General features: G+C 49.2%; 1 protein-coding gene and 1 pseudogene across 8 annotated transcripts; both read left to right on the plus strand.

Moving 5' to 3' along the window:
- Nucleotides 1–77,396: 77,396 nt before the first annotated feature.
- On the plus strand, nt 77,397–331,250 carry PLXNA1 (plexin A1). 8 transcript variants are annotated; one of them, XM_067544295.1, is made up of 32 exons: nt 77,397–77,725; nt 104,394–105,742; nt 125,359–125,541; nt 200,615–200,755; nt 209,189–209,289; nt 213,278–213,401; nt 215,575–215,728; nt 216,924–217,023; nt 233,375–233,489; nt 245,320–245,520; nt 264,306–264,402; nt 264,998–265,188; nt 275,508–275,659; nt 276,748–276,868; nt 277,527–277,663; nt 278,657–278,824; nt 280,329–280,422; nt 281,323–281,562; nt 282,470–282,613; nt 285,710–285,944; nt 287,828–287,970; nt 297,561–297,817; nt 305,169–305,235; nt 312,584–312,730; nt 313,909–314,068; nt 315,100–315,203; nt 316,027–316,123; nt 316,771–316,961; nt 317,809–317,978; nt 321,371–321,583; nt 323,700–323,850; nt 330,500–331,250. In XM_067544295.1, the coding sequence occupies exons 2-32, from the start codon at nt 104,570–104,572 to the stop codon at nt 330,593–330,595; spliced, it is 5,667 nt and encodes a 1,888-aa protein (XP_067400396.1). In that variant the 5' UTR covers nt 77,397–77,725; nt 104,394–104,569; the 3' UTR covers nt 330,596–331,250. The 8 variants fall into 8 exon arrangements, with proteins under 8 accessions (XP_067400396.1, XP_067400398.1, XP_067400402.1 ...); XM_067544297.1 differs by lacking the exons at nt 209,189–209,289; nt 213,278–213,401; nt 215,575–215,728; ... (23 more) ...; nt 323,700–323,850; nt 330,500–331,250 and adding an exon at nt 202,845–203,106; XM_067544301.1 differs by lacking the exons at nt 200,615–200,755; nt 209,189–209,289; nt 213,278–213,401; ... (24 more) ...; nt 323,700–323,850; nt 330,500–331,250 and adding an exon at nt 193,095–193,742.
- A 182,053-nt stretch (nt 331,251–513,303) lies between these two features.
- LOC137150531 (U2 spliceosomal RNA) lies at nt 513,304–513,473 on the plus strand (annotated as a pseudogene).
- Nucleotides 513,474–575,519: the final 62,046 nt, after the last annotated feature.

A 575,519-nucleotide genomic window follows, 5' to 3' on the forward strand; every position in this document is an offset into this window, starting at 1 on the left:
CCAGAGCTGTTGCTGGCAGTGTTGGGATGGCTTTCTGTGCTGCTGCCATGCCAGCAAGGTATGGCTCCTGGTCTGCTTACAGCATGTACATTCTGTGGAGCAGAGCGCTAGAGCCACACATCTCCTGACACTATCTGCAGGGATTTAGAAGGGTAAGATTCATTTCCAGGTGATTACTGTTTTTTAATTATTGTTGGCTTGAAGGGGCAAACTGTTAGTTTGCCTCATTGTCCTGCCTTTCCCCCAGGTTGCTTGGCACATGTAGTCTGCATGACCTGTGTTTCAGCTGCCCCAATTTGCGGGGGGTGGACTGTGGTGCCAGGGCTGAGTATCTAGCAGTGCAGGACAATTTTCTTCCTGAGGCAACTGTAATATGTTTCCATGTTCTTTCATAATTAGCTTTATTTACCAAATTGGCAATTCCTCTGTTGAGAAATAACTGATTACAGCATTCAGGGAGTTGCTGTCATCTCAAGATATGCAGGTGTATGTGAAACATAAACAGATGTGATCGCTCACAAAATGAATCCAATGGATTGGGCCGGGGGGAGAATCCAGTACTAAAAACACAAATGTAACATCTCTGGCCTTATTTAGGCTAATGCTGGCCAGGTGCACCACCACTATTGGGCAGCCCCAAAGATGAGAATATCAGTCTGAGGCCATCCAGGAGTTCCTGATGAAGTGCTTGATTAGTTTCACTGCCTTTATTCCTTCTCCCTTCATCTATCTCCCCAATCCACCAGTGGGCTGCCTAACTAGAAATCTTAGATGAGATGATGGTGGAATGAGTCTGGTCATGACAGAAACCAACTCATTTTGTAGCCTCTGTACTCACTCATATTACTATCCTATTCCTTACATATTGGTGCTTTATATCCTGATTCAGAATAATTAAGTGAGAACAGAATACATATAAAGACTGAAATAAACCCACTTGACATACTTTTTTACAGCCTAGTTATAGGGTAGACTAGAAAGCCAAATATATAGGAGGAAGTGAGGGTGAAAGCCCTTCATCCCTGGTATATGGGCTTGATCTTCTCCTGGGAGTACTGCTATGAAATGAGTTTCGGGTCTCAGGATGTCTCCTTGCAGGATCGAATTGTGGTTCTACCTGCTTTCCAGAAACCCCAGCACATTTGTTAGCACCTCATTGCTGAATCGTGCCACTGGAAGATGCTAGCTGCCACATGCCCCTCATCATCATCTGAGGTATCTGAGCTTGGGACAAAACTGATCTGTTTGGGAAGCTCTCACTGATACCCCAAAATGAAATCCTGTCTCTAGAGCCTTGGATACCTTCTGAGCAATTGTAAAAACCTTCTCTCTACATGAGATACACCATCTCTAGTGAGTGGTTTCTGTGTTTTTCTTTCCTCCCCTCCTGTGTTGCTAAGGGCCTTGCAAAGATGGGAAACCCCCTTACCTTGTGTTAATCAGCTCCTGCAGGTTATCTCCCTAACTGATTCCTTGACTCCCTATTTGTGAAATCTTTGTTGTTGCAGAGCGTGAGTTTGATTGTGATGGTAGGTGTCAGTTAAACTCCTAAATGGCAAAGGTTATTACAATAATAGTCTAGTACCCAGTGGTGGACAGTTGTCCTCGCCACACAACTACAATCACACTTGGCACTAATTGGCAATCTAGACAGCAGTCTCCATCAGAATAAGCAAGGACTGAGTGGACCATAGAAACTGAATTGCCCTCTCCCTTAAAGGAAGGTCACTCCAAGGTAAGGTTGAAGGATTATGGGGGCAGCTTGCTCTGCTTCAGTCTGTGCTGCACATTTAGTGGATAAGTAGGACTTCAGTATCTAGGACTGTTGATCCAGCCTCTTTCACTTACACAAAATTCTCTCACAGACAGATTTTTCAGACCAACCAGCTGAACATCTGCCTAACTACTTTGCCTGTGCAATTAATGTAGTTGTGTGTGCAAATAGGTACAACTGCAACTAGTCCTTAGCGTGTGGTGTGTTCAGTTGTGGTAACTGCATGTGAAAATTAGGTTTGCAGAAAGCCCAGTTACAAGTACAAACTTTCTGAAACTGGCTGGATGAATGGGAATTCAACAAGAAACTTGTTTTCATACAAAGGGCCCCAGCATGGTGGTAAGGGAAGGGAACAGCAACAACAAAAGACAGAAAATACAGCAAATAAAAACAGAATTGTTCAAAATTTCCCAAGAGGCTTCAGTGGCTCTTTAAATGCAACATTCAACAAGCACTTGGAAGCTCCAATATAGAAGGGCATCTCAGGCTCTCTAACCACTGAATTTGTGATCTTGCATAAAAACACAACCCATCGCCTCCTGTTGTTAATATTTCATGCTTGGCTTTACAAGATGTTTTATCTAATATCCTCGGCATTCATGCTTTTACCAACTCTGCCTTGTCCACAATGAAAAAGGCTGAAGGAGGAAAGCAATTGCCAAGTGTGTCTGTAATCTTTGTAGGAGGGTTTTGTGCAGCTGTTGGGGGAGAAGAGTGAGTTTCATTTCCTATTTTATAGTCTGCTGAATCCTGTGATATCATGCTGTGTGCTCCTTTTCCAGGCAGACTTTTCCATTTGTCTTTTAAGGTTTTTTATTTCCAGACTAGTTAAAAGTTCCTTTCGGTAGCTTTCTTGCTAAACAGTTAGAGGCTGATCCCTAGAGGTGCTTAGCTTCCATTGCAGACACTCTGTGCCTTTTCTGATCAGGTCCTTAACTTTGCATGGTGCCCAGTTACAATGATTGTCACAGTTTATATGGGAGTGGAAGAAGTGTAGGTTCTATGTCCCCCCCTGCTACTTTCCCTCCCCCCGCCACTCCTCTACCAGTTGTTGTAGTAGCTATGTACCTATTTAAAATGTAGTCTACAATTGCAATGGCCAGTTGTGTGTACACAAAGACTAACACAAATTAACCATTACAACTCTCCCCTATTGGCTATTAGCTAAGATGGTCAGGGATGCAACCCCTATGTTCTGAGTGTCCTTAGCCTCTGATTACCAGAAGCTGGGAGTGGATGACAGGGCATGGATCACTTGATTGACTGTTTTGTTTCATTCCCTCTGAAGCATTTGGCATTGGCCCATGTTGGAAGATTAGGATACTGGGCTAGATGGACCATTGCTCTGACCCAGTATGGCCATTCTTATATTCTTACCAGCATCTCTCCCCTCTCCAGCTGGTGCAACACTATCGGAAACTACTGGACATCTTTAACCAAAACCTGAACAGCAGTACAGAGTCACGCAAGCCTTTACCCAAACACCTGCTCCTCTTGAATGGAGTTCTGTATAGTTGTCGTTGGGGAAGGTGGCCGCATTATTCTTGAACTGACCTCCGTATCTGTCAGCCTTACTACCATCCCCACTTTGTGTATGCGTCTCACTGTCTCATTTTCCCAGTTTTCCAGGGCTGACATGTTAAGAGAGGCAATGCAGGCTGAAGTGGTTAAAGTCTCTTCCTAGCCTGGTCTTGCAACCTCCCTTGCATTGACAATTGTTCTGTGCAAGTAATGATACCTCTCCCACATCGGTATCTAATTACACCTGCCGAGTGATGGTAGTTTGTGGGCAGCCTGGGGCTGAGCCAAAGGGAGCGAATGAAGCAGCTGCAGGCACTAGCAGGGCTCCACATCAAAATGTGTCTCTTGCACTTAATCACAATGCATGCACACTCTTTCTACTTTCACAACCGGTCAGCTCAAGGAAAGGAACTTTTTGTCCCTTTTGCTGGAGAGGCGCACAAACTGTTATTTCTGTGCTAACGGTAAACTCAAGTTAAAGTCAGGTTTACCGTTAGCACAGAAATAACAGTTTGTTCATCTCTCCAGCAAAAGGGACAAAGAAAGTCTCAAACCCTGGAGTCAGAAACCAACTTCAGCTGGCAACCCCCATCCATCCATGAATGTCCCAAATTACATACCCTTCTCACTATCTTCTTGAGAAGTGCCTCCCACAGAATGTGCACTTGACAGGGATGGAAGTGGTGGAGTGTACTGTTGATTCTCTTTGGTTTCAGATGCTTAGTTTTAGCATGAAAATGGCTGCTGGTTTCCTGGGCACAGAGCTCACCATTTAGCATTGGCCCTAGGAGGACCATTCACATCAAATGGCTCCGTGTCGAGGTGCACAAAGATGCATAGGACCCATGCTCCAAAATCCTTAATCTCTTAAGCAGGGTAAGTTTACAATAGCAATATGCCACTTGAACTAAAAGTTAAGGTGGAAAACTGAAAGGAAAGATCAGGGAAAGGAGGAGCTGCATCGTGTAAAGGGGATGCTGGGGTGAGTAGCACTTTAAATGTACTTATGTCAATTACCCAAAGATTTTGCTGGGACAAAACCCCAAGATGACTCACACCTATTTTTAATTTCTTGTAGTGAACTAGATACTGGAGAGAGGTACTGGGTTGATAGACTTGGAGAAGGTTGTCCTTACGCCCCACCTCCTGCCATCTCGTGCCTCACCTTCTAAAAGGCCACCTCTTGGGCTGAGAGGGCAATTTGATGCTCAGGGAACAAGCAGTTTTTGGTGTCTGACCTGGGCCTGTCAGACAACTGGTGCCAATGACTGTGGTGTCTCTTGTGATCAAGATGCTCGTCCATTGGGAACCAAAGCCAGACCACTAACTCATTTCACAGAAAGTCTGACGATGTTAGAGAAAAATGGTGTCACTCCAATACTGGTGGAGTACTTGCAGTGCATTGAAGATATGTTGTTGACACACCCCAGCACAACATTTCCACCATAACACAAGCGTCGCCAGTACTGGTCTGATTGTATCTTCTTCCAACATGTCTTAATACCTGTGTGTGTGTGTAATTTCCCTGCACATTAGTATGTGTTGCTGGGTACCACAATTGTAGTAGTCAGCAATCCCAGTTCAATCCCCTAATATTTTTCCCTAGCTCCCTGCTCTCTCCATCGGTTTTAAGGCTAAGAGGAACCATTAGATCTTCTAGTCCGACCACGTGTGTAACACAGGATACAATGCAAACTTACTCCCCTGGGAGGACTGAATGGAGCCAAGGCAGTGCTGTGATTTTAGCTGTGCCTGGTACCCCATGAACCCTACGCAGGAGACACACAATCAGTACAAGTATTTATAAGTATCAAATGTACTTCAATAATAAAAACCTATTACAAGTGATACTTGCTTTGCCACCAGCTCTCCACTTGCTGCTGTGCTGGGATGTTCTTTTCCTAGAGGACGGGATAGGGACCAGGGGCTAGAAGCTTCAGTCACTTCATCAGCAGTGGATGGGGAATCTGACACAACTGGCTGGCTGTAGTGTGGATGCTCTGAACCCGTGGCAATGAAGAATGGGCCTAGTCACACTCATAACTGGTCATGCCTGAACCAGTGAAAACTAGCACAAACAGCTCTATAAGCCACCAAACAGCTATTAACTAGTAAGTGTGGGATCCACAGAGGAATTTAGGTGTTGCAATGCTAAGCATCATGGTGCCTAACTTCTAGGCATCTAGAAGATAACAGAATCAACACTGAGATCCACAAAGCCAAGGTAGGTGCCTAGGCCCTGATGTAATGAATGGGGAGAGAGGGAGGCCTAAGAATATGATCCACAAATGCCAGCATTGTAATTTTATAGCCCCACAGTCTGAGTCAGCTGACCCACGCTCACACTTGGTGCTGTGGGTTTTTTATTGTCATGTAGATGTAGCCTAAAATGGTTATTGCAGGAATGAGTGTTGGGCACCTGCCTTGTTCCACAGGAAATAGGTGGAGATGGTGCCCATGGTAAACTTGTAGCTCAGTGGTTAGAGCACTCTGCCTGGGGGCGGCGGGGGGGATTTGAACTGGGGTGGGGGTGTTGTAACCGCGAAGCTATGGGATACGCTGATGTGGAGCTCCCTCAGTCTCTCCTGTTGAAGATGTTGCACTCTGGATAAAAGATGGATTGGTTGGAGCAGGGAGACAGGACCTGGGGTCTCTCACTTCCACATGGGTGCCCTAACCACTGAACCCTACAGTCATTTCTCTCTCTCTCTCTCTCTCTCTCTCGCTCTGGCCCAGTGACTGTTCCACTATGGATAAATAGCCTTTTAGCCTCTGCTCACATCTCAATGGGACCCAATCCAGTAGGTGTGTTTGGAGGCTGCCTACTGGATCGCGCCCCACACACAACATAGGTGGTTGAACACCTGTTTTCCCTAGTTTGTCGATTATTCCAGGGCTTGGCTGGGAGATAGGCATCCAGACACCAAGAAGAAGGCAGCACGCGCATGCCCAGAAGTAAGAATATAGGCGCCTAGGGAGCTTTTACTCTGAAAGACTTTAGGTGACGAGCGACTTGAGGCGCCTACGCAGTTTGATGGGAGTTTTACGCATCGCAGTGGAGCCACAACTGGACTTAGGTGCATCAACTTGAAATGTAGCAGGCTAAGTAGCTTTGTGGGTCCCACCCAAACTGTTTTTGATCACTACTGCCTCGTTTTTGTCCTGGTATTGTAGAGGTGAAAAGCTCACTGCCCCAGGAATTATTGACCATTACCTGTCTCCATGTGTATTTCAAACGTTATACTGGATTTGTGACATCTGCACTGAAATGGCTCTCCTGGTGTCTCAGATGGGGAGGCAGCTATGTGAGGTTTAGACACTACAAGAGCCCGTAGACAAGGCCTTAGACGAGGAACCAGCTTAGAGACTTGAGTGATGCTCCCACTGCAAGAATCAGAGGGCTTGTTCCTTCCAAGCCAGTTATTTGGCAGGGGCCACTTGAGCATTCACTTTGAACCATTGTGTCTTCAATAGAATGCCTCCTGATGTCGAGTTCTGTTGTATTTTATATGAATGGGGAGCGCCATTATAAGTCAGGATTAGCTAAACATAACATTAAAAATAAAGCACAGCTATAAATTTAATGGGCTCCTTGTTACAACTGTCATAAAGCAAGTTAAGAGGAGCTCTGCCATTACTATTCTGTATCCCCCCAGTGAGGGGATGGATCGGGAGAACCATCCACGTGACAATGCAACGTGTGGCTTTTAAAAAGATTAATTCTTCAGTTTTTTGCAGCTGCATTTTTAACTGCTGAAGAAATCTGGTTGGTAAGTGCAACCAAGCCTCATGATTCCCAATGAGCCAGGGGGAAATGCCACTTCAGGATTTAGCGTAAATCACATCAGCTGAAATAAAAGCTCACAAAAGGCAAAGAAATTGCTCTTTATGGGCTGCTTGAATGAAAGAGCCATGATATTCCCTTTAATCTTTATTTACTTATTTTTCTTCTGCAAGCCTGTTTTGCGTTGGGTTTGGTTGTTTTTTTCCTCCTACTCCTTAGCTTCCAGCTCACCATTGCCAACTAACAGTAATTTCCTTGGATTGCAGTTTATTGGATTAAACAGATCAATGCTGTGCATCTGTGAGGACCAGTGTTGCACATGGAGTGAATTTGGCTGCTCTTTATGCTGCAGGCTTTCAATGCCACCTTTTGCTATGATATTTGTGCTTGTTCCCCAGTCACTGCCCCGCGATTGCAAACAATTACAAGTGGTGGGGAAAACCTTGCTAGCTAGAAAGTGCATTAGCTCTCCTTCTACAGGAGGGTGCACAGTTGGTGGGCAGGGGCTACTGTGGGATCTGTGCAATCTAAGAGGTTAGAGCTTGAGACTTGGGACTCACGGTTCCATGACTTCTGTTCCTTGCTCTGTCGCTGCCTTTCTGTGTGGCCTTGGGCAAGTCACTTCACCTCTGTGTGCCTCTGTAAAACACCACATTGCTGAGCATGGTGTAAATGCCTTGACAGACAGATGGACATGTGGACCAGAGCTGTCATCAAATTAATACGCTTGAACAGTGTTTTGAGACTTTAAGTCAAAGGAGCTACACAAGGATAAAATATCTGCCTATTGTCTTATTTCACCATTAAGTTAAGTTATAATCATTTCATGGGATGCGTTTCAGTACTAGAAATGCCCATCCCCAGCTCTGGGTGCCCTTTCCAAAGTGTAATGCTCACAGGAATACAAATATTGCATTTAACACAGTTAAATCAATGGCTACCATCCCCCCATCCTCATCTGATCCAGCACTGAATTCCCATGCTAATAACCAGCCCCATTCGGTCCCCAGCCTGTTTCCTCCCAAAGCACCTAAATGTAATAGGAAAGTTGACCAGTTTGGTCTCTGGCCAAACAAATGGGAGAGAGAAAGCAGGCCTTCTCCTGGAGAACAGCCTGCCAGCAGCTCCCTCTCCCCTATTCTGAGGAAGGATGTCCCTGCACAAGAGCCTGCGATGACCACACAGCTGCAGGAGTACGCCACGGGAAGAGAGTTGTCCTGAAGCCCTTTAGATCTTCAAAGGGCAAAAGCACCTCGGATTCCTCTTGGAAGTCTACAGGCAGCCAGTGCCGTGCTCTCCGAGCACTAGTGGTGTGTGGTCCCAGCATGAAGCTCTACTTACTAAGTGATTTGTCTTATTCTGGGTTATCTTCAACTTGCAAATCGTCTCGAGATGTAGCTCCAAGCAGAGCACATTACAGGAGTCTGAACTCAAGGTGACGAAGGCTGGGATAAGCGGAGCAAGGCCTGCATCTGGGAGAACAGTCACATTTGCTTCACCAAGCGTGATGGACCAAACAAGTCATAACAAACATGACGGGGGACCCAAAATGACCCATTCTTGATGCCCAGCCAATGCTGGGCCACAATAAAAATAGTTTACCCTGATACAATGTAGACTGCATGGCACAAGCATCTGAGGGCAGCCATGCTCCTCTGCCGGGAGGCAGGCCTTGTCTTGTGCAGTGCATAGAATCGGGGAGAAGTGAGGCCCATGATAGGAGGAAAGATTAAAACAACTGAGCATGTTTCATCTAGAGAAAAGAAGACTGAGAGGGGCAGGGACCTGATAAGTCTTCAACTGTGTTAAGGTCTTTTATAAAGAGGACGGTGATCAATTGTTCTCCATGTCCGGTGAAGGTAGGACAAGAAGTAATGGGCTAAATCGACAGCAAGAGATTTAGGTTGGCTATTAGGAAAATGTTCCTGACTATAAGGATAGTTAAATACTGTAATAGATTACCAAGGCTGTTGCAGATTCCTCATCATTGGAGGTTTTTAAGAACAGGTTAGACAGACACCTGAAACATGGACTTGGTCCTGCCTAACTCTGGGGAGATGGACTAGACGCTCTCTTAAGGTTCCTCTAGCCCTACGCTTCTATGATTCCTCCACTGTTTAAGCCAATCTACATTGTTCTGCTGGCCCTTGAGGTAGTCACTTCCTACAAATACTCATCTTGTTACTGTGCATCGTGGGATTGTGTGGGAGGCTCAGCTTGCATGGTTCTGCAGAGAAGCCCGTCCTCACGTTAACAAATGAGTGAAGGTAAATCACATATAAGAGCAGTGTGCTGCTGATGAGCTAAGTCTCTCTCTGTCTGCCCCATTTGGGACTTGAACGTGGTCCTTTACCACTGATATGAACAGTCCAGATTTCCTGAGCAAAACACTGGCACTGATGAGCCACAATACAATAACACCCTACCACAACAAACCAGTAACTGCATTTGATGGAGGAAAAACCAGTTCTTTTCTCCTGCAACAGCTTTTAGTTTTCAGCTTTCAAGGAAGTAGTTATAAGTCAAGAGGAAAATCCAGTCTTAAACATAATGAGGCATGCCCTTTGACAGTCTCAGGAGGGTGGGGCTTGGGCTGCCTTTTTTGGCACTCTTAACAGTTTGCATGGCTTTGATTTCCGTCGCGTATGCTGAATTGGTCGGTTTTTCCTAGCATCATCTATGTTTGCTAGCATCTGCTGGCCAAAGTTAGACACTCAGTTAGACACTTTCTCTCTTGTAGGTATTTTTAAAATGGTAACTCTTGTGTGTATATGAGAGTCGGCAGCAAAAATCCAGCCCAAAGCACGTACCACACAGGGGTGTTTGGGCCTGTAGCAAGGTCAGCAACTGCTGACATAATCTACCTTGGTACAATTGTTCTTTCTCTTAAAGGGACATTGGGTGAGTTGTTTCTCATGCTCTTTGGTGGTTTGTGCTTGATTCTCTTAGATGATGGAAGTGACCTTCCTGTCATAACCATGCAGCTCTCTTCTCCTTTTTCATTTAGTAATGTGGATTTTCCTCTCATCTATGTTTCTAGGGGGCTGATGCCAATGTGGCTGGGTTTCGCTTATTTCCTTCGAGTTGCTACAGCATCAGTAATGTCCACACTGCTCTGGGAGTAGGGTTCCTTGTTACCTAGTGTGCTCACAGCTGACTGGTTCTGTAGTGGCAGAGCACAGTATACTGCAGGGGGCTGGTTAGTGTGTCACTACTGCCTCCTGCTGGACAGAAACAGAACTGCTCAATTGTGTGTCATAGATCCTTATACTGCTAGTAACTAAAAGAGATTCTCCTTTAGCTCAAGTGATAGGGGAGCAACAGCCAGGAGGAGCTGAGTTCTATCTTCTCACAACTGAATTTCTAAGTGGTCTTCCAACATCATGACAACCAGGACTGGATTGAGGGGCAGGTGACCCAGGCGACCGCTGGGTTGCTGGGCTCAGGTTGCTGTTTGTTATCTTATATATGGCCTGAATAAGGCTGCGAGTCTGTCACAGATTCCGTGACTTCCAGTGACTTCCATGAAATTATGCACTTCAGTTTCCGCCCAGGCCCTGGGGACAGTGGGGTGGAAGCTGTCAGCTTCTGGGGACTGCAGGGACTTTTGTGTATTGCTCATGACCTGTCCGTGACTTTTACTAAAAAATAACCGAGACAAAATCTTAGCCTCAGGCATAAATCAATACAGATTTACAGATCCTAGCGTGCAGATTTATTGCATTATATGACAGGGATAAATCATGCATCAAAGTCATGAAATGGGCTAAAAATGCAATAAAAAATAAGGTATTCAAAAGTTTAACAAATGGCGGGGGGGTACTGAAGACGCTACTTGCCTGGGGCACATTTAGTCAAGGGCCGGCCCTGAAGACAACCTTTAAGTGTTAGGTGGCCATGGATTTATTACAATATTGTAGGTCCTACATAAACAACCTATATTTCTAGAATCCTGAAGAAGATCCTATTCCAAAATGGAATGATTTTAAGGCAGATCAAACTTTGGGCCTTCTAGGTTTTGTCGTCTTTAAACTGTTTCCTTCCCTTTTGCTTTCATGCAAGAACTCTGTCTGTATTTGTTTTTTCTCAAAGGCTTTTCATGCTACAAATTATTGGCATGGACCCAACGTTGTAAAATGCTTTCCAGGGAAAGTCATTTGCATGTTAAAGAGAAATGGATGATTTAGCATCAGGGAGTGACTGAGGAGGAGGGGACACTGAGTAGATGGGGCAGCACAAAATCATACGGTGGAGCCAAGACGATGAGCAGAGCAAGTGGGTTGAGGAGGAGGTAGCTAGGAGGTCAGAGATGGTGAATGGAGCAGCCCCATGAATACCAGGGAGTTCATTTAAGTGACTTGACTAGAAAATGGATAAATGGTGACTCCTGGAAGCCTTTAGCATCAACTGATCTAATGCTGCCATAGAGCCCGAAGTGCAAAAGATGACCCCTCTCTGCGGCCTGTCCACAGCTCCCACCTGGCTTAGCTGGTGAACCACGATGAACCAGGTCCTCCTGGGCACACACGTAATCCCATCTCTCCCTGCTTCTCCCTAATGCTCTCATGCTGTATCTTTGAGAAAGTTAGCCCTGGAGAAAGAGGGATACACAAGCTGCTGGGATGGCTTTGATCTGGGCAAGTGAGTCTGGAGAGGGTGAAACGGGAGATGGATTGTGAGAGGGTGGAGAAATGAAGGTGAAAGGGACAAAGGAGGGGGAGAAGAGAATGAGCAGTGTCTTTTGTCTCAGTAAATACAGCAGGCTGACCTGATGGGCTGGTACATGGCCCCATGCAACGGGCTTCCGCATCCCTCCTCCACCGCATCTTCAAGGTTCATCTTAATTCTTGTGATCTCAAGCTTAACAAAATGACTTTGCAGAGCGTCCTGCAATCCCTCTCGCTGCCAACTCCTCTCCCTAGCAAGCACTCAGGGATAATCGGATCAGGCCCCTGGGGACCATTGTGTTGCTCATGCTGCTTTGTCTCTTGTAAGATAACCAAGCGGGAGCATTGCCTAGCAGATGGCTTTCCAGGCTGACAGCCTTGTCCCCAGCAGGTCTCAGGTTTTAGTTACTTGTAACAAATTTGCATCTGTCAAAAAGCAATCCCACTCCCCACTTCTGAGGGAGGGATTTCAGTTCTTCCAAGTCATTTATCTCCGTGGGTACCCAGCTGTGCCATGGTGGAAAGTTCCCATCAGGGGCTGCCTACTGGCTTCTTCATTTCCCCCAGTAACAATGGGGCAAAGTATTGCCAGTGTCACACATACGTAGTCAGGTGTACATAGCAGCGTCACACATGCATAGCTGCTGATTTCAGAGCCAAGAGTTCAAACTGGTTCGGAGTCAGGAAACCTTCAAGTTAGCATTTCCTTAGTGTTTTGTGTCCTGCTATCAGTCTCTTCACGGAGCATTTGCAAATTCTGCATCTGGATCGAAGTTTGGACTTCAGACATCCCTCTTCTCTATCCTGGGATGCTCAGATCCAGGGCAGGGGATTTGCTAAATTCAAAGCAGAGAGCTTGAGTAGCGTCGGTACTCAGCATACCACCTTGCTTTGGATGGAGAGAGTGTGAGACCCCATTGTCATGACCACGGCCTTTAAAGTGGCTCATAGATTCATAGTTTAATGCCAGAAAGGGCTCCTTAGATCATGTTGTTTGACTTGCTGTATAGCACAGGCCATCGACTCTCCCTTGACCCACTCCCAGAAACTCAAGTGTCTTTGAAGCAGTGCACCTCCACTCCCTGGCCCTTTGGTGTAACAGATGAATGACTGGAGTCTGTTACCTGCAATTTGGGACTGGAAGTCAGTGCTAGGTCCCCTTCCCAGTGGGATAAAGCTCCCACTTCTAACCTCACAGGGCCACAAGATTACAAACCTTAAATTTGTGATGTCAGTACAACTAGAAAAGCTGCCATTGCCCCAGAGCAGATTCTTGGTCAGCCTGGGTCTTAGGCAGGGGAAAATTTTGTGAAGTTGGAGGAGAAGGGGAAATCCTTCTCTGGATGGTTGATTTGGGGAAAAATTAGCAGCTGTTTGAAGCTTCCTAGAGAGCTGGAACAAGTCTTGAGGAGTTGGATAACTGAGGGTGTCAAAACGACATAATAAATTAACTTACCACATGCCTTTCTCCTTCATATATGGGGGGGTGTGTGTGTGTGTGTGTGTGTGTGTGTGTGTGTGTGTGTGTGTGTGTGTGTGAGACACAATGAATTAGCTAATGTAAAGGTGACCTCTACTGGACTGAGTAGGAACTGCTCAATTGTGTCATCAAGGGTGTCATAGACCCCATACTGCTAACAATTGATGGAGATTCTTCTTTTGGGTCAACTGTTAGAGGCCTGGACTTTTGGAGCAGGATGATGTAGGTTCTGTCTCTGCTGTGCGAACTTCAAAGCTGATGCTAAGCACTGTAGCCCCTTGGAAATTCATAGTTACACACAGACTTGTGCTGGTTAGACAAATGAATAACTGGGCGATGGAATGTGCAAGGATATCCATTCAAATTTGTGGCCCTTTTGTGTTCATTTTCCATGAACATTTGAGTGCTTGCATTTTACTAATGAAGGGAAATTCCAGTTTTAATTGTCTCCAAATGTAAGTATCAAATAGTATAGCTTGTAAAATCCAGGAGTTTTACTATCTGGGTAAGGTCCATATCTAACCCAGTGTTGAGCTGTGACTATTACAATCAAATATACAATTTGACATTCAAGCTGTAATCTATATAACTCAATTTATGTAAATTACATAAATTGGTTACATAACTTGCTGCATGAATTATATATTTGACTGTAATATTTCCAGTTTGTAATTCAAACAATCCTCAGACCAAGAATTATTTCTATGGAAGCTTGTGAATAATGTTTCGATCTGTTCATGCACAGAAAAATAGTCAACTTTGTTAAATAAATGATTTTTTACCAGTCAGTCACCCTGCTTTAAATCCAATGTAATTTGCAGGCTCCTGTGTTTGTCCTCCTAGCCTGTGCTGTGCTAGCAGGGGGGCTCAGTCCAGGCACAGGTGCAGGTGTTCAGTTTGCATCCTTCCTAAACCACCTGTCTGGGAGTGATGAATTTCTCCCTGTATTGCCCAGCGGAAGCCAGGCAAACAAAGTGAACACTGCCTACAAAACTCTCCCCGCTGTGTGCATCCTCCTTCAAGCAACCAGTGTTTAACCGGGCTTCCTCCCTTGCACACATGACTAATGAACATGTGATTATAGTGGGTGGCCAGTACAATTGCAGAGAGAATTGTTTTCCAAGTTGGAGGGGAAGAGAGAGAAGATTGTTTTTCACATGCTCAGTAAGTGTTTTGGATTTGAGCTAACTGTTTTTAAATAGTATAATTTATAACCTTAGGCTTGGGAATGAACAGCAAGGTTCAGGAATCCCTGCACTGCTGCCATAGGGGTGAGGATTCAGGGGCACGCTGTAGTGCACCAATATGCAGGGTGGGAATAAGGTACTGATCACGTCTGGGGTCTCTCTGTCTCTGGGATGCTCATTGCCTGGCTTCATAAAGAGGCTAAAATGAACACAAGGAGCTAGCTATTGGTGGCTTGAACATGCTACTAACTGACATGCACCTACCTGTGTGTTAGGTCACCTGCGTTCAGTCACTAAGAGAAATCTGCTCCCATCTGCGTAAGATGATAGGGTCTGAATACACCAAACAGAAACGGGGGAAGAGAAATGAAAACAAAGGGACTTTTTATCCATTGTGAAAGATTCACATGGCTAGGCTTCAGCAAACTTAAATTTCCTGATTGCTCAGGGCCCTTTAAACAGTCACGGGTTATAAAATCCCAGGGAAACGGAGCTTTCTACTTCTTTCCAACTTAAATGCGTACCCTTAATACATCTAAAGCACTAGGTGAAAGGTGGCAGATTAACCACCCTGCTGTTTATTCTCAGAGCAGGTACAGCACGGACAGTGACTGGGCAAGCTGCTTACAGGCAGCACGTCTCGCCAGCAGGGCTCGATTCAGGCTCGTGTCAGGAAAGAGCAGAGTTTGCTCTTCATGACCCCTTCAGTCTTTGACTTGTCTGCTAAGGAAGCCGGCAAGAGGCCTAATGGGGATATAGTGGGTTTTTGTAGACACCTGCCCACATGGCATATTGACCACCAACAAGCTGGTCTCCAGAGCCATCCAGTCCACCAAAAGATGCAGCTTGTCATCAGTGTTACCAGGCTGACCCGAAGAATTTGGTGCATGTGGGTCTTGATGGAGGGCAACGTAAATAGCGCAGAAGACGCATAGGAAAGTTAGAGGCACCGGTGCTCTGTGCAAAGAGTTGGCCTGTTGTGAAAGTTAGAGGTGTTAGAGTTCCTGCTTTACTGGGTTGGCCTGGTCTTTCTTTTCTACCGTATGTAAGCAGTTATTTTGACCCACTTCAAGGTGAAGGCTTGCTCAACTCCACTTCCATTTCTGCATCCAAGTCAGCTCTTCTTATCCCTGCTGCAAGGTGAAGCCCTCATGCTCCTGTTACCCTTGCTTCCCTAGCTGCTGTTCTCAGCTCACTGCAGCTTGAAGGCCTCTCTGGTGCTGTCCATCCCTATCAGCTGTTCCAAGACCATTGCACGCCCAAGGCTACTCCTGTCCATCAAGATCAGCTATTCTCAGCTCTGTTATAGAGTCGTGACCTCTTCAGTGTTGCTCTTGTGTATGTGAATTTGGCAGCTCATTGTTTCCAGCCTTGCTAAAGAAGGTGCCCGCTACTGCCCATCGCGCTCAAGACTTTAGTGCAGCGACCATGGGCTTGGCATAGTGTGGTAGTCCTCCCCACTGACCTTTCCACCGTGGTTGAAGCTGGCAGAGTCTGTCTTCACCTTCAGCAGCCTTGCTCGGGCATTCTCAGAAATGTTGCATCTGACCCTGTTGTCTGTGAGGCCACCTCTTTAAAGTCTTCCGCTGAAGAGTTTAGTTGCCTTGTTTCTACAGAGGCAGACACTCCAGCATCCTCTTTCTTCTGTCTCAGCCAAAAGATACAGGGCAGAGGGAAGCAATGAACTGAGAGGGACAAAAGGTCCAATCCAGCGTTTTGGGTGCTAATCAGGCATGGTGCTTCAGCATAATGAGGCATTAGCCCCAGCGCTGCATGCCAGGAGTTTAGGGTCCCCGCTAGGGGTTCTGACTGCAGAAGCACACAGCCAGGTTACGGGACTGGCTCTCCGCCTGCTTCATGTCACTGCATTCCAGGGGAGTTGCAGGTGCTGAGCACCTCCCGTGACAGGCTGTAAAGAAGGCAAGAAGAAGAACAAAGAGGAGTGGAGTTTGGGTGTGGAGAGCGAGCCCAGAAGGACAGGAGAGAAGGGGGGCTCAGTGGGCAGGAGAGTGCGCCGAGCAGAACGGGAAGCCAGGGTAGCAGGTAGCAAGTGGAAAGTGGGAGGAGGCGTTGAAGGGAGCTGTAGCGTGAGAGCGCTGAGATGAGTGCAGGAGCTAGTCCGGGAGTTGGAGCAGAGACGGGTGGGGATGTTGGGTTCCAAGCAGGAGGCATGTCCCCAAGACCAGCAGTGGAAGCGTCTTGTAACTGTGCTGCTGTCTGTGCCAGGGCCGGGCAAAGGGGGGCATGGGGATGATGCTGCAGCTTTTCCACAGGGACAAAGAAAACATTCTAAAAACCCAACACCACAAACTAGTTTGAAACCCTCCAACCCCTCCTGGAAGCAGTGAATGGAGCAGGAGCTCTATTGTCAAAACACTCCCACACAGTTGTTGGTTGTTGTGTGTGATTTCACGTCACCTGTCATGCACACTGAGGAGGAAAGGGAAAACTGACAGTGCTTCCCTCAGTCAGGGAGCCTGGTGCCCACACACCAGCTGTGACTTCGGGGGCCTGGCAGAGCATGCTACGGTCCTGCCTCGGGTGGGGCAATCACAATGCCCTGCCACCCAACACGGAACGCAACCTCCACCCTTTATTAGTGGCCACTGTGGGCCACTGGAGTGGAACCAAATCACCAGAGTCCAGGCCTGCCCCTTCCCTCTCCCACCAACTTAACCTGAAGTCTCCCATAACGTCAGGCCCAAAGTGATGCTTCTCTAGCCCATGAGAGCTCCTTTCTCTTGGGCAGTCTCCCCCTCTTCTCTGCCTCTTTGGCAGCAGCCCCACTGAGAAGAGAGGGAATGAGAGGGGTGCTTGACAGGTTGGAGAGGGCAGCTCCCTCTCTTGGTATCTGAAGTGGCCAACGGCGGGCTCAGGTGCATGCGTGCTGGCCCAGGAGCTGGTCTGTGAAAAATGCACATTGCCATGGCGGGTAAGTGATGCTCACCTTTAGCAGGCCCAGAGAGCGCAGTAGCTGTCATCCAGTAACAGGCAGGCTGGAAGCTCTGTGCGCCCCAGTGCCCTGTCACGCTCCTGTTGTACAAACCATTAAACTCCAGCTGGCAAGAGATTTCTGATCCCATTTGTTTCTTTCAGTCGTACCTTTAATGCCTTGACCTAGGGCTGGTAGTTTGGGTTCTACAGAATCAGGAGTGAACCCAGCTCTGTAGTCAGGTACAAACAGGTGCTGCAGTGCTTGTGTTTAGGGGGGGTTCTCACTGTGTCTTTAGTGCCACAGGGGCTGGACCAAGCTTTGTGGGATGTCCACCCGCCAGGACGTGAAAAAGCATGAGAGCAGATTTTGTGCCATCTCAGCCTCCCCAGGCATGTCTTCTCCGGCATTAGGAAAGCCTATGAAAAACGTACACACTGGCAGTAGAAGAGGTCTAAGCACGCCCCTCTCTGGTGTAAGGATGTAGGAAGTAGATCTGGTGGAAGCTGGAGCTCAGCCACTCATGCCGGTCATTCCAGGCAAGCTGTCAAATTAACCTTCAGCCCCCAAAGGCTGTAGCTAGCACAGCATGATGCACCAGCCCTTGAGTGTGCGTGCAGCTGTGGGCACCGCTGTACTTTACTGGCGCATGACAGACCCATTTGGGTAACAGCCCCCTTTGCTAGCGCAGAAGGTGCAGCTTCTCCTTGAGGTTGCTGGGAGACGGGGAGACTTTGCGGTGGAGCAGAGTTCAAATGCTGCCATTGCTGCCTGTTGGAAATGTAGCTTAATGACTACGCGAGCTGAGCCTCTAACCACAGCGTACATTATAACTCGGCTGGGCTGGGGAGAGGTCAGTAGAACATGCTGGATGGGAACGGTGAGCTGAATTTTACTATGTGCAGTGCTTTGAAGGTACAAACTGCTACTTATGAATCACAAGAGAGGTAGGGCCCGAGCACCAAACAGTGACTCCAAGGAGTCCCAGGCCTTCCCTGAACAACATCCAGCCCAGGGACCGAGCACTAGTGAATGAAGCATCGGTGCTGTTACCCCATTTAGCGGATGGAGACACAGCAGGGGAAGGGATTGTTTTTCAGCCTCGCTCCTGCAGCTGTGTGCTCGCTTTGCAAATGTGGGCACAGAAGGTGTTTGCAGGCACCGAGAGTTAGCTGGATGCACAGCTGGCCATTTACCAGCCCACAGCCCCAGCTCTCTCACACAGGTCTCACATGTCTTACCCAAGGTTATGCAGAGAGTCGGTAGTACAGTCCAGATCTCCCAACTCCCTTCTTCCCTCCCCACATCCAGAAAATCATAGAAAAGTGGGGCTGGAAAGGACCTCGAGAGGTCATCAAGTCCAACCCTCTGCATTGAGGCAGGACCAGGTATATCTAGACCATCCCTGACGGATGTCTGTCCAACCTGTTCTTAAAAACCTCCAGTGATGGGGATTCCACAGCCTCCCTCGCAAGCCTATTCCAGAGCTTAACTATCCCTAAAATGAGAGTTTTTCCTAATATCTAATGTAAACCTCCCTTGCTGTAGGTTAAGCTGATTACTTCTTGTCCTGCCTTTGGTGCACACGGAGAGCAATAGATCATTGCCATTGTTCTTCCCTTGTTCCTTCCCCTCTGCCTCCATTTTCCTCTTCCTTAACAAAGAGCACTGATAAGCGCCATTAAGTTGGCAGCCAGTTGCTGCATATACTGCTCCCACCTCAGTTGGTAGCCGGTGACCTATGTCTCCAAATAGCGAACCCTACAACCATGGGTGCATGAGGGCCATGAACTCTTGGGAACGGTAGCTGCATTTCATCGGTTACCCGGATACGCTGGGGGGGAGGAGGGGGGTGGATAGGGACACACAAAACTCTCCTCTCCTCCTCATCACTGCTCACTGGTTCCTGTTATTATCAGGGACCTGTACTCTTCTCAGTACTGTTCTCTTGTCTCTGGACCACCCACCGAATAGGAGCAACAAACGAGTTATTTATATGCACACAATTCTGACATGCACAAACCAGAGACCACATGCACAACAAAGTCACACCAACACACAGAGACACAACATAGGGTCTGTTTCCTTAATTATCTCCTGGAAGCCAAAACAATTAGAATTCTTTGCTCTCTTCTCCCCACCCAACCCCATCCCTTTATTGTTCTTGGCAAAAAAAGATTAATTAAACTCAGAAAATATCCTTTTTTCCGCCTTCCTAAGTAGGAGACTGTTAATTTTCTCTTTATATTTGTATTTAATTAATTCCTGCAAAGATTCCAACTATATGTTTTTGGTATAATTTCTTCTTTTGTCTCTCTCTCATTGTTATCCTCACATATTCAGTCCCCCCTCCCTTTCCCCCCAGATTTGAAATTCTATTACCATTTCAGAAGGCAGGCGTTTGAAGAGAAAATTGAATACCCGTCCAGTCTTGATAAGAAAGGACATTTGGTACTAGCAGTAATTTGTGAAGCACTTTTTTTTTTTTTTTTTTTACCGTTTTTCCCCCCGCCCACCCATGCATATTGCTTGTAACCTATAAAAAGGGGAAATTAAAAGGCAAGTGTGTGTGGTGGGGGGTGGGACTGGGAAGGGAAAGAGAAGAATATAATGTCATTTCTTTTAGAATTAGCAACCCCTCCGTCCTTTCATTGCCTAGTAAATGTGTCATAGCAACAAGACATCCTACCTCTGCCTGGTGCTCTGTGAGGAATGTGTGGTGACATTCATGACAAGCTTTTGTGGGGTCTCTCCTGCATTCCCCATCCCCCAAAGATGTCTGTCTCTTCTTTCCTTCTCATCCTACCCCCTTATTCTTCCTGGAAAGCATCAAGGGCTGAACTCACACATGTAATCCAACAGTAGGTAGGTGCCAAAGCGAGTCACCTTCTGTTTATGAATGAAGGCCGCTGGGGGCAAGGGGAGAACCTTTCTCCCAGTCTTTGCCCTTTCTTCCTCCCTCTCTCTCTGCCTGGACACAGCAAGAGGCTGTTTCCTGAAAGCAGTGTCATTTGCCCATGAGGATTTGCCCTGCCCAGTGGGAATTCTCCATTTCATCCTGCCAGCACTGCCCCGTTTGAATGGCCACCCTTGTTGCTGGTTAGAACAATACACTCACCACAGCTGTATAGGAGATGGTGCAAGGATTTCCTTCCCCAGTCACCAGGGCAGAGGTATTCACATACACTGCATTCCTATCTGCACTCCCATAGGTACATATGATATACATTCATGCAAGGCTGGCCCTAGGGGTTGGCCACTCAAGAAGGAAAATGTTTGTGGTGCCCTGCAACAAGCTGAGTTTAAAAAAAAAAAAAAAGGTTGGACAAAATGGCCAAGCAGTACCCCCCCACCGCCGCCCAAAATGGCCAATCGGTGCTGCCCGCTTCCCCTGTCTAGCTAGTGATTCAGTGCCCCCAAAAGTTGTCACCCCAGGGGACCACCCTGATCGCCTGCCCCTCAGGCAGGCCCTGCATTCATGCATATATGTGGATTTGTACAGGAATGTGGATTTCCAGCCACACATGTCTGCATGCATTCCCATGTATTCATGAATGCACATATTCACTTCCTTTTGCATACTCACACATTCATGCCCACACGTGTGCACACATTCGTATATGCTAGTCATTATCATCATCATCATCTTCTTCTTCTTCCTCACCACCATCATCAGTGGCCACCATCTCTCAAGCCCACCTCTCAAAGGCTTTATTCCTCCCTCCCCAAAGCAGAGAGGCTGGGATAGCACTTTTAAAATGTGTTACACTGATGCCACTATGCCTAACGCATATTCATTAGGGGTTTCTCCCCTTTCCTTTATTTACATTATATTATATTTGTAATAACATTAGGGTGCCCGTCTCCCATAGGTTATTGGCCTTTACCTCAAGCTTATTAGAATATACATCCATTCGTTTCCATGGCATTCTGGTGGTCAGACATTTGCGGAAGTTCCTAACTTAAAATATCCCAAGCCGGTATAAACTAGAATTCTGTGGTTACCTGCTAGCAATTTAGTCATTGCAGCATTCCCTCATGATCTGGGGTAACTCCTGTTACTTGCATGTGCTGAGGTTTGGGGGCCTTACGCCTTGTTTAGCTAAGGTATTGTCTCACAGGCCTGAGGTCTGTAGGCTCATTGCTTTACTTGCCTTAACTTATACCTATGCCTTTCCTCACAGATACCTAGGCCTAGAGGCTACGATCCAAACGCAGCAGTTCTGACTCTGTGATGTCTGCAGAATGACACTGGGCTGGTACATCCGAGTTCAACATGATGGCGTTTTACTATAACCGTCCTCGTGTTGTATCAGAACGTCCTGCTGCAGTATCACCAGTTAACTGCTTTTTGGGACCCTAGAATATCCCGTAGGGCTCATCTACACTGGAAAAATGCATCAGGATCGAAAATGTGTGAATTAGCATGCTATTAACATGCCATTCTCCTTAGTGTGGACGAGGACAGGCGTGCTACCTGGCAATGGTCCTTATCCACTTTAAGGGCAAGTCATGTTTAACATAGTGTTAGCTAAAACATCTTCCAATATATGATACATTTTCCCTGTGTAGACAGGAATGTAGGACTGAACGGGACCTTCTGTGTTGAGTCCGGTCCCCTGCTGTTGCAGGCAATGTACCCTGATATGTACTAGATGTGCTGTGCTAGCAGCATACAGGATTCATCCCACTGAAAGCAGGATGATTCCAGAAATACCAGAATGAGTGGCAGTCCTAGGCAAAGGCCAGGCTTAAAGCACTACAGGAAAGCTCTGTGCACACTTCCCCATCCTCCCCACCTCTGCCAATGTACTTCAGTGATCTGCAGCACCCCTGCTTTCCAGTCCAGGGGCCGCTGAGCTCACTGCTGATCTTCAGCCTGGCTCTTCTGCCCCTCCCCTCCCCATCTCAGTCCCAGGCCTCTTTTGAGCAGAAACATGATTGTTCTGGCAGGGATCACCAGATGGTGCTGTTGTATAGAGTTTTACAAATTCTTCTTAGCCTACTAGCATGTTTTTAGACCTGGAGGAAACCATGGTGGTGTTGTTAACAGTTTTTTTCGGGGAACAGTGTGTGGTAAACAGGAAGGGACTTTGTTCTCTACGGTAGTCTCTCTAGCTAGAACTAATTCTTGAGATAGAGTTGCATCCTGGGAACTGGGCTCATTTGGGCTCAGATTCCCAAAACAGGGAATTGCATGAGTGCTGTTTGAGCATGCCTGTTCTAGGACTGGTGTATATAGTATATAATTAACAAGTAGTACTTGATGTTATTCTTTATGTATTGAGTTGTAAGGCTCATTTGTCTCCATTTTATGTGAATGGGAAGAAGCTGTACCATGCTGAATTTTGTACAGGTTGTGGTGTAAATACAAATTGGCTGGGCATTGCCTACTTGACCCATTTAACTTATGAATGGGTTTTTTTCGTCTTCCTCTGCAGCATGGGGCATGGGTCACTTGTAGGTTTAAACTACCTTGAATTGTGGATTCTCTGTAACCTGAAGTCTTTAAATCTTGATTTGAGGACTTCAGTAACTCAGCCAGACGTTAAGGGTCTATTACAGGAGTGGGGTGGGTGAGGTTCTGTGGCCTGATGTGCAGGAGGTCAGACTAGATGATCATGATGGTCCCTTCTGGCCTGAAAGTCTCTTGAGTCTATGACCCATGCAGAATGTGAACCTAGCTCAGGTGTCTAGAATGACAGGCTCATAAACTAACCAAGTGATTTTAAGAGTGAGAAGTGCCAGCAGATTCTAACCATAAAAACCGTCTTCTGGCTTTGGGGAAAGTATAAGCGTCGCTGGGACAGAGATAATGACCTAGCCTTTGGGTGGCAGGGGGAGACCTGAAGGAAGAGCACCCCTGTGGGACACAGCCCCATCCTTTGGCTCTCTGTTGGGGGACACAGAGGGAGCAGGCCCATTTGGCTCTGGACAAAATCTGATGAGTTTTCATGCTTATCTTTTGATTTTCTGGCGGGATTCAGATACTGAGAGTCCTGGATCAGACCCAATGCTCCACAACATCATTTACCTTCCACCCCCATCTGATATACCCAAGGGCCCTGACCCCTTCCTGTCATGGGTGGGCAGAGCAGAGGCAATGACTGGTCCTCTAACCTCAGGCTCTTATGTTTCTTTTTCTCCCGCATCTGCAAAGATGAGATCTGTTCCTAAGAGGTGCTAAGCACTTCCCGGTCCCATTGTCCTCTTGAGCTGGGCAAAAAATGGATGACATCAGTCATGAGAAATTAAATATTATGGAACAGTTTTTGTTCCACAGGTTTGAAAAGGAGACATTTCCATTCATTCAGAGAGTGATCAAAAATCTTCAGTTACAAAAAATGTTGCCCATTTCTTTCCCTTCCACCTCTTACCCCCTCCCTCCCACCCATTTTGCTACTGTATAAAGGGGGGGAAAGGGGAAACTGAAAAATATTTGTTTTGGGATTTCAGCCGAACCAAAAAACAAATGAAGAAACGAACAAAAAAAAAAAAAAGGTTTTTCACTAAAAATTTGTTTTCCAAAAAAGGCTGTTTTGAGGGGGAAAAATTAGTTAAAAATGTCCTCCAGCTGCATTTCTATCTGACCCTTATACTCCTCGTTGGCTAGTGGCTCTCTGAGGGCTGGCCTGGGGTTTGATGCTGTCTGGCTATGTACCCCAGTGGGCTGCTTGTCTCTGTAGATTTTGGATGCCCTGTGTTGGCCACGTGGGCAGTGCCACATCGAAGGATTCACTGGAGACTGGCCCTTTCCCCATTTGCTGTGCAGCCCCCACACCCCCTCCCAAGGTGTTCAGTCACGCCATAGGCCCATTTTCTAGGGGCCAAGCTCACTGGCTGTAGCTGCCCTCTGATTGCAGCTTCCCTAGAGGGGCACATTAGGCAAATGAGCCGCTAGGACAGAATACGCTGTGTCAAGCTGGAGCAGCACAGGGGCTTCTGGCTCCGCGCTTTCCTTTTGCTTGTGGTGTGCCCGGTGTGAAGGCCGTGCACTCTGCACTCACTCGCTCTCACCAGTGTTCTGCAGCTCTTGTCCCAGCCAGTGCACTTGTCAGCCCTAAGGAGAAGCAGGGTTTCTGGTGTGTGAATCCCCTGGGGGTTTCTGATAACGGCCCGGAGCTTGGCTGTAGGACCCAAGCATAATTTTTTCGGGCCTAGTACTAACTTGTCACACGGGCCCCGTCCCACACACATACCACAATCCCTCATGGGGGAAGGGTACACTTTACCAGGGCCCGGCCGAGGCTGCAACCCCCATTGCCACGAGGAAAACATTTTTCATGGCTCATGAGATTGTATGTATGGGATGAGGGATTGTGGTTTGTGTGTGGGATGGGGCCCGTGTTACAAGTTTGTACTGGGCCCGAAAAAATTATGCTTGGGCCCTGTCCTCATCCCATACATACAACCTCATGAGCCTTGAAAAATGTTTTCCTCATGGCAATGGGGGATGCAGCCCGGTAAAGTGTAACACCCGCCATGTGGGGGCCCTGCTTGGCTGCCATTTGGCCTCTTCACTATTACCTGGGGCACCTTGTTGTCAGCAATCTCCACTCTCCCCCGCTTTGCTGAGTTCTTTCTCCTCCCTCTTTGGCTTTGGGAGGGAGGAATCCTACATTGAGGATCCTACGCTTCCCCAGCTCCTCTATGGCGCCTGCTTTACAGCAGCTGAGGAGGGAGCACTAAGCCTCCCTTTGATGCACATCAGAGCAGCGTGAGGTGCCCCACAGCCTCAGGTGAAGGTTGCATGGACTATGGCAGCTGCCCTGCATGCCTTCAGAGAGCGTCCCCTGCCAACAGCAAATCTGATGAGAGTCTAGTGCATGGGGCCCAAGACACCGCACTGTTTGCTGTAGATCCCCTCACTTAACATCTGCTCTGGGCCTATCTGGCCAGGCCTCCTGCTGCTGCTACAGTAGGTCAGGAGGGTGAGGACCCTAAGTGCCATTCTGACCTGATTTTGCTCCTAAAGAGATGTACGAGAAACCTATAGGTGATTGAATTCAGGGAACCGCTCCATCAGAGCCCTGTTCTCACCCCTGCCCTGGAGGATCCACTTAGCCCAAAAGCTGGCCAACCCTTGGGATGGACGTGTGTTTCCTTTCTTGATAGGCTTTTCTATGGTATCTAGTCCCTTGCAAAGACCAGTGCATATATACTAATTTCCCTGTGAGGTAGGGAAGGAACATTATTAGAGTCAGGCCAAAAAAAATAAATAAATAAAATTGGGGGGAATAGTAAATTCGCCAAAAAATTCCTTTTTCAGGACAACAAAACTGTTCGATTTGAATTTACTGAATATTTTGGGTTGAAAAAATGGGGGGACGTTTTTTTTAAAAAACCTGAAACATTTTACTGCAGCCACTTCAAAATGAAACACTTTGACTTTTCATTTCAAAATAGCATTTTATTTAGCCATTTAAAAAAAAATTAGGTGAAAAACATCCCCAAATGGCCTGATCTGGAGAAGAAATACAATTTTCATTTTGGGTTGAACAAAATATTTCACTTGAGCCAGACCGAATTTTTAATTTTTTAAATTTGATTTTCTGCTTTGGACCCCAAACTGAAAAATGAGTTATTCACTCGGCTGTAGTCACCATCCACGTTTTACAGCTGGGGAAGTGACTTCTCAACACCATGCAGTGAGTCAGAATCCAGCTCTTCTGCACTTAACTCCAAAGCTTTGCTTCTTGTTGCTGCATCCGAGGACCGGGGCTCCTCTACCCCCGTCAGTCCATATGGAGGGCGGCTGAGCTGTTGGCATCCCCTGCTTGCCCGCCTCCCGCTTCTCAAGGGAACTTGGGCCAGCGGAAGACTCCGTGAAAACAACCTGCCTGATGCATGTGAGCCCAACTCTGAGCCAGGAGGGAGGGAGGGAGACAGATGGCATCTTGTATTGCCGCCAAAATTTCTAGGAAAGGTTCTTCAAGGAAACTGACAACAACAAACCGAAGAAGCTGCTCTGCCGTGTAGGAGACTTCCCGAGTGGGCTAGGGGCACGTGGAAACCAGCCCCGGGCCAAGGATAGGCACTTTGCTCCTACCATGCAGAAGCTTTGGGTTCAGATCCTGAACTGGCAGGGGCTGAGTGCTACAGTGTGGCCTGCCTACAGCCTGCTGGGTGATAACTGGGTTGAGAACTGCTTGCCCAGCCAGCTGAGAGGTTTTCAGCGACACCTTTTTTTGAACAATGGCTTTTTCCACCAAAATGGAAACTTTGGTGGGAGATTTGAAATTGGGTTGAAATTTTCCACTTTTTAAAGTTAAAACTGAAACATTTCAGTAAAGACTTTGGGTTTTGGTGAAAGCCTCCAGTTTGTGAAAACCAGTATTTGTTTTATTTATTTTTGACTGAAAAGGGAACATTTTTGCTAAAAATGTTTTTCAAAAACAAAAGAAACTGGCAAAACAAATTGGGAAATTAAAACAAATAAATAAACAAATAAAACCTCCCCCTGAATGTAAACATTATTTTCCCACAACAAACAATTGGCATATTTTGCCCAGCTCTTCCCTGTTGCCCTGTGGGAGACGTAGTTTCAGATCCCAGGCTGGCGGTGGTGAAGAGCCTGGCCCAGCAGTTAGAGCTTTCCCCAGCCATGCAAGTTGTGCTTCAAATGCTAGTCCCTGTCTCACAGGTATTGACCAGGCAGGGGCTAGGAGGTGCCATACAAAGAACCCAGCTCTGGTGATTTTATCATGAGTCTCCTGATATTTGATATTTTACTTGAAGCCCAGTTCCTGGAGACAAGTGAATACGTGTAAAATAGTCCCGCATTTATTATTAAAAAGAAAATACTCATGCTTTTTAAGCCAATCTCATGAAGTTTTGGGGCCTGCCACGTGATATTTGAATGCTTGGAATTGGTAATACTGCTGAGGCCAGATGCCACCATGATGGGCATATTATTGAAATAGCTAAGTAGACATAGAGCACCAAGGCAAGGGAGAGTGCTTAATGTTGCTTAACAGCAGCTCCCGTGACCGCTTCGCTGCTGGGAGCTCCCTCACCTGCGTTCCACTCTCTCCAGTGTATGATTAAAGCTGATCTGCTCTGAGTCTATTTCTGGACCCATAGTCAAGAGCTGGGGGACCCTGTGCGTGAGCGTGGAGTGCTCTGAACCGCTGTTTCCCTTTATCTCTGCTTCAGATTAATTCATGTTATGCTGATAATGTCACACCTACGCCCTCCTTTTGGTGACTTTGTCCCCTCCCTCCCGTAAGCAGGGGTGTAAACCTGTGAGGCCCAGCAGGCCTTGGGGGTGGGAGCGCTGCCAGATACTTAGTGGTTTTGGATGCACCAATGATAAAAGTAGGGCATATTGTGTTGGTAAAGTGGAGACTTAAGGAAGAAAAATGGCTTTCCTAATAGAACTGTAAACCTGAGCAGGGCTGGCCTGACGCTAAATGAGAGCTGCCACAGGCCATTCTTCGAGTTCAGCAATGTGTGCGTGTATGTGCACGGGGCAGGGTGAACATATTGATTTTGTCTCACTGTGCAGGCTACTGAGTGTGGGTTTGTTTGCAGACGTAGTGTGTTACCACAGTGTGTCTTTGCAGAAGGGTCTGTGTATCAGTGGGGTCTCCTTGCAGGAATGTAGGGGCATCTGAGTATCTGGGGGAGGGGTTGTGTATCCCTGTGCAGGAAGGTAGGGGTGTGTGTGTGTGTCCATGCACAGGAGGGTGATTTGTATACATGAGTCTCACTGTGCAGGATGTGGGGACGGGGTGAAGATGTGTGTGACAGGGACGTGTCTGGGAAAAACATATTCCACGATTTGACCAGCAGATGGCAGTGGTGCCTCCAGAGATGCTGCTGCTCTCAATCTCCCACATCCCAGTCCAGCCACTTGGTACTGTGGTTCCCCAGGTTTGGTTTTGTCTCCCCGCCTCCCTTACTCTGTTTGTTCTCTGCCTTGCTGCATTCCCCCTCCCCAGAGCCGTGGCCTGTGGATAGATCCCTGCCCCCCGTCTGCCCTTGGCGCTGCGCTGTAATCTCCAGTTCACAGATGGGAGGTGGATCCTTTGCCCTGGCAGATGGCCCTGGGTACCTGGATCTGCTCTCCAGTTCTCGGGTTCCTAGGTGATGCTGGCCAGGAGGCAGCCAGGCCTTTCCGTGTGAACACCCGTCCAGGGACCTGTTGGCCAGTTCCTCTCCCAGCCAGCCCAGCACAGCACTTACTGTCTGAAATGTGTCTGTTTAGAGAGACAGCAAAGGGATCGGCGTAGCCAGGAGCAGGCCGTGGAAGAGAACAGGGAAAGGGCCTGGGCCTGTTCTGCCTAATTCTGTGTAATGAGATGCATTTCATGTCCACCGCTGAGCTGTCTGACTGCGTGTGGACTATCTTAGCCAGTTTTTATGTAGCACCTACCCGAAACAGTGCTTTCTGCCCTGCGCGCCCTCTGCTGGTGCACTTGAGAAACTCGATACACTTCTATAAAACTGGCCTTGCGCTTGGGTGGGTGGTGTGAGAATTTTTTCAACTTTACAAATAAAAAAGAGTTTAAGTGAATTCCTGCTGGGAAAAGGTGTCAGACGGACAGCCCTGGGGACGGTATCTACAAAGCACATGAGCAGGGGCTCTCAAACTTCTTATGCTGGGACCCCCTTTCAAAGTATTTCAGGCTGTAATGACACCCTCTCCCCCCAACTGATAACTGCCCCCCATGCCATGCCACCCCACCCCTACTGGCAGGCACGGGGCTGACAGCTCGCGACCCTCCCATAATAGCCCTGTGACTCCTTGGGACTCCTTTGGAGACCCCCTGACATATAGTGTGGACAGCAGCGTGAACTTCTCCAAATGCTGACCAGTCTGGCCCTAGAGCGCCACCTCCTCCAGGTGGGAAGGAAGGTCTGTCTCCAGGGTCCATGTCATCACAGAACCATACACATGAGAGACAGGAAAGTCTTATGATGTCATGTTGTGTCATTTACTCACACACGCACCACTGCAGCATTGTTCACCGCACCTCCAGTGTTTAGCTCTTGCCCTACTGCTGAGATTTCCAGTGAATGTCCCCGGAGGAGGGGGTGTTAGTGAGAAGCACGCCAGCCCTCTGGGGACTGGCCCGGGTCCCCCAACTCTTTTTGTGCAAGTCATTTAACAAGCACATCAGGTAACGTACAGGTAACTGCAGTGTCCTGTGCACGTCCCCTGTGCACGTCCTGTGTACGTCCCCTGTAAATTCCTGACCAGGACTTCCTGACCAGAGAAGAGGCTGCCCTGGATAATCCAGCTTAGGTTTGACATGACCCCAGCACCGGCTTGGACCAGACTTTGGAAGTTCAGTCAGTGCTGTGCACGCCTGTGCCATGCAGATGTGATCAGTGAAGCGTCTGTATGCCCTGGTCAGAGCAGGGTTTAATGATGGCAATGTGACTGAAATGGGGCTGAGCGTGGCTTGACCCTGGATTCACGGGCTAGGTAAGAGGTAGGTATTATTACTACTTGCAACTAACCAGTGCGCTGGCTCAGCTGTGCCTTTGTTAACAAGGAATAGTCACTCTGCTATAGACAGCGCCCTTCGCTGTGGAATCTGAGCCTTTCTCCAAGATGCACCCCACACATAACAGTCACAACTGAGTCCCCACTGATGCTGCTGGAACCCGTCAGCCAGAGCAAGAATCTGGCCTTCCTTTGCCAGTCCCCAGAGCCATCCCCGCCTTCTGACATGTGCCTTTCCCTTGTAACCTGCCCATTGTATTGGGCGGTAGGCGGAGGGTTAATTACTAACGCTGCAAAGCCCTCAGAGAATGTTTTTTTCTCTCTGCACAAAGTGCTGTATAAATCAAGAGGGGCTGGATTGAGCTGAAGTGAAATATTCCTTGTTTCCTTGCCCAAATCCGCTGCTTCAGTCTGGTTCCAAGGCACTGGCCCATATTGCACATTTGAATTTAAAAGCAGACTTGCGCTCAGGCTTTTTAAAAAAAAAGAGATTAAAAAATAAAGTTCTTCCTGCTTGTGTGCTGCCTTCCTACGTGCTGCTAATTGCAACGATAACCCTTTGCAGGCTCTGGGGGTTGGTGGGGCGCAGTGGAGCAGTGGAAAGGGGAAGGGCACGAGAGAAAGGATCAGTTCTGGAAGGACAGTGTGGTCGAGTGGTTAGAGCAGGGGGCACGGGAGTCAGGAATCTTGGCTGTGGGAGGAGAGAATAGTCTAGGTAGGGCACTAGATTGAGAGCTGAGCCTCTGGGATACTTCTAGTCTCAGCCCTGGAGAGGAGTGTTGTCTAGTGTTTAGGGCAGGGGACTGGGAATTGTGAATCTCTGCCACTGACTTGCTGGGTGATGATGGAAGAGTCACTTCCTTTCTCCAGGCCTATGTTTCCCCATCTGTATAATGGGGATAAAGGTATTTACTCACCTTTGCTGGATTGCTTTGAGATATCCCCAGGGGAAACACTATGGCAGCCTTAAGTGCTATTTTATTTGTCTATTTTATACCAGCTTTGTCTGGGTCAGGCGTTTGCAGTTGATGATCTGAATCAAACCCTGGAGGGGAACAATCCAAATGCTGGGGTGTTAAAATCCGCACCCAGAGTTTGTGGAGGATGCGGTATCTGATGGACACTCCAGGGGACGTTTTAGATAGGATGAAACGACTCAAAGTGGAATTTGGCAAGGAGTCCAGGGCGAATGCCACTTGCTGCTGTGAAGCGCCCTCAGCTCTTCAATGGCTGTGGGGTGCTCAGGATCTTGGGCCTACGTCTCATCTGAAAGACGGCAACCCATAGCCCCACGCTGCAGCATTCATGCAGCCCTGACTCAGAGGGAAGAGCGGGTCCTCCCGAGTCACCAGCACCACTTCCTGCTGCTCCCCAGCTTTTCCTTGAGGATCTCCCATCCGAGTACAGGCCTGACCCTGCTTAGCATAGCTCCTGAGAGCTGACAAGGGCACAGCCTGTAGCAGGCAGGGCTCTGTAGGGAGGCGTCTCTAGAGGTTCTGTTGGGAGCGGATTTTGCGACTAGGATCAGCTCTCTGCATTTACTCAGGCCCTGTGCAGGGATGTGGGAGGGGAGGCTCTTTAAAAATTCATTGGCTCCAGCTGCTTATTCCCCACCTGAAGTCATAATCCTCATGTTGTGATATCACAGTAATTTCCTTAGCAACCAGCTGTGATCTCTCCAAAAAGAGATTAGCAGTGATCTCAGGAGGGTAGGGAGGAACACCAGCACTCCAGCCCTTCACAAAAAAGACCCCATTCATGCCAGGGTCCAGCTGGGCTTAAGGAGTCATGTTCAAACTGAAGACAGGCCCAGCCAAAATGTCCAGCTCTGGATCTCTCCTGCCTCCCCAAACGTTTAGGGATGTTTAGGTCCAGGGTGCTGCTTTAGGTCCAGCTCTGCTTTAAAGAGGGTTCTAGCCAAACAGGTTTGTAACTACAACAAGAGTCCTGTAGCACTGGAAGGACTAACACATTTAATTTCTGCAGTCATACGCTTTCATGGGCTGCAACCCACTTCGTCAAGCGCAAGAAAGAGAAATCAGATAGGGGGCATATATATACATCCAAGGGTAAGGAACAACAATGGGGAGGGGAGGTGTTAGCAAAGTCCATTCAGTTAGAGGAGATGAGGCCTATTCACAACCATTGACCAGAAGGTGAGAATGTGTGAACAGTGATAAGTACTTCTTGTAATGAGAGAACCATTCCAAGTCCTGATTCAGACCCAGTTTGATTGTGTCAAGTTTGCATATGAGTGATACCACTGACTTCCAGAGAAAACTACAATCCATGGCGATCTCCCAGAAAACACCATCCTAGCCACTATGGATGTAGAAGCTCTCTACACCCTAGCTACACCCTATCTGATTTCTATTTCTTGCATCTGAGGAAGGGGGCTGCAGCCCACGAAAGCTTATGCCTGCAGAAATGAAATGTGTTAGTCTTTACAGTGCTGCAGGACTCTCCTTGTTTTTGCTGTATACAGACTAACACGGCTACCCCTCTGGAACTTTTCAGGTTTGTAACTGGGTTTTGCTGGACAAGAACAACAGGGCTAAATCATGTTAGATCCTTGCTGGAAGCGGGACCAGCCCGGGCTGTAAGGGCTTCTATAAACATGCTTCTGACATGACTGGACCCCATTCACCCTAGTCGGACAAACGGCTTTAGAAACCAAGTTAGCTGGAACTAGCGCCGGATTTGGCCTAGATTATAAAGGGACACAGCCCCCACTGGCTTTATCTGGAATGACACCTGGCCTGTGGTTGGTTCATTGGGCCAGCTGTGTTGATTGACACCAGCTGATGATCTGGCTAGTGTGACCAGAGTAAGTTCCAGTGCTTGATTTAAAGGCTAGCTTCGAGGCAGCCAGAGATTTCACTGTCACGCAGAAGCCTCTCGTGTACACATAACAAGAAAGACGCACTAAATCCATGCAACTAACGTGCAGGAGTGTTTGCAGACAGGAGATACCCCCAAAATGACCATGGCCTCCATTGCCCATTCCAGCTGAGCCGTGCTGTGTGTTTTCCCCGCTCTCAGGCGATCTTGGGGCCGACTTGGCCTCCCATGTCAGATCAACCTCGGGGCTGCTCTGACTTATTCTTGGACTAACAGCCCTCCAGGGGTTGCCGTAGCTGAGAGAACCAGAATGCAGCAGTGTTTTGGCTGTGTCTCCTTTCCTCTGGCCATGCTCCCTTATGCCAAAGGCTGCGAGGGGGCTGGCACAGAGCTATCTGGAAAACCACAGCCTGACAGGTTTTTCCTGGTGTTCAGGACGCCCCCATGGTGCTGCTGGAATGATGTAAGGTGGCCATGGTGTAATGAAAAACGAGGCCTTACATCTCTGGATCTGGGACTATTATTGAGAACTCAAGCTCCATCCACTGCTGTGTATTGTTCCTGCGGAAAATTGCTCCCATCAACTTATTTTGACAGGTTAAGTCACCGAGCAGGCCTATTAATAATTATGGCATTGCGTTAGGTGGTAATTATTTTATTATTCATTTAACAGATTAATATTTCCATCGGGCCTTGGTGAGGCAGAGTTTCTCCCTGTTTGTCAGCTGGGTGGGTGCCCAAAACCGTTTTTCCTTTCCTGATCTCAGTTCTGGGATTTCTGGGGCATTGTGCTGTTTCAAACAATAATGTGCCTAAGAGAGCCATTCGGTTTCACCAGCCATCAGAGCCTGCACAGGGGCAGGAGGGAATTCCAAACAACAAGGGAGAATTGTTTTCAAGTCCTCCTTGATTTTCAGCTTGGCTGATTGATGCTGATATTTTGCTGACAGTACGAGGAGCAACTTCTTAGGGAAAAAGCTATGTAGGGGAGGACAGACAGGGGAGAAAGGAAAGAATGGGCGAGAAGGAAAGGAAAGGAAAGAGAGAGGGAAGAGAAAGAAAAAGAAGGAACAAAGCAAACATACACAAAGAAAGAGAGAAAAGGAGGGAATCCAGAAAGAGGAAGAGCGGCAGTGAAGAAAAAAAGGAAGAAAAATTCACTGAGAGAGAAAGAAGTTGGAGCTGGCAGGGAGGGAACGTTAGTGCCGGAGAAGTGGGCCCCTTGGAGACGCCCCCGAGGTCCGTGAGTGCATCTGTTCCGCTTTGTGCTCCATGCGAGTGCTTCTGTTTGCGACGTTATTAACGAGGATTAATTGCGTGCTGCCTGGCCCCAGCCCACTCGCAGGGATGCGCTCCCCTTCCACTCCCCTCTGAAGTTGGCTCCCTCCTAAACTTCCTGGCTCCCTAATGGGTTCAGTGGGTAATTTATGGACACGTCGATGCGGAGAGCTGCTCGCTGGCTGGCAGCTTCACCACTGGGCACCTGTGCCTAGCTTGAGGCAATAAATAATCCTATCAGCCATGCTCCGTCAGCCATTTGTGGTATTTGTGGTAGATGGTTAATTCCCATCAAAGGGGGGCAGTATTCTGCTGCAGTCACTAGTAATGGTAATGACGCTACACTCCTTTCAGTGGGAACAGCCCCAAAATGCTTTGCAGGCTACGTACAGGTGACCTGCCTGGAGCAATATTGAAGTACAGCCACCGTCAGTGTAGAACGTGGCAGCTGTTGAACAGTGCACTGAAATGCTGAAGAATCCTGTGTCCAGTTGGAAAGGCAGAGGGGAACTGACCGCACTGGACCCATTGACTCCTGCAAGTAGTGCTGTGAAATCTTGGGTGCCCATGCGTGTGCAAGGATCTGTTTGGTCTCATCTGAAGGAGGGAGCCTCCAACCACAAAGCAGCCCCCGTGCCACCATGTAGGGGCAGGGCATTCAGTTCTGATGCAGGAGAAAGAGCAGCATCTTGGTTTTTTTCTTCCCCTGCAACTAACTGAACTGGCCCAAGGCTGCTTGGCGCGTGGTCTCCCACAGAGTCCCACCCACAATGGGCTATGTGCAGGCAAATGCTCCTTAGTGCTCTGATCATTTGGAAAAACTCAGTGCCTGTGGGCTCCTTGCTGTGTTTTGTGAGTGCCCAGTCGGGGTGTGGTTGGAAACTCTGCACCCGTAAGACAGGATCCAGAAGGTTGGTTTATTTTTCCTGCCTGGACGCCTCTCAGGGATGTTGTCATTAAAGCCGCTGCTGGATGGCCACCCAGCCAGGAAGGGGAGGATTTGCACCACAGGGAAGGGCAGTTAACCTGGGCCAACTGGAGAGGTTCTCTTTACCCAGCCCCTCCCATTCAGCCATGTCATTGCCAGACTGGATCCGTCACTTGTGTGAGAAGGGCTTATTCAGAGGTGCAGCCCGGAAACCTTGAGGTCTCTATCCTCAGAGCAGGAAGCGCAGGGGTGGGGGCTGCAGGGCCAGCTTTCCCCTTACCACCCCATGCTCTTTGACAAGACCCCTCAGCCCCGCCCTTCCAGCACTGAGAAGAGAGTTCGGTCTCCAGGGCCCGTTCAGGTCCTTGTCGCCTTGCGGGGCCTGCCAACAAGGGGGCTAATCTGTATCCAAGGCTGTTCTGGCACGAGGACGCCTGTGCTCTGGGAACTGCAGTGAACAGCCTGAGCAATCACCCATGTGCTGAAGACTTTGGGTCACTACCACCCTGGGCCAGATCCAAACCGGGGGCCTCCATTTAAAAGGCTGCCTGTGCCCTTCCCAATCCCTAGCTAGCCAGGCCCCGAGGGTGAGCAGTGCTTCAGTCCTCTTCTTAATCGGTCAGTTTCCTAAGTCAGGAGGAGGCGCTTTGCCACACGGACTGGCACTGACTCCCCCAGTCCTGTTGTGCCCTGACGGCTCGGCGCGGGGTTTCCTTGTACTTCTCCAGCTCTGTGTCCCACGTGCGGTCGGTGCAGTGGCAGAAAGCCTCTGCATTGTCGAGGGTTTTGGGGCTGTGGGGAAGAAAACCGCCACCTGGAAAACAGGCCAGGAGAAACTGCGGCAGCAGCAGCACCTCCCCCATCTCCCCTTTCTCCTCCTATGCCCACAGCAGTGACCCCTCTCTTTGCAGCCTCTGACCTCTGACTGCAGCCTGCTGGTCTCCATCCTTTCACCAGCACAGCCCCTCATCTCAGGAATCCATTTACGCTTAGCTGGTCTCTGCTTCCCTGCTTCTTGACCAATGCCTGCTGTACCACAGTAATCACCCACCACTAGCTGTCCATAGGTATCTCCCCTGATTCCTACAAGACCATGGCTTCCATTACCCCATTCTCAGACCTGCCCCCTCAGTCCTGCAGCTCTCTCCCCCCTCCCGCTGTAAGGGACCCACCTCTATGCACTTGGGATTCTTTCTCTTGACACTGCAGTTGTTTATGGCCCTGGTGCTAGGAGTGTCACAGAATTCAAGACAGGCCCTCCTGTGACGGTATGCAGAACTGCTGAGATACCTCCTGGGAGTGGCGATACCACTGAGCCCTCTGGTGACCAGTTTGGGCTCCTTCTCACACTGTGATGCTGTGACAGGCCACAAACCTCTGACAGATACTGCACTTACACAGCCCTCCACGGAAATGACCACGCCCATCTTAGTTCAATGAATGCTTTCCAGCCACTGATGAACCAACAATAGAGAAATTCCAGCTGACTTGTCAGTCCAGGACCATACCGTCTACCCTGGTCAATAAGCCTGACCAGCGGCGATTATTATCCAATCCGCCCTTCCCTCAAAGTGGAAGGAATGTGCACCAGCTTTTGTTACTGAGCCATTTGTCTAAACACTTCACTCAAAGACACACCGGTTAAAATAAAACATTGAACAAGTTTATTAACTACAGAAAAATAGATTTTAAGTGATTATAAGTGGCAAGTGTAAAGAGATTAAAAGAAGTTGCCAAATGAAATAAACTTAAAATCGCAGTCTAAGTTCTACACACTAACTAGTTCTTGAATTAGCAATGTCTCACCCTTGTTAGCTGGTACAAACAGTTTCTTAATCGCAGGTTCGGCAATCTTCCCTGCCTGGAACTCCCCTCCTCACTTTCAAAGTCCTTTTGTTTTCCAGACAACCCTTCAGGTGTTCAGTTGAATGGGAGTGGAGCCCGGTGATGATGTCATGCTACCCCTTTTATAATTTGTTTCAGCTGGCTAGAACGGTCTATGCATGTGACGTGGCGGCTGCTTCCTACTGGTCAAGCAACCCCATTGTGAACATGCATCCTACAGCGAAGCCTTCGCTGTGAACAATCCCTGGTAGTGGAATCTTTCCTTGATGTCCCATTAGCACATCTGGCCACTTCATTGTTGTACCTGAAAACCTGGTTTAGGTGGTTCCCACCTCACAACATGGTTTAGTAGCATTTACAACAATATTTTATAACTTCACATACTGGGGGAGCACAGACAATCCAACAGGATATTAATGTTTAGCAGATCAAGACTTTTAAAAAATAATACTAAACCAGACATACTTTGTACAGGACATATAATTATATGACAGTGGTGAATATGGGGTGTTGTTTTCAGACATGGTGTCACATTCCCTGCTGTCCCTGGGCGTGGAAGTGGATGGGACTTGGAGAGAAAAACTCCCAGCCTTGGACCTCTCTGATTGAGGAACTTGAACTGAACAACAGGTGTGAGCATAGTGGGAAGGGTAAGACCCTCCAGGGAATAATGCAAATAAAATCCTCAAATGTTAACACCAGCTACAGCCCCCCTCAATAAATCATCGCTCCACATGCCAGCCAGCCAGCCAGCCCTTCTGGGACTCTGGGAGGGCTCATTCTATGGGAGCAGATGGCCATAGGAATCTTGAGCATGGATCTGTCAGAGGGACTGATACAATCCCTAATTACCAACACCACAATTAAATGTCTAAAAGATCCACTGATTGCCACTACATCTTGTTATACTGCAGCTTTCATGGCACGTGAGCACAGGCAGAATTTGCCTCGCACCGGTAGAAGCAGGCAGCATCACTTGTATGTCATTCAGAGCCCTGGTAAATGTGCACAGACATATGTTTCCACAATCTGCTTTTTTCTTTGTGTGGCTTGGCTTTGCCGCAATATTCCATGCCCTCTCTCCCGCCCCCCGTTTCCCTTCATCCTCTCCTCCTCCAGTTGCACATGCACAATTATGCACACGCGTGTGCTTGTCGTCAGATGCTACGGCTACCCCGGCTTCCCTCTGTGAGGTGGGAGCTCTTTGGAGAACGTAACCTGATGCAAATTGGTGGGTGGAGAGGGCAAAGCTGTGTCTGGTAAGGAGACGTTTCAGCTCATTTTCCTCTGCTGCGAAAACCAGGCACTTGGCGTCAGCCTTGTCGTGGCACTGTACCTGGTGACAAATGACTCAGGGAGGCCTCCTTCATTTCCCTCCCCCCAGACCTTTCCCCAAAGCCATCCCCTGACCATGGCCCAACTGATGTACCACGGAGAGGGAGTAACCTTGTTACGCTGCCAGCACACAAATTCCTTCAATGAGACAGGTCCTCAGCAGGTCCACAGTTTGCTCTGCCGTTATGAACTCTACCGTAGGGTCTGGTTAGCTGAGGGCAACGGGCCGAGTTTCTAAAACCGGCCTCTAACATCTGACCTCACACCGGAAATGTTGCAAGTGCGTTCGTGTGTGTGCCGGAGCCCACTTTTGTGCATGCAAACCCCATTGACATACACCGCTGGCGGTGGGGTGTTTGTGTGGGCAAACTGACCCTACAGAGAGCAGTACTATGCAACGGTAAACCACATAGGCTGGAATCCTGGTGCCACCGGCAGCTGTGGGGCCAGGATTTCACCCACAGTGCACCCAGCTGTGGCTTTTTGAGTGCCCAGAATCCAGAGGCCAGTTTAGTTGCTTTGCAGATTTGTCCCAAAGGCTTCTCACTGGGCTGGTCTGTGCCTTTTCCAGCAGGGTGTGATCTGTTGCCTCTTAGCAAGAGGGCCGGCTACCTTGTGCATCGCCTTTTGACGAGAGAGCGTGAAGCAAAGGTGGTGAAGTTATCCAAGCCGCATGCATCAAGCCAGTCCTGCTAATAGGGCTCTCCTTGAAAGGGCCAGAGAAGAGGAACAGAAGTACTGGAGTCAAGGCGAGGTGCTGCGTTAAAGCCCAGAAAAATGGAAGGGCAGAGCAAGTTGATTTTACACCAGATAGTTAATGAGGGATGGGGGAAGAGCTCTGTTAGAATAACTGACCTGAGCCTTCACTCCAGACTTGATCTGAATCCCTCAGAATCCAACCAACCCCACAAACCCTCATGTCAGATTCTCTCCCACCCACGAACATTCGCCCCAAAGCCCACAGCGGTCAAACTCATCGCATCCTGACATTTGTCTTAGCTTAAGATGATGAGATGGGCCCTGGCTTACCAGACGCTGCAGGTTCCCCTCCTCACTGGGACAGGAGACCTCCCAAAGGGCTTTCATGATGCAAACCAGTGTCTTCCAGGCACGGCACTGAAAGAATACCTGCCACACCCATCACACTTGTGAGCCAGTCTTGGGACTGGAACCCAAATCTCAGGCGGGGAAGCAGCAACGTGCTAAGCCTATGGAGGGAGCGTCTCGTGTGGAGATCTCATCCCTTGTGCTGTGCTTTGGGGGATCTTTGTGCTGGCTCAGCACTTCTTCACCTTGGCTGGAGCAGAAAGGTGGTGTATTTTTAGCAGTGTGGTTCTCGCAAACAGTAATTGGTTTCTGTGGGTTTTGCCTGTGTATTCCTGATCATACTTCACAGTTTGCTACACAGGAAAATGTGTTCTTTTCCCAGCTCAGCTCCTTCGGCGTTGATTTGTTTAAGTGGGTAACTCCATTGTGAGGTTGGATGGTGTCCATCCAGGCTGCAGGATCAGCAGACATCAGGCCTCATTAAAGGCTTTTCTTTCCTGCGTAAAAGCAGCCCTCTTCTCGCTCCCCCAGCGCCCCCTCTGCCAACACACACACGCTCGCTCACTTCCACGGTCCCTCCCTCCTAATCAGCTTTGCAACAGCTGGGACCAGGAAACCAAATTGCTGGCTCTCAGCTGTCCAGCTGCCAGCGAAGCACCTTCCAGTGAGTCCCATCCAGCTGCTGCAAGAACAGCTGGGCATTCTGCTGTCAGCGGTCACTGCCCTGCCTGCACCTCGTCCTGCCCTTCGCCCATGCCTCCTGGGTCCAATAGAGAGCGACTGGGCTTACAGGGGGTGGGGAGGGCCAATGGGAAGTGAGGGTACAGAGGTGGGCACTTACAAGGGAGAGTGAGACTCACTCCATACCCTTCTGCTTCCTGGGAAGCAGATCTCCGGATCTCTGCAGGTCCATGGGCTTGGGTACATCTCCTTTGTCGTGTGGTGCGGGTAGGAATTGGCTGATTGATGCCCTGGGGGCTGGAGGCCCCTGTTCATCCACTCAACTGGCTCAGAACGGGCAGAAGAAAGGCAGGCTTCCCCACCCCGCCCTCCACCTTGCTGCCTCACCTCCATCCTGAAGGGAGTAGGCAGGGGGCTCAATGTCTATGGGCCTTTCCACCCCTGGCCCCTCTGCCAACTGTGCCTGTGTGGTGATGTGGCTCTAGATCCTATAGATGCCCCAACAGAGCGGGAGTGCAGGTGATCAGCACCTCTCGGGAGCTGGCCCTGATTCTGTCAGGACTGCTGGGAGTGCAGAGGATGGGAGGACAGGACAGCAGTGGGAGCAGATGACTGCCTTGTGTGTGGGGCCCCCTTCTCCTTGGAGTCACAGGTGCCAGAACCCGTGCAGACTGAAGCCAGCCAAGAGGCTCCATTAGCAAAAGTGGCAGAGGTGATTCCCCTGCCTGCCCCGAGCCAGCCTCTCTCCGTGTAAGTTACCTTAATAATGCATATGCGTGGCTGTGTATATAGGGCGGAGTGAGGCAGCTTTGCGCTGACTGTGTTTGCATTGGGAATGTCAGCACCTAGCCGTTCTGCTGGAGCAGGGCTTCCTCTGCCTGGACTGGCCCAGGAGGCAGCCCCACTCCTCCGTTCTGGCTGGGGGGGCACTGGTGCTTGCTGCATGCACTGCCCCTAGGCTCGGTGGTGGCTCTGTGGGACCCGCCGAGGGGACTGCCCGGCATCTGAGCTCCTGGCTGAGTCATGCCTTGAGAAGAGGATGGGTACTACAGTGTCCCTGGACAAAGGGGCTGTGGGAAGTCACGAGCACAAACCAGTTGACTGGAGCAGGATATCATGAAGCGAGGCAAGGTAAGGTAGTGGTCAGAACAGGGGGCAGGCAGTCAGAACTCCTGGGGTCTATCTGAGACTCTGACACTGACTTGCTGTGTGAAGCTGGCCAAGTCACTCAGCCGCTCTGCCTGCACCCTCCCATCTTCTTCTCCCCCTCCTTCCCGGGGTGTTGTGGGGCTCCGCTAGTTAATGTGTGCGCCAGTCGTTGGAGATCATGGGATGGGAGGGGCGATGCCAGGAGCAGGGATCACTCCTGTCTGGTGGCCTAAAGCAGGACAGACAGCAGCAGCCTCCTTGCTATCTCCAAAATGGTGATGGCAAAGAAAAGGGGCCAAAGCCGTGGGCACACACCCGGCAGCTCCCATAGAAGGTGTGAGGGAGAGCAGCAGGCTGGCATCTGCTGGCCTTTACGGGACAGTAGCAGAGAGATACCAGTGATCAGAGGGAAGAGATGGCTTGGCCCAGGAGAGTTTGTAGATGACGAGGAGTGAGCTGGAAACATGACTGGAGCCCCTGCCATGTCCCTGTCTTCTATGCCCAGGGAACGCTTAGCGGCAGCTCTCACACCATGGGGCCGTGGGAGGCACCCATGGGCACCTGGCATTCTTAAGGCTGAGTGGGCAGGGGGCTGGCCACAGGTCAGTGCATGGGAACCTGTCCTACCACAGTGAAAACTGCTAACTCGCTGGCTCCCTCCATCCCTTGGGTCACCGTGGAAGTGAGCCCAGCCCCACACTGAGAGCCAGAGACGTGTGTGCTTGCATCCCATTGCGGAGTTCTCTGAGCTCACGGCTGCAGGGAAGGAGGGGAGCGGGGGAGGAGGTCCGGAACATCATGGGTCAGTGCACCCCAGCAAACAGCATGTGGGAGTTGGGCTGCCGTGCCAGGCAGCTCCTTTAAAGAGCCGGTCAGCCCTGCCAGCTGATTGATGTGTGACAGCGTGTATGGTCCCTAGCTCCCTTATCAAGAAACACCATCCACTGCTCTTGGTGGAAGATCCTCTTTAGCTGTCTGCCTTCTCCCCTTAATCTTCTGCCCGGCCCCATGGCTCATCTATCGTGACAAAGCGCTTGTGACTGCGGAGATCCAGCAGCTTTGAGCCCTTTGTGGGCCGAACTGGCCTTTGCAGCGTGGTGTTTGGCAGAAGCCCCTGTCGTCGCTTGTTGTCCAAACCCTCCCTCAGCTCCCCAGCGACCGCTGCAGCCAATTTACTTGGTTGAATGGGAGCAGGCCAGGCTGCCAGAGTTAAGCCTGGCAGCTGAACTGGTTGACCTGTCCTGTTGGTTATTGTCACTACAACAAACGGGGGCGCCGTGGGAATTAAGCCAGGCAAAGCAAAATGAGGGGACGGAGGAAATGAGCTGTGGGCTAAGGCTCCAGTTCTGGTTGGAAGGTTTTTAAACAACGGTGACACGGGTCAGGCCTTGTAGTCTTGACCATGCAGGGAGCATGTCCTTTGATATTCCACCCTATGGCATTCTTGTAGTCTTGAAGACGTCCCCCCAGTGTCAGGTGTCTGTGGCAGGGTGTGACCCATGCGGTGTAACAGCGCCTCCTCCAGCCAGCTCAGGGACTGCCCCGATAAGGTCCTCTCTGGCTCTCGTCTAGAAGGATGGAAGCTGAGGCACAATGGGGAAGATATGTTGTGCAACAGGGAAAAGTTGGGGAACCTCCAGGCTCCCATTGTCTTAAACATTCCCTTGACCCCCAAAGTAATGTAAATTGTCCATATTCTCTGTGCTCCACCAGGTCATCTCTTCCAATGGCAGCTGCCCAGCAGTGGAAGGAAGCAGTGCAGTGCAGGGCAGTGTGTCAGCGGCGAAGCTGTGTACATTGATGACCTGCTTGCAGGACCCAGAGCTCTTTCTCCACACGCTGCAGGTCTCTCCGAAGTGCAATGTGGAAGCTGAGCGAGCGGTGAAGGTGATGCTTTCAGGATGCAGGAGGGGAGGTCCTGTGTTGGCACCTAGTACAGCTGTCCAACTGGTGCTGCAAAGAGCAAGGGAGGACCCTGTTGTTGCTGGTAACAGGGACATGGTGGAAAAGGGGAAAAGCATGAGATTTAAACTGCCAAGACACAGGGCTAGTTCCTCAGCTGGTGTAAATCAGCATAGCTCCTCTGACTTCAGCCGGAGAGTGGGCTCCCCCCATGTCTTTGGATCCAGTCCCCAGGGCTGTATGGAAGGCAGAGACCGATACGCTGTGGGGGAGGGGGGGAGAGGGGTCTTGCAGCGCTATGTCTGTAACCCGTTGTTGTTGCAGCACAAGTCGCAATGAGATCAATGGGAGTTTTGTGCATACAGCACCTGGCAGCGTGGCCCTGAGTGCAGGAGGAGGGGCGAGAGAGCGCGAGGAAGCGAGCACAGTGGGGCTGATGGAGCAGAGCTCAGGTGGGGTGAAGTACGGTGAGGGCAGCTGGTGGAGCAGCACCCAAAGAGAAAGGCTTTTTTTTGGGCGTCACATCAGGCTCGCTTGGCCCCTCCGAGCAGCAGGGAGTGCCTCCGAGTGTCAGGGACTCTCTGGGTTTCTCTTGGGTCCAAGGCTTGTAAGAGGAGATCCTCATTCAAGAGATTGTGAATTTCATGCTGGTGCTGCATTGGCAGCCTGGAGCCTGAAGTCCTTGCTACAAACAGGTGAAACTCATGAGTTTCCCCTTCCTACTGGTGCACCTCGACCCTGACCCCTGGAGAAAACTGTCTCCATGGCCCATTCAGTCCTTGGCCTTTCGACCCAGGAGGCAAGCAAGGGAGCTGGACAAGTGCCATTTCTGATGTGGACCCAGCGCTACCAAGCAGTCATCAGAGGGGAATGAGCTTCAGTCCCTATTGACTTGGGTCAGATTCACACCAGTGACCTAGAAGGGGGAAGGAGCCATGTTCCATTACCAGTCTGGCTTTTCCAGAGGAGCTGGCTGGAGACTTACAGAGTGGCTGCGTGCGTTATTTTATCATGATTCGGGAGCACATTCTCTCTCTGGCTGGTGGATTTAGCACAGCCAGCTCCATGTGCAGTTGCTGTGGATTGTGTTGGATTTTATCCTTGGCCTGTGTCCGTTTGGAACTTTTGTAAATGTGCCTAGAGCCACTGGGAAGAGGCACTTCGAGCAATCTAAATAAATCCGTCAGTGCACTGAGCCATCCAGTCCCCAAACTACATCTGGAGCAAGCCTCAAACAAGTAGGGGAAGCCTGGGGGCCTGATCCTGCAATGTACTGAGTATCCCTGCTGGGTGGAAGTCAGTGGGCGCTGAGGGCACTCCCTACCTTAGAGAAAGTCCTCAGCACCCTGCAGGGTCAGGCCCTTTATCATCCAGCCTTGCTCGGTCCCCGGGGAAGAGGAGAGCAGGGGAACTGGCCCATGTGCTTGTTCTTCATGCTGCTTTTGTTTGATTGCCCAGGGGACCAGCATCCCCAGGCTGCTCACAGTTCAGGTGTTCCTTTCACAGTTGTTCACACTTCATCAGAGCAGCGGCTATCATGGCTCTGCCCAGCTGCTGGGCTGCGGTGGGCCCCATGCTCTCATTTAGCCTCAGCTCTCATCAGCAGGGTTCTTGATTTTTTATATACCTCTGAAATAATTGTAATAAATGCTTTAAAACTCTTGGCACCTGATGCCCCGAAGCCTCTGGGCACACAACACAATTGTACTGCAGGGCAACGTGCCATGGCAGTGTATTCCTAGGGCCGGGGCTCAGCTCTGCTCCGGCTCCCTCTTCAGCTGCTGGGGCCCTTTCACGCAGACCCATTTCCCAGCAGGAGAGGCACAGAAGAGGGCCCTCTCTTGAGTGTCTGGGGTTTGACTCTGTTGAAATTCCAGTGCCGCGATCTCCCTCTTTGCTAGTTCATACAGAACCACTTACACCGAACGGACTTCTATGCTCTCTTCAGACCTGGATGTCTTTGCTTTCTAGCTCTTCTCTCCTCCCCTCTCTGCAGTCTGTATCCAGCCCCACCTTGTAGGCCACACAACTGGTGAGCCACCGTGATGCTGGTGCCTGCCAGAGCCCTCTGCAGCCATCGCACTGCGGCACGGTTAGCGGGCAGCATGCTGAGGGCACTCTGGTACGAGGGGCTCAGATTCTGTTTCACTTGTGCCCGGTGGGGCAGGGTAGAACTCTGCATGCAGCGGCTCCTGGAGGAGGAGCGCTGCTGCCAATGAGTCAGGAAGATTGCAACGCGCTTGTGGGTGCTCAGCTAAGCAGACTGCTGAACATGGCTACCCGCCGGTCACTTGTGTGGTGTGGAGCCTCTTCACACCTGGGTCGTTCCATTTCCACAGCTGGACTGTTTCATTTGAAAGATTGGGAGAAAGTAGCCTTGACACCCCCCAGTATTCTGATTTTCTCCCCCAGTACATTTCTTGAAGGCAAAACGTGCCAGAGTGGAAGCACAGGAGACAAGTCCCCTCTCTTTATGTGTGGGCAGTAGCAGTGCATGCTCCCCCATACTCTGCTCCAGCAGGTGTTCCTCAGCTCTTTCGGGAAGGACAATTTCTAGGAGTCAGACGGAGATTCATTCTCTGTGGTCTTGGCTTTTTGTTCTGGGGCTGCCAGCAAAGGACTCCTTGGAGTGCTGGTTTTGTAGTGGGTTGCAGTGCGGAGACCCATCCGCTGGACATTGCCTGAGCCCCACGGATGCTTTCCACAAGTGGGAACCCACCAGCTGTTGGATGATGATGGTTGCCAGTCACTGCTGGAGATGGGCCCCAACCAAAGCCCAAGTTTCTGAACACCCCCAGACTTCATGGAAATTCGTAGCTGGATCCAAACTTTGCAGCTGGACCCTGTACCTAGATGTGGCCAGACCAATCTCCCAGGTCCAAATGCCTCCAAACTTCGGGAGAGATGGGGGGCTACTCTTGTCAGCTTGCAATATGAAGCAGCCAGAATAACTCCCTGTGAAAGACTGCTTTTGTCCTGATGAAGAAAGATTGTCATGAAGGCTCGTTGTGGGAGAGAAGGCCTGTAGATGACCCTGCTAAAAGTGACTGCACTAGTCCAGGTGTCCAATAAAGCACTGTTACAATAGTGAGTGTGGGAGGGGAGATCTGGGGGACACAGTCTCGAGATGAAGAAATTAAGAGCAAGCAGGGAATTCAAGGAGAACTTCTTCACTCGAGAGCAGGAAACAGATGGAGCAAGTTGTTAAGACAGAACATCAAAGCAAATAGTCCCAGTGGGCGCTAATCCATGCCTCCTGGTTCAACTCCACTGAAGCTGGTGGAATTCTAAAAGAGTTGACTAGTGTATGAGACAGGTGGAAATGCCTGTGGCAAAAGGGAGAGAGAACTGGAGACCAGGCTGATGAAGCAGAGATGTGAAGCCGAGATGAGGGTTAAACATTTATTATTATTATTAATTTGTATCACTGTCGTACCCAGCAGCCCCAGTCATGGACCAGGGCCCCATTGTGCTAGGAGCTGTATAAACACAGAAAAGAGAGACAGCCGTTGTGCCAAAGAGCTTGCAGTCTAAGTAGACGACAAGAGACAACAGATGAATACGGACAGATGGGAGAATGCAAGGAAACAGCGAGACAATATTGGTCAGCATGATCGGCCGTGGTATCAGCTCAACAATGGTCTGATTGCTGCCAAGTTTTTTGTAGGCATCACAGCAAAGGAGAGTTTTAAAGGAATAATAAGAATATCATTGTCGCTTGCACTAGCTAGGATAGAAATATATAAAAGAGATCTACTCTCACATGTCAGGAGAGGAGCCATCTGCTAACTGCCTCAGATTGGGGAGAAGCTTCCTCCATGTTACTGTATTATTATAATTGTCCATCTTCCCTAAATCATTTTGTACTGGTCCCTGTCGGAGATAGGATACCAGACTAGCCCCTTGATCTGACCCAGTAGGACAATTGCTATGTTCCTAGAGCAGGTGGTTTCTATCCTTCCTAGCAGTTGTTTACAGAGTCCTCTTTAGGAACATCCTGCTGGAAGCACCTGTCCCATCCTGATATCTTTCATTTACAGTGGGCTTTCCTCTCCATGGTCGGTGGGTGCTTTGGAACTGGGAGCCCCTCCAGAGTTGTCCAGTTTTCTGAAAATGGAATGTAGGATTTGAGCTGATCAAAGGAAGCAGCTTTATCAGGACTAAGGCTGAGTCATTTTCATAACACCTGGGACTGAGGAGCTTTTAGAGGCAGACCGAACAGCCTCCAGGCTTGGCTGATACTGAGGAGCTGTCTGTGATGGGATGGTGTCTAAGAATGCAGACCACTGGCTACTTGTAGGGCAGGTCAGGATGAGTGGGACATTTTGACTCTCACATCCTGACCTGCTCTGACGTGGTGGTGGGAGCAGGACTTCCTACCCCATCTCCTTCCCCTGTGTTCTGGGGGGATAAAAGCAGTAGATTACTCTACTGCTAGACAGCCACAACTGGAAAGACTTCAGTGAACCCTCCTGCACAGAGTTTTTTACCTCTAATCCAGTCTGTTCCATTTACCGCTGCCAGGCGGTGGGTGAAGGTTTAATCTCCGTGATGGTTTTTATTATTGAACAAATGTTTAAAATGCAATAAGAAGAAAATTAGAAAGCGTACCGTGCTGAGCTCTCCTGTGTGTCCTGAGAACATAGCAATCCAGACACGGGCCTGCGGTTAGCAGGGGGCTCCTCAAATCAAAGTTCCCAGGCTTGACAGAGAGTTCTATAACTGAGCTGGATTGATTATATCTGCACCGCGCAGGTACCCAACCAGCACTCCCTTCCTTCCCAGAATGCACTGGCCTCAAGAGTGAAAGCTGTGATGAGTTCTCTGCTTACCCTGAAATGCTGGTCAGGAACGTGGCGGGGATGTGACCAGCACATAACAATGCAGTGTTCACAGTGACCTTAGTGCATTCTTCTCAGTAAGGATGTGGTGAAAATGCTGCTGCTGCGGTGACTCCCAGGCACCCACAAAACCCTATAGAGGTTTCCCCTCATTCTTGTGCACCAGAGGATCAGGAAGCCAATACACCAGGGAAACCGCTATAAACAACTGCTCAAGTGACCAGCAGAAATCACTTGTCTAGTAAGGGTGGGCTAAAGTGGTTATTTAAGGCTGGGGAGTGGTGGAGGGGGCAGAGAGTGATGCTTATTGGAGGTGGGGTCATTAGTGTGTACTTCACAGTACCTCTGAACAAGATGATTAATGCACAGGGCCAGGCCACTGGGGTCTTTAGTCTGGGACCCTTCTGCTGCTGGGAGTGACCTGTACTTGGGGGTCTTGTGGCCCAGCTCAGGGAAGGCATTTCATAGGGCGTGGAAGGAGGTTCAGGGATGCTGGTGGAAGAAGCAGACACGCTGGGCACTTAGGATGGCATCGCTGGCCGAGTGGAAAGGCTGTGTGTGTGGGGGGCATGACACAGAAAGAGACAAAGACAGATATTGGGTGGGGACTGACTTACACATGGCCTTGAAGGTTAGGACAAGAAGCTTGAATTTGATGGAATGGAAGATGGGGAGTCAGGGGAGGGATTCAAAGAGGAGCCCTGCCTGGTCCCTGTTGGCCACCAGCTTTCACTCTGCAGCAGGAGGTGTATTGTGCTTGTATCCTTAGCTTAGTCGGGGGTAACAACACTTTTATCTGCCTCTCTTCTGCCTATACTGACTCTCTTCTTCCATCTTCACTGCTAGCCAGCTCTCCTTACAGGATGGGAGACTGGCCTGTCCACCTCGCTTCCCACTGGCAAGTGGGGAAAGCCTCGCTGGTGGAGCTTTATGTGCTGGGATGTATGTGGGTATAGGATTTGTAATAAATTGTGAGCCAGGAGCATCCCACTGATTTCGCGGAGGGTGGTGACAGCGACAATCCTCCCACCCCGTGCTTTCAAAACAGCCCTGCCATCCTCTCCCCTCCCTCCACTGACTGGGGCGATTTCTTTTGCGTCTGAATTAGGCTAAAGGAGAAAGAGCTGCGTTGGGGGTGAGGGGGGCGAGGAGGGGGCATCATCAAGACCATCCTTCCTTCCGCCTCGCCTCCCTCATTTCATCATTGTCTCATCCTATGGCGCAACCATGTCACTCTGGCCTGGGTCGAGGGAGGCTGCGGGCTCAGGCAAAAGTCTGACTCCATCTCTCTAGGAAGAGCTTGGCCTCCAGGAGTCAGCTGGAATGCTGGGTTACGGGAATGGGGGTGAGGAGGAGCGAGAACTCCCATCCCAAACACAAGAAGGCCTATGGCGGCAGGACACCTCTCCTTTGCCATGGAACATGAGAGATCAACAGACCTGTTCCTCCTGGTTGGACAGCACCCGGAGACAGAGGGCTAGATCCTCAGCTGGTAAAAACTGGCACAGCTCCATTGACTGCAGTGGAGCTGTGCTGCTCTCCACCGGCTGAGGATCTGGCCTGGAAAGCGAAAGGTTAGTCCTGTGTGGGCCAAGCACCCTCCGCTCCCATTGGCACCAGTGAAGGTTGAGGGCACTCAGCACCGTACAGGTTGGGGCCCTGTGTTCTGAATCCCAGGCCATTGAAACTCGTGCTGGACAAAGCCATTCAGGTCATTGAGTCTCTCTCCCTCCTGCACTGATGGCCCCTCCGCTTTCCAGCTCCCCAACCTTGGCCTAGGCCTGACTTTCTCAATCCGGCCTGCTCCGGGCACTGGGCTTCCTTCAGGGAACAATCACTCAGTAGCCAGAAAGCTGCTTACCTTTGCTTTCAGAAACCTGGCCAGCTCTGCAAAGCCCCGTTTTTCTCTTCACCCTGACTCCTTCCACTCACCAACATTTCCCTCTCGCAGCTGCAGCAGACACTGAAGCCCTGGTTGTACACGGGGTCACTGACCTTCAGCTCCGCCGGGCCGCCTCCTTATTAAAAACTCTGGGCAAGTGGCTGTCCTGCGCGTGGCCAAACAGAACTCCTCAGTATCGGGACAGCTTCTCCATGCACCAGGGCTCAGTGGCTAACCGCTCCAGTTTGTGGGGTGGCTAATGAGAGCTTCCACTGCCACATGGGCTTTCGTGTATTACCACTGCTTTCCCCTCCTGCTGTTTGTGATCCTTCATTTTCTACCCTGCTCAGGTTTCCCTTGGAGCCAAAGTGACTCAGAGATGCTGCTCTTGCTCCCCTGATGCTTTTCCAAGCATGTTTCAACCTCTGATCAGTCCAGGACTAGGGTTTTGTATGTGTTCACCGGGAATACCCTCTTGCAATCTACCTCCCTCAATGCCTGGCAAACACAAAGGAGAGACTAGAGCATTGCTGCTGCATCTGCTACTCTCCTCTCTTCAATCACAATACCTTGCATTGCTAGGGCACCTTTCACCCCAAAGCAGTTTACAGACTGTATGCAGGGATTTCTTCACTCTCTGCAGAAATCCAGCTGACGGAGGGGGGGTGACAGCTGTTTAGCAAAACTGTCTACTGCATATCAACAGGAGCTACTTCAGCTCTCACTGAAGTGCAGCCACCTCTGCAGTGGAACTTGACAGCAGTCTCAAAGCCCTTTAAGTCCAGAGGTCCAGAATGCCATTGCATCCAGTGGAGTGGAAGTGGGTGGGATGTAATTACCCCCACTGGAATCTGACGTGGGTACCCACGGCTAGCGAAAAATCCCATGAGCTTTCTAATGACTTCAAGTCGTCAGATCAGACAGAAAACTAAGGTCTTGAAGGATGGCATCTCCAGCCACAGTGCCTCCTAGCCCCATGCTGAGGGTTGGCCTCTGTACCCATCCACGAGAAAGAGCACCACTTACCGAAGTAGCAATATCACTTTTTAAAGCAACTGGGAGACCTCCCTCTGAGTGCTGACAGAAACCCCACCCTGCTTAGCACAATAGCTTACCTTTGCCCACCGCTCTCTTACCTGCCTAGATAATTCCTAGACAATCAAGCTTCCTAACTGCATGATAGTGGGAACCATCTTTAAGAATACATATTGACATTAAAAAACCTTATGTACCTATTAAATGAACTCATTAAATTTAATAGGGTGGTTATTGCATGTTAAATAAATACCAACTAATTATGAAAAACATATTTGCCAAGGCTTAACTATGGAATAGATGCATCAATTACGTGGTTATTAAACCTCAAAAATATACACTTTTAATAATGAAGTGACATTTAAATAACATACATTAACCGTCTTATTAAATGTTGATTCTGTTCATATTTGAGGACTTTAATTTAGAGCATTTACCCTCTCCAGTGTGCCTTGCGCTGCCTGTACCATGCATCATTAACTATCTTTTCACTCATCATTTTGTAAACTTTTTTTTAAACATAACAGAGCAACTCATAGACTGAACTGGTTTTAAAGCAATCCAATTCTTCCTTCTGCTCGGGTCTGGAATGGGTATGGGTGAATGGAAAGGTGGAAGGGTTGGCCCTGATTCTCCGTTGCCCTGCTCCTTGTGTACTTACACCAGTGCAAAGAGAGAGTAAAATGTTTCTTAAATCCGCCACCCTACAACTAACCAGGCAGCTGAGCTCATCAAGATTTCCAGCACATTTTAATTTAAAATGATCTCTCTATTTCTGCAAATCAAATACATTCGTAAGAAGTATCCAGGAAACAGGCAGTGGGTAAGAGGAGGAGGATGGTTAAGGTCCAGGACTGGGTGTCAGGACAATCTAGGTTTATTTCTGTCCCTTCCAGTCTTGCGGTGTGACCCTTGGCAAGGCATTCCACCTCTGTATGTGGCCATAGCGCCATCAGTAAATTGGGGGTAACGATACTTACTGGGAGGTGGAATTCTTTCATTTGTAAAGCACATTGAGGTCCCTGCATGGGAGATGCTAGGGAAGTAACTGGGGTTCAGATCCCTTTTCTTAAAACTCACTAAGACCAGCATTGTACTGGTAGCATTGTGTAAAGTTCTCCACAGAATGCCAAACACCCTCCCGCATGATTCAGAAACACTCTACGATCTCCCCTCCCTGCAGTCCATGAAGCACACCAGCTCTCATGATCATGCCCCACGCAGTCTGGTTTGGACTGGATTATCTGCACTCTGTCAACTGCCCAGAGCACAGACTTCTTAATTGTCTGGCACAGGCCTCATTGTCTGATGCCATGTACGCTTCTGGCACTATATAAATGATGATAATGTTAATCTACTGCAAGAAGCCAAACATAAGGCTCTCTTAGGATACTGAGCAGAGACCCACTTCTATTAATGGCCGTCCTCTGCTTGAGGGAGGGTGTTGAATGCCAGATTCACTTGTTGGTTTCCATAGGGTGTCCAGCTAGGCGATATCTTCTTGGCTCCATCCTTTCCATCCGTTGCTCTCAGCCCTGCTGCAGGGTAAAGGACTCTTCAGCACAGCTCTTTGCTCTGCCGTGCAAATGAGAAGGCCTGAGATGGAGGGAGAAGAGCCCTTCAGTGCTGGTCATTAGAAATCAATCATGCCCAAGAGTTTAGTGCTAGAATTATATCACTCTCAGCAAGCGCAGGTTGACGGGCATTAGCCGAGTCCTACCTACCGAGACCGATTGTCCTCAAGGGCCTTGCTGAGGGCTTCTTTCTAACCCTGCTTACCAGTTTATCCCCTGCCCCCAGCTGTGCCATTGCATCTGGGGCGGGGCTGAGACTTTCAGATGTGACGTGATTCTGGGGCCTGGATTTTCAGGTGCCCAACGTGGGACACCATTAAAGGGGCTGGTTTGCAGGAAGGGCTGAGCACAAAAACTGGTCAACAATGTTCAAACCCATCAATTTTGACTGAATATTTTCACCTGAATTTTGATGGAAAAAATGGGTCCAAATTTTCATTAAATCTTAACAAAGCTTCTGGCCCATCTTTCCACCGGCTGTACCGAGCACGCGCCCTCTGCACGTCAGGCAGCTGCGCGGGGGCTTATGTCGGGCACCCCCAGAGACTAATCACCTTTGAAAATCTTGCCCAGGGGTTTCAATTTTGTAGGGCCATAAGAAATCCATGCTTTGATTGTGGGAGGTGGGGGACAGCTACCTAGGGAGGTGCTAGCCGTGCTAAGCGTGCTCGGGGAGGCAAAGCAGGGTGCTGGGTTAACAGGTGGCAAAAGGTAACCCAACCTTAGGGCTTGCAGACCTGCTCCTGGTTACTGGATATATCAGTCTCTTTGCACAAATCAAGATATGATTTAGAAATCACTCCAGAATCAATGAAAGATCCTGCTGGCAAATTAACCCCCTCTTGTAGTAAAGGCCCGTCTTCCCAGGCTCTCTCCCCCCCACACCCACCCATCCCTTTCATCCACCTGGAAATGGGGGGCTCTGTGGCTGGAACTGAGAATCCTAAGCACCTCGAGCAGACAGTTCCGCTCAGCTTTCTGGGAATCAGACCTGCCCTGCATGCCTTGCAGACCAGCCATCATTTACATTATGTCAAAGAGCCAAGATGTATGGTCTCCTGGACCCACTTGTAATATTTCCTCCATCCGCACTGAGGTAGATAATCTGTATTTGGGAGGCCCCAGTGGATGGCAGTACATACAGGAGCACTTGATTCATTATGGAGAAGTTAAGTCACTGGGGCTGGTAACAGAGGGGCTCTCTGCTTTCCCATGCTCCTATCTGTACCATTCCCCCCCTGAGCTGAGCTACAACCTTCCCAGCTCAGAGAAGCATAGAAGAGGCTGACACTCACCCCGTTTGGAGTTAGAGTGGCAGAAACTAGGGGTGAGCTCTGGGTGACAAGTGCACCCAAAAACCATTTTGTTGGAGTAGCTCAGAGTAAGGAAAGCTTGAGGCAGGAAGCCAGGATCTCCTGAGCTCCAATCCCAGCTCTGACACAGACTCCCTCCATAGCCTCACGTAAGTCACTTCACTGCTCTGTGCCTCCGTTTCCTAGCCTGCAAAATGGGGATAATACTGACCAACCTCACAGGAGCCTTGTGAGTATTGAGGAGGGGGCACTGCAGATTTTCACTAGTGTAACTGAGTATGAAAAAATGGCCCATCATGGGCAAAGGCTTTAAAGTGTGATAGAAGCCAAGGTGGGCTCCAGCTGCAAAATTCAGACTCAGATCTGGACTTGGAACAACTCAAAGGGGTGGGATTGGATGCAGGGTCTGATTTGGGCCCATCTCTAATGATGAGGATGATTTTCAAAGACTATAACTGGGCAGCGACTGTCAGACCTGGATGATCTCCCAGGTAACCCGCACCCTCCATGCTGTTTTCATCACATACCATCTCATGTTTGCCAGCAATCAAAGATCCTTTGTATTCTGCTCAGGGCACTGGCTTTCCCCCAGCTCCAGCCGCTCCTACCCAGTGATCCTGCAGTGACATCATAATACTGTGTTTCCAACATCACAGGCATTCATGTGGCACCATGCGGTGCTGTTGTAAGTGCAGGACTGGGTCTTTGTTGCAGACTCCTCCGGCCCTGATAGAAGCACAAGTCCCTTTGATGATAAGCTGTGGGAGCACAGAATATTCAACCATTGTGTACAACGGTGTTGCTGTTTTTTTAAATCCTGATACCAGAAGTGCTGGATGGATCTTTCCTAACAATGGAAGTGGCAGGAGCCAATGCTTCGGTGCAGGAAGCCACATGTCCCAGGAAGCATGGTGATGGCTAGCACCGTGTCGGGGCAATGTTCACCCACCCAGAGAACCCTGGCTTTGCCTCACCTGCACTGCACAACCTATCAAGCCCACAACTGCTACTAGAGAGAAATCTGGGCCAGTGTTAGCAGTGAGCAGTGCTGGGGACAGGAATAAAAACTGCCCCAGCATCCCACCACTCCCAAGAGAGGGTTGGTTGTGTGCAGTAGGAAAAAGCCTCTGTGGCAAGTCACTTTGATGCAGCAGGATTTGCTCATGTACATGCCGGCTCAGCATCCTCTCCCCCACGCCTTATCAGCTGATGACTTGTGCCTCTGATGTATCACAGCAATAGGATGATGTGTTTTACACACATAACTACGGCTTAGCCATTGTGAAGCACCACCTAGTAAGGAAGCCGGGATCGGGGAGGGGGAGGAATAATGGGGCAGTAATTAATTGGTAAATTACAGCTGACTTCTTCTATAATTAAACATTCCGTCTACATGAGCACAGAATAAACTCGTCATCAGTGTGATTGCAGTGAGCAGAACAGCCAGGAAAAGTCTGACCTAGAGAGACGATTCTGGCTTATGGTTCCTGTAAGAAGCACGCAATATGGCTCAGTGTGTGTGTGTGAGAGAGAGAGATGCAGCTCACACAGGGGTGGGTGGACCTGTATCGAAGGCTTGGGCTGAGACTCAAACAAGTGTGTTCATACTGTAACTAATCTATCTCCATGCGTTGTAGAATCTAGTTGCCCAGTGCTGGACTCCCTCTCACCTTGCAGGGTCCTAGAGCCTGGGATCCAGCCTGAGCCCAGACGTCTACACAGCAGTGGTACAGCCCCACAGCCCCAGCCCCACGAGCCTGTGTCAGCTGGCGCAGGCCAGCCCAGGTGTCTAGTTGCTATGTAGACATACCCTTCAGGCCTCTCTTGCCCTGCATCTTGTGCAGTCATTTACACCAGTGCCAAGTGGGTGTAAGATGCTACCACTCAGAAAGGCCATGTTTTACACCCACTTGGGCCTGGGCAGTGAAGATTCGCTTGTCACCGATGCTGGTGTAAATCAGGAGTAACTCCATGGAAGTCAATAGAGTTACACGAGGTTCGGTGAGAAGAGAATCAGGCCTTCTGTATGCAAGTTGTACTGACATAGAGACCTAGGTAATCACACCCACTTATTGGTGCAAATCCCACCCTCCCTGACACGTCGCCTCTGAGCTTGGCCCGCTGAATCTAAGGGAGGGTCAAGCTGGTGTAACTCCCATGCCTGGGAGTCGGCGGGGAGAGGGGTTTGTGTGCGTGAAAGGAGTGCAGCAGAAAGTGCCGCTCTCACAGCCAGGGTAGCGAATCGCCCACAAGCTCAGACTTGTTTGTGCAAACTCTTCCTTGAAACCTCGCCCTGTTCGTGGCTAATTCACACACAGGCAAGGGGAGGAAATCCATGGGCTGTTCAATAGCAATTGTTTGCCCAGATTTAAGGCTAGGCCAAAGCACCAAGCCCCCTGCAAACCCGTGCTAGCGCTGCGAGCTGATCAGCCCAACACGGGCTCTGGATCTAGCCAAAAGGCCAAGGGGAAGAGAAGATGCACTAAGGAAAATTAGAGATGGGCTTGAATTGGGGCCCAGGGAGGAACCCCTGCAGGAAGGGTTCAGAGCTGAGAGTCCTCATGGCCCGGACCAGACACTAAGGGACAGTGGTGTCCCACGGCCTTCTTCCTAATCCAGTCTCTCTTCACTGGTACAGCCTGGTGTGAAGCAACAACTGGCCAGCAGCAAAGGGGTGTTGCTGTGCTCTTGGCTGCATGGCAGAGAGCACAGATGCTGGTGGCAGAGGGAGGAGGGGAGGTGCAGAGCGATGGTCCTGTGCTGCCCGTACAGGAAGGAAATAGGCTGGCTGTGTTTCATGTGAAAACCACACACCCCTCTGCCACCGCCACCACACGGTTCCTGTGCTCGCTGCATAATGGATCCATAATCGTGGCGGGGAGAGCTGGGAGGGAGGAGCTGCTCTGACTCACGTTTGGCCATGCAGCACAATGCGAGATCAATGGGGCGCGTGTTCCTGGCTCTGTGTGTTTGTGTATCTGTGTCTGACTCAGTGGAGGGACTTCATCTCTGTGCAGAGGCCAGTATAGGGGCATAAAGGGGGGCGGTTTGTGCCTCCCTTAGTCAGAGACTGCCAGGGGCCAGGGTAACCCCTGCCTGTTGCTAGGGTATCCCTGAGGGCTGCCTTAACCTACAGCTGCGGTAGTTGTCCTAGCCTGCTGCAGGAGCGCAGAATAGCTGGGGAGTGGGTCTGCCTCAGTCATGCCGCCACCCATCTCAAATCAGGTTCAAAGGCTCCCTGCGCCCAGGAGTATTCCAGAGTAGGAGAGGCAGTGGGGCGTGTGCGCCTCTCCTTGGACAAAGGGGCTGTAGGGCAATGCTGCAGGGGGGCCTATGTATCTGCCTAGCTGTGTGTGTGTTTGACACAGCCTGTCTCTTGTGTGTGTGATTGCTGGTGTGTGTGTGTTTGACTCAGCCTGTCTCTTGTGCGTGTGATTGCTGGTGTGTGTATAGCCCTGGACTGCAGGGTATTTAATGTGGATTAGACGTTTCCCCTTTTATGAAACTCGCTTGTAAATGTGGGGGGAAATGCAATTTATTTATGCTAAGCAGCTATTGTTATTCAAACACAATAAAATCAAGTCCCAGGTGTTCAGATTTCAGCTACCCTCAGTGTCAGGCAAGTGGAGGCCTCATTAAAGGCAGTGAGAGAGAGTGGAGGGGAGGGGGGATCTCTATGGAGAATGCAGAGCTGCAATTTTAAAGGACACTGCCACATTCTTTTGGTTTCAAATGATCTGTTTGTCCTTCCCCAGTGTTTAAAATCCTAATTATTTAGATTGCTCGTCCCTTGGGGCAGGGACCTTGTCTACATATTGGTCTGTTATAAACCGAGCACATCCATGGCCCTGTATAAACTATGACTGTATTAATTTATATGGCCTGAACCCTGTCTCCTAAGTATTTCACAAATAGTCAGTTGCTGACTACTAATCCTCCCTCCCCTTCCTGGGGTTGGCAAATATCACCACTGCACTGTAATATATTGGCTAGAGTGTGTGAGAACCAATGCCCTCTGTAGGATGGAGTCAGAACTGCATGTCCAGGAGTCATACATCTTATACTGCTAAAAGGTCACTGGTGATTCTCATTTAGATTAAATGGTAGGAACCTGTGATTTTGAAGCAAGAAACTGAAGACTAGCCCCAGCCAGGAAGTCCTGGCTGCCCAGGTGGGATTGATACAGTATTACTGATACGTTTTTACCAAGCCAGGCTGCTTTCCAAACTGGTAAATATTTCTTTCCCTCTTCTCCAGTTACCAGACCTTGATTTTCCCTTCCCCCCAACCCAATGTTTCTACTAGAGCTTGATAATATTATGATTCCTTCTTTGTTTATTCCTTGTCTGTGCACCAGCCTCCTCAATGATGTTAGCCCAGGTCTAGGAATGGGGCTGGCTTGTTCAGGGGGCACAGGCAGAACAGGGGGGGGGTGGGGCACACTGGTTTTTGCGAAGGTCTGATAGGGGTGATTGTTGGTTTAGTTCTGAGATGGGAAAACTATCAGATTGTCAGAGAGTGCACAGGGGAGCGGAGGCCTAGTGGGCTGGGCTGGTGAATTTTGGGGTTTGTGGAGCTTTAAAAGATATGGCCCAAAATTGTCAAAAATGCCCCCCTCTGATTTAGGTGTCCAACTTGGAAACACCTTGAGCATCATTTTCAGATGCTGTGAGCACCCACAACTACACCTGGCATCAACAGGATAAGCGGTGCTTAGCAGGTCTGAAAATCAGGCCCCAGTCCCTCGAGTTGGGCAATCAAACCGGGGGCACTTAAAATCAGTGGCTTCTTTAAAAAAAGAATGGCCATAGTGGCTGCATGTGGTTACTGTCCGGACAAGGTCTGCCGTGGAACTGGGCAGGGACTGCATTTTTCGTTTCATGGGAGAATCTGTGACTACAAATATTTTCTTATTTCAAAATGAATAAACCAAACATTTCCCACAAAACGAAATGACCAAAAAATGTAAATAGTTCAATCGAAATGTTTTGTTTTGATAAAACTGAAACGTTTTCTTCCAACAGTCAGTCTGTGGCAGCTGGATGAGGCTGGCGACTGAACATAAGAATGAAGTGGTGCTGAATGTAGCTTGTAAATAAGAACCCATTCTCTGTGCTAACTTGATGCATGGGTGCTTTCTTTTTCTTGGTATTCTGATCTGATTAAAGCAAATACAGTTAACTAAGAAGGCATGCTTGGCTTATTGGATTTCAGGAGACATAATGGGTATAAAGCTATTTTATTAATATAGACATCATCCACATGTTACACACTTACAGCTTCATATACGCGAACACCATCATTGGAGGGGAGTTGAACCTGGGGTCTTCAACACCAGCTCCTACCATTTTTGTAGGTGTAACTTATTGGAACTAGCCACTAGAGTGAGTCCTGAGCACAGGAACCAAGGGAATGTATTTCATGTCTCTTCCTTGCTGAGATTTGTGATACTTCTCGTGGGATGGCTGTGCTATAATATAACATCTCTGTACAGGGAAATTGTCTTAGGTAATGGTTTCTGGATTTTTTAAAAATATATTTGTCATATCTTTTATTGGAATGGAATTAAAATGAAATTAGAAACTAAAATAACTTTAATTATGAACTTCATGATACAGTATGTTGTAAATCCTTCAGCATAATATTGTGCCATAAAAATGCTATTTTGTGATAATTATTATTATTATAATTAATGTGTCTTAATTGCCAGCATCACAGGCGTGCATTATCTCCCGACCTCCCTCGCAGTGTCTTCTGACAACAGTTTGCACTGTGGTGTGATTGTGAATTCAGCCAGTTGCTAGAGTGGATTTGTGTGTGTGTGTGCATGTATGTGTGTTTTAAAGAGGGTGGTGTTTTATCACACTGTAGGTGTTTTCATTCTGCTGTGTAGCTCCTTATGTGTGTCTGGGACAGAAGGAGGCATTGTACAGTTAAAATCAGTGTTAGTAATTATCAAATATTATTTATTATTAATAATAACCTCCCTCCTTCCAAACAAAATAACCCTATGACTTTACATCGCACACAGGCGCGCGCACACACACACACACACTTTCTCTCTCTCTCAGCACTTACTTAACCGCATACTTACTTGAAAGTCAACGTGAAGATATATATGCCACGGAGGTGAATATTAGTCAACAGCTCCGGCTATTGATCAGAGCACAGATGGAGTCTGATCACTTGGGAGTTTGTATACTGTGGTTGGTAGGAGAAGGGCAGCAATAGGTTTATTTCTGGACAGCTGCCTTCTTAGCTCCCTGGACCTGGGTCAAAGGCATTGTCAACAGCTGGGGCGGATACCTGTGGGCATGTGGGTTTAATCCCTGATATAAAAGAATCCTGCCAGTGAGTCATGGCACTGCTGTGACAGGTCATTCTGGTAGGGGCCAGCGCGAGGGGAGGGGAGAGGAGAGGTCGGTACCGCCCTGGGCTGGGGTAGCAATCGTGCGGAGTGGGAGATGCTTCTTCCCGTGAGGCAGATAGTCAGCGTTCTGAAGAGTGAGGGGAGGCACTAGTGTGTGTGTGTTTTGGGAGGATCTGTGCGGGGGATGCGATTTGGAGGGGAGCCCTGATGTCTCAAACTAAGGGAAGGAGTTTGTTTGTGGGGGAAGTCTTTACTCTCACCACATGGGACGAGCTGCTCCAGGTGGGATGAGGATAGGGTCTTGCACCGAGGGGGAGGACCTGCTGTCTGAGAGAACTGCCTCGTTCCCCCAAGCGAGGAAGGACTGGTGCATGGAAGAAAACAGAAACACTAGCAGCCCAGGTACCCTCCCATCACAATCTCGCTGTCTCAGGGAGAAGAGCCATTTCCCACCAGCCTCCCCAGAAACTCTCTGCTCTAGCAGAGCCATCTGTGTGTGTTTGTACAGCCCAGAGTGAACCGGACAGGGAGGAAGGATGGGTTACCAAGGCAAAAGCACTCCTGTGTAACCACAAATCACCTCACAATCCACAGCGATAAGGCAGGAAATGGCTGAGAAAGGGCAGGCCTTGGGTTATTATTGACTTTGGATAAATGACTGTGACAGTGGCAAGGACCCTCCCTGACTTCCGGCAAACAAGGAGTTAACTCCCTGCTCAGGGCTTCACACAGGGGTGCAGGGTGGGATAACATGGCAGGAGCTGGGACATAGGCCTAGTCAGAGGGAACCAGGAAATGCTCTAGAAATAGCTGTCTGGTGGGGAGAGGGGAGAGGAGCGGGGGTTGGGGGACAGAGCTCCTCACTGAGCTGACAGACACAAGGGTGTAACCTGAGGGTGCAGGTTTAATCTCCGTGTGAGTCACTGTCAAGTGCACAGGTCTGGGAGCCAGGACATCTGCATTCTCTCCCCAGCTCTGCCACTCACCTGCTGTGTGTGACCCTGGCTAAGTCACTTCCCTTCTCTCTGCCTCAGTTTCCTCCTCTCCAGAATAGCGCTGTCTACTGGGGGCATCAATCCTGACTCCCCTTGAGACGCTAGGATGAGAAACGCTGGATACGAGCAAGGTATCATTATTGCACGAGCCTTTGATGTTCAGTGTTTGTGGGGTGAGGTGGGAGGGGAGGACACAGGCTGGCTCAGGAGTAAAGGGTTCAATTTGGGTTGTTTCTAATCCAAATGGGAGATTGGTCACAAACAATGGGCTCTGTTGGTCTAATCCTAATGCAGAGAGGGAAGGCTGGGAAGAGGAGGAGGGAACTGCCTGCAAAGGCATGTCCTGCATTGATCAGTCAGGGACAGGAAAGAGCCCAGGCCCCCTGGGAAGCAGGAGATTACTTTCCTCTGGGCTAGCTCCTCATTGCTGGTTTGACTGAATATTAGAGCTCTCTAATTTTGATCACCCAGCACAATAGGAACAGAATAAACTAGACGCCAGCTTCCCAGGAGGGTTAAACACTGCCAATTAATGTGTCCCTAACAAATGGCTTGCTATCAGCTCCTTGGAGGAAGCTTAGCTCATGCCGGGCTGCCCATGCTGGGTTTGAAATTATAATCCACAGCAAGCGCTCGGGAGAGAGTGGCCTGGGCTTCCATGGACCACAAGGGCACCTCCTTCAGAATGGGTCTGTTCAGGCTCCCGGAAACCCTAGTGCGCACTGGGCAGGCGCAGGCCTGGCCACAGCCGTGCTAGTCAGAATACCTTTGCTCTGGAGGGGATCAAGGCAGGTGGACTGGTCAGTACGTCACTGAGAACAGAGCCTCTGCTCCTTTGGAGAGAAGAGAGAGCCACGCTGGCTCGAGGGTGCGCTGTCAGCAAGCCCGGGAGGGTGGCACGGCTGACCGTTCTGGGTGGCAAGGAACTTGCCTCTAAGGATGAAGGAGGAGGGGCTAGCTAAAGCCGAGTGCTCTCCATTTATATCAGCCACTGGGTGACTGTAGGGAATGTTCCTCATTGCTGGTGCCGCTAGGACGTTGGCTTGCCCTTAGCTGTCTGGCAGGGCCAGCCCAGACTTCCAGACTTCTTGCACAGCTGGTTCCAACTTCCAGCTCTGTGCTGCGTGGCCAGCCCTGAATGCACGTGGGGCCCTTAGTGTCATGGTGCCAAGTGGGAGGGAGGTGCCGTGGTCAGGAGGAGAGGCTGTGTTGCAAAGACACAGATTTCACAGTGTTGTGACAGCCGTTTTGTTGTGAAAGACACGTGGGGATGGGGCAGGAAGCAGCAGATCCAAGCGACCCAACCAGCCCTGGCTACGTCCGCTTCCCTGTGCACATGAGGAGGACTCACTAGGGGGCATCTTATGAGCTGGCCCTGCTTTTCCAGGCCCTGTGTGCGCACATCTCCCATGGAGCCTGAGCTTTACCCCTGAGCACGTGGCCCAGTAGCACAAATGCCCTGGACTGCATGAGCTGTTCTCTAGCTGTGCGCTTGCTTTCCCTCTCCTATCTGGAAGTGGCTGGGGAAATCCCTAGACACTGTAGAGGGTGACGAGTCGCCTCCAAGGCTTTGGAGGCCCCCGTTGTTGCAGATTCAGCTGGGTCACCATGCCCCCCTCCCTCTCTGACTTCAGCACCGGGGCAGAGACCGGCTCTCCCATCACATTGCCTTGTGCCTGGCAAGCTCTGCTTTGGTTCCCACTCCTGGCTCCCCATAAAGCAGGGTCATTAGAGACCCGCAAACAGGTGTATGGGACGTGGAGGGGGATCACCAGTGTGAGGGGCTTACAGGCAGGGTATAACAGATGGCTGGGAGTCGTGGGTACCCAGAGGCAGGGGAGCTGGTCATATAGGGAGAGCAGGCTGCAGATGGGGACCTGCATAACTGACGAACCCGATAGGACCTGCCCCAACTCAGCTGTGGTGGGGACAGCAGGAAGGTGGCCTAGCTGGTTTCAGTATTTAATGGCCCACGTGAACAGCTTTAACCTCACTTACTCCTGCGTGTGACTAATTCATTGGAAAGAGGGATCTGTCCAGCTCGCTTAAAGCATCTTTGCTAAGAACACGCTGCAGTGCATTATGTCTGCATTCAGGCGTCTGTCGCATCATGCCTCTTAATTACCACACGATTCCATTACGGCTCCGTGCAGCAGAAGGGCCGTGCGGTGCTAGGGCTGTCAGTAACACCTGGGGCTGGCTGGGCTGCGAGCACAGAGAGTGTTCCATGGCACCCTCCCATACTGCTGCCATCACCTTGGGCTGGGTGGTTGGAGGCCAGTCCCCAGCTAAACCCCAGGCATCCACTGGGGCTGTCTCATCTCAGACATGGTTCCCAGCCTCTGGGGGCTGGAGTTCCTCTGTCTGTGAGGGTCTGCACCCCAGCCCCACTACCCTGGCTACATCTCACCTGGCTTTGCCCACTGTCTACCCCACTCCCTCCTTTAGATTGGTTTCTCTTCTCCCTCCTTCCCTTCTCCATGCTGGGGTGACATTTGCTATTCTTATCCCCCACCCCCCACTCTCCCACATCTCTGCATCACTTCGAAGCCTCAGCTTCTCTCTCAAACTTCTCCCCATTCCCTCTTTCCCTGCCAATTCTCTGCCCACCTCCTCACTCCCAGATCCCTCCCTCCCACTTACACAGGCATTTGCCAGACTGGAACAGACCCAAGGTCCATCTAGTCCATTATCCTGTATCGGGCAGTGGCTGGTGCTGGCTGCTCTCCCTCTCTATTGGCTCTCCTTCTGCATGACTTGCCCCATCTCCCCCTGGGGCCTGACATCCTGCTGCCCACATAGAGAGCAGGCTCCCTCCCAGCTTCTCAACAGCCTCTTCCCCGCTGGCTGCCTCTCTCCACTGCATGCCTCAGGCTCCCCAGTTCTAGAGGCAGCTGCAGGGGGTCAGAGCTGGGAGCCCTGCCTGCAGCCAAGATATTCAGCTTGCAAGAGCAAAGCTGCAGAGCAGCTGCCTGCCCCCCGGTCCCAGGACACTGGCTGGAACAGCAGGACGAGGAAGGGTTTTCAAAACCCAGAACTCTCGTGGCCAGTGCTGAGAGCTTCCTTGCCCTGCCCCAAACCCATGTACCCAAGGGATCTGGGTGGGAGAGGACAGGGCAGCATCCCTTCTTGCATCGCTGTCTCTGAGTAGCCCCCCGGAGACTGGTGGAGGAGGTCTGTGTAACCACTGGAGAGGCCAGATATTAGAGATTTTATTCGGCTTTGGGCCACCAGTGAAATGAGTGTAGTGACCTCAGCTGGGGCTGTTTGAGTAGTATAGAATGACTGCACACCAGGGCAATGTTGGTAGGCTCTTATGGGAAGCCCAGGAGTGGAATAGCAGGGGGATCCTGCAGGTCAGGAGTGAGGTGCGTCAGCAGAGATATGCGGGGCAAGCCCGGGACTGGAGCAGCATGGGGGGGGGGGGGGGGAGAATGCAGGCGATGTCGAGGTGCCCTGGCAGAGCTGGGGGGCAGGGGAGGGCAGGGCTGCTGCCCCCGTGCTGTACCTGCCCTGGGGCTAACCAGAGGAGCCAGTCTCTAGCCCTTCCAAAAGGGCAAGCCCTCTAGTAACCTGGGACGCTGCTTGTTCTCTGCTCTGGCTGCAGGGAAGCTGTGGTCGTGAATTCGCAGCCAGCACGTGGGTACGCAGGCGTCATCAAGATTCAGACATACAGCTGACAGCACCAGTGTTCCCTACCAGAAAAAACCCTTTCCACTTACTGCACCAGCTCATGTGCTGAAGCATGAAATGCCGTTAATATGGGAGTGATTAGCTCTTGGCAATGGCAGATGGATTTGAGAATGACAGTGGTTGTGCTTCGTCTGAGAGGGAGAGCAGTTTTACTCTTGCTTTAAGGGGCGACGGCCTGGAAAAGAGCACTGACCTGTACTGCACAGAAGCTGTTTGCCGGTCCGGCCCGCGGTCAGCACTCGCTGTATGGGGACCCGCATTCAACTTGTCTGTAGAATCTCGGGAATTTAAAGAAAGACTCAGTCAAGTAACACTTCATTTGAAAAACGCACGTTGTGTGTATCTCAAACATAAACTGCTTTGTTTGTGTAGGACCTATATGAAGTGTGGAGGTTATTTTTGTTCTTTGCAATTATTAATTGCTGGAACAGTTGATCTGAAAGAAGCACTCAGTGGTGGAAGGCAGGTGTTTACTACTACAGCCGGCTTTGCTGCAGACTCCCCTGAATCGAACCTTGCCTCTCCAGAAAGCTCATCTGAGTGAGTGGCTTCTACCATTTAGAAAAACACTTTGCAAATTGCAGCCAGCCCCTTGGAGAACATTTCCTCCTCCTCCCTGTCCCACCAATTTTAACCCCTTCCCAGGCCCCATCTTCAATTGCACATCACACAAGGCGAATTCAGTTCCCTCACAGAGCCAGTCAGGAACCTGGCTCTAACAGCACTGTCAGCGGCCAGAGATACTAACCGAATCATGCACCGCTTCCGTGCTTGTGTGAAATGTGCGGCACAAGGTGTGACTCTGCCCCTTGGGGCCTAAGATGATTATTTAGGGCTCCTGCTTGTGGAGGCATTTGCTTGCTGGGAAAACCCAGGGCAAACAACTGCAGTGTGTGTACGACTCATTTCCCCAGGCTGCTGTCAGTTCACACTAAGTGTAAGCTGTCCTGCACAGACACACGCAGAGGGGCCTGCCTTGGGAAGGACCAGTAATACTAATCATGCTTGGCCTGAAAGGTGGTAAGCAGTTCCTGTTGACTCCAGCATCTGGCAGCACCTCTGGGCTTTGTATAGCACCTTCCATAAGATGGCCAAGCACTTTACAAGGGTAGGTCTGTAGTGCTAAGAGCTGGCCCCAGGAAACCATTTGGAGAGCATGACAGCATTTACTGAGCCTACTCCTCGTGAACAGTGCTTGGTATTGCTATGTGCCAGTAGATGGCACTCTTCCTATCGATTAGCCACACATACACATCTATTGATTGCAGCATTCTCCTCTCAGCTCTGATTATCCCCACTTTACAGGCAGGGAAAATGAGGCAGAGGGCCAGGAAGTGAGTTGTCCTAGCCATGGAGTCCATGGCAGAGCCAGGAATAGAACCCAGGGGTCCTGATTCCCATCCCAGGCCCCCATGCAGAGTGCACAGCTGCAAAGGGCAGTATAGAAGATGCACGGAGCCAGGCATGTGAATTTTCCATGGGATCCGGAGGTCTCAGTCCTCCCTGTAGGAAAGTGACTAGGACCAGCTGCGACTGTGAAGGCCTGAAAACGGTAATTGAGCTGTCTGCTCTTAGTGGTGAGTATGTGTATGTTGAACTTGAAACCAGGATGCATTTTTAATGATGCAGGCAAGGCTGGGTTTCTTTAAATAAGATTAAACAATGAATACAGGCTCTGTAAACTGTGTAGTGCCCCACAAATGCATTATTTACACCAGCTCCTGCCATGTCCATTTTAATTTTAAATGGGTTTCACTGCATGCACCAAAGAAAGCAACAGAACTACTGTGTCTCTTCTGTCTCCGCACATGTTGCATGTCATGGAGAAATAGATCTGACCTGTTAAAGGATTTGGTGCAGCTACTGACTGAATTTTAGCAGGAGAAGCCAGATACTCCGATACGATGAATGGCACTTGGAGTTGGAAACGGAGTCAGCAGACGTGAGGATACTGGCAATGACCATCCTGGGGACTTTTCCTCATACAAAAAAAGTTATAGAAACAAGCATTAGAATTGTGCAGTGGTTAGAACAGGCAACTTGCAGTCAGGAGACTTATATTCTATTCCTGACTCTGTCACTGACCCCCCAACATGGGCTTGGTCCAGTCATGTTATCGTTCTGTGCCTCAGTTTCCCAATTGGCAAAACAAGAATAATGCTGCTTAACCCAATGAAAGGTGCTATGTAAGTGTGAAGTCTGATTAGCATCCTAGGAGAGGACACAGGGAGATGGCTTTTAACCTGATATTATATTTGTTTCAATTCCAGCTGGAAAGAGGTTAGCTGGAAAACTAGCTGGAACTGAAAGTCTAAAGCACAGCAATCAACCTCTCCAATTTAAAGCAGATGGGAGTGCAATCCATCCTGTGCAATATTTACATGCAGAGCACTACCTCTCCTGCTGCTACCACTTGTTGGAGGAGCAGAAAGCCTTGTCCAGGCAGAAAATGCCACCTGTGGTCCCAAAGGCCATCAAGAAACCTGATCTGCACTGTAAAGAGTCTACAACTGCACCTGGCTGTAGAGAGGGCATGGGGAGAGTGTGAGCTGAAGAACACCGTGAATGTTGCATTGTGAAGAAGATGGTGGTTATGGTATGAAGGGAGGTAGGGACTTGGCCAAATTGGCAGATGGGTCTGAGAGGTACAGCTCTCTTCTAATGATCTGATCTGGCTGTGGAAAAGGGGTGAATGCTCTGAACAACTGTGGTTCCCAATTCCAAGTGCTGTCCACCTTCCCAGATTAGCTGGCTGGCCCTGCTAAAATGATCCACAGTGATGTGCATGTTGACATTCAAAGAGCTTTTCTTGGGTTTCTTTCAGTCAACATGCTATTGCAGTGAGTGGGCTCCCCTTACCTGTCTCTTAGAGCTATGGTCTCAGGCTGCCTGCAGACTCAGGCAGATAGCCCTCTCTGCAATCAGAATGGGAAACACTTTAGTTATTTATCTAGCTTTCATTAAAGCTGAAATGCTGCAGAAACTGCTGGCGCCACTCATGAAGTATAATATATCCCCAAGTACCAGCTCCAGCCCATCCACTTGTGCGTACGATGTTTCCCTTTCGAGGCTGGGCTGTGCCAAAGCAGTTGTTTGCTTTGCTCTAGTGGCTTTCTTAACGCAAGGGCTGCTGTAGCTAAGTAGGCAGAGGCCCTTGTGGAGTTAAAGGCTGGGAGCTTTGATTCTGAGAGAGCCTAGACTGTTTGCCGGGTGGCAGGATTATCAGCTGGAGTTAGATACTCACACAATTCTTTGTGGTGCTGAAGGACTTAGGGAGAGAGTCTGCCTCTTAGCTTCAAACTTCCCCTGACTAGAAGTCAGGCTTGTCTGCTTTTGGTTTCACACTGTGGTGAGAGGCCTGGATTTGGTTTGGCAAGTGATGTCTGAGTCTCCTACCAAGAAGCCCACCAATCCCAAGGAGTCATTCAGGCTGCAGAGTGGAAGCATCAGCAAGAGGGTGTGAGGGGGAATTGGAAGCCTGAAGAGAATGACTGAGGGACACAGTGTTGGGCTCACCAGCACCGCCAGTGCCTGTCAGGTGCTGAGATGGCAGGTTGATGACTTGGAAAACAGACTGGATGAAGAACTATCAATACAGAAAGTCTTTTCCCTACCAGCCCCCAGGATGGTATGTGAAATGGGCGGGAGGTCTCCAGGCTGCTGGCGGGTGCCTGCAGCACGCTTGCTGAGTAACAGGCCAAGGACTGAATGAACTACAGAGACTCAACTTACCTCTCAGCCCCTACAGGCGTGTCTAGACGCGCTCTCTCCCCTAGAGTGGTATCTCTAGGCCCATAGTCAAGGCACGTTGGCGAGGGACAGTGAGGCAGTGTGTTGTATTTGTTCTGTGGAAATGGAGGACGTTGGCTTCTGAGACAGTGAAGTCTGGTGTCTTTTGTGAACATAAAGTCAGCCTTAAAAGAAGAGGGAGCAAGATCCATGCAGCCTCCCATGAAAAACACTTTCATCCTCCCTCTGCCCCTCTCCCCCCATCTCAGATCTAATGCTGATTGTCCTGATGCACACGTATTGAAACTTACACCCAGACCTTCCCATAACAATCTGGAGAATCTGTCAAGCACATCCCAGGGTAATCGCAGCAAAGACATGACCCACCCACCCTCTCGTCCTTTGTACAAACTTGCTTTGGAATGACAGAGACATTAGGCAAATACATGAACCCCCCCAAATCTAAGAACAGGTTCATCTAAGTGCTACAGGGCACCTAAAATAAAGACACCCCCTTTTTCTCTCCCTTCTTCCCCCTTCTCAAGATGACCTGGGTCCTTGAACTGTGCAATCCTTTGGTTTTATAACCCGCATGGGGAGAGCACAAAACCCTCCAGCTGCAATGAACAATACCGCAGACTGCCCAAGGAGGGCTCTGATAGAAAATTCCCTATTCAAGGAAGCAAGCAAGCAAACAGGAGAGACGATGCCATCAGCCCTGAGCTGTTAACCAGCACCCAGCAATACATTGCGCACGCTTGGCAATCTAGGGGGCAGCACTCAGGGATGCAGTGTAAGATCCCTGTTAGCAGATGGCAGATGCCTTCCTCATGCGTCAGGCCATTATAGTGGGGAACACATGGCTGCAGAGTGGTGGGGCCCCAAAACACGCGTGATCCCTTTCACATGTGCCTGTCCAGTGCATTTTGCTGTCTGGCCCTGCTAGCATTTGCAGCTGCGATACCCTGGAAAATGGCTCTGTTCATTATCCATTTTAATTTCACTCTGTGTCCCCAGAGCTCTGCAGACACATTTTGTTATCCTGACTGTCAAGAAGCTTAAAGAGCCGCTGAGGCCTACTGGAAAACTCTGACAAACCCTCTGTTTGGGCACCATTCCGCTTGCCCAGCCTGTCCGCTTTGTGCTTCCATTCCCTGGCTCTTGATTAGGAAAGACGTCTGCGTAGGGTGGGGGAAATAGCAGGGTTGGGGCGTCTGAGGAATTCGTCTGCTCCCGCTGCCTTTTGCCCAGCTGAGGATGGTAAAAAAGGGAATGCCACATAAGCTGGAAATGAGCTGCAGAGTTTGGATCAGGACGTACCCCAAGCTCCAGGGCTGTTCAGGCTCCTCCACCAAATCATTTCACACCAAGGAGCCCTAGTTTAGATAATCATTTTTGGCCATTCACTACCAGCCGAGGCTGGATTCAAGCCAATGAGCTGAAAGGGAATGCCTCCCTAGGTCAGTGTTTCTCAGTCTTTTTGATACCAGGGACCAGCTTCCTATATTGTGTCAGGGAAATCTCGGGGACCGGTGCTGGGTCGTGGGCTGGTCGTTGAGAAACACTGCCCTCGGCCACGACCACTCTCCTGAGCATGCCAGTCCTTTGGTTAGTTTCTTTTTGACAAAATATTTGCAAGCCACCTTTTAGGGAACAATGATCCCGGAATTGTCTCCTTCGTAGTAAAGGAACACAGACCAGAAATACTGAGAATAGATTGTCTTTAAATGGAATTTGGGTCAAAATTTTCCATGAGTCGTGCAGGCGTTGGCTGCCCTTTCTTAGCATAATGAGAGGGAGAAAGTGGAAGCCCATAACCTGGGTGGTTTTTGGTCCAGCTGAGAGTGGAGTCATCTACTTCACATCTTCAAATCTTCCCTGCAGAGTCAGGCTCTGAAATGTCAAGTACCTTCAATGTTCCTTTCATGCCAGCTGTCCTGAGGCAAGTGGGGGACTGGAGCATGACTGATAGCATCGATCTCCGATGTCTTCTCAGTTAAAGGTGAATGGGAAAACGTTGCAAAAATAAAATAAAATGAAAGAACAGCTTAAGATCCTAGATCAGTGACAGAAGAGATGGGCAGGTTAGAAAATCCCAGCCAATTACATTTTGAAACCAACTGGGCCAAGTGTTCTGGCCTAACTAAGGGCTGCTGAAGGCAGCGGGGGCCCATTCTGCAGGGAGGGTGTGCCTGGCGTGGGGAGTGGATGCAAGGGCCTGGATCTCCTGTGGCACAGACCTGTGAGCTCTTTCTGCCTTGGAAGTTAGGACAACTGTGTGAACATGGCTGCTGGATCTGCATTTATAGAAGCTGTACCCTCCATGTACCCTCCGTGTCACAACAGCTGGAAAAGCTACTGCTGTTCTGTCCCCGCAGCCCAAACTCACCAGAATTCCTCTGCATGCACCCAGTCTGTGCACTTCCTGGTCTGTGGCCTGGACATTCATGTTACTTGTTCTCTCTGACCCCTTGTTTTAGTCTTCAGAGCCTATACCTGCCCCATTGAATTCTGGTGATATCAGGGAGGGAGTGTTTCCTAGTGGCTGGAGCATAAGCCTGGGAGACAGGACTCCTGGGTTCTTTTCCCAGCTCTACCACAGACCTTAATTTCTCTCATCCCCTTTATGACAATCCAAATCATCTTCGTTTGAGCAGAAATAAGGGCATCCATTGCTTCAGCCTCCTCCCTATGAACCTTTAGACTAGGGGATGATGGCCTTGATCCTGCAGTCCTTACACAGTTGGCACCACCACTGATATCTATGGGAGCATTGCTCAAGGACTGCGTGATCCTGCCCGGTGTGTGAAGTACTTGTCAGAGTGAGGGATAATTCCTCCCGTTACATTGTGCCTGCAGGACAAGGTGATAGCCAGAGAACAGGAGGCCAGGGTGCCTCTGTAACAATCCTGAGACAAAGTCAGAGAGAGAGAAGGTTCTTAAAGGGCCGGTGGGAGATCTCTTGAATATTTCTACCTTCTTCCTCACGTGGTTAAGAGATTTTGCTATCTCAGTAACTCCCGTGAGAGACCAAAGTAGCAGCCTCTTTGGATGTGAATACCTGACAAGGTTTTAACGCGAAAAGAATTCACTAAATTTAGCCTCTGGGAAAAAAAAAGGAGAGCTATTCATTTCAATCCAGGAACGTGGAACCCAAACTCCAGTCATTTTTCTTTAGTCAGAGCTAGTTTGTTCATTCTTTTCTTCTCTGTCTCGAAAGCTTTCAAGTGTGAGCACGTGCTCCATAAACAAATAAAGGAGATGGCAAATAAAGGCGCAGTCACAGTCACTTGAAAGGGAACGCACCAAATCAAGGCTCCTGTTCTTTGCAAACATCTCTCACCTCAGACCCGACTCACTACACTAAACACGTCTTGCTAGATATTTATCCACAAAGAGCAGCATGTAAGGAATCTGCAGAAAGCTCATAACTGCTCAACACTGATAACCATTGCAAGAGGTATATACGGGTAATATTTATGGAATAATGTATTTATACTGAAAGTATGCTTTGTGGACTGGAGTAGAAATTACTCACCAGAAGCAATGTGTCTCAGGGATGACCCATTCAAACAAGAGGGAGTTGTCATCCCTCCCTAGTCAGCTGGGGACATAATGCGAGGTTCTATTTCTACCCTTGCCACACCCCAGAATAGTCAATGGAAAATCATCAAATTACAATTACAAACAATTGAAACACTTGGTGGTGAAAAAGAACATGATAGCAGGTAGGATATGGCCCTGGCTATGAATAAAGACAAAAGACTGTTTCAGTATAATAGTCTAGGGAAAGGCACTCTGTATCCCTTCACTGAGGAAACCCCTTAAGGAGCGAGGGGCTTTCATGAACATGCGGACCTGGTCCCTGTGAAATCAGCCAGCTCTGCAACAGACTGAACTTGCGGGGAGAGCCTACCTTTGGATATATGAAAGATAATTGTTGATAAGTGTGGACCCAGATTTGTGTTTTATGAATCTGGTTTTTGTTGTAACCAGTTGTTTCCATCACTTCCCGTTGAATCTTTAGTCTTTCTTATATAAACCTACTTTTGTTTTATTATAAATGCTCTCAAGCACTGTGTGGTTTACAGGAGTGGTGGTTTAAACTAAGACTGATAAACAAGGCTGCACTGCACCTTTGTGGGGAGAGGATCTGGAATTTCTGTGAGTAGCCAGTGTCAGAGGCTGGATATCAAAGGGGAACGGTTCAAAGGGACTTAGGGATTGGGATGCACCTATTGTTAACCTGCAAGGCGAAGTCAGGGCTGGCACAGTGCAGAGGAGAGTGCTTGAGTGGCTGAAAGGCTGGTGGTGCCAGGGAGCCGAGACCAGCAACTGTAGGAAAGACTTCCTGTCACTGGAGGCAGAGGGGAACAAGGTGACTCACAGTCCCTGGTACCCCGAGAATCATCACCAGCTCAACCAACCAATCATGCCAACTCTTGATTCCCTCCTCCATCTGTATCTTCCTCCACCCCCGGTGTAATCACTGTGCCTCTATTTCTTCCTTTTTTCGTCTGTGCACCAGAATTGCCTGGGACATCAGCTCCAGCACACCACCCGGCCAGCAGGGGGGCACCCCACCTGCACATTGTTGTAAGTCTCACAAAAATGGTGACTGTGTTTTTGTTCCTTTGCCATTTCTCAATGGGGCTGTGATCCTTTTTAACAGCAATGAGCTATTTCAAGTCAGAAGTGCAATTGGAGAGAGAGTGTAAGGGTTCTGTGATCAGCAATGTCTGAAACATAAACCTAAGGGTGTCGCTTTAACTGGCTCCGGCTGGAGCCTCAGACAAGTTTGCCTTAACAGAACATACATGAGTTGAGGCGCAGGGTGTCATGTGTAATGGGACAGGCACACGCGACTACAAAACAGGCAAGGCCATGGAGAATCAGGCCCAGGGGACCAAGAAGGGAGGCAGTCTGTTCCTCTCTGCTACTGGAGCAGTTCAGGTGGGCCCCATCCACACAGATCCAATAGCAGGATTGGGCCTTCGTCTGTCCACAGGTCAGCACTGACCAAACAAAGCCCTATTCCAAAAGACACCTCAGCCATTGCTTAGCCCCCTGGGTTCTCGAGTGATGCCGCCTGGCAAGAGCCACAACCAAAGAGGGGAGAAGGAAGTTCCAGACCTGCATGAGTCACAGCTCCCTAAGGAACACCTCTCTGGGAGGCTCGCTGTCCCTGCATCTGAGTGTCTGTGTGGCTGGGGACGTGACATGCCCAAGGTCATCCATGGAATTGGGAACCAGACTCCCAGACCAGTGCTCAGACCACTGGATCACGGACAGATACTTCACAGCTCTTGGGATATGAAAGGTAGGGATCTCCCCCGCCCACAGGCCTTTACATTAACAATACCGCTGAAACAGGGCTAAATTCCCACCCCTGATGGTTAGTTATCCTGGAATTACCAGTTCAACAACTCCTGCTAGAGGGTCCAGCTAGTCAATGTGAGGGTCTCCTAGGAGAGCACCCCATGCTGTTCTGGATTCATGCTCTCTCTGGCTGAGCTAGGCGTGGTTTGATGGGATCAGGAAGGGGCTAGATGCAGCCTTCATCAGCAGGAAAAACAGGTGGCCCTATGCAGGGGGAGTAAGAGAGGAAAACGGGAGGTCCTGGAAGCCAAAGCTTAATTTACAACTGTTAGGACCTCAAGTAGCCAAAATGGAGAGGAAAACAGGGCCTTGACCTGCTTCCCCCTCTGGCAGGTGAGGATCTAGCAGAAAGCAGATCACTGAGTCAGCTACGCAGTAATGACATTCCCCTAGTCTAGTGCCATGGCTGGCATAGCCCCAGGGGTCCCTTACGGTTCCAAAGGCTGGTTCGGCTCGAAAGCTACGCAAAAACAAAGCAGAATTCCTGGCAACTCCATTTGGCACATTCATTCCAATCGAAACGGGGTCGGTTGCATTTTTAATCCCGTCAGACTGAAAAGACAGAATACAGAATCTGCCCTAATGTGGCAGCTTTGCCCACGAGGACACAGCTTTCTAAGATGATAAGAGAGTGTCACAAGGTGCAGAGAATAAGGGGAAAAAAATGAAAGCGATAAAAGTGGCTGGCACTGAGCATGTTTTTAAAAGACAAATAATCAACTCCGCCTGTCACTTAGGCTTGTTTATGGCTTTTATTATTTTTCCTCTTTATAATTTTGTTTTTAAGTGAAGTGAATTTAGTGCCAGTGAAAGATACTGAACTGACAGCTCTGGAGCACAACGTCCTCTGTCTAGCTGCAGAACTGACACAGCATGGGCAGCGGGAGGGCCCCTTCCTGCGTGGCCCCCTGTGACGTCACTCACCCCAGGCCACCCACCGGGAGAGGAAAACCCAGCCTGCATGGGCCTCTTGCCTGACATGGCCCACTACTGTCAACTGGGATGTGTGGCCATCTCTCCAGTGGGAGCTAGACTCAGGGCTAAATCTTGGAAGCAGCACTCAGCCCGTGTGGCTGTACTGTGCATTGGAGCCCCCATTGGTGCTGGGGAAGGAATTCACAGGCCACAAAGTGGCGACTGCTCTCCAGCTCTCATTGCACCTCTTCTGGGAGCGTGGCCAAGAGGCTGCAGGCGTGGTTCCCCCACCCCCCAGAACCCCCTGTGTGCTTTGCGGCATGCCCGACCTGTGCCAGGTCCACTGGGGCAGTGTTCTCTGCCCCTCTGGTGGGGGCCAGAGTAGGTGCTAGGACCCCAAACCCATTTCATACTGTTGACCACTGAGCAGCCTTCAGATGGGCCACAGTGTCTCCCATGTAGTCTGTACAGGGGTGAGGGTGGAGTCAGACCCTCTGGGGTGTTGTCCCCCTGGTGCTCCCTCTGTGGGGTGAGGTGGCAGGCAGGAAGGAGCGGGCCGGAGGGGGACCCACATTGTCCCTCTCTTCCACCCCAGGCCCCCTGGCAAAACCAGCAGAGAGTTCACATAGCCAGGGAGTGCATTAACTCCTGTGCAGGCTCCTTCATCCCACCACCCTTCATCCCAGGAGCAGAAAAGAGAGAATTGCGGCTCAGCCTGTATGTGTGTGTGCAGGGGCGATGATGACATGATCCGAGAGGAACTCCAGGGGAGATCCTTGCAGAATTTTCTACCCCCAAAGCCCTGTCTGTCTGTTAACAGCCTGATCTGTGCCTGGGAAGGGTTGATCCAGTCCTGGGTTACCACAAGCCTGGACTGGCTCTGAATGGCACCCTAGAGGTGAAAGCCTCCCCTCCCTCATCCCACCCCTCCCTCCTGTCTAGAGTTTGGAATGCTTTCTAAGGAAGGATATTTTTCCCGCTAACAATTTTTGTTCTCTTTAATTTGGAAAATAATGTTTTCTACCTGCATTTTGGGTGGCTATTTTTCTTTAACAACCATATCAATATCTGTACAGTGCTCCCCATGCCAATGCAACCTTGCGCAGCCGGGGCATCCATGCTCTTGCCGTATTACTCAGGAGAATGCTGAAGTGTGGTCCTTCCAATGGGGCCTTTACAATCCAGATCCGCTCTGCCACGCGTACGAGGGTTTGTCATGGGGTCCTTGACCAACATTTTGCGTGCCTTCTGCTGCAATGATGCTCAGCTGTTATACTGCACACACGTGGATTATGCAACATTTTGGGATCCTTCAGGATGAAAAACAATAAAGAGAGGGAGCATTAAGTGATTAGAGCATGGGACACAGAGTCAGGATTCTTGGGGCTGGTCTACACTACAAAGTTTTGTTGACAAAAGTCAGCTTTTGTCCACAAAACAGAGGGGTGTATACACTGAAATGCTCCTCCCACTGATTTAACTCCTCTGTTATGCGGACATCATAAAACCACCTCCACGAGAGGCATCGGGCTTATGTCAGTGTAGCTAGGGCGACAGTGTCTGTGTAGACACTGTGTTTCTTACATCAGACGATGGCTGTCCTTGTCAGCTGTGAAACTGACAAGAAAGCCAGGCAGTTAGAGCCCAGCTGACCCCTGCTCCCCTGGATAGCTGGACAGCTGGACCCCATTCCCAGCTGGGAGCTGGGGTGAGAAGCCCAGGCAGCTGGACTCCTGGTAGGGAGTGGGGAGCCAGGAGGCAGCCTGGCTACAGGCAGGGAGCTGCCAGCGGAGCTGAGAGACCAGGCTTTCCACTCCCACACTGCCCCTTAAGTGCTCTTGGTGAGGACGTGCCCCACCGATCCAAGGAGGGGAGTGTGGACATGAGCCACTGCAGTAATTCATCTTTGTAGTCTAGACAAGGCCTTGTGTTCTAGTGCTGGCTTTGCTATTTACTTGGAGCTAGTCCATGGCAAGTCAGAATGACCTTGAGCAAGTCATTTAATTTCTTAGTGCTTTCGTTATCCTAACTGTAAAATAGGGATGATACTCTGGACTCCCAGGGGTGGTTAATAGCTTGTAAGGTGCATTGAGCCCTTCCTCTGAAAGGTATTATGAAAATGCAAAGTATTATTATAGTGATGCAGTTGTGTATTTTCCTTTAACTAGGCCTGAGAAGCACAAATTAAACAACCAGACTGTTGTTGCTGGGTCATTACTTGCTAAATAAAGTGGTTTGTATCCATAACAGTGAGATTCCGGCATTGTATGTTAATCTGATTTTAATGTACACGTGTTCCCACTGTTCACCGCTCAGGCAGCAGTGTAGACTAGTGGCTGCACCAAGGGACTGAGAGTTGTCTCCTGAGCCTTGGTCCTGGCTCTGTGAGGCAGTGCAGTCTAGTGGGACACAGGGGGCGGAGAGTCAAGGTTCCTGTGTTCTCTTGCTGGCTCCAGGAGGGTGGGTGCGTGGGTATGTGGCTCTAGGAAGCAGGACTCCTGGGTTCTATTTTCAGCTCTGCCCACAGTCACCCTGTGACCTTGGCCTCTCAGTGTGTGTGCCTCAGTTTCCACATGGGTGACACGGGGGTGATGCTACAAGGGGCAGTGCTTAAAGAGTTGTAGCCATCGGTGGCTGGAGGGCGCTGTAAGCCTGAAAAGCGGTATTGGGTGCCCGCACACCGCTGGTTTATTCCCCGCCTGCCCTGCTGGGGAGCCCAGAACAAGGGAAGGGCCGCTTCTTCCAGTCCTTGTAGCCCCTCCTGCCGCGCACGTGGGCATTGACGCTTTTAAGGCAGCCCTGCCCCTGTGACATTGCCCTTTTAACGGGGGGCCCGGCCCACCCTTTGGGCTCCCCTGCTCCTCCTCCCTTCGCTCCACCTCCCCCTCGCCCCGGTGCGCCACTCGGCGCGGGCCAGGGCGCCCTCTAGAGAGCAGAGCCGGGGCGGCAGCCCGCAGCAGCCCCTTTGAACGTGTTGTGTGCCTCAGTCTCTCTCCCTGGGAAGTCAGATCGAGGCTGGAGTTCCACTGGAACCCTGCGCTGCATTCCATTCCCATTCCATTCATGCTGGTCAGAGGCAGCGGCGGCGGCGGTGGAGGAGCGATCGGAGCCCCGGCTTGCAGAGGGGAGGGCTGGCTGGCTGGCGTGGAATGTGATTATGGCTGGCACATCTGAAGCAAGCTCCAGTCCAGGCTGTAAGTAACCAGAATCCAACTTTCCTCCTTCGGCTCCCAGGATGCAGAGGTTTTTTCCACCCCCTCTTCTAAAAAAAAAAGAGGCGGTGATTGTGCAGGGAGAGGCACGGAAAAAGGTGGCTGTGCAGGAGGGTGAGGGGATTGCAATGCCTTTCTCCTTGCTTCTCAGCCGGGCTCTGGAACAGTTGTGCCCCATCTGAGAGAGAGACACACACACACAGACGTGGAAATGTTCCGCGTTTCTCGGCTCAGGGGGAGCCTGTGCTTCGCCAGGGTAGGATTTGCAGTTTCCCCTCCCCAGACGGGGAGCCCCTTCTTTCTTTTCGCATGCACAGGGGAAGAGGAGTTTGTTGGATTCTTCTGCTGGGTGGGATCGTTGCTGCTGCTGCTGCTGGTGTGTGTGTGTGTGTGTGTGTGTGTGTTGTGTTACTGGAAGGAAGAATGTAAACTAGAGAGACAAGAAAACGTTTGGGTGTGTGGGGGAAGAGGGTGATCGCCTGGCCAAAAAAGATCAGAAGGGGTGGGCGGATTGCACAGGAGAAATCGGCTTCAGACTGAGTCTGAATGGCTTCCCCTGAAATGTGGCAGGGTTGGAGCGGAAAGAGTTTAAAATGAATGTGCAGAGGGTTTGGTATTAAAAGTGTGGAGAACAAGGGAATCTGCTGCTTTTGAAATTGAGTAATAGGGGTGTGTGTGTGTGTGTGGGGGGAATGAAATGGAAAGGACTGAAATTGATCAGCATGTGGTTGCACCGGTTTCATTTAGACTAGATTGTGGAGGGGGGAAGAATGATCTTTAAAGCTTAAAATGCCTCTCTGGTTAAAACGTGCCACTGCTGTTCCCCTGCATGAGGAGGGTCGAGAGGGAGAGAAGTCGCCTTCCCCCAAATCACAACATGCAGTGGCAATGTGGAAGGTAGGGAAGATCCAGCACGAGGGGAATGCAGCAGGGCTGTGGAAGGAGGGGGATCCTACAGCAGGCAGGATGGATTGTATGTGTGCATGGCCGGGAGTGAGTGAGGAGGGAAAGCCATGCCAGATCTCCCTTCGTTTACACTTGCCTGGTATTGTATTTTATTTTTAAAAGATGCTTTCTTCTCCCTGTTTAAGTCCTAGGGAGGGAAGCGAGCTGGCTGTTATGGGGAAATGGGGCATTTATTGAGGCTGTGAAAGCTGCACTGCATTTTCTCCCTCCCCAGGACTTGTTATAGAGAAGAGCTGGATCTGGGCTTGATGGGGGGAGGGAGGTTGTAAAATCCTGCCCGGATTTGAAGGCTGCGAAGCTGGGAAATAGCTTTGTATTGCAAAAGTGACTAACTCTCCAGTCATTCTTGCAATGGATCCGGCAGCAAAGAAATTGCTTTAGATTGTATTTATTTCCAGCAGTATTCCCCCCCCCCTTCCCGTGTGCCGGGGTTTAAAGGGAAAAGTTTACTCTGATTGTTCAGCATAAATATATTTTGGAAGATGGTGGGGGACAGGGGATGTTGGATGGGGAAAGGGGGTGGTTCTTTTTTCCAGTGTATAATTTATTTAGGGGTGTATATAAGGTCCATCTCTTTCTAGTGTTGTGCTCAGTTTCCTAGGGGCTAGTGTCCAAATGTGGGTCTCCGGGGGAGGGAGGAAAGAGCTGTCCCCCTAGCCCTAATGTGATTGCTCATCTGAGTCCCTGGGGCTCTCCTTTCTCTGTGTGTTTGGGGTTGAGGAACTTTGACTGGAGTGTGCGGTTCATCTTTTATTTGGGGAAGCCCAGTGTGCCTGGGGGCTCGTGTTGCTCCTGCTTTGGGCAGCTGGAGGAGATGCCTCCCTGGCCTTTGCTGGTCAGAGTGTGGACAGAGATGCATTCCTCCCCGCTTGGGTGACTCGCCAGATCTTCCAAGGCTGTAGTGGGTACAGCCAGGCAGGGGATTTTTGTGGGCTGTGGGGGTACACAAGCAGTGCTTAATCTGTAATGAAAGAAGTGCTAGGGCTCAAGCAATTCTTTTACTTTTATAACTGATGCAGCAAGCCTGGAGGTGCTGGGGCTATGAACGGCCAAACCTTCAGGTGCCGGGGCTCAGCCCTGCCACAAATTAAGCACTGTACACACGACTCTCTAGATGCACTCTGGGGTGCGTTGGTCTCAGTCGCTGTTGCCCTACTGGGAGGATTTTCATTCCCATGCCGAATTTCCTCTCTCCAAGATGAAGCAGCTATTTTTGTGCTTGTAAATTTCCTCCACTGTCTGCATTAACCCAGCTGCGCTAGTGAAACTGACCAGAGCAGCTCAGTCTAGAGACCTCTCCAGTGGCTTATTTCTTGCTTCCAGTGGAATGGGCAGTAGGGGTGGGTCTGCATGTATAGAAATGTGCAGAGATCGTCGGTTCCTTGCCTCTCTGCACCTCAGTTGTCCCCAGCTTTAATATTAGGAGGCTGACCAGATCACACAGAGGTGCTGTGAGGATTAATTCACATTTGCATTGAAAAAGATAGTGTTATGTCTGGGTGAAGCATTTATTATACTGTAGTTTGTGAAAGGCTGCTGTGCTCTTCCACACAATGTGTATCTGTGATTATAGCTATATCTAGTTCCACAGGGTGGATTTATATACAGGGGTATACACATTTCATAGTGTGTGTGAAGCCCTCTAATATTAACATGGAAGGTGGTGAAAAGAGTTATTTGCCTGTCTATTTTCTTTGACCACTTTCATATATCCACTATGCTGAGGAATGGACATGCATACACAGTTCCTATGTGTTTGTGGAGAGGGATCTGCAAATACTCACTGGATGCTCTGTGAAATAAATATTTAAATCCCTGTATTTCTTGGGATTTTATAAAATAGGTGTTTGTCTTTTCTGCTCCCCCCCAGTGAGATTCTTCCTTCTCTCCCTAGCAAAGAGTGTGTGCACTGGGGGAGGTGGGGTGAGGAGAGCAAGTATGTAAGCAGAACTTGACATGAAGGTCACTGGTTAAAGATGAGATGGATTGGAAGGGAAAAGACAGGCATTAGCCTTACTTGTTAACTCCCCTGTCCCCCATGTTTCAAGGAGAGAAAAACAAAAGCAAACATGCTAATAAACATTCGTGGTCATCCTCTTATGTCAGGGACTCTGAGGGGAGAAAAGTTGTGAAGATGAGCTGCATTTTATAGGCACTTTTTGTCTTGCTCAAGATAAAATCAGTTTGCCGGGTGTATTCTGTATAAGAGCATGCTGTTGGCCTTTTGCAGGAATGAAAATTATTAATCTCTTTTGCAACGGGACATGTAAAAGGGACAAGAAAAGGCTGTTGACTACATCAAAGGTTATCCATTTGAAAACACCATTTTCCTCCGAACAGCATCTAATTGTTTCCTGAACAATCTCAAGGTCTTTTGTATGTACTCAGTGGGTAAAATGAGTGACTCCACTGGTATCTTGAGAGAGATACATGACCAAAATCTGTTGAGTAAGGAAGCCAGGGAAAATCAGCAGGGTAGAAAACTCCTAGATGGTGCGGAGATAATTTCTTAAGTGGTTACAAAGAGAGAAGGTTTTGCATCTGAGTATTTGCATAGTTCAGCTCTTCTGATATTAGTAAATTACAGTGTTAAGGGTAGTGAAACAGTATCAAGGCTGTGTGGGAGGAAAGGAGTTTGGATCCAAAATATGAGATCGTATAGCACACAGATGCACCACGAAGAGGAGGGGCTGGGAGTCCAGTGCACCCATTCCAGATCTGTGTGTTACTTGACTGTACCCACTGTCATCCCTTATGCAGGGAAGTTAAACAGATCTGTCTCTTTGGATTAAGATCCCAGTGGAGATATATAATGTGTAGTCCCTCTCCAATGAATTTGTAAAGAAACAGCAGCCAAGGGTTCGTTTTGCTTTCCATAGTTTGATCCCTGGGCTTTCTGTTCTGTAGATCACATTCTAAAGATTATTTTGTATTGTATTTTTGTTAGTGCAGTAAGATATCAATACCCAAAATAACTCATTCTTAAACAGACATGGTGAGGGATGGGAATGGAAAGTTTTACCCATTTAGCCCCCTTTCCTCAGGTGTAAGATTTGGGGTAGAGCATGGGAGTCAACCTCCATGGACCCTTAGATTGTGGTTTGGGATATGAAAAAAATCTTGCTTCTATCCATAAGATGAAGCACTTTTCCTGTTAAAGGCAGAGAGAGCTCTGAAATAGATAAACGAGCCCCTGCCAATTAAAGCAGTGATGGGATTGAGGGACACACATCAGGGTTTAAGGCTAATGTTATTTTGTGGGAGATTTACACTGCTAAAATCTGAGGGGGCAGTAAAAGCGTCTGCCTTGCCGTTCCACTGTGGGTGTATGCCTTTCACCCTCTCCCTCCTTCAGACACAGAAAGACACTATCGATCAGCCATTCCTCTCCAAAACCGAGAGGGAGAATAGAAGTAAACACTTTGGGCTGGGTTGTGTGCTGTTACACGGATATAGATCCAGTGCAAGCATGTGCATTTCAGTAGAGTTACTCTCCATTTTACACTGGTAGAACCATTTGGCCCTCAGCTCAATGCTTATGACAGATACTTGTTTGTGTTTATTCTGTAGGCCAAGGCTGGCTTCAGGTTTTTGTTGCTATTTGACTTAGTTCTTTCTTTTGCAAGGTCCAGAGTCGCTGGTGTTGGCGTGTGTACATGTAAATTGTACATATTGTAAATTGTACCTCTCAGCACCCAGGAGATGCCCACTCACCAAAGGGAATGTGGCTGCTTCCTCCCAGGAGATCTCAGTGGATGTAGGGGTAGCTTTAGTTTATAGTTTGGGTTCCTCTGTCAGCTCATCCCCCAACTGCCCTTAAATGCCTCTTACCTGATCATAGCTCCTCACTTCCATGGTTTTTCTGGCCCCCCTACAGCCCAGCAGGTGCAGATTATGGCCTCTCCCTGTGGTGGGCTTTTGCACCAGGGTCCTGGCAGGCACAGATACTGACCTGAATCAGGCCCTACATGACTCAAACCATAAAGAACAAAGAATTTGAAGTGAAGATCTTGGGTTGCTAGTCACAGTAACCCATCACCTTCTCCTTAATCTGTCCTCCAGACCCACTTCTGTTGTGATACCTGTGAGAACCTAGCCAACGAAGTCCTCTGAGTGTATATCCTTTTAATTTCTCATGAGGGAACTGCTCACTTGTGTGGGGGGAATGGAGGCAAGGCAGTGGAACTGAAGCTCAGCGTCGGTGGGTGTGTGTGGGAGGAGGAGCATTAGAGAGTCTAGTTCAAATGTGGACAATGGTTTTTTGGATGCCTCCATTTTTGGTTGGATGCCCAACCTGAGACAGCTGGGGCCTGATTTCTCAAAGATGCTCAGTGCCTGCAGCTCCACCGAAGGTCAGTGAGAGTTGTGAGTGCTCGTCATCTCTGAAAAGTACTCCCCATGTGACTCAAGCTGAGCGTCACCATTGAAAGCAGGGGCTTTGCTGTATTGTCCCCTCCTCAAGACAGGAACTGTCTGTGCAGCAAGTGGCACATTCTAAACAACTTCCACTTGCAGAAATGATCAACCGGGGGATGCGGTTACGTCCTGACTCTCAATCTTAACACGGGAGCCTGCGTCCCACTGCTGTTACCACCGCAAAGCACACTGGGTGCAGCATGTGTAAACACAGACAGCTTGTTCATCCAGATACGTCTGGGAGTCTTATTTGAGCAAATGTCATATGCACCGTGATGGAGAAGTGCTAACTAAGAAATAAATCCTGATGGCCTTCTGCAGAGCCGATAGCACTGACTGGATACAGGGCCTTTTCAGCAAACACAATGCGGCTTAACCGTGTCTAATGCCTTTCATACCAAAGAAGTCTTCTGACCTGGTAGCAGGAGCAGGTCCTGTTTCACTTTGGAGGGGAACAGCGGTCTGTGCCTGTAAAAGTGGCAATCACTTTTCGTTTTTTTTTTTTTTAATTTTTTTTAAAGTGAAACCGTTCAAACCAGCAGCTCGCTCGTGTAGGTGCATTTCCTGTTGGAGCAGCCTTTGCTGCTAGATGCTGCATTTGTGATTTATCCCCACTTCTGCCTTGTTTTCACACCATCTCTGCTTCCAATCCTTTCCACTTCAGGCAAATCTCTCTCTTGTTGGGAGATTAAATGTAGCCCCACTGGCTAACAAAGCCTCGCTGTTAAAAACTGATGTTACTCTTTATTTAGGACGAGCATGAAAAGCACCTGCCAAAGCTTCTTGTTTCCCTACGTGACAAAATGCTTAAGCCAATTTAAATCAACTTAAAATACGAACTCTGCGTCTAGACTGTCAAACTTAAACTGAACTGGGTTTTCTTTTTTCCCTATTTGTCCTTTGGAGGAAGGGTGCTGTGTAAGTGCAAAGTGTTTTATAATATAATCCTGGGTTTGTGTCAGATGATGGTTTTACAGCTACTAGGGCATTGGAACAAAGGGGGTAATGTTTAACCCTTATCCAATGCTCCACATGTGGTTGGTGTGTTTGTTTTCAACGTTGATGGAATCCTTTCTGAACTGTGGTGGTGGTTTAATTGAATGCAGAGTATTTTTTTTATTGATTGAACACTAGATTAGTTTTATAATCTCTCTGGCTTCTCGAGGCAGCTGTGCTATACTAGTTGGGCGATGGTGCTGGGATACAGGAGACCTGAGTTCTGCTCCTGATGTGCGGTATGGTCTTGGGCAAGTCACTTTGCGCCCCCCCCCATGCCTCAGTTTCCCCATCTGTACAGCTAGGAATAATAATAGTGCTCACTGGTGGAAAGTGGACTGAGAGCTCTGGATGGATGGTAAGGGTGATGGTGCTGTGGTGGCATAGGAGACAGGCAGCCTGCAAAACTGGGCTGCCCTTTCCTGACTCTGTGCACAGCGCTCCTGCATCATCCCACTGCCCAAAGGTGTGTGTTAAAAGCACAATCCGCTGCAATCCTTCGTGACTCTATCAAGTTGCCTAAATGCAGCCAACACCATCAGCCTCGTTTTCCCCCCCATTGATGTAGTTTGACTCTCCACTGCAGTAGCCTCGCTGAGGCTGCTCAATGGCTGACAGCTTGCTGAGCAGCCTGCATGCTTCTCCCCCCCCCCCTTCCCTCTTGCTGTCTCACGTATCCCTCAATCTGCTGGCCAACTTGGCACCGAGACTGAAGAGAAGTAGTAATCCAATTTGGGCACTTTAACTGCACTTTGCTAACCATGCCGCTGGCCAGAGCTTGGGAACTTTAATCTGCCTAATGACCCCAGCTTTGGGGACTGACTGACGGCCATTTGTTTTATTTATTTGGTTTTACTTTTCTTCGGCTCTTGGGGATGGATGTGATGCCTGGGAGAGGGTTATTTTCCAGGGTCCAGCTGCCGGTATGTGGCACCTTACAAATTATATAACAGTGGTGGAGAACATATATTGTACTTGCATTTTTTTTTCTTTCCGTTTCTTCCCCCCATCTCCCCTTTTCTATTCTCCTCCTTCCTTTTCTTGCAAAGACAAACCCCTCTAGGCAAGGCAATTTTGCAATATACTATTATTTTCAGGAATGCTCAGCCAAGAAAAATGAAGTCTCTCTCTTCCTTTTGGTTGCCTACTGTTTAATGTACAAAATACAGGGGTGGTAATTGCATTAAAATGTATATAATTATACTGTAGGAAAAAAAATCTTGTTAATTGCACGGGTGTTTTGAACTGATAAGTGTTGAGTGATTCATGTTTTCTTAAGAGTTCCCCAAAGCAGAGCTGCAGTCCACAATGCACGGGGTTAGGAGAGAGGCTTGTTTTCATGCCATGTGCGGAAAGTAAGCTAAACATTTAGAATCTGAGCTGACTTCTGTCTCTCTCAGTTCCTGCACTTGGCCCTTCATTACTGGCTTCCTGGACTTCATCCTGTGAAGAGTTGAATGCTCTGGGCCCGATCCAGCAAAACTCTTAAGCACACGCTTAACTTTAAACACTTAAGTAGTCCCATTGACTAAAGTGGGCCTGCTTGAGTTATTGGTTAAGCAAGTGCTTAAGGGGTTTGCTGGGTTGGGCCAAAATGCTTAGCTTGTTGCAGAACTGAGTCCCCAAAGAGGTGGAAACCACAGTCATGCTGACAAATGCCAATGGTTGACTCTGGTTAGGAAGGACATTTCCCCACATGGTATTTGCCATAGTACAATTAATCAGGTGCATGAAGGGTTCTTTGCTGCCCACCTCAGAAGCGTTTGGGTTTTGGCTGTTGTCCAAGGCAGGGCACTGGCATTAATGGACCATTCTGACATGGTGAGGGGAAGGGCTGCCTAATGGTTAGAGACACTGTCCATTTGAAAACTACATATCCGCCTGAAAATGCCAACTCTGCATATAGTCACGAGTAACACCGAAGGTGACAGTAACAGAAAAGTGTGTTTACTTTGTGCATTTAACAGCACCTTGTGGATAGTTCATTTTACTTTTCCTCTATATGATCAGTTAGTTTCTCCCTTGCTGTAAAGACCTTTATAAATAGCAACAGGGGAACAGAAAAACTCTTAAAATACTTTAAAAAATAAATAAATTTCAAGCCATGCTGATTAAAAGGCACTTAAATTTAAAAAAAAAAATTGTTAATCACTTTTACAAAAAGTTCTAGTTGGTGGGTTGGCTATGTCTCTTTAAGTACACCACTGAGAGCCAAGAGGACCTTTTTTCTAATCCTGGCTCTGCCTTGGTTTTACTGTGTAATCTTGGGCAACAGAGAGCCCAGGGTCTGGATTTGATCCTGAGTTTGCATGTGAATCCTGTCCCTTTCTAGCAGGATGATTCTGAGCACCCTGAACTCTGACAAAATTGAGATTAGGGATTTTGGCATTCAGATTCAGGAGAGTTTGGATTCTGCAATTTAATTCAACCCTGGCTCTTCTAAGCAAGTCATCTCCCCTCTCCATGCCTTACTTTCCCCATCTGTGAAATGGGAATAATGATGTTTAATTACATCCCAGAGAATTTGTGCGGTTAAAGTCATAAAAGATGATAAAGTGCTTTGGATTGAGGGCACTGGGGAAGTGCTGACAGTTGTTTCTACTTCTGTAAGGAGGAGGGAATGATTCCCTAACCTGGGAGGCACTCGCTTAAGAGGAGACGTCTAGAGTTTGTCGTGGGAAGCTTAGAGCTGCTAATGCCTTCGAGAAAATGTTTGAAATTCATCTCTCTAAAATCTGCTATGTTGCTATGTCACACTTCCCTCCACCCCCATCTCCTCCCCAGTCATTTTTATTCCTAGAAGTGTTGGCATGAGTGCAGGATCTCTGATTTGTAAGTGTTAGTCTGTAGTTTCCTACCTGAGATCCTGTTCTCCGGTGACAGCATCATTTCCAGTTGTGATGATGCAAAAGGGGGTGGCTATTATTGTCTCAAGTGGGATAAAAAACAGCTAGATGATCTCTTAAAAAGCCAAGAACCTGTTTTCAGCCCATTGTCACCAGAAAGAAATGGGGGAGGAGAAATGCAGAAAATATCGAGGAACCGTCAGCAGGATTGTTTCCAAAGTAGAATGTTTGGAGGGGGTGCGTGCGTGTGGATGAGCCTTTAAAACACAGAGTGGGCCTGTGTGAAATTGACAGGAGCTATTGTTTATTATTATTTGTATCATGGTAGCACCTCCAGGCCCCAGCAGAGATTGGGGCCCCCTTGTGTTAGACATGGTTCTCACATAGGAAGTGAGAGTCCCTCCTCTGAAGGGCTTGTAATCAAAATAGGGCAAAGGGGGAAGGAGGAGAGACGGAGACCCCAACAAGTGACTTGCCCTGCATCATACAATAGGTCAGTGGCAGAGACGGCACATCTCCTGTCTCCTAGTCTGGTGCCCTGTCTACTAGGACATGCTCCCTGTTGTCATTTACATCATAGTCTTGCAGTTATACCTATGTGCACCACTGCCTCTGGATGGAATCAGAACTCTTCAGTTGTGTGTCAGAGGCTCTATGCTGCTCACAGTCAAGCAGGAATCTCCTTTAGTTCAAATGTAATGGGCAGCTGTTTTTGGAGCAGAAGGATCCCAGTTCTGCCCCTGTTGCCATCATGAAATTTTTAGACTTAATGTAGGGCCAATGCTGAAATTCTTGGTGACCACAGATTATTTGCAATCTACTGCAGCATGCTGTGTCATGACAAGACACACAGTAAGGCCACCCTGCAGCACTCTGTGGGGTGGTGCCACTTGCGTGAGCTCTTATGGATATTGTCATTATTTTAAAGTAGATTTCTGTACTTAAGAGACGCTGGATCCATCAGTGTGCCTCAGTCCCTGCCTGGAAGGAATGTCTGTAGGTGCAAGAGCGGAGGCCAGGCTTCTTGGTCCCTTTGCTGTGGCAGCCGATGAGTGAATTCACGTCACTTACACTGGTGTCCCTCGTGATGCAGCCATCTGTCCCCAAGGCGCAGGTCTGAGACCCTCAACTTATTTCCTGCATGCATAGCCATCAGCCAGTAACGTTTGTTCACCGTTGACCTGGGCTGGATGTGAACCAAAGACGCTAAAGGCAAAAAGTGCTGCATCCTAGCCCGCTAGCCAGCACCTGTTCCTGGAGCTACTCTGAGACACTGAATTCCATGATCCTTTGGTGCTTGCTTTGCGTAGGCTTTCTTCAGGAGCGCTGATGTTTTGAACCAAATTCTGCCTGCATTGAGTAGCCGGATTGAAGTCAACAAGGGTTGTACAGAGGAGAATTTGACTGTGTGCGTATGGGGGCTGGGGTTGTTGGACAAGGTAGAATTTGACTGTGTGCACATGGATTGGCTATTGTTTTGATTGGACGCTGTTGGCCCTTCCTGCATTAAAATGAAGCCTCTGTCACTCTGTTGAAACATAGTTTCCCTTCTCTTTTTTTGTTGCTTTTGGAAGACTTTCAGAGGCTTCTCTCTCTCTCTCTCTCTCTCTCTCCCATCCTGCGGTCCAGTGAGACTCCATGAACTCTCAAGTTATCTCCCTACTTCCAGCTTTCCCAGGCCAGCTCCACCTCGGGCAATTAAAAACTCTTGCTACATTGTGGGACTGGAACTTTGAAAGGATCCGCGTCCTGACTTACTTCCATGGGCCCTTTCTCGTTGGCTTCTCTGCAGGCAGGAGCATCTGTGCTTCGGGAAGGCTGAGCCAGGCTTCCAGCAGGGACTGAGCTGCAGCGAAAGAAGCTGCTAGAGAGGAGGGGAACCAAAGCCTCTTGTGAAAGGAGAAGCAGGTAGCTCTTATGGAGCAGATTGGGCTCGGGTAAACCTCATCATGAGGCTCGTATTAGCAAGGAGCTTAGGGGAATTGGAGGTAAAGCTGATATAAGAGTCAGTTCACTGTCTTTATTGAGAACTGGGAACTTGCACTGTGGAGTGAGAGCCTGCCAGGGAATCTGCAAAATGGACCCGGTGTGAGTTTGGGAAGGAGAGAAGTTTCCCACTGCTGGAGGGGCCGTGGATATTCTGTGGGATTGCTGAGTTCACTGAAGGTGAGACTTGCCGTGTTCTTGCTAGGTTACCAGGTGAACTGTGCGTGCGCGCGCGTGCGTGCATGAGAGAGAGCGAGCGAGAGTGCGAACCTCCCAGAGGGATTGGCTGCTGAAGATATATGGATCTTAGGAGGGGAGGGTTGATGGTTCATACCTCTGGCTAAACTGGCCTACCAAGGGGCTGGAACAGATGGTTAGGAAGCAAGGAATATCTGTGTGTCTCCGTCTGTGCACATGTGTAATTGCCAGCAGTCTGAGAGCAGAAAACATCCACCAAAGCATGACTGGACTATGCGCATTCTGCATTTAGTAGCCTAACTGGCTCCCTGTTCTGGTGGCTTCTCCACAAGACATACAGCAACATCTGATACGCATAGAGGTTTTGTTCCCCTGCTGTATGTGGGGAGATGCTTTGATGTGGTGTGTTCCCCTGACTCCCCTCCCCCCCCGCTGTTATGTTTAGGGTGGCAAGGGGAGAAAATCCTACCAGTGACAAGGTTGCATGAAATGGAAACTCGTTTTAGGTCATAGGTTTGTGTTTTGCCTTTTTCCCCCCCCTGTACACGTGGGTTCAGCTCCTACCTCTGCAGATGATGGGAAATGTATTTGGCTGTGGCAACATCTCCCTTTGTTCACATCACATCATTCAACCTGACTAGTGATAGCAGGGGCTGGATCCAGTATATGTGTGCCGTAGAAGGGACTGCAGGTGAGGACTGAGGGACTGATTCTTTGGCTGCTGTGTGCCACATACAAGCCAATGGCACTAGTCGCTTTCTTAAGCACCAATTTCACTTCCCGGACTTTCCAACCCCCTGCTGCCGATGGAGCTGACCTGCTAACGAGAACAGCTCAGAATGGCTTGGCTTCTGGGAAGTGGCCCTGCTCCTCGGAGAGGATTGTTATAGCTGGGAATGGAGAGCGGAGTAGGTTGAGTGAGAGGATCTCCAGCAAGCTAGGAAATTAGATCAGGGCAAGTTGGGCCAAGCCTGAAGCTGATCCCTCCTCTACGACGTCAGGAATCAGATTGGCCTCCCGCTCATTGCAGCATGAGGGAGATGACAGACTCAGTTTGACTCAGAAGAAAAATGGTGGCCGTAGATTCTTTCTACAGAATTTCCCCCTCTGATTCTTAACTGCCAGCCAGGCCGGATCTGGCCTCCGTCGTTGGAACAACATACCTAAGGATGTAGTGGCGTCTCCGTTGCTTGCAGTCTTTAAATCAAGACTTGATGTCTTGCTAGAAGAGATGCTAGTGCTAGACGGAAGTTAGGAACTTGAGGCAAGAATTACTGGGCCAAGTTCTCTGGCAAGAGATGATCATAATGGCCCTTTCTCATCTTAACTTCTATGAACTTCTGCCTCCAGGGCAACTGCCGTGTTTGTTTTGTTATTAATGGAAGCGGTTACTGTTGAGTGGGTGGAGTACTGGCCTAGGACTCGGATACCTGGATTCAGTTCTCAGCTCAGACCTGAGCTGCTGGGGGAGCTTGGGCATGTCACCTTATCTCTGCACCTTGTTTCACCTCCCAGCCATTGTCTGCCTTGTCTGTTTAGACTGTAATCTCACTGGGGCCGAAGCTGTGTCTCTCTCTCTCTCTCCTGTCATTTGTTAATCTGGCATGCTGGGACTCTGATTTCAGTCTAGATGCTACCCTTGTACCAATAGCACTGTTTGGTTGTAAACTTCCTCCCGCGGTGTTGGAAACCCAGACACAGCCGCACTGAGGCTATTGCATGAGATCCAGAAAAAACAGGCCAATGTAGTCTCCCTCTCCTGAGATTGGGGAAGTGCAGGAAAAAGGAAACAAACTGCCTGGCGGGTGGAAAGTCAGCGGGCTTCGGAAAGCCTTTCGCGTCTGCTGATTTAAAGCCCTGTCCGTAACCCGTGGAGGGAATTAGATCTTCTCATTATGATTGTTTTTAACCTGACAGCGTCTCTTTAAAGTGCTAGCGGAGACTGAGCTGGGCTTAACGTGCCGCTGGCCCTTTGGTGATGGGGCCAACGTATCCTGTGGCTGCCTGCAAGGTAACTACCATGTCCTTCTGGTGCTGCAGGGGTTATGGTCCGCTTGGTTGTGCACAAAATACTGAGGCTGGCTGCCAGAACGCCATATGAGCGGCTCCTCCCACACTTTCCTGTTGCTGCCTGAGAGTATCTGCAGGCACTGGAAGGGTTAATATCATGTTCAGTGTGAAATTTGGTCTTCACACCTCCTTGGGGTAGGAAACCTCGCCCCCCACCCTTTGTGTGGGGAAGCCCAGAGCCTTCAGGCTTTGGTTCCCCCCACAAAAGCAGGTATGGGCCTCCCTTCCCTTGTTTCCAGGCTCAGGGCTGAGCAGGTTTAACCTGCAAACCCCAGGTTTGCATCCTTGAAAAGCCAGAGAGTTGCTGCCCCCCGTGTGCAAAGCGCCCAACTTGCCTCTTAGTCCCAGCGGCGTTGTGGAGCTGGCAGTCACGCCTCGTGGCCTGTGAATGCGGCGAGTCCTGCCTGAAATCCCCGCCTCCCGGTGGGTTAGAGAGACGTGTAATTCACTGCCGCTGGGGTTTTGCACTTTGCATCCAAGGCGCTGAAGCCACTTCACAAAAATGGGTCATTGGTCGTATCCCCATTTCCCAGCCGGGACGCTCTGAGGTTAATGATCGCAAGAGCGAGTCTGTGATCTAGCTGGGGAGAGAGAGCTGGCGAGCCCTGCCGCTTTGTCCCCTGCAGGCTGTCTCCCGACAGCCTAGTGCAGGGGTTGCCCCGCTGGGTGCCAAATGTCCGAGTGTCCTTCATTTGTTACCGTTCGTTCTGGTTTCCAGCTGCGCTGGGCCCCTCCACTGCTGTACGCGTAGAGGAGCAGAGGATTCCTTCTGGCAGATGTTTGGGGAGCAGTCTGTTGCATGAGTCAAGTGGCTGCCTGTGTGCTTGTGAGTGAGCATCGTGCTGCCGGAGAGGTCCTGCCAAGTGGGTTCTGAGGCCCGGGGGAGAGTGGCAGTAGGTGAAGTGGGCCTGCCTTGAGAGCATGGCCCTCACGAGGGATGCAGGCCCCTGCTGTTCAGGCGGCAGGTCGGGGCTGTCGGAGAAGCTGGCGTGGAGGTAGGTTCCGGCTGGTTTTGCTGCATGTGGGGCCGGTTTGAGCATTGCGTGTTGCTTCCTGCACCACTGCTGCCAGTTCTCATCTGTCCCGTTTGCAGACACCTGCCCACAATCTCCCTGACCCTTTCCTGGGAGAGACTCGCCGTTATCATCCAGGGAGGCTCTATAGTGTGCATGTTGCTTGGCGAGCATGGCAGGGTGTGCCCTGGCTCGATTGCACCACGCCTTGCTGGCACAGCACGTACCTGATAGTCCCACCGCAGGTCCAGTGGGGAAGCAGCATAGAAAGGGTTAACCTACAGCTGCACTCTCTTGCGCCCACCCTGTGCAAAGCCCCTCCCTTGTAAGTTAATAGAAATTTCCAGTCCCTTCTGCCAAGGCCATCTGTGCAGGGCTGGCGATGTCAGTAACTCTGCCCTGGTGCTGGGCCCTGGGGGTGACACCAACCCGGCCTGTGCCCCAAGGAGTCTACAGCCTCGGGCACAGAACTGGCCAGCACTGTTTAAAGGGAACGTCCCTCCCTTCTCAGTGGTGGGGGGGATGGGGGGCTGATCAGTGCCTGTTTATCTCTACAGGGGATGTGGATAAGCGGAGAGTTGGGGGCCTGGCATGTCTACCCTCTGCCTGGGGTGTTAATCCTTTCTGCCTTAGGCTGAAGTACAGCTGGAGCTGGCTAACCTCCCCCTTGTCCCCTCTCTCTCTACCCTGAGCCACTGGGATCTAAAGCCTCTCAGGGTGAGCACCCCCTGCCAGATGGGGCCAGAGGGTCTTCTTGGAGAGGCTGTGGGCAGGCTTATCCTGGTGCTAATTCTCTTTGGGAGCAGACGTGTCCAGCTCTGCTGGGCTGGAGGGGTGGAAACCTCAGGGCTGGTGCATGTAAACCACAGTGAATAAAAGCTCCCAGCTGACAAGTTGTGCATGTGCATGCTAGCAAAGTCCCTGCTGCTTCAGCGTAGTCTCAGTTTGCAAAGCATGGCCCCATGGCCCCTCACCCCTGGGAGACCTCGGCCTTTGTGTCTCCTAGCTTGACGTTATTGGATCCATGCCCCATTGAGCAGGGGGAGGGCTGCAGGCGAGTTCCTGGCTTTGGCCCTGGTTATGCCGCCCCTCCCCCTCTGCCCATGCTGTGGGAATGCCGGCCAAGAGGTCTGATGAATAGGATGAAGAATACTTGGGGCGAGCTGTAGAGGTTGGATTTAGAGGTGGTGTGTGCGGGTGGGAGAGAGGGTTTTGCTTGCCATGTGACTAACGGGTGAGGGGTGATATTCCTTCTGGGAAGCTTCTGAGGCTGTGAAACGCGTGGGGACAGGAAAATCAGCTCTGGTGGAAACTGTTTCCTTCCAAATGTGGTCTCTGCTGACTGGGAAGCACAAGACCAGCTTTCCTGAGCTCTGAGCCCGCTGATCGGAGGTGGCACGGCTGGGGGCAGAGTGACTCCTCAAGGCGGCTAGCATCTGGTGTCCTGAATTCTCTTGTTCCGGGGTGGAATTGGGGTGGTGTTTATGGCTGGAAAATACAGAGGCTTTACATAGCCACATGTTTAAACAGTTTGCTATGGAGCCACCCAGCGGGGATATTGGATTCACTGCTGGTTCATATACTAGCACCTGGGGGGAGGAAGAGGGTCCCCCCCCCTCATTCTACACCTCCTGTTGTTTTCTGATTAAGATCAAGTGTTGTGACACTTCTAATATCTGTTCTGCTCAGTCTAGGGCACTGTCTCCTATCCCACCTCCTCCTTCCTCAAATGAACTCCCTGATTAACAGATCGTTTCATCTCTTGCTTCTCTGAAGTGGGAAATAACCCTAGAATTTTGCAGCATGTCCATTTTTGTTCATGTTTAGCCCTGTCTCTTCCAGGCTGGCTTGCCCGGCCAGCTGGCTAGTCTGTTGTTAATTACCTGGCTGCTCAAACTTTTCCCAGCTGAGAGGCTGCATTAACTAACCAGGAACCTGAGTGCAGTGCCTGATCTGCATAAAATCCAGCAGATTGCAGGGGCCCGCCTCTTTGGTGTGCAGGAGCAGTTTGTAGAGATTACAGCTCCCAGCATGCAGTGCCCCACGAAGCTCTGAGCAGCCTCTGGTCAGGATGAAACACTGTGCCGTGGCCCATGTGGGCCGCATCCCTTAATTAAACAGGAGAGAGACCACAGAACATATGCTAAATTGGGCTATGAGGCAGTGCATTGGTTCCCCCCACTTCTAGACCAGTCCAGTCCTTTATGATGCCTGCTTGCCAGCAGGTGGTAAAAGAAAAAGCTGGGTGCTGCTGCCTGTCAATTCTACCATTAATGGGGCTGCTATGAATGGAGAGAGATCCACTTTAGGGGACAGAAAGAGATAAACTATTGGAAGTGTGTGGGGCACAGACCTGCATATCTCATATCCCTAGGTGTGCTTGTGGAAAGATGGACAACAGCTGGAGCTTTGCATTTTTATATTTTAATCCTCCTGGAATTGGTCAAGATGCTAAGAGCACGGGAACATTTGAACAAACACGTTCTATCAATGGCTGTGTTACTTTTTCCTTGTATGGACCAACTGCTAATGGCAGAACTGGGATTGCTTTTCTTGTGCGTCTCTCTGCCCAAACCCACCGTGCTGGGGATTGAAAAATGCTATGCTTCCATCTCGAAAGGGGTTGGGGCCAACTCGGAAGTGGTTTTCTGCAGTGTAAAGGTTTTTAATTTTCAAAATATGTGGTGGTTGGGTGGCTGTAAACCCGTTCACTCTGGATGATATGTTGTGCTGCTTTGCATGCAGAATTGCAAAGGAAGGAAAAACATATCTCTGATAAACCCCATATTTGTTTGTTTGTTTTATAGTTGTAATACTGTGCACTTATAGTGCCCCTTTCATCTGAGGAGATCAAACTATTTTGCAAACATTAAGCCCCCCATACCCCTGAGGGAGGCATGCCTCAGTTGCTTCCTGTTTCTCCATTGGGGCAATCCAGCCACAGGAAGAGGTTAAGTGACTCACTCAAGGTCACTCAGTGAGTCAGTGGCACAGCTGGCAACAGACTCCAGGATTCCTGCCTACCAGGCTGCACTCTAATCACTAGACAACTCTACACCGCATTGGGGGTGGAACTAGGCTCTGATGTAGGCTGCACCAGGAGAAAGGGGGGGTGATTCCTCTGCAGACAGAGCAGATACACCAGCATACATCCAAAACAACTGAGATCCGAATGAGTCTGATTTAGAGCTCATTGAAGTCATTCTACTGACTTCAGTAGACGTCAGCTCAGACCCGATGTGTGTGTGATATGAAATTTGTTAAAATGATTCCGCTGGCTGGGGAACATTGGAGAAATCCCTGAGAATTTGTTTTTAATTAGTGTGGGGGAGGAGGAAAGAGTTAAGCTTAGTCGAGGTGCATACAGTACAAGCTTCTACTGGTAGAACTACAAGCCTTTTCTTCGTTAATGCTGCAAGACTTTCCCATGAAGGCGAACCTAAAAATACACCTGTCTTTTACAATCTACTGTCTTGTCCACTGTGCGTGTGGGGTTTCCTTCCTGTAATTTCCCCCTATCTTCCCTAGTTATCAAAGGAGTGGGTGTGTTTGAATAAGGTGCTGGTTTCTTCTTGGTCCATTTCCCATCACAGACCACAGCAAGTGAATCGTGGTGATTAAAGATAAAGATCCATTAGGTCCCATTTCTCCCATTCTTGGGGGGGCGGGGCCCTAGATATCAAGATATTTCCTTATTCATCAAGTCTCTGAGTTAGCCTCGTTTTCAAAGTGGTGCTCGTCTCTGAAATTTGACTGTAAAGCTGTTGTGGTGGTTGTGGGACTCTTTGTTCCTTATCTCACTGATTTCAGATCAGTTTCCCTCTGTTTGAGTAGAGCTGATGGTTTTTCTAAGCGTCAGCTCTGTAAACATGCCTGAGACTCCAGGAGTCAACCTGGGCGCCTTCTGACTTGTGTATCATCGCCAGAAATGAAGACGCTGCAATGAGAACAGAGGTAAAGAATGATTGGTTAATGGTGCCCAAGCCAAAATAGAATCCAGCTTGTGCTTCTGTAGCTGTGCCGGTTCTGCAAGGATAAAAGCAGTGAAGTGGGCTCTGGTGGCACTGAATGTCCATGGGAGGCAGATCTGTTGCACCTTGCTGATCGTAACAGCACTTTAAATGTTCCAAGCAGTGGGGCTTCCATTAACTCTTAGGGGTGGCTATTCTCTGATATAGTGGATCTTGCCCACTTTTCTATCAATCTATGCCCTAAAAAGGCACTGTAGTATCCAAGTCTTGGATTAGGGAGTTTTTCCCTGGTACTCAACCTAAATTCCTCTTCGCCCCTTTAATCCTGATTTTTATCCTAGTTCTACCCTCTTGTGTCACCCTAAATGATTTTTACGGCAACATCTCTGAAGTCACAAACACGGGATAATGACCTGTCTGCAGGATCCAGTGGGAGGAGCAGCTCAACAGGCTGGAGAAGCAGTGAATGGCCTGTCTCCATATCTTTATTAGAGTGGGATGCAGGCATTTATGGGGCAAGTCAATGACTCTTTGATGAAAGGGTCTTTTGAAGTGTGTATGTGTGTGTGTGTTTGTTTTGGCAGCAGCCAGGCAGGCAGAGAGTCCAGCCCAGTCTAGTTCATGGAGCAGCTGTGACCAGAGTCTAAAACAATCAGGGCTTCCTGGCCACTTTAAAGGTGAAACTGTTAGCAAATTTCCTTTCCAGTGTGGGATAAAAGAGGTTTGACTGAGTCTGGCAATTGTGGCTGCTGTGTTAGCTTTGCTTCTGATGGCAGGTTTCCTGCTGTGCTTGTATGAGGGAGACCTGTCTCCCTCTCTTTCTTTCTCTCTCTTTCTAAAATAAACACACATGATTCCCCAGCAAGCCCTCTGCATGTTCTCCTGCAGTGCCCTGGCCCTGCCTCGCTCGCCGCCTCGCTCCTGGTGCATTGCTGCTGTTTGAGTCATCCTTCTGCAGGGTTGTTCTCTGTCGCAGGAAGTTCTTCTCTGTTTACTTTTGTGTCCAGGCAGAATAATGGAATGTATTTTTAGGCCTATTTGCCTTGCTCTCTGATTTGGCATTAACATGCGGCCCGGGCTTGGGTGTAGGTTTTTTAATGCAGTCCATTTCAGGCCTGGGCTTGGCTCCAAAGCGTCTGCCTGGAGGTTTCCGAAGTCCGGTATCCATGGTGGTCATATTTGCGGAACAGGATTAACTTCCTGTAGGCAAAGAAATTGCGAGGTCTCCAGGGGGAATGGAGTTTCCAGTTGGAACCCAGGGGATAGGTTCCCAGCTGCGGATCGTGGCTGTCTGGGGCAGTTAGCACTGCCCATCATGGCTGTGTTAGAGTGTAACGTTTGGGGTGGAAGGATGGCGCTGTTGTTAAGGTGCAGGACTGGGAGTCAGAACTCCTGGATTCTGTTCCTAACTTTGTCACGGACTTCCTCCATAGGATCTTTGGTGAGACACTTGAAGCTCAGCCCTGCAAGGTCTAGGTGATGGAGTGGTTAAAATGCTGTCCTCTTTCTGCACTAGCACTCCCACCATTGGCGAAGCGCTGCTGGTGGTTGTGATAGGACACTTTGGGTGGGGGAGTTTAGCATAGAGAAGCTGACTGTGGCTATTTCAGGAAGAGGGCCCCATGGCAACCTTCAAGCCATTGTCTTTCTCAAAATGGGCTGTAGCCATCATGGAAAAATATAGTATGAAGGAGACCCCCTCTCCGCTCCATGATTCCCCAACCTGTTCCAGCACATGTACGAGCGGTGGAAACAAAATTGGATTGGCCAGCTGTCTCTGTGCTCTTAATACACAGCCGTCCACTTCATTCAATCACTACTCAGTCTGATCCTCTGTTTAATTTCATCCAAACCTCAAGAACCCAAATCATTTTGTCTTTTTTGTAAATAATAAAACTTCCCGTTTCTTTTAATCATTGAGTGCTTTAGACAGATATTATTGAGTAATGCAATCACCAGCTATCGGAAGCTGCCCTTTAATGACAGAGTCAAAGTTCTGAGTGAGAGAGAAGCTGCCGCCTAAGGAGGATCCATGATGATAAAGCACAGTTACGACCAAACGGCTCAGTGGATCTGTTTAAAAAAACAAACAAACAAAAAAACTCCCCAGAGTTCCGCCCTGCCTCCTGCACAGCGCAATGTGCTCTGCCCGGCCTGGTCCGCTCTCATTTCTCCATTCTTTTCTGTATGTCCTGCCACCCCTTTCGAGTGACTCAAGACTCGAGTGCTCTCCTTTCAGTGCCTTCCACTTATCAGTCTCCACACCAGCCTGACTTCCTCTGGCTCTGGTGCCTGGTCCCTAAAATATAAGTGACTAACCAGAAATACATGAGAGAAAACAAGTTAATGTTCTGCGCCCTGTAAAGAATCATTCTCCCCCTCCCCCCTGCAGTGTTTATGGAGGTGTGTACGGGGTATACTGGTTTCCCCCTCCCTGTTGTCATTGCATCTTGTGGTCTCTGTCCTAATTCCCTCTTCCTCATAGTCTGTTGTCATTGTTTCGTCAGTTCTGATTTACATTGTAATCTCCTTGTGACAGAGACCTCGGTATTTACTTATCTGTCCTTGCACAGTGATGACCATATAAATAATACAATGACCTGGGTAGTGTTCAGATGCATCTGCCCCTTCTTGGATGGAATCAGAACTGCTCCATTGCACCACACAACCTTTATGACTAACACATTCGCCCATCTCCTGTACCTCAAGTGATCAGGTCCTGTACTTTTGGGAGAAAGATCTTCTTTTTCTCTCTGGTGTTGCCAAGTGGGAAGTTCTGAGCAGCGATAACGTGAAGTATGGGAACCCCTGTGACATTCTAGGTGGCCATGAATTTGTTACAGTGACGTTATTACTGATAGAACGTGTGTTATTCAGACTTGGCAATTGAACTGTGAGCTCTCCTGTGTACCCTGCAAACTGCGCCTTGCTGCTCACAGGGATGAGATCAGCCCCTTAGTTCAGTCACAGTGATGGGAACTGTCTTGATTGAAATAAGAGGAAGGCAGGCACTGCATGGGACCTACTCCTCTGTGCAAAGTCCCATTAGAAAGGTGGGACCCTGTGTTTGATAACTCGGGAATGGGGAGCTGAGGGACCGTTTCCTCAGGGGAGAAGAGGGGTGAAGACCTACACTCTGGTTCCTCTGTGTGTGGCAGGAATAACATACTGGAAACACCTGATGGTGTCTTCAGAACCAAGCAAAGCAGCAGCCTGGCGTGGGAAGGGCATCTTGGGCTAGCACTCTGTGCTGCTGCGGCATGCTGTGTGTGTATGGGGTAACTGGCATCATGGAAGGAACATGTATCGCACTTCCCCCTTACTGAAGAGTGACTGGCAGGCCTGACCATCTAGAGGGAACCACTGGTAGAGGAAGGGTGGCCTTGTGGATAAGGCATTAGACTGAGAGTCAAGAGACCAGGGTTCTATTCTTCCCTCGGCCATGGATTTGCTATGGGGCCTTGGGCAAGTCACTTCCACTCTTTGGGCCTCAGTTTCCCCATCAGTAACATGGTGATGGTGATATTCCCCTGCCTCTCAGAAGAGGGGGAGACATTCATTAATGCTTGTAAAGGGCGAAGATACTTAGAATAAAAACAATGCATGACACAAATAGTTCTCACCTTGCTACACAGCAGCACCTTGCATGTATGGGTACCACAGGGTGTCTCAGTGGAGAGGCATTGCCCCAGAGTTGTCTGGGCTGTCCATTGCTGAGAGGGGTCCTCTGAAGGCACGCATTCCGGAATGAAATTGCAGCACTTCCCCCTGCCTCTGGTCTTTTGGCTTTGTGAGCTAATCATCCAGGGGCCTGGAGGTTGAAGTTCAGACCCCAGCAGAGTCAATATATCCTTTTACCCTTAAATCATGTCCTGTGCAGTTCAGTGTGTAGGTCTTTCAGACAAATCCTCAAACATCAGGTGCTGCCTCTGCCATGTGAATATTAAAGACTGCCTGGCATTTCTCTGTAAGGCCCGCTGTACACTTAAAACATAGGCTGACAAAGCTCCGGCACTCTGGGGAGTGAAAAATCCACTCCCGCGTGCTGTAGCTATAGACGGTGTTGATGCAGTTAGGTTGATGAAAGAATGCTTCTGTTGACCTTGCTACTGTCACTCAGGGAGGTGGAGTTCCTACAGAGTCAGAAAAACCCCTCCCATTGCTGTAGTCTCTGTCTACACTATGGGGTTGTAGTGCTGATATAGCACCTGTAATGTAGACGTGGCCTAAGAGTTGGTATTTTAGCTGTGGGAGCCTGGGCCAGAGTTTCCCTGTCCTTGTTGCCTGCCTACGGTGTTCCGCCCTAGAAGTGGTTACATTTCAGTAGTGGGGGAAGTGATTTGTGACTATACCACTTGCTACGTGCTTTGGGCTCCTTTACGATCACCAGATGCGATCAGAGAAATGTGATATTGTTACAATTAGTACGATTGCCAAGGCTGGCGGCTCTTGGAATCAGTTAACTCAGCACCCAAAAAGCTTTGCAGTTAAACACTTGCCTCGATCCTCCATGCTGGTCCTGCACAGCCGTGTGAGTCTGCGCGACATGTATGTGCAGCCGCACAAACGTCCCTCTAGGCTGGTACCTTGGAGAGCCCTGGGGATGGAGTGGGAAGGGGTTAGGACCTCAAAACGCTGCCTGTGAAACAAGGGCAACTCGAACTTGGCACCTGCTCAGCTGGAGCGAGTTCCACGGGCTGCTTAGGACGGCACTTACCATTTGGAGCAGGAGCCAAGGCCTTGCTTGAACTACCCCGGTGTGCCAGAAAGGAGCTGGCGGGGCTGCTGTTGGGATCGTGCTGCTAAGGGGCGATCTGTCAAGAGTTCCATCCGTGCTGCTTGCTGGGCGTTACTGTGCATGGTCCTGGTGGTGCTTTCACAGGCGGGGGGGGGGGGGGCGAGTGTGACTTCAAGCTGCTGTGGGGGGGAGGGGGGGAGGCGAGATTGAGTGGTAAGAGCACCTGAAAAGGCCTCTGCCAGAGACTGAATGTGTGGGCACTGCTTGCTTTGAAACCTCCCCCCCCCTCCATCTGGAGCTCTGCCAGCCCTGCTCTCTGCCTTGCAAATGCTGAATTGTTGTCAAGTGGTGCTGATGTAGGTCTCGGGATGGGGCGAACACTGGCACCAGTGAAGTCAAGGTCACGGTGACCCGCTTGCCATACAGAACCTTCCTCCTCCCTCAGAGCTGGTGGGAAATCAGGTGTGCCCGTGCTCTGTTGGCTGGTGCTTTCAGGCCCCTGGTCCTGACCCTGCAGTAAAGGGGGCAGTTCTGGAAGCGTAGGATGAGAGGGAGCCGGCTCTGTAGCGCCACAGTTGGGGAGCAGAGCAGGGAGGCTCTGCTTGGCTGGTGACCTGGTGTTGAAGTCTCTGTGTGTTTGGTTTCTCCTCAGCAACGCAGTGCAGTGCAGCCCCTGTGAGTGCACAGGGAGATGGGCTGGGTGGAGGGGAAGGAGAGAGGCTGTTTATATCAGGAGGCTGGCTGGTTTATATCAGTGGGCTTCTCCTGAGGGTGGCAGTTGGCGCTCCCCAGGAGGGGAAGGGGCACTGTCACATGTTAGCCATGCACGTTGAATCAGGGGCTCTCTGGCCCTTTCATACAGTGACCCCATCCCCAGTGGGCCCCGGAATCCTTTGCTCCCTTGGCACCTCAAAGGAGGCATCATGGGAATCTGCTGAATGGTTTGAGGACCTGGCTGGTGTCTCAAGGAGATCTGCTAGCAAATGGCTGAGGAAACCTGACTTTCCAGAAGATGGGCGCCAAGGCATGGGAGGTAGCAGGTTCACGCCCCTGGGTGGCTGGAGGGAAGGTATGCTCCCAACCTGGGGGAGTCTTGGCTGCTGCTCGTTTCCTGCCTGTTCTTGCTGGGCGCTGTTGTGGATAGCATGTGGTGAAACGTAGCACCGTCACACAGTCCTCTGTGGAGTTACCTGGGGCAACGTTTCCTGCCTGTGCCATTCCCTGCTGGAAATCCTAGGTACCCCCATGGGCTGCTGGGGGGGGGGGGGGTCATCTCTGCCCAAGAACTGAGCCAGAGATCTCAGATTTGGGGGGGGGGGGGGAGAGGGAGCCTCTTGTCCTGCTGAAGCCTTTCAAACTTCTTATCTGAGGTCTGGAGGAACAGAAGATTTAACACCAGGCAGGGCAGCTGGAGATTCCTGCGATATTGGATGGTCGGGGCAAACAAATCCCAGTGGAAGCTAGTACTTTGCACCTACCGCACCTTTCATCCCAGTATACATGTTAATCCTCCCCTGTGCAGTGGGTCCATATTCTTACTCCAGTTGTATAGATGGCCAAGAAACTGGAACAGACAGAGGGGAAGTGCCTCCCCTAAGGCCATGTAGCAAGTCAGTGGAGGAGGTGGGACTAGCCCCCCAGAGCCCTGATTTCCCGATCACCCTGCTCGAACTCCAGCCATGCTGTTCTCCTCTCAGTAAATTTGGCACCATTTACTTCTCCCTTCCTTTGTGAAAGTCTTTTTCTCTGTGTCTTTATAAAAGTAACATCTCTTTAATGACCAGCCATTCAGCACATTAAAGTCCAATTAAGTAACTGGTGAAATGCATTGAAAGCTTTGTAAGCTGCCTTGTGCTGTGTGAGCAGGTGGGGGAGAAGGGCGCTGTGGCGTTTTTGAGCCTCTCTGTTCGGGAGGGGGCTGCTTTGCGGGGTGGTGGGTATAAAATGCACAGCTCCCACAGTGAGGGGCAGGGCGCCAGGCCATCGGTGGGTTGTTTTCCTGTGTGGGGCTCATGCTGGCGCAAGGGACTGGGCAATGGAAATCCTCTGTATACCTACAGCCAGGGCAGGCCTCCCTCAGGCCTTTGTCTTGTTCTCCGGGTGTTAGACCCATGGCCCATTCAGTCCTTGGCTTCTCTGCTGAGGTTGCCAAGAAGGGGGCGAGTTTGGTGTTGGTCAGGAGGGTGGGTTTTGTGAGGTGTCCCCACCTGTCTCCTAGGGCTCGGGCAGACTTGCCAGCTTGTTTCATGTGGGCCTCTTCGCAGCCTTCAGAGGGTAGCAGCTGTCCGTCAGCATTGACTAGGGCTGGCTTTGAACTGGGGGCTTTGAGGGAGGTCTCTGTACTCTGTACCTGAGCCATCGCATCCCCCAGTCAGGCAGCTAGTTTAGATGAGATGTGAGCAGCTGGCTTTACAGAGGAATCATGTGCAGTTTCCTCATGGCTCCTGAGCAGTGAACAAACTGCCACCAGGACCAGATTTTAAAACCCCTCTGAAATGGGCCCAGCAGAGCTGCCGGAGGCCAAGGTGCGTGTAGCTCTATTGTTCGGCCCCAACAAATGCTGCTGTGCATGGCTGGCACGAACGGCACATGCCAGCTCCCTCCCAGGGAGGCACTTGTGTTAGCCATTCGAGAGTGACCCATGAGCCTGCTGCCTGCCATGCATGTGTCAAGATGCTGCATGCTTGCTCTGGCAGCTGAAAGGATGGGAGCATTTACACTCGTTCCCCCCAGCTGTGGGCTGGCCTGTGACTCCAGGGCCTGTAGGAAAGCCAGGCTGATTCTCAGGGCTAGTGATGCTGAGGCTGATTCTCCCCCCCCCACCCCTCCCCTCTCCTTGGAACTGAGTGCTTGACAGCACCCAAGAGCAACCTTCCCATGTCTGCTAGGGGGCGTCAGAACATAGACAGGCTCCTTAGGGAGCTGCAGTCTGCCCCGGCGTGCTTGGGGAGATGGTGGTTGTGAGGTGGGCCAGCAAGCATCTGGGTGGAGAAGCAAAGCGGCCGTGGATCCCTGGAGGCTTGCTGGGATGGTTTTGGGCGGCGTTGTGCTAATCTGCTCTCGGCACGTCTCCCTTCGGATGGGAAGCTGTGGTCCCTGTGCCAGGAGTGCACCTGTTCTCTCTGCTGCTGGGGCAGGGGGTGGGGTGGAAGGTGGTCCCGAATGTGGCCTTCTGTGATGCTGTCCCCCCCCCCATTTGTGTGTGGCTGTTGGGGGAGGAGAGTAATGTTCTGGAGGAGACGGATGGAAGGGGCATTGCATCTCCTGTGCATGGCACCGGAAGCCGGCCAAACCCCCAGCGAGGTGTGAGAAACCAAGGCCCCAGAAATGGAGAGTGGCTAGTAGGTGGGGGGTGGTGGTGGTGATGAGCCGTTATAAAGGAAGAGGCTGAATGTTCTAGTTTGAGCTGCAGGAGGACTTGACTAATCCTGTTCTTGTCTTTCCCTCTAGGGCTGACCAGGCTGCCAATGCCCATGATGCCCTGAATGTGGAGCCTCGCAGAAGCAGGAGAGACCTTGGCCCACTAATCCCCCACCCCTCTCCCCATCCCTTTCTTTTTGAGTTGGCTTCTATTTATTTTGTGGCTGGGTTTGTGTGCTGCCCTGGTCGGATGTGACACTGCTGCAATGTGGCTCCTTCGGCTCAAACGGCACTTGTCCGTTAACATCTGGACTCTGCTACTTTTGGGGAGCGCCTGGCTTCCACTGGCGGAGGGCACCCCTATGTCCCCCTTTAGGACTTTCTCTGTCACAGACTGGAGCTTGACGCATCTCGTGGTCCACAACAAAACTGGGGAGGTCTACGTGGGCGCTGTGAACCGGATCTACAAGCTCTCCAACAACCTGACGCTGTTGCGTGCCCATGTGACAGGGCCAGTGGATGACAATGAGAAGTGCTATCCGCCACCCAGCGTCCAGTCCTGCCCCCATGGGCTGGTCACCACCAACAACGTCAACAAACTGCTACTGGTGGACTACTCAGAGAACCGGCTGATTGCCTGTGGCAGCGCCTCCCAGGGCATCTGCCAGTTCCTACGCTTGGATGACCTCTTCAAGCTGGGGGAGCCCCACCACCGCAAGGAGCACTACCTTTCCAGTGTCAATGAGTCTGGCACCATGTCGGGTGTCATCATTGAGGTGCATAACGGACACAACAAGCTCTTCATCGGGACGCCTATCGACGGGAAGTCCGAGTACTTCCCCACTCTCTCCAGCCGCAAGCTGATGGCCAATGAGGAGAATGCGGAGATGTTTGGCTTCGTCTACCAGGATGAGTTTGTCTCCTCTCAGCTTAAGATCCCCTCGGACACACTCTCCAAGTTCCCCACTTTTGACATTTACTACATCTATAGCTTCAGCAGTGAGCAGTTCGTCTACTACCTGACCTTGCAGCTGGACACCCAGCTCACCTCACCCGACTCCACTGGGGAGCAGTTCTTCACCTCCAAGATCGTCCGCCTCTGTGTGGACGACCCCAAGTTCTATTCCTACGTGGAGTTCCCTATCGGCTGCATGCGGGACGGCGTTGAGTACCGCCTGATACAGGACGCATACCTCAGCAAGCCCGGAAAGGCACTTGCCAAACAGCTGGGCATCTCGGAGCAGGAAGACATCCTCTTCACTGTTTTCTCCCAGGGTCAGAAGAACAGGGTCAAGCCACCCAAGGAGTCCGTCCTTTGCCTCTTTACTCTGAAGAAGATCAAAGACAAGATCAAGGAGCGCATCCAGTCTTGCTACCGAGGGGAGGGAAAGCTGTCACTTCCCTGGCTCTTGAACAAGGAATTGGGCTGCATCAACTCGGTAAGTGCCTGCTTAGCTGTAGCTGAGGTGGGCTGCATTCGGGCCCTGTGGGTCCGCTCCTCTTGTGGACACCTGGCTGGGCAGCTGCCTGCCTAGATGGGCTGCTTGTATGTTGTGAGAACTATGGCCAACGGGATGGGGAGCGGAGCGCAGGCTGAGGCAGGGTGTCCGGGAGTATCCTGTGCTGAGTGTGGAGCATGAGGTCATGGCTCGGGACAGCCATCTGGGTTTTGGTTTAACCTGGTATTTACCAGTGATGCCTGGCCTGAATCAAATGGCCCCATACTGATTTAGAAACCCAACACGTTTGTTGATCCAGCCTTGTGTAGTAAATGCTGCTCCCATGGGTGGTATAGTGGGCCAGCCTCTATTCCATCCTGGTTCCACAGCCCACTGGGGATATCAGCTTGTGGCTCCTTCATGGAGCTGTGAGCACGGGCGTGGTTCTCTCCTCTCCCTGACACCTGCCCCTTCCGCTGCCTGAGGGAGACCCTGGTGCACATCTCTTTGGAGCGTGCCAGGTTGCGGCCCCTTTTCCGGCTCCTCTAGAACCTTCTCCTCGGGTTCTGGCTGCACTTCTCCCCACACCTTCTGAAATATGCACACCCCGTCTGTGGCCCCATGAAGTCGCGAGATCCCCTTGTCAGCCTCGTCCTAGCGCTGGCCAAGGTAGCCATCTATAACACCAAGGAGAGGATGTTGGTGGAGGGGATGCTCTGCGACTGTAGGGCCTATTCCCGTTCCTCCCTCCATTTACGTATCCAGGCAGAGTTCCTCTGGGCTGCATCTGCTGGCTCCCTAGACACCTCTGAGGAGCAGTGGGCGCTGTCTGGGGTTCTCTGCTCGGTGTCCCCTTCAGGTTCCCTACGTTCGACCCTTTGAACCCCACACCAGTTCCTGTTTTCTCATTAGTTGTCCTCTGTGCTTTGAGTCTGGGGCTCTATAGCTCCTCCCCTTAGGCTGGGGAAGGAGTCTTCAGTTGCCCGCCCATTTCCCGGCAACCAATAGGAGCATTACACTAGTAATGTAGAAGTGTATAATGCTGCAGGGAAGGAGGGCAGGAACAGCACCAGAAGTGCCTGAAAGCACCCAGAAGCCTTTTGGTGTTACTGGTTTGGTACCCACCAGATCCTTAGGTAGGAGGGTGCATGGGGATCTCGTTCTCTTCCTTGCCCCATTGCTTCCCAGTGCCATGCTGGCTCTGGCAGTCCAGGCTCCTGCTGGGATGGTTGGGCCGGGGTTCATAATGATACATCATGCATGGTCTGGGGCCCCTGCTAGCAATGCTGAACCTTCTCCAGTTTTGCGAAGAGTGTAACACGCACCCCATGGCCCAAGGACAGTGCAGTGCAATTCCTGGCTGCGTATGGTACATGGAACAGCGGACTCTGCTGCAGTGAGGGGTTGGGAAGGCAGGGATGGTGCTGGGTAGGTGCAAACAATAACTATTCCCCTCTTTGCCTTTTTCAGTATTGCCAGAGTTGATTCCTTCCTTGGAGTGGTGTGGCGGGAGCGGGGCAGCTAATCTCCTTGCAGATCAGACTAATAGCGTGCTTCAGAGAACTGGTAACTGGCCACGGTTGCCGTTTGCAAGGGGCTCTCCTGCTGAGTCGCAGCCATCTCCACTCAGCGCTGGCATTGACCAGTGTGAAAGGAGCTGCCTTTGTCTTGGAGGGCAGGCTGCACTCCCTTTTGGGATGGTCAGAGAGAGCCTCCAAAGCAGCTGCTCGTGACTGAACGCAGGGGTGGGGAAGGCAGAGTCCGAGGGCAGGCAGCAGCCTCGGGGACTGCACAGTTTCATCCAGCATTGAGCTCCGAGGCTCCTGAAGTTCCTGTGGCCCACTCCCTGGCCCTTATTCATTCATTTGTTCACCAGCTGCATGCCTGGTAGCATGAGTTGGTGGGAAGGGAGTGTGAGCTTGTCTGACCCCTTAACTGCTGCCCTCAAGCTCCCTTTAACAGCCGGTCACTCCAGGGTCAGCACCTTCACACCCGACCCAGGGGGCTTGGGTTCAGACATGCTCTGCTCCTTCTGGGAAGTGATCATTCCTGTGAGCGGCTGGTTATGTGCAAGAGGCTGGGTCAGACAGCCAGAGACCCTGGGCCCTCGCTGCAGGACAGCCTTGCCCTTGGCAGCCTCGGAGAGACATGACCTGCCTCTGACATTTGACACCCTCTCCTCTCCATGATCTTCCAAGTACCTGGAGCACGGGTGGCCCATTCAGTCTTTGTCAAGCCGCTCTGCTTCCTCCTGTCCTTGCGCCCTGTTCTCCTCCTCCCCCACCAGGCTATAGGCGTGTCCCTGAAGGAAGACTTTCTAGGCTGGCTGCTCCTTACCTGGTCAGACCTGTTCCCTTGGTTGCTGGGTCCTGGAAAATCTTCCTGTGCTGTCTTTTTGGCAGCTCATTCATTCCTGTGTGTGCTCGGAGGATCTGCTGACAGTGGGAGCAAGCCAGCTCCTGTGTGGGTCCCACAGTGACAGTTCCCTAGTTCCAGCCTGGACAGTTTCCAAAAGGATCTGCCAAGATCCCGCTTGGAATTTGTCTGGCGGTAGAGCTCCTTCTAGAGCGGCCCTGGGCCTGGGGGTTGGGGAGCGTGGCCCCTGCAGCTGGGCCCGCTGGCCTGTCTCTCTCCATCCTCGGGTCAGCGTGCAGCGAGGCAGCACAGAGGGGGAACGTCCAGGTGCAGTGATGCACCAAACACACCTGGGATTCTCATTCCCCTGCACGCTGGGCTGCCAGGCCGTGGGCGGTATCCAGAGCCTTGGGAGTGGGTGCCTCCACCACCTCCATCTAGGGCACAGGACTGGGGAAGGGCAGGGTGTGGGGCAGCTTCGTGTGTGAAACATTAAACGTGTCTGAGGCTGAAGGCAGTTAGTAGCAAACCATTGCCTCTGGGGATGTGGGCACATGCCAGGGCTGGGATCCCTGGGCTGCCATTTCCCAATCCAGGGAAAGTCTCTTGCCTGTCCCAAGGGAAGCATTTCCCACAGGCCGTTGCTAACACACAAACGCAGCTGCCGGTTTATTGCCCTGTTTTGCTGCATGAAGTCTGTGGCGAGGGGGTGCCCAGCCTGCTTGGTTTATGAACTATTGCCAGCTTCTTTTCCAGATGATATTATAAAATATAAATGGGCGCAGGGAGGCTATTTCAGCTCCTCCGAATGATGGGAGTGTAATATATCCAGGCCTCTCAAAACTGGCGTGGCATGCGCAGTCTCTCACAGCCTGGGTTAAAGGCTGTGGGCCAGACCTTCAAGGGGGCAAATCAGCCGAGCTCCATTGAAATCGATGTAGCTATACCAGTTTACTCCAGCTGAGGATCCGGCTCACTGGACTAATACGGCCCTGCCGTATGCGGGTGTAGTTACTATTGACTTCAGTGGGTGATAACACCTGCATACGCCAGGGCTGAATTTAGCCCGTCGGCGCTAGCGTGGTGCAGTGGTTTAATGCTCCAGCCTCTCTTTTGAGGACTGGCCTTCCTGACTTGATCACCATGAAATGATTCTGTTCTCAAGCTAGCCCAGGGTGGGTGAGTGGTCAAATAACGCAAACTGGCATGATGGCTTTCCCTGAGCAAGGAAACCCAGCTCCGGGCTAAGCAGGGGCACCTGCCGGTTAGGACAGTGGGGCGTGGGCAGAGTGATGGTGGGGCCCAGCCTGGAACAGCAGGGGGCTGCAGGCTAGCATTAGGTGGGTTGACAGAGGTGGGTTTGGGGATAGCAGGGGGGTGCAGAGCTGTATGTGGGGAGTTTGTGCTGCTGTTTCTTGCTGTGGCCAGCATAGCCTGGGCCTCTCTGTCCTGTGCCCTGAGTTCTCCTAGAGCAGCCCGTGTGCCTCCCTCATGCTGGACCCTCTGTGAAATTTGTCTTTTCCGAGCCGTTGTGCTGTGCTCAGAAAGCCCATGGACGAGCGTCTTGCGGGGCCCTTCTCCCAAGGAGCTTCGCTGTTAGCTACTGATTGCGGGTGTGTCAGGGGGCTAAATAGTTCAGGAGGAGCCTCTAATAGTCCCTCAGCCCCCCATAGTGCCACTCCGTGGAGCATGGCCATTGGAGCCCCTTGCATAGCCAGCCACAGGGCATCTGTCCAAGTTGAATGTCCCTTCTGGTTGGGGCACTGGGGAGTGCAGCAGGAGCAATGCCTGGATGAGGGTCTCACCTTGGTTGAGGGTTCAGAAGGAGTAACAGGGGAGAAGGCTTTTCTTTTCCTGCAGTTTTTCAGGTGCCCTTTTGCAGGTCACAGTCACTACAGGGATGGGGGGCTGTCCTCTGGGAGCACGTGCCTTAACTGCAGCCTCCTGGAGTGCATAGACATCCATGTGGAATTGTCCCAGGCAGTCCCTCCTTTGTCCTCTCCGGAGCGGAGGGAGACAGCTAACAGCTGCCTGACAAAGCAAAGGGTTTGCTGTCAAGAGCGCTGGGCTCACAAATCTGATTTTGGCTTCAAACTAATTCAATTCTGGTGGAAAATGATGAAATCGTTACATTGCTGCCTGCTGGGTCACCCAACTGCTGACTCCGGAGCAGAACTGCCTCCCTCCCTTTCTGGCTCTGTCTCTCGCTCTCTCTTTGCTGCCCTTGGCGTGCACAACTCCCTTGGGTCCCAGCTGTGGCTCAGAGCAGTTCTTCTGTTCCCTTTGGGCTTTTCCTAAGCAAGGTGCTGAACGAGAGAGAGAAGTATAAGGAAGGGACTGTCACCTTGTCCCTGAGCTGCTTCTGGTGGTGGTAGTGGTGGGAGGGGGGGTCGTGCCACTCAGCCAAAGGGGTTGATGATAAGTGTAGCCAGGTCTCCTGCTGGATTGGCACAGGGTGGCAGCTTTGATATATGAAATGAGCTGTGCTGAGGCTGTTCTGAGCATCAGGGACTTCAGCCTGGATTGGTGGGGTGGAGGGCTGTGTGCAGAGCCTGATGATTAGCATTATTCTTCTGAATCCAGACGGACTATTCCCCTGGAGTTTCCTGATCTCTTGGGGAGCATAAGTGGATCCTGGGGTGCTTAGTGGCCCCTCAAGGAGGCTGAGCAAAGTTTGTCATGCAGGCAAGGCTTCAAACTGCAGCTGCCCTTGGTCTCCTTCTGGGCAGCCTCAGAAGAACAAGCACAGGGCAAATGGGACATGGGTGCTGAGCTCCCCTCTCCCCTCCTGTCCTGTGCCAGTATAGGGTGAGGAAGGGCAGCATGTGTGTTTGTGCTGCTCACATTGGGGCTGCCTCCCTTTTGCAGATTACTAATTCCCTGCTAACCCAGGCTGAAAAGCAGCTCTTTGAAACATTAAGGTGGTTGTTCGTGGGTGCCTGGTGTCTGTCTTTCTCTCCATCCCACCCTCTCTTTTCCAACCTCTCCCTTTCACTCCTTTTCTTGCACGGCACAGCTAACAAAGTGAGAGGGAAGGAGCAAAGAATAAACAAGCAGCAATGCATCCGTTTGCTCACAAAGGTAACAACCACACAAGAAAACCAGTCTGGCTGGAAATGGAGCCACAGAATCCATTCTTGCCAGTTACGCTCCCTGGTCAGTGTGTGTTGTTACAATTCCCTCTGCTCTGTCCAAGACAGCACTTGCAGACCCACCATCCTTTCATTAGCATTGGCAGGCAGGGTTTGATTCCCTTTATTCTCAGGAAAGCTCAGTGTACTGATGATGTCTAGATTTTGGTGCAGTCCCAGTGGGGTGACTTGTCTGAGCTGACAGTAGGTTAGGGGGTTCAATTAGAGGCCCTCTCCCACCCCTTTCCAGCCCTGGGGAAGATATAGCCCTGGGGGTTGGGAAAAGTGTAACCAATTTCTGTGTCCTTTTAGTGGTGAGGGAGTTGGCTAATTGTTACTCCAGCCGGGCCTCCATGAGTAGCTAGGGCACAAGGCACTGCTGGCAGTCGTACGCAATTGGTTCTCCCAGTGTTACTACAGTGCATGGTCACTGGGCGTGAGCTCCTGCAGGAAATCAGTCGGGGGCATGTACGTGATGTGCTCACCATGGTGGGAGAAACCTGGCTGCTCAGGCACTGAGATTAGGATGTGAATTCATGAGGGTTTCACATAAAGCATGGAGGTGGTAGCTGCTGCCTTACATTGCACTTACTATGCTAGAGCGAGCCCATGAGGATTGTCTCTCTGCTTGGTACTGTGCCGGCCTTTTGGGGCAGGAGAAATTCCCTCCCATGGTTTGCTTTTGCAAGCCAAGCACAGGAGGGGGCAAAACAGAAGAAGATGCTGCCAGATCTCCAACCAAGCCCGCAGTGCCACACTCCCCGATAGGAACACCCAAACCAGATCCGTGTGTGGGCTGTGGCAGCTGATTAATGGCTGCACAGCAACACTACAGGCTGGTCAGGAAGCAAAGGATCGTGTCTCTAGCTGATGCTGTGGAGTGGTTTTCTAAGGAAGCTGAATGTAGTTGCCCAGGTTGGAAGCTGCTCATGACGTTGGGGTTAATGTCTGATTGGTGTGAAAAGTGTCCTAGGAGCTCTGCTGGCTCCTGGTCAGGATTTCTGGTTTAAAGTCTCAGCTGGAAGGCAGAAGAGCCAGGCAGGCAGGGGGAATTTCCCTGCATTGGAAGGCCCTGTCAATCAAGATTAATCTCCTGACAGTGGACAGAGTGGGGGAAGGGCAGTCTCATGATGACCCTCACCCCCTTCCTTTGAGAGCGCCAGGCAGCTTTGTTAGGATTCCATTCATGGTGTGCTCTGGACTCTCCTGAACGGACTCAGCTGATGACATTTAATACAGCATGGTTCAGAAGACAAAGGTGAAAGGAACTGTGGCTTTTGGCTATGCTGCCCTGTTTCTCCCCCCAGCCTAGTTCCCAGGGCACCGGGCCACAGCCTCCCCAATGCAGCATCACTCTTGTGTTTTGTTTCCAGCTGCTGCGGCAGCAGCATGAACTTTTGAGTATCTAATCCCCAAGTGGCGCATGCTGCGGGCCATCGCGGAGTCCACGCTGGAGCCAGGAGGAGAGACGGCCAGACTTGGCTGAGCACTCGGAAGATGTTAGCGATTCCTCCCCGGCGATGAAGAGCTGAGCAAGCCTGGCTGGGGAACTAATTCCATCCTGTCTGTTTCTTTCTCTCCCTGGCTGGGACCAGGAATTCATCATCTGGAGCGGGATACTTCATTGAGTAGGCTCCAAGGGTCGCAGCATAGCCAGCTAAGGCTGCCCACGGCTGCTCTTCTTCTGTTACCTCTGTAGGGCCTGGGGAAGGCCAGCAGCAGCACCTGCTACAAAGGGAGGGGTGGTTCAGTCCAGACTCTGCAGGCGGAGTTTAAAAATGCAATCCAATAATGGCAGTGATTCACTAAGGACCTGCATGACTCTGCTAAATGGGCACTAGTCAGAGCTCAGTTAGAGTGCCGGCTAACCCCTTCAGTACCAGATGAGAACTCAGAGGCTCCCTTGGTCCCACATGTCTGAATGTTCTGCTTCCCCATTCTTCAAGGCAAACTGCTGTGGGGCCAGGGGTAAGTTTGGTTCTGGTATTTAGACTTTTGTTGTCCACATGTTGGTGGAATTTGATCACCTCACTGCCCAACATATCTTTAGAGCACCGCTCCAACATGTCTGCAGATGGCGGCAAGCCCCGTTCAGCAGAGCGTTTAACCATATGCTCGAGTCTGTTGCTGAATCAGGGCCTCGCTGACTGGTCCAGGTTCACACAAGAAGCTTGTGGCAGACCTAGGAATTGAACTCGGATTGCCTGTCTTTCAGCCCAGGACTTTAATCACCAGAGCACCCTTTCCTTGGTTGCCAGAGAAGGGGTTAATGTTGCTGCCTGACTGAAGGTCTGTTTCTCTGCACAGATCAGGTGGGGCATGGCCAGCTGCAGGGTGTGCTTTCTTCACCTCTTGCTCTCACCACAGGCATGAGACACTTCAGCAGAGAAAGATCCTGTCTAGAGTGAAGGAGTTTAGAATCCATGGCCTGTGGTAGTCCAGGCCCCTCTCTGGGCCTGCCGACAAAGGGGCGGCAGCTGGTTTTGACGATGGTGTGTTGTGATATAGAGACTAGTGCCACTTGTTCTGGGCTGTGATAAACCAAATCATCTTTCACAGGGGTCACAGAGCAGAGATCAGGCGCTAGCAACTTCCATTCACTACTAACCCGGGGGCTAAACTCAAACAGGTGACTTAGGTGTGAAAGAGCTGGAGTCCCAGTGTCCTGAACTATCCAGTCCCTGTTGCTCCATGAAAAATTTCCTCTGGCTTCTCTCTGATTCTTCTGTGCGGATTAGGTTGCCTGGGGTTTTTTCTGCATGGGATATGGGTTTCCAAGAGATCCTGCCTGGTTTCAGTCCCAGCTCCCCTTTGCCTGTGTGGCATTGCTGTGTGGTATGGCCTGTCCTGAGACTCCTATTGGTTTATGACACATGAAGTTGAGGTGGGGGGAAACGTGGCTCTAGACTGAGTGCCAACAAACTCCTCTCCTCTGATACAACCCCAAGCTGAACCTGGGCCCCCAGAAGCAATGGGCTAATGCCCTCACACTGTGTAACAGGACCTTACCCCACATGAGTCCTCCAGTATTGGCTTTTAGTTTTTGGTTTGCTATCAAATGACACCAAGGGTTTAAAGATCCCCCAGCAGACATCAGGAAAGCCAGGCACTCAATGGCAGCCAAGGGAGAACATTTATAACCTGTTAACTGGCAAATTACTGGCCAATTAATAACACTAAATGGCATGAATCTCCTCTCCTATCTTCTCCCTCATTGCTCTGGTAAGTGGGCCTGAAGGGAGGTGATGAATTGGCGCGTCAGGAAGACGGCTACTTCCTGCTCCGGCTGGTGTCCACTTCGTGTGTGTCGCTGCCTCCCACGCTCTCCCACGCAGCCTGGTTTCCTGGGGGAGTAATGGTGCCACTGAAATTTGCTAGGCCCCTCACTGTACTGTCTGGGCCTTTTTGGGGGTGGGGTGGGGTGGCGCTGGTGGAAGGTATGGGATTATCATGCTCTTGGAGATTGGATCCTCTGAATATCTTCTGGCTAGGTGCGGCTCTGCAGAGGCAGGGCCTGCTCCTCCCTCCTCCTGTCCCTGCCTAGATGTCTCTGCTGGGCCCAGGAGGGCCCTCCTCTAGGGGTGAGAGAGTTCACTCTTCCTGGTTGGTCCCTTTCCTGGCCTCTCTGCCGAAACTATCCGCTCAGGAACCGACTCTGGTGGTGGCTTCTGTGATGTCTGTCATGCTGTCTGGATAGGGGGGGCCCTGAGGTGTATTCAGGAGCTCCGATTACTCCTTTCTGCACCAGTCTCGCGTTGGGGGTGTCATGCAGGCTGGCTGGAGTGGGGGGCATTTAGTATATTGTGTGACATCAGCATGGCAGAATCATCATAATCCATGTGGGATACGCCATGTCAGGTACTGTTCGGAAGGTTGTAATAGGCTAAATAAGATGATAATACTTATGTTCATGTGTAATATGTGAAATGGAAGTGATAGACGTATTTGAGATATCTGTGTTTCAAATTGTGCTGCCTGGGCAACACCCCAGATAGGATGGCCCCAGAACAATGGCCTGCATAATGGCCCATTAAGGCATTCCCAGGTGCAAGGGGCCCAGAGGGAGAAGCCAGCATCGCCAATGAGTCACCAGAACCTGCTTACATGACTCTGGACTCCATTGGAGGCAGCCTACCTGATGAAGCATCAGGACTGTCCCATGTGACTATGGACCCCAGGCACACCGGAGGAGTCACCAGGATTGGCCCATGTGACTATGGACTCCATTTTGGGTCTTGTGACTGCCCACAGGCCACATGGCTGGAGGAGGGGGTTTATAAGATCAAGCCAGAGAAACCATTTTGTCTTTGCTCCTGTCCAGTCTGCAGACACACACCGACCTCTGGATCAATTCATCTTGCAATTGAACCGAAGGACCTAGACCCATCCAGGTACTGGATGTGAACCAGGGGGGATTATACAAGCCTGCAACTCCACATTTCTTCCAGAAACCTGATGTGTATGGACTTTTAATCATTTGTATATCTGTGATTGCTCTAATCCTCTAACATTTCTCTCACGGTTTCTTTCTTTCTTTTCACAATAAACCTTTAGTTTTAGATACTAAAGGATTGGCTGACAGTGTGCTATTTTAGGTAAGATCCAAACTTATACTGATCTGGTGCTGTGGCTGACCCCTTGAGGTCAGAGGGAACCTTTTTAGTAAAGAGCATAGAGTTCTAGTAACTGGTCTCTTTACTGGATCTAATGCTGATTTGGGAGCCTGGAGCTGAAATGCAGTGAAGGGGGCTGTGGGCATTTGTGGACTGGCTTCTTGATATCCAGTGTGGGGAAATCAGAAGCAGTTTGTGGCTGGTTGGGAAGCCGGGCTTAAGTATCACCCACCAGCGTGGGGAGAATCTGCTCTCCTTTTGCAGCCTGCCCTGACCTTGGCATTACCAGTTGGCTACCCTGGGCACGGACGGGTCACAGTGTCCACCAATCCCACTAAAAGGTGAACTGGGATCCCTCCAAGCTTGTTCTGTATTGGGGCCACTGAACATCCTGGCACTACTAATTAACCTATATATCTTCTCCCTCCCTCCCCCCACCCCCGAATGTCTCTAGCATGGTCCCTGAGAAGTGATGCCTCTCTGATTAGGGAGTGGGTTATGGTCTCCCATTGAGCTTGCTGGAAAGCAGATTGCTTCACCCTTTGCCTGCCATGCTGGCGCGAGATCTCTTGTTAACCGGAGTGCTGGGAATGTGCCTTAGTAGCTATACGAGGTAAGACAGTGGGGGAAGAAGGGGGTAATACGTCCTCATGCTTGAGGCTGTAAGCTGGTCAGCACGGTGGTCAGGAAGGAAATGTATTTGCTCCATGCAGCAGGATGCAACTGGCCATATATATATTTTCCTCTTGACTTTATCTGAAGCACCTGCCCACTAGCCATTGGCAGAGGCCGGACTTGGTGGACCATTGTCTGGATCTGTTATGGCAGCTGGCACCATACTCTTCAAATTGCTTCCCCCATCTGATTTGACCCAGCCTGGCCCAACCTTGCCATGGTGTCTGCCTCCATGTCCCTGACGAGGCAGTTTGCTGTGAGTGAGCTAATTGTCGATGTAATTATTTATTGAGGTGGTGTCGGTGTTGCTGTGGTGAGCGGGCGTGCGCTCCTCGCAGCCCCGGAGTGCAGCAGTGCAGCTGTATTTGTCGTTTCCCAGAGTTTGTTGAGACAAAGCAGAGAGGAGTAAACACCGTAAACATTTATCCTCTTGCATATTCAGCAGCAGATGAGGTTGGGAAGTTGCAAATTGGAGTGCAGAGAGCAGTGTGACATGGAGATTGCATTGGCTGTGTGGTGCTGCCAGGGCTTAAATACCTTCATTGGTTCCGCTCCAGTCCCCTGGGACTCAGGCTTTCCATTAACCCCTTTGCTGCTGTCTGCTAGGCATAGGGAAGGAAGGGGCTCTGTGCTCCTCCTCTTGGGAGAAGATGCATGGGGGAGGGGACAGGATGTTTCACTGGGAAAGAAGATACGCAGCTCTGAATTGCAGGTGGCTGAGGGGACATTGCCCTGTCAGAGCTTGGAGTCTTGGAAGCCGCTGCAGTAAGGGGGCTGAATGCACGAGCGGCCAACCTTGTGTGACTCCTAGGGCAATGACCAGATATCTCCTCCTTCCTCCTGGAACAGACTGTTCTGGCCATCTGTGCTTTTGGTGGTTTGTGGATAGATGGCTGCCAGGGTGATGTCTGGGGTGTGTTTTGGGTGGGGTGGGGCATTGGGAGCCCCCCATTGCCAGCAACATATTATAGCATCGTATAAAAGTAAATGTGTCTCCCTTGTATGTGGGGCCCCTCTTGACCCTCAGTGGCTGGGTGCGTCACAGCTCCCCTAAGAGCAAAATGTCCCAAGGAACCCCAGGTGCTCCGCTGGAGCCGAAGTCTCTGCTACTAAATTGCTCCCTTCTTTCTCCACAGTATGGATTGTTCATTAGGCCTCAGTTATTTGCTGCTTCCTCAGTGGTATCTTCCTTTGTGAGGCTGAGTTGTGTGGCACTTGCACTCCGGGCTACAGGGCTTCGGTCTCAGCCCTCAGAGAGCCGATCCATTAATGTTCAGTTGTCCCAGCCCTTACAGAGGCGAGGCTCTGCTGGGAGTGTTGGAGAGGGATGTGGCCCTTTAGCTCATCATGGTGTATCACCGGAATGATGTGTTTTCTTGCAGATGCCTTCCTGATGCTCACTGTGTGAGAATGGAAAGGAGGAGACCAGTAAGGTCTACACCCCACTTTTTGTATTGGTAGGCAAGGTCCTTGTGTGTTCAGATTGGAGTGGGCTTTCTCTCTCATGCTTCACACACACTCTCACACACACACACACACACACACACACACACACACACACACACAGCAGGATGAGAGCTTAAGTAGTGGGTAAAGCAGTCTGCCTCCAGTGAGGCCTGTGAACAAGATTTGAGGCTTTTCTAAAGGAATCTCTTGCCTGGGGAAGGGGAGATAAAGTCAGGCATGGAAAGGAGCCAACCTGTGACTGTGTCCTAAACCCGGCACCCCAGCTAGAAGAAGTGAGAGTTGCTAAGCAAGCAAACGGAACTGCATCTGTGATCGTCTTTGCAGGACTGGATCAAGTCCACTGAACTATTCCCACCTCTCTGCTGTGGTGTTAGCTGTGAACTGCAGCAGTAGTGTGAGCCAATGGCCTCCTGGTTCACCCATGAGGGCTTCTCCCACATGTTAGAGATCCTGTCCCCCATTCATGTGGTAATTTCATGCTGCAGGCACCTTGAGAAAAAGCAAGGGAAAAAAAACCCCTGACAGATAAGAAGTGAAAATGAACGGCCTTTTTAACAGTGAACTCTGTTCACGACCATCTGTGATGGCTGTTCAAAGTCCCCTCCCGGGGGTGTTAGTGAGCCGGTACGGGACTGCACACTGACCCTTGGGGTTGTCTCTTGCGAATGCATCCCCCTTGTCCCGTGCTGCATTGGTGCCGCACTCCAGCACGGGGTGACAGTCCTGGGTGAGTTGGTTTTTGAGTGGGGCTAGCTATCTGCCTCCCTTGGAGCCACTTCTCAAAGATGAGGTGCTCAGCGCTTTCCCCATATGTTATACATGCGCTGCAGGGAGTTAAAAACCCCTCTGGGACTGGAGCAGGTTCAGAGCCCATCCCTTGTCAAAACCTCCCCTTTAAACTCCAAGCTGCAGATGGAGTCTCTCCAGGCAGAACCCCCCTGTGGCCCAAATACCCCACTCCTCTCAATGCATGTCATTCAGACAGTGCCTCTTTTTTGGCAGTGTTGACTTTGTGTGCTCCATGCCTGGGTCAGCTGCTACCTGTTCTGGACTCCCTGTGAGTGCTTCACACCTGGAGACTCCCTGGGATTGGGTGTTGGGGAGGGAAATTGGTCGCTGGGATTACGGAGTGATGGCATCAGGCACGCGATGCTTGGCTCAGCCATTGCCCCACCCAGATGGGACCTTCTGGGTAACTGAGCTCACCCATGCGGATTCCCCCTCCTTCTTTCGCTGCATCTCCCAGGGCCTGGAACCCCTGGTCAGAGGCTGTTGGACCAGGGGTTGTCATGGCAACACCTCTCCTCCCACTGAGGTGAAGATAGAAGCAGATTTCATGGTTCAGAGAATTTCCCAGTTCCTGACCCCGGTTCCCTGCTGTCTTCTCCACCCTCCTGCGTCTCCTCCCCCATCCCTGTCATCTTCTCTTAGCGCCACATGGCTGGGCCTGCATCGGAGGCTGGAGGGGACATGGCACAGACATTGCATGTTAAGTGCAGAAACCTTCTGTGTCCTTCCCCTCTCCTCTTGGTGCTGTGGAAGTGAGAGACTGACATGGGGCTGTGTCAGAGCCAAGCGGGTTTGTCTCAGGGGTCCAGGATCTGGGAATGGGGCATCCTAGGGAGAAGGATAAAATGACTCCCCAGCAGGGGCGGATGTGGCAGAGATGGCGCAGGCAGAGTCCAGGCATCAGGGCTGAGGCCTATTCCTTTCCCCCTTTTCTTTGGTTATTCACAAGGTTGGTGAGTCTGGGGGAAGGTACTGGATTGGGGGCAGCCAGGGAGAGGCAGGACAAGCTTCCACCATGCACTCCCCCTTGCTGTTGTTTCAGACCTGCCCAGGACAGGCCCCTCTAGGGGAGAGAAAGGGATTTGGACTCGTTGGCTCTTTCTGTCCTGGTTTTCCTGCACAGGATATCACTGAGGGAGCCAGTTGTGAGAATGACTTTTATGGCGCAGATATCTGAGTCAATAGGAATTGGACTGAGAGCAGCATTTCTGGGCTGGCAGGCCAGCTGTCAAGGGTGACCACTTTGAATCAGCACTGACCTAGGGCTGGATTGGAACTGAAGATGAAAGGCCCCATATCCTGTTTCCAGGTCTGAGGTTGCAAGGAATGGTGCAGATCAGGAGTGCAGGGCTGTGGCATTGAGATGGGACTGAGGTTCTCCAGATTAATTTGCAGATAATTTCTTCTCTCTCTCTTGTCAGTTGTGGAACAGGTCACAGCTTGCGGTTTGGTGCTCTCCAAATGGAGTGTGAGTGAGTAACACAACCGGGCTACATCCTCTTAGCTCTGCACCAGTTCTTCCCTCCATGGGCATATGTCTTTCCCCCTCCCTTTGGAGGCCACCAGGGGAACCAGTTCCTCAGTCCCCTGCACAGGAACTGTCTGGTTCTGCTGCTCTCCCATCTTCCTGGGCAGTAGCAATAGCGCTCGGTGAAAGGAGTGCTTGGGAAAATTGCCCTACATTTGTGTCTGCCAATACCGGGCACTGGCTGAGCCACAATGGCTTTTGGCTGCTGTTTGAGCTCCCTTTTGAAAAGGCTTCTCCTGAATCTGCAAATGCAGGAGAGTGTTTAACCAACAAGGCCACTAGCTGATGCTGGCAGGGGATCTGCGGTCCAGCTGTGGTTGCCAAACCTGCTGGGACTCGGCAAGGGGGAGAAGTGGGGGGCCCAGGATTCTGTTCCCTTCCTCCCATGTGGGAGCCTTGCCTGGCTGGCCAAATGCATTGTGGGGAAGTTCAGCTTCCAGGGCTGCTGAAGACAGGAGGAGACAGACAGCGCTCCAATTGGCTGTGTTAACTCCTGTGTCCCTGAAGTGAGTGTAGTGCTGGGCTCTTAGCCCTGGAGCTTGGAGCTTGCTGCCTATGTGGGGGACAGCACTAGCCAGCAGCAAAGGCAGGCTTCTCAACCATGCTGCCTGCTCTGGAGGTAGAGAGGGGCGTTCCTCTGTTGCCTCCTCAGTCCTTGTCCTCTCTGCTATGACTGCCAGCAAGGGGACCCAGGTAGAGCCAGCAGTGTCTTATGGGTGCCTTATGTGAGGTAGCTGTTCCCGTAAAATGGGCTGAGACTCATCAAGCTCATGCCACTGGACAGACAGCAGAGAGGAATCGCTTTGGGTCACTACCATCCTGGATTGATGACCTGGAAAGAAACATTTAATCTCATCTCCCCCCGCCATCAGTCATATGAGTCAGTTTGTCCCGTGTTAACATGGTCTCATCACCTAGGCTAAGTCAGTGGGAACTGATAAAGGGACCGTGCATTATAGAAAATTCAGGGATTTCCCAAAAGGGCTGGGGGGAAGGGATAGAAGTAGCAAAGTTGAGCAGTGTGTTTCCAGTAGCCTTTAGTATGTAAAGCGAACCACTGGATAAAGGCAGTTGGCTGTTTGTCTTGGCAGATCCTTGGCTTGGGAGTGTGCGAATGGTGTTGTCACTGAGGGAAGGTCAGGGCACAGCATCAGGCAGTTCCTCTCGCTTTACAGAGTGGCCTTTTCCGTTTGATACGTTACTTGCTGGTGCTGTGGTGTTGTGCTAGCCTAGGGTGTTTCTGTGACTGCTCCCATGGTCCTGGTGGGCTCTGTATTAAATCAGGGCTATCTAGGATTGGGATGGGGGAGAGACAATGCTGTGTTAGATCTCTGGTGCCCCGGGGCAGAATTTGAACCTGAAGATGGGGAGAGCGTCTGTGGCAGGGATTTTGGAGGCTGAACTGGTCACCCTGATCAGAATTGTGTCCATAGCTAAAGGGGGCTGGCATGATGGATAGCCAGGCGCTAGGGTCCAACCCTTCAAGGTTTACTTGTTAGGACAGTTCCAGTGGAGCCAATGAAGCTTTTGTACATGCATGTACAAGGACTTTTGTTTGCTGGGCACACTGGGAAGCTCCGTGACATTGGATTGTTACAAGTGTGTGGCCTCCTTGCCAAGTTATTTGTTCTATAGCTGTTGTTGTGGAGCAGGAGGAGGGATCTCCTTGTATAGCTACTCATCCACCTGAGATGGTGAGAGATTAAGAACGGGGAGCCAGTATTGTGAACTGGATGGGCCCAAAAGCTGGTAATTGCCAGCCAGCTGTCCCCAGCTCAGCAGTGTGAGAAGACTTTTTGCTGATGGCACCATAGATGGACTATTACATTGGCCGTAGTGGCAGCTTTTTCTGCTCCCCTCTGTTGTGGATGGGCCGTGGCACTGTCCCTTCCAGATGCTGGTTTACAATGAGAAAAATAGTTCCTTAGCCACTCAAGCAAGTCCTCTAGGTGGATCAGAAACCTGTCCGTGTTCTTTCACCCTAGAGGTCAGGGTAGATTAATCCCTGTTCAGTTCCTGTCCTCCTCTTTCACTGTGTCCATTCAGCCCCACCTGATGTGTGTCACCTGTAACTGCAGGCAAAGCATGATCCAAAGCAAGCTGTTCATTGCTCCTGATGTGATGTGGGGCTACGCCTGACCTTCTCTGCACCCGGGAGCATAGACCCATAAATACACCCACTGAAAATAGCCCTCATTCATTCCTCTAGTACCTTGTCTGCACAAAGCAGTCTGTGAACTCTGTACAGGGATCACCTTCATCCACTGCTGAAATGCAGCCACCTCTGGGGCATATTGCAGCAGCAGCGTCACAGCTGTGCAGCCGCAATGCCCAGTGAAGAATGTGGTGTTTGTTGGAAGCTGCAGGGGGAATGTTCAGGGACAGAGCACAGCGTGCGCGTGCGTGCGTGCGTGTGTGTGTGACAGACAGACAGACACAGACCAGGTGGGTTGGGGGGGGAACTGGGAAAGTGAACAGGTGTGGAGATACAGAGCGCCATATCCCCCGCAGGCCTCCGTACAGATCCAAATGAAATTGTGCAACTACTCCCCAGGACCACGATTAAAGCCAGCAAGGAGAGTTCCTGAATTGGGGCACTTACGGAGGCCTGGCCTCTGCTAAAATTGTACCCCCTTGTGACACCAGGTCTGTTCCGGAAGGGATTTTAGGGATGGTGGCAGAGCTGTACCCAGAGGGCTTGTTGAAACCAGCAATGAAAGGGTTGTATTGGAAGGAGCCTTGTCTCCAGACTGAGCCAGGAGACCCTGTTGGGGAGGGTAATTAAATCTGGGAATTGCTCTTGCTTGGGTCCATATTACCTCCCAGGCTGAGTCTTTGTCTTAAACAATCCAATCCTAGGAAGGCCAGTTTTTGCCTTTATGCAGTGTTATAGTGGCAGGCCAGGTCTGCACGCACAGCTCCCTGTAGCTCTGCTGGAGCGGGGCCCTTGCTGGGGTGGGTCAGCTGTCCTGACCCTCGCGCGCGGAATTAATATTCACTCTCTTCGCTTTGGAGCTCTCTGCAGAGAGAGGCAGTGAGCCAGCCAGGCTCTGAGCTTTAATCACTGCTCCTTCACCCCACCCCGGGAGCCCAGCTCAGAGGGAGGTGGGCAGCCAACCTGGTTTGAATGCTGATGGGATTCCCCCTCCTTTCTGGCCCTTCTCTCCCCCTGATTGTGTTCGTTCTCTCTCTCTGGCTAGAAGCCTGGGCTCAGTGATGGGTTTCTAAGTGCTGCTCCAGACGTGACTCTGAGGCCGGGAGCCCCTCTGCCTCACTCTCTTCTGGGGCCTTGGCTTAGAGGTTATCAGGGAGCAGCAAGAGGCTGTCCCAGGACCAGGATTTCCAGTTCAGAGAAATCTTCCCCTCTTCCTCAGTATCAGTGTCTCCATCTCCCACCCCACAGAACAGGCTCCCCCTCCATGTTAATCTACTGCCAGGCCTCTCCGGAGGGACCTGAGCTATTAAGTCTCGACTGCAGCATGTGGCATTGGGCTGCTGGGGCTTTCTTGATCACGTTCTGTATGGAGTGTGGGGGAGAGGAGAGGAGCCTTCAGGCAGCCTGGGTGCTTGGTATAGCCTCTCTGAGGACGAGGCAGGATTAACCCTTTGGAGGGTGAGAGGAAACGCCAGGACTCACAGATCATCTACATCGTCACTCTGGGCCCGCTGCATTCATCCCCCACTCAGGCACTGCTCCTCAGACTTGCCCCAGCATCCTGGGTGTCAGCTGGGGTGGTGCTTCAAAGAGATACAGCATCCCTTGCCTTTGAGAACAAGCTGGCGGTGAGAGGCTGAGCAAATCTGCTCTGGCTGGGGAATGGGAGCAGGCAGATTCATGACTCCTCTGGAAAACTACTGGCAGACTCCTGTCCAGCCTCAGACTGAGAACTGCCAGCGTAATTGAATCCTCTGGTTGGGAGAACAGCACTAGGGGAGCTTGAGATACTGAGCAAGGGCAATGACCGTTCTCTGCAGGAGCCAGATCAGCAGTTCACCCGGGATGGCCTGCGAGTCTGGAGAGCGGCTTCCTGCAGAGGCTGGAATAGCAGGGGTAACGTAGGTTAGGATTGAGAGGCACTGGTGAAGGGGGCATCTGGTGGTGGTGGGGAGCTAGGGGCTGGAGTATGATAGATCAAGAAAGGGGGGGTGTTGAGAGAGCTGTATGTGGGAAGCCAGGCGCTGAAACAGCCGGGAGTGGTATTGACTGCCTGTCGGTGTGGGGTGGACAAAAGGCTACTGCTGGTCTTTCATCTTATCTCCTCAGTCCAGCCCTAATTACTCTTCCATGTGGCCAAGCACATCGGTGGCCAGAGGGCAGGAGTGGGATGGGAAGGGGATGTGGGATGGGGAGAGGTCCTTGCCAGGATTGCATATGAGCAGGCTCCACTGGGAGCTGTGGTGTTAGATGGTTGCTGCCCTGTGGTAAGAGACCTGGGCAGCAGGACTGGGTCTGGAGTCGGACACTATCTCCACCTGTCCGGGAGGCCCTTTTTTTTTTTTTTGCTCCTTCAGTTCTCCCCCCTGTGCCCTAGGCTGATGGGGGTCCCTCTCAGAGAGCAGAGCCTACCCGCACCACCTAGCACTCTAGGCCTCTCTGCAGACTCTGAGATTCCCACCTCTCTGGTTTTCTGGTGCCCCAGGGCTGATCAGTGAATCCGTGCCTGGTCATAACTGGAGTTAACAAGCATCTGGGTATGTCTGGTACCAGTTTACTGTGAGAGCTTCCAACTGCTTCTGAGACCCTAGCACCCTCCCTGCCTTGCCCAGAAACAATCCCTAGGAGAGGGAGGGGAAGCAGAGCTCCTCCTTATCCCCATGCCTAATTAGCAGCCTCGAAGCAATCTGAGGCAAGCCCTTTGTTGCTGCCCTGACCCCTCATTATGCCCCTAGGCGATGGGGTTTCCCCCGCCCTCCTGGGCTGCTCTGGATCTGGGGTAGTGGTAGCTGAGAGGGGCTCTCATTATTCCTCTCAGCAGCTCATCCCCCCCTTGCACACAGCAGTTTAAGCAGTGTCGATGTATTGACAAATGGCTCATCTCTCTCATTCTTCTTTGACAGCCTCTGCAGATCGATGACTATTTCTGTGGCCAGGATTTTAACCAGCCGCTGGGTGGGACAGTGACCATCGAGGGGACAGCGCTCTTTGTGGATAAGGAGGATGGCATGACCTCGGTGGCTGCCTACGACTACCGGGGACACACGGTTGTCTTTGCCGGCACGCGGAGCGGCAGGATCAAAAAGGTAGGCAGCCTGCCGGGCCGGTGTTGAGGAGGCTGGTTGGCTGGCTAGCTCCTTGGAACAGAGGCAGGATTTCAATGCTGTTTTTTGAGGCGTGAACAGTGTATCCAGGGTGGGGAGTGGCAGCATCGGCAAGGGACAGTTTCCTTTGCTCTTGTTTACCAGGCATATTTATTAAAGCAACTGTTTATGGCAGGATTATAACATGGGGAAGCTCCCGGCGCCCTCCATTCAAGGCCCCGTCAGCAGCGGGAGTGCCCTTTGCACAGTCTCTCCGAGGGTTGGGGTGTTGGGTTCTCAGCATAGCCTGGTATCGCAATGCTGGCGGTGTCCCTCCAGACCCTGCGTGCTGTTGTCACTAGATTGCTTTGCCACTGACCCGAAAGGGGCTGGGCCCGGATTTGGTGTACACTGGTGGCTCCATATCTGTGGTGCTTCGTTGGTCTCTGCCCCCTTGCCATGTGGCAGCACTGGCTTGGGTGAGCTGGGATTTCTTGGGCAAGATGAAGCTCCTTCTCTTGGCACTTCCTGGGTTCAGAAATTCCTCATCACTGTTGGCCTTAAGTCCTGAATTTGGCCCAAAGTGGTTTAAATAAGATGTAATGGAGAGGAAAAGTCCTCCAGGCAGGGTCAGTCCTCCAGGATAAATAGCCTTTGGACTAGGTTGGCGCACTCAGAAGATGAGCAGGGGATGAGCTTTTGTCTCACCATAGCACCTGTGCTGAGCCCCATCCCTGTCCCATTCGACTGGGTGATGTGGCCCCGGGGGTGGGTGGGTGTGAATGTGAGAGAGAGGTTTCTTAGACAGCGAGTATAGAATGGTGAGGTTGCTTCCCCTCTTCTCTGCCTGCATTGCTAACATCAAGCTCCCATCCCTGTGTTATGCTAGGCCCTGCTGCAGCTCCTGCCTTGGGAAAGCCGGGAAAGGGATGGTGCTGCTCCACTAGCGGGAGCTGAAGGAATTTGATAAGCTTCTGTAGAAGGGGAGCTGTCTTGGGGGCTGCAGCGCACCCAGCCTGGCTGACCTAAGCCATCTGTGGGCAAGATGTGGGGGAGACCTCTCTTCCCCAGCTACACAAAAGGCTTCTTGTTGGTGGCAATTAGCAAATAACTGCGTGCCTCTTGCTGCATCTCCACGGGGCATGGATTTCCTGTTATCATAGCAGCATTCCTATAATTATAGCTGTATATGCCCTGTGTAAACACAGTGCACATTAACTGCATCCTCCACCAGACAAAGTCATGTTGAGGGTCCTGCTACAATTCCGCTGGAGGCATAAATTGCAGGACTCAGCTAGGGCACCCTGCCCTGGTGTTCGTTCTTCCAGAGCCTGGAGACGCAGCCCTTTGGGCCTACCTACTACCTAGCCATGGGGAGCAGTGGCTTCAGTTTGGACTCCTTTTGGTGTCTTTGTTTCTAAGCTAAAATTCCTCCTTTTCTAAAATGACACTTGTATGTAGAAGCAAAGGTAGCTCCTTGGAGGCATGATGCGGTGGCGGGGTGGGAGCGCTGCATTCACCATCAGGGCGGGGAGGGGTCATTGGCATTGGGCCGTGCAGTAGTCACCTTGAAAGGCCTGAAGCCATCAGCAGCAGTTTCCTTGCAGGAATTGGCAATGTGATAGGCAGACCACAGGGTCCCTTGGGGATCAGTGTTTATATAGCCAAGTTAATGGGAATAAATTAGAGGAGTCTGCAGGCCCTCCCGCCTTCGGTGAGGTGCGGAAGTGTCAGACGAAGGGTTTTCAGGATAGTAGGGACATTACACCAGGAATACACAAGGAAGGTTGGGTGTTTTTATCTAGGGGTGTGGACTCCCAGTGTGCTGTACAAACATGAACTAGTTATTCCTCTAGCCCCACCATATCAGGAGACGGGTCTGTATCCCAATGCATTCCCCATTTTACTGACAGGGAAACTGAGGCAAAGCCAGATGCAGTGACTTGCCAAGCCCATTTAGCAGGCCAGTGGCAGAGCCAGAAGCAGAGTTCCTGGCCCCTGATCCCTTGCTGTAGCCACTAGACCCTGCTGCCTCTCTATCTGCCTGTGTACAGTATGTTGAATTTGGCCTGTGCAGGTTTCCTCTGGGCTGCTAGTCTGATCAGCTGTTTCCATTCTGGTGTGTATGGCGCAAATCCCTTCAGCCCTACAGAAGGAAGAAGCAGACTTTTGCTGAGGGGTTGATTTCTGATTCACTGGGTCGGGAATGCAGTGATTGGCTTAAGGCCAGCTTAGGACTGAGCGTGGTTAAGTCATTATGCTGGTGTCAGCCTGCACGGGGCCAGTGCTGGCAGAGGGGAGCCATCTGTGTGTGAGAGGGGCTTAGACAAAGCTGCGTGCACAGCCCTCTCTCCGGCCTTCTTGGCTTGGTTCCAGTGGAGCTGAATAGCCCCAAGGGGTCCTAGCCATCATGGCGTCATGAATGCACGTGCTGTGCTGAGCTCAGCAAGATCTCTGCCATCTCTGCTGACTGCCAAAGCCCAGCACCAAATCCAGCACCCACGTCTCTGACCCCACCCTCCTGTGCTAGCTCCTGGCAGGACAGAAACCAGGGTGCTGGATTCGAGACCCCTTTGCCAATCAGTTCTGGGATTTGAAATTACGATGAGTGTGAAACTGGCTTCTGGGTTGGAGTGGGGAGAGGCCCACGGAGACGGGATGGCTGTTGGCAAAGAGGGGAGTGTGTATGTCTGGGGGATTGGTTTCTTAGCACCTTTTTCCCCCATGATCTCATTCTTCTGGGAAGCATCAACTGGCAGCGTTCGCCCCCGTTTGGGATACAGCCATAGGTAGCCCCACGCATCTACCCCTCCTGCTCTATCTGGGATCCTTCCTCATCCCTGGTCTGATGGCATCTCTCATGAACCCCGGGTACAGAATAAACCCAAGGGAAAAAAAGGGGCCCGCGTGGAAGAGCTGTGACCCCTGCTGGTGCAGGGAGAGAGGCCAGGAGGCAGCTTTGGGCTTGTGCCCATGGTTTGGAATTGAAGGTAGAAGCCTGCAGTACTGGGGAGGGGAAGGGACTGACCCTCTGCACACATTGGACCAAATTCAAGTCCTGCTGTCAATGGGGCAGCTGCCTGCACTCCAGTGGAAGTGCACCTGTCTCCACCAGGTCTGAATCCAGCCCACTGTCTGCAGTTCCTTCTGTCAGGGAATCTCAAGGCATTTCACAAACACTGATGAATGAAGACACCTCACAAAGCTCTGCTGGGTTGGGTCAGTGTCCTTATCTCCACTTTACAGGTGGAGAAACTGAGGCGCAGGGCAGGGCCATGCCCAAAGTTGCACAGTGAGCCGGTGCCAGATCCAGGACTAGAACCTTGGAGTCCTTGCGGTTTGTCCCTCGCCCCTACAGCTAGACCACACTTCTTGTAGGATGCTCAGTGAGTGAGGCTTCCCAAAACCCTTGGCTTTCTTCATCTGCTCCGAACTCTCAATTTCCTCTTCTCTCCTTCAGTTTCCTTCCGCCTTGGCATCATCATCTCCATCAGAGGAGACATCGGGGTCGCTGGCGGCCTCTGAGTCGGCATGGATTGTGAGAGGCACCGAACGGCTTGGGCAGACTTCTGCATTACTGCCTGCTGTGGTGGCAGCTTGTCCTCCCTTCCTGATCGATAAGGGAGCTGGAGTGACTGGTGTCACATTTCCACCAGCTTCTCCTGCTATTGAATTCCAAATTGCAGGTTTTAAATAGGTCTGTGCCAGTGTGGTGCAGAGGGAGGGGAGGAAGTGTGGGAGGTGGATTCATGAAGCCACTGAGACAGTGTTATACATCTAGTTATTTATCCCTGGAACCTGATGATTGCTATTTATCTGGCAAATTTCTCCTTGAGATGCCAGGTCTCACCTGTTCTTCCTCTGTTTCCATTCCTGCATCTTATTCTACATTTTTCCCTTCCCCTCTTCCTGCAACCTCTGTGGCCCTGCTGTGCGGGTAGCTAGAGAGAGGGCCTATCAAAGGAGCCCCCCTGGATAATAGAGGCTGCAGGGCTGGGTCTAGGTGGTGCCCCAGGTTCTGCTGAGCCCTGAGATGATTTTGGAACGTCAGACCCGCAAGAGTGGCTCATGTCCATGTAGAGCAGTGGTTCTCAACCTATATACCATGTTGGCTGCATACTCAGCTTTCTGCTGTGTGGGCCGCATCCACGCTATATATGTACTATCTGTATGGCTCTGAGGATGTCACATGGGCCGCAGCTGTGTGCTGATTGTGCCGCAAGTGACCCATGGCCTTGGGTTGAGAACCACTCAGGTAGAGTCTCTCCTTCCTTTCCATTTGGTTCAGTCTGCCTGTCTGCGGCCATGGTATCAGAGCCTCTGCTGCTCCATGGCCCAGAGGGGGGGGTGGGCTCTGGTTCTTGGGGATTAAGGAAATAAAGTGGGGTTCAGTGAGAGAGAGAGAGAGAGAGAGAGAGAGAGAGAATTGGTTCTCACTCCCGTTCGCAAGTGTCCGTATCACAGCCCTTGTGGGCCTGCTCCTTAGAGAGGCCAAGGACGGGACTGCCCTCCCGTTCTATGGGCAAGCCGAGGGCACGCTGTTGGGACACCATGGGGATGGTTTTACCTACACTCTCCTCTAGGGCCCATCACCATTGCATCAGAGCACTTTGCAGTGTTTTTAAAAGGGCAGGAGCACATGCACATTCTTGTTCTCTGTCTCCTTTCTTCTCTTCCCCAGAGGAGGAGGAAGTTCTGTCTTTGGTAAGAGATGGGCGAGGGTGTGGTTACAACGTGAAAAAAAAATTCTAGCAGGCCGGCAAAGCAGAAGGAGGGAATGTTGCCTTTAGTTGTGAAAGCAGTGAGGTCCATGCTCACTCTTACCCTGCAGGGGAGCAGGTTTCGCAGTCCAGATCCTCCCCATGGGGAGTCCCAGCTCCTGTGCTCATAAAACAGCCTCCTTGGTCACCCATGTCCCTGCTGCAGCCGGGAGCTCATGCTGTTTGCGTGTGATGGGAATTGACCATAGAGCTGGGTGTTGTCTGTGTATTGCTGACACTTTGGCCTGTGTCATCTCTCCAGCTCTTCCCTGGGTCTGTATGGGTGTTGAGTAATAAGGGAGAGGGGGCAAGCTTCATGGGGCTTTGGAGATGGAGGGGCAGTTGCTCATGATGTGTCTTTGGGTGCTGTCCTGGAGGAAGGACCCAAGGCATTTCAGGGTATTTCCATTCCCCAGCTGCGGGAGTGTTTGGTGATGGAGGAGCTCAGATGACATGAAGGGGTCCAGCAAGAGAAGCATGGCTGGACTTCCCTTGTCACCGGATGTGGGAGGTTGGTCACCAGAGCAGCATGTGCTCGGGGCGTCCCTTGCTCTGACTCTGTGGGATTGACAGGAGACTTTGGAGACCATGTTTTGCCAGCTTGTGGGTTGCTGAGAAGGGGCTGTTAGACAGGAAGTGGTGGTATGTGAGGTCTCTGGTGTGGAGTAATGCTTTTTCCAGTAGTGCTTGGATTATTGTGTGCTTCAGGATGCAAGCGACTTGTTCTTTGGCTAGATGCCCTCAATCTCCAGAGCTGCCAATCCAGCATCCTTCACCAGAGCAAAATCCACACATATGTTGATATAACAACAATAAAACCTGGGCTTCAGCTGGCTCTGAAAGCCCGCCCTACCGAGCCAGTCTGGGGCAGCCAGAAAGGTAAGGGGGGGAGCAAGCAGAGGGCTGGGATGATTTGAGGGGGTCCCTCGTGGGGGAGGGATGGATGGATCCTTTTTCAGTCATGGCACCTTCAAGATTCATGTGCTGAAGGCTGGTGTGAGGAGGCAGGGAGGGGCGGTGTCCCCTACTCTAACCTTGGAGCATTGGGGTGTGTGGTGGGGAGAGCTCAGCTTCCTTCAGCAGGGGCCGTCTGGCTGGACCTGGAGAATGGGGAAAATGCTGCCTCAGCAGTTACCTGATCTTCCTGGGGAGCCCGGTGTAACCAGACCCTGCCGCTGGCTGTCTGCTGCTGCTGCAGGAAGAGAATCCCTCTAGCGCCCGGGAGTTGGAGCAGCGCTGGCTGACATGAGTCTCATGCGGTCCTTTTTCTGGAGGCTGAGTTGTGAAAGATTTGGCTCATTGTGTGAGAGGGAGAGCGGTGCAGGGGGCGTGCTCGCCTCCCCGTAGGGTCTTTGAAGGGTGAGCGATGAAGCCTTACGTAGGTGACTACAACTCATGCTGGCCGGTGGAGAGGGCACTCTGGGAGCCCCACCGGGAATTAGGCTGCTAGTAGGTGGAGTGGGAGGGCATGGGATGAGGGAAACACTGGCATGTGGGTGGTGCAGTTTTCCTCTGACCTCCTGCTGTTTAGAGCTCTGGATTTTCATGCCACAGCCCTGTGGGGGTTGCATATTGGCCCTTGCATGAGGTTGACTGTATCGTTGGGAAGCCTGAGAGAATTAAACTAGACTGCTATCATTGGTGCTTGCCACCCCTTTCTACATCCGCCTGCTACTCAGTCCGGAAGTGGTAGGTTAGTGGTTCTTAACCATAGTCGTCCTCCAGTGCTGTCCAACTTCCCAGTGCTGGTGTGCTTTGGCCAACGGGCATTATGGAGCAGCACATGACCGTGATGTTGCTGCCCAGAGGGTGTTGCATCTGTGTTTTGGGTTGGCAGTGAGGAGGGGGAGTGTGTGCCAGGGCACAGCTCAGCTTGCCTCTCTTCGCTGCAGTGTGCTGAGCTTCCTCCTCAGTTCTCACTGAGTTCCTCACAGGATCAGGCCCTTAGCCAGGCAGGGTCAGTCTGCTCAGGATAGCAGGGAGGCTGCCTGGCGCAATTGAGGGGCACTTGCAGAGCTGCTGGGGAGGCCAGAACTGGGGAGCAGGGGGCTGCTGGGGGGGAACGAGGGGCATCAGCATGACTGCAAGCTTGCCCAGCACCTGCCCATCTCAGGAGCCCAGAGCTCACGCCAGTGTTCCCTTGTCACCCCGGCAAGGAGCTACGTTTGGCACCGTGCCGCTGGATAATCCCCTTCCCCTCTTGGGTTTCTCTCCCCTCCTGCAGGAGGCAGAACCTCGGCTGTCTTTGCAGGAGAGAAGTGCCAAGGCTAAGCCATGCTGCCTGCCTCCTTCCGCTGCGTGCTTGGCAGGTGGCCTCGTCTGCCAGCCCAGCAGTTCCATCCCCAGCTGTCCCCTCAGCCCTGTAATGTCTCAGCACGGGGATCTGGTTGGAGAGCTCCTGGGGTCCTGTCCCTGGTGAGTCCAGGCTTTCCCCACACGAGGGGATGTGAGGGGACTGCGAGCCCGTCCGCAAACGCTGGCGGCTTTCCCAGGAAGCGCTCTAGAAATGGGGGAGCCAGTGTCTCGGGTGGCTGGGGGTCAGTGTCTGCTGCCACAAAATTGCTGGGCTGCCTCCTAGGGCATTTGATGAGGCGTGGTGCGGACGTGTCTTTCCCATCCAGCTGGCATAGATGGCAGCTTGAGTCCCTGGGTCCAGGTCAGGCAGTCACCACCCTGAACCTCCTTGCAATTGTGTGTCGCTGTTGTGGCGAGCACCCACTCGGCAGCCAACTGCTGCTGCTGAGGGTGAAGCGGTGATGTGGTTGCATTTGTGAATAACACTTCCCCCAACCCCCGGCACAGCGCGTTGGGTTAGACCCCACAATAACACAAGTGTGCAGTGGAAGTCCCCAAGATCACAGATGTGCTGGTGCCTGTGGGACTTCTCTGTACCTTGGAAAGCCCCTTGCCTGCTTGTGAACATCCTGCTCCCTGCCCACAACTCAGCTAGCCAAGTTGGGTCTAAGCAACCCAAGAACTCGCTGGGACAGACGGATGCTTCTGCTATCAGTTCCAGGAGCCCTGCAGCCGATGCTGGGTTAAAGAGGGTGCTGATTTTGCAGTCTGGAATTGGGGGGTGAGGGTGGGGAGAGGCACTGCTCTGTCTGCACATTCCCTGGATGGCAGCTCCAAGCACTTGCCCAGACTGTCGCCTGCAGACAGAACTCTCCTTTGTCCCAGGAAAGGGTCATGCGGGCGGGCTGGCTTGCTTGCAGGGGCTTCCTAGACATGCGGCAAACAGTTGCCTCTCAGAGGCTGGGCTGCTGGTCAGCACCTGTTGCTCTTGCAGCTGTAGCCTCTTCCCTGACCTGCGCTTCCCCATCCTGTCCCCCCTCGCTTCCCTTCACCCTTTGCCCCCTCTTCTGGACTCCGCACAGGCAGGAGGATTGTCTCAGTCGCACTCGCAATCATTCCCTCCCACTGACAGACAAGGAACCCGGTCTGCCTCCCAGAACAGGCTCTGGCGTGAATGGCACTGAGCCCCTAGGGCAGGTGGGGAGGGGAGTGACTGGCAGCGGATGGCAGGACAGTCAGGTTTGGGAATAAGTGATGATAATGGTGATACCGCGACGGTAGGAGGTGACTTGTACCAACAGGGCACAGAGGACTGCGCTAGCAAGGGTGGTTGAAGGTCAGGATTTAGGACCCTTGGCACAGCGGTGTGATGGGGAGCCCACAACTAGATAAACAGGATGCATTACGGTCAGGAGGGAGGAGCATCGGCAGAGCTGTATAGGTCTGATGTCCAGCAGGAATTGGACTTTGCATGAAGCAGGCCAAACCATTGAAATCCCAAACAAGTCGGCCCTGCTTGGTGGTTTCCTTGCTGTGTCACCAGGCACATGGCTATCTTTGGAAAGCCCAGTCTCTGTGATGTTATGCAAGGAACCTCGTGCTGTTTGCTCTCCACAGTCATGGGGTTGCTGTGTGTTGTCTGGGGAATTTTTGCCATTGCCAGCATGTGTAACTGGGGGATGATCTTCCCGAATACTGCCAGTTTTGGATGCAAGCCACTTCCTCTTAGTTCTCCCCAGTCTCTGCTGTGCTTTAGCCTTTCTGAGACCTGTGGTTTTTACCTTGTGATTTACTGGATTTTTAGAACCAGGGAAGTGGCACTGAGAGTTGATCTTTTTGTGTTTGTTCTTTTTGGTGGTTTCCAGAGCAAATCTGCTCTGTGCAAGGCAAACGAGCTTTGATTCCTAAGTGCTGGCTCCTGCCAGGCAGTTGCTGACCCTTTACCCGCTCCTGCCTTTCACTGGACAATCATGGTTTCCTTGGGACTGTCTCATAACCCTGCAAAGTGGGATATTAAGGGCCTGATGAGCAAAAAGCCACAAGTGCAGTTGCAAAACTGTGCTCAGTCATGCACTTAATTTGCACATGTAGACAGACATCTCCGACTGCATGCTTATATGCACGTGCCAAATGCATACACAGATTTATGTATGCTTAGTGTGCATGTGAAACATGCACCGAGAGCTATAAGCTTATTTGGCATGGACAAAAAATGCACCATTAATTGTAACCTTAATCGTCACTCTTGCTTACCACAGTTGCACAAGTGTGCATGTTGGATCGAGATGGAGCACTACATACTGGGATTTGTAGCCCTGTAGGCTACCTCTCCATGCTAGAAACTGTCTGCCATCTGTGCCACATTATGCAAATTAGCATTGCCCTGGGGCGTCTGCTAAACCCTCACTGTGGCCCCTTGGTTACCCAGCATTGGGTGCCGCCTGACTCCTTGGGGGGGGTGGGATCAGCCGTGACATTCAGCAGCCAGCTGACCCTAACCTTACAATAGCCCCCAATCTGCTGGAGTCCCCTGAAGTACGGATGAGAGAAATGAACCGGCGGTTTCAGAGCAGGTGCCCTGCTGCCTCCTTGCTGCAGGCTCGGGGCTTTAGGGAGCTGGCTTGTCACTTGGATGAGGAGGATTAAGATGTGAACAACTTTTGGAAGGGGGTTAATTGGGATCCAAGAGCTTTGGGATCTTAATTTATGTTTTTCAGGTTAGGAGTTTGGATGGCTTCTCTGGGGGTACTGGTAGTGAGGGGAATCAGAGGGCAACTGAGTCCCTTAAAGGGCTGGATCCTGCCCTCGTTACAGTCAGTGGAGTTAATCCAGATATACCCAGCAGTCAGTCAGGTCAGAATTTGGCCCCAGTGGTGGGATTAGGATTGAGCCCAAAATTCAGGGAAGCAGATGATTTATAACAGAGGCTGTGGGATCCTAGAGGCAGTTAATGGGAAGTGGGGGAGGATTTCTGCTGGCTGGAGTGTTGTACACAGCAACTTCCTTGGTCTCCCCGGTGGACTGGGCAGAGGTGGGAGGTGGTGTTGGGAATCCCTTTTTCTTCTCTATCAGGCACATGATGGTTTAACAGCTTTATTCCTTTACCTGCAAATTGGCTTGAAGGATGTACCAGGCACTGCCTAGCTACAGGCTGATGTGAAGGGCAAGCAAGGCCATATCAGAAAGGCCTGGACTCGTGCCCTGGTGAGATGTCCACCCTCTGACCTGTGGCTGCTGGGATGGGCAAGGGTGCTGAGGTTCCTATCAAATTGCTGTTCCCAGAGCCTCCTCGGGGGCACCATCTTCCATATCAGCCTCTGACGAGGGGGGTGTCAAAAAATATAGCGTCCTCCCTTTTCCAGACTGCTAGACGGAAGTGTTTTTGTTCCTCCCCTGAAGCTTCCTCCCTGTTGGGATGGGGGATCCACTACCCTACCTTTCCCCAGCCTCTCTGCTGCTGCCAGGGCCGTGTGCAGTATATGTGCATCTCTGCCCCACCTCCTGGCTGCTGTAGTATGTCTGGTGGCATGCCCACTTTCCTGTCCCTTCCCCCATCAACTTGCCAGGCCTGTTTTGAGCAGAGAGGGTATATTGGGGGGGGGGGGAGCAATTCTCCTTTGATGCATCTTGTCCTTAGCCTCTCCTCACCCATGAAAAGCTCCAGGCCAAGATTTTCCAAGTGACTCTGGTGCACACCTTAATGAAGTGCCTTGTTTTCAAGAAGCACTGAGCACCCGCTCTTTGAAAACCAGGCCTCTTTGAGGTGTCTTAGGTTGGGTTCCCACACTCAATCTCTAGGCCTTCACGCCTGGCTGTCCTCAGATCTTTGCCAAGCAAGAACGGCAAAGCAAAACTCACATAATTCTTGTAGCTTCCCAGCTGCCCGCAGGGATCCAGAGAGCAGCAGCGGTAATAGCCAAAGCCTTGTGAATCGCTCCTGCTGCCTTGGGAAAGGACTGGGCAGAGAACAGGCCCTGGAGCTGCCTGTCTGCAGACTCAGGAAGAGGACAGGGCTGCACTGGGCCTTGCTCGACAGGATTGTCTTCTCTATCAGGAACGAGAAACACTTTTAATGGTTTTCAGTGAAAGCTTGGAGTCAGTGGGAGTCTGTGGCCTAGGCGTCCAGCCCCTCATTCCTCAGGGGAAGATTCCTGCTCCTCACTGATGAGGTGAGGAGTGGATTTTTCAAGCCAGACTCTTGTGGCTTTGTAGAAATTAAGGATGGGGAAGCTCTATTAGAGAGGAAGGATGGTCCCTTTGTTCAAGGATAGGTCTGGGAGTCAAGGGACAAGAGTTCTGTTCCCCCTTCCCCCCGCATGCTTTGTGATCATGGGCAAATCACTTCCCTCCTCCCCCATTTTCCCCACCTGTAAAAGCGGGGGCAATACCTAGCCCCCTTACTAATGCGGTGTCATTTATTAAAGTGTCTAATGCACTTTGAGCCGCTCAGATAGAAGGCGTGAGAACCAGGCAATGGATTATCATGCATGTCCACAGGCATGCATTGACTGCACTCTCCTCTTCCAGCTGCTAGTGCAGGTTTGTTCCTTTTGATGTGTTGAACAGGCTTTTTAAACGTCTCCGGTGATGGGGCTCACGCCTCTTGTTATGGAGAGAGTGTGTGATAGGTTGATACATCTCCCAGTATTCAAGCTAAATTTCCCTTTGCTTAATTTCATCTCATTTTGTGGAGTGGATACTCTCTCGGCCATCCTACACAGACCCGTCCTCCTTGATTGCCACTCCTTTCCATAGCGCTTCCTGAGACAAGCATGCCTGCTTAGCTCTCATTGTCTTGCCCCACAAATCATTCCCTGAAGCTCTTTGCTCATTGTCAGTGCTCTTCCCTGAATTTCCTTGTGGTGGGGGGGGCAGCAATCTGGTTTGCAATTACCATCAGGCTGGGCTGGGCTGGTGCTGAAGGCCTGACTGTGCCTGTTATGCAGGCTCTATCCTCAGTCCAGTGCTGCTGCTCTTCAGAAGCAAGAGTGAAGGCTGGCAAGAACGGTGTTAAAGCTGAGTGTTTGCGAGCTCCCAAGGCTGGCACAGTGGAGGGACTGGCTGACCAGGCCCATTGCTCTTTCTCTGGACTCACGAGGTGTCCCGCTGAGCTCTGATTTTGGGGGATGTTGCCTTGTCTAGGTCTGCCTGTCAGGTTGCCACTGTACTCCCCTTAACTCTCCTCCCCTCCTGAACCCAGATGACCCCTAGTGCAAATTCATTAGGCAGTGTCTCTGTCTGGACTCTGCTCCCCCTCAGAGCTCACACTCTCTGCAGCTTCTTTATTCTCTCCCACGGAAGGCAAAGCTGAGCTGGCCCCAAGTCTGCTGTTTTTGGCTCATCTTCTTTAATAACAAACAACAATAAAATAAACAATCTATTCATGCTAATTGGGTCATCCTGACCCCTTTATACATGTATAATGCACATACCCCTGCTCCCCCCCCCCAATCCCTTGTGCTGGGGATAATTCAAGGGCTCACATTCTTCCCCCAAGTCGTGGGGAGATGTGGTCATGTGCTTGCTAGGATACTAACTTGGTGAGAGCCGGTCTCCCCTGGGGGTTGAGGAGGTCACAGTGGATTCTTTGCCTTTAAGGATCCAGGTATGGATTATCCCAGCTGTATGCATGGCTCAAGCCCCCTGTCCTTTCCTGCAGAGTGACACAAGATCTCCAGCCGTTTGATTGGTGTGATGAATTTGCAGGTCCTCAGAGGGAAGCTGGGGCAGGGAAGGTGAGGGAACCCCCAGAATCACTTGGCAGGGTTGCAATGTGAATGGGATGGTAATGACACTAGTTTGGTTTGGAAGGCGGGAGCCATGGTGACCTTGGGGGAGGAAGCGCTTCTGGCCAAGGGCTTTGCAGGAGTGGGTGGCCTGCTGCATTCCAAGCTGCTGAGGTAGGACAGGAACCCAGGCACGCCCGTCCCTCCAGGCAGGATTGCCTCCATTCTGCTCCCAGGGAGGGAGGGAGCAATCTTCTCCCAGTGATTTAAAAGCAAAATATTTTCCCATTGCAATGCTCTTCCCTCTCACGCCCCCCAGTGAGTTAGCAATATCCCCGCAGGCTTGGCAGGGACCACAAACCCTCTGTCATGTGCCGTGTGTCCCAGCCAACGTCCGCTTTGCTCGCTTGGGAGAAGAGAGCAGCAGTGAGGATTTCTGGGGTGGAATGTACGTCCGTGCTTCAGCAAGGCTGTTCCCGCCTGCTATCTCCCTGAGGAGGCAGGGACTGGCCCCTGCCCCGATGCTGCTCAGGGGCAGTTGCCTGTCTGTGAGGGTGCCTTGTGCCCTTATCTTGCCCCTTCTGTCCCCACTAGCACGTGGAGGTCCTTCTGTGGCACTGCTCTGGAGGGAAGTCCGCAGCTTCCTCCGTCTGTTTGGAGGCAGTCACTGGAGCAGGGGTTGCTGCAGAGAATGCAGTGCAGCTTAGAGAGAAGTGTTTCTCTGTCTGAGTGAGATGGTGGTGGGGGGTTGAAGGGAGAAGCTGGGATGCTGCTGATCTCCAGTGATAGCTTGGTTTCCTGCTCTCCTCGCAGAGCAGCCAAAAGAGTGTGTGTCTGATCTGTCTCTGCTACCTCCAGAAGGGATCAGCCAGAGCCCTCCTGCGGTACAGATCCCACCTGATCCTGCCTTTGATGGGGAGGTGGGCCCACACCAGTGTGTGGGGCTGTATCCTGCTCTTCGAAGGCTGTCAATGCACAAGGGAATGGCACTCCCTTTCTTGGTATCGGACACGCACACAAACAGAATTAGCCAGAACTAATCCTCCAGATCCCTGAAGGCTTGTCCATTGCACCCTCTGGTGCAAGGTGGGGCCTCTTGCTGGTGGGTGAGACCTGGCAGAGGTCACAGACCACATGGTCTGACACAGCCCTGGGTAATACATCAAGCTACATGGATTGTTGCCCCTTGGTGCTCATCCAGCGAGCCCCAGCCCCATTTCCTATCCCTGTTGGCTGCATGGGCCCTTTCCCGTCACACGCTGCTTAGTGCTAAGACAGCTTCAGGGGCTCCTACCTGAAATTCACCCTGTGTGTCCAACATGTGCAATCCAGCCCCTGGCTCCTGGGACTTATAAACAATGTCTTCGCTCCCCCGTGTGACTGGTTTCCCCTGCCCTGTGTGTCCTCTTAGCCATTGCAAGGTGGAGGAGGGCTGGGAGATGCCTCCAGAGCCAGCATTGGGCAGGGCAGGGGCCATGGATGAAAGTGAAGGTCATTTACCTCTTGGCCTTGGTGCCTGCTGTCTCGGGGGGGAGCAGTGTTTCCTAGCAGTGAGGGCAGAAGTGGGCAAACTCTGTTCTCAGCAGCCTGGCACCACCCTTGCATACCAGCTCACCGTACCTCACGGGGGAGCTAAGGGAAAGGTGTGGGTAACCTGGCTGTGCCTGCTATACCCCTAGCTCTGTTTGCATGAAGTGCTTTGGTGTGAAAGGCCCCCAGTGCAGGCAGCTCATCTGGCAGTGGGTCTGTAGACCACACGCTTGGGCCTAGTGTAGATTTGTAGCTGTTCGGGGGTCCTTGAGTGTCCCCTACTGCCCCAGGTCTGCCAAGGCCCCTTAGTCCTGACTGGCAGTCCCCTGCTATTGTGATCATTGCAGGCCCTGACCCAACAGCTCAGCTGAAGCCCCTCGATTACAGGGAGTGCTAGTTAGGTGGGTCTTGTTGCTGTTGGCTGTAATCCCAGTTTCAACGTTGGGCCGTGCTGAGGTGTGTCCGGGCAAGTATATTGGGTGTATCCCGACATTCCCTAGACTGCACTGGCAGGTTGATGGGCAGGGGGAGGCCCAATAGGTGTGGGAGGAAGGAACTAGCAGTGAATGGGTTAAATGCCTGGCCCAGCGTTCCCTGCCAGAGACCTTCTTCTCAGTAGCAAGGCCAGGCCCAGGCAATGCCTTGTCTTTGTGTAGGAAGCTTCCCTAGCCCCACAGCAGCATGTATGGTGGGGGAATCCTGTGATTACCATTGCCTGTCACCCAGGGCTTGCTTGCTGTGCAGTGGGGGCTGGCTCAAAGACCCCCTGCACCACTCCAGTCTGCTCACAATGGGATTATTGCCTTCTGCAGATCCTTAAAGGGTTTAGAACAGGTTAAAAAAAACCTTAGTTCCCTGCTCCCAGCACTCCCCCTCTCCCCCCATCCCCAGCACAGCTGCCCCAAGGGTTTGGCTGGTGGGTGCTGGGCTGCCCTGCTTGAACCTGGAACGTCATATGGCGCTCATGTGGAAGGAACCTCCCCCCACAGCCCTGGGGCTTGTTCTGTGGAGCAGGCAGTACCGAGCTGGGCCGTCAAAGGAGGAGAGACGGCTAAACCAGCTGTCTGTGCTGCACAAGGGCCTTTTGTTCTCTGGCTGTTTCTCCCCTGCTCTCGGTGGTTCTTTCTCATGCTGTCTCTGTCCCATTCTCTCTGGGAACTCTCTTCTCTCCCCACAGAAGACAACTAGCACCCCTTGATGTTGGGGGTAGGGTGGTCGGGGGAGAGGGGATGTCTCGAATCCTGTGGCAGAAGAATCGGGCCGTCTGTCTGCCTCTCTCTCTTCAATAGCAGTAATTATATTGGCGTGAGTCGTGACAAGGTAGCTGAGTTGTAGCCAAAGTGAATCCATCAAATACCTCTTGGCTGCTCCCCACCCCTCGGGAGCAGTCGCTGGAGTCTTTAAGTGCCAGCCCTTTTAATCAGGGTGGAGGTTAGGGGCTGTGGCTTGTTAACCTGATGGATATTGGAGGAGTGGAGCCTCTGGCCAAGGGAGCACCATGGGGCTAGGCAGGCCCCTTTGCTGTGTGCGTTGGCTGGTTCCTGTTTGCGAGGAAGGGGCCTTGTTCGTTCGCTGCTCGACAGCATCTGGCTTTGTTGAACTGAACAGCTCCCCACAGGATGTTTCATTGTTGGAGGAAACAATCAGAAATTCACTGTGAACCGTTGGCTTCCGGGAGCTGGCCTGGAGACGGAGACAAGGCTGGCAGCAGCCGCCCGCCTCCACCCTCAAGCGTCTCAGTGGGAGAGACCCCACAGGCTGTCCCATGCCTGGAACGGAGTCCCCCACAAGAGCTGTGCTGTGCATCCTGCCTGACCGGGGGGGGGCAGAAAACTGGATTGACAGCTCTGGGCTGGAGGTTATTGCTCCTACCTCACCAGGGATGCTGCTGTAGCCCCGTTTTGCCCTGTGGCCCTTAGCAACCTTTTAATCACTACCAGTATTTCAGGAGGGTGCTGGGACTAATGCGGTGGCCTTTGCTGCGGGTGGGGGGGAGAGAGAGGGAGGGGAGGCTGTTGTGTGGCCGCAGGCTTCCCCCCAGCCCGGCCCTATCCCCTCTCCCCCCCTTGCAGGCCAGGGCACTTTGATTCATGGGCTGTAACTTTTCTCCCCATCTGTTTTGTACTCAGCACAATGCAGACAGGTGAAGAAATGAGAGATTCAGGGCTCAGAGTCTGGCTTCCTGCCAGCCGGAGACATGGCAGCAAGCCCTGTTAAACCCCTCCTTGCAGAAAGCGCTGAGCCTGCACATCTCCCCAGCTCCTTTCACTTCGCAGAGCGCTGCGTAATCTCCAGCCAGCAGCCAGCGCAGGCTGCTGGGGGGGGGGGGCGCATGGGTAACTCCACCTGCTAGGCTTTGCCCAGGCACTCAGGTTTGGTGTCGGGGGAAGGTGACATTTGTCAGAGGTTTGGAGCAATGGAGTCGAGACAGATCAAAGCTTTGGGAGCCTGTGTGTGCCGGTCTCTCCTGCTGCTACAGCCAGGGAGATAGGAGGCATCACAACAGCTTGAGGAGATCCTGGGCTGATCACCAGCTCAAAGCTCTGTAGGAGCTAGTAGGCAGCATGGCACCAAGAGAAGGCAGTGAGAGTTTGGGCTGCGTTCAGAGAGACCTCACGCCCCATAGCAGAAAGGGGATGGTCCCTCTCCGGGGCTGTGAAGAGCCCAGCTGTGTTCAGTGTTGGGCACCACGTTCCTAGCACGCTAGTGAGCGTGGAGGGAATTCAGTAAAGATCTATAAAAAATAATTAAAGGGCCATAAGCAGTGAGATTAAAACCACTAAGGGCAGCCTGGATTGCTTGACACAGTAAATGCCATGAAGGGAGGGGGAGGTAGGGTCTGCTCCTGCCCCCACTGAAACCAATGGGAGTGTATGGCCAATGGGCGTATCAGCAGGACTGGGCCTGTAATTAGAGATGGAGCAGAGAGCTGAGATTGAGTAGAGTCAGAGGGACTTGGCTGTGGAGCAAGCTCTGAAAGGAAGGGGTGGGATGGCACAGCCCCTGTGCTGCTGGGGGATAGGTTCTATTTGATTTATCTCCGAGCGTGGCTCTATGGAACTAGGAGCTGGGCAAGCGCCTCTCTCCCAGCACTGCTGATTCCCTTCTGTCAGAGCTGACCTGCAGCCTGCTGCTGTTCCAGCACTGGACCCCTGTACACAGCTTGGCCAGTGCCACTCAACCCTCTCAGCCCCCTGCTATGCCGGTCCCAGGTGTGTTTAATTCATGCTAAAACAGCCTAGTATTTGTTGAGGGCATCTCAGGCTCTGTTCTCTCCTTTCTGTGGGGCCTGTTTTGCCAGCCGGCGCCGTTCTCCTGGGTGTGTCTGAGCGTGTGTGCCTGTGCCATGGACCAGCACAGGCCATTGCAAAGATCATGGCATGCCCAGCAGGAGGCAAGAAACATCTTCCAGCTGCCACGGTGTGTCAAAGCACCTCACAGACCTTACTGGCAAGAGCAGAGAGATCAGTGTCTGTCCCCCCAGATCTGCTGTCCTCATCCCAGAAGCTCGCTAGTACAGGGGAGCAGGACAGCATTGACAGAAATTCAGCAGCGTCGCTCCTTCTTCCAGTGAGCTATTGCACCAAGCGGCCTGCAAATCATCCTTCTCGCTGGAGCCTGGTGGGAGCTGTTGCCATGTTTAGGTTGACAGTAGACGCAAGGAAGGGGAGAATGTGCCTTTCGGTGCCGCCTCCCCCACCTCCCCCCTTCCCTGCATCCCTCCCCACTCTGATTTGGCCAGAGGCAGAGTTATAAATCAGAGGCAGCCATGCTTCATCAGCCCCAGGAGAAAGGAGCAAGGCAAAAGAGCTGTGCAACACCCTGTGAGGCAGGAGGCTGCTCCCTCGGGTCCTAGTGTCCCAGCTGCTTCTGGGCATCCCTGCAGAGCTGTGTGCTCAATGAGCCCCTCCTCCAGTGATGTGCTGGAATCACCTGTAGGTGGTGCCAGATGGTTAGCAAAGCAGCCAGTAAGGTGTTTGCGGTGGGTACAAAGGAGGGGCCTGTTGGAGTTGCAGTCGCTGCACAGGGTCACTGGGTCTAATGAGATGGCTGGGTTTGGAAAAGGGACAAGCACTTGCATCCAGGCTGCCACTAGCAGCCAGGCACAGGATGGCATGTGTTGCTGCAGGGCAGATGATGATCAGCCCAGGTGTCAGGAAGCAGTGGTCTCCCTCTGCACGTCCTGTTCAACTACATTGTGGGCTCCTCTGGCCTTCCTCCGGAGCAGGCAGTACTGGATGCAGGTCCCTAGACTAGATGGACCAAAGTGGCAAATCCTTTGGCTAGCTCCTTGAGTTTCCACTGGAGGCGAAGAGCACTCCGTTTCTCAGTAGTAAGCTGCGCACCATAGTGGCGTACACTGATTTGGCCGTGCAAGTGTGATCTCTGTGCAGGAGCATGGGAGTGTAGGGTTCTGCTGGAGATGGCATCTTGCAAGCACTGTGGCAGGGGTTGGGGCAGGTGGAGAGGCAGGAACGTGATGAGGCTGGTCTGCAGCAAGGTGGGGTGATGAGGGAGAAATAGCGGAGGACCCTTGCTGGTGGGTGGCGGGCGGGAAGGAGGGGGGAGATGGAAAAAGCAGAGGGAAGATCTGGGTGTTTCCTGAAATCCAGGGATTTAAAATTCCCAGATCCCAGCAAATGGTTTTCCCTCTTGACCTGTGTTGGCTCCTCCAAATCAGTGCAAGAGGGACATCCCTTGCAGGAGAGTTGAACCTAGGATTCTCTTCCTGTCCCCTGGCTAATGTGGGCTCTCAGGTTGGAGGGGATCGGGGACAACTGGAGATAAGTGTTCCTCCTCCCCTCCATCAGAGCTGGGACCTGGCCTCACGCTGCAGCCACCTTGGAAGGGGGAAGCGTGAGAGCTCAGCTTGAAAGTGGCTCTTTGAAACCCGCTGGCCATCAATGGCCCATGTGGTTCTTGCCCGGTCTGTGCGTTTCCTTCAGCAGAATATGCCTGGCAAATGTCCTCGAAGCCCAGGACAATGTGGGAGTTGGGGGCTCAGGGATCCCAGGGACAAGTGCTCCCTTCTCCACTCCACTCTCCAGTGTGAGCGTGCTTCTTTGCCTTTGGAGCGTGAAGTTGCCAAGCAGTTTGTTTCCCTCCTTTCCAGGCTTCTGTCCTCTCTGTGTCCCACCCCACATAACCCAGTGTCATGGCTGCTGTCTCGCACCTGTGACCCTGACTCCCCTGGGATGAGCTTGGGGACCTTGCTGGGGTGGCCTGGTGGAGGCGGGCTGGGGAGGAGTGCCCCCCCCATTGAGATGGAAATAAGTTTGGAGTCCCAAGCTCCAGAGCGGTCCTTCCTGTCAGAGCCATTGTGTCCCTTCAGAGGCTGTAACACTGACTAATTTGGGTCTTTCAGCCGGGAGAGGGAGAATAGCTCCTGCGTCCCACTGAAGGGAAAGGAGAAAAGAGAGAGCGAGGGCGAGCCACGTGGCTGGTAATGGAGGCGGTTATTCAGACGACGGGGGGCCTACAGACATCGCTGGTGCGGAAAGGGGCAGCTCTGGTATCCAGGCAGGCCTTTGTCTGTCCTGACCAGCGCAGATGAATGGTGTCTGAGGAATCTCGCTCGGTCCCTTCCTGGTCCCACTGCCTGTCTGAGGGAACCTGCCTTCCGGTGGAGTGGGGAGTTAGCTGCCTCTTGTGCCCCCATTAATTGTTGGCTCTTTGGGGGCCAGAATTGCTTTCTGCTCCATTTGTTTCTTGTTTTACTTGAGTTGGCATCTGCCACAGAGAGCCGAGGGGTGCTGGTGCCCCAGGGCTGGGGAGATGGGGATGGAAAAGGCAGTGACACTAGGGCTTTGGGCACAGCAAGGCTAATGCCTTTGGATCTTAATGCAGCATGTCAGCCGGTCGCCTGGAGACTAAAGCAGATGGTGCCACTTGCCCGAAGGGGGGTTGGGACAAGCCCCCTGCAGAGCTGGAGGAGGCAGTGATGTCTAGGGCTCCCAGCAAAGCCCTGGGGGATGCGCTCCTGGGAGCCAGTCTGTTCTGCATCTGACCTCTGGGTGGGCCTTGGGTGAGTTGCTGCCCCTCTTCTGGCCTCTCTTTCCTTGCCTGACTTGGGGGTGGTGGTGAATGGGTTGTAGGCTATGGCCACGCTGCAGAATAAGGTGTGTTCTTAGCCAAGCCAGGGTAAGTCACATGAGAATAGCAGTGAAGGCATGGCAGTTGTGCTGTTAACGCAGCTTAGCAGTGTGAGTTCAAGCCCATAGGGCAACCAGGTTGTCCTATGGGCTTGAACTCATGCTGCTTATGTGAGTTAAAAGCAGAGCTGCTGTGTCTTCACTGCTCCTTTAACCCGCGTTAGCCAAGCCAGGGTAAGAACACGCTTTCTTCTGCAGTGTGGCCGTTGCCTTACTGTGTGAGAGTTGTCTGGCTTGGGCGGCCCTGCCACGGACAGACCTGTGGGGTCGGGCTTTGTGTTAAGTCCTGACTTCCCATGGGAGCGGGAAGCTTGGAACCTGCCTTGCCCCTGCCACTTCTCCAGCAGCTCCTTGGGCTGGGCTAAGCCGCAAGGACGGCCCAGGGCCGCAGCGCATTTGGATAGCGGATAGCGTTGATTGGGTAAGTCAGCCATTACTGGTCCCCTGTGGCCTGACCTCTGTAGTTCCTATGGCAACTACCGGTACATGCCACTGAAGCTGTGGAGACCTCCAGACTTGGAGGAAAATCCATCATAAATCAAGAGTGAAATGGAGGTGCAGGCAGCAGGGAGACTGAGAGAGGAATGTGCGGGGCTTGGGAACAAGGGGCTGAGATGCTGGCTGCTTCCTCAGCGATTGAAGGCTGCGCTGGAGCCCATCCTAATTCTCTGAGCCTTTTGATATTTGCAGTGCATTCATCTATATTGCATGGATCCCAACAGGGGGCTTGCACTCAGCACACACTCCACCGGCATGGCGGAGGCCTGCGAAGGCTTGAGACAAGCTGCTGCTGGGATCCCTTTATCCCTCCCCCTCACCTTCGTTAATGATCACTTGGTCTTTTTGAAATGGGAAAAATGCAGGAGTCCTTATGGCTGAACTGATACAGTCAAGAGTGGGGCCTTGTTGATCAAAAGCCTGGGTTGAAATTTGATATGGGGTGGGGGGGTTTTGCAGAAAGGAGGCTAGAGGGTGGTAACCAATAGGGCTCTGTAACACATGGCCTGCTGCTAATAAGAGAGCAAATCAGTGTGGATCCCCTTGGGGGAACAGCTTGAGACATTTTACATTTCTGTTTCACAAGAGAGCTGGTAGATGATTTTTGAGGTGGAGGTGGGGGGCAGGAGTTAAACCCAATCCCACTGATGCCTAGGAAGCGTTTATGGTGTGCTGTGCTGTGATTAAAGTCCAGCCGGGCCATATCTCTCTGTCTTGATCTTGTCTAGGTTGTGATGTATGATACAAGGCAACAAACAGAAAATCAAGGCCGCGCTCATAATCCCAGGGTGCCTCGCATTAGAGCAAGCACCTGAAGGCTCCACTCATCAAAGGGCAGCAGAGATAGAGATGTGGTGCTGGGATTTAGATGTGCCATTAGGCTTACCAGGATAAGGAAAGGCATCTTCCAGCGGTAGGAGACTTGGGTGCTAATCCTGGTTTAGGCCATGATAATAATATTCAACATTTTATATGGTCGTATTTTACAGGTGACATGAGTTTGATGGATTCTCAGCCTGATCCTTCAAATCCTCGCAGGGTTGGGTGTAACTGGCATGGTTCAATCAGGAGTGTACTGGGACTGGAGTAGCAGCAGAGAGCTGCAGGTCAGGAGTGAGCGGTAGTGTGAGAGTTTTTGGTGGAGCTCAGAATGGAGACAATGGGGTGCCTAAAAGCCCCAGAGTCCATGGTTCTGGGATGGATTCAAGGCACCATTTCCTCTTCCCTTATTTCAGCCCTAAGATGTTTGACTCTTCCTTTGTCCTCTGCCTTGTTGCAGACAATCCTATCTCCCTTCCCTCCTGTATTCTGCCCCTTGTGGGTGTGTGGGGGGTGCACTTATCACCACTGACTGATAGGAGGCACTGCTTTCACAGTTGGCCAGTTACATATCAACCTTTTTGCCAGTGGTGATGTCATTGTTCTCCTCCTCTTTTCTGGGGAGAAATACGAAAGTGCGGACACAGCCACATACTCTCTCAAGTTGGGAAATTCACCCACAACCCCCTCAAACCCTAGCACGGGAATCAAGGGATTTAAAAATCAAGAAAAGGAAAATGGAGTTTAAATAGCAGAGAAATCTTCCTGATGATGAGGCGGAGGTGGGAGGGTATCTTGGGCACAGGGAGCCCCATTGCTTGGGACACTGAAATCCACAAGTGGGTGTGGTGCTGGATTTGGGGATTGCATGGACCGCATTTGTAATAGAAATGTTCCATTTTGTAATCACAAATGGGACCATACATGATCACATAACATCCCTGTGGCAACTACAGCAATTGCTCACATGGAAAACAATAGTAGGAAAGTTATTCAATGGCCGTTTAGCTTCTTTTAATGCAATTTAGCAGCCAGAAAGGAGGAGGTGAGCCAGAGTCCTGTGACAAGCTAATGCTCTGCCGATCATAAATTTGGGAATGAGAATAGATTACAGGAAACAATCCGATGTTGCTCTCATAGAGAAGGGCAGGGCAGTTTAATAGAACGTTTCCATCTCTAATTTACATGATTTTTGTCTCACTTTTTATGATCTGTGGGGCAGAGATTCTCAATCGCTACATGTCTGCACAGTGCCTGATGCAATAGAGAACCTGCCTGGCTAAGGCATGCAAGCGCTAAAGCAATATAAATAATAATATAGGAAGGTAACTCTGTTCTGCTGTGGTTTTGACAGAAGCTGTTTTTCACTAGCATAATCTGAATGGAAATGAGCGAGACAATGTCAGGTTTAAAAATACCATAGCTTTTATTAAATATGACCTTAATTATGGGTTTCTGAGTAATACCCTAGATTTATAAAACTGCCAGACTTTTAAAAATGGAAAGGTTTTGCTCCCCTTTAAGCTGTTTGTTTACTATTTTCACTTCCTTGCCCCAGACTTAGGCTGGTCAGTTTCACTTTCTATTTATTTTCCATTTCCCTTGCTGGTTTACCTGAAAGAGCAAAATGTTGATGTCTGTGCTTCTGACACTGCAAAGGGGAGAGTTTGTTGGGGCTGGGATGGGGAAGTAATGGAACTAAATGAAAAGATCCGGAGAGCATTTCTATTCATCTCAGGGCCCCTGGCTTTTTCAAAAAGGCTCACACTGCCTAGTAGGTTTCTCCTCTGAAGACCCCATTAAAGATTTATAGTAAGCTTCCCCTCTGGGCACATTATTCCATAACTGTCCATGATGGTGATTTCTTTCACCTTGCTTTGAAACATCTGTCCACTATGTAGACTAAATGGACCACTCATCTGATCCGGTGCGATCCTATGCTCCTCAGGCAGCTCTGCTTGCTTTCTCCACTTCTGATGTGTTTTGGTCTGCATAAATAGCGCAGTGGAGGCTTTGTTCCCCAGGCAAGGGATAACGCAGCCATGTTTCCCACCCTAACAGAAAGCTGTCTCATAGGTGAGTTCTGCAGTTGGACGAGTGATGGCACCCCACCTCTTCTGTCCGCTTGCAGCCTCCTCTGGTGTCATTTGTGGTTGACAAACTCACTGGAAGAACAAATGTTGCTGTAATTTAATTTTCAGACAAACAATAGTCCGGGGACGATGTTAAATTCATGAAACTGGCTTAATGTGATTAAATTTAATGAGGCAATTTGTGTGCTGCCCTTGGCTCCCGTGATGTGCGGACCCTGGGCTGGGGAAGACACTTACCACCCCTCTTGGACATGTATGCAGTGCACTTCTTCTCTCACCCACCTGAACACTGGGTCAGTTTCCCTCCCTGACTGCAGAGCTCTCACACATTTCAGTTGGCTTCATGTAGCATGGCCAGCGTGGATTGATGATGGTCATATGGTGAAGGGGGGGGGGGTGTCCACTCCATCTTGCCGAGGAGGAGTGCTTCACCCTCTCACTACAGGCTAGAGTGGGGCTGGCCTCAGCAGAGCTGCTACCCTCCAAGGTATAGAGCAAGAGCAGCCTCTGCCAGGCAGGGTTGATGCCCATCTGTGGGGGGCAAAGCTTGCCACATTGCTACCCAAACTACTTGCTCTGTGACTTTTATGAACTGGAGACCTTCTTCCCCCCCCCCCCCCCCCCCGTCTCCCAACCCTGCCATGTAAGGCTTTTTAATGTGATTGCTGCTGCTGTTCTGAGCTCTGTAGCTATCTGGGTTAGGAAAGGGTTAATGAGAAATTCCCTTCTGCTCCTGGCTGCTTTGTGGGGTAGGTCTGGAGCTGAATAGAAGTCCCCCAGGGCTCTCCTTTTCATCAGCATTAATATTTCTTCCCTGTAAACTTTATTTGGCTCAAGCCCTGCTGAGCAGCCGTTTCTCCCTCCTCCACCTAATTGCGGATATGCCGCCTGTTCTGGTCCTTTGTTAAGGCACAGCCCCCAGGTATTAGCTGCTCTGGGGCGTGCAGCACCAGGGCCAGGCATTAGAGCGGTTTTCCATGATTAATGCTGGCCAAGGGTTTCTGCTGTTCATCTCCACTCCTCCATCTCTTCACCCTTTGGGGCTCCCTATGTTGGGGGGCATGTTCTCCTTGCCGCTCCCCTAGTGCAGGGAGGGTTTGGGTTGCTCCTGGCAGGGGAATGTATTCCCTATTTCCTGGAGAATGTTAAAGCCCTTGCACTGGGCCCAGTCCTCTGCCCATGTGGGGAAGAGGATTATCCACCCGCTGGCTGACATGCACCTGAGTAAGTCCCTTTGTGGCACAGGCACATGTGCATGGGTCAGCCTTGGAGAAAGCAAACATCAGCTATGGATGGACACTGCTGCAGCGAAGTATCCGAAGGGGGAGAGACCTATTCCCAGCAATAGCAAAAAGAGCAGGGTCGTCCTCCCAGCCCCGATCCTTCCTCTGTGCTCCACCCCAGGCCATGTGGAGGGGGATGGAGTAACAGTTGTGCAGCTCCCCAAGGAGCGTTCTTATTTGGGCTGACCCTTTGGTCATAGGGCTGGGTGTAAGATCCTGAAAGTCCCAGCCCCCTGCAGAAGAACTTCCCTCTCTGCCCCTCAGTATAGAGTGGGTCCATGTGCCCAAACCTGCGGGGTACCACTAATAAAGAATCTCTCCTGTCTTCGCCCAGGCTGTACCTCTCTTGGAGCTCACAGCTTCCCCAGCACCATGGTTCTGGGTGTCAGGCATCTTTGAATGGCAGTGCCCCCTGCACCAAAGGCAGGGATGCACTTGGTACCAAGTAGCCCTAGCTACATCAAGCCTGTCTACTAAACTGGCTGTTACCATGACAGGGCTCTTTCTGGGACTCCCAACTCAGCAGCTTGGTGGGGAGCCTGCAGCTGAGTCCCCTTCCTGCCCAGCATCAATAGCTGCCCCTCTTAATGCCCAGCATCAATGGCCCTCTGCACCCTCCCCAGGGTCAATGGCCTTGTGGCTCTTACTCATCCCTCTCTGAGAAACCCACAAGCGCTCCAGCTCCTGTGAGGTCGCTTGTCATAAGGGGGGTGATAACCTTTGATCTTTCTTTTATACAAACAGTTGCAAATGACTCTTCCCCCTGGGTCACAGGGCAGAGTTGAGAGGTCACCAAGCAGGCCAGGCTAGCTTTTGCACAATGATGAGATCTTGCATGTGTAAAGCCCAGGGTAGAGATGATATGCAAGTGGCTGGGGCCGCTGGGCCAGGCTGTTGGCTGGTGCAATGCCAGGAATGGTAGAGGGTGTTTTTCCTGTGTGATAGTGTCTGCTGGGAGCTCACTTTCAGAACTGGAAATGCTGCAGGGCAGTGGAGCTTGGTAACTTCCCTCAGCACTTTTAGGAGTCAGTCTTAGAGCCCTGTGGTGGTGGGGTGCATGGTATGGAGGCCAGGAGAGGGTCTGCATGGCTCTGTCAGGGAGATATCCTGCTCCAGGTGTTAAAAACAGTAGAATAAAAGAAATCAAGACCGGGGGGAATGTAATAATGTCAGAATATTGTGTTCTCTGCCTTGGGGTAAACCAGCTCTTGATGGGGTGGCTCCCTGGGGGAGATGGAAGGGTGGACCTTTACAGCTGGGGAGGAGGAGGGGGCACCTGGTGTGGGAAGGGAGATGGGGGACTGGCTGGGGATTCCACATGTAGGTGCTAGCAATGCAGGGGGTGTGGGTGAATTTCCCAAGCTGGGAAAACATGTGTTTGGGTCTGCACTTTTTGTATTTCTCCCCAGCAAACAATGTCCTGCCAGGTCTGTGTCTCTTGCCGCCTCCTCCTCTGCCCCCCGCTATTCCTGGCACAGAGGCATCTGGCTCTCCCTTCCCCTCCCCTTCTCGTTATCTGTAAGCCCCAGGGGTCTCATGGGTTTGTTCTCCCATCCAGAGATGTGAGGAGTTTGACGCTCTGGGGTTGCACTGCCATACACGTGCCCCAGGAGGGAGATTCTACAATGAGACACCTGCAGGCATCAAGTTCCGCTGGTGTGGGAACAAAGCCCGTGTGCCAGCTCCTGCCCAGTGACATGCCGTATGGAACGTGCCATAGCTCCCCACCTCCAAACTTCATGTGAACCCTGATGGTTGCTGCGAAGGAGCAGGGAGGCTTGTCCAGAACAAGGAGCTTTAGCACCTGGCTGGTGGCATTCTGCTACTGCAGTGGCACTGGCTGTGGCACTCTGGCAACAAGCTGGCACGGGCCCTTGGCACGCTGGCAGACAGTAGCGCTATCCAGTGGGGTGTGGGGAGCACTGGGGTGGGATTGCTCCTGTATCTACCCCTTCCCAGCATTACAAAACTGCCCTTCTTACAGTCACTGGCCCAGTGTCCTTCCCAAGGTCAGGGGAGCCCTTTCTAGATGCGGTGACTAGGAGGGTGGGAAAGGCCAGCTTGGGATCCTGGCCTAGGCTTGCTGGAGTGCACAAGACCATTCCAGTCCTTTTCAGTCCCCCCAGACAGTGGAGCCTAAGAGGGAGAAGTCACCCTGACCTCCACGCAAAGTGACTCTTGGAGTGCGGGGAGGGGAGGGAGCCCACATAGTTAACTAATCCCAAAGCAGCTAAGAAGAAACAGCAGCAGATCTGCTTGCAGTGCAGAGAGCTCAGAATCACGCCCAGGGGTTCGCTGGATTTGTGCTGCTGAGTCCTGTGTCCCTTGGGTGCCCTGGCACCAGTTATTTGGTGGCGTCTGTTCCTTTCCCTGCCCTCGGTGACTGACAGAATCCTGTAGATCTTAATTATGTGATGAAATTCCACTTAGTGACCCTTTCCTCTCCTGTACCTGGGGGCTGAACCTGTGCATTGCTGGTTGGTTGTTTACTGAGTTAAGTTGTTTCTCAGCGTGGGCCTGCACAAGGACTGTTGGGGAAATCTCTTGCGGCTGCAGCGCTGCTGATGGTTGCAATGGCAGGCGCGCCAGCGTAAGTGGAGCACTGGCCTGTTTTCCACTGGTTCGTCTTGTCCAGCTCAGACCAGCGGCGCTGTGATGGATTGCCTGACGATGGTGATGTGGAAAAGGCTCTCCGTGTGCGAGATTTAGTGCGGAGCTGCTCTTGGTTCAGGTTTCTGGCTGCCGTTGGGTAGGCGAAAGAGCAGTAAACAGATGCTTTCGTGCGCTGTTTGCTACTTGTGTGTGAGAATCTGGGCCTCAGTGAGGGAGCAGCTGTAGCAGTGCTAGAGCATTGTGCAGGTGGAAGTTAAGTTGCTCTCCTCACTCAGCTCTGCTGACATTCCTCGGTCCTGATCTCCCCACTCAACCAAGGAACCACAGCCCTGACCTGCAGCTCCCCCTCTATTCAAGCCCTATTTTCTAAGGCTGCATTGCCAATGCACCTCAATCCTGACCTGCAGCAGAGACTGCTGGTTATGCCAAACTGTGTGCTGGCTTGGTCAGAGGAGCAGCTACCCTCCTGAGTACTGGGCTGAGCGCTTCCAAACTCATTTCATTTGTGAACACCCCCCCCCCACCTCAGTACAGGATTTGAACCCAAAGCTCCAGAGACACATTGCTGGTGAATTCCAGCTCTTTGTTATCCTTCCACACCGAGTGCTCATTCTCAGCTGGCTGTATTTAGCCAGGAGGGCAGGCAGAGAAAATGGCTGCAAAACGAAGAGCTGAGGGGCAGATTTCACTCGAACATCTGTAATGGGCAGGTGTTAGAAACCAAGAGAACTTGGCCTGAAACATGAGAGCGCTGGGTCTTAGGGAGGAGGCTGAAGACACTGAAGAGCTGCCCTAGAAATGCGCACACAGATGTGGGCAAGTGGCACAGAAGAAGTCCCCTTCCACTCAGTCTGTTCAGAGTCCATGTCCAAAGGGAGATGCACAAGCATCAATGGAGGGGACCTGCCCTATCTCAGCCCCTTTGCCTAGCATCAGGCATGTGGTGTGTGCCTTGTGGGTGCATCTGCCTTTTGGGGAGCTGTGCCTAGCAGTGGGACTAGGGGAGTTGCATGCTCCTGTTCAGGGATAGCAGGGAGCTGGAGAACGCAGCCACCTGTTGCGTCTCCCTCTCCTGCATTGCTGCTGATGGAGCGCCATAGCCCAGGGCAGCCCTGTATCTGCCATCTGGCACCACGCTGGAGGGTATGATTACAGAGTGAGAAGCTCAGAAATGGCAGCTCTGCGGCACTCTTGGCACTGATATTTTGGCACCAGAGTGGCAAGAAATAGCAGCCTTGCTGCTGACAGCAAGAAGTAAAGTGGCACCAATGGGGCCAGAATGGCCTTGGATGGCCACTCCCCCTGCAGTGGGGTGTGTGCGTGGGTGGAAATAATGGCTTCAGCCAGCAGAGTAATGTACCAGGAACACTGGGCAATGCCACAAATGCTTACATGCTACATATCTGTCCCTAGAGGGAAGGTTTGGATTGATGACGTGGCTGCTGGTAGGACAGTGATGGTGCACAGGACAGCCAAAAGGCGCCCACGCTACAGGGCAGCTGGAAGCAAGAGACTTGAATACTGCAGTATGCTAATGCTCCCCTGATGGTTCAGATTGTGAGCTCCCTGTTTAGGGTGGAGATGTTTTCTGTCACTGCCTTTTCCATCCTGTGCTTCCTGAGACTGGGCAGGAAGCTGGCTGCTCATATCGAGGGGGGAATTAGACTGGTGAGTCTAGTCTCTTAGGTTTAAAGTTTGTTACTTAAGGCCATCTGCATCTGCCTTGGATGGCCTTTGAGCTTGTCGCTGAAATTGCAGCACCAATAACACAGCTACTTGACTGGAGCTGCTATTTATCATAGATTCATAGATTCTAAGGTCAGAAGGGACTGTTGTGATCATGTAGTCTGACCTCCTGTCTAGCACAGGCCACAGAACTTCCCCACAATAATTCCTAGAGTAGATCTTTTAGAAAAAACATCCAGTTTTGATTTTAGAAATTGTCAGTGATGGAGACTCTACCATGGCCCCTGGTAAATTGTTCGAATGGTTATAATACTCCCACCATTAAAAATTTAAGCCTTATTTCCAGTCTGAATTTGTCTAACTTCAGCTTCCAGCCATTAGATTGCTATACTTTTATCTGTTAGATTGAAGAGCCCATTAAATATTGATTTCCCATGTAGGTTTCTATAGACTAATCAAGTCACCCCTTAACCTTTTATTTCTTAAGCTAAATAGATGGAGTTTCTTGAATCTGTCATTGTATGGCAGGTTTCTAACCCTTTAATCATTCTCTTGGCTCTTCTTTGAACCCTCTCCAGTTTATCAACATCCTTCTTGAACTGGACACAGGGATTCAGGCAGCTGTCGCACCAGTGCCAAATACAGAGGTTAAAATAATCTCTCTGCTCCTCTTTGAGATTCTCCTGTTTATGCACCCAGGATCACATTAGCTCTTTTGGCCACAGTGTTGCACTGGAAACTCATGTTCAGCTGTTTATCCCCCATAACCCCTAAATCTTTTTCAGAATCACTGCTGCTTGGGATAGGCCATCCTGCAAATATGACCTCCATTCTTTGTTCCCAGATGCATACATATACAATTAGCTGTATTGAAATGCATATTGTTCACTTTCAGCGACCTGTCCTCTTCATTATTTACCACTCCCCCAGTTTTTGTGTCGTCTGCAAACTTTACCATTGATAATTTAATGTTTTCTTCCAGGTCATTGATAAAAACATTAAATAGCGTAGGGCCAAGAGCAATCCCTGCAGGACGCCACTGGAAACAAACCTGCTTGATAACAATTCCATTTGCAGTTGCATTTTGAGATTTATCATTTAGCCAGTTTTTCATCCATTTAATGTATGCCATTTTAAATTTATATCATTCTAATTTTTTAATTAAAATATCTTGTGGTACCAAGTCAAATGCCTTACTGAAATCTAAATATATTACATGAACACTATTTCCTTTATCAGCTAAACTTGTAATCTCATCAAAAAAGATATCAAGTTAGTTGACAAGATCTATTTTCTATAAACACATGTTGATTTGCATTACTTACGTTATCTTCCCTTAGCTCTTTATTAATAGAGTCCAGTATCAGCTGCTCCATTGGCTCTTCATGAGATTTTCCAGCATTGAGATAAACTTCCACAGAAACTTCCACATGGCTGATCTTTACAAAAACAAGATGGGCCATTTAAAACACTCACTTTGCTTCTCTATAGAGGAAAAAGGACTCTAAACTATCTAAGCTCCTACATGCCACAAGGGACCACAACTGTGATACTCTTGACTCATCCAACAATATTGTAAATCTATCCAGCTATACGCTTAACCCAGCAGAAGAGTCTGTCTTGTCTCGGGGACTCTCTTTCTGCCCCACCACCCCCACACACATGATACAGTTCTGCAGTGACTTGCAATCCTACTTTCGCTGTCTCCAACTCAAGGAATATTTCCACCATACCACTGAACAACACACTAACCCACAGATACCTTCCTACCAATGCTACAAGAAGAAGAAGAATTCTGCATGGACTCTCCCTGACGGTTGAAACAACAGACTAGACTTTTACATAGTGTTTCCGTCAACTTGCACAAACTGAGATTGTAGATGAGCAACATCGCTTGCCCCATAACCTCAGCCGTGTGGAACACAACGCCATCCACAGCCTCCATAATAACTCTGACATTATAATCAAAGAGGCTGACAAAGGAGGTGCTGTAGTCATCAGGAATAGATTGGATTACGAACAGGAGGCTGCCAGACAACTCCCCAATACCGCATTCTACAAGCCACTACTGTCCGATCCCACTGAGGAATACCGAAAGAAACTACAACATCTACTTAAGAAACTCCCTAAAGAAACACAGGAACAAATCTACACAGACACACCCCCTGAGCCCCGACCAAGGTTATTCTATCTGCTACCCAAGATCCACAAACCTGGGAATCCTCTCTCCTCAGGCCCTATGCCACCAGCACTCCTATCTATCTTCGTGATACCACTGACTTCCTGAGAAAACTACAATCCATCGGTGATCTCCCAGAAAACACCATCCTAGCCACGATGGATGTAGAAGCTCTGTACGCCAACGTTCCACACAAAGATGGACTACAAGCCATCAAGAACATTTCCCCTAATGAGATATGTCACACCTGACAGCTGAACTTTGTGACTTTGTGACCACAACTACTTCAGATTTGAAGACAATCTATACCTTCAAGTCAGTGGCACAGCTATGGGCAGCCGCATGGCCTCACAGTATGCCAACATTTTTATGGCTGACCTAGAATATCGCTTCCTCAAAACTCACCCCCAAGCACCTCTCCTTTACCTATGCTACATTGATGACATTTTAATCATCTGGACCCACGGGAAAGAGTCCCTGGAAGAATTCCACTGGGATTTCAATAATTTCCACCCCACCATTAACCTCAGCCTGGACCAGTCCACACAAGAAATCCATCTCCTGGACACTACAGTACAAATAAAGGATGATCACATTAATACCACCCTATACCGAAAACCAACTGACCTCAATACATACCTTCATGCCTCCAGCTTCCACTCTGGACACATTACACGATCCATTGTCTACAGCCAAGCCCTAAGATACAACTGGATTTGCTCCAATCCCTCAGACAGAGACAAACACTTACAGGATCGCCATAAAACATTCTTAAAACTACAATACCCACCTGGAGAGGTGAAGAAACAAATTGACAGAGCCAGACGGGTACCCAGAAGTCACCTAATACAGGACAGACCCCACAAAGAAAACAGAACACCACAGGGCATCACCTACAGCCTCCAGCTAAAATCTCTCCAACACATCATTAAGGATCTACAGCCTATCCTAGCAGATGATCCCTCACTCGCTCAATCCGTAGTAGGCAGGCCTATCCTTGCTTACAGACAGTCCCCCAACCTGAAGCAAATACTTACCAGCAACCATACACCATACAACAGGAACACTAACCCAGGAACCTAAACCTGCAACAAACCCCGTTGCCAGCTCTGCCCGCACATGGACTCTAGTGACACCATCACAGGTCCTAACCACATCAGCCACACTATCAGGAGCTCATTCACCTGCACATCTACTAATGTAATAAATGCCATCATGTGCCAGCAATGCCCCTCTGCCCTATACATTGGCCAAACCAGACTGTCATTACGCAAAAGAATAAATGGACACAAATTAGACATAAAAAATGGTAACATCCATAAACCAGTAGGAGAGCACTTCAGTCTCCCAGGACACTCTGCAGCTGACTTGAAAGTTGCCATACTTCTACAAAAAAAGTCAAAAACAGACTTCAGTGAGAAATTGCAGAGCTGGAACTCGTATGCAAACTCGACACAACCAGACTGGGCCTGAATAATGACTTGGAATGGTTCTCTCATTACAAGAAGTAATTGTCACTGTTCACACATTCTCACCTCCTGATCAAAGGTTGTGAAAAGGCCTCATCTACCCTAACTGAATTGACTGTTAGCACTTGTCCTCCCCATTGTTGTTTCTTACCCTTGGATGTATGTGTATATATCTCCTGTCTGAGATTTCCACTTCATGCATCTGATGAAGTGGGTTGCAACCCACGAAAGCTTGTACCCGCAGAAATTTGTTAGTCTTTAGGTGCTACAGGACTCTTGTTTTTGCTATATACAGACTAACACGGCTACCCCTCTGAAATTATCTTGCCTGGGATTGATATCCGACCAATAGGCCTATAATTACCCGGGTCATCTCATTTACCCTTTTTAAAAATTGGCACAACATTATTAGCTTTCTTCTAGCCTTCTGGAACTTCCCCAGTGCTCTGACTTATTGAAAATCAATGTTAATGGTCCAGCAAGCTCCAAAGCCAGCTCTTTTAAAGCTCTTGGATGCAAATTATCCAGACCTGCTGATTTAAAAAAGTTTAACTTTAGTAGCTTCTGTTTGCATTCTGCTATTATCTCTGGAAGTCATTAAAGAGTGTTATCACCATATGATGAGATTATATTCCTCCCCCTCCCCCCAAATATAGAACTGAAATATTTATTGAACATTTTTGCCTTTTCTACATTATTGATTATTCTACCATTTCCATCTAGTAATCTCTTCTTGTTTTCCACAGCTAGTCTGGCCCTGGATACAGCGACCCACCAGGCTTTCTTTGATGAGAGTGTTTTTTGTTTTCCATTAAAGTTGGTTAAAATGACCCAGCAGCCACTGAACAGAATGCAAATGCAACATTTCTAGAGGAAAAAAGTGACACTATCTCTGCGTGTGGTTTTAAAGCTTCCAAAAATAGATCCGAATCTCCGACAAGGTGACTAATTGGGATTAGCTATGGAAAACATAGTTGGATCAGCAAGTCACATCTTGGTGGCACCATTCATTAAGACTCCCAAGCTGCAGAGGGTGGGTCCGGGTTATCCCAGCGAGTGTGTCAGGGCTGGCATGAGGATGCTGGTGTTCCCAGCTCTGTGCTCAGGCCAGTAGGCCTCTTTTATGGTGTTGAGTGAAACTGCCTGTGGTGCAGCAAAGGGGACTGCTGTCTTCACTGCAGTGCATTGGCCTGGCTTATTTCGTTTCAGCAGCCTTAGTGGTAGTGGGGTAGGTGGGTGCTTTACCTCTGGGGTTCAGGTACCTGCTGCCCCTCCTTGCCCTTGGATGCACTGGCACGGTAGCTTTAGGAAAAGATGATGGGCCCCTTTTGGCCTCAGTGGGGGAAGGTCTGTTTGGAGGTGAGCTGGGGCAGGAGAGGACCAGCCTGTGGTATGTGGACTGTGGCCAGAGCAGCGAGAGCCAGGTGACGAGCTAGGCTGCAGACTGGTGGGGGAGCAGAGCTCTCAGACCAGACTGAGAGGGGAGCAGATACTCTGCTGACAGGCCTGGGATATATAGGCAATGCTTAATTTGTGCCAGGGCTGAGCCCCGGCACCTTTGGGCTTGCTGCATCAGTTATGAATGTAAAAAAAATGACTTCAGCCCCGGTAATTGCTTAAGCCCCGGCACCTCTTTCATTACAAATTAAGCACTGGATATAGGACTTGCTTGGGCAGCACCAGCATGGGGAGGTAGGATCGGACCCAGCAGAGGTCCCTGCCCTTCCCTGGCAAGATCTGGGTTCCAGGAGAGAATGTTGTGGGGTTAGAGAGGGGCAGGGGGACAGTTGCCTCCACCCCATTCCATTCTGCCTTGAGACGCCATCTCATCCTCTCTGTGTCCTGGAGGCACCGGAAGGAGGGTGTGTGTAGCTGGCAATGGCCCATGTGGGACATGGCTCGGATACTGAGTCTGATAGGGCATGGAGTTCAGGGGAGCTGCTACTTTTGCTGCTCCCAAGATCCTTAAGGTAACAGGTGCTTTTGGCCTGTGGGCTTGTTGTTAACCCCTTCTTCCCCATCCATTAGGTTCAGGGCTAGGACTTGACATAGGACATCAGGGAGGTAGCTGTAGGGGGAGGAACAGTGTGACTGGGGGAACCTGAGGTGAGAGATTTGGTGTGGATGTAGAATGGTGCAACGAGGAAGCCGAGGCGGGAGGGCAAATCGAGGCCTTGGGAATTTTCTTTCCTGCTTTTTGGACTTGTTGCTCCCATTTTGACTGAGCTGATGTGGCTCTAAGGAAGGGCATCTTCTCTAAAGGGGCAGCTCAGGTTGGACTATGTCGTGCATGCACAAATGGCTGTGGGGAGATTTTGCTTCCTTGGTGTTTCTTAACCGCTGACAGCTGGGCCCGCGGAGCTCGTGTCAGTCACCCGGGGAGAGAGGTGTGTGACTCCAGTGCGTTTCCAAGAGCTTTGCATGCACTTGGAATGCAGGGTGTGGAAGGATGCGTGCCTGCAGGCTTGGGTGTATACGGAGGCTCTGGACTTTCCAGTGCTCGGAGTCCGCTGAGGGACGAAACAGTCACGCCCTTCTGCCCTCTGCCTTGCAATGTGATGCAGGCCTCACCAGAGGCGTAACCCATTGCATTGGTGGCACCGTGCCAAGCCCTGAAAATATTTGAGGATGGCTTCAGAGCCCTGCAGGCTCCTTGAGTTAACTGGGTGTGGTGGAGCCTTGCTGGAAGTGGGATTGTTTGTTCTGCCCAGACTAGGTGGGTGGTGCCCTGTGGGGCACAGTTGCTCGTTATGGCTTGTGGAGTCCTAAACCGAGGGAGTATGGGGTGAGAGGAATCAGGCAGTGAGCAACCTTTGTGTCTGGTCCTATTCCTGGGCAGGCTGGCAGTGCTTCATGCAGTGGGCTGGGCTCCCAAAAGGGGCCTCTTGCTTTTCTTGTGCATAAAAGTAGCCCCTGGTCAATACACTGGGATCAAGTCCTGGCCTGAAGTATTAGCCTGCTATTCTCTGCTGTCTTTGGAGGGACAGGGATATTGGATCCCCCCAGGTGCTCTCTGTCTGTCTGAACCTTGTGGTGTGCGACTTTCCACCCAGGGGCCGGGGCAGATGGGTAGCTGAGCATGTTCCCTTGGATTGGCAGATTGGTGTGAGCACTGTTTGCATGGTATGATTGCAATCCTTTACTCCTGTTCTGCACTCAGCTTGTCTCCAAGATTCCACGCGTCGCCCCCTCCACCCTTCCCCACTCGGAGCGTCTGTACCCCTAGCGCAGAGCCAGTCATGCAACAATAACGTTGTACTCCCGTCAGAAGGAAAAACCCCTCAGCGAGGAAATAAAACCATGAGCAGGGTCAGCTTTGCTGCATAGCTGGGTCAGATGCATGACAATGATCTGCTTCCCTAGGCAGCTGGGAGGTGCGCTAATTGTTCCTGGTAGATTTCTCCACTCCATGAATGCTTGCCACATGGTGCTGCTGCCAGTATCTCAGCCAGAGCCGAAGCAACTGGAGCTAATGGTAGAACAATTCTGCTAACAGGGAGCATGTTAGGGGGATGTCGACTCTGTCTCAGTGGCAGGAGTTGTGATGGGGAGGGGAGCTGCCTCTGTGCCGGTCTTTGGAAGAAATAATCAAACTTAGCTATCCTATAAGAGTCTCTAAAAACAACCCCTTCTCCCTAAGTAAGGCACCTGTGGGGGCTCTTCCACCCGGCTTAGAGGATGGGAGCTTCCAGAATGGAATTCCACATTTCTTTCCCCAAGGTTGCTGTCTCTCTCTTGTCCTCTTTCTTGCTATGGTTATGAGCCTCCAGACCATTCAACATTTAAAATTAGACATTTCTTTTCTAGCAGGTGATGGGACACACTCCCTCTTAGCTTGGGGTTTGTTTATTTTCTTTAAATCTGTGGGTGTGTGCGAAAATAAGAGTGTGGTCTAGTGATTAGAGCAAAGAGACGGGGGATTCCTGGGTTCTGTTTGCTGTGTTACGTAGATACAAATAGGGAGAAAAATAGCTACCTCTTCTGGGGGTGGGAGCTAGATTGTGAGCCCTCGTTTTGTAAATCCTACTGAACCAGAATTCTTTATATTCATTTTGCACTGTGGCAAAGGACTCTGCCAGGGGCAGGACAGCAGACACTCAGTCCCTGGCTTTCCTTTGCAAAGTCAGACAGAACATTGTATTTCACCCAGTGTGGCAGGGCTGAGCAAATTTTTTTTTTCTTAGTGATAACAGCACGATAACAATCATTCATTTGGTTGATCTTGTGTGTTTAGACGGTAAGCTCTTCAGGGCTGGGGCTATCTCTAATGTGTGCACAGTGCCTGCCACAACGGGCCCCGGTTTCAGCCGGGGCTGATAGGTAGTACTAGAATACAAATAACAAACAAAGAATCCTTTTAGATAGTGATAACCCGTATCCATAGATCTCAAATAGCGGGTACTGTTAGGCCCAGTTCACTCTTCGGCCGTACATCTCAAAACACTTTATGGAGCTGGTCAGTATCATTACCCCATTTTATATATGGGGATATGGAGGCTCAGGGAAGAGAAGGGACTCACAGCAGATCATCCAGCAGGCCCGTGGATAGAACCCAGGCTTCCTGAGTCCTAGCTCGCTGTGCCATGCTGTCCCCCTAATCTTAACTGGTCTTTTCTTTTCAAACCTCAGGCAGGAATTGTCTTCCAAGATGACTATAGAGTGCCTAACACCCACAGCATAAATAGCAATCTACCAAAACAAGGAAAGTCCTTCCCTCTGTTAACAGTCCATGTTATTAAAATGGAAAGGAATTAAAAAAACCAAAACAATCTACCACCCCTTTCCTCTCCAAATACGTTATCGCTGTGGATGCTGTTTGCTCGCTTTCTGCAATCTATTCCTGGGCAATAGTTCAGCTGCGCGCTCCGCCTCCACTCCGCTTCATTCTCCTGCTGTCCTGGCTGCCCTCTGGCTTGTGCAGCCAACGTTTGTTTCAAACCAGCAATAAAAGGTTTGGCTATAAATGAAACCCAAATCTCAGAAAGCATTTCTTATTCGTCTTAGATTTTGTCCAGCATTTATTTGTAACTGCACCTAAGTTTGGGGCCCCATCTACACACAGCAGGCGGAATAACTGTCTTTGGAAGGTTTGTAGCTAGCATGGATCTGGGGGGCGCCAAGTTGCATTTTGCCCACCCTGTAGGATGGTCACTGTCTGTGTGGATGGTAAGAGCTGGTTGGCATTTTTTTTTAAACATAGGTTTTTTTGGTCAAAAAAAAAAAAACGGTACTCTTTTCAATTTTTTCTGTGAAAAGCTATTTTTGTTTTTTGCAATTTTTTGTGATTTTTTTTTTTTAATATAAATGTTTCTTGAAAACAGTTGCAAAATAAACAAAATATTTCATTTACTGAAAAAATAAAACCGGGTTTATGGTAACTGAAAATGTCAACAAGCTGTTGTGAGAATGTTTTTGGTGAAAAATTCTATTGAAAAATGTCCCTCCAAATTTTTTTTGGGGGGGGAACAAAAGGCTGTTTCAAACTCTGCAAAATGGAAAAAATTCCAAAGTGTTTTTCAAAGTTATAAAAACAAACAAAAAAACCCCTGCTCTAGGCCCCAGTAGCATGTTAGCCTAGCCTGGTTCTGTAGTGCTGGCTGGAAAAGTGGGGCTGCAGTGTGCTGAGAAAAGATGGACTTGGGGTAAAGGCCTGGGTTTCAGGAGATTTGAGCTTTATTCTCGACTCTGCTACACATTTGCTTTATGATCTTGGGCAGGTCATGTCACCTCTCTGTGCCTCAGTTTTCTCCTCTGTAGAATGCAGATGATGATGATACTCAGGGGCAGACTGAGGAGGGCCTCATTAATGTACACAGAATCCTTTAAGATCCTCAGGTAGAAAGTGCCAAAGGAGGACAAAATATCACCAACCCATTATTCTTTTATTTGTCTGTCTGAGGCTGCATCAAGAGCTGTTCCTCTCACCTCCTCTGTTCAGAGATTGCTTTGCTGAATCTTCAGAGGCCTGTTCATTTGAAGATGATGACATCCGCTTGGGGGGCAGGAGGGGCCAGTGTGTGTTTTGTGTTACATGTGTGCATGGACTGTTCTTAACCCTCTGCCTCCCTTGCTCAGAATTCCTCCTCAGTGTATGGGTTAGAAACAGCAAAGGCTGGGAACGAAAAGCCCTTAACTTCGCTGGAGGAAAGATCAGTCTGGCAGAAAATGGACTTTTGGGGAGCAGGTCTCTTCCCCCTACGCGCACTCTCTGGTGCTTGCTTTGCCTGAGAAACTTTGCCTAAGTGTGTGACTGAGACTAGGGTCTAATTTTCAGGGGCTTTTAAACTCACACAGGGAACTAAGAGCCTTCCCCCCCACTTACACATCCCCTGCTGTAGCGTGTACAAGTCCCACACAGGCTGGAATGTATGGGGCTGTTACTGTTGTGTTTTTCATAAGGGCTCTTAATTGCACACAGGATGTTTCTGTTTATTCAAGAAATGAAATCACACAAACAGTCCATCCCCAATTTGGCTTTCACTGAGCATCAGCTGCATGACCCAGGTTCCACGCAGAGCCAGAGAAATCCTCCCCACCCCTTCTCAGACTTCTGAGCGGAGACCTGCCAGAGCCCTAGTTCATATTGCAGGTACAAACTAGAGAGGAGCCCATAAGGAGTCTTCTGGGTCTGGATTAGGTCAGGATTTGGGTCTGAGGCTTGGATCCTGGCTGGGATTCAGCTTTAGATTAGACAGCATCAGAATCTTGCAAGTTTTTCTCTTGAGATTGTATCTCTCAAATTGTGGGACCTTCGCAAGGTCAGCCGAGTTTGCCAGATTTCCTCTCCTTGGTTGGCCTCATCCAAATTGGATCTGAAAAGCTGGTTCCTCCCAGTTCCGGATCTGACATGGGCCCAAACCTGTAGGGGCTCAGTTTTGGGATGTGAACTCTGACAGCCCATCCCTTGAAATCCAAGGGTTTCGATTGGAAATGCTGGCTCTGATAAAAATCGCAAACTGTTTTTAAGCTGAAGGGAGGGGGTGGGAGGTGAATTGGAGAGACAGTTTCATTCGAGGGGTCTTATATTTTTAAAGGTCATAAACAAGTAACTCTAGGCTCTCAGCCCTGGGATGGGTGGGGGTGTGGATTTGCCACTTTAGTTGCATCAGCTTTCTGCTTGGGGATTTTCCTGTGGAGTATTAAATGGAAGGGCAGCAGGAATGTGTCATAACTGATTGAAATGAAAATCCAACTTTTCTCAGGCCTCTTGAGCAATGGGGCTGATGTGCACTGGTTACCATCAAACCAGCAAGAGTGAAGCCTGTATTGCACTCCTTAGGGTTTGGAGGAATAAAATCCCTGGAGACTATCAGAATAATTTAACAAGCCATTAATGAGAACAGAGACAACACTGGAGGAGTTTGGGGAGGGTCTGGCGGAGGCTGGGGAAGTGGAAGCGGGGTGATTTTGGCAGGGAGCGGGTCACACTGGCAATCTGCCCCTATTGCCTAAATGTGTTATGAAGTTTTTGAGGTTGCTTGAAAAGTGTCTGGGGAGCGGTGGCAAGCCAAGTGGGCCCTGGGCCAACTCCCAGCTAAACATGTTGTTGTGTAAAATTGTAGTCAATTAATCTAAGACCTGCCAATTTCAGCTGCAAAGCGCTATGAGATTCTGTCAAGTTTTCAACAGGGTAAAGAGAGGGAGGGGGATGAATGTGGTTAGCAGCACTGGGGGAGAATTGTGATTCGGAGCCCAATCCTGCTTACTGCCAGGTACTCTTTACTTCCACTGATGTCAGCAGGCCTGCTCCTGCAAAGTTTTGCCATTGTCTGTAATGGAAGCCAGATGCAGCCCAATGGGATAGGACTTTCTGTTCCCCTTGGAAGGGTTAGGACGTTTGGCTGGTATGCCGAGGCCACGGGAATGTGGAAGGTTCTATTCTAGGCATATTGGCTGCTATAGCACTTCTCCCACCTCTGGCTTTGGCGTGTTCCCTGCCCTTAGCTCAGCTGGGAGATTTCCACCTGTGGCAGTCCCTGTATGATCTCCCACATGCTAATCAATTCTGGAAGGTTTGACCTATCTATCCCCTTGCCACAAAGTACAGTAGAGCTGAGGCTGTGGTTTTCCTACCTTTGCCTGTCTTTCTGAAGCAGAGAAGGACTTTGGGCACAGACATTCCACAGGCTTCCAATCTCCGTTTCCACCAGCAGCCCTGTCCACCCTGGGATTGAAACATGAGGCAGCACCTCCCTTCCCCAGCTTCTGATCACTTCCAAGTAGCGCTCGGGTTCCTATGAAGGCCTGACTGTCCTTGTCGGCTCCAGCATAACAGAGAAGGCTTGCAGCCCCCGCCCCTTGCGTGCCTGAGCTCCCCACTTCCCCACCCATTGCTTTTGGCTCAAGTTATCTGAGCTCTTGTCTGTCTGTCTCATCTCTTGTATGCAGACTGCAAATCACTAGCATATCTAAGTGCCAGCTGTTCCCTCCATTGATCAGGTTGGAGAGGGGAGCATCTTCCTTGAACGGTTCTGATGGAGGCAGTGTGGGGCTGTATTTGTACAGCACCTAGCACAATGGGGCTCTGACCCGAGGCTCTCAATATAAACAGTGGCCCTCAGCTTCCCTGCTGCATGGAGCATTGCTGCCTTGTCCTTGGCTTCCCTGTGGTGCAGGATGGGGGGAGAGTGTGCAGGCTGATACACAAGGGCTCTGCAGCATCCCTCCCTTCTCCCTGGCAGAGGCCGTGGCTGTTGTTTTTAATATATTTGCTGGACTCTAATGGAGACTTGGTTCCTGTTTCTTTTTACAGTTTCATTAAATTCCTGTAAAGTTGCAGTTCCATATGTGACGAACAGTTACAAGACTTGCAAAACAAGCTCAGTCTGATGGTGCCCCTGGGGCGGTTCTGAGCAAACTTTGGAGGGATAAGCTCTTAGCCCCGTTGCAAAAGAAAAATAATTTGTTTCTTCCCAGGACCTGCGTGTCTGTTTCCATTGGCTCCGCTCTCCCTGTTTTCCTCTTGCAGCCTGGTTTTACACCACAAAAAACACTTGAAGTGTTTGTGTCCTTCCACTTGTCCCTGTGTGGGCAGCCCTGGGCTTTGACAATAGCCTCTGCAATCATGGCACTCATTCTGCATCCTGGAAGGCTCTGAGGTTACTGTGTTGCTCCATAATTTACCTCTAGGGGGCACAAAAGCATGTGGCAACTCCCACCATCCCCATCCCCAGCCCTCCTATGAGATACCATCAGATCCTGACCACTTATGGTCATTTTTAGATTCCATGGCTTTCTTCTAAAGGGGGGGAAAGGAGGGTGTGTGCTATTAATGCATTTGGCCCCTCTAAATCTCCCCTGCAGTATTAGTGGAACTCTCCTTTATTTGCTGCCCTAAACGGCTATGAGGTATTGCTGTGCCCTGTTTGACAGCTACCACATTCTACCCCAGAGGTGGTTGCAGTTGAGAGAGATGCAGGGCGATCCCTGTGTGTGTTTTGTAAGTGCCTTTGCAGCCCTTTGACATGGAAGTCTCTACAGAAGCGCATGAGATACCATTTAACACACCATGGGCATGAGAATTTACTGCCACCCAGTTCCTCGTCTGCAAGGAGAAGTGAGACTTCAGTCGTCACTGGAATTGGGCTCTTCAGCTTGTGTCACCGTGTGTTAGCCCTTGCGTAGTCATTTCATTTTACGAACTTCCCCAGAATACATTAAGGGTAATTTCCTCTGACTTCATCCGGAGCTTGTAAATAATTCATTGGGGCTCAGACTGCAAGGATTTCACTTCAAAGGAGGGCAGCTTTCGGTTCAGGCATGAAGTTTTGCAATGCCTCTTTTTGTTATTTATTTAAAACAAAAATACCCAACAGCCCAAAAAGCAACGTAAGTCCATTGCCCTGCAATTTTTCCTTTGTGTTTAACTGTCTTGGAGAGTCAGCTGGCAAATCCTGACCTGTGAGCTCAGGCAAGTGTCTATGGAATTGCACAGGAGGCAGGGGACAGGAAAGTGGCGGGGCGTGGGGGAATCTGTCCCCGTTTTCAGATGCTCAGAAAGTCCCATCCTTGCATCTTCAACTCTGAAGACTGATATGAATCATCTGTTTGTGTCACAAGGGCTAAATAGCCTCTGGCTGCACCCCAGAATTTAACCCTTTGTGGAAGTGAGGGCTGTGTGTGTTAACCTCCTCAAGTCCAGCATGAATACTAACAGAATCGCTGACAGTGTAAAGGGGAGGCTTTAGATTGTGCAGTTAGTCTGTGTCCCTCTCTGGTCCACTTGCATTTGTGTTTCAAGAAAATGCCAACAACCTGATGTAGTGATGGGTGCTGGTGAGTGCTGAAATGGTTAGTTCTCTACTCGTTTTGTGTGACCCATTCAGACCTGAGTTAATGACAGGTAGGAGATGATCTGGGGTGTTCCACCACCCTAATGCTGCACAGAGCAGGCAGAATATCCCATGCCTGACACCAATGTACTTTGAAGTCTCTTAGGGTCTCACGTCCCTAGTCTACGAAGTGCAGCTAGAATCTCACTGTCTGGGCTTCCCTTTCAAACACCTGGAGGTGTGCTCTTCTTCTTCTTCTTCTTCTTCTTCTCCCTTCCTTCCCCCCCCCCCCAAATTTTTTGTATTTTGTGCATCGATTCCATATAGCCGTGCTTCCGAAGGCCCAGGATTGGCCCTCCAGGAGCAATAACACAAGAATTACTGCATTGCATGGGTGTCTTTATGTGTTTTTTAAACCGTGCCTCCTAATTATAAATAATGGCTGTGATATGAGATGTGATTATGATGAATGGTGATTCCGTATTCTGCGTGCATTAGCTGCTTTAACCTTGCTGAGGTAATTATGTCTCATTTAGAATTCTGATAGTATTTATTTGAGGTAGGGGACTGGGAATTTAATTTCTACCACTTTGTCTTTTAGTAGTAGTAGTATTTGAAAAGGATACCTTTGCAAAATTGTTTTTAATAATTCCCCCCTGTGGCAGCACAAGTTCATTAATATTTTAGGGGACTATGTGGAGTCATTGTTAAGATGTTCTTAAAGGTACAGGGGGCACGGAGAATGTAAAACAAAGGCTAATGGATGAGAGCGGGAATCCACAGGAGGGAATGGCACCTGTGTCTGTTTCACTCACTCACACATTAGCACTGGCAGGGCACAGTGTAAAATTCTAGCCAAGGCATCGCTCATGATTCTGAGCTGGCAAGTGACTTTGCTTCATCTTGTAACAAAATAGACTCCAGGCTTTGTGCAGCCTCCCTCTGTGTTCATCTGCCTCCACTTCCCTTTCACCAGCGAACCAAATGCGAGCTCCTGAGAAGCGTGATTTCCTCCAGTCTTTTTAGTCTGGAGTTTTCTCACTCAATTTGTTCTTAAACCCTGCCCTCTTTCTTGAATCCTTCCTGGCTTCCTATCTCTGGCCTATAGTGAGCCGTGGAGCTGCACCCACTGCCAGGAGAGCTGACTTTGTTGCAATGTCTGGGCACCTTCTGTCCGAATGGTTATCCAGGTTGCTGCTCAGCTGTGAGCTCTTTGAGTCCGTAAAGTGCCCTTGGTATAGACATTCGTTCCACTGTGTCCCTGTGGCCAAGCGGAAGGAACCCTGTAAATCTCCTGGAAGAGGTTACAAGGCAGGGGGGAGAACACTATGGGCAGAGTCTAACGGCAGTGTCTAACGGCAGGAACTTGTTCACGAAACTTAGCAGAGCCTGGAGTGGGAGGGACTATATATATATATATATATATAATTTTTTTTTTTCCTGGAGCGGAAGAAAACATTTAGCTTATCCCAAGGGGTCGCTGTCCTCCTGGCCGTTCACCAGTCAGTCATCCCCCTCCAAGGCATGTTTGTGTGCAGTCACCAGACCCGCAATCTCATCTCTTGTTCCAAGAAACATAAAGAGTGAGACACACAGCATTAAACGTATATCCGTGCAGTCTCATGCAGGCATAGCCCTTGTCACACATGCATGCCTGCGTGCGATATCCGTTCCTATATCCCACACCTATTCATGCGGGCACACATGTGGCCTCAAGTCTCACTCCGTTGGGTGCTTTCTGTTGTCTTTCACCATAAATCTGTAGCTCATTGACCTTTGGCTCCTCTTCTGGGTGTGCTCTGGGGCTCCGTCTCTGACGAGGGGTTGGAGGGGGGAGAGATAGCAACAGCCACATTGCCCAGCCAGACCCTCACCATCTTTGACGGTACATTTAATTAAAAATCAAATCAACCTAAAGATTGCACACGTGCGCTTAATCAGTTTGAAGTCTCTGGGAGAATAAAGTAATTATACTAGTCGTTTGGCTATGGTAATTAAAACTTTAATTAATATCGTTTCCCACCCCTTGGTCTCCCTAAACAGTGCAGATATTCAAGTGCTGCCACTCTAGCACCTTTAGGCCCTGCCAAGACTACTGCCAGGATTTGATCTTGGAATAAAATAAACTTTTTTTATTTTGAAGGTGCTTTTTCTCAATTCTAGCTGTAAGTCACAGGCAGCTTAGAGAAATTACATGCACTCTCTGAGCGCCAACCCTCTCCCTGCAATGCATTGTTAACCCCTGCACAGCCAGTCAGCCGAGATGCCCCCGGTCTGTTGTTCCAGAAGAGCCCATTTAAATTAACCCTTTTCTTGCTCCTTGTCAGTCTGTTCCCTCTCTCCTCCAACAAACACATATAGACCCTAAATCATGCCTAGGTCTGTGAACAGCATGTCATGCAATGAAGAGTAAGTGACAAGGAAGCAGTCAGTCTTGGAAGTGTGATCCAGTTTGGGACAAGGGAAGTGGAGCTCTGGGGTGTGAAAGCGTGAGAGAGAGGAGGCTGTTCATATGATAGGGCAGGTGTGGAGAAATGTGTTGTGTGTATGAAAACCTGGTTAAATTAACTCCCCAACTTCTCAAGGTAATGCAAGGACTGACCTCACTGGAGCTTTGCAAATGTGCCGCTCTCATGCGTTCAGATGCTGATTTGCATTTCAGGAGTCAGTCATGTCATTCAACGGGCCTTCCTGCTGGGAAGGAACAGAAAAATGCCAGCGCCCATTTGAGATACACTGGCAGCATTTGAAGTTCTGGAGAGATTGAGACCGTGGCAGGTGTTCTTCAAAGCTGCTCTGAGAATTCAGTTTTTGACACAGTATATACTCTAGGTCTGTTCAGCCGTTCGATGCTCAAACTCACATGCACGATACAGTGACTGTACATGCCATAATTGACCATGCAAACGCCCTGTTAGGGTATGTCTCTGTCTTATGTGGGAGCAAGCCTTCTGGCCCAAGCCCACAGAGCCAAGTTAGCAAGCTAAAAATAGCCAGGTAGGAGTTGCTTTGGTGTTGCAACTTGGCAGGAGCGCCTGGGAAGGGTGGACCTGAGAGCTGGAGCTCCAGATTGAGCCTCCCTGTCTACACAGTTATTTTTAGCATGCTACCAAGGGCCCTGCTAGCTTGTGCATTTACAGTGTGTTCGTACACAGTCATAGTGACCGTGTGTGTACCAGTCTGAAAATCTGAGCCCAAATATTTGCTTATCTTATTAGAAGTAACCCTGGGAGCTTTTCATTAGTGCCAATGGAAGATCCATGCATGTGCTGTGGAGAGAATGCCTCTTCCTGTATGAAACCTTTGCTCTTAAATAGCTCAAACTAGATCTTCAAAAATAAATTCAAATCTTTTCAGTCTCTCCTCCCACAGTGTTCCAGTACACGGGCCAGAAGGGCAATGACCCCCCTGCACACTCAACAGCCTCCTGTTGGTACTGCATACGAGTTCTATTCAAGTGGGAGACGCAGCCAAAGGAACTGATCCAAAGGCCATTGATGTCAATGGGACTGTCTTTCCATTGGCTTCCCTGAACTTTGGATCAGGACTTTTGTCTAATGAGGATGCCCCTTTAATGGGTACACTTGAGGCTGTGACTATGTTACAGAAGGGTCGGAAGTTTAGGGTCTGAGAGCCAAGAGAAACTGCTGCCAAGCTTCGAAAGCAAACAAAACAAAGAGTTTAAGATCTCAAGTCAGGGAGAAGAAGGGGGCGTATGTGGAATAGAGTTAAAACTTCAATGGAGTGCTTTTGAAGCAAAAATTTGCAAATGTTCACCATTGTTTGCCTGCTGCAGCCTGCCTTAGTTTTGTGTTATTGCTGAGGATACATAATAGAGCAGTGCATGATTTTCTTCCCCCCTTCTATTTTCAAAAGTGCTTGTGTGATCATCATCAGACTCTTTCCGGGGAGAAAACGCACCCCTGGGCTCTGGTTTTGGCAGGTAGGTAGAGTAAGGGCTAATTCTTCAATTGATTTGTACACGTAGCTCCCTCCCTCCCATGCTCTGGATTGCTTTCCCCTTTGAGGGTAGGGCTTTCCATGGGCATTTTATAATTTTGCCTCGAAGACATCATGGACTCTATACAGTCAAACTATATTTCTATCCTGGGAGTTAATGCCCTGTATTGCTGATGTGCCACTGATTTAGACACCACTCATCTATCACCTATCAACTTCTTCCATGTCAGTTGGATATGATTTATCAGTCAAGATTAAACGGTAGGGCAGCACAGAGCTGCGGTAAGAAGAGGCATGCTTTATATGAAAGGATCAAAGCCTCTTTTAAACAGCTAAAGTTGAATCTCACTTGCACAGCCAACATAGTTGTCCTCCCTGGGCAGACATGAAGGGGCAGTGGGTTTAGTTCATATGATATGTTTGTTGTAATATATTACTGCAGCAGATGGCCTTCTGATTGTACATAGTGGAAATAATAATTATACTTGCGTGGCCGTTGAGTGAATGGGTAGCTGTTTGAATGTGCCGAGCCTGGGTTATGATCTACCTGCTTGGAAGGTTTTAGAGCCAATGGGATTACATTGACTTTGAGTGTAGGGTTCTGGAGCGAAATTTGATGGATAAATAAACCTAGATGCATGCCTGTGGTGCCTCATAAACAACAATCACCTCATCTACCTGAAAATCTGCTCTGTCTGCTAGTACAGTGGGGAACAGCCTTACAAATTAGTTAGTGGGACTGCTAAATGGTGTTATTGGGGAATATCTCTAGATGTCACGGGTATTAAATGATTGGTCCCCGCACTTCCCCCATGTGCATTTTGATGACTCTGAAGACCAAGGTAAGAACTTCCCCTAAAAGGCTGAGTAAATGAACCTCCTTGAAGGTTGTGGAACCTATCTCCATCTCACGCAATACTTCTCACACCTCTTGTGATGTTCTCCTGTCCATCCCCATAAGAAAGCATTTATCTTAGGCCTTGTCTACACTACAGAGTTTTGTTGACACAAGTTATGCCAGCGTACAGCCACTGCTGTAATTAAACCGCTGTTGCATGTCTTCGCTATGCTCCTTATGTCAGTGGAGTGCATTCACACCACCAGCTCTTGCATCGACACGGAGCAGTGCACTGTGGGTAGCTATCCCACTGTGCGACTGCATGCAGGGTGCTTTGGGAAGGGTTTGCAGTGCCTCCCGGGACAGGCACACAGCGTCACAAGATGCAGGTTTCTGAATCCCATTGTTCCACGGGCATCCTACTAGATTGACACCCGCTTTGCAATGTGGTGCTCAGCTGGGCAGTAGGGGAGGGGCGCAGGCCTGTGTAGCTGTAGTGCAGGACAGAGCCACAGAGTTCAAAACAGTGAGCAGAGCAGTCAGGGTGGGCATTGTGTCATAGCTCCTGGAGCCCAGTTACGACACACAGCGCATACACTGATGCTTTGTTGCTCTACCTTGCCACAAAAAGCTCTAGGCTTCTCGTTGAGGTGGTTTTATTTTGTTGCCACAGCAGAGGAGTTTTGTCAGTGGGGGGAGCATTGTAGTGCGTGTACATCTACTGTTTTGTCGACCAAAGCTGACTTTTTGACAACTCTGCAGTGCAGATGAGCCCTTAGACCGAGGAGAGGGATGGGCAGCAGACCATGAAGATGGAGAGATTTTTAGGCTGGATTTGTGAGGAGGAAGGTGGAGTTGTGCTTGGAAGGCAGCCCAGGAAAGGTGGCAGTATCCAGATCTGGCTCGGGGCTGCCTGAGCTGGTTTCGTTTGGGGAAGTGCTTGGACTCCATAAGCTCTAGATGCTGAATCCTCTGTCTCAGCTGCTCTGGGATTCAGCCTCAGGTTGTCTTCCTCTGCATTATCCGAACAGGAGATGGGAAGTATGGGTGAAACCAGATGCAAGACTAGATGGGGGAACTGGCTTGTGTTCCCCTCCTGGCTGGAGCGTTGGCTTGGTGGTGCGGAGAAAACTTGACTTCTCTCTGCCCCCCTCACTCCCTGGAGCAGGGGCTTTGGAAATTCTGGAAATGACCCTCCCAAGACAGTAACGCTGGATTCTCAGCCAGGCAATGTCTAGCTTCATTTAAAAGGGGACAGGATAGAGCCTCAGAAGAATAGACTGGGGAACACTCCTGCACTGGCCTCCCCCAGGGAAAAATGGGATGGGACTTGCTGGGCCTTCTCCCACTCTGTGGAGCAAAGCCCTGGGGCAGTAGTCTCTAGGGACCAATCCCCAGTCCTGCCTGTGTTCCCAGGACCCTGCTTTGTCTCTTCCTGTCTCTAATGCCCCGATCCTATGCAGGACGGCCCCCTGCCCCACTCAGGTTCGCTCACACTGCTTTGTTATGTTAAGGGCAAGGAAAGAAATAGCTTTTCCCTGATGGTAGGAGGTGGGGGGAGGGATCAGCTGATCTCAGTGCCAGGTCCAGCTGCACTCCAGCCCCCTAAGTGGAGGCCCCTCTCCCCCCATGCTTCCTTTGTGCAGCAGATGTTGGCAAGCTCGTTGCTGGCTCCTCCTCCTTCCTGGGCTTTCGAAAATGGGAATGTGTCTTTTCCCCTACTGCAGCAATAGGGCCTGAATATCTGTCCTAACCAGGCGAGGGGGGGCATTAATAGAGCAACCCCCCCCCCCCCACTGTAACTACGCTGAAAAGGTGAGAGAGGAGGGATGCCTTCAGCTCATCAGTCTGAAAGGTAATCTGCAAAAGAGAAAGAAGTTGGCCTATTTCTGCCTCTGCAGCTATTCTGAATGTCCTGACTGGTCACCCCAGTTTTGCTGGAGGCCTCCTCGGAGTTCCCAGCACCATGGGCTGAGAGCTGCCTTGGCTTTCAGTTGAAAGTGAGGGGTATTTGTTCAGTAGTTTTTGGTGTTCACATAGTTTTCAACCATGTGAAAGCCGATTCCATGCAGATCTCCTGTAATAGCTGTGATGTCATTATGCTGTTACAACTCCCCATCTATAGAGTCTTCCAGAAAAAACAGGGTAACCAAGAACTGAATTCCTAATGTGAAAAACAAACTGAAAAAGCCCTTATTTATGAACTCCTCCCCACAGCACCTTCCCACATATTGGGGGTGTGTGTGTGTGCGTGTGTGCGTGCGTGCGTGCGTGCGCGCGCGCGCGCGCAGGAGGTCAAACTGGAGGATCACGATGGTCCATTTTAGCCTTAAAGTCTGGGAGTCTATATGAAAGCTCAAAAGAGCACCAACCCTGTTTGTTTCCTCTTTGCAGGTCACCTTTCAGAACAGTGTTGCCCCCCTGAACCTCAGTGGCTAGAACACTGGGGGGCATATGACCACAATACCCCACTGGAGATGCAGCTTCACAAAGAGTTACCAGCATACGACAGTGGAATCCCTTCCACCCCCAGCTGCAATTGCCTCCTGTTGAGTGCCCTGCAGCTTCTTGACTCAGTGACCCAGGGTGATGGCTGCACATTTATTTCCTTGTCAGGAGCCCCCCCTCCGATTGAATCAGCCCCGAGCGATGCTGATTGGGAAATAATTGCAATAATAATAGAGAGATTTTGCTCCTGATTAGCTAGACGATACAGACCGGGCATGGAACCAGGAGAGTTTTGAAGGGCAAAGCTGAGAAATCAATGGCTCGAGGCTGCTGGAGCAGCTGTCGAGCTGGGGAAAAGAGAGTGGGGTGGGAGAGAGTGAGAAGAATGGAGATGAAGATGCTAATGGGGGATAGAGCACTGGGCATGTAACAGAGAGGAGGAGGGGAATGAAAGCACCCTAACCTCTTCCACACACTGTAAGGGTACGTGGCTCCTGAGTGCAGATTTCCAGCAGCACGTCCTCACTTAACCACCTTCCTTGCTTCCCTTCCCTTCTTCATTCGAACTTTGGCTTAATGTATGGGCTTACTGTGGCCCACCTCCCAACCAAAGGCAGCCAGCCAGGTAACGTGCTCTTTAGCAGGGGGATGGCTGGGCCAGGTGCTTATCTCACCATCTGAGTTGAGTTGCCAGCCTCATGCTCCTCTGAGGCCTCACCTGCAGCTCTGGAAGGGGAACCAGTTCCCGCAGATGCAGGATTGTCCCTCTGATGTCTGTGATCTATGCTGTCAGAGCAGCGGTTCCCATGCAGTGGTGTGGGGCGCGGAGGGCTGGCTGGTCACATGGTGCTAACTCCCCTTCTCTCCAGCTGCTCAACTGCATTAGAAAGACCTCAAAGAACCCTGGTGGCAGTCGCTGTGGTGTTGTCATGGCAAACAGGAGGGGGAATGTGGGGTGGGGCGGGTGGTGGGGAGTGGGGTTGGGGGACTTGAGTGACAATGGACTGGAGAGGTGGAGTATCCATGGGGATACTCTCTTGCGTTGTCTGTCCTGTGACAGAGCCCCCGGATTACACGTCTGGCTGCGCCCTCTTTGTGCGAGTGTTACCAAAGTAAATCAACCAAAGATTTCAGAGTGATCTTCCCAATCATTATTTGTGTTAGATTTTAAAATCCATTTTAACCAGTCTTCCCCTCCACCCCCTCCTTTGTTACTGGAGTGATTCTTCCAGCCCTATTGGCAACTCCAACTCTGTTCCTTTTCAAACCCTTTGCACTTTTGAAGAGGCAAATCAGCAATAATCATAAGACTGTGCGAACGGCCATACTGGGTCAGATCAATGGTCCATCTAGCCCAGTATCCTGTTTTCCGACAGTGGCCAATGCCAGGTGCTTCAGAGGGAATGAATAGAATAGGTCATCATCAAGTGATCCATCCCGTCAGCCATTCCCAGTCCCTGGCAAACAGCAATTCCTGCCTGTCCTGGCTCATAGCCATTGATGGACCAATGCTCCATTAGCTTATCTAGTTCTTTTTTGAATCCTGCTATAGTCTTGGCCTTCACAACATCCCCTGGCAAAGAGTTCCACAGGTTGACTATTTATTATGTGAAGAAATACTTCCTTTTGTTCATTTTAAACCTGCTGCTTGTTAATTTCATTTGGTCACCCCCAGTTTTTGTGTTATGAGAAGAAGTAAATAACACTTCCTTATTTACATTCTACACACCAGTCATGATTTTATAGATCCCTATCATATCCCCCTATAATCATCTCTTTTCCCAGCTGAAAAGTCCAAGTCTTATTAATCTCTCATATGGAAGCTTTTCCATACCCCTAATCATTTTAGTTGCCCTTTTTATGTACCTTTTCCACTTCCAATATATCTTTTTTGAGATGGGGCGACCAGATCTGCATGCAGTATTCAAGATGTGGATGTAGCATGGATTTATAAAAAGGCAGTACTATATTTTCTGTCTTATTATCTATCCCTTTCCTAATGATTCCTAACATTCTGTTAGCTTTTTTGGCTGCTGCTGCACATTGAGTGGATGCTTTCAGAGAACTATCCGCAGTGACTCCAAGATCTTTCTTGAGTGGTAACAGCTAAGTTAGACCTCATCATTTTATATGTATACTTAAGGTTATGTTTTTCAATGTACATTACTTTGCATTTCTCAACATTGAATTTCATCTGCCATTTTGTTGCCCAGTCACCCAGTTTTGTGAGATCCCTTTGTAACTCTTTGCAGGCTGCTCTGGACTTAACTATCTTGAATAGCTTTGTGTCATCTGTAAATGTTGCCACTCCTTTTTCCAGATCACTTATGAATATGTTGAACAGAACTGGTCCCAGTACATGCCCCTGGGGGACACCACTATTTACCTCTCTCCATTCTGAAAACTGACCATTTATTCCTACCCTCTGTTTCCTATCTTTTAACCGGTTACTGATCCAGGAGAGGATCTTCCTTCTTATCCCATGACCGCTTACTTTGCTTAATAGCCTTTGGTGAGGGATCTTGTCAAAGGCTTTCTGAAAATCCAAGTACACTATATCCATTGTATCACCCTTGTCCACATGCTTGTTGACCCCTTCAAAGAATTCTAGTAGACTGGGGATGCATGATTTCTTTTTACAAGGAAAAGGTTATGTTGACTCTTCCCCAACCAATCGTGTGCATCTGTGTGTCTGATAAATCTGTTCTTTACTATCGTTTCAACCAGTTCACCTGGTACTGAAGTTAGGCTTACTGGCCTGTACTTTGTGGGATCACCTCTGGAGTCTTTTTAAAAAATTGGTGTCACATTAGCCATCCTCCAGTCATCTGGTACAGAAGCTGATTTAAATGATAGGTTACATACCACAGTTAGTAGTTCTGCAATTTCACATTTGCGTTCCTTCAGAACTCTTGGGTGAATACCATCTGGTCCTGGTGACTTTTTACTGTTTAATTTACTAGTTTGTTCCAAAACCTTCTCCAATGATACCTCAATCCTAGGACTGTTCCTTGGATTTGTTACCTAAAAAGAGTGGCTCAGGTTTGGGAATCTCCCTCGCATCTTCAGCCATGAAGACAGATGCAAAGAATTAATTTAGTTTCTCCGCAATAACCTTATCTTCCTTAAGTGCTCCTTTAGCATCTTGATTGTCCATTGGCCCACTGGTTGTTTAGCAGGCTTCTTGCTTCTGATGTACTTACTTTTATATTTATATATATATATATATATATATATATATATAAAAGTATATATACACACACATATATATATATATATTACTTTTTGAATCTTTGGCTAGCTATTCTTCAAATTCTTTTTTGGCCTTCCTAATTATATTTTTATACTTCACTTGCCAGAGTTTATGCTCCTTTCTGTTTTCCTCCATAGGATTTCACTTTCACTTTTTAAAGGATGCCTTTTTGCCTCTTAACTGCTTCTTTTACTTTGTTGTTTAGCCACCATGGCACTTTTTTGGTCCTCTTACTGTTTTTGAATTGGGGGTATATATTTAAACTGAGTCTCTCTATTATTTAAAAAGTTTCCATGCAGCTTGCAGGGATTTCACTTTTGTCACTGTACCTTTTAATTTCTGTTTAACTAACTTTCTCATTTTTGTGTAGTTCCCCTTTCTGAAATTAAATGCTACCATGATGAGCTGCTTTGGTGTTCCCCTCCCATAGGGATGTTAAATTTTATTATGTTATGGTTACTGTAAGCGTTCAGCTATATTCGTCTCTTGGACCAGATCTTGTGCTCCATTTAGGACTAAATCAAGAATTGCCTCTCCTCTTGTGGGTTTCAGGACTAGCTGCTCCATGAAACAGTCATTTAAGGTGTCAAGAAACTTTCTCTCTGCATCCTGTCCTGAGGTGACATGTACCCACCCAATAAGGGGATAGTTGAAATCCCCCATTATTATTGAGATTTTTATTTTTATAGTCTGTTCAGGTGGTTGGTAGTATATCCCTACTGCCGTATTCTTATGGAATTACTATCCATAAAGATTCTATGGCACAGTTTGGTTCATTTAAGATTTTTATTTCGTTTGACTCTTTCTTTCACATATAATGCCACTCCTCCACCAGTACGACCTATTCTGTCCTTCCGATATATTTTGTACCGTTGTATTACTGTGATCCATTGATTATCCTCATTCCACCATGTTTTTGTGATGTCTATTATATCAATATCTTAGTTTAATATGAGGCACTCAACTTCACCCATACTTAGTATTTATATTTCTAGCATTTGTATATAAGCACTTTAAAAAAAGTCATTTTTAGCTGTCTGCCATTATGTGATGTAATTGAATGGGACTTTTTTCCATTTGACTGTTTCTCATCAGATCATATCCATATTTTATCCTCTTCCATCCTCTCCTCTTTATTAGGATATAGAGAATGTCCATTAATAGATCATCCCCTAAGGGATTTCTCTGTCTGAACCATGTGCTCCTCCATACCTGTCTGCTTTCCCCCAGCCCTTTAGTTTAAAAACTGCTCTATGACCTTTTTAATTTTACATGCCAGCAATCCAGTTCCATTTTGGTTTAGGTGGAGCCCACCCTTATTGGATAAGGCTCCCTCTTTCCCCAAAGGTTTCCTAATAAATCTAAACCCTCCTCCCTACACCGTTGTCTCATCCACGCATTGAGACCCTGCAGTTCTGCCTGTCTAACTGGCCCTGCGCATGGAACTGGAAGCATTTCACAGAATGCTACCGTGGAGATCTTGGACTTCAATCTCTTACCTAGCAGCCTAAATTTGGCCTCAAGGACCTCTCTCCTACCTTTCCCTATGTCACTCGTACCTACATGTACCATGACCACCGGCTTCTCCCACGCACTACACATTTGTCTGTCTAGATGTCTTGAGAGATCCACAACCTTTGCACCCGGCAAGCAAGTCGTCATGTGGTTCTCCCGGTCATCACAAACCCAGCTATCTATGTTTCTAATGATCGAGTTCTCCATTACTATTACTTGTGTTTTCCTAATAACTGGGATTCCCTCCCCTGGAGAGGTATCCTCTGTGCAGGAGGATACCATGACATCATCTGGAAGGAGGGTCCCTACTATGGGATCGTTTTCCTCTGCTCCAGTGTGATGTTCTCCTTCCCTGAGACTTTCATCCTTCTCAACAATACAGAGGCTGTCATACCAGAGGTGGGACCGTTCTGTGTCCTGGAAAGTCTCATCTGTGTGCCTCTCTGTATCCCTTAACTCCTCCAGTTCAGCCACCTGGTCTCCAAAGCCTGTATGTGGTCTGTGAGGGCCAAGAGCTCCTTGCACCAAATGCACACATACGCTACCTGCCCATAAGGCAGGTAGTCATACATGTTGCACTCAGTGCAATGAACTGGATAGCCCCCACTCTGTTGCTGGTCTTCTGCCTGCATTCTCTTTTTGCTGGTGCAGCTCTTTCTTTTATTGTTTGTTTCTTATGGTGGGGTAGGGGGGGTTTATTTGTCTTCAGTTTACAGAATGTTAATGAAATGTATCTACTCCCCACCCCCACTCTCCCACTCCTCCTCTAATCTCCCTTGCAAATCCCCCTGTTAACTGCCCCTGTTAGCTAGCTCCTCTGGTTGTGTAGGAGTGGGCTTTTTAAACCCTGGTTCTCCTTGAGTAGCCCCGCCCCCCATTAAGGGGTGATGGGTGCTAAAGGGCTTGGGGATCAAAGCCTCGTTAAGAAGCTCTCAGCCTTGCCTAGCAGGCCTCCAGGATCAGCACATAGTCCCCCAAACAAACAGACCGCACAATATGCTTCAGTCAAGCAGCAAGCACACCACAAACACACACAACTAACCTCCAATGCACCTTACATCTGAGGCGCTAGAGGTGGGTGAACTGTATTATCCTCCTTGTTTTTCAGGTAGGGAAACTGAGGCACAGACCGCTGATGTGACTTTCCCAAGGTGTACAGTGAGTCAGTGGCTAGCTAGCAGGCTGGCTAGTGCAGGGTAAATAACACAAGCTCCAACTTAGTGCGGACAAGACAGTTTGTAGTTTTCATACGTTAGCAGGTTGAAGTAAACATGAAGGTTTACCTCAACGTGCTAACTCATGTGCAAACCACAACTGCCTTGTCCACACAGGGATGTTACCATGTGTTAGCTAACACCTTTTTCATAGTGAAGACAAGGGCCTAGCCTCCTAGTTTAACCACTAGACCATACTTCTGCTCATATTTGAGTAGTACCCATTAGTTCTGACTCTGCCCCCTATGCTAACTGCAAGACAGCTCCTCTCCTGTTGCCCCAAGAAAAGACAGATCACATGCTGCCCCTGTGGAGTTGCCACTAGCTCCCTGTGAAGCAGCTGTTTATGCTGCAGCACCTCCCCTGTCCCATTTCAAGTCTGAGGGTGTGCATGTCCTAAATGCCTGTCCTGCCTTGACTGGAGCCCCTGCTAATACACAGCTTCCTGGAGGCCCCCTGCCACTGAAGTTTGATTGGAAAGAGCTGGGGGTTGTGTTACAGACTCGCATGCATTTGTGCTGTGAGCAAATCTGCTGACACGGGGTCCTCACTTGGTGCCAGGCCATGTCGCAAGCCCACGAACATGCTCACATGGGCCTCCTTCCGGGGTTTAACACAAATGTTTGACTTTGTTGCACGTTGGCCAAAGTCCAGTGTTCTCCTCCCCTGCAGAGAGATTAATAACCATGAGCGGCAATATGGCTTGGGAAGAAAGGGGCCTTTGTCTTGTATCTCTTTTCCATCTTACAGGAGGGGGTGAAGGCGATTAGCCGGGAACGAGTGGGCTCCTGCCGCTTGCTGCCAGCCAGTATCCCTAATGTTTCTGTAACGCAGGAGGCTCATGCCTGGCCTGATGCCTGGCACTGGGCGCTGGGTGGAGGGCTGACCTGCTAGATCAGCTGTGAGACCAAAGTGGGATGGAATTGCTCTTAACCCATGCTGTGCTGGAGTGGCTTGCTGCCTTTCATGGGCTTCAGCTGGATCTGCTGAGTAGAAAGGTTCAAGCTCCTGAAAGAGCTTGCGAGCGGGGGAGAGGAGGAAGGTTGCGTGCTAGCACTCCTGAGCCATGGTTAGGGTCAGGGCCTGTTCTAAACTTTTTCAGGGTTTGGGACCCACCTGGGTCAGCTCTGATTGGCTCTCTACAGCCAGTTTGGCTTCATGCCTCTTCCCCTCCGTAAAAAATAATGCCATTTTAGCTGATGGGGAAGTGGTGCTGTGTGTTAGGTCAAGAAGAGCTCTGAGGCTTGGCTGGCACCACTGAACCTGTATCTTAGCGTCTTTTGTCATTGTAGTTTTCTGTCCCCTGTTCCTTTTTCACTCTGTGTGAGGTTTTTCACTGTCTTTCCATCTTTCCCCCTCAGTTTCCACTGGATCTCCCTCTCTCCCCCCACACCTCTGGGTCTCCTAGTGCATACCCAATAATGTTTACTCTGGAGTCAAATGTCTGAGCCCATGATATTTGCATGGTGCAGTGAGTTTGTCTGTCCTTAGCTCACATGATGGAGCTGTACATGACTGTATACCTGGAGGCTATTCCCCTGTTTTGGGCCACAAGCCCCCGGAGCCCAGCTTGTGGCCCAGAACAGGGGAATAGTCTCCAGGTTCCACGGAGCAGGCCCTGTTTCTTTGTCTTTGGTGTCGGGTGATAGAGGCTGCTGTTGAAGCCGTGGGCTACTGGCTCTGGGTGGAACTGAAGCATGATAGGGTGAGCTTGAAGATGGCTTCTCCCAAGAAGTGACATGAATATGTTGTGGGTATCTCAGGGGCACAGCTCAGTAAGTGGGCTGTGAGGGACCCTGCTTCCCTGTCTGGAGTGTGGTGAGACCCCTGGGCTGAGCACAGTGGCTGTAGCCTGGATGGCAGATAGAGTCCCGTGCTGTAAATTGCATGGTATTTCCACGGGGGATCTCCAATTTCCCATTCTCACAGCACCAAGCGCATAGCTGAGTTCTGTTATGTCTCTGGAAGCAGCGTTCCCCTCCTAGAGCTCCCTTCTGGGGAGGGCCGTGTCTGGCCCTGAGATGAAATCAGCTTCTCCTCCCATGGCTGTATTTATTGCTCTCGCCCAGGGATGGGTGTGGTTGAGTTGACAGCTGGGATCAGTGGGTGCATCCAGATGTGGAGGGTGTCAGAGAGAGAGAGAGAGAGAGGCTCAGTGTGTGTGTGTGTGTGTGTCGCTGATGGTGAGTGCATGAAGAGGGCAATGAATGTCTGAGTCTGAGCGTGTGTGTACCTTGCAGGGTGTGTGTTGGCGGGGCGGTGGTACTTGTAGTGTGTTGGGGCGTACGTCTCTGTCCCTGCAGGTGTGGTGATGGTAAAGCTGGGGACACAGTGGCACTGTGCGGGGTGGAGGCTGCATGGATACGGATGCTTGTGTTGCAGTTCGGGGATACTTGGTGTGTGCTTGGTTTGTGTGTTTATAGAATCACAGAATTGTAGGACTGGAAGGGACCTCGAGAGATCTTTTAGTCCAGTCCCCTGCACTCAAGGCAGGACCCCAAGCATTTTCATTATCATTTTAGGCGAGGCTGTGTAACTGTGGATGTGTGGGTTTGTTTTGGGGTTGAGCCTGTGTGCATTAGTGATTGGGGAACGATGTGTGCTGGGGAGAGGCTGTTGAAGTATAGATGTGTGTGGTTGTGTGCGTTAGTGGTTGGGGTATTGTGAGTGTTGGGTAAAGGCTCTGTAACCAAGGACGTTTGTGTTGGGACTGTGTGTGTGTACACCAGTAGTTATGGAGCTGTGTGAGGGGGAGTGTTTGTTGGGGCGAGTTTGTGTGCGCGTGAATAATTGGGTTTGTTCAGTGGGGGGGGGGCTGTGTGTAATTGTGTATACACTAGCAGCTGGGATTCTATATGTATGGAGGGTGGTATTCTATGCGCGCGCGCGCGTGCACGCGTGTGTGTGCACGCGCATGCAAGCGTGTGCAGTGACCCTGTGTGTGTTTGCAGGTAAACCTGCTGGTCTCTAGGCGCTAGCCTGGCCTCTCCATCAACAGGCCAGGCACCAGGGGGTTAGTGATGTGAGTAACGTGTGTGCATGCTGAGCGGGACTATTAATAACATTCACTTTGGATCTGGTTAGATTAACTGGTGTCATATCTGTCAGCGGTGGTGAGTTGTTAGAGTTTGTTGCTGTTATGAACATTGATTTAGATTAAGTATCTCCCTGTTTTTTGCTTTATTATGCTGATATAATTAAAGTTCCAATATTCTCTGGCTTGCGGCGACGCAGGGTCCGGGATGGAAACCCTGCTTGTATTAATCTTTATTAAATGGGAACTGTTTCTCAGAATGAAAGTCGGCAGCTTATCTCCCCCTCCCCAAATATATTATTGATGGGAAGAAAGCGCCTCAGCCCTTCGTGCGGCGTGAGCGCCGGTGGTTGCTCTGGGGGGACAGCCAGCTGATAAGGAGCTTAGCAGATCCTTTGTCCTTCCACCTTGTATGTTTTGGGGAGGCAGGGGGTGTAGATGGGGTTGAGTCAGCATCTATCTGCCCATAGTCCCCTGGATAACTTTGTGTTTCAGGGAATATTTCACAGATGCCTGGAATTAGCAGCTAGCTGTTTAGCTGGCAAACGCCCATTGGGATTGCTTGCCTTCCACCAAATAGACTATTCTCCAGCCCACTAGAACCACCATCCCCTACACTAACATGGGGGTGGGGGGGCAGTGGTTGGAGCACTGGGTTGAGCAGCAGGATTGCTGGGTGCGAATCCCAATTTTGGCAACGCTTGGGCAGATCCCATCATTTCTCGGTGCCACCTGCAAAATGGGGATTGTGATACTTCCTGGCATGCAAGGTGCCTGGATATCCTGGATGAAACGCCTGGTATCGTTGTCGATACAATTGCCAAATATTGTGATTTAGACAGTAAGCAAAAATAAGAGGATTCAAAAATCAAGGCAGCGGCATCCTCGAACCCGTCTGTTCACTCTGAGCAGGGCAGCTTGGTTTGAGTTACTTATGCTAATGATTCATATGTACAGTGGCCATTGAGAGGTAATGTGGTCTAGAGGCCTGAGCATAGAGCTGGGAGCCAGGAATCATGCATTCTAATCCCAGCTCTGCCACATGGCAAATTGTGGCAATTAAAGAAGTCCCTTTAGCCCCTGTTTCTGCTGCTGTAAAATGGGGCTAATGAAATAACGACCCTGTCCCCTTCCCCAGGGCGATTGTGAGGATTGGCTGGATGAAGTCTGCCCAGTGCTCTGAATGGGTAAATGGCCCTGTCTCATTAGTATCATTACAGTAGCTAATGTTCTGTGCTGTGCTTAGTAAACATGGTGACATACCAGGACTAGCCTGGAGGCCAAGGTCCATGGGGATGACAGTGACATGGCAAGCTTCTCCCCTGCTGTGCCTCAAAGCTGCCTTGGAGAGAGACACGAGTGGGGGAGGAGGGGGAGCAGAAAGAGCAAGAAGTAAAACAGATAGTTAATCATGTCTGGGGTGGTTTGTGGCCGAGGGGAGGAAATGAGAGTGTGAAAACCCTGTCTGCATTTGTGAACAGCCCGGCAGGTGCACTGAGGCTGGAGACAGCAGAGACCTTTGCATCTCTCTTGTTTTGAAACCAGACGCCCTGGTTGGATCCCTGGCTGGGCCCTGCCTGGGAGGGGAAGGGCAGGAGAAGGGGAAGAGGCTTCCTGGGAGCTGCTGAGGGCAGAGGTTCGCAGGGTTACAAGGGGGGGATGGTGAGCCTGCAGGTTAGGCTTCAGGGGGCCTGGCAGGGCAGAGAGAGGCCAAAGCCATCTGCTCGTGGGGCTCATGGGAAATGCTCAACCTGTGGGGCTGCCACTGAAGTGGGACCGAAAGAGCAGGGCTCTGTTGTGTTATGGCACAACCAGGTACTGGGCGGGGATGGCGTGCCACTCCCCTCCTTCCAGTGAGTTCCTGCTCCTGGCTCTTGTGGCCCCACTCACCTAGGAGGGAAACGCCTTAGCAGCCCTGGGCCTTCCATGCCAAGGGCCACCTCTGGGTCTCGTTGTGCCACGCTCTTGGCCCCGATGGCTGTGCCTCAGCAAAGTGCGTGCTGGGGCCATTGCCTTGGGCGTGTGCTGCGACGGCTGGGACTGAGCCCCCCTCTCTGTCAAATCTGTCCATAGGGCTCCCATCTCTGCAGCGTCACCGCCTCTTCAGGTTGGCCTCGTGAAAGAATATGATCATAGGGTGATCTCGCAGCTCCTCACTGGTGATCTCAAGTGGCAGCCCCGTGCTGTAGCATGGAGCCTCTCCCGTCCTGCCACGCAACATGCTGTCACGCCAGAGACACACCAGTCCTGTAGGCTCTGAGCCATTCTGGGATATGGAGATGGGCAGCGGCCTGGAGGCTGGCATGGGAAGTGGGGGTGTCAGAATAATGTATCCCCAGCACCGTGCAGAGCTCACCGCCCTGTGCTCCCCGCAGTGTGTGGGGACTCGTGCTCACTGCCCTGAAGGCCCCTGAGCTTCGTGCCCATGGCTGTTGGGGAGAGGGAAGCATGGGACCGGTCAGTCATATGAGGTTCTCCGTGAAGAAAATAAATCAGTAAAGAAGCCTCCCCGCTGTAATGCTGGCTAATCCCATAATTCTCCATAACAAGTCGGGGCCTGTTCAGCCAGAGACCCCACCAGCAGCCGTGGGTCACAAAGCCCTGCTTGCCAATGGGGGGCCAGCTGCTTGTCTGGAGGGAGACGTGTCTCTAATCCAAGCGGAGAAGAATAAATTCCTTTGAATAGCAGCTGTTGGGAAGTGGAGCCAGGGCTGGCAGGGTGTGGGGTAGAGCAAAGATAGTCTGGGTCCTGTCCTCCCCTTCCTCTGCAGAGAGTACCGGGCCCAGCATCCTTTCCACACCACATAGTTTAGATTCTTCTGTGCGGGTGCAGCCACTAGGGAGCCTCTGTGGAGAGCAGGCTTGGCTCAGAGCTTCTCCAATGGTGGCTTGTGGGGAAAGTGGGGGATAGCAGTAGCAGCTGTGGATGTATCCGTCGGCACCAGCTGTGGTATGGGAACCCTGCTGGCGTGGTTACAGGCTGGGTGCATACCTTGGGAGACTCCGCCTCCACCCGCGAGAGAGACCCCATTAGAAAAGGCCCCCTCATGGAAAACCTACCTTGACCTCTGGCCCCAAGATGATCCCAGGGACAGTGTCTTCAGCTGGCATCTACCTCACATCCCCCCCTCCCAGCCTCAAAGCTGTGGTACTTGGGGATCATTTCCAAGAGTTGCTTTCTCTAATCCTTGCCCCAGCTGCAAATCCAAGCCTCAGGCTGTTCTGAAGATGCAATAATGTTCTCTGCCTCAACAGCCTGTGCATATGCAGCTGGCACAGCCTCCCCTGTTCTGTAAATTGTTTTGGGTGGGGTGTTTTTGTTTTTTTTTTGTCCTTCAGAAGCCCAGGCTCAGAGCCCAGGATAAGTCAGGTAGGAGTAAGAGACGTACAGCTTCGCTCACCCAGCTCTGCTAGTGCTGCTCAGTCCTGACCCACAGACCCCTTGGCTAATCTAGTCCCAAGCTTCCCCATCCCCAGCTCTGCTGAAGCGCTGCAGTTCTGACCCAAAGCTGTTTGATGGCTGACTCTCACCAGCACCTGTGTGCAACAGTGGGGCACTTGTAGGAGACTCAGCTGCTTCTCAGGCTAACATGGCCTGACAGATGGGCAGGCGTTGTTGGCGGTAGGGGGGCTCCCCTTTGGCTGTGTCTACACTAGCATTTCTCTGCACTCTTGCGCCATTGCTACCCTCCGTGCTGCGGAGATGACCCCGTGGCCAAACGCCTGTGTCCTGTCCTGTCCTGTCCTGTCCTGTCCTGTCCTGTCCTGTCCAGTCTGGTGCTCTCGCCTTCGCTGGCACTGGTGAGGCAGCTGTTAGTATAGATGGGGCCTGGGCATGCGAGTGAAGAGTCCTCCTCTGTCCTCCCGCCAGCCCTGGCTCCACTGCTCAGCATGCTTCTCGAATGGGGCGAGCCCCAACCATTCCATCCTTCCCCACTTCAAAGCAGGGGAACTTGGTGCCCTGGGTGAAGGGGCTGAGATGGTGACTCTCAAGCCACCCTGCCCAGCCTGGCCCACTCCCTGCCCCGTCCCCATAGGTATTAGCCTGCATACAGATCCCACAGTACGGGCCCCTCCCTTGGGGCCGGGGAGGGGGAGTGAGGGACTGAACATGGCAGCTGTTGGGTGCCCCTGGTGGCTCTTGGGGGTGGACAGGAGATAGAATGTATATAACAGGGGGCATGTCTCCCCAAGTCCCTGTGCTTCAGTATGTACAAAGGGAACCCACAGTTGCCCCCCATGTTTCAATATCACCCCCTTCCCCCAGGCCCATCCCTGTAATCCTCTTTTGGATGAGATGTAAAAGCCCAAGTCTTGCCCGCTTGAGCTCATGAAGACTCCCATACCCTTTCCCACGAGTGGGGGTGTTGCCCTGGGTGCCCTGCCCAAATCTCAGCGTGGTTAATCGCATTCTATCGCTCGAAATTCCCCCTGCAATTTGTTGGATTTCTCCCTTTGCTGCCCGAAGCTCTTGTGGGCCGTGCTGCTGTGCGCTGTTAAACAGCGGCCATGTGCCACCCCAGAGGTGGCCGTGTTTGTGGTGGGCCAGGCAGTTCCTATGTGTAGTTTGCACTGCACTGTGGCTCAGTCAGGATCAGAGGCACAATCTCTGTGTAAGAAATGATCCCCGTCAATAACCTTTCAAACCCTCGGCAGCCCCAACCCTCCCAGCCAGGCACGGGCCTGAGCAGTCAGCTGAGTTTGACTAATGAACCCCTCCTGCTGCGGCATGAACTGTTCAGCCTCTGCTTTTCCTACCTGCCTGGTCCCTGCTGCTCTGAGCCCTGCGGGGAAGCGGGGCAGCAACCACAGCAAAATGCTGCTGCTGCTGTTTGTTTTTAAAAAACAAAACGGAAAAAAAAAACAAAAAACCCCAAACCCCCAAACGACTGAAGCCTGAAGTGCAGAGTGTGGAGCGGGTGCGCACCTCTGCCCTTGGCTTGCCGGCTTGGGTTTGTTTCCACTGCTTGCTGGCTCAGCTGTCCATCCATCGGGGCGGTGTCGAAAGGGAAAGGTGTAATTCCTTCAGCCAGGCAGCGCAGTACGCACACGCGTCTGTGTTGTGGGCAGTCACGGGGGGAGGGGGACGGAGAGGAAAGCTGTGCACTGGGGGGCGGTGGTTCTCCTCCTCCCTGCTATCGCCGGTCGCAAAGCTGGGGCCTTGTCTGGTGATGGGCCAGGAAGCTTGTTACCTCAAGGTTCAGATCTCAGCTGGGCCAGCACCAACAAGAGCTATTTCCTGCCTGGCAGCAGCTCACCGGCTGAGGTGTTGAGCTCAGCTTGCTTCCCTGTAGATACGTCCCACAAGCTACTCTTGCCATGGGCCAGCCTGTGAGTGAGGGCAAGGCCTGCAGTCCCCTCTCGCCCCAGGGGGGAGCAGTGAGGGCAATGTGGGGATGGCGTTGGGGTTTGCCTCTGCTCTGGGTGTAAACAGAGGGTTGGCATCTCTTGGCCTCTCATCCCAGCCCTTTCACCGGCACTAACCCTCCCCCTAGCAGCCCTGTGGCTGGTGCGGTTGCCAGAGACTGCCCGTGCTCATTGCCCCCACCGACCCAGCCCATCGTCTTTGCCCTCCAATAGCTTTCACAGCGAGCTCAGTGAGCGCAGAGCGAGCTAGGAGCTGGAGGGGAACCTGTTGTGCCTCGTCTTCCCCTCCAGCAGGAGTCAGGGCTGAGTGCAGCCCGGGAGGGGTGGGGGAGTGAAGGAGAGGGCCCTTTGAAATGCAGTGCCATAAATAAGCCCCTCCCGCGTTGCCTGTCAGTGCTGTGCCAGGCCTGTGGAACTGGAAAGGGTCCCCATGAAAAGGCTGCAAAGTGTGTTTCAGGCAGATAAGTCCCTGCCTTTGAAGTATGGCAGCGGGCTAACGCGCCCCTCTTGTAGCTGCTGCCAGCCACGGAGAATTAATCACAGTCACGCACAGATAAGAGTACAAAGCAACACAAGTGCTGTGCCAAGAGGGGGAGGGACCGGCAGGGGGATGGATTTGGAGAGGGAGGGGTTTGCAGTGGGGAGAGACAGAGGCAGGGACCCAGGGATTGGCAAGGGACTGGAGGGAGATGCTGAATTCAGGGAGGGAGGGATTTGGGGCAGTGGAAGGAGAGCCAGGGTAGAGACAAGGGAGAGGGCGATGGTGGCTATGGAGAGGGGAGGTGTGAGCCTTTTGAGGGGGTGCTGGGGGTGGGCATTGCGGGTCAGCTCCCCTACCCCTGCCTCTTGTTGTGGCTGTTTGATCACCACCGTGGTTTGGAGAGCACCCCTCTGATTCCCCGTCTTCATAGGATGCTTCATCCTGAGCAGCGCTACTCTGTGTGTGAAACATTGAGCCTCCCCCCACCTCCCTAGAGTGAGGCAGTGTTGTGTGGGGATGGGCCAGAGCCGAGGCGCAGTCTGTGGAGAAGATGGGGGCCCAGCAGCAGAGGGTGAAATTCAGCGAGCACCATGGACTCCTTTCCGAAGTGCAGGTGCTGGGATCCAACCGTCCCTCCCAGCTGGAGTGCTTTCCGGTGCAAGTGCCAGATCTCAGTGCTTTCTGGGAGCCTAGACAGCTCCCGCACTGTTTGGGGAGAAAGAGCCATTTGGATCCAGGCCAAGGGTGGGAGTGGCTGAGAATTGCTTCCATCTGACCGCTGCTCAGGGACATATGTGTGATGAGTTGGTGAGTCTCAGTGCAGTTACCAGACGTCAAAGTCTCCTGTCCCTACGAGGGGATTCTCTGGGCAAGCCCCAAGGTCTTTGGGGATAAGGGGAGCTTGCCTTACTTCTACTCCTCATGAGCTTTCTGACCTGCAGGCAGAGGGGCTGCAATCTCCAGGGCTGTCACCAGCATAAGATACACCTCCTAAGCCTTGCCTACCCTGGGAAATAAACAGCATGGCAAGGATGGCCATGGTTCCCATTGTGTTAGCTGGAGGGGGGTAACCCTGGAGGGAACCCTGTGGACTTGAGAGTTAACTGTGCCCCGATGACCTAATATTAAACACAGACTGTTTAACCTTGTCTTAGCCAACATGTTCTAACCCAGTGTAACTTCCCTCTGTGGACACGGTCTAAGGATATGAGCCAGGCTGGCTCTCCTGCCTGTTAGCTGTATCACCTGCTGCCTAATGGTCTGTTTGGCCAGCTCTGTGCGTTGCTCCTGCAGGTACCCTACCTCCTCCTAGTTCAGAGAAGGGATGCTCTGGCTGGCTGGGTACGGCCAGTATGGAACACCAAGGAAATCCCTCTGACATGGATACAATCGGAGAATTAGTCCGATGTGCTGTAGGCTCTCTCCCCAGGCAGCTGTGTGCTTTCTCCCACACCATCCCCAACACATGGTGCACCCGCCCTGAACTAATGTGTAAAGCCTTGTCCTTCTTCACAGTCCTCCTCCAGACCTACTTCTGCTGTGATGCCGCCGGCTAATGGCACCGAGAGAGATGGCCACCTGGGGCTGCGAAGTATTGAAACCTTTTAATAGATTCGTATCCACTGAGTAGTGCCCACTGCTAGTGTGTGTGAATATGTTCTTGTTACTGTCTCCTCCACCCTCAAATTGTCATGCTCACCTGTTGCATCTTGTCTCGTAATATTGCAAGTTCCTTATGACTGAGACTGTTGACCTTTGTATGTGTAGTGCCTAACGTGGTAGGGCTCATCTCCTACCTAGAGCCTGTGGATGCTCCAATAATAGGAAGTTATATAGGAAAAAACTACTTTAAAAGAACATTTATGTTTCAAAGCTGAACACTTGAAAGTTAGGAAACGCCACAGTTAAGATGAACTGTGCAATCTTAACCTTAACTTAAGGTGGCCTGTGCAACCTTGTGTGTATGTGTTATGATAACCTGACCCGAGGTCACAGAGGAAATCTGTCAGAGCCAGGAAATGAACCTAGATGTCCAGGATCCCAGGCCAGTGTCTTCCTTTCTTTTTTTGCAGCTTCTGTCTCATTCACTCTCCGTACCATGCGCTGAATGTGGTGGGATCAAACAGCATGTGATCATGTAACTAAAGAATGTATCGTGTAATGTTTAGTGTTCCTGTCACCACGCTAAGCCATCTTGTGGTGACACAACGTTGTCGTGACCGAGGATCGTCATGTGTTGATGCAAAGTGACATGATTGTGTTGCTGTCCCCCAAAATAATAGTCCATCCCTGTGAGTGGGAATAACATTTCCCTGTGATGGCTGGCAGTCTGACCTGGTCTCCCCTGCTAATGGTCCACCCATCACCTCTCCTGGAGGGAAAGAGCATCACTGGAAACCTTTAGACCCTGCCTGGGGCTGAGGGGGTTGGATGTCCCCCATTAACGTTGAGTTCAGTTAAGAGGAAAAGAGCTGGGAAGTAAGGCAGAGTGACGGGGTGGATGTGTGTGTAGGGAGACAAGAAAGCATCAGGTTCTGCATACTGGATTTCAGGAATGTCGCCCCCTCCCGTAAGCTCCTCCTGGTCCATGCTGGATGAAACCTTTCCTCCCAGCCCCTGCTTCCTGTTCCCACACTGAGTCAGCTCTGCTTGCATCTGTCTCTGACACTTCTACCCAGAGATCAGGGGAGGAAGGACAGTCTGGTGGTTAAGGCTCAGGAGTCTGGGGCACTATTTCAGGCTCTGCCACAGACTTCCGGAGTGTGACCCCTCTCTGCACTTCATTTTCCTCATCTGTAAAAGGAGGCAGGTGATATTGACATATGACCTGCCAGGCATGGATATTCTAAATTTAATCAATTGATGTTTGTAAATTGCTTTGAGATTCTTGGAGAGAGGGTGCTTTGGAAATGCAGAGTATTATAACCTCCAGGCTGACTGCATGCAGTTCTTTCCTTGATCATCTTCAGGAGTCCTCCTCTCCTACTGTATTTGTGTCATGGGGGGGGGGAGAAAGGGTACATTTTATTGGGGCCCAGGGGCCCAGCCCAGGCTGCAACCCCCATGAGTATATATGTGGGAGGGGGCCTGTGTTACAAGTTTGTACTGTGTCTGAAAAAATTATGCTTGGGCCTGAAGAGGTGACACAGAGAAAATACCCGTCTGTAATTCGCATCCCATGCTATTGTACCGCTGTGGCCGTTTATCCCACTGCTGCAATGCTGACCCAGCCCACTCTGCAGGATCCCACTCTCAGCGAGGATTCATTTTCAAGCCGTTTTTAAAACTTCTGATGAGAGGTTTTGCTGAGTGCTTTGGTGAGAACCCGACGGTCCCGCTTCCACAAGCCACAGGCCTTGGTCTGCAAAAATGCAGCCCCTGTGACCACAAAGGAAAGTCTTCTGATTGCTCCTGTGGAAAGGGACACAGGCACCTGACAAGCTATTTGAACATGCCACCATAGAGACACTTTTGCACGTGTATTTCTTGCATATCAACCTCAGGCCCCTAGCTATTTTTTTTACAGTTGGTCCCTTAAAAATCTCACCCTGTAATTTCCTTGTTCCCATCTCTCACATTTGGGTAGTGCCCTCCAGAGACAGTAGCCCTGCCCTCACGGCAGCAGAGGTAACAGCTTGATCTAGCTCCTCTGGGATATCACTGTGCCCAGCAGGGGAGCACTTGGGCCGCTGGGCTGTGTAAATTTGGACAGGAATGGTTCCAAGGAACAGTGCTTCTCCCCAGACAATCAGTACGTTTTGCTGCAGGGAGAGGAAGGAACTGGAAGAGCTCTGGACACGTATAAGATGGAAAGGGTTGGGTTATATTGGAGAAGGGAAGGGGAGGGTAAGGAGTGCATTCAAATCAAAGGGACAGGCCTCATCCATCTTGCACCTTGGAAGCTTGTGGATCTTGAGGGCTTGGGGCTTTGTGGTTGTTGAGAGGTTGGTCTGCAATGTGGTGTGCTGGTCTCGAGGCTTGATCAGTGTGACTCTGCTGGCTGAACTCACATGGGGCCATAGGCCATTTCCTCTGCTCTGCTTCTCGCTTGGGATCAAACCAAGCCAAGAACTTGAAATGAAACTGCAAAATTTCTCCTGGTTGTAGGCAGGGCACCACTGGAACACCTTAGTTTAGTTTAAAGGTTCCCACCTGGTATCCTAAATCAGCTCAGCTTGGCCTGAAACTCCAGCCAACTTCACTCAAATCTGTTGATTGCCTCTGAACTAGCCGTTGGGTTGGTCACGTTCCCTGAAGCAGTGGAGTTTGGCTGCGGGTCTACATTGTTGTGCTCAGTGTGTTGTCTGTGTTTGCTCAGAGATGTCCATGCTAGAGATGGCGCTGTCGGAGTGATGTGGGGCTTCCTGTTCTGCCATGCAGGTAGCCTCCCCTAAACAAAGGAGGTTTCTTAGAGGACTTTATGCCTTGGATTGTCCTCTGAAGCCAGCTGGGGTGGCTCACCGAGAACAGGGGCCTGCAGCCTTAAGGAAGTTCGAATGTTCAACCACATATTTGTTTTATGGTGAGGTGTTCTTTGGGATCCCTGTATTTCCCCTCCATCACCCAATATGGCACCCCAACCCGGCCAGCACTACTCTTTTTGGTTCTCTCTGGCTCTCCTTGTGTTGACTGTGGTGGGCAGAAAAGGCTGCACCATCCTGGGACTTAATGCACAACCCCTGCTGGCCTTTGGGGAGAGAGACCCTCCCCACGTGGCTCCTGCTTCTCCATCTCCACCTGTCCCTCAGGGACTCAGCATCCCTTCCTCTCCCAAGGGGGGTCCTTCCAGGAGCCCTTTTGCCTCTCTCCCTCTGTGATACAGCATGTTAAGGCTGCTCTCTGAAGCCAGCCTGCCTGCCTCTTCTGGCGGTGGGCTCAGGTCGGCTCACGCAAGACAGGCAGAATGAGGGCAGGAATTCTGAGTGAGAAATTAGCACGAGTAATTATTAGTATTGGATAATTATCAGCATCAGGATGAGGAGAAAGGTTAATGGATTTTTTTTTGGTAACGGTCTTTTCCCCTGGGTAAAGAAGAGCAGTGCAGGCAGGAAGAAACATGTTTCCTGGGCGGGGGGAGTGGGTGGGGGGGGGGAGGTTGCTATGATTAACCTGCATCGTCTTCCCCATCTCTCAAATACCCCCACCCTCTGGAGACAGGATGTGGAAGCAGATTCCTCAGAGCCGCCTGTAACAAAGTTCAATGGCTGGTGCCTTTCAGAGTGTGCATTGTGCATGTGACACGCTGGCTGAGCTGGCGCTGCGCTTCCCCTTCCTACCAGCTGAGCGCTTGCAGAAAGCCATGCCTAGACTATAAGGTCCCATCACACCCATTCCCTACATGTGGCCTAGGTCAGGTTCTGTTCTCCAGTCCAGTTTTAAAAGCACCAAGTGTTGGTTCCCCTACTCCTTCCCTCCGGGAGGCTTTCCCATCTCACGGTGGGATAGGTTTTTCCCTCTCCACTTTCTGCCCTTCTCCCATCCTGTTTCTGAATTAAAAATGAAAGGTGAAGGGGCTAGAGCCTAACCCAGCTGAGAACGATGCCTTCCCCTGTGGGGTGGGGGAGGCAGGGTGGGTCAAGTGCACTGTAGAAAGTCTTCCCTGTGGGGTAGGGGTAGGGAGGTGCACAGTGGAAAGGTTCAGCCATTCCTGGAACCTGGCTCTCTCCCAGCCTTGCGCTCTCTTTAATTTACCTATTATGAACTTTAAGTGAAACTTCTGACCCATAAAAGCTCTCCCCCTTAGGGCTCTTTGACAAGCCAGTAATAGTTTAATCCCCCTCCCTGCTGCCTCCCAACCTTCCAATTCTGTGCTCCCAGAACCCAAAGTGCTGGGTGTTGCCTTTGACACTGCCCGTCTGCTGCCTCTGGCATCTCCTTTCACAGGAGAAGAGATGCCCAGTTGTGAGAGGGTGTGTGTGCGTCCGTCTGTCTGCCTCAGTGATGGTCATGTGCTCTCTTCCTGCGTGTCCTGAGTTATTAGGGGCTCAGCTCCATCCCTCTGTGGGCTGGAGCAATTATTCGGAAGCTTTTTTCTGAAGCGTTGCATTAGCCAGAAGTGCTTAACGTCTGTTCTTTTTTAATGTCTCTTTCTATTTCCCAGCACTGCACACTGCAATAATGTAATGGGGAAATTACCCCGCTAGTTAAAAATTACTGCTGGAGTGACAGCCACCCATAGATCTATTTTAAAACCAGGGTAAAATTATATTGATTTCTCTGCACTGTAACTGTGTCCTGTAAAAGGGTTGGAAAGGAAGATGCATTTGTGACTTTGCCACAGCCCCTGGGAGAGCCCGTGCCACGTTGCAGAGGAGCCCCTGGCTTTGATGCTCTGGGCCTGGGCAGGACAGAACTGGTCCCAGGGCACCCCGCCCGTTGGGAGCCGAGCGCAGTGTGTGTAAGAAGTTGGGAGAGCTGGGACTCTGGTGCTCAGCCCTCATTTGTGCTGGTGGTGGTGATTTGTATTGTGCTAGTGACTAGGAGCCACGGTCATGAACCAGTACCCCATGGTGCTAGGTGCTGTACACACACACACAACCTATGCTCTGGGGCAATGGGGTTGTGCTCTCTTCAGTGATGGTAATGGGGAGGGGAGCAAGGCTGTGCCAACGGCAGGGCGGGAAGCATTGGTAACGGGCTGGAGAATGCAGCACTTGCAGGACAAATCGGCAGCTATAGGCACACACTTGCCTTCACTTCCTGCTTGCTACTCCCTGAGCAGCTGTCATCTCTTCCCTGATCTCCTAAGAGTTACGCCCTGCCTGTAGAGCCCAGTCCCCTGCACCCTGTGAGGGGGCAGCCCCTCTCCCCACTCCACGGAGCCCTTCATTCTCTCTAGTAGCTCAGGGGTGTCTCTCTTAATTAAATACATTTGTTTTGTAAAACTGACTAAAAATAATCTGGGGCTGGTGCATGCGGGATGCTGGTGGTGAATCAAAGGCGCCGCTCTAATTAAACAGGCCCCGGTTTGTTTGTGAGCCGCATACATTTCCATGCTAATCAGCCGCACACTGGGATCTTGCCTTCTCAGCCCCGCATCCTCTGACTGATTGGGGACTATGCAAATGCTGGAGTCTGTTTATTGCAGCGGGGACTGCAAAGCTTTCAGTAGGCTTGGGGGTGCTAGGGGTGGGGAGCTAGGGGTGGGGAGCTTTGGATTGCTCTATAGGGCTTTGACATGCTGTTTGGGGAGGGATTTCTCTGGGCTTTGGGGTGTGGGTGAAGGAGAGGGGGTTATTCTGCAGAGGCTGGGTGCTGGATGGGGTTCGGAGAAGCCAATTTCTGTTGTCCCTTTGCTTTAGCAGCCAGTGCATTGGATCCTTTGGGGTAGGGTTTGTGCTGAGAAGGCTCAGAGATCTTCTTCTGTTTGGCGCACTCTCCATCTCGGGTCCTGTGAGTGGCCAGTCTTGTGTTTCCCATTTGGTGCCTGCCTCTCTGCCTGTGCTTCAAGAAGCTCACTGGTGCATGGAACATGCCCATGTTCTCATGATCTCTAGTGGGCTGAGCTGCATGGGCCCTGGTCTGTCCCGAGGTTGGCTTTAAGCATCTGAATGCCCCTTTTATGAGTGCCAGATCCATGCAGAATAGCAATGTCCCCCTCCTAGAGGCAAGGGGAGTGAGTGACGGGGTCACAGCGGCTAGCTTTGTTTGCAGGAGCAGGAGGCTCTGAAGGACACCCCTTTCTCTGTGTGTCTGGATTCCTCCTGGGAGTGGGCGTGTGGCCTCCTGATCAAGTCCTTAGAGACCTTCTGTGTAGAGGCTGCCTAAGGCCGGGGATTACTGGATCCTGCTAGGTTCCCAGGCTATTGCATTAGCTGGAAGTGGAAGTAGCAAATATTTCGAACAGCCGGAGATGGGACAATGCGTGGGCAGGGCTCTGAGTTTCTACAATGATTCTTTCCCAGGTGTCTGGCTGGTGGGTCTTGCTGGCGAGCCAGGGTCTAACTGAGCACCATATTTGGGGTTAGGAAAGAATTTCCTCCCGGATCAGATTGGCAGAGACTCTGTGGGGAAGGGGGGGGGGGTTCGCCTTCCTCTGCAGCATGGGGCACGGGTCACTTGCAAGTTTAAACCAGTCTAAATGGTGGTTCCTCTGTAACTCAGAGGACTTCAGTAACTCAGCCAGGGGTTATGTGCCTATTACAGGAGTGGGTGGGTGAGGTTCTGTGGCCTGCAATGTGCTAGATGATCATGATGGTCCCTTCTGGCCTTAAAGTCTGAGTCTAAAAATGTTTGTTGCTAGCAAGGAGCAGGAATTGGGTTCAGGGAATTAGCCCTGCTGAGTTTAACCCATACCTTGTGGGTGATTGTCCCTGTGGTGCCTCCTAACGTGGGTGTTGCCAGTGCAGTGAGAGAGCGAGGCATTTAGGGAGCCTTAAAGTGTTGGCCATTGCCCTGCCGCAGCTTGGGGAACAGAGGTGCTTTCTGAACCTCTGCTCACCCTGTCTTCTCTCTGTTACACAGTGGGACCCCCAGACCTTCCCTGGCCCGATCCAGAATAAAGCCGTAAACCCTTGGAACCTTCCTTGAATTTCAAGGGGGACTGGCTTAGGGAGGTGTAGCCCTTTTTGTGTATTACTATGTCAAATTCCCCTGGCCCTTGTCAGACATGGCTCAGGTCCAGTACTTCAGTACGTCCCAGAGCAAGGGGGCACAAGGCCCTTTCTTCACAGCGCTGGGGACACTGAACTGGGAATCCTGGGCTCCTCCACATTCAAAGGATACTGACACACTGGAGGGAACTCAGAGAAAAGCAGCTGAAATAATCAGGTGGCTGCAGGGCTTGGCTTGTGGGGAGGGATGAGCAGAGCGAAGTCTGAATGATGATGAATGGGAAGGCAATTCATCTGTGCCTCTCTGACTAAGGTAAATGCCAGGAGGGATTGGCTGCCTTAGACTGACCCAGTGGGGTGGAACGAGGAGCGGCGGGATGAAAGTGAGCAAAGGGAAATGTGGGATGAGTAAATGGCAGATTTCCTGGTACTGTCCCAGGAGCGACAGCCCTGTCGCTAGGGATGTTGACATCTGAACTCTGGGACTGGAGTCTTGGCGAACAGAGTGAGGGCACGGTCTTGCCCTGGCTGGGAGGAGGTGGGCTGGATGGGCCTACCCCCTGGCTCCCCACCTGTGTGTGCGCGTGTGTGTGCGCGTGTGTGTGTGTGTGAGAGAGAGGGGGGGGGCGGGGAAGGGGCCAAGAGAAAATGGTGCATTAAGTCGGCCGGGTGGCAGAGAGGATTGGGAGAGCTTTCCTGAGCCTGGGCTGCTTCTCCGGTGCATCCCCGTGGGAGCCAAAGCCCCTCTTGAGGTCTGGAGCCTGAGGGCCTTTCTCACCAGGTCGGTTTCTGCTGCTGCTTCCTTTTCGTAAGGTCAGCAGTGCTTGTGGTAGTGGCTGGGGTGGAGGTGAGTGAAAGGTGACAAGGGGGAGTGTTGGAGGAGGGGAGATTGAGGCCTCCCGAAGAGGCTCCATGTGTGATTGAAGCCCCCTCTGTGTGTGGGCCTCATTGCTGTGGCAGCAGCGTTACCAGCTCCCAGAGCTGTTAGGAAGTGACCCTGCGTGGGAGATGACGCTAACCCTCTCTCCTCTTGTCTGCAGATCCTAGTGGACTTGTCCACTCCCAGCGGGCTCCCGGCGCTGCAGTATGAGATCGTTGTGGCGCACGAGGGCAGCTCCATCCTGCGAGACCTGGTGCTCAGCCCCGACCGCCAGCACATCTACGCCATGACTGAGAAGCAGGTAACTGCCTGGGAGGGAGAAGCAGGGCTCGCTCTGCTTCGACAGCAGGACCAGGGCGAAGTTGGCAGCTGAGAGGATCTGCCTGTGCTGTGAATGCCAGCATCCATCTCACCCCAGTCCTACAAGGGCGGGGTCCCAGCCTGCTCCCATCAGCACAGGCACTAACCACACGAGGAAGCAGCATGACAGGGACAGAAGCCCTTGCTCCTGCTGTCCCATTCGCAGAGTGCCAGCATTGCCCCTCTCATCGCCCCAGAGCCTGGCAGAGGCTTGAGACCCCCTCTGCATGGCCCTGCATGACGGAACAAGCTCTAGTCACTTACGCTGGGGTTTAAAGGAGCCTGGGGGGGGAGGGGGGGTGGTGCCCTGCTCCATTTGGTTGCAGTGGGCACTGAGTACCCAGTTCCCTTACGCTCCTTTGGAAATCCCAGCCTGAACACTGGCTTAAGGGCTTCCTTTGAGGGTCAGTCTGCTCCTTGGTCTGCCACACAGGGGCTGTGGAGCCATGTGTGATCTTCCCTCTGCCTAACTTCTGCTGTGCCCTCAGGCTCAGTGAGTCATCTCAGTAGCTCCCCCTAGCCAGCACACCAGCCAGCGGAGTGGGGTGGGCCCTGACTCTTCTGCTGCTGGGGCAGGCCCATTGGGCAGCAGGCAATTATCTCTTACGGTCTTCTGGAAGTGGGGACAGACAGCCTAGCTGAGCCAACCAAATACAGCTCCCTCCGCCAGGTCTCTTTGCAGCACATGTTCAACCCGGCATGGTCAGGAGTGTTAGTGTGCACAAGCAGGCCTATGTGTGTGAGTGCGCATACCTGTGCATGTGTGTGAGCGTGCATGGATCTGTGGTGGCATGCTTCCAGCTCCCTGGACCATTGCGGTGGCCCGGTGAGGTAGCAATATCACCTTCTGGCTGTCTCCAGCTGTGCTAAGAGAGGATGGCGGTGTGTCTGTTCTCAGTCCCATGCCTGGCGGCCAGGAGCCTGTGGTGCAGCGTCACTGACTGACCCCTCTTAGGCTAAGGATGGCATGCACGTTGGTGACTGGACTTCCTTGTAGGCCCAAGGGGGGGTTCCTTCCAGGGAAGGGCAGAGGCACTCTTATGCAGGAGCTTGGGATACCGCTGCCCATGCTGGGATGGAGGGATCCAGTCTCCGGGGCTGTCGGTGCAGCGGGCCATTCCCATGGAGAATGGGAAGAAGCGTAGGGTGGGGGCAGTGTCCCTGTCCTCCCCAGCAGCTGCTCGCTCCCACGTTCCTGTCACTTTTCCCTCCCCTGAACCTCCTTTCCCCCAGAGCTGTTCTGGGTCACTGCCTCTCAGAGGAAGTCTCTCTGGGTTGCTGTCTTTGTGTTGTCATCTGTCCCTGCAGGGGCGGCTGTGTCCCTCGTAGGCCTGCTATTGACCTGCTGGGTGTCTCGCTCTCCCCTCCTGCCCCCTGGGGACAGACATCCCCCACTGGGCTCAGTCCCACTGGAAGGTCACTTGTGCGCTGCTGCCTGGTGGCCGTGGAGGACAAGAGGGGTGCGGAAGCTGCTCCCTGGTCTGTCCCTCCCATTACACCCATGCCTGCCTGCCCTGGCCCCCTTAGCTTTGGCTGGTCTGGATGTGCAGGCTGGGAGCCCAGTCCTCTGACACTTGGCCCTGCCCCTCCCATCTGTGGGAGCTGCCTGGAGGGTGCCTGGTTGGCATTGAGGCCACACTGCAGATACCTCAGTCCTTTCCACACGAGGATGCTGTTCACAAGTGTTGATCCGGCACACTCCTAGCAGGGGATTCCCACGCCATGGGCGATCCTTTGCTTCAGGTGTTAACGATTATTGCAACCCCCCCCACCTTTGGGGATATGGGCCTGTCTGACCCGTCCAGGGTCATGCAATCTCCTGCTAAATACCTGAGTAAAGCTGACTTCCCTGTCGTGAGGGCTGGAGGAGAGGGGCGGGGAGGAAGGATGACAATGGGAATGGCAGCCGTCACCCGAAAGTGCTCTCCATTCATCTCCCTGAGGTGCCTGGCTCTCTCCCTCAGCAGGTGAACGGATGGGCGGTGTCAAGTCGCTCACTCTGACCGGCTCCTTCTTCTTATCTGACACAGATGTTCTTGAACCGCTGGCCCGGGGCGGTGAGAACGCTGCTTCGCGTCTCTGTGGCCAGGGCTGCTAGGGCGTGCTGGAGCCAGCGCAGGCAGCGTTTGAAGTCGGGTGTGTGAGAGGCAGATAGGAGGATGGCCCTGGGCTGTTGTTTCGGCAGAGCGAAGAGGAGACCTGTAGTGAGATGGCTTAACCGTTTGGGAGCTGCTTGCAGGCAAGCGGAGCTCTGAGCAGTTGGGTTCCAGCCCCTGCCCCCGCCATCTTCAGCCCCACTCTGCAAACAGCCCGGGGGATTTTAGACACAGGTCTCAGCCTGCTCGCTTCTTCCCCCCCGAGCTCCCTCAGCCCCAGAGGCAGGATGTAGGTGGCACAATGGTTACTGCACTGGGCCGTGAGAGTTGGGGTCCAGTCGTCACGGGAGAAGATGAAAGGGGGCTGACCTAGGGCAGGTGTAATGTGGCTAGGCACTGTGCCGTCATCCCTATACTCTGCAGCGCTAGCCATGCCCTCTCTGTCTGCACCCCTCCCCAGCCGTGCCTGCACCTCGCTCCTGCCCCGCTGCGGTTCCTGTCCTGCCCCTTGTGGGGGATAAGTGAGCAGAATGTGGCCCCCGAGCGGTAACTTTCTGCACAGTGTGTGTCACTGCTGCATTTGGCCCTTAGTCTGTACAGTCTGCTGCGCCAGCACAGCATCCTTTCGAGTGTGGATGGGGCCTTTGAGTAGACACCGGCTCATGCCGGGCCATCCTCTGGCTTTGAGACCTTGACAGGGAGACTGAGCGAGAGGTGTTTTCTGTCTCCTGCTCAGGGCGCGTGGCCTGGCTGCTATTGTGAAGCTGGCGAGAAGCCTGCGTGTGGCTGGGTAGCAGGCCCAGTATCACGTGTTTGAAGCCAGGCTTGTAGGTGGAGCACGACCCGAAGGGATCCCGGTTTGGCAGCATCTCCTGGGCTCAGCAGTGGGTTCTTACCAGGGGTCTGTGTCCCTGCTGTGAATGAGGGGTGTGATTTAGCTGTGCTTAACTGCTGCGAGGCTGCCCCCTCCCCTTCTGGGTGGGGAGTCCCCATTCGGATGGCCAGGTCTGTTTCCCAACCCCAGCTCTCGTGAGGCTGCGGGGTGATGCGCTTCCCCAGCGCTGCAATGGCACCGTGCAAACCTTGCCATGCCGTACAGCGTGCTGCAGTGAAAGGCTGTGCAGGAGCAGCCTTTGCAGTGTGCTGGGGAGTGCCTGGGTCACTGGCTGGGAAGGAGAGTCCTGCCAGTCCTGCCATAGCAATTCACCACTAACACCGTCTGCCCCTTGAAAGAATGCAATGGCCAAAAGAGTGCAGCGGGGAGGGGCCAGGTGGGTCTGCAGGGCAGTGGAGGCTGCATGCTGGTTGGCTGCCCCACTGGGTCTTTGCTCAGGGGATACGAGTCGTCCCATCCTCCCCCACTGCAGGCAGGCTTGCTGGATTTGTAGCGTTCTTGCCCTGGGAGGGCTCGCATGGGGTCTATGCCTGCGTTCCCGACACAGCCACGTCCAGCGCCCTGTTACCGCATGGCTGTCCACTGGTTTGCTGTGAGCACTCTTCCACTTGCAGTGTGCTGTCCCCCTGCTGCTGCCTCGCTCAGAGTGTAGCTGGAGCAGGGGTTATTCTTATAAAATAAACACGGGATAAACCAGGGGGGCAGTAGGTGTGTCGTGGCCCAGCCATGCTGTCCCTGGCCTCCCCGGGGTGGCTGTGTGGGCAGCGTGGGTGTGCCATGTGCAGGGGTGTCTCAGGCTCCCAGTCTGTGCGCTGGCTGGAACCCCAGCTGGACTAGAACCACGATAAATCTCTGGGCCGGGGGTGCTGAAACAGGGCATGTGATTGATCCAAAACACCTGGTAGAAACAGAGCAGCCTATTTCCTCCTCCTCCTGCCCCAGTGCCTGTTTCTGGTTTACAGTCTGTTGGAGGTGCCAGGGGGACCTGGGGCTCTCTGGCTGACATTCAGGCTGGGAGGCTCTTGGCCAAATCCACACACCCCCCAGTATCTTGAAGGGCACCGGATGTGGTTCAGTGGTGAGCCCCTCAGCACCGAGCCTCTTACTGTTTCCAGCTCTTCTATTTCCTGCTCCCCCTCTCTGCCGGTTAATGGTAGCAGGGTTTTAAATGGGCTGTAACTCTTCCTTAGCGGAGCAGCCTCTCTCCTTGGCCCCAGGCCTGGGCTGTCCCCTAGGGACAGACAGGCATTCTGGCTGAGCCAGCAACAGCTGAGAGCTGGGAAGGGTTAGGGGCATTGGGGCAGTGCTGAAGTGACAGCAGAAGATGGTCCTCAGCTCCAAGGCCGAAGCTGAAAGAGAGACCATGTTACTGAGTCTGCAGAGCATGCCCAGAGATTCTACCTCCTCCGTACGTCCCTGCGTCCCCTGTTCCGCACTCCCAGCCCCTCGCTAGGTGCTCTAAGCTGTGGCCAGCGGGGGAGCGAGGAGCGGTGACCAGAAGAGATGGTCTGATGCAGGAATTGCTGCATGGAATTGTCTGTCCTGGTTTATGCAGGAGGTCAGACTGGATGGTCCTAACCTTCTCTTGTGGCCTGACATCTATGGATGCTAGAGAAGTCTGACCTGGAGGGCTTGAGGTTGTATATGTGGATCTCATGGGGAATGGGCTGGAGACTGGGGGAGGGTCCCCAGGGAAAAGGACTGGAGATTGGAGGAGAAGGGCCCTAAAGGAAAGGGCTGGGGGCAGATCTGGAAAGCTGTTCCTGGTTGCCTCCCTCTCATTGCCCTGTTGCGGATCTAAGGCCTGGCTGTCACAGTCACCCCTTGGTAGGATATATGGGGGACAGCAGGGCAGGCGAAGGTTTGCTCAGTGAACCCCAACAAGAGGGGATTTATTGCTGAGTTGCATTATTTTTCACACCTAGGTTAACAGGACATTAATCCTATTGTGTTGGGTGCTGTACAAAAACATGGGGAGTGCATATTATGACATTGCTTTTGCAGCTTCTGTCTCTTGGCTGACAAAGCAAAGGACTCTCTTGCCTTCTGAAACCTCCTCCCACCCCCGTCCTCTCTTTTCCTCAATAAAAAAGCTCTCTTCCATCGCAGCCTGGTATTATCAGGGTGTTGGTGGAAAGTAATTAAACGAACAGTTGTAACAGAGCTTGAGGGCCGGTGGAACGAGGGATTTTAATCAAATCTGGAGGAGCAATTAATAAAGAGTCTGTAACCCTTTAAGGCCAACTCCTTCTGTCACGTTACGGAGAGTGCAGAGGTCTGGCTAGCATCTGGAATGGGCCTAGGGGGCTGAAACATGCTAGCCCGTTTTCCTGAACTCCGGTGGGTCCAGCAGTTGATTGTGCTCTAGAGGTTGGCTAGATCACCAGGACCCCACCCCATTCGCCCTTCCCTGTGCCAGACCTGCCTTGGATTCCAGTATCTGAGTCACTTTGGCCGTGAGGTTGGTGGGGTCTCAGTCTGGTCCCTGGTTGTGTATCCCAGTAAATGGCATGACATCATGATAATCTGGAGTAGCTGTCAGCCTCAATTCAGGGGAGGCCCTTCCTCAGGGGGGAGCTGCAGTTCAGAATTGAGGGGCATCAACAGAGGGTGGGGACCCAAGACGAATATCAGTGGTCAAGATTGAGGGGTGTCTGTCGAGTCGAGTAGGGAGCTCAGGACTAGAGGAACAGGAGGAGCTGAGGGTCGGGAGGAAGGAGGAAGAGCAGGGCTGGAGTAGTGGTTATGAGGGGCTGCAGGTCAGGGTTGAGGGTTAAGCCTTTGCATTGTGTTTGAGAAATGTTGCAGTACATACTATGCACACAGCCCAGCATCCCTTTCCGTGAAAGCCAGAGAGCGCTAGCGAGGCTGTCTCTGAGCTGGGTACGTTGGATCTCTTAGGTTCCTCATGAGTTACTTTTGTCTCGCAAGGTTCAATAATTCTTGATGGAAATAATTTAGCTTTTCTTAGTGCCTTTACCTCTGGGTTGAAATGAACTCGGTGTTCCCCTGGGTGCTGGGAACAGGTGCAGGGCAGCCTTGCCTGCCCTCCTCTCACCACTGAGCTTCCTGAGGAGCTAAGTGATGGGAAGGGCTCACCGGGGCGGGCAGAGGGGTCCTCACATGGTCCAGGAGTCTCCAGTCTCTCCTCCCCTTGTTAGCCGCCAGCAGGGGAGCTTAGGCTCATCCCCACAGGAGACAGTCCTTGGGGTGTTGAAAGGTTGTAGGGCTCTTTCCAACCAGGCCAGGTAACTTCCAAGTCATTTATGACCAGGTTAGGCTGGTAGAGGTGAATGTCCTACTGACCCTGCCCCTTTTAAAATCTCCCCTCTCGCCTGCAGCTGCGGGGTGAGTATGGGGCTGTTACCCATCAGGTGCTGGAAGCCTGTTAGCCTGGCACAGCTGATGCTTCTGGAAAGCTGCTGCTGTTCTCTGGGGCACGGCGATGGAGGCATGTCTATGCTAGGAGCTCTCTACAAGTATAGGGATACCAATGCACCATGCTGGCAAAGCACAGCTAGTATAGCTGCGGCTATACCGGCAAAGTTGTATTTTGTACCAGTGTAGTGAAAGTACCACCCATGAGCAAAACCAGCTCTACTGGTGAAAGTGCAGCTTGGCTGTATAACTGCATCTACACTAGGGCCTCTGCTGGTCAGGGGTCCCACCTCCTCACACCCCTGGCTGACTGAGTTATGCCAGCAGAAGTCTGTAGTGGAGACCTGGCCTGAATGTGTGGTCCCAGTTTCAGGATTTTGCACGAGAGGGATGGGGAGGGAGAAAGGTCCTGGGGAGGCTGTGGGATCCCTGTCATTCGAGGTTTTTAAGAAGAGGCTGGACAAATATCTGTCAGGGATGGCCTAGGTTTACTTGGCCCTGTCTCAGTTCAGGGGGCTGGAGTCGATATCTGCTTGAGGTCCCTTCCAGCCCTACATTTCTATGGTTCTATTATAAGGAGAGTGAAAGGCAGGGACATCTGGCTTGGGAAGGAGTCAGGTCTGCAGCTCCCTGAAGCTGGGGGGCAGCATGGGAGTTTTCCCAGGGATGTGCATTTGGGGTCCATGCGCCCCAGTACTTAGGATACAACCGTGATGTCCACCTATTGGTATTTGTGGTCATACTGACATGGGCTTCTTGAGGCACAAGCAGGGAGCCATTTACAGGGATGAAATAGCCTGTGGTCTGGTGGGCTCATGGGACTGCTATTCCTGGGGACCAGATTTCACTTTATTTTGACTCCAGAAGTGTTCCCTGGGGGCATTAAGCACAAATAAATGCTCACACTTGACACCCAGGTCCTGCTGCTCCCTGCCTGAGCCTGAAGGGAGGGCACATTAGCCTCTCTGGTCTCAGCACTTGTCTAAACATAGCCTCTTGACCCTGAATCTGGCTGCTTACCCCTGAAAGCCTGGCCCTAGGTATAGACACTGCCAGCGTAGGTTCAAGTCACGAGGCAAGCTGTAGTGTTCACAGACCCCTAGGCCTTGTCTTCCCACAGCATCGCTCTGCCTTCATTGGGAGATCCACCTCTGCTCAGCAACTGATGTCTGCTGCCCTGTGCGCTGTTGCTGAGTATCTGACACCCCTATATATGGGTGGGGGCACTTGTGGGCCCCCTGTGGAACGCAGAGAGCATCCTTTACCCCGGGTAGCCATGGTGGGGGCTGTGAGGCACAGCGCTGCCTGCACACCCTGAGCTGTGGGGCTCAGGGCACGGCAGCGTCAGCGAGGGCGCCTGTTCACGGCGTGTGTTCTCCGTGGCCACGCAGAGGGGAGGGCGGGCGAGGTTCTGTGTGTCTCCTGTCACAACAGCCTGTGCAGTGGTGGAGACTGGCCTACTAGCCTCATCACTGGATTCGTAGGCACTGGGCTGGCTCTGGCATGAGATGAAAGCACAGCAGAAGGGTGTCTGCCTGCTGATCCACCAAGAAACACTCAGGTCTTCAGTGCTGGCCTGGAAGCAAGCCTGGGGCTTGCCTCTATATTTTGTTGAGCTCTTCATGTCCAAGGGTGAGGCTCTTAACACAGTGTGGCGTTAACTGGGCGTGGGATCCAGCACTAGGAGGGGAGTGTACCCTGCTTCCTTCCCTTCATGCTGGTGCCTGACCTACCTTGCTTTCCTCCCACGCCCTCGCTATCACGCTCACCTCCTTCCTTCCCTCCCCACCCTACTCCCCAGTTACCCCTTCCATCTGTCCTGCGGGATCCTTGCATCTCCCTCATTCCCTTCTGTCCCCTCTCTGTCCATGCATTGGTTCCATCTGCCCCCACTCTGCCAAACCTGGCCCCCTTTTCCCAGTTGTGTGCTGTGGGGCTCCGCAGGGTGACCACCCTGGAGCTGTCTGATGGGTGTTCATGATCTGCCTATCTCTCTCCCCCCCAGGTGACACGGGTGCCTGTGGAGAGCTGTGAGCAATACAAGAGCTGTGCGCTATGCCTAGGCTCCAGGGACCCCCACTGCGGCTGGTGTGTCCTTCATAACATGTGAGTACAGCGGGCTCGTGCTGTGTGTCTGTCCCCCCGCCCTGCACACCTGCCCTCTCTCCCCGGTCACCTGCAGGGCTGCCCATGACAAATGCTCACTGCTTCCTCCTGAGCCCTTAGCCAGGGCCCCACTGGGTCTCCCAGGACTGGTAAGGCACATGAAACCCCCTCCCAACCCGGCACAACAGAGCCCTATTTTGTTGGGAGTTGAGTACGCGGTTGGATTTCTATTGCATGCCCCTTTGTCTGTATAGGGTTTGTACTGCTGCCCATCACTGTGGTATCTGTGTGCCGTCCACATTAAACGGGTTGGGTGACACTCCGCTGCCCCTACAGGGACTGGTGATGGGCTTTGCTAGAGACAAGCGCGATACAGGGAGGTGCTGTGCCAGTGCCCGTTGCTCCTCACCCCTCTTACTATCCTGGTCCTGGGCCCCGCACAGCTCAGCCAGGGCCCCTCACTCCAGCCCCCCACTGTTCCCTGTAGAGTCCTCCCCTGGGATGCTGGCCAATTAGCCTCGCTTGGGTGGCGTCTTGAGGTGCCTTTGCAAAGGCCTGTGATACATGCTCAGCCCCGACAGCTGTTGTCAAGCCCCAGTGAAGGGCAGAAAAACCCATCTCCACCAATTTCCTTCTGACCTTCCCCGTGACCCTCCGCTTCATCCGCTGTGGATGGTGTTGTGATGCACAGAGTCCGTGGAGCGCAGGGGTGCAGATGAGAGCCCTTCAGAGAGGGGTACTGGCTGAGGGATTGGTTCCCTGCCTATTCCCAGCCGCGGGAAGACCAGCCTGGGAGATAATGGCCCGTCCGCCTGCTGTGTGCCATCTCTTGCTGGTTCCTCTGGTTACGCTGTGTCCCCTGGAGTGAAGTGGTGCTGCGAGGGTGATTGATGGCAGCCTGCTCCGAGTTGCCGGCCATCTAGCGCACGGAGGATTCTGAGTGTCAGATCTGTTGGGGAGCTAAGGATTAGACATGCAGCTTCCCATCCTGATTGGCAGGAGCGCTCCCCCTGCAGTACACATTAATACAGGCCACATGGCGGTGGAAAAGCTCGCTCCTGCCACCCTTGCTCAGCTGTTCTCCAGCCCTTCTGGGCTTGGCAGCTGCTGGGGCCTCCAGGGTGCTTGATCGTCCCATTAACCCTTTGGAGCCCCGGGCATTTCATCCCTCTGGGGACTTTCCCCGAATGTGCTCTGGTGGTGGTTTGGAGTTGTGAAATGAGTTGGTGGAGCTCAGCCTAGTCCCGAACAGGCGCTAAGCACCACCCTTGTGAACAGTCTCAACTGAGAAGCCTTGGAGTCGCCCTGGAGCACGGATGGCAGATGGCGTGGGGAGAGCTTGTCCTGACACTGACCTTGCCCCTGTCTCCTATGCTGCCAGTCCAGCAGCATCTGCCCCTAGGAAATGCACAATGGGGCTAACCCTGTCGTGGCCACCGGGCGACAGACTGGGGGAGCTAATAGGGGCGTGCTGTAATGCTTACTCCAGTGTGTCTCACACACATGCAGCTGTGTCTTGGTCTGATTTCACTGGGCTGTCTCAGCCAGAAGTACTGGAGCTAACCTCTCTCTTACCCAGGAGGCCTGTGTAAAGCAGGAGCTTCACCACTCAGAGGCTCACGTGTCCTTGTCGCTCAACTCCCCGCTGGCAGTACAAAGCCAGTGTCGGTGTCCAAGGTAGCTGGCTGTGCTGTTGCATGTTGTGAGATGGTGCAGCCTGGGGAGAGGCAGTGGGATCAGACAGACTTGCACAGAGCAAAGGCCCTGTTGTCTGCCAGCACCCATAGCAGTGAAGGGGGGCTGCAAAATGCAGACTGGGCGAGAGAGGCTGCAGAAAGCTCTCCTGCCTTGTGCCCCAGAGCACCACTCACCTCGTGTGCACAGCCGAGCCAAAACGCAGCTCCTCAGCAGTTTATGCCCAGCATAATGGTGCAAAGAGGACAAAGCCCTGCTCTTTCTTCGTGTGCCCTGGGATCTTTAATGTCCGTGCAGAGCAGGCAGGAGCTCAGTGTCTCAGCTCTAACCTGCATGGGATCAAGCTGATTGGCTCCAAAGGGCAAAAGGCTGAGTTGAGCCTGCTGGGATTTGTCCCACTAGCCGTGAGGGGAACAGAGGCATTTCACATCTGAGCCTTAGCATGGTGAGCCATCCCTTAAAGCTGCCAGCCAACCTATAGTGGGCCTGTGTGGGGGAGAGAGAGGCGAGAAGCAGAGAAATCAGGGAGGAGAGACCCAAACATGGGGTGTGGTGCAGTCTGAGGAAGTTTCTGGTGGATGGAGCCAGTGATCTCCTGGCCTGGGGCCTCACCGGGTCTTCTTTCTCCAGACCTGCCTAGTCTCATGCCTTCCAAGTGGCGAAAGCTGATGCCTCTCTCTCTCTCTCTCTCTCTGTCCCTGGTGATAGGTTTCCAGTCAAATGCGATGAGCCAGGCAATAGCTCCCCCAGCAGCGGGACATCTCGCTGTGGTGCACATGTGGTCAGCCACAGGCACCTGTGGTTAAGCAGTGGTGCCGGCACAGCTGGCTGGCTGGCTAACTCTGCCTGCCCACCTGCGCCTGATGGGAATCGAAGTCATAGTGTCATTTCAGAGGCCAACCACAGGCAGTCTTCATCCCTCACCCGATGCTTACTGCAGGGAGTGGGAGGTGCAAATGGGCTGCAATTCGCTCTGGACAGCCAGAAGGGAAGGTCCTTTAGCCTGGCAGCCAGACTCCTAGAGCCCAGCTCCCATGTGCAAGAGAGATGGGAAAATGGCGTGAAAGGTAGAAACACCGACACACGGTCGCGGGATCTTATTTTGGGGGTTGGAACTGAAAATCCCCTTGGAAGCTCTGGCTCTCCCTGGCAAAGCTCTGGCTCACTAGCCATGCAGAGCGTTTAATTAAACTCTGAGCCTCCGTCTCGCTCTGTGATCCCTCGGAGAGGTGAGGGAGGGGACAGAGCGTATTTCGGGGACTCGGCGGTACGGTGTGGCACTGGCATCTGCTCAGGAGATAACTCGCCCAGATTACAGCCAGGACCTTGAAATGCATCTGGGTATCTCTCTCCTCTCGCGCTCTTTTTTTGCCCTCCACTTAATTAAACGTTCCCCGTAATGCAGTAGTGTTATTGCAGATAAAGGGAGGAGAAGCAAATGGAAGTGCTTTGAAGTCATTACAGGGAAGCAGTGCGTCTTGAATGGGCTTCAGAGTGGGGGAACGGGCCCATGCCAAGATGACTGGTAAACCCAGCACTGCTTTCTGAAAGATCTGGAGATGTAATGGCGGGGAGAAGCACTTAGAGCATAAAGCAAAGATGGGGGAACTTTGCACGGTTTCTGGAGGAGCTGCTTGATACTGGTGCAAGGAGAGAGGAAGGGAGGAGGGGGTCGATTAGTGCACTATCCTTTTTCCTCTGAAGATCTGAGTCCATAGCAGGGTTTTGAGTGCAAGTGGAAAGCTATTTCTCACGCCAGCTGAGGCCACTGCACAGTTAGAACCGAGCACCATCCAAAGAGCTGGGGAGAGGGTTAGGATATTCAGGGGCCTGCTGCAATGCTGGGCTGGGGTGCCTCAGCAGAGCTGTGTGGTGCCCAGGCTGGAGTAGCAAGGGGAGCAGCAGCACTGGATTGAAATGCTTTGGAAAAGAACCATGGGGGGTACCCAGGGCTAGAGTAGCAAGGGGTGCTGTCTGCTGGGGGCTTTGGTGGGCATGATGCATCCTGTCCAAACTCCTGCTCTGGGATTGGGTGTAGTTGTTCAGGGATTAAGGAGGGCACCTGAGCCTGCCTGTCATGTGATGTCCTTTCTCCATCCTGCCCTGGTAAAGCTCTGACCTGTGAGTTTGCAGCATGCGGGTCCTCCAGTCTCGCCCAGCCTCTGAGCCCTGTGTAACGCTCCGTGCAGCAGTAACTCCCTGTGACTGGCCCTCCTGCAGGTTTGGGTGGTGCTTAGCTCTGAGCTCCTGGGACTCTCCTTTTCCTCACTATGGCTGTTTCATCCCTCTGCAGCTGCTCGCGGAAGGACCGATGTGAGCGGGCTGATGAGCCTCAGCGCTTTGCCTCAGACCTGCGCCAGTGCGTCCAGCTCACCGTCCAGCCCAAGAACATATCGGTCACCATGTCCGAGGTCTCGGTAAGCTGCTCAGCCTGGGGGCATATAAGTGTTGTCATTGCTAGCTTTATTCTGGTCCAGTGGCAAAGTGAAGGCAACAATTTGAAATAAAAGTGGCAATATGATACAAATAGAAAAAAGGCTAAATAGATAGCAATTGATTATAATTGAGAAGTTATGAAATCCAGAAAATTGATAAGGGAAGCTAAAGATGGAGAAAAATCCAATGCTGGCAGGACTGGGGACAATAAGGATTTCTGTAAGCATACCAGAAACAAAAGAAATCCTGGAGATAATAAAATTGTTAATAATGATGCAGAAAAGGCTGAACTGTTCAATAAATCTTTCTGTTCTGTATTTGGAAAGAAACAGGATGATGTACTCGTTCGCATGAGGTTGATGGAGTACTTTCCAGTCCATTAGTAACTAATGAGGCTGTTAAATAGCATCTACTAGGGATAAGCATTTTTAAATCAGCAGGCCCAGTTAACTAGCACCGACGAGCTGGCTAAGGACATCTCTGGCCCACTGATGTTAGAGTTTAATAAATCTCTTGATATTGGGGGAAATTCCACAAGACCGAAGGAATGCTCATGTGCCAATATTCAGAAAGGCACAACAAAAAGGGCAGTTGAGATTACCTGTTTCACTATAGGCTGCTTAGCTTGACTCAGTCCAGGGTAAAATAATGGAAAAACTGTTACAGGTTTCAACTGATAAAGAGTTAAAGGACAGGAATATAATTAATGCTGGTCAACATAGTTTTAGGAAAATAGGTCTTCTCAAACAAACCTGAATCCATTCTTTGATGAGATTCCAAGTTTGGCTGACAAAGATAACTGTGAAGATGTAATATACTTAGACTTTTGTAAGGCATTTGGTTTAGTAACACAACATTGTGATTAAAAAAATTAGTACTACACAGTATCAATAAAGCATACGATAAATGGATTAAAGACAGGCTAACCCACAGAGCTCAAAAAGTAGTTGTTGAAGCGGGGGATTTCTAGTGGGGTTCTGCAGGGACAGACTTGACGCTATTCAGTATTTTCATCAATGATCTGGAAGTCGATATAAAATCACTGCTGGTAAAATGTATGGATGACACACAGATTGACAGAGTGGTTAGTGGTGAGGACAGAGCAGTCAGACAGAGCGATCCGGATCACTTGGTAAGCTGGACACATTCAAGTAAACTGCATTTTAATACAGCCAAATGCAAAACCATGCATGTAGGAATAAGGAGTGGACGCCATACCTGCAGAATGGAGGACTTTGAAAGGGAGGTAGTGTTCATAGTGGACAAGCAGCTCACCATTAGTTCCCAGAGTGATTCTGTGGCAGAAAGGCCTAATGTGGTCCCCAGATATATGAACAGGAGAGAAGCGAGTAGGAAATGATGGTGACTTTAGTTCTGTAGACGGCATGGTAAAAGTCAGTAATGGAACACTGCATGCAGTTCTGGTGTCCACATTTCAAAAGGAAGTTAAAAAATTGGAGAGAGTGCAGAAAAGAGGCACAAAAAATATTTGAGGGCTGGAGAAAATGCCTTATAGTGAAAGACTTACAGGACCCGATCTGTTTATCTCATCAAAAAGAAGTTGGAGTGGTGACTTGATTATGGGGTCTGACTACCTTCACGGGGAGAAAATACCAGGTACTAAAGGGCTCTTTGATCTAGCGGAGAAAGTCATGACAACAATCAATGGCTTCAGTTAAAGCCAGATAAATTTAAATTAGAAATAAGGCACAAATTTCTAACCCTGAGGGTGATGAACCATTGGAACAGACTCGCAAGGGAAGGGGTGGATTTTCCATCTATTGATGTCTTCAGATCAAGACTGATTGCCTTTTTGTAAGATGGGCTTTAGCTAAACAGGAGTTATTGGGCTCAGTACAGAGGTACCTGATGAAACGCAATGGCCTGTGCTATGCAGGAAGAGACTAGATGCTCTAATGGTCCCTTCTGGTATTATACTTTCTGAATCTCACCTCCTTCCTTTGCTCCCTGAGTTTCCAGGAATGGGAGGGTGTTGGCTTCTGGCATGGGGGTAGGGCTTCCCTGCTGGGTTTTGGAGAGCATGTGGGTACTGTTCCTGACCTGTCCTGTTGGCTGGGCTTGGTGTGGTTGATTGTTAACGAGTTCTTCTTGTTAGCTGATTCTCTGTGTGATATTTCTCCCTCCTTTCCCCAGCTGGTTCTGCAGGCCTGGAATGTCCCAGATCTCTCAGCCGGGGTAAACTGCTCCTTTGAAGATTTCACTGAGTCCGAGAGCCGCATTGAAGACGGGAGGATCTACTGTAGCTCTCCATCTGCAAAGGACGTGATCCCCATCACCAGGGGACGGGGTGAGTTTAGGAACCACTCTTGCCTCATGTCACCTTCCTCCCCGGAATCTAGGATAAAATCACTTCGTAGTGGCTGTGTAACATACCTTGCAGGACTTTCCCATAGAAGCCACATGCAGATAAGAGCTGGGTTGGCCACCAGGTAGCCTTCCCTTACTACTTAGTTACGCACTTACCATAGTGCTGCAGACCTTGAAGCCAGCTAGCAGGCATGAATGTCTGCAATAGTTTGATGGCTGCACAGCCATCCCCAGCCTATATATTTGACAACTTAATTAAAAGCCTGGGCTCTTTCTAGTTATCTATGATGTAAACGTGTGTGAAATCTCCCCTCTCTGCTTCAAGATAGAGGAGAGGGGTTAAGTGTGTCAATACACATGTAGTTAGTTGCTACCCCTCGCCCCCATGAACCCTGACCTCTGGATGAAATTAGCAGTGCTGTAGTCTCCCCAGGAGAGCAGTGCAGAGGCCCTATCATTTGGGTCATTTAAAGCTGCACTGAGTGGCGGCGCACAGGGGAGTCCACCAAGAACTCAGCTCCTGGAGGCACTGGTTCATATACTGCGTGGGTAAGAGAGGGGAGACTGTAGCAAAGAAGGGGTTAGATGTTTCATTGTGCTCTGCCCTCACTCTCTCCCTCTTCCTGAGCACAGCTGCCTGCGGATGACTCGACCGGCTGCGTGTCAGTCTAGTATTGCTGCAACCTACGGGGCTGGGTGGCCCCTGTGCCTCATTCCATAGTACCGGAGCGTTCTCCAAACAGGCTGATTTTGCAGCAAACTCCACTAGACTCTTGCGCTGTCTTAGACTGTCCCGGTGTCTGGTTTGGGTCTCCTCCTCAGTCCCTCACCCTGCTGCGGCCATAAACACAACCCACGGCGTGTGCCCCTCTGGTCCCTGCTCCACCTGCCAGCGCTTCGTAGAGTGGGAAGCTGAAGGGGCATCATGCTGCGTGACCTTGCCTGCCCTCTGAACCCTGCCAGCCAATCAGGAGGCTTCCTGAAGGAGAGCCCTCCCTTTTTATGTCAATAACTGGGTGATTTTGTTAGCTAATTGGGGTTAATTGGGATCACAGCTCGCCTCAGTCAACCCCCACGCAAGCCTCTCTTCGCTGCTAAGCCATGTGCTCGGTTCCACCAGCCTCTCTCTGCCTGTGGCCCCTTTCTGAACAGTGCACGCACCTGTTCTCCCGCAGGTGACAAGCGGGTGGTGAAGCTCTACTTGAAGTCCAAGGAGACTGGAAAGAAGTTTGCCGCTGTGGATTTCATCTTCTACAACTGCAGTGTCCATCAGTCGTAAGTGCATTCGGGTGGGCAGAGTGGGGCAAGAGAGATGGAGACAGGCGGTAGCAGGTAGGGAAAGATGCCAGCTATGCCCGTAAGAAACATGTGCAGGCAGGCCCAGAGGTTGCTAGCTGTGTGCTATGGCTCATTGGGATTTGGGGTGGGATGGTTGGCACTCCAAGCCATCTGGCCTTCCCCTTACATTTGACGTGGTGAGGGGACAAGGGCTGGGCCAGGGTCCTTGAGAAGAGGAGAAGCCTCCAAACAGCCATGCTTTATAATTCGGCAAATCCTTGCTGTGCCGTTGAGAGAGAAGGGGTTGGAATCTGTTCCTGCTGCATCTCCAACAGAATTATTTGCTAAGTTCCAGTCAGATACGTCTGTGCTGCACAGGTGGTACTCAAGACAGTAGGGTGTCAGTGAAGGCATAATGTGGCCTGCAGAGCCGAGAAGAGAAGAGCCCACACGTGTGACATTCTGGGCCCAGGCTGAGTTTGCTGGACTGTCTGTTAGACAAGTTCTCCCCTTTCCCCCAGTCTCTTTACTCGTAAACTGAGAGCTTGGAGCTGGAAGCTGGTGTGAGATGACAAACCTGGAGCCCCACCATGCCTCTTCTCTTAAAGTCACTGTTTGGAAAGCTTTGGAAGAAACAGGAACGAGTTGGATGCTTACGAGAATGCTGACTCCTTAGCAATGCCTGAGGCTCGACCGCCTCTTGTTAGTCCTCTGAACAGTTAACATAAGGCCAGGAATGACTTGGCTGTGCAGAACTCATGAAATCCAACATTTTCCTACCAAGGTACTTGAATCCTAGGGCTGTTGGATGGCAGACTGGAAAGTTCCTGCAAGGCTGAATGGAACATCCTGCATATGGTGGGGGCATTTGCCCAGGAGTTTTCCAAGTGGAAGTAACTGTGGATTAGCTTTCTATCCAGGCTGGTTTGGGATCTTCTTTAAATGTGGATCTACGAAATGTTTGAGCCATGCTTGTGATAAAATACAGGGTGAGATATGTAATGATGGGTGATATACCTCATGCTTAGCTAGTATGGCAATAAGTGCAGTATGCAAACTTTAGTTAGAGAAGAATCGGGCGTGTATTTGGACAAAGAATTCAGAGCTCAAGAATGTGAGTGGTTCTGTTCTGCCAGAAACTCTGTATTCAATAGACAGGGTGATCAATGATTCCAGCCGAGTGAAGGTCTGGCAATGTGTGTTGGAAGGTTTCCTGCAGAAGAGTTTAGCTCCAAATCAGAGGGGCAGCCTGGAGCTCTGCTACAAAAAGCTTCTTCAAAGACAATTCATCAAACAAGCTGAATTTTCAACTTTGATCAGGGAAAAAGCAGATGAGATGCAGGGGTCCCGGAATGCTGCCTGGGCACCTGCAATGAATATTCAGGATTCAACATCTGGGGCTGCTGGTGATCAGGAGAGCCTGGATACGCCTAGCTCTACCTATCTGGCAGGAGACATGTACTCAAGAGGAATTGTGAAGGGACTCTGGGGCATAAAGGCTGGGCAACAGAACGGAGCAGTCAGGACTGTTGAGGTGGACAGCGGAGGCTGTGATGGACAGATGGGAATGCTTCCTTTAGACATTTTGTGTTGGAGAGGTGAGACTAGTCCCACTGTTGGCAATTCAGTACCACCTGCCGCTTCTTCAGAGAGCAGATCTTGGCTCTCTCGGAGAGTGAGGGGGGGGCAGGGGAGAGAATTTAAAAACTTGACTTTCTCTCTCACCTTGATTCACGAGAAGAGCTCTGTATACCTTCATGTCATGAGATTTCAGTAACATTAGATCACCTTGGGCCAGGGAAGACTGCATGTCATTATTTTGCAGATTTAAAAAGCAGATATGATTTTAAAAAAATAGAAACAAGATTTTAACTAAATGTGCCATCAACCATGATCAGATTGGGGGCCTATCGTCTTGGTCTAGAGGGGAGAGATGATGAGGGAAGTGGCATTTTATTTTATGGGCATGACGTAGAAATAAAAATCCATAACAAAAATCCCTGCCTGATTTATTACCAGGTTAAGGTTTGATTTTGGATGCATTATTTAAAAAGGCTAATTATGGATTCATTAATATTTATGGGCTCTGGGTTGGAGCTGATAGAAAAGTCCTTGTTCAAGGCTGTTGAACATTTTTATTATTTTCTTTACGTCAAGGATTTTAGAGTTTGGAGGCAATTTTAATTGTATGCCCTGCAGTCAAGTCATAGCCAAAGAACATGACAGTATCCAGGGTGATGCAATACATTTAAATACCATTTGCAGACAGGTGGCTTTAATGGATCTCTTCAGAGTTAATAGCCTTTTGGATCCAGGTTTCATATTTTGCAGAGGAAAATCTCTAAGTCATCCTGATAAATTCTGTATTAGGAATAATGTGCTTTTCCATGAGGCTAATGTTTTTACTGTGTAGATTTCTAATCACCAGGTATTATGTTTTATTTTTACATTTGGGGAGCTTCACTTAGGTCAGGAATCAAGGGCCTGAGCATTGAATCACTCCTCTTCTTGAGGATGAAAAGTTTGAGAGAGATTTTCAAATCTTTATAGAAAGATGTAAGAATTGTGGGCCAGCTGAAATTTGGGCTAGCTCCAGGGAAGTCAAATGAAGTCCCACCAATTTATACTAGTGGAGATGCTGGCCCAGTGTGTTCTCAGCAGAGCTCCAGAAAGGCAACCTCAAAATTTGCAGCTAAAATCCATTTGCAGATTGTGGGTCTGGTTCTGCAATGCATGGAGAGCCTTTGATTCCTATTTCATTGCACCATGCATGAACTGGGCTCTCTCTATTTTCAAAGGGCCACGAGAATCTTGCTCTGACCACAGGGGAGACTTGGGTAGGGGATAGTATGTTACCCCCCTCGTATTTTTTTTAAAGGGACCATGAAGAAAATGAATCATGAATAGTCAAAGATGAACTTAAAATAACTTGTTTAAAAAGTCTCTCTTCTGAATGTATCCTTGGCAGAGCAACCTAAGGAGACTCTATCCAGTTATAAATCCTATTTCTTTCTGATTTGTTGTCTTAGGACATTGTACTTCCAGCCAGTACCATAGCACATGGGCTCCTACCCCATGACAGATTAGCATTGCCAGATCCCTAGTGAATTTCATTGGCATTTCTCCTTTCCCTGGTTATAGTGAGCTCTGCTTGGGAGGCTTATAAAGTCTTTCCCTGCGTTACCGCTAATCACCTCAAATGACGACAGCAGAAAGAATTTTAAGCAATCTCCTTTTACTTCTCTGCTTTGCTGCTTGTTTTACTTTTTGTACCTCCTCAGCTTGTGGGAAGGAAAACCAAGCCGGTCACTTCCCATTTCTATTTCTGATGGCTTGTGCTTTCTGTTTCTTCAGCTTAGTGGTGCCGTGTTGGGTTTTCCGGTAGCCCAGGGGAATGTTGAAATCAACAACCACAAAAAGCTGTTTATATCGAAAGCTTTATAAAAAAAAATCCATGAATATATTTCTACTCACCTTAGGTTTTTGTAAATTGCCTCTCCTCCCCCTCCCTTACATTCCTTTCCAACATTTGCAATGTAAGTCTCTTGACGCTGGCTACAATGTTCAAAAATGGTTAGCATGTTGGGGGCCCAACTTTAGATACAGTAAAAGGGCCTAATTTTTGGAGAGTGGATGAAAATTGGGCCCTTTAAGGTGTCTCATGTTGGGCACCAAAATGATTTGAAAATCTTGTCACAATTCTCTTCAAGGAGGATGTGAGATTTGGATCCACATCTGGACTGCATTCAGTCCTCTTTCTCTTGTATTTCCTCGGGTGCCGGCACTCCCTCCGTGGCGTAGGGCAGGCATAATGACCCTGTGTCACCGTCCTCACCAGTCTGTGGCACAGGAGTGTGCTATGGAGTGCGTCAGAGTGGAAAGGGGTGTGTTGGAGCTAGAGGGCTTGTGAGAGTGTCCCAGCTATTCTGAGCTGCCTCTATTTAGCTGTGGGAAGTTGCCATAAGGTAGATCTGCCGGTAGTGCTGTTTTACCGTATGCTGAGTTATTCTGGGCTTAAAGTTTTGCTGCGTGCCCACTCCCATTCCGATCTGGGCCTCTTGCAAGGAGCAGGTGGGAATCAGAGCCCTTCTTTCCAGTGTACCTGCTGAATTAAAGCATCACCAGGAAAGCAGACCTGGTCCTGAGTATCGGAGGGCTAGAATTAAAGTAAAAACTAGCCAGGTTTGCTTATGATGTAAACAAGTCAGTTTGTTAGCAACAAAGAGAATGTGCCTTATACCTAATTTCCATAGTAACCTCTTGCAAGGGAAGGATATTGCCATTACTGAGGATCCTTGTCACCTTTTTGGAAGCTATGGATCTCCATGCTCCAATTAACAAACAGGAATTCTGAGAGGTTGGGAGTCCTCTTGGTAAATCTGAGATGGGAGGAGGAGGAGGTTAGGACTCCTTTTTTATAAATGCCCCCATGAGTTAATCTGTTTCGACCTTGTCAATATTTTCCATCCTGCTTTGAGAAGGGAGAGCTGTGACAGAGCCTTGCAATGATTCTCTCCTCGCTCTGCTTTTCAGAGAGAGGAATCACCGTGACACTAGGAATTGGAGGCCTATAGCACCTCTCAATACAGATTATCCAATTCTTTCTAAAGTGCTGTTGACTGTTGACAAGGTTGCCCCACAGCAGATTTTTCAAGGCCAGTCCTGTGTGACATGTAGCAGATGCGCAGAGAAGAATTTAGTCTCTATTCTTTCAGAAAAAGTTGCGGCAAGACAACCCAGGCTCTTGTTAATTAAACCTTGCTTAGCACGAAGTGTTTGACCGTGTACTTGTTCCATGTGCTGGGGGCACCTACAGTCCTATGTATAGTGACTAGTTATGGCTGAGCTTTCCCTGAAATGCCTGGGGGGAGGCCTTTGATTAAGGGATAGTTACTTAGTGCTTCTAATGTGACGTCTGGAGCTAGAGCAAGCTGTCCTGAGCCTGTGGTGTTGTGTGTTTTCACTAAATCTCTGGCTGAGAAACATACAGAGTAACACTGGGCCCTGTTGGACCCCCTAGTACGATGCATGTTTCGGCATGAAAAGGGGATTCAGCCATTGCAGCATCTGCTCTTTTTTGGCATGGAAAGGGGATTTAGCCACTTCAGCATCCACAGCATTTTCTCCTCCCTTGTCTTGGATCATGAGGAGGACTATCTGTGGGTGGTGGGATCCGTTCATGGAAGAGGCCTGGGCTGATGGGGGACACACATCAGCTCGCTACCAGCTTAGTGGAGCACCAAACTATATAGCCCCAGGCTGTATTCTCTTTCTGGGATCTTTTCTCTGCAGTGGGGATTCCCTTTAAGTGTGTGTGGGGGTGTGTGTGGAGGGGGGAGGTGTCGTTTCTCTGGGGTCGTGAGAGACCTGTCAGCATACCTGTATTTGAGCCATGATTCGTGGAGCAATGGAGACCCAGAGTTGATGCGGAGACACAGACCTGCTCCCCCCAACACTGTTGACAATGTCCTCCTACTGAGCCTGGGATTTATGTGCATCCATTGGGTTGTGGGTTGACCATGCAGGCTGGTCTTCAGGTCAGGGGTGCAACCTCTGCTCCCCATGATGGGATGATTTGATAAGTATCTCCATGGGGAGAACCTTGTGTAGATTCCTTCCCCGCTAGTCCCACCCCTGGAGGGTTTTCCCATGGGAGAAGCGATCAGGTGCAACTGTTTAAAGGCCACTCCAGCTGCTTCAATAACTCAGTGAGTCCTTCTATGTCCAAAGTCTGTGTATGCAGATGGCACAGCCCTCCTTGTAAGCATTAACTCCCTCTTCAAGGTGTTCTTCAGGAAATTGAGTCCTCTTTTGAGATAAAGACATAATGCTCGGTTCCCTTATTGACTTTAATAGAGCCTGTGTTTTCTGGCTAGGTGGATGAGTGAGAACTCTTCTTTGAAAGGGAGTTATGAATTCCAGAGAGATAGAGAGCTCAGTCTAGGAACGCACTTGTGAAGGGAGAATGCCTCTGAACTCAGACGTCCAGGGGCGAGGGGGAGTAATGGATAGAGCTGGAGGGTGTGGCGGGAGGGCCGTCATGGAAGAACATTGGAATTACTAGACTGGATCAGAGGAGGGGCCATCCAGTCCAGTGTCCTGACTCCGAGAGTGCCCAGCGCCAGCTGTGTCAGAGGAAGGTGCAAGAAACCCCCTTGTGAACAACTCAGGTTTGTTCCCCATATTTTGTGTCGTGTGTCGTGTCCCCGGACCCCCCCCCCCCCCCCCCCCGTCCCCCCCCCGAATCTCTTGGTCAGAACTTCCATTGTGGCTTCTTTCTGAAGTCTTGAGCTGAGACAGCAGAGGCTCTGGGGGCAGGGAGGGGAGATTTAAGGGCTCACGGGGGCTAGTTCCCCGGTTTCTTCATTTCAGTTGATAAATTGTGCGGAGCTTTTGGTTTTTCATAGACTAGTTTGTTCAACACATATTTGGACTCACATTGGCACCTGTGCAGAGATGAAGCCATTACAGAGCAGCAGCTCCACTAGCATGGAAAGTAACTCCTCCCATTGGCATAGGGGAACAGAGAAGGTCAAGCGGCCCAGGGAGTGTTGCTGTAGCTGGGTTGGTCCCAGGATATTAGAGAGAGAAGGTGGGTGAGGTAACATCTTTTATGTTGGTGCGAGAGACAAGCTCTCAGGCTCTGTATAAGCTTGCAATGGTGATAGACACCTGATCTGGATGGGTGGAAGGGTTTTGGAAAGTCACAGCGGTGATCCTGGTGGATGGGAGTGGGGTGGGACTTTGAATGTGGAAAATCACCCCTGGGCTTAGACGCCCATCCTGTGTGTCTTTCATGCATGGGAGAGGTTAATGCCATCACTTGCTGGCATAGAAAACAAGGAGGCCCAGAACTCTGCCCTCGTGTGGTGACCCTAAGCATCACAAAGCTGTTCTTTCTTGGAGCATCCAGGGCCCTGACCCTGTGTTCTGAGCTCCCCCTACTGGCTGAGTGGCGGCAGACTGCCCATAAACCCTCTCCCCAAAACCAGGACAGCCTCTGGTGTGACTGCTGGTGCACAAAGAAGCAAGCAAAGCGAAGGCAGCCGGTTTGGTTTCTGCTCCACTAGCCATGAGGGGGAGGGGAGCAAAGGGAAGAGGGTTGGTGTTTGTCAGACGGGGAAGCAGGAAAATACATGTTATTATAAAGCTGCTTTGAGGCCCAAACAATACAGAAGTGGCTGAGCTGCCGAAGTCGGGTGTTGTTCTAACTTCAGGCATGTGAATGCTGCTGCCTTTGAATAGAGCTGCCCTGTCTCAGAGGTCAGGCTTTTGTGGTAAGTCTCCATTAGACAAATGGGATTTGAATGCGTTGCTTCAGGCGCCCTGGACTGCACGGCCATGGAAGGAAGGCAGGGGCTGGACTCACTGCTAGCATGTGAATCACTGTAGCCCCTGCTCGCTGCACTGACTCTCCCTGTCTCCTCACCCTGCTGTTGCCTCTTTCCGTCTTTTCTCTATAGCTTAAAATAATTGTATTCCTTGGGAAAAGGAAGGGCTGTTGGTTCTTGCTAGAGCCAGGTGACTCTGACTGATCTTAGATTACTAGTGCTAATGTGCCCAGTGACCTGTGATGGGATGTTAGATGGGGTGGGCTCTGAGTTACTACAGAGAATTCTCTCTGGGTGTCTGGCTGGTGAGTCTTGCCCGCATGCTCAGGGTTTAGCTGATCGCCATATTTGGGGTCAGGAAGGAATTTTCCCCCAGGGCAGATTGGCATAGGCGCTGGGGGGTTTTCGCCTTCCTCTGCAGCATGGGACACGGGTCACTTGCTGGTGGATTCTCTGTACCTTGAAGTCTTTAAATCATTACTTGAGACTTCAGTAACTCAGTCATAGGTTAGGGGTCTATCACAGGAGTGGGTGGATGAAGTTCTGTGGCCTGCGTTGTGCAGAAGGTCAGACTAGATGATCATAATGGTCCTTTCTGACCTTATAGTCTATGAGGTGTAGCATGGACAGACGTTGTGCAAACTGTCCTAGCTCTGCTCATACCCTTCAGTCTAGATCTTTGGTCTCCCGGCTATCCCGGTCGTAGACTTCCCGCATGGTTCTACCTATGCCTTTGTAGCACACCCTGCATTTCAGATGTGTTTGGTGCTTTACAAAACAAGTAAAGATTGAGTTCCTGTCCTGCAGCTCATATAACTTAAGGGCCTATTCTGCAACTTTTGCTCCCAGTGAGTAGGAGTTACTTATGTCAGCAGTCCTATTGCCTCCAACAGCTCTGTTATGCTACTTGTTCGGAGTAGGGGTTGCAGAATCTGACCGTAAGTTAAATCAAGAGTAACAGGAGGAGATGGGAACACACAGAGGTTGTGGGGAGGACAAGGGCAAATTTGATAAGTTCCTTGGGAAAATAATGCATACACCATGAGGTTTCTTTTCCTAAATCTAAGGCTTTGGTTTAAAGGCCTCCTTGGAGTAGCGACTTTTCAGAAGGGGCTCCGAGAATAGGAAGGAGGGAGTGCATTGGGCAGGGTCAGGATGGGGGTTTGGGACATGGGGCAGCATGAAAGAAGGTGTAGAGGTGGGTTCAATGAAGCATCCACACAGGTAGGTTGGTTGAACAAAGAGGGTGGTGTAGGTGGAAAGTAGGTGAGGGCCAACCTGCAGCATCCCCTGCTCTTCCAGTCCGGGGTCTCCCTTGAGTACAAATGGGGTTGGCAGTTTGGTGATGTGGGCAGACGTCTGCCACAGAGGAGCAGGAGACGGCCCAAACTCCTGTGGGGTTCTGTGGGGTGATGCCATTAACCCACTGATGACTCCCCCAGCACAGACCCCCTCCTAGCTCCCCCCATGGGTGTGTTCTACAGATTAGTGGAAGCGAAGCACAAGCCACTTGCAGTGCACCCCCATCCCTCTCTGCTACCACTTCAAATGTAGGCTGTAATGCAATCTAATATTTGCCAAGGATGTATCTTTCTTACTGAGATACGGTCTTAAAAGTAGCTCGAGGGATCTTAGGAAGTCAGAGGGAGCTGCTGTGCGTATGCAGATGCTGCTTCCATCAGCCCAGATCATGTATATAATTTTCCTTTCCAGTGAACCTCTCTTGTTCTGTGTGTGCTCGTAATAGAACTCGCCCCCTCCCCATCTCTCCTCCCCAAGGTTTGCTCTATATCCTTCCTCCAGGGCTGGCTTGTGTAGAAATGCATTGCTCCAGGCTCTGCTCCCCACCAGTGGGGCTTCCTCCTAGCACCTGCTGTGACAGAGCCCAGACAGCTTTTGTCAAACACTCGCTTGTTCTTCTTGCCTCTTCCTTTCTCTAGATTTTGAGGATCACCTTTGGCCACCCTCCCCCTCCATCTTCCTTTCCTCCCTCTCTGCTTGTTTCCCTTATCAGGCTTATCTCACCCCTGTGGATTCTTGTTTTATTCTCTGCCTTCCCCTCTCTGAAGAGCTCTCCTTGCTCTAAGCTGGAGATAAGTGAAGCAAGTGGGATTGCTTCTCAGGCCATGCACCTACCAATATAATGGCGAGGTGCACTCCGTGGCTGGGGATAAGAGTGAGTGGAGGTGTATGAGGCACCATGACACCCATCCAGGTTGGTGGAAAGACTCCTGTTGCTTCACTAGGCTTGGACCAGGCCCTGGGATAGTGGGAAGAATGAGTTGCCCACTTCTAAACTGGCTGAGTGTCCCACCAGGAAACAGTCTCCTGATGTTGTGATCCACAGGTTCTGGACTCTGCTTGGTGAAGCTGATTGTGTCTTAGCTGGGATTCCAGGAGTGGGACTTCCTGCTCACTACAGCCCTCTGCATAGGGCCTGGGGACTCTCCTGTGCTTTCCAGAGATTTTGCTTTCCTTGACTTACTACCCTCAAACACCCTGCTACACTGCCACCTTGTTCTCCTGTATCGGCTGTTTCTCTGTGCAAATTCATGAATGACTCCAAAATTGGAAGGAAAGTGACCCAGCTGTGCTGTGACCTGGCGGGGGCAGCAAGCAATGACGGGAGAGTCGGGCCTCGTTCCACGGCCCGATGTGCCCCACTCAGTGCTGCTCACTCCCCCTTTCTTTCTGCAAGGCTTTGTGTTTATGGGGGTGACCCTCATTGTCTGCAGACCTAGCTGCTCTTTCTCTAGGTGGGGGCCCTGCAGCCATGATGCCCCCCAGCCCACTGTGGCCCCTTAGAAGTTTCAGGCAGACCTTGGTCATGGATTTTTTCATGACTATGAGCTGCTTGGGGTAGAGAGCTTTTTGTTCTGTTTGTACAGCACCTAGCACAGTGGGGTTCTGGTCGGTGACTTGGGCTCCTAGAAGCTACAGTAGTACAAATAATCAATCATTATAATAACGCTCAGAGATTCTTAGGAGGCAAGGCGGAAGGGAATGCGGCTGGCGACTCTACTAGTCTGTCTCCTGGTGGTTGCCCCAAACGAACCCAAGCTCTCGGGGTAGGGGTCTTTTTTGTCCAACTTGAGGTCTTTGCTGAGTTTGTCTCCAGTCATGTGGCACCTGGCTCCACTTCTTGGAGGAGGTGGGAGAAATTGCTGGTGAATTAGTCCTGGATAATACAGTGGTGGAGCTAGTCGGAGCTCTGCACCTGCAGTCGGGGCTGTATCGTGGCTCCAGCGTAAATAGTTTCCAGCCCAGTTTGGTTGGTTGCAGAACTGGTGTGATGGGGGAGATGCTGTCTGCTCCACTGTCCGAAATCGAAGGGGGGACGTGAGAGTGACTTCCTTCAGTTCTCCGGAGTGATGAAAGCTTTTTAGTTGATAAGTAACGAGGAGGAAGAAGTGCCTGATGGTCGGAAGCAGGAGAGAGACTGCACAGATGGCAGCATGCTGCCAAGCAACCTGTGCTGCATTGGGAACAGACAGTAATGACAAATGGACACTTCAGGACAAACCCCAAACACCCAGTACAGCCTGGCATCGGGTAGAACGTTCCTCTTTCAAATGCACAGCAGAGAGTTCGGGCTGTTTCTTACACTTTGGCAACACCAGGGATCCAGCTGGACCAGTTCGCAGCGAGTCATTGAACCACTACATTTTGCTGCTGGAGGCATCGCATCTCCAGAATCTCAGCTTTCATTATTTTGGTTTAAGTCTCCCTAGCACTTGTGGTTATGAAGAACAGCCTTCAGAATATGAAGCGAGTGCAAACTAATGCAGTGATGTCTGTCTGAGTCTGCAGACTGCCTGAAAAGTTAGCTCTCAAAGAGGTGTCAGCTCCCTATATTCATTTCAAAGGGCGTTATTAGTTCTGACACCTCATCATGATCATTGAAATGTCAAGACTGTTAGCTGTTTCACTGCTGATCAAAGCATGCAAGAAAAGAGAGGGACAGTCAGATATCAGTAATCAGCTTAATTTGCATTAAGGAAGATTTAGGGTAGATATTAGAAAAACCTTTCTATCAGTAAAGATGGTTAAACACTGGAACAGGCTTTCAAGGAAGGTTGTGGAATCCCCATCATAGGAGGTTTTAAAGAATCATCAGACAGAAATGGTCTAGAGCAGGGGTTTTCAAACTTCTTTGCTGGGACCCCCTTTGAAAATATTTCAGAGAGTGATGACCCCCCCTCCCAAAGTGATGACTCAGGCCATGCCACTCTTCCTGGCATGTGCGGGGGCTGACAGCTTGTGACTCCCCCCCCTAATAACCTTATGACCCCTTGAGGGGTCATGACTCCCCGTTTGAGAACCCCTGGTCTAGGGTTACATAATCCTTCCTCAGCATGGGAAACTGGACTTGATGATCTCTTGAGGTCCCTTCCAACCCTAAATTTCTATGATCAGAGTGATAGGTCTGGTATGAAAATGTAGATGATGATATGCTGTCACCATATGGATCTCATTCTGGCATCATAAATGGGAGAAGTTTAGGCTGCAAGTGGAGTTTGGGAGAATAGAATTACTAATTTATTTTCCGAATCAGACTCCTGGATTTGCCAAGGAAATATTGCTGAATGGAGTGGAATTTGAATTGAAATTGACTAGGGAAGGTGAGGCTAACACATGCCAGAACTGTGTTTAAGTGCGATCTAACTTAGGTTCCCTACCGCTTGTGTTCTAGCGTGCCATGTGCTTTATATAGAGTTTGGCCAGCCAGTCTGTGTTAATGTCACTGTAGACTGCATATTAAGTAATAGTGACCATAATAGAATTGTTTGACATCCTCATGGTGGAGGGGAATCCCAGCAAGAGGTAACAATGTCACGCAGAACTCCAGAAACCAGGACTTTAAAAATGACACTCTTAGGTTAGACAGAGCCTGAAGGTGTAAATTAGGCAATTAAAATCCATGGAGGCTGCTGAAGAATAGCTTATTAGAGTCACTGGAAATATGTCCATCCCCTGGTAGATGAAGAGGAAGCCAACAGGCCAGAGAGAACTCAGTGTGGGTAAAGGGTAGGATACACAAATTCCCTCACACCTATAGTATAATTGGGGATACTGGAGACTCAGCCCGGGGAGGATGGGAGAAGGGAGCGGAAGATGGTTACTCCTATATAGACACAAGGCCCCGATGTGGGGCTGCCCCCCCAATTCAGGAGTGATGGCAACTTTAGAAGAGGCTGGAGGCATGATGCCGTGACCTCAAAAAGACAGGAAGGAAAGACTGCTTAGCCTTGACGTTAACATGGGGAAGGGCTAGGTACAAGGCTGTATGGGGGACACAGATCTCCAGGTGGAGAAGTCCTCTTCGGTTCCAACTCCTCCTTGCCCAGAGCATGCCACATATTCCCCAAGGTTTTATCCAGCCTAGTTTTAAGTGTCCCAAATTGTGGAGGTTTGAGAGATTATGGCACAGCCTGAAAAATCTCATAGCTAGGAGATGTTTCTTCATCTTCAGCCTGTATTTGCCTAAACTCCATTTCATCCTCTTATTTCTGGTTATGCCACTCATGGGCCACCCAAACAGTCTACTTTGCCCTCGGTGATCACCCCATCAGATGGATGTATCCATGAACCCCCTTTCACCAACCTCTTCATGGATACTGCTTTACCGCTTGGATTAATTGCCAGTCCCTACCACGCTGGTAGCAGATTTGCCTGCCTCCCAGTTCCTGCTTGAGGGAGGAAAGGAGCAATCCTTTTGCTTTGTTGTTTGTTTTTTTCCCGCTCCACACCACCCCATCAAAGCTACAGGAGATAGGAGGCTACAGCTGTGCTTTTAAGTTGAATATCTGCAGCTGAAATAAAATTGCATATATTTGCATAAGGAGCATCTCAATTAACATATTTGTGGGTAAAGCTACAAGGGCTGTTCATTTGGAAGTGAAAACGTGAGCGAAACATGGAAATGACTTCAACCCCTTTGCAAGCAGCTTAATTAAATATTTCCTTAGTATGTGTGCATGGAGTTAAAAAGCTACTGCTGTATACGTAATGGGGTGTGAAACTCCTAGAGCAGGAAGCTCCGTCCCCGCAGAGCCCCAGGTGTGTGGATTTGTACAGAAGCTGCCTGTACCTTGATCTCTCTGACCAAGCATCTATGTCACACTCACCATCCTTGCGTTATCCTAGCACCTCTGAAGTGACAACTCTGCGGGGTGGCCGGGAGGGGAATTCAGCGTGATTCCTGAATCTGTTGGAGCCTCCTTTTTGGGAAACATCTGTCTGTTTCCTTACATGGCAGACCTAGGCTCTCCCTATTCCTTTCACTTCCTTCACTGCTCTCCCTACGAAAACCCCAAAGGGTGTGCTGTCATGGAAGTCTGACTTGTTCAGAGCTGGGTTCAAGGACAGCCTTTCCATTCTGGTCAGTGGAACGGACTCATTCATGCCAAGGGCCCTGGTTACCTAAGGGTGTTTCTGTGTTTCCACATGATTGCTTTGGGCCCAGCTCTGCTCTAGTGAGGACAACGGCAGCAGGATCAAGCCCTTTGTTCAGGTAAATCTATGCTGTGCCATTGTTCATCTCTCTCACGCTCTTTTTTGTTTTTAAAATCAAGACAGTTTTTTCCTCCCTTTTGGTTATGCCCCCACCGCTGCTGCCTGTCTCCCAATCATCAGAACAGGTTTGGTTCCATGGGATGCTCTTGTTTCTTGTGAACCAGGCTCGAGAGTAAGAGTCCTGGATTAATTTAGGGCCCTGGGGGTTGTGACAGCATCTTGTCTTGATGGAATCCTTTGACGAGGCAGCTGTGGTGGTGTCAGGACTCAGTTACTGCCTCCCACAAAGTGGTGCAGACCCGAATTGCACCCTTTCCAGTGGAGATGCTTCCCATGCCAACAAAGCACTGAGGTCCTTGGTGATTTGTCCCTTGAAGCAGTGATAGTGTCGGAGACTCTATTGTTTGGTGTCACCTAGAGACTCCCCCTTTTATTTAGGTGCTTGCTCGGTGCTAAACAGCAGTTTAATAACCACATTAATATTAGGGATGGCTTCACAGCTGGGGTTCTGCCTGTGTTGAGACCTCTCATGATTCGAGATCACCATCTATGCTAGAAATACTGTGTGAGCTGATCCTGGAGCTGAAACAGGCCTTTAAAGCACTTTGGACCAAGCTTCTGGAATCCATCTTAGAAAAGGACGGTGGTCTTGTCTAGACTAGGAAAAATGGTGTTTGTGACGATCGTGTTAGCCGGCACGTTTTAAACTAAGTGCTGTGTAAAGGTGTATCAACACCGAGAATAAACAGGGTTTAATACCTTGGCAAAAATGCTAGCTGGGTGTGATCAGCCCTAAGCTGCGTGAATATGCAGCAAGGCCAAAGTAGCATCAGGTTAGCAGAATTCTGCCCAGGTGAATGATCCGGGGGTGGTTTGTAGCAGAGCCAAGGAAGTGTCGGCATACAGCCTCCGTCCAGACAACGAGCACGTGGAGCTCACACAAATCCAGCAGAGCTTGTTGTGCCCCGCAGGGGGCTCCAGCGTAAACTCATCCCCTCCCCAGTCCCCTGTGTGTGGATCAGGCTGGTATAGCATATAACTGGTGTATAACTGAATCTGGCCAAGTACACAGTGCGGACTATTACACCAGCCCCAGTGCTACAGTGGCTGGGTGAGGGGGGCCCCTTCCATTCTGATGCTGCAGGCTTGTCAAGCGGGTCAGTTTCTCCAAGAATTAGCTGATATGCTGCGGTAACACCATGTCTCCTTCACAAGTCCAGCCCTATTTTGGTGCTTTGGAAGGGCTGCACTTGTGCTCTTTCTCTGTGCTCAGTAAAAGCTTCCTGCCTGCCATGTCTGTATCCTACCAAAGCTGCCCCTTTTGCGAGGCGTCTCTGACGCAGGGACTTCCTAGTACCGGAGCATGGCTCATGGGTTCAAACAATGGTGAACGTGGGCCCTGGGGAGATGCAGAGGAGAGAGAGACACACAGAGCTAGAGAGGAGGGGGAAGTTCTCCACCCCTGCACAGACAGAGGGAATGAGAAGAGAGGGATTGAGACACACACACAACCACAACCAGAGACGGGGGTGGGGAACACACATACAGCCCAGCAAGTGACTGAGGATGCGGGAGGGGGTCACACACATTGCATTGTGAGCGAGTGAAAGGCGCTATAGTCCTGAAATGTTAATCTGACCCAACCTTTGGCCACTTATAATTTTCCTCTGAATTAATGTGCATTAATGCAGAGGGCTTTTTCTCCCTGCTATGGCGGGGCTTTGTTCTGATTCCGTTTGCTAAAATTGCCTTTCATAAAACCAAAAATAAAGCTCACAAAGTGTGCAATTCAGCCCCCTCATGAGCAGGCGGGAAGGGAAGGGCCCGGTGCTGCCAAGTTAAGAAAGGGGTCACGGGCTCCCACACGGCATGTGTTTATGACTGAGAACCGGCTGGGGCAGGGGGAGGAGCGAGAGATGCTGTAAACGTTGTAAACAGGCCCTAGAGTGGATGATTCAGTATGGGGGGGTCTCCTCTTAGAATCCAGACTGACCCCAGGGTGGTGCTTTTCTGTAGGGAGTGGAGTGGGTGACTCTGGGGCCTGCCTGCCTTCTGACCGAGCGCCGTCCCAATGCCCAAAGGTGGGGGTAGGGGGTGCTGTGCTGCCCCAGATTCAACCTTGTGGATAAGATGTGAAATAGAGGCCCTGACTTTTCATGGTGATTAAAAATCCTATGGCACTTAAAGCAAGAGTCAGGATGTTAACCCCTATATGCCGGCCAAGTTGGACTGTGGGTAATTCCATTTTGTCTCTCTAAATCCCCCCTGCATGTTCAGTTGGAAAGTGAGTGTGTGCTTTCACCTCTTGTCCTAGATTACTGTGTGGTCTAATGTGCTGTGCGCTGTTGATGCAGCTGTTACCGTCCACCCTAGAAGTGGCTGCATTTCTGTGGGTGGAGGAATGATCCCTATTACAGTCTGGAAGGTGATTTGGGACCGTAAGAGATTGTGGCTGCCTCACGGTGTTTTGATGCTACCTTGTCGGCTCTCTCTCCCTACAGCTGCCTGTCCTGTGTGAATGGCTCCTTCCCCTGCCACTGGTGTAAATATCGGCACATCTGCACCCACAATGCTGCTGACTGCTCCTTCCAGGAGGGGCGTGTCAACATGTCTGAGGTAAGGAGCCAGGAAGCTGCTGCCCCCTGAGGCTCCAGCCACCTCCCCTCTGCTCTGCTCTGGTTTCTGACATGGACTGTTGCTGGGTTGTGGGGGAGAGATCTGCAGAGCTGCAATAGGGGAAAGGCACCTTCTAAAACTGTCCCTTCTCTGCTCCCGAGACCTTCCTAGATCTGTGAAGGATGCTCCCTCATGCTTGCAGCCCCCAGCCAGGACTTGCTGTTGGTTTCTGTTGGCTGGGCAGTGACGGATGCAGTTGTGGGGATTCTCTTGGGCTGTTTCCCTGCCTGTTTACTCAGTCACTGTGCGAGCCATTAAGAGTAGGGCCTGGGGGGCAGTATGTCCATTACCAACCAGGTCACTGGTGCTTCCTCTCCCTCTCCCCCTGCCTCAGCCTATCAAGGCAGCTTCAAGCCCGCTACCAAGTTAGAGATGTTGTTAACCCTTCATGTGCTGCAGTTGCAGGGGGCTCCCCAGGAATTTAATTGCAGTTACTTCGTGGAGTTAGTGACTTGTAGAAATTAGGGCCAGATTTTCAACTGGCCTCTATTTGCAAGCCCAGCGCGTGCAGGAGCAAATGAGCGTCACCCTGTGTATGTCTCGCTACTACCCCCACAAACAGCCATGGCCACAAACGGAGTGGGTGTGTTTGCAGAGGCCGGTGGGAAATTGGCTCATGAGACCATCCCAAGCCATTCCTTCAGGAGCCAGCGCAAGATTGGTCCCGATAGCATGTGCTTTGTTCAGGCCCGTTCCGGATGGCTCAAGCGAAAGGACCTGCGTTTTAAAAGGAACTGATGATTTTTGCGCTGCTCTGCTAGAGACACCTTTACAGGGGCCTGATTTTCAGAATGAGAACATCTGCCCTCTCCAAACCAGGTCCCTTTAATGTGTCTCAAGTTGAGCACCCAACATCACAAGTCACTCTTGAACACTTACGCTAGAGCTCCCGCCATTGCCTGTGGGGATTGTTCCATGTCCTACCCGGGTTAAGAGCTGTGTCTGGGCCTGCATGTGGTGTTGTGGGACCAACACCTGTGAAACTGCAAAACATATGGTATGACCATTGACTTCGGTGGAGCCAGGATTTCACCCATGTTGTGTCATTGGCCTTCCAGACCGGACTCAAAGAGTTAATGCAGCTGGTTTTATCTCCTGATGGTGGCCACAGGTCCAGTAATGCCAACATACAGCCTCTTGCAGGGGCCCAAGGCATGCTGCCGATCCCAAGTCCACGTGGCCATTTGTACAATGTCACTATAGCTGGGGTCAGTGGGAATTTCCTTCCTGACCCCCTGTGGTCATGCGCCGATGCCCTGAAGCCAGCAGTTGAATTCCCCTTCCGATTCCAAAATTCGTGGCTGCCGGCTTTGTTATCCCGTGTTGCTAGCTGCCCGGCGGCCTGCTGTGGAGAGCCAGTGAACAATGAGGGTTTCTTTCTCCCTGAAGGTGTCTGTGTTAGGCTGAGCTCTGTGCTTTCTGCCACTCTCTGCTATGTTGGAAGAAAAGGGCTCCCTTAAAAAGCCATGGGTTAGGAGCGCTCTGTTAAAAACTGCCACTTTTTAGCACCCTAGCTCTGATGGGAGCTAGAGTGAGTGTGTCTGCGTGAGCTGGGAATCATACCCCTGGCTTGTGGTGCAGACGTAGCCGAAGTCCTGGCTTGCCGATACACTAGAAGGAACAGGCACTTGTAGATACCTGAGGGAAGTAGTTTTGATGGTGCTTTTAAAATGAGTGTGTTCCTATGGGACTCAAACTGTTGTTGTAAACTCCCCTCCCCACTACCGAGTGGTGCTGATCAGCTTAAAAGCAGCACTGCACTGCATTCTGGTTATTGCTTTGGCTGTCTGCCCCTGGAGATCAACCTGCAGCTTGTGTTTCTGTCTGATGGACACACAGCCCTCAACGTTAGGCAGAGTGGCTAGCTTGCCACTCTGCGACTTAGAACCATCATGTTCTGCTGGGAGGCTGAAAAAAACGCCTGCTCTTTGAGGGGCCGCTCTGGATCGGAGGAGGAATTAGCAGCACTGGGAAGTCAGTCCTCCATTGGCCTTCCCCCAGCAATTAGCCGAGAGTGCTGGAGATGATGAGGTTTTCTGAGCACGATCGTCATCCTTGCTTTAGATGTGTGTGCTATCCCTCTGACATCCAGACACCTGTAGGTGCCCTCCTCTCCTGCTTTCCCCTTTTCCTGCTGGAGTATGGGACCAAGAAAGGAGCAATGGGCCTTCTTCAGGGGGATGGTTCAGATGTGTTTCTTACTGGGGAAAGCATTTGGCAAAGTGATCTCAGGCAGTTCTCTCCCCTGTGCCTTTTATTGGGGAGGCTGAGATCTGGCAGAACTCATGTCACATCAGGGATCCCAGACTAGAGCTGGGCCTAGGGAGCATGGGGCAGTGAGTGAGGTTTGTACTCTCTTATGTATAAAAAGCAGCTAAGATTTCCTTCTTGTTTGCCTCTTTCTGGGTTTGTGAGATTCCAGCTGGCTGAGAGACGTTCACCTCCCCAGCAGTGGGCACCTTCCTGTAGAACCCAGTCAGCCCTGCCAACTTGGGAGAAGGCCTGGATTCACCAGAACGTTGACACCCCCCTCCCCCACCCATATCACAGACTCTTCCCCGCAGCCACCCCTCCTCCACAATTCTGGGGTCTTCTCTACAGCCCTCTTCCCACCAGAGATACTTCCTTCCTATCCCCAGCCCTCCCTCACATACCTACCTTGTTTGGCCTTCACCCCCCCCGTCAGCTATTGGACTTGCCAGTAGCCCAGCCGATTGACTCCCCTGCCCCCATCCAGTTCTGCTCCCATGGTTAGGGTGAGGAGAAATTTCTCTCCGAGAGCCCCCACCCCTCAACCGTTGGGAGCCTTTCCTCTTCATCTCCTGCTGCTGGTGCTCTCCTGGGTCCCCAGTGCGGGGGCAAAGGCTGGTGCTCTCCTGGGGTGCCTGAGAGTTGGCTCCACCCTTATGGGTGGCCCATGTGTAGTGTTAGATGGATCCAGCCATAAGTCAGGTGCTGCCAAGGCGCCGCCTTTGATATTTTTCACTTCCCTCTCGCAGTGGCGTTTCCACCCTGACTCCTTTCGCTGCAGCCGCTCCAGGCTGACGAGCGTCTGCTCGGCATTAAATAGGTCAAGTTCCCAGCGACGAACAATTAATTTTTCTCCCCCTCCCCTCACGCCTCTTTTGTCATTTCTGGGGGCCTGGGCCCTCCAGGAAGGAAGCGGGGAACTGGGCAATTACTCATCCAGAGCCCAGCAATCAGCAGCACAATTACTCTCGTGCAATGACCGCTTACATGTTAGGGAGCAACTTTATTTACAATGGGCCCGACCCTGCACACTTTACTCATGCAAGTGGCTCCACGGAAGTCAGTGGGCCTGATCCTGCTCCCACTGAAGTCAATTGTCTTCATCCTGCTGTTCCCACGAGCCAGGCAAGAGGACCTGGCCTTGTATGCCTCATATCTCAGCTGCGTGGTATTTATCTGGTTTTTGTTCAGCACTTAGCCCCAGACTTGCTGGAGCTGCTGTAGCATCTAAGAATTCGCTCTTTGAGGAACAGGGACAGTTTGCGTCAAAAGCATGGTTTTAATGAAGTTCTATTAAGTCGTCATAAATTCCATTCTAACAAGCCTGCCCCGGATGACATGTCTGTGTGAGGGGATGTGTGGTGCTGAGCCGAGACAAGTCCAGCAGGGGAGCTGGAAAGCCTGTCTTGCTTTCTGGACCCACAGTGCCGGGTAGTTAAGGTTGGTAATTGCTGTTTCGACAGAACTGTCCTGCAACCAGCAAACACTGACAGTGAGGTTCCACTTGGCAAAGTGGCTGTGTCCAAGCAGCCCTTTTTCACTCCAGAGATCTGTGGCATCTGTATTTATGTGTTGAGTCACTTTGGGCTTTCACTCTATATTGATCTCGGTTGGATTCTGTTCTGCCGCATACATCAGTCACAGACTAAACTCAGTTCCAGGGCAGCATGTTACATCAGTGGAGTGGCACTGGGGTCTTCCAGGACAGTCGTTGGCCTGTAGAACCATTTTTTGTTGGTGATGCATGGGCCAGAACGAACGCAGCCGGACTCTCAGGTGCCACAGGGACCTTGTGGCGTGGACAGCTAGAAAAAGCGTTCTTTGTAAACTGAACAAATTTGGTCTGGAATCAGAGAGGCCCAATAAACACAGCGCCCAGTGATGCTGTTCTCCAGAGCAGCTGCACTTCAGGGCTTGCATTTTCAGCCAACTCCAAAATTGTACTTGCAAACTGTATGGTCAGTGCTGGGCATATACACCGTGCTAGCCACCTAACCACCTGCTCTGCATGCACACGTTTGCTGTGTTTGTGTTTGCAAACCTCAGCAGGCAGAATTTTGGAGCTGCCTTTGGAAATATGATCCTAAAAACATCTGGAAATATGCTCAGGCTGTTGTTTTGTGAGACATGGGCTTTTCCTGGAGGCCAAAGCTTGAGAACTGGCATTGTGTGTAACTTCCAACATGGGTGAGAGCTGGTCCTGGCCAAACATTGTGGCCAGACTCAGAGAGGAGCTGAGCCTTGTGTGAGGCTTGGAACAGCTCGGTTGAGGTTGCATTCACTTGGTGCAGATCTTGGCGGGGGCGGCGAGGTACCGGCAGACTGTTTTTCCAGGATGCCCCTCCCAGCTGGGACCAGCGCGTCCTGCAACTCTCCATGCAAAGCCTGTTCTTTTGAGGTTTCCAAGTGAGAGTGGTTCAGACAAAGATCCCAATGAGTCCTGTGAGCGTGTCGAGGTTGCTGCCGTCCTCCTGGGAGCCAGGCCATCGTCTGTGGGTCAGATTAAGAACAGACACTCAGCCTGACCCCTGAATTTATGGCCTTTTGTGGGTGTAAGTCTAACCCTCAGAGTTATTTTAAGCAGGGCTTGGTCTCGCTCAATTGCAGCTGGTCTGAGTGTGGCCAGTGAGGTAATGGAAATCTCCTCCTGCACCCAGCTGGAGCCTTAACCCTTTCTCTGCTGCTTTTCCACTTGTATCTGCCGGGCTGTCATTGCCCAGTAAGCTCTCCCTGTAATCAGTGGAGCCCAAGGGGTGCGTTCTGCCTGTGCCCATCTGGCACACTAAGCACCTATTCATTCAAGGGTGGGCGGGCGCAAGTCCGCTTGCATCTGACGGCGCCTCCCCCAGCCTAAGGGGAGGAGCTAATGAACCCGAGGCTCAAGCAAATTCGGGGGACAACTAATAACAAACAGGGTCAGGAACGAGGGTCACATTAGTAGGAAGCCTGAGGGGCACATGGAGCAGAGAACCCCAGACATCGCCCACTGCTCCTCAAACATGTCTAGGGAGCCAGCGGATGCAGGGACTGCCTGGATGAGTGATCGAAGGGAGGAACTGAAGTAGGCCCCACGGTCGCAGAGCACCTCCCACATCCGGCATTCTCCTCCCGGTGGCATAGACGGCCACCTGGGCTAGTGGCAGGAGGAGGTTGAAAAGGAGGTCTTGGGGCTATGGATGGGGGGTGCATAAATCAGGCGCTGCGGGGAAAAGTGCAGCCAGAATCTGAGGAGAAGGTTCTGGAGGAGCCAGAAAAGGGGCTGCAACCTGGCATACTCAAGATAGATGGGTGCCAGGGTCTCCGTCACGCTGCAGAAGGGGCAGGTATCGAGCAGTGGGGTGAATCGCGCCAGGCATATGCCTGTGCTCACGAGTCCATGAAGGAGCAGCCAACCAGCATCCCCGGCAGGTTCCTCACCCGCCATAGGTGGTAGGAGATCCTGCCACTTGGGATCGGGGCGGGACACGAGGGTGAGGAAATGAAAGGTATGGAGCACAGCATGGATAGATGCGTCCTGGGTGCGATTTGGAAACGAACCGGCTGCAGGTTATGCCGCTGGCTCGGATTATGGAGGAGTGGGACCAGGGGGGCTCACGGGGTAGGGCCCCAATAACAAAGTCCAGAGGGTCAGGGTGAGGGGTGATCAGGGAGCACCCTCCAGCAGGACCTGCTCAAGGAAAACCTGAGAGGCGGGTGATAAGGCTGCCCTCCCCTCCTGGAGGTACGTGCTGGGGAGCATGAGGGGTAGAGAGCCCTGTGTGCTGGCCGAGTTTTGGGGGGAGGGAGCAGGAGCTTAGCCAGTACAAACTACAAGAGGACCTTGGAGTGTGTTGGGTGGTGGTTTCAGCCAAGTCCTTCTGTGCGTTTCCCACAATGAGAGCAGTGGCTGTGTTGTGCGGGGAGCTGAGGACCTGGCGTGGCTGAATCTGGTTCTTTATGCACTGGCGTGCTATCATGGGTAGGCGAGCATGAGCCTATTACAGGCGATAGTGGGGGATGCAGAGTAGAATCATGCATCTACCACGGCCATTCCCCTGCCCGTGAGAATGGGACTCATTCGGTGAAGGAATCAGCTGGGAGCGAAGGGAGCCATGAGGGGAGAAGCAGAGAGAAGTGGGGAGACCTAGCCAGAGATGGAGGGGTGGGGGGATGGAGAGAGAGGTGCACACACCCAAAGGTAGAGGGAAGGAAGATGGAAAATGATAGGGTGGAGAGGGGGGAAGAGAGAGAGACAGATGGAGGGAGAGGAGAGAGGGTGAGAACTGAGGGACAGGGAGAAGCAGCCAGATGGCTGAAAGATGGAGAGATACAGATGGAAAGGAGTGAGGCTGAGCATGGGAGGCAGGGTGGGGGTGCAGCCAGGCAGCTGGAAAGGTTCTGCCTCCTAGCCAAATGCTGCACCCTGTCAGCCCTGGTCGCTGCCCCTAGAGTTTGGGAGGCTCCAGCCAGGGTTGCCATCTACCCTTGTCTCAGCCCATCAGTACTGTGCTCACCTGTCTCATGCAGTATCTGTGAGAGGCTGAGGCTCCAGAACTGCAGCTGTTTGGAAAAGCGGAGTGTGGTGGGGTTCTGTGGAAAATTGTGAATTTTCATTGAAACAGTTAAAATTTAACATTTTGAGATTTTTTTTTTAATTAAGTCTCCAGTTTTCCAGGGAAGCAGGCACCGTCCCCAAGTATTTCAGCTAGTCGAAAACCATGGAAGAAAAGATGGAAAGTTTTTGATCAGCCCAACTCTCCACCCGCCCTGCTTCTAGGTGGTGGCGTCTGGAAGGGAGAGTCAGAGGGGAATGGGGCATAGACCTCCTGAGCTGGGTGGGGAGCTTTGTGGGCTGTATGGAGCCTTCCCATCCAGCATGGCAGGAGTTAACTGACTGCAGGGGAAGTTTCATCAGTCCCTTGAAATGCTGCTTGAAAGTTGCTGAGGAAGGAGTTAAAATCCCCTGACCACTACATGGCGGGGGAGGGGGAGGCAGGGTAGGGTAGAGTCACAGCCAGTTCCCCCCCAGGAAAGCTCATCACGCTTTGACGTGGAGTGCCGGGGCCACGTGGCTCACTGGAAAGGGCTCCCAGCACCAGGTGCTTCCTGTTTTGGAGCAGGGTGAGATTTTTGCTGGATGAGACGCATCTCCCTGCAGATGTGGAACATGTAACGTAGCTGGAAGATTCGGCTCCTTCAGCAAAATGAGAGTGTGTGCATGAGAGAGAGAACATTAACTCTGTGTGTGTGTGTGTGTGTGTGTGTGTGCGTGCGTGCGTGCGTGCGTGCGCGCGCGCGCCTGTGTACATATATGTGTGTGCATAAGCAAGAATTATCTGTGTGAGTGTGAATGTGTTGTCTCTGTGCCATGCGTGCGTTCATTTGTTCTTGGTGGGGTCCATTCTCCATTGCACCCAGGCATGCCCGAGCCAGGTGGGGTTACAGGACAGCTGGCAGGGTAGGGAGCTACAGCAAGCAGCTCACACAATTACTCAGCAGAGGCTTCACGGAGCACAAACCAGTTCTTTAAAGTTAGTCAGAGAATTGCTGGAGGACATGGGAGAGGGTGTTCAGGAGGGCGTGAGGTGAGAGGGCAGTGGGCTTGTCCACCCGCTCAGGGAGGGCATGCCAGGCATAGGGAGCAGGCGCACTGGTGGCTTGGGAGAAGCAGACATACAGGCAGCCTAGGCGGGTTGGGTGGGATGGGGAAGGGTGGGTGAGTAGAGAGGGCCAGTTACCTAAGGTCTCAAAGGCGAGGAAATGGAGGGATTTCAGGTCTTGTTTAAGAGAAGCGAAGACCCTGAAGGTGCCTGCGCCACCCACCTTATCTCCCTGAACTGCAGGGGATTGCACAGAGGCTAAATCCCCGTGAGAAGTTCACATCCAATCCTGAGCAGATGGTGGCTGGGAGCCAGCCCCAGCCAGGGAGTGGTGGGGTTTCAGACATGGCTGCTGTTCTCTGAATCCGTCCTGGGCTCCAGTGCTGGCGGGCTTCAGAGTGCCAGTGAGCGAATGTACCTGGGGCAGGGCATCCTCTAGGAGGTTCCCGCCGGAGGAACAGGTGTATCCAGAATGGGGGCATCTCCATGGCATCGGGATTATAGGCAGAGCCGAGATGTTATTGCAAATCCCTGACCTAAGGCCAGGCCTCTGTCTCCTGATGGCCTGGAGAGGATCTACAGCACTGTGAGTAAAATATGGCGTATCTGGGCTGTCTTTCTGAGTCCTCGGTTGAGCTCTAAACCAGAGCCCTAAATGAGCCCCACCACCATTACTGGGGCGTGCGATCTAGAGCATGGATATCTGCAGGTCAGGACTCCTGGGTTCTATCACTGTGCCAGTCACTTTCTTTCTCTATGCCTCACTTACCCTACCTGAAAATGGAGATGATGAAACCTGCTGGTGGCGACTAGGCTGTGCAGTCACCTCCCACGAGAGGTGATGGGAGCCCCGTTGTTTGGGGCTTTGGAAAGCGGGGGGCCAGTGCACTAGAAAGTGTGCTGCAGGGCCCACACTTGCTGTGGTCTCAGGGAGATGGAGCACGTGGCAAGTCGGTCTGGTTCTTGTCAAACTGTGATGGTTCTCTGCTTGCCTGGGGGTGCAGGGGTATGTGAGGGCTAGGGAGTGTCTGTAAAGTGTTTCTGGGTGCTCGGGTGAGATTTTCAATGGTGGGGGGGCTGGGAATAGCTTTCCCCAGTGAGTGGCACCTCACATGTTGCTGTTCCTGCTTCTGGTTCCAGCCCCACTTATTGGAGTTAGCGTCAGGCGAGAGCTATGAAGGCTGCAGCTGGGGAATGGGCCTACCCGCCCTCTTCCCATCAGGAGATGCTGCTGCAGATCCCTGAACAAAGTGCAGTTTCTGTTCTTGGACCAACTTGTTTCAAAACATGTTATTCTCTGTCCCTTATTTAAAGCCAGTGCCTCTAAGAGTAGCCACCCCCAGGCCTGAGTCCCCAGCCAGGCTCTGCAAGGCTAGCCTGGGGATTGCATCAGGCCATTGTTGCCGGAGCTACGTCCTTCGGGAATACGAAGCTGTTTTTCTGCCCAGCCCGGTTTATTTTTGCTCTCTGCCTGCTCTCCTGTGCTTTGCAGGCAGGCCTGGGGCTCCCCAGAGAGCAGTCTGAATGCTGAAACTGGATGCTGTTAAAGCTCAGAGCTTTGCATTATTGTGGCCCCCCGACCGCTTCCCCCCCCCCCCCCAGCTGCTGCAGAAGGCTGGCAAGGTGACACTTTAGCTCAGGTGCTAACTGCCTTTCCTCTGAGCTCCCGGCTTGCTCAGCTGTAAATCCAGCTCCAGGTGCAGCTGTGACCCATCCATCGCGCCTGCCACCCTCCTGTCTGGGACTGGGTTGATGCCACCAACCAGTGGAGTCCCCCACTAGTGTTGCAGATCTCCGTCGGGTCTGTGCGTGGCCGCTCTGCCAGGCAGAGCTGGTGGGTGCTCTGTTCAGCCCCTCTTGGCTGGAAGTGGCGTTATGTGGAGCTAACGACTGAACGCTTTGTTTCTCCTTTGCAAAGGCTGCGCTGGATTTCTAGGTCAGACCTGCTGGGAGAGCTGGAGCCGGCTCTGTTGTTTATTTGCAGGGCCTCATGGGCCCAGCTGGGCTTTCTGCAGCTCAGGATTCATAAGGGGGTGTTAAAGGGACGAACCAGAGATGGGATATTCCTTCTTCTGGAGTATCAGGGCTCTGTTCTTGCCAAACTATGGACTTAGGGAGCTTCACTCGGGCTGTCACGTTCCTGTAGAGCAGATGGGTTAATGTCGGGCCCCTGAGCTGTAGCACACTCCTTAACTCTCCACCTACATGGGTTCTGGTACTCATTTGAGACTTGGTTCTTGCTTGGGGTTCAGCAAGTCAGGATTGCAGTTCAGAAACTGGGACGGGAAGTGCTCCAGGTCTGGAATAGCAGAGGTTGCTGTAGGTCAGGAATGAGATACATTGGTAGGGCTGTGCGTGCGGCTCAGGGCTAAAATACGAGGGCCTGTAAGTCAGGTGCACTGCCAGGGCTGTGTGGGGCCCAGGACTGGAATAGCAGGGGGGCTGTGGGTCTGGAGGGAAGGTACACTGCTAGGGCTGTGTATGGGGGGGAGGGTGCTCTGCCTGCCTGCACTGCCCTGTGCCTGGTCCTAGCCAGTGTTTAGTCTCAGTTTCCCCTCTCTGTTTTCTAAGTAGATCTGCAGCCTTCAATGAAGAGCAGCTTCCTTCCTAGAGGCTCGCTTGTCCTTTGCTCTGCTGGCTGTAGCTGTCCATGCCTGGCACAGGTGGCATCTATTTACTCGCTGGAATGCTCCAGGGGAAGCCCTGTATTAGCAGGCAGGTCACAGATGGGCTCAGTGCAAGCTGGTTTGGTGGCTGTGCTGTTCAGAGGCCTCCCTAGGCTGCTAGACTGAGTTGGCGGTGCCCTGCAGTGTCTTTGGGGAGAAAACAGTGGACCTGGCTCTGCCCCAGAGATCGGGCTGCTCAGGAGTGAGAACAGGTGCCCGGCAGGCTCACAGGGGTATGGAGGGTGGGGTGTCAGTGCTGTTCTATGCTGGAGGTATTGCACAGCGCGTGACAGAGCTGAGTGGTGTGTGGCACTGACTGTGCAGGGTAAAGTGGCCTGGTACCACTCAGCAGCACCTCCTCTGGCTTCCCTACGTATTGATGGGCTCTAAACCTGCCTGCGCTTTTTCTTGGTTGGACAGGTGGTGGTCAGGAGCTGGGGGTGTGGGAGGAAAGCAGGGAAGGGGGAAGCCAGAACTTGCTGCAGAATCCGCCCCCTTGCCACAGAAATGTGTTCCAGAAGCTCAGCTTTCCAGCCCTCAGTGGATCAAAAGCTTTCCAAATGTGAACTTAAGGAAACTGATGCAGTGGTGTCTGCCCCTCAGCCTGAAACAGTAGCTCTGAGAAGGGCAACATGAGAAGTGCACTTCAGTGTGTTTAACTTTGAAACCTAATGATGACAATTAACATTTCAAAACCTACTTCCCTGCTGATCATTTTACCAGAAACTTGCAGCTAACCTGCTCATCCCACAACCCCAACCTGCCTCCCACACTCTCCCTGCTGGCCCAGCAGTCTGCAACATTGTTGTGTGTTGAGTTTGTACAGCTGTATCCCACTGCCCATTAAAAATGGCAAATGTGGAGGCAGTGGGGAACAGATGCAACCTTGGACTGAGTGACGTGAGGCTATTGACATGGTCCCATTTCTGTGTTAGCCCAAAGCTGCCACAGAATTCCCAGCCTGCCACACTGGGGTGCTGTGAAAACCAGGGGGCCGTGCTGCAGAATGGAGGCTCTGCATGTTGCAGAGTATGCAGGGCTTGGTCAAAGCCACCATGAATTCCTGCCGACCCCATGGGCTGGCTGCTCACGAAGGCCAGGATCCTGCCCTTCCAGCTGCGTAGCTTCTCTCGTGGTATTTTCCTGGCCCATCAGTGGGTGTGTTTTCAATAGGTCTGGAGTATCTCAGGGCTGGCAGTGACCGGCATTCCCAGGTTGGGGGGTTTCTGTGCCTTGACTCAATAGCTCATAGCCTGCTGTTTGTTTCTTCTGCAGGACTGCCCACAGATTCTGCCCTCCACCCAGATCTACATCCCCGTGGGCGTGGTGAAGCCCATCACTCTGACGGCCAAGAACCTGCCACAGCCGCAGTCCGGCCAGCGCAACTATGAATGCATCTTCCACATCCCCGGCAGTGCCACCCGGGTCACAGCTCTGCGGTTCAACAGCACCAGCATCCAGTGCCAGAACACCTCGGTGAGTTCACAGCTCCTGTCCCGCCTTGCCCTGCCGGGCCTGGGCTGCTCTTCCATCCCAGGGTTTCTGTGTGAACACCACGCCTGCAGCGTGTCTGTGACGCCTCCCAGGCATTTCTCCAGCCAGAATGTGTTTCGCTTCCAGGTCATTCCCTCTCAGCTTTGACCCACAAACTCTACCGATTAAAGGTCGCCTTAGCTGCCTTGCTTGTTCCCTGACTGGCTTTTATCTCTTTCATGCTTGACTGACAGGTGGCAAATGTAGGTTCATGGTGCCTGTGGGACCTTGGGAGAGTTTCTCCAGCTCCTTACACTCTGTATCCCCCCTGCCCACCCACCACCAGTCTTTTTCCTGACTTTTCCTTTCCCTGTCTTTCCCCTCCCAGCTGCAAGGAGAGACTGTTCCGTGGAGGATCACCCCTTCCTCCTCTGCTGTGGAGCTAAACCCGACCTCAGGGGACCCTCCCATGCTTTATGAGCAGCTCCAAAGAATTTGGCTTATGAAAGCCAAAGAAAGTAGTCTGGGCTGGAGCCAACTGGGCTGGAGTTTGAAGCTCTGCTCCCCCTTCCTCCCCTTCCCCATCTGCATTTGGTTTCTTCTAATACCAAATGATCCCTTTTCACAAGTGGAACTGAGCTAATTCCTTATAGTATGCAGCATTGCACACACTCACATGTGCGCACACATGCCCAGTCACACTTTCCCAGCCTGCTTGGCTGATGCCCATCAATCCTGGGCTCCCACACGCAGCTCTGCCGATTGGCTGTCGATCCTGACTCGCAGCCCCTGATGCTACTCCAGTCGTGAGTTCTTCCACACATCTCTACCATTGCCCTTCACTCCTGCCCTACAGCACCTCTGCTTTTCCAGTCCTGAGCTCTCTCACACCGCTCTAGTGACGCCCCTCAACACTGAATCCTTCCCTTGCTAGTCCAACCTCCTCTCCCCGAGCTCTGAAGGTGCATCTCAAGCCCATCCCCATCTCTTCTGCCAGTGCACCCTCTGTCTAGACCTCCACCAGCCCCATTGTTCCCCACACAGGACTCTGCTAATGCACCCCTCCTCTTGCTGGCTGGCTCTTCCAAATCAGTCCTGCCCCTGGATGGGAGGAGGAGGAGAGTGACTTTCATAACCAGGCCACCTGGTCCCTCTGGGAAGCTCTGTGTGTCCCATGTTGCTTGGTGAATTTCTGTCCGGAGAGTGCTGATGCTGCAAACGGACAAATCTAAAGTATTAATTGTCCATTCACCTCTAGGGAATGCTGCTGCTACGGTTCCTGTACTAGGCTCTGTACTGACCTTTCCTCATCTGCATGAAAATGGCCTGTCCTCTCTCTCTGATTTAATCCTTTTAAAATTTGTTTTCCATCACTCTTGCCGTAAAACTTGTTTGCAGCCCAGTGCGAGCTGCGCTCCCAGCTCTCCCATCCTTCAGCTGCACAAGTGACATTTAAAAGCTATTGAAAAGCTGCTGTTTGCTTGAAACAGCCTTTCCTTCCTCTTCTCCCCCTCACAGGTCTCGCTGGGGGGTTGATGGGCTGGGCTTGGAGAACATCAGTGTGTCTGTCTGCGTCTCTCTCCCCTTGTGAGTTTGTGTTTGGGAAAGGGAGCTTGGCAAAGAGGATTCTGTACTCAGGATGTACATGGTGTGTTGGGGAGCAGAGGAGATGCTCTCTGCCCACGGGTACCTGCCACTTAAACTATCAGATATGGTCTGCCTAGGCTGGAGGGCAGCAGGGCAGCTGCACTCTTCCCTGGATGGGCTCCGGGCTGGTGGTAAGCAGGGCAGCTATGCCCTTGCTTGCTGACTCAGCCTGGAACTTGACCCAGCAGTATAAAATGTCTGCACAAATTTCTGGTAGAAAGGTAACTGAGGCTGGGTCCGAGGGACCCTGCAGGAAGAAACTAAACTGCATGGGAGAAAACTCAGGTTAAGATCTACATTTTGTTGTTGTATAAATTAATAGTAAAGGGAGGGGACAGTTAGCCAGTGGATGTGTGTTGGGCGGAGGCTGGGCGTGGAGCACAGCCTGCTCACAGCTGTGGAAACGGCATGAAGTTGTACACAGAGGTGTATGCATTCAGGAGAGGGGCAGACATGGGGCAGAGGGAAGCAGCAAGGGCAGCTGAACTTGTAAGGTGCCCAGGTCTTGTTTTCATGAGAGAGAGAGAGCTAGAGAGATCCCCCCACACAGAGACATGACTGTGAAGATGAGCTACAAACGGGCTCTAGAGATAGCGCTTTTCAAATTCTCAAAGGGTCACTGGCTCCTTCAAATCACAGTTTCCATCCTGGGGAGATCTCCGAAATTCCACCCTGCCTTCCACCTGTCTCCTGCTGAGCCCTAAATGCTGTACACGCCTAACAAGCCCTAAATCCCCACCTCACAGATAGCTAGCGAGCCCTGAATCCTGCCCTCCATTCCTCACGGGGAGCCCTAAACCCGTCTCTCGTCTCCGCCATTTCCCTCTTGGCCACTTGGCGAGGTTCTGGGTGCAGGGAGGGGTGAAGAATGTTCTCCAGGTGAGAGAGAGATGCTTGAACTGCGTTTGGGAGAAGAGAGGAAGCTGGAGCAGGCTGGTCAGGCCCCACCTTGCCCATCCTCTCTGGGGAGCCGTTGCCAGATTGTCCTCCACCAGGGCTTTGCCCCGCAGAGAGAGAGAAGCCACATCAGGTCCCATCTTCTCCCTCCCCATGAGCTCGTACTGGTTGGCTCAGTCTGTTTTCCAAAACATAGCCTCATTTTAAAAGACTCAAGAAAACCTGAACGAAGAGTGTGTGTGTGTGTGTGTGTGTGTGTCTGTGTGTGTGTGAGTGAGAGATCAGACTGCTCCCCCTCGGCCCAGCGAGGAAGGCCTGTTCTGGGCACAGTGATGTAGCTCTGCCGTTCCGTCTCTCGTAACAGATTCTTAAGAGGTCAACTGAATGGCCATTTTCCCCGCAGGAGGCCAATTACACAAAATACCTGCTCAGCCATCTGAGGGCTGTTACTGCAACACCGGGGCTCCTGTGCGCGGCCTAATCACATCCCAGCCGCCCGTGTTCGCAAGGCTTGAAATGGGGCTGATTAGGAGGCTGGGGGATTCCTTCCCGCCGCCTGGCTGTGCAAGTGCTTTGGAGGAGCTGTTTGTCAGCTGTGGAGGAGGCAGGAATGGGGGCTTCCTAGGACTGCAAGAGCCTGGGCCCAACGCAGAGACACGCTCCCAGTGTGCCAGCCACGTCCATCGGCGGCTAGCCATCCAGCACACTAGCTGTGGCTCTTTGGGGAAAGACGCTGCAGATGCAGCTGGTGCATAGGAAAAGGCCATATGGCCCCTGATCCAGCAATCGCTTACTCACAGGCTTGGCTTTACTCATGCAAGTAGTCCCGTAAAGATCAATAGGTTTACTCGGATAAGTAAAGTCACATACGCGGCCGAGTGTTGGCAGGATCAGGACACACATCACAGATCACTGAAGCCAACATTTCCTTTGCTGCGCTACCCCTTCCCCAGAGTCCTCGGGGTGTTTTCCAAGAGCAGCCATGCAGAGATGGGTTCTTGCCCTTGTGCTTCCCAGACAGTCAGGGCAGCTCTGTGTTTGCACCCCCTCAGCGCTCCAGGACCTGCCAGAGATCTAGCAAGGTTTGCTCTCAACAGGGCAAGAAGGAAGCCAGGCTGCTTTGCTCCTGGCAGAAAATGTGAAAGGAGAAGCAGGGACGTTGCTGGGTGTAGGTGATCTCCCAGCCTGACGGTGGCTATTCATCCTTGAGGATTTATTGCCCCCTAACCTTTCCCATTTGAGGACTACCCTGTTGCCCTCTCTTTTCCTCACCTGTTCATTCTGTGCCTCTGATCTCCATCCCACTTCCTTGTCCCTAGCTTCCCTCCTGCCAGCTCAGTCCAGCCCTCCATCAGGGTCTTGTCTCCCCTTCCGGGGCTTTCACTCTTTTTCTTTGTTCTTCCCCTTCTCCCCTGGAGACGCAGAATCTATTCACTTGGGTCCGATCCAGTGAGGTTCTCTGCCCTCAATCCTGCTGGCTTCAATGGGAGTTGAGAGGGCTGGGCGCTTCCTCTCTGAATCTTCTCTTCAAACCATCCCTTCTTTGTAGTGTATGGTTTGGCTTAGCTCACTCTAAAGCGATTTGGGATGCTGTGTACTGACGGACACGATATAAAAATAAATGGCATGGTTGAACGGTAGCGGGAACGCTGGCTTAATGGGTCTTGAAGGTTGTATCTGTTACACAGCCTGTGGGAGAAGACTGTTTATAGAAATGCAAAGCCTGGGAGAGATGCGGCTGTGACGGGGGGGGGGAGCGGGTGCGGTTTTGGGGACGGGGATTACTGACAATCTCTGCTAATTTCTCCCCATTCCTCTACTGCCTGCGAACAAGGGCAAAGGGAAAAGCTCGGGGCAAAAGGTAGCTTCTGTATTTTCAGAGCAGCTCTGTGCATTCCAGCAACGGTGCTTTAACTGCGCTGCGCCTAGAGCTTTTGTTTAAAGGAACATGAGGGCCCTTTACGTTAGAACCAATCAGCAGGCTTTGTTTGAAACACAAATGTGTTTTACAAAGCTTACCTATAGAACCATCCAGTCTTGTCAATTATTTGTATTACAGCTGGGTCATTGTGTTAGACACTCTACAGATACCTGGTTTAAAAGTAGTCCCTGCCCCCAAAGAACTGAAAAGCTGGATAGACCAGAAGTGACATGGGCACAGAGAGTGTGCAGGGACTTGCCCAAGGTCACATAGCAGCTTTGTGGCAGAGGGGAGAACAGAACCCAGGTTTCCTGTGTCCCAGTCCAGTGCTTGCCTCCATTGACCAGCGCTGCATCTCTGATTTAGAGTCCACATCTCTATAATTAAGGTTGCAAAGAGGTTGCATTTGGTTAATATGGGAACATAGGAGCTTAGAAATGATCAGATGTGCCCTGACAGCAAAGCAAAATGCCTGTGTGCCAGGTATAGAAAATTGGTCAAGTTGACCTTGAGTTACAGGTCACTCAGATTTTGCGGTTGGTCAGTTGCAGCTCCGTGGTGTTAAGATTTGAACCGAAATTCCTTTGTAAATCCCATTTTCATTCCCCTTCTAACTCTGCACAGGAGAAATCTTTCTCAAATGACAGGACCTGTCTTTACTTTCAGGGTACACTCAGTGCCTGTTTTAACATTTGCAGGCAATGAGCCAGCCTGTTTAGTGTGGGTGCTTAAAATTCACACTTCTTTGTAATTTTACTCCTCTATCTTTTGTCGGTCCATCTGGCTTGATGATAACACTTCACACTTCCATGCAGTTAAGTATAATTTACGGTGACCTGCAGTGGGGGGGAGGGGGGGGGGAGGAGGAGGAGGAGGAGGAGGATTGAGCTAGTGCCCTGGGTTGTTTTTTTGTGATGTATAAGGAAAGCTGGAAAGTTTTTGGTTGGTTTGTTTGTTTAAATTTGACTTGTTTATAATAATATTAGAAATTTGGTCTTGTCTAGCCTGCGGACACTCTAGTGACTGGAGAACTAGTGAAATGCTGAGATCACCAGAGACTGCACGTTGTGTAACTGAGCCCTCTGATTCAGGAAGGTCTTTAAACACATGCTTAATTTCCATGACTTTTGTGGAACCTACACATGGGTTAAGTGCTTTCCTGATGAGGGATGCTTTCATGAAGGGGGTGGAAGGAGGGGCTGAATGAGGAAGTCATTTTTAATCGAGAGATGCTTCATCTTCGTCTTGTGTTTCATTTTGGTAACATAACACCTAACTCCGATGACTAGTTATGTTGAAGAAAGACATCTTTGTTAAAGATTCAACACTCCATTCAGTAAGGTATGAAAGCTGACAATACACAATCTCGGAGACATTTAACATATTCTCCAACTAAACCAAGGGACACCAACTTGACACTCTTGGTATTGCTAAGATCAAAAAGCAAGCAGAAAAAACCCTACTTTACCCTGTTCCTGTCCCCCACCACAACCCAAGCAAGCAAACAAACAAACCACTCATGGGCTTTTTTAATTCATCATAAAGAACAAAAAAGAGCACAAACTCAATTTTGTAAAAAGTTCTTTGCATGTCAATTTTAAATACAGTCCATTGATTAATTAAAACCCTTAAAGGGACACAGACGCTTCAGCTTTCCTGTTAGGCACAGTGGTGCACTGACACTGAGATACATACCCTTTGTGTGACTTAAAACTCCTTGGAATGTAAAAGTGTGAGATGAACCCTAGCCTCAATCTTGCAAACGCACCTGAGAGTAAAGTTAGCCGTGCAGGCAAGTGTGTGCAGGCTCGTGAAATAGCATGAAATGTAAGGCTGATAAATATTCTGTCCTCACAGTCGATACAGTCTCTTAAATGTGTGTAGGTAAATCATCAGATTTCGCATTCCCCCAATCCCACTGCCGTCAGTTGTCCACTTGTATCTGTAGAATGCATTTTTTTTTATTATAGGGGGCCAAATTTCTCTCTCATGTAGCCCATATGGGTTAAAGGCGTTACACCTGGGATGGATTTGGCCCAAGTTTTTGATCTGGGGAATGTTCCTTTCAAAGGTGACATGTCAGTCTCTATGGCTCTAGAAACACTCTGTCCCTTTAAATTTTAAAACAGGAATAAACTCCTGCTCTCCTTTCTGTTCAGACTTGGGTTTGTAGTCTTGGTGCTTTGAGGTTACATGTAACGCCTGAACTCTTTCCCTTTAACAAAAGCCACGCTTGGTGATGAGCCGCTGTATCAACTGTGGAAAACCCTTTTGGGATATTCTCTTTAAATCGCCCCCCCACTCACAGTTGAAGAGTCACTCATCCTTCATGCATCTTATCTCTGGCTTCCAGCCATCGTTTCTTTGAACTCTGTCCCTTCCACCATGGCGTTCCTTGCATGGAGAGGCATCCGCCAACATAAATGCCTTTTTATCCTGGCGGCAAAGTGGTCTGTGATTGGAAGGGCAGTGAGGGGAGCTGGGCAGATGCTTACTGGGTTTGATTGTTAGGAATTCTTTTACATTTTCCCTGAAATGAAGAGGGATCCAGAATGTAAGTGTGTTTGGTTTTATTCTTTCTATGCCCCGCTCTAGCACGTGCCAGCGGAGAAGCTTAGATTACTTGCAAACCCTAACTAAGCCTCCCAACATTTGTGAGGTTGGCAGCATTGTCCCCATGAATGGTTGGGTAAACAGAGGCACAGAGAGATTAAGGGATTTGCCCAGGGCTGCGGAGAGAGAGATTAGCAAAACCAGTCCTGACTCCAGACACTGACCCTTCCTCCTGTGCTAAATGAGATGCCAGGCTATTTATGGTACCATGGTGTTGCAAGTACTGGGGGGGCAGGGGAGGCTGAGAGGGTGGGATCTCACCATTGTTAATACTAGGCCAGGTGTCAGAAGGCTCCGGCGGATTTGGGCAAACGTTTGGCTTGTGCTTTTTGCAGTCGCCTTTGATGGTCCTAGGCTTTGATCAGACCTAAATCCAAGGGTCTTCGGATTGTTGACAATATTTTGGGCTCCATTCATGCTGAATTCAGGCTTCTGGAGGTGGGTGAGTCTGAGGGAAGGAACTTGAATATGATGTGGGGGGAGAAGAATGGTAAAAGAGAGAGGAGATGTAAAATCAAAGCCCAAGTGTTACTGCCAAGTCTCATGGTGTTTGTGATGATATTTTACTGGGCCTAGAATGTATTTATAGGGGAACATAAATCATACACACATGCCCTATGATGAGTGCTGCACACCTACAGTATATGTATCTCTAATTAACCAGCCACAGAGAGTGAAAGAGGATTGGATCCCACAACCCCAGAAATGTTATTGGAAAAAACTACGCGCTCTCTCCTAGCAGCGCCTACATTTATCTTTCCTGCAGCAGTGTTTAAAGGGAAAAGGGAGTATCAGGAGAGTTTGATAGGATCCAATTAAATTCCAGCAGATAAAATAATGATGAATTGCAGTTGAGCCCCAGCGAGACACAACGTACATTACTGCCGTCCCCATAGTGCAGGGAAGAAGTTGAGGTCATCAACTACAGAAAAATAGGACACAGCTGCAACTGTACCATTCCTACAGAAATGCAGTCAAGGGGAGCACACACATGAGAGTGACATCACATCACATACTTCTGAGCCCATGGACAGGCCCCTGCATTCTTGCTGGGGTGGGAGCTTGGTGGTTTTGGTTTGTATGAATGGGGGCAAATGGAGTTTAGAGGAGCAGCTTGGAGAAAGCCTGAGCAGATGGCTAGAGATTCTTGTGCATAGATCTCCTGTGTATCCATGTTGGATGCTGCTTAGCTTGGAAATTGAATTCTCAGGGGTTCCTCTTTGAAGGCCCCACTTTGCCACCAAATCTTTCTCCCCAAAGAGGATGGGTTCCAGCTCCCCTTGGAGCTCATCAACCCCAGTCCAAGATCAGCCAGTGGGAGCGCTATAGCACAGGAATGGGGCATATCGACAGAAGCTGGGGGAAGAGTGAGTGTAATGACTTTGTCACTGCTGTCTGGGGCTGGGGCTGGATTCAAACACTTGAACTAGAGATGAAAAAGCTCATATCCCTGTCCCAATACCCTGGACCGTATAGACCCCCAGGTGCTTGTGACTGAGAGGAATGTTTAGTACGGTATGTGATGGTACAACTGTCAGGATGAGATGAAATTAACTAAAGGAAATCGTAGTCTGATAACCAGGAAAGTCAGTGAGATAGGATTAGGCTGAGTCTTGGGAGATATGGTGGGAGCCCTGTCGCTTGAGTCAGTTCTGTCTAGACTGGGTACGCTGCAGGGAACAATCAGGCGCAAGCTGAAGAGGAGCAGGCAGGCTGGAGTGTCAAAGAACCCAGCGTTCTGAATGAGGCACTACTGTAATTATTCCACGCTGTATCTTCCGGGGAGGCTGTTCTGTTCTGTTCTGATGCACCAAATGGTCTGTAATGGTGAGATCAAGGGATTGGGAGTGGGGAACTCTTGACTGTGCCGCTGAGTCACTGTGTGACATTGGGCATGTCCCTTCCCCTCATTTTTCCTTTATCAAAGGGTGGTAATGCCGACCTACTTCCCAGGGCTGTGGTGCTGTATTAGTTAATGCCTGCACTGCACTGGGAAGCTATAAAGCACTCCATACATGTGCTGAGTATTATTATTCTGCCAGCCTGTCTGGAACAGGGGGAGATGTGTGTGTGTGTATCTGATTTGTATCCCCTTAGTCCTGTGTCCCATGATGATGCATGAGCTGAAAGTGGTGTAGTGCAAGAGAAATGCCCACTCGGGAGGTATAGTTTGCTGCCCAGGCTTCCGTTCCCATTTTTGCCCCGAGGCAGCAAATTTCCCTTCTCTATGACTCCTCCTCCCTTTCAATGTGCCAGTGCTGCTTGTGTTCCCAAAGGACTGTCTGATTAAATGAGGGCTTCTCAAGCTTTTTCACAGGGCAAAGCACAGCTTCATAGGAAGAATGTCTGCTAGGAACCTCCACTCCCATTTGCCATAGCCCAAGCCCTGCCTCCCCTCCCATTCCCATCACAGCACATCCCGCTGGCAACTACTATAGCAATTGATTAACTGGGCACTTAATACTAGCAAAGTGTTTAATGGATGTTTGGTTTCTTTTAATGCAGTTTAATAGCTTGAAACAAGGAGGCGCGTCCACCATGCGACTAGCTGGCTCTCTGTGGGCTGTGGTTTGGGAACGTTTGGGTTAACTGACATGTAAACTCACTAGCCAATCTGGCGTGCCCTTCTGCATCAGCTACTCAGTCAGCCCAGCAGAGGGGCACATGTTAAAGAGGAACTGGGGCAGCTTGGCATAGTGGTCTACTGGGCATGGGCCTGGGCCCCAGGAATACTGACATTGTTCTGGGGCAAGTGACTTCATCTGTCTGCACATTCCCTCATTTAAAAAGGACAGATGATAAAAATGCACTTACCAGATTCCCGCGGTGGGGCTAGGAGAAGTTGGGAGGGTTAAATAGCTCCTTTGTGCAGTCTTTTAATGTGCAAAGTCATACCGCTATGTACGTGTGTGTGTCCTTGTTATTAAAGAACATCTTTACATTGAAATACAAATACTGTCTGGGATTCCAGGACATGCACAGAACCCTTCTGTGTAGCCTCTGACCATGACAAATAGATTGGAAATCAGCCGCCTCTTTACTTAACTGCCAAGTCCTGAGGTCAGAAATCTGTCTCCCTTGTAACAATCGCGACCCGTCAATCAGTGTGTGGAATGCAGCAGCTTCCTTGCTCTGTCGTGGGTGTTAGTGATGCCATCAGCTGTTGTAGGAGAAAACAGCTCAGCGCCCTGATCTCAGACATGAGGGGATAAAAAGCCATTCAGCTCACCTTTTAGGAGATGCTGATTTGTGAATTTGAAATCCACCTGGCTCCTCTCATGGGAATCTGCCAGCTGATTCAGATGTTGCATTAATTTTTTTTTGTTAAAAAACATCTTTTCCATCCATCTTTAACAGCAGTGAACCTGCTCCAAACCCAGAGCCTGATTCTCCCCTGCCTTTTACCTTGTGTCTTTTACACTTGTGCAGACTGGGAGTACAGCAATACCTGATCCAGATGGACCTGTTGTACACCCTCTTTGCACAGGTGTAAATGATGGTGCAAGGCAATGGAGAATCTGGCGCTATTCTTTCTGGAATATTGTTCTAGTGTCTGTGTCTCTGACTGTGATTTCTAAACATTTGTCACAACTGTATCTGTTCAGACCTGTTGGATTGTCCCCAGAGCTCTGCTGACATTGGCACTGCCCCTGGTGCACAAACATGGAAGTAATTTACACACAAAGGCAAAGAGCTGAAATCAGCTGCAGTTCCATCCCTTGAGAACATGTTTTTTCTGGGTGGGGGGAGGAGGGAGATCCTACAATCATGGATACCAGAGCTGCAAATGGCCTGCGAGCTCTCATCTGGCCCATTGCCCTGATTAAATTGTTAATGTAGGTCAACCACAAAGAAGGCAGATCCTGGAAGGAATGAGAAGGGGTTTTCCAGCTCCTACGATGGATACGGGTGTGTAAAGGAAAAGCAGGGTGTAAGCAGGAGAGAGGTTTTGGCTGTACTCGTGTAACACTAACATGTGGTGTCAGACTCCTGGCCTGGGAGAAGATTTGATGGCCGCTTTCCCCACCACTTTTCCCACACACCCACTTTCCCTGGCTATCTCTGCAGGGTTTCAGGAGGCGTGTTGGGCTTCCTTGTTCTATGTAACTGTCAAGGAGAAGTTCCCGGCAGCTCTGGAAAGACCAAAAGGCTGGCTTGGCCTCCCTCCGGTTGAGTCATGGAAAGACGGGCAAATGCCAAGTTGACCCAGGAGCAGCTGAGCCCAAAGGAGCTAACATTTGTTTCCCCAGGGGCTCCCTGGGGTGGCTGACAGAGATGAGCGCGCATGTAAGAGCAGCGTGGACAGCAGGCTTTACTGATTCACAGCCCTTTGTAACCTTCCCCCTTCCCTGCAGCGGGAGCTGCTGGGCTGGCCAGCTAAGTGACCATCGAAAGGACCAGCTGGGGCAGCCAGCTCTTATCTTCCCACTTGCAGGAATAGCCGACGTCCGTTTCTGAACACAGCGGTGCGTTTCCCGGGTGGCCTGATGCCATCCGTGGAACATAGCAGGGGCGTAGTGGACCGCTGTACCTCATACCCGCTGCAGCACTGTGTGTCAGTCTCTGGATTCTGGCCCCTTCAGCATTGCTTTGCTAAGTGAGCTTTGTGCTGCTCTGTGATCTCTGTGTTTGGGAGGCAAGGCGGTCTAGAGCGAAGTGCAGGGAATTTGGAGTCAGTCTCTTGGCTTACACTGGCGCTGGCTTTGGGATTGGGAAGAAACACCCACTCCTGGACCCCCAGCCGAGAATCCTGGCAGTGGTGGCCCCTGGACCTCCGCTGGTGCTGTAGATTCAGTTCCATGCAGTTTGCTGCATGTGTGTTTAAGACAAGACCTTAATAATCCAGGTGCTGTCTGCTCTGGAGGGGGCGTTAAGGATACCACAGCACTTTTCCTTGATCACTAGGCCAAAAGATTGGGGTGTGTGCCAGGGGCTGCCCCTCTCCATGCCAGAAAGGGCTGCATTTCAGTGGCACTGGCAGGGTGCTGTGGGATCCTTCAAGTTGTGCTGCGCGTCACAGATGCTAGCGAGCCCCCTTCCTGGCCACACACTAGGATGGCTGTGAGGGGAATCCAAGCCTCTGCCACTCTGGATCCCTGGGGTGTTTCAAGCTCTGGATCCTGAATGGCGTCCATCCACTGCCCCAATCTCAGGGTCTCTAGGCACACTCTCAGGGTGCCAACCTTCTATGTGGCACCCTCCTCTAAATGTTGGAACCCTCTCCTGCCCCCAGTCCCTCTAGGTGCAGCGTTGACACTTCAGACTGCCCCTTACTCAAAGACGCCCCGTCTCAGAACTCCACCCCAAAGGGGTGAAGCGTCTGGTTTCCAGTTTCTCTCCCAGGGGCACACAGCAGTTGTGAAGCAGCCGGTACGCATACACTTTGCTCAGTGTAACTGCTTGATGCTCTTCTATTCTTAATCATGTAAAGCACAGGAGAGTGCAGATGGTACAAAACAATACACAGCAGAACTCGCTATGTCCCTCACTTCTTATCCTACTCTTCTCTTGTGAGCCCTTGGGGAAACATCTCTGTGCACGTAGGATGATCCTGCCTCATGCAGGCTGTTACGTGGTGAGTGGCCTCTCCCTTATGGACTGGAGAAAATGGTCCTCAGACCAGCCTCTGTCCTTTTAAAACCGTTAGCCCCCCTTCAACAGATGTCATCCTTGCCAGCTTCCCCACATGAACACAAACCCCTACGAGGTGACTTCGTTGTCAAGGTGACCTCCCCACCTCCTAAACCAGTTCTTCTGGGCATGGACCAGTCTTCTGTCTACAGTGAATAGATTTCAGAAGGTCAAGTACTCAGTCAGCTATCTTCTGTTGCCACCAGCCTTTGGAACCTCAACCCAGCCTGGAGGCAAACACACCATGGAGAAGGCAAAAGGCTGCTCATTCACAATGGAGTTTGCAACCTGACACGGACACATAGGGCTCATCATCTCACAGAATTCATCAGTTGTGCAGACAGATTCCTGATTGATCACACTGTGTGTTAGGAATTAGAGATGGGTTTGATGTGAAGACTCCTGATCTTCCAAGGGATTCGAAATCTGGACTTCATACCAACGGTGCCCTTCTACATAAAGGGCTCAACTGAAGCCCTGGCTCCAAATCTCCTGTAGAGCTGGGGGTGTTTGTTATCAGGATCTGAGTTCCATGGCTTTGGCTTATCTCGGTAGCGAAGGCAATACGTTATTGACGTGAACGTCAGAAGCAGGGCAGAACTGTCACCATGATCATTCATAAATCCTGCAGAGCCAGTGCCGGCAGTGTGTGCAGCTCTTCGATCCTTCCAGCCATTTGTTTCCATTTCACCTTGCACTTTGCTGTGCTCAGACAGCGAGTCTCCCATCCAATGCAGCCTTCCTTGCCCGGGCCATATGCCAGTGTATGTTCAGCACACTTGCTCCAGGATTCCCAGAGCTGAGTGGGGAAGCCTGTGCTTTCAGAGGCAGATACGCAGCCTGTTGGGTCTGTCGGACTTCCCCTCTCCTCCTCCCCCCATGTGTGCCCATTGCTGTCTCCAGGGATGCCGCATAAAGGTTAATCATTTCTCTTCTCTTCCCATCCTCCCACCCAAAAGGAGCTCATTTCCAAAAGGAGCTGGGGCAGAGAGATGCAAATAAGTGTTTCGGACAGCTGCAGGCTGGATGCCTTCCCGAGATACCAGGGCCCCAAATGAGACATGTCAGAGTACAAATTGAAAATGCCAATTTCACTTAGGCTGCCACGCTGCTCATCCCAGCTAAATCCTGATCCATTGCCCCTTCCCTGCCTCCCATTTCCCGAGGCTGCCGATTGACGGTCTCCACTCGTTAATGTGCATCTGACCTTGACCATCTGATCCTGACCAGCCTTGTAGCTTGTCCCTCTTAGAAGCTCCTTCAGGATCTGCCCACCTACTGAGGCAGAGGTAGGATGGAAGAGAGGATACACCTACTAAGATCTGACCTCCCACCTCCTTCTGCTGTGTGTCATTCTGGGCCCGGTGGGGAAGGCCTGTGGAGGTCACACATGAAAGGCCTTCATCAGCTATAATATGCCAAGGAGGGCTGGATGGGAGATGGCCAAGGAACACCTCGTGTGGTGGTGCTGACTCAGCTGCATGTGGCTCTGTGCTGGAGCTGCGCTTTAGTTGTGGTTTGATGGGGGCAGTGCTGTTCTGCTGAAGAGGTTGGCTTCGAGCTGAGCTGGAAAATAGAACTCTTGGGTGGTTTATGGTTACGAATGGCCCAGCGGTAGTTTCAATTGGATGTGTCATTCTTCTTCATTTCCTGTCATAAACAGCTGTGCACCACTGAATGGCGGCTGCACTCCACCCCAGAGGTGGCTGCATTTCACTAGTGGGTAGAGTGATTCCCGCATGTAGAGGGCTTGCAAGTATGCCTGTGCTGTTCTGTCAAACTCATACTGCAGGGGTGCAAGTGAAGACAGAATCTGTCCCATTGTTATAAAGGGTTTTGGCTCTTTTGGGATTAACGGGATGTGTGTGTGATTTGCATTATTAGCGGGGGCAGTCTTGTGTTTCCCTTCAGGGACCCACCAGCTGCTGGTTTCCTTTGATTCCAAGGGTGGATTGTAACCTGTGGTGTGGCCCAAGGCTGGTGGGGGAGGCTGTACAATGAGACCAGAATGACCCCAAGTACTGCTGCATCTGTCACCTGCTGCTGCCTTGGCTTTGGAACAGGGTGTATTTGGCCCATCTTCTGCTCAGCAACTCAGTGCTGCTTTCTGGCTTTTGGGAGCCTGGAAAAGAGGGGAATGGCTGTGATAAAACAGAGCCATGGGTATGAGCCAGCATTGGGGCTAGTGCATTTCCTGCTCTGAGCCGCCATGTGGGAAGGGTGGAAGAGGTGAGCCACCAGGGCTTTCTGGCTTTGTGGGGCAGTTGGTTTCTGATGAGATGCTGGGGTGCTCCCTCCTGGCCAATCCCCAGCAGGGCACTGGCATAGCTCTTCAGCCCGCCGGCTGGGTTAAAGGAGAGACATCCCAATAACCACAGTGCTCCAGTTCAGAGGAGGGGAAGGCCCCCATCTCTTCTGGATGCTCCAGCAATGGGGCAGGGGCCTGGGTGCAATCCAGTTCTCTGGCTCAGGCAGAAAGAAGCCCTGGAGAGCAGCCAATCCTCCTGCCTACCCCCATGAACGTAGGGGATGGAGCCCAGACGTCCCTCTGATTTTACACTGATCAGGGATCAAACACCGGCACAGAGATCATCCCACACTCAGGTCTGGCTGCATGCCAGTACAGCCTTGGTAATGGTTACCGTCCTGCTCACCTGTGCTCTTGGTCCCATTGAGAAAGGCCAAGGAATATGCCCCCCTTCTAGCTAGTGGGGGTTTGCTGCAGGAGCTGTCACCATCCCAAGCCCCACTCTCCCACTGCTCCGACAGGCAGCTCAGCCGTAGTGCACGCCGGCACAGAGTAAGACAGTCTGACGTGAGTACGAAAAACGTCCCCTTGCCACGTTTCTTTCCCTATGTTCCATTCTGAGTTTTAACCCCTCGATTGTGCTCTGGTGGATGTACAGGCTGCTAGTATCTTATTCCTGGAGCACCTTCCCCCCTGAAAGATCCCAAAGTGCACCTGTGCACAGACTGGTATACATGCAACACCACGGAAAGGCAGGCACCTCTGGGGGAGGTTGCAAATGCAAACAGGTGCACAGCAACATTGCAGTAGGGAACAAATGGCTAGACACTGCAGGGTGAAATCCGCCTCTTCTAGGAGGCCCTATGGATCTTTGGTGTCCATGGAGGGGCAGGCAGGATGCAGGATTTCCAGGTCTTCCCTGGAAGTTCCTTGCTCAGAAAGTAATACGGGAGCCAGTCCATTTACCACTGAAGAGTCTAACCTTTCCTGGTGTGTGTGTTTAGTTTGAGGTACATGCTTACTTGTCTGTAAAAAGGCAGGTCAAACCCTCTCCCTTATCTGTGCACCCAGCTATTGTGTGACCCCACGGCGCCTGACCCTGACGGCTAGCAGGAGTCTCAATAACTCCTCGACTCTGGCTCCACCCTGCGGCTCTTCAGGGCAGAGCCTCCAGTGCACCCAAAGGCAAGGGGTAGCTTCATGGGGCTGACTCTCCCGCCTGCAGGGAGCCGGGTTTGTTCTGTCACAGCTGGACTCATGCCTCTGGCACCCAAGCTGTAGTTCAGCCTGCTGCTGCTGCTTCATGCAGCTGGGGCAGAATCCTAGTGGCTGGAGCGCAGGATTGGTACTCAGGACGCCTGGGTTCTATTCCCAGCTCTACCACTGACTCTCTGTCTGAACTCAGGTGACACCTTCTCCCGCCTCGCTGTCTGCCTCAGTTTCCCCATTAGTAGAGAGCTCTGAGATTCTTGCATGAAAAGTTCCATATCCAATATAATGTGCTGTTTAATTTAGCTGGAGCAAGGGATTGCAGAGGGAACAGGGAAAGGGGTGCTCGTTTGCTTTGTGGTGTTACTGGCTTCCTGGCAGGCAAGGGCCACTCTCACCCCAGGTACGGGTATCTGTTTGGTCCCATCTGAGGGCTGCAAGGGGAAATGTGTTGCTTCAATTTCCTCTGAACTCGTGTTGAAAGAAGGTATGGCCCAGACAGTGGGAAGTGCAACCTGCATGAGAGGGGACCCAGCTCCTTCCATCATCACGCCCAGTCTTTGAAGCTGGGTAGCAGAGTAACTGGCATGGGTTTGAGATGGGGTCTGAGCCAATGCCGCAGCGTCCACGGCTTCCTAACAAACTCCAGCAAGCCATGAATCATTCATTTAATCTCTCCTGACACACCTGTCATTTTCTCCAGAGAGAAGCGGAGAATCTCTCGCCGGAGGAGGTCATTAGCTGTCAGGGAAGGTTCCGACTGCCTTCCTGTCTCTGTATCGATTCATCCTCTGCCTGCGTGCAGGGGCTGTGGAGGGACTATTGATGGGGCTGCCTGGAGTTTGACTCAGGTTAGACGCAAGGTAGACAGTGCTGGTGGGGAGGAGACATAGGGGCAGCACGAGCAGTTTGCTGGAGCTCTGATCTCTGGTTTCCATCCCCGGCCCCCAGCTTGCCTCCCCAGAGCTCAAGCCTGGCTTGTGTTCCTTGGGCTTTGTGATCCAAGCCCGGGTGGGGGGTTGTGCTCGACTGAAGGTACAATCCAGCACCACTTGTGCTTTGCAGAGGACAGAAAGAGAGCTCTGATCTCTGCCGAGGTGCGGGCAGCACAATTGTTCCATTTAAATGGGCCACCAGGGGAAAATATTTACTCCTTCCTCTGGCTGCAGACCGAGCCTGTGTATTATGAGGACTGAAGGATAATTAATCTAAGCAGTTTCCCCCCATATCATTCCCAGAATGGCCCTGTTTCTGGGCTGCAGGAACTGCTCTGGTGAAGATTGTCTTATGGTTTTGTTTTGTGAGCTGGTGGGAGTGTTGAAGCTGCAGAAAGCAGGGTCCAATCCGGCCTTTCACTGCCCCCAGAGAGACACGTCGCTACGCTCCCGGGTTTGGCTTGCCCTCGTCCCTAAGAATTGCTTGTCCACACCATCGAAGGGTCAGGATTGCGGCGGGTTGTTAGAGCAGTGAGGGGGCCCAGGTCTGCAATAGCAGGGAGGGGGATTGCAGGTTAGGAGTGATGGGCATCAGCAGCACGGGGAGGGTCACCAGACCAGAATAGCAGTGGTGCTGTGAGTCAGGATGGCTGGGCATTGGCAGAGCTGGGGGGGTCGGGATGGGAACAGCAGTGGGTGTCTTTGCTTAGGACTGAGGTACAGGGAACGGGAAGTTGCCCAATCAGTGCTAGGCGCCTCTAACTGGGATGAGAACATACCAAATTCCCCTGTATCGGTGAAGCTGTGGATGAGTCCCTTCCCGTCGCAGCGCCTCAGCGCCGCACCCATGAGATGGGGCTAGTCGTCCTGGCCCGCAGCACCCTGCACGGGGGCAAGGAGAGGCTCTTGTGTGTGTACTGAAAGCAGTTCGCCTCTCCTATCTCTGGGGGGAAGTGGGGGGGCACGCCGGGGGTAGCTGGCTCATGGTTGTGCGCTGGGAGGCGCTGGAGAAGGGCAAGAGTGTTAGTAGGGAATGGGTCTCGCTGAGAGCCACTGCCAAGCAAGCTCTGTACAGCGTGGTCCCATCCTGCTGGCGTCGGCTCTGGTGGCATGTTGTTTATGAGCTCAGTGTCCCAGAGGGCTCTCGGGCTCCCCCACTTCCTGTCCTCATTGTGCTGGGATCCGTGGGCGTGGGCCCACTTAACCTCGCGGTACCATGAGGAATCCTGCTCCCTGTGACGCCGGAATGCTTCCCCTTAGCATGCAGCAAAGCCCACCAGGCATCGCCCCGGCCCCTCTTCTAGCCACTGGGGCATTTTCTGAGCCTTGCTTTCCGGGCAGGGACAGTTTCTGGCTGGCTCTGGGACCTGTTTGATGAATGGGGCTTGTTGCCTGTGCGAAACCCTTGGTTTGAATGACATTTCTTTCTTTGTTAGTCAAGGCCTTTGGGCATGAGGGCTCTGCCAGTCCGTCGGCTGCCCAGTCGCTGTGGCACAAAGGCACGTGCAGGGCCAGACTCGCCCCTGCTGGCCCGATCAGTTTGAGCCAAGTCTCTTTCCTTCTCCGGGCTCCCACTAGGGAAATTAGCAGAGAGATTCCCGGGCCTCTCTTCATCCATCAAGGCATGTCTGGCTTCCCTCCCTGTCTCTGACAAAGGGGCTCTGCTTTCTTGTGTTTCCCCTTGCAGTATTTCTACGAAGGGAATGACATCAGCGACCTGCCTGTGAACCTGTCCGTGGTGTGGAATGGAAACTTTGTCATCGACAACCCCCAGAACATCCAGGGTAAGCAGAGGATGTGCGTGATCCGTCTCCGCAGCCCGCTTGTAAGCCTCCCAGCCATCCAGTCCCTCAGCCTCCAGCTGGGGCTTGATTAGAGCCAGCGCCCTAGTGGGGTGGCTCTCCATATCCCATTCTCAGCCCCTCGCGCCAGCCACTCCCCTAAGCGAGATGTTTTTATTCCAGAAGCCTGTCCTCTGTGGAGCACTGCACTCCAGGCCGTCTGCTCAGCGCAGATCCCAAGTTCTTAGCCGTTCCCAGGCATTTGGTTGGCCCCTGTGAAACGAGCCAGTGGGTCTCAGCCCAGCTCCTGGTGGACAGGGGCCCTCATCGTAAAAAACATCAATGCAATTTCCCCCTGCCAAGCTCTGCACGGAGGCTGGGGGTCAAATGTACCTATGGATACCAAACTCCCCTCTCTCCCCCAGAGGTGGGCGGCCTGCAGGCTGGGAATGAGGGACACTGGTAGGACCGGTGTATGTGAGACGCTTGCCCTCCCCTGGCCCTTGTGGTACCTGTTCTGGGTATGAGCAGAGGCCTCCGGTCTCTAGGGCTGTCAGCCAGCACAAATGACCTGAAGCCCCTCTGCCTTCCCTTGCAGCTCACCTGTACAAGTGCTCAGCCCTGCGGGAAAGCTGTGGCCTCTGTCTCAAGGCAGATCCACGCTTCGAGTGCGGCTGGTGCGTGACGGAGAAGAGGTGCTCCCTGCGGCAGCACTGCCTGGCCTACGAGAGCAGCTGGATGCACGCCAGCAATGGCAACAGCCGCTGTACAGACCCCAAGATCATCAAGGTATGTCTGGGCTGGGGCTGGGTACGCACACGCCTGCTGAATAGAGTGCTGGGGAACACACCGCCGGGGGCAGTCTTGCACTGCCGTGGCTGCAGGGGGCTAGCCAGCCTGCTGTTGTGGCAGATCAAGTGCCATTGGCGTGCATGGTGCTGTACAGATAATTAAGGAGCCAAGCTCCCTCCCCTGAAGAGTTTAGAGTCTAAAGAAGGTGGGTAACACGGGGGCGTGGCTGAGAGGGGAGCAGGAGACACTGAGCCGGCACGGGGAGTGGATCGGCAGCTCTCAGGGCAGGGAGGATCTCCCAGGGAGTGGTTGTTCATACACCATTTCCCAGGGTTGGTTTGGCGTCAGATGTTCTCCCGCCAGGTGCGAGAGCGGAGAACGTCTGAGGGGAGATGGGGCAGGAAGTGCTGGTTGAAGGGGGTTTGGAGAGGGAGGCTGCGGGGCAGATGTACTGGGGCCAGGGCGGCCCGAGGAGGGGAGTAGAGCGTGAGAAGGAGGCAGAGTGAGCGTCAAGCAGAGCAGAGCCAGCAGAGTGCAGAGCAGGGGACATGCGGAGGGTGGCACTGAGGCAGAGTGCCTCTCTCACCTAGTTAGTCCTACGCACTGTCCTGCTTGGGTCCAGTCAGCACATTCCAGTTGCTCCCTGCCCCCTGGTGATGCTGACTCTTAGACCTGGGGGATTCCCTGGCAGCACTATTGGCTTTCCTGGCTGGGATCTCCCCGGCTCTCCCTATGTCACTCTGCTCTCCTTTGTTCTGACACACGAAACCTGAATTCCTTTCTCACCTCTTGCTGCTCATCCCTTGACGCCCAAGGGCCAGCAGGACGCAGAGCCAGCCTTCCCACGCAATGGGGGTGAGGATGTCACATCTTCTCTACAGAGGGGGGTGAGCAGTTGAGAGGATTAGAGCAAGGGACTGGGAGCCAGGACTCTGGGATTCTGTTCCTGGCTCTGCCACTGACTTGTGTGTGACCTCGGGCAGTCACACCCTTGCTCTGTGCCCCGGTTCCCCCTCTCTGTAAAATGTGACGACGATCCTGCATAACGGATTAGTTAATTCCGGCCATGTGCTTTGGGATCCTCAGATGGCAGGTTCTTAGGCCTGGTCTGCGCTTGAAATGTAGGTCGGCATAGCTGTGTCGCTCAGGAGTGAAAAATCCTCCCTCCTTGAGCAGCTAAGCTATGCTGTCCTTCCCCCAAGGTAGAGACAGCGAGGTGGATGGAAGAATCCTCCTGTTGATTTAGCTAGTGTTGCTTCTGGAGGTGGTGTTCCCCTTCCTTCAGCACAGGCCGTCGTATGTGACAGGGCTATGCCGGCGTGGCTGTGGCACTGTAACTATGCTGTGATAGTTGCTGTAGTGTAGACACGGCCTTGGTATCATGGATTGTTTGGTTGTTATTCCGTCTTCCGCTTTTCAGGCTAATAGCCTCTCTCTCTCTGGGTGCTTTCACACCCCGAGGTGCTCACCTTTCTCACGTATCCCTAGGTTTCTTTGGATGCCTGTGTGGTGGACTCCTGGGCAAGCTGTGGGTCTGGGTTCTTTTTCCCCCCTCTTCCCTGGCCCCGGGGAGTGGTAGTTCATCATCTGTGGTCTGTGACAGCTTTTATGACCTTCAGTTAATAAGATTGTGTATATTAATGTTAACATGTCTGTTGGGCCAAGCTCCAAGTGCATTAGGAGGGATTGGTGGGTAATTCTATTTGATGTGTTCTATTTACCCATGGATTCCGGGCCAGGCAGGCCTTGACGGTGTTAATTACCAAAGTCTCAGCACAGTGTCTAATCTATTTGGGTCTCTGTGTCCTATCAGATGAAGGCTGGAAATGAGAGTTGTGCCTCTCCTGTTCCCCAAAGTCACTCAGCTCGTGCTGGTTATTGGCACTGTGGTGATAGTTGTGCTGGCGTGGCTGAGAAGGGTAATTTCACTGCAGGCCCATTCTGCCATTCACGGCAATGGGTGGGAACCCCAAACCCTGCCCTGACAATGCCTGCTTGTCACCCATCCCCTGGGATTTTGTTTCAAATTCATGGTGAGACATAATAATGATTAAGATCATTGTGTCCGTCCTATCGCAGAGATGGGCTGAACCACAGAGTCTGGGAGACTTTCAGCTCTGGGAGCTGGTCTGACCCATCACTTTCCACTCTTGGGGCCTGGTGCAAGCACTTTATGGAAGTGGGTAAGGACCGTTATTTCTCCTTTACCAAGGAAACTGAGGCGCAGAGCAGGGGAATGACAGGGTCCTGCAGTGAGTCAGCTGTGGAACTGGCGGAAGGGCTTCTGATACCATCCTCAGCTCTGACCACTAGACACGTTGTTCCATATTGTGGGCATGACGAAAGGGCCCTTCCAGTCCAAATGACGCCCTTGTTCTAGGTATACGAGTGTTTTCCTATCACCCCTTAGTGCTGAGGTTTAAATCACATAGGAATTGCCATGCTGGCTCTGAGACAGGGACCATCCAGTCCAGTGTCCTATCTCTAGCAGTGCCCAGCACCAGATGCTTCAGAGGAAGGTGCAAGAACCTTCCTAGCCCGCAACAGTGAGAGCCATTCAACCCCGAAGCATGAGGATTAATGGCTCTTCCAAAACTTCTGCTAACATTACAGAAATCTAGGACAGCAGTCTCCCTGGTGAGACCTCATGCGATGTCACATTGGAGGAACCAGTGGCCCGTCCAGTAAATAACCCCTTTGTTCTTATGAGCCCACCACAGAGAAATCCCACAGTCCCTGGGCTGGGCGGGGTTAGTCCCTCCTCACAGCTGTGCTCTCCTAGTGATGGAAGGGGGCTCAGGGGATTCGGTCAAATAGTTCCTGCCCCAATCTTAAAGGCTTTTAAAAAAGAGCGTTATACAATGTAATGTGAATGGAAAGATTTGTATGATGCATAAACATCGATGACATATTGCGCAGGGGCTGCGGAGAGCAGGGGCTGCTCTCTGTGGCATTGCATACTCCAGCCTTACAGCCTGGGGCTATTATCTGAGAGCAGACAGTGGAAGCGGCTAGAAACAGAGTGCTACTGATTAGACAGAGGGGATCAAATTCCTCAGGTCCCCAAGCAGGTGCATTTCCTGGTGAAGTCATCGGGAGAGGCACCTGGCTGCATTAGGGCTGGGTTTGGCCTACGAAAGGGAAGGGGCCCATCTAACGTCACTGCCTCCGGCTGAGCGGGACGTGCAGGAAGGATGAAGTCCAGGAAGGGTAGATCCGCCGAGTGTTAGCGATCTCTGGGTGGGGGGAGGAGCGACACAGAGGAAGGAGCATTGAAACCTGCCTTGCTCCCTGTCGTCTCCCGCACCCTGCGCGCTGCCTTCCTCATCAGCTAAAGCAAACACACGCTATCAGTCCTGGCCTGAAAACGCACCCCATCATCTATCCAGCAGGAGTTCCCTGCTGTCTCAAGCTAGTGCACCAACAGGTCTCCAGCCGAGCCCCTTCTTCTTGGATTTGGCAGTCAGGGAGGACCCCAGCATAGCCTTCTAGGGACGGACACTTCAAGGCCTGGCAGTTCTGTTATAAGGTGACCTGGTGACTGGTGCTTCTAGAATCACACGAGGCCAGTCTGGTGCTGAGACGCCCAGCCATGAGAACCCAGATGCCACAGGCCTGGGAGTCACTTTCTTGCCTGTGCCAGTGACTCACTCTGCGACCTTGGGCGAGTCACTTGGCCAACATTTTCAAAAGGGGCCACTGGTTTTGGATGTGCAGCTTGCGACAGCGAGGGCCTGGTTTTCCAGAAGTGTTTTGCTCCTGCCACTCCAAAGTCAGTGGGAGCAGCACGTGCAAATGAAGCCCAAGTTGTCCCACATTGGGTCCCCAGTAACTAAGGCATCCAGAATTAGCAGACACTTCTGAAAATGTTCGGAGACCTCTGTGTGCCTCAGTTTCCCCATGTGTAAAATGAGACTAATGATAGGGACCTGCTTCCTAAAGGGATTAGGAAGCTTTGTTACTGTCTTTACAGGATGGTGAGCTCCTTGGATTAGTAGGTGCTGGAAGGGCCAAAGTGTTGGTTATGTACTAGTAGCTAGAAGTCCTTCCTGTCACACGGTTGTAATTCATGAGGTCACAGGTGTAAAAAACCCCAAAATGGCTGAGACGTTAAGAATTGGATGGTGGCAGCCCGTGGATCCCAGTGATGGTTGAACCTGCGGATATTCTAAACCAAACGAGCTCTCAGCCACGCTTGTGGCTGTATCCATCCCTTCATACTGACTCAACAGATGTTGTAGGCTTCTGAGTGAGAGACAGCGAGTTCATCCGGGAGATCAGCTGACACCTTACGTGGAGCTACCCTGAGGTCAGTTCTGATCTCATGCTGGGCCTCATCTTGCAGCCACTGAAGTCAGTGGCAGCATTCCCATTGGCGTCAGTGGCAGCAGGATGGCACATGCTGCCCCATCTCTCAGCCCCCCAGCATGAAATCTGTCACCCACCTGCGCAGACCTTCCCCCATCTCCTCTGCAAACCCCACTTTGCGAGCAGTGCCCTGAATTCATAGCAGCAGGCTGTGTGGTAGGTATGCAGCCTGGTGCATCCTGGATGCGATGGGGTTGGGGGACCCTGCTTTTGACGTCTCCCTGGCCAGGAGGAGAAGAGCGGTGGCTGGGGTCAGCGAACGTTTGTGTGTTGAATTCAGTCCAGATGAATGCAGGGAGCAAACTGCGCATGGTTCAGGGGAAGGCTGTGACATGGGAGGTGGCAGGCACAGCATTGCTGCCTTGGAGACATGTACTGTGTTGGGGGGGGCTCACTCCCCCACCCCATGGGGTGCACTTGGCTCTAGAACCCCAGAATGCAGGGAGCATTGCAGCTGTGCCCACAGTCCCCTCCGTCGCTGTCCGTCTCAGGACCCCTCCGTGTTTAGCAAGCATTAATGGATTCAGCCTGTCAGCCCCCCTTACGTTGGGTCTGTAGTGTTATCCTTGTATTATAGATGGGGAAACTGAGGCACAGAGAGGGGCAGTGTCTTGCCCAGGGTCAGACAGTGAATCAGTGGCAGAGCTGGGATAGAGCCAGTTCTCCTGACTCCCAATCTGATGCTGAGACCATTAGACACTCAGCCTCCTCCTCGTGGGGACGGTGTGTGTGAGGTGGGGGCACTGGGGTTTGGTGTCTTTGCCTCACACCTCTGGGTGCCATGTAGTTCAGACCATGTAAGTCCCAAATCAAGTGAGTCTGATATCCCCTTCCCCAGTGGGCATCGATCCACGCACAGCGCAAAGTCGCCTCACACCTGGTTAGCGACCCCTGTTGCAGAGAGATCCAGGGCGTAAGGGGCAGTAGATGCTGCTGGTCGGGATGGAGGGGTGTTGCCAGAGGTGTGTGGAGGGAGGCAGGGACTAGGAGAGCTGGGATCGTAGTGAGTCAGGAGTGAGGTGCATTGGCAGAGTTGTTAGTGGGCCGCAGGGGCTGAGGCAGGTCAGGATGGAGTGGCACTGGCACCGCTGAGAAGGGAATGGGAGCCATGCGTGAAATGCTGGGAGCGCTGCAGGTGGGAAGTGGGGTTCCTTGGCAGAGCTGTATTGGGAAGAAGCTAGCCTCTCACTTGCCCTGTCCCAGCCAGCACTGTCAAACTTCAGGGTCAGAAACCTGAAAGTGCTTCTAAAGGGCTGTTTGCTTTAAATGGCAGCCAACCCAGCTGCTTCTGCCCTCTGGGCCAGGACCTGTGTGCAGAAAGTGGGCTGTCCCTGTGTGCTCGGCGTGGTGGGAGCAGCGATCGATCGCGCAGGCCAGTGGCGTAGCGCTTTCTCTGCTTCCCTCTCTGCTGCCGCAGCTGTTAGAAGCGCCTGGATTCCTGTCAGAGCTGGAGCTCCCAAGGGAGGGTGGGGGGCGGCGGCTTGCAACAGGGCCTTCCAACACTCAGGCCAGGCTCTTCATAGGTGGGGCTGCACACTGACAGGCTGCTGGGGTGTTGGCTTAGCGAGTAGGTGGGAGTGATGCGGATGTTCTGTATGGGAAACCCAGCTGTGGCTAATGGGGATCGGCTTGTTGAACATCTTTGGTACAGGTGACTCCACCTGGCTGAATCCCAAGGACAAGCATCTCGGGGCTGTTCTGGGACGCTTTAAAAATACCCCAGCCCTCGGCGGAGTCACCATAGCTAGAACTCCCCTCAGGGGCACAGGGGTAACCAGTGAAGCTGGGATTCTCAAAAGGAGTCTGCGCCCACAGCTGGGGCAGAGATCGCAAAGAGCTCAGCTCCTGTTTGGCGCCCAAACAAGGGGCTTTGGAAAATCTGGGAGTGCTGGAATCTGGCTCTTAACATTCCTCTTCATGCTGCCCAGTTTCCACGGAGGAGGGGCTCCCTGCTCCTGCAGGCTGGCTGCTCTCTCCACCAGGGCCCTGACTTTGGGGGGTTTCTTCAGGGACTCAGTGACCGACTGACTGAATTGGGGCTTCCGCCTTTCACACTGAATGCATCGGACGCGGCATGGGCTGGCTACAAGCTGTGTCCAGTTAATGGCCACCGTCTGGTCCTGATATCGGTCTCTGTCCCAAAACCATTAAAAATAAATTAAGAAATTGCCACAGTAGTTGTAGGTCCTGCATAAATAAATCAATGCGCAATCATTATCTGCCCTTGCAGCGCATGCTGACCTTCATTCGGGCCTCTGGTTAGAGGGTCAGCGGTAGTTGTTCTGTTGTGTTCAGCTGCTGGGTGGAGTTACACAAAGCTGTGTGTGCTGCATGGTGATGGTGGAGCCTGCCTGGGTGCTGCAATTGTTTAATACAGAACATCCCCACAATACAAAGCAGAGCTAGAATCAAACGCCTTCGGGGACTGGGAGCGCAGTCAGGAGTGCACCCTGCTGTGCTCAGTGACTCCTGCACTGAGAGGACATCCAGCCTGAGGAAGATGCAAGGAGGGTCCTGGGATAAGAGCATGGGGCGGAGGGATCCCAGAGGACACCTCTGTGTATTTGGTATTGTGGGACACAGTCATTGTGTTGCAGCGCGGCAGTGTCTGGCCCCCTGTGTGGTCACGTGCCGTTGGTTTGTGTTGACGCGGCATTGTGATGGGAAGAATCGCGGGCCCTCTCCCTATGGCCAGTAAGCTTGAGGGGCAGCTGTCTCCTAGCTGGGAGATGGTGGTGACCCTGACACTGGAGGTGGGTGATTCTGTGCTCCCAGCATCTCTGCAAACAGATCTTCACTCTCCAGCCTGTCTGGTGAACAGTGGTCTTCTGAGCTTGCACGTGTGTAAGTGCTTAGAATGAGAAAGGACCCAGTATGGAGCTCGCCAGGCTGTGCCCTTAGGAATGATGTACCAGCCAGTCGGCCTTGCCTGTGCCCCGTTCTCTGCCACCGGCAGCGCCCGCTCTGGCTGGCAGGTCTGAGACGCAAGTATGCAGCTTGCGCTCAGAGGAGCCATTTGCTGGTTTACATAAAAGGACCCTGTGAAACCAATTAGCAGAAGAGCAATGTTGTTTGTCAGGGCTGGAGCTGGGGTGGGTGGGGATTTGGGGGTGGGAGGTTCTGGAGAGCCCCTGATCTCCCTGCCAGCTCTCGCTCCCATGTGCCTTGTTTAGCTGTGACCTTCCTGCGTAGCGTGGTGAGCAGTGTCATCTCTTACCCGAGGTGGTTGTTCCCCCCATGCATGGCCCTTGTCAGTTTCACCGCAGAGAAGGAGGAATCTAACACGCTGGGGCAGCTCTTAACAGTAATTTAAAAGTGCCGAACAAACAGCCGCATCTCGCCAACCGCCCCAGCGGAGCCCAATTTAGGGGAGAACAAAACTGATCGCCTGCTGCAGCTGCCTTAATGAGTCCTGATCCAGGACGTTAGCAGAGGGCGAGATTGAATTCAGGCAAACAGCGAAACCCCAAAGCCCAAATCAGTTTTACTGTTGTATAAATTCTGGATCATGGCATGTGATTGCCCTGAGCCTGCTGTGAGTTAACACGCGGTGTGGCCTGGGAGTCAGAGTGCAGGAATGGGAGCCAGGACTCCTGGGTTCTGCTACCAGCTCTACCGCTGACCTGAAGCAAGCTTCTGCCTTGGTGGGTGGTGATTAATTAGGACTTGTTCTGAACAGCATCATTCATTGTACAGGGAGACGTTTGGAGACCACTTTGAAGATCAGATGCGCTGTGCAAATGCTAGGTGGTCATTAGTAACCCTGAATGACCATTGCTGTAGTTAGGAACTAGATTGCCTGGCTGAAGTTGCTCCCCAGATTGGCGCTGTCCCTGTTGGCTGGGGTGCATTGAGGCAGGGCTGGCTACTGCTTAATTCTCTCCCTTCCCTGCGCTCATCTCTGCCCTGACCCCTGGGTTGGGGAGAAATTTGTGTCTAGTGAATGGCGCCCACCACTGGGAGGGGGATCTACCCAGCTGATAAAGCAGCCAAGACCCAAGGTAACAGCAGGCCAGGTTTGCCTTGCATGCAGACAGTCTAGGCCGGCTTGGCTTTGCAGCAACCCCCTAGGGAGTTGGTATGGGCTTTGGGGCAAGGGCCAGGCAGGACTTTGAAAAGGAAATGCATTGAAAGGGAGGAGCTGGTCTCGGGAGGGAGGCCTTCTCCACTGCAAGCTGGGGCTGTCACGGTCAGTGCCACGATCTCTCCCAGCACTCCCCATGGGCTTGGAAGGTCAGCAGAGCTTTCACCAAAAGCCTTCCCGAAGCCCCGGGGCAGCACTGGAATGATGCATGCTCTTGGCTCAGGGTGCTGGCCCTGTAGTAACACGCCAGCTCGCTCCCCACTGGCACCACGGCACTCTAATAATCCACCACCTGCGGGCATTGCCAGGGCAGACGCCTCCTGCCGCCACTTCCCCCAGCTTCCTGTTGCCAGTGACCCAGCCCCCTGGCATGGGAGCAAAGCGCTCTCCCATTAATTCTGTTTAGTGCCTGCAGGTGTGTGCCGAGCACCGGGGCCAGCGAAATCTGGTGTAAAATTGCCCATAATTACCTTGTTAGCAGCAGTGCTGGGCCTGCGCCTCTCTGCTCATCCGTCATTGTGCCGGCTTTTGTCAGGCCACACCTGTCTGCTTTATTGGGAATCATCCTGCTAAATGAGGCGCGTCTCGATGTCGGGGGCTCCCTTCTCTCCCCAGCTGGTGCCAGCTCAGGCTTTGTTTGCTGAGAGGGGCCCAGATGGCCGTGGGGAAGGGGTTACCATCTATCTCCTTTGGGGAGGTGGTTGCCTGATGGGGCTGCAGCCTCTCTGCAGGGCCTCTGCTGACCTTGCCAGAGCAGCAGGGGTGTGGTGGAGCTGGTGCCACGGCCAGGGTGTGGTCCTGATTCCAGAGTATATGGGATCTGCCCGAAGGCCAGGCAGGTCCTACGGCTTCCACCCCCTGCCGCCATGGCTGTCCCAGCTGGAGCAGCGGCTGAGCCAAGAGACTGTGTCTGTGCTTGCGTGCCTGCAGGCACTTGTGGGTGTGTGCAGGGTTCATGTGAGTTAGAGGGGCTGGCTCAGTGCCTTGAAAGACCCAGATTCCTTGGAATCACGTGTTCAGATCCCAGCAGGGTTGACTCAGCTGCTCCGCCACCTAAGGCAGATAACTGAAGTGCCAGGCAGCGCCGGGCTTTCGGGAGCGCCGTTTCTGCTCTGCATGGCCAGTAAGAACCCCGTGGCCCTTTTCATAACGAAGGTTAAGATTTTGTCACGGTTATTTTTAGTAAAAGTCAAGGAGAGGTGGCGGGCAATAAACAGAAATTCACGGAAGCCGCAACCTCCCTCTGACTTTTACTAAAAATAACTATCTATGACAAAATGGGGCTGACTGGGGTGGGGGATGAGAGCAGCGGGGGCATGGCCTCCCACACTGCCTGCAGAGGCTGGGAGCTGGGGGCCTGGGCTGGGAGCTCTGGGTCTGTGGACCCCCTACGGCCCTGTGGGGCCAGCGGCTTGGAGTTATGGAGGGCCCCCACCACCGCCAGCGGCTCGGAGTTGAGGGGACTCCTGCCCCCTGCGGTGTCTCAATGCTCCGGGGGCCCTTCACCACTTGCGGTGGCTCCGAGCTGAAAAGGCCGCCTGTGGCAGTTCTGAGCTCCAGGGACCAGCCTCCTACCCCAGAGGTCCCCCACTGCTGGCTGCGGCTTGGCACTCTTGGTCCCCTCTTCCCCCCACCCATGGAGGTAGGGAGCCACCCTCTGACAGCTCTTGCCCTGCCCTCCACACACACCCTCCCCCCAGCTGAAGCAGAAAATGTCACCGATTCCCTGACTTCTGTGACCTCCGTGACATAATCGTATCCTTAATCATAACCCAAAGGCTTTGCCCTCATTCTCTTGGCCAGAGTGCCGCTCTCCCTGTCCGCTTGCTACCTCCAATTCAAGCTGTGCTTTGCTCTCTCTCAGCTGTCGCCTGAGACGGGCCCTAGGCAGGGCGGGACCCGTCTGACCATCACCGGGGAGAACCTGGGCCTGAAGTTTGAGGACGTGCGCTTGGGGGTGCGGGTCGGCAAAGTGATGTGCATCCCCATCGAGAGCGAGTACATCAGCGCGGAGCAGTAAGTGCCCAACTGGCTGGGGGCGGGGCGGGCGGGTGCCTGGTGCCCTGGTCTGATAGCCAGGGATGATGCCCCGCATCCCCTCTCCAGGTCGGAGTGGGAGCACTAACCCTCGCTGCAGTTACTGTTGGCGTGAGCTGTGAGCTGGCACTGACGCTAGGCGCTGGGCAGGAGCAGCGAGGGCAGAGCCCAGGCCCAGCCAGTGCGGAGAGGTGGCTCTGACGCCCCCTGTGCAGCTGCAAACCCGCACAGTCCGCAGGCCAAACTGGCCAGCTGTAGAAGGGCCCTTGTGTCCCCTGCTGCGTTTCTATCCTAGAGCTGTGATCTCCATCAGTGGATTGCTGTCGGCCCTACCCTGACGCCCACTGCTGTCTGAGCATGTCCCGCCTTGCAGGTGGCTGGGAGCAGGGCTGAACGGGGTGGTTAATATTTCCTGTCAGACGGGTTGTCGTGCATTAGCTCATCCCCATAACTGGTTCACCGGGACAGCAAGTCATCAGGGAAATGGGCCTGCCTGAGTGCCAGCCATCGAAACCCTAGCACGGTCTCCTGGTGAGAACAGCTCTTCTGGTCCCATGAATCCCTGGGCACTTCCCTGGGCTGGGTGGCAGTGATGGGCTAAGCTGAACAGTCTGAGCCAGCTAGCGGGTGGCTCGGCTTGCTGTGGACAGAGGTAAGGGGGATCACAGGCCCTCTGGACCGGGCGAGCAGTAACGAATGCCATGCCCTTGTGTTCACATGGAGCTCCTTGGCAGCTGGGGGCTTCAGCTTGTGCCAGGAGATCTGCTCCACGGGCTGTCTCTTCCCTCCCCCTCCAAGCACATGCTGCTGGAAGCCACGACTTCCTGCTTCACCATGGGTCAGGCTGTGTGAATTGATAACAGCCCATCAGAGTGCAGGGCCAAGGTGGCATGGAGAGAGCCCTGCACAACTAGCCACGGTCCTGTAGTCAGTCGTAATGATAGTTGTTCCTCCGGGAGACATGCACACCTAGCAGCCTCTTGTCTGCTCCCGGGCGTCCATGTGTAGCTCTGCGGGACAGCCCGCCATGGCGAATGCACTGCGAGCTCCTTTCCTGCTTTCCCTAGAATTGTGTGTGAGATTGGAGATGCCAGCCCAGGCCGAGCCCACGATGCCCGTGTGGAGGTGTGCATCAGGGACTGCTCCCCCAGCTACAAGGCCACATCCCCCAAAAGCTTCACGTTCGTGGTAAGGTTGTACAGTGTTATCTATCGTGCTCTTCCTCTGGCTCCCAGCAGGTCTTCCTCCCCTCGCCCCATAGTTACCAATTTCCCATTCCTCCCAGGCACAATAGCCCATAGAAACAAATCTTGGGGGTGGGGAGGAGGGGTGGGAATTATGTAATCATCTTCCGAGTCTGAAGGCCTGCGGTGAGTCCACCTTGGACTGCAGCCTTGTCAGCTCTCACAAGCTAAGTAGGGTGGCGCTGGCACTGCACTTGGCCGGGAGGCCTAGAAACACCCAGAAAGCAGAGCCGGTGATTCCGGAGACTGTGCGTCTTGCTCTGAGTTGGAACTTAGCTGCTTCTTGTTAGATCCCATTATATCCCATTATAGACAGGTCTTCTTGGCAAGAGTTGGGGTGTCCTGGTCACATTTCATCTCGGCTAACTGTGCTCGGCCTCGCTAAAATCTTCTCTGCAGGCTCAGCCAGAGCTACCTCTAGACACCCAGCCCTAAACCTGAGTGCGTTGTTGCTGTCAAACAGCCATTTCCCACCTTCTGCACACCTTGCTCCGATAGCGGCTGCCCCCTTCACCCTCATCCACTCCCGCAGCTCCTGTCTATGCATTGTGTCATTGGCTGCTCACGCCTGAATTGCTGGATTTGTTGCTTTCCTTTGACAGACGCCCACTTTCTACCGTGTGACTCCGGCCCGGGGTCCCCTCTCTGGGGGCACTTGGATTAGCATTGAGGGCAACCACCTCAATGCGGGCAGTGATGTCACAGTGACCATCGGGGGACGGCCTTGTGTCTTTTCATGGTAAGGGTGTCATGGGGGGGGAGAGGACAGGTGATCGCTAGGGTGGGCTGGAGACTGGAGAGTCAGCTGGGATCCCTGGCTCGTGCGGAGAAGATGAGAAGTGGACCCACAGCCATGGCAGGGGTGGAGAGTCGCTGCTGGAAGCCGAGCGAGGGCTCCGGTGTGAGGTGCCATTGCCAGGTGCCTGTGGAATTTCTCCCTCAAAGTCCCGGCTTTTTTGTTTCCTGAGGATCCTGAAAGAGACCAAAGAATGTGGATTTTGTCTGTAAAATCACAAAGCCCCGAGGCATGAAGTGGATAATTTTTAGATTAGGGATGATAATGGAGCGGCTCTTTAAATATTTTCCTGCGGTAATTACTGGTTATCAGCCCTAATCGCTGCCGTTTGCAGCAGCCGTGTGCTGGGGAAAGCTCGGGAGTCGCGCTGGCTTCTCCTGCTGCCTTTGTTTTATTTTTCTCTCTGTTAACTGACAATTTCACCAGTGCTTCCCCTGGCGGGGAGATGGTAGAGACAGAGGGCCATGCCTCGGGCCTTATCACCAGGTGCCAGCCGCTGGGCTTCCCCAAGGCTGGTGGGAGCAGGAGCGGTGTAGGCAGGTTCCATAGTACACCCCCCCCCACTGCTGGAGGCTGTGTCTAGGGCTGTGGGGGGCTTGCATTGATGAGGCTGTCCCGGACACCCTGGGAGGCTCCCTCTCTGATGGCTGGAAGCTCCCCAACCAGAAGGCCTCGCATCGTTTTTGAACTGACAAGGGGGTGCTCTCCAGCACTCAGAACAACTGGGCTGGCAGCTTTCTGCCCCTCCCCTAGCACTCACTGCTGTGCCCACCTCCATAGTGGGGGGGGTGGGGGGTGCCCCCTAGGGCTCGTGACCAAGAAATGGAGTCTGGTGCTCAGTGTGCAGCCCGTGATATGCTGTCCTCCCCCTTCTCGTAGCCAGAGATGCTCAGAGCCTCCCCAGTCTCTGACGGCTCTTCTGCCTTGTCCCCCCAGGAGGAATGCTCGGGAGATCCGGTGCCGAACTCCACCAGGCCAGAGCCCTGGCGGGTCACCCATCCTCATCAACATCAACCGGGCCGAGCTGAGCAACCCCGAGGTGAAGTACAATTACACAGAGGATCCCACCATCCAGAAGATAGACCCAGAGTGGAGCATCAACAGGTAAATCGACAGGAGGTGGGGATCCTCATGCTTGCAGGAGGGCGGGGTGATACCCAGAGGTTCTAGGAGGTGTAAGCATACCTGGGAGGCGGGGCCCTAGCAGAGCTCTTCTGAGCAGGGATTGTGCCTCTGGTATGTTTGTACAGCACCCAGCACACCTAGGCTCCCATCCTGACCAGGGCCTCTGGGCGCTGCCACAATAGTCCGGTGGAGTGCTGGCTACGGGACACGCTCGGGAGGCACGGGGATGGAAGCGGGAGAAGCCAAGGGTGCCCGGCGTGGCACCTGGCCTCAGCGTGCTCCTGGGATTTCAGTGCTCAGGCTGGCTAGGGCAGAAGAGGAGAGGGCTTGTGAGACTGCTCAGTTCAGCCTGGCATTTGGCTGCAGCGAATAACATGAAAATGTTTCCCACCGGGGGGTTTCTGAAGTGTTTAAATGTTTTTTCAAAAGGCTTGAGCTGGCTGGAGAAGAAGCTAAGGACTCCGTTAAACTGCACGTGCCACCAGCCCTACTAGGGGCCTGGCTGTGGAATAGGCTCCCCAAAAGGCCTGGGTGGAATCCCTGCTGCTCTGGGGAATTTAAAGCAAAGACTGGAGGAGGCTCTGTCCTGGCCCCCAGAGGATACCTGGATGGGGTCTCGGGGGGCGTTTCCATTTCTGACCCCCACGCTGCTCTGGGTCTAACTGGGTGGCTCAGGGAGGTTGCCACTTGGAGTGTAGCCCGGACGTTCTCAGCTGCTGCTGCTTCGGTGACCCGTGTTGAGATGGGAGGGTTGAGGTGGGAGGGTCTCGCCTCTTGGTAGGCAAGTGTCCATGTTCTAAAATCCACCCCCAGTTGGCACCATGGTGGCAGCTCAGCAGAGAGGCCAAGGCTTGAGTGTGGCCCTGGAGACTGCACTCCCCATGCATCCCAGAGATCTGTGCTGGAGGGAGGCTTGCCCTGCGGCAGTCTACTGTGGCTGCTCTGCGAGCTTACAGAGGTCTGCGGTCTCCAGGGCCACAAACCCAGCCTCTTCCACCAGCATGAAGCTGACAGACACAGCAGAGAACTTGCCCAAAGCAGCCAGGCTACGTGCGCTGTGCTCTTGGTTCTCCCCTCGCTAGGAGATGGCTGTGGGGAAGCTCTAAGGGAGTGGTCCACAGGGGCGATGATGTTTCGGATTGAAGCTGCTGGCCGATCTGCCACTCCTGCTGAAGATGGAAGTCAGCTGTTCTGAGCTGCGTGGACAGAAGCCAGTGTGGGACCACGAGTGGGGTGGACACATCATTCCCCAGTGCCAGAACCTGGCCCATGCTGGTTGGTTGTTGGGACGTTTCCACATTGGAGTTGGGAGGGGCCATCCCATACTCCAGTATTACAAGTGAGTCCCTAGGACTTCATGTGGCATACAGGGTGGGACAGGTTCCAAGATAGGCAGCGATGGCATATGCCCGCCTTCACCCATGCCTGGGTGCCCTGTGACACTGCAGCCTCTCCTAACCCCACTCTTCTCTGTGCCGCCTAGTGGTGGGACGCTGCTGACTGTGATAGGCACCAACCTGGCCACCATCAAAGAGCCCAAGATCCGCGCCAAGTACGGCAGTGCTGAGAGGGAGAACGTAAGTAGATCTCCCAGCTGTCTGGGGAGGCCCCGGGCCTGGCTTGGGAAGGGACAGCAAGGAGTCCTACCTCCTTGCTTCCCAGGCAGGACACCTCTGAAAAGCACCACCTCCCCGCAGGAGAATGTGTATTTGTGCCTTGACAGTCTCAGTCATTAGAAGAGAGACACAGAGCCAGTCGGGTCTTACCTGGGGAGGGGCCAGGGCAGGTACTCTGGTGGCTGTCACTGTTGGGGAGAAAGTGCCTGGGTGGGGTTAGAGATCTGGAGGGAGGGAGAGGAGTGGGAAAACTGGATGTTGTTTTGTGAAAGTGCTTTGGGAGCAGAAATGATATTTACTCCAGTCCCTGGCAAGGTCCCCCCCATGCCTCTCTCTCCTCATATCCACTCTCTGAAAATCAGGCCCTGTACATACAGGAGTCTCTTCACCCAGCACTGAAATGCAGCTACTTCTGGGATGGAATGCTGCCAGCTGTTTGCACAGCAACACCACACCACAATCTAGGACAGGAAGTGGAGAAGAATCCTATTTCCAACTAGCATTCTGGAGGAGTTGACAGATAGGGCTCAAGGGGTGAGGGAAGAGAGAGTGACTCCACTTCATATCCCTTTTCACTTGGTAGCAGTGAAGGGATGGGTATGGCCATGCACCAGCTGTTGTGCAACATACCACTGGACTTCTAATGGCCACAAGTGATCAATACTTGCGCAGCACCCTGGGGTTTGGTAGTGATTCAGAGGGAGGAGATTCAGAGATTCAGGAGAACGACTTCTTGCAGGGGGTCTCCCCTCCTGGTACTGATCACTCTTGATCTAACTTAGCTTCTGAGATCAGACCGTGCCCCAGCCTGAGAGGATGGAGACTGATCTGATCAGCCTTGGTGCCTTGTCCCCTCTGCAGAACTGCACCGTCTACAATGACACCGCCATGGTGTGCTACGCGCCATCCATCGACAATCCGTCCCGGAGCCCCCCGGAGATTGGCGACCGCCCAGATGAGATCGGCTTTGTCATGGATAATGTCCAGGCGCTGCTGATTGTTAACACCACCAACTTCGTCTATTACCCAGACCCCATCTTCGAGTCCCTCAGCCCCTCTGGCATGATGGAGCTCAAGCCCAGCTCTCCCCTTATCCTCAAGGTAAGCCCCCCACAGCTCTTCCCTGCCATAGCCTGTGCTGCCCTGTTGCAGCCCCAGATCTCTGGCTTCCTCTTACACCCTGGGCAAATTACCTCAGGTCAGAGAACACACATGGGGATGAAATGGACTGGTTCAAAGTCAGAGCTGCTGGCCAGGCAGCCTGGCCTCTTGGGGGTTAAATGGATTGTGCTGGCCAGGTAAGGGGGAGGAGGGACTGTACTCCCTGCGCTATTGAACCCCACTGAGTCCTTACAAACCTGCAGGACAGGTGGGATTTTCTCGCTCTAGGTAAAGGCCGAAGAAAGGTGTGGTGGGGGTGCATAGCAGGAGGTAGACGAAGGACTGTGTTCCACGGAGATGGAAATCGGAGGGTCTCAAACTTTTCCAAACTGCCTCCGCCCCCCCTCAGCAATATGGGAAGGACAGGAGGGTTGGGACCCACCGGCACCTCTGGGGTGGCGCTTCCCAGGTTAAGAAGCCCTGGTTTAAATGTCCCCATGGGGTGAGTGGGTACATGGCACGTTAGAGCCTTGCAGAAGGGATGTGGAACGTTTTAGACAAGGGCACTCCCTGGTTTAACCTTGTGTCTCCAGGGCTAGGAGGGGTGTCCCTCCTTTCAGAGCTCAGGGGCCAAGTCATCGCTGGGGTAACTCCATTGCAATCAGGGAGAGTATCCCAGGGTTTGGCCCATTCTCTGTGCGTCTTCTTTATCTCCCAGGAGGTCTTCCCTGGGGAGGGGGGGGCCTCAGATTCCCACTCCTCCTTCACTTCTTGTTGGACCTTTTTCAGGGACTAAGGGGGAGTGGAAGGATCCCTGGGGTTAGAAGGCTGAGGGAGAGAACTCGCTTGGTGATGGGAGAATCCAGCTGCATGAGAATTAACGATCTCACTCCTTGTTCCCTTAAAGGGCCGGAACCTGCTCCCTCCGGCTGCTGGTAACTTCCGGCTGAACTACACGGTGCTGATCGGTGACACTCCCTGTGCCCTGACAGTCTCCGAGACCCAGCTCCTGTGCGAGTCGCCAAACCTCACGGGACAGCACAAAGTCACGGTAATGCTTTCCACCCCGCCAGCCTGTTTGGGCCCCGGCCTCCGCACAGGTGCTGCCAGGACTGCCCCACGCCATGCACTGGGCACTTGTTCTTCTTGCTGAACAAGCCTCGTCTGGCTGGGTCCCAGGACAAAGAGCCTGCAGCTCCAAACCAGAGATGGGATGTCATTTATCAAATACTGTCAGGTCCCACCTGAATTCTGGGGCAACGGTAGCTGTATTTCCCCAACTCCCGCTGGGAACACGATCTGTAGCAAGGCCCCTGGGGAGTCCCCTGGGCAGCAACCTGCTGTACCCCGTTCAACTCCCTCCTGCATGGCACCTTGCTGATCCCCAACCCCCTCCCGCACGGGGCTCTGCCATACCCAATGAGCCTTTCTCTTGATGGTGAAACCCTAAACGTGCTTAGTTCCCCCTGGGCCGCTTCTCCTGGCTCTGGTTCAGCCTGTGCCGCAGTGAGGGACAGAGTTGCCTGTTAAGCTGAGTGTGTTGCTGGTGTGCTGTTCCTCTGGAGGCGAGGGTACTGGGCTCTGCACAGATCATTGTGTCCTGGGGGCCTCCCAGAGCACCTGGACCGGCCCAGTCAGAGGCACCAATGGCTGCTATGGGGACCGTGCAGGCTGACCACACACTATTGTGTGCCCAGCTGTAGCTCACATTCAGCTGGGGACATTAAGGTCCCCTTTTACCTAGCAAGGGGGGCAGTGGCTGGAGAACCAGGGTTAATCTCCTTCTGCCGTGCATTGGAGAGCATGCAGTAGCCCCACCTCTTTCTCCCCCACTTGGTGCCAGCTTGCTGCTGGTCCTTGTCAGGTAAAAGCTCATCAACACTGGGTTACGTGAACATGCAGGGGCCTAGATCTGTTAGGAGGAGCCCCTGGCTGCCTTCCTTCCGCGTGCCCCATCCCTTATCCCCAGTAGTCTGGTCAGAGGGGCTGAGGGCTCCATCCAGCCCTGCCATGAGCACGTTCCATCTGCTACCCACGCTTGGGTGGGCCTGGCCAGACCTGCCAGCGCGATTCCTTCCCTACTGGCCGCAGGAGACTCAGCCTGTACCAAATGGTCAGAAGCTTCCTGCCTCCTCCCTTCCCACAGCCCCTGGGTTGCTTTAAGTAAGATTCCTTGTCAGGTTGTAGCCCAGCAGCAGCGCTCAGGGTCTCGGTGCAGCCTTGTGTGTTTGAAAGGGACCCGGAACGGTCCCCCTGGGCTCCTCATCCATCAGGGAGCTCACTTTACATCCCATCTGTTATTGTAACGTTGTCTAAATGAGACATCAAACTGGCTGCCTGCTCCTCGCAGGCGCTGACAACGCACCAGCGTGTCTTCCACATCCCATTAAAGCCCTGCATGCGCTCGGACAAGTCCCTCGTACTGCAGCCCTCTGCACCTGCTCTGCGTCCTGCCCGCCGGCCTCCTAAGCACCGGCTTATTACCCTCTGGTGTCACTGCCCCTCGGAACTGAGGGTACACTTTACTCGCTGGGCTCTGCCAGGGCTGGCATGACAATGCTTTTGCCTTCCTATTACACACCTTGGACACATGCCCTTTGTGTGGACACAGAGATCCTGCGCTCTAGGGATCCCTGCTTTCTTAGCACCACATTCCAACATGCATCTGCTCCCCAATGAGGAAGAGGAAGGGAGAGTTGCCACCCCCACCTTTAAAAAGGGAATCATAGAAATATAGAGCTGGAAGGGACCTCGAGAGGTCGTCTAGTCCAGTGCCCTGCACTGAGCCATGATCAAGTATAGACCATCCCTGATTGGTGTTTGTCCAGCCTGTTCTTAAAAACCTCCAGTGATGGGGATTCCACAGCTTCCTTGGAAGCCTATTTCAGAGCATAACCACCTTTATAGTTAGAAGATTTTTCCTAATATCTAACCGAAATCTCCCTTGCTGCAGAGTAAGCCCATTACTTCTTGTCCTGCCTTCCATGGACATGGAGAACAATTGATTGCAGTCCTCTTCATAACAGCCCTTAACATATTTGAAGACTGTTATCAGGTCCCCCCTCGGTCTTCTTTTCTCAAGACTAAACATGCGCAGGTTTTTTAATCTTTCCTCACGGGTCAGGTTTTCTAAACCTTTGATCATTTTCTCCTCTGGACTCTTCACTTTGTCCACACTTTTCTTAGAGCCTGACACTGGACACAGTACTCCAGCTGGGGCCTCACCTGGCCGAGTAGAGCAGGGACAATTACCTCCTGTGTCTTACATACAACACTCCTGTTAATTCACCCCAGAATGATATTAACCTTTCTCTCAACTGCATCATGTTGTTGGCTCATCTTCAATTTGTGCCACTATCACCCCGAGATGCTTTTCTGCGGTACTACTGCCTTACCCGGTTATTCCTCATTTTGTAGTTGTGCATTTCATTTTTCAAGTCAAGTCCTTTGTACTTCTCCTCATTGAATTCCAACCGGAATTGGAATTCTAGTCCAGTCCTCCAAACTGCTTGCAACCCCTCCCCGTTTGGTTTCATCCGCAGATTTTATAAGCGTACTCCCCACTTTGTTAATGAAAATATCGAATAGTACCAGACTCAGGACAGACCCCTGCAGCACCCCACTAGATATGCCCTCTCACTTTGACAGTGAACCATTGACAACTGCTCTTTGAGTCTGGCTTTTCAACCTCAGTTACGCACCAACTGATAGTAATTTCATCTAGACCACATTTCCCTCGTTGGCTCAGGAGGATGTCCCGTGGGACTGGTGGGAGGTGGGGGGGTGTAGCAGGCCCTCCCTGCCCCTTTCCAGCTGGCAAAACCCTTCTGAGCACAAACCTGCCCCAGTAAAAAGAGGATCTGTAACCCGCACCCCGTGAGCTCAACCCTGCCTCGACCTCTTCCCCCACGCCAATGGGAAGTCTCCCTGAGTCACGCAGCTGCCAAATCCTCCGGTCCCCAGATATGTTATGGGGTATATGAGACTCTGCCTGGGGCCCTGCAGTTCTCTCTTCATATAACCCCTCGCAGCCTGTAGGGTGGCAGGCGGATGGAAGAAGGGGCCAGAGAGCCCTCTCAGCAGGGAGCTGAGCCACTCCCCGGCCCTTGGCACTAATGTGAGGCCCTTTCCCTCCCACGTGGCTCAGATCAAGGCTGGAGGGTTTGAATTCTCCCCGGGGACGCTGCAGATCTACTCAGACAGCCTCCTGACACTGCCCGCCATCATCGGGATCGGCGGCGGGGGCGGCCTTCTCCTGCTCATCATCATCATCGTCCTCATCGCCTACAAGCGCAAGTCCCGGGACGCCGACCGCACCCTGAAACGCCTGCAGCTGCAGATGGACAACCTGGAATCCCGCGTGGCCTTGGAGTGCAAAGAGGGTGAGTCTGTCTCTGCTCTCCCCGCACCTTCCTGGCTTCAGCCGGTCCCCACCCGTTAGCCCCTTTACCTTGCTTGCCAGCTCTGCCCCCTCTGGGGTGGTTGGTTGCCCCTTTTTGTGTTGGCTCCTAGAGTCTCTGTTCACACCGCACTGTTTGGGGAAGGAGGTAGCAGTGCCTTGGACATCCATGATCCGGCAGCCAAAAACCCCAGGCCAGAAGTTCAGGGCATGGATTGGTGTCCACATGCAGATGGACAGGCTTATTTCTGCGGAGACTCCCCGGAAAGCCCCTGTATATGACTCAGGGCTGCCGCATTGTCACACCACGGTGACATCACAGTACAGTTGCAATGCATCGTCCTGATTTTATGGCACAAGAGTCTTTGCTGGACAAGTGTTTCCTGCCTGCTCCCTTCTCTTTTATATCCCCCAATCGCCAGCCCTGCAAGCACCGTGTCTGCCTGCAAAGCTTCACGCTCATGTATGGCACACGCTTACCTAACCGCACACAGGACAGCCAGGTAAATCTGCCCTCTCATCCCAGTGCTGAGGGCCTCATGCTCCTGATCGCCAGGGACCTTCCCCTTCCCTAAGCCCCCCTTGGGACAGGAGATCGGAGTTGGTGAAGTGACTTTGGTGGTGGGAGGGGAGTTAACTTATTTTTAGCACCATTTATTTTTTCGGTTAAGGATTTTATTTTTTTTAAAGTCTAAAGGAGGACAAAAGAGGGAAGAGAAACCTGCCTGGAAAGGGCCCTGAGTCTCTCATTATGTGACAGACGGATGCTGCGAAATTGGACAGAATGCCTCTTATGATCCTGCCGATAAAACCTAATTGCCCATTATCGCCGCAAGACAGTGCCTGGGGCCATGACCCTGCCAACTGCAACCAGCCCAGGGGCTGGGGGAGAAGCGGGCACCTAAAACGAGATAATAAAAAAAAAAAAAAAGGAAAGAAAAAAACCCCTAAAAATCCATGTAGATGGCAATAGTGACAGAGAGAGGGGAGGGTGGAGGGGATCTCGTCTCCTCTTCCACAGCTGGCAGATAAAAGGATCTGCTTTTAATTAAAAGGCGCAATCTCTTCCCTGCCTTTTCTCTTTTCTAGTCCCTCTAGTTACAGATAAGATAGGGAGCCTTTCAAGCTGACGGTTTGTTTTTTCTCATCAGGCTGACAAGCCTGCAACCCTCTGCCTAGCTTCCAGCTCCCTTTAAAGTGCTGTTAATTTGATTTCTCTGTGGTTTTTTTCTCTTTCCCTTTTACAGTGCTAGAGATTCCCCCCAGCCCCAAAGCCTTCCCCATGGGTACCATTAAAGGTGCAGGACACCATTTCCCCCCCCGCTCCCTGTCTAGTATGAGCTCAGGGTGTGCATACTCTTATCCCAGGATGCTGGGTTTGTGTTGAGTTTTTCTCTGTAATATGATTTGTGTCAGAATGAAATGAGAACATTCTTGTGGTTTAAGTCTCCAGAATCTCTGCTGTGTATTTCACAGCCGCCTACAGCGTTCCTATGTATGTGCACATAAAAGGGGTTTAGAGCCAAGAGGACCCCTGGGTTCTATTCCTGGCGCTGCCACTGATTTCTGTGTGACCCTGGGGAAGTCACATCCCTTTTCTGTGTGTGTCTTTCACCATGTGTAAAATGGGGATAATGGTACTGACTCACCTGGCAGGTTATCGTGAGGCTGAGTTAACTGATGTCTGTAAATTGCCTTAAGACCCTCTGGATACTGGCGAGAGGGCAGCCACCCCTACTGTGGATTTGTGGGGCTCTTGTATTTTGTTGGCACCAGTATGGTCGCTCTGGGGCCCAGCTTTATCTCTCCTACTGACCTTCTGCAGACCCAAGATTGCCTAACACAGCTCTGCTCTTTCCATCCCAGCCTTTGCCGAGCTGCAGACAGACATCCACGAGCTGACGAATGACTTGGATGGGGCTGGCATCCCCTTCCTGGACTACCGCACCTATGCCATGAGGGTCCTCTTCCCTGGGATAGAAGACCATCCTGTGCTGAAGGAGATGGAGGTGTGGTAATGTGTGTCTGTCTGTCTCTCTGATGTTTCATGCTGGGGACACCGGCCTCTGAGATCTGTGATTCATGCCTGTCTGCTGCAGAGTTCCCCATTGCAACTTCTTCCTTTGTTTTTAGTGATGAAGTCTTGGAAGCTTCAATGAATGATGGGATCTCACAGGTCTGGTCTTAGCAATGGATGGGGAGAGATTATTGACCCAGGAATATCTCTGGCCACCCATCCAAGAGGATTGCAGCATGCTGCAGTGAGCAGAGACTGGCAAAAGTCCATTTTCTTTGCAGACCATGAAGAAACATCCTTTATGGCAACCTTTCCATGCAGTTTCCTCTGTCTGAGCTATTGGAGTCTAGATTTAGGATTTCCAGACTTCACATGCTGAGTAACGGCTGGGTTTTCCTGCCAGGAGCAGCTGAGGAGATTGCATGTACAATGTTCTGAAACCTCTCTCTTGGTCCTTCAGGACGCCAAAGATGAAGCTGGGTTACGCTGGGGTTTCCTTTCTTGGATAGAGTGGTTTACTCCACAACGGCCCCGTGTGACTTCTTAACCTAGGGATGAGAGCTTATAGGACTGCAGTGCAGTACGGCAGCAGATGAAGCCAATGCAATCTTGGGCTATGTGTTTTTTAGCACGGTGCATCATTAGCCAGCAGAGCTCATTGGCACAGATGTCACTGAGGGCAAGAATTAACAGAGTTCAAAGCAGGATTAGATGTTAATGCAGATAATGAGAAGATCCACAGGTATGTTAGATAGGCGCAAAATGTCTTTATAAGGAATATAAACCCCCAGGCTTCAGGGCAATTAGCTAGGTGTTAAGGGCCAGATTTCAAAAGCACTCAGCCCCCATTGAGAACAGATGGAGCATTGTGTTAAGTGACAGGAGTTAGAAAGGAACTTCCTTTGTACGCTGGTAATTCCACAATTGTCCGTTTTCATGTTTCTTGCACCTTGCTCTAAAGCGTCTGGTACTCGCTTTTGTTGGAGGTGGGTCTGATCCATTGGAGCAATTCTTATGTTCCTGACTCATCGTGGAGCCCAGAGGAGCCGGTCTCTGTCTGTATAGCTCTGGGGGAGTCAGTGCCTGGGGCAATCAGTACAGTTCTGGGTACATTGGTGCCACAAAGATGTTGACAAATGGGAGGGAATTCAGAGAAGAGCAACAGAGAGGGGAAAGGTTGGAAGAATTAAGTCTGCATAGCGAGGCTGAACGGTGACGGGAGGAGGGGCCCCATCTAGAGGCAGTTGAAGGGCCAAACCCCAAGGAAGCAGAGGAGCTGTCTGTGGCAGTTTGGGGGAGGGAGCATAATGAGGAGTAATGGGATGAAGATGAGTAAGAAACTTGCAGGAGCGTTTTTCTGATCGCTGGATCTGCTGGGCTGTGGAATAGTTTTTTGAGGGAGGTGGCGGAAGCTCCCTGGCTTGGTACTGGAAGCTCTGCGTGGACAAAGCACTAGGAAATACACAGTAGAGAAGCATCCAGTGCTGGCCTTAGGGAGTGGGGTTGGTGCAGCTGACTAGGCCTGGCTCATCTCCATGGCGAGTGGTTCTGGGACTCTACCCCTTGTGCTGCTGGTATTGTTCTGCCTTGCAGTGGGAAGGTCACCGGAGCCGCAGAGCAATCCTATGTTTCACCAGCGGGCTTCTCCCAGGCACTGAAGCATGGCCTCAGCCTGTTCCTGTCCTTCTGGGGGACCACAAATACCCCAGCCACCAGCTGCCCCCATCACTGCCCTCCCCATCTTATCCCTCACCTTGTCTCCAGGAGGGCGACCCTGCAGCCTAGCTATAGCACTGCTAGGGCCGGGTGCTTGCCGCCCGCTTCCCCTCTGGGAGGTGCTGAGCTTCCACTCCCACCTGGGGAGAGGGATGCTCTTCCCTGCCTGAGACCGCACTGCCATCATTCATACCCAGCTTTATTCCCCTGTGGCTGCACTGACTGAGCTTCACCCAGCTACGGCCTATGTTGCCAGCTGGGCAAGAGCCTGGGGCCACACCTCATCTGCCTTAGGTGGAGCAGATTGCATCTGCCCTTCTCTTTAACTGGGATGTGGGGTCCCTGGAGACCATTGGCATGAGCCAAGCGGCTCTCTGCATTGCACGGGCTTCACTTCCCATCTAAGACAGGCGTGGCTGCCTTGGTCCTGGACACCGGCCTGTCCCTCCGTGATGCCATCTTGCCACGTGCTGGTCAGCATGAGCACAGGGAGGCCACTGCATGGCTGCCACGCTCACTGACATGAATATCAATATTTGCATTAATATCATTGCTGCTGTCATTTTCTACAGCACTTGATTTATTCAATTGGGTTTGTTTGATGCATGACTGGCTGCTCGTTTCCAGCAGACTTGTCCGACATCATCCACCTTCCCAGCTCCGTGGCTTTTCCCTGCAGAACAGCATCCTGTCCCTTCTCTCCTCTGTTCCCCAAACCAGCTCTCCCTTCACTCCCAGCTTCACAGTGTCTGCTTCATTTAGTGCATGCAAGTGCACATAAATTGGCTTCACGTTTTCCTCAGTACCAAGGTTGTTCTTGGTTGGAGTGGTGCAGTGTGACCTCAGCTTCCCCTAACTCCTGGCCGGGCACAGTAATTAATGTCGACGTAGGCTTCAGAACACGTTTAGAAGAAGTAATCGGTCCTGGTGCAGGATGCAGAGTTATTAATTACAGGGTATCAACCCCTTCCAACTGCAAATGCACATGCTTTCATTGTAACCCAGCCGGTCGCTGCTGCTGCTGTGATCTTGTTTTCTCCGTGGGGTGGGGGTTAGTTCTGTCTCCTCTGCTCCCTATCGTCCCTACCCCCAACTGCGGGGGCTACTTGTCCCGGCTTTCACAAGAGAGTCTCAGTGTTCATGGATCTCCCTTCCCATAGGCTTGCAGGAGGCTCAGACAGTCCTGGCCTGGCCACGGTGTGGGGCTCGGCACTGTTACCACACAGCACTAAGGCGTCACACACAGACATCCCAACGGGATAGGAAGACTGTGTCCCACAGGACAAAATGAAGATGACCGAGAGATCCTGACCCTCTCTCATTTTCCATTGTAACCAGGGCTTTACTCAGCTTGGGCCTGTGGTGCGGAGGGGCTAATTCTTTGCTACTGATATCCATAAGGGGGCTGCAGCTTCATAACTATCCTCCATCTCTGTTGCTGCCTCTGCTGACTCTCCATTCCCAAGCTAACTAGTCCCACTCCACTGTCCCTTCGGCCCCCCTGAGATCGGACACAGGAAGGATGTTCCCCCAACCCAGATGCCTATGGAGATGGCAGATGGCGTTCTTGTGAGGGAGGGGATTGAGGCCTGCATCTTGAACTTGGGACACCTGGGTGTCGTTCCTGGCTGGCAGGATGTGGTGAGGATAAAACCCATTAATGAAGGCAGGTGCTCGGAGGTTATGGTGATGAGTATCTAAGTGCCTAGATGGAAGGAGGATCCTCTCATGGAGGGCTCTGCCTCCATCTTCGCTGCCAGTCCCAACCAAGCTGTAGAGCAGTACTTTTGAGGGAGTCACACTTTCCATGACCATGGGTTAACCAGTCATTAGTAGTCCAGACCCCACTTCCCCTTCCTGCTGAGTTCTGCATTAACCTCTGTGCTGGGCAGATCGTGACTCCAAGCACAGAGGCCAGAGGGTGGATAAAAGCCTCTCATTGGAGACGGACCAGCGGAGAAGTGGGTTTTCTGTGCGGCGCAGCTGTGGGGAAGGAGTAGGAGGAAGCTGGGTATGAGCCGAGACTGTGTATTCTCTGGAGGTGAGGGGGTGACGCTGACTAGCTCCAGATAGCACTCCTTGCTCACAAGGAGCTGTGAGTACTTGGAAGGTAGCCCTCTCAGTGACAGACTGTGGTTCATACCGCTCTTTGGTGGCATGTACCATCCTGCCCTACTGTCCTGGCCTTGAAGCCTCTAGTGAAGAACTCCTGCGTGCTAGGTGTGGGCTCAAGGGCAGGGAGCTCCTGGTTCCCTTCCCTTTACAGGAAGAATCTGCACGTGGCGTTGCCAGCCTCAGCTAGCTATGGGAGCCACACGTGGGCTGGCTGAGTAATTCTGGAAAGCATGGTGGGATTCCTGGGCTCTGCCCCTCGCTATTTGCCTCTTGCAGAGGATGATGATTATTTATCAACTCAGGTTGCCTAGAAAAACCTTTGTTGTCTGGCTTCACAGCCCTTCCCCCTGTGCGTGAAAGAGGGGAATGGGGAGGAAAGTGGGGGGCAGAGTGGGGCTGGAGGAGCTGGGGAGATTTGGAAAAGATGAATTTTCTTCAGAAGGGCCTGTGCTCAGAGCCACAGGGTTAGCCCAGTGACAGCTCATTGGCTGATGTACAGTAGCGTGGACAAGATACATACGGGTGTATAGCATAGAGGTATAACTAAATAAAGATCTCTTTGCTTCTGTTAGAAATTGAGTATTTTCAGGAGGGTTATAAGCTGCATGTGAAAATTGCCTTTACCCGTTGGCGCTCCTCACTGCCCAGTGCGACAACCTGGTTCTTGGCCCAGTCCTCTCGCTGTCTTTGTTTCAGGCCCAGCTGTGGCAGAGCCAAGCCAGTGATAACGTAGCAGATGTTACTGTCCTAGAGTCAGCGCTACCTGCCAACTTCCCACTTTCCTCTCTGTTCAGGTAGCCCCAGTGAACTAGCTCACTGGGCAAAGCTAGTACTTCCAAATTAGAGCAGGGCCTAGGAGGCGAGGCTTGGGTCTGGATCTGGATTTAGGTTTAGGCTGGGGTTTGGATCTGACCATTATGGAGATTGTGGCTCCATAGAGTTGGATGTAAGGCCAGCTGCTGTCGGGAGATTTTTGCCGCCTTAAAATGTTCTCACATCTGAGCTGGAACCAGAAAACAGGCCCCTTCGGGGTTGGGATCCAAACCGTGAGGGCAAATTCAGATGCAAGGATTTGAATCCACCTCTTCCCCCCACCTAGAATTCCTAGAGAGCGTTCTGGCCCATCTGCGCTTTGCTTTTGGCACTTGGTTTGTTGTGAACATACTCTGTCTGCTGTCACTTCCTTAATTAGCGTGGAGGACAGAAGTTAAAGCACCAAGTTCAGTGGCCAGGGGTTAGAACTTACTAAGGATGAGATTGAATCAATGAAAACTTAGAGGGAATATCAGGAAACCTTTCCCCACAGGGAGACCTGTTAGACAGTGGAATCCTTTCCAAAGGGATGGGGTGAAAACCGTATTTAAATCTAGAGATAACAAAGCCCTGGAGAGAAGAAACAGCAGGGAATAATTCTGCATTGGTCTTTTCCAGCTCTAATTTCTGTGATTTTCAATATGCTACACTCCAAATGCAAGAGAGAGCATGTGGGTTTGGTTGGGAAGCAAAGTGTTAAAAGTTTCTAGGGAGGAAAAAAACCAGATTAAATAAAGCAAATACAGTTGTGTAAGCTTCATATAATTTAATCAGGTTTACTTTTATTTGTCTCCTTAATCAGAATAAGTGTAACACTAGCTATTACAAGTGACGGGGAAGGAGCTCTTCCACACACACACTAATCCAAAGCCAAGTCTTAGTACCGTCATTAACGGCTCCCTTTTGCTTTGGGTTTGTGTGGGTTTTGTTTTTTTTCCATTGCTTTGTGTGAATTTAAGCCTGATTAAATATTTAATTCTTTATTGTTCATTTACTTCTGCTAATGATCAGTGAGTTAAACACAAAGCCCCAGCAAAGCGGGGAGGCAACGTCTGTGTGCCGGGGCTCAGTTAGGGAGCAGTCAGTGACAGATGCTTTGCGCTCTCCCCCGCTGTCCTCATCCACCCCTGTGCAAGACCCTGATAAGATCACCGGGGTAGGATGGGACCAATTTCCCAGCTTAGCAAGCTTGGGCTGCTCCACTAGCTGGGAACACGCCTCCGATAGGATCGTGCCCTCTGATCCCTGAGTCTCCCAGCCAAACAGAGGACGATGTTTATTTTGAAATGAAAATTTGTGCTGCCATCATAACCGGAGCCCATCTGAAATCAGTCCATGGGTCAGAGAGGTGACAGGCAGCCGCCTCGCCATGCTCAGACTCCCATCAAAACCCCAGGGGTAGAGCTGAATGCTGAAGGCAGCGATGCCAGCTGCATGCCCTCTCTCTTTCTCACTCTTCCTTTCAATGGCTTAGCTGTCAGAGTGACTTTAGCACCAGCATTAGCAGAAAGTGCTGGAGAGGAAGGATGGCCTAGTGGTTAGGGTGCTAGCTTGGGACTTGGGAGACCTGGGTTCAGTTCCCTTCTCTGCCACAGATTTCCTGTGTGACCAGGAGCAAGTCATGAAGGGCATGTGTGTACCAGCACTGTTTCAAACCACGTCAGTGCACACTAGGAACTCGTAGTGCACACCAGCAGGGTCCACACGTGACGCGCTGGAGCTTTACACCCCAGTTTGCTGTGCAGTAAGTGCTTGTGCAGACATGCCCTTTATTCTCTCCAGGCCTCCTCAGTTCCCCAGCTGTAAGATAGGGATAATAGCACTTACCGGGGTACTGTGTGAGGGGTGGGAGGTGCTCAGATCTACGGTAAAGGGGGCCTTATAAGTAGAGAGATCCACAGAGAGTGAGTCAGTCTGTCTGTCTGCAGGGCAGGTACAACATGAGGGGAGGTTCTCCACCAGTATGTCTCACCTCTGCCCTGCCAAGACCCCTTCTAGGAGTAAGTTCGGTCTCCATCGCCCATTCATGGTTTGGCCATTCTGCTGAGATTGCCAATAAGAGGCCAATGAGTGCCGGCCGTGGTGTGCTTTGGGGTGTGGTGTGGACATCTGGCCACTTGGGACTGGGCTGTGACCCACAAACCCATGATCACCCAAACTATCCAACAGCCATCTGATGGGGTTGACTAGAACTGGGCTCTACTTTGCAATTAGTTTCTGCTATGGAACATTAAGTTGAAATATTGGGAAATTTCACAGAATGAAAAATGCCAAAAAGTTTCAATCTAAGCGAAATAATGGGAGGCATCGAAGCCCCATTTTTCATTTCCAGCTGACGTTTTGAAATGAAAAATGTTGCTTTGTTTCAAACGTTGACTTGAAACGACATTTTCATTTTGATTCTCCCGATTGGAAAATGGGAGGGGGAAGAAATTCATTAACATTGACACATTCCCACGGAAAATATTTTTTTTTGATGAAACCATCTTGTCTGGTGAAAAGACTTTGTGTGTGAAACATTTCAGCCGTCTCTAGTACAACTGTCAGTCCCTGCTGACCAAAAATGCATCGGCACTGGTGCTGTGGAGGTGGAAGATTTCTTACCCAACCCCCTCTGTCAGCCAGCTACCCCTTCTTTCTCTCCCCAGGTTTCCTGCCAAGACACATGCATAGCTGACCTCTGTACAGAACCAAGCATGCCCTGAAACTTAAGGTTAATCTCAGGGATGGGGAAGTATTTTGGGTTTGAGATCCAGCCAGAAAAGCTTGGACACCTGTGAAATCTAGGGTGTCTTCACAGACGGCGGCAAATTCGCCGCCGTCAGATCAATTCTTCAGGATTGATTGAGCGCAAGTGGAGACCCGCTCAATCAATCTGGAAATCGTCTTTATAAATCCACCCCGGAAAAAGAGTAACGCTGTGTCGACTGAAGGGCGTTTCCTGCTGGCACAGCGTAGTGGGGATGCTGTGGTCATTAGAATTTAGGAAGTCGACGGGAGATATGCAATCTACGTAGAGTAGCTTGCGTCTCTCCCGTCGACTGCTGACGAATTTCACAGTAAGTGTAGACCAGGCCTTAGTGAGTTCAGCAGTTTGGCAGTTCTTTGATTTGGAAGTGCAGAAAAGGGCTGTAGAATGTTTAAAGGGTTGGTGCAGGATCTCTGTTGGGTACAGAGTGAATTCAGCTTCTCAGTGGATGAAACTGGAAGTTACACTGTGTGTGCACACACGTGTGCCCTCGCTCACATACATTCAGTGAGACCATTAGCCTGACAAAGAGACTGTTGTAAAAAAGCACCAGTCTGCTCAAGTCTCTGTTAGAGGAAGGTCTGATTCACCCAGGTATGGGTGCATGTGAGAGAGGCAGAATGAGGCAGTGGACATACTATTCTAATCTGGCCGTCACGGCTGCCCTGAAGACATCTCTTTGCAGATAGTCTCTTCTTGTTCTCAGGTCAGCCTGTGCTTCTCTGCCGCTCACACAACCTCATTCAGCTGTGGGCAGAGAAGTGGCCTGTGGCCAGTTACTAATACAGAGCCATGTGCTGAAGAAACAGGTTCCCAGTGGTGATGCTCAGCAGCTTTTGCAAGGGCATCTGGGCTTCCTTGGCCCTTGCGAATCCTTGGGGAAAGGCTGTTGGGTGTTTACCTGATGGCACTTCCCCTCTTGATACTTTTAACAACAGTTGGGGGAGGATCTGCCAGGTTCCCTCTGTTTTTAATCCTTCCCCTTCACTCTTGCCAGCCCCACCCACCCTCAGACCATACACCATTGGAACCCTCCCACCAGCTGCAGATGGCTGGTTGTGCTCTCTCTGGAGTCTGTCAGCACCACCGCAGGTGCTGGCCTGCGGAGGCGAGGGGTATCATTCTAGAGGGATGGTGCCTCAGGATATTCATACCAAGGGGACATCGGAGGTAATTTAATCTAAGGGAGTTCTCTGCTGTGCCATGAAGACTGTGTGGCATGCTCCCAGTTTGTATTTACCTGCACTGTGCCCATAGATTGTCACCCACGTGTGCGGTACGTGCCATACACAGCCGGGTAGCTGTGTGGCATTACATGAGGAAAACCAGGCCCAGATAATAGAGAGGGGGTGACACAGAGCAGGGCAGTTCTGAGTTCCCGACTAGCAGAACCAGAAGCAGAAGACGATGGCTGATAAATAGAGTTGGAGGCCTGGGGAGGCTTTCTGGTAAGGAGAGGTTACAAAGGCCGAGTTTAGACAGGAGACAATAAGAGACGATGCAGTGACACAGGGAAGGTAAATCAGGCTCCTCTTTATTAGCATTATTATTTGTGCTACTGTCGTGCTTAGACAAGGCAACACGACAATCCGTGAACTTGCAAGGCAACAACTTGAAAACTGACGAAAGGAAATCCTTTTTGATACAGTGCATAATTGATCTGTGGAACTCATTGCCCTAGGTCAAAAGCTTAGCAGAAGTGAGAAAAGATGAGGTATGCCTGTTGACAGAGGGAGCACCCTCTCTTACATTAGATACAGTTGCATTTTGTTTAGAAGGACCATCACCTTCATGCTTTCTGGCCTACGCCAACCATTGACTGATGGGCTTTGGAAGACACTTGCCGATAGGCAGGTTATTCCAGAATTGTTCACTAGGGGGTTCTTTCCCCTTCCACTGGAATATCCAGTACTGGCCACTGCTGCAGACAGGATGCTAGCTAGATGGGCAGCTGGCTGTACCTGGTGTGACAATTCCTATGTTTCTTGATCCCCGCTGCTCTGTTTCTGCTTTACAGCATGCCTGGTAGTGCACATGAAGTCAGCTGTGCTTCTCTGAGCTTTCTGCATTGCCAAGGCACAGCCTGGGGAGGAGAGTAAGTCCAGGTCGCTAATGAGGTGCAGTCCCCCTTCCTTCTCCAGCATGTCTGTCCCCCTAGTCTGACTCGGGTGGTTGTTTTGTCCCCTCAGGTCCAGGCGAATGTGGAGAAGTCCTTGACCCTCTTTGGGCAGCTCTTGAACAAGAAGCATTTCCTTCTGACCTTCATCCGCACCTTAGAGGCGCAGCGCAGCTTCTCCATGCGGGACCGGGGCAACGTGGCTTCCCTGATCATGACAGCGCTGCAGGGGGAGATGGAGTATGCCACAGGTGTGCTGAAGCAGCTCCTCTCAGACCTGATTGAGAAGAACCTGGAGAGTAAGAACCATCCCAAGCTGCTCTTGCGGAGGTGAGTGTCTGTCTAAACTACGTGCTTCACATGGGCTCTGGTGGAGCCTCCGTCCCGTGCTTCCAGTACAAAAAGTGCACCCCCATCTTCATCACTGGTGTACAAAATTGCATGGAAGTCCCACTGTGTGCCTCTGGTGACGAATCCCACTCACCTCCCACTCACACATCTCAGCAAGGGGAAACATAAACAGCAGGGCTGATGCAGCTGGCCAGGATGGTGTGTCGGAGCATCTTGCTCTGCAGTGTGAAAGCAGAGGCGTTCTGTCCGCTGCTGTAGCCACGTGGGTCTGTGGTTCCTTGTGGTCAAACTTGGCAGAGCACGGCGATGTGTCATGCAGACTGCTGGCCCACTCCTGCCCCTCACCCCTGTATATGCCTGTGGACGCATTGGAAGTACACTGTGCCCCTTTTGGGATGTGATCAGCTGCCTTCTCCATCAGCTGAGTTGGTGACAACATCGGATACGACTCTTGGTAAAGCATTTCCCTGGTGGTGTGAGATTCACTCAGAAAGATTTCCCTGTGAGGGATGGGTGTGGGGCCTTGGGAAAGGCTCCCTGAGTTTCAGCTAGTTGCATGCTCAGAAGCAGTGCTTTATCTCAGTGCTTAGAGAACACTGCAGGTTTGGTTTTAAGCCAGGGATTTAGAGGCTGTTTAGGAGCAGTTGCTTTTTGCTGTTCTTTGATGTGCCATAGAACCCTTCAGCGCTGGAGATGGCAGTTTGTCAGGGTACCAGGCTGTTCCTTGGGACTGGGCCCTCAATTTCCTCCACTCCCTTGACAGCGTGTTACTCCCTGCTGGCTCCCTAGTGCAATAATTCACACCCCTCTGTCATAGTTTGCCTGTGGATTTCCTTCCCTCTCCTCTTCCCCCCCATCCTAGCTCTGGCTGCTTTGAGGGTGAAGGGGAGGGCCAGACACGCCCTCATTAGACGCCACCAAAGCCATCCTTCTGTGCTGACTTTGTAGGCTTCCAAATGGGCCATTCTCAGATGTCCAGCACCTGTGGTTTCTTAGACTCGAACTTAGCCAGGATTCCCCCATCTCCCCACGTCTGCCACTGGATGAGTGCCATGTCGTATCTGTCGTGGCGCAGGGCCCCAGCCACGTGTGCATTAGACAGTGGGCTGCAGTGGCAGGAGCCACAGGCAGCACTTGTAACTTGTTGGTTCTCCTCCAGTTTTCCAGCAGTGTGCTGTCCTGCCCATCTGCGGCAGTGTGAGCTCTCTGTGACCCTGACTGCCCCATGTGCAGCCGCAAGCCCTGATCGAGTGGGTGTGCTTTCCTATCCACCTTTCCCTTCTCTTCGTGTACATCTGGCGTGAAGGCTGGGAGTTGTGAGGCTTGGGGATTTTTCCTCCTCGTCCCTGCTGGTGTCTCGTCAGCTGAGGTGACTGAACTAGGCAGGACTTGATTGGAAGCCTGTTACTGCTACTTCTTTTTGGAAGTCACGGTTGAGTGAGGAATGACGCTCCCTCCCTGCCCTCTGTCTCCAGGAGGCTCCCAGGGCCTGGCTAGCATGAGAGGGGGAAAACACAGCCATGGCTTTCCCCAGTGCTAACTCTGGGGCTTCTGGTTTGACCTATGTGTGTAGATGTCGAATGGGTGGGGGAGATGTTGGCATAGTGCGCTAAAGGCAAATTGATCCATGGCTAACAGCTGCTTGGACAGCTGGAACTCCACATCACTGTAGAGTCGGAGACCTATGGTGAGCCAGCATAGGCTGCTGCTAGCATTGCAGTGATGCTCCTAGCTGCATTCTGCCATTCCTGCTGGCATTCCAGGACCCTGGACAGCGTCCCGTCTGCATTCCAGTGCCCCTGCCATTCCTGTTGGCGTTCCAACGCTCCTACCGGCCTCCCACCATTCTCACTGGCATTCCAGTGCGCTGGACAATGTTCCAGTGCCACCACTATTCCCGCCGGTGTTCTGGTGCCCCGGACGACATTCAGCGCCCTACCATTCCTGCCGGCCTTCCGGCGCCAAGGATGACGTTCCAGCACCTCTGCAATTCCTGCTGGCGTCCCAGTGCCCTGGATGATATTCCAGCACTTCTTCCAGCAACCTGGTGCTCCTGGAATTTACTACATGGGAGTCATTACCAGCAGTCAGCATCTCGCCACGTGTGAAACTCTCAGCCATATTTTACCACACCTCAACGGCCTCTGTAGCTGACTCCCTGGTTGGTTGCCACCAAGCATACATGCAGGGGCTGGAACACTCCAGTGCATCTCCTTCAGCAGTGTCAGGCTTCCCTTGTGCAGCAAACCCTTCCCGTTGCCTCCTCAGAGCTCGTCCACATGACCAGGCAGGCAGGGGGGTTTCATGCAAAAGTCAAGTGGATTTTCACAAGCAGCTTGTCTGGCAGGGAGCGGGGTGGGGTGCGAGCAGGAGGCAGCCTTCCAGCTCCACGGTGAGTCTGCTCTGCCCCATCAATATTTAATGACAGCTCTGAGCTCTCCTCTCTCACGGGCCGATGAATATTGAAGATTCACCAAGCGCAGAACAAAACCAATTAATAAACGACACCATCCCAGCACCTGGCCCCCTCCCTGATGCCTTCTTATTCCTAGAGCTCTTTTCCCACTGCCATGCTGTCCGCTTCCCCCTTCTCTCTCCTGCACCGCAGCACCTGTGGGCTCCAGGAGAAGAGACGTGTAGTTTCAAGGACAGTCACAGAACCTCCTTCCTGGGCTTGGTGCAAGCCTTTGAGTTGGGGAGGGGGCAGAGGAGACAGTCTGAGCATGACACCAGAACAGAATTCAGGGGAGCTGGTTGGTAATTCTTCACCCACAAAGTGCTAGATTCTCCGTCTCCCAGCCTAGCCGAGGGGGAGGGGTACGCACGTCCTCAGGGTTTCCAAGGTCTGCTGGCCTTTGAGTTGATGCCATTTAGGGGCTTGCTGCTCATTTGGGCACGGAAATCAATTTCCAAAGAGTGGAATTTTTCATTGCCAGTGCCAGGATGGGAAGGACCCCAAAGGGCTTCCACTAACCACCTCCTGAATGTCTGTTTGCTTCCTCTCCCCGTGCCACAGTTTTCCCATCTGTAAAATGGGAGTGACCCCTACCTACCGGGAGTGCTGTATGCTAACGCCTGCCCTGAGTGCCTCTCGGGGAACGTTCTTGGGAAGGGCACATGGAACGGACCAAGTTCTGGTCAGTGACTGCCTCAGGAAGGCCCTGGGCATGTCACATGGTGGGTTTCCTTTCTCTGCACAATCTCACTGTTCTCCTCCTTCCCAGCATTCTGCTTGCACCACCCTTCCTCTCCCCTCTTGCAGCCCATGTCCTCCTTACATACAACAACTGCTTTCCCTGAAATAGTTAAGCCAGATGATCAGATCATGAGTCACTTGGAGCATCGCAGAGCCACCGCGCAAAGCTCCGGAATGAAGCAAATCAATAAAATATAAATAAAAGGAGAGCAAAGGAGCCCTGGCTTGGGGAGCCCCTGGCAGCCATGTCTTCCAAATCGTGGCAATGGTCCAAGGCCAGAGAAGAAAGCAGGACCCAGCCCTCGCTACCTATACGTGCAGGAGGAGTTTCTGTTCCTAGTGAAACTAAGCGGCATGGTGGATTTAATGTGGCATGTGTTGGATTTATTGCAGTGCATCGGAGGAGCTGTGAGGGGCCCACAAGTGGAATAGCAGGGGCGGGACGGAAGGGCAGGAGCGAGGTTCCCTGGCAGGAGCTGTGTGGGGAGCAGGACTCAGTACAAGCAGTGCTGCAGGGCAGGACTGAGGTGCATTGGCAATTGGCAGTCCTACCTTGATCCTTTTCTTATGATCCTCCATTAATCGTTAGGTGATTACGTTCAAGGAACAAAGCACTTCCCACCAGCCCCCCCACACCCTCACACGCGAGAGCTGAGTTCTGGGCTGTTCCTCCTCCAACCTCTGTAGGAGGCCGCTGGTGGGCCCAGGGATGGATCAGAGATCAAGAGTAACAGGATTAACTTTAACCAGGCCGGGGAGATCTGCTGTTTGTTTATTTTACTGTTGTATAATCCCCTGTAGCTGTGGCAGCTGGCCACATTGAAGATAAATACAAGTGTCTGCTTGTAACCAGGACTGTGGAACAATCTCCCAAGGGAAGAGGCAGAAGCTGACATGAAATGAATGTGAGAGGCTATTCTGTAGCTGTGATGCAAGGGTGTCAAACTCATTTGCTGTGGCGGGCCAGATTTGACTTAAACGTACTTCAAGTGAGCCATACATCCCATAAATCGAAATACTAGGCCCTTTTGGAGCGCTGTGTCTCGTGTACACAGCGCTCCACGTGCTGCCGCCAGAGTACACGGATCTCGTGGCAGCATGCGCTGCCTCCAGGGGCTGAACCAAAAAGATTGGCGGGCCGTATCCAGCCCGCAGGCCAGATGTTTGACACCCCTGCTCCAGTGCAATTTAGACCTGGCCAATCCGGAGGCTGATGAAGGATGTCTGTAAAGCTTTTCAAGTTTCCCTCTTTCCCACAATACCTTCTCATTGCATTAACATTTGCTGGGAGAGGAAGGAAGAATTCGGCCTTCCATGGGCTCAGATGTTGTATGAACGTTGTAGGGGGCTCTATTCCCAGCAGGACAAAAGAAACAAATTGAACACATGCACTCCTCGCAGCAGAGCAGGCTGAGGTGGGGGAGGGACTGACCAAAAGCAGGTCAGATGAAATTAATACTAGAAAAGTTGATTTACTGCAAACAATCTATGATCATTCATTGTTCCCTTCCCATCCTCCCTGCGTGGCGCTTCCTTTGTGTCATGGGGACTCGGCTCAAAGTCCGCACAGCTGCAAGAGTCGGGGTGTTTTGTTTTTTAGATGAAGGCTTTTCTCGCCGTTCCTTTTTGGCCCCCCTGGTGCAGCGGGATGGCAGTTACCTTTCCGAGGTCGTTAGCGTTGCTTGTGCTTTTGTGAGCATCTGCATTCGAAAATAGCCGATCTGATGATTAATGGATGGAGCAGCCGGAAAAGCATAATGAGGGAATTTCAATGGGAACTGTCTGGGGTTTTTTCTCTTTCAGGAAGTGTGACTGACTTTTTTAAAAATAAATGTGTTAAAGAGAATGTTGATCCTTGTGATAGTGCGAGGCCTCTCGTGTGCAGGGACAGACACGTTGCAGCAGACACTGTGCAAGGTTCCCCCGTGCAGCCTGCCTGATTCACCTCAATCCACACCTGCGCCCTTTGCTGCTATTCCATACCTGCCCTGCCCCCATAGTTTGAGTGATCCCTCACTCCCAACCTGTAGTACCCCCTTTTATTCTAGACTGAGGCTTCACACACAGCTCTGTTAGTGCATCTCACTCCAGACCTGCAGCACCTTCTATTCCAGTTCAGGCCCTCTCCTGACCAGGCACGGCTAGCAGCACTGGAATTTTTGGTGGTTTTGTGATATTCCCGAATATCATAGGAAACTATTCTGAGCTTCCAGTCCCTGCTGGCCTACAGGGTTTTTGTGCATGATGTGATCCAGATTCAAACTGAGCTTTCCAGAAGCCTGAGGCTGGCTTAGAGATCTGCTGCACCCCCTGAGTATGATAAGCGTTGCTTTATCTGTCAGTCTCTGTGTTTCAGTGCCTTCCGCAGCCAGTGCCCTGGCTGACCGTGCCATCAAAGTTTGCTCCAAACTCCTCTTTCATCACATTCACCTTGCTGGGAAACAGGCATGTGCCGCACCAGGACCAAGGATCACCAGTGAGCCCACCTCCCTCCACTCCACAGGCAGGGAATGGATCGTAGGGAATAAACCCTCTGTTCCTGGTTGCAGATCCTTGCTCAGTGCTCCAAAGGAACATGGATGACAGCCTGAGTTTGCAGCTGGTGGCTCAGCTTCCTCCTTGGTGTCACCGCATTGATTCCAGTGGATTGAGGCTGGGGATGAATTTGCCCTTGGATGTGTTGGGGGAAAACATCTCCTGATCCCAAATCTGATGGTCACTTTAGCCCAAGGTGCATGAACGGCACTTATCTGAGTTAAGCATCATCCTCCTGAGAGGTGCTCCAGGGACTTGATTCCAAACTCAACCAGACTTGCAGAATCTACTTCTCCGTGGGTCTCTGTGTTCACTTCTTTATGAGGCCCTGCAATCCTGCTTGCTGCAGATCAGCACAGAGCGGTGCTGGAGGCATGCAGGAGGCTATGGAAGAACCAGAGGACTGAAGTTCCTCATCTCTCAGAGCTTGAGGATGTTAGATTCCACATTGCCAAATCCTGGTTAAATGTGCTGGGCAACATCAGGCTCCTTCTACCCCTTGCTGGTTCCTTTGTACAGTTCCCAGGGGTAGTGGAGAGCTTGTCTTGGTTGGGAGTCCTGTCCTGTCCCTCATCCTGAAGCTCCCCTGTTGAACAGCAATATCCAGCCTGATTACTCTCAAGAAGTCAGTGTGGGGAGGTGGCTTTTTCTGGCACGTCACAGTCTTTTTGTGAGTTTACTGATTCATGTTGAAGGTGCATTGCTTATGCAGAATATTGCAATGGATGGGTTAATGTCTGAGCACCACTCTCCTTTCCTGGTTGAAATCAGATCTGCTCAACAGTGTGTCATAGGCCATGCATTGCTAGAAGCTTATGGTGATTCTCCTTTAGCTCAGTGGCAGGGGCCTAGGATTTTGGAGCAGACGGATCAGAGTTGTACCCCAGCTGGGGCCTAGGTGTGCAACATGGTGACAAATATGGTGTTCTAGATGGCTGTGGATTTGTTATAATATTCACATTGAGGCCTCAAATGTCCTCCTTCATCTGAAGACATTAAGGTGAACCTGAGCTGGTGAAATTTACAAGACCCACCTCAAGTGGAGGAAATTGACCAGCCCCAGAGTGGGACACATGAAGAAACAGCCCAGAGATCTCATGCAGGTGTGGGTGGGAAGTGCATATCAGGAAGGCTGGGCACACTGGGCATGCACTAAAAGAGACCTGGGAGGGAGGGAATGTGTGGCAGAGCGCAGCACAGGCTAATTTGCATTGCTGCAAGGATCCCCTTGGGGGCATGGGCCCTGCCTGCGGTCTCCATCCTCCCTAGGTGATTCTGATGGGGAGCGGAGCCAGCTCTGCTTCTCCCTCTGGCCGGATTCCTGTGGCTGAGTCCTGCAGGTGAGCAGGCTCCCCTCTAATGTGCTCTTCCTGGAGCAGGCAGGGCTAGACTCCCAAGGGGGCTATCGCTAGATTGTTGTCATGGTAACCCCAGGACTCTTGCCACCTCCTCCGCCCCTTTGCTTTGAGTTTTCTGCCTTTCAAGACCTGTAAAGCAAAGGAGATTTAGGTGAAGGGGCAGAGACTGAGGAGACGGCAGGAAAGATCAGAGACCCCCACTTCTCTGTTGTGATGCTCTTACTCTTGGCCTTCCCTACAGGACAGAGTCCGTGGCTGAGAAGATGCTGACGAATTGGTTCACGTTTCTCCTGTACAAGTTTTTAAAGGTAAGTGTGAAAGAGACTGCTAACTTCATGGCCAGGGGCCTATCCTCCTTCCCTATTGGAGCCATCTCTGTGTTGGGACAGGATGGCATGTGGACGGGGAGTCAGGAGATGTGGGTTCTGTTCCCAGGTCTGCCACTGACTTGCTGTGTGACCGTGGGCATGTCGCTTCCCTGCTTTGTGCCTCAGTTTCCCCCTCTTTCTGTAAAATGGAGGTAGTGATTCTGAGGGCTAGTCTATACTTAAAACATGCAGCGGCATGGCTCTTCTCGGTACAGCTGTGCTGCTGTAAGAATGCTGGTGTAGATGCTCTCCCGCCAACATGGCACTGTCCACAGAAGTGCTTATGCCAGCAAAACTTACATTGCTCAGGGTGTGTTTTTTCACACCCCTGAGTGACAAAAGTTTTTGCCAGCATAAATGCTGGTGTAGACAAGGCCTGACTCATTCCCCACTGGGCAGGGTCTTAAGGCTAAATTCAGTCCCGTTCAGCCTAACACAAAGGGTTGGTCTACACTGGGAACTTACATCGGCATAGCTACATCTCTCAGGGGTGTGAAAACCACTGAGAGAGGCATCGATGCCGACCTTAACCCTTGGTGTAGACAGTGCTAGGTCGCTGGGAGAATTCTTTTGTCGACCTAGCTACCGCCTTGCGGGGAGGTGGAGTAACTACGCCGATGGGAGAGCTCCTCCATTGGCATAGACAGTGTCTACACTGCAGTGCTACAGCGACACAGCTCTCGCGGTTTAAATGTAGACATACTCAAACTGGTTTGAATGCTTGGCATGGAAAGTGCTAGAGAAAGGCACAGTGCAATTGTCATCTGAACCCTGAGGGCCTTACTCAGGCAAACCCACATTTAGGTCAAGGGATGTTTGCCTGAGTAATTTAGGAGGCAGGGTCCCAGGATTGGTCCCTCCCTGTTAAATCCCTAGCTGTGGATGCCAGCTGGAAGCCTCTGCCGCCCATCTTCTCTAGCCGTTCACTCGCCTCCCAAAAGCTGCCATAGCGCTGCTTGATGTGTTGGCAGCGTGGGGCGGGGACTCTGACGGGGGACATGAACAGCAGGAGCCAGGTAGACTCTGAGCAACGAAGTTGCTGGTCTCACGCCCACCTCCCGTGGGCCCAAAATGGCAGGCGAGAAATGCAGATCTGCAGTGCGTGAGCCAGTGGCCTCTCAGTAGACTATTCTCCTGAGCTGTTCATGAGGGGTCGGTGCCTTGAGAAGGAGCCCCCTTCTTTCAGCCAGGCACATTGCATCTGCATACCCAGTTGGCACCAGCATCTGTGTTTCCTTCCCTGCACTTGCAAACGTGGGAGCCATAATTCACCCAAGCATAGCTTCACAAGTGGTGGCAATGGAGGAAGCTGAGATGTAAATGTGGCAGGAGCATTTTTACTGCTGGCTCATCTACGATTATTTGGAGGAGCTAAACCCGCCTGAGTGCTGTCTACACAACTGCTCCCATTTTTAGGGCTGCCCCAATGGCAAATTGAAGCAGCAAAGTTTGCTGGCAGGGTCGTGGGAACAGTGGCTTGCTGCACGCTCCAGAAGGAAACAAGCTGAGTTAATGGCACTGCCTGTTTGTCAGTCAGCAGAGCCACTTCCCCAGGATCTCGGCTGGTGTTTACCCAGCGAGTCCTGGTGTCATGGAGCCGTTTTTGTGTGATTTCATCCCTCATTAAGATAAAGAAGGCTTGAGCCATTTCCAGGAGAGGAATGTATGTGAGCAGGAGTCTGTGCAGACCTGGAGTGATCACCAGTGAGAGGTGATTTATAATATCACTTACATGCACTTGGCGTTGTGCCTCTGTCTAGGGATGGCCCATATCTGTAAGAATATATCTGTACGGTGTCTGTGGCTTTCCGAAGGCAGGAGAGGAGCAAGGTGTCTCCATGCTCGTGAATGTTTTAAAAGCCTGCTGTGTCCTCTGCACTTCGCAGGTTTGCATTTTTGCATCACCTTTTGCATCACAAGGGGTCTCAAAGGGCTTTATAAATGCAAGCAACAGACAATCCATCCCTAGGACTCTTCACCACAGCACTGGGGAAGGGAAATATTCAGGCCAAAGACACTCTGCCAGAATCACGCTTTGGGGAAAATGCCATTTGATCTCCGGGGCCAGACCTCTGGAAAAATTTGCTATTGAAAATACACTTGAGTGCATCCGTGCACCTGATTTGCTTGTGTAATTGTGACTGTGCGTGCAGTTGCAGTGCTTGGACATGGCCAGCAATGCATCTAACTGGCTCTTTGCTCATGAAGTAAGTGCAGCTGTGTGAGTGAAGGGGGTGTGCAAAGGCCCTTGCATTTTTGTGCATGTGATTGTGTGTGTTCTAACAACGTGCTTCCGGCTGCGTGAGTGGGGCAGACGAGAACTGGTCTCTTTCTCATGAAACCCCACAGAGTGAGCTCCTGGGTGAGCAAAGTGTGTCACACAAAGGATGAAGGGTTCAACTAATCCTGCTGGCGGTTGAACCTGTAGTTCAGGGTCTGGCGGTTTCAGCTTCCATGCTTAGACTTCCTCTGCTGATGTCCTGTGTGTGCTTTGCATCATTGCTGATACCTCGATACATTGTTGTCTGATTTGAAATCTCCTGTGAGTCCATTCACTCCTTGCCAGTTCTGGGACTTGACTCCCACTAAGAAGTTAAGGGGAAAAGAGAGAGCTGGGGATGGGCCAGGAACACCCCTCTTTAAGGAGATGTTTGGCTAACTGGCAGGGGGAGTGGATACAGAGTCCTGGGTCTAAAGAGCAGTGAAGAGAAGAATTATTTAGGGCAGTACTGAGGGACAAAATGAAAGGAAAATATATGCAGATAAACCAGGACAAATTTGCTGGCACTGAGATCTGTTAGGCTGTGGGATAGTTGGCCTGGGGAAGCGGTGGAAGCCTCTTTGCGTGCTTGGGACACTTAAAATTAGCCTGGACAAAACCTTAAAAGCATGTATCTAATAGGGACTGCTCCTGCTCCTCTTTGGTCTCAGGGAGATGGACCGGGCGGGACCCGCTTGATCTATGTAATTTCTGTGAGTTCAGGATTGCAGGTGGCAGGGAGAGGAAACCCCGAAGCTGGATGGAACAGGTATTGCAGCAGACAGTTTGCCGGCAGGGAAACATATGCCTTGCGCCAAATAGTGGTAATTGTGCATGTAAATTAGGCATGCGGACATGCTAGCTTTTTTGTGTGCACAGCTGCTAGGGCACTTCTCAGCAAAAACTGCCCTTGAAGGGCCCTGATGCAGTTTTTGTTCAAGCAGGGGTGGACCTGGTGTCTTCAGCTGATGTGAACAGCTGCTGCTGCTGATCTGGTGGAAAGCCATAGAGGGCAGGGCCTGTGGTCTCCGGCTTTCCCCCATGAAAAGCTTACAGGAGCACCTATGACCAATGACAGATGACAGCAGGTGCGCAGCTAGCAGTGTGCAGTTTGTACGCTTGCTGGCGGATCCATTTGTCCCCCCACTCCTGCGTGGATTAGGCCCATGGTCTTGCAAGGTAGATGCATCACATGGGTACCCCTCCGTGGTGGCTAACACTTCGGAGTACAGCTTGCACCGAGGGATCTGCAGTATGTGACTCAAAGAAGCAAAGCAAACTGCCCAGTCGTCCTAGACAACTGGGAAATTGCCTGTTATGTCTCGCAGTGCAGGTGTAGGTGTCTAGCTCCACCCGGTGTAAGAATTAAACTGGTTCTAGGATAGGATCCCAGAGCTCCTCTCTCCTCCTGCCTAGGTGTCTCCTGGCCCTGCCTCTGAAGGAGGAAATGGGGACAGGTGGCAGCAGTGGAATCAACAAGGCCCGGTGCTTTCCTAGGGCCCTGCAGCAGCATTCATCAGACTCTTAATGAGACACCTCGGGGGAAGGGAAAAAAATAGAGACGAGCATTGAAAAATGCACGGTATTAGGTGCCTGATGAGCTAAATCTCATCAGTAAGGCACTATGAGCATTTGCTGGCTTGGCTCAGACTGCCTTGGGCCCATTTCCCCCCTGCACACACATGCAAATGTATGCGCCGCACAAACATTCCCTTACATGCCTCCCTCCTGCAGCTTCTTTTCAGCTTGTCTTCCTCCTGAGAGGGAACTTCTCCAGGAGCATTTTCCTTTGTAACTTTCTCACAGACACACACGAATAGCTGGCAGTGGTGCAGCCTGAAGCTTAGGCAGAACTGTATTCTAGAGCCAGACAGCACATCATGGGTACGTTTCCGAGAGGGTGTCCCGCACTGGGGTGTCCTCGGGGGCCCTCTATTATTTTGCTTTCTGTAGCAATCTGGAATTATATTAGGTGGCTCCTACAGGAACCATCTGGTCAAGTTCAAAGAACCTCCTCCAGTTTCCAGGTAGCATCCCTCTCCCCGAGCTGGCTTAAAGGAAGTGAAAAGTGGTGGCAATGCTTTCCTCCCTTTAACCAGACAGACCTAAAACGGTCAGTCCCAGGAGACCTGTAGGATGCTTTGTAAGGTTTCCCTGACATTGAGAATGGGCTCTGCTGCGAACAGGTGTTTGCTGACTCTGGCTGGGAACTGGCTCCAGATCACTGGTCACTATCCCACCGCAGTGTGGGTGCATTGTGGATTCCTCTGAGTCACACACTCCAGCTACACCATGAGATGGCCACCTGTCCAGGCACTGTCTGTCATCTTTGCTCCTGATTGGAATGAACCAGAGAGTTGGTCAGCAAGAGTAGATGGAAGGGGAGAACTGTCTGGCTCAGGGCGATTGGTAATGGGCCGCAGAGCCTTTCACCTCCAGCACACTGGCTTATGTTTGATTGTGGCAGGGAGAGACCAAAAGTCATTCCCATCTAATGGCCCTTTGGTGACCTGTGTGAAATGATCGGGTGGTGTCAGTCCAGCTCCTAGAGAACGGGTCTGCATCTTGGAAAAACTACCATGATTGGCACTAGCTGCTCTCCCTTGTTGGAGATCTCTGCAGAGAAGCAAAGGATTGAATGCACTAGAGGGCAGACCTGTCAGTCATCCTTAGAGGGGGTCTCTGCAGGGCTGGGTGGAGGAAGCTTGCTCTGCTGTTGCCTGGGCTATACTTCTTCCTCCAGGGCCGACAACCTATCACCGTTCCAGAGTGCTAAACTCACTAAAATGATCAAATTGATTAATTAGTTAATGTCTCTCCAGGCCTTTGCTTACGACATTCATTTTATTTCAAAAGGGGGGATTTGCAGAACTTCACTGGGCTGGGAAACAAAATGGGTCATTGCTCGGGGGTGACATTCTTAAAAAGCAATCTTCTACGGCGCTGGGTTCCTTTAGAGAATGGGGCCAGACTGCCGGTGAGAGGGAGAAAACTGCGTGCTGAGAATGGAGCAGATAAACGAGATGTGACCACGAAGGCTGCTCCAATTTATTCTTCATCTGTCTCACTTTCCTCTGGCTGGAAGTTTTACAGGAGCTTTTGTAAGCAATCAAAGGCAGTGAGTCCCTTTCTTTGCTCTCATGAAAGCAGGCAAAGGGAGCGAACTAGAAAGGCAGGCGCATCTCCGCAGGCTGGAATGGAATTGCTGAGTGGGCTTGTTGGTTTACGGTCATTATTTTGCTTTTGCGTTACGAGGCAGCTATTAATAAACAGCATGGCACCCACACTGGGGCTCTTTCTCCCTCTCTTTCTCTCTCTCTCTCTCTCCCTCTCTCTCTTCCAAGCTGACTTAATGAAGCCAAGTTTGCAAATGAAACATAATTTCAAAGACAGGCGTGTTGTCGGAAGGTCTGGGGATGATGTATGCCTGTTCCTGCTCGTTAGCAGCTGTCTCTTTAATTACCGCAGATGCTAACGAGATGCTAACAGCATATGGTGACAGGGAGAGCAGCCGCACTTTGCACCAAAGAACAATTTATTTGTAAGGCGGACGGGTTGGGGGGGGGGAGCTGGTGGGGTGGAAATTGTTGGAATTTCTTCTCCCCCACCTACTCCACCTCCCCTCTTCCGTCTCTGTTTGGTCAGGGATAAAGCCTGCTTCCAGGAGAGAGGGGAGGTTCAAGGCATGCAGCACTGTGGGACTTGGCTCTCCCATCTCCCACACTCCCACTTCCTTGCTCCCCCCTTCCATCTCCCCTCACCCCACCCCTTTCCCATCCCATTGCCTCCACGCTTCCACCCCTCACCTAGAAGCCATGGGGCGCGATGGTACAGTGCCTATCCCTGTGGCCTGGCCATGTCTTTCCCAAGAATGTTTCAGTTTAATACATTTTCCATTGCGGCCCCTTTTTGTGCATCACTCTCCTGCAGTAAAGCCCATGTCCGTTTGTCTCCCCCTCGACTGGGCAATGAATGCTGGGGTAGTGGTGGCAGAAGAGTTGGAGAGGAGTTGGGTAGCAAGTTGTTCGACAGTGAGGACGTGCCCCGCTTCCTAAGCGGGCAGCATGGATGGCCAAGTGACTGGGCCAATTGAAGGAAACCCATCATTCAGACCAAACTCCACTGAGAAGCCAGCTGATGAGGTTGTGGGTAGTAAGCTGGCTTCTCAATCCTTTTGTCTCTTGAATCTGTCTGTGGTCCCCGTTGCCGTAATATCTGTGTTTTCTGTTTATCCTTCTGCCCACCTGAGTCTGGTCCTCACACCTTGTAATCCTTCGGTGGCTCCGTGGCATGGCCCCTCCCTGCTCCCATTTGGCAGGATGTCCAGTTCGTGGGTGGTTAACTTTGGCCAGCAGGCCCCAATTCAGGGTATCGATTGTACTCCCCAGGCTTGGAAAACCCAAGATGGCTGACAGAGCTCACCCAGATGAGACTTGGAGGGGTGCCCTGAGCACAGACGAGCTCTGCTGCTGACACTCTCTCTGATCTAGATCCTAACCTCTCTGCCTGAGTCTCCCCATCTGTATAATGGGCTCACTCCTACCTGAGCAGGGCTCAGCAGAGGGAGTCTGGCAAGCCGTGTGTAGATGGGCTAGGGGTTGTGATTCTAGATACAAAATAAACTAGGATCTTGTGCAATGAAACAAACAGCAGCTGGTTCTGAGGCTGACAAAAGGAGAGAAATTGCCTCCGTTTACCCAGCTGTTGAGATCACAACACAGGTCATTTTTGTGCACACTTAGAGCAGTATTTTACAGCTAATGCTCTCCAAAGCATTTGGTAACATAGCTGTCTGCTGCTGGTAACATAGCCCCAGGCTACTTTTCTACAGCTATCCTGGCAAGCACTGGGGACTATATGTATAAGGGTGCACGCTGGTCTGTGAATCAGTGATTGATCCTGAGAGGACATGGCAGACTCCTGTCATTCTGCTTCTCCTTGCAATAGCTGACGGCTTCCTTGAAGGGTTAGGGTTGGTGTCTGATGCCCTCTCACCTCTCGCTCTTCCTCCCTCTGCTTACCCCATAGGAGTGTGCTGGAGAACCCCTCTTTATGCTGTACTGTGCCATCAAACAGCAGATGGAGAAGGGACCCATTGACGCCATCACCGGAGAGGCCCGCTACTCCCTGAGCGAAGACAAGCTTATCCGGCAGCAGATCGACTACAAAATGCTGGTTAGTGCAAGCGGGAGCCGCGCCCAGGGCTGGTTCTTGCCAGGACCTCTAGGGTCAGCTATTTAACGAGGTCTTTAAGCCCAAGGTACTTTGCAGAGAGCAGTTCGTGTCTCCTTTTTCTCTCTCTAGCATCCCTGGTGGTGCCTCTGACCCGGCTCGTGTTGCTCCCTTGGCTGGGGAGGGTGGGGTGGCATGACCAGGCTCGCCATCGCAGCAGAGCTGGGAAAGCTGCCGTGCACTGACACATCCTGGGGCCCTGACAGAGATGGAGGGGAATGAGATGCTGTTGAGTGCAGTCCATTGTGAGCAGGGGCTTGGACCAGCCAACCGATGGGTTTTCTGGGATGGGATGAGAGTGGCTTTGCAAAGGGAAGTGATGGCTGCAGATGCGATATATCTTCTTCCTTCTTTTGAGAGCCTGGAAATTAGGTGCTAACTCTTCCTCCTCCCATCCCACCCACCTTGATCGCCTTGTCTGTCCAACCCCTCCAGGTGACTGAACCCGGTGCTCACTCCTCCCTTCTTATCCTCACTTGGATCCCTTTGGGGAGGGAGGGTTGGTTAACCTTTGATTGTCAATTATCCACAGAGCTCTTACCATTTAGAGCGAAGGGCATGTCTACAATGTTGTCCCACTGCAGCGCTTCAGTGTAGACAAGAGGGGTTCTCCCTTTGTCGTAGGTAATCCATTTCCCGCTCAGGAATGTGGATTTTTCCACCCCGACTGACTTAGTTAAACCAGCCTAATTTTCGAGTGCAGACCAGGCCTAAGATTATGTAGGACAAGTCTCCCTGAAGCACCATTTACTGCTTTGTCCCATCAAGACAGCTGTGAAGTTGGAACTGCTGATTGTCCCATGTTATGCTCTCCAGAAGGTGGGGGCAGGGCCTTCTCCCAGGCCGTGTTCTCTGGGAATGTCCAGGCATGGGTGTGGGTTTTGTGAGTTTGCGGGCTGCTGGGATCCTCCTTTTGATATCTCTGCGCCTTCCTTGGGTGAGGGGGTTAATTACATTCAGTAGTGGTGTCAGGGGAATGCCTTAGAGCTTCCACTAACTGCTGGGATGCGGAGGCACAGCCTGTAGAGAGCTGTGTGCCCCGTGCTCCTGGCTGTATGTCCCTGGATGAAGGCGAGGGGCGTCCCATCACACAAGTCTCTCTGCTTCCCTGCGCTGCACAGACGCTGAACTGCGTGAACCCGGAGAATGAGAATGCCCCCGAGATTCCCGTCAAGGTTCTGAACTGCGATACCATCACGCAGGTGAAGGAGAAGCTGCTAGATGCCGTCTACAAGGGGGTGCCCTACTCCCAGAGACCCAAGGCAGGAGACATGGACCTGGGTGAGATAAAGGGACAGGCATTTGCCATATGGGTAGGACAGATGGAGCATAAATGTCGACTAGAAGGGGCGTCAAGCCTGTTTGAATGTTTCCACAGAAGCTGGAGGCAGAACACCCAAATACAGGTGTCCTGTAGAACACTGGGGCCCCCAGGGGCCATTGCATTAGATCCTGTCTTAATCCACCACTACGTACCATGCAGAATACGTATCCATGTACATGCATTGCTGTATAGTATGTTTCATACCAACCAGTGCTTGTTACACACAGCAGTGTGTATGACAGGAGCAGCTTGGTGTTAAATGCTCCACACTGGCGTTCAGGAGACCTGGCTGCATTTACCAGTGCTGGACTCCTACCCGCTGGGCTGCCAGGGGCTGGCAGCGTAGCAGAGATCATGTTTTTGGCCCCCTGAGAAAGTGGAAGAGCCACACATCTCCCAACAGTGACCCCTGGGAATGGTTTGAAAGGAGCATTGACAGGAGCTCTATAGCAGGGGAGAAACCATTCAGTCCACCTTGATTGGGGTTCTGGTGCTAGTGGCTTTGACCTGAAAGCAATGAGTGCAAAATACGGAGGAATCCTCAGGGTGTCAACAAAGATGCGAAGAACCTGGGGAATAAAACGGTGCATTGTAACAAATGGAGGAGGAGGGTGGGTTGGAGATATCTCTGGGTTGGTTTGTGTTCTGGATTCCTGGCAGTGGGTTGAGAATACAGCAGAGGAGACCAGCAGTGGTGATCCATCCCATTCCCAGTCAGGGGCAGGAAGATGGAGAATAGAGGAATAAAGTTAGCTCATTCGTGCCAGGCCCAAACTGATACCCAGCCTCTTCACTTGGGTGCTTAGAAATTGTTACCCAACGTCATGCCCGGTGCCCTGGATACTCTCTAGAGGGAGCAGCTTCCCACCTTTTTGTGCAAGGGCTTTGGAGGCTGTGCTCTCCCTCTTTCCCTCCCATTTGTTTTGTGTCCCATCCAAAGTGAGCGTGGCCTCCACTAACTCCCTGCCTTTCCCTTTCATCGGTGCAGAGTGGCGGCAGGGTAGGATGGCCCGAATCATTCTGCAGGATGAAGACGTGACCACAAAGATAGACAATGACTGGAAAAGGCTCAACACCCTCGCCCACTATCAGGTCAGGTCGCCCACTGGGGTAGACCATTGGGGTAGCGCAGTGGGCAGTTGCCAGCTGTCAGGGAACTTGGCCTAGCCTGGGTACCTAGAGGTTTAATGCTCTTCCCAAGCATGGGTCCATGCTGCCAGTCTTTGTCCCTCACTTCTAGTGCTGCAGGGAGACAGGCCAGGGGGTCTAATGGCCGCTGTTCTGGACGGGCGTCTGGAGACGTAGGTTCACTTCCCAGTGTTTTGATCTCTGGGGATGGCGGGGCCACACCTGTGAGCCTCACAGAGTGGAGATGAAGCTGCTCATCTCAAGGCCCAGCAAACCCACCAGCAAGTGAGGGAGCAGCATCCATCGGTTTTGATGAGCATCCCATTTAGTGCTTCCCAGAGGGAGGGTTGGGATTGCAACTGGAGGTCTTCAGGGTGTGTGTGTAACGGGATGGGAGAGTGATTCAGGGTTGCGCCAAGGGCTTCAGAGGACCCCACTCCTTTCCCAAGGGTCAGTGAAGGGCCAACATCAGGGACACCTACTATGCTATCTGAATTTCAAGGCAACTGGTGGGATTCCCATTCAAACCACGTAGATCCAAGATCTTACTACCCCCAGGGGCTCTGTTGTGTGGAGTAGGTGGAGAAGGGCAGTTCTAGTTTGCATTAGCTGGTGATTGGTGCTCTAGACGTGACGTGCAGGGGGAAGAGGTGCAGGGTTTCCTGTGTCATTAGTGGATCCCAAAAGCTACTAGTTTCTCACTGCTGCGGTGGCATCCCACTAGCTGTGCAGAACCTCTCTGTGCATCTCCACGAGTCACACGCTGGTCACACTGCTCTGTCTCTAGGTGACTGATGGCTCCTCTGTGGCACTGGTACCCAAACAGAACTCGGCCTACAACATCTCCAACTCCTCCACCTTCACCAAGTCGCTCAGCAGATACGGTGAGTGTGTGGGGAGATCACGCAGCCTGCTTTCTGGAGCCAATGGGGACAGCCCTTCTGGCTGAGCCAGGGACTAGACCTGGAGAGTGTGTAGGCAAAGACTGAACAGAAAAGGAGGCAGACTACAGTATGTACAATGTATAGAAACAAGCACCACCAAACTTCCCAGTTCTCTGTGCCCTCCCGTTCAGTTTGGGCTCCATCCAAACTGTGAGCACAGCCTCCAGTAGCCATGGGCCCTTCTCCCTTATCGGTGCAAGGAGTTACACATGAGAAATGTACATCCAGGGCACCCCGGGAGAGCTGCTAAGGGCTCTCCATCCTTAGACAACAAAAACACCTGTTGCAAATTAAAATAGGCACAGGAACAGCTGAGCCAAGGAGGGTTTGTGTAAGTGAATTTCACAGGCACAGAGGTGCTGCACTGGCAGCCTGTAGCCTGATGTCCTCTGAGTGCCCCAGAACAGGTATAGCACAGGGAGCCGCAGAGCAAGCTCTGCTCTCGCTGTCCTGCCAGTGTGCCTCTGCTCTGGCCTGGCAGGGACCATTCTCTCGGCTAAGATTAAAGCAAGAGGTGAAGCAGATGAGGATGAGGGTTTCAGTACAGGAGGGAAGGGAAGTTCCCATTGTGTTTGGCTTTCCCCCAGAGAGCATGCTCCGGACAGCCAGCAGCCCTGACAGTCTACGTTCACGGACCCCCATGATCACTCCTGACCTGGAGAGCGGCACCAAGCTGTGGCACCTAGTGAAGAATCATGACCACATGGACCAGCGGGAGGGCGACAGGGGCAGCAAGATGGTCTCCGAGATCTACCTGACGCGTCTGTTGGCCACCAAGGTACTGCACAGGGAAGGACGGCTGCCTGGTTACATTCAAAGGGAGAGGTGGGAGACGAGGGTGCTGAGTGGGAACCATTCCTGGGATCCCCTTGGTCATGCCAGCCAGCCAGCCAGCCTCCTCCCTCCCTGGTTCCTTTAACTATTTCTGTGTGGGTTTTTACAGTACAAGTCAAATACAGATAATATTGGCTAAATGCCTTTAATGTCTCCTATGGGCAGGGAGCAGTCTGGACTCAGGTTAATGCAGCTACCACGACAACCCCCTCCCCCCTTTCTCTGATCTCCCAGCAGCTTGGCCCCAGAGGTTTGTACCTCCCACTGCTAGGGCTGTGTCAAGCAGGGTTTGAAATGTGCCCGACCCACCTGTCCTCTGGCCTCTGAGTTCCATCAGGTGGCTCTGCCCCTCCCCTGTCATCTCCATAGTCCACCAGATAACCCTGCCCTGCCCTGCCATCTTCAAACTCAGCCCCCACCAGCACCAGGCTCCTCCATGGGGCTCAGCCCCTGGTCCTGCTGTCTCTTCATCTAACCAAGCACTTGCAGCACCGGTTACATCTGGCCAAGAAAACAGCTGCAAAGCCCAGTTTTGTAACAAGGCTGTTGATGAAGCAAAGCTTCCACCCATCCTGCAAACACTGATTTCCCCAGCACTCGTTGTTCGGCTGGTGATAGATATGATCATTGTACCAGTTCTTTGCCTCGGCAAAAAAGCGATGGCCCGTTATTGATAGTAGCTGTGAAGTTAATATCTGAAATTGACGGCTAGCCCCACTGCTTTCTCCTTTGTTCCAAAGCATGAATTTCTGGGCGGTACTGAGCAGCCATTCTCCCTTTCTCATCTCCAGGGCACCTTGCAGAAGTTCGTTGATGACCTCTTTGAGACCATCTTCAGCACGGCACACCGCGGGAGCGCCCTGCCCCTGGCCATCAAGTACATGTTCGACTTTCTGGACGAACAAGCTGATAAGCACCAGATCAATGATTACGACGTCAGGCACACCTGGAAGAGTAACTGGTAATTGGGCGGGGCAGAGGGCAGGGGTGTCAACGTTCCAATTGGCACTATCCCAGCTAATGAATGTCTCCAAACTTCTGGTGGGAAATGTGGGTACACCAACCCCGGCCAGGGCAGAGTAACACTAAAAGTGATCAGGTGGAGATATAGGGTTACCCAATGATACTTGTACGCCAGTATTTCCTGGGGAGGGTCAGCCCCACACATGTTCTGCTATAACAAGTAGTCCCAGCCATGTCACCGTGCCCATAAACATCATATCCTGAAGTACTGGCTGTTCCATGATTGAACCGTAGGGCTAGGTTGTGCAATGGGCCAATGGCAGTTGGGTGCCCACCTTGAGATTAATGGGAGTTGGCCCCCAACTCCCTTGGCTTTGTTGCAAAGCCCAGACTGTGTTTTCATACCACCCATCCTAACGGTGTTTGTGATGTGCACCCCACCTGCCATGTAGCCAAGTGTGTTGTACGGAAGCTAGTGTAAAATACCATACACTCATCCTCTAGCCTGGCCTGAAGAGCCAACCCGTCCGGCTTGCCAACCACTTCCAGGAAAGGGGGACAGGTGCTGATGAGATCTCGGTGAGCAATGTGATGGGGCTAGCACTCCACTGTATTATGAAGGCTTCACTTCTCCCCAGCTCCCCCCTCACCCGGCGTTCTTCTTTTCTGCTGCCGCGCTGATTTCATCTCTCTGATCTCCTTGCTGCTACTGGCAATGAGTACATACGTTCCCATGTCTGGCATTTGTTAAATGGCAGCCAAATTGCTTTTGTATAGTTCAGTAACTGTCGGCAATTAGCAGGGCAGGAGAAGAAACATTTTTAAATGGAGAGATGAGAGTGCGGAAACGCGCGGAACTGATTTATAACTCTGCTTTCTGTAGTAAAGGAAGGAGTTGGGGGGGAAGCCCAGTTCCACAGGGCCTGGAATGCAGGTGCTTGCATACTAATGCTCACGCTTATCTCAGGGCGCTAATTCGATGAGTGGAGCTGATTTCTCAAGGCTGTTCCCTTCGCGGATTGAAATATGTGTGTGCATCCGGCACCCTCATTATAAGAGTCCCGGGAAGCCAAGCATTTGGCATCTTAGACAGAAGCATTGTGGATGGCACAGGGGAACTTAGAGGGGTTCTCAGGAGCTTTATACCAGGGATCGATCTCCGAGAACGTTCTAATGAGAGTTAGATGCCGCTGAGATCAGGGTGCTATAAGAATAGAAGAGAAGAGTGGTGTGCATATGTGCTGTGAGCAAGCACTTGATCTGTCATGGACCAGGATTTCCCTCTCCTGCTATGAGCCTATCTGATCTATAGATTTGTTATCTAAATATCTGATGTAGCCTACATTTTCCTCTGATAATAAATGACCTAATGAGTCCCTTAAAGAGCCCAACAGTTCTCCCCCCACATGAGCCTGAGACTTTTATAAAAATGCCATGAGGGGTTTTAGAAAGGATCAGCTGAGGGGGAAGGAGGTTTTGCACAATTTGGCATAACTTACAGGGCCTGGCATAAGCAGGGGCTATTCAGTGGAAACCCTCTCCCCTGGAATGGGAGCAGACATCTGAGCTGGTCCCAGGAGGCGAGGCTGTGAAAGTGTTCCAGGAGGTTAAACGGGACTCCTCAGCTTTTGATCAATGGGCTGTAGACGCTTTGGTTCTCTGATAAGGTGGGATTTGGGGTTCTGAAAGTATGTGGGGAAAGGGGAGAGGAAGGGCACCCGGAGGACTTGGAATGGGAAGTGGTGGTTGAAGAGAAAAGAGAGGGAGAATGCTGTGAGGGCCTTCCCTTAGGGTCCTAGAAACCCCCATTGTGGCCATGGGCCAGCAGGGAACTGTTCCAAAGCAAAGTCTCTCCCAGACCCCGGTGCCATACAGAATCTTTCAGAGCCTCTGCAAGGTTGTAGTTACTTCAGAGAGATAGGGGATCTGTGTGGGAATGCATTAAAACCCCCTTTCATCAGGAAGGGGCATCCTCCCTAGCCCTGAGAGTGTGAGGCTGTGTAGATTGTCCCCCACCAGCCCATTTGCCCCAGATAGCTACAATTACCCAAGGGAGGGAAAAGCCCCTAACATTGAGTGAAATGCCTACGCGCATAGACTCCAGCAGGGGCGGCGGTACCTGGAGCCATCAGTGCCTAGTGTCATTGGCTCAGGGAGTCTGTCTTCCTTTTGTCCTGTGTGACTTGGCATATGAAGAATACTAAAGTTGAATCCACGTGATGCTAGACCTTTGCTGGGCCCCATCTTAGAATCATAGGAATGTAGGGCTGGAAGGGACCTCAAGAAGGTCACCAAGATCAATCCTCCTGTGCTGAGGCAAGCCAAGTATACCTAGGCCATCCCTGACAGGTTTTCATCTAGCCTTTCTTAAAAGCCTGCAATGAGAGGGATTCCACAACCTCCCTTGGAAACCTACTTCAGAGCTTAATTACCCTCAGGGGTAGAACATTTTGCCTAATATCTATCGTAAATCTCGCTTGCTGCAGAGTAAGCCCTTTACTACTTGTCCTGTGTTCAGTGGACAATTGATCAGTGTCTTCTTTATAACAGCCCTTAACCTATTTTTGAAGACTGTGGTCAGGTCCCTCCTCATCTTCTCCTCTCAAGGCTAGGCTTGTTGGATTTTTTAACCATTCCTCATGGGTCAGGTTTTTAAAACCTTTGAGCATTTTTATTGCTCTCTCCAATTTGTCCACATCTTTTGCAAAGGGTGGTGCCCAAAGCTGGACCCAGTGCTCCACTTGAGGCCAGTTACCTCCCATGTCTTACATACAACGCTTCAGGTCCACATCTCATGTTACCGGCACCTGGTCATGGCCGTGTCCTCTTGGTGTGGTGCTGCGTCTGTTCAGTAGCGCCTGGGCTTTTATGAGGGGCAGGGCGTTACAGTTCCTGGTTCCATGCCCACAAACCCCACCGGATGAAGTGTCTGTGACTAAAGCTATGAGATGAGTGCGATGAAGTGGGAGCTGCAGGACAGGGGCCTATTTATTCCTAACCAGCACTGCCACTGGCTCAGACAGAGCAATCTCTCCTGGCACCTAGAACCGTCATTTCACAGCAAAGTGAGGCAGGGTCCTCAACCCAACCCCCCTGTCACCTCTGCCCTCCTTTAAAATTGCTGGCAAGGCTGAGAAACTCCTCCCCCAAGGCCTCTCTCTTACTTTGCCCAGTGGATAGATTTCATGGTAGGCCTGAGGGGTGGTAGCACTGGTGTTCAAGGTTGCCATTGGAGCTGTAGGCGAATGAATATTTCCCCCAAATTGCTTATCTTTTTGTGGAGTTGGGGGAGAAAAATGTGCGAAATTCAGACTTGCCCGGGAAACTTCACCAGCTCCTCTCCGGGGCCTTGTTTCCTGCAGTGACCATCTCCGTTCTTTCTTTCCTCAGTCTACCTCTGCGTTTTTGGGTGAATGTGATTAAGAACCCCCAGTTTGTGTTCGACATTCACAAGAACAGTATTACTGATGCCTGCCTCTCTGTGGTAGCTCAGACATTCATGGACTCCTGCTCAACCTCAGAGCACAAGCTAGGGAAAGACTCTCCCTCCAACAAACTACTGTATGCCAAGGACATCCCCAACTATAAGAGCTGGGTAGAAAGGTGAGTGGCCTCAGCATGGCTTCCTCCTTGCTGTATGTACATTACGTCTGCAGTATGCATATGTGGGGTTTACGGACTTCATGTGGTTAGAGGACTTGGTTAATGCAGTGATTTTTCTATAGAGAAACCTTCACAGATGGCTGGCCGAGGAGTCTCACTACACATCTGCTGGAAGGTGGTCTTCTAGGAAATGGAAAGTTCAGGAGGACAGGGGCATCTGCTTGCTAATGGAGCCCCTTAGTGCCTTGTTTTGGGGTTGACATTTGGAGGCAGGCATTTGTGATTGTTTGTAGGGGAGCTCCCTCCCAAATGCCTGACTCAGCATTGCTCCACCTCGGTGAGATTGGATTCAGCTAATAATCACAGTGCCACAATGCTGACTTTGAATTGCTTTGGCATTTCATTTCTCTGGGGTCGTGAGAGATCAAGCAAGGTTTGGGCATGGTTCACACTCAGTATTCACAGGTTTTTGAAACGGCAAGGCCTGATTGTTGTGGGACAGCCCTGTTTTGCAGTAGAAGCCCGTGAAGGTACTAAGAGCCTGATTGCCAAAGGGACCTCAGTCTGCCCTCAGAGTTTACAACTGTACTTCCTGCCCATGCGAAAATTGAAACTGTACATTAGATCATTTTCCCCTAAAAATGTTTCAAAATATCTTTAGGGAAACAAATATTAGCATGTTCCTGTGGGGAAATGTTTAAAGGCAGCCATGCTGGGCACAGTGCCTGGTAGATTTGTTCTGGAAATGGCTGAGCTGTTCCCCAGGAAAGCTCAGCTCAAGTCCAGGCAGGCCTTGCTTTTCCTCTAGGGAGTGATGTACGTGGGTGTCCCATGCACGCACTGGAGCCCCTGCCATTGAGAGCAACACAAGAGACACTCGTATGGCTTGCACAAGAACATCCTGCCCTTCTGTGTGATTTGTGAATGCGGGATACTGCTAAGCACATCAGTGGGCCATCCAGGAATGGATGAGACCACAGGTCCATACGCCAGTTATTCCATCTCCTATCATACCTCATTGGTCCACTGGCCCATTTAGGCCAGTATCCTTCCTCCAGCAATGGTCAATGACTTCACTGGGGTGCTAGATTACCTGACCCATCATGCTTCTGGCTAACAGTGAGCGCTGTCTGGGTACAAGTGACCTCGTGATGCCATGACGCATTTTTCTGTTGCTGATTTTGGTAAAGCAGGGATTTCAGCCTCAGGGACATGACCCCAGGATGGCTCATCAAGCTGTTTTCTGGCGTTCCCAACATTTTCTGCAAAATCTGTTTTTACTAAAATCCCAAACTGCTTCTCACCTTTCTGTTGTGCAGTAACCTTTCCAGGCACAGTTAGCGCAGCAATAAGGGCGGCTGAATATACATCACTGGGGAAGGTGCAGTTCAGGAAATGTTCAGTACGGACGTGTGCATTATAGATTGGGATGTGACGTTCTCACAGGTGTAAGCACTGAATGTGAAATGCCATCTTTGGTGTTTGGTGGCCCAGTCAACGTAAAGAGAACCACCACCACAACACATTGTTACATATGGCAGCACCTGAGGGGTGGGGCTTTTGACTGGAATAGCAGAAAGGATTCTGGGATATTGCATTGTAGGGGCAAAAGTAGGAAGTTTGGGATGTCACGGAAGGGAATAGTGGATGGTTTGAGGATGACAGGTGGAAAATCCTTGGGAGCACCTGACTTTAACTGGCCCAACTGCTCCAGTGTAACAAGAAGTTAATTTAAGGGGGAGGTAGTGTGGCCTACTGGATGGAACACTGGACTGGGGCCCAGAGGACCTGGGTTCAGTGCCCTGCACTGACACTTGATGGCTGGGTGACCTTGGACTTGTCCCTGTCCCTTTCTGTGCCTCAGTTTCCCCATCTATAAAATGGGGATACTGATACTGACCTCAATTGTAAAGCATTTTGAGATCTATTGATGAAAAGCACCGTAGAAGAGCTACGTTCTATTACTGTGAAACAAAAGGCTCCTTGTATTCACTGTTTAGTCTGCCACAGAGTGTTCTCAGAGGGAGTCCCAAGGAAGCCTGCCCCTTTCTCCTCTCTATCTCTCCCTGCTTCAGACATGCTGTTCTGTTTCTCCTAACCCCCCTCCCCTCTGTAGATATTATGCAGACATTGCTAAAATGCCAGCAATCAGTGACCAGGACATGAGTGCGTACCTGGCGGAGCAGTCCCGGTTACACCTGAGCCAGTTCAACAGCATGAGTGCGCTGCACGAGATCTACTCATACATCACCAAGTACAAGGATGAGGTAAGTCCAACGGGGGCTGGGGCATCTTGTTTTCAAGCAACGCTTCCCCACCCTCACTCCGGTTTCCCCATTGCCCCTCTCGCTGCCCAGAAAAATTATCTCATAGGAAACACAAAGATGGAAAAATTGCTGTTGGTGGCTGGATTCATCTCCTCTCTGGAAGCACATCTGGATCCTAGCAATGTGCACAGCGAAAGGGAAGCTGCTTGAAGTGATGTTACCTGTTCCATGTTGAACTGTAAGCCCCAAGGTGTCAAAAGCGCCTGCGAGGCGATTACTCTGTGTGTGTGCGTGTGCGCCTGCAGCCAGTGATAGACAGTTACCAGGCACTAATCCACTTCATAACCTGCACGTACATGGATTCGCACCCACCCAGGGTGCTTGTGATGCTCATGGAATTCATGAAAAGGGCTGAGAGCAGTGGGTAGAGCCAGACACAGTGCAAGAAGGTGATGCGCAGTTTTCCCTGCCTGCTCTCCTCTGCGCTCCTGACCCTGCTATTCCATTCTATTGACTCCAGAGGTGACCAGCAGCTCTTCACGTTGTTCTTATCACAGGCACTCCCCACTCAGCTCTTCTGACCTCCTCCATCCCAACCTGCAGCAGCTCCTCCAGTGCTGGGCCTTTCCTGAGTGTACATTCTGATAAAGGGTATTGTTCTGTACCCATATTTCCTCTGGCAAGTAGCATGGGCAGCTGCTAAACTCCTTTCCCATGTGAACAAAGTCAGGATTTGAACTCAGATCTGCCTCGCCTTCCCTCCCTCTTCCCCACCTGCTGTAAATGACCCGAAAGCATCCTAGAACCCATGAACTTACCCAGGTGACCTTGCTTGCAATCCCAGGGGGCATTTGGAGGAATGAGGTGACCACGCCAATAGGCCTCTTCTTGAATATTACCAAGCGTGGTTAAAAGCCCATCTGCTGTAATTTGTACAAATTAACTTCATAAAGCACTATTCAAACCACTCTGCAATGCTTTATTAAAGCAATAAAATATGTTTTTATATATATATATATATATGAGTTCTATAACATAGATTTTATTGTGCCAATAAAGCAGAGCAAAAACATGCATTTGAGTAGTGGTTTATTTAGATAATAAAAAGCCTTTGCCCCAAGCTGCTACCTTGTCTCCTGAGAGAGACAGGGACATGTCTAAGCCAGGAGAGAGCCAGGAAGAGGTGAGGGTCATCAGTGGACAGGTAGATTCAAGGAAGAGGCAAAAGGGAAAACTGGCTGGCTCAGCGGGTTTGGTATTAGGATATGGAGCCTTTCTCTGTGGGCTTGCTGGAGTTGACACTCACCAGCAGCCGCCAAATGGCTCCCCATCCAGTGGGCTCTTTGGGTACCTTTGTGAAATGGATTTGGCAGATCTCAGTCCAGTTCCTAATAGAAAAGTGTCCAGCTCATCGAACCCATTTATCCCATTGTCACTAAGGATAGAGGCCCAGGGCTCTATGAGGCCCGGGGAGTGAGCTCCCCTCTGTGCATTAGAGATGGCCCCTCCCTCTCACCAGCATGAAATTAAACCCCTTTCAAAAGACAGTGCTAGACAAATGATAGGCTCAGAGAGGAAGCTGGGTCAGGGCCACAGGGGATGGGCTCTCTTAAATGTTACCACAGGGACATAAAATGATGGGATCTGAAAGGTTTTGGTAGCCCTGCATGACATTGCTTGGTGGCTAGGGTTTTTTATAGTGTACACAACAGCCATACGTTTACTGTAGGGGGTAGGACTGAGGGATAATGGGCAGCAGAGGGGTGGGGGGAGAGGAACACCCAGAAAAGCCCTTTCTAGGCAAGAAATAGAAACTCCTAGAAAAGCTCCAGTTTAGTTCAAATGACTTTCACTTCAGGATGAGGGTATAGCTCCAAGCCCTGCTAGCGACAGACAAATGGGAGGAGAGAAGCAAGGCACTGTAGAGATCAGGGTGGTTTGAAACCGATATATCTTTGTCAGTATGGGAGTCAATCTGGTGTACCACACAAGTGCAGTGAGTCTGCCAGGCTTCCCTATGGATGATTACAAAACCTCTCCCATCAATTGGCCACCTCTGCTCAGGAGAGAGTCGTGGCTGGAATAGCCGAGGGTGCAGCGGGACAGGATAGAGGTTCGTTGGCAGAGCAGAACGGATTAGCAAGGAGTGCTGGAGATTACGTTTAGACGCAATAGCAGAGCTATGTAGAGAGAGCCCCGCATTAGGATGGCAGGGTCTGCTGCCGGTGAGGGCTTTTATCCATTGGCAGAGCAGGGGGTGGTCTGGGTTGGCATCATTGGTGCTACAGGTCAGGATAGAAATATATATTGGTGGAGGTGTGGGGGGAAACATTTCATACCTGCCAGCCCTGTGCCTGGTTCCTCAGCCATCAGGCTCTCCCTGTCATCAGCACCAAAAGTCACCTGGGCCTCGAAAATCAATCACAAGCCAACCACTGTGTGAGAGTTGGGGGAGGGGCAGGGGAGGTGTGATATTAACAAGCTGCTCTTTGAAGGTGTAATGTGAGTAGCCACCCTGTGTTCTTGCCAGTTCACTGCTGCCTGGCATCTGTTGAATGTTCCTCCATAGCCCACTCTGAAAGCACCACTAGTGTGTTCTCAGCTCTCAGGAACTTCTTTTATTATTCGTAATGGGATTAATAAATCGCAGCTGTTCCCTTTGTTTGTTTTCATTCATTAAGCACAATTACATGCAGCCCGATTGCACCCGTTTTGATGTGAAATGGAAGAGAATCATTTTTCCTGTTGTTCAGTGCAGTAATATGCTGTCATTGGCTGTGAATGAAAATCATAATTAATTTTCATTTGGGTACTTGCATCTTCATAATCACTGGTCCCGGCTCCTTACAGCAGGTGATAGGCATGTATCTCTCTTTATACTCTGCATGGATTTCTTTTTGCTGTGTTGTTTCCATAAGGACAACAAGATAACAGATAATCAAATAAATACAAGGCAGGTTGTGAATCTTTCAGCACGCTAAGACTTCAGTGATAAACTGTTCTCTTATCAGGAGAGGCAGTGGTGAGGTGGGTAGGGGAGACTTAGATTCAGATTCTCTGTCTGATCCTGTCCAATTCTGATTCATATGCTTTTAAGATATGTTTTTTAACTGCCAGATGAATATTCTGGGGGGGTTGGGTATAAGGTGCACTGGTGCCATCTAGAGGGTAGTCTGGTTGATGGACGGGAAGTGTCCATTGAGATGATTGAGTATGCAGCTGGATAAGACTATGAGCCCATCTTGTGTTCTGCCTCCAGGTTTGGCCTATCGCTGATGCTTCAGAGAAAAGCAGATAAAACCCTTGTCATGTACCTGGCTCATTGTGACATGCACACAGGGGGAAATTCCTTCCTGACTTCACAAGTGATCAGCTGGCACCCTCATCCTGGAGCAGAATACAAACGTTGCTACTGGTGGCCATAAAACTAGCCAGCCCTTTCCAAAGTCCAGCTTCCAGATTTGACTTGAGAAGATGAACAAACCCAGAGTTTGAATCAGGTTGGAAATAGCCAGAAAGTTACATCCCCTCCCCAAATGCCCACTTCGTACCACACGTTTTCAACTCTAGTTATGGATGGACAAAAATTCCAAAGAGCACAATGAAAATCCATGAGCCCCCATCCCGTAAATCAAGAGGTCACAAGACCAAATGAATGGGCATCCAAGGTTAGAAGCAGAGAGGTATCCACTGCATCTGGAAGCTGGAACAAAGACCATGGCAGGATTTGGAAGAGCGCTGAAGGAGCCTTTAATGACTCTCGGCACCTTTAGTGGCTCCATCCCTTCAGGACGTAAGTGAATCTTGGGGAGGAATTTTTCTCCTCATGCTTTAGTATCTGAGCCAGGGTTTAATCCTGCCAGGTACTGAACACCCTCAACTCTCACTGAAGTTGGGTATTCAGCATCTGGTGGGATTAAGCCCTGGGTTCGGTGCTGTACAGGAGGGCTAATTTCATCCTTATCTGAAGTGTCAGGGATAAAGTCGGACTGACTGGCGTCACCTGCATGGCACTGAGATGCACACTGAGACCCTGAGTCTCCCAGCGACCAGCGGTTACCGAGCCCCGGCGTTGCACATCCTCCGCAATGTGTCCTGTGTGCTCAGTGCTGGAAACCTGCGGGGCGCTGCAGCGACTTTTAATCAAAGAGAGCTGATTTCCCTATTAAGGAGTTACCTGTAGGGCTTGTGATGGACTTTGCCTGCCTCCTAGTAAGTCTGTTAATTATACAACAGTTTGTTTCCAATTATGTAGCCAGTGAAATGATTAATCAAGTCCCCTTTGATGGATGCCTTGACATTTAATTGCAAAAATTTGCTCTCCTGCCAAACTTACTTGGGGAGACAGGATTTCTGTCAGGTTTCTTTTTAAATCAGCTGTTCTGTGTCTGGTTCCGCAATGTTAGCTAGCTGCGACTCGGCGCTTCAGACTCCTGGGTGATGGGGGTAGATGGGCAACCACCTCTTTTATGCTTCCATCACCCTCTTTCTTGCCAGGCCGACTCTTGTGTTCAGCGCTCAGCCTCTTTCAGTCTCTCCTTGTGGCTTTATTAACGTCCCAGTTCATGTAAATAACAGAAGTGTGCCTCTCCCGTCCTCTGATCGGTCACCAAAGCAGGAGCTGGTTTAGAGAAACGAGATTCCAGTGGAGAAATGCCATTGTCTGATGTTTCCAACATTGCGAGCACGTCTCCCACAGGGCCAGACGCTTAGTCTCCAATCTGCCGAGCTGCTCCTCAGGACAGTTGTCATTGGCAGAAACGCAGTTCGAGACAAACTCTCTCTAGCCACGGGGCTTGCAGCTGACAAGCTGTGAAAGGCCTGTGTGTTTGGAGAAACGTGGCTGCTCTTTGCGCCCCCAGAAGCTGCTGGGTCAGCATTTGGAGAGCAGGCTCTTTTGAAAGCTTTTCAGTGTTCCTGGCCTAATGGCAACCTGGAAATACCAGTAGAACAGTAGCCCATGTTGGGATAGCCCGGTCTCCTGTCCTGGCTGGATCTCGCACATTCAGAGGCAGCTATGCCCATGAAAAATAATGGCAGGGAAAATATTACCCGAAGGTTATTGAAGCTGAAGGGTGGGGGCAAATCCCACCCAGTGCTGCTGTTTTTTCAGGCCTCCCTTTCCTTGTCTCCTGTCTCTTTTGTTTGCACTTTACCTGAGGCCTGTGCAGAGCACTGGGGAAACAGAGGAGGTACTGCCTGTGCTGCCAGCAGTCACTTCTGCTCCCAGCTTAGACTGTAAGATCTTCAGGGCCGGGCCTGTGTCTTCCCACATGTTCGTACAGCATGCAGCACAAGAGGGCCCTGATCCTGCCCAGGGCATCCGGCTGCTACTGCAGCACAAATACTAACAATACAGGGCTTGGTGCTGGTTCCCTTTGAGATCTGGGTGACTCTCTGAGCCAGTTCTTACTTTAGTCAGACTGGGATCACCTGGCGTGCCAGCCTGCATCAATCCTGACCAATCTTACGTTAAGACAAGCGCTCACAGGCTTGGTCTACACTGAAAAGTTACATCGGCATAAACCACACCCCTGAGCAACATACCAATACCCACAAAACCCACAGTGTAGACGCAGCCATGTCCATGGAAGAGGGCTTCCGTCAACATAGCTAACTTCGTTGTGGAGGTGGTGTTCCTACGCTGACAGAATAACTCCTCTCAGTGTTGCCTGTGTCAACACTATGGGACTATGGCCGCATAGTTATGCCAGGACAAGGTCTGTAGTGCAGACATAACGTAACGCCAGGTTCTGATCTTGGCGACGCCATTGAAAATCCAGAGCTATTCCATGTCTTCAGCTGCGTTATGCTGGGTTCACATGGAGTCATTGAAGCTGGCCCCAAGTCTTTTGGGAGCCCTCATCGCATAGCTGGACATGCCATTCTGTGGCAGCTGCGTACAGACAGACGCGCCATTCCTTTGATCGAATTGGGAAGTTAAATAAAACAATCCCCATGACCAGCGGTTCCCAAACTGTGGGTCGTGACCCCCAAATGGAGTTGCGCCATCCCCAGATGGGGTCGCAGCAATCCCTAGCATGTGGAGGGCGCCATTTTGCTCCACACAACATGACCTTGAATGTGCAGTGCGCGCGAGGTCACACGATGCAAAGAGCAAAATGGCGCCCATCCTCCATGCTGTCTGGGCTCCTGGCAGCAAATACTTCATTCAAATGGGGGTCGTGATGACAAAATGTTTGGGAACCCCTGCCCTAGACGGACAGATCAGCGATGTTTGTGTTGGCTAGCATGTCCTCTAAGCAACCACCAACTCAGTAATGTTATCCCTAGCTCCTTATTAATAAAAGCAAATACATCAGCCAAAATCCAGTTGACTTAAATAGACCCAGAGAGAGGGCAAGTTTTTCAGAAGTGCCTAGTGACTGCAGATGTCTGGTTGAGACACCTTAAAGGGACCTGATTTTCAAAATGCACGGTGTACTCGCCCTCTGAACATTTGGACTTTCTAAGGTGCCCCCAAATGAAGGCACCCACAATCGCTAGTTACATTTGATAAACTTGGTCAGAGCTGTTACCGGCTGATGGTCCTTGGTGTGTGACGTCAGCCATCTTCTCTTTCTAGGCTGCAGATAACGATGCCACCTTTTCTCATCCTTCCTTTCTTCTCTCTTTTCTCCCCTGCCAGATTTTAGCTGCTTTAGAGAAGGATGAACAGGCCCGGAGGCAACGGCTGAGGAGTAAGCTGGAGCAGGCAATTGACACAATGGCCTTAAGCAGCTGAAAAGGCCGAGGCAGCCCGGACAACTTTCTAGCAGTAGATACTACAAGAGAGAGGGCCAGCAAGCGGCAGCAGCAGCAGAATACTTTGGGTCCAGAGCCAAATGGACACGCGGAGCCCGCCGTGTCTCGAAACTCTTAACACAAACGAACAAGGAAACCTACCGCCGTATCAAACCCAATCCAATCAGACCTATCCAGAGACCTTGCTAAAGGGACGATGTGGGCAGCAGTGTGACGGAGTGGAGAAGAACTGCCGGGAGCTTGCAGCGCACCCAGCACAGCTGCTCTGCCTGTGGGCATGTCCCAGATCCGGCGATGAAGGCTGGAGGGTCAGGGACTGCACTAACTTCTAGGACAACATGTTGAAGTTGTTGTTGTTTTTAGCGCAAGGAGGGTGGGCGGGGCTTCTGTTTTTTCTGTACTTGACTCGCTCCCCCTTCCTCCCCAACTTTCCACCCCATCCTCTCCCCTTTCTCTTTCTTTCTCTGTCTCTCCCCCCTCCCTGCCCCATCTCTCTGGCCTTCTGCCGTTAGTGTTAACTGCTATATTTGCACAATTTACAAGAGAGAAACAAAAAATTTTAATTTGAAACAGAAAAGTGTAACAAAGGGGGGGGGGAAAGGAATGTTCTAAATTTTGCAACAAACTAACAAAAAAAGGGGTTTTAAAAATTAAATAAAAGGACCGATTCTTGGAGGAGAAGGGGGGTCATGGTGGGGGGGGAGTGGGAGACAAGTCCCATAACCTGGGGGTATTTTATAAAATTTGTCCTGTGCCATGTTTGATTTGAATGTTGTTTAGTGCAGAAAGCAAAACAAATTTTGTTAGCTGAATCAGCTCTCATTTAAATGCTGCTTAAGTGGTCACAATCCAAGAGGAGGCAGAACAGAGAGGAGAAGCTCTTCGTGGCATTTCCCCAGGGATGGGCTGATGCTGTGAATTGTGGTGGGGAGTGGTGTAGTGTCAATTTCATCCTTGTTTTTATTTGCACGTTTCTGTTTTTGCATGGGGCAGGATGACACAGATGAAGGAGAATCTCTGAGCTGTTCCCCCGGCATGCTATTGCCAGAGCCTGTGTTCCATCCTGTCTTGTGAAAGGGGAGTTTCCCGGCAGCATTCCCTGATTGTACTCAGTGCTGTGCAGGGTGTCTGGGCCATGGAGACCTTTCAGGCCGGGAAGGCATTGAAAACAGACCTTTCAAATGGGCGTCTCCATGGCTGCGGCCCAAGTGCAGGTAGATCTCCAGTAATGATGACTATAGTGAGGAGGAAACGTTCTGGAAGCTGGAGCTCGTGCTGTATCCATGTGGATTGGGAGTGAAGGGCTTTCTGACCCAAACTGGGGTAGAGTCCAGGGAGTGTCACCATGGGGTTTTATCACCTTGCCCATCTTTTCCTCCCTTGAGAAGGTTTCCTACTGATACCCCCTAGCGGCCTGAGATGCTGAGCATATCAAGAGCATTTGCAGTTCCTGGTGTCCTTGAAAGCAGCCTTAATGAAGCCATTGATGGCAGCTGGTTAGCACAGCAGCCGGGGTCCGAGGCTTCTCCCACCACCACCCGGCAGTCTCCCTCATTTAAAGCAGCTGGAGACAGTAGTCAAACATACCTCCCCCTTTTTTTTTTTTTTTAAAGCAAGGCGCTAGATCTGAAGTGTGGGGAGCTGTCAGCCTGCCGCTCTGCCTGTAACTAAGCCTTAACTCACTGCAGCTAATAGTCCAATTAGTAGCATTTTTGTCAGGAGTTACATCAATGGATTTGTTTCAGGTTAGGCCAAACAGATCCCAGGAAAGAAGCAGAGGATGGATGGTGAGGGGGGTAGCCCTGCAATTTTGACTGCTTGGTAAAACTGCTTCTCTCTCTCATCTTTTTGTGCTGATGTAAGGGAAGGGCCCAGATCCCTGGGGAAATGGTTTAGATCATTATTTCTCTGCAGCAATCTATCAAACCTGTGATGCTATATAAGGCTTTTCTCTATAGCTGCACTGGTTCCAGGGCAGCTGCGTGGGGGACGTAATCTTGCATGGCAGGAAAGTAGAAAAAAGAAACAAAGTCCAGACTTGTGTGTGGTTGGTTAGGGGCTAAGAGGGCAAACACTAGGTGGTGTTTTCTGTAGCTCTCCAGATCTGAATTCCCCAAGAACAAGGGTGTCTCAGATCCCTGCTGCTACCATGCATGCCATCAGGATCTGTCGGCACAAACGGTTGGAAAGGGTTCTGTAAACTAAGCTGTGTGATGAACTTGCCATGCACTTATTTAATGACACCAGTCTGTCCCCAAACTCCAGCAGCAGGTCTTTCCCAAGAGTGTGTGCATGGTGCGTCTGTGTACAGTGCGCACACAGGGGTAATGCTAGTTATCCTGACCGGTACGTGCTCAGGTACGAGGGTGAAGGGCCCAATAGAGAACCCTCTGATAGAAAGCCCTGGCTGGGATGATATAGCTGAGGTTAGTCCTGCTTTGAGCAGGGGGTTGGACTAGATGACCTCCTGAGGTCCCTTCCAACTCTAATATTCTATGATTCTATAGCAGGAGACAGCAGGGAGGGCAGGAGGGACTGTAGGGTTTCTGCTGCAGCTGCCATGTTGCTTCTGAGTAACATTGTGCTGTATTTTGGTGGTGCTACATAGCTCAGACCTCTGCCGTGTGTGTACACATACAGCCACACAGCCCCTGTATGTCCCACCAGAGCCCTCTCGCATGGAGTCACTCAGCCAGGGTTGGAAAGGGCACTGGCATTAAACAGGGCTGATTTCCAGCCTCCTCACTGAGGAATGAGTGTTTTACAAAGCACCTGAGAATGTTCCTTTGAGCCTTTGTTAGCCAGCCAGCTGAGAGCTAGGTGAGGAGCACAGCATTCGGGCTTGGCCTGCTCCATAGATCTCCGGAAACCAAACCTACACTGGAATCTCACTTGGTTTCTGGCCAGAATGTACCTGCCTTTCCCCTCTCCTTACTCTTTCTTCCCCTCCCACTCCTTTTCTCCTTTCCCCCTCTCCCTGCTCTGTGTTTTTGGGTGATTGTTGTATTCTCTCATGTCACTGGAAACCCAGGGATCCATCTCCTTTGGAAGCTTCTGCTTGACAAGTCAGATCCTCATGGCTTTATTATTTAAAGAAACAAAACGTGCTGAGCTGCTGCCCAGACTCAGAGCAGCTGACCAAAACCTTCCACAAACTTAGTTTTCTTTTGCATACTGAGAATCTACATTGCTGCCTGGGCCAAGGAGGGGCCAGACCAGGCCAGAGGTGGGCTACTGAAAATTTTAAAAATACTGGCTCAGTTTCTATCCATTCCCTTAGATTGCAAGTAAGGGGCAGAGGGGAAGAGATAATGAAGTTTTTAATTAAAAAAATAGTGTGTATATATATATATATGTGGTTACAATCTAATTCTTGTGCCCCAGTGGGGTGCTGTATAGTTAACTGAAGGAGAATCAAACCAATATTAAATATTAAATGGATTTACACAGCCAGTGGAAATACCAAATGATGTGGAAGACATTTCCAAGCATTTCTCACCAAGCAGAACAATCTTTTGAAGCCTGCACATCTCTAATTTCGTTGTAATTTTGTTTTTTGAATTAAAGAGGAGGAGAAGGAGAAGATGATTTTAAAAAATAAAACAACAAAAAACAAACAAAACCCTCCCCCCCCAATAAAAATAAAAAAATAAAAAAAAATTACCCAACCTACAAACCCTGAGCCATCTCCGGAGTTGTGGGGTCTGTGGGCTGTTGCATGACTGTGCTAGATTTTAGTCTGAGTTGATCTTTTTAAGAAACAAAAACAAAAAAACTGGAAGTGTTGAATACTAGAGGTTTGTTTAGACTTTTTTTTTTTAATTTTTTTTATTTTGGAATTAATTTGTCACTTTCTCATCAAAGAAAAAAATGAATTTGACTTCAACGGTTTACTTCTCCAAATGGTACTCAGAGATCCTTAAAGGACAGCTATGTGGCCGCAGGCCCCCCAAAGAGGACGACATCTATTTCGCTTGCTCTCTGGAGATCTCCGTTAACAGTTGTGAGAGGGAAGGAACCCCCAAGTGAAAGTGGGCTGTGGGCCATGAAACATTGCCTTGTGGCTACTTAGCAGACCCTCAGCTGGTGTAAATGGGCAGAGCTTCATTGAACTCGGGTGCGGCGCTATTTTACATCAGCAGAGGATCTTCTCCGACTTTTTTAAAAGAGAGAAGGGGCACGTTGAGCTAAAATGTTTCCTGTTTCCCTTTCTTGCTGTGTAGCACTGGTTGATGCCTGTTTCAAGGCCAGTCCCACCAGCCAACCTAGGAACTTACACCCATCACCATGGTATCCTGGCCATAATCATCCACGTTAGTGGGAAGGGCGCTGACTGGGGTGAGGCTGCTTTATTAGCTTGAGCCCAAGAATGACTTGACTCAGTAACCAGTTGTTTTTAGATCCTCCAGCTACGTTAAATGAGAGACTATTTTTATGTAAACAGTCTCTAGGCTGTAATTGCACTGCACAGGGTTGTTAATTAGGTAGAGGGCACATAGGGGTGTGAGCCCCAAAGTTCTTACCAAGCTCCAACCTTGCCCTGTGCTCGGGGCGTTCTGGGCTCAGGTTTTGGTTCAGCCGCACTGGAAACGGGGATGAGAGGGACAGTGAAATCTCGATTCAGATCTGGATCTAAAATTGAAATGCTGGCCTATCTCGGAGAGAGGAGGACTCAGTTCAGACCCGATGCAATTCAGCCTGCCTCCACTTCTGCCTGACCTCCCAGCCATTGAGAGCGCCTCCCTGCCGCACAGCAGCCAGTGTAAAGCTAGCGCTGGCTTTTACTGAGCTCCTTTTTGACGACCTTTCGCTACAGGGGTCTGTGCAGGTAGGAGCCTTTCTCCTTTCCACTGCATCTGCCTGAGTCATTCGTCTCCCCCCTGCCCTTGTGCTGACAAATTGTGATGCCACCAACCTTCATTGGTGGCCTCCGTGAATCAGGCAGGAGGGGCCAGCTGAGAAGGAAGGGAGATGGGGCCGCTATCTGTGGGTTTTAAGTGGCAGGAAAGAAGTGAGGCAAACCCAGACTGGTGCGTAGCAGGAGTTTGCCATGAGCACCACATCTGCTTTGGGCCACTGTCTGAGCTGGCATGAGCTGCTCTGATGGTGATGCTGGAGCCCAGGATTCCCTGTAGGGCGTTAACACTGGTCCTGGGATTAGGCTCAGCTCCCAGAGCAGGGAAGCCGCTTTCCCCCCTTCACTCATCTTCTTGGTGTGGCATTTCTGGCAGGTGCTTTGGAAGTTTGTCAGTTTCTTCCACCAAAGACCCATCCTGGCACATTCCCACCTGGGCGACAATGGTCCTGTTACTGCCAGACCCAGCTGTTGGGGATGTCAGATAGCGGCTCCATGACTTGAGAGGTTCTTAAGAAAGGGATGCCTCCTCCGTCCCCCCTCCCACTTTTTTTTTAAACTACTCTTTGCTTTTGCTAAGTTTTCAGGTGCTACTTTTAGCCTTTCACTTCTAACGCCAATGGTGCTTGGTCATGTGCAAACTTCTGCCCCGTGCTTCACAGCCTGTGCTCCTCACCCCGGAACTGGGATGCTTGCCATGCTACCCCCACGGGAACCAGCAGCAGCAAAGTGGAGACCTGAGGGCTTTGTCTGTGACGATTCTTCCAGGACCTGCTGGGAATGACAACGGGGAGGGAAATACCTGCTGATCTCTCAGCGCTGAAGCCTATGCTCTGAACTCAGGCCAAGTGGTTGGTTGATAGCCAGCGCTACCCCTGACCGCTGAGCCTGTGGGCTTTGGGTGGATCCTGCTTTGCCCGATGCTGGTGTCAGGGCGAGCAGACGAGAATAGACCCTAGGGATCAATGCTGCATTGGCTGAGGGTGGAAATGACCCTGTGGCTGTTTCCATCTTGGGTCTCTTCTGGTTTGGGACAATATCCACACCCTTCCTTTCCGTTCAGTTTTAGTTTTAAAATGCAGCCAAGCTGTGGAAGTGCCCCTCCCCCCATAATATAGAGAATGAGCCCACTGCCTGCCCAGCCGCCGGCCAGATCACAGGGGGCGAGCGGTCTTGCGCTATGGACTATAAGCCGAGCTGTGTTCTCTTTGAAGGCGCCCCAGTGCACAATTAGCTGTCCTTTAAGAGAGTGGGGGAAAAACCACCAACAAAAGGCAGAGAACTTTACTAGTAACATACAGAGTCCTGATAACTTTATGTGATTGTTTCAGACTTGAAGCAACTGTGCCAGTGTGGCTGGTCGACCCCTTTCGACCGTGTAAATATCCTGCTATTTCCTATTTTAATGTTCTTCAGATTTAGTATTTGTAAATAAACACGCGCATCAAGGAGAGATTAAACATTTTTGCTAAACAACATGTCTTGCCTGGGTTTTTAAAAGGCAGGGGGATGGGAGGGCTCCAGGACTGGCAATACCTTTGTGTTCCCTGGAGCGCCTTGCGTCTCACAACGGTGATCAGCAGTCGAGATGGGAATGGAACCCAGGAAATCCGGCTCCTTGTGCTTTGCGCAGTGACATGCGCCCCCTGCATCACCATAACCCATTGCCTTCCCCACCACCTGACTGATGGGCACATGGGAGGAGCTATACCTGAGCCAGTGCTCCCGGAGTTTGGGGCCGGGAGGGAGAGAAGTGAGCCCCATCCATGGGGCTCTTGCGGGAAAGTGATTAGATGGATTGGGGATGGGGGGATTACGTCTGTCTCTTGTCCCTATGTCTCATCACTTTGGTGTCTAAGCCAAGTAAGGGTTATTCTGCACCCACCCCACCACTGACGCCCTGATCGTCAGTAAGGCAAGTTCCTGGGGGGATAGCGGGTCTCCCTGAATCTCAAAGGTAAGAGCCATGGAGTTGGAGGGAATAGACCAACCCAGGATGAATCCCTGCAAACATTAACAAGGGTCCTGGCAGAGATGAAGGCTCCTGCTGTCTGCTCCACTTCCCCAAGGCAATGACGCTGATCCCAGGATGAAGGGCGGAGAGGGGCTATCTTCCGTCACAGCCCACCCCGCTGCAGCAGGGAGAGGCCGAAGGAAATGGGGGTTGAGACAAGTGGGTACTGGTTGTTAAACAGATTGGGGGGAATTCCTGTGCCGGAGGAGTGTGAGGCTGACAGCAGTGATTCAGCTGACGCAATGTATTGTGCAGGTAGGGGCTGGGCTGTGCAAAACTCCCAGCTAATACAGTCCTGGAGGGTCCCCACCCAGTTGTGCCAATGCACAAATATCATGACCTGCAGCACTCTTAGTCCAGTCCTGGGCCCCCATTTCACACTCTCCAGGGGACCCTTAGTCCTACTGTACCCATGACGCCTCAGGCTGCTCAGACAACACACGGCGGGATGTCTGCTGTCACTTTCAGGCTGAGCACAGGCACCTGGAAGTAGTGGAAGCCTGGGAGTCTCCACTCCAGGCCTGTCCACTCGTTGGCAGGTATCTCTGCTCTCTGTGGGCTGGCCGGCTGGATGACTCCCACGGGTACCTCGCAGAGGAATTCTGCCCTGCTTCCTAATCATCTCGTCCAAGACAGCCCGTCCGCTTTGGAGGTGCTCCAGGGAAGTGAGGGGCCAAGGCAGCTGCTCCCGGAGACAGCTGGTGCTGCATCTTCCTGGGCATGTACGAGGCACTGAGCTGCTTTGCTGAGTGTGGGGTACCTGAGACCCTGGCAGGGGCATAGGTGCTGGAACTAAGGTTCGGGGGGTGGGGGGAAGCAGGGAAATGACTTGCCCAAGGTCACACACCAGGTCAGTGGCAGAGCCAGGGAGAGAACACAGGGCTCCTAAGTCCTGGTCTCGTGCCCACGCACTAGGAAACACTGCCTCCCTCCCGGTAGTGTTTGTTTGGTTCTATCCTGCCCTGCTTGTCTTTCATTGCCACCCTGCAGACAGGGGCTTGTCCTGCCCTGCTGTGTTCCTCTCGCCTCAGGACCGTTCTGGCCGCACAGCACCAGGAGCATAGAGCTCAGTTCCAGCCCACCACTAGCCGGGAGGCCATCTTGCTCTCGCCTGCGCGCACCCTTTCTCCCTCTTGCTGGAGGTTTTGGTGGGGGGAAGGCAGGACTAAGGAGCAGTGCCTGCCGCACTGCCTGATAGTGCCAAGTCCCAGCACCCACTGCGCTGCCGTGAGGCACCTGTCTGTCCATTCTGCAGCAGCCTGGCTGTGTGTGGCACCTCAGAGACAAGGCCCTGGGCCTGAGGGGCCGACATGCTGAGCGGATAACCTGGGAAAGGCCTTACCCCCATCGCTGCCATCTCCAGAGCAGAGTGCAGGAGAGCTGGGCCCTGGGAGAAGACGCCAGCTGGGGAGATGGCCCTTGTGCTAACCTCATCTCTGTGCAATCACCCAGAGTGCAGCCCGACTTCCGTGCACAGACGGGGGAGGTTCCGACGCGTGCTGGGCATCCAGCCACGTGCTGCGCGATGGGATGCAGCCACATTTCCCTATTGCAGCTGAGGCTCAACTGGTGGATGAGGCTTCCCCAGAGGTCTGGAGCCCCTTCCTGAGGGGCCATGGTCCAGGTCGCCACGCCAGCAGTGGACGGGGGGATGGGAGTACTGGGGGAGTCTCTCTCCTCACCACAGACTAAGAGAGACCCTGTTTCCCTACAGCCATCCCAAAAAAACCCTAGATAATCACTAGCCCACTCCTGCCTGGAGTGACCACATGTCCTGATTTTGTAGGGACAATCCTGATATTCGGGGCTTTTCCTGCTGTGGATGCCTATTGCCCCTCCAGCCCCGTCCTGATTTTTCACACTTGCTATCTGGTCACCCTACACCTGCCGTTTATAAGTGGCTGGTCTAAACAAACCCCAGCAGCTGGGTCCGGCTCCGGCCAGCTCGGTTCCTTTCAAATGGCACCTCCGGATCCAGTGCACAAGCAGAACTGCTCCTGTACGATCCCTGCCTGGAGAAGCTAAGGGCAGGCTGGGTGGGAAGAGGGGGCCTAGAGGGTGCTTAATGAGTCTTTGCCGTCTCTTACAGGGCTGCTTTTCCAAGGATGGTTCTACTAAATTGTTTTAAACTGTTTGGTTTCACTCTCCAGCTTTCAAAGCTCCCAGGCCTTTTGACCAGCTGCAAAGGAAACAAATCAATTTCATCAAGACAGAAAAAAAAGGTACCTAATTGGCAAAGTTCAGCATCTAGTTACCAAGTGCTGGGATGAAAAGAAGTCAGCCCCAGCTCTTCCAAGCGGGGTGGGGGTGCACTCAAGGTGTGGGAGATGTTAATGCTTCGCTCCCCTGCTAGCTTCTTCTTTTTTCAGCTGTTGACGTCTTGTGTGTGTTGGTGTAGTCTCTGCGCTGAGCCCCTGGGGCTGGTCCCTCTTTCTCCTCTGCTTTGCCAGCCTCCGCCAAGTCTAGCGCTAGCCTCTGTGCGCCTGCCCATGACTGGCCTAGTCCTTCTTGCATGTGACCAGGCAGGGCTCCAACCCGTTCACGACTGCTCCTTCTTCCCTCTACCTGCTGCACCTGGCTTTTACCAAGGCTGCTCCATCTCCCTTCCAGCTCTTCTACCAGGTCTTGGCCAAAGGCTTAGGCAGCAGTTAGCCAACAGTTGGTGGCGCAGAAGGAGGGAACAGCCTATTTCATGTGCTTGTTCATTTATCTGCTCACCTGGCTTGGATCACAAGGGCAGCTGCCTTGTCCCTGCTGCCAATTACTAAGACCATAATGAAGGGTTTAAACTGCTTTCCTTGGAGTCGTCCTTAGCCACTAGTAACAGGCATTGATTGCATTTCAAATGCATTGTTTTCACGGAGTCATTTTAAAACAAACAAACAAACAAAAAAATCCCACAGCCACCAAAGGGGCTCGAGAGCAATGTGACAAACCAGTCATCCAGCAAACGCCATCGGCCCTGCAGGCCTGGCCGCACGACAAACAGGCATTTAAGGATGGCTGGGTGGAGGAGAACTGTGCGCCGTGCCCTCTGCCATGGCTCGCTTGCGCCCTGGAAAAGACTAAAGGGGAAGCGAAACCGGACTGAACAACATGGCAGGCACCTTAGAGGCCGAGATACATAGACTGAGGACTGAACCTCAGCGCTTTAGCATCAACGGTACAAGCTTCTGGCACTTGAGTAAAGGAGTAACTCCGTCAGCTAGCTACATGTAGTAGGCACTTATCCTCACCAGGGCTAGCCACGAGTGGAGACAGCCACGATCGCGCACACTGAGTGTGTCACAAGGCTCGGGTATAACTGCACAGCTAAACGCCGGCTTGTTCAACACACAGCAGCCGACCTCCTGAGCCAGAGAGACCAATGCGTTGAAACGCTTCAAGGGCCCAGGCCTGAGCGTGAAACCCACCAAGAGCTTTCACGCCCCTTTCAGCACTGCCCACCGCTCTATCTCCAAAGTACCAAGACAGCTGAGCCCAGCAGGTAAATTCTGGCTGATGGTGACCAGGCTGGGGACTCTTGGGACCTGGGATCAGAGCCCCCACATGGGTGGGGGGAAGGGTACACTTTACTGGGGCCCGGCCCAGGCTGCAACCCACATACACATGTGAAGGCCCGTGTTACAAGTTTGTACTGGGCCCGAAAAAATTATGTTTGGGCCCTGTCAGCGCAGACGTGGGACTCAATCCTTCCCCATTGAACTCAATGAGTGCAGTGCCACTGAGTGTGGCGAGAGCTGCATCAGACCTTTGGTGAAGGCCCCTCTGTGCTGGAACCCAGCCCAGCCTGCGATCAGCATGAGCAACCTCCAGGGGCTATGGTGAGCCCTGCCTCGCCACCCAAGTGTTTCTTGATGGTGGCTGAACAATGGCCGGGTGCAGTGTGTCGCAGGTGGGTGATGAGGAGAGGGCACACGGGAAAAAGCAAATCCCTGGAGAAACACATCTGCCTCAATGTATCTGTCAATCAAATGTGACAAGAGGGCGAGTGTGAGGACAGGGCGGGAGGTTTGGATGAGCACCCCAAAGTTGTTAGGAACATAAGCACACATTTTACCCAAGCTGCCTGGAACTGGGAATAGGTTTTTTTCCCACAAGATTTCCACAGCTTCCTGCTAAGCCAGCCCCAATGCTGTAAGAGCGGCCAGCCCTAGCCTTTTGTGGCCCCAACGGCACAGGGCAGGCCCCAAATGAAAAACAAGGAGGGAAACTTTCTGGAAGTTCCCATAAAGCCTGAGGGAAAAGGCTCAGGGGAGACGGAGAAGTGAGTTTTTTTGTTTTGTTTTTTCTATATGTGTCCTTTCTTGCTTCCCTTCTGATGTGTGAAATACCCACACAACCAGGGGAAACGAAGCAACACATTTCCTGATCCTGCAGACTCTGATCCAGCGCCAATCTGCTCCCATAGTGTGTGTGTGTGGGGAGGGGGGGGGGGGGGCCGACACGGACACACACGACGACGATGACAATGACTGGCTGGATGTGGGGTGGCGAGGGGAGGGAATGGGACACAGGGCCTTTCCTCTCTAGGAAGTGGCAATCTGGGTCTAGCTCCAGAGCAGGACATAGGCTCTCTGAGGCCTTTTCCATCTAGGGGGTCCTAGATCTGGCAACCTATGCTCCAGAGTTGAACCCCTGAACTCATGCAGCACTCCCTGCAGGATCAGGGCGTAATTAACACTCCAGGGGGTAATGATGCAGCTGACTCTGTGGACGAATCTGTCTGGTATATGAGGTAAATCACCTGAAAAAATACAGAACAAGGTTTTCTTCTCTAATCACTTTGTTCTTTTAAGCGTTACTTGTGAAATCAGCAGGTTATAACAACAACTTAAACCTCTCAGGTATGCTTTTTTTTTAAGGTGATGCTGTTCTTTTAAAGTTGCATAGTTAAAAAAAAGCCAAGTCAAAGTACAAACCAAGCATAAGTTAAAGTACTTGGAGCGAATGTTAAGCTAGCCCTGTTACTCATAGCCTGTAGATTTTATAGTTTACATTTTGCTTTCCTACATTTTATGGTACACATTTTACGCTGAACATAAACATAATGTGCTAAGCTATGCCCGTCATCCAAAAAATAGGAGTATAAACTGCTACATATTTCTAACATGGAGGAGTTAATGGTGTTATTGCAACCTTAACTTTAGTGCTTCCAGACTGTTTGTGATTGGGTAAGTTTAATGCTTCGTGAGTGTAGCTTTTTGCACTTAATTTCCGTTGGCTTTATAAGTTGGATGGGGTGAGTTTCCAGCTCTGCTTTCTGCAAGGTAGGATTTTCACATGCGTGATGGCTGCTTTGTTGCAATGGAAAAGATAACTGGGATGCTGTCTAATAACAAAAGCTTAGACTGGTCAGACTGTTGTAGAAGGCTGTGAACGTTGCAGTGACCAATGATTTAGTTTGGGCGTGTGAGTTTCTCCTGCCCCTTACATTAAGATCGAGTTTTGGGCTGGGGACGGCTGTGGGCTGGTTTTATTTGACTGATGTGTTTACATTACAGTAGTCAATGAGTTTTCCACCCAGTCACTTACAACCTTCCTAGTAATAACTAGTCCATAACAGCACTCACCGACTCCCAGGAACAATGTGTGTAGTGATGTCACCTCTGTTGTCGCCTCTTGCTCATAGAATAAGGCTAATTTAGCTCTTGTTGGAGCCAGTCTTCCAAAAAGGAGAGAAACTCTAGCCTTGGTTGGATTTTCAGCCTAGGGGAATGCCACCTCAAGCTGGCTGCCCTCCCCACGGCAATGCCACCCTGGAGAAGAGACACAGGGGAGCAGAAAGGGCCCAGCAGCTCAGGGTGGCTTCTGTGAAAAATGGGTGGACTCCTCTCTTTGCCTCTCCATTCTTGCAACACAGAAACAGGATGGGGAGGGGTAAAGAACCCATGGAACTGCTCTGCCCATCCCCGCAGAGGAGGAGGAGGAGAAGACCTTGCTGCAGCTGAGAGAGGGGGTGAAGAACCCCGGAGTTGCAGGAGGCGCGGAGATGCAGTGAGAGGCAAGGTACAGGTCTGGCTCTGTGGGGAGGGAGAAGTGATGACTGGCAGGTGGAAGGAGGGGGGCAAAGTTTCACAAATTCCTAGATTCCAAGGCAGAAGGGGCCACTGGGATCGTCTAGCCTGACCTCCGGTGTAGCACAAGTCAGAGAACGTCTCCCAAATCATTCATAGCGCAGCGCTTTTAGAGTAACAGCCAATCTTCATCTAAAAATTGTCAGTGCTGGAGAATTCACCATCACCCTTGCTAAGCTGATGTGGGGATGCGTAATTGCTGGGAGGGAGGTTGAGCAGATGTGGGACAGGGTGGGTGTATAATTAAGTGCTTGGCTGTGGGCAGATGTGGGGTGTATAAGGAATTGCTGGGCTGGAGAAGGTGCAGATGTGGGGTAGGGAGTGTATGAGGAATTGCTGGCTATGGAGTTGGCAGATGTGGGACTGTGTTCTGCAAATGTAACTAAGGCACATCCAGGGCCAGCTGCAACCAGGACATTAACGAGCTGGACAGTGTGCTGTGTGTGTCGTTAGCAATGGTTCAATGTCAAACTGGGAGGAGGAATCTAGTGGGGTCCCACAAGGGTCAGTCCTGGGTCCAGCAATATTTAATATTTTTCATAATAACTTGGATAATGGCGTGGAGAGTACGCTTATAAAATATGTGGACAATGACAAGCTGGGAGGGGTTGCAAGTACTGTGGAGGGCAGGATTGGAATTCAAAATGACCTTGACAAATTGGAGAATTGGTCTGAAATTAACAAGATGTAATTCAGAAGCGACAAACATAATGTATTGCACTTAGGAAAGCAAAATCAAATGCACAAACTACAAAAGGGGGAATAACTGGCTAGGTGGTAGTCCTGCTAAAAAGGGATCTGGGGATTATAGTGGGTCACAAACTGAGTATGCAAAAGAGGCTAATATCATTCTGGGTGTTTTAACAGGAGTGTTGTATGTAAGGCATGGGAGGTAATTGTCCTGCTTTACTCTGCACTGGTGAACCCTCAGCTGGAGTACTGTGTCCCGTTATGGGCTCCACACTTTGGGAAAGATATGGAGAAATTGAAGAGAGTCCTGAGGAGAACAAGAAAAATGATCAAAGGTTTAGAAAACTTGACCTCTGAGGAAAGGTTAAAAAAAACCTGTGCATGTTTAATCTTGAGAAAAGAAGACCGAGGTGGGGACCTTGATAACTGTCTTCAAATACGTTAGGGGCTGTTACGAAGAGGAAGGAGATCAATTGTTCTCCATGTCCACTGAAGGCAGGACAAGAAGTAATGGGTTTAATCTGCAGCAAGAGAGAGTTAGATTAGATATGAGGAAAAGCGTTCTGACTGTAAGGGTAGTTATGCACTGGAATAGGCTTCCAAGGGAGGCTGCGGAAGCCCTATCACTGGAGGTTTTTAACAACAGGTTGGACAAACACTAGTCAGGGATGATCTAGGTTACTTGGTTCTGCTTCAGTGCAGGGGGCTGGACTAGATGACTTCCCAAGGTTCCTTCCAGCCCTACATTTTTATGATTCTCTATTGCACCATCTTCCGGCATTAATAACACCATTTAACAGCAGCAAGGTGGATGCCATCACCTCTTGGTATTCAAAAGACTGGCATGACATCCTGACCCCCATTTAAGTCAACAGCAAAACTCCTATAACTCCAGTGAAGCCAGCATAGGCCCCCTGGAATTCATCTTAATTTGAAGATTGCCCAAAGCTTCTTCCTAGGCGGGTTTTGGCAGGGATCTGTGCCTACACGTTATTTTATAAAAAGCTTCCAGTTCCTATGTAAAGATCTCCTTTTCCCAGAATTGGCAAATACAATGAGAATGAATTTCCTTCCATTTAACCCTTATCAACAGCTGCAAGTGGCAATAACACAGCCCATCAACATTTCCTTAGCCTGCGGCCCAAGAAAACCTAAGACCACAGGCCCAAATGATCATTTTCCCGTGACTCCTTTATCCTAGCTAGGTTGATGTAAGGGGCCCATAGTGCAGCCATAAGGCCTTCCTCTGGGAATTCCCTTGGCACAGAAGACTTCTATGCCTGGCACAAAGCCGCTATTCACCTCCTGTCCAGAGACAAGCCAGAGAGGATGGGATGGGGCGTGGCCAGGACAGACTTCTAATATTGCATAGAGGCCATGGAAGCTAAGGTACGAGATAAGGCAGCACTGAGGGCTGCCCTAGACTGCACCCTGGCTGCACCAACCCCCTCAGTCCCTGAACAGGAGAAGCACAAACTGCCCCCCTCTAACCCTGTATTGATGACCTTTGCCAACTTGGGGATGAATCCAGACATGACAACAATTAGCATTCAAAATTCATGAGTAAGGCACCCCAAAATGATGAGAGTGGCTTAAAAATCATGATTTTTTTAATCTCTAAATTATCCCTTTTTGGATTCTGTCTGTTTGCTTTCTGTGTATTGGATCTTTTGGATGCGCACGGGTCATGTTTTCAAGCTGGAGGACAAGAAACTTACTTGTTTAAAAAATGAGAAGTAGAGGCTTGCACGTAATCATATGAGCCCAGAAAGTGGGACTTCAAGAAAAACAAGAAATATGGTGAGCCCCCAGGATAAAACGGCTAGAGTCAGCGACTCTGTGAGTCTGTCCCCATGCCGTAGTGCGTGTGAGTGTGTATGCAATAGTGTGCATATAAATATCCACATGCCATCTCTGAGACGGAGCATCCCAGCTTGCCTAATTCTGTTGGAGATGGCCTGCATTAGGACTGTTATCTTTATTTGTCCTGATTGCTTTTATTATCTTAATTAAATTGTCAGAAGAAAATATTGAAGGTTTGTGCTCAATCCACCTCCCCCCTCACATTCTCCAGTATCTCCAGCTATGTCCTGGTGAAACCAGAGCCACCATAGGTTAGATCGGAGGGAGATTTATGCTGTCACAGTGATAGCAAAAAGCACACCTGGGCTGGCTATTTATTGCCTTAGCCTCTTCCCCATGAGCAGACAATATTTTATTTGCCTGTCCTTTAAAAGAAAGAACCCAAAAAGCCTCCTTTCCTTGCAGTGTTTTTGAAGTCTGCAGGATATATCAATCCCCATGCCCTGGGCCTGCTCTCTCAATCCCATCACAGGTGCCCACATCACAAAAAATGCCGGCCCAATTGACACTGGCTGGCAGTGCCTGCAAAGTGGCCGAGGAAATTCTACTTTCATGGCAAGAGCTCTGGGCTGATGGTCACTGCTCAAGCCTGCTGTTGGGAGTGGTGTGTGTGGAAGCCTACCCTGTTGCACCCCTTCCGTGGATACCTGGTGCTCTTCCAGCTCTAGGACTGGCAATATGTCACTCTCTGTTGGCACTAAGAGAGACAGCGAGAATGGCAGAATCTTCCCACTGCTTCTGAATGTTCTTGTTACACAGGGACATAGAGGCGCTAATGCGTGGCTAGGTGCAGCGATCATCAGTAACAATTGAAGTCAGCATGTGCTGTGCAGTTATGATACACAGGCAACTGAGCTGCTGCCTGCAATTTGTGCTGTATTTAGTATAGGAAATAACTTTCCTAGGTGGTCCCTGCTGCTGACTTGGGGCTGGTCTACACTACAGACTTTTGTCAACCAGAGTCAACTTTTTGTGCCAAAACAGTGGTGGTGTAAACCCAACAATCAACCCCGCACTAACCCAACTCTCCTGATTTTATGAAAAAATAAAACCACCTCAACGGGAGGCGGAGCGCTTTTTGCGCCAAACTTGTGTCAGTATAGACACTGTGCTTGGTTCTGTCGTGGTAAATGACCTCCATGAGGTGTCCCATAATGCCCATCCTGACTGCTCTGGCCATCAGTTTGAACTCTGCTGCCCTGCAGCCATCCACCCCTCCCCCTTTAAGTCCCAGGAATTTTTGAAATTCCACTTCCTTCTTGGTCGGAGTGGAGAGTTCACATCGCAGCGTCCTAGCTGATCATGGTGGCTCCATGCACCAAATGCTCTCCTTCTTGGAGCACACTGGATCTCCAGGACCTGATCAGCATTTGGGGAGAGGAGGCTGTGCAGTCCCTTCTCTGCTCCAGCTGAAGGAACTTTGATAGCTATGGTCAAATTTCTCATAGCATGGCAGAAAAGAGCTATGAACGGGACATGCTGCCATGTTATGTGAAAATCAAGGATCTAACCTGCCATAAAGGCATCGCCAGCGAGCTTTTAATCTGCCAAATGCACATTCGGCACCTGCTCAATCTGTTATTGAAATGCTCCTTGCTGCTATCCAGGTTGCCAATATAAGGATTCATGAGCCATGGCATTAAGGGGGAGGCTGGGTCTCCCAGAATCACTATGGGAATTTCAACATCCCCTATTGGAATCTTTTGGTCTGGAAAGTGTCGTGGAAAAGATCACGCAGCTTCTCTTTTGGGTCAAATCGAGCAGAGCTTTATTCATGGGACGTTGAGCCCACACCCATGATGCACTGTGATCCTCTCTGCCTTCCCACAACTCCAAGCAGCAAGTTGCACGGTGGGATAGCTGCCCACAATGCACTGCCCTCTCTGTAAATGCTAGAGCAGCAACCGTGGCTGCGCTTTGGCGACACAAATGCTGTGCGGACAGGCACAAGTGTTGTAATTATAGTGCTTTTTGATCATCTCTGTAACTTGTGTCAACGATACTCTGCAATGTGGACAAGGCCGCGGACAGCAGCCAGTGGACCTGCATGGCAGGGCCCTGTTATCCTCTGAGCAGCAGAGTATGCTGCCTTTATGGTGTTCTGTGAGCTATTGGCTCAGGGGTCCTGTGTTAACAGACGGCACTGAAGCACTAGCCAGTCTGCTTCTGCTTTGTCCAGGGCCTTGTGCGCAAGCCTTTCTGTAGAGCCCTGTAAACCCGTGAATGTCTGCTTGCTATCGACGGCTATCTGCGTCTGCGGTTGTATTGTTTACCATCTTTGCAGATCGCAGGGTGCAGGAAGATGCACCTTTTTTGCATCCACGCAGGGCTCTAACGGCGGGATAGGGGGCTAGAGAGGGTGTGGATGCAGATGGGGATACATATAAAAGGTGGCGTGTGGATTGCGGGTCGGATACAAGTTAACTATCACGGCTGTGGATTGGATGTGGATCCACATTTGTGTAGCTGCACAGGGCTCTACCTTTCTGCTCTCTCTGCACTCACTTGTGAGCTAGCTAGTGGCTGTGAAATCCAGGTGGGCGCTTTCCAGGTGCCCCCTTCCCACAGTTCCATCCAGTTCCCAGCCCTTTTAGTTCCTTTGTAATGCACCATGTCAATGTTTGTCCTGCTGGGCAGCAACTGAGACAGAGACTATAGACAGCAGGTGGGTATGCAGGTAGGTGCACCGCCCTCCCACTGCCCTGCAGTCTGGATACACTGTGATGCTCCCTCCAGTCCCATGCCACTGCGGTGGGGACTACTGGTTTGTATGTGTGTGTGAGAGAGAAAGGAGCCTAGGATTCAGGGGACCCTTGGATAACTGCATGGGGGACAGAGATGGGAACTTGGGGCACTTGCAGCTGAGAGAGTAGGGAGAAGGATGACTCATTGTTGGGGAGGGAAAGGTGCCATGAGTCATGCTGTGATCCTAAGAGATAAAATTAGGAGTTAACCCTTGAACCACTGGGTAACCATTTCCAGTTTCCACCCCTGGCTGCTTTTCCCTCACTGTGACATAGGGCACCTACTCCACATACACTACGGAGCCTATAAATCTGCCTGGGAAACAGTCAGAAGATTTTAACTGTTTAATATTGCAACAAAACCTTGAATGTTTAAACAAGAGTGTCCTTCCTCTGCCTGTTAAACACACCATTGCCTTGCCGAAGCAATGGGGAGCTCTCCCCTTGAAGACAAGGCAGCCTAGATATTGTAGCTTCTCCCAACTCCCTCTCCTTAAGTTTCTCAGTAAAGGACATTTGTCTCACAACGGGATCTTTATCCTCCACCGCCTGCCTGTCTGTCTCTTTCTTCTCCTGTGCACTGTTAAATACTTGCTATGTTTCATCCCAGAAGGGGCTGTGCAACACATTGGCAGAGCACGTGTTGCATCCTCCATTAGTGGCCTGTCCTCTGGAGGATAACAGTCTACTATTACTACCAGCTAAAGAAGCTACTTTTTTAGATCAAGTGATAGAGGGCAGTGCTATGGATGTGAAGGTCCTGCATTCAAACCCTACTGATGACCGACATCATTACAAAGTGTTGCCTGAATAGGGACTTCAGCTGCAGAAGATATCGGACCTCCCTCTAAGGAGAAGTCAGTAACACATTAGCAGAGGATGTGACACATCCCCCTTCTACTGGCTGGTCCAGGGTGGGATAAACAGCCTACTACTGCTACCTGGTAATGGAGTTACTCCTTTAGCTCAAGTGGTACATGCTTTGTTGTGCTGTAGATCTAATGGTACCTGCTGATGATCTGTGTAGAGGGGAAGCTGCATTTTACTGGTGGATGAAGTGATCCTGGTCACTAATTTGTGTCTGCTGAATCTGGATTTTTCCCATTCTTTGCTCATGCAGCACCCTCGGGGAAGAGATGAAAGGTGTAATGTAAAAGCAAGTTCAGCTGAGGGTGTTTATTGCTGTACAAAATGCTTTTGTGCAGCCTGGATGTACACTAGTACATCCCCATCACCCTCAAATTTTATAGCTTGATCCAAAAGAGAGCCATGGAGTCTGTCTGTCACGATGCTTTCTCTGTAAACCTTTCCCATGGCGCTTGCCACTCGCAGTTCCATTATCCTCCAGGTACTTACAGATGTTTCTCTCTTAATATTTGTTCCATTATTTTACTAGGGAGTGAAGTTTAAACTTCCCAGATGTGAAAAAAATCTACTGTTTCATGAACTATGGGCCACACTGTAATTCAAATTGCACTAGCAGCTCCAGGGAGTAAAAGCTCCTGGCAAGAAGGCACAACCTTCAAAGACAGCAATAAATGTCTTTGTTTCCAAGTGCTACTGCATAGCTAAGCAGAAAAGGATTATCAAGGGCTGAGAATGATTGTGTCATCCACAATTGCACTTTATTTGATTAAATGATCAAATGTGAACCTTCCAGCGACAACATATGCTGTTAGAGCCTGAGGTACAACTAATCCAGTAAATCAGCAGCCATGGCCGCAGCGACATAAAAAGCCAGCCGGTCGAAAATATCTTGGAGTGTTTCCTGCTCTGCACTGCCAGCCTAGGCTTCCCCAAGTACCTGACCTTCCTTGACACAGGTGTAGGCTCCTCGTAGGAATTTAATGCCTAATCCTGAAGGTGGCAAGTGCGGCCAGCAGCCCATTCGACTCTGGGTCTGATTACATTTTAATCACTGGGTGTGACTGCAGCTCATGTAGACATAACCCAAGCTAGCTTTCATCTAGCTAGGTACTGGAACAATGAAGCTACTGCATCATGGAGCAGCCCTGTGTGTAATTACCCTGGATTCCAGGAGGGCTTCTACAGTCCAACCTGAAATATGTGCTAACGCAGCTTCACTGATATGGTCCCTGCTAGATTAAAGCTGTCTTGGGTACAGCTGCAGGAAAATCTAAATTGTCTTGCAGAATTGGACCCTTGAGTGTGCGTGTTGTCACTGCTACACATGTGAGCACAATGTGATGAAATGTTTCTCCATGTAGCACTTGTCCCATAGCACCTTGCAGCTGATGAGCTCTATGCTCGTTACCACCCTGCCTGAACTCCACCCGACAGCACTCCTATGAAGGAATCAGCATGATCCTCGTTTTACAGAAACTGAGGCATGGAGTGCTGACGTGTCATGCAATGTGTCAGTAGCAAAGCCAGGAATAGAAGCCAGTTCTCTTGACTCTTAGTGCTTTAAGCACTATGCCTTGTTCTTGTTTCAAAGATTGATTTCTGTTTTTATGGTGGTCTTAAGTTATTGGACTTCAGGGCCTCCAGAAATCTACGGAAAAACTACCCTTTCCCTCCAGAAAGTGGAACTTTATCACCTCAGCCACCTTCCCATCCACTTCAGACTGCCCCTCTCGGTTTTAAATCCTCAAGGACTCCTCTTCACCGTCCCTAAGCTCACATCCCACTCAAAGCCTCCTGTGTCCCATAGCCCTGTCTCCTCTGCACCTGCCCTGTTTTCCCCATGTTCCTGGTGCTTTCTCCTTTCTCAGTCACCTTAAAACCTTCCATTTCTCTCCTTTTGTTACACCTGCACCAAGTTCTTGTAAAACCATGGCTGAGGGGCACTGTGAAACAAGCGAATGTGTTGCCTCGTGGAACCTGTATTATATTGCTCCAGGGAACTTGATTTGTGTGTCTGGGAATGTGTGTGTGCATATACATAGATAGCTTCGAGTCAATGTCCTCTCATCAAAACTCCTGGGCTTGGACTATCAGGAAAGCAAGCTTGTTGAGGTAGCAAGATGGAATAATAGTAGGGCCATTTACATTTCGCTCTGTCTACCATTCTGAAGCTCACTCATAACTACAGGGCAATTCCTTAGCAAGGAAAAACTCCCTCATTGTCTTCAATGAGATTTACAGATGAAGGACCTCAAGGTTTGGCCATACACATTCAGAAGCTGCTGTACTCCCCCCTGAAATGCAACTATCTCTGAGGTGGAACACAGAGGCATTTAGAAGCGCTGCACCGTGATGCTAGATAGGTTTAGGTCAGGAAAAATCCAGTTGAAACTGCATGGGGATCTGGGTCAGGAGTATGCAGTGTCCTGGCCAAGATCCATTTGGGTAATGCCTTACCTCTTCCATAGCTGCTCTTGCTACAGATCTTGAATGACTCTGGGCTGTGGATCCCAGCGAAGGCTTCCTGCCCCCCCTGGAACTCTTGTTTTGGTTGCTGATTTGCTCTGAGTCTTAGAGCAGCAAGACTTTGCAACGTGTGCATAGTCCCGAGTGCTCCAGTAATCTTCTTAAGCCTCATGCAGCACTGACCAGCAAGAAAGCTCCATATTCAGCCCCTGCCCTGAGAGGCTTATCCATTAAAGATGTCATTAGACTCATCCTCTTCTTAGACGCAGCAAAAGGGCAGACAGAAAAAGCTCAGTCCCTAACTGGCCCCAAAGCTTATGAGGTCTGATTGCTGGCAGGCAGGTCCCATTGCAGGATATTGCTATGAGCCAGATGTCTAGCAACAGCCTTTATTATGCTAATGGCCTGATTCATGCACAGACAGCATAAAGTGTGGGAGGAGAGCCTCCTCCTTCTTCCCCCATCACCAGCACATGGGCACCTGCTCAGAGGGCAGCCCAATTCCTCCACTCTCTAGCCCCACCTACACTAGAGAACTGCATCATTGCCCCAGTGCAAGTTCTGACAGCGCAGTGCAGCCACACTAGTCTTGCAGATTCAGGAACGCCAGGCCACATCCATCAGTGCCTGCAACTCCTGCATTACCAATGCACTAGGGGTAGCTATCCCACAGTTCCTGGACAGCTCCTTGAAGGCCGATTAGCTTCTGGTGTTAACGCAGTGATTTCACAGAAGTGGATGCTAGTACCTGTGGCTTGTGCACCTGGTATTGTTCAGGAAAAGGACTTCTTGAACAGTTGCCCCAATGGTATATCCACTGGCTGCAGAATGCAGAGGCAGTGTAGGACAGCACGGGGAGGACCAATTTCAGTGGGGCAGCAGCCAACATGTTCAACCCAGTCTAGCGCTGTGAGTATGAGTATGGAGTAGTTGGGAGAGTGCCTCTGAGTAAATGCCGTCAGAGCAGTGCTGGCAATGCTTGAGCATTGCTGCAAGAACTTGTGTGCACGTACGTGAGGTGCGAAACAAACACAGCACGTGCCGTTAATACCAGATGAGCCTTCTGGGGGGGCACTGGTGCCATCGGCACAAGGGCCCTGGGTCTCTCTCTCTCTCAAGAGAGAGGTACACACAAGATAAGCAAAGCTGAGATTTTCAGAGCTGCTGAAAGGTTTTGGGTCCCTGAGTTCTGCTTGAAATGAATGGGAGATTCAGGTGTCCAAATCCTCTAGGTAGATTTGGAAACTCAGCCTTAAATAAATAAAAATGGAGCTAGATACCAAGGCAGCCATTAGTGCTGGTTTTGTCCTGGCACAAGCCTGCACAGGGCAGGCTCTGTCTTGGGGGCTGCAGGAGTAGCTCTCGGCGGTGGAATGTTTTCAAGAGGAGTGGTAGACTGAGCAGCATCAAAGATTCCTTTGTCGTGTGTGTGCTGAGAACAATCAAACAGGGGCTTTCTTTCCAGCCACAGGTGATGATTATGTTTCCTCCAAGCTTCTGGGGAAAAAATCCATAAACTGTGAAAGCAGTAAGGGCTGAGTGCAAGCGCTACCCTACTCCCCTCCCCTCCTTCGCTAATGAAAATCAGAGTCACTCCAGGAGGCAACTGGTTTATGTTTGTTCTTTGCTTTAAACATACCACTAAAAAGCCCACATTTTTTTTACTTGAATTGGAGCTGAGGATCATTAGCAACTGGCAGACATTGAGTGAGGCACACTGATGCGTGATGATCGGTGACTTTTTACCCCACCCCCCACAGAAGCAAATTATTGCTACAGGAAAATGACCTCCCAGGCCTGTGGAATTAAAGCTGGTGTATTGATTTCTTTGGAATTTTATAGCCTCAGATTGACTGTTCTAGAGACTAAAGCCAGCGCCTTCTTCCCAGAACCAGTACAGCAATGGGCAGTGTCAGGGCAGGCTTGCCCCACCACTGGTATGTAGTCCTTTAAATCAAGAAATCTCACAGCGCTTTGCAAAGATGGGTCATCATCATCCCCATTTTACCAGTGGGGAAACCGAGGTGGAGTGAGTTATCCAAGGTTGCACCATGACTCAAGCGAAGATCTGGCACTAGACCCCTGTTTCCCAGACTGGCCTCCTGGCCTCCGGGGTGTGATCCAGTGTAGAATGTGAATTCAGTCTCCCTGTCAGCTGAGTGCATGGACTCTTTGAGCAGTGCTAATTATTTTCCTGGTGCAATGGGACAAAGAGAACACGAGTGCTTGTAAATTGGCACAGCCTATGATTTTACAGCAATTCAATCACCTCTCTTGGTGCCACGTTAGAAACCACACAGCTGCCCTTGGCGGCAGCCAGCCCTTCCAGGCTGCTCTGTTAACAACCTGTCCACTGTGCAAAAGCATTTGGAAAGTTCCTTGTCCCCTTTGGCCGAGTCTGTCTCCTCACTGACCTTGCAGAGGGCACACCACTGGATTCCTTTTTGCACGCACCGCCTAACAGCTCTTGGCCTACTGCCTTGAGGGAGAGCCTCTGATTGCCAGGTCACTGCTGGTGGAGCTAGCTGTCTGCAGCTTAGAAAGGTGCCCTCTTTTCTGAGACTTCTAATTGCTCCATGGAAATGCTTGGAGCGAAGCCACGGTTCCATTAGCTCATGATTATCTGAGCAGGGAGGCAGGAGGGGTGGATCAGGGAAGCACTGGCCAAGGCTAAAGACCATGACCAAGAATCTTTGTGATGACTGTCAAAACCAATTTATTGTGAGCTGAAGTCAGCTGAGAAACAAGATTGCAGAGAAGCCTGACTACTGATTCATATGCCTCGCTGTGATTCACACTTCTACTTGGACACCAGGTGTCCTGGCCCCCTTGCATGACACCCCAATAATCTAGGATATTCCAGCCACCTTGGTGCTCAGGTGTTCAGGCAGTGTAAATAGTCTATTAGCGAAGGGCATGGCCACATGCCCAGCTCCTACTTCAGATGGAGGCAGAGATCACTTTCAGACTAATCTCCTTCTGCTTCAGTTATTAGTAACAACAATCCTGTAATGAATTGGCCTCATCTTCCTTCTGCTGGATGGCATCAGAATGGCTCGACTTTATGGCCGAGGCTGTATACCGCTAACAGCTAGAGCAGTTCTCCTTTAGCTCAAGCAGTTGCGACCTGTGCTTTGGGAGCAAGAGGAGCTGAGTTTTATCCCTGCTGCTGCTGTGATGGTTCCAGTGGCTGTGGTGTGCAGCAAAGTGACATCCAGGATGTTATGAGAGGCCATGGATTTGTTTTAGTACTTTGCCTTTCTGTATCAGCTTTCATTTGAACATCACAAAGCACTTTATAAGCAATCATTTATTAAGCCTCACAATTCCCCATTCCTTGGTGCCAGCGTCCCATTATCCCCCGGGGAAACTGAGGCACAGGGGGTAGACGTGGCTTGTCCAAAGTCACACAGTGAATCAGAGTTAAGAGCAGAAGCCCTTCCACTCCAATTCCTATCCTCATGCTCAAACCACGAGACAGCGCTTCTGCTCTTTGGGATTCCTGTGTGACGGGGGCTTACACAGCTACCACTGAATCCCGAACTGGAATTTTATTCCTTCCCAAACTGAATTTTTATTAACAAAGTTTACCAGCTTCTTCTCTCAGAGTCTCTTCGACTCTGTGGTAGCCCAATTTCCTTTTATAGCCCGTATGATGATTGTCCTAATTACAATTAAAACAGGGAATGCTCTAATCAAATCTTTTACTGTTCTAGACAAATCCAGAAAATGAGTAAAATTAGTGACACATGGCGAAAAAAGCAAGTGAGCTGGTGCTAATGCAGAGAGAGTTTAGCAAGGCAGAGTGATTTAATTTTTCAGCCCTCATCAGCAATAAAAGCAGGCAGGCCACATTGGGGCTGTTACTCACTTCGTAACTTTCAGGGTTCACCATCACCTGACTGTCCCTCCTGCTGGATACATTGATGTGAATATTTTTTACTATTTTTCCTCATGGCAGCAAAACCCATTAATTAAGGGACGCACGGACTGATGTGCTATAGTAGGAGGTGGGACGTGGGACTAGCCACACCAATGGGCTGACCCCAGGCGGGAGGTGGGATTCTGGCTAGATGGCTCTATGATCTGAATTAACTGAAATTAACTGAAAACGTGGATTTAAATCCAGCTCAGGACATAAGCAAAACCAGGATGTGGTCTTGGAACCCTGTTCCCTCATGTTCTGGGACAGATGCAGGCTCAAACCATGACTACAAAATTTGTTCTTCCTCCCCCAAAAATCTGCCAGTGACCAAGTAGTTCTCCAGCCATGGTCAATAGGGACTCAGGCTGTGAGCTGGATCAGAGTGAGCCCCTGTGAGCTGCGGCAGCTACAAGAATAGAGCTGCTGGTAAATGGCAGCCTAAGATCATGGCTTCCTTGCTTGTGCTACCCCCTTGGTTGCAAGAGCAGGAGGACGTACCATTCAGAAGTGGTCTGCTCCTTAGGGCTTCACACATGTGGTTGTAGAAGCCACGCTTGAGATCTGAGGTCCTTGCGAGAGGAAAAAGGTCACAAATGAAGTTGTCTTGCTGTGGGTTCTCCTCCCCATCAAAGCTGGAGCATGGCGCTCACATGTGCTTAAAAGAAAACAAACCCCGTAATTACTGTGGGAAGGCCAAGGGGCAGCAGGGGCTTTTGGGCTTGATCTGAAGGCCGCCTTATTTGCGCTCATTCTCAATCCTTGTGGAAGGAGGCAGTCTGCTGGCAAGGCTCTTCCCCCTGGTTCTTACGCATTTCACTTGTGCTGCTGACAGCATCCTCGGGTACGTCTGCGCTGACGGCGGGAAATTCGCCGCTGTCGGATCGACCTAGCTGGATGGATTGAGCGGTCAGTGAAGACCCGACGCGTTAAAACCACCCCCTCGGGTGGCGCAGCGCAGGAAAGAGGAGTTACGATGTCGACGGGAGTTACGCAAGTTACTCTGGAATTGGAAGGTACGTGTAGACCAGGCCTGGTGAGCACGGCTGTGCTGGCAGAGGTGATCCCTGAGGGACCTCAAGGGCCGGCCTCAGGGAAAACTGCACTCTGGTCAAACTTGTATTTTGGTGCCCCCCCAGCCCCAGCTGCATCGCTGGCCCCACCCATCCCCCCGCCTCCTGCTGCAGTGATTAATTTGTACCAGGGCTTGCCAGAGCTGAGCCAGGCACCGCTGGACTCCCGGCCAGCAGCCATTGCTCTCTGAAGGCAGCACCACGGCCAGCGGCAGTGCAGAAGTGCGGGTGGCAATCCCTTACCATGCCACCCTTACTTCTGCGCTGCTGCTGGTGGCCGGGCTGCCTTCAGAGCTGGGCTCCCGGCCATCAGCCAGCGCTCTCTGCCTGCCCAGCTTGAGCCCCAGCACCTCTTTCATTACCAATTAAGCGCTGCCCCGCCGCCTCCTTATCCATCCCCCTTTTGCCCCGGGGCCCCACTGCCTCCCCTCCCCCCAGTGCCACACTCTCCTTTCCGCAGCCTTGCACACCAGGCCTGCCCTGCTCTTTGCCTTTTGACCACGGCACCCAGGGCCGTCGCCCACGCATAAGGCCGGCCCTACTTCAGGGTTTGGGAAGACAATATAACGAGCAGGGGACTGGAGGCTGCGTGTGTGTTATGCTGCCACATCTCACAGAGCTTCTTCAAGGATCCCGTTTTCAATCTCCAGTACAGAGCGTCTCTGTAACGGAGCCTGGAGGCCAGGGAAGCCTGGATCCCTGTGCACGTGTCCTCTTGGGCTGCCAGAACTGGTTACAAAGCATTCAGAGAATCACAGAGTTGAAGGGGACCTCAGGAGGTCATCTAGTCCAACCCCCTGCTCAAAACAGGACTAACCTCAGCTAAATAGCCATTTGTGCCTCCAGTGGACAGGATACGGAGGAGCCAGCAGCACAGCCCTGTTGTCTGGTTCCATCTGCAATTGCCATTGATAAGGGTTTAGTGCCTGCTCCCACCTACCTCCAAACCACCCACTAACACCAGAACTCTCTCCTCAGGGGAGAGAGAGAGAGAGAGCATTCCTGCTACCCAGGCAGGGGAAGCATTTGTGTGCGTGGGAAATGGGGTTAAAGCTCATTTTTCCACGGGCAACGCTAAGCTTTTCCTAAGAGGCGCGTCTACCCAAGGAGACTGACTTCAGGCTGAGTTCGTTTGGAGCCAGTTTATAAATTTCTGCTGATGCCAGCTGAAAGCAGGCCGGGATAAATTGTCAAATGCTGTGCCTGAAGGCATCTTTAAAAATTCAGTCTCTTTTCAGTCGCGGCCGCACCTGATTCATAGCCAGCCTACTGCTTGAAATGCAATTTTTAACTTAAAAAGCATAGCTGGGTCCCATAGTTATTTTCTACACATATTATGACGACTATTTTTGTTCAGGGTGGAGCAAAAGGAACAGAACAAGAGGGGGGAAGAAGAAAGGATTTAATTTTGACAGTCCCCTCCCCCCCCATCCCCACAGCAGAGCTTTGCCATCGCCCCTCCTCACACCCGTGACAAACAGCCCGACGTAATGTAAAGCCGATCAGGTTTAATTTACCTCCGCGTGTGTGGCAGAATGTCAGCATTCAGAAATGAAGGCGGAGGCCAATGCAAACATTCCCTCCTCACCAGGCAATGGATTTCAATTACCATGTAGTTTGCTTCTGAGTGGATTTATCAAACCAGGCCCATAAAGCAAATTGAATAATCTTGTGCTTGAGACCTATCAAATATAAGTATTATACTTGAAAGTACTTTGACAAAGTAATAAAGGCAGAGCAAGGGGAGAAAAATAACAGTCCCGTTTAATGTGCTATGACTGAACTGAATCGCCTGTGTGTCTAAGGCACCCTTCAGTTTGGGAACCTTTATGTTCTTCTCCCTCGAAGAGGGATATTTGGGACTTTCCAGCTAGCATGGCTGATTGTCAGCCCTGGGCCATTTGGACCACATGCAGATAAACCTTATGAGCTAAGTCTGCTGTGTCAATAATAATGCCTTGGATTTATTTATTGAGAGACGCAGCATGGCTGGTAAAAAGTGAGCGGTAGGCCAGCAGTCAAGAGCCCTGAGTTTTCAAATCCCTGCCTTGCTGGTTGACCTTGGGCAACTTGTTTCCTTTCCCACCCATCCTCTGTTTAACCTGTAATCTCTCCGGGGCAGGAACTGCCTCTGACTTTTTACAATGTCTAGCGCAATGGGCCCCTGATTTCACTTGGGGCATGTCGGTGCTGCCTGGACTAACAAACCATACCTCGTGCTACTGATCTCAAAATGCTTTTCCAGTGCGTGCAGTTGCTGCTGACAGCACCTGAGGAGAAGTCATTAGCGTTGTCCCCACCTTACAGAAGGGGGAACTGTCACAATGAGACGTGACGTCCCAGGGGCACACACTGAAGCTGTGACCCAGGTGGGACTAATAATACTTAATAATGGTATCTTTAAAAAGCATTCCTCCCAGCCCCTCCTCCCCACCCACCCACAGGAGGCTTTCTACATCAAGAACGGACATCATGCATCAGAATAAAACAACTGAAAAACACATCGAAGTAAAACATGACCCTTTATATCGAACCCGGGAGTCCTAGCTCCCAGAGCACGGTGACTGTAACCATTAGACAACACTGCCTTCCCTTGCAGTTATGATAGGTTTTCAGATGTGAAATGAAGCAGGTTGGTGCTGATACTACAGATAGCTAGAGGAGGAGGAGAACCAGACTAGGGATCTGCTGCCTCCCAAATCTGTGCAGCCCTCCCTCGCAATTCGCTAATCCATCTTGTCTGACAAGGGCAGCGTTGTTCCTTTAACATACAGGCTCCCTGCCGTGAGCTCCACAACTGGGATGCTAAGCCTCTTGGCCAGCCCCCACCTTCACTAGTTCTACCAAGCTGGATAAAGAACTAGGTTCCGATCCCAGCTCATCAGCAGAATGTTGGTGGGGGGACTCAAAAATGCCAGGTGCATGCTTTGAGTGGTTCATAGTTTGGGAATAGCAAAGCAGAAGAGGCCCGTGAATATCCATTAAAGAGCACATTGCCATTAATGTTATTAATAGCACCTAGTCATAACAAGGCCTCTGATTTGCAAACGATAGCTTGCAGGCTCCAGCGACAGAATGTAACCGTCCAATTATCTGGCTGCACCCACAAGTGCTTTCAGTTGCACCCCAAATGCAAAGCACTGTGGACGTCCGTGGGATCGCGGGGTGCTGGGCATCTCTGAGTGACACAAGCCACTTTTAGCTACGTGCCTAAATTCACATCTCGGCGCCTACCCTTACCTGTGGAAGTATTGGCCTTAAGTCCTTTTAGGCAGCAGAACCCGACTTTCCCAGGTGCTGGGCGCTTGCGGCTTTCACTGCGTCTGAAGGGAGTTGCAGGTACTCAGCACTGTTCGGGGGCAGGCTGACATTGGGTGCTGTGTTTTGCACGCGCACGTGCAAGGGGAGTCTCCCGGTGCCCGTCGGGAGTGGGGAGGGGGAATGAGATTCTCTCAGTGGGAGGCTGTGGTGCCAGGCTTTTGTGAACAGTGTTTCCCTCTCATGAGGAAAGCGGGTCCAGCAGGTGCACTTTGATGAGAGGGTTAAACTCCCCCTCTGCCACCCAGCCTCTGAGGGGCTATTGTGTTGTGGAGGGCACAGATTGTTTCAGAACAAACTCTTGTGAAATCAGGTTCCCCTTCACTTACCTGCCCGGCCTTGCGTCCCTGATACTTTAATGGCCCCATGGAGGCTGGGGAGTGCTTGAGGCCTGCCTGAAAAGGCACCCGCTGGGCCAGGCACCCTCATAAGAGGGAAAAGGGGTTTACCGGGGCCTTGGAACTAGAGCCTCGCTCTGAGGACAGAGGCGCTGCGGGTGGCTGGCAGGAGTCTCCAAACTTCTCCCTGGCCCCCATGCTCAGCCGCGTGGGGGCTGATCGTCTCCGTCCCCCTGTGCGCTGTCCAGGCTGCTGGCCTTAGCACGCGCTCCCTTTGCCTCCGTCTCCCACTCCACCGCCTTTCTTGGGCCACCCTTACTCATGCTAAGCCACTCTCTTCCCCCTAGCCTCCTCCTCCAGCTTCAGCCCCCCATCTCCAAGCCCCCTCTGCCCAGCACTTCGACGCAATCTCCACCCGGGCACTCTCTGCTCTTGCACCTGGTGGGAGAACATCAGACACCAAACAACCCCCTGGGAAATGGTGTATGAACAACTGCTCCCTAAGGGGGGTGGGGGCGTCCCTGCCCAATATCCCCCCCCCCATAGCAGCTCTTCCCACCTCGCCCTGGCTCTGTCTTCTGCTTCCCTCTGAGTCATGCTCCTTTAGAGACCAGCTACTTTAGGCCTCTGCCCGGTTTGGGTGTCAGCTCCTAGGGGCAGACATTTCCTATCCAGCTATATGTTGCTGTGTGCAGAGAAATAGCACTACATGTAAGCAGTGATAAAGCAGCATCCCCCCACCCCCACTGTCCTCCTTCCAGAGACCCAGATGAGAGATGGGCTGAACCAAAGCTCTGAGTCTCTAGTGTCTTAAACTTGGCAGGAGTTCATCTCTGGGCCTGAGCTTTCACCCTGGGCCCATCCCTAGCTAACCATGACGTTTGGGGGTGCAGGCCGGATCAATGAGCTAGTGTTCCTTTGGGCATGTTCCCTCCCCCAGCTCTGAATGCCCACCCCTTCCACTGGGCTCTTTGGGATCTTTTGGTTCCAGTTTTGCAGTCAGGCCAAGTAAGCTGAAGGTGTGTGGGAAAAAGCTGATGGCGTTTAGCAGCTAGCGGAGTTGGTGTGGGCAGGCTGACGCTCCTTGGGAAAGCATTTCCTTGTCAACCAACCCGTGTCAGAGGGAATTTCTACCAGCACAGCAATGGCACCAGCTCTCACAGGGGAAACAGAGCCCTGGGCGCATGTAGTCGGACCATCCGTCCATCAGTCAGGCATGTTCCGCCCTGCAGAGTGCCCAGTCTGGAGAGGAACACACCCATGCACGTGCTACGTTCCCTGGATAAAGTTCCCTCAGCACAACAATGGGCAAGACTCCTGCGAGAGCTGCATTGGAAGCCATGTGTGCATGTGGATGACACCATTAGGGGCACGCTGGCAAAGGGATAAAGTTCATCGTCCTTTTTTGTCATGAAAAAATGAGTTGTGGGGTGAGATTTGCAGCCAAGATCAGGTACGACGACTGTCACACGCTTGGTCATAACAGCTGGTTGAAAAGCAGGAAAACGATTTTGCAAAACATTTCCAAATTTCCAGTGGTTTTCATTTCACAGCGCTCAAAATGCACCCATTTTCCACCCATTTTCCATTACATTTTTAATTGATATTTTCAATCAAAATGGTATTGAAATTGTTATATGATTATTTATTATTTGTATTACCATAGTATCTAGGAGCCTGAGTCATGGCCCAGGATCCCATTGCACTAGGTCCTGTACAAACACAGGACAAAAAGACAATAAGTGCTTTGGGGGTGGAGAATATCTAAATACTGGTAAACATGTTGCTGGTCAATGCAAAACTCAATAACGAGTTTGAAAAACTATTTTGAGAAAAATAGCAATTTAAAATGTCATGGAATATTTTGTGAAAACTTGGATAACATTAATGAAAGCCGTGAAACATTGCAACCGGCTCTAATAAGAAGCTACATAGACATAGATTGGGTACTAAGAGGCACACTTTGCAGATTTATGCCTATTCTTGGATCATGGGGGCAAAATGTGCCTGCAAAAAAGCACATTTGAAAATGTGGCCCACAGTGATCAGTCCTGCACAGTGCAGAGGTGTTTCTCAGATACACAGGCTGACTCTTTCTTCTGGACTCCTGTTGGCTGCAGTACAATATATACTGTAAGTGTGGTTGTGAGACACACTCTACAAACTAATTACATAAATTTTGCATCATTACATTAATGTTAAATGGCCCTAATACAGCACTTGTTGAAGCCACTAAACTCTGCCTGGGACTGCAACCTCATTATTTCCTCCGGAGATGTTGTCCTTCACTTCTAGTGCTAAACTTCAGCCTCCCAGACGGCCAATGTTGTCTCTTAGTGGGGCTAAATTTAAAGAAAATGAAAGCGTATTTTTGGCAGCGTACATTTTTGGCTTCGATTAAGTCTGTGTACATCCTAATTACACTCTTACTCGCTCTTTGCATGCAGTGTATATTGCAGGCTGTTGTTGTATTTAAATAATAAAGCAGAACCGGGAAGCAACAGATGTTTCGACTTTGTAGCTTGAACATTTCTCAACTGTTTGAAGATTTGATGTAAAGTTCTTTGAACATCAGTTTCAGAGGAGCCTCTCTTGGTAACGGTTGCCATGCAAAATTCATAATTAATGGAGATTTCAAGGGTATGGTGGGTTTTCAAATTTTGATTTGATTATTTTTGGACTATTTTTAAAAAGGGCTGAGGAAGCAGTTTTGTCTGAATGGACGGACCCGCCAGAGATTGTAACCCTGGCCAAGCACATACCTCCAGATTGTTTAGCTTGGTCTTGGTCTGGGACCTCATGTCAGTATAACTACGTCACTCAGGGGTGTGGAAAATGCACACCCCGGCCAGCATATACTGACCGAACTCCTAGCGTAGACAGCGCTGTGTCACTGGAAGGGCGTCTGCTGTTGACGTAGCTATTGCCTCTTGGGGTGGTGCAGTACCTAGGCTGATGGGAGAAGCTCTCCCGTTGGTGTGGGTAGCGTTTGCAGAAAGCACTACAGAAGCGGAGCCGCACCAGTTACAGCTGCAGTGCTATAAATGTAGACAAGCCCTACGTGGCTGCTGCAAGCGGTCTCTGATGGGCCCTGAGATGGATGGATCCTGATCGGGGCGTGGACAGTTGAGAAGGAGCTGGCACTATAATCAACCAGATGCTGTTCATGGCTGCCGGCCTCTGCTGCAGAGAATCGGAGCTGCTCTCACAGGAAGGATTCGACTGGCCGCAAGTGGCTGCAGCCAAACATTCCTCATAGAGGTGGGAGCTCTGGCAATAGAGGCCTATTTTTTCAGGCATGGTGAATCCGTAGTTCTTTAATGCTCGTGTTGCCTGGAATGGTTTAGATGATGATCAGGGAGCCCCGCATTCAATACAATCTTCCTAGTGTCTTGTGCACAGTTTAAAGAAGGGTGGGTATCTGTGTGTGTGTGTGGGGGGGGGGGGGGGTAGGGGAGAGGAGCCTCCATCCTAATTAGGTTGCCTCTTACCGTCCTGCCAGGCACCATGTCTGGCTGAGGTCTGAGGTCTAGTGGGTGTGCACAGTAGGGCTGCTGCAATGAATTAGTCTTGCCGTGGTGCGTGTGGCAAAGCCAGTGATTATGCAAGGCCCCTTTGCCATGGCTACAGCACTGAAACAACTCTTTTAAGTGGTCTTAGCAGTAGCTGCCCCTGGAGTGGAGCACGCTGGGATAGTGTCGCTGCAGGGAGGCAGGGCAAACAAGGGATTTTAGGCTGTTGGTATCCTGTTTCTCCTCTTGTTTGTGGCCCTGTTTCCAGCTGGTGGCTCTTCTAAAGGTCTTGGGCTAGGCAGGATTCATCTCACTGCCATCATGGAGCACGGAGCATCATGGCACCACGATTAGTTATGCTGGCCCTAGCTGTCGAACACTTTTAGCAATGGTGGATGTGCCTAATCCTGTGTCCCATATTTGGAATAGCCCAGATTTCAGATTGTTCAGATTGAGGATTTTGGTTGGGCCCATCTCTGCTATTGCCTGGGGCAGATTTTGGCGCAGTGACATGGCGATGGTTCTCTGGTGTTATAGCGGGATGGCTCCAGCGTGTTCCTGGTGCAGTGTAATAAATTGGCTGGTCTTTATTACCATGGAGCCTAGGAGGCCTAGTCACAGAGCAGGACCTTGTTGTGTTAGGTGCTGTACAAACACAGAACAAAAAGATGGCCCCAGACCTGAAGAGCTAACAATCTAAGACAAGAGATAACAGATGGATACAGACGGACCTTTAGGGAAGCACAAGAAAACAATGAGACAATATTGATTCGTATGAGGGGCAGTGGTCTCAGCTCACCAGCTGCCTTACCACTGCCAAGTTTATTGTAGGCATCATAGCAAAGGAGAATTTTGAGCAGGAATTTGGAGGCTGGTAAATGACGTAGCTTTGTGGGTGTTTTCAGAGTGCTCCTCCCAAGTGTGAGGGGCAGCATCAGAGAAAGCACAAAGAGACTTGGTTGAAAAGGTCACATGTGGGCAATGAAGGAGCTGGGTGGATGGTAGGTGAGGGCAGCATGCAGGGGGAGAGGAGAGACGAGTCGGATGCAGCGCGGTTCAAAAGAGGAGAAAGAGTGGGGAGGGGGAGGAGGGAGGAGCCGGAAGTGACCGGAATGGGAGAGGAAAAGCCCAGCATACCTACCATGCTCTGATTCAGGGTGGGCAGTGTGAGCGAAGGAGAGGTCTTCATGAGAGAAGCCAGCTGCAGAGGCAGTGTCAGGTGAAGGGATTCAGTCGCTGAGAGATCCAGGAGCTAGAGGGCGTGAGCTGTACATTCAAAGGTTGTCAACTGTAGGGCCCATCGTGATCATTTACTCTCACCTGTATGACACAAGCCATAGGACTTCCTTGACTTAATTCCTGTTTGCAGTAGAGGAGCATATCGGTTAGAAAACAGCCAATCTTGATTTAAAAATTACCACGGGTGGAAAATCCACCAGAACCCATAATAAATTGTTCCCATGGCTAATTACCCTCACTGTTAAATATTTGCACCTTAATTCCAGTCTTACTTTGTCTAGCTTCAACTTCCAGCCATTGGATTTTGTTATACCTTTGTCTGCTAGGCTAAAGAGCCCATTATCCAATTTCTATTCCCCATTTGGTACTTATATACTGTGATCAAGTCACCCCTTAGCTTGCTAAGATAAATAAATTAACTCAGTCAGTCTACCACTATAAAGCCTTTTCTCCACCCCTTTAATCATTCTCATGGCTCTTCTCTGAACACCCTTCAGTTTGTCAATTTCCTTCTTGAATTGTGGATACCAGAACTGGTCTCAGTATTCGAGCCGCAGTCATACCAGTGCCAAACGCAGGGGTAATATAACCTCCCTACTCCTACGCCATACTTTGTGCATCCAACAATCACATTGGCCTTTTTGGCCACAGTATTGCACTGGGAGCTCATGTTTGTCTGCTTATTTACCAGTTTATTTATCAGAGTGACTGTTTCACAGGATAGAGTCCCCCATCCTGTAAGTATGGTCTCCATTCTTTGTTCCTAGATGTATAACTTCACATTAGTCTGTGTTAAAACACATATGGCTTGCTTTTACCCAGCTTACTGAGCGATTCAGATTGGCCTGTATCAGTGACCTGTCTTTTTGATTATTTACCCCAATCTTTGGGCCATCTGCAAACTTTATCGGAGATGAATTTGTTTTCTTTCAAGTTGTTGATAAAAATGTTAACTAGCATAGGGCCAGGAACCAGTCCCTGTGGGACACCACTAGAAACACACCTGCCCCCTGATGATTCCTTATTTACAATTACATTTTGAGACCTGTCATTTAACCAGTTTTTAATCCATTTAATGCATGCTATGTTAATTTTGTATCGTTCTAGTTTTTTAATCAAAATGTTGTGCAGTACCAAGTTAAATGCTTTACAGCAGTCTAAGTAGATTATATCAGCATTATCATATTTATCAATCAAACTAGTAATGTCATCAGAAAAGGTATCACGTTAGTGTGATAGGATCTATTTTCCATAAACCCATTTTGATTGACATTCATTGTATTACCCTCCTTTAACTCTTTATTTACGGAGTCCCATATCAGCCATTCCATTATTTTGTCTGGGATCAATGTTAGGGTGACAGGCCTAAAATTATCCTTTATACGTCCTATTTTACCTTTTTAATATCAGCACAAGATTAACTTTCTTCCACTCTTCTGGAACGTCCCCAGTGTTCCAAAACTTATTTAAAATAAGTGTTAATGCTCCAGCAAGCTCCTCAGCCAGCTTTTTAAAGATTCTTACATACTAATTATCCAGATTTGCTGATTTAAAAATGTCTAACTTGAGAAGCCGCTGTTGAATGTCCTCCTGAATTACTATTGGAATGGAGAGTGTATCATCATCACCATATGATGTCACTACATCATCTGTTTTTTTCTCAAATGCAGAACAGAAATATTTATTGAATTCTGCCTTTCTGCATAATTATTGACAGTTCCACCAGTTCCATCTAGTAATGGACCAATATTGTTAGGATTCTTTGTGTTCCTAATATAGTTTAAAAAATGTTTCTTATTGTCCTTCACTCTGCTGGCCATAGAGTGCTGCTTGTGTTCTTTTGCCTCCCTTATCAATTTTCTACTGCAATTTTCAATTGCTAGCTTCTGATTTATATTCATTACTATCAACTTCTCTATTTTTCCATGTATTATATGATAGGAAAAGGTTGTGGGTGATTGTAATCTTTTTAGAGATGGAGTGGGCATTCCAGAGACAGAGAGATGAGAGGGGAATGAGTGTGAGGTTAGGAATGGTGGCATGATTGTGTGTGTGTGTGCATGCACAATTGCCCTCTCCTGGACCTACTAACACAGCTAATGGAGTTTATCCTGAGCTCATGTAGTGGGGGGCCTGGGTTTATGGAGCAGGAGGATCTAAGTTCTGTCCATGATGAGGCATAGGGTGAGAGTTCAGAAGCGCTCAGCGTTGGCCTAGCCCTGCTCCCCTGAAATCGATGGTCAGAGTTAGGCTAATTCAGAGCCCTGTGAAGCTCCCACTCTTAGCGCCCATCCCCTCCCTAGTGATTTACATCAGAGGAAACGCCATGCTGGCTCCTTTCCCTGAAACGCCTTCTCTCTGCTGGCTGGATGTCGCTCTCCTCACTTAGCCTCCACTGAAGGCGCTTGGAGCCCTCGAGCCCACATCCCTCCCTTCAACCCCCTCCAGCCCATCAGCTACCTCCACTGACAGGCTGAGAGAAGCAAAGCCGCAGCAGGCCTGTCACTAGGAAGCATGGCAAGATCCGGACCAGATCTGTGTCATGCCAGCTACGACCAGCAATACACAGCTGCCACCAGCGAGCAGCCACTAGCAGCAGTGGCAGCAGCAGACAAATCATGCATTTAATTGGTGTCTCCTGGATTTTTTTCCTGCAGCGACAGTTTGTGCTACTTGCTCTGACACGAGAAGCAGCCATTTCATTTATTTATACGTCTCACTCAGTGGATCTCTCCAGGAGGGCATTTGACCCCTGTTCTGATGGCTGCTTTTCTGTGTCACTGGATTGAAGTGAGCAGAGGCTTTCCAGTCAAGGGTGCGAGGGGGGGGGGAAGGCCCAGGAATGTGGGACGAGGGGCACAGCCAGACAGAGAGTTGGGGGTGCTTTAGAACCTTGACATTCCCACAGACAGAGTGAGACTGATCTCATCTGACCTAGGCATACCAGCCAGGCCTTTATCCTGTCATCACTGTGTCATCTCGCATCAGACTTGCAAGCCATCTGCAGAATGGTGCAATCCCAGGGTGGTACAGGGCTGTGGAATATTACAGGCTGAAACCACCCTCTCTCTATGCAGTGCTCATCCATCTGCATCCACATGCTAATAACTTCAGAGCAGGCTTTGTTTTCCTTCCTTGGGGTGACCAGGACAGGGAAAGAAGGATGCCTTCCCACACCCCATCAGAGTCCCTAGGTCTCCTGCTTTTTATGTGTCTCTCTTCTCAGCGGAGGACTGTTACTGATGCTCCTTACCTACCATGCTGGGGGTGCTGTTGGGTGGTCCCTGATGGAGCTGCACACTGCCTCTGCCATGATGACAAAGGGAGGATGCGACTGTGTGCAGAATTTAAAGGGTTTACAGATCAAGCAGCAGGAAGAGTTGTCTGGGGGAGGGAGCGGGGGCTTCAAGTGGCTGTAATTAGTCATGGGATGACATTGAGGAAGAGAAAATTAAATCTAAATACTGAGAAACTGTATCCCAGTGGCAAAAACTCCAAGGCTGTGGGACAAGACTGCCAAGGAAAATGGCAAAAGCGTCATTGCTCAGGACATTTCAAAGTGGACTGAGGACAGATCTGAAGAACAAGGGGTAGTGAATGGTTCCATTGTGGACTCTGGGAAGGATGGAACAGATGGGACCTGACAAGGCTTCACCGAGTCTAGTTTCTGTGACTCTGCTCGGATTGGGCTGAAATGGAAACCTCAGATCCGAGCACCTCTGTATTTCTGAGCCTGTTCAAAACCCAGATCGAAATTTCCCAGCTGACCCCTTTCTCTGTAATGGGCCAAGCCAACAAAGTTTAGGGTGCTAAGGATTTGAATTTTACAGCTCAGCCCCATCGCTAGATGTTGCAAGCCTGCATTACAGAGCTGTGTGGAGCGGAGAGGAGAGAGCATGCCGTGTGCTGGGTAGCAACAGGATGAGAGGCCTGTGGGCAGATTCTTGCTCACGTGCACAGCCCTACGCCAATCTGCGGACTTCACTTTTCCTGCGACTTTGTGGGGTCTGAGACTTCCCCTGGAGCAATGAGCAGGGATTAGGTTCCCATGTACCCGTGATGGTTTTGGTGGTGCTGATAGACCTCAGTCCGCCCACTGCCTTCTCTGTGAATACAGGGGTGATGGTCTAAGGGGATGTCTGGGAGATGCTAAAGAGGAGGAACAGGCTCTCTTTGAGGCTATTCCTGGCAAAGGGAGTGTGGTTGGTAGCATGGTAAGCAGGCCTCTAGGCTTTGCTCTCACTTCCCTATAGGAAGTCACACCATCACCCTTCAGGGAATGCAGCACAAGAGGTGTATGTTGCACAGGGAGCTGTCAGCTGCAGCCTGTCACAGATGAATAATGAGCGCCCTTGGGACTCTGATCCGTTGGGAAAAATAAAACTATTTGTTCACTCTATTCAGTTTTGTATAGCGATGCCCCTCACCTTTGTATTTGGGAGCAGCTTGGAAGTAGCTCTGTATTCTCTGAGCACCTACATGGTATCTCGAGAGTTGATGAACACTTCTGCAGTGTCTGACTGCCTTCCCAGTAGCTGCACAGTCCCTGGGCATGGCTGCAGCTCTGCAGTATCTGATTGCCTCGCTAGCGTCCCCGGGATACCTCCGCCCTTCTGTATTATCTGTGTCCCCCCATATTATCTCCATGTCTCATCAAACGCACAGCTGTCTGGCATTCCCTGGGACGTGAAGCGGTCTCCTTCCCCCTCTCTCCTTCCCAGCTGCTCCTCTCTTCTTCCCTGGCTTCTGAAAAGCTGTCTTGACCTGCATCCCTGAGATCACTCATACTGCTAGCATCCAAAAGAAGACTGGAGCTCAGGGAGTCCCTCCTGCACCCTGCGGACATTGAGAGAGCCAGTCAGCAAAGGCACTGGGGATAGAGCGTTAATATGAAGTGTAGGGGAGACAATGGTGAGCAGGAGGGAGCCAAGCAAGCAAGCGCGCTCACTGTGCTGCACAGAGCCGGGGCAGCCATGCATGCAGTGACCTCTGCTTTCTTATGAGGAGGAATCCTTGCTCGTCATTTTCCTTCTGTCTTTAACCCTTTGCATTCAGCTGGGCACAGGGAACCCATTGCCTCTAGTACAACTGGAGCAACACGGGGAGGCCAAACACTGTCATTACTAGTGCTTGTGTTCCCGCAGCTGGGGTACAATCCAGTCTCCCTCCCCTCCCCTCCGTCCCCAGGCCTCCTTGATCCCAGCCCCCATCGCTCCCGTCACAGCAGCGACTCTTGCTGAGTCCCATCCTGAATAACCCAACATGGCAGATGCGGCCTTGCAGCCCTGACGGAGCGCTGGGTATGGGAGAGAGGAAAGTCTCAGGACTCTAATCTGAGCAGACAGATTCAGGTCACACAATCCTTCCATGCGACCAACGGGGAAGAGCAGAGAAGAAGAGGGGGGACTGGTGCCTCTTTAGGAACTGAAGGAGAAACACCAAGCAGAGAGTCAGGGGAAGGTGAGTGGCTGGAAGGTGGAGCCGCATTCCCACAATGAGACTTTCAACTGCACGGATCACCAACCAGTCAGTGCTTCAGAGGGCTCGGTGGCCGGGAAGCTTAGCACGTGTCTAGCAGCACAGCTTGTGCACGGGGTCCTGTTGCCACCAGAGCATATGAGATTTGGAGCTGCCTGTTCTACTGAAGAGCTGGGCGGGGTTGGGGAGGTGGCCATCTTCTTATCTAAAACCCCTTCCAGATGGCTCCTGCTCTCAGGCGGCATTCACCTGCCCCATCCCAGTCCCAGGGGACTCTGTCGGCATTAGCATCGGAGGCAGGAGGAAAGTTGGACCCCTCAGACTAGGAGTGAGGAGGAGGAGGAGAGGAACTGGCATTGTCTCTCCTCATTGACGGCCTTAGCAGTTACAGTAGGTCAAGGACAGAGTGGGCCTTGGAGGTCAAACTCTCCTCTCTTGCCAAGCTCTGGCTCCTGGTGCAGAGTGAAGCATGTGGGCAGGAATAAGGGCGGGGACCTTTCCTTGCCGCTGCACTTATTCTGTGGCTCTACCGACGTTTTCAAGTTGGCACAGACTTCACTGACAAGCCTGCTCAGTGGTAGGGGCAGAGATCTGGCCTGTTCTGGTCTCCTGGACAAATAGTGAGAACCGGCTACATTCAACCCTGGTGTAATCAGAGACAACTTTTACCTAGTTGCTGGGTCAAAGTCAGTGCTGAGGTGACATAAATAGTATGTTACGCATAGGGTGTAAGTAGTACAGAAGTGTAGCTTACACCAAGTTGGCGCGTGTGCAAATTAGTATAATTTATACTCTCAGGGAGCAGAACAAGGGTGAGCACAGCAGGAAAGACGACTCACCGGATGATGTAAGATAAAGCAAACCCATCTGCTTCATCACACACCCTTTATATTAGCTACTTTTCTTTGCTACATACTCCATCTCTGCCCATCAGCATGTAAAGGTCACCCTCTGTCATCTGGGGCATGATACACTACTTCCCAATTTACACCCCATGTGTAACTTACCCCCCATCCTGATGCAAAGGACAGATCGGAAGAACAGTAAGAGGCCAACATGGCGTCATCAGGAGCTCTTTACTAACCTAAAATCAAAAAGGGAATCCTACAAAAAGTGGAAACATGGACAGATTGCTACGGATGAGCACAAAAGAATAGTTCAAGTACGTAGGGATAAAATCAGAAAGGCTAAGGCATAAAATGCATTACAGCTAGCAAGGGACATAAAAGGCAGTAAGAGGTTCTCCAATACATTAGGAACAAGAGAAAGACAAAGGAAAGAGTAGGTCCACTACTTGGTGGGGAAGGAGAGCTAATAATGAACGACACCAAGAAGGCTCGGCATTTGATATCTATTTTGCTTATGTCTTCACTAAAAAGTTAATTGTGGCCAGATGCGTAAGACAATTAAATATTAATAACAAAGGGCAAGGAACACAAGCTAGAACAAGGAAAGAACAGGTTAAGGAATATTTTGGTAAGTTAGATGCATTCAAGTTGACAGGGCCTGATGAAATTCATCCTACTTGAGGAAGTAGCTGAAGCAATCTTGGAATCATTAGCAATGATCCGCGAGAACATAAGACATACAACACATATGACACAGGAGGTAATTGTTCCAGTCTAGTTGGCACTGATGAGGCCTCAGCTGGAATACAAACTGGAGAGGGTCCAAAGGAGAGCAACAAAAATGATAAAAGATTGAGAAAACCTGACCTGTGAGGAAAGGTTACAACAGAGCATGTTTAATCTTGAGAAAAGAAGACTGACGGGGGACCTGCTAGTCTTCAAATATGGGATGAGTTGTTATAAAGAGGATGGTGATCAGTTGTTCTCCATGTCCACTGAAGGTCGGACAAGAAGTGAAGGGCTTAATTTGCAGGAAGGGAGCTTTAGGGTTAGATGTTAGGAAAAACTTTCTAACTGTCAGGATAGCTAACTACTGAAATAGGTATTCACGGGAGGTTGTGGAATCCCCAGTGCTGGAGGTTTAGAAGGACAGGTTGGGCAAACGCTGTCAGGGATGGTCTAGTTTACTTGGTCCTGCCTCATTGTGGGGATGAAATAAATGATCTCATGAAGTCCTGCCCAGCCCTACATTTCTATGATTCTATATCTATGTGGCTGACTTTGGCCCAGGCACCTTTGTGGGGATTGCACTGCAAAAAGGTGGGGTGACTTGATAACAAACCCAAGGGCAGTAACGCTTTGTCCTCTGGGGAAAGGGGGTGGTATCCACTCCCAACTTAACCTCTTGTTTACCAAGGACCAGGCAGTATCCCTGCCTCCTGTCACATGCACCCACTTGCCTCAGGGATGCATTAGGGCCTGTGTACTTTATTTTCGGGCAGGATATTTTTTCGCATCGTTCTTGAAACCATGTCCTGTCTGCATTGGGCTGTCCTTTGTGTCTAGAGTTCTTTTCTTATTAAAGGCAGTTGAATGGGAACAAGCGCTTTGCCTCTTGGGAGACGCCTGTGTTTTGGCTGCTTATTCCTAACTGCAAGTCCCACGCTTCTGCCTGTGACCCTCCCCCATCTCATTTCCACACCGACCAGAAGTGACGTCTCCAGTGGGATGATGAATTCAGGCTGTGGGGACAGGTGACAGGAGCAGCAGAACTCCTAAGGGCCTGGATGTTGCGATGCAAATCCTATTAACAGGAGAGACGGATGAAAGCAAGATACCGAAAGAAGCGCTGAAGCAGAATTGTCTCCAAATAGAATATTTTTCATAGCCTGGGACCCAGGAGACATTGGGGAGTTGCTAAGCGGCATTTCATGCCACTGCTTGACTTGGATGGTTCTGAATAAGTAGCTGCATTTTGGTAGCTGAGATGTAAAACCTTGGCCACTCATGGTTACTGAGCATCCTATGGTACTTTTCTCACTACTGGGGATGTTCACCCTGGGATCTTGGCCACATTTCCCCTTGGGTCAGTGCCTTCTGTCTTCCAAAAACTGGCATGCAGTCTCACTCAGCTTTAGTATTCTTCCCCAATGTTTGGCCTAACTTATGTAATGCTGCACAGCTCTATGAAACAGCCGCCTTGTTCCACCCTGGAGCTGCATTTCACTGGCAGGTATTGCAGCTGCTATATATAGCCTGTAAAGTGCTTTGGGATGAGCGGTGTCTGCATAAATGTGAGCGAGACAGATTTATAAAATGTTTCGGGCCAGATCCTCAGCTGATGAAATGGGCATAGCTCCACTGGCCTCAGCAGCACTACCCTATTTACACCAGACATGGCTTTGGCCCATTTGTTCATGGAGTGCTTTTGGTGCTGAAAGATCCCAAATATTTATATGAATCCGGTGGAAAAATAAATTATATATATACCAAGATCATCAATGGTCCCACTGGCATTAGATAGAGTCAGCAGAGACAGGGAGAACAACCTTTTGTTTTTGTTTAGGTTCTGCTCAAAAACACAGGAACATAGGGCAGGAAGGGATCTCCTGTGTCATCAAGTCCAGAGTGTCTCAGGCAATTCCCTCATATAATCCCATTGATAAATTTATCAAGATCCATCTTAAAACTTGGTAGATTGTTTGCTCCCATGAATACCCCAAGAATGACTATTGATAGGAGTATCTATCTATCTATCTACCTATCTATCTATCCTTTTTGGTTCAGACCTAAATAATCTGTATAGATCATCTATATATATATACAGATGTACGCCATCACTGCTGGTTGTACAGCAGCAGCTAATTAGCAAACGACTGCTGGTGAGACTGTAATTCATCTTGCTGCACAAACAAGGATGTACGGACAGGTCCATCAATGGCTATTAGCCAGGACGGGCAGGGATTGCTGTTTGCCAGAGGTTGGGAATGGCCGATGGGATGGATCACTTGATGATGACCTGTTCTGTTCATTCCCTCTGAAGCACCTGGCATTGGCCACTGTCGGAAGACAGGATACTGGACTAGATGGACCATTGGTCTGACCCAGTATGGCCTTTCTTATGTTCTTAAACTGGAGCTGATCTGAATTTTCCCAAATCTTGAGTTTTTGACTAATTTCTTCTTCAAAAATCTAATTGTTGACCAGCCCTTCTTTCCTTCTCATTCCCAAACAAACAAAACCCGGAACATTTTCATACAATGTCTTTTGGCTAGCTCTGGAATGGGTTGAAATGTTTTGATGACTGAAAAATTTGATTAAAATTTTTCAAATTTGGGAAAACCAGTACAATTTTTTTGGAAAATGCTTGTGCATCTCCCGCCCCACCCCAAGGTCTACAGTGGACCCCCAAAGCCACATGACTTTCCAGTATAGGTGAGGCATGAGCTGTGCCCTTCAGATCTGGATGAGAACTTCCCCAAAGTTTAGTGGGCTTCATATCCTGGATTTGGTTCAAGCCCATCTCTAGCTCCAAATATATTTAGAAATGTCTGATAAGGAGTTTGTCCTCAATCTGTTTGTGGCCTGCATTAGGGTAAATCCTTGATCCCTAGAAAACTGATCTAGTGGGCTGCACCTGTGATGAGGGGCTGGAATCTAATCTCAGTTACTTTAGGGTCAATCTTCTTTGTTGTAAGTGGAGTTACCCTAGATTTAACCTGCTATACCAGAGATCAAAATTGGGCCTGAGAGATGTTGTTCTGCCATAAAAATCCCAGAACCCAATAAACTTGGTGGCGTCATGTCCTGTAAACCACGTTAGTTGAGACCTATCTGCATGTGGCACTTAGATGGCCCCCATCACCACAATATCCGACCGTCTCACAATCTTCAATGCATTTATCCTCACAACAACCCTGTGGGACAGGGCAGTGCTGTTATCTGCATTGTACAGATGGGGAAATGAGCTAAAGAGAGAGGAAGTGAGCTCACACGGGAGTCTATGGCAGAGCAGAGGATGTGAACTCAGTTCATAGGTGAGTGCCTTAACTACTGGGCCATCCTTCCCAGGCCTTTCACTCAGTCTGTAGCTTCACACACAGTCACATTTTCCTTCTTATTTTTTTTTGGATCACATGTTTCGGGATGAATCACTGAAACCTGCCCACCGTGCTAATGACCTTTGGCCTGGCTCTGCCTCTGTGTTGCTTTCTTCTAATGACCAGGAACTAGCTAGCAGCTCCCGCCGAGTATGTGTGTCTCTCGCTCTTTCTCCAGCAGCTGTGCAGAAACATGCTTTCCACTGAACCTTTTCCATAATTACCTTTTTGTCTGTGTGTGCGTGTAGCATATTGTCAGTGTCTTCTGGTCTTTGTGCCTCCTGGGACGCCCCAGAGAAAACACGAGCTGATTTTGTCTGGAGAGGGAGCGAGCAATCTCCAACTCGCCAGCCCATGTGGATTATCTTGTCCTCTCGCTTTTTAATAAGCTTCACAAGATAAAAGAATGACTTTAGGATTGGGTTCCTCCCCCCCTGGTTTTAACTTGGCACATAATTGAGGGGAGAACAAAGGATTGTGGGTCCTGTAGCATCACAGCCTTTCAAACTAGCATTGATGGTAAACCTATTAGCGAATCCAGCCTGTGGCTAGAGACCAAAGGGTTTGTGGCTTTGAAGGACTTACATGCTGTATAACATCTTACATCATTTGAATTGATTGTGTGTGTTTGGGGTTGTTTTTTTGTTTTGTTTTTGTTTTTTCTCCAGAGCCTGCAACTTTCTCCTCACCCCCAAACCTTTAAAAATAAACTTCCTCATTAATTTATGAGCTGTGATCAGTGCTGCGGGTGGAGGGGGACAGGGAGCTGTGCAGCTCGAGGGACTATAAAGAGATTTGGGGGCTCGGACTCTGCTTCCGCTCTCAGAAGCTGGGTAGGTATAGCCAAAAGGCCTGATCCTGAAGTCAATGAGCACAGCACATCACAAGGTCAGCCCCAAGTAGCTTAACATTGCTGTGTGCCTGATTGATAATCTGGTAGACGGGCCCTTCTCTCCAAAGATCCCAAAGCACTTGAGAGACTGAGCCTCATGCCACCCCTGTGAAGTAGGGCTGCATTAATGATCATGAAACTGAGGCACAGACAGGGAAATGCCCCAGCTTCTCTTTGCAGCTGAATATTCACACTCAGGACTTTCCATGCCGGGTTAGGGCACCGGTGCATCTGCACCAGCCTCCTTGATGAGCCGGCGGGAAGGAGGAAATAAAGCTGTCACTGGGGGGTCATCCTCTTGGGCATGAGCGATCGCACAGTCCTCATGAAATAGAAGCAAAACATTGGCCCTCCTGTCGTCTGAGTATGGTGACTCATGAGAAAACTCAGACACGTGGGATGTGCAAAGGAGGAAGAAGTGGCCACTGTGCTGGTGCTGAGTAATGGCATGTTCTTCTCTAGTCTCTGTATTTCAGCTTCTGCCACAAGTGTACTGTCTGGACTAAATCCTCATTTCTGGCTTCTCCGTATTCTTCCCATACCTGCCTTAGTCCCTATCACATGCCCACATGTGCCCAACCGCAGAGAGCTGCAGGGGGCTAGGCCTTCTGAACCTGTCAAGACGATTCCCTGTGTGGCCAGAGGCATCACTGTTGAGCAATACAAGGTCCTTCCTCTTCAGAGGCTGAACGCGCTGCCCGCAAGCGAACCAGTGCCTTATCAAACACGTCTGCAGTATCAGAGCTTTCCAGATCCACCTTCATCCTTCCCCTCCCCAACTGCGCTAACAGTCGAATGCTGTTACGAAGGCATAGATCTGTCTCTAGTATGCGATGGGACCCCCAGGAAGGGGGCCGTGTGAACAGATTTTTAATGTTGTCTGTGGTGTAGGTAAGAATTAAACTGGCCTTTATTGGTATTCCCACTCTGATGTTCTAACTTTTGTCTGTGTTGGAGATGTCTTGATGGGGGAGGCACATTGTCTCTTGGAAAGGTACAGCTCCTTTGTTCTCTGCTGGAAACCAAAGCGCCAGCAGCTATGGAGATTGAAGCGTGCTCCGCTAATTTATTTGCCTCGGCTAACCCCCAAACTAAGCAACGTGACAGTGATACAATATTGAAGTGTTTTCAGAATTTTAAATACTGTTTTGTACTTACTGTTGTTTTTATTACAACCCCAGGGAAGTAGGAGAATGAGATTGCTTTCTCTATGCAAGCATCCTCCCCCCCACCACTGGTTTTGCTACTCACAAGAACTGGGCTCACTGGTTTATGGTTGTAATGTTATTCATGAGTACTGGACTTGCATATTGGTCTGTTATTGTAGGGTTGCTCATGTGACCTTCATTGCTTTACAAAGTATATTAGTACTGAATCATCTGGGCTTTTATTTCAGTTCACAGAGAATTATATGGTTTTTCCAAAATTGTGCAAAAACGAAAAGGTGAGTCATAAGCTGGGTCTGCTGATCTCAACAAGCATCCCATTAATTAAGGAAAAAATGTTGCTAGAAATAGGTGATTTGGCCTACTTGCTTATGGGGAAAAGGTCCTGGGAGCGGGGAGGAGGGAAGGAGTAGTAACTTGCAGATGGCCATTTAGGGTTTAATAAAACAGTTCCCACATAGCTGGGAAGTGACGGGGTTATCAGAAGCATATGCTGGAGCTGAATAAGATCCAAAGGCAGAGCTAGTGCCTAGTTGTTCAAACACCAGCACATCTGCTTTTAATAATTTGTTTTAATTTTGTTAACATGCATTAACTATGTTAGTAAAGCTGACTAAAATAGGAGTCTGACCCTGAAAAATAAGCCAGCACTTAATCAGTAGGTTTAAACTGGACTTTTATTCAGGCATGCCCACACTAACATAATATTTCCTACCATCTCCTTGTTCTTCTACCTGTGACTTCTTTGCTTATCGCCCTCTGGTGTTCTCAAGTGTGTATAGAAATGGCCAGATACTGTAATTTCTTCAATTGCAGAAGATGGCACAGTTTATGTCCTTTTAAAATTAGAGGTAGACCTTAATCAAGTCATTGGACTCAAACATCCCTTTGATTTTGAGGGAGTTCAGTTCAAGAATAGGGTTTTAGCTGTTTTTTCATTAATAACAGTCCATGGGGCTTTTACTCTCATGAAAATTCTCATCATCAGCATCTAACGCTGGATGAATACTACCAAAATGTTTCTGCTGATAAATGTCTGGTTTTGTAAATCGATTCGCTTGAACTGTGCTCGCATCCTTTTTGCATTCGTCTGCCACGAGCACTTGAGTGAATGAGTTTGCATGCAGGAAGAGTCATGTTTTAGATGACTATTGCAGAGTCTGATGTAGATGATCCTCCCAAGATCCCAACAATCAATTCCAGTGATTGCAGGTGTGGCAAGGGTGGCAGGCTGAACCTCAGCACTCCTTATCTCCTCCTTTGTCTCTCCTGTCTTTTCCACCCTCTTGTCATTTCCCTGGGCTTTCTCCAGCTTTATCGCTGATTACTAGGGCCCCCTTAAGGCTTTGAAGATTGATAGTGAGGTGCATAAGTGTGAGGGCTATTGATCATGTCTGCACTGCCTGGGTGTTCCCCTAGCAAAGTCTCCAAGTCCTGTCCTAGCGTGCACTGGTGTAAAACCTGAGGTGGATTCTCCAGAGCCCAGTCTTGTCTTTTGACTGTCCTGAGGTCCTGCTCGGCCCTCGGAGGGAAGTCTCCAACCTATTACAGGTCAGCTGTTAACTCTGTGCCCTGAGCTGGCTCATCCACATTTCATATAAGGCATCGGGTGGCAGCCTGGGCTCAGGGTCAGGTGGCTGGGTTCCCTCCCTCCCCAGTCTCATTCCAGGAGGATTATGAACAATTTTGCCACAGCTCAATCTCATTTAGACACAGACAGAAACTCCCAAGAGTGGATCATAAGAGGCTGCTGAAAGCTGAAACTCTGATTGCTTTAACTCAGCTCCCCCAGCCCACAATAACTTCTCCCCCCACCACCAAAAAATAACCAGCTAGAAGAACAACGCACGACTCCTTAGTTAGCAAATAATCCCTTTATATACAACCAGAAGGACACCCATCGTCCAATACACAACCTTGTTTGGCTCCGGAGTGTGTGCAGGGGCTGGCCTCTGCTACCTGATGGCACGCACAATCTGCCAAAGAGGTGCTATTTTCTTGCCTGGTCTTGACTTAGGTAAACTAATCCTAATTAAAAAATGAACCCCGAATGATGACAGAGAAGGGGACCTCCCCAAGGGGCTGTGTCTCATTACAGGGCAGCCAAGCTGCTTGTGTCTTTCTCCTTCCTCCAGTCTAGCGAGAGCTCCTAACATGACAGCAGCCTCTGCGCCTCGCCGAGGTGAGCGCACTCTGAAGCCAACCTCATCGGGACCTACTTCCAGCTAACCAACAGAGCGGAGAAATTGCCTGTTACCTTGGGTCGATTTTTCATGCACTCCTAAATTGCTTTGTATTGACACGTTGTCAGAAATGGATTGTCACATTAACCCACCAAGCCTGGCCTGGGATCGTGCTGTCGAACTGATAGCTCCACGATTTCCGGGCAGTCTACTGGGTGCCTGGGCTTTTCCCCTCCCCAAACCTCCCTCTGCTCTTCCACGTGGGCTCTGAGAGGTGTTTCATGACATCTTCGTGCATTTGGTGGGTAATCAAGGTTTAGTGCTCGGTGGGCAGCTTCCAGCCCACATCTCTTCTTTCCCTCCCTTACCCAGTGGTACAGCAGGGGATTGGGTGGCAGGGCTGCTAGGATCTATTCCTGGCTATGGGAGGGTGTGTGGTGATCTAGTAGTCAGAGAAGGGACTCACGGGTTGTGTTCCCAGATGTGGAAAGTAGTGTGGGCAAGTGGTTCGAGTAGGGGACTAGGATGCAGGGGACGTGGCTTCTAGTCTCGGATCTGCCAGCGAGTCACTCTGTGACATCACTTTGTTTCCCCAGCTGTATGAATGGGAAGTAATGCGGCTTCATGACCTCTGGGAGGAGTTTTAAGTTCTATGGATGAAAGGTGGCTTCTAAAGCTCATTATGCCCCAGTCATAGAATCATAGAAGATCAGGGTTGGAAGGGCCCTCCAGAGGTCATCTAGTCCAGTCCCCTGCTCAAAGCAGGACCAACCCCAACTAAACCATCCCAGCCAGGGTTTGAGCTGTGGACTAAGACACAGCAGGTGTGTATTCTACATCCATTCTCCATCCTCCTGCTCTTTGCCAGTGATCCTGGATGCCTTTCCTGACCCGTCACCCTGCTGCAAACTTTTTTTTTTTAAACACAGCCTCGTCCACATTTCTGGCCAAGTGCCGCCCAAGGTAGAGGGTGCAGCTGCAGATCCCGGTGGGTGAGTGGACGCGGGTGCACAGCACACTGTCCAAAGGACAGAACAGGAATGGAACTGAATTTCTGGTGGAGCAACCTCTCTCCACAGCCAAGCCTCCGAGAGCCAATTACTCTCCCCTGTTTCTTCAGACGATTTTCTAGTTTACATGTAATTTCTGTAGCTTCCCATCCCCACCTCTCACAACCTCTTCATTTAGCTTCTCAGAGCTTACTAAATGCTCCTTGAGATCTAAGTATATACCACCCACTGCATTTCCCTTGTCTATCACAGCGGCAATATTTTAGCAAACAGGAAAATCAGACCTTGCACTAGCTAAGCTGAGCTTCTGACCTCATAGCACTGTGCTGCACATGGGCCCTAATCCAGTCAAGGTTGCTTTCCATCTATCTACTTATATGGGCTTATCCCCATAGTGGCTGAGCACCTTACAGTCATTAATGGATTTTACCCCTTACCCTTTGGGGAAAGGATAGTATTACCCCCATTTTACAGATGGGGGACTGAGGCACAGGGTAGATTAAGTGACTTGCCCAGGGTCACACAGTTAATCTGTGGCTGAACTGGGTTTTCAGGCAGTTCCTTCCAGTGTCTTCTCTGCAATAGATCTGAAGGTACCAGCTCTGTTGTTAACACCTTGCTGGGCTCATGGAATGATTGGCCAACCTCAGAAAGGTTAGGTAAATTTGATGTATGTTGAATAAGTCCCTAAAATGAGGATTCTTGACTAACCTGAAGCTTTTCTGTCACTTTTGTGGTCTTCTCTATAGGCCTGGCTTGACATGACTAATTAGACAGGGGTAAGGCCTTATTTTTTGGGAGACAGGCAGGCTGGAAATCAAATGGCTGTGCTAAAATAGGTAAATGGGTCAGTAAGCTAACAGACAGAATGTCTGTACTAGCTAAGATAAAGCGGAACGCCCAGGGAACCATTTACAATGGACAAGATAAACCTGGAACATAAGATGAGGTAAAGAGTAAATCGTACATGGACAGTGCATGAACAGGGCTTGTTGTGGTTCCCACAAACTAACCAAGCCAATCCCAAAATGTGTAAGGCAATGTCTAGTGAACGTATACGAAGACAGAGGTTTGCTGTGTAACTTTGGCTCTGCGCTATGCCCTATACTCTCCCCTATGCTTGAGTCTAATCAACTCAGCGTAGGTTTGCTGTATGCCAAATAACAGTGACCTCGTCTGAGGCGTAAGGAAGACACTGGCTTTGTACGGGCCATTCAATGTTTGGCTTCTTTGCTAAGACTGCCGACGAGGGCTGTAAGGGGGGCTTCTTGCGAGGCAGACACATCACCATCAAGACTTGGAGTGAGACCTGTCAGCTCATTTTACATTGACCACCAAACTGCCATTAGATGGTACCACGTTCCAGTCACCATTGACCTAAGCCACTTTCTCTGCAGCAGCAGAGATGAAAGGCTGTGGATTTCAAACCTTCCTTCACCTCCTCCTATGCAAAACACGTTTTTAACACAGCCGCTCTGTGGCCATCCTCCATGTCTGGTTTCTCCCTAGCCTTTCTAACTGAGCTGTTTCCCTATCCATTCTGGTTCCTGACACTAATGTAGTTTTCCATTTAAAGACAAAAAGTCTTTGTTACGTGGAATATTCCCTGCAAGCTGACAGGCTCTCGATTTCTCTTTCTCTTCTAACTTTCCTCTTCAGCCTCTTCTGCTTGTGCATGTGCTCCTCTTCCCCCTCATTCCCTCCAGTCTATAGGAATTCTTCTAAGCCGTGATGTGTTGTGACTGGGGCTGACTGACAGCGCGTCATGCGTCTCCGCCATGCAGCCAGGATCTGCATTTCAGAGCAAAGTCAGATTGTCAAGTGCCGCGTGGGAGTCTCCAAGAAAAGAGTCAAAACACCATCAAGCTGATTCTTCTCAAGAACAGTGAAAATGTCACATGGATTCCTTTGATGTCAGCCAGATTCTTGCTGTGCCAAGAAAGGCTGGAGGTCAGCCACCCAGTCGCTCAGTGAAGTGGTTCGTCGGCCTCCTTGTTTTTAGTCTCATTACAGGCCAAGGACCGAATGTGCCATGGAGCCTGAATGTCCCTTCTCTGACGCTTCCATGTCACAATTGGGAAAACAGGCAGGGAGTGGAGTAGAGAAAACTTGCACTGCTGCTGTCTCGGCTTCACTCTCAAGGGCTTTCAATCCAACACCTTTCCCCAGTCAACAAGAATGAACTATATTAAAATAATGCACAGATGAATAGGTACCACCCAACTAGTATCTTAGGGAGCAGTCTTGATTCATGCCTGGTGAGTCTGGCCTGCAGGACCAGTCATAGAAATGAGAGATGGAAGAGACCCACTAGAGCATCCATTGCATCTCCCGGGGCTAGTTCAGGAAGGGAGTCCCGGGCTGAGTAAATCCAGGTTTATCCCAGGACCTGTGATATCATATTGCAGCATCCCAACAGGAGGAGATTGGGCTATATGAAACAAATGAGAAAGGACTTTAGGTTTGTCCAGTGCAAACTATGGTTGCAGGACACAAGCCAGATCTGTGGGAATTTGGATTAACCTGGCAATGCTGATGATGGAGGGAAGTGACCCTAAGAAACACATGGCAGAGGTCTATGATTCACTGCTCTTCACATTTGCTCTCAAGGCTACTCCAGGTCTCCCATCCTGTCATTGTGCACAAAGCCCCCTATTATAACACTTGGCTTCTGTAGTCTCCCTTGGGCACACTGGCTTTGCTGGAGTCCAGCCTCAGCTGCAATACAAACATAGCGGTGAAGCTTTAATCCCAGCCCAGAGCCTGGGAGCATGCAGCCTACCATTCTCCCTCTGCTCTATGTCCTCCTTCTCCTCTGCCCCGTATGCTCCTCTCATTCCAACCTCAGGTGCCGCTCCAGCTGGGCATTTGAAGAGGTGACTCTCTGCAGTGATGGAACACATGGAGGGAATACGGAAGTGAAATCTGAGTTGGGATCTGAATCGAGGGATCGGTCGTCTCTGTTCACCCCCTCAGCTGTCACTTTTGGGGAAGCCATTTATCCACCCCTTCAATCGTGCCTACAATTTCTGCTCCTCTCACTCCGCTGAACGGAGGCGTGAACTGGGGCAAACCCACTGCGCAGTCCCTGGGTGCAATGGCAGTCACGAACTGCTTGGAGCAGCCGCCGCCTCCGTCTTGCCAGTCACAGCCTCTCATTTCAGTCCTGCCCAGCCTTTGGGTTATTAGTAGCGCATGTGAGAGCATCTCTGAAGAATGGGCTCTAATGAATGCACACAGAGCTATATCTATTGCGGTGGGCAGTGGCTGGCACAGCAGACCTAGGTGAAGTAGGAACAGCTGCTGCCCTCACTCTCACCCCACCTGCAGCACTGAGCTTCTCCTGCTGCTCCAGTGCTGTTGGTAGCTTCATGGAGCACAGGGCCACCCTGTCCTGCACGCCCAGCTGGCCACCTGCGGCCATTGTGTGTGTGTGTTTTGGGGGGTTCAGCTAAGCTGACATGTTTGAAGGGGAAAACTACATAGCCGAGTAACAACTCATTCTGTGTTCAGAGGGGTCTCTCCCTAGGAAACTGATGCTGTGGAGGCCGGGATGCTGCACACAGTGTCTAGTTAGAAAACGATCCAGCGGCTGAGTACTGGACCTGCTCCTGATTCAAGCACCCACTTGAATGCAGGGTGTTTAGAATCTGAACCAAGAACGAAATACAGCAGTTTGAGATTACCTCTCCTCTTGCCCTGGGTGTTTCACTGGTCCCCTGCCCTAGGGCGGACGGCAAGGTCTAGAGAAGCATAAAGCGGCACCTGCCCTGATGCGAGGACCTGCTAGTGTGTGTTGAACATGCTCACTCACATCCCCTCCTTTGTAGCCTTGTTGGCATTTTGGAGGTGCTGCCGTGAAAGCAGCCCAGTCATCTCGCTGTGCTTATCTGGGTAGCTCCATCTCCCCTCCTATTGTTTATGATTTCTTTCCTCCTCCTCTTACACAAAATCACCTATAAAATCCTCTCTGCCGGTTCCTCTGGGGACCTCAGGTGCTGCCCAGAAACCTCTTAGAGAACTAATCATCCCACTTGGATTGCACCATCATTCACCTTCAGTCCCTGTGACATTCCCCATTTTGCTTGTGTGTTCGGCTGTAGAGTGCTGGAAACAAAATATTGTGGGCTTTCTTTTTTTTTAAAGTTTCCTTTCCCAGGAGAGAAGAGAAAAGAAAGATCACTTGTCTCTCTCTCTCTCTCTCTCCCCTGACCCACAGCCCCATCCCCTTCTCCGACGGCTTTCACTATTGAATTGGGAAAGTGGGTTAATAATATCGCTTAACTGAAAGGTCTCCCGCCCCATCACAATCACACTGAAGGGAAGCCTAAACTGCAAGAGGAAGTATGTTCTTAACTCAGACTGGCTAACCTGCATTAGCTACCTTGGGTTAAAACATCAGTGAAGGCGCGGCAACTCGCCTTTTAACAGCTTGAGCTCAACTCCCGAGTCCCAGCTGCCCTAGAGGCTTGAGCGTATGCTGGTAACCTGGGTTAAAAGCTGAGCTGCCATGTCTTCACTGCTATTTAACCCACCTGGTTAGCTAGCCTGAGTTAAGAACGCATTTTTGGGGTGCATTTTAGATGTACCCTGATTTGTTCTGCCCTCAACTCAGTGGGGATCCACTGCTGGTTCCCATCCCCAGCTCACCTGCTGCCAGGCATGCTGATATTACCTTTCTCTGCCCCCTTGTTCTTTCCTGTCTCCAGTTTCATTTTTCATTTTGTTGCCTGTACAACCGACTCCTTGTTTGTCGTTATCTCCCTTGACTGTGTTTCCTGCTCCTCTCCACCATCCGCCTCCTCACGTGTTTTTGTTTTCTCTCTTCCCTTCCATCTTCCCCGCCTTGGCACCACCAGGTCTCCTGTGCAGCCTTCCTTCAGGTCTCCTCCTTGCCTAATTGCCCCTCCTTCCTCCTGCATTTCTCTTCCTCCCTCAGGTCTTCCATGCCTCCTGCCTCAGCCCCTTTGTCTCTTCTCAATTCTTATCCCCGCTGGTGGGAGTTGGACACTGATGGATGTTCCTTCTGTGGGGGTGGGAGCTGCAGCAGCACCAGCTGGGCTATAGTCGGTGTGACTATCATGTGTAGCTAGACCATACTTCATTTCAGCTGAGCGCTCAGACCAAGAGGTGGAGCGGCTCCCTAGCGCTGCTCACCCAGCGACCGTCGCTCCAATAGCCGCCATCTCTGGGTTTTCTGTTCCACATCAGACTTGAACCTCCTATCTCTATCGTCAAGGCTCTGGACTACTCTGCCCCAATCTCCATCTGTGTTTCCCCTCCCAAGCGTATGCCCATCCCACACATCCTGTTTGTGGCATTCTCCCACTCTCCTCTTGGTGCCTGCTGCCAGGCGACTCCCTTTGCCTGAATCGCAGGTCCGCTAGCAGGCCTCTCTTCACTGAGGCCTTCCAGGGACAACTGATCATGCACAGAATATTTTCAACCTAAGTCTTTGTAAATAGGCAAGACCGCACACAGATGTCACAGACACACAGTGGGTTACACCCCCTACGCAGTATCCTTGGAGTTTGCTTTTATTATTAACAAAGCTCTGGGGGATGACTGACTTTACAGACATCAAATGTAGACCAAGCTCACTCTTGAGCAAGCTGTTCATCCCTGCAGAACCTCCTGTCCCTCTTGCCTTGGACGTTTTATACTTCTGAGTTGGAGCTAATGAGATCCACTTGGAATGGCTGCCAATGTGAGTCAGTAGAATAGCTCTGCACCGCTACACCCGGTCCTGAAGCTCACTTGGTCACAGTACTTGGTCACAGTACTCTATCAATCTGGAATGTGTGGTCTTTCTCATTTAGATTGTAAGGGGCATGAAGCATGTCTTCCTCTGTATTTTGTACAGCACCAAGTACTCTGCCCAGGTTCAATGCATAACAATATGACCCTACCTTGAAAGATGCACTTCAGAACAAGCTCCACTCCATCTTTTAAAAGGGCAACACCCCACTTATGCCCTGCAGACACTCTATAAATCTGAGAATACCCAAGATTGACTCTGGGTCTGGCAAAATTAACCTTGTAGAAATGAGCCGTGGATGGAGCTATGAGAAGGCTCCTGATTGATAATTTATCTTGGCTGAATATGATTTCAGTAGGTTGACTCGGACCTGCTACTAGGGCCATTCCTTCAGAGAGAGTAATTCGTGTGCAGGAATTAGCAGTCAATGCACCTGTTACCAGAGGAGACTCCAGCTGAAAAAAAGAGAAAAAAAGAGGCACTTCAATTTAGTGCAATTATCTCATTTTTCCCAGGATAAGGATCCTTGAGCTATTTATCTGATTTACAAGGGTGTTCTGCCGAGGTGGCAGGCATGAGGCCTTAAAGAGGCATTCATCAATTTCACATGCATTCAAAAAATGAGTGAATGGGAAACAGATGCTGTGAAGAGAAACATTTCAGATGCTGGAAAGAGAAAGAACCTCTCCTCTCTCTCTTTCCACTGATGATAAATTAAACAATTTGCAGGAAATGGTGCCAGCCATGGGGAGCGTCAGATGTTGTTTCAAAGAGGTCACAAAGCAGGAATGGGGGGGACGTATTATTATATATATTGCGGTAGCATCTAGGAGACTCAGTCGTGGGCCAGGACCACATTGCACTAGGTGCTATACCAACAGAACAAAGAGACAGAACACCTTGGAAAGTACTTACAGGAAGTGCATAGCCTGTAAGCTCCTTGGGGCAGAATCTAAGTATGCATTTCTAGGGGAAGGTAAAGTATTTGAAGTACTTTCCAAGGAACTTATTTTGCAATGTTAAGAACTCATTTGGGAAAATAATGGGTTTTAGATTTAGATCAGGAGTCTAGGAGCCTCTGGAGAACAGAGCAGAACTGTGGGGCTTTGAGTCAATTTGACTTTGGTGACGCAGGCCTACGTATTATGCTGATTCACCTGGCAGACCAAGGGGAAGCAAGACCAGAATGACTGTCAGGTGAGATTCTTCACTGTAGGCACAGCACCAGCTTTCTCCCAGTTGGAAACGCATGGCTCTGTAATAGTACATAGTCCTAGGGAGGCAATGGCTTCAGTTAAAGAAGGGCAGGGGAGAAGGAATGTTTTGCACAGCTCAAATAAGTTGGAGAAGTTTCACCAAACACAGGCTCTCTCCCCACTGCAGTGATAGAGGCGGATGCAGATGTGCTGCCTAATAAGCTCAACTACCCAAGCTGAGGCCTCTGAAAAAATAATCATGTCCCAGATATCCAGGAGCCTTGAGTTAAGAAGTTAAGGCCCTTTATGCGGCTCTTGTAGCATAAAGAGGCCTTGATGGGGACAGACTGGCCTCCCAAGAATATCCCCTGAGCAGGAGGCCTCCCGAGATGGCGTAGAGCTGGCATAAGGGGCTCCACACAAGTCCTGCTCTCCGTTCGCAGTGTAAGGCGTGTGCACTGAGATGTGTGATGAAAGGAAGGGAGTGGGTATAGAGCAGGGAACAGGTGTGGCCAGCACACACTGCACTACAGAGAGTCTCTGGTCTAACTCGCACTGAGGATTGGGAAGGCACCTGCACTCAGAATATGAGGCGTTCAAGGGTAGCTTAAAGCTCGCTTTGCCCCCACCTTCCCCAAGCGCTTGGAGAAACTGAGAATCAGGCTCTGTAGCTCAGTATTTAGGTTGAGAGCTCTTGTCTAAGACCCAGGATAGAGTCTTTGGGGAGTGGTCTCCAATTCAGTTACCCTGAAGTCCTGGTCAGGGGAGCCCTCTGTGACATTCCATCAGCCTCCCTCCATAGCTGGGTGACTAGAGTAGGATGGGGAACCCTGAGAAGCCCAAAGATCTCCAGAGCAACCATCTTAGCTCCTTCCCTCTAGGCAGCCTCCAGGATTCCCATTGCTTTCTGTGATGTAGCAATGGCTGGAGCCTGCACAGAGGAGTCACAGCCAAGGTTACAATCTGGCTATTTTTATTTTCTGCTCCAAGCGGGGAGACTTTGACCTCTCTAAATGTAAATGACTGCAGTTTCCTCACACTTCAAAGAAATTAAATCCACCACAGTCGATACCGCAGGCAGCCTTGTCCTGGGATGGGATCCATCTCGCTTTATTTCAGCTTAGGAGGACAGAAGGCAGGTCACCCTGTGGTACGCCCAGAAGAAGGTTTTCAACGCACCCAACGCTCTGCTGCTGAATCGATCATTGTGCAGAGGTGGTTTTCCACAGCCCCCGTTATGCAGAGCAATTCGACATTGTAACCTTAACGACGCGGCCAAGTGAAAAGTGCCTCTTGCCACGCAAATGAGCAGCTTAGGCTACCTGGGAGGATTTGGCCTACCTTTGTAATCACAGATGTTAGAGATGGAAAGGACTTATTAGGCTGTCTGAGCCATCACCCGGCCCAAGAAGCTATGATGAATGCTCACATTTTAGTTGCCTTTAAAAATCTATGCCTTGCCTGCCATTTCCCTTCCCAGAACTGAGTGTTGAATAAATACTGGGTTGTATTGTTTGGTACCTAAAATTACTTACATCAGCCAGACACAGAAGCTGGTTTGACACTGGTATGACTCCATTGTCTCCAATAGAATAACTTCTGATGCGTATGGGGTGGGGGAACTGGGAATCAAGCCCATGCTTTCTAATTCCTATTTTCTCTTTCTCTTGCCCCTTGGCAGGGTGGCTTGATTTTTCTTTATGACATATTCATGGGGAGAGGAAGAGGGATAGAGAGGGCTGGGCTTAGCCTGGGCCCAACACTGGATTCCCCGGGCACAGATGGAGGTACCTACTGACAAAAAACTCATGCTAGAGGGTGGGAGACATCACACTCTTCCATGTCAGGCCTTTCTGAGTCAGCATCTCCCCTGCAGAGTGGTGCTGTCTGGAGAATAAGGAGTAGGCAGGAGATGCAATGACTCAGCACTTTCACCTCAGCGGCCTCTGCCAACAGGGATCCCATTATTTTACAACGAATACATTTAGGGCAACTCTACAGCTGTATCCCATAGCATGGCAGCTTTATTATATGAGGGTCACCTTTGCATGTGGGGGTTGGGGGTGTAAAATACAGTCAGTGCAGAAAAGAAATGAAGTGTCCCTCTCTTTTCCACTTATAAAACTGAGTCTGTGTATGGCTCAGTGTGCCAAGACCGGGGGGATGCTAAGCACACACCTGGGCACAGGTGGGCACAGTTAGCTGCAGGGTTGGAGTTTGAATCAGTCTCCACAGAGGTGACTATTATTATTTATTAATTCTTGAGTTCGGAGAGCAATTTTTGACAGTGTCCCCCTCATGCATGGGTCTAACCATAATCTCTGGGTTTCCCTTCATTGGCGTGGGAGTATGGGAGATTCTCGCAACCCCGGTACTTATCTTGTTGTGGAGAAACACTTCCTTCTCACAGTTGTCTCTCCTCAGGCTTCTTGACTGTCTGCCAAGATCTCTTTTTAAGGCTAACGGAATAATCCCAGCTTGCATCTGCTATGGCAACCAGGTGTCAGACGAACAGGATATGTTGGCTAGTCCCACTCTTTACCCTCAGTTTGCTCAGAGCAAAGTGGCAGGACCTGACTATCCTGCTGGGGTAGCAAAGTAAAAATAACATGTATGTGCCCCCTTCAGCCTGCTGGCATGCACCGCAGGCCTTTGCACTCCTGGCGAGACTGAAGCTCCAGACCCTGGCTATTTGAAGTCACTACGGATGACACAGTGCCAGTCACAGGCCTGAGGATTTCACACAGTGTTTTCTATTTTCATTTGGTGAAATCAGATGCGCTTTGTCACTGTGGACAGCATCACCATCCTTCCCGTCACTCCAACAGCGGACGCCTCCCTCTCTTGTTCCAAGTCCAAATCCTGCTGCTTCTTCCTCTGGAACCTTTTTCTTATTGTCTCTCTAGGTAAAACCGTTCTCCAGGCCCTCACCAGCTCACATCCCGACTACTGCAGCAACATCCTCTCTGGCCCCCAGGGCCAGACCTTCATTCAGGCCCTGCAAAACACAGCTGCTCCTTGCCTGTCACTCTGATCACATCACCCAAGGCCCCAAATTGCTTCACTGGCTCTCTGTTTCCTGTTGCATCCCATTTGAGCCTCTTGTCCTCCACTTTAAGCACCTTCACAACTGTGCCTTTGATTGCTCACTCACCATTGTCTCATTGTATCACTCCTTGCTTCCATGCATTGCCAACAGGGCCAGGCTGCAACGGCCATTTGTCTGTTTCTCCCACAAATAGCTCTGCTTTCTTCCATGGAACACTCACCCGGAACCAATCCTTAAAGCTAGCACCCTCACCTCCTCTAAGATACCAGCTAATGTTGCCTAGAATATGGAATAGTCAGAAAAGGCTGTTATATATATTTTTGTAGGCTAAAGCAAATGTGGAAAGAACTTGGAACCATCAAGTTGTGCATGTTGTTAGCCTATGTAACCATGGGATCGTCCTAGTGTCCCCTTCATTCTCCTGCCCTCTTCCCTCCTATTGTTTGTTACACTCACTCGTCACATTTATGTCTGAACTTAGTCCTTGAGTACGTTTGTATAGCACCCATCTCTTTCCATCTTCCCTGCAGCAGCATCCACACTGCCCCCTTTTTGTGGTATCGCTCACACAGTGCAAAGGAAGGTCTATGCCCGGTGGGTCTGTCAATCAGAGGTCACTCGAGGCAAGTGTAGCAGAAAGAGCAGGCTGCTAGCATCATCTCATAGATTCATAGATTTTAAGGCCACAAGAGATCATTCTGTCTGACCTTCTGCATAACACAGGCCATAGAATTACATTCCTGCATCAAGCCCATAACCTGTGGTTGAGCTAGCCTAGAGCATATTATGTAGAAAGCCATCCCAGCCTGATTTAAAGGCTTCAGCTGATAGGGAATCCATTACATCCCCAGGTAAGTGGTTCCAAAGGTAAATTATCCTCACTTAAAAATGTGCACTTGATTTCTAGAGTGATTCTGTCCAGTTTCAGTTTCACAGTCATTGGAGCTTGTTATATCTTTGTCTGCTAAATTGAAGAGTGGTCAGAAATCTTCTCCCTGGGTAGGAACTTATCGACCGCAATCAAGTCACCTTTTAACCTTCTTCTTCAGTCTCTCGCTATAATGCAGGTTTTTTACACCTTTAGTCATTTTTGTGGTTCTTTTCAGAAGCCTTTCCAATTTTGTCAACATCCTTTTCAAGTATGCATCCCAGAACAGGACACACCATTTCAGTGATTATCTCACTAATACTATACACAGTGATAATATCAGAGTGAGGTGGAAAAAAATAGACAAAACATGTTTTCATTAGAATTTGCTGATTCGTTGAAATAAAAATATTTTGTGGAGCTGTTTCACTTTTGGCAAAGTCCCTCCAGAAATCAGAGAGGATTCCAACAACTTCCAAACACTGTGTCTCCAGGACAGGTCAAAATGTTTGGGGTTTTGTTCTGACTCAGAATGAAACTAAATTTCAAAATATTGAAATGATTCACAAAATGGAATACCTTTTTCCACCCAGCTCTTGTAATATCATCTTCTTACTTCCACTTGTTATTCCTCTGCTTTTACAGCCAAAGCTGCATTAACCCTCTTAGCCACAAGATCACACGGTGAGCTGACATTCAGTTGATTATCCGGTGTGACCCCCAACTGCCTTTAGAACCACTGCAGTCTAGGGTACGGTCCCCTGTCCTGTAAGTGAGACGTCCATTCTTTGTTTCTAGATGTTTTTAGACCTTGTATTTGGCCTCATTTGTCTCTCCTTTCTCTCCTCCCCAACTAGCTCCCTCCTCGTCATTCTTCTCTCCTTATTCATTTGTTTTCACCAAAGCTTTTTGCTTCCTCTAATGCTGTAGAAAAGACCTAAACTCCACAGATGCCTCTGCTTTGCCTTGAGGGCTAGTTAATTTTCAGGGTTTAGCTTTTGGGGCTTAATGTTCTTGGAAAATATTTAGTGGTAGTGAACACCCATGAGATGTTTAAAAGTGAGGAAGGAAGCGAAGGAGCTTTACCGGGCTCTAGCCAAATGCTCTCAGGTTAAACTGGAGGAGAGATAAAGAAGGGGAGCGAGGAAGGTGGGAAGAGAAAGAAAGGAGTCAGAGAGAAGGGAAATGGAAAAGGGAAGAGGAGAAGGAGGGAGAGAAGTTCAAAGAAAGAAAATGCTGTAGCTTAACTCAGCTCTTTAAGTCACCTGGGGGAGTCATTGACTAAGGGGTCATTGACCCCTGTGAGTAAATTTCTGTAATAAACTGGAAAAAGTACTGGCAGGCCCCAGTGATTTAGTTTAGAAATAGCTGTACTTGAACTCCCCTCAAATACAATTCAGCAGGACTGTTAGTAAGCGCGAAGCCCTTGCCAGCCTCAATATGGATTACTTTCCCTCGTCCCTTAAGTTCATCTCTTTACAGCATGGTTATGTTCTCATAAATTTGTTGCAGTGGGCTTACCGGCAGCTGGCCTATCGGAAAGGATTTGTATCCACTGGAAAAGGCTCCTGGATAAAGCTCCGTTTGGCAACGTGCTCCTGTAAGTCCCCTCAGTGGCTGTATTGTTACATGGAATAATAGCTTCTTTCAAGGCCAGCAAACCCCAATGTCAAAGATCTAATTGAAGTGCCAACCTAGCATGTGTGCACGCACCTTCCCCTCCTCCAGTATATCATTGCTTGCCGCCATGCCACTGGATGCTGCTCTCCTCTCTAACAAACAAAAATTATGGCTTTGATAAAGGTTAGGCAACCTTTACAGAAGAGGAGAGATTTTTGAAGGCACAAATGGCAGTTGGGGTCCTAACTCACCAAGGACGGTCAATATATGCAGTATATTGTTCTAGCCACGTTGGTCCCAGGATATTAGCGAGACAGGGTGGGTGAGGTAATATCTTTTATTGGCCCAACTTCTGTTGTTGAGAGAGACAAGCTTTTGAGTTTACACAGAGCTCTTCTGCAGGTCTGGGAAAGGTATTCACAGTGTCACAGCAAAAGACAAGGTTGAACAGATCATTTAGCATAAGTAGTTAGCACGTACTCTAAGGTGAAGTGGCCCATTCACACCCCTGTAGTCATAGGCCAAAAAGAGGGGTTATTACAACAATCTAACCCACTCGCCCCCCTTTATGTCCTATGACACGGGACTGCAGGGCTTCTCTGTAAAGCCACTCTACGTGCAGGTGATAGAACCTTGTATAAAGATGCCGTGTAATTTCTGCTGACTCATGTTAGGAGGTGGATCTTGTTAGCTCCAACTAGGATACAAGGTGATCTGGTGTGTCTCCTTGAGGCAGAGGGAACTAGAGGGAGGGGGCAGATGTGATCCTGTGAGAAGCTATAGGAACGGCCAAACTTGGGGAGAAAGTTTATGCTAAGATTTATGTGTTATTATTGTGTGCTTGAATTATCAATAGTGGCAACCTGCTTACACACATATTCTAATACATAGTCATTGACATCTCGACTCATGGCCATGGGGCCACCCAAAAACCACTGCTATGTATATACCTAGAAATCTGCTCACATACACCCTGGATGTACAAATACACTGACCCATGTACATCCACATCTGTCCATACTCTCCCACGTGCCCCACTTGCACAGTTTCCTTCCCACCTGCTTGCACATCAATCTAAATCAACTTTATCTAAACAAGGCCAAATCTGCAGAGGTTGTTATTAAAAAGGTTAAGGGTTGCCACAGTGTGGTGTCTGAAATACTCTGCTTAGAATAGATGGTATCAGCAACATTGCAGACACCACAATATGACAACTGTTAGTAGACGCTGACTTTGTAATGGCAGTCACTTGTTCTGCATGCCGTACACTGAGTAGCATTTGCAGATGTGAGCATCTTCACTTCATTATTGCTTGACACCCAGTGCCATCATTGACACTTGTGCGGAATGAGTGTCAGACACAATCATTGGGGAGAGTGAGTGGTGAATTCTCACCTGGTAGCACTTTTCGCCCTCTTTGCACAGGCGTACACAGCCATACAAGGTGATGGGCTGTGGAGAATCAGGTGCATCGAGGTCAGCTGGAGTACTTGTGTGAGTACGTAATACTCAGCCTGTGTGTAAGGATTGCAAGATTAGGCCTTAAACAAAGGAAGGAAGGACCCTTTTCATACCCGGCTAGCTTGCAGGGGAGACCAGGTGCATTCCAATAAGGATAGCATATGAGTGAAGAGCTTCAAGCCCTGGGAAACTGGACCCTATTGAATCTAGTAATTATTTCCACCTTTCTGTTCTGTTCCCAGTGAACTGGCTTTTATTCATGAGCTGCACACAGTGTGCCTTAAAAAATAAAATAAAATAAAAAAGTCAAAAGACCATTGCATTTCTTGTTGTTTGATCTTTGAGGAGTGTTGAAGAAATCTCTTTAGGGCTCTGCCTCCCCCAGTAGTGCTACTAAAGAGATTATAGGCCTAGTGTTTTCACAGGCAAACACCAGGCCTCTGGACCTAGCACACTAATCCAGACAAAGGATAACAGAGGCCTAATTAATTCTCATGTCTCGGAATCTGATAACAGCGCTGTACACAGCTGAGTCCGTAAGGACTTAATGAGTTTAATCGACTGCACTTGATGATTTTATTTGAAACCCTGTGCCACAAATTAAACTATTAAAAATGCACTTGAACTTGATTGGCAGCTGTAATCCTGACAAAGTCTGTTTAATCCCTGAGTCGGAAAGCAGTGCTGCCACACAACTTCTCTTATGTTCCAGTGAAGACAGGTCATGGAGGGAAGGTAGAAGACAGAGGTTTCAGGAAAGGCCCTTTGGCTGGTGGTGAGAAGGAGCTGGATCTGCAAGAAAGCAGGGCTTTGGAGGACACCTAAATAGGGCACTAGGAATCGGAACTGTGCAAACAATGAGGAAAGTTCTTTAGGGTGATTTGAGGGCATGTGGGGTTTGTAACTAGGGGATGACAATGAACCAAGGAAAACATAGCTTGAGCATTCAGGGAATAATTTGCTAATCAGATGGTCCCATGGCAAGGTCACAGGAAAGAGAGGAGGTGGCTGCAGTCTTTAGGAAGTTGTGGAGGATAGAGGGCCTTTATCTGGGCTGATCCAAACCCAGATGAAGAGTTAGGCTCATGCAATGGGTGAAGATGTGAGTCTATACTTATATGCCCTTGAAATGTTTTGCCTGTACCAGCCCCATCTGGTGTCTAGATCTGCTCTTTGGGAAATTCAGCGGCTAGATTAGCTAAACTAATTAACATCTGGCTCCTGTGGGCAGCTGAACTCAGAGTTTTCCAACCACTCAGTGCAATTCCAAGGAAGAGGAATTAGTGGCAAAAGTGTGAGGTGTGGAAATGGATTATACCAACAAGCCTGGGGATAGACAGATGAAAGTTCACACACACATGCATGCCTACATGCACACGCAGACGCATGTCTGAACAGTTTTGCAGACTCTTTTTACAAAAATTCAGTTGTTAGCTGCTGTGTTATGTACAAATTCCAAGTTGGCTTCTTACAGTATGCCTCCCTAAATTTTCCCTACAGTTTCAAATGGAAGTGGCTTTCTTTGGTGCTTCCTGTACTAAAATGTTATATAATGTTGCAGTTCAATGTTAAGCAGCTGTCATGTACTTCCCTGGCAGTGGTTGGAATTTTATTTTTGATTGGAAAAAAAAATAGCACGTGAAATGGTCCCTGAATATGTTGCCAGCAAAGTGCTTGACGATCCGAGTGGAAGAAAACTACCAGACAAAGGCAAGATATTGCTTGCAGATTGCAGAATTAAAGTCTATTAGATATACTTAGTGCTTTTATTAAACTGCATGGTGTCTCTGAATCCTTCACTCAGCCTGGACACATTGAGGCATTAGGTTATTGGGAAATTTCCCTGCATGGTGGCCACATAAGTGGTTGTCTTTAAACCATGTGGCTGATAATACTCTAGTATGGAAGGCAGACGTGGCCATTAATTAGATGTTCACATGGCCCGTATAACATTGTAATAGAATTATTATATGTTAGTGGTGCCCTGTCAAATCAGATGGTCACACCTGACCTGTTAGTTTTTGTTGTACACACAGCAGACTGAGAGATGACGTCTGAGAACACGAGGACTGGCATAATCCCGTCTCCTAGCACTGGAGAGCTGCAGAGATCAGAGGGAGGTAGAGCTGTACTCTGGGGTGGGGGTGGGGGGGGGGAGGGTGAGGGGGGATGACGACGACGACACGACGCGGTACAGGGTACAAGTATGGTGGAGCAGCAGTTCAGCATGGAAACATGGCGACCAAAGTGGGGCCAGCTCTATGCACACGGTCAAATATTTACCCTGGGTTTCAATATTGACCTCTTTTCTTCATCAAGATCAATAATTTTGCAATGGAGGCCTTGAAAGGCTAATTTCCCATTTTTTAATGTTTCAGGACTCTCAGCTCATTTGCTGCTAAAAACCCAGCTTGCTGGTTGCTGCTTTATTCAAATCCAAGTGCCATTTCCCAACCTTGAAACTCCCTCTCTCCCCCCCCCCCCAAAAAAAAAAAAAAAAAAAAAGTCTGTGTGACGCTTTTAGGTGTGTTGTTAATTCCACCAGGAGCAGCCCGCAGGAAGTCTTCGATTCAAGTTATCTCAGCCCATTCAGGCATATCATCAATTCATGATGCTGCTTTGGAAGGCTGGGAGGAAATAGGGAGGGGAGGGCCCTGCCATGTGCAATACAATCTGTGAAACAGCCACATCCTTTTCCACATATGATAGGAATTGTTATTCTATCCACAAAAAAAAAAAAAAAAAAAAAGGGAGAGGGAGCTTCATCAGCATTATGGAGATGGTTTTCTCTCATTTGGTTTGAAACCCTGGCTGCACTGGATGTATGATTAGGACCAGAAAACTGGAAATTTGCCTGCTTTACCGACGCAATTTTTGGCAGGCCAGGAAAGTGATTTGGGTTTGAGAATATGCAAGTGTTTGGAATGTCGGGGCTACCCCATAGCATTGCTGCTGCTGCTTGGTGCATGTTGTTTGCTAGAAAAGGAGACATGAAGTGAATGGCCAAACACCCACTAGCTTCAATGGAGGCAGGAGTTGGCTCCTGGTCCAAGAATTTCACATTAGCAAATTTAAATTGAGGGGCAAAGAGTGCCATGAAAATTGCATAGGCACAGAACTCATGAGAATCACATGAGGAGTTGTGGCTGTGGAAGACTTTTCAGGGAAGTAACTGTCTCCTCCTTGCCCCAGTTCACCCAGCAACCTGAAAGCAAACTCACTTGCCTAACAAAGGCAGTTTCAGAATTTTATCATTTGATTTCACTGAGGTCTTCAGCTGACAAGCAAAGCAGTTGGAATAAGATGGCAACCCAGCCACATGAAGTCCTACAAGGGATACTGAATGCTTCAGTCCACTTGGTGTCTATATTATTGTCCTCCCATCTCTATTCATTAACTTTGCAGATGTCCCGTCCATTCTGGAATTTGAGGCCTGTAAGTCAGCACAGGGGAAGCATCTTTCAATACAAAATTCAGTCAAAGAAATACCCTGTTTGATAGTCTTGATGTTACAAGTACAAGAAGCAGTCTGACCTGGTTAGTGGGGGCGGGAGGATGGGAAGGAGCTTCATAATTATCCACTGCACAGATCAACTGCACAAGAACTAGCCCCTTGCTTCCCTCCACTGGCTCTCTCTTCTTTATCTTCTCAAACATAAGCTACTTGTCTTCACTTTCAAAGATCTTCACAACCTTTCCCCACCCTACCTGTCATCTCATTCTGAACTGAAAAGTTGATTCCCGCCTCTGACCAGCCTGTGTTGCCAGCCTCCAGTCCACTACCCACAAGTTAAATCTTCAAACAAGCATCTTTGTGCTTTCTCCTATGCTGCTTCTCATTCTTGAGAGGAGCTCCCCATAACTATCTGCAAAACCAACCCATTATCCTCCTTCAAAACAGTCCTCAGAAGTCTCCCCTGCCAGGAAGCCTACAATAAACTTGATAATGTTTAGGCTGCTGGTGTGCTGAGACCACTGCCTACCATGCTGACCAGTATTGTCTCATTGTTTCTTTGTACTCCCCCATCTGTATGTATTCATCTGTTGTCGCTTGTCTCATACGTAGATTGTAAGTTCTTTGGGGAAGGAGCTGTCTTTTGTTCTGTACAGCTACTCAGGTGTTTGTACAGCACCTAGCACAATAGGGTCCTAGTCTATGATTGAGGCTTCTAGGCACTATGGGTTATACAAATAATAATAATGATAGTAACTGTAGTGAAATCCTTACCTAGAGATAATCTTTACAGTAAGCAGCATGTTAATCTTAATGAGGATGACTGTGTCCACTTAAGGATCTGACAGAAGCTAATCAGAGCTATAGTAAGGTGTGACAGATTGGGGATATGCCTGTGTCAGCTGAGAATCCATTTGGCCATTTTGATTGTAACCTTCACTTTGCCCTGTAGCCTCCATCTGAGTTAAGACATCCAGGTGTTGTTGAAAGCCAGGAATCCTGACAGGATCAGTCTATCCTGGACAGTGTGTGCTCATGCTAGAGAGTGGGACACTCAAAGAGGGCTAAGAATGAGAGAGCCACCAGGAGCTGAAAGTGTTAATGACTCTTCCCTATTGGAGGGGTGGATTTTGTACTAGCAGACCTATTGTCTTTGAATGTCTCTCAGTGACCAGCCCTTGTGACAATGGACTCTCTATGCAGAAGCTGACAGGGGTGGCTGGGGAGGCGTGCATTGGAGCCGGAAACCTCCCCGATCCCAGCCAAAGTACATGGACAGAAATAGGGCAGACTCAGGTTTAAAAAGAAGCAGGCTTTTCTAAGCAAGGGGACATTTCATCACAATATATAACTAGACAAGTCTGGAGAAAAGAAAATGCAGGAGAAACTCTGCCTTACCTAAGGATATCGACCAGAACCAAGACTCACAGACAGGGTGAGAGGAGACTACAGGGGTTGCATTTAGGACTATTTGTTGTTTTCCATAGATCTGTGAGTCTCTTGTGCTTTTTTAGGAGTTAAGTGTTTGTGGTTAAGAAATTCCCTTGTTAAGCCTGTGTGCCTTGGTTTATTTCCATGTTATCCCTGAAAGCTGTAACTAGGGAACCAGAGCTTCCATAGCCAGGTGGACACTGGGAGAATGTGTCTAAGCACCTGGGGGCTCAGAAGGGCTGTGTCAATGGTTCTGGGTCTAGACAGCTAGAATGCTGGGTCCCACTGTCCCAGAAGGGGTCAGACATGGGGTCTGCCCCTGGGAGTGTGCTTGAGAGACATAGAGCTAGGAACAGTGACCAGTCACTACCTAAACTCAGTGGGGTTTGGAAGCACATGGGTTCCAGGTTTTGAGTCCATTTACAACAAACGTGTCCGCAAAGAGGATCTGGTTGTGACATAAAGCTGACCTCCAATACCCAGTTTTGTTAGGAGAACATCTTCCCTTATCTTCTTAGTGCAGACCTTACTGTGCCCTGAAGGAGTTTCCAGAAAGCTCTCCAGTTGTTCAGATGCTAACCTCACCTCCTGCAATGATCTCTGCTCTTGTCTTGCTACTTCAGACTCTCTTATTATCTCCCTTCGCACCCCTGTTTTGAAAGATCTCTTAAAGACAATTTGCTTAAATCTCTAGCTGATAGCACTGAGCATGCTTGCTCCGGGAACAGTGTATAAGGGTGATGGGAATGTGATCATACCCCCTTGCAATCACTTTCACCTGCTCACTTGTCCCAGCACAGCTATGACTTGCTGGTAATTACATGCCAGTAGCTGGTGTGAGGCTCCCAGTTTTAGCTGTTTAGCTCTGTAGCCCTGTTGTGTGATCGTTCATTTGGAGTTTACCTCCATATCTTGCTGTAGCTTCTATGAACACAGTCTAGATGGACCCCCTCCCCTTCCTAAGATGGTTTCATCTACTTTCAAAGGGCCAAACCTCATAGTTCTTATTCAATCCTTAAGTAAAAGTCAACGGGAATCTTAACGAACAACTACAAGATTTCATCGGAAAAGAATTAACACAAGTTAACATGACCCTCCAAAGGTTTGAGACAAACATGCAAGATTCTTGATGTGTATCCCAATAATCCAGATCTCCTGAGTTGGAGGCCTGGTCAAAACAGACTCTCTCATGAGATTCCCAGTACTTGAGTACTGGACTGGAAATATTGCAAGGATAGTAGCTCTCATGGCAATTCAGCCCTGGCCAAAACCAGAAAAGAGAGAGGCAGCAACAGAAATGAAGAGTAATTTAGGTTTTTTGTTTTGTAGGAAGGGCACTAGAATGTAGTTGAACCTGTGAATCAATTTGATTTGGGGTGAAGGTTCAGCTCAGTTTTTATTTAGTTCTGACTGATTTGGCCTGTCCTAGTTAAAACACAAACATGAGAACAGATCAGTCTAGGGAACTGGATAGCTCAGGGCACTGATGAGAGAAGATGAAAGTCTCCCTATCTAGGTCATCAATTCAAATCCATCCCAGGGTTGCAGTCGCACTTCTGCCTATACTGAAAGTCTGGTGTGTGAAAGACCAGGCTGGTTCATGTTCCCCTGAAAGATTCATTGCCAGGTACAGACAAGTACCTTGCTCCACCCAGGTTTCTGAAAGGGTACCCGTTGCACCTTAATGTGGTAGAGGTAAATGTGGTGAGAAAGCATGAAGGAAAGGAGAAATGTGTCTTAAATTAAGAAATGTCTTAAAGCCTTAATGTGGTGAGAAAATGTTGGGTAAATGTGGTGAGAAAGGATGAAAGCATGAAGGAAAGGAGAACGCACGCCCTAATCAGTGGTGGCCCAGTGTCACCTGAATCTGTCTGGTTACCAAATCCTCTCACATTTGAGAGTGTTTGAATCAAGGGTTTTGGTTTGGCCCCTTAGGGTATATGCTGCAATCAGACATCCCTGACTGGCCCGTGCCAGCTGATTTGGGCTTGCAGGATTCGGGTGAAGAGGCTGTTTGATTGCATTGTAGACATTTGGCCTCAGACTGCAGCCTGAGCTCTGGGACCCTCCAGCTTGAGCCAGAATATCTACATCACAGTTAAACCGCCCCTTAGCCTGAGTCCAAAACGGCAGGTCTGGGCCAGTCACAGGTTTTTATTGACATATCCTGAGAGACAGGACCAGCTGGAAAATTCACATCCTGATTTGTGCTCAGATTCCCAACCCCCTTAAAGTCCAAGGATGTTTCATTCAAGGGATTTTAGGTCAGGCTCTTCTCTTATAACCCACCCCATATACTCTGGTTCCACAATTTAACACCTTTAATTCATGATGAACATGTTTCAACACCCTTATAATCCAAACAGTTCCCATCAAATAGGCACGCACTCCTCTAACACCCTACCACCTACCAGAATGCACTTAATCACCCCATCCAGTACAAAAGCTCTGAGGCTGCATTGACATTGCTTTGTGTGTCTTGATAATGGAGAAATAAACCATTTAGAGAGAACAAATTCACATCAGTGTCCCCCCAGTGAGCCAATCCTGAACAGTGTCTTTTTTTTCAACCATATATATATATATATATATATATAAAACCAGCCAGAGGCAGCTGCAGAGCCTTCAGAATGAATAGCTCAGGGCACACGAGGATGCAGGCTCTCTTAAGTGCACCTGTGGATGTGCATGGTGCAGTACGTGGAGCTGCTGAACCTGGGACTGGAAATGGGCATTGGCTGGCATCAACAGTGCCCCAGAACCCCAAAGCCCAGCTGACAGGTGCTACAAATCAGGAGTCTAACTATGAGGTTAGAAAGGCATCCCTGAGCCTATGCAAATAACTATACAAAGGCTCTCTGGGTCAGGGCTCAAGATGGAAGCTCAGAGGCTTTGTCAATCAAAGTCTGAAAGAAAGCAGACAGTTGTACAACTGCTATTCCTTACTCCAGAATCTGATTCTTCCTGTCAGCCTAGTACCCACCCAGCACCTTCTTCTTATAGTGTGAATGTAAAGGGGGAAATCAATGAATCCCATACAGCTGTGCTTGTCCTGCTACCCAGCTGCTCCCAGCACTAAGTCCTTGTAGGTATGTTCTTCAGAGAGTGAGGATAAATCCTCACCTGGCAAAGTCAGGATGGGGCTTATCCACCCAGCACAGGTACAATGTACTGTACTGAGCAGCTGTCCTGCTAGGATGCATAAGAAGAGGGGATGCTGTGAAGAGTAGTACAATATGGGATGTTCCTCCTCTTTTCTTTTAGAAAAACCTGTAAATGAAATTCACGAAAAGCAGGAAAAAATTAGCTTTTCACTGTTGGCTTTACACACTGGGCTTCCCTTGCTTCATTTTGAAATGGGTTTCTTTTCAGATAAGTGATACACAGTGACCCAGCTGACTGGATTTGAGACTCAGAGTCAGGACCCCTGGGCCTTATTCCCAGCTCTGCCACTGGTTGGTGTTATGCAAATAATTAATAACAATAATCAGTTCCCTGCGGCTGCTTCAAGGATGCACACCTTTCCGGACTGGGATTTGCATGAATTCTCTCCCAACCCCACCATCCATAGCACTGCATTATTGTTAGGTTTGAGCAGACCCTGCCTGGAGCTGTGATACCACTGGAATTAAGCAGAGTTATGGTAGATCTGAAGAAGGATTGCCTAGTGGTTAGGGCACTGGCCTGGGACTCAAAAGCTGTAGGTTCAATTCCCTGCTCTGCTGACTTCTTATATGGCCTTGGGCAAGTCATGGAGGCTTGGTCTACACTTGAAAGTTATACTGACATAGCTACGTTGGACTGAGGTGTGAAAAAAACCCACACCTGTGACTGATGTAGCCATACCGACATAACCTCCACTGTAGGTGCTGCTTCTGTCGAGATACTTATGTTGTTTGGGAAGCAGGTGTTCCTACACCAACTAAAAAAAACCTCTTCAGTCAGGTAGCCTGAATCCACACTACAGGGCTACGCAGATATAGTCCCCCTAGTGGAGACATACCCCCACTCTCTCTGTACCTCAGTTCTTCCTCTGGACAATGGGATTACAGCCCTGCCTTACCTCACAGGGATGTTGTGAGAAGAAATACATTAAAGACTGTGAGATGCTCAGATACTATGATAATAAAGGCCATATAAATATGTAAGGTAGATAGATAGTGGGTAAGAAGGTTTCCGAGAGCACATAAATATGGTAGGAAGTGGGGATTCCTAACGAATCTCGAATCCACCATGGTGTTGGGGGCAGTTGTGACGACTCATCATAGTTATTACAGATCCCATGATACTTTACAAACTAGACAAACTTCAGTGCCGGTTCTTACAGTTGGGTTTCCTAATTCTCTAGTTTCAACTGTGTATAGTACTGTTCACTCCCTTCCCTAAGTTGTTGAGTAGTAGTGTTGTGGGCCAACAGACAGTTGCTTCATTTCACTGCAGAGGTAGTTTCATTTCAGTGGTTGCTCTGGTTCTACAGGATTTATATAGCATATCAGTTTATGTTTGTAAAGAACTTTGGGGGGGAAGGGGCTAAGCAATTATAACTAGAGATGGGGCAAAGCTCAGGGTTGTTTGTGTTTTGGATCCAAAGCTGTTTGTTTAGGTTTGTCTCTAATTCTCTAGCCTAATTATTAAGGGAATTTTATTTTCTTAATTTTCTTGTTTGCCTTTGTCTGAAGCATCAAGCACAGCTGCTGCTGCTGCTGGAGGTGGGATATTGGAACACCACTCTCCTTGTCAGTGGGACGCGTGATGGTTCTTATTCCGACAGCCACGTATTTCGGGCAGTCCAGCAGAAGTCGGAGTCCAATAACAGAGTTAGCCAAGTTCATTTCTATTTCTTTGTTCTCAGAGCTGAGAGTTGAGTATTTTCAAGCTTCCTGGAGGAGCCCAGGACTGCATTAAACAAGACCATCTGAGCCCATAGGACATCTGCTGTTCTCTCCAGTTCTGATGTGTCCCTTGTTATAGATATTTTAATCAGGAAGTCCTGTGTTCAAGGGGCTTCTCTGTCATCCCCTAAATCCTCCTTTAACTGCAGCAGCAAAGGGAGCTGATTTGTGCTGAGACGCAGACAGAAGGCTGGGGAAGGTGCGGGATTAATGAAAGAGATTTGTTCATACAAACCTTTATGAAAAACGGAATTGAGGCTTCACAGGCAGTGTGAGCAGAACAGGAAGATTAGCCACGGACTTTCCCTGGCAGGGCTTAAAGCTCATATTAGTAAGAGAGCAACTGGCTCTTGGTAAATAGAAATGATGTGTGTTTGATATTAAAGACGGAGGCTGTCACTGGAGGAAGCTTTGAAATCCATCTGCCTCTTACCTGCCTCTGCCAGGAATTCCTTTGCTACTCCCTAAGAGTTGGGTGGGAGTTGTTTTTCCACATGGGTAACTTCTCCCTTCGTGGCTTGCCTCCTTCCTTTCACTTGATGCTTCGCAGAGATCATGGCAACAGTCAAATCATTTCCATGGCAACAAACAAGGAGGCTAATGATCTAATGGTTAGAACAGGGGCACAGGAGTCAGAACGCCTGGGTTCTATTTCAAATTCTGCCTTTGACTCTCTGTGTGACCTCGGGCAAATTGCTTAACTTCTCTGGACCTGAGCTCCCCGCTCTGCAAAACATGTAGAGCGTGGAGGCTGAAAGGCATGGTGGGCCTGATCCAGGGCCCACTGTACTCAGAGAAAGAGGCCTGTTGACTTTCGGGGGCTTTGGATTAGGTCATAGACATGTGAAAAATAATGGATGAAGGGCATTGGCAGGGCGGAGTAAGGACTGTGCTGCATTGGCAGAACAGAGAGGGTTCCAGGACCAGGGGGTCTGCAGGGCAGGTGTGAGGTGCACTGACAGAGTTATAGAGTGTGTGTGTGTAGGGGAGCCCAGGACAGGAATAGCAGAGGGGCTGTAGCTGAGCAGTGAGGTGCCCTCAGAGATGTGCATTAGTAACTCATCACTGCATTCATCCCCTGCTCCCCTTTCTACCATTAGGTATCCGCTGGCTCCACACCTGAGTAGTGGCTATCCCTGCGAGAGGGGGCAGCAGAGCTAAACTGCAGAGCCGCACACGTTCCCCTCCCTCATGAAAATCCGGGTTATGGTGGGCAGGGCCGGCGCTCACCTCTCTGTACACCAGGGTACCTGGGAGACTGGCCGCTCAGCACCAGGAGGTGGAGCATCCCACCACTGGGCACGACTGTGCTTAGCTTAACGATTTGGTGCCTGCTTCCCCTTTTCCCCGGCATCATGCGTCTTTGGCTGTTGTCTCCCGAGCGCCTCTGCCCTAATTTGAACGGATCCAGTAGGCCTAGCCTCAGTGGAGCATTCAGAGCTTTGCCATCTGCAAGGAGACATTATGCAGGAAGGATCTGATCATTGTATGCGTGTTTACATACATCTGCATTCCAAATCCGCTCCAATGTGTGCATTCGTCACAACCAGCCTGCACGGGGTTTTCACTAACTGTGCCTTTCCCTTAACCCCTTCTGTGCAGGACAGAAAAGGGCCATTTCCCTAGAAGCCATGAGTGTGAAAATGAATTTGAGGAGAGGGGGGGATCATTACAGGTGCGCTATGAACAGGACGCCCCTCTGATGGACTGAGGCTGCAGGCAGCTGCTCTTGTGGCACATCGATTAGAGGTTCTCAGCTCCTGGAGCAACGAAGGTGTCTTGGCAAGGGGAGCCATGTACCTATCCAAGGCAGCTGCACTGATAATGCCATGTGCCCTCCTGCCCTTCTGTGTTCATGGACACATCAGACAAATGACAGCCGCTAACAGCAAGGAAGAGGGATGCCATCATATAAGTCCTATTCAGCACCCTACTCCATCTCGTTAATTGTGTCCAGGCTCATTTGGGGGGGAGGGAGGAAGCATAGAATGATAGAAGATTAGGTTTGGAAGGGACCGCAGGAGGTCATCTAGCTCAATCCCCTGCTCAAAGCAGGACTAACCCCAACTAAATCATCCCAGCCAGGGCTTTGTCAAGCCAGGCCTTAAAAACCTCTAAGGATGGAGTTTCCACCACCTCCCTAGGTAACCCATTCCAGTGCTTCACCACCCTCCTAGTGAAAAAGCTTTTCCTAATATCCAACCTAGACCTCCCCCCCTGCAACTTGAGACCATTGCTCCACCATGAAACACAACAGCACAGCATGCTGGGGCTCTGAGCAAGCAGAAATGCAGAGAGGAGTGGAGAACAGTTTCAGCCAATTTTTTCCTAGTGAGCAGGGTTTGCCTTCTGCCTACCCCATCTTTCTTTGCTCTATTGAGTGGAAGCTGCGTACTTGCTGACAGAAGGCAGAGTCTGGGGAAAGTCTGTGAGGGGCTTGGAGTCTGGTGCCCGTGCTTTAGGTTGGTCCTTTAGTTACAATATTTACACATCATTAAACCAAACTTGATTTGGAGCTTGAGTCACTGAATTTAGATTCCAAGCTCTGGAAAATAGACTGTAGGGACCAACTCTGCTCTGGTAGATGCAGAATGGAGAAAATGTTCATCTAATTAGAGATGAGGCTCAACCAGATCCTCTGATCAGAAGCATGTGCAAAATTTGGGGGTGTTCAAAATCCAAGCAGGACCTGGATGCAAATTATGCAAGGGAGGTCCATCTGAGAGATCTTACCCATCTAATGTCTATGATTATAACAGTGTAGAATGATCCATTTATTCTTAGCCCATTCCATGACAGCTGCAGCCACTGAGAGGGAGCGAAACTGTGTGTGTTTGGATTGTGGTTTCAGAACTGGGCCTACATGGATATGTTCACCTCTGGAGTAGGTCTGTATGTGTTCAGTTACTAACAGGCTCTTGAATCCTTTTGTATCCAGCTCTATTTCCAGGCCCTCTGGATTGAGGTAGCCCATGGTCAGGTCTCACTGTGAAGCCACAGGGCAGCTTTGAGTTGGAGGGATGTGTTTCTGTTCTCAGGGGCCTGATGGAACCAGAAGTGAGGCTAGGTCTCAGCTGTGATGCAGCAACGGAACTCTGATCTCAGGGAAACAAATCTCCTCTTGTAAAATTGGGGCATGGTAATTAGGTGAGACATTGCTGCTCTCACTGAAGGAGGGCATGGGGCCTCTGATAACAATACACAGAGACTAGGCTTCTGCTCTGATCTGAGGGAAATACACGTCACCTTGTAAAATGGGAATATAATTAAATGAGCCAAACAATAAAATAATAACGAGGCAGTTCCCAATAAATGGTGGAATTAGAGTGATAATAAAAGCCAACTAGACTCCTGCCTGCCAACACACGTGGGAGAAATAGATTTCCCTGATTGTTTTATTTCCCTTTAGCTAGATCAGACCTGAGCTAAAATGCAGCCTCTGTTTCTTGGGAGGAACCTCTACTGTGCTGAGCAGAGCCGACCATCTTGACTCCGTGGGGCAGGCTCAGGCAGTCAGAGGGACAGGAGAAATACCTTGAAATATCAGCAGCCTAGCCCAACCGATCCAGCACGGGGAGCAGCAGCCTTGCACTCATTGGTGGGGAGGGATAGAGCCAGCAGCAGGCTCACCGCAAGCTTCAAGGGTCAGTTGAAAGACGACAATGTTCCATGGAGCCTGTGCAGGGCGGACTTCATGGAAGCTGAGCTTTCTGCATAACGCTGCTGAGGATGGGAACGGGGATGGTAGGGAGAGCTAAGGGTTAGTGCTGGGGGGAGAAAAACGCCCAAGAGGAGCCAAAATGGGTTGCAGGGAACTATCACTTTTAAAGCCCTTTCCCAGCCCTTACCTGTGTCGAAATGAGCATTTTTCAAATACTCTCCTTAGCATTAGCTTCCTTCCAGTCACACGTGTCATTTCCTCCTCCACGTAGTGGGGTGCGCTGGAGCTATCCCTTCTTCTGTCTGACCAGTAATTAATTAAGAGGGGATGACAGCTGATAATGCCCTGTAATCCCTTCTCTCAGATCATTTTGTTCCGTAATCCCTTTAATGCTAGCAATTCTGGCAAGAGGTGGAGGGGGGGTGGAAAGCAAGGGAAGCCACCATAGTTCAGCTATGCCAGTGACGGCAAGCCTGTGCTGTGCTATGCTATGCCACGCAGTGCTAGGCTGCTGGCCTGGGCCCCCCCCTGGCATTCTGGAAGTGGGGCCAATGGAGGGCAAGTAACAGAGTGGGAGGGAAGGGGAGGAGAAGGATATAGACTGGAGAGAAGGGGGCAGTCTAGCTGAACAGGGGAAGAAGCAAGATCTAAAAGGGAGTCCCGGGGATCCTTGCGTCACGCTGTCTGGAGTGGCTCATGATGTGAGTGCCAACCTCAGGGCAGATTGTCAAGAAACAGGGCACAAACCCCAAGTTCTAGCCTTCGATTTCACCAACCAAGTAACAAGTGTGAACTCCTCAAGCACTACGATAGCATTAACCGGGAGTCACAGACAGCCCCCTTGGGCATTGCAGTCTATCTTGCCACCCAGGCAAGCCCCTGCCCTTGTGATAGAGGGGTCCCTTCCATCCAAAACTCTCAGTCCCAAAGCATAAGTCACTTACCCCCGGGTCAAGTGCACCCTAGGTCTCTCACCGTAGACAATCCTATATTAACTCAATAAAGGTTTATTAACTAGGAAAAATAAATGAATTATATGCGAGGTTAAAGCAGGTGAACATACACACACTAGTGAAATACAGTCTTAAGTTTCAAAAGGTAATAATGGCTGCTCTAATATGCAAGCTCTATACGTCCTTTAGGGCTAAACCAAGCCAAGCAGCCTTGCTTATGCTTAGAAATATTGCCATCACCGAACTCAATGCAGCAAAGTGAAAACAATTTTCTTCTGGCCAGGCATTTTTATACTCAGAGTTCAAACGGTGATGGGGCAAGGGCTTGTGCGTGCACCCTCTTTATGGGGGCGGAGGAAGCAATCAACAGCGTCCATTGTCCACTGATGTTCCACAGTGGCTTGTCTGGTGGCAATAGGTCTTCCTTTGTTGGGAAGAAGAGGACACCTCTTGTGGTAAACTAGCTATTCACACATGGCAATACTTCCCTCTTGACTGTGGGCTATTACTGGTTTAGCAAACACTGTTATCGTTAGAGTGCAAACACTTAAATATTACCTTATACCATGGGGTGCAGATGTTATAAGCCAGAGCAATACATGCCTCATCCTTCAAGTATTTCATAAAGTCTAAACACTAAAGACATTCTTATAACTCTAGTATCTGTTTTAACAGCACTAACACACAGGCGAGCCAGACTGATTTCCAGCTATGCATTTCTCAGTGTTCACTGAGCCCTTCTTGGTAGCCCATAGCTCTCCAAAGGTCCTCGTCTTTTGGCCCTGCTTTCATATTACTGGCTTGGACCCTCAGCTCCTGCTCTAGCGGGGCTCTAGGTCAAGGAGACACTTCATAACCAGCTCCATCCGTGGACTCCTGGCTACTGATGCCAGACTTCCTCCAGCCTTCCCTGTGGCAGTAACATTTGAACTCGAAGAAGCTGGGCCACAGCTCTCCATTGCTGTGGGATTTGGAGACTGGCAGTTGCTTGGTGAAATCCAAGGTTGTGATGCAGCATTTTAGCAGCATCCAATAAAACCCCTGGATGAATGATGGGGATGAAGTTGGGGTTTGTTTCCCAGCTTTGGCAGCATGGGGGCTAGTGGGGGGCTAGGCAAATTTAGGAACTGAGGGAGCCTATGATAAGAGGAAGCTGTAGGTACTTAGCGAGCCAGTGGTTGGAAGGAGTTATGGGAGCTGGGTGACTGGCTTGGGTAGGTGTGATGTGGGAGCTCAGAGATGCTGGTCGGGTGTGAGGAGGATACGGTAGCTCAGAGTCAGCCTGTGAAGGAATGTGGTGTCCAGCACTGGCTCTAGCATTCCTCTAAGCACCCAGGGTCGATTTAACTGAATAATGCTGAATTCCTGTAAACTGACCCACCCTTCCAGGGCAGGAACAAACCGATGGAGCTAGGGTGGGAATTCAGAAAGCCCGTGTCTGCCAGCGCCCCCTTGAAAACCAACTCCTTCATGTTCCACAGCCCAACACCCCCATCTCTCCCTAACCCTTTAAACTCTTTCTTCCCTGACAGCTGAAAGAGGAGATGTGAACCTGCTGATTACAGGGACTAAGTGGGTCTGAAGGGCTCTTTGTTTGATCAGAGCTGCCATTATTACCCCTGACAGTCACAGACAAGGAACTCTTCAGCGTGTGCTTTACTGAGTTAAGGTATATTTGATGCCAACTTCTCCTCATCCCACTTAAACAGTGGATAATTTCCTTTTGCGGGGAGAGAAGGCTGAATAATTCAGTGCCAGCCAGCAGCGTCCATGCAGCTGGAGCGACTACGTTTACCTGGCGGGTGGCATAGGGCAGTATCTCCTCTGGAGGAAGGATTGGGAGCTGCCAGCATCTTTGTGGGGCCGGGGGATGGTGTCAGGCACGTGGTGGCACCTCCCCGTGTGACAGACACCTGGATCCGTGTGGTGCTTTATAGCTTGATCTGGAGTGCGTTTGCTGCCAAAATCCCTAAATCCCCTTTCTCTGTGTATTTAATAACTCAGATGCCTGCAAAGTAAATGCCAGCTGATTATCAGAAAACATATTTACCGAGCATAGACAACTTTGTAATACTCATGCTTTGCAGATAAACATTGACTACACGCTTCCGTGGCCTCAGAGATTGAGTTTATAATCTGCTATGTATGAAAAAAAATAGTTTAAGCCCTTGTGCCTTCTGGCTGCCAATCCAAAGCAGGTAACTAGTGACAGAGACCTGTTGCTGTCTCACGGCTGCTAGCCAGTCCCTGTGCAAGAAGGTGCTTTGAACCTGTCTGTTAGGGATCAGGTGTGATTGCCTCGTCGGCTCGGTCAGCAGATGCCTAAGGACTGGATGGGCCATGGAAACCAAGCTCTCTGTCCACTCGAATGGAGTCCCTCAGTCTTCTGGGTGTGTGGGAGGGGAAGTTTGTCTTGCAGCTGTACCTGTTCGGTTGACAGAAATGTTCAGTTTGCAGGGATACCAGTACAGCACATATGTAAATATCAGAGATGAGGCTGACACGGAATGCAGGAATGGAGACTCTTGGAAGTCTGGATTTGGGACTGGATCTGAAGTTGCAGCTTGGTGAAGCTCAGAGTCAAATCCTTACTTACACTTTGCAGCTGATTCCCATCCCCATCTGGTGCTGGACCTAGACTAGTTCATCCCTTGGGGAAGTTCACATTTAGAACCTGTTGTAGTCTTGGGCCTTTCACTAGTCAATGGCGGTAGCTGCCATATTGGATCTCAGTCAAGTCACTTTTGTGAAGTGAATACAAAGTGATTTTCAAGCATTCAGTACAGGGAGGGTTAGGGGAGCGGGAAGCACAATGCATGTGATCATGTAACAACTTGGGCCATGCAAAACTCAGCACTTCCTCTGTGCCTGGGGCATGTAGATGTCTCCTTTATGTGCAAACCGAATCGGACCACTCCTGCATCTTGGCTGAATTTGGGGTTTGTGTTCACCCAGAAAGCTCTCACAGAGTTTTAGGATGAGTCTGGGCTGAGTATTGAGTTTAGTCACCTACAAAGGCCATGGAGCTTGTTGTGTTTTAGATGTTCACAAATGCACATGCAAACTAAGCCTCTCACCTTGGTGGTCATTTAAGCAGCAAACGACAAACTGCAAATTATTGCAATGAAGACCTTTGTGTGCAGGTGTGCAATCACACACACATTTTTGCACATGGATCTGTCCCCATCCTTTCTGAAAATGTATTTGTTCTATGGGTGGTTTAAAATAGTGCAGAGAGTTAAACATATATTTTAAGATAACTTCTTTTACAAACTTCACTCCCTGTGATAGTGAAAGGAAGAAAAGAAAAAAAAAATTCTTCAGCTACTGCTAAGCTATAGAAGGGAACTGTGTGCGGAATAAATGCTGTGCCTCGGCTTGACACATCTGGCAGGGTCAAGTTTTCCCAGCACTTTAATGAGATCTTATTAGGAAAGCAGGATCTGTGAGTGATGCTCTTTTCTCTTGGATCTCTGCATTTCAAGCAACCGGTGGAAGGAGGGTGGTTGTGAGTTGGAGGGAAGAGAAATCTTGAAGCATTAGGTATTTTCCACCTAAGGCTTCAATGTTCAGGGAACATACTTGTGGAGGCAAAAGAAGAATTAACCCCCCTCCCCCCACCAATCCCTCACCCCGCCAGAGAACAATACAGGCCCTTTTGCACTGAACTTTGTTGAGTCCTTTGTTAGACGCTAACTCAAGATTCAGTTTCTATGCTGCACAAAGTATGAAATATACTGGAAAAAGCCTGGTATCCCAATTATAAGAGCAATAAATACATTTTGGGTTTTTATGGCATTTAAGGGGGGAAAAAGGATCAGAACTATAAATCAAGGGCTTCAAGCTCTTTTCCAACTGAGAGAAACAAGGTTCCCCTTGTTACAGCAGAAGTGAAAGTGAGTACGGGCAGCCTGCCAGGAGCTGTTTGAGAGGCAGGTGAGACTTTCTGAAGTAAGTAATATCAATTCCACTCTAAATTGAAGTGTGTTAAATAAGGATGCTGTTTAGAACTAATTATGCACGACAGAGCAACAGCTGATGCAGTGGGTTACAAGAGCTCGCTTGTTGCTGGAGATCCAGATTCAAATTCTGCCAAAGGTCTTCTTGCATTTGGAGCCACGGATGGAAATGAGCTTTGGGCAGCTGTGGTTGTAGTGAATGTGGCTGCACATCATTAAACTATTGTTTGGTTTGCTAGTGCTAGCGATTTCTGAACAATTGAGTCCCAATTGGAGTAGCCGACGTTGGGGTAAGTCAGAACGAAGAGCTGTGTTGGTAGATCTGAGGACTGGAATGGCAGGGGAGCTTGCCAGTGTAGGAAGAAGCTAGTTTGGCAGAGGCCAGGATTAGAATAGATGGATACTGCAGGACAGGATTGAGGTGCATTGCAAGTCCCTGTCTGGGCTGGGAGAAGCTTGCTTCGCACCTGTCTATATGATGCTTTGCTCTAGCCATTTGCCAGCTCCAGCTTTTCTGGACAAGAAATCCACTCTCTTTTTATAAGTTCAGGAGTTTTTATTCATTTTTTACTATAATGCTGGCAGTTCACAAAAATAAAAGAAGAGATACAAATTAACACATAAATGCAGAAAAAAGTGTCATAAAGGGACAGCTATAGCATGTTAGTTAAACAGCATGAGATTCTCACCATGATGTTCATTAGCATGTTTTAAATAACCAATTACTATTTGTTAAGTATGCAATAATTACTGGAACTGGACACAGTTTGGCTGAAATTTAATAAGACTTTATTGGCTAGTTCATTTGATCAGTAGATGATCATTTTGTCTTTCCACAATATCATCAGTCCGTCCATTTCTCCGTCTTATTTAATTTAAGAAATGAGTTCAGTATATAGGGCACTAGATGGGAGCGTGAGACCTGGGTTCTATTCCCCAATCTGCTGCTGCCTCACAGTTTGTTCCTGGGCAAGTCATGCTACCTCTTTGTGCCTCAGTTTCCCCAGCTGTAGCATGGGGCTTAATCTATCTAGGTACTTATATTATGATCCTCATCACTGTGGTATCTGGCACCTCACAAGTATTATCTCAGTTTTATTTGTGGGGAGCTGTGGCATAGGGAAGAATAAATGACTTCTTAAGGTCTCACAGGAAATCTGTGACTGAGCTGGGAATTCAGCCCTCTTGTGCATATGCACTATGTTACAGTCTTTAATTACAGGATCACATACTATTTTTCCACAGAGCTCCCCCCCTCAGTCAGTGCACAGGTTAGATGCACTCAGAGGCAGAACACAGGTTGCATGGGCAATCATAAATCTGGCATTTCCTAACTTACAAGGGCTTGACTTTGCAACCTAAATAACTTTCTATTTACAAAGGTTTTTTTTCCTATGTAATATATATTTTGGCCGACCTGAATTTTGGCCAGTGCTTTGAGATCTATGGATTAAAAAAAAATGCTACAGCAGTGCTGAGTATTAACAAAACCCAACTGTTCCTTGCTGTTGTGTGGTATTGATTGTGCTCCTAAATGCACAGGACATTCAATTAGTAGCTGTTGGTTCTGAATACCCTCCTTTGAAAACGTAAACTGTGGAGGTCCACTAGCTCTTGAAGATGATGAGAGGAAAATACTCCTGTTCTGAAGAACAGCTCGCAACTACCTCTCTCCAGGCTCAGTCCTATGGGGTGCTGTGCACACTCAATTCCCATGGACTTCAATGGGAGCTGAGGGCTCTCTGCACCCTCCCATCACTCACTGATCTCTAAGCGATTGTTACATCATCTCTTTTTGTTCAGAGGTGGTAAGCCTTTACTTAAGAAAAGATGTCACAGTGTTCTAGATCAGTGCTCCCAATTGCTGGTGCCACTACTGGAGTGTGTCAGAAAATGAGGGGTGGGGAGGGGGATTTTCAGCAGAAAATTTTGACTTTTTGCTGAAACCCCCAAAACCTGAAAATGAAAAATTTGGGGCAGAAATTTTTTTGGCCTTTTGATGGGAAGTATTTTGACCAACCCTACTGACGACAGCATTTTGTATCCTTACTTTAGGGCCCCGCAGGATTGTTTTCACCCAGCCAGTCCTACACACGAATACCTCTTTCATATCCTCTCCTGAATATAGCAGACTCTCTCGCCACCACCCACCCCTTCTGATCTTTAAGATGCATAATCCAAGCTGCCCTGCATCTCTAAAGCCCAATTTAATGCTAAATGATACATTGAGGAATCAGAAGCGCCTAGCATGATGAAATCCTGTTCACGGTTTAGAGAGTCTGGGCCAAGCAGTCCTAGAAATGGAACTCAGTGACTGGACTAAATCAATTTGATTCACTTAAAGGGCAAAACCACCACTCAAATACATAAAGCGGAGACGGGCAGGAGCTCCCGTTACCATGCACCTAAATGGTGGCTGAGTGTTCAAAAGTGCAGCCTGACCTTTCCTAGGTGAAAGGTCCGAAGCTCTCACTTGACTCCCTGCCTGCCTCCTTTATTGTCTTTTCTTTCCCCCTCTTCCTGCCCCCCCTCCACCGCTTTGGTGGTATTTTTAGGCTCCAGACTGCGGCAGAGCTAATGATTCTGCCGAAGACGGAATCCTTGTTAATACATAAGCCTTAGAGCAGAGCCAATCCAGTGCATATTAGTTCCCTGGTGAGCAATCGTGATGAGTTAATGCCGAGATCAGTGCTCTACATTAGGGAGGGAGGAGGCTGGATGAAAGTGCAGCATCTCGATCAGTGTATTCTTAGAGGACTGTTGGGTGTATACTGACCCATTGGGACCTCCCTATGGACTGCAACACTACAGAGAAAGGAGGGTACCTCTGCTGAACACTGTGGGAGTAAGGTATTGTTACCACTCTGCCTACTACTAGTGACCATGTAGGTTAGCTTCCTACCAGAGGAGAAATCAGTGACATTATTTTACACCATGCACCAGCCCTTGAACAGAGGGGGTCACAAACAGCACACAGACAATTGTCTCTTTCAGGAATCTCAGGCAAAACTCCAGTGCCTGGTTCCCAGGGAGCAAATCTGTCCCAAGACGTGACTGTAGTTAGAGAGATTAAGGCAGAGAGTGAACTCCTGTGCTGTTTGCAAGAGCTCCACCAGAAAGAAAGTACAACAGGTAACTAATAAGAACACAGCATTTCTTCAGACTGAACAGTGCTCAGAAGGCAGGAAAAAGAACTTGGAAAACTATGTGCAACAGCTCCATCTGACGACTCCCACCATTACAGTATTTTACTTCCTGACCCTCAGTCAGTCATCTCCTGACAGTTGCCTCTCTGGCCTGCAATGAGAACAGATGGACTGTTTCTTCATAAGAGAGCCAGCCAGCTAAACCCACAACCTTCACCATTTCCCCAAACCAAACATCATTCATACCAGGAAGATGAGGCTCACATGAACTCAGAAGAGTTTAAAATGTCTTTCCCCCAAACTCTAACCTTCACAGAAAGCCCCTTTTTCCTATCACTAACTTCAGAGAATGCATTTGACAGAATACATCATTTGTGCCTATTGGCACTATGACACCACAGGCGATTCAGAGACAAATTCATCCGCGGTATCAAAGCCATGCATATTCCCAGCCCTTTCTTCCCTAATTCCCGTGAACAGTCTAGATTCAGAATCTTTCAGGCTGAACCGAAGAGGCAGACTGAGGTAACGATTACCTCCCCCCTTTTCCCTCTTTGCCTTAGAAACTGAATCCCTGACCAATGTGATATGCAATGACACCTTCATACAAGGCATAAGTAAGGGACAGAGAACATTTCCCTATCTGCATATGATGTTCTGCGCCTCAGCACTCTGCCAATTTACTCTTTACCAATTCTCTTTGAAGTGATAGAAGATTTCGTCTTAATTTCAAATCAATATAGGTTTAAAACACCTTAATGATTTGGAACCACATAAATTAGGAATTGCAATTTTATCCCAACTAATACAGGGCCACGATCTCCCAGACTATCTCCTGGGATAGCCCTTCTTCCAGGACATCACAGATGGATGGACACAGGAGATGTTGACCCAGCGAGGCCACTTCTTCCATATTACATACTCAGATCATAAAAACAAGTGACCCAAGAATGCAAATGACATAGATTGTATTTTCATTACTTTCTTCCGCTGCGGCACCATCTTCTCACTAGCTCAGATGGGGAAAACATATGTCAATCAGTATCCAAATCTCAGATTGAACTGACAACTTTGAACAAAAAAAAAAATAAAGCATTAACAGGCAGATTTAGTGCGATCCTAAATAATCTGGAAACTTTAAAATGTTGCATCTAAAAGTAAAATGGGACTTAAAATCCCACAGTCCTATAGCAGACTCTTGGACAATCAACTTCTGAATGGCTTGTCCCACCACTTGCTCACCCTCTTGGAGAGAGTTTCTAGTCAAAATAGTCTCATTCCAGTGCACAACCAATAAAATAAATCAGACTTCCTAAATCTCTGCCTGTGAGATTGCAGACAGATCCATCACCACATACATGTTTAATGGGACTTCCTCTAGATACAAAATTTCTGGTCATACATACACAATAGCTTGAAAAATACTCTTCAAGGTATAATTTGTTTAAAACCCCAACCCACTGTATATCCTTGGAAACACACCTCCACCCAAATCCTTCAAAACCACTAAAGAATGACACCTATTCAAAATATTAACAATAGCTGCTAGGAGACATATCACCACAGACAGCTCACAAAAGAGCTTCTTACATGAAGATGTGGCTAGACTAAATTCAAGGAATATGAGATATGGAATAAGTCACAGTCTGAATCAGACCATTTCAGGACTAATTCCAGGGCAGATCCACTTTAGCAGGCCTTCTACTGCCAGCACTTGACAATCAAGCAGACACACAGTCATGGTCCCAAACTAAAATACTCAGAACAAAATGATTTCAGCTTCCAGGAAGGATATCATACAGCTGTACCAAGAAAATTAGGTACCTCTCCTTGCATAATGAAGTCACGTCACACCATTTCCTGTCTTCCATCTGATTTATTGTCCCCCACACGGTCTTGCCTACCTGCCACTTATGCAACAACCCGTGGTTTGTAAATTAACAATTGCAGAAGCAGCTGTGACAATGAAAAGCAAAGGGGACAGAGGAAGGAGGGGCAAAGCTAACTGAGCTGATTCAAATCCCAGGAAGGTGTGGGTAGGTTGGGGGTTTGGTTTGAGTTTGGGGGTGCACATCAGAATCGATTACCGATTTGTTTTCATCTCCACAGGGCGGAGACCAAGCTTTGATCTAGGTTTGCAATAAAGCCAAGGCGAAGCACCATGAAAGTGCTTCTGATTCTTAATGATAATTAATTAAGTAATGTTGCCGGTCAGCAGCCGGCAAGGATGGGGCACTTGCTCTCCTCTACCAGCTAGAGAACCTCTGTCAATCCTCATTGCTGCAAGATTTAGCTGGGGGTGCCAGACAGAGGAGACCGGAGGGGGATCTTGGGACTGGATAGCCAATCTGTGGGCACAAAGATGGGTATGGCAGCACCTGCTTTTTCCCTGGAGCACCGCATCAGCCCCCTGGGATATGGGGAAATCAGGGCTTTCCAGCATGTCTAGCACAGATGTAATTAAAACCTTCTCTGCCTGCCACGGAGCATATGGGACATGTTAGCAGAGTAATTAAATTTTGTGAAGTGAGTCTTTGTGTTGGAAAGCTGGAGGGTGGGTCCGTGGGAGGTAGGGGGAGCAGTGGTGCTGCCATATGCCCGCCTTTAGGAGGGAACGTGCTGCGATTCACCAGCTTGGGTCCTTGCTCCAAATTGCTCCTTGAATGACAAGCCAGGAAAATAATGAAATGGTGGCTAATTTGCATAATTTATTGCCTTTGTACTTTACAAAAAGGGTGGTCAGAATGCAGAGACCTTGCAGGTTTGTAGGGGCGAGGGGAGAGGGGGAGCGATTTCTGAACAGAGAAAACACTAGATGGACATAAGGGTCTGGGGAGCATACGGGACAGGTCACTTACTTGGGCAGCTTCTAAAAAGGAGATAATTCTCATAGAGATCAAGCCTATTGTTCTGATATTAAAAGGGGATTGGGAGAGTCCAGATCTTGGCCTGTCCCTCCCAAGGACTCGGGGAGTGATTCACCTGCTTTGGCTTTCTTTTCTGTTGGAAATGTTAATGGGGCTAATAATCCACCTGTCCCCTCACTCGCCCTCCCCACCCCCAACTGATTTAAACTTTATTTAAAGCAACCAACGGCACTGACTGAGGACAGGTTGCAGGGACTTTCACCTCCCCGGGCTTCATTCTCACTTCCCAGGGGATGATGGAAATAATTCCCCGTGAGTTACTCATGCCCTGCGGTGGGGGAGTCAGCTGGGAAGGGCTGAGAGCGCTGACCATCTAACAGCCCCTCTGACCTACAATGGGTTGGTGGTTCTGGAGCGTGAGCTGTGCTGAACTGGGTGGAGCCGTGGCTTTCAGGAGGCTCGGAGGGAGTGTGCTCCACCCAGCCAAGCCTCAAACCCAGTTCAGCATCACTGGTGCCAATAGTTCAACCAGCTGTGCCGGACTAAGCGCTCCCTAACGATTTGCAGACTGAACGGGAGTGGCAGTTCGTTTGAGCATCACCGCTGCATTGCTGCCCATCTCCCGCCATCCTTTGCAAGCTGACCTTTATGCTTCTGTACACTGTTTACCGTAACAACCACATCTGGTTCCACTGGTATAGTCAGCATCCTCTGCCGGCTGAGCTGCTATTTCAGTTCAGATGGACAAAGATGCGTCTTTCTGAACCAGTGGTCCTGGGCTTGAATCCTATTGTCTGGGTATCACTAGCTGGTGATCGTGCTTCATACAGAGGAGTAGTAGGCCAGGCCTCACTGACTGATGGCCACCAGAGGATATGGTGACGAATTAGGGGCCTGGGCACATATGAATGGATTTAGGCTTCCTAACACCTTGAAGGACAGAGCTTTTGTAATGATTTTGGCAGGAATGATTCTATATGTGCCCCCAAGAATGAAGAAAAATACATCCCAGAATCACTCCTCTTCCACAGAGATCAAGTGCTGGCACTTGTAAATGTAGGACTCACACCCTAAGGCGGTAGGCGTCACAGGTCTTGAAACTCTTAGGCTACATCTTCATTGACGGTAGCAAATTCACCGCCGTCAGATCGATTTCTCTGGATCGACGTATTAAGACCACCTTCTCACGTAGCGTAGCGCTGCGTCGACGGGAACGCGGTTCCCGTCGGTGCAGTGCAGTGAAGATGGCACGCAGAAGAGAAGCAGAGAAGTCGACGGGAGTTACACAAGTTTTATGCGTAGCTTGCGTAACTCCGGTCGACTGCAGCCGAATCTCGGATGTAAGTATAGACAAGTCCTTAGAAAGCATGGGAGCTTGCGTTGCAAGGCAAATTCCTTGGGGTGCGTCCACACTGCAGCGGGGGTAGACAGACATAAGCTAGCTCCGCTTGACCCACTGCCCTAAAAATAGCAGTGTGGCTAGAGATAGCACGGGTGGCAGCTCAGCGACCAACCCTGCCCTGCCCCCCGGGTATATATTTGTGCTGCTGCCCACTAGCTCGATCAGAACTCGCACGTCTTCCTGGTCACGTCGGGACGCACGCTTCCAGTTGCAGTGGGGACATCCCGTTAGTGTTGCTGTACTACCCAGCAGGATAATGTAATGGAGAAATGGCATCACGTGGCAAGGATGTTTCTTTTAAAAGTCCACAATCAATGGAATGGTTCCTCAAGCTCTGTCTGCATGCTTCAGGACCACTCCTGGAGAGTCTGAGGGATGATCCCACAAAATTCAGGCAAGCCCCTGCCTTAGTCCCCTTTCTGCAAATCCTGCCCCTGCGCGATGCGCTGTAAATAAGAGAGTGACACTGAAAAGTGGTGACATGGCCACTGACCGCAGGATGGACTCTGCCTAGTTTCAGATGAGCTTAGCGTCAGCTGCGGTGTCCGCACCACTCCTTTCCCTGAAAGCCTGACTTCTGCTTCATGCAGATCTCTTCCTTACAGCCAGAGGGGGTGTCTGTGGCTGGCAAAACAAGCCTGCACACAAACAAACAGCCACAATTCTTTCCACTGAAAACTTTTTTCTTTTTTTTTTTAAAGTACAGACTATCCAGGCATCGTTCAAAGTCACAACAAATGTGACTGGGAATGTGTCCCTGTCCTGGGAAGAGAGTCCACGTAGCTCAAGATTCAAAGAGTCGCATGGTCGGAAGTTCAGACGGTTTCTAGCTTCCCTTCCCTTCAGTTGTAATTAGAAGTTAGGGAGATAACCCATGTGTCATTAAATCTCCCTCATTTAGCATCACTTCTTCCCTGTATGAACCCCCACAGTGTTGACTTTTCTCTTTACTAATGTTTCCCTTGATGGTTCCTCCATGTCCTCTCATGGCAACTGTCCCATAATCTAATTGTTCTCGGCAGGAGGAACATTTCCCTTGCATCTCATCTCAGTTTGCCCTGTTTTGGTTTAAAGCCATCACTCTTTGTCACTAATCACTAGTGATGGATGACTTGCAGATTCAGGGTGGATAAAGAACCCACAGTTCAGCTGCTTCCCAAAACCTCCTGGCTGTAACACGCTCACAAGGGATAGTCTATGACGGGTTTGTGATCTTCTTAGATGCAGTGAGAACTGAAAAACACAATGGTTTCTTCCCTGGAGGTGCATGTTATAATCCCTGCAGCCTCCCCCCTGCCAATTCCTTGTTCTGCCTTCTCTCTCTTGAAGCCCAAACTCCCATCTGTCCACTCTATGTAGACATTGGGACCCTGACTGCGGGTGAAATGCTGGCCCCAGCGTCCAGCCCAAGTAGCTATGCTATTGCTGAAAGTACAGGTGGGGCTGATGGGGAAAGAGCTGCAGCGGGGTCAGAGGCATAGTGGAGATGCCCTAACGCTAATTCTTGCTCTTCCTCCTTAGGGCTGCCCGAAGGGCCCATGTAAAAAGAGGGATTTTATAATGGGGGTTCAATTGTGCCAAGAGGCAACAAATAGGAGCCTTCCCTTAGGAACAGCCTAATGGCTAGGGGAATCGTAAAGAGGGAGAATGGCATTTTTCCCTAACTCTCAAGCTCCACTCTGAGTTTCCATGCCTGATCTACACCTCATGAGTGTCTGCACCCTCTGATTCTCCTTACCACAACCACACCCCAAAAGGGTCTAGTGTGGAAAGATATGGGGCAGCTTCCTTTAGTACCACCTCTGCCGCTGCCGTTCTCACGACTGAACTGAGAAACAGAGCAGCACAGAAAGTCTGTCACGTTAATACACGCCTCTCCCACTGCTTGGGGTTCACCAGGGCCAGCTCTGCAAATGTCGCCCAGCCTTGCGCCATTTCCCTGCCATGCAATAAACGACAAGCCCATTTCTGGCAGGAGCCTCTGATGCACATAGGAAGAGCGGATTAAAAGGAGACGAAGGAGCGTTATGGTGGCAGGCCATCTCCTGCAGGGCATGTCGCCTCTACAGGGACTCTGATGCAGCTGGGCTTGGGTTCAAATGGCTGCCTTTGGGGGCTTCCCATTTTCACCCCATTTGGCTTGGATGTTAGAAGCTTCATTAGCAAATCGCAGTGCAGTTGCTGAACCCAACTGCAGCTTTTAAGTAGAAAACAACAGAAGCAGAGAGAGAGGGAGAAATATGTAACTAGGTCATCCTGCTCCACGTTACAGCTACATCCCTAGCACAAAGAGAAGCCATGGTCTTTGCCCTCCCCTCACTGCTCCCATTCAGTCACTTGATGGGGTTTCTATCGGCTTTGAGCTAGCAGCCTTCAGATCAAGGCTTTCCTTTCCTTTCCTTTTTTTTTTTTTTTAACCTGGGCTTTTGCTTAAGTCTCTCTGTGTCTCTTTCAACCAATATTCAGAGGCTAAAAGTGGAGAAAACCTTCTGTGGTGTTTAATTGCAAAAAAGCTCCTTCCCTAGAAAATCTCAGCAAGCTGGTCTGGCTCAGGGGTTAGCGTTTTGCACTCCTGCTTGAGAGGCCAAGGCTCAAATAGGCCATGTCAGTCTCTCATTCCCTTGTCCATCAAGGGATTTTTAATCATAGCGTGACGGAGAGGCTCAGGCTGTTCACAGCTGGGCTCCAAAGTCTATTACCACTAGGTGGCTGTGATTGGTAGTGACGTTTTAACCATAGGCTGATTTTTGTGGAATAAGTTGTTGGTCTTAGTCCATTTCCCCCTGGGCTGGTCTGTCCATATTGCCAAACTCCCCTGACACTATTCTCATTAGCAGACCCTCCCCGCCCCCCCTTGTTGGCCTCTTCCGCAGAGAAGCCATGGACTGAATGGGCCAGGGAGAGCGACCTTTATTCTCACCCCTAGAGGCTGTTCCTGGAGGTCAGGGCATGGGTGGGAAGCAGCGTGTTAGCACCAGATTTTTGTGCTGGGGGTACAAACAATGGAATTCAGCTCCCCAGCGCCTTTGGGCAGCAATAAATACGTTGCCCTTGCCAAACAGATTCAATTGGAAGGAACAAACAATCTACACCGAGTGAAACACATGATAGAAACATCCCTTCCCCCACGCCCAAGTGTCCCAGGGGCCAATACATTCCTTTATTTCGGGACCCTGGGCCACTTTCCTCCCATACGCCCCTGCCGCATAAACAGGCCGAGCCAAACACAATCCAGTTTGCCAGCCGCTCGCTCTCTTTTGCAAGGCAATTTTACCTTCCCTCAAATGGCGGGACCTGTTGCCACCAGCAGAGGGCGAGGCCCCCTGGTGGACCAGTCTGTACTCCACCCTGACCCCACGGCGCGCCGGGGACATCAGTCGGCGGCTCCTTCACGGAGCTGTGAGCACGGGCGTGTACCCCTCTCCCTGACACCTGCTCCCATGGCGGTGTGAGGGAGACCCTGGTGCACATCTATCTCTCGTGAGCCAGGCTGCAGCCCCTGTTCTGGCTCCTCCAGAACCTTCTGCTGAGGTTCTGGCTGCATTTCTCACCACAGCTGTTCACCTACGCACACCCCAGCCGTGGCCCCACAAAGTCGCGGGACCTCCTCGTCAACCTCCTCCTAGCCCTGGCCAAAATGGCCATCTACAAAACCAGAGAGAGGAGGTTGGCAGGGGGGGTGCTCTGCAACTGTGGGGTCTGCTTCCGTTCCCTCGTGCACACACGCATCTGGGCAGAGTTCCTCTGGGCAGCGTCTGCTGGGTCCCTTGACGTCTTCTGGGGGCAGTGGGTGCTGGCCAGGGCTCTCTGCTCGGTGTCCCCTTCTGGTTCCCTTCTTTGAAACCTGTGACCCCCATGCCCCTTCCTGGTTTTTTCATTAGTTGTCCCCTGTAATCAATTGTATCCAGAGCTCAGTGGCTCCTCCCCTTAAGCTGGGGGAGGGGCCTTTAGCAGTCGGCGGGTTTGAGCCCGCCCACTCCCCGGATTACAAATAGTTCATGCGTCCCCACCCTGCATTGTGCCAGTGGCCTTCTTCAGACCACTCCTCCCTGCCAGATGTTTCAGCTACCGCACCACTATGCTACTCCCTCTCTCCCCAGTGGGTCCTGACTGTCCCTCCACTCCCGCTGTGCCTTCCCTCTGCAGTATACCTCTGAACGGAGAGCGGGAAAACGGGAGGATGGGCATTTGCCCTATGAGACCACCTTACTTGGCTCTGCGCATGCTGCCTGTTCCATGTCATTAACACTATCAGGATGAAAGTATATAGAGATGGCACCTACAGTCCATATGTGAGCAGCACACTAATTACGGTGAGGGGTTGGATTACTCAGGGCCAGATTCTCCCCAGCCTGACTCACGTCAAGCAGTACCTTGCCCACTGCATCAAGAGGATTGATGCCAGGAGTCAGATGCTACTCAGCATGAGTCTAGGTGACAGGGTCTGTCACTTAGCCATTTGACTTTGGTACTCGCACAGGTGCGGAGAATCTGGATACGTTCGTTGGAAAGGTCTATTAGAGTTAAGGGTAACAAGGGCTGGGTGATGGGATGATTTGAAAGAGGGGCTCAGATAGATCAACGTATATTTTATAAACAGATCAGCAATTTATTTTTTGAAAAGGCGCTTTTGGAATTCAGGCTCCCACACTGTTTACAAACCAGAGGGGGCAGGGTGGAAGGAGAAACAGAGACGAGCATTAGCAGGAAATAATCCAGGCTCATCAGCCCAAATCTCCAGCGGTGCTGGAGACAGGAAAATGATGCCTTTTTATTAGACTTATTGTCTTTAATTAAAGCATTCAGCAGAACCCTCCGATAATGGACTGTAAGTGAGGTCGGCATCGTTTGTAATAACACAATACAGGGTTCAATTAAGTTGTACTTTTGCAGTTTTTCATCTCCAGTTTAAACAAGCTAGTGATATACACAGAATGATTACCTTCCCGAGCTGGGGGAAAGAGGTGGGTGGAGGGGGGTGGGAGGCCAAGTCACTCATTGCCAGTATCACTGATGCTATAAAATTGCTCACAGTTTCCCAGCATCATTTCATACGCTCAGCCAGCTTGTGTATTGCACCTGTCACTGTTATCTATACAGGCTGGGTTTTAATTTGTCAATTTCACTCCGTCTATTCAGAGTGGACCAAGGGGAGCTGCCATACAGCCTGCCTGCTTTGCTTGCCCTACCCACCTTCGTATGATTATTACTGCACACAAATTGGAAACAGGTTCATTTAACCTAACTCTTTTCTTTAAAAACAAGTATTTTTGGTGGCTGTGATAGTTCAAAAAGCAGAAGAATAAGAGAAAAAAAAGTCAAAGCTTTTGGGTCCACTCAAACATTTGAGCAGAAAGACTCTAGGTGACTGACAAGGATTTGATCTTTGCTACCCCCTTCTCTCCACGCTCTTTCAAATTATCGGTCATAAAGTGCCTTGCAGTTGCGCTCTCGCTCTAGCACACAGAGAGAGAGAAAAACAGAAGAAGGACCCACGTGGCTAACACTTAACTTTATCTTTGCCATTAAGTAATGCTAAATTAGAATGAAACTGCTCTGGTAATAGAGGTGACAGCTATATGAAGACCAAATGAATTCCCTATGATCAGTACTGTTAAAACGAACACCCTGGCAGAATTCCTGATGACGGGGTACTTACTGTCTGCATAACTCATATACACACAGATGAAAGTCATGCTAAATCCAGACCGTGCTTTATATGGGCCTTTAAAAGGAAAGTTGAGGCATTTAATGTTTCCGATTGGATTCTGATTTCACTGACGCTGGGGTAAATCTGCAATAACTTAGCTAGACTTGTCATGTTGCTCAGGAGACAACAGGACTAGAGATATAAATGGGCTCTTTACTGCGGAGGCTGGAAATGGACATACTCTGGGATTCTCTCTGGTTCTCCAGTTCACAGGCTGATGTACACAGCCTGTGCTGCCTACTGTTAGCACTCAGGGTCACGCTAACTCATGGCCTGCATAAGAAGCCATGGAAGGGACTGCTGGCTACCCTACTACAGTCAATTGAGTTAATGCTGGATTTATATTGGTGATGACTCATAGCATAGCTGCCCTCTGATACTCACATGCAAATCCCATCGAAGTCAATATGGACCCATTCCTAAGAGACACCGAGTACTTGCAAGTCCCATTGATTTCCAGAACCCTACAAGCAGCATGGCTCTAATCTTATCAGAGGGAGAGCAATCACTGGCCACTGTGGAGCCAGGGCCCCTTTCTCTGTAATCATGTCAGATCCTGCAAGCTAAGTAGCGTTAAGCTGAATCAGTGTTCGCAGGGAAGACCTTTGCCCTTGGGTTTTTCCTAAGGTGATGCCGAGGATTGAGTGGATTGTTGTTCTTCCCTATGTGCCAAGGTTCTATCTTCGACAGACTGACAGTATCCTATAATATCCTGAAGAAACCCTATGGATTTAAACTAAACCTTACTGAATTAGGGTCAAGGGGGTACATTGTATTAAAAATGCAGCTGTGTATGTGTTATTGTGGCATTCTATGTACCTTCTCTAGCAGGCAGGGAGGATGCTATTCAATTCCTCCATTGTCAGCTTTTGAAGCTGACCCCCCCCGGGGACAAATGGCATACACTAGTTCTAACTGGATTCTCCAGAGACCAATGGACAAAGAAAGGATTTTTGGATAAATAGCATGGTTCTAAACAGGCTCTGGGCCTTCTTCCTGATCCAGCAAATGGACAGGACACCTGGTCCATAGAGGGCCCCAATCTTTAGGGTAGAGTTGGAGGGACTAGGCCTGCCAGGATCCACGTTAGGGTGAACTCTGACAAGCTTATTAGCACGTGTGTAGATTCTCTTATTGGTTTTAATATGGTTTCGCTGGATGCTTTTTAACTTAAGAATAAAGTAGGCTCGCTTAGAAAGAGCTGTGTGGTAATGTATATCTGCAGCAAGCACTTTGTTATCAGCCTCTGATGTGAAAGCAAGCAGATCTGTTTAGAAAGACTGGGAAATACACAGTGAAGCCAGGGTGTGTCCAGGTCAGAAGGGAGAGAGAGACAGGGTCTCCTCCCAAGAGAGGCAGCAGACGGCGAGTTGGAAGCCTGAGAATGGGCCTTGCTGGACAACTGGGTGGAAATTCAGGTGCAGTCACCCTGAAGTTTGACACTCTCCTCTTGTGGTTATTAAGAGCTCTCACGCTGGCTCTTTCTGAAAAACAGGGCTGCTAACCCCAATATGCAGGGTAAATGACAGGCTGGGATAATTACATTCTGCCTGCTAACTTTCTATTTACAGTTTTCCACAGCTACAGTATTTTTCACTTCCTGACCTAATCTGTTGCATGGTGTGGCTGTGCACTATTAAACAGCTGCTCCGTACCACCCAGAGAGAGAGCCTCAATGCAGTGGTGGATAAAAGTGCTGCTGGGCTGAGGTTGTATATCTGTTTGTTAATCCCTTTGGGATAGTATATAGAAATGTAATTTGGAGACAAAGGGTGTTCTCCAAGCAGATAAATACCTTTTGAACTGGGCCAGATTTTGGCTACAACCTGCCTGACACTGACCCTTTAACAAACAAAGGAAAACGTGAAGTGTCACATTTCAGTAGCAACTGCTGGTTGGTTAGCGCTTGGACCTCATCTCCCCTTACAATCAAGCACATTATTACTGACCCAACAAGCAGCCCTCCCGGATTCGACCTGCCATGCAGACTTTTCACCACGGTGAACCACATCCCAACAAACCATGGAAGATGCGGCTACATGATGCACAAGTGGCAAATCAAAGACCTCCCACTTTGTGCCGCTGTGGTGAGAACATTCAAACCATCACACATGCCATAACATAGCACCCCACATATGGATTGAAGGGTGAATGGGATGGTATTTACAATGTCACAGAGGAGGCCTACGGACCTACGATAGCATCTATTGACTGTTGTTCTGCAGATGTCAGAGACATGCGAGGGAGTGCTTTCCTCTCACTGGGGAGCATTCCATTCTGCTAATTCTGACAGGGACGATGGTTTATTATTTCTCTTAAAGCAGCAGAATTGAGTTCTAGTCAAATCGGTTTTTTAATTCAACAGCCAATAATTTACAATAAATTAACAGGGAAGGCCCAGCCCTGTGCCTGGTTCTGCCTGACGTGCTAGCAGTAGGAGAGGAGTGACTGCTGCGCTCTGTGCTGCTATTATTCCTGGTGCTATAACAGCTCCTCAAGGGCCATTTGCAAACTTTTGCAAATTAGAGTAGCCTTGAGGTGGCTCTAACACACATTGGGGCTGGACTTGTTCCTGGCAGCCTTAAGAGAGATGTAGCCATATTGTACAACCACCTCTGCCCCCACCCTTGAATCATGTACCAAGCAGAACTTGCCCATACATGACATCTGACCCACTATGATTATGGAGGGGGGCACCTCGGTTTGGATCCAGGTTGCAATGTGCTTAGCATGGCTTTGCTATTATTGCACCTTTACTGCTGCTGAGACAATATTTTTGCCTATTGAAATGCAGTTATAGCCTGGAATGTGATACTGGAAGAACAGCTTATCGGGGCTCCATAGCTATTCATTCTAATCATCCATAGCCAGGCCTGAGAATTCTCCCAGTGAATCCTGTAAGAGTTTTACCATTGACTTCAAAGGGAATAGTGAGCAATTTATCTGCTGCTGCCACACAAGGCAGGTTAGAATACAACTGCTACTTCCACAGCTAACTTGGCTCTGAAATCCTGACAATCGTAAATGTAGTTTTGCTACATGGGACATTTAAAAATAGACAAGACAAAATACTAGAAACCATATAGAGGGAACAATCCTGCCTTGGTAGGAGAAATTGACTAATTGAACCTAACAGGGCTTTTCCATCTCAAATTTGTGTGAGTCTATGATTTTTGGCAGCAAGCTAAGCACTTCTGAGCCAGACGAGACATAGGGAGAAAATAAAAAGCAGTTGAAAGTGCCAGCATCATAATTTTTCAATCCAAAAAGAACTTCTGTTTTTTCATAGACTGTAGGAACCTAAAAGATTCTGCAGAATCCAATGTGATACAATTTCTGAGTAGGCACTAATCACAAGTCATAAGAATGCAAATGTATTAGTGGAGGCTATGCTACCAGCCTCCCAATCAGGATAAGGGAGTGGCATGCAAAAGGCTGAGGAAAGCTGCACAGTGACTGTAAAGTAAGACTTCCAAAGAAAGGGGATTAAAAAAGAGAAAGAGAGAGATGGTGATAGTCAAATGGACCCTAAAACCCAAAGGGAGGAAATTAAAATATTTAGACTTGATATGGAGACTGCTTAAACATCATATATAGAGTCCCTAAACAAATAAGGACTCAGAAAGCAAAGAAACAAAAGTCAGCAGGGTAAATGGCAAGGTGCAAGAGGTTATTCAAACCAAACAGGTAGCCCTTAGCTAATGGGCACCCAACCCTAAGTGAAGTCAATAAAAAGGAGCCCTGGGAAGGTAAAATGTAAGATGGAAATGTAGAGGGCTAAAAGTGAGTTTGAAGACTAAATAGCCAAAAATGTAAAACACAAATACATGAAATTCTTTACATATGTCAGAAGCAAGTAAAAAAAAAAAAAAACAGTGGAGCAGCTGAATCACCAGGATGTAAAGGGAGGACGGAGGATTAGGACATTACAGATAAGCTAAATGATTTCTTTGTATCAGTCTTCACCACCAAGGAAGTTAGGGAGACACGAACCCCAGACCTTCCTTTCCCAGGTAATACAGATGAGGCACTGCCTGAGACTAAGATGTCTTTAACAAGAGCTGCTGGAACAAATTAATACCTTAAAGAGCAACAAGTCACTGGCATGGGATGGTATATATTCAAGATTTCTGAAAGAGGATAGGAATGAAGTGACTGAGCTGCTAATAAAAAAAATACAGTTTCCTTAATATCACTAGCTACACTGGAGGACCAGTGTAGTAACAAATGTGATAGCCATTTTTAGAAAAGACACTAGAGGTGACTCTGAGAATTACAGACCAGTGAGCCTTTATTTAGTGTCAACAAAACTTGCTGAAACCCTAATTTAAAATAGTTAACTGACATGATATGATAAGTTTCTGTAAAGGAAATTCATGCCTTTCTAATCTATTAAAACTCTTTGAGTGTGTCAACATAATAGTGGCTAGAGGAAAAGTGGCTGTCGTAATTTACTTGGACTTTCAGAAAACCTTTGACAAAGACCCTCACAAAAGACTATTAAGAGTCATGGGGTGAGAGGTAAAGTTCTGTCATGAGTTAGAGACAGAAAACAAAGGGCAGGAATAAATGGTCAGTTTTCAATGCATACCAGGTTAAGAGAAGAGTCGCACAAGGATCTGTAGTAGGACCTGGCCTGCTTTTAATTTATTAATATGTGATCTGGAAGAGGGAGTGAGCCGTGAGGTGGCACCATTTGCAGACGACAGAATTTTTTTTTTCAATTAGTCAAGTCTCGAGAGAAAGGTGAGAAACTCCAGAGGGAGCTAACCAAGAGATAAGTCCACCTTGCCCATGGCCATGCTCTGCAGCAAAGTTGCAGATTTGCGACTGCCTGGCATTTGTTAAGAGGTCATGGTAGGGTCCAGTGGCTGCAGCAAGGGGAATCCAGAGATCTGGGTTCTGCATCTGGCCCTGACACTGACTCACTGTGACAGTGGCGAAATCACATCACCTCTCTGTGCATCAGTTTCTCCATTTAACATAGGGATGATGATACTCACCCACCTTTGTAAAGTGCTTTAAAATCCTTTGGTTAAAAGCAGCAAAAAAGTGCAAAGTATTATGATATTCTTGGTACTAACAAATGCGGAGGAGTCTGTTCACCCTGGAGGCATGTGCCCAGGGCATGGAGAAGCAGGGGCTATCTGCGCGCCCATCCCTACTAGCACTAGTAGGCGTATGCGTATAGAATCCCCTGGCTTGCAATGGGATGTACCCCTTTATTTCTATTGAAATATGTGGAATCTCTTGCTGTCTAATATCATCTGCAGTGTCTGCTCAGTGGCCCCCCCTCCCTCAAAGTACTCCAGAACGGAGCCCTGTCTTTGCATAGAAAAAGTAGTGGCACCTGCCCACAGCCCATCGAAACACTCAGATAATACATTGAAGTGGACTCAGTTCAAACCTGAGGGTTTCATTAGCAAGGTTTTCAACCTGAAAGGAGAAGCTATGGCTGCATTGACCTTACTGTGGAATTAAAGCCGTTAAAGTAGGGAACAGCTAGACATCTGGGTGCAGCCATGTGATCAGGGAGTTTGTCTCTGTTTGCAGACAAGCTGTGTGCGTGTGTGTGTTTCCATTTCACTCAACTTGTGCTGCTTGTTCATTTAGTTAGCCAGAGAAGGCAATCTGCCTCTTACAGTCATTGAAACAGTGGAGCAGAAAAAGCACTGAGAAGGCCTTTATTAAACACTTAGAATCATTCTGGCAGAGTGTCCATTTTCACACAGGTGCAACCATTGTGTGTATGAGTTTGGGGAGGGAGGTAAAGGGGACCAGATCCTGCCTTCCCAAGTTTTTTCTGTAGCGGGGCATCTCCTATCACCCCCATCAGCAAAGATGCAGAACTAATGTATTCCTACTCTTGGCCCCCACAACTTTTTGTGTATATGATTGCATCACTCCACGAGAGTCTTAGCAGACTGTGTCCAGTCCCTCGTTATAAATACACCCGTGTGTCTTTAGCTGTCCAGTGTCACTGCATCTGGTTGGGGACTGTGAATCCACCAGTGCATCTTTTCTTTCTCAACGAAGGACTGACTGATGGAGCAGCAATGGGGCTGTGTTTCAGTTGTAGCGTTAGAGGAAGATGACAGAGTTGCTGCTCTGCAGGCTGAATTCCTCTATTTAGCCACCAATGAGCACGGCATGGACAGCAGCAGTGGCAGACCTTCCCTCTGCCCTTCACATGGAGGGGCTGATGTTGCATTTTGGCCTAAAAGCAGGGTATCCTGCAGTCTTGTCTTTCTTCGACTCTTGTTCCCTGCACTCCTGTATTACATTTAATCACCCTGCTCTACTCCGTGAACGCTCCATGCCATAACTGCTGCTAGGGACAGAATGGTGTGTCAGCCTCCAGGACCCAATGAGTCATTTGATTCTCTGATGAAACTGCCAACAAGTTGCTAAGTAGCCCCAGTTGTGGTAGTGGGTTTGTGCTGTGGGCACCTGTCCAATAGGAAATGGACTGAGACCCAGCAACTCATTTCACATAGGGCATCAAACAGCCATCAGATTCAAATAGCTATTGGTCACTACCCACCAGGGCTGGACATGAACCAGTGAAGGAACTAAAACACCTCAACTATATCTCATTATTAAGCCCACTGGCTAACCAGTTTGCCCTTCACGGCACAGCTCAAATGTCAGTGTCCTACACAATACAATCTGGATCTATGGCTTTCCGGTCTGTATCCTCTAATTTCCATGCCAGGGATATAGAACTCAGTGTCCCAGCCAACAGCCCTTTTAAAATTAAACATGTTCTAATGTACCCCTTCTTGCTCAGTCCTTAAAGGTGGCTACGTTTTCCGCAAGAGCCACTTGCTGCCAGTCTCCAGCTCATGTCTTTGCAAGGTGCTCTGAGCACCTTCCCGGAATGTGAGAGGCCAGACTGTAAATAGAAAAGCAAACAAAAAAATTATCTTTATAGATTTTATAAAATTGAATATGATTTCTTCTAAAATAGAAGAAAAAAACCAGCTAAGGCCCTGCAATAAGGGCCTGATCCAAAGCCCTTTGGTATCAATTGAAAGACTGTTAGTGACTTCAGTAGTATGTTCATCAGACTTGAATGGTATAATGGGAGTATAATTTCATACAGCAAAATCCTGAGGAATGCTGAACATCCACAACATCTGTTGACTTTAGTCACACATCCACACACACACCCTCACCAATATATGTATACACACATGCAGACATGTGATGTAGACACATTATGCGCACACACATACACGATATATTATTATTTATTTGTGCTACCATTGCACCTCTGAGTCCCAGTCATGAACCAGAACTCTATTGTGCTAGTCATTGTACAAAGATGATATGAACTCACGCTTATGCACATATACAGACTTACACACACACACACACACACACACACACTAATTCTACTTGGCTGTTATGATTTCACTAACTGCTAATAAACTGGTCATTCTGGAGCCTGAGGGAGCTAACAGCACCTAGTTTATGCTGCATTCAGCTGCTAATTAGAAGTTTTTAGGACATGCAATTTGAGGTGTTACCATTTAGCTCAATTATGGACCAAGACCAAAGCTGTTATTTGCTTTGTCATAGCAATAGAAAGCCAAATAAACAAATAGTAGTGTCTCTCCACCATCTCCCCTGTGCTTTAGCACAGCTGTGAGACAAAATAATAATAATTTCATTGTCTACTTTCCAAAACTCCACATTTACAGCAGATCATTAAAAAAAGAATTAACACATGGTTTATTTTGTCTAATTATTTTAAAATTGGACTGTAAATCCCAGAAGAAGGAACATAACTTATTTTTAAAAATTAAGAATAAACGAACTCAGCATATGAGGGGTTTCTTTCTTTCTTTCTTTGTCATTTAAGATTGGGAATTTCAAAGAGGCCTCAGGGAGTTAGGCACTCAGCTCCCATTGGATTTCAATGAAATTGGGTTCCTAAGTCCCCTCAGTTCATTTGAAAACACTGGGCTAAGTGTTTGGGGTGAGCGACATAACAGCCATGCCACAAAGATGGCAGAGGGCTGTATTTGCTAAAGTTCTAGTTTTTCAATTTTGGCAACCTAGCTTGAAATCCTAAGAGGTCATCAGTGGAATTAATTTTCATCCATTGATTTTAAGGCCAGAAAGAACATCACGTAGTGAATGCTGCATCCAGCTCATTACTTCTGATTGAGCCAGAGCAGACCTTTTAGAAAGGGTCACCCAATCTTGTTGGCCTCAACCTACTCCCTAATGGATGTGCTGTAAGATCTGAGGTCTTGTTTTTGGCTAACCTTAGACCTTGTTCTCAGGCTAAGCAGTAGCAGCCATATCAGGAACAGCAGCAGCCATAAGCTAAGTGGCAGGTAGTCAAATCGTCACATTCCTGAAATTACTTCAAAACAACGTAATATCAGGCTGTTAAAAAGGTGCCATTGTCTTAAAAGTACCTACCACCACCAGATAAAGAAACAGACCCTGAGAAAACTTGGTTTGATAGCATTCTGTCTGGAAAGGAATTGCTTATCAACAGTTGTGGTTGTAAAATCTATACTTCTTATTGTTTTGTTTTTATGGCACCCAATTCTCTATTGTTTATCTGAATGATTTCTGTCTCATTCTTTAATTGTTTCTGTCTGTTGCATAATTAAGACAACGAAGTGTGATCAATTAAGGTGATCGGGTACGATTGGTTAAAGAGTTATTTTGCAATATGTTAGGATTGGTCAAAGAATTATTTTGTAATATGATTGGATAAGGTATGGTTAAGCAGGACTCAAATTTCACTATAAAAACTGGGGTCCAAGAGGAAGAGGAAGAAGAAGAAGAAGAAGAAGAAGGGGAACAAGACAAAAAAGAAGGAAAGACCCAAAGGAAGAAGGATCCACCTCTAAGACACTGCCCAAAATTAGAGCTGCTAAGATCCTCTGCATGACCGTGACGCGCAGCAACCAGAATCCAGACGAGACTGATCTTGCCTGGCCAACAGGGGAAATCCGCTTGCACCTGCCTGATCAGGATTGGTGAGCACAGCCTTGTATGCTTAGCATGGGTACTGTGTTTGGTAATTGTTAATAAATAGAGGTTAAGGTTATTACTGGGTAAGACTCTCTCACTGATAAAAGATCCTGCAAACCCACAGTAGTATACACCTGGAGCCCTACGAATTTGGGAAAGGGTGTGGGTACTTATATTAACCAGGTTAGTTTTATCTGGAGCCCTACAGACTCGGAATGGGTGACCCTGGTCCCTACAGTGTGAATTGAGTAAGGGTAGGTGCCGTCTCCCCCCCTCCCCCCCCCACCCGGAGCCCGACGGCTTGGGAAAGGGTGGAGGGGGTGCCTTTGAGCCTTGAGGTGTGAATTGGGAAAGGGTGGGAGTGCCTAAAATAACCGGGTTACACCTGGAGCCCTACGGATTGGGAAAAGGTGGGGTGCCCTAGCGTGTGGGTAACAGTGTGCTTGTTTTGCAAAATATTCACACTGCTTGGTAGGATTGATTGGCTCTGCCGATGTCGAGCCATTGTTTAGTCTAGAATAGCAAAGGCTGTGCTGGTGGAGAGGACTTAGATGGAGAAGGAGGAAGGCCTGGAATAACAGGGGGTTCTGTAGGTCAGGACTGAGGAGCATCAGCAGAGCTGGAGATGGTGATATTGTGGGATTGGAGCTGGTGGAGACTTCATGCAGCTTTGCCCACACTCTGGGCAATGTTCTCCCATCCTCCACTGTCACAACCTCTCTTTTTTACATTACGGCATTTTAAAGAAGAGACCAGAAAAGAAAAGAAAATAAGATTTTATGGACTTCTTCATGCTGTTCCTCACACTCCGCTACTCTGCCTGCACATAGCTAACCAGCAGCAGGCTCTTCAGGAACCTTGTCCTCATCTGCTTTCCATCTTTTCTTCCCAGAGCCACCTGTCAGTGTCTTCTGACAGCTCACTAGATCCCAGGAATTCTGGCCTCGGGCCACTACATTTCTGTAGCCAGGCAATGCTGAGGTGCTGCTGAGTAGCCTTTGGCTCGGGTTGCCTTCTTCATTCAGGTTCACCTGCTGTGGGACAGGGAGTCTGGCAGGCCACTGCTAGCCACTTCAACTTCTCTTAACGGCACTGGACAAAGCACTGTTAGCAGCAGCATCGTTAGTAACCGTATTTATTGTCAGCGATACAGTAGTGCTCAGAGACCCCTGTCAGGGTCAGGGCTCCATTATTCCAAGCACTGCGTGCCCCAAAGAGCAGTGTATTTCCAGAGAACATTGTGCTGGACTCAAACATTTGGACTGGAGCAGCTAAGAGGTCCCTTCTTTCTCTCACTCCTGTGGATTCTCTACGGACTCTGTTCTTGCGCTCTCCATTTTCCCACCTCTCAGTGTGATACAGGGTCAGGGATATTTCCTCGAAGTCTTGGGGGACAGGCAACAAGGCTAAGAAGGACTCCCTTGATGAGACCGTGAATAGTGATGGAGTACCTGCAAGTGTTCACGTTGGCATGAAGTCAGGAGGGAGACTTGCTTATTTATATTATGGCAGCTCCTAGGAATTCCAGTCAAGGATCAGGTTCTCATGGTGCTAGCACTGAACAGATAAGTCACTGTCCACCAGAGAGCTCACAAACTTCACGTAACTTGGCTAACAACATAAGGTGCCTTGTTACCCCATGCTAGTGTAGTTCTGGATAATTCTGTCCAGATAAACCCCAGCAACATGAGGGAGGGAGAAGCTGGATAAGCCCTTCCTTACAATGTAGAGGAGTGGAGCAGACTAGGCCCTTGCATGGTAGAGGGGTGAGAGTGGTTGATATGACTGGATGGAAAGGGGTAATAGTGAAGAGGATACGGTTCAGCGGGATGATATGGGTGACTCAAGTAGATACCTCTTCAAGTTCCTGTGCCATCCAGCCTGGTTCGCTCCCTCTCTCCCAGTACTGTGCCTTGCATACTGAGTCATGCCTTGAGGCTCAGTGAGGCTGGCTCATTGGTAACTCTTGGCTGTCTACAGAAGACTTTGGAATTTAGAGATCCCTCCACCCCGCAGTTCTCTGTCCTGCCGCTGGTGCGGCTTCTGCATATAAATCTGGTGTGAGACCATTCCCCTTCCCCATTCCCCTTATGTTTGAGATGTCCATTTGCCCCTCTGTGACAGGGGTTCCTCCCCATGTCCTCATCCCTGCATCGATTCACAAGCTCTCATCACCCTCCTTGGCTTCCATTTCTCTTGTCTCTCAGTTGCTTTTGCACCTGTCATCATTCTTCTGACTAGACCAGATCCTGCCTCTCCCTGTCTTCTAGCTTTGCCATGCAGGACCCGTAGCCAGCCGAATGCTGGTGTGAGAACAGAGTGGGGCTCAGCAGCTCCCTGTCTGCTTCCCGAGGGATCCCATTCTGCTCACGGTTGTTGCAGAGTAGTGGTACCACTCTGCCCAGGCTGGGTGCTTCCTTCTCCTCATTATGTTCAATAGTGACTGTATGAGAGTTTTTTTAACCTCACCTTGGTTTCCTCCATCCCTGTGATTATAAAAATACCAGGTGTGCGGTAACAGAGGGGAGGGTGTATGCTACAGACATTTTAATACAGGTGTAGTTGTGTAGGAATGGAAGCATGTGCTATCGGTATGCTGCTAATACGGAGGATTGTGCGTGCTAATGCAAGGAAATGCTTGCTCTATAGTGGAGGTGCAGATATGTCAATTCACGTATGTGAATGCCTTGTACCATTGGGCAGGTGTGTTAATGCAAATGCAATTATCTATTAATTCAAATGCAGATTAGTTTATATGGGTAGGTGTGAGCTAATGCATGTGTAGGTGTGGGCAGGTATGCTAGCACAGATATATGCCAAAACAGCTGCAGCTGCAGGTGGATGCATGCTAACACTGTGTGGAGGTGTATGCTAATACAGGTGTGTTAACGCAGGTGTGACTGTGTGCAGGTGCGTGCTAATACAGGTGTGCTAACGCAGGTGTGACTGTGTGCAGCTGTGTGCTAATACAGTGCAGATGTATACGCTCCATGATTAGGTCAAATAATTTCATATATTCATTTTCTTATCAAGAGCAAAGGCCTCTTTTAACACTGTGAATTTTAAATTTCCTCTGATATAATTATTGTTTGACACTACAGCCCTTCCAATATCCTTACATAAGGAAAGAGAGAGAATTAAATATGAGACAAATCTAAAAATATATCTATTAAAATGAGACAGAAGCTGTTTTGCGAGCAGCAGGAATGATGTGGTGCCTCTGGGAGAGGATGAGCTTAACCAAAGGATATGTTCTGCTTTTCAGAAATGTCTTTTTTTTTTTTTTTTAAAGTTCTGCACTTTTCTGATGTTCTCAGGAACAGCTCTTTAGAAATTAGCTTTTTCTTTCTCTTTGGTCTCACAAAAATAACGTCTTTCACAGCATTCCACAAGCTGCTTCTATTTCAGATAGTGCATCCAAAACTTCCCTTCCCTAATTAACCCAGAATGGTTTTTGAAGAAGTTTTAGCCCCAGAGAACATCAAATTTAGCTCTTAGCCTGGAGCCAGGCTCTGGGCTAAAGAACACATGTCACTTTAGGAATTCATGCAACACATACCTTGACATCTTGGGTTTATTGTGTCACTTGTACACTTCTCTGTTAATCTGGCAAACACTAGTGGCACTCCAGCTGCAGTAGGTGAAATGGAACGAGTTTCTTCCACTTGCTTTGAATTAACAAATTTACACATGGCATGTAAATAATTGTTACAGAAGGAGTAATGTGTGCCAATGTTTTGTTAATGGGCACCCCAGACTAATCTTTGTATTTGCTTTGCTTGTGTTTTCATCTCTTCTCTGTGTGCTTTCTGCAAGTGTTGTAGTGTGACGGTTCCCAGTCGGTGGCCCATGGACAGTTATTGGTAGAGGAAGCGCTTGCTGGAGATGGCTGGAGATCTTCTCCTTCTTACTGCCAGTTCCTAACTTGCATTAAAAGGCAGCTAAAAAGATACATAGGCCAAGATTTTCAAAAGCAAAATTTTGGATGCCCTACTTGAAACACCTCAAAGGGGCCTGATTTTGAGGGGGCGGGTGCCGTAAGTAATGGGTGCTTTTGAACTGGTCAACTGGTAAGTAATGGGTTCTTTTGAACTGGTCAACTGGTCAAGCTCCGTTTTGTTTTATTAATAATAGACCTAGGTTTCTAAGAATAAGCAGCACAAACAGAAAACTTACCAATTCAAGGTGCCATGCCTTCCCTCTCACACTGGTCCAATGAGGCTCCAACCCTAAGTGTTTCTATAGACTCCTTCTCCCTTGTTTATCCTATAGTATAGTGTTTGTGATTGAGCTGCGTAGCTGGTGTCATCCAATTATTAATAAATGTCAACTCATTGTCAACGTCTTACAAATTCTACTGCCCCCCAAATTTCCAGTCATAAAGAAGCATAACAATTTTGACCTACTTTAACATGGATTCAAAACAAGTCTTCACCCAATCATTATTATTTGCTGCATTCCGTCATGTCTGCCTTTTCATTGTTTGTTCCCTTTTTATGTTTGTATCTACTTGTCCCTTACTGGTTGTTTCCATTACAATTTATAACCTGTTATTCAAGTTGTTTAGCCAATCATATTTTACCTAGCAAGCACATATTGGATTAAAAACCCTATACAGCTATAACAAAAGGTCATGCTCTGAAACATATTTCCATTTAACAAGTAGTTTAGCTCTTATAATTCTCTATTATCTCTTTTAGCATTGCTTTCTGCATAGCTCTGTGGGTGTTCTTACTGTAGGCAAGATAAATGCTTAAAGGGTCTTCATAGGCTAGCAATGCTGAGCACTTTCTAAAAATCAGGTCCCTTTGGCGTCTCAAGCTGGACACTCAAAATGTGAGGCACCAACACCACCTAGTCACTAGCTTAATACTTTCTTGAGAGTACTTTCCTGTATAAGCTATTGCTGTCGTTTTCATGGGGATGTTATGGCATGGTGCATGGGTGGGAAGCATGGAATTGCAAAAGGCAAGGAAGGTATTCATGACTATCTCTGTATCAAATAACTTTGGAACTCATAATCACTAATATTCACTCCAGAACCTTGCTTCGTCCAGAAGTAATACCATGTGGTCTATGTCATGTGTCACTTGAATTGCACTTTTGAATATTCATAAGGAATTGCTTGAGGAACAAGCTATCGACCAAGAACAATTTGTGGACTATCTGGCGAATAATTTAGGAGCACAATAGCTTGGAGAAAATTGTAAACAGCTGGCAGATAATTCATGAGCAGAAAAATCTGGACAAATACATTATTTGCTGTGACTTATTTGCACAGCTCCAGTAATTGCACTGCTTTTTTTTTTTTTTTGGAACTTACACAGAAAACATATTTTCTCTCTGGGATAAATAACCCCATTTAATTACAAAATTACACTGGTTTTTAATCTAATCTGTGTGCCCACAGCAAGGGGGCTATGTTTTTATGGCCAAGTATCAACATTTGCAAGCTTCAAGGAAACCCTTTCTCTAGAACTACATAGCGCCACGAGGTTTCAATAATCAGTGGGCACCATATCAGATTCTGCAGAACTTAAGCTTTCAGCTAAATAAATACGATGTAAAGTTTCTAGCCTTTATGGCTGGGATGAAATGTAAAAATGATGCTGGGCTTCGTGAGCTTGCCTTTAGACAGACAGGAACAATAACTCTGGGAGCTGTGAACTTCCTTCATTCTTTTCTACAGATTAAGTATGAAACCTATTGATGGCATTTAATAACGTCAGCCCTGGTTAGTTCTTCATTTTAGCAGAAACATCCAGCTATTCTAGGGCTGGTGGGAGGAGTTTGGGATGTAGGAGGGACTTTATTTTTAAAATTGGACCAGGTTCAAGGAGTTTCCTCATTAAGTTTGGTATAAACTCAACACAACAGCATCTCTGCAATGTACAGGACTGGCCTTTAGTCACAGGTTACTTAGGCAAGACAGAATCAGGCAATTTTCCCTCACTAGATATAAGCACTAGATGATTGATCATTTGCCTGTAATTCCAATAGCACCTCCTATATTTGGTTGCCTCTACCCAAATAGCAATGGCCGCTATATGCTCCTGATTGCTGTTATCTATACACTGAATTGCTTTGATGCCTGAGAACAATTTTAGAGAGGGAGAAGGATATAAAAAGAATAAACAGGGGACACCGCCCTGTGCTGCTCACACTGTTTCTCTGTTACTATCTGCCTGGCCATTGCTGGGGCTGACATAGGGATGAATTTTTGCATCACACAAAGTAACGTAGAAGAATTCTTAGCTGAAGTTTCAAAAGTGTCATTTCTGTTCTGCCTTCCTTATGGTTTTAGGACTTGGGTTATTTTTAAACTACCAATCAGACGCTTTCCAGCTGCACTAATAGCCTCCAGTGGCTGTTTAAATTAAACACAGATCTACTGAATAGTGGTGCAGTGCCAGGAGATCTGCCCCACATCAGGGGACTGCCTGCTTTCCAATTAATGGTGCCAATGTGTGGCTGGAGCTCAGTAAGTGTAACACCCGACTGGCTTTGGGACATTATTAGTGTCTTTCCTTTACACAGCGTGTATTTCAACAGCCTGTAGCGATGTCACCTCAGGCTGTCATCTCATCAGGCTACACCAATTAAATAGGGTTAGTCTGGTCCACTGCTTGGATGGGAGGCAACAAGGGAAAGCAAGGTGCTCCAGGTGATGCAGTAAGTGGCACACCGCTGCAGGTGTAGTCTTTCAGATGAAATGGAAAACCAAGGTACTGATAACATGCAGTCCTGAAAGAGTTGGGGTGTTAACCCCCATGTCTTAGCCAAGTTGTATTTGGTGAATACTGGTTATCTTACTAAATTTCCTCTGCATTTTCAATTGGATACAGGATTCCCCATCCCCATTCCTAAGTGTTGTATGGCGCTGTTAAACAGCAACTGTGCTCCACCCCAGAGAAGACTGCCTTTGAGAAGTGATTTTTGCATATCTATAGTTTATAAAGGACTTCGGGGATCCTTTGGGATGAGAATTGCTGCAATACAGTATTTACTAGCATTATTCAGGCATTGCACGCCGTTACGCAGTACCTTTAGATTACAAGCTGATTGCATTTTGTAATTAGGCTCTTAAGAGGTTCTGATCAGCCCCAAAGGTTTAGGTGATGCTTTTATCTACATTAGAGCTGTCTGAACTATGCCTCCTGTCACTGCCTTTCCCCCTCCTCCTTCACAAGACTCCTATTAATTTAAGAGGTATCTAGCTGCTGAGTCTTGAGCTCTGGCTGGCTGCCCTTAAAGCCTATTGGTAACATGCAAAATGAAAACCTCGCCTGCTAAACTGTCATCCACAACATTGTACTGTGTCCTGTACCCACTAATCACCTCTCGTGGGGCCCATTGGGAGGCCTGTATATCTCCTTTTCCCTCCACCTACTTTCTTTTTTCAATCGCCCTGCATTTGGGTTCCTCTCTGCCCACCTTCTACACTCCATTATTTTATTGCCTCCTCCTTTGCTCCCCAGTCTCTTCTGAGCAAGGCTTGAACTCAGTACCTGTTGAGGTACCTATGGTGTTCTGGTACGCTGGAAAGGAGGCAACAGAAGCGGCCTCGTCCCTCCACCAATGGAACTGCACACTGCACAAGGAGATTGTTCCATGATACAGATGAGACAGCAAACTGGTGTGCCAGGGCTTCCTCTGCACAGCACCATAACTGTGTGAATGCTGGTAGGCACGTGTGCATGCAGAGGTGGTTTGGAGACTGGGAAAAGGGGTAAAATCTGTGCGGAAAGCCTGACGAGGTTAAGGGCGCTGGGAGAAGAGCTGCGAAGGCACAGCTCCCCATGCAGCAGAATGAGAAGCTATCAACCTTTAGTCCAGCCTGGCCTGTTTGCCTTGCCACGCTTTTTACGCTCTTCACTTGGTTGGGAAGGACTGCAAATCCAAGCTCCTAATGGTGAGAGCAATCGGACAGTGGGGGAAATACTCCAGTGAGCTGGCTGAGCCGTCTTCCCTGCAGAGACGTAAGGACAGGCTCTCAGTTGGAACAATAGAGTGAGTGAGCCCTGCAAAATGCACAGGGGAGCCGGACTGAATGACCACAATGCACTAGCCCTGTTGAACCAACGCTGTTCTGGGACCCAGCCTCCAACACTCCCTCCTTGATGGTGTCAGTGACACAGGTGGGGAGCACAGCAGCCTGCAGAAAGGTGTCAGACTGACAGCAAATGGAGACTGAAGACCTGTGTTTGCTCCCAGAATAGACACACAACAGGGAAAGGCAGTGTAAGCTCCACACATGCTACTCTCTGCCAATGTGCGTTCAACCTGCCCCGGGGGGATCAGTCCTCTTGCTCTCTGCTGCTGCTGCTACCCTTTATTATAGAGTTCCCCAGCATGGAATGAAACGGTTAATTAGAGATCCTTACTCTGCATGTCCCTGGCGTTGGGGCTGCCTATGCTATGAACAGCGGAAAGGCTTTGTTTCAGAGCAGGCATTATTTATCTTCGCTTTTTGGAGGATGACAAATATATTATATCCACGCACATACACAGGCATTCTCTTTGCCTGATGCATGACCCCTGTCTAAGTGCTGAGCACATGGGTGCAGTTCTGTAAACGAAGAGGAGAGCTTTGCAAGCTCATTAATGCTTTGAAGTCTCTCATTAGGAGCAGATTCCTCTGGAGCTGACTAGTGCAACACCCATGGTTATAATGACTTTGCTTGGAATTAATGTGGGTGCCGCAGCAAGAGGCTCCCACAGGGGGGGCTTGACTGGGACTCTGCATTGCAAACGCACCAACTGCACAGAGCATTGCTAAACACTCACTAGGGGGCTGGGGAAGGGAAGGTGACAGACTTGAGGAAATGTTTCCCCTACCTGCAGAGAGAGAGTAATTCCAAAGAGATGGAACTTGCACATGGCTGGATTTATTCTATTTGGGGGTAATAGCACTGGAGGGGATCCAATTCCTAGATCTGAATAAATCATTAACCTCCCTTCCCATCTTTAGAGCCCTGCACGGATACAAAAATGTCGATCCGCATCCGAGAGAATCAATTTACATCCAACCCGCCATCTGTAGTCTCTCTCTTCTATGGCATCCACACCTGTATGCACCTGCAGCTCTGGGCCCCCTGCCACTGATCAGCTGTTTGGGGGCCAGTCCCTCCAGGCAGCTGCCAAACAGCTGATCGGCAGGGGCCTATGGAACAGCTGATTGGCAGCTGGCAGGAGAAGCCCTGCTGAACAGCTGATCAGCAGCTGTGGGAGGCGGCGGGACCAAACAGCTGATTGGTGGCCCACCCCAGGGGCCACCGCCGAACAGCTGATTGGTGATCAGTCCCCACCTCCGATCTCAAAGGCAGGGAAGCAGCCTCAAAGGCTATGAGCTGCAGACACTTTTCAGATCTGTATCCAATCAACCATCCACAAAAAATGGTCCTTGAATATAAAGCAGACATCTTTGGATTTGCAGGGCTCTACCCATCTTCCATTCCTTAATGCCCAAAAGGACCTTCCACATTTACTCTGTGACAGAGATTCTCTGTCTTTGACATGCATACTGTTATTAGGTACTGCAACTGCAGCAGGCTGAGCTGATTTTGCAAGTTAAACAGGGCTGAGTTGGGAGGTACAATGCTATGATGACTGAATTCCATGGGCCATCTAGGTACTGAAAGAACTAGTGTTGGAGGAGTCTTTTAGCTAATGCTCCAGCATGGTGGCAGGTGGCGCTGTGCTGCTGGAGGTGATGATTTTTGGGTGTGATGCAAAACAGTTCAAAATCAGTTTTGATCATTAGTGATTACACAGCTCTTTTCTTAAGAGAACAGTTGCTTGGGTCCTGACCAAATTCCAACTGAGTTAATTACATTATGGTATCCAAAAATTCCCCTGCCGTTTTAAATTGGACACAGCATTCTTCAATTTGTGTAGCATTCTAGTGAGCTGTTAAGGGCCTTTTTGTTTTCACCCCAGAAGTGGCTGCCTTTCAGTAATGGGTAAAGTAGCCACGATGGTATTTTGCTATCCCTTATCTCTCCACAGAGGTGTTGTACAGCTTAATTAGTTCCTGTTTGGAAAGTACTTTCAGTTCCTTGGATGAAAAAATGCAGCAAGGGCATTATAAGCTATTTAATTACAGAGGGGCTCAAAACTGAGCCTTTTATGCAACCTTCCCCCCACAACCACACGGCCAAATCTCAATGATCAGCAGAACCAGTATCTGAGCTACCCATGGTACTGTCATACTGCCAGGTCCAGACGTGCTGCCGACTGCCTCTCATTCAGCTGTGCAGACTCTAGTGCACCATGGAATTTGGACTGATCCAGGCCTCAGTCTTGCAGTCCTGGGTCTGGAACCCAACCCCAGTCTCACAGATGGCTTTGTAAGCCTCCCGAGCTCCATGATGGGCTAGAGAGCTCACAGTTCAATGGGAGGAAGCTGGCACTGGCCAGTGCAGCTTAGGTCTTGTTGATTAAACTGGTAAAGTTTCTGCAAAGGCTGGGAACCACTGCTTTGTTGTACTGAGTTTTTCAGTGCCTTAGCAGCGTCTTGCGACTGCACAAGCACACATTTGTGCATGCACCGGCCCACAATTACACACAAAAATGCGTGCATGCGCATAGGCACCCACACACACAGTGTATCTATTCAGTGTGGGCACCCAACATTTCCCTCCTTGAAGGGCTAGCTTCCTGGACTCCTGGAGATGGAATCAGTTTTTCTTTTGGCAGATTTGCTCCACCCTGAAGCCAGTCAGACATGTCCTACTGCTGGGACATGATTTGAAGTGATGGTGTTAATTTGGTTAATTAGGATTCCTCGGTAGCATGTGCTACTTGCAAATAAGCTTAGCATTGTGGTGTCACTGCAAAGAGTTATTTGCTGGTGCATGGGGTTATGTATGAATTTATGATTATGATGTACGACCGTTAATTTCATGTTTGTGGCTGATGACACAGCTTAATTAAAAGTGGCCACCTTAAGATGCTGGCTCTCCAGGATGCATGGAATCAGCCATGGCTGAGAGGACATATGGCCCCCAGACTGGACCTGGCGCATGAAACAGTTTCACCTGACCCATGTACTTCTAATGATTCTTTGGGCTTGTCTGCAGGACCGCAGAGTCCACACTGCGGTGATGTGATTTGTAGAGCCCCCAGTGTGTTGCGTTCTAACTCTCTGGTGTAGAGCCTGCTAGTGTGCACTGATGTTGTCTTTTTTCACACAGGAACATTAGTGTGCATCAGCAGAGTCTACAGGTCTACATGGGGGAGTGAGAGCACACCAGACCGGTGTTCTCTACAAATCGCACCCCTGTAATCCAGATTCTGGTACAGTAATCCAGCAAAACAAGTGCAGGTGCACTTGGGTGTTTAAGAGGCACTGGAGAAGCGTAAATAAATGTAAGTAATTTCCAACATGATTTATTTTTACCTATTTCTATTTTAATAACTTGTGCTGAATGTGGCCCACACCAGTTGGCAGGCTATCAGATCAGGTCTGTCATATGAAATGAATTTGACACCCCTAGACTAGAGGAAGGATTCCAGGACTTGTAACTGCGACTGTATAACATGTGGGTAGGACCTGTCTAAATGGACCAAGAAGGAATTCTTCCACTCCTCCCCCATGTGATTAATAAAATAAATGAAATTTTATGTGTAACCACTAAAGTCTAGTGATCATGAGAATATCTGATTTGAGTAGTTAAGAGACACAGAAAGAATGAACAAATACACAACCTAAGCAGAGTCTAAACAGCCTTGTGGCAAAGTCTTTTGCCTCTGGTGGCTTGGATTCAATCTCTCACCTAGATCACAAGTCAAATGAATTTGGTGGCACCACTCTACTTCCAAGGGCCCAAGTTACCTAGTTTGGGCCTTCATACCAGATCCACATTCCCCCAGAGTTTAGGGTTTTGGATTCTGAACCATTTCTGGTCCCTACAGGACATTAATCCACTTTGCAAAACTATCACATGCTCTGGACTATGTGGTAGCATCTTCTGAGGTGATATCCAGAGCTGTAATAGCAAGCCTGGCCTTTCAGGGTTCACGTGCATGAGCAGAGCATGCTGTGGTCTAGGAGGGGAATAGTGGAAGATGTTCAGATCAAGACTGAGATATATTGGCAGGATCATGTGGGGACACAGGACTGGAATAAAGAGGGATTTGGGGATTGAAATAGCGGGGGTGGGGAGGCCTGCAGGTCAGGACTGGAGTACATTGGCAGAGCTGTGTGGGTGCTGTACCTGGCCACGCTGGATTAGTTCTAGACTTTGTTTTCATGTACACCACAGTCACCAATGTTTGGCAGAAAAAAAGGAGGAGAGAGGTTTTTCCCATAGCCATTTAATATATTGCATTTATTAAGATGGTTACTGTGGGTTAAATATCAATAGTTTATTAAAAATATATTTCTTGCCGATTAACTATGCAGCAGGTGCATCTGTTATCTTGTGGTTAAAAGTAAACCTCAGTAAAAGGTTTTAATAATGAATTTGTATTGAAGTAAAGTACAATAAGTATCTTTAGCAATCTCACTTTCAATTTCACACGACAGTTTTATGTTCAATAAATACCTAGAGATTATTAAAAACATATTTATCGAAGATTAACAGCTATGAAATAGATACAAATCTAAGATGCTAGAGCTCAATAAACATACTGATAATAATCAATTCTTTTATTAAAACACAATAACTGCTGTGTTTAATCTAAATGAAATGGGTTGTTGGGATCCTTACAAGTGTCGTCTTTTGCTGTGTGTTTTCCTGCTTCTTGCTGATCTCTGATTAGATCTGGGGACATTGTGCCTAAACTAAATCAAATCGTAGGAGGAAGCAACCCAACCTCAAGCATAAGTCTGGCTGCTTTAGGAACACAGGTCCAGATTCTCAGCTGGCATAAATGAGCATAGCTCCAATGACTTCAGTGGTGCTATTTCAGTTTAAACCAGTTATGTATCCCATACCAGATCAGATCCCATACCAGATCAGACCACTATCCTGTCTCCAATCATGGTCGGAAGCAGACGGTTCAGAGGAAAGTGCTAAGATCCCTACACCGGCTGGTTATGGCCTTGGAACAATGCCATCTCTTTTCACAGCCTTCTCCCTACTCCTGTGATTGATTCATCCGGAGTCAATCATTTTAGCTGGAACTGTGAGCACCTAATAGAATTTGGGGTGGTCCCACATTAATGAATGGGGGTAAACAAATATGCATGTTTTTGTGTAGAATTTTCCACCAGAAAGCTGGCCACATCTGAATGGTGACAGGAAGGAGAATGGGTGACTAAAGGGACTAGTAATAGGGTACAGATCCTTTCATGTCTAGTTTATAGCCTTGAATATGGCTTGGGTTGAGAGTGGTCATCACCCAGGCTGTTATGTGACCTGTGTGAAATGAATTTGGGGGTTCTCAGCTAACTTCCCAGCGGAGAAGTGTCCGTATCACCAGAACTACCAACCCAACTGGCTATAAGCGGCGCTTTTGCTGGCAATCTCAATGAACAGCCAAGGAGTGAATGGGCCAAGTGACTTGACTCCATTTTCACACTGCGAGGTGGCTCCTTCAGGGCAGGACTGAAGCACATTGGTGGGGAAGTGTAGGGTGGGGGCAGTGTGACGCTGGAACTTGTCCTGTGCTGAACTTGCTCTGTGGACAGAGAACTTTGGTCTCAAGGGCTGACCATGCAGCACTGTTCATCAGAGAACCGACACCAAAACAATCAACACGGAACACAACGAACAGGCATCCAGTCCCAGCTGTGAGGTCATTCCTGGAAAATAGGCACATAGGTTTACCTGCACCACAGATATTAAGCAGGATACTAATTGCTTTCCAGGTTTGAATGGTCCCTCCCACTCATACTGGGATCCAGAGATGGGTGCCTTTTAGTCTCAAATCCTACTCTAAGAAAGAACCATTCTGAACAGGTTATAAAATCATAGAGTATTAGGGTTGGAAGGGACCTCAGGAGGTATCTAGTCCAACCCCCTGCTCAAAGCAAGACCAACTCCAACTAAATCATCCCAGCCAGGGCTTTGTCAAGCCAGGCCTTAAAAACCTCTAAGGATGGAGATTCCACCACCTCCCTAGGTAACCCATTCCAGTGCTTCACCATCCTCCTAGTGAAAAAGATTTTCCTAATATCCAACCTAGACCTCCCCCACTGCAACTAGAGACCATTGCTCCTAGTTCTGCTATCTACTACCACTGAAAACAGCCTAGTTCCATCCTCCCTAGAACCCCCTTTCAGGTAGTTAAAGGCTGCTATCAAACCCCCCTCATTCTTCTCTTCTGCCGACTAAACAAACCTAGTTCTCTCAGCCTCTCCTCATAAGTCATGTGCTCCAGCCCCTTAATCATTTTTGTTGCCCTCCGCTGGACTCTTTAAAATTTGTCCACATCCTTCCTGTAGTGGGAGGCCCAAAACTGGACACACTACTCCAAACGAGGCCTCACCAGTGCCTAATAGAGGGGAATAATCACTTCCCTCAGTCTGCTGACAATTACACGATCTGCTGGTCAATTATAAAGAACTTCCTGCCAGGCACAGGGTAGCTTGGCAATGTGACAGAATTCAGTAGCTGTCCCCTTCCCCTGGTGAGCATGGCAGAGCACTGACATTGCAGTGCCAGTAACAGCTGATGGGCTCAGACACTGTTGCTAACCCCTGAAGATCTGCTTGTTGGAGATGGCTGGAGTTCTCGCAGGGTTCCCATGGGTAGGCGTGGAGTGGGTTTCGGGCAGGTTGCTCCACTTGGACCCATTTCTGCTGCAATTGCTACTGCTAATCAGTGCTACCTTTGTTTATAAAGCTTGCCTGTGAAGCAGGGCTCCCGCACACTGGCTCCCAGTTTCACTGGAAGCCCCCATTCCCAGGTGTGTGTGATCCCTATTCTAGGCTCTTTCCCAACCACTCAACTCCCAGGAATGACCTTCTAGAAGGGAAAACTCTTGAATCCTATTTATAGGGTGACTGAAAATACCAGAGAACCCCAGCCGATCTCCAGCCTACCTGGAGACAGGGAATTAGAAGTGGGGCTGAGAGTCAGAATTTCAGATCCAGATTATCTGACCTGCTCCCAAAGTTCCATGGTGTTTGCATCCAGTGTAGCAGTGAAGCTCAGCGCCAGATTCAGCTAAGGATGCAGACCTCCCCAGAGTCTGGAGGTGCTCAGCTTCCAGGTCAGGCCCCTCTGTGTTTTGAACACAGTTTTTGCTTTAGCACAGTTGGTGGTTGCTTGGTTTTATGAACCCGGTGGCCATATTGTATGCAACTTTCATGGCTTTCTTTAAAGCTGTGTAATTTATCTCAGTGATAGCAAGAGTCTAACATTGCCCCAGATAACAAAGAGAATGCATTATATTGCACTGATTCTGACAGGGCCGTCTAATCCCCTCACTGCAATACGTTGGGATTTTCTTTTTATTTGAATTCACTGTCTCCCGATTGCCTGGGCTACTTCCTTCCATCTCTTTCTAGGACTATAATCAGGCAAACAGCCACCTCCTGAAGGAAGACGATATTCATAACAATACAGTAAAATTCAGTATTCAGTAAAATACAACGGTGGCAAAGACAAACTATCCGGCCTTTATCTAGCCAGACAGCATGTGGTGCCTCTCACTAGCCAGGCTGTAGCTACAGGCCTATCAGTTTTAGCTATGGTGTCAGTAGGAATGTGCCGAACTGTGGGGGAAGTGTCTGTTAGGAGCCACAAGGGGGAATATACACATTATCTGTTGCGGTAATCACACCATTGTGTTGTGTGTGTATATTGTGGTTTAGATTTTGTAACAAGAGGGCAGTCGTGTCTCTAGAATCAGGAGGGCATTTGAGGCCAGGGCCAGATCCCAGAATCCTTTTAAGGCAGGCCATGTTGGGAGCTTAACGGAGAAGAGCAAGGCTCTTTTAGGAGGCGGGCAGCCCTGCTGGGAGGAGATGAGACATTTGGTGTTACCCATTAGCACCATTTTACCTCACACAAAAGCCTTATTCCATGATGGAAAACACTTCCCTGCACCAGGGAGCAACAGAAGCTGCATTGGAGCTCCTGGTTAGACTCCGTACTAGTTCTCGATGGGATAATGGCACAGGGAAAGCCAGGTACATCATACATAGCACAGAACATGATCGTCCTGTGGCAAACTTACCATGGGACCATGTGTCAGGTTGGCCAGAGGTGATGCAGTGCTGTGAGATATTTTCCTGGGGACGGTGGCACTCGTGGATGTACTGGCTGTGTGTGTGTGAGTAATGATGCTCTCTCTTGGTTGGACCCACCAAGAGGACAAAGGTCCTACTACTACTGCCTGCTATGGAAGATCTTATTTAGATCAGCTGGAAAAGGTCTGTGCTTTTTCCGCTTGAAGACCAGGGGTGAGAGTTTTGTCACTGGCTCCAGCAAGGCCAGCATTTCACTTCAGGGCTGTATGTGTGGTGCCTCTGACAACTGGGTCTATTGTCTGCAGCACCAGGATCCATTAAAGTGAGCCCCACTATGGGGGTTCTGTGCCCCATGACCCCCCCAAGAGGTACCGACAAGGCTAACTCATAGACCGAGATGGGCCTTAATACAGGCAACTCCGTTGACTTCAGTGGAGTTACCTCTGCTTACAGCATGAGTCAATTTGGCCTCTCTGCTTACTCCTAAGCCCACTCCACCCCAAGGAGGAGCCGGTTGCCGAGGTTGGGGGGAGTTTTCCAGCTTAGCGGAAGGCTGCAATTACAGAGGTGGCCAGAGAAAAAGAAAAGCCGGCACGCGCCGCTGCCTTTAATGGAATGCAATGATTCTTCCAGGCTCCGGAGTAATATGGGAGATCTGGTTTTAATAAATTAACAGCCTACAAGTAACAATCTCAAGCAATTAAACTCCGGAATGAAGGCGAGCACCATGAAATGTATTCTGCAGTGGCGGGGGGTGGCAAAGACAATCCCTGAGCAGTGGAGAAGACAAAAATAAAATGAAAATGCCCCAGAAGGGGAGAGAATGAGATTTCCCCCTCTTTCTATTGCAGATTCTGGGAGGAGGAGTGTTGATTCTTCTTCCCCCTTTTTCCCCCTGAGCCTCACTCCCCCAGTACCCTGATCCAAGCTTTTTCGAGTCTCCTTGCTAGTCTAATTCCACCCCTCCTGATATTCCACCCACTCTTGCCTGGCTATAAAAGGCAATGAAATGGCATTCTGTCATTGCATCCGTTGCCCCTGATTACTGAGGGATATCGGACGGGGGCAGGTGGGTGGAAGGGAGCTGAATAGCTGGGATATCTGGAAGCTGCAAAGAAAAAAAAAAAAAAGAAAAAACCCCAGCAATTGCTAAGCCTCCCTGTCTTACATTAATAGCCTGTATGGAATCCTCTTTGCCATAGAATTCAATTTATTTCCATTTAAAGGCTGTTCTTCTCAATCAATGCAGCTAATAAATAGCTGCTGATGGCCATGACCCCTGGGCTGAGGGAAGAATTTATCTTCTGAGCCAATTAAAGGGATTGAACAATTCCTTTTAATAACACTGTGGGATTTTAATACCAAAAAAATAAAGAAATCCTCCTCCTCCATCTTGCAAAAAGAGGTCAGTCAGGCTCAGGCAAGGTTGGTATTAGATGCTTTCACTTGCTATGTGATGCTCGCAGGGGGAATAAAGCCTTCCCAGTGTAAGCACTGGGATGCTCCTGTGCTTTGCTACCCTTTAAAAAGAAATACATATTGGTGATTTATGTCTCTTTGTTTCCCAAGAAAATTGACCAGGCTGCAAGGGCTTTAAAGGGATTATCAAGCCCCATGTGTGGCAAGAGAGATGGAGAGAAACTAGCACGGGGCTTGTGTTATGTTTTCATCGCTGCTTCCTCTCGCTGAGGGGTGGGGAGGCATCAAAAAGAAAAGACATCATTAGAGGACCTGTAAATCCTTTGTGTAACCTGCTGGGTAAACAGGGAAAGCAACTGCAGCATCGTGGAAGGAGCATGTTTCTAGTGGCTGGAGCAGAGGAGTCAGGTTCTGATCCAAGGCTCTGCCACTTAGAATCATAGAAGCTTAGGGTTGGAAGGGACCTCAGGAGATATCTAGTTCAACCCCCTGCTCAAAGCAGGACCAACCCCAACTATATCATCCCAGCCAGGGCTTTGTCAAACTGCACCTTACAAACCTCTCAGGATGGAGATTCCACCACCTCCCCAGGAAACCCATTCCAGTGCTTCACCGCCCTGCCAGATACTTTTCCTCTCTATGGCTCAGCTTCCCTATCTCTAAATGGCAGTGACAATACTGACTCACCTCCTGGCGAAGGTGGGAGACTGAATTAATTGACCTTTGTAAAGCCCTTTGAACATCTCTGGAGCTTAGATACCTTGGTGAGAGGCATGGTATAAGAGCCTAAAAATACAGACAAATAGATAAGTAGTTCAATCCTTGGAAGAAAGCAACTAGATAGGTGCCAAAGAAAAGGTTAAAAAAATAAGTGGTTTTATACATAAAAATCTATGACGTTCTGAAGGAGCATGAGGTCCTGTCTAATTTTCAGATCTCCTGTCTCTGTGATTTTATGGCCCTTTTTGCTATAGGATATGAATGTCTTTCAAACATAATGAATTTACCCTCCTAACACTGCTGTTAGCTCCATTTTACAGATTGGCGGCAGAGGCGTTAATTGACTTGCCTAATACCATACACGAAGTCTGAAGCAGAGCCAGGAATTTAACCCACATCTCCTCAGTCCCACTCCCGTGCCTTAAAACACAAGCCTATCCGTCAACCTGTCTCTTTTTGTGAGGCCACGGCAGCTGTGATTAGCTAAGGCATCTGCTCTGACAACACTATGGTTTAAACTGGGCTGACAACAGGACAATTCTACTGAAGGGTTTTAACCCCTTGTTCCAACAGAGCTTGGATTTCCACCTGAAGGTTTTCTCCAAGGTTTATCTAGTCCCAGTCTTCCTGTAGGTGCAGTGGCATGAATGGGGTCCCAGTAGGTTGAGAAGTGGAGGGAGAATTTTATTGTAGTGAGTGGGGAGGTATTTTGTGGATGCTGAGGTGAGGGCATAATTCACTGATGTTTTTATAAAGTATGTACAAGCTCCTAAGCTTTTAATGGAAAAATCCCATCCAAGCAGGAAATCAGTGTCACTCTTGAATAGGAAAGCAATGGAGTTTTGTAGTTATTACAAATAATAAATCCACAAAAGCCTCTGGAAATCCATAGTCAACAGGTATTACATTTTATGTGTGCATGGGGGTTTGTGTATGTGTGCATGTGATACCACTGAGAATTGTGGCAATGCGTGAACATTTCCATCAGTGTTTCTCATCTCCGAAGTGTGAATGGAACAAGTTGAGTTTCCTGGGTGAGCCATCAATGAATGATGATTGCGTGCTAGCGACATCGTGGGCTTGGAAGCAAATCACAACAGCAATCCTACTCTTAAAACTCGCAGTGCTTCAGTAGCATTTCAGTTCTTTCCCATCTCTCTAATTTTCACCTTGTATTAATTATTGGATGATAGTTGTCCCAGAGCACTCTGGTTCCATTAATTATGAGTATGATTACAGGAAGAATGTGGAGCTGCTGGAGAGTTCCCTTTGAGACCGTTGGTTTGGAGAGCTTTCTAGGGGGCATGGTAACTGCATTTGCATGCTGTGGCCAGTTGCAATAGTGCAGATCCACTATTCCCGTGAGGGGTTGAAGCACCCATCTGGAAAGGAGCAAAAATCACTTGTTGCTAGAGAGGCTAGTGAGCAAAGGAACTTTCTTTGAGTGCTGGATTGACAGCCCTGGAGACTAATGTTCCGCTTAGTCACAAGGGATTATGGTGCCCCGTGTGCGGCAGAAGAGAAAGACGGATACTAGAGCAGGGCCATGTTGCATTAGCATCACCGCTTCCTCTTTCAGAGGCATAAGGTACAGCAAGGGCAGGAGTAATGCAGGTATCCCTGATTTTAAAGGTCATAGGCCAAGATAATGTATAATGAAGGTGTATAATGAAGGTGAGAGGAACATCTTCCATCTTGTGGGCAATTACAGGCCTTTGCGCTCACCAGGTCCCTTCTGAGATCTACAGGAGTTTGTTTCAGCAGATAACAAACCGGGTATTTAACCCTTAAATTGGTGCTAGAAGGTTTTCCATTTAGCATTTGTTGCTGTACCTATTGCTGGGTAGTTCCCAGCTGTTGCTAGCTGAAGGAGAGGCATGAATCTTCTGAGGATATCTATCTGCCCCTTACTGTAGGTATTTATAAAGCACTTATCTTGGTACATAAATACTACTAAACAGTCATGAAGGAGCAGCCATCACACCGGGCCAGGATGTTGGAGCAACCAGAGATTGACCCCTGGAGAATCCATGCCATGTTTTACACTGAGCCCAACGCACACTGAGATGGGATTTGGGGACTTCTGTCAGTGCTGTGTGGTTGCCCATGGCATGCGAATGTGATCGGCAGAGCTATTAGGTGAGCTCCTCACTGTTGAGTCTTCATGCCTTGCCTTAAAGCGCTCCCAGTCACCTCAGACATCACCCTGAGGTATAAATTGTTTGTTGCAATTAGACTGCTACATTCTGTGGATTTCTTAGTGAGATTGTAAACTCTGTGGGCAGGGATCTTCTTGCTATATGTGTGTACAGCCTCTAGCATAATGGGGCCCTGATTTTGACTGGGGCCTCAGGAAAAATAATAACAACAGATTCTGCTATCTTTCATTCTGTTTTAGCCCGCTAGTATTCCCCTTTTGCTGGGGGACCGCCCCTCCTTGCCTGACTATGGATTTTGGGCTGTCCTCCAAGGTGCTAAATCCTAGTTCCTGAGTGTGGATAGCAACATCTCCCTGTCTGGCCACTGCCATTTGGCAGGCCTCCCCCAGCCTAGTCAGAATGCAGATCTGGGACTAGCTGTAGGGTTGATTTAAATCTTCTTGGGTGAAATGGGAATTCCTCATCGCATGGCTAGTTTTGGAAGGAGAATTGGGAGGAAGAGATGAAGGGGACCAAAGAGGCTGTAAAATAACCCAGGGTAAAGGCAGTTTAGGATTCTGCACCTGATGTTCTGAAAGGTATATCTTTCAGCCATCCCACCCCACTGGGCAGAGGGCACATTCTGGGAAGATCTGCTTCTCAGTGGATGAAATGTTGCTGTTTTGAACAGTTCATAACGACACATTAGAAAATGCACAGTGCTTGTAGTTGCAGGGGGTCTGTCTGTGTCTTTTAGTGTTGGAACTGAACCAGTCTGCCCCTCTCTTTGGGGAGAGAGAATCAGAATCCAGCGCTAGCGCAAATCCAAATGTTGCATTTTGTCAAATAGATTGAACCAAACTGATGAATCTAAACTCAACATTCCTGAACTTAGTGGTGGCTCAGAAGGTGGAGCCATCCCTAGTCTGTCTGTCTCTCTCTATCTAATCATTTTCCCTCTTGAGAAAGATGTTGGAAAACTGAACAATATGTGACATATCCCACTGAACACCATATTCCAGAAGGACATTTGCTTTCCATGCAGGACAGTGCTGCTTAAACTTGTTACAAGCATATCCATAATTATTCCTCCTGAAGGGCTCCACTCAGGTGTTGCACGGCGGTAGCATTTTATTACACGTCAACTCCCATGCTGTTTTACAACATAGTTTCTATGGTTACACACCACCCTCTGTAACCCACGGAGTCCACAAAGATACGGGATTGCATTTCACAGACGCAAGAGCTGTCATGTACGGAGACTGCTTTAATAACTGATGAAGAGTGAAGTGCTAACCCGTGGTTAGGCCCTGGTTGTGAGGCAGCTGCCTTATGTACAGCAGTTGGTGTTGGGGAGCTTAGGAGGTCAGAAGTGGAGAAATGTGCGAGACGTTGCTGGGCCGTAAGATGGCGGTGTGCAGCTTCCAACAAGCCAACCTCTCACCTTATTCATCAGTAACAAACTCAGACCTGTCAAGTGATGGATCTCATAATAGGGACATTGCAGAGGTGGGATGAAGAGAAGTTAAAGTGAAAGAAGGAGGGAGGAAAAATCAGTTTGTGTCACCAAAGGATGGTCCCTCTTATATACTGACAGTTGATATAGCAAGTTAACCAAATGTTTCTGGACTGAGACCTTAAAATGATGGGTCAGACCCTCAGTTAGTGCTGACGTATGTTGATTTATACCAGTTGAGGATTTGGACCAAAGTATCTTTTTCTTTGTAGAGCCCTGGATTGATGACATTGATATTTGATTTTTTTGTCTCTGTTTTAATAATGGAGATATTAGAAAGAAAGGGGAACTTGTGCCGAAGTGACTGATTGATAAGGAAACATTAAGGACCTGATTTGAAAAAGTGATCACTTTTGTGCCTGAAAGTTATGGGTGCGAGTAGTTGACACTAATTACCTACTGGCTATGCCCACAAATTGACTACTGTAGTTTGATACCTCCCAGCTATAACCTATTCCTTCTATGTGCACCTGCATCTTTATCAGTATCCAAAATACACGATCTACTCCATGAGAAGGAGAAATTTGGGAGACTGGAATATGTTTTCTTTTTCCTCTTGCAGAAAATTTCAATTTTTTTGTCAAAAAACAGAATATCCCCTAACCAAAACATTTTTGGCGGAAGACAGACTTTTTTTTTTTTTTTTTGGCTGAAAACATTTCCATTGGGAAGTTTTCAGTTTTTCACTGAAAAATCAAAATTTTCTGCAGAAAGCAGATGTTTCCACAAAATTCTCAGTCACTCAGCAACTCAATTTTCCACCAAAAGCCAGTTTAGATGTAAGATTTAAACCGCCTTAAGTGGCGACATTGAAAGAGTCGCAGTGCTGATAGTGGACAGCAAAATAGATATCAGTTTGCAGCATGGTGCAACTCCAAAACCAAACCAAGCCAAAAAAAACCCCAACTATAAAAACCCAAACAGTGCAATATTAGACTACATCTCTACAGGCATCACATGAAGTAGGGAGGTAACAGTCCCTCTCTAGAAGGTTCTGATACATCCACAACTGGTATCTGGCATTCAGTTCCAGACACTACATTTCCAGTCATTGTCATCATCGTGGCAAACCCCAAAGGGACATGGCTTCGTTGCAGATTGAGTGACACTCACAGCCATCTCTGGGTAGTTCCTTAAGTTGGTCTGGCTGGATATTCAGTTTATGTCCATCACTGAAATCTTATCATGCCACCAAAGCTTTTGGTGCCTACATGGTCACTGGCCACATAGCAGCATTCCTTGGTTAACGTGCTTTGCAGTTCGTTGGTCTTCCAGTCTAATAATATATGCACTGTGATTGTTGCCGTGTTAGTCCCATGATATTTGATCCTGGAGAGACAAGGTGGGCAAGATAATATCTTTTATTGGACCGACTTCTGTTGGTGAGAGACAAGCTTTTGAGTTCCACAGAGCTTACCCTTACCAACCTTATCATTCTAATAACATGTCCATGCTAAGAAGGCTACTGAAACCAAACCAGTGCTGATGGAAGCAGTTGTTGGGTTCAGCTTTGAGTTTCCTGATTTCTGATCTTGTCCTGCCACTTAGTGGAGCAGCTGCTGAAGATGGTGAGAATCGAAAAAGTCAATCCTAGGTTCTTCAGCACTCTTTGGTGCCCACGTTTCACTTCTGTGTAGCAGAACTGGTATAACCATGGTCCTATAGATTTGCAGCTTCCTGGCAAGCTTGATGTGATAATGACCCTCAGTTTGGTGAACTGCTGCAGCTGATGGTCAGTCTGGTTGGTCAAGAAGCAGCATGGCTTGTTCTGATTATTAATCTTTATAAAACGAAGTCTCTGGCCAATACCATCAAGAAGCCTCCAGCTCCAAATTGCAACCAGATCAGTATTAACCAGTCTAGACGGGACATTGAGCAGGTGGTAACTGTCAAATAATTGGGCAGCATCATAAACAGTGCTGGAGAATACATGAAAGATGCAGACACTCAGATAGCAGCAGCTGCCCTATTTTGACTCTTCAGTGGCCTGTGTGGGGATGCCATGACATTACCAGTAGCTAATGACAAATTGGAGGAAGCTGGGAGAAGAGCAGCAAAAGGACCATGTGTCTGGAGTAATTGATTTATGTAGAAAGACTCCATCAGTGAAGTGTAGCGAAGTGATGACAAAATGTGTGCATGTGTGGGAGAAACAGGATAATGGGCTAAAAATATCTGAAGGGTGTAAACATGAAGAAGGGAGAGGAATTGTCACAGGGCCATTGGATAGTTCAGGAGATTCTGAGCTAGCAGATCGCATTTCAGGATCAAGGCAGTGGTGGTATAACTTGGAGTGAGCAGGGCGTTACTATTGTATTACACTTAGGACATATTCTTTTATTTTACAAACATTGATTGCCCCAATCCCACATGTGACTAAGATCTTAACAAGAAAGTGCACGAATAAAACATCATCCCCAAAGAGAACTAAGCAACCACACATGACCCCCTTTCTTTTCCTTCATTGCAACACCTTCCAGAGCTCTGATCAGCTTCTTCTTGTCGCATCCTCACACTGCTTCCTGGCATATCTGTGCCAGTGTGATTGCCTGATCTTTGCGCTCGCGCTCTGCCAGGTCACTGGAAAAGCGTGAACGCTCAAGCGGTTGGCATTGCAGGAGATGCATCATACTTTGAGGCTGTCTGCTTCAGTCACAGGTATTGAGGACTGTGATGCAGCCCTATTTGATCATCACGTCTCTAGACCAGCCAACTCCAATGTGTGGTCAGTTAAGGCAATGCCATTTAGTGCAGGGTTGATCTGCATTGGCTGGTAGGTGCTTGACTGGTGGGAGCCAGAGCGCACAGGCTGCAGGGTCGTTCCCCAGTCTTGTTTGCCATAACTGAACCCTTGTCTGTTTGGTGACAATGGTAGGGGTTTAATGGCAGCAAATTCTGCTGTGACTTCAATCGACTCAGGCTTGGTGTTGTATCACATAAAGGATGTCTGGTCCATGGATTGCCTTGTGCCCTGATCAAAGCCCATTGAAATCAATGGGAGACTTTCCACTGATTTCAGTGGACTTTAGAGCTAACCCTCTGTATCTGACTGCTGTTTGACATCTGTGTCTTCCCTCCCTTTTCATGTAATACGATACCGCATGGATCATCATTAACAGGCACCGAGACTATAAATAAATCATGATGTATTTTATTTGGTTCTTTCTGTGTCTCGATACAAGGCAGACTCCTCAGATGAAGAGGAGCTACCCTGTCTCACGCTAGCTGAAGATCTCGCCTCGTGTTTTGTATGGAAATCTTCCTCTCTCATTGAGTTTTCCAAGGAAATAAATAAATGTGAGAGACATGTAGCCTTGCCTCAATGAACTATTTTGGGGGCCGACGTGCCAAAGGACGTGTGGGCAGAAATGATTAAATAAAAAACACTTTAATTCAGTAGTGTTGCTGAGAAGCCTTAGAGGCACCACAGTAAGTATGTAGCTGGAACAGCCTTGTGTTAGAGATCACTGTTACAAATCTATTAGTCCCGCACTCTGCAGCATGGGCTGGGGCTGATGAGCTACACCGGAGAGAACATGAGTCATTTTCTGAAATATATGTAGCTTGCAAATCTTTTAGACTGTTAGCCAATTCCTTTTCTTTCATTTTAATTAGGTTATAAAACGGGGTCTTAAAAACTCATAAGAGTGGAAGGAGCTCCAGGTAAAGTACAGCTGGCTGAAAGCATGTCACCGCTACTCTGTGTTACTGACACTGCTGCTTTCGCACACGAGGGTCAGGTAGAACTGTTCCCAGAGCCTAGGGTTTCCATGGGAGAGTGCTAGCTGAACAGTGGGAGCGGCTAATGTCCGCAATAATGTCACAGAAGGGTGGGAGCTCCATCACTGTATTAATGCCTTGGCAATTAGAATGTGTGAAAGTGACAAGTACAGGGCTGACTGAAGTCCTGCATCCCTCCTTGCTTTCCTGTAAGGGCTCGGTGAGGTCCAGCTTTGGAAACTGTCAAAGATTTTTGTAAGCTGGTGGGCAGTTCACCACCCCAGGAAGGGAAGCAAACACCTCACCCTAGTCTTTTAAAGGAACCTGCTTCAGGGCACAGTGTATTGTTTGACAATAAAAAGACATAAATAACACAACTCAGCTGGTTACAGTCTCCCTAGGTTTTTCCCTTGTCTCCACCACCCAGGGGGAAAGACATCCATCACCTCTGCCCTTTGGGTCCACCCGCCTGTTTCTTATATGTCCCACACAGTCATGTGATAATCAGGGATTCCTTAACCCTTTCCAGGCTGCTGCTTCACTTTGTCACAACTCTGTTTAGCTAAGCAAAAGAGTATTAGGATAAACACCAGGAAACGGTTCCTAAGGGTGAGGCCTATTGAGATGTGAAGGATTTCCCAAAAGGAGTTGCTAGCAGCTCCATCACCTTAGACCGTTGGCCTTAGACTAGACAAGCCTTGTTGGATATGCTCTAGGGGACAGTCCTGTATTGGCTGAGGGAAGGACTAGATAGCCACATGCCAGAGGTGTTTTCCATGTCAGGCTTCTGTGAGATTAGCCCATTCACTGATGCTCCCTGTAACTGATTTTGTAGGCTGGTGTAACACTTATCCTCCGGGTTGTGTTGTGAGTGTGTATTGAATCCTCCATATCAAGAGCACAGGCTTCTCTCTACCACTTGAACCGAAGGAGTAACTGTACTGGTTGGTAACAGTAGTAGGCTCTTCTCCTTTGTGTGGACCAGTAGTAAAAGAGAGACATGGCACTTTAAGCCAGTTTGTTACATGGAGAGAGGTGGCATAATCATTTAATGCAGACTGGCAACCTCCAAACCTTAGTGTGTCAATCAAGGGCTTCATCTCAAAGCTCTTTATAGAGGATCTCAAGGACAAAACATCCAAGGGGGGTTGCAGTTTCAAAAGCTGTAGCAGGTGGGAGTGTATATGTTAGAGGGAAGTTTTTTTTTTTACAAGCTTGGCCTGCTGATGGGTGATGAGAACTTAGCGTGGTAATAAATTATGCACTTGTTTGGAGTTCTGGAGGCACTGTCTAGTATACATCTCTCTTCAGAAAATAAGGGAAAATCCTCTTTCTCCTGCTCTGCGGGCAGAGGGTCCTGCCTGCAGCAGAACTGGTGTGGGTCAACTGCAGAGAGAGACCCAGGAGGCATGGAGATTGCATGGGGAAGGGAGCATGCCACCTTATGCAGTGGAGCCCTGTGAGGGCTGCTTCCATGGCAGGGTGAAATAGGTAACTACTAGGGGTGAGCAGGCTGGAGAAGAGGAGTGGCTAGAGATGGTGATTGTGGTTTGTTTCACATGCAATGTACTGGGTAATACCAGGAGAGGCCTCCATGTTTGTAAAACTAAACTGGATCTTTATTAAGAGAACTACTTAGAGCGGTGCCGCAGCTGCAGCTAGCATTCCAGCCACGTACACACAGACCGACTTCATAGTGCCTTTTCCAAACTCCTGTGCTTCCTCCTTCCAAGTTCCAGCCAGGTTGCTACCCTGGTGAGGTGCTTCCCTGCCACTTTGCAGTCTAATAATGTATGTGGAGGTAGACTTCCCTGCAGTATAGAAGCATAGAAATGTAGGGCTAAAAGGGACCTCAAAAGATCATCAAGTCCAGTCCCTTGCACTGAGGCAGAACCAAGTAAACCTAAACCAGTGGTTCCCAAACTTTGCCACATTGTGCAACACCAACATAAAACGCCACCAGCTGTAGTACCACCACCAATTTTTTATAAACAGACTTTGCATCAAAGACGTCTTAAAACCTGAATGGTGTTAAAACACATTGTGTCAATAGCATAGCTATGTATATAAAAATCTCACGAGCTGTGCTTTGATGATGAATTAATACAAAATCAAACCACAATCTTTAGACACTAGAGCATCCAGCCCATCTCTCAGCCAACGCAGGATTGTCCTCTCTGGCCCAGTTCTGCTGTTAGTGTAGATCTTCTGTTCTGGAAGTTTATTAACAGTTTTCTATATGCTTTAGAATTGGTGGCAATAGAAAATCCCTTCACTTGACTCCCCAGTTTTATTGTTTTTTTTCTTTGTATATGTATAATTATTTTTTTGCAGCAGACTTTTGTTTACTTTAAAAAAAACAACCAAATTTCAGAGTGCAGGGGAATCTTCTTGGACAAATTCTCTTGCACTATAACAATATTTCTTTTACAGAAGAACACATTTTCTCTATAATCATTACTTGTTTGGGGTGAAGGGGAGCAACTGCATTTGGGAAATAGGCAATCCATTTGAAATGCTTCATAACTGGCCCATTCATCTGACATTTAAAACATATGGTAGGATGCAAGGATGCAATATATATATGCATGAAAACTAGCTAAATGCACACGGTAGTCAATTCTGCAATATTTTTAATGTATTCTGCCAAATTCTGACGTCCTCAGTTCTTACTCAGAGACTTCTCCCACTGAAGTCAGTGAACATTTGCCTGAACAGGGATAGTAAGATTTGGTCCATTACATTATACTTCTTTCTTGGTTCTTTTTCAAGCCTTACTTGGATCAGGACATCTGGACTAGACTCTAGGGACCATATTTTGACCTTTCTCCTCTCCCCAGAGTGTTTAATGGTAGAGCAGGAGGCATATACAGCTGTAGAAATCAAAGCTGACACAGGCGGACTGCCTCATGGGAATGCTATGGGGACCATATTGTACAGTGCTACTTACACCTGCCTCTGGCACCTCCTAGCAAGCACACAGGAGGATGGGCGCCTATCTATGACCCCTTGGAGACATGGGGCCAGATTCCCAGGTGCACCTCTACAGGATGGGCGCTAGGGGCTAGCAGAGCATAAACTGACCCCCTCCAGCCCAAGTTGGAGCAGGCCCTGACTTCTCCACATCCCCTGCCCAACATGGAATGTCCCCTGCTTCTCCTACCTGTGGCAGTGAGCATCCAGACCCAGCAGGGAAAAGGAGCTTTGACTAGACTTACTTTGCAAACAAATGCATTTCAAAGGTTTACTGGACTATACAAAGAAAGGCGAGAGAACCCGACAGTTATCCATTAGTGGGCAGATACAAGAGGCCAATGATCTTGTACATCTTGGACAAGATGTAATCCACTAGGAAAAGTGAATCCTTCAGCCAAAGGGGTGGAAGTCACTGGGAACTGAATATAGGCGAGAAACCTGCTTAGACAAAAGATTGTAATTTGCTGAAGTTAAGTTTTAGTCTGAGAAGCATATTTTTACTTTTGTTTGTAGCCCTTTCTATCTTTACTCCTTGACCTTGGTAGCACTGAAGCCTCTGATATTTTGTTTAATAAACTTGTTTTACTTTTACTATAAACCAGTTCCGTGCTGTGTTTGAAGGGAAGGGTAGGTTTACTCCAGTTAAATTAATGAGCTGCAATGTGTTGTTTCTTTAAAGGAGCAACAACCTAGTAACATCTGTGAGCGTGCCAGTAGAGGTCGGAAGACGTGCAGGGAGACGTCTCTGGGGAGCTTGGGAGTCGAGGCTCACTGCTGGTTACCTGCAAGGCAAGGTTTGGGCTGGCAGAGGCCTGAAGAGTTTGAGGGCAAGGCACACAAGCGGCTGTATCAGCAGCAGCAAAACTTTGACTTACTGAGGCTAAGAGGGGTAACACAGTAACTCAGTTCTGGGGACCTCAGACGATTTTGGCAGACAATTAGGAGGAAATTCAGGACAGGGAGGGTGTTGGGAGTCACTCTGCAAAAAGTAACTGGAAGCCAGGGTGTGATCCGCAGGCTTGTATGCTGGCTACTGGTGTCAGGGCTGTGAGTCACAGAAGCATAGCATTGAAGGCATCCAGATTTGCAGGGCAGGTGGTGACACAACTCTTCCTGGTCTGGGTTCAGCCCCAAAATATCACACCCAGCCTTTCGCCCGCTGGGGATCCCTTATGGCAGGAGAAGCCTCACCCGCTACAGGCAGTTTCAAGTCCTCTGTGTGCTGCTGGTGAAGGATCTGGCCCACGAAGTGCCCCCAAACTAGCTAGCAACTGCCTACCCTTTTAGTGCTAATGTCAACATTCTGCTGAAGTCCCATGCAGGGATGCTTGGGAAGGTTGGAGAGAGGGGCCCCTCCTTCCTCTAATTCACTGATGTAGGGAGCAGCCAGACTTTAACCCTATGTTGTCAGAAATCTCAGAGTCTTTACTTTCCCATTTGGATTTTGTAAAAACCTCAGCGTCACCCTTTACTGGAGTCACAGGGCAGGGGAGCACATGGCTGCTGGCCTGCTCCAGCACGGCAATTCTTAGGCTGCCCTAAGAGGTGGTGATCTCCAGAAGTGCATTATTGACTCCTATAGGTTAAGAGAAGCAAAGGGACTTAACAACTATTCTGCCTTCGAGGACAGCTCTGGCTAAATAAGTCTTATGCTGTCCAGTTAGTTATTGTTTGCTTGTCAAAATGTCTCCTGCAGACTGTGGGAATCCAGAGGTGACATGGAGGGTTTATGAGAGCCATCCTCCATTAGTTCTCCAACAGAGAGCATCCTAAAGAACATCATTCTTGACAGGCGTGATTATACTTAATGCTCTGTCAGAACTTCACGACTTTGAGAAACCCGCTGTCAGCCTGATCCCTGTCCTCCCGTGTCTCAATCAGTGAGCGCCTGAACTGGTCAGCCCTTTTTTTTAGGCAGCATTAGCAGGCATCCTGTCTGGATTCCAACCACCAGATTAAAGAGCCAGTGTTTTTACACTGCCAAAGAAAGGCTGTTCCAATGGCCTTTGAATTACCCCTTGCCCACTATCCAAAACGCTGCTGAGGTCTCCCGTGCTCCACTTGGTGTTTAGAGATCCCCAGTGCTCCATCAAGTTCTGCCTCACAGACACCAAAAATCTCACATGAGCTGCGCCCAAGCGATGCTCCAAATTCAGATCTGGGGAAAGTGGAGTCTTTTGCCAAAAACGCAACTACCGCCCTGCAAAGTGAGGTGTTGGAGTCCCAGAACCCAGAGCCATGTGAAGAATGTCAGAGGAAAAATTGGAAGTTTGAATCTAGCCCATGTCAGTGCTGGATAAACATTCTTTTTCTAATAAGCACATTCACATGCCCTTTAATGTATCCTGAATTTAACAACGAGGCTCAGGCTGAGGTGATGTTTGATTGTGTAGAGATGGAGATATGGTCTTGAGCTTAATATTCAGCTAGCTAGAGCTGAATGCTTTAAATACAGCCAATCTCAGAAGTCTGGAAAAAAAGCCCCTCTTTCCCTGCAGCCCCTGGTTGTCGCTGGTATGTGTCACTAAAGTTCACATGAGAGACGCTTGCATTCCCATTATCAATTATGGAGATTGGGTCCATTGTGTTGATTCCCAGGCTGTGTAGATTTAACATTCTCCACAGTTAGTTCTGCAGATATATGGTGATGTGTCCTTTTCATGCTGCAGCGGGCTGCACTGAAATCTTGACTGACACCTCTGATCAGATAGGGACTGCCTTTCCACTGCCTGCTCTTTAGAGTGATAAATGGCGGAAGTTTGGGAGTTTGCTTGTATCTGGATGCTCCATCTGAGGCTTTGGGCAGGTAATTATCGTGAGGCCCATGAGAGTTGGTGATGAAATCCAGTGCTGTGATTGCGTGTGGAACTGGTTAGCAGAAAGGTCAGAGATTCACAGTATCCATGGTCTAGGAAGACTCTACTAGGAAAACGGATGGAAAAACTGGCTCAGATAAAATTAGAATGAAGATTCTCTCAACCCAAACTTAAAGTGAACCTTTTCTGATATGCTAAACATATGTGTGAGGATCCCCTAAATGGGACTTTGAACTGGGACCTCTATATTTGGGAAACTGAACTGCTATTGATGTAGCTAAGGTACTAAGCCTCTTACCCTAGCAGGAGTAGCAAAATGGTACACTTCTTATGTGGTCCAACCAGGAGAAGGAGACAAAAACACAGGGGAGTTCATGTAGGTTACACGTGTATATCTCTCTTCCCCCACACAAACCTTTACTGCATTTAGTCCTGGTGAAAGGCGCCAGACTGAAAGGCCTGGAGGCGGAAGTTTTCTGTCTGTCCAAAAGTCAAGCACAACATTTGGGATTGCAGGGCAGACTGCCACCAGTTACTCCCTTCTGTGAGTCTCAATCCTGTTCTGCTAGGACTCTTGCTAGGGAGAAGAGGAAGGTTGGCTTCCAAGGTCCATTCAACCCTTCGTGTCTCTTTTGGGAATGCTAATAGGGCTGAGAGCTGTGGCAGTGGTATTTTCCTGAGCTGTTGACTTTCATCCCCTGCAGACTGGATTAAGACTAGGGCTCATTGAATATTTGATGCCTTTTCCATCAAAATTCCGAAATACAATGAAAAAACAGGACAAAATATTCATGAAAATTTTCACCAAAAAAAAAAAAAATCACTTTTAAAAAAAATAGCTCCTGTTTAGAACACCAAACTCCCCTAGGCCACTGAGTACTCAGCAGAGGGTAACAACATCTGGCCATCACTAATTAAACTGTGCCAGATCCAAATTGGCATCCTGCAGGCAGAAAGCTCCACAACTCATCATTATGTCCCTGTGCGACCTCCAGTTCTTTTGGAAGGGAATTCTTGACAGGTATGATTATGCCCAGTTTTATGTCAAAACTTCTTGGCTATGAGGAGAAACTGACTGTCATCCTGATTTCTGTCCATCCATATCTCAATCAGAGAGTGTCAGCACCTTTTCAGCATTGTCAGTGATCCAGCGAGGACATCAACAAGCCGATTAAAGATTCACTTTAATTTGATGTCAAAGAAATGCGCTTGGACTTTAGTTGTTGCAATTGTTCCCTGCTAGACTAGGGACCTGCTCGTGATGTTCCTCAGAACCACAGGTGTGAATAATTCATTCAGCTAGAGTTTACATGCTAAGAGAAATTAGAGATGGAAACACTCGATCAGGACATCTGGTTCATTTTCCCATGTATCACTTGTCCAGCCTAGAAATATGCCCCGCAGCACATTCTCCGGCGTTGCATCCAGTCTAGCTGTGCAGCTGCAATAATAAAAGGCTCTGGCTCAAATTAATGTCAGCTGTTTTTCCTGGAGAGCAGCAGTGAGCCTTGAGCAGATTTCGTTGAGTTCACGGGCTATCCACACACCCTGCCAGGGGAGTGAGCATGTTCCACTCCTGCTCAGGGAGAGGCTGGCAGTCGCTGTGGATAGCAAGGTGAAAGGGGGGAATAGTCAGACGTTCTGTGACAGTTTGCATTATCTGAACTGCAGCTAAGGGGTAAAGCTGTATGGTCTGATCCTGCAGCCCTGAATCAGAAACGATCCAGGGGACAGGATCATGGTTGTTGAATCCAGGGGATGGGATCAGGGTCTTTAGTTCATTAGCTGCCCCACTGCTGTGGTGCGATTAATCTGTGCAAGGGGTTGCTGCTGTTTTGCAGCTTCCATTGTGTGTCCATATCCAGGTGACACTGGCCAGTTTGGCCCCCACAGCTCTATTGCTAGTGATGCCCTTGATTAACGCACCAGCTGCTGCCAGCCAGAGGCCTTGCACTCCCCCTTTTGCAGCGCAACCATTCGGTGTTGGATGCAGCTGGTGATTTAGATGCAGCAGGATGTGCTCTTCACTGTTTAATAATGCCCTGAAGGGCCATGCTGGGGACAACAGGGGCAGCGTCCCTCTTTAAAGCCAAATTCTGCTCCATGCCTATCAAGCAGCTCCAAAGCCCTTTGCTGGTACTTGAGCCTCTCCTCTGCCAAGTGGGATACGTTTTGAAGTGAGGGACAAAGAATGCTGGCTCCATGTTCAAACCCCTGAGTCAGATCATTTAGGAGTTTTAGGGTAACAATTGCTTCATCTGTTTGTGTGTGTGTGTTTTTTCCCTCCCTAACATACCCTTTGAGCTGTTCTTTAATTGAAGTAAACGGAGCAGCTGCTATGTTCTGTGTTGTTTTTCCCATTTTCCCCTGTGAGTCACACATTTCCTTCCTTAATGTCTCTATCTTCCATCGGTTTGTGCTAATGAAGCCCCACATTTCAGCTGCTGGCTTTCTGAAGTTGTCTGACTGGAATTTTCTAATTCATTTAAATTAATTTCCCACTTTCCCTTTCACCCTCGGCTGCCTTTCTCCCATTTCCCCACCCCCTCTCTTTTTTTCTGTCTCCCCATCTCTGTTTCTTCTTTGCCTCCTTCCTCTCCTGATGCTCCTTCTCTTTCTCCTCTCTCACCTTTAGAGTTTCTGTTCTCCGCCTTGCCCCTCTTGCTTCTCCAGCTCTGTCTCCCATCTCCCCTCCCCGTCACCTATTTTTCATCTAGTTTGCATGAAAGTTTCAATTTTTTAAAAATAACTCCCCCAACTTGGCCTGAGCTAGCATGGCACTGGGCTCACAGGACCTTTGTGCGGCTGGACTGGGCAGCAGGCCACGTAGTCACATCTTCTGGCAATGGCCAGAAGTGCTGTGGTTCCCGAGGAGGGTAGTCTGACCTCCATAATATGCCTCCAATTGTACTACAGTGAGGGCAGATCTCTTGCCTGAGCTCAGCAGATGATCAGTTTGTGCCCTGAAACACGATGTTCACAGGCCATTGGCCAGGGGAAGGGCACAAACTTCCCTCACTGTGCATGTTCGGGCACAAAGAACTGTACCAGTGCAAAAGGCAAGGCAATGACAAAGTCCTGTGTGCTGACAGGATTAAAGCCTCCACCGCTTTTCATCTTCCTTATGATGCTTGTTTAATCTGCAGACTTAGCTGCTCCAAGATGGGAATGCTAACGTGGGGTCTGTGCAGGAATTAATTTGCAGGCAAGTCCTGCATACCAGGAAGGCCTGACTACCACAGAGGCAGTGACACAGACCAAAAGGAGCTGCCATGGTCTATGTCAGGCACAGGCAAGTGCGTGTGTACGTTTGTGAATGCTTAATTTGTTCACCCAAACTCGACTGTGTGTTTTTGGGCGTGCGCACACACAGGTGTGTGCAAATCAGGGATTCTATGGGTCCATGGCCAGTTGTACACTTGTATTTTATTACTCTTATTGTTCATATCCAGGAGAACTAGGACTGGTAAGCACTTTATAAATCTATCTGTCTTAAGTACTTATATGGCCCACATTACTGTAGTATCTGAATACCTCACCATCTTTAATGTATTTGTCCTTACTACACACCTGGACTGTAAAGCCATGCTATTATCCCCATTTCACAGATGGGACATGGAGGCACACAAAGGATAAGTGATTTGCCCAAGGTCACACAGGGAGCCTGTGTCAGAGCAGAAAACTGAACCCTGGTTGGCTAGTGCCCTAAGTGCTGAACCATCCTTCCTCTCCTTCCAAATGGAAAAGTATGTATGCTCCATGCCCTCAGGAGCACACAATCCAAAACATTCAAATCTAGGTAGCGGGTCCAGTCTAGGTACATAGTGTCAACGAGTTATCATTAGCTGTGCGTTGTTCTCTGCACAATGATCTGCATGCCTGGAGACACCTTTGAAGAAACAAATGGCAGGAGGACACTGAACTCCCATTGACTTTTGGTGAGAGATAGACACTGAACTGCATGGTGACACTAGGCAGCACAGGTTGATAGCTGGATACCCAGCGAGAACCCCGGCTTCCTATCTTTGATTAGCGGCCTCAGAGGAGAATCTCTTTTATATTTATTACAAGTGAGCACTGCCTCTTCTCTGCTGTGAGGGGCCTTTCACCCCACCTGCATGTGTGTTTGGCTCCTCTCTTTATCCTGGGCTGAACCAGATCTCCCAGATCCATATGCTTCCAAGATTTGGGAGGCCAGGTGTGACATCAGGACCTGAGTTGTACAGCTTAATTCCATCTCTGATGTTAAGCATCTGAGTCCCATGAAAGCCAAGAAGTTTTGGGGTATCTCCATTTTGCAGCAGTTACAAAGTAAAACAAGATACCATCTCTGCTCTGACGAAAGTCACCTGAGGGAGACCAGACAAGGATTCCTGGTCCTAATCCTTAGAGGCTACCAGAAGAATCAGTGTAGCAACCTTAGTCTTCATAGGTTACTAAGTTATCAGTACAGGTTGGGTTGTTTCCATAGGGATTTTGCTCTTGGTTTAGATTTCTTTAGGCCCTTTTAATTCCAAAATAAACAGAAGGTTCAAAGGAAAAAAAAACAAACCAAACAAGCCAATGCTTCTCCCTTTGGTTCGGGGGCCTCCCATAGAGGTTCCTTAATCAGCATCGAGATTGTGGCACTCGCTAGGAATAAGAAGAGCTGTTGGAATTCAACTGGACAAAAAACCAAAACAAACCCCCAATTACTTTCAGACTGTCGGGTCTGATTAAAAAATGTAAAGCCCCTGTTCACATTGGCAGAGCTTCTAAAAAAATGCAGAAGGCTAAAAGCCAGCAGCCAGAGAGAGTCAGTCTTAGAAACAGCCTTCCCAAGAAGCTGCGGGGAATCGCACCAGGATATTGGAGGGATGAAATTATACCAATCCCACAGAAGGAACTGCCATGTCCACCTTTGTGACCTATTCTGGGGCTGTTTCCAAAGCAGCCCAAGTCATCTGGTTAGGAATCAGGCCTTGAATGTGCCAACCTAAGTGCAAGCCTTGAATCTCCCTTGCTCAAGCCATTGAAATGGAGATAGGCAGTTGTTGCCCCTAATGACCGTTGGTGATCTATTTGGTGAAATGAGTTGATGAGTCTCTGTTCTGTTTCTGGTAGGCGGGCATCCCCCTCACAAGCATTAGTAATTGTCCCACTCATTGACAGACTCAGCTCCAAGGCCAAACTGAGTCATGGAGACTGCTCCCTGCTCTCCCCTGCAGAGATGGCCTCTGCTGGACAGGTTTGATGGGGCTCTGCCAGGGAAGCCTGCCTTCTCATTGCCTGCACAGTCCCTTGTGCTGTGGGTAAAGAGAGGACTCCAGTCTCCATGACTGTCCGTCTGACGCCTTACCCCAGCACCATCTTGACTTGAATAAAACGTGGTCTCTGAAAATGCCTCATTTAAACACAGCGCAAGCATCTTTGTGTCCAGAGCGAGATGGCTAATGGGTACAAGAATAAAGCCAGAATGAGGCTAGGTCATTTTTCAAACAAACCTGCATCAGGGTAGCTCTGAAAGTGGGTTCTTTGGCCTCTCACCCCCATGCCCAAGCCCTCAATGCTCCTGGTCTTGCTAAAACCAGAGGCTGAATTGATATACACACTCTTCTGCCAAGGGCCAGGATTACAAGTGTGGTGCCAGTGTCCACAAGGGTTTCTTCTCAGAGGCTCCATCTGAGCCCTCATCCCTTCTTTCTCTTGCAGTTGGCTCATTGCCCTTATTACCCTGCGCAGCCATGCACTAATAGGCCATTTATTTAACATACATTTTTAGGCTGAGCCTCAATTGTTTTCGAGACAGGTAGGCTTGCAGGTGGAATGCTGGAATAAATTTATACCCGCCAGCATTGTAAGTCAGATTCCAATTCCAGGCAGCTGAATGCATCCTGTGCGTTTCAATATTTACTGTTCATCTCAACGGAACCGTTTTTCTAGTAATGTTTTTCTTTTGCTTTCTCCCCTCCCCTGCCCTTCTCTCTCTCTCTCTCTGTCTTTCCAAGTTTATCTTCCTCCTCTCTGCACAGACATTTTCATTGCTGAGTCTCCCCCTCAGTGCGAGTGATGAGCAAGGCCAATTGCGGCTGCTCACCTTTCCTACCTTGGCACCTTCTGCTCTCCCATATTCAAAGAAAGAATTCTACAAGATAATGGAAGCCCTCAACGCTGCAGTAACACTATTGTAAGGGGAGATGTGGGGGGGGGTGGGAGCTTTTATTGTAGAATGTTGTGTTCCTTGAACCAGCCTCCCCCTGAATCTGATTGGGCTCCTTCCCATTGCCAGTCCATTTACAGCCGCCTAGGGGTAGTCCTGACAAAACACAGTTGTCAAAGTGAAGGAACTGGCACCCTCTCTCCACCCATACACACTGTTTGCCTTTCACATGACGTTGGCTTGCAGACTAACTTTGTAGTCACATTATTCTTGATGTTCTGGTAATATTCACCCTGGGCTAGGCGCTACCCACAGACACAGGAAGAAAGGGATGGTCTCTGCCTTGGAGTGCTTAAAGTCTAGCATAGTGTTTTTCAGTGGGTGGGTAGTGACCCTCAGGGGGTCATGAAAGGCAATGGGGGGGGGGAGGAGGAAGGGGCTGTCGTGAGGCATTGGAGATTTTATTACACTCTGAAGCAAAGAAAATCTCACTCATAAGAATATAAGAACATAAGAACGGCCATACTGGGTCAGACCAATGGTCCATCTAGCCCAGTATCCTGTCTTCCGACAGTGGCCAATGCCAGGTGCTTCAGAGGAAATGAATAGAACAGTCATCATCAAGTGATCCATCCTATCGGCCGTTCCCAACCTCTGGCAAACAGCAATCCCTGCCCGTCCTGGCTAATAGCCATTGATGGCCCTATGCTCCATGAATTTATCTAGTTCTTTTTTGAACCCAGTTATAGTCTTGGCCTTCACAACATCCTCTGGTAAGGAGTTCCACAGGTTGACTGTGCATTATGTGGAGAAACACTTCCTTTTGTTCGTTTTAAAACCTCTGCCTATTAATTTCATTTGATGACCCCTAGTTTTTGTGTTATGAGAAGGAGTAAATATCACTTCTTTATTTACTTTCGCCACACTGATCATGATTTTATAGATCTTTATCATGTCCCACCTCACTCGTCTCTTTTCCAAGCTGAACAGGCCCAGTCTTATTAATCTCTTCTCATATGGTAGATTTTCCATACCCTGAATCATTTTAGATGCCCTTTTCTGTACCTTTTCCAGTTCCAATAAATCTTTTTTGAGATGGGGTGATGTTTTCCAATGTTCATTACTTTGCATTTATCAACACTGAATTTCATCTGCCATTTTATTGCCCAATCACCCAGTTTTGTGAGATCCCTTTATAACTCTTTGAAGTCTGCTTTGGACTTAACTACCTTGAGTAGTTTTGTATCATCTGCAAATTTTGTCACCTCACTGTTTACCTCTTTTTCCAGATCATTTATGAATATGTTGAACATTACTGATTGCAGTACAGATCACTGGGAACACCACTATTTACCTCTCTCCATTCTGAAAACTGACCATTTATTCCTACCCTTTGTTTCCTATATTTTAACCAATTACTGATCCAGTAGAGAACCTTCCCTCTTATCCCATGACCGCTTACTTTGCTTAAGAGCCTTTGGTGAGGGACCTCGTCAAAGGCTTTCTGAAAATCTAAGTACACTACATCCACTGGATCACCCTTGTCCACATGCTTGTTGACCCCCTCAAAGAATTCTAGTAAATTGGTGAGGCATGATTTCCATTTACAAAAACCATGTTAACTCTTTCCCAACAAATCGTATCCATCTATGTGTCTGATAAATCTGTTTTTTACTGTAGTTTCAACCAATTTGGCTGGTACTGAAGTTAGGCTTTCTGGCCTGTAATTGCCAGCATCGCCTCTGGAACCTTTTTAAAAAATTGGTGTCACATTAGCTATCCTGCAGTCATGTGGTACAGAAGCTGATTTAAATGATGGGTTACATACCACAGTTAGTAGTTCTGTAGTTTCACATTTGAGTTCCTTCAGAACTCTTGGGTGGATGCCATCTAGTCCTGGTGAATTATTAGTGTGTAATTTATCAATTTGTTCCAAAACCTCCTCTAATAACACCTCAATTTGGGACAGTTCCTCAGATTTGTCACCTAAAAAGAATGGCTCAGATTTAGGAATCTCCCTCACATCCTCAGCTGTGAAGACCAATACAAAGAATTCATTTAGTTTCTCCACAATAACCTTATCTTCCTTGAGTGCTCCTTTAGCATCTTGACGTCCAGGGGCCCCACTGGCTGTTTAGCGAGCTTCCTGCTTCTGCTGAACTTAAAGCATTTTTTGCTGTAACTTTTTGAGTCTTTGGCTAGCTGTTCTTCAAATTCTTTTTTGGCCTTCTTAATTATATTTGTACACTTCGCTTTGCCAGAGTTTATGCTCCTTTCTGTTTTCCTCAGTAGGTTTTAATTTCCACTTTTTAAAGGATGCCTTTTGCTTCTAATTGCTTCTTTTACATTGTTGTTTAGCACTTTTTTGGTCCTCTTACTATGTTTTTTAATTTGTGGTGCTGCTATTATGGTGTCTTCCATGCAGTTTGCAGAGATTTCACGTTTGACACGGTACCTTTTAGTTTCTGTTTAACTAACTTCCTCATTTTTGTGTAGTTCCCCTTTTCTGAAATTAAATGCTACTGTGGTGGGCTGCTTTGGTGTCCCCCCAACACTCCCCTCACCGCCTGACCTTTCAAGGTGAAGTATCTCTGTCAACCTCAAAATGTGCACACAAATAAATTACAGAGGCTTATTATAGTTACCACTAATGCATTTTTTACTCTTTCTTTTATAGTAAATGTAAAAGCATCGTGAACATTTTTAAATTCAAATAAGGAGTCACCAACTTACAAAGCTTGAGAAACACTGATCTCAGAAGACTAGAGACATATGAAGGGTGGGTGGGGGGTGTGTGTGTGGATATAATCAAAACTTTTATTGTTTAGATCTATGTTGTAAATTTATTTTTTAAAATTAAATAAAACAGCGTAGTTGCTTTGTATTCATTAGTTACTGTTCTTACCAGTCATCAGGAGTGTCTGGGTTAGGACATAAAAAAAGATACGTGGAACCACTTGACATTTGCCACCACATTATTCACTCTGCTTGTGGGTAACACCCGTTCCCCCACTCTATGTCTGTCTTTTCTATTTAAACAACTATTCTTATTGCTTCCTTGTACGTCCTTGTTTGTATCCATTGATGGTCTCTTGTCTTACACTTAGATTGACAAGGGCTGTCTGTTTGTTCTGTGTTTGTGTGGTGCCTAGATCAAACGGGCCCTGGTTTATATCCAGGGCTGCTCAGTGTTACTGAAATACAAATAATCATTAATAATCATAGCAACCTAAGATACCACTAATAGCTTGACAGGGATACTGACCAGAGAACCAAGTGGGACATAGGTATGTACACTCATGAGATGGAAGATAACAGATTGCTCAGTCACCTTTGGGTCCATGTGGAGTTGCTGTAGGAGTAGTTGAGGCTCTCCTGGTGTGCTTATATGGCCCCACAGCTCTAGTATCAGAGCACTGGAGACATCCCCCAGAGACTTTGCCGGCAACCTCCTCACGTGGGACTACTGTTTGAAGCAAGAACTTGCAAGGAAGATGCTGTCAAAAAATGTAGCCACTTCATGCAGTTCTGCTTGGCGCCACCTGGCTCTCTGTCAGTCGCTTCTTGGATTCAGAGCGGTTTATAATATCCTGGTGATTGCCTTCTCAGCCCTTCAATCCAACAGGGGTCTCATGCAAGCTTCAATGTGGCTGAGTCGCTCAGATTTTGCTGCCCTGAGAACTTAGGTGCTGAATTTCCAGAGTGAAAGGACAACAAAAGTTGATTTCGTGTTAATGCCAAACTTTAAATGTTTTGACTACAAAACTAAAACACCATTACCTATTCCCCGCAGAGCTTCACTCTCTCTTCTCCTCCTCCTCTCCACACTGTAACCTTTTGTACATCTCAGGCATTAATCCCTCGCTGCTGGGGTGTGTAAATTAAAGAATAATAGAGCTGCAGTGGCATAAGCTCACAGTGATGGGGAATGTGTTTGTCTGCTAAGAAGCAATTTCAGCGAAAATTAACTCAATTTCATCTGAAATAGTGAAGACCGGCATAAGCTGGCAGATCCCTGAGGACAGTAAAATTACTTCGTCAAAGCTCTGCTTGCTTAAATTAACCAAGCAAGCACTCCAGGTTATTGGTGAGATACAGCTAGTAACTAGGTTTTAATGAACAAAAATAGCCTTTTGGATTAATAAGGAAAGTGCAAAGCATTTTATGTAGTCTGCTGATGTTTGCATCTGTCTGACCTCAGTGGCAAGACCTTCACCTTCCTGTAGCATATTCTGCTGGGTCCCCGTGGCCAGATGTTCCTTGTTCAAAGACTTCAAAGTTCAGCCGAGAATTAGGAAAGTGACTCTGTAGAGGACACTATGCAATTCCCTATTTATGCTCTCCCAGTGACTGACCAATAGAAGCTGCGCAGTTTTATGACACCTCGGTTCTATGGTGAATGGATATAAGTCAAAAGATGGGTTTTGAACTGCAGCACCTCAAAGGTTATGTAGAAGCAGAAAATCAAGCTGCGCTTTACCTGTTCATGGGTTATGCAGATTCTCCGGCAGGGACTTAGATGAGAATATTGTTGGTGATGCATGAATCAGAATAGAATCCAGATCCCTCTCCTAGAGCTGGATGGGATCTGCAGGCCTAACAGGGATGTCAATAAAGTCAGCAGGTGTGAGCCAGAGGCCCGTAGCGGGTCAATACACTCAGGAGGTGCCATTTTTACATAACGACTTTTTTTGAGCGTTACCAGCGTTTCAAGGAGCCGTGGTTCTATGGGATTTTTGCTGTGGGAGACCAGTGGTCATTGGGAGGGTTTTGCTGCTGGAAAATGTGTGTTGTTTCCTCACCATTTCAGCTTCTCATTGTTACGAAGGACCCCTATTCATCTCAATATTTGCAAAGGGGAAACATTTGCAAAGGGTGTAAAAGACTTGCTGAACCATCCACTTATGAAAGCGTTTCACTGGCAAAGAAATACTTTCTCTTGCTGTTGCATATTTATTATTTGGAGATTGCTTGTTAGGACAATCTGAGGTTATATTTTTGAGCTGTGCTGGCTTCAAATGTCAGGAGGAGATCCTTGGTTAATAACCCAGTGTCTGCTGCTGCGAACTGAAGAGGTCTCGCTGGGGAGCTGGTTGGCAGCCCCTCTGCTCATAAACAAAACCATGGGGTAGTAAATATGGGGCCGGCTCCATGTCAAATCATCTGCCTTTGATAGGAGTAATTGCAGAAATGCCACCAAGTTGTCATTCAAACCAGCAAATGCATTCAGAACAAGAACGTAAATTGCAGAGTAGTTGGCAGATCATTGGGACTAACCTGCCACACTGAGACCTCCTGTCACTGTGTTCCTCCATCTAGTGGTCCATTGCATTGTCTCATCTTCCCCATTAACAGTGTGGCTATGGTCAGAGAGATGCCTCTGTTTAAAAACAAACCAAAACACGCAACCAAACCAACTGGCCCCTTGGTACTGTTCCTGTTTGCTCCCTGCATGTGTCTGCCCAGTTGTATCTGCTCAGTTCACTGATAAAACCAAGTTGACTCTATTGTCAGCACTGCTGAGTTTGTCTAGCGGCAGCACGGTGAACTAGATTCAGTTCTGCTTCACGTACTGCTGACAGAACTGCCAGTGATGTCTTCGCTTTAGAGTTTGCTGGGAAGATGGATGGAGCAGAAAGAAGCGTGAGGCAGATCTCCAAGCACAAAGACAACTTTGAAAGCCTTTAAAATAGACACTAAAGTAGAGCAAATATACCATGGAGGCCATTGTGAGAGAATAAATAAACGTGGGACACCGATACCTCAAACTTAGACTATTACATGGCACTCTGCCTGGAACTAGAGCTTTAGCTCATTCAAAACACAGTAACCTGCCTATTCTAAAAACAGAGGAAAGACAATTTTGTGTTTAAGGGACTTCACTGAGACCTGGTTTCAAAGCCTGGCTCTGCCACAGGCTTCCGGTATGACCTTGGGCAAGTCACTTAATCTCTCAGTGTCTCACTGAGTGAGAATAATAATGCTCTCTTTCGTCCAACCTTTGTCTGTCTTGTCTATTTAAGGGGAGATTTTTTTAAAGCGTGCTAAGGAATTTAGGAGCACATGTCCTATTTAAACATCTCCCCCTTTGCTTGTTAGCTCTTTCGTACAGGAACTGGCACAATGGCCCCCCCCCCATCCTGGCTGAGGCCTTTATGTGCGACTGCAGTACAAATAACAACAATAAGTGCTATCTTTACAACTGCATTTTTATGACCACGGTTAGACACTTTAAAAGCAAGTTACTTTGGTATCTTACTCCAGGAGAGTTAACTGGCCTGTGGAAAGCCAATCCGTTGTGTACATTGCAGAGTATGTCACTATTACAATTTTGTTTTCTCTGTACTGCTCCTTTAAATTTTTAAGACGACTACCCTTTTGTGAGGCAGAGCGGATGCTGAGATGTTACTGCGTTCTCTCATTTACTTGTCTTCTATCCTAGCTCAAAGGCCTCTTCATTGCTTCTTCACCGTCCCTGACTCCCAGCCTTGCCATCAGGATGCTTGTTATGTTTTCCGTATTCAAAGCTCAGCCATATGCTGTCAGTCTGGATGACTTATTTTAGAACAAGGGAAACAGCAATACAAGAAAGAACAAAAGTAAAGGCTCCCCAAGGGAGTACGTGGAGTGTGTGTGTGTCTCCTCTGTAATAGCACACATCCTTTCTGTGCCACAAAATGGCAGCTGCCCCTGCAGGCAGGCAGGCTGTTGTAGAAAAGGAAAGGTACAGTATAGAGGAGAATAAAGGTCTGGACATTACATAGCTACTCTCAGACAAGATCGCATATGGCATGTCTGCACTGCAATAAAACACCTGTGTCTGGCCCGAGCCCGCTGACTCAGGCTGGGGCTGCAGGGCTATAAAATTGCAATGTAGACGCTTGGGCTCAGGCTGGAGCCTGGGCTCTGGGACCCCTCTGGGAGTCCAAATGTCAATTCTGGGCTTTTATAGGCCTGTAACCCAAGCTCAAGTCAGCGGACATGGGTCAACTGCGGGTGCTTCACTGCAGTGTGGACACACCCACAATGGCCATGGGGAGAGTCAGTGTCTCAGCTAGAGGTGGCTCTAATATCAAACTGTCTGCAATTCATAGCAAATATACTTCCTCATGATAGGAAAACTCATTGGACGAGGTGCTTGGCACTGTCCTGTGAGCAAAGGGGCCATCGCCAGCCATTTCATTGCTTGTAGGTGATCCCTCCCTCCTGCAGACCCCAGCATACAGTGTGTGCTGGGCAAGTGGTTTGGAGGAGGCATGAGGAGGGGGTGCAGGTGGCTGCTTGGCTCCAGTGATCTTAGACTTTGCTATCAATCACTTGGGGCTGTTTCCAGCTGTAAGTATTGGGAGATTGCAAAAGTGGCAAAAAATCACCGTTGCCCTACTCACTAGTGTCCTGCCCCAACACAGCTCAGCCAGCCCTGAGACTTCAGGCCAGAGAGGCCTGAGCTGAGAAACTCAGATCTGATTTTCCCCAGAGGCTGGCAGCGTTTGGGTTCAGACTCATCTCAGACGCCGGTATTTGGTATTTCTCTTCCCTCACTTTTTCCCTATGAAGAGATCAGTGTAAAGAAGGAATCATTGAAAATTCTATATGCTCCTCCCAGCCGTTAGCCCACCTCTTAGTGACATCACATCACCTCCACGGTAACCATTTGTGATGTTATAGTCAGACATAGGTTGATGACTCCAGGAGGGAAGGGCAGGATCAGATGAACAGTCACCAGGCAAGGGCATGCCAACAAATGAATTAGTGACAGACCTGAGCTACGGTCTGGATCCAGATCTGGATTCGTTTCCGAGGAGGTGACTGCTGCTCTTCACCACAGGCCTCATGCATCCTTTTTTCTGCTTGGGTTCTATCTCTTTTAAAATCGCATTCCATAAGTAAATGGCATGAAAGGCACCAGCCTGACAGCCCTAGAGAGTGAGAGCTCTTGCTCATCTGTCTCAGGCCTGCTCTGGAGGGGCCTGTTCTGTGGAGAAGACGGTTCTGTATGTTCAGTCTCAATGGCAAAACAGACTAAGGGCTGATCTACACCTGAAACTCAAGCTGACCTAGCTACGTTGCTCGTGGTGTGAAAAGTTCACACCCCTGAGTATTGTAGATAACCAACCCTGAGCCCCAGTGTGGACAGAGCTACCACCTCTCAGGGAGGTGGATTGACTACAGTGATGGAAGAACCCCTCCCACTGCTGTAGGAAATGTCTCCACTCCAGCACTGCAGCTGTGTCGCTGTAGCCTTTCTAGTGTAGACATACCCAGGGACCCACCAACTCATTTCACACAAACAGCCCTGAAATGGTAACAGCTTCAATCACTTCCAGTCTGGGGCCAGACAAGAACCCGGGACATTAGTGTGAATGGCTCTGTAGGCCATTTTTGCTATTTTTCCTTTCCTGACTCCTCCTCCCCCAGCCTCTAATGAAGTGAAGGTATCCAAAGACTCGTATGCCGAGGTGATGGGGGAACTTTCCTGTGATCTCTTCTCTCGAAGAAGAGTTGGAACATTTTAATAAAGTGGATTAAGGACTCAGACACAAAAGCAACCTGTTTCCTTCTGACGGGTGCTTTAATCTTCTTGCTGGACTGCTGACAAAGGCTTTTCTTAAAGGAAACTCGTGAACACAAAAGGAAAACTAAAAGAAACAGAGCATAGACCCAGAGAGGTGTGAGATGTTGAAAGACACCCATGAATTGAAGCCACTTGGGTGTTAATTGTGTTCTCTTTTCCAGGGGCCAGTTTTCCCTCTTTCCTTGCCAATTTCAGATCAGTGGCAGGGGCTGGTGAGCTGGGATGAGGAAGGAAAAGAGTTTGATTAGAAAATCTTAATGGTGAAAAAGATATTGAACAAAAAGGTCGGTCGATGAGCCACTCGATACCACAATTAAAAGGTGAAATTTTTTCTTTTCCTTTCAAAGAAAGACACCTCTACTTTGCTGGGGGAGAGGAGGGGGAAATCTCTCCGCCTCATACCTGCATCCAATCTTCTCCTGAATCTATTCAATTTTAAAAAAGGATGTGACCTATATAACTGACCCACTTTCATACTGCCAAGTACGTGGTATAAAACAACTATGTAGTTAAAAGGATACACATGGCATTTTGGCTACAAAGATTTTGTTAGGAAAATAAAATTGGGGTTTACAAAACGTAGTGTTTATGGAAATGGTTCCATAAATGTTTTAAGAAAAATTGAAACCTTTCCTGCAATGTTGGAAACCTAAACATAATTGGTTTGTCCTCTGCTGGTATGAATCTGGCTAGCAGCATTCATCTGTACTGAATTAGTCTACCTGACCCCACTTCCTTGTGTTAGTGCAGACAGAGAAAGTGACTATAAACAGCAAATAATGACAGACGGTACTTTTCATCAGTAGATCTCAAAGTGCTTCACATTCTTTTGTATATTTATTCTCACAATAAAGCAAAGTGTTATTACCCCCATTTTACAGATGGGAAACCGAGGCCGGTAGACTGACTAAGTGACTTGACCCAGGTCACACAATAAATCTGTGGAGAGCAGGAAAGATAATCCAGGTCTCCCAACCCCTAGGCGTGTGCTATAACCCCTGGCCAGCCTTCCTCACTCAACCCAGTTCGTTTTCATTGTCTAAGCTCCTTGGGGCTGGGACCATGTTTTTGTTCTGTGTTTGTACAACATCTTGCACAATGGGGTCCTGGTCCATGACTGGGGCTTCTACAATATACTCCCACAATATAAATAATAACATAATAATACACTGAGTTGATTGGCGACAAATGCAAACACACAGCAAGTAAATTATTTTTTATCTACTTTGTTAGTCCCAATAGTTGTTAAGAAAACAGGGAACGTCTAGGATTTTGCCTTTGCTTCTTTAAGCTACAGCAGGTCTTAGGTTCCTGACCTGTCAGAATCAGAGCATGTCAGGAGTATTATGGGTAGCTCAAACTGAGGCCCTGATCTAATAGAAACTTATGCATGCACTAATCCTTGTTCATGTGAGTAATCCCACAAAAACCAATTGCACTACTCACAAGAGTAAAGTTAAGCACCTCTGCAACTCATTTCAGGCTCGGGGCCTTGGATGAACCGTGAAATTCAGAGTAGTGTCAATCTCTTGCCTATATTTTGGTTCGGGTCGAAGTCAGTGGAGTCTTTTGAGGATAGACCTTGTCAATCCTAATCTGAGTCAGGTATAATGTTGTCTCCTTCTGCTGCTATAAAAGGCCTCTAAGTTGCGTTAACTTGGCCAGCCACACAACCACAGAAATCACGGCAACATGAGCCCCAAAGTGTCCTTACGGAGTTCTGATACGTGCATTTAAGCTTGTACATGGTACCTAGAGCTCAAGGTAATGGCTGGCATTATATAAAAACTCTACATTCCTCTCTTGCAGTTGGAGGTGAACTGGAAACATTTATACAATCCCCTCTCCCACAAAGTATGGAGGGTTAGATAAAAGGTGTCCCATCTCTGAAATGCCTTTGCTCTTGCAAAATCAAATGTACTGCCCCCAATTTTGTCCATCTCCACTTGATAGACAGAATTGAAGAATATCTATCTATCTATCTGTCTGTCTGCATTCGGACCTTGCCCTGAACATTCATTTGGCTGGGTGAGTGGAAGGTCCCAGGTGTATGAAGGTTAAACTGTGTTTCCTGTTTCCCGTTGCTTTTTTTCAGCCCTGTGTTACATTTAAACACCTCACACAAAGGAACAAGGATTGTCCATGCTGCTGCTTCCCTCATTCCTCTGTGCAAAGAAAGAGAGATAAAACCCCTGCAGGTTTAATAGAGCAAGTATAAAAGAGGAAGCAGGAACACAGAGCTGAGTGTTGGGAACAGAAGAGCCCATTAGCTGGCCGGACACACTGTTCCCGACTCACATACTTCTCTGCATTCTCTGCCTTTCAATGACTGCTGCTGGCACCCTAATGTCCTTTCTTTTGCAGCTGATGGAAGCTATGAGATGTCAGGCTTGCTTTTTGCATACATGCAGTGCAGTGGGGCTGCCCAGTTTTTACCTAACCCAAGAGGTTGCATTGGCACAGGCCCAGTGGTAGCACCTGTATAGGATAAGAATGTGGCAGGGCTGTATCTTTGAATATGGACTGTCCACCTGCAGAGACTACAGCTCCCGAGAGGGGGTGTTCCATCCCTACTGGAGTGGAGTGGATGGACCACTGCATGGCTGGGACTCCTGACCATGTGGCACTTGCCATCTTAGGTAAGGTCCTTGGGGCTCAGAGTCTTGCCTTTGCACGCACAGCATCCAACTCAACAGGGCACTGATCCTGACTGGCATGACCACCGCACTGTAAATATTAAGTAAAAACGATATTGCAGCCTCTGCAGGCTGCCCCTCTGTACTGAAATGCAGAAATCCATATTGCTGCAGTAGGCCTGGGGCCCTTCCCCCTGCTTCCTCTTGTCCTGTTAAAAGCCATGGGGCAAGATTCCTTCCAGCCTGAACAGCAATAAAGCTCTTGAATGGGTGGCATCTATTTTTGCTGCGTAGCCCATGTGTCCCTCATGTCCTGGTGACAGATGTATAAGGCAACCCAGATTTCCATATGCGACGAGCACTCCACTTCTAATTCAGGGTTCCCTTTATCAACACAGACACAGTCCAGCAATTATCTTGGCCCACGCCCCTGCTCCGCCCATCTCCAGCTCTCCTCCTCTGCCAGCTCTCTCAGTTCGTTTTGTGGGAATTCTTACTCTTGTCTGATTTGTGAAAGGAACAAGTCCAGGAGCTTTGGGGTTTCTTTGTTTCAAGCACACATTTTGTGTTGATAAACTGCATTGTTTTGTCTATTGAAAAGTATTAACTGCTTACATCTATTTTCTCAAAGACCACACATGAATATTAAAAGGGATTTATTCCTACAATGACTTCGGGCAGTTGAGAAATCCATTATATGCTGTCATATCACACTGGGGTAATGTGAAAAGCTGGGAGTCCCTCCAATAATATTTATTAACAATACGGGTGCATCTTCACCTTAAATACAATTGCTTTCCTTCCTGCACTGAGTTCACATTTTTAAAAATTCTATCGGTTTCTTTAATCCATTGCTTTGTTTATATTATTATGATTATTTAGAACAATAAGTGAATTTCATGAGGGTGAAAGATTCTTGGTTAATTACTTTAATTAATTTCAGTGCAGTTTATGATCTCGCCCAAGCATATGTACATTTGAATCTTATACACAGACAGGTAAAACGTTTATTTGGGCCACATGGCAGCTTTGACAGCACTCCCAGTCACTCAAGAATACAAGCTAAACACGTCTGTTCTCAGTCTGCCTTCCCTCTCTGCCCAACCAGACCTGGAGATCAAACAAATGGGCGTCCATTGCTGGAACAAGTATGGTGCCAACTCCAGCACTGGCAGCTTCCCCCCATTGCCTCCCCAGTGCATCCTGGAAGGGCTGACCTGTCAGGCTCAGTTCTGTCTCCACGGCCAAATCACTTCCTTGTGCCCCGGCGGAGACTGCCAGCAACAGTGCGACGCTTGGGGTAGTGATTTCAGTGACACTCCTCCACTGGACCGGGACCAGCGTCTTGTCTCACGTAGGTTACTGAACAGCTGCCAGAAGGTGACATCGATACCGACTCGGCATCTGTGTGAACTAGTGACCAAGTGGCGAAAGGCTCCATAGCCCATTACTGCGCCCCTGAACCAGTCACTTCTCCCGTGTCTTCATCAACAGAATCTGAAGAGAGAGGACTACAGCAGTGAGGTAGCTGTCGCCAGACGCACGTGGGAGCCCAGCAGAAATGCCGGCCATCCCCTACTGTTTGCCACAGGACACAAACAGGCCCTAATCGGCCAGATCGATGATCCACTTGTGACAAAAGCATGCTGGGAAATTGGCCAGGGAGACGGTCCCATCGCCTGGTATGACAGGGCCCGCTCAACTGAGGCTGATGTGTGTCATGCCTGGGGAAGAGCGTGTAGTATAAAATGTTGCCTTCAGAAAAGCAGACCTGATGCATGGAGGCCTGGCCATGGGCAGGCTTCCAGCGTGGGGTGGTTGGGTAGGCAAGTAGCAGGTGTTCATTGGCACAGATATGAGGCAGGGGTGCCCTTGTGCATCCATAGGAAGTGGGGAGCTGTGAGCCTGTGAGATTCTGGCACCCCAGGAGCCCAGCAGAAAAGGCAGGGCACAGCTTGCCTGTTCTGAGCATGCACAGATTGTGTGCGCTGTGAGCATGCAGGCGTGAGTATAAATGTGTTTGCATGTGGATGTGTGTGCCCATATGATCGTGTGTGCGTCTGTGCATAGGTGTGCCTATTGTGCACAGGTGTGTATATACATGATTTACTGCATGTGTACAGGGCTGTGTAAACGTGGGGGTGCGACTGGGCATTGAAGCAGCAGCCCTCACTTCTGCAGCCCTTCGCTACTCTCTCTCCATCCACAACTCCCAATTCTGTACTTGTGACATTATGATCATCTCCATGGCAACCGAGTATGATGATATAAATAAGCCCTTACGACATCATATGGCACAGAGGAGAAGGCGAGAGAGAGATGCACCACAAGGGAAAAAGCAATTGTTAAAATGCAGCTGATCGCAGATAATTCTATCTCTCCGCAAAGGAAGCAATGACTTTAAATTGCATGGAAATAAACAGGGTTTTGTTTAAGATTACTTATTTCATAACAATAATAATAAGAGGAGGCCATGGCAAGTCTCGGGAAAGTCCCCTGCAGTGAGCTCTTTGTGTCCATGCAGTGCAAGGCTCAGCGCTGCACAAAAACCCATCAGAAACTTTTATTACTAGTCAAATGATGTTAAGACTGTAAGAGAAGCCTAGAGCCAATGGGGACACATTGATTTTTTTGTTTTGTAAAGTTTTTATTTATTAAAATGTTCTGGATACGGATTAACTTCCTTGGCTCCACATTGATCGTTGTGTCACTCGCTTTCAAAGGGGAACTGCAGGCGCTTTGATAGATGGGCGGAATGGGATGGTGAAGTTTCTCCGCAGCTTCTGCAAGCACCTCTGCGCCTTTTGCTGAGATGCTGTTTTGTGACCTGCCACAATGCTGCCCCATGGTGAATAACCATAGATATTCCTGTGCCCCCTTAAAGTCCTCTCTAGGGGGACATTTTCCTCTCCACCCTCACTCTTGTGTTGGAAGCACATCAGCGTCACAAAAGACTGTGCCGCACCTGCCCGTCTGACACTAATAAATCCTGTGCTAGAAGTCATTTTCCCTCCGCAGCTCCCCACTAGAGTGGTCTTCAGCCTCTGAAATCTGATGCCTCCGCTCCTTAATCAGTTATGTGCTTGACGGGAGAGGGGGAGGGCGGGATCACAAGGTAAACTGCTCCCTCTTCCCCACCCAAGCTCAGCCTACTGATGGGTACCAGGCTGAATCAATACACTGCATCTCATGGCTTTATTAAACACATCTATTCTCTGCGGATGTCTCTGTTGCTAGACTGTACCTCGCTGGCATAACCTCATTAATGGTCTTGGCCACTGAGTGACTCAGGAGCAACTGGGCTTTCCAACCGGCTGAGTTTTTCTCCCAGCCTCAGAACCGCGGCCGATTGGCAAAAAGCTAGTTAGGTGGCAGCAGGACAGCAGTAATTCTGATTTGCGCCGGTCCCCTCTCCACAGAGAGTGCACTGATCAGGAATATAAATACTGTTAATCACCCGCGTCAATACCGTCCTTCTCCATTATCACCCCCTCGCTATTAATGAAAGTGATAGCCAGCGGGGAGAGGCCAGGGGGAACTGGCCTAAGCAAGTTGCTGTTGGACATGCTGTAACCAACTGACAGGTCTGGAGATTAGGGCGCTGGGGGAGCCCTGGAGAGACAGTGTTAAATAAGCGTTTTTGTTCATTCTGTTGACAAAAATTAAAACCAGCCAGCCTGGCCCAGCTGTCTGCTGACAGCCCCGATACGCTGCTGCTGGGGGACTCAAGATCAAGATTCCAAGGTGGCCTCCTCTGGGGCATTGGCCCTGATTTTCCAGCATCTGTTCCACATCCAGCTGGAGCAGCTGGCAGGACTTATTGTGAGTTCAGTGGTGGTGGTGGTGATGCCCAGGATTGAGATATCCCATATTTGCACCCAGCTCTGTGGGTGCTGCATCAACCATATGCCAATACATCCAGGAGAGCGCTTTTTTCCCCATCCAATTGCACTGGATAATGCAGTTTCAAGAAGAAATCCAGACACCTTACATTTCCCAGGCTAACAGGGGTTGGGACCTGTAAAGGGTACAAAGTTGGTAATGAGGCATGCACCGTAATAATTTTCCTCATTAGCCAGTGTTGGGTCCCAGAAGGGTCCTGGGGCACTTCAGGGGCCTTCTCCAGTAAGACGCTTTCCTGTTCCAGGTGCTGTAGGTCACATGATTTACCTCATTCATCCATTTCCTTTCCAGTCACTACCTGTTCCCCTCCTTTTTCTGATTTCTAGGCTCAGAGATGCACTGAGCTGCCAGGTCTCTGCTGCTGTGGCCCTGGCACAACCAGACGCTGCTCCTTAACAGAACCAGTTCCTGCACACAGGAGCATGGGGAACATTTGCTCTTAAAGAGGCCATGGGCAAGTACCCGGGAATCGCTGACAGTATACTTGGTCCAGTTCCTTGAAGGGACTTTTTGTCCCTACAGTGACCTCCTTCGGCCTTTGACTGACAGTAACATAGACATGTTCTGTGGGAAGGAATGTCCAGTCCTCCTTAGGAGTGAAGGCTTGGGGGATAAGGAGACATAACAGGGATTCCCTAAATTTTGCAGAATCTTCTCTGGGGTTGGAAAAAGAGACTCTCCTCCGACATAATAATTGTGCTCCTCCTTGATCATTCAGCTACATAGCAGGCACTCCTGGGAAACCCTCAAGAGTTGAAATGGGCTTGTTCACAGTGGTTCAGCAAGCTGGTCCTTTTTTGGAGGCAGCCATCTTGTGCTCCAGAATCTAAGTTTTCCTTTGGGGAAAAAAAAATCAAGCCTTTAAGCCTTTGTATCTGAAGAGATAAATGTGATGTGGATGCAACCAAAGGAATGATGTGCGCTCAAGTCTGCAGAGAGCCTGAAACAACAGCTCTGAAAGCAATGTGAACTTCCCTGTTTGCATCGTGGGCACGTTGACTCTGAAGTCTAATGTTGATAGTTTAAGCAGCAACATTATTAACTATTTCAATGCCAAGCAAAACAGTCCAGAAAGACGAGGAAGGGTCATGTGACAGAGATATGAAAAGATCTGTTGCAAGTGGTATTTCATTTTGATCTCAGGACTTGATGGAGCTTGGATTGTGAGCAGAGTTTGAGACAACATCTGCAATTTTTTTTCAGTCTAACCCCTAGTGCCAACAAGCCAGAAGAGAGGAGTCCAGGCGGGCATCTGAACCCCACTAAGGAGGAACCCAGTGGAACTCAGAGGGACATCTGAGACATAGGGAGAATTAAGTCTGGGGAACCCAGCAGGGTATGGATTAGTATTTTCAACATCTGCACATTCTGCTGTGACTGGCATCTGTTTTTCACATCTCAAGTGACTGTTGCTTGGTTTGTGGTGAGTCGTGGAAGAGGAACACCATTTTCGCATACATTTCTCTGGAGCAGCTGCTGGCTACTTGCTGAACACTGCCATTTAGCCACGATACAGATACAGGACACGGGGCTCCAAGTGCAGGCTTCTCCACGCGGTCCTGACAAGGGGCCTCAGCCTTGCTCTCAAGACAGCATGCTAGGGTTCAGCGGGGACACTCAGTCTCCATGGCCCATTCAATTCAGGGCCTGTCTGGAGCGACTCCCAGCCACAGGGCCAAGCTGTGTGCTACAGACACCTTTCCACCTTTCCACTGCCATCGGACTGCAACAACTTTCAGGTACAACCAGTCTGGACTGGATTCAAGCCAGTGATGCTGTATATAGATCTAGCAGTCTCAGGAATCTCTTTCTCTCTATATATATAATCACTGCATTTCTAATATACGCATTACTGTAGTATTGAAGCATCGTCTGAGATCTGCTCTATATTCACATTCCTGGCTGGTGCTTTCTCTGAGAAAGTCCCTGTCACTGAGGGTTCCTCTCCTCTTCTAGGCTGGCTTCTTCTTTGCTGTCATTTCATCTTCTCAATATACCGGCAAATGCTGCAGGAAAAGGGCAAACTGGATTGGATTCATTTTAAGTGAGCAAGAGCTTCACAAAGTTCTGGGCAGGGCAGGAAGGTCTTTTCTACCCAGCAGCCGGTCGGAGATAAAGAGAGCAGAATCTGCCTGAACCTTCGATAATTAAACTCTCAGCTGCCAGAGAGCTGGCTGCCTCGCTGCCAGATAAATGCTGTTTCCCTTGAATTAGTGTGGAGCCAAAGTGACATCCAATGGCTGGTTAAGCTCATCAAACTGGCTGTACTCTTCGACTATCCCAGGGGATACAGCCCAGGCGGCTGCTTGCCAATAGAAAGGTGAGCAAGAATTCAAGGCACGTATTGCCCAGCTGAATTTATCACATCTGCAGTTCAGGTACTTTTAGACTTCCTGATGTCATAATACTCCTTTATACAGAGCTTCCAGGGAAGGCTCCCAAATATGCATTAGATGGAAGTGTAATAAGACAGGTATTGTGTGTTAAACAGATACCGCAAACTCAAATTCAGCCCCATATTTTGGGTTGATACGAAAGAGCTATTGCAAAGCCTGACACCAACAGAAATTGGCGTCCTTTTTCAGACAAAAAAATTCCAGTTGCCCTTAACCAAACAAACAGTCCTCTGCCATGTCTGTAACCCAGGCTGTGGCAGTGACAACCCAAGAGCCAAAGAGACGATCAGCACAAGCGAAGCACTGATTTTCATCGTCTGAGCTGAGAGAAGGGAAATGCAAACACAAGGCAGAAAGACTGACGAGCAAACTGCATTTAAAAAATTTTTTCCTTTCTAACCCTCTCAGGTGTCCCAGGAATTATAGGCAGGGAAATGTATGTGATTTTAAGTTGACAGGGTTCCCTTAAATAACTTCCTCATTGCTGTTCGAAACACACCGTTATGATTTATTATTGCAATTGCACCAGCAGGGGGCATGCTGCTTGCTAGGTATCTAAGGAAGGTCCCCCACCTCCAAGAAATGGCACGGTAAAGACAGACAGAATAGGTGAAGGAAGGGAGGAGGCACGTAGCAAAAAGGACATCTAGCAACTGCGCTGCTGGGTGCCTTCCAAATACAGATAATGGTAATGGATTGGAGTGTGTCCTGGCCTAATGCAGCCTCACAGGGGATGGTGAGGAGGGAGTAAGGAGACGCCCTGTCTTTGTGACCCTGGATGCCTTAAATGCTATGTTGCTGTGGCTGGTGGCCTGGAGACCAAGTGGCAATCGTGCAGGTCACACCCAGGCTCCCACCAGCCTTGGTTACTCCTTGCAGGTTGATCCCAACATCCTCCCAGTCCCAAATTTCCCCCAACCCATTTGTCCTGTAGTGTCCAGCCCTCTCACTGAATCCTTATAGAAGTTATGAAGTTCGTTGCTCACTTAAAGCGACAGTACCCAGCTGCCTTATACCTTACCAGGGGTTAACAACCACTCTGTTTTAGTCAGAGCACGGAACCGGTTTATAATAAAAACAAGTGTGTTAAACAATAAGACACAGGCTTAAGTGATACCAAGTGTAAGGAATGAAGCTAGAAAGGGGTGCAAGCAAACCAAGGTAAAAAAGACACTTCTGAGACTGAACCCTGATTGGACAAACTAGAGTCTCTTGTTCAAAGAAGTGTTTCTTGCCAAGTCTTTTCCCCGACTCATTGGGCAGGACGCCTCATGCGCTCAGATCACTCAGTTCCTTTGTCTCCTCTGGTGAAGGATGCTAAAATGGCTTTTTTTCTCCTCTTAAATCTTCCCAAGGGTCATCGACCCAGCTTCAAGGGGCAGGAAGACTCCCTAGGGGTGCAGCCTACATCCCTTGTTGAGGTTGTTAAGTGGTCATCTTGCCTGACGTTTTTGCCCCATGGCTTTGTTTACCTTGCATGTCAATGTCCTTTTCTTTGTCTTTGGTCACAGCTTGTCTACTTTACATCAGGTCCATTCAATCAGGTGGACCCGCATTCCTTTGGTTGGAACAGGCGCTTAGGCACAGCTTGCCACAAATGTTTTAAGAACATATTTCTAGCTCATGTCTATAAAGTCCTTTGCGGGTTTACCGCGCATACATCACGCAGGAATGTTAATCATTGGTGAGTTATAAGTGTTCCAGTGATATATTACATGCCCCCTTTTGGGTACATATCATGACAACAGTGCGTTAGGTGTAATGACTGCGTCAGGCCTGACAAGAGTTGCTGACACACAGCAGTGACCCCTCAGTGGGCTTCTGTATCACAGACTCAGAATCACAGAAGCTGAGCTAAAGGGAGCAGAGAGCGGCAAGAAGTGTGGGCATGGGAGTAGGCTCCTCCCACTCAGCATGTCTGGTAGAAGAGCTGGCATGCCCTGTGAATGAGTGGGGCTCTGCTGCACCCTTTAAAGGGGTGTCACAAATCACTCTGCCCCAGTGCAATTGAGGACCCTCTCCAAGGTTCTGCCCCTTTGATGCAGAATGCCTCCCAGAGCACCCCCAGAGGTGGTGGTGCAGCACCCTGCCATAGGGCTGTGGCTAAACGCCATTGTCTATCCCAGAAAAAGGACTGCACAGTTATGCTTGGCATGATGGGTTTTAGTGATTGATTTAAATTAATGGCTCATGATGGAAGGAGCCAATAGGAGGGGAGTGAGGCTGCGTGGGAGACAAGAAGAGGGGATCTGGTCCAGGCATGACCACAGATGCAGAGTCATGGGTGGGAGGACAATACAAAGCATTCTGAGCCGTGTCTGGAGTTGGCAGAGCATAGTGTATGAGTGGGTGGGGAAGGGAAGGAAGTGGCAGGTGAGATATAAGTGGGTGTGGCACCATGTAAAGCCTTGAAGGTAAGGAAGAGGAGTTTGGATCTGATGTGGAATGAGGAAGGAAGCTGTGTTGGCCGAGGGATATAGATCAGCTCTGTTATTACAGAGTGTAAACACACAGGTGCTGAATAATCAGCTTGTATTTAAATATTTAATATAAATAAATCAGCCAAAAGTATACATGTGCAATACATGCCAGTCGCGTTTGGGTGCTCATAGCTGTGTGTATCTGCAAATCCCTTCCCTGGCACGCATGCACACACATACCACCTTCTGGGATGGGACATGTGCAGATCAGGCACAGCAATACACTTTTTAAAACAGGGCCCACAACGTTCATCTTAAAAGGACAACGTCAATATATTTTCCATGCTTTAAAAAAGTAATTTGCTTCCTCCTGTTGTTTACCGTGATCCCACAAGAAGCTTGAAGATGAAACCACTTGCTTTAGCAAGCGTTTTTTCTTCCATCTTATATGCACAGTACATTGAGTTCCATTGATTACTGTAAGTGCGGACTTGAGCACCTTCATTACCTCTTGCACAGTTACTCCCGAGTGCTGGGGTGTGTGGATGGGTATGTTATAATAGGGTTGCTGCTCATGAGTACCAGCCTCCTGGATTTTTGTTTGTTTTTCAAGAAAGAAAAAAAGCATTGAAGCATTTGCTTTCACAGAAAGCAGCGATATACAGTTGAATGTGCCTGTTTAGCTCTGTGGGTCAAAACTTGTCTGCCAAAAGTCATTGCCTAATGGTGCTGCTGGGTTTGCCCCTGGCTCAGACTGATCAGTGGGGCATTCAGTTGGGAGGATGAAACTGGAAGTAATTTACTTGCTTTGCTTTGTTTTGTTGTCGTCAAAGCTGGGAAAGAATTTAACAGCTTTCAAAGAGCCACTTGGCCACAGGTAAAGAATGTTACAGCTTGTGGAAGTGCCAATTAGAGTTGATTATAGCCTGACCTGCCTTAGCATTAAAATGTCTAGCAGAGCCTGCTCTGTCTATGCAGAATGGACAGTTTGTTTCCCTAGCTACCTGATATTGGCAGTTCAGCAGTTTAAGGGTCTGGAGCACTCTTAAACTAAAGGGGGCAAACACAAGCCCCTTGCTAACAGAATGGACCTTTGGGACACAGGAAAGAAAATCTCAGCTTTCATTTAAAAAACAAAAACAAAAAGTTTCTAGCCCTTTTCTTTGTGAAGAGCTTTGAAAACATAGAGTGATGCAAACTGATGGTCAAGGACTACGCAGCGGGGCTGGCTCCACTTCTCAGCACACACTTTTAATGGAAAACGGCAATTCCTATGTTCCTATATATCATTTACCACGTGCAACCCGTTAGCATGAAAGGGGAGATATAAATATAAGCTGTTATTGGGAACACAGGAGCTGCCACAGTGGATCGGAACCATGCACCATCTTGGCTAATATCCTGATTCCAACAGCAGCCAGCACCAAGTGCTGGGAGAAGGCAGAGGATACGACTTATCATGATCAGTTGTAGAATAACCTCCCTGGATGGGAACCTTCTTCCTAGCTCCTGTCAATTAGTACTTGGTTGCTCCCTGGAAGCATGAGGATATATATCCCTTCTAACCTTTTCTTTAAATCCTCTGTAAGGTGACTGTAGATATTCTCATTATCCAAATAAATGTCTAGTTCTTGATATTATTGTTACTATAGAGTCAGAACCTCCGATGGCGCCAATTGGCATTATTCCATGGAAGTCCATGGCACTATGCTGATTGACACCAGCTCAGGATCTGGCCCATAATTACTATTCTGTTCTGCCGTGACATTCGTATGCATTTATGCTCTTCTCCCAGTGTACTTGTGAGCTTAACCAGGTTTGAACCTGCTACCCCGCAGCGGAAATGCCTGGGTATTATGGAGCCGGTGACCCCCCACCCAGTTAGATCCCTGGATTGAAAACGCAGCAGATAGTGGAACCATAGCTGTTTCTGATAGTTCTATCGACAGCAATAGCAGGTTGAACATCTCAGCTTGCCTGGTGCAGTGCATGGCTGTGGATAGTTTGAACGGAGGGACCTCTCGCTTGCCTGCCTGTCAATCTTCTACCAAGCTTATGGCGGTTTTATTCTTTTGGAATTATGTTGGTCAGGAAAAAGTTCCAAACAAGAGAAAGCATAAAGAATAACCAGAAAACACCAGCCTGCTGCTGGCCTGTTCCCTTGGTAACTATCACCTTGCCATTACGGTATTCAAAGGCAGCTTCTCAACTGACCACAGAAGCTAACAAGGTGCTATTCAGGCTGGGTCAGAAGGAACTCAGAATGCATCTGGCTTCCTTTTACTGCCAGGGAATAGAAACAAGTACAATCCAGTTAGGCTGTAAACCGCCACCATACCTCTAGGCAGTGGGTTTCGCATGGTTCTCCTGGGAAAGGGGGCAGAATGCCAAGAATATGCCCGCCTATTGGGGTTTCTTTTGTGCCAACACAGAAGGGGAAGATCAGGGCTGTTGGATCAACCCACCATTCCTTTTCTGGGGGGGATGATGCAGCAGGAGTACAAACTACTGTCATCCAGAGGCTGCAGGAGTAGGAGGTTTGGAGGGTGCTTGTATTTAACATTGAAGGTATACCTAATTCTAGCATCACTGGTGCATACTCCGGCCTGTGGCCCCCTGCGGTCCAAGGCTCAACCTTCCAAACTAGAGAATGTCCTTTGGTCTCTGCATCTACATCTTTACACAAGAATGACAGCTACTGTGCACATCCAGGGACACCCCCTTTGCTGCTCCCCCCTTTCTGTGCTGGGCAAATCACAAAAGCATTGAACGCTGTGTTCTAAGTAAGCACCCCGCCATTCAGATGCTGAGCTAAGCTCTCAAAACCCCCTGTGTCTGCAGAGCTGCCAGGGAAAACAAGCTCTCTTGTGAATTTCTGCTTCTGGTCATGCTGGGAACACTGCAAGAGTCTTCCTTGTGAGATTCCCCTGCTTCCATTTGTGTCCATAAGCAGCTAGGGCAGAGAGAGCAGAGAAAGTGATAAATACGGATTAGACCAAAAAGTTCACCAAACTTTTTCAAACCACAACAAACTTTCAGGGCTTGGTTGAGGCTTCAGATAAATGTTGAGAGAGACAGAGGGTTCTTATTGAATTCCAGCTGGTTCACGCCCCAGCTAGAGTGGGAGGTCAGGCTCCTGTGTATTATACTGTAACAGGGTGTCTTTCCTAACTGCAGTAGAAAGGAGCCACTGATAATGTCCTGTTCTCTGGGACCCCCCTCAATCCTTGTGCTTGGTATCAGCAAGCAAAAGAATTATAGCTGTTACTATGGCTCTACCTCCTCCATGGTGGAACTGCCTATTAAATGCACACACCTGAGCAAAAGTCTACTCTGTCACTATAGATATACATCACGCACAAAATACACACCCATATTTATTCATAGGTACATGTCCATTTAGCATAGAGGCAGTATCTGTTGGCATCAATATAATAAAGAGTCTCTCACAGCATTTCTGCTAGGAGAATTTATTCTCAGGGGTTTATAACTGTCATGAATATGACAACACATCATAGGATGATGCGTCGGGGCAGTCGTTTTGGGGACAGTAAAGGCTCTGCGAGTGCAATCTGTTGGACATGGGAAAACAGAACAAGCCTATGAGCAGAGGCCCAGATCCTTAAAGGTGTTTAGGCACCTAACTCCCATGGGATGTCGGATGTGGACTGTAATGACTCCCACTTGTAGCTGTCAGAGAGATGGGCAAAACTTCATGAATTAAGCATCATCACATCCCACACCTGAGCTGGGAAAGGGCCATTGTCTCCATTTTACACATGATGAAAGGAGGGCACAGAGAAGTGAAATGACTTTCCAAGGCTCAGATAGAGCAAAGAACTAAAAATCAGGAGATCTGGGGTCTGTTCCCAACTCTGACAGTGATGCACTAACTACTCCTTTGGCCAGATTCATCCCTGGTGTCACTCTCCTGAAGTCAGTGGAGTTACAAATGAGATTCATTTGGCCCCTTCTGATGAACTTGACTTGAGAGCGTGCAGCCTTCATGTTAGTTGAGGAAGAAGATAACAAAGGACCATAGCTTCAAGCCTGGCACCAGAGACATGAGAAACTTGGGGAACCATGCAAAACCGGCATGTCTTTGGGGATCCTTACAAACTCAGAACTCCAGAGCTCTGCTCAGGTTCACTGAGATTCATTCTCACTCACTAACCTTTGGAGTGACCCTGAGTGATTTCTTGTTTTATGTAAAAAACATACACAATTCATGGAGTCCCCTGTCCATGAGGGTGTCTGGCTGCCATTTGTCACTGGAGTTTGCAACTTGGGAGTCTGCTTAGATTCCCAACTCTTGCCTGACAATGAGCTATGGGCTGTAACCAAGGTTGCTTTGTTTTATTTATGCCTGGCCAGTAGGTTATGGTGTTTACTTCTTGATTCATGAGTGTTTGTTGAAACGCTTGGTCTTTGGAAAAACGTTCGCTAATCCCAAGGCTTCATACATATTTACACAAATGGCGACTTGGTCCAGACCTTGTGTTTTATTTGTTATGGGGCATTCGTTATTCTGAGTCACCCAGCAGAAATAATATCAAATGACTCTAATCCTGGGCCAAGCTTTGTGCTGCTGTGCTGGTGGAAAGTCTGTCTAGCTGAGGTATTTATCCAACCCCCATTACTATAGAATTGAAGAGTCTCGCACTATTTAATGCGTTATCCTCGCCACTCTTTGTAGAGAAGTACTATTACTCCCACTTTACACTTGGGGAATTGAGCAAAGAGAAGTTAAGTGCTTTGCCCAAGGTCATATAGGAAGTCTATTGCAGAACAGGGACTTGACTCCAATTCTCCCAAGTCCTGGACTAGTACCCTAACCACTGGGCCATCCTTCCTCTTTGTTCCTAAGTCGGGAGAAGGCAGCTCCTGGAGGATGTCCTCTGCACAGGCAACTCCTCAGGTGGTACAGAACCACCTTTGTGGCTCCTCTGCCACTTGCCTGCCCAGCCGCTGGCCCAGTGGTATGGCCAGGGTGCCCTGGCAATCCCCAGAACAGCATCCTGGGGCCAGTGGCAGCTGGTGCAGACTAGAGCAGCCTTCCTGGGGACTGGCTGGTGGCAGAGTAGCCCCAGGATTGGGGGAGCACAAAAGGTGCCTTTGTTTCACCCACTGCTGTGCCGAGTGCACGTTGGTCTCAACTGAAGATCTGGCCTCCTGTGTCCCAGGTAACCAAACACACCCTGCAAAGAACACATGGTGAATGATTGGCGGGAATAACTGGCAGAAAGCGATTTGTGCAGACTCTTCTGAAAATTCTTTTGAGTAGAAGACTTTGCTAGAAAGCAGGGTTGGTGTAAGAATAACTCCTAAGGGGGAGAAAGGCAGAGAAATCTGCCACAAAATGTACCTGCATTCAACCCGCTCTATTTCCCAATAATGAGGTGGGTGTGTTAGTGAGCAGAGAAGTACTGAGTAAACTGGGCTTTGCTGCCCCCACTTGTATGCCAGAGAAGCTGTCTTTATGGCAAACAAAACAAACAAACAAAAACACAGGAGGGGAGGGAGAGCGAATAATTCCCCTTCCCCATTCCCTCCCCAGTCCTGTCTGAGATGTCATCTGTATCCAAAAGTGTAGTCTGTTTCTCTGGAAGGAGAATGGCAGTCAGTGTATCTTTATAACACTCTCTTTCATGCTTCAGCAAGCTTTCTGCCCTCCACAACCACAGCAATACAGCGGAGATGCCAACCTGTCTAAGAGGAAACCAGGAGGTTTGTGCTGATGCCTCTGCTGATTCAGGGAAGACCCCTGGGGTGTTTTTCCAGAGATGTCAGTTGGTTGTTTTCCTCCCCACCCTGCCTTGTGCTGAGACATCCTGCAGCCCATGCCTTTTGTTTCTGTGTGCGGAAGGTCATTGTTTCTGTGTGCGGAAGATTTATCAGGTTCATCATCTTCTCTATTTTATAATGGGCTTTATGCTTTTTGCTGTTTCTGGCAATTCGATTTTTCCTAGGGTCCTGAGCCAGGAAGGAAAATTTGAAATCTATGGTCTGCTTTCAAAGCATCACGTCACAATGGGGGCCCCTGGCATAACTCAGGGGAGGTGGAACCACGAGGGATTCTAGCCTCTGGAGGCACAGTCTAGATCTTTGAGAAACTCTTTTGGGAAGGGGGGGGGATTGGGAAGGAATTTCCCCCCAGGTCAGATTGGCAGTGACCTTGGGGATTTGTCACTTTCCTGGGCAGCATGGCGTGTGGGTCCCTTGCTCAGCTCATCAGGGTCTCTCTCCTTTAATCAATTCCTGCGATGGCAGGGATCTTGGGTGCTGGCATGCCTCAGTCCCTCCTGTTCTCTGCTTAGTTTAGTCTCCTCAGGGGTGTAATAAGTTGGTCTCATTTCAGTTGTTGGGTGTGGCGTGGTGGTGGCGGTGGCCTGTGATAAAGAGGAGGTCAGACTAGATGTCTGCTGGGCCCTTCTGACCTTAAATCTGTGACTGTCTGTAGAAAGGTTCTGCTGGACGCAGAGAAGAATGGAGAGGCAGCCGTGGGACATAGGGAAATTACTCCAGCAAGACTGGCTCCTGAGCCCCAGGCATGCAGCTCACGTCACCAGCTGTTCTCCTCACAAACAAAACCAATTTACGGCAGGCAGCCCGTTTTGGTTCAGTTGCAATGCCCGGGTCCAAGACCATCTTTAGAGGATGCAGCCCTTAGCAGGGATGAGTGCTGAGCACCCTCAAGCAGATATGGGCCAGTCCATTATCTGACCCCACTAAAAATTACTTAGTGCTTTACAGACACTAACAAATCTGTCCTCACAGCACCCCTGTGAAATGGCCACCAACAGTTCTATGGTACAGATGAGGAAACGGTGGCAGGTGGCGTTAAGGGCAAAATATGCAAAATGGGTGCACAAAATTGGGTGCCTAACTCCATATTTAGGCACCTAAATAAGAGCTCGATTGTGACACAGCATTATGTGGCCAAGCAGTGAAGTAAGGGAGAGTAAGTCCTCCTCCCACATGGCCACGCGATTGCTCCCCTCACTGTGGCACCCAGTGGAGGTGGAGAGCAGGTGGGTGAATAGCGAGGGGACGGGCAGGGTGTAGGGGGAGCTGTCTGGTTCCCGAGGTACTGGCTAGCTGAGCTGAGCTGAACGGGTGTGAAGGAAGAGATGAGCTGTAACTGGTCAAGGGCTGCAGTGCGTTACTTCCCCCTGAAAGCAAGGGGAGAGCTATGAAAGAATTGTGATTCTCTGAGTCACTGATTCTTTCCAGGCTTCTCTTGGGGTGGTGTACATACATGCCCTCAGCCTAACAGCTCCATTTACCCCTCAGGGTTGGATCCTGCACCTTTTAGTTCAGTGTCGGTTTTGCCACTGACTTCAGTGGGTGTAGGACCAGGCCCCAAGTATCCTGATTTTCAGAGAGGCTGAAGTCGATGGGGGCTGTGGGTGCTGAAAAACAGGCCTAGATATGGTTTTATGAACCTAACTTCAGGCACCCAAGTTTGGACATTCTGGCCTTTATCACATGCCCATGACCGCACACCGAGCGAGTGACAAGTTCAGGGTTGGAATGGGAAAGTTTCTGGTTCCCTGTCCTTCGTTCAGACCACTAGCTCTCGCTTCTCTCTTTGCCTTTCCACATCAGTGATTCGTTGACAACCGAGGGGGGGGGAATTAATTAGAAAGTTTTTTAAAGTGCATTTTAAAAACAACTTTGATCATCCAGGTTTCTCCTCCAGAATCCTTCCTGCAGTCCCAGCGCCCCATGCTTCCGACAGAGTCCAGCCTCCTCATGCAGAAATTCTACCAAGCTGAGTTCATTATGTTCAAAACAAGACGCATGGAGGAAATGAGGAAGTGGAAAAGTAGCACTGAAGGGGAATTAGTTGACAGGAGAAGTATGCAGAAGACAAAGGGAGCACATGGGAGTTTGCATGAAAAGTAGTTCATCCTTTCTCAGCCCATTAATAAGTTAATAATTTATCAGAGATTAACTTAACACCTTGAGGCACATAAGACATTGCCTTGTTCTTACATTAGCTTGGCTCTATTGTAATTCCTTTATCTTACTTTCTTCCCTCTCCCCCCAGCTATCGCATACCCACCTGGGGCCATACTAATACAACAGTATAAGATTTAGTTACAAAAGAATACAATATGAGTGTAGAATTCACTTTGTGGCATGCCGAATCAGTGCTCATCAGCGTTAATTCTTGAATGGCCATCAGAAATTACAAATTTTAAGCTGAGGGTGAAAAAAATCACACACCCAGTGCACAGATATGCATGCACTCCTAATTAGGCTCTGTCACTGTCTGAAATGAAGAAATGGCCGTGGGCTTGAGAAAAGGGGGAGAGTGAAAAGGGGTGAGCAAAACAAGTGATGAGTGGGAGAAAAAGGAACTAGAAGGGAACAAAACAGAGAGAATGGGGAGGGGTACGTATGCGGTCAGATAGTGAGCATGTGTAATGCTGCCCCTCTGGGTGGGATGTTGGAAACAAGGATTGACCTCATGACCCCTAGTTCTAAAGACACGAGTTTCTAGTGCCTCATCTAAAAGAAGCAGCTCCATTAGCTGAAGCTGTAGCAGCCTCCTCAGCCTCTAAATGTTGCCCAGCCACCTCTAGAGGGGGACAAAGGTCCACACTGAGCCTGTGTGGGTTATGTCACCAGATAACTTACCTTACAGCACCCCCTGCAGGAGGAAAAATGAATTGGGGGGAGAGGGGCAGCAAGCATGAATGTATCTTTGGTGACCCTCCCAGCTCCCATCTTGCTTCAGAGACAGTAGGCAGCTGCACCATATACAAAAGGGACAGCAACACAGCTCCCTGCTCCCCTCCGAGGTTGCCATCTGTCTATTATTTTCTGGCTGTATCATGATCAGTGGAACTGGAGTCAGAGGGCCAAAGTTCCCTGGCTGGACTGTTACTGAGGGGACACCAGTGGAACAGAGAATGCAGGGAGTTAGGCTGGAAGCAACTCAGCCACATGAACACAGCAGTCCCCCAGGTTTAATGAAGTTTCACTTGTTCAATCTACTCTGCATCCAGCTGCACTCTTTGCTAATGGAAGGTTGTGGCAGGCCTGAGCTGTGAGTTCTCTGCAGTCCAGCAGCTGGTAACATGAGCCATGGAACTCAGTCTGAAAACACCAAGAGCCTTGGATTTTACAGATGTAAACCTAGCCCAGTGGCGGACCCAGTGCAAGGAGGCGTTTGAGCTGTACACAGATCTGGCCAGGCAGGAGAACAACAACAGCAGAAAAGAAAAACTGTTACTTTACTTTACTGGGGAACAAGGCAGAGAGGTCCGCAGCACGCTGATGTTCCCCCCTGCCTCACAGCAGACTGAGACGCCTTGGGAATCTATTGCTCCCCAAAGTGGAGCAGAATTGTGGAGTGACAAGTTTTTTTACTAGAGACCAATCCAAAGGGGAGGAGATCAACCCTTATGTTACTGCCTCATGCTCACAATTTTGGGGACTTGACAGACTCCTTGATTCAAGACAGACTAGTCTGAGGCAATTGGGATCACCCCCTGGGGGAGCGGCTGCTCTGGGAAGGTGATCTTACATTAGATAGATTCTTAGACATAGGGTGAGCAGCAGAAGCCTCCAGGAAAATGGTGAAAGCCCTAGGAGACAGAACATCTGCACAAGCACATACAGTGAGACCACATAGTAAGATGCATTTATTGGGGAAGACAGCATGAGCAGGTCAAGAAGAAGTGCCCTGCACTAGGACAGCATTGCAAGGAATGTGGCAAGCTGAACTATTTTAGCAGTGAGTGCAAGAGCAGAGGAAGATCCCAGAAAGATTCAGTCAGACTTGTACAAGAGGGGAAGGGCATTCCAGGCAGCAGTGATGACACCTTGAATCTCCCCCCAAGTCCGAGAGCAAATCAGGTTCAGGCTGTAAGGACAGGAAAGCAACAAGAGACAATCACAATATCTTTGTATGCAACAATGTTAATAGGGAACCTCCCTGTGTGATGTCAGTTGGATGGTGGGGCCTCCTACAGTGTGGTACCGTCGGGTGAATTGGGCTTGAACACACCCATGACAAAGAGCATGTGCAATCTAATAATATGCAATGAGAGCATAATGCAGCCCATCAGAAAATGTGACCTCATAGTAACTAACCTGAAAAATAACAGATGGTTCCAACTGAAGTGTGTGGTGGTGGATAGCAAGCACCAGAAACCTCCTCTTGAGGAATAGACTGATACAAGCCATTGATCTGATCAGGGTTCAGGGAGACAGATGCCTCAAAGGAAAGCTGTGACTGGAAGTGGACCCCATAGTGGAACCTGTGTGCTTACAGTGAAGGAAAATGTCAGTGATACTATACAATCCAGACCATAAAGTGTTTGCAAGTCTGCAGAGCAGGGGTATCACAGCACCTGTAGAGGCCAATACAGCCTGAGTAAGCAGCATGGTGGTGGTAAAGAACCCATCAAGCACATTATGCATCTGCGTAGACTCAAAACCACTGAACTAGGCATTGAACTAGGCACTATCCACTGCCCACAACTGATGACATCTTGACAGAACTTTCCAAAGCCAAAATCCGGACAGTTTGTGGTGTGCAGGCATGGGTTTTGGCACATAAAGAGTCTAGCATGCTGACAACTTTTGCAGCACCATTTGGTTGCTACCGATGGCTGCCTATGCTGATGGGCATAAGCCCAGCACCAGAGGTGTTCAAGAGAAGACTCACTTAAGCCCTGGAAGGACTGCCTCGGGTGAAAATAATTGCAGGCAATATCCTCATTGTAGGTGAAGGAAGCAATGATACAGAAACTGAACAGTCATGACAGAAGACGATAAGCTTTTCTATAGCAATGCAAGGAAAAGAACAAAACTGCACCCAGAAAACCATGACTCAAGCAGCATGTGGTGACATACATTGGACATCTCTTCACAGAAGAGGGCCTGAAAGCAGTTCCCAACAAAACCAAGGCAGTCAGAGACATGCCCGATCCGGTGAATGTGAAAAGGGTACAGAGCTTCACAGGAATGGTCACTTTTCTGTCCGCATTCTCTCCACAGCCGCCTGTAGTAGTGGAACCCATCCACCAGCTCACAAGGCAGGATGTGGTGTGGGACTGGACACGTTCCCCACAGAAAGCATTGAAACAAATGCGAATGGATGCCCCTGTGCTGAATAACCACCATCCGGGAGATCCACTGACACTGCAGCATGAAGCACCAGACAAAGGATTGGGTGCAGCTCTTTTGCAGGAGCAGCAGGTCACTTATGCCAGCAAAGCACCAGCAGAGCCTGCTGCAGCCATGCTGAACCTGTTCTGTGGACACAGAGAGTCCTCAGTTTTCCAGAGCCGTTAATCTAGCACCTTTCATCAACACTATATTCTCTTAGGGTTAAATCCAGGGTTTTTTTACTGAAGCACAATTTCCCTTGAGGTACTGAGTAAAAACTGGGCAAGGACATCAGGATTTTGCCCTTATAGGAAAGAAGAAAGTCCTGACGTTTTTGTTTTCTTAGCTATTTTGGTGCCTGAGGTAATTTTAAAAAATCCATTCAAAGAACCCACACTTTTTGTTACAGGCTAAATCTTATTTTATTAGTCTGTATTTACACTCCCATTAAGGCATCTATTCCTTTGGAGATTAAATAACAGTTGCCTGGTTTCAGGGTGTTTTCAATTATATCATAGTTTAGTTACACTATTAGCGCTGGATCCTGCACCATTTAAGTCAAGGGGTGTTATGCCATTAACTCCAGTAGGAGAGGATTCAGGCCAATAATTCTCTCTTTGTACAGGACATGATGTGCATATCTGTTTTATCTGTCGCTCCCATTTCCTTATTATAGGAGCACTCATAATGTGTTAGATGCTGTCAAAACATATACGAAGACACACTCTTGCTCTGAAGAGCTCAGACCATTATACCATTTTCATTATCTTTGTGTTGAACACCACTGGGAAGCTAGGTTTAAAGCTGGGTAAAATGATGGCAGGGTTGCCTCTTAGCCATCATTCTGAAAACAATTCAGAACTGACTGCTTCCAGACAATGCTACTGGGATGCTAAGAATTGTTGGTGATGGAAGGATCTAGGAACTGCTGGGACCCCATAAACTGCAGTGTTTTAGCTGCTTAGAGAGTTAAACTGAGCAATTTCCTTAGTGTTTTTCTGAATGATTTGTGAGGCATAGAATTCCTTCAGATCTGCACTACTCCTGTCTTCCAATAGGAGCTCGTGCCAGAGTGAACATATACTGCTCCAATTAGAAACTGATTGACATATTAGAGTAGCTTAAAGCTTCTTAACAGCACAGGGCTAAATTCTGCTGTCATTTAGACCTGTGCAAATCTGGAGCAACAGTGGCGGTGAATGGGAGCAATCCTCAGCTCTCCCGGATGTCTGTGGAAGTTTTGACATTGACTGAACTGGGACCAGAATGGTTTAGGGAGACTGGAATCAGTCCTTTGTCTCACGGTCATTCCATCTCTCTCTCATTAATATATTTGATGGGTATGAAGATCGGGTGTCAGGGACACATTAAAAATTTTGCTGTCCTGCAGGGTTTTCATATTCTATTTGGACGGGCTGCGGCAGAATAACTCTGTTTCCCTCTCTGTAATTTGTGTGTGTGTGTTAGAGAGAGAAAGCAGGATCCTGTCGTGATGCGGAATAGTTTTCATCCCACTGAAGGGGGAACAGCCTCACCCTCCATCAGCTGATATGTATGTGGGTAATAACAGGTCTTGAACACTATATTTGAACAAGGGGAATCTTCATCTCCACTCGCCTCTTGTGCGGACACTATGTGTTTAGCATTAAACTCAGGGTTTTCTTTTAACAAGGGCTGGGTTCCACCTTCAGTTTTAGCATCTCGTTTATTGGTTCAAGATTAATTTTTCTTCTTTGGTGCTGCATGGAAGCAATGGATGAAAAGTTTGGCTGAGGAAATAAGCAAGAAACGGGGATGGAATCTGATTATTCAGTGACTATGTAATACTGGATAATCCCAATATCCAGTTGAACCTAACACCCTGCAGTTCGTAGGCAACAGAACACTTGGCAAGAAGAACAGCTGATCTAATGTACCTGAGCTCAAAGCCTTGGGAACCAAACAGAAACCTACCTACAATGAACAGGACAGACAAGTTTGGATCTGGGTGCTAATGAGATTCCAGACAGTAAAGACAAAATGAAAACTGCTTTTTATAATGGGAATAGAAGACACTATTTAAGGCTTTTCATTGGGTAAAAATAGGAAACTGCATGATGTATATTGGCCAGATCCTGCTATATTACACTTACTATTAAAATATACAACCAAGTGAATTACACACTGGCGAAGGGTGACCAGACCGATATCCTTTATTTATCTGCAGAGCAGGCACAGCATGGACAGCAGCAGTGTATGTGCAAGGTTCTCCCACCCTACTCCAGCATGCCTCAACGCTGGAGGCGTCCCTATATACGTGAGGGGGGAGTTGAGTCTCCATTCACGACCCAGTCCGTCCTTGGATTTTCTGCTGAGACTGCCAGCAAGTGGTTATAGTTGGATCGTGTGATGTGCCTGCTAAGATCTCATGTTACATGGGCCACCAAACAACCATGCGGTGGTAAAGGTTTCTAGTCTGCACTATGGAGTTTAACTGGATTCAGTTTGGTAAGTGGAAGTGAAAGGTTCCAGATGTCATTACCTATTCCCTGAGCCATCCATTCTGATATTTTATAGAGTTTCAGATCTAAAAGTGTAGCTTCCTCAGATGTTCTTATTCCTTCTCCCATTGTCAGATCCAGGGAAGCCTATAAGGTGCAGCAATTATTATAACAAATCAAACATGCCTCCAGACACCAGTTACTCAAACAATCTCACCTCTCCCCCCAATTTCTTCCTCCGTTTCCAATCTCGGCCTCTCTCCCATAACTGATGTGAGAAGGCTTTGTGTTTAATTAAGACACATTGTCCAACCAATTGGGAAGCAAGAAATAGCTAGCGCTGTTTTACAAATAGAAACAATTTTGTTCATTATCCCTTAATTGAAGCAACAAAAAGGTGCTGGAAAACATCCATCAGATGCACATTCATGTAAATCATCAGAGAGGATTGGATTTAGGAACTCACAAAAGGAACATCGAATGTTCCAATCAAGAATTATACAGACAACAGTGAAACAAAGAATTGGAGACACAAATACATCTGAATTAGCCCAATTACAGATTATATGTTTCCGGAAAACACATTATCTGGCTTTCTTCCAGGGCTTCTTTTTTTATTCCATCCCTTTTCTAGTTACGGCACAAAAAGTCAATGTCATTTGTTTCTCCTTCATTAGCACTTGAGGCTCCCACATTGGATGGATACGCCAATATCTGAGATGATTAGGGATGGGACAAATTGGTTAGGATTAAATAAGCACTGACCCAGAGCTTTACCACAAAATTTGAACTGAGACTCTTTTGAGGATCAGAAAAGTTTACTTAACTTTTCTTTCCCTTTACTTTTCATTTTCAAGTAAGCATGCTTCTAGGTTTCAGCATGAAGCAGCAGAGGTGAAATACTTATTCTGAGAGAGGGAGTTTGGGGGAGGATTTCTTGCCTGGAAGCACTGGAAATCTCACCAGCAGTTTAGATGGGTTTTTTAAAACTCATTTGACCGGATTCTGATCTCATTTACACTGGTGTAACTCCATTGATCTCCAGAGAGTTACTCTTTATTGTGATGAGTGTATTTGAGATTAGACTCAGGTTCTTTGGCTCATCATTTACTGAACGTGCTGTGATTCTTGAACTACCCAGTGAATGTCACTCACAATCAAGGCACTTTCAGAAATAAACACTTGCTGTTTTGCAGCATTTCTGGATGCAAAACAACAACTTGGAAGAAATGACATTACATCTAATTAAGAAAATACTATAATAATAGACCAAAACGCTACAGTAACACTATTTTAAGCCGTAGTGTTTTGCACTGCTGCTGTAGAACTTATTATTGCAGCTGTCTTATCTTAGATACTTATCTAGGCCTCATTACCATAGTATCTGAGCACCTCACAGTTTTTACTGTATTTATCCTCTCTCTACCTGTGAGGTAGACAAGTTCTATTATCTCCATTTTGCAAAGGGAAACTGCACCGAGAGAGAAAGTGGCTTACTTGAGATCACACAGGAAGTCTGCAGTAGCATGGGGGCTTCAACCCACATCTTCTGAATCCCAAGCTACTACCTTAGCCACTGGACCATCCTCTCACCAACAATGCCAGGCCCTTGGGCTCAATCCAAAGCCCACTGAAGTCAAGGGAAAGACTCCCAACAACTTAAATGGATCAGACCTCTGGTGAGGAAGTTTGTAGGGTAATATGGCTTTTTAATAATTCCTAAAGAGAACCATCCTCTTTCTGTTGCCTGCATTCGTTCTCAGGAGACCTAGTAAGGACTGACTCAGAAGTTAGGATCCAATCCTGTGAAAGATGCGTAATGGCCAGCACTAAATAGAGGTGATGATGGGTCTTGCCGATAGGCTTGGAAGCTGAATAATTCTATCCCATATATCAGCCAGTAGATGCCAAGAGTGGCTGTGTCTCTGACTTAACTGAAGAATCCTCTTAAGGTTTGCCCTTCCCCTTCCTATTGCAGTTGTGATTCTTGCATTTTCCCGGCACCACTCATTGTTTTGAAATCCCCAGTGCCTAACCCAGAAAGTGTTTGCATTGTAACTGGAATTTGTTGATTTTCTTTAGGTGGCTGAGGGCTGCAGGCATTTCTCATGACTTTTTTATTAGCCAATTTAAATACTCATTTAGCCTCACTAAGCATGTGGTGGTTTTTAATTCTTCCTTCAGATGCATTTGCGCGGAATCTCTTCTTGCTGTTCAGTAATGCAGGGTCCCACACAGCGTGACTGAGGTAGAGCATGATGTCTCACAAACACACTGATCAGTCCGGGCTTGTTTCATTTATTCTAATGGCTGACGTCCCCCATGATTCTGACCCAGACTTATCTGTGAAGTGGGCCGCTAGAAATGGTTACAATACAATATGCTACAAGTCTATTCTATCTATTATGTCAAATGGTTTCCCAAAATACATTACAAAATTAAATAATACAAAGCAGCAAGACAATATGCAGTATAAATGACTGAAACAGTGGGGTAAAGACATTAAATGATGAATAAATGAAGGCATCCAGCCATAAAGGCTAATAACGGAGGAAAAAAGAAATGATTACAATGGTTATGTGCAGAAAACTGACCAACAGAGAAATGTTCTATTATCAGGGTGATAATGGGATATAAAGACGTTCCCCTCTCAGTCAGGGATTCCCATCTGCCCAGGTTGGTAGTGAGCGAGAGCCCGATCCAACTTCTAATGAAGGTAACCATTGCTATCGGCTGACTGGCTGATATTCTGTTGTGACGCTCTGGGTCTGGTTTTCAGAGCGGCTTAGTAGTCCCAATTCCAGCTGACTTGAGATGCAACTGAGGGTGCTGTGCTCTTCTGGAAATCAGGTCCTTTGGTGTGCGGCATGAACGACAACACCCTCTAGTGAACGAACAAGAGACGGAATAAGGGACTAGCTGTTACAGCTAGCTAGGGGTGCTCTCCCTTAGCTCAAGTAGGAGAGGCCTGCGTATTTGAGCAGAGCCAAGAGTGCCAGCCCCAGCTCTCTGTGTGTGTGTGAGATTTACGCCGGTTGTGGCATATGGGTTTATTCCACTATGGAGTGGCATTTTCATCACTGTGTTAGCTAGACTTCCATTGAGCAGGGTGAGGCAACAGAGCAGTTAAAACACCAGCAGCCCATCCACACTAGCGCTTTCACTGTTGCAAGTTCCAGGGGAGCAGGACTGGTGCTAAAGCAATAGAGGGAGATGTCCCTATCATTGTAAGTGGAGCTGCAGTCGATGTGAGTTGGCACTGGACAGCTGTCTGACTGCTACAAACCGGCAGGCTTAGTAGAGCAGACATGGAAGCTGAACTCCCCTGTCGGCCTGAGAGGTGGTCCTAGGCACAATTGAGGCAGAGTAGGGAAACTTGTACTGCTGCTGTCTGTGCTGGACCTATTCTGTGAGTAGGTAGGAGACTTCAGGCTCTAGGGCTACCAGTCCAGCTGCTTTCACAAGCACTAAATCCACACACACACAAAAGGAACTTTCTGCTGCTGCTTCCCCAAGTGTCTTCCATTCCACTGTGTACAAATTTACAAATGAACTCCCCAAGCGTTGACTAATGCCACAGCCTGAAGTCAAGGTAAAAGCCCATTTATTTATAAGCTCTTCAAGGACAGAATGTTCTGTTTGTACAGTCTTCCCGTACTCACACTAGATACAGCCTAACAGAGTCACCCGTATCACAGCGTTCCAGGACAGGTGGATATATGAAACCCTCTCAAAGAAAACACACAGCCCAGTCAGCCTCACAGCCCAGGAAAGTCACGGCTTTTAAAGAGTCGGCTTTTAAAAGCTGTCGGCTTTTAAAGAGACAGATGTGAATGCTCCGAGTCTGATGGGGTTTTTTTTTGCACCATAGATGTGGTTTGGTCTATATGGTCCCAGATGACACAGCAGCATGAGAGTCCACTTCCATTCTCTAACCCAGTCATGCTTTCAGGCACCAGGAGTCTATCATCCCACCCATTATACACGTGCAGTTCCCACTAACTTACATGAAACATGGAAGGAGAACAGCTGGCAGGATAATTGGCTCCCTGGATGCTAGAGAGAGCTCTCTCTTTCCATTTCCTGCAGACATTGACTTCAAAGGCTCCTGGTTTCTCAGGTCAATGTAAATTGTAATAAGAACAATAATTAACAAAACACCAAGAGCTATTTATCCAGAACTCTGAAGGGGCTTAATAAAGATGGGTACCATCCTGTCCGTTTTACAGATAATACAAACAGGTGAAGTGACCTGCCCAAACACACATGGTGAATCACTGGCAGATCTGGGCATAGGACCCCATTCAATAGGGTGCCTCCAAAAGCTCCACTGTAATAATCCCAAAATGTTTACGCTTGGTCATTGTGATTCACCCAGGACCCTTTGTGCCAATTGGCAGAGGGCACAGGGCAGGGGGAGGGATAGAGTTTTACAGAGATCCCCTGGGTCAATATTAAGTTTAACAAAAGGCACGGGAGGTCTCTATCAAGAGCCATTAGCCCATTAGCCACCATAATCATTTTGAAATGTATGTACGGATACGGATGAGGATTATGTATCTGTACTGAGAATTCTGTTCTTAAGGTACGTTAGTTAAGGCAGATCACCCACATACTTCTGTCAGGTAGGAGGGAAGAGACTGGCTTGCTCTGGCTGGCTGTGTGCATTGTCCACTTCATAACGAAGGCCTATTTGCATTACTGAGCCTGATGCTAATGAAGAGATTGTGAAATCACATGCAAGACAAACTGCAGGAAAAAACAAACCCAACAGGGGTAAGAGTAAAGACAATGGATTTAGGGGGTATAACTGGGAGTCCTGAGGTACATCCTGTATCCTTCACTGAAGAGCTGAACTATCAGCACGTTCTGTCTTATGAAAGGAAGGTCACAGCCAACCTCGCTGGAAAATGCTGCCAAACTTTGGGGGAGCTAAACTTCATTGGACAGAAAAGTATCATGTTAATTAAGTCTAGGCTCTAAGATGCATGCTAGGATTTTATTTTGCCTGTAACCATTTATTTCCAATACTTGTACTTGCTACTTCTCCAATCTCTATACTTTGTTAGAGAAACTTTTCCTTGTTGTCACTATAAACATCTCAAAGTGCTGTGTTAAGCAGAGCGGTTCTGAGGTGGAACTGGTAAGCTGGGGGCACTGTTTCTTTGGCAGCAATGAATCTATGGATTCTAGGAGAGTCCAGTGGGGCAGGGGCTGGGCACTCCAGGGGGGCGCTCAGAAGGCTCGGGGGAGGAAGCGTGCCTATCGCGAATCTGCAGATGGTCAGCGGAGCCTGTGTAGGCTAAGAGAGGAGTTGGCTTGTGTTGCCTGTGGCTGGTGGAGATGGGGAGCTGAGGGCAGGTGGTAGCCAGAGGCCTCACAAACCTGGGCACTCCTGGGAAACATAACAGGGACTTTAAGACTGAAACCTCCCTTTGTACAGAAGTTGGCTCTGGGAAGAAGCAGAGCCCAGCATGGGAGACTCCAGGAGTGCCAGGAGTAGGGCAGCTAGAAAGCAGAGCCCTGGCAGCAAAGGGCATATATGAGCCTGCAGAGATGAGAAAGGAAATAGATGAAAGAGGGCTTTCAGTGTAGCCCAAGAAAGCATCTTACTTGGGTGTGGACGGAGGGAGCCCCGGAGGAGCCTCATGCGTTTGGGCCCCAATGCAGTAGATTATTTCAATTCATTCTCCATGTTTAGAGGAGCTGAAATTAACCTGTCCAGGGCCAAAACCTCCAGCTAGGTATGGAAATGCCAGGAGAGGGATCAGATGTTATCATGGTGGGAGCCTTACAAGTTTCTTAATAGACAGGGCAACAGTTTGTCCGGTGTCACATCAGGGCACAGTGGCAAAGTTCTGCTGACTTCAAAGCATTTGACCTAATGCTGATTGTTTAAATACTAAGAGAGAGAAAAGCTGGCGTAAGGGGACAATGGGAAAAATCTGCCTTTGATGGGAACACGAGGCACTGAGTTCTGCTCAGATTAAGAGAAAACAGTTTTTTCCAGCGGCTCTTAGAGTTTTCAAGTGGCTCTGAGCTAAGAGCCTTTTCTGTCTTGTCTAAGGATTTATCTGCATTCAAAAAGCAGAGTGTCAGCATCGTTAAGGCCACAGGAAAACAGCAAATTCAGGGCATGCACTGGGGACAGAGATCGCTGGCTACACGTACCAAAAGAAGCAAAGGGCCTATGACCAAGCCCTGTGGGAATTCATTCATCCATCCTCCTGGAACATGCATCAGACGCCAAGAACCACTTGCTGTTTAGGCAGCTTTGAAAGCTGGTTTAGGGCTCCTTCTACACAGTCGGCACACTGAAGTTAGCTAATTAATATCCAGGAGTTAGCTGTGGCAGAAAGCTTTATTGCGATCAAGCAAGATGGCTGCATGCCTTTCCCTTTGATCATGATGAGCAGTGTAGATTTGGAGATGCTGTGAATTTCGAGAATGCAGCTGGGAAAGAGGGGAGGGAAGGAATGGAATGGCTTGACGCCCGACTGTCTAGTATCAGTTTAATATCTGATATGTCCTTTATCCGAGGACTATATATTAAATGCTTTTTTGGAACGGGGAGCTAGATTTCGGCACTTGCGCCATCCACTTCACTCATTGGCCTGGTTTTGCAGTATCTCCAGGAAGGGTGAAAAAAAAAAATCAGCGGGGGCTTTCATCTGCTGTAAACAGCCACAGATCAGAGAGCAAAGTGCACTGGACTGGTCTCTCACTGCAGTGATGATTTCCACTGGAAAAGCTGCTGTCTGCTGCCCCTGGTCACCTTGGAGGACCCTCTCCAGAACGCAGTGTAGTTATGACTGGGAACGATCCATCTTTCCCCCTTCTCCTAACCACTGCCTGTCCCTGCCACTGCCTTTCTTCCCACAGCTTGTCTCTGCCGTTCTCCCTTTCTTCCCTCTTCAGAGGGCACCCCGGCAGGGGAATCAGGAAGAATCAGAGCAGGCAGGGTCTAGAAACTGGAGTGAAAGTGGAGTGGGACATGGAAGATTGGAGCGGGAGGGAATTATGACATTGGGGTCAGGGAGAATTTGGAGTGGGAAGGGACCAGGATGCAGGGAGAACTGGTGTGGATGACGTCCAGGCAGGCCAAATTCTTCCTGGTGTAATCTACTGAAGTCACATGGATGATTTTTAAGCTGAGTTGCTCAGGCATGCTGAGAAATGTCACCTGCCCCCTGACATGATATTAAACAGACTCCTGACCTCTCCAGGTGAAACGCTACCTCTCCAGCTCCACATTCCTTGGGGCTCTCACTATTTATGGGCTGGGGTGATTTTAGCTATTCCATAACTATAGGGGACCTGTCGTGCATCTAGGGGAATATTAACACCAGGACTCATGGGGAAGTGACATAAACAGCTCCTCCTGTTTAAACTCTCACCCCTTGGAATCAGTCAAACAGACCTAGCAGAGGAAATTAGCACCTCTGCCCCCTTGGGAATGGGATCTCCAATCTCAGCCCAATGAAATCTGCAGGAGCAGGAGATTTAACCTCCTCTCTGCTTGCTGTGCTACTGAAATATCGTTCTATTGACATAAATGCAGGGTCAGAATGTACCTGGTTATGTTCAGCATCCCAGCATATCTGTTCCAGCTGGGATGCGTTTAGGGCATTTGACACCAGAGCAAGTATGTTCTACCTGGGACACACCTGGTACATACAGCATCACAGTAGGCATGCTCCGCTCAGGAGGTTTCTGGCACATTTGGCAGAACTGCAGTGCATTCTACCTGGGATGCACCTGGTACATCAGCAGCGCTGCAGGTGCATCCTTCCTAGGTGCATCCAAAACATTTAACATCTGTCAAATATTTAATGATGCAGGCTGAGATGTTGCTCGGCCCAAGAGATGCTTGGCTTCAATAAAGAAGCGTCAGAATGCATTGCAATATCCCTCTGGGTTCTGTGAGGGAAAATCCTGCTGATTGAGGCAATTGAATCTGGAGGGGCAGGAAAGCTATTGAGCCTTAGGTTAGTAGAAGCTTTTGAGGCAGACGTCTGACGTGTCTGTGTCTGGACATTATCCAGTAGATCAGTGTAACGGAGCTTCCTGGCAGTTCAAATGGGTGCCGTGAGCTGATTGCAAAATGTCTTGTATGTAGCCCAGAGCTCCTTCTTTGTATCTCTATATATTTCATTCATGGGGATGGGGATGGCAATGAATTTGCCATTCATTAACAACAAATAATATCTATCTATCTTGGGTAAGTGTTGGACACAGAATTGCTGTTTCACTTTCATTTTATATAGTTCCCTGTGATAAATTTAGCTTGTAAGGGATGATTAAGACACTTCATTACGTTTTAATGTGTCCTTAGGCCTGTGTCTGGTAGTAACAATCAACCCAGATCCTTCCTGAAATAGCTGCTGCTGCTGCTGTTTCAGAGAGGACTGTACAGGAGGGGGCCCAGACTCGGCACATCAGCCCTGATGCACTCACAGAAAAAGCAAGTGGAACCGCATCTGAAAACGTAGCTGGCTAATAGATCCGAAGTGGGGTTATTGCGTTCAGCCCTCCACTCCTGAACCACACGAGATCAAGCCTTTGCCTCTGGTCACAGGAGATAATGAGTCAGGTAGTTTCTTATCCTAGTGGTCTGATTTGTCAACGGCAGAGGCAGTTGCAATAGGAGCTCTGCATGCCTTGGGGAGCAGAGGCAAAGTGACAGGAACTATAGTGAAGCAGGAGTCAAGGCCACCTCCCTCTCAGCTCCCCTTTCCCAGAGCTCTTTGGCTCTGCCCCATGCTGAGACTCCTGTTTTCTCTCTGGTCAATAATGAGCATTTTCTCAAACCCTTGGAGAAAAAGCAGGCAAGAGACTGGCAAAGGCAAAGTGCACCTTGGGGGTGTAGGGACAGGGAGGTTGTGACCCTTACGGGGACCAAAGGGGAAAAGACCTTTAGATCATTTGGTGGCTTCTTGCCCAAGTCTCAGTTTCTATCTCCATCCTTTGCTGCTCACCATTAACCCCTTTGCTGCAGTTACACACCTCACATATTCTGGACAAACAGCTCCTTGCAGAACATCCATTCCAATTAATGAAGTCTTAGTGATAGTAATACCTGCATCTTATAGCGCATTTTTCATCCATAGATCTCAAAGACACTTATAAAGGAGGTCAGTGTCATTATCCCCATTTTACCCATGGAGAAACTGGAGCAGAGGGAAGGAAAGTGACTTGACCAAGGTCTCCCAGCAAACCAGTAGCAGAGCCAGGAATTGAAGCTAGGGCCCCCAAGTCCCTGGACCAATTGTAAACATCTGGCAGCATTAGGTGATGTGGGGAGGGAGAAAGCAAATGTTTGGTACCCCAGCACTCAACCAAGAGAGTAGGACTGGGGCTGGATTTGAAGCAAGAAGAAAGAGGAGTGGAAAAGGTCGAGAGAGGAGAAGGTATCTCTATCAGTGCTACTCTTCTCTAAAGACACGGGAGATCTTTCTGTCTGCAGCTGAGAAGAACAGATGCCCAGCAGAAGCACTGGAGAATGCAGGAAAGACTCTGTGACTCAGACAAAGCCTCAAGAATTATGAGTTTGGATACATAAATACCCTCGCCTACATGCATCAGTCACTTTTTTTGGTAGGTTGGTGCAGACTAATGAGTATGCCAGCAATTCTGCATCCCAGTACCATGAGAGCTGGGAACAAAGCCAAGGATTACTACACAGTTGGGTCTGGAGCATAGACAGAGAAGCAGGAGACGCTTCTGGTCCCCCATTACAAGCACACTGCTTCTTCAACTTTACCACCAAGGGCTGTGAACTACTCAGATTTCACAAAATATGCAGATTTGGCTCTGGTCAGTATTTGGATGGGTGAGACCCATTGAAAGAAGTATGCGGTGGGAGTTGCTACCTATTGAATCACCACTTTCAGAGTTAGTATTGATGCAAAGCCCTCAGTGCCGTGCTGGCACTGCTGCTTTTAGATGATATGTAAAGCAGAGGTCCCAATAACTTGCTGTCATAAAAAATCACCTGGCACTTTTCTCAAGAGTAGGGGCTCTGGCTTCCTGCTAAAAAGACATTTTGGATAACTACATTCTTTATGAGCTAACTTCCCTTGGCAGTATCAGATAGAAGTGGCTGCCTTCCTCGCTTCCTTTGTTAAACTGTTGTGTAGTGTTGACAAATTCTGTTAAACGACAGCCTTGTTCCAGGGCAATGATGGGTGCCTTTCAGGGGTGGGTGATTCTAAGAGGTGGGTGATTCATTTTCCGTGATGGTGGCCTACAAAGCAGTCTTTGGGACATGCACTCCTATCTCTGTGAGTGTAACAGGCCAATCTGCAGGGTTCTAGAAAGGGACCTTCTAGTCTAGTTAAGGTCTGTCAACATCAAATGCTCTCATTCATTTATCATAAGACGATAACCAGACTGTGAAATGCCTGTTCTGGTCAGGTCACATTCTCGCTCTTTATGAATCTGACATCCTTAAAAACATCTCTTTTAGTTTCATGTGGGACCCAGAGGAATTCCCAGTATGGTCAGCTCAGCACTGAGTTTCCTGAAAAGCAGCTGGGTGCAAAACTACTCAGATTGCTTTTTCAAAGTCATTTCTATGGCAAATGAGTGATTACTGAGTCGAAAAACTAATCGGGGACAAATCACTGATTGCTTTGACGTGGAAATGATGAAGTAGAGATTATAGTGACATTCCTTTTGCTTCATGTTCATGACCTGCATGGCTGAGTCTGTGGCCAGACAGGGTACTGTGATGACTATGATATTATCATTCAGGCCTAGGACAGGATTGCCACGGAAACCAACTGGCAATAATCTGAGCAATTCAGAGAAGCCAAGGACTGAATGAGCCATGCAGACTGCCTCCACACACCTTGCCCCCTAGAGGTGGTCTCTCCAGGACAAGGTTGGGCACATTGGTAGGGGGCAATGTGGGAGTGGCTTGCCTTGCCACACCCAAGACCACATCCCCTGCTGTAACAGAGGACCTCAGTCTTCAAGGCTGGCAGTACAGCGCCTTCCACTGTTACTGTTTTTTCTGTGTTGTGACAGCGGGGCAAGGAACTTTACAGACACATAAGAACAGGTCCCGGCTCCAAAAAGCTTACACACTGAAAAGACAACAAACAGACAAAGGAGGGTGAATGGAGGAGACTCACCCAGGATCATTTAAAACCCTTTCTTAACCTTTTTTTAACCCTTTCCTTTTTAGTGTGGGATTCTTTGCTCTTTTGCCCTTGCAGCTCTTATTAACCTTTACTCTTGCTTTCTGTTTTCCGATTTCTGTGTCTGTTATTTAACTCTCTCTTTGTTTTTTAGGCTGGGATTTTCCCAGGGGCCGAAGGGAGTGAGGTGCTCACCTCCCATTGAGATTCACCCACTGAGCACCCAACACCCCTTGGCTCTTATGGACCTGCCAGCCTTAACCTTGTCACCAGCATCAAATTTACTCTAAAAGAATCTCCAACAAAATGACCCTTGCCAGAATGTAGTTGAGATGAATTAATGGTCCAGTAGTTAGAGCACTAGCCTGGGCCATGGGCTTAATGCCTTCATCGCCGCAGACTCCCTTATGTGACCTTGGGCAAGTCACTTAACCTCTTTGTGCCTCAGTTCCCCATCTGTAAAATGGGGATAACAGCTCTGCCTTACTTCACAGGGGTATTGTGAGGCTAAATACATGAAAGATTGGGAGGTGCTCAGATATTATGGTAACCAGGAACATATAAGTGATAGATGAGCTGTTTTTGCAGTGCTCTCTGCTTCCAGGAATTTGTGGATAGTCCCTTGAAGAAGAATTAAAACCCCCAGGTTCCAACAGACTCTCCAGGCAAACAGAAGTTTAAACACTTTACAGGGATGCTGTCTTTGGTGACATTACTGGCACTTTACAGCTGTTCTGACATTAGCGTGCATGGGCCACATTTTGTGTGTGCATGTGCTGTAATAGATCGACAAACTACAGGCTCCCGCATAGCACCTGGGTGGGCACATTCTCACATTGCCATGGTGACCTTGAGTAGGGACGGTTTCTAAATTCCCATGCAGCTGTTATTTTGCATCCTGAGCCATATGGCGCCCCATAAAGATGCTCCCTAATTGTAGCTTTTAACCTGCCAAGGTGCAAAACAGGAAGGTATATGTGTGAGTGTAGGGGCTGAGGAGAATCTGATGCAAACATGTGACAAAGACCTGGAATGAGGAAAAGGTAAGAAAAATAGCCATGCTGGAAGCTCCAAACACAGTGGGATTCATTACTTCAGTGAAAATAACCTTCCTTCTGACCTTGATCTCCTGAGTCAGCATTTTCTGCGTCAATATATTATGATAATAAAAAGCGAGAGAACACCAGGTGTGTGGGAAATGAAGGCCAATGAGTGTCTAAAAAAGCAGGGATGTCCCTGCTAATAAGGGATTGTAGAGAATATGCTCCTAATCAAAACCTCTTATAATAACCTTGTTTCTATAATCTGTTTCTGTCCAGCAAAACAGGGATGCATTATGGGGGACAAAGAGTTTTTTGGGGGGGTTAGGGCTGTCTATTTTGGGGGAGGAACAGCTGTTTGAGCAGACCACTTAATTTAATTAGCAGAGCGTGAAGGAAACACGCTTTGCTCCTAGCGTCTGCATTTGCACCCATGCAAAGCCAGCGTAGCGTGCTGCCGGGTCAGGCTGGTCACGCTGTTCACCCACTCGGCGCAGGGTAAAGGACTGGATGAGGCTCAAGCCACGAGGGAAGCAGGCCAGCGGCCTTGATTTATTCTCTCCTTCCTGGAGGAAAGAGGCATATGAACAGCACCCCCTGGTGAAATGAGAGGAACAGCGGGGTGGGGTGGTGGGGATCTTCTCTTGATGAATTTCTTGCGGCTCCACCAGTCTGTCTCGCCCCTTGGGGGTGGTGCTCCCACCTGCATGGGGCTGCCCGTGGGACTTTGAGGCAGGCAGGGAGCATGGCCTGCACAGAGTCTCGCTCTTCCATGTGGGTCTGAGAGGAGGGGTTACTGTCCAGGGCCATATGCTCAGGCAGGGTTTCCTGGAAGTAAGCAGCTGCCCCCTGGAGCTGCCTAATCCCGAGGCCTGCAGGTCTGGGGCCTGATGTCAGTGAAATGAAAGGAGTTCTACTGGGGGGTCAGGGAGACCAGAAGCAAGTGACGGGGGGGGCCCAGGAGGGGCTCCGCCTCTGCTCTGTGGTGGAGAGTGAAGAGCAAATTGCTCCTTGCCAATGGTCTCACTCCTGCTTCTCCTCTTGCAGGGCTGGAGTTAGCCCCACACGGCTTAACTGGGGGCAGGCGGGCGGGAGAAAAGGGTCAGATGCCCTTTTATTTTGGGGATGTCCCTCTCCCCCTCCCCTGAGGATTGCTTTGGAACGGTCAGCCTGGGGATTGGCTGTAGGCTCATTCAGTCTCTCCCGGTCCAACCAGGCACCAGCCCTTTGAGGAGACATCCAGGAGGCAGAGGGAATGCTCTGTGCCTGCTCTAAGTCACTCCCCAGCACCCAGTTATCACACAGAGCTGTTGGACTGGGCAGAGCCCAGGACGCCCCCCCGGGCAGGCGCTGGGCAGTTATGAAGTGGGTGTGGCATGAAGGGGACATCTCCTCCCCAAATCATTTATTCTCCTGCCGCTCTCTCCCCCAGTTGTGTGCAGCACTGATCCATTGCCACGCCTGGCTCTCCCCTATTTTATGATGTGGTTGCTCTGCTCTTGGGATCTGAATTGTCTCCCACAGATGGGCTGTGTAGGTGCTGAAGACATTGTGCCATGGATGTTATAGGGCCCAGGATGGGGGGGGGGGACATGGACCTGCAATAAAGCCACACACACAAGGCGCAGTCCTGCTCTTTAAAAGTGCTTTTATTTAAATAGCAACCACTGCCAGAAAACAAAGAAGGAACACATGCAAGCGAGGAATGTGTACACCCATGTCTCTAATTTAGGTGGATCTAAAGCTAGCACCGAGATTGGCTTAATTACCCAGGAACAATATAGTCCCCCAGATTGCAGAGCGGCTCGTTAGTGATATACTTTTTTTTCCCTTTTTTTTTTACTTGCAGTTGAAATTGATAATACATCCCTCACTCAAAACATTGTCTCCCAATCACCATGGTTACTGCCAGGTTTTCCGCAATGGCCCAGCATATTCATCTGTCAAGTATGCTAATAGAGAACGGACCCTGTCACACAAAGGAGCAGGCTATTCAAACATACACTTGGCAAATAATTGTACATGTCAAAAGAATGATGCTTGTTATTTGCCTAATATTATCCCCCAGAAGTGGGAAATAGTTCAGCTCTCAATGCAAAAATGGCTTGCCCTTATCAAATAGGCAATTTGCTGATAATTTAGACTATTAGGTATCTTGGGGTGGTGAGGCAAAGAGGGGGGTTGTAGATATAAGTGGCCTTTTATAATTGTACTGAAAGCAAACTGGGGCATTAAGTGCCCTGGAGGTGTAGTAACAAGGATCATCATGGGATATGCTGCTAGCCAATCAGTGGGATTGTTAATGGAACCCCATTTCACCTCTGTCAGGTAGCGCTTGATGGGTGGTTAATTATAATTTAGAAGAAATAGTTTTCTCAACTGCATTTTTTTTATTGCTATTTATCTTCATGATGGGCCAATTTCCAATTTGTCTATTTCAGTAATTAAGCCAAAGAAAAATGTTATGGCTAGATTCCTATCAGCTTCCCAGCTACTGATGTTAGCAGCTGGAGATGCTGGGTTTGCAGGCAATTGTTTTGCAAGCTAGACAATAGAGCAGCCTCTCTCTCTTTCTCTCTGCGGGATTTTAAAAGAAAATTTTTCCCATTAAAAATGTGGAGGGGTGAATCTGGTGTCCATAAAAGTGAGGAGCTAATAACAAGGGTTCCAAAGGACAACATGGAGGCAGGTACTTAAGATTCTCACCCGCAGCCCATCCTGCAAGTCTAACCCTGCTCCCTTGCCCAGCTCTGCCAATGTGCTTCAATGCTCGTCCTCCAGCCTCTCTTGCTGTGCCAGGTCTCGTCCCTTCCGCAGCTCTGCCAAAGGAACCTCCATCCTGACCTGCAGCACTTGCTTCTATTCTAATGCTGGGCTGCACGTACGCTGCACCTGTATCCCAGTCCTTATCTGCAACATCCCCAGCTGTTCTAGTCTTGACCTTACCACTCCTGCTCTGTCAATGTACCTGCAGCAAGTCCTTGACGTTCCAGTCCTGGACTTCTGAAGAGACTCCCAGCTGTGGTGAATGCAACTGTGTGGGTTTTGCTGTGATGCAGATAAATACCCAGCACGAGCTAGGCTGAGACTGCAAAACTCATTTCACCTGTGACATGGAAAAAATTGGAGAACAGCGCATTTGGAGTAAAAATAGTAACCCACAGCGCCAGATGTTTATAACTTATTTTAAGACTTTAAGGATAAGTTTTGAAGGTGGCAAATATTCAAAGTAGATGTCTCTCTCTTTACCCGGGACTGACCAAACACTTTTTTCTGTGTGACATCACAGGGGCAGCTGAGCTAGGAAACATGATATTTTTCTGCATAGTTTTGTAAGAGAAATACAGAGGCTGCGTTAATTATCCTTTCCCCTTAGCCACTCTTATAGAAAACGAATTTCCATGCTGTTGTAAGGTGCTGGCCTGACAGCTCTGGATGCTGAATTCCTTCTTCTGTTTATCCATAGAACAGAAAAAGCAGAAACAAGCCATCCACCCACACTGCCCTGTTCTATACAGACAGGAGGAGAGGTCATTCCCCATGGTCCTTGCCCTCACTGCTAGCACTTAGCCTATTTCTAGGTGAACAGTTTTGCACATCCCAGTGGGTATGATGCTGAGTCCCACCAAACTTCCCCCCCTTCCCCCACACTATTCACCAAAGAGCTGCAGGGAGATCAACAAATTTCAACTCAGTACTGACCTGTGACCTAGAAACAAAAGGATCTTTAGCTTTTCGCTGCTCCCTGCAGCCAGCCAGTCCCTGGAGCCTTCCTTTAGGTCTGAGAAGAGCAGCATTACTTACAGGAGGCTGAGATAACGCAGAGCAATCATGTACTCAGCATGTGACATTATTTACTAGCAGTCGTTGAAGTGCAATTTTGCTGAATTCTGAATTCAAATTGTTAACCCTCATTGTGCTCGACATAAGAGGAGAATGCGTCTGATTTGCATTGAGAGGGGATAGGGAGGGCTATGAAATACATTTCTGTTTTGATTGTCGCCAAGCTGTCCTGCAGCGGCTCAAAAGTGTGTACCAACCTTAGGCCAGACTGTTAAGAAGCAGGGCACAAACCCCAAATTGGGTGTGAGGTCTAGTCTTAAATTTCACCCACCAATTATCAAGTGTAAATGTCTCAGGCAGTATAACAGCCTAAACATGGAGTCACGCACAGTTCCCTTGGGTACTTCAATCTGTCTTGTCAACCAGGTAAACCTGCCTTTGTGATAGCTGGTCCTTAACGCCCAGAATCACAACAATATTCAGGTTACCCCCAGTCCCAAAGCAGCCAACACTTATCCCAGGTCAACTGCACTTTAGATCTCACACCAAAGACAGTGCTTGTAGCCAATCCTATAATAAACTATCTAAAGATGTATTATATAGAAAAAGGAAACAAGAGTGTTGTTATTTACAAGGTTAAAGCAGGTAAACATATATACGCACACAAATGAGTTCCAATCTTAAGTTTCAAAAACTAATAGAAACTTCCATAATAAGCAAGCGCTATAGGCCCTTTAGGGAGAACCTGAGCTAAGCACTGGGGATCTTTTGCTTATGCTTAGTAATCCTTGCCCTCCAGAGTCCAAGCAGCGTAAAGATATGGTTCCTCCTTGTTAGGGGCTTTTATTCCCTTCCCCCTCTTTTGCTTTGATTGGCAAACTCAGCTGATAGGAAGAATTCACCTGCAAGACTCATCTTTGTGGTAGTGGTGGGGGGAGAGTAAACAACAGTCTTTTGTCCTCTTTAATGTTTCACAGTAGTCTGTCTGGTGTCAATGGGTCTTCTTTGTCGGGCAGGACATGACACCTTGTGTTAGAGACCAGCATTTCACACTAGTTAATGTCCCCTGTCGGTGATTTACACAGTTACAAAGGTTTACAATGCAAATGCTCATATATTATAAGTGAGATTAATGCATGAAGCAACTCACAAGCATTCAAGAATGCCTAAACACTGAACATATTCTTAAAACCCTAATACCCATTTTAATAAGAATAACACACTGGTGTGCCAGCCAGATTCCAGTATGTATTTGGCAGTATTCAGTTGAGGCATCGGATCTTGACCTGAGCTGGCACCTGGTCTGTCAGCATCACAACTGTAATGTCCAACCACTGAACTGTAGGGGTGGGGGAAAGGTGGCAAGTAGCGAGGAGAGTGGATCAGGTAGGGTGTCTGGGAGAGGAGAGTAAGAAGTTAGAGGTTTGGTGTGTGCTTCCCTATGGTGTATGTTGTACAAACCACCAATTACATAATGAGCAGGAAAAAAACTGAACAACCTAATCAGCTATTAAAATATTTCCAAGCAGCGAAATTAATACAATTCCCTGCTCATAACTTACTTGCCTCTGTACAGAATTAATGCAGATAAATAAATTTAAAAGTAAACCCAAAACAAAAACGTTTCATAATAAAATGTGATCATGGCATTAATAAGATGCTTCAGTGCATGAATTTGGTATTAATTCACCTCTAGCGTAATTGACAGGATTCAGCTTTCTGTTGAACAACGTACTAGCTCTGAATTATTATACCTGGCACTGCAGGTCCTTCCATATCTTATTGCTTGATTGTGTTCCCTACTGGTAGGTGAGTGTTAAACTTTAAAGCATCCCTGACAATTACCTGCAGCCCAGCGTTTGATCTTTCTGAAAAGCTTATTGATCTGTTGGGGGAATTACCCCCCACTTGCATTCTAGGAACCCGATTCTCTTCTTGGGTACATCTGAGTAGCTCTACCAGAGCTAAATTAGCATAAATCTGGTGGATGATAGAGGAAATATAGGCCCTAAATATTCATTTTTTTTTTCTTGCATCTATCAGTTACTGTTTACATAGGACTTACAAAAATACATTGTGCTCTTTTGTCCTCCCTCTGCTGGGTCGACAACAATAGTCAAACCAGGGCAATCATCACTCTGTATAAAAAAGATCCTATCATGCATTCCCCTCCTGTCCTAACTTCCCAGTCCATCTGCATGCCTCATCAAAGTGTTTCAATCTGCAGGTCACTAGGAATGTCTGCAGGGATTGTTAGTACTTCGGGGGCCATCGTTTGAGATCCAATCAGTTAAATTAAGAAGCTTGATTCTCAGAGCTGCCTGGTGACACTTTCAATAGAACTGGTGCACGAGTGAGGAAGTAAATAAACAATAAAAGTGTCAGAATTCTGTCTCGTTCCATTAGAAGAAGTTTATTCAGTGTTTGCCAAATGAAGATATAAGCAAATTGTCAGGAGAGACTTTTTTCCCCCCCCAACTTTCTAAAATGGGATTATAACAGCAGGTAGCAAAAAACTCACTGTGGCACTATAAACAAAGGCTCCTGTTTGCCCTTTTTTGAGAGATTAGGAGCAGTTATTATCAGGTAGCACGGACCGAATATACACAGCCTGAGCCAAAGGGAATGTAGGATACCTTTTGCCATTGAGTGATTGAGTCCAAAATATCTTCTCACCCCATGTACAAGAAGATGGTTAGAAATATGGCAATTACCATAACAGACAGTCCATTCCCACCCAATCTGGCATCTTGACAGCTACCATATGGAAACAGACCAGTACTTTAGCTTGACCTATTGCTTTCTATACTAGACCAGACCTCTGGTTCACCTAGTCCAGTAACATGGCTCCTGCCATACAGTTCTAGATGGAAGCAATTGTTCATTTCATCTAGCATCCGGATGATAATGGTTTGGCCATTGCTGGATGAAAATGGTGACCCCGAGGGATAGTTCCGATAATGCTGTCAAAGCTGCAGCCGCAGGGGACTCCCCAGCCATTGGGAGCCCCACTGAAACAGATAGATGGAAATGCTAGTGTGATGCTTAGTGCTCATGCTCCAGTGGCATGTGGGGTGGGAGCGTGAACTGCTCCATGCTGCCTGGGAGGTCTAAGGAATCAGTTTATTTCCCTGTCTGTTGCAGCCCTGGCTGGGGCATATCACCTCTTCCCCCCATCCGCCGTTCTCCCTTCACACACACTCAGCTGTTCTGGGCATATGGCATAATTCTCCTCCAGCTGGCATGGGCAGCCCCATTTGAATCAGACAGGGAGGTGGAAAGGAGAGAAGTCTGCACACTGAATCTTGGGGCCTACCAGAGTGATTGTGCAGGAGTTCCCAGGTTTGTCTGTTCTAGCCCTAGTAGCCCATCTGCCCCCCACAGCGCACCTCTGAACTGTGCAGTTCCATTACCTGGAAGTAATTTGTTCATGATCCCAGCTGGTGATCACTTCATGCCCCGAGGCATGATGATGGAGAATAGCCCTTGAAATGTTATCCTAGCTAGGCTCAGTGCAGATGCTAGATCATTGCCACGAATGCCTGCGCGAGGCCAGCCATCAGATTAGTAGGTGACATTTCCCAAGCTGCAATCTGTCCTTCTCAGAAAGTGAGGAGGACGGCTGGGAGCATCCCTGGAGCTTGCATGCCCTACATACTAGTGCCCTCATGGGAAAGCAGAGCCAAGAATAACTATTTTAACAATTCTTTGGCCTTCTGTAGTGCCTTTCATTTGAGGAGTGCTCAGATGCTATGTTGATGGGCCTGGTGTGAACGGGGAGAGATAGAAATCATTCTGCAATTATCCATTCACTAACCTCTCCCTCCCTGAGAAAGGCAGTTATCACAGGACCACTGGAAAACAGAGGCAGAAAAGGTTGATGTACATTTCTGCAGGTCACACAGCGAGTCAGCATCAGAGCTGGGCGTGAACCGAGGAGTCCCGATTCCCAGCCTACAGCTCTAACCTTTGGTCAGCTACCCTCGTTGGTGGCAGGTCACTGAACATCTCCCTGTGACCCATCCACCACTCTCTCTGCCACCAAGAATGTACTTGAAACATCTATCACTGAGCAGACTCCCTCTCACCATCTTCAGATGCTTTTCAAAGAGCGGGAGGGGTGGTGAAACAGATTTTGACACTGGCTGGGAGATAAGTGATCTCATTTCCAGTTGTGTCACAACAATGCAGGAGGAGAGAGAGAGATGGCGTTCAGCTGCCATGATATGATCACTCCTGACATGGCAGGCCATGACTGAGAAGTGACTTGGACTGCTCTGCTCAGAGACACGCATTGACCTTCCCTTAATGTGAAGGACTGAAAAATGATTTTCCCATCCACCTCATCCTATCCTAACAAAATGCCTTTGCCGCCTTCCCTCCCATCCCGCTGCAGTCTCACTCAGCTTCCCTTCAGAGGAACGATGGTGGTGCTGTGTTGTACCAGCACACGAACAGCATAACCTGCAATAATGTCTGAAGCGAGACAAGCGGAGCTTTGTGCTGACAGGAATGAGAGAAGCAATGAAATACAAAAGCTACTGCAGGAATGTGAGCTCCAGGCAAGAACTCCTTGATCCCCCCCAGTTTCTTGGGTGTAGAGGATAAAGCACATTGTAGAAGATGATCTTTGCCCCTAAGTGAGTCAGTCACTGAAGTAGGAGGGTGGGGCAAGGGAGGAAATCTGTAAAAAATCAGTGCAAGAGGCAACCCAGGAAGGCAAGATTGCACTTTGTGGTTCCAGGGAAGTGCTGGCTCAGGCACTGCAGAGCAGGGGATAGGAAGCAAATTTGGTTCTCTCCCAAAGCTGTTCTTCCATTGGGAAGGACAATCACCTCCTGGAGATTAATGGAGTTCAGTTTAGACAGCAAGGCAGAATCTGATTCTAATCTGAGTTAAATCCAGAATAACCCCACTGACTTCACTGGAGTGACTCCAGATTTACATTGGTGTAAATGAAATCGGGATTTGGCCCCAGATGGCAGGCTGGCTGGATGACTAGGGGTTAGGAATTGGGGGACAAAGCCTTTTGCCTCAATATCATGGTTGCTGATTCAAACTAGGTCTGTAGTGACCCAATGTTATTACTGTCTGCGGCTGTTGAGTGGCTGGGGTGAGATGAGCTGGTTCTGATTATTCTGCTTTATTATTTATACTGCAGTAGTGGCCATGGGACCTGTGGCTCAACCCTCAAGGGCTGGAGCTAACCAACTCTACTTACAGAACGTGCCACACAGGGGAGAGATTAGGGTGAATGTCCCATAAAGAAGAGCTGAAAGGACGGGGAAGCTCAGAAAGTTGAGACAGAGAATGAGGAAACTTGTCCAGGCAGGGAGGTCCGGCAGAAACCCTGAGCAGAAAGGGGAGCAAAGGCCCCAGACAGGAAAGCCTGGGAGGAGGCAGAGAAACCTTGGGTTGTGTGCACTTAGGAGTGGTCTTTGTTTGGGAGGGTTGAGATTTATTTACTGAACCCCAGTGCCATGGAGGGGAATATGTTGACCAAGGAAAAGCCTGAATTTAAGTTTATTTGAACAGTCCAAGAGGGGAAAATGAGGTAGACGGCCTGTAGCATGACCCTAGGCCACCAGGGGGCACATGGCAGGCAGCCAGCTCAGTTATAGGCTCCCGTCAAATCAGGGCCCATTTATGCTAGGCATTCTATGCCAGCGCGCAGATATACATTGTCCCTGCCCCCGTCTGTTTAACGTTAGTGGTCTCAGTGCAGTACCACATCTCAAATAAGCCATTACATGGGGCACCTTTGCGGGCAGCAGAGAGGACAACGAATGTGGCATGAAGGGAGAACCTCTGGTCCTCAGTGGATGTCTTAATAGAGCAGGTCTGAGGCACCTGATGGATGGGAAGGGATGGGGGAAGCTTGCCTCGCAGCTTCCCCTTCCATACCTGCTCTGTGCATGGGAAAAGGACGTCAGTCTCCACAGCCATCAGTCCGTCAGCAGCCCGAAATTCACATTAGAAAACAAATGGAATGAGCAGTGGCATTTGCTTGGATTCAAAGTATCACATATTAGTTCATGTCCTGAACCGCTGAGGCAGCTATACCTAGAGGCTACATATTATAGACAGAGCTGGTAGCCTGCCTTGTTTTAAGTTGCCCAGCCCTTCCCATTATAAGATGTTGTTATCAGTTGCTCATAACTTTGCCCAATTTTAACCATCTGGGCTGAAGTTTTCCATGCCAGGAGTCTGCCTCTGGCTGAATTTTGCTGGGAAGTTTCATATATGTCCCTGTAAGAATCTCTGATATCCTTGTGCTGTATCAATGGTTCTGGATGTCACACTGTGAAACGGGAACTCGACCAGTCAGCAGACACTACTAATGCAAACAGGGTCACGTAACTAAACTCTGAGACGTAACTGTGTTGAAGTCAGAAGGGCCTTGCAGAGGCCTTTAATTTTACCCCAACATGTTCTTTGTTCATAATAACTGGAACAGTCGTACTTCCTTGTCTGGTCATGTCTGCTTACATTTTCCTAGACGTAAATTACAATGGAGTGTGTTCGACCTGTGTGTCAGCATCTCTGTAAATTGCAGCTGCTTCTCACATTGTTATTATGGAGCTCATTGTTACGAAAGAGAGTCGTTCTTCCTGTGCTTTTCATACCGTAAGCTCCCCTGTGCTGCTGAAATCCTTTCGTTATTAGGCAACGGGAAAAACATTAGGGGTTAGAGCAGCAAAGGGTACCTTCCTCACAGGGAAATGGAACAGACCTGGGGCTTTGAGAGCCAGCATCAGGCTCATGATGAAGCTGGTCAGGAATGGCAGCGACACAGGAAGGCTGGGGCAATGTGGGGCTTTTGTTTGGGGTTTGTTATTTGGAGATGTTCAGGCTTTCTCTAATGGGGGGAGAGAGGTGCTTCCCCCTTAGAGGTACCAGCCTTCAGGAGAGAGAGAAAATGGAGCTGCCCGCTCAGGCTGGGGCTGGCTGGATGTAAGCCCTGAAGTTCTAGAGGATAAGGAGTTGTTGATGCACAGGGGGAAGAACAGCTACGGAGCTACTTCATCTGCATCAGCTCTTTAACCCAGAACTCCAAATGGACAGAGGCTCCAAATGGGAGGAAATCTCTGCCACCATCTATTGGGGAATAGGGGGAAGTGCAACTACAGAGAGAGCATGCCTCATTTGCATAAGGTTTCTACACAGAATTCCTCCAGTGAGACCGTGGGAGCCACATTAACTGTACACACACGCAGAACTCATTGGGTAGTGGAACCGAACAAAACAAAACGAAAAGAAGAATAGGTGTTATTACCTTGTGCCAAAGTTTCTGCTCAAGGGTTTTGTATGCTCTTGGTTTTCCATTCTCTGAGGATCCTGCACTCGGCGGAGCCCCTCTCTTTGCTGAAGCCATGGAGAACACAGGCAGATCTGAAGGAACTCCAGTGAAGCTTCTCCTACCCAGCCTCCTGAATTAATTGTAGATTGATTTGATGATGAAGCCTCCAAATAGAACCTAGCAGCACTCCCTAAGGCACCGTCTGAGCGCTACCCACTGATACCAAACTCTGTGTGCGGTTTAGTGCAAGCGTCAAACTGTGCGTGGAGTTTAGTGAATGGGAAGGGGGTAGTGATGGGTAAAGGGACATTTGCCCAGAGGACACCAAGATGAGGCCCCAAGTCAACAGACAACAGCCAAAGGTACCCTGGGGAGAGTTTATTTATCATTCAGACAGATAGATTGTTTCTGTGTTTTCCTGTGTTGATGCTGTGTTCCCTTTTCCTCCAATAAAGCTTTCTTTGTTCCATACACAGACTCAGTACTAGCAAGTGGGGAAGTATTGCCTATTGAGGTGCCCAGGAAAGATGGCTAGTGATTCCAGACATTCTGGGTGGCGGCTTGAGCTTTTCAGAGAGACCCCCTACCTATCTGAACTGGCCTTTGTTGCTGCCAGCAACATGTGGCAGAAGGGTTATGCAGTTTTCAGTTAACGATACCCTGGAACCTCTTCCGAAAGAGCTCAAGAGCATCCTTGGGTTCTCTAAAGCAGGTTCTAGAGTGGCAGGCTGGGGAGATGCTTCTAAGAACCAATGGCTGCTCTGCCTGCTACATAGTGGTTGCAGTACCACCACGCCCTAATTCATTGCCCTGCAGTACAGCCCAGGATGCTCTGAAAGCAGAGAGGATGCTACAATGGTTAAAAGTGCTTGGAGCGTCCTTGGAAGAAGATGCAGTAAAATCCAAGGTATTTAATGTTATATTTGATTGTAATCAACAGACAAATGCACAGTTGCACCACTCTGCCCTCTGCTGGATGGAATTAAAACTGCTCAGAGCTGGTAGTTATAGACCCAATGCTGCTAACATCTAGTGGAGATTCTCCTTTGTGCCTTTGGAGCAGTAAAAATGGACTTACAGTCTTGTACTGGTGTGAAGTTCAGTGTAGTCAAAGTGTGCAGCACATTGACAACGCCAAGTCCTTGAAGTCTCATTACTAAACACGCCAGCAAGAGCCGCCTCCTGGCACCCCTTTAAAATAGAAATACAGAAAGAGATGTATGGGAAAGGATCATTTATTAATAGTCTCCAGGTTATCTGAGTTTTCTTTGTTGGACGACTGCGACTGAGTTTCCTCTGTTCCAATGCAAATGCTCCTGGGGGCTGCACCACCATTCTCAGGAGTTCCTACTGACCATCGGAACTTATGTCAGGCCCGTTACCATATCACCTGCACACCATACAGTCTTTCCCACACTCATCCTCCCACGCCCCTGCAAGGTAGTCAGTCCTGGTACCCACCTGTGCCTTTCCTGATGTAAACAGCTCTGGGGGAGCCGCGTCGCCTTTAAGCAATGTAACTAGGAAATGTAGAAATAAATAAATGAATAACTAACGGCTAATTATGCCAGCAGATCCTCCCAGCAGCAGCCTCTCAGTCCCCTACATGTGAAAGAGGCTCTTAATACATCCCATCCCCACACCCCCCCTCCTCAAACCAGACGAGAAACAAACCCATTATCCAAAGGACATTTGTTTAAACCTCCCCTTTTGTGCCTTGGCTATCTAGGGCCTGCAGCTGCCTCTTCCTATTCTTCCTATAATTGCTCCCACTCTGACTAATAATGGATACAGAAAACAGGAATTTTTTATCATTATTTTGGTATGAATTTTTAAAAATAACGGTTGCATTTTACACAACTAAGGGCCGTGCTAAGTGTAATTGTCCTGCCTGAGCCACAGGGAATATGTTTATTGGTACACTGAGCCCCTGGGAGCAGCCTCTGGAATATGTGTTTTGTACATGAATATGTCAGCCCTTCCCATGGTAATTCTTAAAGTGAGACTCTCACAAAGGGACAAAAAGCAATCCAAAAAGCAATTTACTTTGCCGACAATTTCCTCTCTCCCCAGAGGTGCTGTTGAAGATATTTGTGTATTTGAAGGCAAGAGAACGCACCCTTCCCCCCACCCTCGCCCCCACAGACCAGACATTACAACTCCCTAGAGCAGTGGTTCTTAACCTTTCCAAACTACTGTACCCCTGAAGCCTGAGTCCCACCCCCACGGGGCTGAGGCATGTAACTTAGTTTCATGGCGCCCCTGTGGCTCCAGGCAATTGCCTTTCTTGCCACCCCCAATACCAGCTCTGCACTTGCGACCCCTCTAAACCCCCAGGTTAAGAAACACTGCCCTAGAGCGAAGTCATGATCTTGGGATTGTGACATCACAGCCTGGGGGTAAACAGCTGATTGACATGTCACCAGTTTAGCATCCTGGTCTCATGGCAGAATCGAGCAGAGGTAGGAGGAGGAGAGACAAGAGAAAGGCAGAGTGGCCAGGGGCTAGGCCTCTAGTTTGGGACTGGACTGAGACTCAGAAGACCTCGGGTCCTTTTTGGGCTTTGCCGCAGGCCTGCTGGGTGGCCTTGGTCAAGTCACTTTACCTCTCTGTGTTTCTGTTTCCCCTTCCATCATTCACCTCCCTTGTCTGTTTGGAGGAGGAGCTTGGAAGCTACATGTTAACACAACACCTATGCTAGCGGTGGGGACAACTGGCACCACTCCTAGAGATGGTTTTGTGACATAGGCACCTGGCCCATGAAGAACTGAAACCACTCACTCATTTCCCATAGGCCATTGAGCAGCTCTCAGAAGGGAATGACCTGCCTGAGATGGATAGAAACCAATAACCTAAAAGCTAAAGATAGAATTAATTCCTTGTGCCATCGCATCCCCCACAGAGGTACACCAATAAATGTGATGGATTCTAAATAACTTCCCAAGAGAGAGTCCTCCCTCGGACACGGGCATTGCTATAACATCACAACAGGCCAGCCTCAGTCATCAGGGGAGTGGGAGAGGACAAGGGAAGCGGTGCTGAGTTGATTTGCTGTTTGTTGATGGAAACCAGTGCTCTGAAGGATGGGCAGAGGGGGATGAAATGAGAAAAGTAATTCAAATAGAGAAAAACAAAGGCTGGAATGAACAACTGCATTTGGGTTTCAGGAATGAAGATGGTTAATAGGGGGGAAAGGCCAGAGGGCAGACTGAATCTGAATGGAGATTTTAAAGACATGGGAAAAAGAGAATTCTTCCAGTACTTTTCTGGATATTGCCATCTCTTTGGAAGTGTCTTTGGAGACTAGGATCAGTTTAACTCTTTCTCTCCCTCACACATGGAAGCAGAAGGAATACAGAGCAAACAGAGCCAAACGCCTCCCATGGGCACAGCTTTGGCAGGGGGACGTGGCTCTTGGCTCTCAGGTGCTCTTGGCACTGCATAGGGGTTCTGCCTCCCTAACCACTCCCATGGCAAGCCAAAGTCAGTGCAGCCCTTTGTCCCCAAATCTCTTCCTTTGCCACACCAGCAAGAACGGTAAAATGATGATTTCTCACTGCTTCCTGCTGTACGCAATCAATAAGGTATCCTGCTGCTCCCCAAAGAGTTGCTCAGGTGGGGAAATCCTTCATCAGTAAAACTTTTTACTCCCAGAGAGATGGGATTTGGCCATGCGAGGAGGACAAAGAACAACTCTCCACGGGAGGCTAGATGTTTTGTTCTATTGGGAGTCCATCTTTATGGACAGCTGGAGGGTAAAGTTTGAGCTGCTTGTAAAAAAGGTCCGAAATGTATGGACTGAGTACGTCTTTTGTGTGAGTGCAAAATTTCATTACTATTTTCTACCCCTTTTCACAAGTGACCAGAGATTTGTGGTGTGTCCATTTTTGGATGCCCACCTTGGGACATCTTAAAGGATCCTGATTTTCAGTAAGGGCTGAGCATCAGGCCCCATTAAGGTTTCTCTGTTGGGGCATCCAAAAAGTGAGGCAGTCAGTCACTACTCCCCTTTGAAAACATAGGCCAAATTTGCAATTTCATTCTGGGTTCTTTTGCCACCCTTCCCCCCATTTGGCTTTTCCCAAAGTTTCCACATCAAAACAAGCAAAATGTTGGGGGAAAAAACCAAACCCAAACCCAGGGACATCTCAATGACCAAACTGATACATGCCTGAATTTGATTTTTCATTTTAAATTTCAAACATGTTGAGGCTTACACCAATATCAGCATCAGTTATGAATGACAAAGGACCTATTTCCAGTCTTTTTTGTCATTGCTTGATACAATGCCATGATATTTCTAAAGTTACTTTGTGGGTGAAATTTGGCCAGTTTAGCAAAATCAAAACCAAATGCAAAACCAGCAGGAGCCTAAGGTTTTTTTAATTTACTTGTGAATGATTCACACAGCCCTAGCAGAGTCTGTCTGCTTGCTCTTAGGAATACCACATTCCTCTTGATTTTGTTCTCTGAGTTATAACACTATACTGTTCCATAGCACCTTCCATCTGAAGATCTCAAAGCATTTGATAAACATCAGTAAATGTGACATGAAAACCCAACCCGCCTGTGAACCAAGTTTCTCCATATTACAGCTAGGGAAACTGAGGCCCAGAGAGGCAAAGTAATGTGATCAAGGTAACACAGTTAGTGGTAGAGGTGGGCATAGAATTGGATCACTTCAATCCCAGCCATGGAATTAACCACATGTCCAACCTTCTGTGTATCCCATTTGCTCTCTTGATACTGTTTTATTGTCTCTTGTGTGTGTGTGTGTGCGCATCCTGGGTGCATCCCTTGTTTTTCTTCATGAATCCTAATGCCTGCACCCTCCTATGAATTACATATGCTTGGCTCATGCATCAGACTTGTGCCAGTCCCCATTTTGCCATTCGGCTTGTGCTATACTGGCTTAGACTATTTTAAATTTGTGTGTATGTATAATGTGGCTTTCAAGCCTTTCCATGGATGGTTTAGTGTTAAGTTAACTAACAAAAAAGGAATATTGGGAAGGGAGAAACAATATTAGCAGAGTAGTTGTCCTAGTGGCACTGCAGTTAAGGTGGTGCCAGATGGTCCCATTATACAGTAGGCCCCTACGAAGACTAGAAGGACTATGCAAGGATTTGTACGACTCTTGAGTGCCTAATGATTGAGTCACCACGGAGGCCTTTCATTTGCTCTTTAAAGGGCAGCTTCTGTCTTTATTGCAGTCCTCTGGATTAATGGTGTGAAGCAGGCTCAGTGAGCAATGCAAAGTGGGGTTGCATGAGTGTAAAGGGGAGCAGAATTCAGCCTATTGCATTTTGGCGTCCAGAACCTTGGCTCATTGCTGGCTTAAAAACACTTTCCAGCTTCGTGCATTGGCTTGTTGTTTCATTAGCCAGCTAGGAATAAATAACGGACCAAATCCTGAACACCTTCCACAGCAAAACTCCCATTCAATTCAATGGAAACCTGGCCCATTGTTAATACATATTTGATTATAAGTCTTACATTGTTAAATTAAAGCCAGCAAAACCTTCCCTTATGGGCAAAGGAGAAATGAATCTCCCTGTTCTGCGAAATGTCCCTTTCAAGCCCTGTTGGTTGTGCCTTTCCCTTGGACTACCACATGGCCACATTTTACCTGGCAGTTCCTTGCAAGCTAGATTCCCTCTGCTCAGTGATGTGACAGATATCTGAATGAAGGCCATAAACTCTTTTTCAGTTGATGAGAGAGACCCATTAATTGTGCCACAAAAGAGAATGGTGAAGCCCCAAAGTTGCCTTTCCACTTAGCATTGCTCACCAGCCTTCGCAAAATACCACAAGGGAATTTATCCCAATAATTGTTTGTCAAAAGCATGTTTATCCAGCATTTATTTCCTGGCTGACCAAAACATTTACATCTAATCCTGCGGACACAGCTCCTGGGATAGAATCCTCCAGGCTGCCAATCTAATGACAAGAATTCTCAAGAGTGCTGCGTGGGGCTGGGAGAGGCAGTCAGCTCGTTATCTTCCCCCCGTGGCAAAATTTTTCATATGCCGCTTTGGATGGGGTGGCATGTGCAAAAATCCATCATTTATAATGAAATGCTAATGCCATTTCTGGAGCAACGAGAACTTTTGTCCACCTTATACACCCACATGCAAGCATTGCTCATTGCTTTAGCACTCTGTGCTTCGCATCATGCAGGAAGCCGGACAAAACTGACCTACATGGCTTAGCTGAGACTCTGTTTCCCTATATTACACATTTGTATCATGCATCCTTTTGTCCATGCTTTGTTTTCTTCCCAGTGATATATGTGTCCTACTGAATAATAACGTCCATAAAGGAATGTTATCTTTACCCGTGATAACATCCTAGATTGTTAAAAATTCACTCCCTGTTTACCGTTGTTTATTTTCAGCTTTCATTTCACTGAGTTTAAAGAATGACAGAGACAGGTCAGTTTCACTTTTGTTTGTATTTGTTTCATTTGCTCATTCTTAGTCAGTTTGGGGTTAAAAAAGAGCATGGAATAGTTTAAATCCACTTCCTTCTCCTATGAAGTGGTCTTTGTTTCCTTTGATGATTTAAAAAATGTTGAATACTGCTCTGTTCATGTTAGATTTTGTAGAACCCCACTTTTAAAAAAAATGTGAGGCCTAAATTAAATTAACAGTCCTTTGCCATTTAGGTCCTGATTCAGCAAAGTACTTACATCCATAATTCTAAACATGCATTAACAGAACTATTCACATGCTTAGAGTTAAGCATATGGTTGAGTGCTTTTCTGTATCAGGTCATTAATCTGTGCCCTGAGAAAATTCACAAACTACAATCCTTATGTATTTAATGGTTTATATAGTTGCCTGCTTTATTTAATATAATCTAATCCATGAGTTAAAACTGCTTGAGTTTTTATGGGGCAGTATATCAGTGGAAACTTTGATGGAAGTAGATTTTGGGGATAACCTTGGTACTCCATTTCCTTCCTGACATTTATTATCAGTAAAGCATCAGAGAGCCTAACACAGTTTGGTTCCACTGTCAGTCTTTATGCCAGAGAGACTCAGTGCTGTAATACAGGAGGATAGAACAAAAAGCAATGGGCTTAAATTGCAGCAAGGACAGTTTAGGTTGGACATTAGGAAAAACTTCCTAACTGTCAGGTGAGTTAAACACTGGAATAAATTGCCTAAGGAGATTGTGAAATCTCCCTCATTGGAGATTTTTAAGAGCAGGTTAGACAGACACCTGTCAGGGATGGTCTAGATAATACTTAGTCCCACTTTGAGTGCAGGGGACTGGACTAGACTTCTTGATGTCCCGTCCAGACCTACATTTCTATGATTCTATGGTTCTGCAGATCAAAACTGAAGAACGTTGGCAGTATTTTAGGAGCTGGAATACTGGGGTAGGAATGGTGCAGGAGATAGATATGCGTGCAGCTCAGGGCTGGAATAGCAGGGGATACTGCAGGACAAGATTGAAGTGCATTGACAGAGCTATGTGGTACTATAGGTTTGCATGTTACCTGCCTCCTGTACATCTTGCTCTATTCCTTTTCAGTCCTTCATTTCATGAGCATCAGTTCCACCCCAAAAATAACAAGCAAATGAAATGCTAGTCAGTGGGTACCTTTTGTCCAGGACCATTTACGTGCTAAAGACAAGGGCAGAAGAGTAACCTTTAGAGACAATAAAAAATGGAGATCTCCATAATTGCTCAAGTTCCATTAGCATGGTCTCGGATGTGCTACTTAACTGCCTTACTCAATCAAGGTGTGCGGTTTTATCCCCTCTTTCTTTATACATCTGGAAAGAAAATAATCTCTCCCTTGAGTTAGCTTTTGCTGAGCCTGAGCTGTGTCTCTTTCACACACCGGGTGAAGTGTGATCACAGCTAAGTGAGGCCCATTAGACCCTATAAAATTAGGATTAGCCAGAATGGCTTCCTGCATTAGATCAATTTAAGTCACTAGCTGGTGGAAAGGAGTGAGATTCTTTTCTCTGCTAACTGGGGTGTGTTTTTCTGTGACAGTATGTGGTGTGAATATTTTTTGTCCTGAAAGAAATTGATTCTGCTTTCTTCCTGCATCCTTCATTGTACCCTCTGCCTTACGAAACCCAGCATGTTTTTTTAAAAATTGGGATCTTTTAGTTGCTATTGATATCTTCAAGGAATAAGAAGGTATGTGGTGCACTTCAAGCAGTTCTATGGCAGAAATGTCTCCATGTAGTAACTGATGGCAGGTTTATTGCTACAAGCAGCAGGAGCGGAATAAGGCAGGATTCAGGGATCCAAGCTGTAGGTTTGGAAGGGCACCACCGCCTCTCTGAGTATGGATCTGGCGGAGTAGGGAACTGTCAGAAAGAGCTAAGGTTGGCACTTAGGGCTGGAAAGAAGGTAGCGCTGGCCGGGCAGGGGGCCGAGAATGTCATGAACAGTTTTATGAGTGAAAGGGTGTCCCTTTAGTTTGCCGTGGGGCCATTTGGTAGCAATGGCCCTGGGTCCTGTTTAGTCTCATTTAAACACTGACTCAAACCAGAACCTCAAATCTGACATGCCCTCCCCATGAATTTCTGGTTCTGATCTCGCTCTGGTTTGGTTCAAAGCCAGCTTGGGTTTATTTTCCAGATGCAGTTCAGATGTGCTGCTTAAATGTCAGGAATCTCTCATGAAGAACTCACGAGACGTTAACACCACAGAAATCAGACCCTGGTCCTGTTATGGCCTTGAATTCCTACCCCCAGCCTAGACCTTAATCCATTTAATGTGGAAGGGGAAGGGGCAATTGAGCTAACCGTACCTCTTTGTTCACCATGGGCCTGGCAACGCTTTCTATCACATGCGTAACAATGACCAAGGTGGGATGGAAGGACACAAGTGACCCAGGTACTCAGTGATCCTGGGTCAAAAGTGTTGTGTTAAGGTTGATGCTTATTTTGTGCAAACATCTCACCCGTCCCGAAAGGTAGCCATTTGTAATGGGTGGAAATAGCCTGGCAATGTAGGAGAATGAAAGTAGGCTTTCAATGCAGTGGGGTCTGTTTAATTCAGATCTAATGGAATAGTAATTGTATATTGATTAAATACCAATATATGATTAAGAAGTAATTCATTGAGCTTTCCCAGCCAAGCCATGACTTCTTCGTACCCATTATGGGGTGGTTAAACCTCACTAAATGCGTTTGCAATAACCTCTCTCTATTTCATTATTAAGCAATAACTCCTTTTATTGAGTCTAAATTGAATCCTTATTTGAGACACTTCATTTAGAGCCTTATTGGGAAACCCAAATCAGAGAGAGTAGAACCAGCTCTTGCAAGGAGATATGCTATGTATATTCTCTCTATATACAAGTATCATTTTAGTGAATGTAGCCTCATGGCTCAGTGGCCACTGTCCAGATGCACACGCCATTACCCTGCAGTCCGCACCTCACTGCCAGGACACAGCCCCAAATTCTCTATTGCACTGAAATCATCAGAGCTGCTGCCCATGCTCAGCATTACAGTCACTCTCCTGTAAATGCCCCCAAAGCATTATTTTCTTTTTAGCTGCTCCTGTGGGCTGGACAGACATCCCTTTGACTCCACGCCACGACTCCAAAGGGCTTTTCTTCTGCAAGATCAGAGCGCATTTCCCCAAAACTTTTACATGAACGTTTCAAAAAGCCTGCCAGCCAGACAGTGCAGCCTGGATCTCCAGCAGTCTCCTATCAACATGCTAGGGCTCAGAAGAGCTGGGTGGCTGTACTGAAATGCATCTAGATGTCATGGAGCTCTCTATAGGACCCACCCAACAACTCTGATCATCCCCATCCAGCAGGTACAGAGTGTTGGGTACAACCTGGAGCAGATTATTTGCAAAGCAGTCTCTACTTTGAGTTCTGATCAGTGATATCAACAAGATCCTTCTAGGAGCTTACAATGTGCTGTGTTATTAATTATTTTATTATCTCAAAATGTCATCACGATTCTTTCTGGACAAGAACAGGCGGAAGTGTTATAACGAATTGCCACTAGCAACGTCTGTTGCTGTCACGGCCCCTAGTCACCATGGGCCATGGCTGGCAGGCTGCAAAATAGGGCCATCATCTCTACAAGCGCTTGGTGGCGTGGGCTGGGTGTAACCGCCGCCTTTCATTCACTATAAACGTATGGCTGTAGTACCCGAAACACAGGCACATGAAAAAGCTGGAGTAGAAACTGAACCATGTGACCCAATGGGTTTCAAATGTGGGAGCTAGGGCTTGGACCTGTGTGTGTGTTGATGTGGGTGTGTGTGTGTGTGTGTGTGTGAGTGAGAAGGGACAGGGAGAAGGTATGGACCAGCTTCCATATGAGGAGAGATTAATAAGACTGGGGCTGCTCAGCTTGGAAAAGATTAAGGGGGGATATGGCAGAGGTCTATAAAATCATGAATGGTGGGAGAAAGTGAAAAAGGAAGTGTTGTTTACTCCTTCATATAGCAGAAGAACCAGGGGTCACCCAATGAAATTGATAGGCAGAAGTTTAAAACAAACAAAAGGAAGTACTTTTTCACACAACACACAGTCAACTGGTGGAACTTGTGGGATGTTGTGGAGGCCAAAAATACAATCGGGTTAAAAAAAGAATTAGATAAGTTCATGGAAGTTAATCCATCAATGGCTTTTAGCCAAGAGATCAGGGATGCAGCCCCAGGTTGGACATGTCTAGGTTGGACATCTAGGTTGGACATTAGGAAAAAGTTTTTTACTAGGAGGGTGGTGAAGCACTGGAATGGGTTACCTAGGGAGGTGGTGGAATCTCCATCCTTAGAGGTTTTTAAGCTGAGGCTTGACAAAGCCCTGGTTGGGATGATATAGCTGAGGTTAGTCCTGCTTTGAGCAGGGGGTTGGACTACATGACCTCTTGAGGTCCCTTCCAACTCTAATATTCTATGATTCTATGGCTCTGGGTATTGCTAACCTCTGACTGCCAGAAGCTGGGAGTAGACAACAGGAGATGTGGCTCTCGATGACTGCCTGGTCGGTTCATTCCCTCTGAAGCACTTGGCATTGGCTACTGTTGGAAGACAGGAGACTGGGCTAGATGGACCGTAGGTCTGACCCAGTATGGCCGTTCTTATGAGAGACAGAAGCAATCAGAAAGCCAAACAGACAATACAAAAGCGCTGGTAATGTGGCCCTGAGAGAAAGCAAAGAGAGAGAGAATTTTGGGCACAGAGTGCTGGCCGGAAAGGCAGGTTTGGCAAAGCAAGCTAAAGAAGCATCTCCTGCTGTGTTCTGGGAAGCAGAACTTGACATCTAATCTGTGTGAATAAACAGGGTTACATCGAAAAAACCAGAACCAAACAAACTTGGCTCTTGCCTCAATTTCTTCTCCTAGTGGAAACAATCGTCAGGGCTGTAAGTTTGACTATCCGCTCCGGTGAAGAGGGGCTAACGCTAAATGTTAGGTGTAGATCTCAAAGGTGTGTGATCATTGACCTCCCAGATGGACAGCTGAAGTGCAGAACAGCTGAGTGACTTTCCTAAGGCCACCTTGCAAGTCGGTGATGAAGGTGGGACTAGAACCCACCGGAGCTAATTCCCACCTCATCATAGCACTCCTGCGATGTGAGAATGAAATCCCCTCAGGCTGGTGTCTGATACTGTGATTCCAACAATGCCCCTTTGCAGACAGTGTCTAGCAGTGTCTGATTAGAATTTAAAATGAAAGGGGACTAATGGACTCATGAGATAATAGGTTATTTTTAGAGCTTTTCACCTTTTGGGCACTGGTCAAGGTTGGTAGTGATCAGAGAGCATTACCGTCCGATGACTGTTCAACAGCCCACATGAAACAACTCGGCACACATCACAACACCCACTAAGAGGCCCCTCGTTCTGCCTCACTGTCAGTCACCGCAACACAGCCAAGAACTGAATGACCCATGGAGACTGCACTCCCCTGTCCCCACAGACATGTTAGTGGAGCAGCGTGGGGGAAGCTTGCCTTTGCGTCACTGTCGCTCCTCTTCTGTAGAGACGTAGAAGAGGTTGGTCTCTCAGGCTGTCAATGCAGCATCTTTTACCAGCAAAAAATGACTTTAAATACCAAATGTGCAAAGAAGTCTGGTGGGGCAGATCTTCTCCCTCCCCCCCTTCCTCTGGAGAAACACACTGAAAGGACCACTGCCTACCATGCTCTCTCATTGTTTCCTTGTCCTCCCCCGTGGGTCTCTCTGTATTCATCTGTTGTCTCTTGTCTGATCCTAGATTGTAAGTCCTTTGGGACAGGCAACATCTCTTCATTCTGTGTCTGTACAGTACACAGCACAATGGATTCCTGGTCTGTGACTAGGGCCCCAAGGTACTATGGTCATACAAATAAGAATGATACTAATTAATAATGAGGCAGAGAGATGGGCACAATTGGAACACCTCATCCAAACCTGTTAGAACTGGGGACATTCAGATAGAGATTGGGATCTGAACTAAACAACTTGGGCCCATCTTTACTATAGAGCAGAGAAATTTGCCTAAAGATCATAGCTATATCTCGGAGAGGACAGAAATCTCTGATCTTGGCAGTTCTGGAGCTGATGCTAATACAGTGAGTCCTTTTCTTTAGATCCTTTTGAATCTCTTGGTCAACAGGGGCTCAGGACTGGTTACAGGTTCCCATGGAATATCCAGAAGGTGCTGTTCCTACAAGCATCTTGCCAATGAATTATTTATGGACAACAGAAGGGTAGCAGGGCTTGCCGATGTATTAGGTTTATAACTAGTTGTGCTAATCCATGGTGTGCATGCATGCATGCACGCACACCCACACACACACACACACACACCCCTTCACGCACGCATTCACCCCTTTGTCTCCCCTTTCATGCCAGTCAGGGAAGATCCACTCACGTGACTTTCAAATATAAACGTATTAGTTGGTGATTCAGAGCTCAAAAGAGCAGAGGCAAAAAATTGTTACCAAGGATCTGGATCTATCAACAACTGACTCAAACTTTCACCCACACAGGAACTGGAACTAATGGCCAAACATAGTTTATGTATGAAAAAGTTTGGTTAATTTCCCTGCTGCAGGGTGCTGTACATCCTGGTTTTGTCCGGAAGTAGATGGATTTTGAGGTTCTAATAGGGTCCCCATTATCACATATCTGAGTAGCTCCATAAGATTGACTGGATGATATTGTGTGGGGTGTGGACCCCCTACCCTCACAGAGGTATATATTGAGGCACTTGCCATACAATCCTCTCTGTAAGGGATGTTGCTTCTGTTACAAAAGAACTCTGAAAGAATCTTTGTTTATTAAGAGTTCATCTGCTCCTGCTCTATGCTGATGTTGCCAGAGTTTGCCCATTGTTGTAGCGTTAAGCCACTTGTCTGGGACCACAAAGCTCTGCAGCTGCCTAATATGAAGTGGTGGAGGCGCCTGCAATGCCGTCACGAAGGATTCTGCTCCGAGGTAGGGAATAAGCAGCAGGAACAAAGGTCCTTTCTTCAGGCAAATGATCCTAGCGTTAGAGATTGGTGGATCATTAAAAGCAAAAATCTCTGACTCTGAAGCAGAATTGTCTCTAAACAGAATGTTTTTCAAAGTTTTCTGGGAAGCCTTGGCAGTTCTGACTGCAGCACAGAGAACCTTGTTTAAGCCGCTCAGTAAATTGGATAGTTTAAATAATATATGGACCATCTTTCTGGGTTGGTATGAATCAGTCTGAGCTGTATCGACTTGCTCAGACTTTGATGTACTTCAGCTCCTTTCCTGCCATTAAATTTTTCTCTTGAGGCATGATAGTCTCATGTACAGCTTCTGGATCCTGCTTTGGAAGACTTCTGGCCAAAGCGGCACAGACCCTGGGGCATTTCACAGGCATTTTGTGGCTCCAGAATTTTCATCCTCTTTTGGTCAGTTTCACAGATGTAATCTTTGCCCAAGATAAAAAAATTTGAAAAATACAAACAAAGCTTCTAAAGCTCATGCGTCAAGGATTTCAGATGGCCATTGGCAAGGGTCAGGAAAGGAGCCCCCAAAATGTATCTCCTTCTCTGATGCATCAGTGAAGGCCATGGAGGGAGATGGGACGTTGGATATGGAGGGCCAGTGCTCTGAGGTGGCACCGAGCATTCTGTCTCTCAGGTGCTGATCTGGCTGGTTCTTGCTTGCACGCTCAGGGTCTACCTGATCACCATATGTGGGGTTGGAAGGAATTTCCCGCAGGTCATATTGGCAGAGACCTTGTGATTTTTTTGCTTTCCTCTGCAGAGTGTCAGTGTGGGTCACTTGCCAGGATTATCTGGGTATATATCTCACTTAATCATTTCCCTGCCATTGCAGGGTCCTCGAGCACTCGGTCCCTTCTATTCTAAGCCTGTGGCACACAATGGCATAGTCTCCTGTGGGTCTCGTTTACTTTGGTCTCATTTCCATTGCTGGGTTTAGTGCATGAGTGGTGGCCTGTGATATACAGGAGGTCAGATTGGATGATCTAGTGGTTCTGTCTGACTTTAAACTCTCTGAAAGACGCCTGGTGGAGATGGTGGAAGAGAGGAGGTTTTCCCCGTCTTTCCACTGAAAGGACACAGTTAATCAGTTTCACTTTCCAAAACAAGTCCCAGGTTTCCCCCTGCATTCAGGCTGCTTCGTGTTTGTTGTTTTTTGTTATTTGCACTATGGTGTTATCTAGAGTCCAACTGAGACAAGTGTCTCATTGCACCAGGTGCAGTATTGTAAAAAATAGTCCTTGCACTTACAATTTAAATAGATAAGACAGAGTAGGATGGGAGAGAGGAAAGATCATTATCCCAGTATTACAGAGGGGGAGTGAAGGCACAGAAATATTAAGTGACTTGCCCCAGGTCACACAGGAAGTCAGTGGAAGAAACAAGTACTGGTCCAACATCTCTTGAGTTCCAGACACTGCTTTAAATCAGACTATCCTTTCCCTCCAGCTGTGCAATTTGGGCCTGAAGCCAGCGTAATCAGCCATGAAAACATCACCCAAATGTAAGCTGAACATAGCCAATGTAGGAGGCGTGACCAATGAAAAGGAGGCATGGGTGGGACTTCCCAGAGCCATCAATCCCTGGTTACTGTAACTGTCCCCTGAAGTCATTGCAGCTGCTGCAAATTAGCTGATGGGGCACTGACCCAGTGCACAATGGTTCCAGGACCCAGCAAAAAAAGTCTGAAAGTCAGCGGCATGGCTATGTGCACCCGCATGGCCCCACAGTATGCCAACATTTTCATGGCTGACTTAGAACACCGCTTCCTCAACTCTCATCCCAAAGTGCCCCTCCTCTACCTATGCTACATTGATGACATTTTCCTCATCTGGACCCACAGAAAAGAGTCCCTCAAAGAATTCCACCAGGATTTTAACAATTTCCACCCCACCATCAACCTTAGCCTGGACCAGTCTACACAAGAAATCCACTTCCTGGACACTACGGTGCAAATAAGTGATGGCCACATGAACGCCACCTAATACCAAAAACCCACAGACCACTATATGTACTCACATGCCTCCAGCTTGCACCCAGGACACATCACACAATCCATTGTCTACAGCGAAGCCCTAAGATACAACTGCATTTGCTCCAATCCCTTAGACAGAGACAAACACAGGATCTCAATCAAGTGTTTTAAAACTACAATACCCACCTAGGGAAGTGAAGAAACAGATTGACAGAGCCAGATGGGTACCCAGAAGTCACCTACTACAGGACAGACCCAACAAGGAAAACAACAGAACACCACTGGCCATCACCTACAGCCCCCAGCTAAAACCTCTCCAACATATCATCAAGGATCTACAACCTATCCTGGAAGACGATCCCTCACTCTCACAAACCTTGGGAGTACAGGCAGCCTTGCGTACAGGCAGCCTACCAACCTGAAGCAAATACTCACTAGCAACTGCACACCATACAACAGAAACACTAACCCAAGAATGTATCCTTGCAGCAAACCCCGTTGCCAGCTCTGCCCGCACATCGACTCTAGTGACACCATCACAGGTCCTAACCACATCAGCCACACCATCAGGAGCTTGTTCACCTGCACATCTATTAATGTAATATATGCCATCATGTGCCAGCAATGGCCCTCTGCCATGTACATTGGCCAAACCGGACTGTCTCTACGCCAAAGAATAAATGGACACAAATCAGACATTAAAAATGGTAACATCCATAAACCAGTCGAAGAGCACTTCAGTCTCCCTGGACACTCAATAACAGACCTGAAAGTTGCCATACTTCAACAAAAAAACTTCAAAAACAAACTTCAGTGTGAAACTGCGGAGCTGGAACTCATATGCAAACTTGACACTATCAGACGAGGTCTGAATAGAGACTGGGAGTGGCTAGCCCACTACAAAAAATAATGTTCCCTCTTTTGGCATTCACACCTTCTCATCAACTGTTGTGAATGGGACTCATCCACGCTGATGGAATTACCTCGTTAACACCTGCCCTCCTCACTGTGATGTAACTCACCCATCCTTGCATATATATATATACCTACCTATACGTCTGACGAAGTGGGTTTCTGCCCACGAAAGCTTATGCCCAAATAAATCTGTTAGTCTTTAAGGTGCCACAGAACTCTCGTTATTTTGCTGAAAACAGACTAACATGGCTACCCCTCTGGAACTTGCACCCATTGTGTTCTAAAGCCGCAGTCAAGGATCAAGGCCCACTCCATTATGACAATGCTCATTTCTTCTATTTCACACTGATCCATTTTGCCTGCTGGGGACTCACTACTTGTCTGAGGCATCATTTTCGCTTTTGTGGCTTACAAATAAATCAATACAAAATATTTAAACTGCAACGAGGGGGTGGGTGCAGGGGGAAGGGTATTCAATTGCTCTTTGCATTTCCAAGTGTGTTGTACAAAGCTGCAGGAATCAGGGGCACTCAGGTGATTCTGCACCTAACAATATATTAGTTAAGCGAGTCTCTCTCTGCATTATTTTGGCAAATTGTGGCAGGAGGAAAAGGTCTTCCCCTCTCCAATGCAATTTCCTTTCTTGAAAGGTTTGGACAATTACTGCATTTTACCTTTTCCACCACAGTGTGGACACTTTCTTCTTCTTAACAGCTTGTCTATGAGCATTTCAGCTTCCGCTTAATAAGAAAGGATTGATGTTTGCACTTTACACGGAGGTTGTGTGGGGAGACATTTCCACTTGTAGAGCTAAGATGATTGAAAAAAAAAATACAAAAGACATGAAAAAAAGCTTTCCAAGCAAAGGGAAGCTAGAAAATGCTGGTGGCATGTACCTTAAAAATGAAAAAAAAAAAATCCCCCAAAACAGAACACTCCACAGCACACACAATTCTTCCCTGGGGAGAGGATAAGAGAGAGAACAAATCTCATCTGACAGATCCTAGGCAAGTCGCTTAATGCACTACTGGAAGGGGCTCAGATACAACGAGGGAGGGATAAGAACCTATAGAGAACAGAATAAATAGTATAGTGGGATCTGAGGCCAGAGAATGCTGCCACCACCACCATCTTCCTCATTACTGCAACTGGAACAGTTTGGGGAGCTGTGTAACAAGGGAATCACTTCTGGAGAAAGGCACAGAGCCAGAAGTCCTTCATGTGAAAAATATGCCCAATATCTGAATGCAAAAGAACCAACAGAAGGAAATAGCTGAGATGTTTGGGATTTTCCATCCCGGCAGTGGCAGATATACGCTGTGAACCAACTCCCATATTGGCACAAGTGAACAAAGGCACCACTCTCGGGACAATATACCTTCAGCTGAGATGCCCGTCAGGGATGGCAGTGAAGAAAATCCAGGGTCAGATGTCCCCATTGCCCCTCTTCATTGCATGTTCTTAAGCAGGAAAATCTTGTCCCATGTCTCAGTAACCCTTCCCTTCCTTCCATCTTATATGTTACGCATCAACAGCATGCTCAGTACTGTAGAAAGCACAGAGGAATACATGGCCTCTGCTCCCTAGAACTTAGAGTCTATGGGCTTGGTCCTGCTTTCACTGAAGTCTGAAGCAAGCCCCGTGATTTCAGTGGGAGATGCAGCAGGCTTAATATGGGCAGGTAAAACAATAGACACAGGTTGATCAGCATGCCCAGAAGGAGGTTATCTTTCTAAGAGGGTTTTCTTAGTTATATAGGTTCTTCCTACTGCCTACTGGGCACATGAACTACATTGCATCAGCCTGCTTTGGTCTTCCACAGCCCTCCTCAGGACACGGAGTGCTAGCTTTAAGGTTTCTCTCTCCGCTATTATAGATCATATCCTGCTCAGAACTCGTTAGAGCACAAAGCTGGCCTAAGTGCCAGTGAAACCCCACGTCTTGATTCAAACCAGCAAGTGGCATAAAATAGTTGAGATAAAAGCTTAACTTAGCACAATTGTCATGGAGACCGTGTGTGCATGTGTGCACATGTGTGTGTATAGAACACCCCCGCCAGTTCCCCACTGACAGGTTCTGAAGAGGCTGTGGCATTGCCATATTTGTTACATGGCTGGTCTAGATCCTGGTTGTTACATGGCTGGTACAAAACTGGTTTCCTGAGTCAGATTCTGCTCTCAGTTAGCCTGATGTAAATCCAGAACAGTTCTGTTGGCTGCACTGGAGTCATTCTGGGTCTCGACCAACGTTACTGATGCTAGGATCCCCCGTCATTTTATTAGGTGTCAGGTAAAAGAATTTCACTGTGCTGGCATTTTATGAAAAGAGAGCAAAATGTGGCACACAGACATTCAATCTCCCATTGGAGATAAAGCGCCTTCATTTACCAGCTCAGAAAATCAATACCTGTGATTTGATATGAGCATTTATATTCACTTAACTTCTTTCTATCACCGAGCTATCGGGGGAGATCAGGAGAGCTTCATTTAGTTCAGCAGAATTTGCAGAACAGTGCAGAGCAAATTGGATCGCACTGTCTGTGAGTATTAATTTTCCTTGCCAATATTCTTTCTATGCGTCTCTCTTTCCCACTGTGATCAGACAAGGTTTAGCCTAGAAATGTGGCCAAACTGCAGACCACAGGCTAACAACACGGACCATGGAGTTGCACCATGTAGCCCTTTCAGTATTTAGGTTTAGTCCATGACTTCCAGCCCATGAGGCCGCATTTCGTCTTGGCTGGAGCAAAAGGCTGCTTGGCTCGAGATGGAGACTAGGACTGTCTATTATGCTCAACACTGTAGCATCCAGGTGCAGAGGGCTACAACGGTTGAGCTCCTGGCCTACAGCGGTGCTGAACGTGCAGTGCTGTTAACAAGCTCCATAAGGCAGGCATGTTCAAATGCCACAGTGACTTGTCAGTGGAATTTAGGGGTGCAATCTATGCCCTCTGCTGTGTTATAATGCTGGCTGCTGCTTCCAGGCCTCAGGTGGAGGGGAATAATCAGGTGGTGGGTTAGGTGGAGGAAATAAATACCGGTAATAAACAAAAAAGTCAGCTTGTCAGTGTGCAGGAATGGAAATTAAGAGCACTGACCAGTGATGACCTTTTGTTTACATTTCCCTCTGAAAGGGAGAAATAATTGCAGTTTCTGTGTGATGCTGCCTTCAAATTACACCCTCTCTCCCTGCTCTGTTCAAGACTAGCCAGTGATGACATTAGAGTCCTGAATCAAACTAAGTGGTTTCTATGGTGTCAGGCTGAAATTATGAATCTCGGAGTCCGCCAGCTTGGAGAAGGCGCAGTGGCGGACACATAATTAAAACCAGGAGAGAGAATAGAAGCCACATTGTATCTGAATAGCAACAAAATTGCACTTCCGAGCGCTGGTTTAGAAAAAAAAAAAATAGATGTGCTTAGAAATGCAGTTAAATGCATAATCAGGATGGGAACAATGCACTCTGCTGGGATTTTATTGCTGGCCTCAGCTTTGCCACCTCCCCTCCGCTGCCTCCCATCCACTGCCTCGAAACAAAATGGATCGCTTTGAGAATAATCAGTCAAAAAGGTAACCTGATAATGCATTTGGTTCTGGGACCTGGGCTCAAGTGCTTCCTGCTACGGTGGCTTCCCATTGAGCAGGGCCACAAGCAGAGAGATGATTGAGGAGAGACACAGAAGAAAGGCTGGGGTGTTGGGAAGCAGGTTTGATTTGGTAATTTCAGCAGTCATTAGCCAGGCTCCTTGTGAGTTTGATGGATCTGTGCTGCTTTGTTACAGTTAAGTGGACTGATTGTGGAACACAGAAACATTTTTAGTGACATGACGGCTAATTTAGAAAAGGGGTGGGGGGAAGAACATGCATTATTCCATAATTAAATGTCGCTCCTGCACTGGCCCTGTAACAAATTCCCTTGGGAACTTAAGTCTGATTTCTCTGATTCAAGTAAGAAGAGGGAAATGTCAGGATTCTTCTTTCGGGCTATAGCACAGTGGGGCCCAATTTACTTCTAGCATTTATGGGCTAGCCCAATAGAAAAGGTTAAATACTAATAATGAGCGTATTTTACTAAATCCCTCTTAGCCCAGGGCCCACAGCTCCCAGCATCTCTAACAAAATTTAAAGGATTCCACCCAGATTTGAAGCCACACATCACAGCATCATTCCTCTAGAAGAGGAGGTCTGAACAGCAACATTGCTCCATGCAAAAGGAAGGATACTCACCCTGGGGTCTGAGCAGGCTGAGTCTTTTCAGGCTCATGCATCGTCAGCTCTGGGACAGATATGGCATTCCTGCAATATCCTTGAAAAACCTCATTGAATTATGTTTAAGTATCTTTGGAGTCCATTATATTAAAAATGCAAAGTTTATTTATTATTGTGGGATCGTATGTAACTTCTCTGGGTGGAGTGGGGGTGGCCAGTGTAAACGCTGGGAAGTGTTGCAAGCTTCAGAGAACTCTATTGAAAGATGGACCAGACGAGAATGAACTTTTGGAACAGAGTTAAGTGGAAATCTCTAGGGGAAGGTGAATGCAAATTTACCTCCTTGTAGTTATGCAAAACCCCCAACCTTTTGAAGCTACGCTCTAAAAAAAGGAACTTTGCCTGTTGATGAGGACAAGATCAAAGGCCCAAGCTATATAAAGGAAAGAATGAACTATATTCATGGTTGTTCTTGTTCTAAGCAAAAGCAGTTATGAACTGGTAACCAGAGAAATACCCCTGTGTGGGATTTGAAGGATTGGTCACCTACCAGAGCCCTTGCTGGAGTTGGGGGTGATCTCCGGTAAGCATAGCAGAATGCAGGTAGGGTTTTATTGTTTTTTTCTGTAATGCTTTTACCTTAGGAATAAATGCGCTTTCTTGGAAAGAGCTGTGTGGTAATTTATGACAGTGGGCAATCACATTGTCTGTAGCCTTTGAAGAGTAAGCAAAGCACAGATGCTGGCCTGGTTACGCCATCTGGCTTGCTGGGAATAACACAGTGTAGGCAAGGAACTGTGAAGCCTGAAAAAAACCCCTCTCCTGAGGGAGGGAGACATGGTTCTCTGCTCAAGGGGGGTGACAACTGGAGAGCCAGAAGCCTGAAAGTGTGTGCCCTTGCTGGAGCCTGGAAGGAGAATGCAGGGGCCGTTGCCATGAACTGTGACAACCTACCTCAGGAATAAACATATGCTTGCACTTTATATTAAGGAAATGTTTATAAATAGTTTATAGGGGGTAATACAAGAGTAATAGGTGTTATAAATATGTTACAAACATGAGCAGTGTGTGTTACATGGTCATAACCATCTATACCAACTTCTACTGATGTGCTTATTAGCGATAGGTAGCAGCAGCCTATTGAGCTGTTGGACTCTGTACAACTGATTTCTGTCTATTAATAATGTATTAACCCTTTATAAACTATAAATGTACCTTTAATACAGAGTGTGATCATAGATTCTGCAATGAGAACTTGGGACCCAATTCAGGAAAACACTTAAGCATGTGCTTAACTTTAAGTCCTATTGAAGCCAATGGGTCAGAGAACCTTAGTTAACAATGTCAGTAAATCAGAATAGAATTCAGCGCCCTCCCCCAGTAGCTGTGCCAAAGGGAAAAGAAGGTATAAAAGCATATTGTTGTCAGTAGCGTCAATCCATCTGACCCTGCAAACACGCAGTAACTGATCTGCTGAGTGAGAACGCGCACAGTCGTATTTCTGAACACACTCACACTTTAATTAAGCCATGCATGGTTGGGTCTCAATTCTGTGAAGAAAACTTAGGAAATTTTAGCCCATGTGTGTACTATAAAGCAATCCTGGCAGCTGCTCACATACAGCACGAGCCGCCTTTGCCTTCCATTTTTTTTCCTTATTATCTTTGACTCTCACATTAGACAGAAAAAATCAAAATGAGAGGGAGAGTGGGCAGTTGGCAGGAAAACCAAGGGGCTGTACAATAACTCTCTGCACCAAGCAAAGTCCTCCAAATGCAGCTGCTGCTTCGTGGGAGCAGAGGGTTATTTTTAATGTGCTGTGGCTGCATTTTCTCTTTCAATTGCTGTCATTAAAAAGGCAACATTAACTCTTGTAATTATTATGTCCACAGAAATCACAAGAGATGGTAGGGGTGGGGGCTAACACCTGTGAGACTGCATGCCCATTGGTGTCTTGCAGAGCGTTGGGTCAGTCTGGGCCAGTTAGAGGACTAACCCCTGTCAGGTGGCTAGATTTTCTGGACATGTGCAACTTGCTTATTGATGCAGCTGAACATTGGATTGGGACTTTATGTTCTGTAGGCAGCAGCTGAGTGAGCCAGAGAGAGGTCAATCCAGGCAGAAGCTGGGGGAAGTTTCTCTTCAATAGAAGCCATTCTTTGCAGATCCAATACTCTGTTATTTACAGATCCCTCGCACATGTATCAGCGTTCATCCAAGTGGATGGAAATGAAAGTGATGTTTATCACTGATGTCAGATGAGAGTCCCCGATAAGATGGGTCCTCAGTGAGCTCTGGTTCGTGGTACTCGGGCTAAGTAGATGCCCCAGTCTTTAGGACCCTTGGCTGATAAAGGTGGCAATTAGCACTCATGTTGTGATGGATTCATGTCTTCTAGGAACTGGACTGAGACCACTGAACAGCAATCAGGCATTGCCTCGGGTTGATCTGAGTGTGGCAGGAAAATTTTGATTTTGTCCTGTGACCTGTAAACTAGGCTTAGAAAGAGGTGTTACTTATCACAGTTAACTCTTGTTCTCTGAACCTATTGCCTCCACAGAGCCATGATGACACTCCCTCTTCCCCTCTGCTTCAACTCCCGAAGTCCGGTGGAAGAGAGGAACTCTGGGATGGTCAGATCGCATATCATATTGATACCCAAGGACAGGAGAATGTTGGGCTCAAGGGACATGTGCATCCCCCTAGCTGTCAAGTGTGGCTGAAAGAAATTCTGCGATGCATGGCCATTCCTACAGTATGGCTCCCAGGAAGCAATGCCACAATGGAGAGAAGATATTACAGAGTCCAGGAATGACCTCCTGGGAAAAAGTCATTGCATCATGTTTTGACAACTGCACGACGACATTATGACATCTGTGCTTGACACTGTGACCGACACTATGTCTTTGTGCTGGAAGTGGTATCAATTCTAGAAGAAAGAAATTAAGAACCATATTGCTGTCCACAACCTTGGACAACCAACTCCCAGCCCGTAGAAGTGGAATTTAATTATTCACAGCATCCAGATGAGTTACTAAACAGCACTTAAGCATTCTGGGTGCTTTGACTGAGCAGTGCACCAGTCCCAAGGCTAAACAGGAAAACCGGCCACCTGCATTATTTTCCTGGGAAATGTCACAGAAGGCAGACAAAATGGATGGCTTGCCTGTCTGACCCACTCACATGTTAAATTCCTCTGGCAGCTCCACTCAGACAATTTACACCCCTTGCTGCATTTTGGGAAGAGTTCATGTGGCTATTTGCGAACAATAGAGCTACGTGAAAGCATTTGAGATAACCACATTATCTTGTCAGACAACCAAACTGGAGAGGCAGGTCGCCCTTCTCTCTTATGTGCCCTACCTTCCTCCTAGGGTATTTGAGTGCCTCACAACCTTTCATGCATTTATCCTTAAACTCTGTGTAGTAGGATAGTGCTTTGTCCCCATTTTACAAATGGTGAACCAAGGCACAGAGAGACTCAGAGACAGATTCAGAAAGGCATTTAGGCACCTAAAGATGAAGCTCGGTACCTAGAAGTGATTTTTAGAAGAGCCTAGGCCTGTTAGGTAGCTATGTGCTTTGGAAAAATTCCAGGAGCTACCTAAAGAGCATTACAAATCTGGCCCTAAGCAAAATGCTTGAGGTCACCCTGGACATCTGAGGCAGAGTATTGAACGGGGTCTCCTGAGGGCCAGGCTAATGCCCTCACCATTGGGCCATCCTTCCTCCTTTGGAAATGCCCCCCAAACACTTCAATAAATATTTTCCCAGTCTGGTAAGGCCTTTCAATCATTACTGTGCTGATTCTGCTGTAGGTTCAGGTTCTTAGAGGTGAAGGTTTCCATCTTCTCTCAACCCACCCCTGGTCCATTCTATTCCCCTCTCTGGCAAGAAGGATTTTAAAAAACCACCTCTCCTCAATGTTAGCCCATTTCTATCTCCCCAGATCTTTCTCTACAGGGAAAAGGCTCTAGGCCTCAACCTTTCCCTGAATCCTTGTCACAGCAGACAACGAATAATGTGATTAAAGAAAATATTCAGAAAATAGAAATATTTGGCCAATTCTGCTGAGCTTTAATTAAAATGAATATTATATCTTATTGGAGCCAAAAGCCCAAAGCTGCCCGTGTAACCAAATGTATTTAACCAATTAGCTAAGTCAGACAAGGCTGTCTAAACTTAATCACGGACCTCTCCATTCCCCTATTACGTCAAGTGTTGCTAATGCTATTATGCTCTTGACAAGTGGCCCCTGTTAAATGAGCAAATCAGTAACGTATTTGAGCCCTGGAAGAGAAGGAAAAAAATGTGCCTGCAGTTTGCATTTCTGTTGGGCCTTTTATGGGGGATCTCAAAGCACCCTGCAAACACGCATTAATTAAACTCACAACAGCCTTGGGAGGTAGGGTCAGTATCATCAACTGCCATGCGCAGATGGGTGAACAGAGGCACAAAGAGGCTACTTGCCCCAGGTGACATGGTGAGTCAATGACAGAGCACAGAATAGAGACCTATCAGTTCCTCTGCTTTAGACCCTAGAGGGTGTTTCCTCCCATTATTGTTCTTGTGTGAGGTCTGCATCGGAATATCAATGGTGCAGTGGTGCATGGAGCTCCAATTCTCTGCCTGGTATTGCTAATACCTCTGCTCTGGTTTTGGGACATGGCATGCCAAGGACATTGCTTGACTCTACATTGCACTGACCACTTCTTCCAGCTGGCTATTCCATGAATTGCTCCATGTTATTCCAGCATAAAGTGGGCTAGTCTCCTTTACCCTCCACCTCCACGTCTCTGTGTGATTGCCCATGAGGGATCTGGGGCTGCAGGCCAGGCTCATCTTACTTAGTCCCTTCTCAGAGTGTATTTATGGCCTCTCCAGGCTCTTGTCCATGTGTGCAGTGCATAGTTCTGGCCACGTGTGCAGTTCAACCCTCTAAGAGGGAACTTTAGAGTTTTATTTCTCAAGATAATTTCCCCATAAATTGAAGTTTTGCTTCAGCTGGAATTACTGTTTTCCTCCTGCAGTACGTGGCAGAGATGTTTCTACTTCAGTGTATGTGAGTAGAAGCTGGTCGAGTGACTCAGTGGAAGAAAACAAGCCTCTTTCAGCAAAGTCTTTCCCTCAAGTGTCCATGGGTATAACAAGAAAATAAAACAAATGAATGCAATCCGAAAGGAAACAGAAAACCAGCCCCATCTTGGGGCTTCTATTCACATTTCTGCAAGGGGATCGGGTAGCAGACCGGCAATTTACTTATTTATTGAGGACTAGGTACTGCCCCAGTTACCTGTCACACTGAGCTCTCTATAAGCAGTTTCTGATGTATATGGAACAGCGGGTAATGAAATACCGGTTATATTATGCAGTCTCCCCCTGAGAGCATCCTTTGTGGCAGGACACGGTCTTCCTCCCTAGTGCCCTCTGGTGTCCTGGTTCCACAATGGTCTGTTGCTTCCATGGCCTAATCCTCTGGTCACATTAGCGCTCAGTCCAGACCCTTCTGGGGTTAACAAAAACAAATTAAATCTCAACTCCAAATAGTCACCTGAGTGTTAAAGTCCATAATATAAACACTAGTGCTCACAGAGACCCCAGGCCAGTGTTGTCAAGGTGAGGCCCTGACTGGCTGGGTTACTTGGATTAGGGCAGGGAGAGCCTTCCTTCCCTGCTCTGGCTTCACCCAGCACAGGCCTAGTAGAAGCAGCCAGGCCGTTTTATCTGGCCTGCCGGGCTCTGACTGGAGGACCAGCTGTTGCTCGTTTTGCCTGCAGCTGATCATGGGCGGCCTCTCTACGTATCCCCTGGAGATCTGAACTCACTGCTTTTCTTTTCCAGCAGGAGACCTTCATATGGCAGGGTGCGCCAAGGAGGTGGGACTTCTGGCAAAGGGCAGTGAATGTCTGGTACACCCCATCACACGGCTGCCCCATTAATGTGTAGACGTAAAGTGCCATATTAAATGTTGTTTATTATCCTGTTGGAGGCAGGAGTCATGGCCCACGAGAGTTATAAATGGCTCTTTTGAAACTGATGCCAACAGTGCAACTGCAGAGTGTTACTAGATCCTGCTAGGCATGAGGGATAGCAAACATCTTAGATCTTCTCTGGCCCCTCTCCCTGGTCAGTGCATCTTCTGTGTATTCTGGAGTGTTACGCCCAACTGAATGTTAAATGGATTTAAATCAGGACACTTGCCATTTCTCTCAGGAGCGTGTGCCGTAGACGCAGATTTCACTGCTGGGAAATCCTTTTTGTTATTCATCCTGAATTTACTTTATCTTATAAGGGCACATTTATACTCATCCTTGTGTTGTAAGTATAATAAACATATCCAAATAGTCACAACAGTAATGCCTTGGGCTACCATAGAGCCCGTTAGCTAAAGAGCTCCAAGAATTTTACAAACATTAAAGCATTAATTAGGCAATGAGTGTTTCTAGCCTTTTGCGGATGGGGAAACTGGAGCCAAAATTGGTTAATAAATGATTTGCCTAAAGTCACACAATGAAGCAGTGGCAGAGCTGGGCTCACAACTGTGTTAGCTCCCCAGGCCTATCCTCCAGCCAATAGACAACTCCTGAAAATTTTTAAAATAAAGGCTGTGTATGTAAATCTTCCATACCCCTGGCCAATTATGGTGCTGGATATAAGTATAGAGACAGGAGGTCAGGTAACAAACTGTTTATTCAACACTGAGCATGGTTAGCAGAGACAATTCACACAGTAGACCAGATTCTGAGCTCAGTTATGCCACAGAAACCATACTGATGAAATTAATGCATCAAATTCTGCTTTCAGTGAGATTGGGATAAAACGGAGCAGTTTCATTACTTCTGTGGAGTCACTCTGGATTTACACCATTGGGTTGGAAACCAGAATTTGGTCCACTGAGTAACTTCCTGCTTCCTCCTGACCTTGGTATGATGCCCTGATCCAGATCCCTTGTCTGCAGAAAAAACGGTAAAAACTCCCAATGCACTCTGAAAAGGTAAAGATACTTAGAGGAATGAATGGCAAAGATAACCCATCCCCTACGAAGCAGCATGGTCAGAGGAGGAAAGTTACAATAATGACAGATAAAGCCACTATACATGAAAGGAGCCTTTCTCCTAGACTGAGGTTGTGCAGTTGCGTTGAGGGGCTCAGAAAAAAAAATATCCTAAGAAGAAAAGATCACAAGGGACATTTATAAAAAAGGGCAGGGTGGAGGGAGGGGGGAAGGAAGCAGAGCTGAGAAGTGAACAGGAGCTATGGAGGCAGGGTTTTTCTGAGTTCTGATATTTATAGGGTGGGAGAATGAATCAATTCTGTCATGCTGCTGAAAATACCAGCATCCCTTGGGTGACACCTGTCTCACGTGGTTTCAGAGGCAGGATTCCTTTATGAGATGATGTTATTTTGGCCCAAACTCATTCAGTCTTGCCATGAATTAAGAGCAGAGAAGAAGGAAAAAGAAAGAAAAAAACCAACCCGAACCAAAAAAACCCACCCAAAACCCAGGGTTATTTATTACTCCTCTGCTGACATTAAAGGGTCCCTTTAAGGGCCAGTGGGTTATTAACTTCCTTTCGCCTGCTTCGGTGATATGCTGTGACATATTGTCATTGCATTCCAGCGAAGCCTTAAACATTAATTGGGAAGTAAGATGAGTGAAGCGGCTTTAATGAGATTACCTTGTTGTAACTTCTAACTTTACACATTATTTACAGTGATTCCACTAATGGTTCCATCCATCAGAGACAAGTTGTGCGGGGTGGGGGTGGGGAGGGAGAGGGAAGAAGAAAGAGAGGAAGAAAAATGAAAGGGTGGGGAGGTAGGAAGCCCATGGAAACATAAGAGAGTAAGAGATGGGAAGCTCCATCACTCAGTGTTTTTCCTGGCTTCACTCTCCTTTGAACACATCTTATCTTCTCCACAATCATCTTGGCTGCAGAGAGACAGGGAGATGGTGGGATGATTACTCCCGGTAGTATCACCCCACAGATTAGCTCAGTTCTGAGTTCTCCCCTAATGAAATACACAGTTGGCTGAGGACATTCTGATTGCCAAGATGATATATCTCAGCCTGATTGACTGCCGCGTGATGGGCTGGTTAATTTGCTCGTGCCGAACTCCATGATGCCTGGTCTCCCATGACTTCCCACGACCCTATGTATAGGAGGAAGAGAATCCCAGACTGGACTCAGGATGAGTTTGGGTCTTTGCTGCTCCAAGGCAGGCCTGTTCTGTGTTATAATTAGATCTGTCACCACTATGTGCAAGCAGAGAAATCAGTAGCAAATATCACCTTTTTTCCAGGAGTCAGTCATGGAAATGCAGATGACTGTGCTCACTTTACAACCTCCTCAGTTCTTTACACACGCACCCCTACTCCCATCATCTGGTTTTGTTTTTTCCTTTCCCCTCTAGGGAGCCAGGCAAAATTGCATCACGTTCACTTTATGTTTGCGCCGAAGAACTTGGGCAGCTGAAAGAAGGAAGGGGAATAAAAGTAAGTTTACAAACCCTTTGATCTTTCATTCAGAGCCCCTGGGTTATACTTAATGGCTCTGATTCTGATCTCATGCAAGTTTTACAACAGTGTAACTCCAATTCCTTCAGTGGAGGTACTTCTCATTTACACTGACCTGAGGTCAGAATCAGGCCCACTAGGCATCTTGCATGTTCAGTGTAAATCATGCAGCACTATGAAGGGTGATTACTCCAAAAACTTGCCTTACCTTCAAAGTTAAGGGCCAGATTCTAACACCTTTACTCAAACTCAGCAGTATCTTGCTCAGAGCTGGCCCCCTTAAAATTAATTGGACTACTCATGGAGTAGGTTGCTGCTCAATGCCACTAAAGATGTTTGCACAGTCAATGAGAGCTGGGATACTTAGCACTTCACAGCTTTGAGTCACTTGGCTCTTTGTACTGTAAAAGGAGCTAGGCTATTTAAATCCTGGGCTGGTGGGTGAAACCCACCAAAGCAACAAAAGGCATAACATTAATATCTCTAAAATTTACCTGGGATTTCAACCTGTGACCTCATCAGAACTGTGCGAATAACGGATTCTTTGGTTTGCTGGCAGTTCTGAAAAACTGGGGGGGGGAAATTGATTCAGGTTGACCCAAAAAAAATTTTTTTTCCGATATTTTTGGCAAACCCGAAAGTTGGGAAAACAACTAGTTTGGGTCAAACAAAACATTTAGTTTGACCTGAAATATTTCATGTCATTTAAGCTTTTTAACACACGTGAAAACATTTTTTAATGAAATTGAAATAAATTTTGAAACAAAGTTATTTTGAATTGAAAAAATCAAAAATGTTAATTTCAAAAGTATTGAAACAAAATGTTTAGATTTTTTCCAAATTGGGGGTAGGGGAGGTGTTGTTGTTTACCAAAACAATTTGATAAATTTCACATAAATTAGTGAAAGGTTTTGGAGGACCTAAATCTGCATTTGTCAGCAAAAAAAATTTCGCCCAGCTTGAGACCTCATTTACTCTAGAGTTATACCTCCGAGCCAACCACATGAAATGTGCTAGACTGAATTCCTCTGTTTAATCACAGCACAGAACATGGTTAATGGCAAGGCCGGCTTCCACTATGCAGTGCCCCCCTTAAACACTGCTCTGAAGCAACCCTCATGCTCTCAGCAGGTGACATGATGGCACAGACTGTATGCCCCATTCAGTCTCCTGAAGTTGCCAGCTGTGCTGGTGATTTTGATGATGTGGACACCTGTGAGTTGACACGAGAAGGATTTGACCCTGCCTAAATTAGACAGGTAAGCAGAATGAGACGTGACAACACGCTACTGGAGGGTGGGCAGGATACCATTAGAAGTGTGAGGAAATCCTAATAATTTGAAACTGCATTTCTACTGGAGAATGTCAACCAGCCATCCTAGCAAGCATGTCTGTTGCCTTAGACTGGCACCTATGCAGCCCCCAGAGTGCATTGGTACCCTGGAACATATGCACTCCTCATTGTGTGTTATCCTTTAATTATCATCATTATTGTTATTCAGAATAGGCCACCAGAAACATGCAGAGTTGTAGTTAATAGAGTTGTATTTTATTCCCTGATAAAAATGCCTCTGTTGCAATATTGGCCAGATCACAGTTAATAGCTAGTAGATGAAGAGAAAACTAATTGCAGGTGTGGATCCATAAAAACATCTGGGGATAGATCAGCAAGGGAACATGAAGCAGAAATGTGTGTTCATACACACGCACACACACGTATATTGAAGACTATTTCTTATTAAAAGTTGAAATTCTGAACTCAACTCCAGCTACCTGTCAAGGTTGACGTGTCTTTAATTATAATGTCTGTGTATTTCTTTAGGCACCATTTAATTCTCTCTGACAGCCACCCATTTAAAATTAAAGTCAAACATCGAGAACTTGGTTACAGAGGTGAGTTGCACAAGAGATGCACTAATTGCCAGATGTTGTTAATTTGACTCTGATCCGTTATCAAAATTTAAAAAAAGAAATACCAAACCAAGTGGCTGTCTGCCTGAGTGGATGCTCTGTTAACTGACTGCAGGAAACAGAACACATGGGGGTGTTTTTGCAGTAACAGCCTCAGAGGCCGACTCACTTTATGCAATGGACCGTGGAGCATCCCTCTTGGGGTCCAGTGTTCAATGGCTGCCAGGACTAGCAGGGAAATATCTCCCCACAGAGCAGCCATCTGTAGCCTCTATCTGACATTTCCAGTAGCTAATCTGCTTTATCGGAGACGAGAAGTTTCAGAAGGCTGGTTGCTCGGAAGAGAGAATGTGGATGTACATCCTCAAGATATTCAGAGCTTCTGTTTGGATTCAAGTACCCATGAACCCAGATAACCATTTAAAGCATATTCCAAGCTTCTTCTGACCTCTCTTGGCTGGCAGTGGAGATGGAAATGGGATGGGCCAAGGATAAAGAAAAAGAGGAGTAAGTGGAGGAGGAGAACAAGGGGAGGTAGGATGGTCTAGTGGGTAGAGTGTTTCAGTGGAATTTAGGAGACCTGGATTCAATTCCCAGCTCTGACACAGGCTTCATATGTCACTGTGGGCAACTCATTCTCCAACTGTGCAATGAGGCTATTACTTCCATACCTCACAGGGGTTTTGTAAGGATAAAATCCATTAATGACTATGAGGCACTCAGAGACTATGGTGCTGAGGACCATACAAGCACATAGCTAGATTCAATGACATTTAAATAAAATCATATAAGATTGGTTGAATGAGCGAGGAGAGGAGAAGAAATTATGTTTCACTTTGGAGTTCTGTATCTGGCACTGAGATGCTGCAGCATTGGGTGCTCAGGGGCTGTGACTGAGAGGTGATGGTAAACCTCCCGCTGAGGTCCAAGGGTGCATGGTCAGACTCTGAAGGTGCCTAAATGGAAGGAAATCTTGTGCGAACAGGCATTTTGCTGAGGTTTCCAGCATTTCCTGATTTTGACCTGGACACAGAAATACGCTAAGAACAGTATTTCTTGGTGCTATTTCTGCTTTGGAAGGGAAGCAGAAGTGAGCAGGTGTGTAAACATTACAGAGAAAAGAAAAAAAAATCGTGTTCAGTTCAGCTGAAAGCTGGTGGGGAGCGTGGAGCAGTTAGCAAAATAGGACCGCAGGGGACCTTCTGGGTCATCCAGTCACCTGCTATCACAGGCAATGCTGTCACATAATCCCTTTCATAAACTCATCAAGCTCCATCTTAAAACTACTTAGGGCTGTTCACTAGTTCTTGTTTTACAATGGAAGATAAGTATCTTCTGCCTGCGTGAAACAACTTGCCTCCCTACGTGCTGCTAGGAAACAGTTTGTGGGCTCCTGTGACAACCAACGGGGTCCCATCTGTGCGTGACGTGCACGCCTGACTGGCTGGGCATTGTTCAGTGGCAACCTGTAGGCTGGATCCAGCCTGTGGAACAATTTCATCTGGCCCCCCCGGGGAAGACACCGTTTTGGATCACCTAAGACATGCAAGTGAGTTGTTGCATGCCTTACTAGAACTGTCATGGCACACCGCTGCTGGCAACTCTGCAGTAATTCTATGGTGTTGCAATGGGAAACCCTGGGTAAATCTCAGTGCTACTATCCCGTTTTCTTTAGCTCATGCTTTGAATAACTTGTGTGCTGAGCCACCTGCTCTTCTCCTCACCCAAACCACCAGTTTAGTGTGACTTTGCTTTGCCTCTTGCCACAGAAGACTGACTACAGAATGTCCCAGAGAGCTGATCTCACTTCAGAAAGCATGGAGTGGACAGCTGCTCCTCTGCTCCCGGCTGCCATGTAAAATCAAAGAACCTGTACCAAATTTTACACGATAATGTGAATACAGTGGATCTGGCTATGAATTGGAAGGCTGAGGTTTTGGTGGCTCTGAGCCCAGTATAATCTGAATCTAATCCTGGGTGGGAGGAACATAACAGTTGTAAAATCTTATGCGATCTCTCAATGAAATAAATGAGAGACTTGGAGAAATCTCATGGGATTGTCCATAATATTCAGCTGCTTGATGGATATCAGTGCAGAAGAATCTTCCTCTGTGCACATGAGGACAGATTCCCACTGTATCTAAACAGCAGGGCTGAGCATTGGGCCCTGATGGGAGCCAAAGATCTTGGTATCTTTATTTGCACTCATGGGCTTTCTTTGCCTTAGGGAACCATTGGTACGGCACAAAATAATGCATGATCTGGTCTCACCACGTTATTTCCACCATCCAGGAGCTGAAACATTTCTGTGAGGACACAAGATCTCATATTTGATAAAACCAGGTTAGACAAACTCCTCTCAGGGATGGTCTAGATAATACTTAGTCCTGGTTCAATGCAGGGGACTGGACAAGATGACTGATCAAGGGCCATTCCAGTCCTAAATTTCTAGGAGTCTATATTGTTTTGGACCCATAAATTATTCCCTGAGCCATTAAAGCCACAGAAATCAGGCGCAAATTCAAACAAATACCAAACACCTGAAATGCAAACACTCAGATCAGTCTGTCACTCCCCAATGAAAGCAGCAGAGGTGTCTCTGGAGAGGTGGACCTATGTTCTGCTAAGCAATCAGAAAATAATTAAGTTAGAAGACTTGACAGGCCATGCCTTTCCTGGGGATGCTTTTGGTGGGGTTGTGAAGTAGGAAGCCAAAAGCCAAGTGACCTCAAGCTGTCCGAGAAGTGCAATAATCGCCCTGAAATGTGTGCCCTGGGCTGATGCAATAGACAGGAATGGTACACGCCAGCAGGAGGAAGGTCATGCCCTTGAATGAATTACTCTTGACATGCATACAATAGCAATGATGGCCAATTAGGAAGCTTTACTGGTCTTGTTCCTTAATTCTAAAAGAGAGTCAGTTTGTATGGGACAATGTGGGGTGGAGAGTGCTTGTATGTGTGTCTTAACCAGCTGCCACCTGTCCCTGTTCTGAAGCCTCCAATCTCTCCAGAGTGGTCAGTCTGGCATCTTTCAGCAGCCTTTCAATTATCCTCCCTTCCATGTCCCTTCAATACAGCAACTGCTTTTCTGAGGCTGGCTCAGGCAGAGTGCCCGCTGCAGGGCAGGCTAGTGAGGGATATTCAGGGCCTGATTGTGTGGTCATTGAAATGAATAGCAAAGCTCCCATTAACTTCGCAGGTGCAGGATCAGAACCTTAAAGGAGGGATGCAGCACTGGCATGTTGCAGGTGTCCTGGCAGTGCGCGGAGGACCCAGCCCATTGTGCTAGGCACTGTACTGACTTAAAACAAAAAGAGGGGCCCCTGTCCCAAAGAGCTTACAAACCAATTGTAAGACACGAGACGACAGAAGGGTGCAATAAACAGACATGGGGAGCACAAGGTAACAGTGAGACAATAGCGATCAGCATAGTAACATGCACAACGTGGATGTTTAGAGATGGTTCCTAGGGGAAAATGTTTTTAGCTTAACGTCAAACCCATCTGAACACGGCAGGTTCCAAAGCTCTACCTGAATGCTAGTATTATGGGTTTTGTGTTCTGCTTAGGAGCAATAGAAAAGGAAAGGAAAGGGGGAGAGAAAAGATCCAGCAGAGAAATAAAGCAGCTGGGGGGAAGTGAGAAAATGGTGACTGATAACATAAGCAGTTTAGACAGTCTGCATTGGGCTCCCAGTCAGGCCAGTCTAGCTGGTGCTTGGGTTGGTCAGGAGTGTTTTTCTATCCCTAACACATAGCACAGGCTGCCTACCAGGTTAAAACTGTGTTTGTAAAAGTAATTGACTCACCCTTGATAAAAGGCCCCATTGTTTGTGAAAATTACAGGCAAGAAGGTTCCTAAACTCGGACTAATACTTTGGACCTAGGACAGAGCTCAAGAAGTTTGCAAACCCTTGAATTCCACGAGTTTGTCCACACTGGTGGGTTTTAACTTGAGTTAACTGATTGCCACCTAACATTGGTTAGTGAACACATTTATACATGCAAGCCTAGGTTTACCCTAGGCTGAGCCCTGGGTTCCTGACCCTTATTTCTCAGGCAATTTACAAGCACTGAGCTCAAGATTGGTCTCCAAGCATGGTCAGCAAATCCATCCAGCCTGTCCTCCAAGCAGAGCCCCGGTTGGTGCCTACGTATGTGTCTTGCAAAACAAAAGGACACATACTGTGCTCTGCTCATGATGCAGGTGGCTTATCACAGAACCCAGCTTTTCAAATGCTGAGTTGGTGCTTCAGTTGTGCCCACAAATGATACATTTGCCAATGGGTGACTGCAAGTGTAAGTACTATAACTTGCCTTCAAGGGCAAAGGAAGGTTTTGCTGGTGCATTTTAGGCACTAGTTTTTGAAAATGTGGCCTGTATCATGGCTCGTGGTCGGATATTCAGGGACCCAGAAAGAGAAGCTAAAATCCTTGCATACATTGTTTGCAGTGAATTATTCCTTCACCTATAATTAAAATGTATGACATACAAGCTGTTGGGAGGGACTACACACTGAAATGCCTGCTCTGAGCACCCTCAAACTTTATTCGTGTTCATTCTGATCCACAATTGGCTTTGAATTTTGAGGCTTGGGCCCTCTTTCTAGACAGAGGAAGTACTGGGAATTCATTAAACAGACAACCTTGTTGTACCCCAGTTCTATTTCTGTCACAGGGGTTTGTTTCAGAAAGCTCTGCTCCCTTATGAGATATATTTGGATTTGGAGCACAAAGAATATCTTATATTTAGAATAAATATATTTAGAATATTTAATAGAGCTCTCCACTTTTATCAGGTCAGCCTCCTCCTGCATCGTCTTTTTAATTCCCTAGCAGCTTATTCTCTTAACAGCTCTATTCTTTTGTCAGATATTCTTTTTAAATGGGCACTGTACAATGATTTGGCTTATTGCAGGGAAAATTCATTACCTTACTGGTCTATATGAACAAATGGACTCCACTGGATTTACAACATGTTGCAATACATCATATTGTATAATGACAGCATTCCCTGCATCTCACCAATCATGTAAATGGTTCCGTTTCGGCAATGTTTTAAATATATGCTATAGGGTGTTTAACTACCCATGCAATGCACTTTCCTAAACAGAATGGCCATATTGTCCATGCCCCACACTTGTCCAGGGCAGAATTGTCCCCTACAGCGATATTATTTTAGTGCTAGTAGATCATTAGCAAACCATTCCCATGTTCCGGCAAACCTTTCCCTACAAACATGAGACAAAACACAGGATTTTGCTTTAGAAAGAGAGGTGTCCTGAGGGCTTTGGGGTGTGCGTCATTTTGCAAGCAAGAGGCAACAGGCTGTTAAATGTTCCCAGCATGGGAGGTAGGAGGAGGGGAAGAGAGCTACATTTTCTTCCTAGCCTTATAAGGAGAAATAGACAGAGAATACAGCGCACATTTCACTTAACTAATTTTCTAACCAGCAGTCATTGCACCCTTCTATCTAGGATTAGAAGGGACAGGGAGAGAAGCAGAATAATAAATCCAGACTGGTTTTTTACAGGCTAGAAACATATCATTATGGTAAGGGGTTTAAGGACATCCTCTCTGGGGAAAAAATTAAAAATAGAGGCCATTTCAGCTCACCCGTGGCAGCACAATTAATTAAAATTAAATTTAACAAAAAATATGTTTCAAACACTGCCTGAATAAAATCCCCCACCTTGTACTGTTCTGAGCAGAGCCTGTGCTATCCATGCTTGTGGTGTGGCAAAATGCTACATCTACGGATGTAATATCAACTCTCCCTCCTGCCACTAGCTCATTGAAGGTTGGCAATTCATTTTCTCAGCTGGCATTGTTCTTATGGATTCCAGGAAATGGGCTGCCCGTCAGAGGCTGTGGAGAGCTCTTGGAAAACACAACTGGCTGTGGGTGAGCTATAGGAGCAGACGATCTGGGACTGTTAGCATGGAAGCTAGTATGGCTGCCACTCATCTTGACTTTTGTGAGACAATCCAGCTTTCACTGGGTCTATTTCATGTTGCGTGATGCTATCTTGCAGGGCATTAAGAAGTCCCAGATTTAGCTTAAGGATGATGTACCACACTTTTGTGTCATTGCTGTGCAATGAAGTCCCAAGGCAATGTAACATCCTTTCGGAACACAGCTTCATTCCACCACAGGCCCCATTTCCGTGAATCGCTTAAGCACATGCTTGTCCATCCCTATTTGGCAAAGCGCTTGAGCACATGTTTAAATATTTTGCTGAATCATGGTCATAGTGCATCATCATATTGTAGCATCATCCACCTCAAGGTAGTATTGTAATACAGAACCCGCTCAACACGAGGTTACCCCATTTCAACAATGCATCAACCCATCACAAAGCATTGTGATTCCCAGTGCTGTCTCATTGCTGACACAATATTGCTTCTTCCCTTCTCACCACCAGTAACAAAGCAATGTCTCCTCATTGCACCACAATGTCATCTCTAACGCAACAGCATCCCACTGCAGCATTCTCCTAATAATATAAAATAAATTTCATTGCCATGTAGCATCACCCACATTGTAAAATATGAGCATCCTCTGGATGACAGAACTTTATTCCTGGTTCAGGAGGAGAAAAACTCAGTGCTTAAATTCCTATTGCATGCTCGACAAGTTGTCTAACTACACAAAATAAAAATAAATCTGTTGAATTATTATTAGTAGTAGTGGGCCAAACCCTGAATCCCTTACACATTTTTTTTTGTTCAATCAAACCTCCCATCATGAGAGCTTGCCTGTTTGAGTAAGGACTGAGTAGAAACTGGACAAGAACCTCAGGATCTGGCCCCGTATTAACACATCACAATTGATGTGCCTGACACTACACAAAAAATGAGATGACAATGTCCCTGCCTGAAGAGGGTTGCTGTCCAAGGGCCTGATTCACCTCTGTGATACTCCAGCTTTATAACTTCAGCTGAGATCAGTGCTTTTGTCGGTGTAAAACTGTATCAGTGAGTGGTGAGTCAGCCCTAAGGGTGACAATTACATAGAATTTCACATTGGGTCTGATTCTGATCTCCTTTGCACCGCTTTTACATCCTGAAGTTAATCCTCATTTACATTTGCATAACTGAGATTAGATTCCGGCCCAGCTCTGTCTGCAGCATTGCCACCCAGAGCGCTTTCCTATGTGGATTTGCCTTGATTCTATATTCCCAGATGAAGTAACTGCTTGAGATTCAGTCATACACACCGAGCTATCCAATCCCCATTGAATTTTAAAGACCGGGCATGGGAGCACTAGCCTGAGGAAGGTTAGGGCCAAATACAAAGGCTGGTGAAACCAGGGAATTTTTCCACCTCTTCCCTAGAAGGTGTGATTATAAAATAGCTAAGGTTCAATGTAGGGCGCTGCTTGGTTTTGTAACCCACTGGACAGCATGTGCTACATGTCCCTTGCCCAGTGTTGAACCCACAGTGGATATGGTTGTGTTGCAACAGCCAGTTTAGTGCTTAGCTCAAGCCGTACAAACTCATGCTTTTAGCTCGGGACCTCCCCAGTTCAGTCCTCTGATGTGTCAGCCAAGAAGGTGGCTGTCACACTTAGAAGAGGGCTCACTTTTGGGAGCATAAATCCTTACCCAGAATGTAGATCCTTCAGGATGGAAGTCACTATATCAATGTACAGTGAGTTAAAATGAGCAGAGCTGTTCTGTATATACAGGGTCTAGTGCTGCAGCTCTTCCATGCATAGATTTTCTCTCTCAGTCAATGGAAGCTCAGTAAACACAGAAGCTTTGCTGCCTCAGAACTGAGCTATAAATGGGGTTAATTTTTTTTTTACTCACCGGAACAGAGATTTGCTGCTTGCCCAGCCCCCGCTACCCATTTACTATGTAATTGCATTATTATTTAGAGATGGCAAAGGTGGATCTAGATTAGGGGAGATGAAGCTGTGAGTGTCTCTGAAGAAACTAGTGTTTAGGAAGTGTTCTCTGCGATACAAATACACCTGCAGGCAAGGAGAAGAGAAAACAGGAAATGTTTTATTTCAGACGGGTCTCCAGAGCCTCTTTAGCCAAGAGAATTTGGAGGCATTATTAAAACTGGTAATTTTGACGTGCAGAATGAAATGGCACATGGCAGGCAGCATTCAGGATAAGCTAGGGGGAACTTGGCTTATTTTACTACTGCTTATGGACATTAGAACTATGCATTCAGGTCTCAAGTCAAAGCCCACTGAAATCAGAGTATTTCCATTGACTTCAGTGGGCTTTGGATCAGGCTCTCAGAGGACATGAGCATTCTGAGCTCACTCCAGTTTCACACTGGTGTTATTCCATTAGCTTGAGTGGAACTACTCCTGGTTCACACCAGTGTAAATGAGATCAGAATCAGGCAATCGCCTGCTGGTGCCCTGACAAGCCTGAATATCTCAGTATCCCAGAAATGCCAAATAAACCTTCATGTTTGTATTTGTCTTTGTGACTTCCAATCTTTTTTTTTTTTTTTCTTTTTTGGGAGGAAGGGCGGGGGTTGGAGGGGTGCCCTAAAACAATTCCAGATCTCCAGCCTCTTATGGTGTCCTCTGGATATAGCCACTATACAGAAAATGAAATATCCTGGGAAGGCCAGAATTTCCACTGATGTCATGTAACAACAGAACAAACTGCTGCAGTAGCATGACTGGGAGCTGCAGTGTTTGGGACCATTACTATCGAACACAATAGCAACTTTATTGTAAGGGGTTTGGACCCACACATATCTACCTGAATCACTGGGAGGGAAAACAGTGAAAAATGCAAAGCACAAATACCAGGGCCTATGCAGATCATTCCTGATGAAAGTTGAGTCACATGCATATTGTGGGTAAACTCTTTGGAAGCCTCCCCGTTTAGCTTGCCAATGCACCTCCATCTGACTCATAGCAACCCCTACTATTGCAGTCCTGGTTCCTCTCCCGATTGCCCTTCCCACAGCTCTGCCAATGAGCCACAGTCTTGGCCTGTGGGCACTTTTCCAGTCCTGGGCGCCCCCCAAGTAGAGAGTGCTAGTTAGACTAAGCTGTGCATTGAACCTGACTGAGACATCCCTGCCTTCCCGCCTTCCCCATTGTTTCATGTATGGCATGAGCCAGGCTGGGAGGCAGGTCTGGGCAGGGGAAAGGCAGAGTGGTTAAACTGCTAATGGAAAAGCCATTTCATAAAGGTAAAAAGAAAATCTAAAACAATTCCAAGGAAATTAATGTGAATGTCAATATTTAAAACTTCATAACATTGATCAGTGTCTGCACTGGATGGAATAACAGAAGTAAACATGGACTTCCATTGGCCTTGTAAGCGAGTAACTGACATATACAGTATTCAACTGCATTAAACCCGTGCCTCCACTCTACCGGAAACAGAAGTCAAATACGTGTCCAGGATCTTTCCTCCAACTATGGACAAAAGATTGTTTTTCCCATTCACAGCTAGCAGAACCCGTGTGTGTGTCCCTCAGTCAGTTCTCTATGGAACAGCTAATCAAAGGAGTGGGACCTCAGGCACTCCCAGCAGCTTCACATCCAGCCATATGCACAGGATAGCTGCGTTTGCTGGAGTGATCTAATATGCTTCATCACCAAAGTGGTTAATTTCCCTGTAAGTCACAAAACTCCAGAAACTGCCTAAGGGGGAAGAAATAATCTCCATGTTCAAGTCCATTCTCCAAAGTGAACGTTTCTGAAACTGGTAACACATGGGTCCCATGTGCATTTGAAGTGTTGGTTGCGACCAGCATAATGACTCTGGAAATGGCACCTTGTTATTGCACATACCTACTTCCTTAGGTGACTTCCTTTCTGAGTCATGTCTGCTCGGTTTACTGCCAAAAATAAACCAGCCCTGCATGGGCAATACTCCAGCGGTGGAAGAGGAGATCAGCTTTCAATGCTGCCTTGTCCATCACCCAGAGAACTGCCACATTGGACTCCAGATCCCTTAGCACTGGTGTTGGTGTGTAGAGCAGAACTCACACATTGGTGCGATTCTCCCATGCCTGATTGAATCTGCTGTAATGGCAGGGAGGATGCATGGGTCAGGAATACAGCATTGAAACCTCAGGAAATACAGCAGTGGGCATGATCCTCAGCTGACGCAATTTGGTTTAGCTCCATTGACTTCGATGGAGCCAGGATGATTTACACCATTAGAGGATCTGGGGTAGCTTTAGGGAAGTACTAGAGAAGGACTTGGGTAGCCCCTTAAAAAAATTCTATCACCAACCTGACAGTGTGGTTAGAATGACTTCCCTGCCTCAAATGGAGCTCACCCATTCTATCTACTGCAAAACCATCCATGCCAGAGACGATCTATCCCTCAGGCTAAATACTCATAAAGAGCTTTTTCTTTTAGCCTTTGGAATGGGACCCGATTGCACCAAATGGCCAGTATTTTTAAAAAAGTCCTTGAAAAGGATAATAATAATACCTAACTCTCATATACATATAGTGCTTTTCACCATAGAACTCACAGGCGTGTTACAAAGGTCAGTATCATTAGCCTCATTTTACAGATGGGGAAACAGGCACAGGGAGATAAAATGATTTGACCAAGGTCACCCAGCAAACCAGTGACAGAGCCAGGAATTGAAGACAGGTCTCTTTGTCCCAGTCCTGTGACCTATCCCTTAGGTCACACTGCCTCACCCTTGTGCCTTTTTACAGGATCTTTGCTCCAATCCTTTACTCCAGATCAAACAAGGGGAACACTGCTATGCTATCATTTATCACTGTCACCTTGCTAACACTTCACCCACTGATCCCAATTACTACTTGCCTCTTTGCAATTAGTACAAATTCCCCAAACACTTTGGCTAATCAATTTTCTGCCTATGGGTTGTTCACAAATATCAAGCCTTTCCTAAATATGGTGTGTGATGGTATTGATGCTGCTCCCACACTGGATGAATTAAACTTCATAAAGAGAATAGTGAATGAAGGATGACAAAAATGCTTGTTTCCATGATGAGGTTTTGGACTCCGAAACCTTGGTGCTTCAAAAGTCAAGTACATGTTCATGAACTCAGTGCTCCAAATACTTGTGAATAACAAATTATCTGACCCCACAAATGGCAGCAGAGCTCAGCCCCAATCTAGCAAGCACTTAAGTACACACTTAACTTTAAGCACGTGACCAGTCTCAGTGGACTATTCTTACTGGAGAAGCAGTTAAGCCACAACAGCTAAAATCATCCAGGAAACCTTAGAAAGAGTATCTAATGGAGGCAGCAGGTCTCTTTTTAGGATCAAATGTTCTGATGTGATTAATCGTTTAGGAAGTACTGCTCATGTGCTTAAAGTTACCTACGTGCTTGTAAAGATTGTAGCCCAGATGTGGTCATTTTAATCACAAACCTGCTTTTCTCTTGCTCAGCTTATTGCTGTTATTAATAGACTTAGTCCAATTTTCACTGACAAAGTATAAACATTTCCAGCAACGTGTAGCTTCGTCGAAATGTGTTTGCAGCGCAATGCTGCCTCCCTCTCTGATCATGGCCGCAAGGCAGTGTTTTAGTTTAAATGAGAAAGCAAATGAATAGATTCCCCAGTCCCTCATCCCTTTTCAATACAAGCACTGGCATGCAGGTATCAATCATGGACCAAGTGGGGGAAATTTTAGATGAGGTCCAAAATATTGACAGCATGAGCACGAGTAGGCTGCTAATAATCCTTTGGTATTTTAACATGTGATAACTGCCACCTAAAATATTAATCAAATCATAAGATGGGATCCAAAAAATAGGGCTCCTGATTCCATTCGGCTCTCTTCTTAAGGTTTCCTGCCTTCTTTTCAGCAGTTGTGGCTTAACCTTTTCTGGCATTTCACCGATTGTAACAACTGCTTTCCTAGTGAATGCAAAACTTGATGCCCTTTCGTCCTATATATACATACACACAGAGGCATGCCCTGCCTCCCCTGGATTCATCCTTTTAGGGCATGGATCTCCTTGATAGCATGCAAACACATTCAGCTGCCTGAGGAGATAAGGGGAATTTATTCTAAAATATGGTTCAGAATAATCCAAACTATTTTTAGTGCTTCCAACAGTCTCTCTCCATCTCTCCTCCTCGCCTCCCCCACCTTGACGAGATGAAGACGCTCGACTCACAAGGTTGAGCTCTGGGATGCAAAGCTGTGTGCGCCTCCCACAGGTCTGAAAATGCTTCTGACTTCATTCAGTCATTCTTATTACGGCAACAATGCTAACGGATGGCGTTCTCCTATAAATATTTGATTGACCTGCCACTGCCATGCTGCTTTCATTTATCACTTGCTCAAATCAGAGCCATATTACTTTAGAATATTTTGTGCCTTCTTTAAAAGAGAGTTAAAGTTTTTTGATTGTTTTTTTTTTTAAACCCTCCTCCATTCTGCATGTGAAGTGTCTTTTTCCATGGAAGAAGATGCTTCTAAAAGTGGCATGTCCTGGGCAAGCTACCCTTCCCAAGTGATGTAATTAAATTAAGGTGCTGAGTGGGAGAGGGGAGGCAGGGGGAGGTCAAGTGACTTGCCCACAGGTTTCCTCATCTCAGCCCTGTGATCTATCCATTAGGCCACGCTGCCTCACCCTTTTGCCTTTTTACAGGGTCTTTGCTCCAGTCCTTTATTCCAGACCGAGGTTTCTAATAACAGATGCAAAAAACCGGAGGGGGGGGGCAAAGCTACCCAGTCTGCACATTGGGGGCTTGTGAGAACAATATCACCTTATCCAGTCCGTCTACTTTCCCTTTCAGGAACTGAGTTCCCAAGGAGGATTACAGATTTACAGGCAGTTCAGGTAATTTGCTTGTCATGTTACCTATAGGAAGGAAGTAATTCTCCTGTGTTCACCACCATTTAATCAGACACTGGGTATTTTACTAGCTAGAGCTCCAGAATACATGAGGCGATACAATCAAGTTCTATTCTGTTCATTTTTGCTCTCATCTTCTTTAGATTTTTACGTTTGGGATGAAATCAGCAATTTTTGGGGCTTGTGAGAAACCGAAGTCACTAGTTTCAGTAACACGAAGTACCCGTACGTAGGGGCTACACAAGCTTCTCCTACAGCTCCACCAATGCTCCTCTGTTCTCATCTACAGCACTTCCTGAGGTATTTCAGGCCTGATCCCCCTTCCAGGATCACACTGCTCTGCCAATGCACTTGTCTCCTGCCCCGCAGCATCCCTCGCTAATCCAACTTTTCATCCCTCCACCACAAGCTGCTCTGCCCATGCATCCGCTTGTTATTCTACTCCTGGGCCTTTGCTGAGGAGGATTGTGTGTTGAACCTGTGCCAGAAGCTGCAGTGTTTTCCTGGTGTGGATGGGATACAAATCCTGTGGGATGGGCGGAGTCCACCCAAATAACTTACCACTTGTGGCCCCTGGCACAGTCCCAAGAGGCAAAAGCCTGATACATTAAACTACTCATCTCACAGGTCTTCCTCCACCATCGCCCTCCCTTTCTAACCTCTGCTACGTGCCAATCCATCCAGCCTACACTAACCTCTGCCTATATTGCAATGACTTTTCCCTCTCCCCACTGGCTGTTTTCAATACTATTATCTCCTGTATTTGCTGGATCTGGCTTTCAGGTGTTTGACTGACGCTTGATTCTTGTAACCAGAACATGTCTGTTGATTGGACTGTCAATGGATTTCTTAGCAGAAAGGGCACTAGCCTTTGCAAATGTGAAACTGTATTTCAATCTCATTTAGGAGGAAAGAGAAAGAAAAATGTCCTAAAGCCACGTTTCCCTTGCTGTCTTTGAACGTGAGCTTTAAGTAAACAAGCCTTTTGCCTTTTTTTTAATAAGGTCACTTACGACATCAGTTTCTTAACAGAAGGGAACATTTTGTGATATGTATTTTAAATGGTCATTTTTTTGTTTTGTTTTTATTCTTCTTCTTCTTCTTCATTTAAAGGCTTCTATTCACCCTCTCCGGGTGTGGGGGAGTGCAGGACTCCTTGTCTTCCCACTGGCTGCAATGACACCTGGCTGCTAACAAGGGCATGCAAGCCCCATCTCAAGCCACAGACCTCTGTGCAGAAGATCCCAGCTACAGTCTCTCTGGAAGAATGCACTTTTGACTTTTCTAAATAACAATGCAATTACCTTCAAAAGCTGGCAGGCAAAGTACGTAGTGAGAAATGGGCACCATTAATAAGAAATTAACCGCTCTCAGGAAACAGCCAATTTATTAACCAGTAAAGGAGGAGAAAGAACCAGATGTGGATTGAGCAGGGTGAGGATTGTGATGGGAGACCTGTTGCATTCTAGTGGCTCCGTGCTCACCCACGAGGAGGAGCCTGAGAGTGGGCTGGGTGGGCATTGCCAAGTTCACTCACAATCATTTACAATGATCTTTCCTCCCTACCACAATTTGGCTCCAAATTACCCAGGTGTGCTTCATTGTTTCTCACATCATTTACATGACCCCAGGCGGGGGAGCA

This window comes from Emydura macquarii, unplaced genomic scaffold (genome assembly GCF_026122565.2).
Source record: "Emydura macquarii macquarii isolate MOO-44397 ecotype Brisbane River unplaced genomic scaffold, CSIRO-AGI_Emac_v2 contig_968, whole genome shotgun sequence".
NCBI classification, from domain to species: Eukaryota; Metazoa; Chordata; order Testudines; family Chelidae; genus Emydura; species Emydura macquarii.

Coding starts and splice junctions, on each gene's coding strand:
- PLXNA1 (XM_067544295.1), top strand. CDS start 104,570: ATGTGGCTCCTTCGGCTCAAACGGCACTTGTCCGTTAACATCTGGACT. Junction 209,290..213,277: donor TGGTGTGTCCTTCATAACAT/GTGAGTACAGCG, acceptor ATCCCTCTGCAG/CTGCTCGCGGAAGGACCGAT. Junction 315,204..316,026: donor ACACCCTCGCCCACTATCAG/GTCAGGTCGCCC, acceptor CTCTGTCTCTAG/GTGACTGATGGCTCCTCTGT.